Here is a 576,716-nt window from a genome sequence, read left to right as displayed (position 1 = left end):
CCACATAGTAGAAGCTGCCCCTTCAAGTGGAGGGGCTTCTTGCTTCTTGCTGTAGCAAGGGATATGGGTGAGGGACAGAGGCACATTAAGAGGCTGCTGAGGGACCTCCCAGAGTCTCTCTGGAGCTCTTGGCACCCCCTGCCCCTTCTGCAGCAGCGGTGGCATGTGGGTTGGCACCAGGACGCTCTCAATGGCATGGGTGCCTGTCAGGCCACAGCAGCCAGCAGTGAGCAGGGGACAATATTACATCTATGTTCTTGTCTGTCATCCCTCTCTGCTGCCCAGTGTATGCATAATGCCACTGTGGGATGCCTGCTGACGAATGATGCCCCTCTACTCCCTGACGGTAATAGGAGCTGGTCTCTTTAGAGGTGTGTATGTGGCAGAGAAGGAGTGCTAAATCTGTGCCCCCCAGCCCCTGACAGTGAGGGACACTTGGCTCAGCCTCCTCAGCTCTTAGCTGCCATTGGTCCTGCCTGCCTGTCAATCATGTTGCCTGTCTCACAATGTAGAAATGGAACACTGTGGTGGGATTGCCACAGATTCTACCAAAGCAGCATCCAAAAACACGGTTGGGGCACTGTTGGCGTGGCAACATTATTCAGGCACCTGTCCCCTTAAGGAGGTGACTAGCAGTGCTGCTGTAATTGGCTGCTGCAGTGGAAGCAGAACACAGGATTGCTCTGCTCGCATCCCAGAGTTTTTCTAGGCAGAGCAATTGGTCACAAAACCCGTTTAAGAGGCATGTATACATATTTCCTAGAGCCTCTTGTTGTGCAGAGTGGTAAGGCAGCAGACATGCAGTCTGAAAGCTCTGCCCATGAGGCTGGGAGTTCAATCCCAGCAGCCGGCTCAAGGTTGACTCAGCCTTCCATCCTTCCGAGGTCGGTAAAATGAGTATCTAGCTTGCTTGGGGGTAAACAGTAATGACTGGGGAAGGCACTGGCAAACAACCCCGTATTGAGTCTGCCATGAAAACGCTAGAGGATGTCACCCCAAGGGTCAGACATGACTCGGTGCTTGCACAGGGGATACCTTTACCTTTATACATATTTCCAAAGGTCCAGCTCTTAATGAGTCTCCCTTGGGTATAAATGAAGTAAATAAATACATGGTCTTGATAAATGTTATTGACTTAAAATTACTCGGAGCAATGCCACTAAGGATATCAAGTCTGTCAGAGAAGTTATATATGTGGTTATTTTGCTGCTGTTGTGGTTTGATCTTGCTTTTCAACTAGATTGGCTCCCAGAGCAGCTTACAGCACAAATGAAGCAACTTCTCACTCTCTGACTGGCAGAACAGCAGAGTTTGCCTTGCAGAGAGCAAAGAACCTTTACTTTTGTGAAAGGGAGATGGCATTCTCCGGTGGTCAATGAACTGAAATTGTGGAACAGATAATTAAAGAACAGCAACTTGGCACACACTCAGAATATGAAGTGTCCATTTCTGGTTGCCTCCGCAAGCCTTCTGCCGACTGCAGCTACCACTACTGTTCTTTCTTATCCTCCCAAGTTACTTAATTAGAAGTGGAAGAAAAGGTGGGCTGGTCTTCTTTGTGCCAACTGTAGGCTGTCAATATCTGTACCTCCTTCTCTGTACCTCCTCCCTCTTCACTGAAAGCAGCTAGGAGGCTTTAGGAGAATGATGATGGGGGATGGAGCAGAGTTGTTCTCTCTTGCCTCAGAGGGACGGACCAGAACCAATGGGATGAAATTAATTCAAAAGAAATTCTGTCTAAACACCTGGAAGAAGTTCCTGATGGTTAGAGTGGTTTCTCAGTGAAACAGGCTTCCTTGGGAGGCGGTAGGTTCTCCATCTTTGGAAATTTTTAAACAGCCATCTGACGGAGTGGCTGATTCTGTGAAGATTCAAGGGGGTGGCAGGCTACAGTGGGTGAGCAATAGGGTTGTGAGTGTCCTGCATTGTGCAGGGGGTTAGACTAGATGACTCAGGAGGTCCCTTCCAACTCTATTATTCTATGATTCTTCAAGGCTTCTGCTTCCTAGATATAGCATCTTCTGAATTGTTCTGTCTATGAACCACTATGCTGGCCATTAATAGTTAGAGGAGGGATTACTATGGGGAGAAATTAAATGAAAAATGAAATAGTTCTTTTCTTGAAGGTTTATTTAAAGTATTTGTGACCAAACAAAACTATTTTACATTTCTAATGGAAATCATTGCTTTCTGATGGATGAGAAAGTAGAGGTAGTCCAAAAGCAACCTGAAAAAGAAAAGTTTACCAAGTAGGACCAAGGAAAGCCAACAATGAAATTATAGCAGTAAGTGTGTTATTTTGCCAAGCAAAGCTGAGAGATAATTCCTTTTATATCTCCCCATTTTGGCTGAGTTTAAACTCCAATTTACATTATCTTTGTCACACTGATCTCAATAAGACAGTTTCACAGCAAATGACTGAGAAGCAGCAGCAGCAGCAGCAGCTGCTGCCCAAGGTCACGCAGCTGGTTGGCATATTGGGGAGCACAGAATCAAATCCAGCTCACCAGATTAGAAGTCTGCACTCCTAACCAAGCTGGCTCTCTAACCTGAGTAGCATGGCTCACAAAATTGTCAGGCAGCACAACCAGGAGCAATAACAATTAATGGAATATACGAATAGCACAAAATATTATGCGTTATCTAAATAATGTTGTAGCACTTTGATTTGAGTTATGTTTTACAAATATGACAACCCTATCAGGTCACCCTATACTACTAGCATTTTAAAGATGTGACGTGAAAGGCTAACCCCAATGTCTTTGCAATGTGTATAAAAAAACAGGGAGAAAATGGCGGAAGATGATTCACAAAGTTGAAGAAGAGACTGCGTAGCTGTTTGCAAATTAACCATCATCTCGAACAACTGGAAGAAGTACTCCTTTTGGCACATTTATCAGAACAGATGTTCATGGCAATTTTTAATGCACTGTCAACACAGACTGATGCTTTCACTGGGTTTTTGTTCTTTTGAATGACTCCACACATCCATGTTGTGCTCTCAGTACAGTCAACATCCTTTATGAAGATTTCATGACATACAAAGTGGCTAATAGGACACTTGCTGAACCCTTCATACAACTAGTTTGTTTGGCTCATCTACACTCACTGACCAACCAATGCTACCAACCACATATGCAATCGCTTGGATTTAAATTAATGGGTTTAGACTAGAGAAATTTAGGATTGTGTTGCTACTAATGTAAAATCTGATAGGAGATTGTATTAGCCTCTGGTTTCAAGTTTGTATGAAAACTGCAGATTCACTCTGGCTTAAGCATTTCCCAAGAATGGCATTTTTGAAATGAAAAGGAAACCAAATGTTTAGCATTCAAATGGTGGTTTTCACTTTTAAATCAAAACTTGGCTCCCTGGTCACTAAGGAGTCTTGCAGTGGAATCGGAAGCAGTTATACTGTGCAAAGTCTATTGAAATTGGTGTGTTTAGAAGGGCACATCTCTGTTAAGGTTTGCATTGCTATAGAGCAAACCTACGCAGTGACACCTTTCATTTCAGTGGGTATAGCCGGCTTAACTTTGCAGATGATTGCAAATGCGGCTTCTCTCCTTTCCCTTTCCCCATCACAGTCGAAACAGATCCAATTAAACAAGAGTCCGGCGGCACCTCAAAGAACAACAAAATGCCTTCCAGCACCCTCGCTTTCATGAGTCAGCGCTCCCCGAAGATGATGCCGGGAGAAATACACGTTTGTTAAGTCCTGTAGGCGCCACCGGGCTCCTGCTTCAGGTTGCCGCAACGCAACCCCTCCGCCTGCAATTACTGCCACGAGATTTAAAAGGTCCTCCTCCTCATGCAACAACTCAAGGACCGGAGACCCGGGAGAGATGGCGCTCGCTGCATCGTGACAGGAACAGGAAAGAGTGCAAGGGACTCGGCCCAAGGTCACATAGGGATTTGGAAACCCCCGGCGGAGAGGGGAAGCGGGAGGCTCCCCGAGGTGGCAAAGCGCATCTTTGCTCCACCCGCGGGGGAAAGCACACACGCCTACTCTCTCACACACACACACCCAGTCACCGTCACATTCGTCACGTCCAAAAGCAAAAGTCGAGGTGCGTCAACCCGAAAACAAGCCCACCGGAAGCGAGCGGGGATCCTTTAGCGTGTGGGACAGCTCCGCATAGGCCTATCCTCTCCCATTGCGGTAGGGGAAGCCAGCCTATCTCCAGGCCGGCCTCGCGTCCCCGGGCGGGAGAGTTCCGCGGCTGTTTCCAGGTCGACGGCGCAGCCTGGTTGGCTGACTGGCTGGCTGGCTGGCTGGCGGAGGCGCCCCGAGTGCAGCCCAGGCACAGCCCGGCCCGCCGTCGGCTTCGTCTTCCTCGCGCCTTCCTCCCTCCCTCCCTCCGCTCGCGCCGCCTCCTCCCCCTCAGGAGCGCCGTTGGGATGGCGGGGCGGGGGGTGGAGGAGGAGGAGGAGGAGGGATGAGGGACCGGGAGCCGCCTTCTCCTCAGCAGCCCTGGCGGCGGCGGCGGCGGGAAGGCTGGGGGCGCCGCTGCGGAAGGGCCGAGCGACGGAGTGAGTGAGTGAGTGGCTGGCGGACGGACGGACGGAGAGAGCAAGCGGGACTCGCGGGCGCGACGACCCGGGCCCCTTCCCCCGCCGCCGCCGTCGTCCTCGCCGCCTTGCTGCTGCTCCTGCCGCCGTTGTCGCCCTGGGGCCGGGCGGGCGACCGGGAAACCGCGGCGCTTGGATGCCTGGAGCCCGCGGCAGAGACCCAGCCCCGAGCCCGCCATGGGCTGCTGCGGGAGCGCCGCCTCTCAGGTGAGATATGGGGAGGGGAGGGGGGCAGGCGAGGGGGCGCCCCCGTCGGGAGGAGGCTTGGGTAATAATTATAATATAGTAGTAATAATAATGATGCGAAGTAAAAGCGGGGTCTGCAGGCACCTTCCAAGCCAGTCCCGATGGAAGGCCTCTCTCAGGTGCCCGCGGGCTCCTGGTTGACGCTGTGCCCATTTGGAATCGCTCCGCAATGTGATGCTTTTTTACTCTTGTTTTCTTTCTCTGTCTCGTCCCCCCCCCCCATTTTAAAAAAACAAAGTGTTTACTGTGCTTCACTATTTCCTCCTTCCTCTCTTTGCTCCGGTTGTGCCCTTGTCTTCCTCCCGTCCACGCATAGGCACGTTTTGTATTTACTTGGATGTTTTTAACCCCTTCAATCCTGCTTCCTATAAACTTGTCTGGAATTTTCTCCCCTCCCTCCCGGTATTTTTTCATCAGGTGTTTTGGGTGCCTTAAACCGCTGCCTCCTTCCTCTACTGAGTCCTGGATTCCACCTGGGTTCCCACAATCATTTCTGCATTTACTCAAACGTTTCTGCCCTAATACTGTGGGTTAAAAAAAAAAAAAAAACTGGTTGCATCTTTGATTTAAGCAGTGCTTAGGTTGGTGTGGAATTGATAAGGCTTAAAAGCAACATGGTTGAATGGAAAAAAATGCCTTAAAAAACCCAGACATCGCCTCCTGCCTCTGCTTATCTGTAGCTGTTTTCTATACCAATTGGGAGAGGGAAGAAGAGGAATACCACTGCCCTCTCTTTTTTGACTTTTGTTAATGCCAACCTGGTGCTTTCTGCCCACTGTCCTTGTTGTCCTAATTTTTATATGCCTTCCCGGTGCCTATGTCTCATCCCTGTTCTGCCTTATGCTTGCATACACTGCCTCATTTCCACAGTGATGGATACTTTGGGCTATGACATGGTGCCTGCTGGTATACTTTGCCATACAGAGAACATGACATTGAATTTCCTCAATCTGACTTGATGCTCTTGTGGTAGTCTTGTTGTGTTCCTAAAGTCATCTTCCTTGATTTTTTGCCTCACTCTATTCGGTATTAACAAGGTTGACTCAGCCTTCCATCCTTCCGAGGTCGATAAAATGAGTACCCAGCTTGCTGGGGGGTAAACGGTCATGACTGGGGAAGGCACTGGCAAACCACCCCGTATTGAGTCTGCCATGAAAACGCTAGAGGGCGTCACCCCAAGGGTCAGACATGACTTGGTGCTTGCACAGGGGATACCTTTACCTTTTATTCGGTATTAAAAGGCACCAGCAGTCCCTGTCGTATTAGTTTTCTACTCTTCACACACTCCTAACATTATTTGTTTAGCCAATCTTTTGCACCTCCTTTCCTGTTTCGTTTGGTTACGCGTTAATGACCCTTGCCTCTGGCAAAGTCTCAGTAATTCTTATTTTGAACTATAACTTCACTCTTACCTAGTCTCTTTCCTTGTCACTTGTTTGGCTGTCTGATCCTTTATACATCACTGCTTATTGCTATGCTCCACACCATCCGCTTTCCTACTACAGGCACCATTATGGAATCTTAGTCCATCTCTGCATCCACTTACTGGTGACTGTTGTCTGTTATGCTTCCTCAAAGGACTTCAGCGTGGCCTACTTGGTGGTGGACCTTTTTATCTTTTCAGCAACCCTGTGTGTTTGCTTAGACTGGAACATAGTGCTGTGACCAAGGCAAAATAGGACTGTCCACTTTGAGGCACAACAATCATTGTACCATACTGATTTTCTTCAATGCATTTTCTAGAGGCATGCACTCAATATCTTTTTAAGGCATATTAATTATCTCTTAAGACATTTTAATGGGAGTTTTGCCATGTTACTCCCAGTGCACATTCTTATTTTCCCATATGTTTAATGGAATGATGCTTATCTGCATTAATAATTGAGGACAAACTATAAAGAGGCAGTAGTAACTTTTCCTGATTGAGTAAGCTTCTGCTGTTGTTTTTTTTTTAAATGGGACATTTGCTCTCACAGCTCTTCCTACTGTAATGTGGTGATATCCTTTCCCCTGCCACATTCTTGGGGAAGGATGTGAAGTTTTCATTATGTAATGATAGGCATGGCTAATTTGTAACAGCCATGTTTGGACTATTATCTGTCTTTTGTGTGTCTCAGTGAGGTAAAAAGCAATTTGCCAGTTTATTGTGCTCTATCTCTCCCATCATTCATATTAATCTGTTTCCCTTCTAGAATAGTTTCTTTCAGGGCCCAGAGAGAGGATTCAGGAGCCAGCTAGGAATTGATAGTGGCAACTTTTTTCTTCATTTGTGTGTTCAGATAATTTGACTGCTATTGAACTGTATCTGGAATATAGTAACTGTAGCGCCACAGTGATGCTAAAAATTAGGATGAGTAGGACATACCATGCAGCAATTTCATTACCACTTTTCTGATGTCTGCATCAATCCATTCCATATTTGAATGTAAGTGGTGTTTGGCAGGAGAAGATATCCTGAGGTGTGATGTATTTTGAATGCCCTGCTGCAAAAATCTTTTTTGAAACATGTGTATATGGCCTTGGCTATTACCCTATTGTTGCCAATCGCCTTCTCCTTTTCCTTCTCCCAATTTTAACAATTCCTTATTTGCCATAGTTATATTGCTCTCTTGCTATATTCAAGGCACACAGAACTCCACCCACTTCTCCAACAGTAGCTTAAACCTTCCCATTCTAACAACTGAACAAATGATTCATTTAAAAATTAGAGTGCCTGTTCTCCGCCTGCTCTTGTGTCAACTGCTTCAGACTGGTATCCAAATCTTCACTTTCTTTTGCGTAATTTCAGTTGGCGTCATATTTTTGCTTTCCCCTATATCATGTGGCTTTATTCACTTTTTGTGGCCATCTGCTTGGTTGGCACAGTTACATAGTATGCCTTGACTGAGACTGTGTGCCTGTGATTTGGACTGTGTGTTGATTGGAAAGACTGTGAATTACCCTGTCTTGTGTCGGTGGAGGGAATTGAACTGCTAGATGGCTTTTTGCTTCCTTTCAGCTCTGTGATGCCACATATACACTTGCATTTTGATCACTCTGAATAGTCGCCTTGGGTTAGTGGTGAATGTTCCCAGAGATTCCATTCCTGACACAGCCTGCTTGACTAAAGACTAAATAATATCTCCTGTTGCCCAGCTTTTATGTAATACTTTTGATGTGCTTTTCATATGGCCCGTGTAGTACAGAACATTCTGGGTTTTCTTCATGGTAGTCTTCTCAGAATGAATTCAGTACATGATCTTGTTGGTACATGAAATTCTTGGGTCATTGTTAATACTGACCATTACAATATTTGTTCCTGCTCTTTCTCTGCTTCTTCATTTCCTCACATTTGGCTATGTAAACTCACTTGTGAAAAATTTGGTATAACTCTACTGCTTTTGAGGAAGTAACTTGCAATTACTCGGATGTGCATGTTGCTTTTAAGCTTTGTCTTCCTGCCAAAAGTCTCTTCCTTTTCCTCATCACATAAATTTGGCTAATATAATGACATCAAGATTATTAAAATCTCCCTTGGATATATATCTTCTATCATTTTCAGGGGGTATAGTTTATAGCAACCCCCGACTGTCTGGGAGACCCAGGTTCAAATCCCTACTCTGTTGTGAAACTTAACTAGGTGGCCTTGGGCCCTTTCAGCCCAAAATATCTCTCAGGATTGTCATGAGGATATAATGAAGAAGGGGCTAATGATGGATACCGCTCTGAGTTCCATGGAAGAGGAACAGAATAAAACTGCAATAAGTATAAGCATTTATCTGTTTTGGCTAGTACAGTGACGCTTGCAGTCACTCAGACTCATAGTTGATCTGTCAAATAACACTCTAGCGGTAAACAAATTCTAGTTTGTGCAATTAAAAAAAATTGGATCCCAGGAGTCTGTAAGCACATGTTTACATTGCAAAAAGGATTTCATAGCTCTTAAGGCAGAAATAGTCTGCCTTAAGTAAAGAGGGCTTCTTGATTTTGCTCAAGGACCCTTAGACCTAGTTGAACACATTAATATGCCTTGTCCTGAATCAGATTCTTAGTCTGTCAAGGTCAGTATTGTCTACTTCAGCCTTTCTGAACTGTTTTACTGTTGAGAAACCCCTGAAACATTCTTTGGACTTCAAGAAACCACAGAAGTTGTACACTCATGCAGAATATGGTTGGGAAACACTTGTGTACATACCCACCCGGGGCTCCTCCACAGCCCACCCCAATCATTGGCCATTTAGGGAGGGGGGGTGAGTCGACATGACCATATATGGTAATATCATCCAACACATGTCTTACAAATTTTTAAAAAATTAACTCCCACTCATTTAGGAAACCCTTCCAGGGACATCAAGAGCCCCTAGTGTTGCATGAACCCCTGGTTGAGAAAGTCTGGTCTACTTTGATGGGTGGTGGCTCTCCAGTGTCACAAGCAGTGGTCTTTCTCATTGCCTACTGCCTAGTCCTTTCAACTGGAGGTGATGTGGATTGAACCCAGGACCTTTTGCCTGCCAAGTAGATTCTATATCATTGAGCCACAGCCTCTCCCCTCAGAGTTGCTAAAATCTCCTAAATGTTTCATAAATCAGGTCCACCATCAACTTTACTACATCTGGTGTGATGGAGAAGTGCTTCCCATAACAGACTTTTTGGGAAGGGAAATAATAGACCCCCTAGAAGAAAATATGTATTTATAATAGAGTTAACAGATTAAATGGTTGTTAGGCTTTCTCTACTCAGATTTTACCAGTCTCGGTTTTGACTGGGTGAAGGGGAGAAATGAAACACAGTACCAGTATAGCAAATACTGAATGAATGTGTCCAAATTCTGAATTAATCTACTAAATATTGAAAAATAAGGTTGATGTGTTGACATAAATGTCAGTTGATATTCTGTTACGGAACACTTTAAGGCGACCTGTACTGGTGGCTTCTTCTTTGAGTTTCAGGGTTAGAGCTGAGTGGTAGATGTGATTTATATGGTCTTAGTAAGATGTTTTTCAGGCTTGTGTTCCCAAGACGATTGAGATTCTTTCATTTATCAAGAGTCCTGCTGCACATTCAGTAAAAAGATAGGCTTCCCAGAAGGATGCATACCACCACTACAAATAGGCACTTGTAATGTGCAAACTCAGTTTACTGTTTTAAGATGTATCTTCAGTGCTTATGGTGAAAGGATAAGGCCACAAAAGAGCCTCTGGTCAGTGCCACAAAAATAAGATTTTTTTCTTAAGCCAAGAAAAGGTGAAAAACTTCCGTTTAGTGCAGGAATCCTGAAAACCATGTATCTGGTATATGACTTGACTATAAACACTGAAATACATTCTCCAGAAAATATAATAAAATGGCATTCTATTAGTGTGTGTAGAAGTGAAGTGTAATCATATTAGTATAAATTAGATAGTTTCAAATACATTAATTAAAAAGCTAAAACTTCAGTTTACATTATTGCAATTTAAGAATTAAGTATTTAGTTATGATAAAATAAAGTAATTGAAGATGTTAATGGCTTAAACTGGCTTAAATTTGCCACTTCTGTTAATTTCAAAATACAATATGGCTGTATGTGTGGATCAATTTTCTTTGCGTTTGGGAGGGGTGGGGTGAGGGAATAGTTTGAGAAGCCTGTGGATCAGAATGTATGTTTGCTATGTATTCTTAACAGAAAGTTGTGTCAACAAAACATAAGTCCTATGAGAGCGCTATGATGAGGAAATTCTGATTCTGACAGAGACCCTGCATTAAGGGAACACCATTCTGTACCTTAGCTATTGCATATCTGCCCTGAGGAGATTTTAAAAGGCAAAAAGTTGTATCTTCTTGAAATTTATTAAATGCAATCCTGAATAATTTTGCAACCAAAATTTGCCTTTTGGTTTCGTTTGCTTTGCGTGTATTTCTACAAGAAACCGATGGTGTTTCTTCATATAGACTGAGGAGATTTTAGTCAGAAAACACGTCTGGGTTCAGCATAAGCTGAAAGCAGTTATAATATTTGGCATGGAGATTTGTATAGTGGACTGAGACTCCTAGTCAGGCCAAAGGAAGGGGGATACATCTAGAGAGAAGAAAAATCCCTGCCCAGTTGAACAGGGAAATTAGCGCTGAGGATTCCTTGATCTGGTGTGAAAGGATAGTGCTTTAGACTCCTTAGGAGTTAGAGGGAAGAGATTGGGTACTTACAAGATGATACAAGCTTTCAGAAAACTAGAGTTTAAGAAAACTTAAAGAATACTGTAGTTCTTTGGAAGACACAGATACAATAAGCTTCTCACTATTATGAATATGAATAAACTTTATTGCACTAGGCCATAGGACATCACATTTTAAAAGCACGTTATTGTTTACAGGTGCTGCATCAGAGTTCAGGACTGTCCCAATTATCAACAATATAGAAAAAAGTTAATGCAAACAAAAAACACTGCAGTTCAGCTGTTTGAAAGAGCTATAATATTTGTCAGGTCTCTCACTATTAAGAACGTAGACATTAAGGAATAAACTTAAATAACTCTCAATTGCATGAATTAAAAAACTTAAGACTGTGCAGCTACTCATTTTTACCTCAAAGATTTCTGCTCCTCACTTAATCTGACCTTTCCATGTGTGATATACAAAATATTTGATTCTGTTGACTTTTATGTTTCAAGAGCCATTCTGGGGCTTTCAGTAAAGAGGGCTCCCGTACCTTCCTAAGATGTCCCAGGGCTGAGTTAAAAGCCAATTTATCTTTCAGAGACAGGTTGGGACAGCCAATTTCATGAATCTCAATTTTAAAAATCCATGTTATTTGAGCTGCTCAGTCAGTGAGGGAATAGATTTCTTTTTTTTTTTTGGAGGGAAAATTTGAGAGAGGAAGGTGGCCAGGGGTCATATTTTCACTGGCCAAGGCCTTTATCCAATTATAAGCCAGTTTCTAATCCATGATTTGCCCCAAAGACATAGCTAGAAGAAGGAAGAACTACATTAAAATGAAAGTGTATCAATACAAAAAAAATTAAATGGTCAAGAAAAATTAAACTATAGAATTAAATGCACAAAAGTAAAGTCACCTGTTACAATTTTAAGTATACTTTTAAAAGCACGTATGTCAAAGAAACCTTGCAAAATCACACAGGTACAGTCCATTGGGTAACATTTTGAGTAAGTATATGTGAAGAGTTGGATTCAGGAAGTCAGATTGATGTAATAGTGTGCTGACCAATGATATGGGAGACCTGGGTTCTAATGCTCACTCTGCTATGGAAGCTTGTTGGGTGAACTTTGGGCCAGTCCCATGCTCTTGGTCTAACCTAGCTCATGGAGTTGTTGTGGGGATAAAATGGAGGAGAGGTGAACAACCACTTTGGGGATAAAAAAAAGAGACAAAGAAATTTAAAAAACCCTATCAGTTTTCTCTCTAGTGAAAGAGGAATAGAGGCCCCTTTTGACCATCAAAAAGGTTATGCCAGGAATCCTGGAAGACACATAGCTTTTACAGTGAGGAAGGGAATTGTGTGGTCAAATAGAAAAAAAATAGATGAGATCCAAGTAAACATTTGTCATTATTGGCAAGTTATTCTCCATTTTAAGGCTAATCTGTGTAATATATAGCAGGAATCTACAGGTATTGGATAAATTGACTTATATTACTCAGTCTTTTTCTCATCTCTTTAGCAATGAAGCCAATGCATCAATAGAACTTTTAATCTAAGATAGTGGTGAGGATACCTTGGTTTATTCTGTAGTGATATCATAAATTCCTTTATTTAAATAAAGTGTTCTGATTTTTTGCATAAGGTGCCACCACTAAGGAAAAAAGCATGAGATATTCATGTGGAGAAGTAGGAAGATGAAAAAGAAGAAAGAATGGCATTAAGAGGTCTGAAAGAACTAGGTATGCTTAGCAGAGAATAGAAGAGTTAATAGGTTGGCAGTTTCAAACATTGAAAAAGATGTCAGAACAGAGAGAATAGTTATTTGCCCCCTCTAGTGATTAAACTACCCTTAACTGTCATTTTGTCCTGATTTGTTGTAGATTTATTATGTATACGTATAAACTCTCAGAAACCTGGCTATTTCTGTGTTCTGCACAGTACTCTACGGTTTCCCTGGTGACTCAGAATAAGTCAGGGAATTATTGTGTGAATCTGTGTGAACTGGTTGTTTTGTAATGATGGTAACATTGAGCGTGATTCTTACTTTATTCCACAGTTCAGATGAGATGTGAACTTTTCTGAAATGACATGGGGAAAGTTCTCTGGGGTTATTTGGCGAAAGAATGGGAATTTAGAGAAAAACAGGACGATATGTAGCATTTTCATATCAAATTTACTTTACTGCGTTAACTAAAGAAATTATGTATTATTTATTTGTAGTTGTGGAGGAAAATGCCATGAAGTTGACTTATGGAGATTCTGTAGGGTTTTCAATGCAAGAGATCTTCGGAGGTAGTTTGCTGCTACCTGCTTCCGCATAGCAACCTTGGACTTCCTTGGTGGTCCTCCATCCAAAAACTTACGTTTGGTCAGCTTCTAAGATTGATAGCTAAAACTATATAAAATTGTTCTTGTTTATGGAATTCACATAAATTCCATTTCAATGTCTGGTTTTTCTTCAGTGAAATTGGCAGATATGCCCACTATTGGAAACAGAGCTGAAAATTGCTGTACCATAGTTATGTTGTTGCATATCTTAATTTTGCCATCTGAGAAGGAGGAAAAATTAAAGTTGAAGGCTTAAAAGCAATTCTCTAGTAGACAAAAGAAGGTACATTTTATGGCAGAAGTCATCGCAGTAAAACTGCAAGTGTGTATGTATATAACATCAAACTTTTAAACTTTGAGACCAGTGAACTCTTTATGTATTATCAGACACATCAAAGCATTGTTAATTGTTAGAATAATTCATATTTAGGTAGTTAGTATACAGTATATTTTCAGGTATGTCTGTACTACACTTAAGAATTAGCATTACCTAATGCTGTAACTTCTTACACACAAAAAAGCCATAACCTTTTGAGTGAGTGAAACCTTGTCTTGAAGAAAAATCTATGGCAGTTTTTAGTGTTCCCCTAAGTGCCCTAGTTTTTCCACTCCAGAAGCTGAAAAAAGTTCTGAGGGTTTTCCATCTCTGATCCAGTGCCAGTTATAATATTACCATTACTGTGATGGTTTGGGTTCCTTAAAGACAAAAACTACAGAAGTCACAGGATTTATGGTAGAATTTAAGATTCTGTGTAATTTACAACTGCAACCACAATGCTCTTCATTCTCAAACAGTGAGAATAACAAAATGTTCCCTGAATTAAAAGTTCATTCTCCTCCTAAAACTGTCAGCCTTTATTCAGCACTCTGTGCTGCGAAATCAGTTTAAGGGCTCTTCTTAAAGACTTCTTTGAAAATAGCCTGCTTTTAATGGCAATCGTATTATTTCCCCCCAAGTACACAGTGGGTCATGGGTCTTTCAAGCTCTGGGGGGGGGGGGGTTGTGACCTTAAATGCTAGCCCTAAAACTAATGTGAGAATTGTCTCTAGGCTGAGCAAATGATTCTTTCAGCTTTGAAAAGTGTGTAGGAGGCTAGCCATCTTTGAAGAATTACCCCAGATACTTTAGTAGGAAAGTAGACACTGGGCGAACAGCCCATGATTGACTATGTTGAATGCTGCTGTCAGATTTAGTAATAACAGCAGTATTGACCTGCCTAGTTCCAGCTGCTTCCAGAGATTGTCTATGAGGACTGCCAAAGCCATCTCCACTCCACGTCAGAAGCCAGACTGGAATAGATCAAGAGCTGATGATTCATCTAGGAAGCTCTGTAGCTGTTCTGAACCCTATACTTAACCACCTTACCCAGAAATGAAAAATCCAAGACTATGTGGTTGTTGGCTGGGTTGGATGGATCTAGTGATTTCCCCCCTCCCCCCCCCAAAATGTGGGGAAACATGGCTTCCAGGAAAGTCCCTGATGTTAGGGACAAGTTAATAATCTCCGAGAGGAACCTGAATCTCTTTGCCATCAGCTTACCACCATGAGAGGTGCATGGGTACAGGGGGCACTTGTTAGGCTGAACAGCTGCCAGAGTCCTGTCCACATTGGCCAAGAAGAGTAGATTGAAGTGGTTCAAAATAGGACCTTGAGATGGCCAAGGAGCCCCCAGTTCTGTTATTGTATCAAATTAATGGGTAAATTGCAGTGGAGTGGCAAGATTTTCTCGGCAAAAAACTTGAAAAATCCTCACACCTAATGTCTGGTTATATGCTTTGGAACAGTCCGGGAACTAAGGATGTTAAAGACTGAATTGTTTAAAAAATTGTGCTGGGCATGAGCTTGTGGAGGCAATAGAAGCTGCAAAATATTCCCTTTTTGTGACCTTAACTGCCATCTCATAAGCATTCATTATCTTACAAGACATTTGTTCTCAGCCTGAGAGTTGGGACTCCTTTGGGAGTTGAATGACCCTTTCACAGGGGTTGCGACTGGGCAAGCAGCTTGGCCTGGGGGGGGTGCGCCACCACTGTTGTCGCTCCTCCTGCAGGCGCCCGCGCTCAGCCGTCAGCCGCTCCAACAGCACCCCTGGAAAAAAAACCAATTTATATACAATCATGAACAATGGATCTTCACGCCATTTGTCAGTTTTGGTTTAATGTATGTGAAAGAACACTTGCTGAATTTTATGGTTGGGGGTCACCAAAACATGAGGAACTGTATTAAAGAGTCACGGCATTAGGAAGGTTGAGAACCACTGTTATAAGATGTAGCGTTGTCATATGTTTTCTACCAGTCTTGTTCTAGCTGTCTCAGTAGTCATAATATTGCATTGAGTAAGGAAACCAGTGTGAAACTGTAGGGGGAAATCACAGATTTCCTTGCTCACCTAAGTTGAGAGTGTCTTGGAACCTCAGTGTGGATTCTTCAGTAGAGTAATGCTAACAAGACAGTTGGGTTTGGATAAAATCAGCATTTTTGTCAATCTCATTCATTTCTCCTCTTTTCTACTCCCCCCATCCCATGTGGATTTTGAACACAGCATCATATAATGTTCAGCCAAAGGTTTTATGGCTAATCAATGGGACTTCTTTTTTCACCATAGGTACCTGAGCTTGCAGCTTGACTTAGCTTTTCTTCAACAGGAGTATGTGTTTGATTCAAACTGCTTTGCCACAACCGCAGCAGCAATACCAACAGAATAGACTGGGGGTGGGAAAGGGCTTTCATTATGAGAAAGAAAGAATTGGAAACAATGAGGAAAGAGAAAAGTGAACGACTTATGCTCTCTCATTGTCAGTCAGGGAAACTTTCTAAGAGCTAGAGCTAGAGTACTAGAGTACTCCTTATGTCCAAGTAAGTTTGTTATATGTTGGTACTGGCTTCAGGCAGTTTCCCCAATCAGAATTGCAGATCCTGACAGGCCTTCAAATGGTAACTAAGGCCAGTCACCACCCTGTATTTTAATTAGATAAATGCAAGCAAGGGGCCCTAGAAGGACTTTGCACAGGGGCATCTCAATTTCCCTTTCCCCACTATTTCTCTTCCATGACAGCCCCTTTTCCTGCTTTCTTCTCTCCTTCCCATGCACATCAGCTAAGTGTGCACCTTTATATGCCACCTTGTATTCAGTTTGCCCTTCCTCTGGCAGCCTCTACCCCATGAGAAAACTGTCCGTTGTATGGTGCTGATCACTGGGTCCAAGTGCATGGTAGGAAACCCACAAGACCTTGTTGGTCCCATGAGTCCCTTTCCCTGCACCATTTCCTGTTTTCCTCCTATGTACCCCCATATCCTCACCCTCTCCAACTTCTGTTTCTCCTTTGCACCCATCAGCCAACCTACCTTGTATCTGTTCCCCATCTTCAGCTATATTGCTTACTTCATTTGTACCCCATCTTTCTTCACAATGGGCACCCAAAAGTTTACTTCATTCTCCTTGCCGCCATTTTATCATCATAACAAATCTAGGTATTTCAGCTTCTAGTCTGAGGTTCTTAACACTATGAGTTTTGCTTCTGTTATTTGCCACCCACCATTTTTTTCCTTTTGCAGAAATCTAGTATTTCTAAACTGGTTTATAAACCAAACAGTTCTGTCCATGTCTTCAATCTGTGGAAATCTAAGTATCCAGATTGGCCATGTTGAGAATTATATATAATCACTGTGGCATCTGCTGCATTCTCTTGAACTTCCACAAGTGCCAGCACATGCAGTAAGGTTGGAGGTCTCAGCCCAGAAGCCTGGTCAGTGCTCCTTGCGTGCACAATACTATGTGCAGAATCTGATTGTTTTTCAGCAGATACCTGGGTTTTAAAGGAAGAAAGGCAGTTTGAAAACCACTAGCAATAAAGAATCTACTTTGAGATCTTCATAGGCAAAATTACTGAATTGAACTTTGAACATAAGAGTTTCTTATGAGCACTGAACGATGTGTAGAGCTTTTAGCAGAATTGCCAGCAAATAGCAAGGATTGTCTTTTTGGGATGGAAAATATAGAAATTGCAAAGCATCTATGGCAAATTAACATCCAAAAGGGAGTCCTGTATGGCAGATTTTTGGAACACATACTAGCAGAACTCTCTGATCTCCAACTCACCAGGACTTTCAGTTTCTGATAAGTCATAGGGCAGAGTTATAGTGCTGTTGCTCATTAGTGGTATTAAGGTTACCCAAACTTTGCATTTTAGTGCTTTGAATACCTCTAAAGTTCTGCTTGGTAATATACTGATACTGACAGACCTAATTTGTCATACCTGCAGATGAATGTTTTAACCTGGTGAGAACAAAATAACATGATCAAGTCAACAGGGAGGCTGACAAGCAGGTGGTACATATAAGCTTATGGTGATCATGGCATTGACAGATTTATTTAAAAAAGCATTGTAAACACATTTCCCCAGTCTCATTACCACCATTAATAATATATTCTTTAAACTGAAGGTCAAACTCTAGAAATGTTATTGAAATGTTGAGGGATTTCAAAAAATGGTATAAAGAGCAAGAGAATACTCAGATGAATAGCTGCAACACTGCTGTGACTGATACACTCAAGGCTCATAGGCTGGAGGAAAACATTGCTTTTTAGTTGCCCTCCTTTAATGCAAAATCCAGAGCTACTTAAAATATTGGAGGTTGGATGTCTCTTTGTACTCCAGATTACATAACACAAAAGTAGGCTTACCTTCATTGCCTAACGATTCTGTATTCTTCTGAAGTTTTGCCTCAGGGCAGTATTTGTCTGATTAAGTTTAGGAAAAATGTATAAATGATGGCATTCTTGATCTTGAATCAACTCTAGAGCGATCTAAACAGTAAAGTAGCACATGAAGCTTTTCATGGGAAGACATTGATAGGTAAACACCTGGATGTGTGACCCAAATGTGTTTTCATCTTCTTCAAATCCCTGTTCAAACAAAATAGCCCTGTACTGTGTTCTTGAGTAATAGAAGGCATAGAATCATAGAGTTGGAAGGGGCCATACAGGCCATCTAGTCCAACCCCCTGCTCAACACAGGATCAGCCCTAAGCATCCTAAAGCATCCAAGAAAAGTGTGTATCCAACCTTTGCTTGAAGACTGCCAGTGAGGGGGAGCTCACCACCAACTTAGGGAGCCTATTCCACTGCTGAACTACTCTGTGAAAAATGTTTTCCTGATATCTAGCCTATATCGTTGTACTTGAAGTTTAAACCCATTACTGCGTGTCCTTTCCTCTGCAGCCAACAGAAACAGCATCCTGCCCTCCTCCAAGTGACAACCTTTCAAATACTTAAAGAGGGCTATCATGTCCGATCTAAACCTCCTTTTCTCCAGGCTGAACATTCCCAAGTCCCTCAACCTATCTTCATAGGGCTTGGTCCCTTGGCCCCAGATCATCTTCGTTGCTCTCCTCTGTACCCTTTCAATTTTATCTACGTCCTTCTTGAAGTGAGGCCTCCAGAACTGCACACAGTACTCCAGGTGTGGTCTGACCAGTGCCGTTTACAATGGGACTATGACATCTTGTGATTTTGATGTGATGCTAGTGTTGATACAGCCCAAAATGGCATTTGCCATTTTTACCGCTGCATCACACTGCCTGCTCATGTTTAGTTTACAGTCCACAAGTACCCCAAGGTCTCGTTCACACACAGTGTTACCTAGAAGCGTATCCCCCAGCCAGTAGGCATGCTTTTCATTTTTCTGACCCAGATGCAGAACTTTACACTTATCTTTATTAAATTGCATCTTGTTCTCATTTGCCCATTTTTCCATTGTGTTCAGATCTCGCATATCTCAGTGTTGGTGAGTTTTAAATTGTTACAGATGTGAACACTACGGAGAGGAAATCACCCAGTCATTGAAAAACCCTGAAAGCAAATAGTTGACTAAATAGGTGCAGGGGTGTTTAGAGGAGGAGGAGAAGCTAAACTTACTCCTGTTTATAACTTACTTTGTTTAAAGGCTATGTGGACATTCCCATGCTGAAAAGAGAGACCAAAGGTTTCTTTAAATAAAAATAAAGCAGAGCTGCATACTGATCTGGGTGAAGGAAATTTGTGTTTGTCACACTTGTTTTATTTATTTTACTTACATTTATAATCTCCCTTTTTCATTTACACTTCAAGTTGAATTATACCTTGTAGGTCTATTCAAAGCAATCTACTAAGACTGGAGTTACAGAAATCTGAAACAAGCATAGCATAGACATGATACAGAATACAGATACAATGCAGAAAAATTTACGTCAGTAGAAAATAACAGATAATATGTCCTCTGTACAGTAGTTTAGTCCAAAGACCTTTATATAGTACAGTCAGTATATTATTTGTGTCCATGTATGGCTTTTACAGAGGGCACATGAAGATGTTGAATAATGTGGGAGACAGAAATGCACCGTGCGTTGCTGCACAAGGGAGTGAATAAGGGCACGAGTAATTCTTTCCTAATGCAACCCTCTGTTTGTGACCCTGGAGAAATCAACCATTGGAGGGCTGATCCCTGTATACCAGTGTCAGCAAAGCGGGGAGCGGGAAGTTCACGGTCTACCACATTGAATGCTGCCATGAGATCTAAAAGTATGAGCAGCGCCAACCTGTCCATGTTCAGCTGTCAAAACTGAAGTCCTCTTTCTAACAAGGAGGTATCTGCCACACTCAGAACTGGTAGCCTTTAGTATGTCCTGGCTCTCTTAGGAGAATGCTTAGATACAGGAGTTCTGTTATAAATGCATGTATCTTGTAAATGCCTCCTTGTTAGAGGTTCCTCCCATCAACACCTGCACCCACAGAAAAGAACAGAACAACAGTGCAGAAAAATGGACTCAAATTGTTCCGTTTACTGTGTTGTTAAATTGTAAGTGTTCTATCTTTTTGTCTCAAATTCCTATTGTTAAGAATGTTATACATTCAATTAATATGTTAGTGATACATATTGTTCATGAAAGTTACAATGTAAACTGCCCTGAGCCACAAGGGAGGGCAATATATAAATGTAATAAATAAATAAATGCTTTTTACATTGATAGATCTCTTCTGAACAAGTTGGGGCATTTATTGTAAGTACCTTGAAACAAGAGGAAAGGCAGGTTATGTTTTAATAATTAAATGAAGTCTGGTTATCCAAATAAAATAGCTTGTGTGTTTTTCACAGACTTTTTTTTTCTTTTGCTGTCGAATCATACCTGACCTATGGCAACCCTGTGGGGTCTTCAAAGCAAGCAATATCCAGAGGTTGTTTGCCATTGCCTGCTTCTGCATCATGCTACTGGATTTCCTGGTTGGTCTCCCACCCAAATGCTAATTACTTATTTATTTAATTTATATCTTGCCTTTCTCCTTTTCTCCATTTTATCTTTACAACAACCCTGTGAAATAGGTTAGACTGAGAATCACCATGGTCACCCAGAAAGTTTCTGTGGCAGACCTCAGTTTCTTACAGGTCTCTTGCCTTGAAAACCCTTTGCGGTTGCCATACATCAATCATGACTTGATGGCAACAGAAAAGTCCAACACTTTAACCGCTAAGCCATGCTGGCTCTCTAACTCGGGCTAGCCCTGCTCAGCGTCGAAGATCTGATGAGGTCAGGCCAGCCTGACTTACATGGGTCAAGACTTCTAAACGTATGCTGCACGCTTAACAAGTATTTTGTTCCATGTACTGTGATCCTTGCTTACTAAAATGCTTTAGTTTTATCCAAATGAGAAATGTAAAATTTTTACTTCCCTATGAAACCTAAGCTTATTTTAATGCTTTATCACCTTTAAGTATATAATTTGTAACAATTGTTTTCTTTTGCTGATTTTGCCTAAATTTTTGTACCGGCAGAATTGTACTAGACAGAGATGGAAACTACTGCACACTGTGCTAAATTCCTCTGCAGGCTGGCAAAATCGTGGTGGGGCGATCGTCTAAGTCAGTGGTCCCCAACCTTTTTTAGGCTGGGGACTGGCAGGGCAACTGCCACGCCCGCCCAGCGCGCATGTGCAGCTGCACCCACGCATTGCACATGCACGGCCGTGCATGCGCACATGCGTCATGCGTGGCACTTTCTCTCATGCGCGGGTGCGGGCCTGATTCCCTCTCCCCCCCCTCCCACAGTAAGAAGCTTCCCGGGCCGGAAGCTTTTTTACTGCAGGGGGGCAGGGAGAGGGAACTGCGGCCTGGCGCCATGGCCTTCGCGGCCCGGCACCGGGCCGCAGCCCGCAGGTTGGGGACCACTGGTCTAAGTCACTATGCAACGATGGGGATTCTGGTGCAAATTGGAACTGCCAACAACACACTGGGTAATGTTCTAGCACTTGCCCAGAGTTTTGGGACAAGTACTAGAGAATCACCCTGGTGCAGTGTCACCTCTTCTGGGTCATGCTAGAAGTGACATCATCTTGCAGCAATGAAGATTGCCTCACCCCTGCGGTAACTACTAGGAATGTGCACCTCGGCTTGGCCACTTCAGCGATCATCGAAACCCGAGGTGGCTCATAGGAGGCCAACACCACGATGCGGAGGGAGGGAGGAGGCAGTGGTTGCTGCCTTGGGCTTCAATGATCTCCAAGGCAGCTGAGCTGAGTTGCACATCCCTAGTAACTACCCTATTTCTGGCCAGTAGCTGTGTTGTGCCATTCCTGGCAACTCTGGTGATGGTACATCAAATATGATCCTTAAAAGCAAAGACTGAAGAACTTTACAGGGACTGTATCTTTGCTACCAATCAGAGCAAACTCATTAAAAGGAAAACTGAGACTATGACATCCTTCATGTGATATATTCCAATGTTCAGAATAACTGTGAGAACAAGCATCTGTGCTGAGAACTGTGTTGCTATTTATTTTGCCTGTAATAATCCCCCCGTTTTTGCTACACATACTGAGAACAAATAAGCGGTGGTGCCGTAAAACCAAGAGCTGAAACTGTTTGCGCTGGTTCCCTGTATTTAACACTCATGAGCATATAAAGTGGATCCCTCCATAGGGAGTATGTTTGGGTATGTGAATATTTCTGGGCTTGCCCAGCTCTGCACCTAAGAAACCCTGAAGAGCAACACAGAGAAAATATGAAAAGGTGGGCGGGGTTGTTTGTACTGCATATGTGCCTGATGCATGGTTTCAGTGCTCATCTAGTGGCAAAAAGGTAATTTGCACAGAGGCATTAAACAAAGATAAGCGTATTAGATGCACAATCCTGCTCCATGCTGTATTTTCCCACAACATGGTTGCCACAAGTACAACTGAGGACCAGCTTGGTGTAGTGGTTAGGAGTGCGGACTTCTAATCTGGCAAGCTGGGTTTGATTCTGCACTCCCCCACATGCAACCATGGGTGACCTTGCGCTCGCCACAGCACTGATAGAGCTTTTCTGACTGAGCAGTAAGATTAGGGCTCTCTCAGCCTCACCTACCTCACAGGGTATCTGATGTGGGGAGAGGAAAGGGAAGGAGATTATAAGACACTTTGAGACTCCTTTGGGTAGAGAAAAGCAGCATAAAAGAAACAGCTTTTCTATTTTCAATGCATCAAATGAGGTGTACCAGTTGTCTTCCCCTCCCACACCTTCAGTGGCTTCTCCTAGTGATCAGGCAAGTAGGAAAGTGACATTACCTTTAAGGCCATATGTGGTCAGGGTCCAGTGTACCTGAGGGACCACTTTCCTGCCTATGGCTTTACACCCTGCCCACCCCTAACTGGATAATAATCCCTGGCCCTAAAGAAGCTCTCCTGGCCTCAACCAAGGCCCGAGCTTTCTCTGTCCTGGCCCCACTTGGTGGAATGAGCTCTCAAAGGAGATCAGGGCTCTCGCGGAGCTAACACAGTTTTGCATGGCCTGCAAAAGGAAGCTCTTCTATCAGGCATTTAGTTGAGACCAAGTGAAACCAGCAACATCCACAGTGCCCCTGCTCCCTCCCACCCAGAAATCCATTCATGAGTTCTGTCACTGGATCTGTTTGTACTGTTATAGTCCGTTACCTCTGTTATAGTTATTATTAATGTTAATATTATTGTTGCAGTTATTTATATGTTAGGGAAAAAACTGTGTTCCATGTATTGTTTTCTACATTCCATGTAAACCGCCCTGAGCCTCAGGGGAGGGCAGTATATAAATACAACAAATAAATAAAATAGGTGAGTTAATTGTCACTTAAGATTTTCTGTCGTGATTATTTTGTGCAGGGAGTAGGAAATCCGAGTTGGTGAGCTCCATCTTCCTCAAGAAGTGGTGGGTTCTCCATCTTTAGAAATTTTAAAACAGAGGCTAGATAGCCATCTGACGAAGTGGCTGATTCTGTGAAGGTTCAAGGGGGTGGCAGGTTACAGTGGATGAGCGATAGGGTTGTAGGCATCCTGCAAAGTGCAGGACGTTGGACTAGATGACTCCTGAGATCCCTTCCAACTCTATGATTCCATCTTCTTGTGAAATGGATGCAAGTTCTTTACCTAAAGCATCTGTTCCACATAATATATGTCTGGTAAGGCCTTGGAGGAGGAGCGTGTCTCATAACTTAAGTGCCAGCACTTAACATCCACTCAGGGTGGCTGTCCTGCCCCTGAGGGCCTCGTCCTCCAACCGACTTGCCTGTCTGACCAGTGGCCAGCCAATCGCCTTCTGTATCCCACCCCTGACCACCCCCTCCTCCTTCCACTTCCATCTGAAACTGACTGCAGATCCCTACTGTGTGAGAGCTGCCCCTGCCAGTGAGTTCCCTAACAGCTGCCTGCAGCCTTTCCAGGTCCCAGCGGGAGGGGGAGTTCTTTGACCCCCCCCATCCAGCGCCTGTTGTATTCCTGAGTGCAACAGGCTTTGTCCCTAGTAGAATCATAGAGTTGGAAGGAGCCATGCAGGCTTTCTAGTCCAGCCCCTTGCTCAGTTGCAGGATCAGCCTAAGGCAACCCTGATATTTGTCCAGCTGCTGCTTGAAGACCACAAGAAGAAGAGTTGGTTCTTATATGCTGCTTTTCTGTACCTGAAGGAGTCTCAAAGCAGCTTCCAATTGCCTTACCTCTCCTCTCCCCACAACAGACACCCTTTGAGGTAGGTGGGGCTGAGAGAGAGCCCTGATATTACCGCACTATCAGTGCTGTGACAAGCCCAAGGTCACACGACTGGCTGCATGTGGAGGAGGAGCGGAGAATCAAACCCAACTCTCCAGATTAGAAGCCCATGTCCCTAACCCCTACAGCAGTCATGTCCTGTCTCAACCTTATCCAGGCTCAGTTTTCCCGTCCTAAAGCCCCACCCACCCACATCTAGCGCCTGTTGTATTCCTAAATGCAATGGGCTTAGCCCCTAGTTGGAATATATGCTAAGCTACAGGACACCTTCAAGGGAGCAAAGAAGTCACAATTATGTATCTGGTGCTTGTTGTCAGACATAGTTTGCATAGTTCTCAATGAGGAACGTTCTTTGTATCAACCATGAATTCATTGTAAACCGTCATGAGCCACAGGGAACAACAGTATACAAATGTAATAATTAAATAACGTTTCAGACAAATGTTTTTAAAGTGCAGAGTGTTGCCATGTTTCCCTGGGGTTGTGAAGATGGGCAGGGTTGTGCAACTCTTAGTCTGCACTTGCAATAGAAAATGGTTGCATTGTGGCAGGACCACCTCAGATGCTTATTTCCTGGCTTTATTCTGAGAGTTAAGGCTGAAATCACTTTGGGCGGCTGGCCAGGCTTGTCAGCTGCAGCTTTTATAGTGCTTCAGTAATGCTGGAGCAGAATGAGCGGCTGCCAGACTGCAGAGCAAGTAATAATAGCGGTTGGATTAAAACTGTGTGGTACTCATAAATGAAATATTAAAGATGCTTGGACAAGCATAGTTTTTAAGCTGGAATGTATTTGCATTTTTATTCCATACATGATTTCATTGGAGCTCTCTTGATGTCTTGGAGAGTAAGGGGAATAGCTAGTTATTAGCTTGGATTACAAGCATTAGCTACAGCTCTAATCGTACAGATGCTTTTATTTATTTAATTTTGGGAGCAGTGAAACTTTTCATGAGGCGGCACTGGGGAGCTGCGTAAGGGCCAAGTATATAGGTTTAATTCATCTCTATGACCCTTAATCTCTCTCTTGAAACCATCCCTTTTGTCTGTGTGTTTGCCACTTTGGAAGTATATCATTGTCCATGAACCTAGCAAAAAAAAAAGTGGGTTGCTTAAAGGAACTGTGGTTGATTGCATAGGATCCCAAATCACTTGTCAGTGTTTCCATTGACTTTTTAAATTCCTGTTACACAATTGCTTTTGCGGGTAGGGCATACAGGATGATAAAAAGTGATACGTGTTTATTAATATCTGTGTCATCCATTGTGAATTCCAGACTTTTTTCCTTTTCTGTGCCTGCTTCTTTTGTTACAAATTGTGAGCCTTTAAAAAAAATCAGGTGGCCTCAGAATATTTTACTATACAGTGACAGCTCTGCAGGACCTGCAAGATGAAGCTCTTCTGTCAATCTTATGGTTGGGGCCTTCAATGATAACATTAATCAGGACCTCCCCCATTCCTCCTCCTTCTCCCATCTTTCTCCCCATTACGGTACTAGCAGTTTTAAATCTTACCTTTTAAAATATTAATTTAACTGTCTCCTGAACTTTTCTGATCCGTAGTAACTGTATGTTTTTGGCTTTTATATTGTAAATTCTGTTTAATGTCCTGAGGCATCTAGCTGAGAAGGAGTGGTATAGAAGTCTCAGAAGAAATAAAATAGATAAATAAACATAGGCTGAATTCGAGAAATAAGGGACAGCTTAGAAAGCAAGAGACAGCTTAGAAAGTGCGCCAGAAGCTGATGCAAAGTGTGGGATGTGGAAGTTTCCCTGAAAGCATTAAATAAGACAGCTGAGCAGTCTCAAATGATTTGGGTTTAAGTTCTGCCAGCCAAGTTCTGATATCATTGGGCCATGGGATAGGAGGTTGGTATGAGCCATGTAACACTGTTGGCTCAGGCTAGCCTCATCTTATCAGATCTCAGAAGCTGAGCAGGGTTAGTATTTGTATGGAAGACCCTCAAGGAATCTCAGGGTTGCAACATGGAAACAGGGAATGGCAAATCACCTCTGAACATCTCTTGCCTTGAAAACCCTATAGAGTGGCCATGTGACTTGATAGCAAATAATCTTCCCGAGCTTTTAGATCCAGAGACCAAAGCAAGAGAGAGCCATATAGCTCATGACCTGCTAGTTGCCTTCAGTTTAGGCATTTTATTGCAGTAGGAGGCCACTAGGCTGCACTGAGATTGGTCTCTTGCCTGCTGCTTGCCTCCTGGTTCAGTTTCTGTCTTGTCCACTCTGGCTTATATCCTGCTTTAGCCTGAGTCATGTGATCACAGCCTTAGTTCCTCACCTGTGCTAAAAAAGTATACATGTCTGATTCTTCTGCTCAGACCATCTAAAGCCTTGTTAGAATAACTCTATTTCTAAGCACACCCAACAACTCTTATATACCCCCAAACAGTTCAAAGCATGCTTTTATCTGCCTCAAATCTATAATACACAATATCAAGTGAGATGAATAAGTGATCCCAAAGTCTGCCTCTTGAATTGAAATGATGGAGCTGGTAATGGCGGAGGGGAGGGGGGATATGGCATGTCTCGTAAACCCCTGGGTCCAGAAATATGTAAAATGTCATTTTCTTTTTCACAACTTCTGGAAGATAGCAAATTGCTAGGAAAATGCTGTGACATTGCCAGGTTGCAGTCAGAAGAACAAACTACTATTCACTCAGCATAAATCTATTTTTCAGTGAGCATTTTATTTAAATGGCTGTCACTGGAGTTCAGGGTAGTTTCTTGAGTAGATGGCATGAAGTGCAGGAGTAAAATTTCATGAAACTTTGGTTGGAGTAGGAATTGCTTGTAATGCGATTCTTGAAGACATACTGGAGGTTGCTAGATAATATCATAGCTCTCAAGAGAAATCGATCTGTCTTTATCTGACAACAGGAGCTTTGAGTTTCAAAGGCCCCCAGATCTTGTTGATCTCAGAGATGCTATTGGACTTGAATCTAGCTAGTCCATATCTGGGACTACAAAGTTGTTTTCTGCCTTTCTTGCACCTCTTGTGTGGAAGGGTGTTGCATAAATAAACCTTGCTGACACAGAAAGGCTTGGAAAAATATATTGGGTAAAGAGCATCCTTTAATTTTTAAAAATCGTACAACTTGACTGCATGCGTAATTTTCATGTATAGTCTTCATTTATAAATCTTTCTTGGTGAGACTTGAGAAAGATTACAGAATAAGAAATGTAGCTTGTATCTAATGTGACTCCTTGTCTCATAAAGGGTTTTAGTGCACATATGTGAGTGGTGGGGAGAAGATGGTCATGAAAATGAAGAACTCTGAAACTGCTTTTAAAAGAGCAGTGATGTGGTCAGGAGAGCAAAACTGGTGGGTTTGACTGGGAGAGACTTGAATTCAAATCCCAGCTAAACTATCTGTTCACTGGATGGCTTTGATGAGAGTAGTTGGTTTGAACACTCATCCCTTGGGGTCTCCTTGAAATGAGTCCCTTCATGTGTTTTCACCGAAGTGCATTTTAAAAAGCACCTTGAATATTAGTTGTGTGTCCTTTTGTACCTGGATTGTGGTTCCTGTAGTTTTTAGTTCCACTAGACCAATGGTTCTCAACCGCCGTCACACAGCAACCCCAACTGTGGTGGCCGCGCATGCATGCAGGCACACAACAATCTGAAGGCAGCGTGGAGGCGGCCACTGCCATGGCTCCGCCACCACCACCACCACCACCACCTGCTGCCAACGCGGCGACCACCAACCTGGCGACTGTGCAGAAGGGGCCAGGCAACCGCAAGGTTGAGAACGATTGCACTAGCTCAGGGGTAGTCAAACTGCGGCCCTCCAGATGTCCATGGACTACAATTCCCAGGAGCCCCTGCCAGCATTCTGGAGGGCCGCAGTTTGACTACCCCAGCACTAGATGAACACAGCAGCAGTATTACTTATTGCCTCATATGGTTCTTGAGAATTATTGGCAAGAAAAAGTGGTGTGATATGTCTGGAATCTTACGAATATGTTGAACTACCTTTCTAAATAAGTTCTTCCAGTGGTGAAATTCAAACTATCAGAAACGGTAATAAGAACTCTAAAGCATGGCATACCAGTCTTATTGTAACTCTGTAATCAAACAGTTAAGGTTTTCCCCCCCAGAGGCTCAGTTTCCAAAGTTTCACTCAGTTCTTTGTTCTTTTATTTGTCCAGAATGGAATCTGTGGCAAGCAGTTCTGGGAACGTCCTGTTTCCTCCAAGATGCTTTCCAGAAACATAGATAGGTAGTCATATTACCTAGTGTCCATTTCTGACAGTTCATTCAGCAATCATCTGCCCTGGTGTCTGTTTTGATCTTTGCTGTGAGTAGTTGGAAATGAACATGCTTATCTTAACACCGCCTGTGGTGCCGTGGGCGCCACGGACTAAATAAAAGGCTAAGGGGTTCTAGGGCGGGATGTGTCCGTGATGAGGAAGGGTCCGGATTACTACGGACAGACAATCGCGTAGCACCTGCTGATTGGTCCCTCCGATTCCCATCCCCAGCAACGGCGAGCCGCATGCCGCGCAGCTCGCAGTTGCTCCTTTGCCGCCGCCCTGATGCGTCGTAGGCGCAAAGCGCCTCCGATGCATCAGGCCGCCCGCAAGGGAGCCCCCGGCAGCCGTGCGGAGCGCGGCTGCCGGGGGCTCCCTGCCCGGCGGCCTGACGCGGCGAGAGGCGCGAAGAGCTTCTCGCCGCGTCATGCCGCCGCCCGAGGAAGCCGCCGACAAAAGACTGCCGCCCGGCAGTATAAGCAGAGATGGAACAAGAAGGAGCAGTTTGGTCTGAGGGAAGAAATTCTCTGTATTGATGAATCATCACTGTTTTAAAGTGCTATCTGTTTTAAGTGCTTTAAAAGTTTAAAAATTACCGTGCTTTTTTCTTATAAAAGTTGCCCTACCAACTGCAAACAAGTGGTCTTTAATAAAAGTCATCCTTAAATCTAAGCAGTACTGATATGAATCACTGTAACAGTGTAGCCAATCTCACCTTCAAGAATGAAGTGCAATTGCCCTTATTAACAGTATATTTTCCCTTGTATTGTAAGCTAATCCTGCCGGTAGTGTTTGAATGAAGCAGTTTCTGAAAAGCTCATGCATCCTTTTTGAAAAGATTACTGGGTATATAGAAGCTGTGGAGGGACTCTCAAATGTGTATGTGTCAACTGTCCAGGCTAACTTTCTCTTTTTCTACTGCATTCAAGATTCTAAACACATTATTGTCTTGGTTTCCTTTTCTCTTGGGTATGTTCTTGCTTTATTGTCTTGACTGATGAATGACTTCCCATTAGCCCATTGGTTTTAGCTGCCTGGAAACGCAATGCTGTATAGGGAATTTTGTCTAAGATTGTGTGGGAATGTAGCGTGTCTCATACAGAACACTGTGTGGGAGGAAAGCCCTATCAGTAGTTGTCACTGTCTTAGACAGGTTAAGTACGGGTACTGTTTTATCATTCATTCTGAAGATGCATGAAAATTAAGTGTAATCCTTATGGATGCACTTGTGTTTGAAATGAATTATGACAATTGACTTCATGGTTCCATTTGCAGCTAACATTTCATAATGGAATAGTTGTGTACAAAATTCATTAATCCCAAGACCGGGTAGCCATGCACATTTGTCACTTGATTACTATACTTGCTAGGTGATGACTAATGTGCGGAAGTAGAAACCTTCATTATTTGATCATCTCCAACTATACTGTGTCAATAGAAGCAGTTCATTTCTTCACTTGGGAGAGGAGAGATCCAATGAGACACACATGCATCTATGAGTTGGCCGCCATTGTTTGCGCTGGTGAATTTTTGTATGATTCTTCTCTGATGAGAACAAGAAGAAGAAGAGTTGGTTTTTATATGCTGCTTTTTCCTACCTGAAGGAGGCTCAAAGCGGCTTACAGTCGCCTTCCCATTCCCAAGGATAGAAATTAGTCTTCAGACGCTTCTAGACACTCAACAGTAGAATCATGGGAGTCCATCTAACATTGAGTAGAAAGCAGCATAACCTGTAATATCCCCACCATCGTCAAATACAACTTGAGCTTTACCTTTTATTACTTAAAAAAGGACTGAGATGTGAACTGTCTTGCATAACCATATTGTCTCTCTCTCTCCCCCCCCCCCATCCTTCTTTGTCTGTTCCCCTTCCTCCCCCATAACACAATACTAGAGCTCCAAGCGAGAGTGGAAGCCTCTCGAGGATCGCAGCTGCACAGATATCCCATGGCTGCTGCTATTCATTCTGTTTTGCATTGGAATGGTAAGTAACAAAGGAACTCCATTCAAAGGGTATCTGCTCATGTATTGCAGTCAGCTGACTCTGATTCCTTGTCAGAAGATTAATTTTAAGGTGTAGCTTCAGTCATGCCAGAAAGCAGTGACAGAATAGTAGCTGTACTGTTTGAAGCGTACTTGTGTGATACAGTTTATCTTTTTCAGGTGCTAAGAATTGCTATGAGGTTCCCCTTCTGTCAACAAACTTCTGAATGCAGAATGTGACCTACTCTTATTAAATGCTGCTTCAAAACATGCTAGCATTGCGGGTTTCTTCTCTTTCCCCCTCAACCTTTCATGCTTATTTTCTCATCCTGCGGGGTCGGGACCAGGGTCAAAAGACCCTTTCACAGAGGCTACGATAGGGCAAGCAGCTTGGCCATGGGGGTGCCATCTACACAACAGCCTTGTGGGGTAGATCAAGATAGAATGTTCATCTGTCTGGAACAGCAGAAAAGAGCGAGATGGGCATGGTGGGACAAGAGGCGGGACTGAACTGAGAAACCCCCGGAAAAAAAACCAATTTATATACAATCATGAACAATGGATCTTCACGCCATTGGTCAGTTTCGGTTTAATGTCTGTGAAAGAACACTTGCAGAATTTTATGGTTGGGGGTCACCACAACATGAGGAACTGTATTAAAGGGTTGTGGCATTAGAAAGGTTGAGAACCACTGCTCTAGGCAGAATACATGTTCACATATAAGAAATGTAAAAACTAGTATACTAGCCAGTACTGTTGAAGGAAAAATAGCCTTGTCCTGTCATTCCAAAGTTAGCATTTAAATATTAAAAGCCTGAGGTGGGGAGGGGGGTGGGATCACCACTGAGAGGGCTGTACCTTGAACACTAACACATTTTAATTGCCTTTGCATTCGGAGAAGATTATCTCCTGCTGCTCTGGGGGTGGGGGCAGGGAGTTGTATGTGGATGGAAGCACTTAGGTATCCAGTGCTGGCTAGGTGCCTGCAAAGTGGAGTCAAGTTTACAAATAAACAGCCCCCATAGGATGGCATCTCTATCGGCATGGCTGGGTAGTTTGGAGGCTGATAACTTATTCTGAGAGCTATCAGTGCCAGACTTCTCTCTTAAATACTATAGCAGATCTATTCTGGCCCTAAGTAGGGGACATTAGTGTCATGGTTACTGAGTGGTGGCAGGCCATGGTGTAGTATGGCTTTAAAGTGATCAGCATCTCTCTCTCTCTCTCTCTCTCTCTCTCTCTCTCTCTCTCTCTCTCTCTCTCTCTCTCTCTCTCTCTCTCTCTCTCTCTCTCTCTCTCTCTCTCTCTCTCTCATTTAGCAAGAATCTGTGTGACATGATCCCTATGCTTGGTTCCGAGTGAAGGGCTAATGACTGTATTCTGCATTAGATGTGCTTTGCTGACCCACCTTCTCCATATTACAGCAGTCCCACTTGGAAATCGCCAGAATGGTGGCTGATTCATATTTTAAGAAAATATTGTAGCCAGCATATTAAATGGAATTTATAAAATGTACTCCTGGCCGCCATTTTCTGTTTATGGCAATTCAAGTCCAGGCACCCATCTTATATCTGGACTATCTTGAATAAAACTTTTTTTGAGTATGCTACAGAGGCAGAGTTTTAATATCCCATCTTTTATGTAACATATATTCACATAATATGTAATTCTACAGATTCCATTTTTAGGTATGCTGTTTCCTTTATCAGACGACAAACATCAAATGCATTTCACAGAGCGGGTGAAATTGGAACAGAGGCATTTCTGCTTTGTACACCTGACAGACATATTGGGAGGCTGTTGTTAGAAAGAACTGTATTCTTAATACACTTTGCCATTGAAAGCTTTCGTTCTCCTCTCCTTTCTTCCCAGGGTCTTATTTGTGGCTTTTCAATAGCTACTGGAGCAGGTGCAAGATTGACTTCAGGATACGACAGTTACGGAAATATCTGTGGACACAAGAATGTAAAAATAGAGGGGATAGAAAATAGTGGTTTAGACCTCACAGAAAAGAAGTGAGTATCTGATCCCAGTGCTGTTATTTTTTTTCAATAGCTAGGGAAATACAGTCTGCTTTCATTAGACTGGATTATAATGACTTGGTTAAGAAGAAGAAGAATAAACTTCTTTGTACAAGTTCAGATTCTACATGTTTATCAGGGGGGCAGTCTCTCATTAATGGCTCCTTTGTCAGAATACCTATAAGAATGTAATGTTTAATCAATTTGGATTCCTGTGAATAAAGTACTTCTAGGTTATCAAGTCATAATCTCTTAATTGTTTTTTTAATGATTTTTGCTCTACCTTTTCATCATAGCCTGTAAATCAGTACAAGTAACCCAGATGTGAGTGTGTGTGCACATGTACCCCTTTGCACCCATACACACCTACACATATGATAGGTAGCTGCTATTTTAACTTCTAGTCTCCTGCTGCTTCTGCTTCTGCTCTGGGTGTGTGTTTGCACTTTGAACTGTAATATCCACAGGGTAACCCACTACCCTGCCCAGAATGGTTGCTGAGCCTACAATGATCAGGTTCTGTTTTTTCCAGGGCTTCCCCTATACTATGGTCACAGAACTCATCTGCTCCTTTCTTGGAGATTAGCAGTTGCTGAGGTTAATGTGATGTGAATGTTGTTTCAGCGTTGTCTTCAGAGTCCTCAGAGCCCTTTTTACTCCTGGATGTTGATGTTTCCTGATGCTAGGACAGCCATGGGGTAAAAACTTATCCAAAATGGCCATACTGTTAATCTCTGTAGAGATTTTGGGTCTTTCCCTGAGTTTGGTTAGAAATTGATTTTCTTCAGAAGGATGCTGAGTGCATCCCACTCCGGGGATTCTTCTTGAAAAATTATAGCATTTCCATTTAGGAAAATGTTTCAGACTCATGTCAAGGTGTGACTCTACATTTAAGTTGCAAATTGGAGTGAGCCTCTTTAAGTGTCTTAACTCTAGCTATTCAGTGGTCCCAAAAAAATCCCGAATATTTTTGCCATTTTTCAGGTTTGGGCATTTTAGTAGCCACCAAAAAAATAAAAACAAAAAAACATCAGTATCCAACTCAATTAATAGCTGAAACATACTAATAAGATATTTTTCAGCTTAGATTTGCTGAATGTACACACCTTGTTAACAGTATGAAAGACATCAAAACATGGAATTCTACTGCCTGGTTTGGGCTTTTACATGGTATGAATTAGTGGTTATGAACTTGGTAGCCTTGAAAGTATTGGAAGGAGTCTGTGAATCCATAGGCGTATTAAACTGTCATTTTGATCTTTTGTTGTTTTGTATTTTCTCAATTGGACACTCAAATGGACTCTAATAAGACAATTACTGTTGTGTAGGTTCTGAAAAATGTTTTGTTGTTAAAAGGGGGTTCTCGTACTTTAAAAGTTTGGGAACCACTGACATAAAACTTTTTATCTAACAGAATTTACTCTTAGGGTGGCCACAAAAGTAACTACCCCTGCCAGCCATAGACTAAGTAGGATTCTGTACTAAACCACCAGCAAGAGAAAACATCTAAAAATGATCTGGTGAAAACTGATGTTTGACTCCTGAACAGAGTTACTTCAGTTTGTGCCTATTGAAATGAATGGGTTTACGGTGGAATACAGCTGTGCGTAGGGTGGCATCTTAAATATTGTCCAAGAAGTTGGAATGCTGAAAGCAGCTGAGATACTTTGGGGGAGGGGTGAAAGGTAGAGAACATAATATTTTGCTTAAGCTCCTGAAAGCTAAAAGAATCCCGAAGAGATGGATAGGGAGGTATATTTCCAAATTATTCCTCTGTGTGAAATTCTTAATGAGCAGAGTTTTGTTATGTGAGTTGTCTGTAGAGTGTACTACTATTCTTTTATATGAGAAACCATTTTCCTTAATTGAGACATAACACTTGTTTTAGATTTTCAGCATCCTAATGTATTGATCATGCTTTGGACCAAGACCTTTAGCCTGGTCTAAGAATAGGGATGGGCACAAACTGCCTTCTGTCCTGAACTTCCATGAACTTTTAAGGCAGTTTGTAAAGCTTAAAGGGACTTGGAGGACAGTTTAAAGGGACTGCACACGAAAGTTGGAAAACAGGGAGAAGCCTGCTCAGGGTTGGGTGCAGTTTGAAGAAGGAAAGTCTCTGTTATCCAGCTGAGGTGGTAAGCAACTATGTGTTGGAGTTCACCGCCACAACAGTACAATGTCTAGGCCAACCCCAGGAGCTAAGGGCAGGGTCAAGGGAAGCGGTGCTGCCAGGGAAGGAGGTCACTTCAGCATGTCAAACCATGTGGATTGAACGTTCTTTGTGATTGGCCCACTTTTTGCTGTGCCTGGGTTAGCCTCATGGTCCTCAGGCTAGAGAGCCTTCCTTTCCTGCTGATGCCCCTGACCTTGACTCCTGGGCTGGGCCCAGCCACTGCCCTGCTGCTGTAGCACATGACTGAGGCCCTACTATAGTCCTTTAAACAAAGTTTGCTGGGCCCACAAACCGAACTGTTTCATGGTTTAGTTCATGGTTCAGCCACGAACTGAACTACATTTTGCAGATATTGTCTATCCCTGTCCAGGAACCCTGCTGCTATAGTGCAGTCTTAATTGCTTGTAGAATGAGTACAATTCATATATCTTTTTAATTTCTTTGAGTTTCTGTAAAAAGTTGTCCATCTGCTGAGCAGCTTAACTTAGCAGATGGTTTTAGTGTAAGATTAGCTAATGTACACAATTTTCTTATCCTTTCTTTTTTATCCAAATGTTTGTTAAAATCTTTTTTTAAATGTCATCTTTTCAAACCCCATTAAGGGGAAATGAGAACTTTTTAGTTTTTTTTGTTTCTAATTTTTTTTAAAGAAACGGAACATGACTTGCAGCTGAGGAAAGGCAGGAAAAGGCAGTAGCTTTCTTGTACATTTGTTGACTTTCTTCCCACTTCTATGTAAGATATTTCAATGAGTCAAACATTTCCATTTCAGGAAATAAATTTTTCAGAAAGACAGATTTATTAAAATAGTAAATATTCAGATGGAACCTACCAAGTACATAGTTTTAAACGTTGCATAAAAAGTAATTGGAAACTTCAGTTAGTTCAGAAGTTTATTTTCATTACATAGCATCAGTTCCAGGACCACTGTGTTTGCTGTCAGCTTTCCAACCAGTAAACACAGTGTTTCATTTTAAATATTCAAAGTGTGTCATGTACATTCTCAGTAATCCTTACGACAGTCCCATAAGTCAGCCTTTAGTGTCCTCAAGCCATGGTGGGGTGCATGAGGCTGAGATAATAGTTCTTGCCTAAAGCTATCTACAGATAATAACAGGGGGAAAATGAAGGCAAGAGGCTACTTGATTGAAGGAGTTATGTCTACTGGTAGTACTGGAAATGACACCTTGGTCATTTGGGGGAACCTCTACAAAAAGGTCAATTTAAGGAGGGGAATTGGAGTATAGGTTTGGTAATACTTGGCATTTATATAGCCCTTTTTCTGAGTTTCATTTTGTATGCATGATCTCAGTAATGGCAGTCCTGTAAAAAGCATATCTGTTTTTATGGAGAAAATAGCATGATAGAGGATATTGCAGTCATTAATAGCAGCAGGCATATTGATGTGGCTTGAGAAAAACAGTAAATAGCACATGACTCCTGTTCTCCATATAAGCAGTTGGACACATTGGGAAAAAAAGAAGAAAAGAAGGCAGTTTCCTCACTTTGAGTATTTAATGCATTAAGAAAGAGCACAAGAGATGTAGGTGTATTTAAAGCACTCTAGAGAACATATGAGCTAGCTTGGGCTTATCATTACCACACACTAAGAAGGCTTCCCTGACTGTGTAAGGGCTGGGTGAAACTAATGGCAAAATGCAACCACAGAACTTGTTAGGAGGCTGCATCCCATCTTGAATGGTCTTCCCTTGTGCAAGTGCGGGTTTGACTGATGATGGATTTCGCAAGACCTGATCAGCAAATGTTGCCTCTGCTTCTCAGTAAACTCTGCAGAAAGACAGGGGCTCTCTGCCTTCCCTGCACTCCTAAGTGGCTGCAGTCAGAACTGCACTAGGGATTTTTAAAAAATGCTTTCTGTGTGAATACAGCATATCTCCAGCTTTAGTGGTCCTTCAGCTGACTAGGGCACCTTGAATTCTGTCCCTTCTCCAGCCCCTCTCTGTTGGCAATTGGCATAAAAGACAATTGGTATAGATGGGGTAATGATCAAGCTTGCCTTTTGAATTGTTGTAATGAGACTCTCACTGAGTATGCTGCTTGCTGTTTCTTTATCATGGTGGTCTGGCAGTAATTCAAAACTTTTCTCAGTACTATTAGATTCAGGATGGTAGCCATCTTGGTCTGAAGGAGCAGAACAAACTTTTGAATCCAGTGGCACCTTTAAGACTAACAAAGTTTTATTCATATTATAAACTTTCATATACACTGAAGAAGTGTGGATGCACATGAAAGTTTATACCTTGAATAAAATTATGTTCATCTTATGGTTGCCACTGGACTCAAATGTGGTTCAGGACTATTAGTAAGGAAAACTTTTGCACTAATGCTAGATAGCAGTCCTACAGTTATTGATGGGAGTATTTCACAATAACAACAAAAGCTGAAGCAAACTGCCTTAGGCTCTTACATAAATTGTAAGATAATGGAATGTAAATTAGGGCGAGGAAGGAACATAGTGGGAAAGATGATTTAGTAATGGAAACAATGATTTCAGAATTTGAATAGTAGATTGTCTAGGTTGTTTTGTTATGATATTCAGTTTGGATCAGAGTCATATTGGGGGAGTGGGGGAGATGGAATCTTTGTCCAGGGGCATGGTGGCTCTCTTTACAAACTTATCAGTAGTGAATAAAATTGGCTTAGCCAGGCTCTTTATGGATTAGGAAAATAAATTCTTGATAGAAGTCAAATAATATATATAGTCATTATTGACCACCTTCACATCTACGGTATTCACAGTATTCTTAGTGGAATTAGATCAGTAAAAGTAAAATTCTGAATTGTTTCGTTTATTAAAATTCAGAATGAACGTCCTCATTTTGGAGGATAATTTGGAAGTCGGTCATTTCTTAATGTACATGTACATAGTTTATGAAAAGAAAAAAATTAAAATAAGTACTAATACATATTGTACATGCTTAAGGTACATAAATAATATGGTGGTAATTTATCTGAGAACTCCAGATCCATTGAAAGCCTTCTATTTGAGGTATATGGCATGCTAGCCAAAGGATCAGGAGGAGCATTTCTCTGCTGTGGGTTCAAGCACACAAGGTTTTATTAATTAAGAAATTTATACTTTACAGGAAATGAAGAGACTTGGATTTCAGTGAAACATTTTTTCAAAGTTGCAGCATTATGCTTTTGCCTGTGTGTTATTAACTACGTTGGCTAAGGAAGAGCCATAGTAATTGCTTATTAAAGCCGATACAGCATTGGGGGGGGGGGGGGGAAGAAAAGGAAAAAAAGAAAGCCTAATTTACTTTCCTTGGGTTATCTTGCAGGAATAAAAATAATCTCAGTTTTTGAAAGTAATATGACATGAGATTATATCCCCATGTAAAGTGATGATACCTTGGGTTCATTATAGCTTTCTTTCCCTTAATTTTTTAAAAATATTCACAAGAAAGTAAAATCAATCTTACTGGTATGCAACACTCATAAAATGGGTCTGTTGCTAATGTACTAGGCTGATTCCCAACCTTTTTGATAGGATGACCCACAAATCCAAATTTATTTGATACTAGAAATATAGCCCGCTGTAAAAGGGATACAGTGGGCTCTAGATACATACTGTCTGTGTTGTCCCGCGGCGACGGCTCTCGTAGTCGGCTCCGTGTTGCTAGCAGCGGCGGGGGAGGCAGGGAGGGGCCGGCAGCCGCTCTCTGCGCGAATGCCGGGGTGTTTTGCAGCGGCCCGACGCTGCGAGACGCGGGCCGATGCGGCGAGAGTCAGCCCGCTAGCCGAGGGAGCCCTCTCCGCGCGGCTGCCAGGGCGGCTGCCAGGGGCGGCTGCCAGGAGCTCCGCGCGGCTGCCTGGGGCTCCCTCGGGTAGGCGGCTAACGCGGTGAGAGGCGCAAAGCGCCTCTCGCCGCGTCAGGCCAGGAGCAACTGTGAGCCGCGCGGCTCGCAGTTGCTGGGGCTGGGAATCGGAGGGACCAATCGGCAGGCGCTTCGCGCCTGCCGATTGGTCCCCCTGATTGTCTGTCCTGAGGAAGGGTCCAACCCGGACCCTTCCTCATCACGGACAAATCCCACCTCAAGAGCCCTTAACAAATTATTTAGTCCGTGGCGCCCGTGGCGCCACGGGCGGTTTAAAGATGGTGGAAAAAAAAATAAAACAAAACAAGCGCATATAAACAGCTGCAAAAGTCTGGGATCCACTCCATAGTCTTTGTAATCAATATTTGGTCCAGAACCCACTGGTTGAGAGGTGTGGTACTGTCATACAAATATTCTGAATGGTGTTCAACCCACTTCCAGTATTATCGTTGTATGCAAACTGTGTTGTGTTTTGTAATTCAATCTGAATAGCTTTGCTCTGGTGGATAATTTTCTGGTTTACTAATTGCACTTGGATTCTGTAGCAAAAATTGCTGGTGATGTTTCCCCAGTTCAAATAAAAGCAGATCCAGGGATCCAATTCACACTGAATGGTGATACACACTGCTAGTTTTCTGAAAAGTATAAAGTGGAAGACAATTCTACAAGATAATTTAAAGTTTATTGAATAATCAATTTGATTGACAGTTTTACTGTTATTGAAATATATGCTGGAGCCATTAATAGAATTATGAACTATTGATGTGGAAAGTGTTATTTAAGAAGCTTGTTTCCAATAATGTTTATGCATCAAAGTGCACTGAGACCTCTGGTTTTGTCTGTGAACCACAAATAAAATTTTATCAAAAGTTTTTCTCTTTATATCTTGGTGGAAGGGAATGATCATTTTGATGGCTTCACTGTGGAATGATAAAGGTTCACTGCCTGCTCTTTAGCTGTGAATTGCACTGTGCAATACAGTGGCTGAAACTCAATGAACGGTGGCAGTTGAACAGGCTGGAAATGAGTTTGATTGAGTTGGGTCATTCGCGCTCTTTCCTTCTGTATCTGATCACATGCCTCCTCTGTGTCGTTTGATGAATGGTTTTCTAAACTGGCAGGCATTAAAATCAATTTCCCCTGAAACTGAAGACATCTAGGAAATAGATTGTGCTTAGCTTTGGGTGTGTACAGATATTTCCCTGTTTGCCATTGAAGCTGATGATTTTAGAAAGAGGCAGTAATGCCATATAGGACATTTAAAAAAATTTAATGTGTATTTTGGGGTGTGTGCTTTCTTTTAAGGTATGTGTTCCTTCTGGAGCCATGCAATATAGACCTGATACATCGAAAGATCAAATCTATTGCTCTGTGTGTGTCAGCGTGCCCACGAAATGAATTGAAAACTCTGGCTGATGTTCAGAAATTTGCAGAGATTAACGGTAAGGCAATGTTTGATGTTGTTTCCCTTTCCCACCCATATTATAAAAGGCTACAATATTTGCTCTGTGGATAAAATGAATTATTTAGAAGTTTAATCAGCTATGTGCCCCCAATGAATCAGAGAGCATTTAAAAAACCCTCTTTTTATTACAAGTGGTTACAAGAAATGTGGATAGTATGCAATCATCATAGAAAAAGCATTCCTACTTCTTGACCAAGATGACACTTGCTGCAGTCTCCATCATCTAACAATAGAATGCTTTTTTTAAAACTATATTTTGTTTATATGCAAATAGATTTAAAATAGGTGCCATCAGTGAACTAAGACTTTTCTCTGCTGACAGCCCCCAAATAATATTAACAATGGGTGCTAGATTAAAGCTGTCTTAGGTTTTATTAGGTCTTACAGTACTTTAAGTTTGTTTTTTTAAAAACGTGTAAATGAGGCTGCACCAATTCCCCCTTCAGGAATTGGGAGACATCCTCCCTGTGGTATTGGCACACAGTGCCAGTGACCACTGCCATAAGAAAGGTCCTGACGTCTTCAGATATATGGATACTTTTCTTGTGAATTTGTTCCATCTATGTGCTCTAGTTTCCTTCAGATTTATCACTGTTATTAGATTTATTATTAGATTTATTACATGCTACTCCTGGCAAGCCATCTTGCGGCAGGTTAACAGGATAGCACTAGTAGATTTTGTTTTTATTTATCTATTATATTTTTCATATTTATATTTATATATTTGCTTTCATGTGTAACATTTTGAAGAATAAAAGCTTTCCCAAAAGCTTCTGTTGTGTAATCCTTTGCTATCTCTGGAGACAATTTGGAGTTTACACTTATTTGTCATTGTGTTATGTTCCTGGGGGTGAGCATGTGGAATTTCTAACTTTTTTTTTCTCCTTCCATTTGTTAACAAAGGGTTGATGGGCATTTGCCCAGAGGAGAACTAAAAGTTAACAGGGAAAAGGATCGTGCTTAACCACATATCCATTTTAGTTCACTTGCTAACATACACTATACATATGTCTCCACATACACAACAAAGTTACAGACGAAAGTAGTTCATAACTCAACTGCTGCTATGCCCTCTTTTACATAGAGAGAGCTCCTACTTCAGCCCCTGAATGAATGACCTGACTATGATCATATGTTTCTTCCCTTTTGGTTTGGAGATAGACATTTTGAAGAACTGGCAAGAGTACAACAGAAGAATGGAGGAGGGGAGGCAAAGACTAAAAGATTAGGAGTTCAGTGGCTAAGGGGAAAAGGAGAAGCAGAATGACAATCTCTCTGAGCCAAGAGAAAGGAAAAAGAAAGTATTTGGCTTGCATTAGTTTTCACCACCTCCTCCTCCTCTCATTCTTCTCACATATTGCAGCCAGTCAATAGCAGGTGGGCTGCATACTTTGTAAAACTTTGCCAGCCGTCAGGTAATGCAAAGGATCTGAAAAGCTTCTGAAGATTCTGTTTGATAGTGGAAAAGGAGACAAGCAGCAGACGGGCAAACAAACAGTCATCTGTTACAGTTTCCTGTGATGTCTGAATTCTGACATGATGTTAGATTTCCTTGCAGTAGTTTAAGTCAGTTCATCACACAGGCATCTACCAAATTTCCAGTTCTAAATGCTGCATTGGTTACAAAGAATTATGCTGCTGCTGAGACCTACAGTCAAGAGAGCCATGTAAGCTGCTTTTCATGGGCTACACGATTTAAGAATGTAGATGAGTGGTCATGAAAGAATATACTCCCTGTACATAGAAAGCTGGCATGTAGTAGAAAGGATTCAGAGCTAGTCTTTCTGACACACTAGCATGCTGTTTATTTCACACATGATCCAGATGATCTGTTTGGGATCCAAACACAGCATTATGCCCAAGCAGGTGACAGTTCTATTTGTGTATGGGGAGCTGTCTCCAATCATTGCCTGCTCTAGCAGTAGCTTCCATGGTGTATCCAGCAGGATTCAGGAGAGTTCCCTGGCCTTAGGATAATCTTTTGGGGGGCACAATGGCCCTCAGCAATAAGAGGAAAAAATGTGCACATGTATGTGTGCACATTCAGTATATGTAAAAACTTGCTTCCTTTAATACTAAAACTGATTACTGCTAACCAGTCTCTCCCTGTTTTTAAATGCTTGAATGTTCTTTCCCTGTAGTTTTGTCCTACTGCAGGGATCCTCTCAGATGTTTAAGTTGGCTTTAATACATTGATCCTAAACAAAGGCATCAGATTTTATCAGAAACGATGCAGTAATCTGTCTTCACTTTGTTTGACCTTAAGGGTAGTTGCTGGTCCTTTAAGAGTATTAGAAGGTGCAAATATTAACTTTTAGGACAAACTGTCTGTAATTTCAATTCAACTGCTAAAGTAATAACAGTAATTTCATTAAAGGGCAACAGTCTGTCTCATTTGTTGCTTCTCTTCATGTTCTGGTTCAGGGTGGCTTACAATCCAGTAATATCAGTCCAGACAATTCAATGGCCTGTATTTCATTTATACACCACCCTTCTCTCCAATGGGGTTCCAGAGTGACTTACTATATTATTCTCCCCTCTATTTTATTTTCAGAATAGCCCTGTAAGGTAGGTTAGGCTGAAAGTATGTGACCGGCCCAAGGTCACCCAGCAAGCTTGCATGAGTCCACATGACTCTTACTCCAGACATAAATGTCTAATCTTAGGAGTCTTTGTAAAGGTTAATGCAGTCCTGTCTGAAGTTCCAGAGTTTTGAAGTCCAGGCTGTGCTCAAGCAGGGCGAAGTAAAGCTGCATTAGGGAGCATACTTGACTGACCATGAAGAAACTAATATTAGAGGAAGCCATTTGGTTTAGCTCTGAGTGTTAACACAGATCCGAGTTGGTGATTACAAGGTAACGAGAAATGAATCTCCCAGCTTCTGATAACTGCCAATCTATGCTTCACTCCTGCTGGCATATGGTAATGAAAGTGTGACATAAGCTTGTGCATTTGGGCCTGAATAAGTATAAAGGCTGGACATGCTGGTAACTGGCTGCAGCATCAGGTGGGGAGTGGGAGTGGGAGTGAGCAGCTTGAAATTCAGTCAGGAAAGAGGAGAAGCAGAAAATACGAAGCGTTGAAATCCTGGCACATTTCAAAAGCATGCCTTCTGATCCTATCTAATGTGCATTCGGCATAGGAATCAATTAATTGTGTGTTACTGAAACCACCAATCAACAGGCCAACATAAAAAAGCACAATTACTACCCTTAAACCACATCATTCTGACAATATATTGTATTGCTGATAGCATTTGCCTTAATTTTAGTGGCAGCTCTCCTCTGGCCCGAATAGTGCAATTTAAAGGGGACACTCTGCAATTCAGGAATCTTAACTTTCATCCCAGCTGGACCCATTTAATGTCCCTCCAGTATTGTACAAGGTAATCTAAACAGCAACCCAAATAATCAGATGGTTGGATCACTTCCCAGTAGAGAAAGACTAAGCATTTGAGGCTTTTTAGAACTGTAAAAAGGGGAGCAGAGAGAACTACCAAAGGGGGCATGATAGAGGTTTATATCATTGCAGATGGTATCAGCAGAGAAGAAAGACAGAGATGATTTGATGCCAGTAGGTCGTCTGTCTCACGTAATGAAAATGGATCATTATCGGCAGTTGACATGGAGAGTCCCAGGAATGGATCCTTTAAGCAGATAAAGCTTTATTGAAATCAATTAGGAACAGAGCAGAGTTCTACTTTCCATCATCAGTGGAAGTCTTGTGCTCCAGCAGCCTCTGCACAAAGCTAGATCTGGTCAACTTTAGAATGAATGGGAGTGCAAATGAGGCTAGCCTGAGAAGCATAAACAATTTCAATAAATCTTTATTTTGGATCCTTTATTAAAGGATCCTTTATTAAAGGATCCAAGCATAAATAATTTCAATAAATCATAAATAGTTTCAATAAATCTTTATTTTGGATCCTTTATTAAAGGATCCCTGCATGAGACTATCCATCTTTTCACTGCTGGATATGAGGCAACAAGCTCCATGGTCCAATCAGTCCTGCTCTGTGAGGTCAACAGGCCACGGTTATAATTTTGTACTCAGCAAACGGAAGAAGAGCTGTGGGTTTTTATACCCCACTTTTCACTACCTGAAGGAGTGTCACAGTGCCTTACCCTCTCCCCACAATAGACAACCTGTGAGGTAAGTGGGGCTGAGAGAACTCTAAGAGAACAGTGACTAGCCCAAGGCTGCATGTGGAGGAGTGAGGAATCAAATCCAGTTCTCTATATTAGAGGCCACCACTCTTAACCACTACACTGAGCTGACTGTCTTAACATGCCTTCTTCCTGCAGGAAGGATACTTCCTTGATGCTTGTTACAACTAAGAACAACATTAAGGGAACGATAGGAGAATTAGCTAGCAAAATTAGCTGGGAAAGAATCTAGATATCTTCTGCTGAGCAGTAGCTGCTTTTTAAAGGTGGTATTTCTTAGAACATATTGTGAGTAGCAGGATCACTGCTGGTATGGGCACTCCCAATGGCATGGATTCCACCGGGGAATGGGGGCTATGAATCTTATGGATACTGACTTGTATTATTTCTGAAGATGGGTTTAGGGGAGAGTTGACCTATAGCCCTTGTTTGTATGTGTGGTGGTAGTTTGGTTTTGGAACAATGCTTTTTCTTTCTCTTATGATGGGCTTTGAAAGCATTGAGTGGCCATTGAGTGTTTTTTGGGGTAGGGAGAGAGAGTTGGTAGTTGGAAAAGGACAGGGAAGAATCATTGGACAAGTAACATCTGTCCATCTTTCCAGTCCCTCTCTTAGCCAAAAACACTCGGGACTATGAGTTCAAAATGTGGTATTGGATGCCAGCTACTTGGTTGAATAATGCAGAAATAGCTGATTTGTTCTAGGTCTGTTTGCTTTGTTGTCACAGATTCAATTACTGTATCATCCAGATCTGGAGTTTGTGGGGAAATAATTAGTATGGTGTCTCTGTCCACGTGTTCTGTCATGGTGTCAGTTTCAAGTGTATTTACCTGGTGCTGGGCATACAAGATGCATTAGAGGTTCCATTGGTGTAACAGCCCACCCTGCTGCCCAATAGTTTCCTTTCCTGAGCCATTTGAAGTCTCAGACTTAGAACCGAGTTTAAGCTTTTGGATACTGAAATTTCCATGCTGAGACCTTATCAGCTGAAGCAGTTCAAAGCTTTATGGTTGCCCGGGTATTCATGGGACAGTCCCCAAATATGCTGATGCTCATGTGTGTCATGGGTCACGTATTGTAGTTCTCTGGTCATATAGTCTGATGCTGGGGGATATTCAGATTACTCCTATCATAGGCAGATTATTACCTGGTGATGTTGAAACTCATGGGAACTTGAAAACTCTAAAGCAGGGGTAGTCAACCTGTGGTCCTCCAGATGTCCATGGACTACAATTCCCATGAGCCCCTGCCCTGCTCTAAAGGTGGACTATAGTTGAGGCAATTGTTCCTGGAGGCTTTTAGATTTAGGTGATTTCAGAGAGCCACTGAGCAGTTTCCTATGGACATGTCTGGCAGTTTTGTCAAGATTGGTCTTTAGAATTCAAGAATTTCTGTGATTCAAGAAAATTACAATCACTTCTAGGCACTGGCTTCCATCTGTCAGAACTTCTTTGTTTCTGTGGCTTACTGAGTATTTAGGTAAAATGTATCAGGAGCTGATTTGGTGGTGGTGGTGGTGGTAGTAGTAGTAGGCTATATGCTTTTCTCTACCCAAAGGAGCCTCAAAGCAACTTAAATTTGCCTTCCCTTTCATCTGGTGAGTATAATACTTTTCTCCCTCACTATTTCATCAGTCCTTTGAATGAGCAGTTTTGCAGCATTTGTACAGATTGAAGCTCAAATCTTGAATTGTTCATCAATGGGAGGTAGTTTGCCAGCTTGTACCCCTTCTTGGAAAAGGAAGGTGAACCCGTAGTTCTCCATGCTCTGATGGCATCCAAGCTAGACTTTCTGTAGTACATATTCTGAGGCAACTGCCTTTGAAAACTGTATGGAAATTTGAATGCTGTGGCAAGATTGCTAGTTTTGGCTGCTAGTTTTGGTGGCTTTAGCAAAGGACTAGACTGATTCATTAAGGATAGGTATATTTTTAATTAACTGGTCTAAAAAAAACTCTGCTTTCAGAGGCAATTTAGCCCGTGGATATTACCGCTAAGAGATAACATCAGGGGAGAAGGCATCAGCCTCTGCCCTGTTGCTGGACTTCCAAAGGAACTAGTTGGCTGCTGTGTGAGACAGGATGCTGGACTAGGTGGACCACTGGTCTGATCTAGCAAGCTTCTTATTATGTTCTGTCATCCTCAGTAAACATAGCCAGTAACTTAAGGCATAATTTCTTGCCTCACTAGCATTATTTCCACCCTAAAATAATACAGTGCAAACATACACCCGCAAACACAAACACACAAATCCCTTCGCTCCTAAAAACTGATTTTGATTCCTAGCAACTTAAAATATTTTTTGCCTGATACAAACAATCACCATGATAAATAGAGCTGTAGTCTGGCATACTAAGGGTACATTCCAAGGGACTATTCCCATTTAAATATCTTGGGTTCAGCAGATTTCCTTTCTAAATGAGGCTTTAAAAGTAAGGAAATAGAGTCTTTGCTCGATTTGGCAAAAGAGGTAGAGTTGAAAGCAAGATGTCTCAAGATTTCTGTATATCCTGTGCCTCTGGCTTAATCTGTGAACTTTACAGCACATGTTTTATAGCTATTTCAGGGCAACATATTGTGCGGAAAAGTGAGTGGTTGGTATTTACGCATAGAGTAAATTGCTGCAACGGCTTCTGGTTTATGAAGAGAGACTTTAAAATTTGTTCAGTATGGCGTCACCTGAACTTGAATGTTGAAAAGGAAGCAATAATTCAATTTCCATCACAATGAAAATTATGACTATCAAGGCATAAGAAATTGTAATTTGAGGCATGGATTTTGTCACTTTGATCCATTGCATTTTTATGCCTAAATCCTACTGAAGTGTGAATAGGATTGCCGCCTAGGATGGATAGCCAAAGGTGCTAGGAAGAAATGGACTCTTATAAGCCTTGCATTTCTGCCAGATGATGTGTAGCCCAAAGCCATTATTTCAACAGAAATGCAATTTTGAGAAGCTGTAATGGATACATAAGATGTTTTGGTTTGGTATTTCACGGTTCAGTGGTATTGTGTGTGGGGTCCTTGGCTATGTCCTTCGTAATAGCCTAGAACTGTCTGTATCTGTCAGTATTGTCATGTTCATTTATACAGGCAATATAAAAAGACTTGGAGAGAGGGGGGGAGATGGAGGAATTTGGAGCAAATGTTTTATGCCTAGCTCCTTGGAGTGGGAGAATCTTCATTCCTTGATTGTGTTTGCCTCAATGATTATTTATCACAAAGCAAGCAAACAAAATCCCAATTTTGGAGAGCTTTTCAGATCCGTTCCAAATGTATGAATTGATAGAGCAGGGAAGAAATGGGACTGTTTATCCTGAGAATCACAAATGAGATTTCTTAAATAGATTAAATGGCCATAAGCTTTGAAAAGAAAGACCTTTCCCACCCCCTTGAAGTCACTTTTGATCCTCTTGTTTTTCTGTTTCTAGGATTTGGTTTGGCTGTTCAAAAAAGGATTTCTTTGCAATACACTGAGCAATTTTGCAATATTCTGGGTATAGCTTTGGGTACTCTTGAATTTTTCCTCAACTACACAGAATTAAAGATCTGCATTATGAAACTAGTTTTTGAAACAAAAATGTGTATGAACATTTATGATAAGAATGTCATTGTGTGGTGACCATTCTGTGTCATTTTATCAAGAAGCTTTGCTGTAAAAAACTAGTTTTATATTTAATCACTGTCTGAAGATGAATTTAAATAACTAAGGCTGCAATCCTAAAGACACTTTCCTTGGGGGTAAACTCCACTGAATAACATTTCTGAGTTCACCTGCCTAGCTGGGTTCCCTAAATTTCAGAAGACTGCAGTTGATGAGCTACTATTCAGATTATATCAGAACAGCTCCCATGTAGAATGTAATCTCTGGTTAGCATTTGTAGACTTGGCCCCAAACTATTCTTAAACAACGGACTCCTGAAGTCCAAATGGAATAATATTCTTTACGTAACTGAATGCTGAACTCCAAACGTTTGGTAAAGTTGTGGAATTCATCAGCCAATATTTTGCTTTTAATGGTAACCACTGAACTAATGTCCATGGATTTGTTTTTTGTTTTAAACAGGCTCCACTCTTTGTAGCTATGAACTAAAGCCATCTGAATACACTACAGATTCAAGGGCTGCTCAGCTGTGCCCCAAGCTCCCGGTTCCAGAGAGGTAATCTAACCTCTTTCTTAGATCTTACTTTTGTGTTGGAGTTTAAGTCATAAAGCCTGGGTACTGTCACTTGAGGACCTCAATATGGTATGATGGGGTATTTTTATAGGACCTCCTCTCTTAACTGCTACATTTCCTATAAAATTGCTATCCTGTATTCACTTTACTGGAAAGAATGTTATATAATATGAAAAATATGTTATATAATATGTTATTTTAAGTAGTCTTCTGCTCCTAAAATTTAAAATGGTTTGGTGCTGTTTGGTTGTGTGGCCGTATATTGGTGGTGCATGTGCATGAGAGATGCTTTTGTTAGTTGTGATGTCTCCATGTATTGCATTTCACTGTGTGGCATCTGATTGGTTGTTTTTTGTCTGTACCTTCTTGCTCCCAGGTCTCCCAGTCTAGAATATGTGTGCTGTAGTCTAGCTTTCATTGCTTAACAGTGTACCTACAAGTAACTCATCCTTTCAGCTTTGATGGCTGGGTTTTGTGCCTTTTCTTAAACATACATTAAATGATTCATTGGGGTTAAGCTTGACTAATTTATATATATGCTTGTAACTAAAGGAAACAGTACTATCAAAACAAATAATTGTTGGTTCAGTACCCTTATGCAAATAGTTAATTTTTTAAATTTAATTTAGTTAATATTTATTGATTATATATATACACAGACATAAGATTTTTAAAAAGGTAAAGGTATCCCCTGTGCAAGCGCTGGGTCATGTCTGACCCTTGGGTGACGCCCTCCAGCGTTTTCATGGCAGACTCAATACGCGGTGGTTTGCCAGTGCCTTCCCCAAAAGATTGTCATTGATAATGACATAAGATTGTCATTGATCAAGTAGTTAATTTTTGATATGTCTCCCTATTACTATTCCAAACAGTACATAGTCTTTAAAAGAATTAATTTGCATCTATTGTTCTCTCCCTCATCAGGACAGAAACTTGCTAGAGGTCAGATACATTTTTTTTTTAACAAACCAGAAAACCTTAAAAAATGTTTTAATGCAAATTTATAAACTTATTTTTCAGTTTGCCTTCCAGTTTATGTAATTTGGTTTCCAAATTTAAAGAGGCCATCTGATGAATTCTTGCCCACTCAGGATTTATTCAGTTATATATCTCCACCACAAGCCCATTCCATCCTCCTTCAGTCAAGATTTTACCATCAGTAGGATGGGGTAGAGTGGTAAAGCAGCAGACATGTAGTCTGAAGCTCTGCCCATGAGGCTGGGAGTTCAAGACCAGGAGCCGGCTCAAGGTTGACTCAGCCTTCCATCCTTCCGAGGTTGGTAAAATGAGTACCCAGCTTGCTGGGGGGTAAACGGTAATGACTGGGGAAGGCACTGGCAAACCACCCCGTATTGAGTCTGCCAAGAAAACGCTAGAGGGTGTCACCCCAAGGGTCAGACATGACCCGGTGCTTGCACAGGGGATACTTTACCTTTAGGATGGGGTAGACCCTATTATATTTCTCTGCAGAAAACTTTCAATTTTATAAAAATGCATTCTTACAAAAATATATATATTTGCCACAAACAAAGCAATTCTAAGAGTTACACCCTTTAAAGTCAGTAGGCTTAGAGGGGTATATCTGTTGGATTGCATGGATAGATGCATATATGCAATATAAATCCCATTTAAAGCACACCATGGTTTGTATTTGTGTGTGTGTGTGATCAAGTGTTTCTGTTCAATTATTCTTGTTTTTTGGAAAGACTTTGGAAATCTTTATATCTCATTTACTGTTTCAGTAAATGTTATAACCAGTACCTTGAATTGGATTTGGACACAAACTGGCAGCTAGTGTAACTGTTCTAAGATGGGTGGATTATATGTTCCCATTGATTGACTAGCTGCTGACAGTAATCAGGCTGCTTCATTCTGAACTAGCTGCAGTATGTGAGTTTTCTTTAGGAACAGCCAAATGTAGAGCACATTACAGTAATCAAAAAGCATGGATTAATTTAGTGAAATTCTTCAGCCTAAGAGAGAAGTGAGTTGGTGAACTAGGCATAGGTGGTAAAAAGCACTCTTGGCCACTCCATTGATCTGCTTTTCAAATAGCAAGGCCAAGTTCACCCCCAAGCACTTAATCTACTTACAAAAGCCAACTGTCCTCCATCCAAGACAAGTGAGCCTACTCCCTCTGAAATATCAGCCTTCTCACCCAACATCACTCCTTCCTTGCCTGAATGTAGATTCAGTTTGTTCTGCTGTGGTGTGACAGCGATCATGCCAAGAGAGTAATTCTGGAGATTTCTAAGCAAATTGTCATGTAGTTATTTAATTCATTTATTTAAGTATTTAGACTCTGCTTTTCTTCTGATTAGATCCAAGGTGGCTTGCGTTTGTATGTAGTGCTGGCAATTCACAGCAGACTTATGGTGACCCCAACAAGGGGTTTTTAATGCAAATGAGAAGCAGAGATGGTTTGCCATTACCTTCCACTGCAGAGTTTCCTGTAGTGGTGTCCCATCTGCTTAGCTTTGGAGATCTGATGGGATTTGGACATACATTGCCTCTTTCCCTCCCCCATAGTGACCTACAGCAGGAAAAACTGAGCACAAATAAGCCAGAGCACAACAAACAAAGCAAAACAAACAAGGGCATATCAGGCTGTTCCTGGATTCATTGGCTGGCTGGATTAAAGATGCAGCCTGCAAACCACAGATTAAGAGCTAAAAGACCAAGAGATATTTGGCTTTTATCCTTCAGCTCATAGCCTTACCTAAGATTTAGAAGTCACCTTTATAAGGGGCAAAGCAATGCTCAGCAAAGATGCTACACAGCTTTCTTCCCTTCCTGCTTTTCCCTTTTGAGAATGTGAAACTTGAGTCTTACATGTCAATTTCTACACAATAAGTTACTGTATTTCTTCCTGGGCTTCCCTCTAATTTCCTATACAATATGATACATTCGGCACTACAAAACGACTGAAAAGACAAACCTACTTGGACCTCCTGGTAGTTCAGCTACTCTTACACATGTGTAAAGCTCCCCTTGTCTCCCAGTATTGCCAGCAAACTTGGCCAAGGGGCCAGTGAGATATTGTGATCCTTACGTAGCTCTTTTCAACAATGGGCCTCCCCTGAATCCAGAAAAGGGGAAGTGCAGAATTTTCATCATTCCTCAGGCTTCTCTCTCTTTTGAAGATCCAGGTAATAGTTTTTTTTTAAAAATGCACTTTCTGAGGCCGGTGCTAATTTGCAGCTTCTGGCAATGTTTATGTATCATGATAAAACAGAAAGATTTTCTCCTAGTATGCAAGAAGGAACAATATACCTGCTCTTGTTTACTACAAAGTCAACTATTCACTCACTGAGTTCTGATCATTATTAAATGAGGCAGCATAGCTGAGAGAATTTTCTGTTCTGCTCAGACGTGTAATATCCCTACATCTAATCAACGACAATTAATGAAAATGCAGAACATTGCTGTAATAAATTTATTATATTGCTTCTTATGAAAGAGATGCGGTGCATGTCATCCCTCCCTGAGACAGAGCTACTAAAATAGAAATGGGGCTCATGTGCTGGATTCTCGAGAGTCCCATTTATTCCAAGACATCATGTAGTAATCGCTGACCTCATTTTTTATTCATTATAGCAAAGTTAAATTTTTGTCTCCGACACATAAAACCAGGTAGTTTCAGGAGTACTTGATAATCATTGTCTTCAGCAGAAGGTAGTTAACACAATAACAACTAACTGCTTTAAAATTGGGAGGAAGAAGGAAGGAAAAATCTTCTACTCTAGCACTGAGGATTCTGCCTGTTTGAAAGAAAAAGGACCAAAGTTTTAGGTCTAAAATGCCATGGAATGGCCTCCAGCAGCTGAGGAAGGCTTTGGATTGGTTTATTCCACTATCCATGGCATTGTTCTCCCCATTGCAAACTGCATTTGAAACTGAAGGGATTTGGCATGGGAAGGGTAGGGTCGCCTGCTTGAAGAAAACAAGTCTGAAGTTCCACTGAGCCAACACAAGCCCTTTGCAATCCTGGCATTTATTTTAAATGTATATAAACTAAAATTCAGGTAGCTGAAAAGCAGATTAGTTTTCAGGGCCTGCTAGTAAATGACTTGTCATATGAACAATTCTCTGCACAACAATGGAATAGTCCTTTATTAGGTGTTTTGGACATTACAATGAACTAGTTTTGAAATTAGTGAATGAGGAGTATGAAATGATGCCTGTTTTACATTTTTATCTTAAACATGTTTAACGTGAGTAATAACATGCCATGCCAATAGGGATTAATGTAATATGTGAAGGTTTTAGACAGAAGCCTCTTTTAAAGATAGGGGCAAGGATAGGGGCAAAAACAGTTAACACTCGTTGGAAAGGCAGAACAATTAACTCCATCTTTAATTCAGTCTCCACAGCTAACACAGAAAAATAATATATGTTTGAAAGTCTTCCTTCTCGTTCCTCGACATCAGTGGTTTTTACATGAGTTTTGTATCAGAAATCTTGTGATTTTTTATATATTCATTAGTACTTTAGCCCACTATACCCTAAATACAGCGGGTGCTAGGAGCCCTCATTGGGGTGCCCCCCCTCCCTGCCACAAAGCTCTCTCCCTGGCTCCCTCCTGCCCCAGGCTCCTGGCTTCGTGGCCCCCTCCCACCCCAGGCTTCTGACTTCACGGCCGGAAAAGGAGCTGGGCCGACACTTCACAGCTCCCGATTGGCCCCTTCGAGTTTTTATCCCAACTCGCCCCGCCCCTTTCTCCACCCACTTACCTCTTACTCTTTTATTTTTACCACTCCTGCGGAAGTGGTTTACAGGTATGTTGTTTTCTACGAACAATACCTTGAATTTAGGAAATATATAATATCTGTTCTCTCAATAATGGAGTATTGCCCTTTAACATACTCTCAAGTGGCATTCCAGGCAGAGGACACCCCATACGCAGACACTTGTGGAATTAAGTATCTTTGCTGAGTTACACAGGTACCCTGAAAAGCTACATTTTGATTGATTGAATGTATATCACTTCATACAAAAACCCCCAAGTGTTTTTTTTAATATTCTAAGGCATCTTTTCAGCCTGCATGTGTCCAGAAGCTCAGTTTCCTATTCAAGCTAGAAAAGCATGGGATGGCAGGATCTTGGTTTATAATGCAACTGAGCCTTACAAGCTGGAAAAATCATTATTCCAGACTTTGGCAACATCATACCTACCAGCTTCAAGATGAATATTTCCCCAGAGTCTGGTTGCCATCCTGCAGGCAGGGCCTGGAGTTCCCCAAGAATCACAACTGATCTCCAGACACAGATGTCAGTTCTCCTGGAGAAAAATGGCTGTTTCGGAAGGTGAATCCTATGATACTCTATCCCTCTGACGTCCCTTCCCAAGCCACCCTAGCCTTTACCCCCTAATATCCAGGAATTTCCCAACCCAGTTTATTTTATTTACAAGCCATAGTGTATTTTATTTTATCTGATCACCTCTCACAAGGGTGACCAGATAGTGAATGATTTATATGGAATTAAGTATCCATGCTGAATACTCAGGTGAACTGGCAATTTCCCCCTGAAACTATACTATTTGGGGTAAAGGGCAATATGCAGAAGGTGATAGAACATTGATCAGGCTCTTCTGACACCTTTAACCTAAAGTTTTGCCAACAAGGAATAGTTTTATTAAATTATTCTTTAGCTTTCTTTCCCAACGTGTCTGAGCACTGAAGGACACTGCGTGTTGTGGAAGTGTGCCTTAAAGTCTAAAAGAGTTTGTCTACTATCTAGAAGCATACATTAAAAATAAAAAATGCTTTCTAGATATAGTAAGGTATGATTTCCTCCAAATTTGGGGCTACTAATTATTCAATAATTCTCTGTAGATAATTCTCTTTAAAGTGCTGGGTCTTTGTAAATGATAAATAATACATGGAAAAGGAAGTTGAAGTCAGCAGCTTCTATCCTGCATCCTTGAAATGAAGGTTTAGCATTTTAGAAAGAATTCTAATTAGAACGAGTGCAGACTTCACATCTCTGACTAAGAATTGATGACCCCACAGGCATTATATACCCTGTTTGTCTTAGCCTCAGTGAACCTGACAAGTATGACTATAGGAACTGATTTTGAGAGAAAATAACCTAGAGGTTAAAGAAAATGCCTTCTGAATAGAAAAGAGTGATTTTATTCATTGACTCCAATTAGAAAGATGAGCGTCTTGTGAATAAAAATGTAAAAAGGCTCTCTGTGTGCAAAAGAGAATTAAAAATAGACAGGCTTGACAGTCTAGTCAAGTATAAGTGCAGGCAGCAGCAGTGCTGCCTATTGAGCAAGAGAGGGGGGAAATAATGAATGTGACAGGCAGTTGTGTTTCAGGCTGTGAAGCATAATTCCCCTGTCTAGAGATTGGGCATGGGATAGTTCTAACTAGTATTTTCTTTCTGGGGGAGCTCAAAAGAGAAGATGGGAGATACCACTCTTAGCAACTTTCTTACCAGTTACCTTGAACTGGCATAGTCTCGGCCTTGATTATGCCTGGCAAATGTTTAGGATGGGGAAGATTATGTGCTCGGGAAGGCCACTGTGTGCTGTTTCCTTGCAAATGTTGAATGGTTGTTTAACCAGAGCAGTGCCATAAACTGGCAACAAATTTTGGAATTTGCCAAGGTAGGTCAGAATATGTTCAGAGTTGGTGCCATGTAGTGGTTAGCGTGCTGAACTGTGACCGGGAAGGCCTGACCTTAAATCCTCACTTAAGCCGTGAATTTTGCCAGCTGTCCTTGAGCCAATTTCTTACTCAGCCTAACCTACTTCTTAGTGCAGCTAGAATAGAATAGAGGAGGGGAGAACCATGTACTCTGCCCCAATCTCCCGGGAGGCAGGGCTCGGTAAAAATGTAATAAAAAAAATAAGAGTCCACCATAAAATCAAAATGGAACATAAAAATAAGAAACCCTAGGTTGTGACTAATGTTGAAAAGGTTTGCTCTTGGTAATCTTGGGATTCTTATTGTATTCTAAACTGTTTTAAAAGTTTTTAAATTTTACCACAATTTTTTCAGGATAACTTTTCAATATAAATTGGCCCTGTTTAAAAGTTGCGGGGAACATTTTCCGAAATCAGTCTGCAACCGGCTTGTCCTCTGTGATTAGGATTTTAAGCCTGTATATTGATATGTGCATCAAGACTTTTTTTGGGGGGGGGGGACTCCTCTTTTCACTTCAGCTCCTCACTTCTCCCCCCCTCTTAAAACTGCGCATAGATTGGGAGACCCATGGCAACAGCGTGCAGTAGGTTGTAAGGAGCAATAGTTGGAAATTGACTTCTATTCATTGTCTCACACACAGGGATCTTCTGGGATCCCAGCATGCACGTGCACAACACCACCATCTCTGTTGTATCCTGTTGTCGTCTCTGAGGGGAGCTAAGCAAGCAGCAGCCTCATGACACTTATACCCCTGAGTTTCAGAAGGCTGCTTGCTAGAGGCTCACTGTTGCTACAAGTCTGAATACCTTTCAGAAATGCTGCAAGATCTCTCCTGTGTATATAAACATACCTGTCTCTTGATAACATTGAATTCATGGAACATTTTCAAATTATGTGTGTTGGGGTGAATGTGGGGCTGTTCTGCTTTGTTTTTTTGAGGTGTTGGGGGTGGGTAACATCAGACTGTGCACTCCACCCTCTTCTCAGAATATCTTGATTTTTAAGAACTGCATCACGACCCATTACAGCCATCCTCATAGCAGCATGTTTATGTTAATCTTGTGGCTCCCGATTAAAGTGTGTATGAGGGTGGAGTGTACTGCATCAATTCACCTTCCATTTGTGTGTTGATGTGGCATTTATATTACATAGGAGTAATTTTTTTTCTGATTTTTTTTCTTGTATCACCAGTGCACCTATTCCATTCTTCCATCGCTGTGCTCCTGTGAACATTTCCTGCTATGCCAAGTTTGCAGAGGCCCTGATCACCTTTGTCAGTGACAGTAGTGTCTTGCACAGGCTGATTAGTGGAGTAATGACCTGCAGAGAGATTATATTGGGACTTTGCTTGTTATCACTAGGTAATTGTTTTTCTCATTATTAGCTATTTATGTAGTACTGCAACAGGAGAATGTGAACACGTTCTGTCCCCACAATATGAAAACACAGTATGTTCAGTATTTAAGTCTGTTAGGGAAACGATATCTAATTTTATATTTCCTATCCAGAAGCTGCATCAAATGTGCTTTTAAAAATGTGTGTGCATTGACTTCTGCTCCTTATTCTTAACTGATGTGGGGACCTGAACGCCATTCAGTGTCACTGTCCGGTTAAATCTCTGGACCTTCTTCTTCCCTTTAAAAGCAAATCAACCTACCGTATTAGTAAGCCTTGTATATAAGCTTCTCAGTGTGCTTTCTCCGTTAATTTGGATTGACGTTGCTAAGTGGACATAAATTGTTAAATCTTGAGGGATTTGCATCAAAAGTAGGTCTGCCAACCAATTCAAAGAATTTTAGTTGATTAATCAGCTGCTTGTAACTGATTAAAACAAAAGGGTCTGAAGCGGTAAGATTCCATAAGCTAAGTAGGTCTTGGCCTGTAAGCTGCCTGGATGGGAAAGACCACATAAGCCTCCCCAGGCTTCTCAAAGGAAAGGCAGGGTGTGTCATAAAAATAAACTGATTGATTGTGTTTAAGTAAATCTAAATCAGTTTAATACAGTCATCGACAAGCAAATTTCCAACATACAAATAAAAGACATTTGACATTTAACCTGTGTAAGTTCTATACAAGTAAACGTTAAATCTTATTAAACATACATTTAAAATTGTGCAGTCTAATTAGCTATGCATAGGATGAAATATCTTTCAAGCAGTGTAATAAACGTAAATATAAAATAGAAACCAAGCTATAAAATCTACATTGTCAGCAATTACTCAGTGTTAGAAGTGATTTGCGTTTACATATGGCAGAACTTTGCTCTTTTGAGCCTATGTAAGTAAAATCTGCACATTAATATTGTATATTTTATAATTATTGAAAGAAATGTCAAGGACAACAAAAAGCTATCATTCCTTGTTAGAAGAAAAGGCCCAATTTAATGTTTCATTCATTTATATTACAGAAGTATACCAAAACCTAATTTTCAAAAATAAAGTAGAGCATCTTTTAACTTTTCAATCCCACAAACTGAAAGTTGCTCAGAAAAAATTGAATCTGAATTAAGCAATGCTGGGGCAACAATTACTATGTGTTCAGCTTTCCAGGGAATGCTTGCGTGGAAGAAAAAGGAATGCATCCCATTCTCTTGGCAGCCAGGCCAATGCTCCCAACTTTGCCATGTTGCCACAGTCATAGGGCAAAAAATAGATTGTATATGTCCAAATCTACAGGAGGTCATGCATGTCTTCTGACTGTAGTCTGTACACTATAGAATTACCAGTGGGATGCAGCGGTTTGTGCACATTTCAATTCAAACCTTAGTTTTATGGGAGGAGTTTGTCATTCATTTAAATGGTTTAGCAGGTTAAATAAGAGTTTTCTTTTTAATAAATATTTGCATTGTCATATCTCTTGGACAGAAAGTTATGGCAAAATGTTTTCAAACTTTTACACATTTCTTTTTATCATGCCAAGTCTCCTATTTGATTTATTAGATGACAGGTATTTGAATTAATCCCAGTGTTAGGCTTCTATCAGCACTAAGGGATACCGTTTCCTAAATCATAAAAAGCTAAGTAAAAGGTTCCTTCAATACTTCTACAAATTTCGATAATGTAGTAGCCACTCTTGTTCTACATGGAACAAGAAAAGAGACCATTAAAAGTTCTGTCAGTTTGTTTTTTCACTTGTTGCCTGTTCTAGCACCCATTGTACCATAGTCAGTTGATTGTTTTGTCTTTAGTAACATCAGAACTTGTGACAGTAGGACTCATAGATAATTTTATGATGCACCATTATTGGATTAGCAGTAGAAAAGCAAGATACATATAGTCAGCTTGAATATTGACTGATATTGCATAAACATTTTGATCCTTTTTGATAAGTGCTAAAGCTGGGGCTCCTTGGTCAATACGACAGAATTAATGCTATCATAATTTTGTGCTGAATGTATTCAGCAGTTCAGCATGCTTTGCTCACCCAGCTGGATCATCTCCCAACAAACAATATAAATGGCTACTGATCAGGAACTGCCTCCAACATCTGGCTGAATCTGTGCCTGACAGGGACCTAGTGAGAAATGTGGAGGTAAAGCTCAAAAGTCAGTTCTCAGCTGAGCTTCTCTATTTGAGCAAGACTGACCAGGAGCTTGTTTCCCCATCCACACCAAACTGTCAGGTTGGGTTGCTGAAGAGAGGAACTGACTGTTCTTGTTTCTCTACAGCTCAAGGAGTTGAGCTTAGGTATGTGTGTGTGTCTGAAGGGGGGGATAAATTGCTTCTCCCCACCAGCAACACCCCAGCTGTCCACTTGGGCTGCAGAGAATAGGAACAGATTGCCCCTATTCTCTGAAGTTCCCCAGCAGATCAGAGCTGACTCCCACTGATCCCTCATCAGTTGGTGGTTGAGTTCTAATTGCTGCATATAGCCTGTTTCTGCAAATAGATGTGAGCAGATTGCAAACAGCTGAACTGCCTGTTGATTAATCAGTTGCCTGATTGCTGCCATCAAACAGGATGTTACCTGAACCAGAAGGCATTCAAGCATCCCTAAACATCTCTTCCTTTCCTTTCACCTAAAAGTCTTCTCCTCCCAATTTTCACTTCTGTATATATTTTACAGTGAACCAGAAATCAGTTTTCCAAATGAGGGTTATAGTTAGTATTTACATTTGAAAATTAATACCCAAAATGAATGTCATGATGTCCAAGAATAGTTGCTTCCCCTGTGTTTTTAGTGTTCGTCGTTAGAGATGGGCACAAACATAAACATCCGGGTTTGGGGCAGGTGTGAACTTGAACCCTGAACCAAGCCAAAATTCTGGCAGCCATTTAACCTGACCATTTTGCCCCGCCCCCGCACCCCATTTCAAAGTATGTTTTGGAGGGGGGGTGGAGTGAAAGTAAGGTGTTTAATGACTGGTGGCCATTTAAGCCTAATAACTGATGGGTGAGCTTGCCTGGCTATTAGGTTGACATGACTCACAGCCAGTCCATTTTGTTTGCCCCTGCTTGGAAGTGGGGGAAAATAAAACCAACCAGTAAAATGGCTGTGAGCCATGTAAACCCAACAGGTGAACAGCAGACCTGCCTAGCACAGCTGTTAGGATTCCATGACCTGAACAGCCAAACCAAACTGGAAAAAAGTCCAGCAAATGTTCAGGGGCTCTGAAGTGAGCCAAATTTGTGCCAGACTTTGATTCATGAACCAGTCTGGGCTCACCGCTATTTATTTCTTTTCAGAATCACATTCATGTTATTGTTGATATTCACCTGTTATCTCTGAGTTTTCAAACCTCTTATGACACAGACATACATATACACAATAACTTTCACTCGATGAAACTACAAGGAGCATTTCTGCCTAATGGGAAAAAGCAGCCAGGTTTGCTCAGAAAGCATTAATTTCTCTTCCGTACTTGCACGCTCCTGTCGCAGTTTGAAGTTCTTCATGGTTTTCCAAGCCAGCCAATGGTTGTAGTGGGCATCTTGTCTGTGATGCAATGTGAGTGCTGAACAGTCAAGATTATAGAGTTCCAAAAAATAGAATAGTATAGAAGACTTTTTAAAAAGTCCTTTATAAATTAGCTTCTTGTGAATAAGACAGGTAAAAATTAAGTAATACGTGCTTCTTGCCACAATCTTAACTTCTTAATTCATTGTAGTCATAATTATGCTTGCCAAGCATTTATTGTCTGCATGCAACTTTTGGGTTGTGCTCACCATGAGTTGGGCGACATGTTACCAACTCATGAAAAGAAGCTCACCGTTCTGACTTGTTGCATCGTCCTCTCATTGTACTGTATCTACAGCTGAGTGTTGACGTCTTGGTGTATAAATGTTCATATAGGGTGGTTTTCTTTAGCTGGCAAGTCACAAATTTTGAATACAGTAGAACTTAGCCTGTACATTATTGATTAAAGTCCTTGCAATGAATGCAGAAGCATCGCTAATGTATAATATCAGTGCATTTGGGGAAGTCTTGTGTGTTACCTTTCTTTTATATACTTTCCTTAGCAATTTCTGCTTTAAATAAATTACTCTTTTTATTTTCATTTTCTTTTTTGCAGTGCTTTCCATGATCATGATGGTGATAATCAGATACATTTCAAGAGTAGTTGTTTGGATCTTAACTATTCTTGTTGTTCTGGGATCACTTGGTAAGTTGACAAAGTTAACCTTACTCTTCTAGAAGTGTGGGCAGGGGGATTAAATATCTGATCTCCCCATTTTCTATTGCATCCTAAAAATTAGGAATGGTTTGTTATTGTTGTTTCACCCTGTATTACTCTCAAGGCTATTTTCCATGGTAACTGATTCTTCTGTGGTGGATTGGATAAAGTCACCATCTTGTTATCTTAGGCCCATGTGCTGTTCTGATCATTTGCTCAGTACAGGAGGAGAGAAGAAAAGGAAGAAGAAGAAGACGAGGATTTGGTTCTTATATGCTGCTTTTCCCTACCCGAAGGAGGCTCAAAGCGGCTTACTGTCGCCTTCCCATTCCTCTCCCTTTTCTTTCAATCTTAGAGAATAGTCTTGTGATCATTGATAACATACAAGGATTGTTTGAACCACTAACAAAATTGGTACAGACGATTACTTCGTATTGGTCCCAGAAGCTGAAGATGTATCCTGATTGTATCAAAACTATTTATTTTTCAATTTGTATACCACCACTCTCAACACAAGCTGTCTCATGGCGGTTCACAGAATAAAGCAATAAAATTACAATATAAAACCCCCATAAAACCCCCATACAAACAAATGAACAATATATGTAATGATACTTAGGATCTATAGCCCTTCTAAACCCAACCTTGCTGTTCCAGCCTATGGGGCCATGCTGATGACCCTAGGCAAAGATGACCCTGGGATTTTGATTGTTGGAAAGTAGTGCGGGATCCACAGTTCAAAACACCGGTCACCACCCTGGCCTCAACCAAATGCCTGGTGTAACAGCTCCATCTTACAGGCCCTGCAGAACTCAGAGAGCATTATCAGGACCCTTAGTTCTTCCAGGAGACTGTGTCTCTCTTCCAAGCCCACTTTACCTGTGTCTGAGAGCTGGGGAGAAGGCTAGTGGCAGAGATTTGTCACAGGAATTATATCCACCCTTCTGCAGAAAGGTCTGTACTGGTTACCCATCTGTTTCTGGGCATAATTCACAGTGCAAGTTCTTATTTTTTTAAGTCCTTAAATAGTTTGGCACTATGGCACCTGAAGGACTGTCTCCTCTCATACTCTCAGCCTGTCAGTTAAGATCTGCCTCTCAAGCTGTGCCCTCTGTGCCCCTGTTTTCAGTAGTGTGGATTTAAAACAAGGAGTTGAACCAAGTTTTTGCTGGGAATCTGGGACTGCTGGTTAGCCTTGACTTTGGTTACTGTTGGTGCCGATGATGTAATGCTTATGGAGGGATCAGCATGCTGCAGAAGAAGGTTGGGAAGTGTGATCCTGATTGCACAATCATGGTTATGTTTATGTATTTATCATATCTCTCACTTATTTTCCCTTCAAACTGAGAGCGAGGCAGGTCAAAAAAGTCACAAGTATAGTCTTCTTATCTTGGCAAAGCAGCTTCCAAATGGTCCTTAGTGGCATCTACATGACAAGAGGGTTCCCCGTGGTTCTCATTGCCATTGTGAATTTGCAGCAACTACTGAGCATTTGCAAAATAAATTTCCTAGGAGTTTCCTTACCTTCAGCCCTGTGGCCACCATTTTTCATGGCTACCACCATCAGAGAACTTCTGGGGACTACCTTTTTTAATTGGCAGTTTCTAGATCACTATAGCACAACAATGTTTTAATGATTTATTTATTGTATTTCTATACCGCCCTCCCCGAAGGCTCTTTGTTGACACCATATATCAATTCTGCTGAATTCCCAGCCTGCATTTTCTAAAAAGGGTAAATGCCTAGCTTTTTTCTTTGTGGATATAGGGTAAGGTGACCAGATTTAAACATTGGTAAAGCGGGACACCATTGACCGGGGGGGGGGGGGGTTCTTGATTAAAACTTTGTACTTATTAAAACATAAGTACAATTTGCCAGGTACCCCCAGATGTCCCTCCAAAAGTGGGACAATCTGGTCACCTTAATATAGGGGGACAGTTCTTCTCTCCCCACACAGGATGGGCCAGAGATTGGTGGGGTTTTTTGAATGAAAGATGGGAATTCAGGGAGGCTAGCAGGCAATATATTGTTACAATGTTATTATGCTTTTGTGGTCTAGCAATTGCTGATCCACCGCCTCCCCCTAGTGTCTTGGTGGGCAGTGTTGGCCATGGGAGGCTGAGACAAGGAAGATGTTAGCGTTTTTGACATGACCTCCAAAGATGTGCACTTCACTGTGTAGTTAAAGTGATCTTTCCAGCATAACCTGTTTAGGCGGAAAGGTCTGTTAGTCTGCAGTAATATAACAACATTTGAGTCTAGTAGTACCTTAAAGATGAACAAAATTTTACAAGGGATAAGCTTTCATATGTGTAAATATGACCAGACCTAGGTAGCTTTATCATGTCAGATTGGGGAAACTGAGCCAAGTCAGCCCTGGGATGGAGACCACCAAGCAAGTCCAGAGTCACTACACAGAAGCACACAATAGCAAGCCAACTCTGAACATCTCTTCCCTTCGAAAGCATGGGTTTGCCATAATTTAGCTGTGACTTGATGACGGGGGGGGGGGGGAGGAAAGGTTTCATCATTCAGAGATCATCAGACAGAAAGTGAGGCTCGGCTCACAAATACCTTGGAAAGTGCTGTTGGACATTTAAGGCTCTGCTAGACTCTAAGTTTGTTCCAAAATGATTGTGATCTTTCCAAAAAGCTCACATGAAACCAAAATTGGGAAAGATGACAGCAAAGTGGAAAAAACATGGAAAGTGAACGATTAGCAGATAAAGGTTCTGCAGATACTTTTAAAAATAAAAGTGTATTATTTGCCTGAGCCAGGAACTATAGCATATCAAAGGAAGAGTATGAATAGGAGCTGATAGATTCACAGGCTAATTTAAAGGAATGAACATGAAAGAGGTTTCCTAGATAAGACGAGCCGCAAGGGAGTGGCGGGCTATAAATCTAATAATAATAATAATAATAATAATAATAATAATAATAATAACAAAGAACGGTAGAAAACAGAAACGGAGTGGGTGTACTGGCACCTTGCTTGGCAGCTGCTTCGTTCTTAAAAACACTGAACATCTAGGGGTCAATTGATTTGATTTAACTTTTGTTACATTGAGAGATGCTAGAGCTATCCCCTGGGAACTATATCAATTTGGCCATTATTAAGCATTATTATTATTTATTAAGTTGAAGCAGGAAACATCCAATTACATTAAAGCAAAGTAAAGTATGGTTCAGAACCAGGGTAGCATTGAATTCCATATGAGGCTCAAAAGTGCAAAAAAAGCAGAGTAGAGAAACACAGTAATTACAAAAGTGATATTGATTTTAGTTTCTCCTGATGGCATGGATGCATTAGTAGCAAGCTTACCGAAATCTTGTTTGTGCTGTGCATTGTAGCATGAGGCCTTTGGTTAAAGCTTTATAACAAAAGAAATTGAGAACTCACAGCAGCGATGCTGAGGATCAGATGGTAACTACTACTCAGAGTTGGATTCAAATAGTAGAAGTAATTTTCCAAGCCCAGCTTGGGTAACCCTTTGGTTGATGGGAACATAAGATGGTTTCTGGTTTCTTTCCCACAAACTCCATACTGAGGATTCCTTGGAAAGCTGTATTTCCCAGATCCCCAGAATTCTGCGGTAGTTGTGTTTAAGACACAAGGAAGGAGGAGAGAAGGGAGAAATGGTTCCTACCATCTCTGCTTCGACCACAGTAGCAGCCAGGATAGTGCAAGAAAACAACGAGAAATTGCTGTAGCATTTACCCTGGGTTAGAGGCAACGCATTGCAGGCTGCTAGAGTTTGTGATGTAACAGTGAATCAGTGTTAGATAGAAGCAGTCCCCTGAAGTCAAGAGGCTTAGAAGGATGTGATGCAGTTTAGGATGGCCAGTGTCAATCTGGTAATTACAGATCAGGTAATATTGTTACTCTTACTTGTGTGTTCGTGAAGAAAGATATTTTCAGAATTTTTCAGTAGCTGTTTCCACCATGGCAGCATACTTTTTTTTAAAGTATATTTTCTTTTAAAGACAATATTGAGAACTAAAATTATTGTCTGTTGCTTTAAATAGCTCCTTGCCTCCAACCAAGTTATCACGTAACCAAGAAAATTTCAGGTGGGGATTAAATAATATACCTGCGGGAGATGAACTGTTCCTCCCTTGGCAGAGTTCCAGAGACCACTCTCTAGTGAAAAAGACCTTGCTGTAACCTCTCTTATTTTCTCTCTGGGTAAAATGCAAAACTTGGACTTGTTGGCCAATGTCATCAAAGAGAGAATGGTAAGAAAAAGGCAACTGCTAGTTTACCATATAGGAGACAATATGCCCTTTCTCCTGCATTTGATTGCTAAGGCAATTACTTCTGCCTTTTCCTGGGTACTTTCTGATTATTGAGAAGTGACATATTTCTTTAAGAAACTCTGTAAAGAAGTGCCGTCTTTGATCAGCTGCCTGCTGGGGAGCCAGAGCATCATTCCATCCTTAGGTCTTACATGAAATCAAACATCCAGATCTAACCTGGTAAAAAAAAGAAAGGGCGCATTTCCCTAAAATGATGCAGCATATCCGCTGTGAAATAACAAATACTGTATATATTCTTCTCAGGCGGCACAGGAGTATTGTGGTGGTTGTATGCGAAACAGCGAATGTCTCCCAGTGACACTCTTACTGTTGATCAGCTTCAAATAGCCAAAGACAATCGTCAGGCCCTCCTGATCTATGCCATTGCAGCTACAGTCCTCACAGTAAGTAATTCAGTGGCTGTTGAATTAAAGCTTGCTGGTATGGGGAAGGGGGAGGGGAAAGCATACCTCTTTGTGCCTATTTTACTGTGCATACCAGTGCTTTGAAAGTTGCTGCCTTGAAGCACAACTTTCTAAACATATGGGCATGCACATACAGTGATGTGCGCAGATAAAGTCTGTGTAGAAGACATGACATGTGAAGTTGCCCTTTGGAAAATGAACCTTTGTGCTTAACATGCATAAGCTTTGTTCTACTAGCATAACACTGGAGAATATACTGTCTACGAAACTATGGTGCTGTATAATACAATAAATGTAAAACAGAGAAATTTCTAACCTAACCTGAACATCTGATTTGCCCTTTCCATTGGAAGATTCAATATTTTATGCCTAAGGAGAACGCAGTCTTTTGCATGGTTGTACTTCCTCCATAGTCACATATACCCAGAAAGCTGCTTCTCAGTTCTCCATCCCACGTTTGCAAAAAAGAGTTTACCCAATCTGGGTCTTGGGTTCTGACAGCCTGGACCAGCCAGAGCTCATTCAGCCAATAGACAGGTGCTAATGCATCAAAGAAGTCCATGCTTTCATTCCTGGCTGGGTAAACGATGCCTGTCTGGCAGGATAACATTTTCACCACCTAGTATCACCACAAACAATCATTATCAATAAAAGTAAGCCCCTCCCTAAGATGAACCTGCTCTCAGCCATGACAGTAGTTTCCCTTATGGTACCCCGGCCATAACCACACAACATTGTCACAGGTCTCTAAAGTGGCACATATGTTTTAAATAAGTAAAACAGCTGTGGTTTTTTTTAATCCCCTTTTTGTTTGTGTTCTTAACTAACTCGAGCATCTGTTAGAAATAGTAAAGGTAAAGGTAAAGGTATCCCCTGTGCAAGCGCTGAGTCATGTCTGACCCTTGGGGTGATGCCCTCTAGCGTTTTCTTGGCAGACTCAATACAGGATGGTTTGCCATTCCCTTCCCCAGTCATTACCGTTTTACTCCCCAGCAAGCTGGGCCCTCATTTTACCCACCTCAAAAGGATGGAGGGCTGAGTCAACCTTGAGCCAGCTGCTGGGATCGAACTCCCAGCCTCATGGTCAGAGCTTCAGACAGCATGTCGGCTGATCCTGCGTTGAGCAGGGGGTTGGACTAGATGGCCTGTATGGCCCCTTCCAACTCTATGATTCTATAAACTCATGGTATGATTTAGATTCAGTAACTGGGATTGGCAGTGTTCCCATCTGAAGTGCACAGCTGATTGTATTCTTATATGTACCTATGTGGAAAGGGCCCAAGGACCCCATTTTAATGCATAGAATGGTTGTGTGTTTAGGTGGCTTGAAGACATGTACATTTTGTATTGAATTCCCACACCAAATATTGTTGATGAGAAGCCTCTTTTCTGTGTTTAGCCTGCAGGGGACTCCGCGGTTGATAAAATTCATTTAAAATTATAACATGTATTTTCTTCCTTTCACAGGTTATCTTACTATTGATAATATTGGTTATGCGCAAACGAGTAGCTCTCACCATTGCCTTGTTCCACGTGGCTGGCAAGGTCTTCATTCACCTGCCGCTTCTCGTCTTCCAGCCATTTTGGACTTTCTTTGCCCTCATACTCTTTTGGATCTACTGGATCATGGTTTTGCTCTTCCTAGGTACCACTGGTATGTAGCTTCTATATAATTTCTTGGTTTCCTTTTTTGTAAAGTCAGAAAAATATCACTGTGCCTTCATTTGTTAAATTAAATGAAATATGGCAATTTGAAAGCCTGCTTTACAATAATCATTTAAGACTGTGTGGAAAATGAATGCATAGGGCTTTCTTGAGAATTTACGAAGGCTGATTTTGATTGATGTTCTGATTGAGAACTGAATCCGGGTGTCTGTGGGAAGCGCCAGAATGGCAGCAGCATAACTGCAGCAAAAAGAACTGCCTTGTTAAAAACAATAAGCCCTTCCCAACCTGCGAATGTTATTTCTTTGGCAGCCGTGGTATTGCAGAATGAATATTTCAAACGCCTCCTTGTTTCTGATTCTAGGTAGCCCCGTAGGAAATGAACAAGGTTTTGTCGAGTACCGGGCTGCAGGCCTCCAGAGATACATGTGGTGGTACCACATTGTGGGGCTAGTTTGGATCAGTGAATTTATTCTCGCCTGTCAGCAGATGACTGTAGCAGGAGCTGTTGTGACATATTATTTTACAAGGTGAGAGCTCTGGGGCAGCTGAATGGCGAGAGGCTGGGCTGTTAAACTCTCAAAAGGACTGGGGATAGGAACTGTGCATATAATGAGATGAGAAGACAAAGCTGAAAGGCAGAGCAGTGAAATGTGCAGATTACCAAAAGCCTATGATGCTTTGTCTCCGACTGTTTATGAAATCTTTGTAAAGATGCTTCCAAAACAAAGGATCGGCCACTATTAACCGTAACCTGTAACAGGTACTCTCTTTTTAAAAGGTGCAATATTCAAAAACCAATTGCAGACCTTCTACGAAGCCTGCGTTGTTTTGAATTATAATCGATTGATTAATTTGGTTTGCCTTGTTTTTGTGATTTCTATTTATTTGTGTTAGCTCCTTTGTTTTGCTGCCAAAACACATCCGAAAGATTGGATTGTGTGAAATGGAAATACTTTCTTGCTAATGAAGTGGGCTTTGGAGCGCTTGCAAAGCCAACAGGGGATTACCGTGATGTGATCTATAAAGGCCAACCAAACAAGGAGACACATAAAAGCAGCTAATACTGTGGCAGATAAAACATTTCATGACAGTAACACTAGTCTTAAGATAGAAAAGACAGTTTTCTGTGTGGATCTTAGCTGATCTAATAAATTGTTGTTGTTGTTATGTGCGAAGTCGTGTCCGACCCATCGCGACCCCATGGACAATGATCCTCCAGGCCTTCCTGTCCTCTACCATTCCCCGGAGTCCATTTAAGTTTGCACCTACTGCTTCAGTGACTCCATCCAGCCACCTCATTCTCTGTCGTCCCCTTCTTCTTTTGCCCTCAATCGCTCCCAGCATTAGGCTCTTCTCCAGAGAGTCCTTCCTTCTCATGAGGTGGCCAAAATATTTGAGTTTCATCTTCAGGATCTGGCCTTCTAAAGAGCAGTCAGGGCTGATCTCCTCTAGGACTGACCGGTTTGTTCGCCTTGCAGTCCAAGGGACTCGCAAGAGTCTTCTCCAGCACCAGAGTTCAAAAGCCTCAATTCTTTGACGCTCGGCCTTCCTTATGGTCCAACTTTCGCAGCCATACATTGCAACTGGGAAGACCATAGCCTTGACTAAACGCACTTTTGTTGGCAGGGTGATGTCTCTGCTTTTTAGGATGCTGTCTAGATTTGCCATAGCTTTCCTCCCCAGAAGCAAGCGTCTTTTAATTTCTTTGCTGCAGTCCCCATCTGCAGTGATCTTGGAGCCCAGGAAAATAAAATCTGTCACTATCTCCATTTCTTCCCCTTCTATTTGCCAGGAATTGAGAGGGCCGGATGCCATGATCTTTGTTTTCTTGATGTTGAGTTTCAAGCCAACTTTTGCACTCTCCTCCTTCACCCGCATCAACAGGCTCTTTAGTTCCTCTTCACTTTCTGCCATTAGAGTGGTATCATCTGCATATCTGAGGTTGTTGATATTTCTCCCTGCAATCTTGATCCCAATTTGTGACTCCTCTAATCCCGCATTTCTCATGATGTGCTCTGCATAAAAGTTAAATAGGCAAGGCGACAGTATACAGCCTTGCCGAACTCCTTTCTCAATTTTGAACCAGTCAGTGATTCCATGTTCAGTTCTCACTGTTGCTTCTTGACCTGCATATAAATTTCTCAAGAGACAAATAAGATGCTCTGGTATTCCCATCTCTTTAAGAACTTGCCACAATTTGTTGTGCTCCACACAATCAAAGGCTTTAGCATAATCAATGAAGCAGAAGTAGACGTTCTTCTGGTACTCCCTAGCTTTCTCCATGATCCAGCGTATGTTGGCAATTTGATCTCTAGTTCCTCTGCCTCTTCGAAATCCTGCCTGTACTTCTGGAAGTTCTCGGTCCACATATTGCTGGAGCCTAGCTTGTAGGATTTTGAGCATAACTTTGCTAGCATGAGAAATTAGTGCAATGGTGCGGTAGTTTGAACATTCTTTGGCATTGCCCTTCTTTGGGATTGGAATGTAAACTGACCTTTTCCAATCCTGTGGCCATTGTTGAGTTTTCCAAATTTGCTGGCATATTGAGTGTAGCACTTTTACTGCATCGTCCTTTAAGATTTTGAATAGTTCAACTGGAATGCTGTCACCACCACTAGCTTTATTGTTGCTCAGACTTCCTAAGGCCCATTTGATTTCACATTCCAGGATGTCTGGCTCCAGGTCAGTAACTACCCCATTGTGGTCATCAGGGATGTTAAGCTCGCTCTTGTATAGTTCTTCTGTATAATTTTGCCACCTTTGTTTAATCTCTTCTGCTTCTGTGAGGTCCCTACCATTTCGGTCCCTTATCATACCCATCTTTGCATGAAACGTTCTCTTCATATCTCCAATTTTCTTGAAAAGATCTCTGGTCCTCCCCATTCTATTGTTTTCTTCTATTTGTTTGCACTGTTCATTTAAGAAGGCATTCTTATCTCTTCTAGCTTTTCTCTGGAATTCTGCATTCAATTGGGTGTATCTTTCTCTTTCTCCCTTGCCTTTCACTTCCCTTCTCTCCTTAGCTATTTGTAAAGCTTCCTCAGACAGCCATTTTGATTTCTTGCATTTCTTTTTCTTTGGGATGGTTTTAGTTGCTACCTCTTGTACAATGTTGCGAACCTCCGTCCATAGTTCTTCAGGCACTCTGTCTATCAGATCTAATTCCTTAAATCTATTTGTCACCTCCACTGTGTATTCGTCGGGGATATGATTTAGTTCATACCTGAGTGGCCTAGTGCTTTTCCCTACTTTCTTCAATTTAAGCCTAAATTTTGCAACAAGAAGCTCATGATCTGAACCACAATCAGCTCCTGGTCTTGTTTTTATTGACTGGATAGAACTTTTCCATCTTTGGCTGCAGAGCACATAGTCAATCTGATTTCTGTGTTGACCGTCTGGTGATGTCCATGTGTAGAGTCGTCTCTTGGGTTGCTGGAAAAGAGTGTTTGCTATGACCATTGTATTCTCTTGACAAAATTCTACCAGCCTGTGTCCTGCTTCATTTTGTACTCCAAGGCCAAACTTGCCTGTTATCCCGGTTATCTTTTGGCTTCCTACTTTAGCATTCCAATCCCCCATGATGATAAGCACATCATTTTTGGGCGTTGCTTCTAGAAGGTGTTGTAGGGCTTCATAGAACTGATCAACTTCATCCTCTTCAGCAGCAGTGGTTGGGGCGTAGACCTGGATCACTGTGATGTTGAATGGTTTGCCTTGGATTCGAACTGAGATCATTCTGTCATTTTGGGGATTGTATCCCAAGACTGCTTTTCCTACTCTCTTATTGATTATGAAGGCTACTCCATTTCTTCTGCGAGATTCTTTTCCACAGTAGTATACCTGATGGTCATCTGAATTAAATTCACCCATTCCTGTCCATTTTAGTTCACTGATTCCTAAAATGTCGATGTTCAGTCTTCCCATTTCTTGTTTAACCACATCCAGCTTGCCTTGATTGATCTTGATTGATCTTGATTGATTTTTTTTTTTTTGATCTAATAAATAAATAAAAGTAAAACCAAACTTCATTCTCCTGAGTGTGATAGTTACCCTGCACTCTAGGATTATAGAGATTTTAACATCTTCAGCATGTCACAAGGATCTGGTCAAGCCAGAGAAGACCAAAGGAGAGGCTTCGCTGTTCTTTACATCTCTCACCTCTCTTTCTCACAGTCCCCAAAATACTGGGTACAAACCACACCTGGCTCTATGGAATACCTCACTGGCCAAATTTTTGTAGGTATAAATTTTGAATTGGAACCCTGCTTTACTATTAGATAAGAACAGACATCCCACCTCCCCAGAGTCACTTACAAATAGGATATGGGGAAGCCAATTGCCAGCTGTCCCCTTGTTAGGTCCATCCATCAGCAGCTAGCTGACAGAACAGGAACTGTCAAGCTCCTGCCTCTTAGAGGATACAAGCTAGATGCTGTAAATGTTTAACTAGCAAGAAGGTATATTTCTGTTTTATGTTTTTCTAAAATTTTAACTCCCCCCCCTTCTATGTGTGTGTGAGAGAGTGTGAGATAAGAAAAATAGCACTTTTAACATTTGATCTATAATAGAGAGACTGGACTGGGTTATAGGTGGTCCCCCCCCCCTTAACCAGTGGACCAGTCTAGAGATGCATGCAACAGAGAAGGAGAGGAGGCTTGTCCCATGGAAATGTAGAAGCCCGTAAATACACACAAATACTTGTCAACCCAGGTGACTTCAAAGGGTCCCCTATATTCAAGATCACCCCAGTGGTGGCAACACTGCGACATGGAATCTGACTGTGGGTGGTGGTAGACAAGTAAGGTCCTCTAACCACTCACATACATTGGGATTCAGGTTCTTCTCCCACAATTCCTTTTCCATCCCCAAACCTCTTCCAGCAATATTGCTAAGTCATTTTTTACATATTAATTGTGATTTTTTTCATTTTCAGCTTCCTCATGCTTTAGAAAGTGTTCTTGGTCTCTAGGGCTTGCTGCAGAGCAGCCTTTGTCAAGGGGCTAAACAGTTGCAGAACTGACCACCCCAGAAAGTAGGGCCAGTCTTAATTTAAGATGACCCTTGAATAATCTTCTGATGCTTCTCACTGTTTGTTTAAAAAATTTCTCCATAGAGAAAAAAGGAATCTGCCATTCACACCTATTTTGGCATCTGTCAATCGACTGATCTGTTACCACCTGGGAACTGTGGCTAAAGGATCTTTTATTATTACTTTGGTGAAGATTCCAAGGATGATCCTCATGTATATTCATACCCAAGTCAAAGGAAAAGTAAGAGGAAACACTTTACTGTATAAGCAATCAAAAGAATTTGAATAGGAATTGGATTTGAAAGGTGTGGCCAGAATGCTTGAAAATGTAGGAAAGGTAAACTTAAAAACAAAAGATAAAGAATTTTCTTTTCCTTCCTTCCTTTAAGACTTCTTAGAAATTAGATGGGTAGGCTTCCATGGAATCTTTGCTGTGGCAGCCCTTCACACACACACACACACACACACACACACACACGGTTGCTCCTGATAGGCAGTTTTTCTTGGGTGATGGCTGGGTTGCAAATATTTTATTCAGGAAACAAGAGTTGTGCAATGCCACCAGAGGCCAGGCTCTAGGCTAGATGACCCACAGATCTAGACCATAGTGATATGTAGGCCAATTCACACAAAACCAGCCACTTTTGTTTTTGGCCTCCACACAGTTTTTCACGTTTGAGTTTGAGAGAAGATGCTTTACTGTAATACAGGCAATACAGCTAGACTTCCAGCAAGACACAGCAGTCATTTTTGCAGCCACCGCTGTCATAGAAGAGCTGCCAGCTGTCTCCGTGTGTAGCCTGGTTTTGTGTTGATGTTTTTTCCTGTATGGTTCTCTCCACAGGAGGGATTACCTGGTGAGAAAAGACAGCTGGTCCGCATGTGTGGCTCGACTCCCTATGTAGCTGTCGAGCTGCAGGGAGCATAAAATTGAAAATGGGTTCTGAACCCTGTACAAGGAACTGCATGTGCCAAGGGGAGAGCTGCACTTCAAGCAGCCTGCTGTTTAAGAGTCTTGTGTCCTAGTGCTCAGGCCCTTTAGTTTTTGCTTGACCCTTGACTCTTTCTTCTGTAACTCTTCTCCTCCTAGGAAAATGCCTGTGCTCGATGTATTCTGAAAGCCTGCATTTGCTGCCTTTGGTGTCTAGAAAAGTGCCTGACTTACTTAAATCAGGTAAGATTTCAAATAACTTGTCTTTTTTCAGAGGTGGGCCAGTTCTGCCTCTTTTGGAAATCATCTTTCAAGCAGAGGATGAAATATTTCCCCTTGACATTCCCATTAGTTTGCCAACGTTCAGATTCATTTATTGCTCCAGATATAGTCCTTTGGAGAAATTAAGGTGCTTCATAATCTTTCAGAGGTTCCTTGGCTGTAACTGAGAACAAATCTAATGTTTTGGATGAGAAGCCGTAAGTGATGCAGTCATGCTTCAGCATGGAATCAGATGTGTGCAGTGGCTAAGCAGAGCCTATCACAGTATTGTAACCAGAGTGAAATGTTTAGCTTTATTTTGTGTGTGTATTTAAGCATCACGTGTTTTAGAAAATGAACATCCATAATTGTCTTGAGAGAAGTCTGCTGTGAATTGCTGTGGGCTGACAATAGCCATGTCTGTTTGTAAAAGATTTCCTCTGAGTGCTGTTTTACCTTTAATAGTTTTCCCCTTTTTGCTAGAACTCATTCTAATCCTTGTATCTTCGGAGTGGCTTTCTTTAATGGTGCTCTTCTGTGTTCAGTTTCTCAGATATATTTGTTCTTGGCTGTTTTAGTAAAATGTTTTGCTCTCCATTCCGATTTAGATTAAAAAGAAAAGATCAGGACCCAACGTGTACGGTCTTACTGTGCCATCAGAAATGTAGGATGGTTAAAATACCTTAATGCCTCCTGTTTTATGCCCTGGATGTTAATTCAGTCTTATGTGGTAGTGCTCTTTTCTTAACTGGGGCAATCTTGTTACCATTGGCTTCTTGAATCCACTTGCATGAAGTTAACATGCAATGCGACCTTAGCATTAGCTGAAGGCAACTTATGCAAGCATTAGATAGATGTAAAACATTATCACGTAGTTATAGCAAGGCACAAAATGTTAGGATTTGGAAGGGAGGAATAACTTGCCAACATGGACTAATGACGCCTGGATGCGCATTCCATTACACAGTTGAAGTTTCAAATATTTGGAAATTTCTATGCTGTAACACTGCCAGCGGCAGGAACAGGTCATTTGCCAGATATAACCCACACGAGCTAAGGGGGTAGTCTAATTCAGTCAGAATTAGTGTTGTAAGGCAAAATCTCAAGCCCCTTTTTGGTAGGGTTTTGAAACACGAGGAGGTCGCAAAATATTACCAGATCATTTTCAGACATCAGAATAAATTCCTGAGCTTCCCCATGAAGTGAATGCAACCCACCAAACAAATATGCTAGCAAATCCAGGACAAGAGAGCAGAGGTGTATTGAATCTTTGGCTATTGACAAACAGTTTGGGTTGGTAGATTACAAATTCTGATTTGAGGAGGGACTCCCTGTTAATTCAGAGGAAGAGTTCTGTGTTCTTCCCATCTAAAGTCTTTTTTGTTGTTTTGTATTTTTACATTCAGATTCTTCATGTAATTTATTGGTTTTTATTTAGTGTACCTCAGAGCGGTATGCATCAGGCACCCCGCAGCTAACATCATTGGGGCAACTCCTTCCTGGCTCAAATTTGGTCAAATGGAAATCATGTTTTTCAGAGCTGTGCTAGTCATTGGAGGCGGGTATTTAAGAAATCCTATTAAATGCATCAAAATGTGATTCTCCCGTGCTCTGCATCAGGAATTGGGTTGCTAGATAGTAAGCTGTAAGATAATTTGAGATCTGGATGTCTAGCAAAGTTATCCTTTTCTGCATACTTCTAAAGTATTTTGAGTAGAAATGCTTGTCTTATACACCATGCATATCTTGATATATACTGTAAAGAAGGAGTTTCCTGCTTGGTCTCGTGGTTAGGAGTGCGGACTTCTAATCTGGCATGCCGCGTTCGAGTCTGCACTCCCCCACATGTAGCCAGCTGGGGAACTTTGGGTTCACTAGAGCACTGATAAAGCTGTTCTGACCTAGCAGTAATATCAGGGCTCTCTCAGCCTCACCTACTTCACAGGGTGTCTGTTGCGGGGAGAGGGAAGGGAAGTTGAATGTAAGCCACTCTGAGGCACCTTCAGGTAGAGAAAAACAGCATATAAGAATCTTCCTCTTCCCCTTCTTCTTACCATCCCCTCCAGCATAAGATAGCTTGTACAGAAATGTGCAGTTCAGCTGTATTGGGGGCAGTTCATCTGCATTGTGTTCAGATGACATGAAATTCTATTCCGTGTTTCATCTAGAATACCTATTTGCTCTGTTTATCAAACTTGCACAACACTGTGCTATTTGTGCTGTGGAAAAGTAGAGGGATATGTTTTGACTCTTTGGGAAGGTTGTGGAAAGGCTGGATTTGAGTAGAAGAGAATGAAAGTGTGTTTTATTCTCCACTTCCTAGAATGCATATACGGCCACAGCTATCAACAGCACCAACTTCTGCACCTCAGCAAAGGATGCCTTTGTGATACTAGTGGAGAATGCGTTGCGTGTGGCTGCCATAAACACAGTGGGAGACTTCATGCTATTTTTAGGAAAGGTAAGCTTGAGTCTAAAAGTCTTGGGGGACTCTCTTCAAATATTTGTTGCTTTACATGCATTCAGAGTGGTGTGTACTCAGTTCTTCAAAAAAACAAAACTGGATTGAGTAAATTTGCATAATTCCTTCAGATTATTTTTTACATGATTTGTTCTGATTCTGTTAATCATGGGGAGGAGCAAGAGTCCCAGGCAGGGTACTGGGTGTTACCCACTGACTGTTGAAAATCTTATTTAGCCACTGTACTGGTTGCTGGCTGGGCTGGCATGGCACTCTCCACGGCAGCCAGCCAGCATCTGGGTGCAAGGCAGGCTGAGCGCATCGCAGCTGGCTTCTGGAGGCGGGCACACTAGGGGCTGGCTCAATCTGGGCCGGGTGCACCTGGATTGGCCCACGCAGGCCCAAACACAGGCTGGACACCTGGAGATGTCCCAGACAGCGCGCTGCCCAGGCTGGCTTTGCACAAATATTAGAGCCAGCTTATGGTAAGGATAAGGGCTAAAAACATGCTCCCCCACCTTTAACTGAAAGCGGAGATTCTCAGGAAAGGGAATTTTCTACCTGCAGAATCATGGCATGCATACAAACCTACTCCCTACGCCTTTTTCAACTTTTTTGCCATTGAGAAATATTTGTAAACCTAAACCAGGCTTTTAAAACCGGTGTTAAATATTCCTTTTCCTGAGCCAAATTTCCACCTGTAGTCACTAAGAAGTGCATAAATCAGTTTGGTTGAAATAGTCTGATTAAATTACATATCTGAAGAGAACTGTCAATTTGAGCAGCTTGTGCTGAAGTTCCTGCTCTCCGAGCAATTGACTCCTGGGGCCAAGGAGGCCTTTGGCAGTCACTTCTGTGTCTCCTCTCTTTGCTTGTTAGGTCCTAATAGTATGCAGCACAGGCCTGGCAGGGATCATGCTGCTGAACTACCAACAGGACTACACCGTGTGGGTACTGCCACTCGTCATCGTCTGCCTGTTTGCATTCCTGGTCGCTCACTGCTTTCTGTCCATTTATGAAATGGTCGTGGATGTCCTCTTCTTATGTTTTGCCATTGACACGAAATATAATGATGGCAGTCCTGGGAAGGAATTCTACATGGATAAGGTGCTCATGGTATGTCCTTCAAAAAATAAAGTCTGTGCCTATACTGTGTCTGGGTCTGGGGAACCATGAAATATCAAAAACTTAAAGCAGTAGCACTTGTTTACAATGCTTGGGAGTGTTTTGGAGGCCATTTTCTTTTGTTAGACAAAATATGGGGAAATGCTTGAAAGCTTCCTAATTATGTATTCTGTTTTATGTGATTTATACCTACTATATTGCAATCTGGCTTGAACTCCAGGGGGAGGGAAGGAAGGAAGGCGGCTAACAAGTGTTTTCAGTAAATGAAATAAAATGAAATGAAATTGTTGGCTTCTGTGGTGAAGTATCATGAAAATAATGTTGAGAAAGGGGAACTGGGAACTCAACCCCATAGGGGGTTTCTCAGTGTTTTGCTGCATCTTTTTGCATTGCTGAAGAGGCAAGTTACTTTTGGGTTCCAATTTTAATCTTCAAAAGAAGCAGGGCAGCCTTTTCATCGTGCCATGGAAACTCAAAGGAGTCTCAAGCTTTAGAGTATCACAGTCTGCTATTTCACATCAGAATTTGCTCGCTTGGGGATGTCACAGTGAATAAAAAGGGGGATTGTTAATGCAGAATGTTTAAACAGAAGAAGTGGTTTATTGTTGTTGCCCTGTGCAAGTATAAATGGGTATTACACAGGCTGGCTACTTGAAGATTTTTTTTAGCTGGCTTAGCAACAAAGCAGGATGACCCCTACCAACTGGCAATATTGGAGCTATTTTCCCACCTAACGGTCATGTGCTTTAGGGAAGGGCCCTGCATTTGCCCTCAGTTCTCTCTTTGCCAGTGTTGGAGCAGAATGTGTTTTTGGCTTCTTTTTTTTTTCCTCAAGAAGAAGGAGAAGATGTCGATCTTTAAGAAGCTCTCTTCTTGCTTGACAAAAATGACAAAGACAGATGAACACTCCATTTGCACATTGTGTTTGGGTGAGAGCCACAATGCATCAGTGTGTAAAATCTGCCAGAGGTTCACCCCAAAAGCCATGGCCGATTGTGCCTCCTGACTTAATGGCAGCAAAAATATCTACTCCAGTACACCCTTGGTGTACAGACCGGTCTCCAGCCACATTTCTTCCCCTCTGCCTGTATTCAGTATAACTGCTGATCATACCCTGAGATCTTCTGCTTCCCAGTGGCCTCCTTTAAGACCATGGCAACAACATCCTTGCTGCCACCCTCCTCAGTGCCATCCAGGATGGTCACAAACCTTGGATCCATTCATGGAATCATTGGGTTAGATGATAAAACAGCCACAGGCGACCTGTGTATTGGACCCCTCACTCAGGACTGATTGCCCATGGTTCTGAGGATAAAAAAGATCACGGGTCCACCATCAATTCCAGGGCTTGCAGTGAAAGGAGACCTATGCATCCATGAATAAACACACATGAGTTTAAACAAATAAATCAATTTAAAAAAATAGCAGGCATCATGGTCCCTTTAAAAGAGGGAGAAATGTGATTGGCCGCCTGTCTTGATTGGCCGCCTGTCTAGCCCGTTCTCCTCTTCTGCCATTTCAAGCTGGCATGCAAAATGCCAGGAAGCGCAAGATGGCAGCAGAGGAGCCAGCAGGTGAGGAATTCCGGGAGGCACTTTTTTTTTTAGCGTTATGCCATTGTGTTGGCATAAGGCTTTTTCTTCTGTGCGGAATGGCCCTTGATTCTGTTACAATTAAAATATTCTTGCTAGAAGACAAGGCGCTATTTAACAAAGTTATGGTCACGCAATTTCTATCTAATTGCTTTCAAAGAGCCATCACTTAGACATTATTAAGTCTAATGGCTTCAATCGTATTCATGACTCCCTTACCCCGCCTGAAGATACAACCATTACAGAATTGGTTTAGTCAGAATTTTTGTTTTTTTCCTGCTAATTTTATATCTGGAGAAAGATCCAGATTCTTCTACACGTTCCGTTGCATATTGCCATGATTTTTGAGGCTCCAGAACTGTTAGCACCACATCATCCGCATAGCTTACTTTGGACCACACTCCATATTCTGTGGCGCGTTCAATTGAAAAGGCTAAGTTATATTATTATATAGCTCAACCTTTGGGTTCCTAACTTTTCTGGTTAGGTTGGGTTTTGGTTTCCCTTTTTTGGTTTTGCATGGCCTTTGCATTACTCACATGTGCCTACACAGTGACAACTGGATGGACACAGGTAAGGGCAATATTGTTTTTCTTAGAATACGTTCAGGACCAAGAGTGATGATGACACTGAAAGCCCCATAGAAATGTTACAGGATTCAGAACCCTGTAAAATAGATCACTACCTTCCAGTTGCAGGTGGGGGCATGAGGCCAAGAGGAGGTTTCTGTCTGAAGACCAGCTTGTAGAGGCAAAATGGAAACCAAATACTTTATCATTTAGGTCCTACGTTTGCTTCCCTTGGTGTCCTTAGCATGTTTTCCTTAATGTTCAGTCCCACTGGAGTTACTTCTCTGTATCAGGAGCATTTAGGATTGTTGCCTCAGTCTTTGAGCTTACCACACCAGAGTGTCCCAGAGATTGCCTGTGATGACCTTTTCTCACTTGTCTTGCAGGAGTTTGTGGAGAACAGCAGAAAAGCAATGAAAGAAGGCAGGGGAGGCGGGGCTGACAGCAGAGAGCTGAAACCAATGGTAGGTCCAAGGGAAGAGGTGGTTGCTGCCTTTCAAGAGTTTCACCTGTACTTCCTCTCCCTTTCTCTCTTCACTGACTGTGCTTCTTCAGGAGAAGTCTTTGTTGTTTGTGTCACTCAGGATATTCTGCTTTTTCTGTTTGTGAGCTTGCCTATCACCTGGATGGCAGCGTTTTTCTCACACCTGAGACCTTCTCCCATAAAAGTAAGCTGAAAGGAACTGTATCTTCCTTCTACTATGTTTTTGTAACCTCTGAGAGCATCAGTAGTGTTGTTACTTAATACAGTCTCTAGCAGCTACATGCATACAGAAAGGAAACAATGAACATCAGGAAGGACTAAAATGTCAGACATGAGTAACCCAAGTGCCCAGAAGTATTTTTCTATGGTCTCTTATCACTATGGTTCTGTAGCAGACATGTCCCAGGGCATGACACATTTCTCAGTGGAAGAAGAATAAATGTGGACTAGTGCTAGGGTATTAGTTGATGGCACAGTTACAGCATGTAGAAGTTATAACCTGCCACGCAAAAAGTGGCAAATATGAGTTTTTGCTGGTATGTTAGTAACTTCCTCTGTCCACTGCTCTTTCTGGTTGGGGGTATTCAGAAATACTTGGGAGTGGCTCTAGCCCACATCACTGTCCTGTTTAATTTATTGTTATTTAGCCTGTTTTTGAAACCTAATAGATAATTCCCAAATCCCATTTCCACAAGCCACTGATGAAGTGGATACAGTTACTCCTTTCAACCTGCTAATGTCATCAATTATATTTCTCTCTCTCTCTCTCTCTCTCTCTCTCCCTCCCTCCCTCTCTCTCTCTTCCTCCCTCTCTCTCTCTCTCTCTCTCTCTGCAATTATTCTTTTTGTGTCTTAACATTGCATCTACCAGACAAGTGTGTAATTTGGGCTCCCTCAGTTTCATGCACCTCTCGGCTGTATTTTTAATATGCAAGTTAATAACACTTCAAATTCCTGGGGACAAGAGAAGGCCAGGAATCAATATAAGAAAATGAGATCTTATTATTGTTTCATGGTGTTACTGAAGCTTCAACTTGTCAATGTTTTCCTGTCCTTCTCCCCCCCCACACACACACACCTCCCACAATCTTAACATTCATATAGGCTCATTCATATAATACATGGGGCAAATGTCTGCAGTCACAGATATGGATCTGGCATGAGTCTCCTGTACAAGAGTGCCTGCACATGCTGGCTGCAACAAGCATAGAAATGCCAACAGTGTACCTGATAAAGTGCTTGTAAGGGATGGACATTTCTGGGGAAATTCTCTAATCAGAATGTAGTGCTAGGGCAACCACTAATTATTACTCAAAAGAGAGGGTAACATCAGCACCAATGATTGTAAACCAAGCAATAGTATGGACAGAGTGGACAGAACAATCCTATCTCCGTACATGAGGAGTTGACTGTCAAATAAAGTCATTTGGCAGTAGGTTCTAGACAAAAGCCATGTTGCTCCTTTTAATGTCTAATCAACACATTGCTACAGAATGGTAGAACAGCCACTAAGGAGTGGTTTAGGATTAAATTTTGTGGATATGTCTGTCTAAGGCTACTAGTAATTAATGGGTCTTCTTTGAACAGAGGCTGTTATAGTTGGGGGATAAACAATAGGGAACGGCTATTACTGTTCTGTCCCTGTGTGTTTTCAAGAGAAATATCTGGCTGAGTTGGAAACAGTGCTAAACTAGATGGACCTTTGGCCTGATGCAGAAGAAACTGCTATGTTCTGGTTTTATACTAAATGTCTCTGGGCGGACCTGATCATTGTAGTTTGAAGCCACAGCTTTACTCTGTGTGATCTCATACAGTCTTCCTGTAACAACACAGCTTTGATAATGGTAAAGTCAGATCTATTAGGTTTCCCCAGCATGGTAAAATCTAAGGGTTGGATCCTATCAGCTTTTCTATTCAATCTCACTCAGCTTGTTGCAGCCCTAATCCTTCTTGGCTTTTGTCCACACAGATTCCCAGCATAGTCTTTTCAGTTATCAAAAGGGGGCCTTCCTCGCTCCTTCTCCAGGCAAAAAGTTGGTAGGATCTAATCTTAGTTTTTATCCTGTCTTCAAAGAACAACAACAAAATAGTAATACCATAACAGACCTGGCAAGAACAAATTTTTGTCGATATATTCATATGATAGTCACCATGCAACAAGGCATGGTGCAAATCCACCTCATAGCAATTTAAAATACAGAGTTGCTGCCTCTGTGCTGTGTAAGCAGACTTCACATGAAACCAGCCTGATCATGGCTTTACAGCTCTTCAGTTTGATGTGCTTTGTTAGTGTATGTTGCTGTCTTGATTTTTAGCAGTTTAACCAGCAGTCTGACTTGAGTGCTAAATAACACCTTATTCAGGCATGTAACAGTTAAATTGTGATGGACAAAGCATAAAAACAGGTGGCTCATTTCCAAATGATGCTACCATGGCATACATATTACCTCTTTCAGTTTTAGGAATATTCTTTCCATGTATTTTTGTCTGATCACAAAACTGGAGCCCAGGATGCATTCCTACATCAGAATAAACTGTGGTTTGTTTAAATCATAGCTTGTGCCATCAACAGACCAAACAAACCGTAATTTGTTCACAAACACTGGTTAGTCTGCTTCTTGTTACCCTTCGTTCTCCCAGAAGGGAGAACACTTGGTCTTTGTTACCATTTCTGTGGCCAAATAGCCAAACGGGGCAGTACTACTCAACTAGCTGATTTGTGAATTCAGATGACAGAAACTATAGTTTACAGACTTTCATTAACAGGACAACTACAAGCTCTATGTTTGAAGTTGTTTGGTGTCTGACTGGACAGGATCTCCCAAAGCAGTTTGTGATTACAGTTTGTGTGTCTGGGGGTCAAAATCTCACTGGCCAGCCCTTTGAAAATGTGCAGAATAAGTCTTAGCATCTTGGCTCTTTGGGTAGATAAAGAACAGAAGTACATATGAACTACCTACCTTTTGAAAAATGGTTGTTTACGAATCACTTTTAAAAAAAGATTTGTGCTGTTTTTTATAATGCACATTGGTCTAAATGCAAATTTTCTTTGACATATTTCTAATTTTATTTCTGACTTGTTTTCTAGGCCTCTGGAACAAGTTCATCTTGAAACTGGTCAGCCATTATGGAAACCATTGACATTCCAGAACAATATCTATCTTATCTTAGCTATCTATATATATATCTATATATATTATTTAAAAAGCAGCCAAAATCAGAGAAAAGGAACAGGGATTTAATACTTTTTTAATGATTATTTTTGTGAAACATGTACTCTTTTCATACGGGTGGCTTTTACAAGCAACTTTTATCTTTGTTCCATTTTAAAACTAATCATTGTGGTTCGTGGCAATGTTATGATTGTTAATCCAATTGAAGTTTCATAATTTGGAGGAGGATTCCATAATATTTAAAAGGAATCATGTATGGATGCAGATTTGAAATGCATAAATGGGTCAAGTATCTTCCCCTTACGGTTATTTTTAATGAGTATATCTCTTTAAAAAGTTAATGGATAATGACTGTTCTGGGAGGAAAAATCCTTCTTTTTAAAAGAAGTGGAATGAACAATACGTTAATGATTTTAGATTTTGCTGCCCCCCCTTTTTTTTGGGCTGTGGGATTCTAGTAGAATCCAGCAAGTTATGTGCACCTGATTTTTCCCCTTTATTAACACATTAGACAATGTGTACCTAATGCATTAAAAAACACTAACCAACTCCTCAGGTATTTAGATATTGAGAGAGCCCCCGAATCTGTGAAAGATGTACTGTAGGCATATGAGAGGATGAGTTTTATATGCAATTTCCCCCTGAGTTACTTTCTTTGTCTCCTCATGTTTAATATTGTCCATTGCATATTGTTGTTCTTTTTGAACTACACAAATTCTTGTGGGGTTGGGGGAGAAACAGCTGAATAGCAGGCATTTGAAGTTCAGCCTTAGATATATTCCATCAGTGCTCATCCATGATTACATGGAAACATGCTGGAAGTAAAGTGGGAACCTGTACAACTATACAAAAAAAATTAAGTACTGTAAGTCATTTGTGTTTTTCTTTACTGTTGGAACCATTCTTTGGCTGTGTGTGCAATCTACATTCAGTAATAAGTGGAGTTCAATGGGAAAGAGCAGGTAAACATCTTTTCAAAATGTCACTGCCTTAGCATCTAAAACAGTTCTTAAGAGTGGCCTCTGTTCAGTCTTGCTCCTGGTGTATCTGAACATTTCAGAAGCTTCCAGAAAGCAATATTTGTGACCTTTCTTGCTTTCTAACTGTTCAAGAATTAAGCTGTATAAAGAGAGGGTTGCCATACTATTTTGTTTTCTTAATAGCAAATGATACAAGGGCAGAGCCCTAACTGAATTTAAGGCATACCAGGTTCCTAGAAAGGAAAACTGAGGTACACCTATGACCACCATGGAACAGTTACATTCTGTTGGAATAGATGAGTAGACAGCCCCATGCAATGCATATCATATACAGTTCTTTAAGCTAAAATTAGTGTGTCAATAGTTTATAGTGCCTTTGGGGGGTTTTCTTCATTAAACATGTAAGGAACTATGCTATAATGGCTCTCTATTATATTATTATTATAGCAGAAATAATTTTCACATAAACCTTTGAATTTGTTTGGATATAACATTTAAATCGCAGTCGGTTGACTTCCTTCCCCCCAACTCAGTCTGACTTTGGGGCATAAAATAAAACAGATTACTGGGTTTTTTTTGTTAAAGACATTTATTAAATGCAAGTAGAAATATGTTAAATCACAATGCTGTATTAACAGCCTTGGAACTATTTCCAACTTACTCTTTTCTGGAGAACACAGATCGCTGATCAGGGGAAAGGCTGGGCTCAGACTGCTCCCTGATTGTCTGTGCACAGAGATGTGGGTTTTTAAAAAAATATGAACAATCATATACTTTCCCACCTAGTCTCTAAAGTGCTACAGCTCAGGAGCAAATATCACATCTGCTATTCATATGGCTCAAGCCATAGAGAGATCAGACCTAGACCTAGCAAAGTCTTGCTTGGTTGACATTGCTTTCCAGAAGTTTCCAAAGTTTGATAGGGCATAATTGACATTAAGGTGATTGCTCAAAGGCCTCTTGTAGAACTTTATTACTGTTGAGTAATTTTCCTTTATCTAGCAACAAGGACTTGTCCATATTATGTGTTAAATTCCTTTCTCCATTCCTGAAACTTACTACATGATGAATGCTAATGTTCCCATTGTTTGGCTTGTTGTAATGGCAAATGCTTGTAGTGTAATTGCAGAGAATAATTTAACGGTTTATGCGATATATTCCTTTTTGTTACAATTTTTTTAAAAGAACTATTTTTGTTAATGTAAAGTTAAATATTTCAGAGCAGAATTTTTAAACTTTATTGCACTAAATGCAAATGCGGAGAGAGAAAGAGAGAGAGAAGTAATTCCTCAATGGTTGGATCACTCCTTAAGAGAACCTTTTTTGGGAGGAAAAAGAGCTACTGTTCTAGATAAGCTTAGTGGGAGGGTTGCAAAAATAGGTGCCGAGATGCGCAGTAGAGCCGAATGGCCACCAGTGTGTTTTTATAAATGGCTGTTTTGATTATGTGCTTCCTTGGAAAGGATCAGACCTTTAAAATTGCTGCTGAAGGAAACCTAGCATTCTGTAATCATTAATTGGTGGTCTTTGCCGTGTAACTAAATGCTTCGAGTTTCGTTTTTATAAATCATCTGACATCCTGATCGTTTCAGACGACTTGCAATAAAATTCAGGACAAGTAATGCAAAATAAGAAAGAAAGAATCCTTGATCAGTCGCAGAAAACCAGTTATGGAAGTACATTTTAAGACTAGCAAACTAATTAGCCTGCGTTCCTGCTAACACTTGAGCCCATGTACCCACTTCACTTAACCAAAACAAATCAATGCCATGACAATTCATTGGGTCTGTTGATGTGAATCCCAGTTCGAACGCATGTGTGTTAGCAGGAACAAGGCAGAGTCTAGGCTTAAACTAGAGCACTGCTTTAAGTCTCTTTTAATGTATATATTACATGTTACTGTAAGACTATTTAGAAGGAGAATTTAAGAGGAGCCTTAATACGTGGGGAGAGGGAAGGGCAGTCGCTCTGGCACAGCACTGGACTTTAGGTGCAGTTGCTTAAGTCGCTGCGATTTGACATCAGCAATGGAATGAAACTTGGGCTCAGCAGGTGGAAAATCCGCAAAAGTAGGATTCCAAAAGAAGGACGACGGCAGGCCACCAAAGTGGGCCGCTCCACCGAAACTGGAGCGAACCTCCGTTTCAGGAGTCAAGGTGGGAAGCTGGGATCCAGCCCAACTCGGGAGGACATCGAAACTTGACTGTTTTGCCAGTTTCGTCAAGCTTGTTATGTCCCCTGCTTTCTAGGAGCCCTGGACAGAGAGGGATGCTTTGAATTTGCAATGGGAAATTGTAATCAGAAACAAAAATTTTGTATTTTTGTATAACTTGATTGTGCAGCATTTTTATATACAGGTCTTGTTTTACAAATAAATTTGGTTTCTTAACATGGTGTTTAAAAAGTTGAATGACTATTGCTTCCTCGAGGCAGCAAACGTGAAGATGGCAGCCAGGGGTGAGGGTGGGGGTGGTATCTGATACTAGAAGCAACTTGATCGTTCAAGTACAGCAGTGGGCATCAGGCTGGTGGAGATGCTGGTGACTGTGTCCTCCATACAGCACTATAAATGTGCTTCCTGCAGTCTGGAAGAACTAGTGCCCAGATGCCTGGATCTTGGCATGTTTGGTTGCTCTCATGTTTTTACTGTGAAGGTACACCAGCACATGCAAAGTTTCCAGAACCTGCCAGACACAGCCTGTAGAATTTCAATCATCTGCCGGGTTGAGAGGACTTTTTTTGGTCATTTGTACTGTGGCTGCCTTTGGAGCCACCAAAGCAGCTAACAGCAAAACCTGATCAAACATTAAATCATCAAATCTAGTGACAGCATGCAATAAAAAAGAAAAGATATTATCCAATAGTCAGAGCAAAGTCCTGGATGAGAATGTCCTTTTCTGAGAAGCTAGTGATCAGGTTTCTGGTGGGTTTTTGCGTGTTAAAAGCAGAGAGAATTGGGTCAAGTCTGCTGTGCTAGGGAGAGAGTTTTCTCGTAACCCTTTCCCTCATGCCCTGTTTCTGTCTGTAAATTGCCTTTCTTCTTCCCGCATTCCCAGCTGTCATTTGCCCTGCAGGAGGATCTCATCCTCACCTGCTGCCTGAAATAGTGACAGTTTTCCCGCATGTGCAAAAGGCTTGTCCAAACTGGATTGAGGAGTCTGAATCCATCTCAGTGAGATGGTCTGTTCATCTGTTTTCAATCAGCTCTCAGATTCTGTGACACAGATTTCATTTTGTTTTTTGGTTTCACTATCAGAAGCCCCTCGAGGCTCAGGGTGGCAGGAAACCACAAAACACGGAATTGGCAATATCTGAACAACTCAGACCTGAACTTGACAGTGTGTCGCTGCCTGCTCAGCAGGGTAACTTCCGTCTTCTCATCCACTGTGTGTGTTTACTCCTTTCGATACCCCCAATTGTCTAATTAACTGGAGCAAGTCAAGCAGAGCAATTTCCTGCCCCTTTGTTTACTGCAAACCGATTTAAGCAACGCTTTTATACATAAAGGGAGATTAATTTATCTGGGAGCGTTTCATGTGGCCTTGGCTGTTGTGAGAATCTGCTGAATTAATCAGTCAAGCAACCTGGCCTCCTGCATACAGATGGGGCTCCAAGCTGTGGAACAAACTACTCCTAAACACATTCATTTTGATTGTCAAATGTCATTTTGGAGGTGATGCTGATGCACAAAGTATTCTGGAAGGCAGATATGCAATGGCCGTTTGGTAAACGTATCAGACCAGACCCTAGGGCTCTTTTTCTACAAGCAATCCTGTACAAATGCTAATCGTGGTACAAAGTGCCATCAGTCTTTGTTAACTTGTGGCAACCCCATGGACTTCCATAGGGGTTTTGACTGCCTTTGTTTAGCAGCCTGAGATTTGTTTGGCGATCTCCCATCCAGGCTCTAACCAGGGCTGGTTGTGCTTAGATACTGAGATCTTGTAAGATCGAGTTAGCCTGGGCTATCCGGGTTAGAGTGTGAATGTTAATGGGGGAGGGGAAGGGGAGACCAAGCTTGCAAAATGTCCATCAGGACGGGTAGGGGGACAAGGGGAGGGCTTCTATCATGCAGGGATCCTACATAGTCAAATGTATATCTGTGTGCTGAGACTTTGTGGTTCCAGCTGGCCCACCCAGTGTTGGGGAGGAGTCTAGGCACTGTCTGTCTATTAGGAGATTTTGTAGGTGGTCAAGTTGAATTGCTGTTTGCTTTGGGAAAATGTCCACGTTTCTGGACTAGTGAACATACATCAAGACCCAACTGAGGTGATTTGCCATTGTCTTCCTTTGTAAAGATGTCCTTGGTGGTCCCCTGCCCAAGCATTGGCCCTTCTTCTCTTCCTAGGTCGGACAATATTGGGCTATACCGTGCTCCCTATCCCTAATGGTCTCAGCTTTTTTTCTTGATAAATAGGATATCTTTGGGACCACTGAAACCTCCATCCTCCCGTTGATTACTCCAGCTAGGCAGGTTTGGGGGCGATAGGAGATGAGGGAGAGTTTGCCCCTCCGACAAAACTCCGGATCTATTTGAATATGAAGCAAAAGAACTTCCTCTTGGCATCTGACTTTGTTCAGGCTGGGGGTGGGGGAGGACTCATTTAAACCGTTCTGTGATCTGCGTTCATGTGTTCAGTTTACATGTGTTTATATGTGTTTACATGTGTTCAGTTGGCAAACTGCAGATCTGCAGGCCTGGTGGATATTGTGTTAGTGCTCTTATTAAGCCCACCTAGCTATTTTGTGCAGGTTGCAGCACAGTTCAAGCAAGATGCTGGAGCCAGGGGGAAAGGGTTTTAATGGTCTTTAATGAGAGCCATCGAGAGACATATCCACTCCTATCCACCTAGCCCTGTGCCTTTATCTTTACAGCTCCGCCATGGATTTAGTCTCTTGGTCATGCTGCGGTATGACAGAGCTCAGGAACCACCCTGAATATGCCTGTTAACATACTGCCTAGTAGATATTTTAACATTCCAACGGTGGACACAGAAAAACCCATTGAAATGATTGGCGACATTCAGCACGATGGCAAATTTTACCTCCGGACTTGGACACTGTTGGGTCCCCGTAGCCCTGACAGTGCCATTTATATTTCTTTCAAGTCTCAACACTTTCTAATTTGTACAACGGTACCCTGAGGAGGCTTCTATTAAGTTCGAAAGTCTCTTGTTTACAATTTGTCAAGGTTGAAATCACTCAGCTCTTTCCTCTGTTCCTAGGAACAGAGTGGTATATCAAGTACCCGCGCAGGTGACAGATTCAGTCAGGAAACTTTGGCCTCGTTCTTACAAAGAACGAAGGGGCTGTGAAGCCAGAGTGCACCATTTTAAAAAACAAATGGACACTACTACAAAAAACCTGATGACTTGGATTCTTGCACATCCAAGAGGCATTTAGGTTCAAATTCTTCTCCCTCACAGCAAGTTTTCTATATGGAGAAACAATTTTGTTTGGGAAGAATAGTCTGGCATGTGGGTTCTTACATGCTGTCTGAACTGGTTCAGTCCAAACAGTTTTCCCTTCTCTTCTTCTGTTTACATATGAACATAAGATAGGTTGGCAGCTGGCAGGAGACTCACCAGAGAGCCAGCTTGGTGTAGTAGTTAGGAATGCAGACTTCTACTCTGGCAAGCCAGGTTTGATTCCCTCTCCTCCTCCATATGCAGCCAGCTGGGTGACCTTGGACTTGCCACAGCACTGATAAAGCTGTTCTGACTGAGCAGTAATATCAGGGCTCTCTCAGCCTCACCTCCCTCACAGGGTGTCTGTTGTGGGGAGAGGAAAAGGAAGGCGACTGTAAGCCACTTTGAGACTCCTTCGGGTAGAGAAAAGCAACATATAAGAACTAACTCCTTCAGAAGATAAGAACAATTATCCATCTAGTCCAGCATCCTCTTGCATGCATGGATCAACCAAAAGTTCTCAGAGATGTTGAAGCCTCCTTATTTATTGACCTCAAAATTAATATTCCTAGCTTCTGAACTTCGAGAAATTGTTTTATAGCTCAACTGTTGAATTCCTGTCCTAGTTTTGGTTGACCCCAACCAAATGCCTGGTGGAGGAGCTCCCTTTTGCAGGTCTTTCTCTAGCAGCCGGTGCTACATTTAGGGGCAGAAGATATTCATAAAGCTTACAGGTGTATCTTCTATTATTTGGCGGAACTTGACTCCCTCAATATACCTTCTTTGTTAAGATTTCAGACGCTTTTGCAAACCTGGGGCATTTTTCAGGTGTGTAGAAAGATCTGTATTCTCTGTAAGTGGCCTCAGTCTCTGAATTTAAGTATCTGCCCAGGTAGTCGTGCTGAGAATTAGATATACTGCCAACTTCTCAGTACTATAGAATAACTATGACAAAATTCCAAATCTCTCCCCTACCTAATGAAATCTGAATGAAGTCTTTTCCTCTTTTCAAGAGAGACCTAAAAATGATTTATTGCATGTGGAAAAGGCCACCAAAATGTTGCCAAAGGTCAGGTCTGTTCAATGAATAACTGATGAGAAGCACAGGCAAGAGTGGGACCGGTGTCTGGAGATTAGTGCTAACCACAGCTTGCCAGTTCAGACCTTATGTCAAATGAAAGTAGGAATTTGCTCCGAGACAAAAAAAAAAGAAAGCCTTTTTTAAAAAAAAGTAGCTTGCTAACCCAGAACAGACTCTAAACCTCAACACTACCAGAATACCAACTTCACATTCTATCAGTCACCACCCAGACTAAAGACGGTTGTGAGAGAATTTCCTTCATGTTATGAAAACCCTTACCTGCCCATGTTAAGCTTCTGTGAAGACGATGTGACATTGCTCTCCAGGCCAGCTTGCAACCCAGTGAAAGGTTGTCCTCCTGAACAATGCAACCCACAAATACAAATATTGACCCTTTGCTGGCTCAACAGGAATGAAGAGTAAAACAAGAATAAAATACAGTCAGAGCGCGAAAGCAAGTTTGCAGAACAAAACAGTTACAATCGTGTACGGTTACAGCAGTCGTAGCATTCATCCGTTCCAAGCTGGCAAATGAAACAGGAACTAAGATTGGTGCAATCGCACAAATCTTGACGGGGTCCTTCTCATTCAGGCTATCCCAATACAGGGTTCCCCATCTAGATGTATGATATTTGCCTTGCATAAGGAAACTCTCTGAACTGGGCGACAACTCTCAAAACTTGGACAGTCTAAATGATCCCGTGTATCTGGAGCGGGACACCCATGCAGGGACACCATTTGGAAAACAGGGATCTTATTACACCTGCCTTTTGTTAAGTTGGACGGAAAGATGGATGCAACCATTGCACACTCAGAAATAAATCCCATTCAATTGGATTTACTCTGTAGTGTGTGTGTTTAGGATTGCAGCCCAAACTGCCTTTCATTTACCTTCTTGAAAATGTCCTTAAATACTACCAATTGAGAAGAAAACATCACATAACTGCTATAGAACACAGTTTGAATGCAGTGGTGCCTTTCAGACCAACAAAGCTTAATTCTGGGTATAGGCTTTTGTGGGCATGCACTTTCCATTAGTTACATACATGAAAAGTGTATATACACAAAAGCTTATCCCCAGGCCAGAATTAAGCTTTGTTGGTCTTAAAGGTGCCACTGGACTCAAACTTTGTTCTATTGCTTCAGGCCAAGGTAGCCACCCACCTGGATCATAATAGCTATAGTTATTTATTGTGGAATAGAGGATCGTGAGACTTTTTGTCTAATTCGCCTGGTTCAAGGTGGAAACTATAAGAATCTTCAAAAGCACCTCAGGAGAAAAAATAAATGGGCAGAAGGATATGCGACATGCTTGAATGCACAGGGAGAAAGAAAAGGTTAAACTCAAAACCAGAAAAATAGCCACAGTCCCTGGACAAATGATCAAATGATTTTCTGTTTCAATTACATTTCTGACAGAATGATTTCCATTCTTCAAGCACGGCTCCTGAACCAACAAAGCCACAAGAGTCAGGGCTCAAATAAGACATGCCGAGGCCTTAAACTATTTCAATTTTAAGAGGCCGCATACCTCTCAAATAATAATTTGGTATTTTTAAAGGTTTTTATTTAATTCACCTGTCCCTCATATTTTAAGGTCCTATACTTTTATTTTACATAAGTCCAGCTTTGTGAAACTAGGCCTGAGAGTTATCATTCTGGCCTTGGCTGCCCATAGCTCAGTGGAATGCTGGGAGAAAAAGAGAGGGAGGTCTGTTGCTACGGCAACACTTCACCATCACTTCTGGTCATAGAACCAGAAGGGACAGCATGCAGCAATGCAACACTCTAGCCATCTTTCCAGTGTCTATGGTAAAACCTGAATGGTTTTAGGAGATGCACAACATTGCTCTCCATTATGTGACTGGCAGTGTGACTGTGGCATTGCATGAGACCTGTTCCCACTCCTGAAAGCACCACCAGGCCGCTGCCTCAGGTGTAAGATTTCCAGGGGATTCTGATCTGTGACGTAAACAAACAGCCTGGAGGAAGGAATTAAGTCTGTTTTTTCTTCTTTTCTCCATGAGGGACATAGAGAGATCTGAGCATCAGTTCATCTCCAGCTGACTCAATCTATGCTGCATTTTGGGATCTGATCCAGTGCTTTCTGATTTCCCTTCACCCGCCAGGTAATGTGGTAATGTGACAGACTTAAAAAAGATCCCCTTAAGAAATCTAGTGGGATTGTTCTAAGGCTCATTTTAGGAACAGAAGAAAGGTGGGAAGAGCTTCAATTTTCATAGCCAGCATCGCATAGTAGTTAAAGAGGGGTGGATTCTAATCTAGAGAACCAGGCCCATTCTGCACACATAGGATAATGCACTTTCAATGTGCTTTGGCAGCTGGATTTTCCTGTGCGGAACACCAAAATCTACTACTAGGGTGCATTGAAAGTGCATTATCTATTGTGTGCGGAATGGTTTGATTCTCCACTCCTCCACATGCAACCAGCTGGGTGACCTGGGGCCAGTCAGTTCTCTCAGAGCTCTCTCAGCCTCACCTACCTCTGTTGTAGGGAGAGGAAGGGAAAGGTGTTTGTAAGCCACTTTGGAGTACCTTTGAATAGTGAAAAGGGGGGTACAAAAGTAGCTCTTCTTTCAGAAATGAGAACTGCAGACAGGAAAAATGCCTATTAAGTTTCCAGGTGTTGGAGAAGAGAATGAGTGAATAGATTGAAAAATGTTTCTAACCAGAGTCTGCATTCAGCTATTGTTTCCAACGGCTTGTAGAGGGACCTTCCCTTTATTAGCGACATCTTTAGACTTCTTCGAATATATTCTTTATGTAATATTTACATAATGACCTGAGATGAACTCAAGCATTCAAAGAAGGTTCTTGGATTCAGTCTCAGTCCAAAGTCAGACCTAGAATCACAGGTGTAGGATGTCTGATGGATGTATAAAGGTAAAGGTAAAGGTATCCCCTGTGCAAGCACCGAGTCACGTCTGACCCTTGGGGTGTCACCCTCTAGCGTTTTCATGGCAGACTCAATACGGGGTGGTTTGCCAGTGCCTTCCCCAGTAATTACCGTTTACCCCCCAGCAAGCTGGGTACTCATTTTACCGACCTCGGAAGAATGGAAGGCTGAGTCAACCTTGAGCCGGCTGCTGGGATCGAACTCCCAGCCTCATGGGCAGAGCTTTCAGACTGCATGTCTGCTGCCTTACCACTCTGCGCCACAAGAGGCTCTGATGGATGTATAAGCACTCCTTTTATGTCCTGTGGCTATATCCAGGCAGAGCTGCATGACCAAGCCTTCTTTGCAATACAGGAACATCTGCTTGCATGCTAACTGTCAAAACATGTTAGCGTAACTCAACAGAGACAATCCCTTTGGAATCAATGTGATTCCTCTGCTGGCCTCACACCTCTGTATGCGTCTGCCACACATTAATCCTCTGGGGAAGGGGAGTGTGAGCAGGTCTGCCAGGCACTTTGTGTGAGCAGAGTGGTGTTTAAAAGCAACAGTCTCTTGTGGCTTTGTATTGCAGGGGTTGGCCTGAAATAGAGAACCAAACAGTTTTCAAGTATGTCTGTCTGCCATACGCATAGTTCTCTTCTGTATTATTCATCTGGAATACACCTTGAAGCTGCCTAATACTGACTCAGAGCCTTGGTGTATCAAGGTAGGGATGTGCACTTTGGTGCGGCTCAGCCACTTCGGGGATCACCAAAGCCCGAGGCGACGCATAGGAGGACAACGCCATGATGTGGAGAGCTGGGCGGTGGTGGTGCACCAGCTGGTGGCCGCCGCCCCTCCTTTCCGCACTGTGGTGCTGGCCACCTATGCGCCGCCTCGGCTGTGCCACACTAAAGCTCACATCCCTAGTAAGTATTGTCTACTTTGACTGGCAGTGACTCTCCAGGGTCTCAGGTGCAAGGCTTTTGCCTCACCTACCCCCACCCCCCACCCCGATCCTTAACCAGGGATTGAACCTGAGAGCTTCTGCATGCAAAGCAGAGACTCTTTCAGTGAACCACGGCCACAGAGATGGTCAGGTGTCTGGGAAACGTCCCATAAGGAACCTGTGAATGTTCAAGATTCAAGGGGGTGGCAGGTTACAGTGGATGAGTGATAGGGTTGTGAGTGTCCTGCATAGTGCAGGGGGTTGGACTAGATGACCCAGGAGGTCCCTTAAAACTCTATGATTCTATGATTCTAGATATTTAGCCAGAGAAGACTGAAGGGACCGTTGTATTGGGATATTTGGTCAACATAACAGAGTTGGCCCAGTCACAGAATTGTGAGATTACATGCAGTCAAATAAATCTAAAGTGGCCAACTAAATCCAGAATCACATATATGGAAATATGGCATTGTTTCTCAAGGAGATCCATGTGACTCCATGAAAAGCCACAAAGAAAATGCAGGAGAGGAGAGGAGAGGAGAGATCAGAGGGAAGCTCTCAGATTAAGACAAAGAGACATCCCATTTAAGGAGATAATGCTTAGAGCAGGCTTTCTCAACCATGGTTTTGTGAAACCTTGGGGTTTCTTACAACCCTGGAAGGGTTTCCTGAATAGGTGGGAGTTAATTCATTTTTATATCATTTTAAAATTTATTAAACATTTATTGGGTAATATGTCTATATATGGTCATGTCAACCTGCCCCCCCTCCCAAAATGGCCAATGATGGGCCTTGAGGGGGTGTGAAGGGGAGGGGCCCCAGGTGGGCATGAACACAGCTATGCTTCCCAACCATATTCTGTATTATTGCACCATTTCTGGGGTTTCTTGAAGCCTGAAGAATGTTTCAAGGGTTTCTTAATGGTAAAAAAAGTTGAGAAAGGCTGACTTAGAGTGATGTAGCACCCCCGCTGTGCAGGCATGCTGAGTCGCATACTCCAATAAATGGATTTCTGTATTCCAACTCTAGAAGCATTCTCGCGTGGGAGGGAAAGATCTATCTCTGCTGCTCTAGAGGGCAAGACTAAAATGGCCCTGCTATACAATTCTGTGTGTGAGCAAGGGTAGCTGGGGGGGGGGGAGCACAAGCAAGGAGTAAGACATAGAGGTGCATGGGCGAGAAGGCCCCCCCCCAAAAAAAGTTCTTCCCAGTCCCCCCTCCCAAATCCAGAACTAGCCCTGGCTGAAGAGAACAGAGTGATACATTCTAGGGATAAACCAAACTACCTGGACGTATTGATCCCACCCTCCTTTCAAGTAGTTTGGGGCAGCATACTTTGGTTGAGAGAGAAAAACTGGCCAGCAAGCTTCATAGTTAAGGGGGAGACTGTAACTCAGGTCTTCCAGTAGACCACACAGGGTCTCCTTTCTGCTTCAGTATTACAGCAAGAATACCCATCAGCACCTCAAATTCTATATCTTATGCCCTTTTGCAAGACCGTGATTAGTTAAAAACTATCCTGCCTCAGAATGATATGCTTTTTGTCCCAGTGCAAGAGGGGTTAATAGCCCCAACTCCACCAGTTGATAGCTGCCAACTTGTGCCAGCCACAGGGAAAAATCTGACAAAGCCCCATGCACCGTTGTGCTTTCAAATCAGCACAGCTTAATCTCTTATCATTTCCTTGGTCCGGTAATCGCAGTGTCTGGTGATGATAAAAAACCCAGGAGAATTACAGAGACTCTAACTAAATTGCCTGATTAACCAATCGCGGCCTTGCAAGTGGGCGTGAAATAAATAGCTTTTAGCTAGAGATGGCAATTATTGCCATAACACTGAAGCAGAAAAAAGGGAGACGTGATCATGCTCCAAAGAGGTTTCAGAAATACTGAGCAATGCAGAAATATTTGGCCTGCCTGCATGAAAGATGTTGTGCTTGCTTGGTTGTGTGTGTGTGTGTGTGTGTGGGGGGGGGGATTTTTGTATTTTTTGTTTATTTAATGGATGTTTGCAAACATCAAAGTTTCAAAAGCAGCTGAAACTGATACAGTGGCTTCCAGACAATTGGTAGTGATAGCCATTAGGATTGGCAGTCATAGTGGCCGTGACAGTTAAAGTCCAGGACTACCCGATCCTACTGTGGACTCTGTGCTTGGTCCTCTTAGAATCGCCCATGTGCCTGCATACACACCACCACCCCTACAACCATTTTGGCCAGGTCCCTGCTGGAGGTCTGGGGATGTCTCATCCCCATCCTCTGACCCCTGCCAGTGCTCCGCTGACTAGCAGGAGGAAATGCATAGGCAAAATGGGGAGAGGGTGACTGTCATTCCGAGCATGATGGTGGAGCCTGGAAGTGATGTCATCCCTGATGCGCTATCTAATCTGGCGAGTCAGGTTCAATTCTGCACTCCCCCACATGCAGCCAGCTGGGTGACCTTGGGCTCGCCACCGCACTGATAAAGCTGTTCTGACCGAGCAGTGATATCAGGGCTCTCTCAATCTCAGCTCCCTCACAGGGTGTCTGTTGTGGAGAGAGGAAAGGGAAGGCGACTGTAACGGCATATAAGAACCAACTCTTCTCCTTCTCCTTCTCCTTCTCCTTCTCCTTCTCCTTCTCCTTCTCCTTCTCCTTCTCCTTCTCCTTCTCCTTCTCCTTCTCCTACTTCTACTTCTACTTCTAATTCTAATTCTAATTCTAATTCTAATTCTATACTGATTTGCAGCCCAACCCAGACCTGGGGTAATTTCTAACATTTTCTCCCATACTTGGTTCGAGTCCATTTACTTTCTGCCGACCTACCCCGCCTCACAGGATTGTTGTGGGGACAGGCAGGGATACACCATTGGGGAGAAGACAGATGTGATAAATAATCAACTAGGATATAACTTTTTACAGTGGTACTGAGCAGATTTTTAACACTTGCAGCCCTAATAAAGGGGAAGTTATTTCAGGCTGATTAATTTTAAAGAGCGGGACTCCATGTGCACACTTGGCTGAAGTGTCAATTGCTCTGAAAGAGGCTATGTTCACACTCCAGCTAAGACTGAATGGCAGATCTGCAGGGATAAGCCACAAGGGTGACTGAGGCAATGAGCCCTTATGCATTAAGATGTAAAACAGCAGGTTAGCAACACACTGGGCAGAAAAGCATTAAAGCATTCTGCACATAACTCCTCCAATGGCAAATGAACAGGCAGGGCTGCTCAGAAAGCGCTGACAGAATTACCAGCCAAAGGCCTGCCTTAGGCTTCCTTATCCTTCCTGTACTAGATATGATGGCCAGGCCTGGCCTGACAACAAGCAGCAGGAGACTGGGTGGCACAGGGAGGGGGTGGGGAATGTCAGTGACAGCCAAAGAAATCCGGAAGTGATGTCTCTAGGAATCAGCAGAAACACTCTTAATTTATACACACACATATATGTATATACCCGCCTTTCTCAACTTTCTTATCATTGAGAAACCCCAGAAACATTCATCAGGCTTCCAAAAACCCCATAAGAGGTGTGATGTCCAGAATATGGTTGGGGGGCATAGCTGTGTACATGCCCACCTGGGGCCCCTCCCCTCCCCTTCCCACCCCCTCCAAGTCCAAGGCCATTTTGGGAGGGTGGGTGGGTCAACATGACCATACATGGTCATATTATTCGATAAATGTTTAACAAATTCAAAAATATATATGCAAATTAACTCCCACCCATTTGGGAAACCCTTCCAGGGCTACCAAGAACCCCTAGGGTTTCACAAAACCCTGGTTGAGAAAGCCTTGCGTATACACACAAAGAGACATTTCACTGTTTTTTTTCTTGCACCAGTGGGAAGCGAAAGCCGTGGGGGGGGGGGTTTGATGCTGGCATCCCCTGAGGCTCAGCAACCCCCTTCCTGCCTCAGGCATCCCAAAGAAGTATGCAAGCTTTTGAGTTCTCTAGAACCAGCCTGGGAAGAAGAAAAACTCTCTGTGGCAGAAAGGGCATTGGAAGATGTACAACAAAAGCTACAATTCTGGGCAGTAAGCCTCATGGAATGAAAGGGATCTTATGGCCAAGCAGAACTGCTTATGATGGCTGCTCCCCAAGCGTACAGTTCTAGGACACAACGCATGTACTTCCTGAACTCGAGACCTGGAAATGAGACATTGGGTCAGCTTGAGTATAGCCCTCCTCTGCTTTGGTGGTGTCGGATTCCCAGTGCTGAGGGTTTGCTCCCTCCCTATGTAGGCTTCTCAATGTCACGGCTATGTGCCTCTGAGTGCCAAAGGAATAAACAGAGAAGGAAGTGGATAGCATTACGGAGGGATGCAGGGACTGTGCTAGGACATTTTAGGACACGTACGTGTAGCGTGGAATCACACTGCACAGCGACAGCTGATACAGGACGAGAACAACAGAAGGGATTTACAGATGTATTTTGAGCATGGGTGTGTGAAAACACCCTGAGTCATCCATGCATTATTAAAAGATGCCTCATCCAAACTTAAATGCTTGACCCGCTAGCTCTTTCAGGCTTTCAAGCAAAGCAGGATAGACGAACACGCTGTGTGCTGCAGCACCTTGGAAAGAAACTGGTTAAGTGTACAACCAATTTCCAACCCTCTAGCCCTAGAGTCAAGGCGGCTAGCGTATTGGGATTGTGCTAGCCCAGCTGTGCCCCCTGCTGCCCTGGCACTTCCTTGTAGAGTACGTTCCGGAGAGTCGTTCACGAAGCCCTTCTTTAGCCAATGCCTCACATTTTAGAAGAGGGTAGATCATTGTCAATATTTGTTTCCCAGTAGCTGTTGTCCAAGGCATGACCTGATCCCAGGGAGTTCAGAGCACCCGGGATAGATAAGATACTGATTGTTGACTGGCCCAGCCCAAAATCAGGAGATAGTTCATTACTCTCCGGTGCAATAGCTCCCTGGGGATGTGACCTGCCCCTCACTGTCCTTGACTACGTCTGCAAAGGTATCTTTCTCTGCATACCACAATCCATGTGAGCCAAGGCTATGCTGCTTTGAGAGGTGGCACTGAAATCATAGCCTGCTCCCTGCAGGCGACGGCTGAGATTCTCCAGAATTCACCAGTGCTCCTCCATTCCCCTGATCATTCCATGTGCCTTCTTTTCTTGGCATCCCTTGAGCTTAATCCTGGCACAATGCTTATATCCCTGCAAAAAAAAAACAGAAAAAGGGGAAAAGATCCAATAAGCCGCTGTGTAAAGCATTATCCAGAAAACAATTCTGCTCCCTGCCAACAAAGATGTGCCTTTATATAACACATAGACTTTCTTAAGCGTCACTGCATCGCTGAGAGCTGCTTTTCACCCCCAACCCCCTCATCTCAGAACTCCACTTCCCAGGGTCCTGTTAGAAGAGGAAATGACTGTTGAGACAATTCTAGATTGTAGTTCAGATACACGCTAGGGTTGCTTTCTCACTGGATAATGCATGAGTTCAACAGAAAAATACAGCCCGGACAGCACAACTGCTGAGTGAGCTCTCACTGTCCAGGACTTGGAACTGTCTCCTTCCCTGCTTCTTGTTTCTGATTTCTGTACATTCTCATCTGCCAGTCTTAAACTATGTCCTCACTGTCTGAGCAAGGGCACTGGCTATTTTGCAAATGGGAGAGCTGGCTATTGTTGTGGAGGCAAAACCTGGACGTCTAGCCCCCTCTAAGGTCTCTGCAGTCCTGCCTGCCAAGATCTGAAAGCAAAGCCTTTGTCTGTTTCTCATGCTGCTGGAGGGCTCCTTAATATTGTGGGGGGGGGGTTATAATTTGCTCCCCACCCTGTCTTTGCTGTGTATACAAACAAGGTCTCTGATCCTACCTAGTCAGAAGCAGACATAACCTCAGTGAATGAGAATGGTATGTCTATAGAATCAGAATGCTTTATCAAAGTGAATGAAACAGTGCAACGATGGGCGGAAAAAGGGAAATGCTATGTGTGCCTATCAGGAGTTCTTTAGTGGGGAAATAGGCTCACTGTACTGGTTGGACAACATCCCTGTTAGGCACATATCAATTGAGTTACTGTTTCCGCTTGCTGCTCCCACCCAGTAAAAGATGTCAAATAGGGAGGTGTCTGGGTAACTGTCAGATGTTGTTGACTTCTTGAATGATGAAATAATTCTGTTTGAATTCAGAACACTTACTAAATTTAACATGGATGTTGAAATTAGCACATTTGAAGGAGATGTTCTATCACCCATTTATTGGAGGAATGTTTTGAATATGGTGATCCATTAAAATTGGGTCTATTCTCCCCTCCCTTACAGTCAGAAGCAGAAGAATCAACTATACTACCTCAGGATTGTAATATAATTTTGCTTTCTGTCTACACCAGGCCTTATTTCGACTTTCTTGACTCTCAGATAACAGATCAACAAGATCTTGCTCAGCACAGAAAACGAATCTATCATGAGTCCGTTATTCAAACGGTTCTATATAATCTGGGATAGTCCCACGATTACTGTAAGGGCCACAGAGCCCTAAATTTAGCCAGACGAGTGAATTGCTATGAATCTTGAAACCCAGAGCCTTATGCTGTATAGATCATCTCCACTAGGTAGTCTGTCTGAAGAAATCCCCCCTCCCCCTGTTGCTGATGCTCTATGCCAGGGGTAGTCAAACTGCGGCCCTCCAGATGTCCATGGATTACAATTCCCAGGAGCCCCTGCCAGCGAATGCTGGCAGGGGCTCCTGGGAATTGTAGTCCATGGACATCTGGAGGGCCGCAGTTTGACTACTCCTGCTCTATGCTAAGTACACTGAATTGGCTGATTACTGTCCTCACAAATCCACAAATAAGAGTTGTGCTATGATTACTGCAGTAATCTCATAGTGCCCTCTGCTGGATATTTCCTGTAGAGTTAGTAACTATTTAGAAAGGATACTAAATTTGAGTCCAATGGCACCTTTAAGACCAGCAAAGCTTTATTGTAGGGATGGGCTTTCATGTGCTTGCACACTTCCTCAGACAACGAAGTACAGATATAAAGAGAGAGTAAATTAGCAGTAAATCTGTAAGCAGCATCATGAAAGATATCCAACAAAAATGCAGCATGTTGAAAAACTAATAATGCCTTGCTAGAATAACACACTAAGTTCAATTGCCATTCACAAAAACATTACAGGGAATCAAAATATTACTGTTAGTGATTAATGGCAGTCACTTTCCCAATTGTGAACAGATGTATTTAAAAAGAGACCTGTTGCTAGCCCCATCCAACTCCACCCAAACATAGAGGCATTCCCACAAGTGACAAGCTGTGCTGAAATCGATCTCCTGTCCTAAGACCAGAGAGTTAGATTCTGAATTGCATTACATACCTCATTACATCACATAACAGTCCCATGGTGTGATGAGTTTCTTGTGGTGCAACAGAGCCTCAACAAGAGATCACAACTTCAATTTTGGTGTGTTTAATTTCACCACAACTCAATCTACTATGTCCAAATTGCTCTGAGATATTAATGACTTTAATGATCATTCAGAGCCATTTGGACATGGTAGATTGTGTTGCGGTGATATTAAACACACCAAAACTAAAGGTGTAATCTCTTATTGAGGTTCTATTGAACCACAAGAAACTTTTTGCCTGTTTTTTATTGTAAGCATATCTACTAATTTTGCCCACTGCATAGTATATTTCTGTTTGTAGACACAATAATATCAAGCATTATACTGTTGACCCTAATATGCCCCTAAACAATACATAGGCCATTGAAAATTATTGATACTGCTCTCTTTTTTTCACAGAATGACCCTTTGAAACATGACACTAGTGAGTGATGGAAAAGAGGCTTTCTAAGCACAAGTGAGGTGCATTTGAGGACACTAAGTAAGTACTGGGAGTTTCTACAATGGATAGCTTCTCTCATAGGTGCTGGTGAGGGGCACCTCTAAGATTGGGGGGATCAAGAACTGCTATGAATCCTCAGTATTTTCTTCAGTTTTCTGGTAGAGCAACGCCCCCTTCTATACTGAGTCACCTAGAACATTTATTGTCATGAAGGACGTTTCTCAGTGGATGCAGAGGCGAGTCCTCTGGCTAACAGATACAATCACCTGCCATTCCTTCTCAGAACTCGCTCTGTCTTGATTCAATACACTGGAAATACAGCAAGGGGCATTTAAAAACCAAAGAAATGATGTTTGTCCCTTTGGCACTTGATGAAGCTGCGATTTTCTTTATAAGCTACTTGAAGGATTGCCTCCCTGCCTATGCCCCTCAAAGAACTCTATGCTCTGCCACCACCAACCGGCTAATGGTCCCTGGTCCTAAAGAAGCCTGCCTAGCCTTGACCAGGGCCAGAGCATTCTCTGTCCTGGCCCCCACCTGGTGGAATGAGCTCCCGGAGCAGATCAGGGCCCTGACAGAGCTAAAATAGTTCCACAGGGCCTGCAAAAGGGAGCTCCTCCACCAGACATTTGGCCAGGCATAACCAACAACATCTGCAGGGCCCCTGCTCCCTCCTTCCCAGAAATCCATCAATGTGCTTCGCTCCTGGACCTCTTTTGCACTGTTACAATTATCAGTTAGTAGTATTAATGTTATGGTTATTTATACGTTGTGGATTGTTTCTTGTATCGCTTATATGTTTCATGTAAACCACCCTGAACCACTGGGGAGGGCGGTATATAAATGTAATAAATAAATAAATATTCAAGAAATATTGCCCCCCCCTCCCTTTGTGGATAAATATGACTTATTTAAGGCACCATCTAGTCAAAGAGCTTTCAAATTTCCTAAATATATGACTGTCCTGCTTAAGTAAATGGGACAGACTCAAATGCACATTTCACTTACTTTCTCATTGACTAGAATGAGACTATTGAATTTTAGTGGGTCATACCCGAACTCACTGATGGACAAGTAGACCCTGAGAGGGGGAGAAATAACACTAGGAGCTTTGTGCTCAGCTAAGCTAGTGTCAGGGCAACTTAGTGTTTGCTGACAGGAACTCATACTCCTGTACAGAAAGAAGAAAGGTCATCCCAGTTGATCACTTATCACCTGAGCGCTGCTTAGAGAAAGACAAAGCAGTCACAGACATTCACATGTTGGCACATCCGCAACAGCTGGGAGGCATTTTACAAGAGTTACAGCAGTCCAAGGAGAAGTAACTTCTCATGTGACAAATGCACAGAGACAGTGAATTTTCCCTAAGGGTTTCACTTCAATGCAAGTGTTAAATAGTAGGCAAATCAGTAAAGACCTTCTTCTTCTTTCAAAGAAGCATTATTCAATGTTCAGCTTTGTGGCCTTTGACCTTTCCAGACCCAAAAATGCAAACAAGGTACCAAGAGGTATACTTAAAGACCTACGGGTTAGGACCATGGATGGAACCTCTCCGCCACTGAGCAACCTCACTTCCTTGGCCTGTTGATCATTCAAAAGAGTCAGGAAGAGTGAGGAAGCATGGCACCCTTGCTCTCAATGTATCTGTTGTCCAAGCATCAACTGCCCACCTCTGAAAAAAAAAGCTCTGTAGGAACTTGTGACCCAGCAGAATCATATCCACAACTCATTCATCCACAACTCATTATTGAAGCCTATTGGTTTCAATAATTTGAGGCACACAGAGACCCATCTAGGTGCAGTGGTTAAGAGCAGTGACTTTGAATCAGGAGAGCTGTGTTGGATTCCCCAGCCAGCTGGGTAACCTTGGGCTAGTCACAGTTAAGAGTTGTTCTTGTAGAACAGTTTCTGTCAGAATTCTCTCAGCCCCACCTGCCTCACAGGTCTGTTGTGGGGAGATAGATTCAAGTTGGGAGCCATATTGGTCTGAAGTAACGGAACAAAATTGGAGTCCAACAGCACCTTTAAGACTGAAAGGTGCAATTGGACTCAAATTTTGTTTTGTTGCGGTATAGGAAGGAAAGGAGCAATTATAAGCAGCTTTGAGACTCCAGGTAGTGAAAAGTGGGGTATAAAACCTTCATTATGTGATGTTTCTCATTCTGTTGTCTGATTTTATTGTCAAGGTATCCTCTATCAGAAGCTTTACTAAAAGACAGCTTGGCTACCACTGTTGATTCATAGCTGCCTACAATAAGAAGAGTTAGTTTTTACATCCTACTTTTCTGTATCCTGTTCCAGAACCTCAAAGTGGCTTACAATCACCTTCCCTTCCTCTCCCTTCTCTCCACAATGGGGATATTGTGGGGTAGGTGGGGCTGAGTGAGTTCCAAGAGCATTGCGACTGGTTCATGTTCACCCAGCAGGCTTCATGTGGGGGAGTGGGGAATCAAACCTGGCTCTCCAGATTAGAGTTCACCACATTCAACCATGCTGAATGTTTGCTAGAAGGAAACACACTGTGAATTTACTCAAGACAATGGTGGCCAGCAAGTTTGCCATTGTGTTGTATTAATTGACAGATTGCCTTAAAATACTCCCCAGGGTCACACTTAGAACTTCAATGGCAGATGTACAAGATCTGTTGGTAGATAAATCAATTTGGAAATAGTTCCCTGGAGGGCCAACTTGGTGTAGTGGTTAAGAGTGGCGTCTTCAAAACTGGCAAGCTGGATTTGATTCCCCTCTCTTCCACATGCAGTCAGTTGGGTGCCCTTGGGCCAGGCACAGCCCTTATAGTGCCGTTCCAACCAAACAATCCTGTCAGAGCTCCTTCAGCCTCACCTACCTCACAGGGTGTCTTTGGGGAGAGGAAGGGAAGGAGACTGTAAGCTGCTTTGAGATGCCTTCTGATAGAGAAAATTGACATATAAAAATTCTTCTTCGAAGACAATACAGTACCAAATGTTATCAGTGTGAAGTGAACATTCCACAACTTTTCTTACATTATCGCTTGAGGAGTTTTGCGAAGCTTCCATATGACTAGTTGTGGACCCAATAAAAGGCATCACCCCACCCCAGTTTGGGAGCGATCTGGACTGATTCAATGCAAGAACTGCTTCTTTCCACATCACAAATACATATATTTAGCTCTTCCATTTTACAAGAGGCTGAGGAATGGGCCTGCAGCGCAAGAATAGGACTTGGAGTGGTTTGAGCTTGTTAACTGGACAGTAGATAATCCTGGTTACGTAACAGCTTTAGGAAATCCTGTATTCTAATTGGTTGAAACATTTGATTCTAAAGCTTAGTCCCAAAGCATCAGCTGCGGCCTGTTTGTTTATTGGGGCAAACCACAGAGAACAGAAGCAGTCCTCCAGGGATATTATTAGCATGTGAGCATCTATGATGTCTGTGAACAGCTTTGATATTTTCCCTTAGGGTAGAAGGTAATATGCAGGCAGAAATTATTTTACTGATTTAAGGAGTCTTTTAGATTAGTGGTCCCCAACCTTTTTATCACTGGGGACTGGGTCAATGCTTGACAATTTTACTGAGGCCCGGGGGGGGGGTAGTCTTTTGCCGAGGGACGTTCCCACCGCCTGAGCCCCTGCTCCACTTGCTTTCCTGCCGACACCCCTGACTTCCCGCCGCCCGCTGGGTGCTGCTGCCAGCAGCAGCTGCACAGTGCCACGGCCTAGCCATGGCAGCTGCTAGAGAGCAGCAAAGGTGAACCAGCGGCAGAGTGACAGGGCAGCCCCCGAGGCAGCAGCTGGGGAGGAGGACAAGGAGGAGCCGCGGCCCGGTACCAACTGATCCACGGACCGGGGTTGGGGACCACTGTTTTAGATTACACACAAAGCATGATAAAATCAGTGCCCAGTAGCACCTTTAAGACCAACAAAGATTTATTAAAGGCATGAGCTTTCGAGTGCAAGCACTCTTCCTCAGACTAAGAACTCCCTTAAGTCTGAGGCACTCGAAAGCTCACGCCCTGAATAAATCTTTGTTGGTGTTCAAAGTGCTACTGCACTCTGATTTTATTGTGCTACTTCAGACCAACACGGCTACCCATTTGAATCTACACAAAGCATGAACATTGTTCTTCTATGAGCCACTGTGAAGTAAAAGAGTCCCAGATGAAGACAGCAGAGATTCCAGTTCCAGTTCCCCATTCTGCCATTCATGGAGGTGACGCTGTCTCTCAGCCTAACCTCTTTCACAAGATAAAAACAAAACTGAGGGGGAGATCTTTGTATGCCCTGAGCGACTTGGAGGATTGGGGGGGGGGGGGTGAAGATACCATAAATTCTGCTCTATTGCCCCCCATAGGCTGTTTCAGATAATAGTTTTCTGTGCAACAATAAGCAACCATGCCTCCCAAGTCTTTGACATGACTAGCTAATAGATTTGCTTGAAGAACAGGTCTTTTCTACCTTCCAACTGGTAGCAAAATATACACATATTGGGTTGTAGGGGGCTTCCACTTGTAGTACATATGGGAGGAGGACCCGAAGCAACAAAGCAGAAACAACGCAAACTAGGGACACTCCCTATGTGTAAGTAGACGTTTTTTCACTTGCACAATGGCAACTTTTGATCTGGATCCAAATGAAACAAATGAAACTTTCCATCCTGTCTCCCTCTGACCCACTGGAGTCCAGGGATTTCTATGCAATGCTACTCCAGAAGGATAAGAGTCTCTAAGGCAGGCTATTTCAACCTGGGGTTGGGGTTTCTTGATGGCACTGGGTTTCCCAAATGGGTGGGAGTTAATTAATTTGTAATATGTGTTTTACATTTGTTAAAAATTGAGTATGTGATATGACCACATATGGCCAACCTCCCGCTCCCATGGGCAATGATGGGCCTGGAGGTGGTGGCAGGGGGAGAGGCCCTGGGTGGGCGTGTACCCAGCTACGCTTCCCAACCATATTCTGCACAATCACACCACTTCTGGAGTTTCTCAGAACCTGAAGAATGTTTCGGGGGTTTCTCCACAATAAAACAGTTGAGAAAGGCTGCTTTATGGAAAGACATGAGGGATCTGCAACAAGAAGAAGAAGAAGAAGAAGAAGAGTTGGTTCTTATATGCCGCTTTTCCCTACCTGAAGGAGGCTCAAAGCGGCTTACAGTCGCCTTCCCATTCCTCTCCCCACAACAGACACCCTGTGGGGTAGGTGAGGCTGAGAGCATGCTGATATCACTGCCCGGTCAGAGCAGTTTTATCAGTGCCGTGGTGAGCCCAAGGTCACCCAGCTGGTTGCATGTGGGGGAGTGCAGAATCGAACCTGGCATGCCAGATTAGAAGTCGGCACTCCTAACCACTACACCAAACTGGCTCTCCTGCCGAATTAGTCTGGACCTAACCCTAATCTCATATAGAATCATAGAATCATAGAGTTGGAAGGGGCCATACAGGCCATCTAGTCCAACCCCCTGCTCAACGCAGGATTAGCCCTAAGCATCCTAAAGCATCCAAGAAAAGTGTGTATCCAACCTTTGCTTGAAGACGTCCAGTGAGGGGGAGCTCACCACCTCCTTAGGCAGCCTATTCCACTGCTGAACTACTCTGACTGTGAAAAACTTTTTCCTGATATCTAGCCTATATCGTTGTACTTGTAGTTTAAACCCATTACTGCGTGTCCTTTCCTCTGCAGCCAGCAGAAACAGCATCCTGCCCTCCTGCCCACATATGTGTGAACCGCTTGAAGAAAAACACTTTTCTCTCTCTCCCCCCCCCTCTCTTATTTGTTACGTAAGCTCAAGTGTTTATAACACTTCATAGCTACTAGTAGCCCTAGTAGCACACTCCTATCAGGTAAGTCTGGGAGCTAAGGCTGAAAGAACGGTGCCTTGACTAATGGCACAATCCTATTAATCATTTTTTTAAATTTATATTTAAAAATGTACATCCCAAGGCAGCTCGCCAAATTTGATAAAACAAAAGGAAAATAATAACACTCAGAACAAGTATGAGAAAATTAAAAACACAGAGGGAGAACACTAGCCACAGAACCCCCCAAGAAAACCTACCCACCACCCGTCAAGCATACTGAGCCTTGTCAGATCGACCCACACAAATTGTCTGCCAGATGGCTCTGCGTAGGTCTAGCTGAAGGCTTATCCATCCACCAAGCAACCAACCTGCTCTCCTTTACAGATAATTCTCACCCTGATCTCACTAGAGGGCAATCAAAGCCACACAGTAGGCATTATACCTAAACAAATGGGAAACAGACTGGCAGGACGTAATTCCAGATGGGGAGCAGACTTTCTTACCCCTTCCAGAAATTAATTACTTTGGTTTAGCTCTCAAACTTCCTACTGTATCTGCTTATCTTATTTCATCCTGTAAATAGGTTTTACTAGGCCTGTAAAACAACCGTTGGGTGTGTCTCACACTCATACCGAGTAAAGAGATCGCTCTTTGGACTGAATTTTATTTTCAACCCACCTTTCTTTGTAACATTCCCTCTCTTGTCTGTTGAATATATATACCAGCCTAATATACAACACTCCAGTGCATCTGGTGTACAGAGCTCAGACTCACAAAAGTGTATGCTGAAATAAATGTTTGTTGGTAGGTTAATGGAAGGTAAAGGTATTGCATTTGTTCCATCCCAAAGGGATATCCAGGCCTCTCATATAGGGATGACAATCTCCAGGTGGAACCTGGGGACCCTCTAGAATTACAGCTCCTCTCCAGGCTAGAGATCAGTTCCTATGGCAAAAATTGGCTGCTTCCCTTGTAGGATAGATTCTATAGCATTGTGCCTCACTGAGGCTCCTATTCTCCCTGGGCTCCATCCCAAATCTCTAGGAATTTGATAACCCTACTCCCCCAGCCCCCACTAGTGGGCTGGCAGGACCTGCAACCCCAGGCAGGAGGCTTTCTGTTGGCAGGATCATTGTCCATGGGGTCGCAATGGGTTGACACGACTTCGCACTTAACAACAACAACAATATATTAAAAAGGTGGCTCATATACCATGATGTCTCTTCGAGGGAAACCCTGGAAATGATGGTAGATAGATTCCTAGAGCTACCCATTGTCACCACCAGGTTTTCCCTGGAAGGGATATCAAGGTATCATGGTGTTCCCATGTTCCCTCCCCCCATTGTCAGGCATGAACTGGCAACCTGATCACAAGCTCTTGTGTTGCCCCCGAGGCTATCAATTGATGGCAACCTACCACCTCCTTCAAGCACATGAGATTATAGGCCTCTCGCTCACAAAGCATTTGCCAAGTAACTTCAGCAGGGTTTCTTCTTCAGTTTGTAGTTCCTAAAATGGACCCGAATGTGCTTTCTCTCCAAGGTGCTGCCAGAGGACATGGGGAGAGGAGGGAGCACAGAGAAAAATCCCCCATGCTCATATGCTGCTGTTCTAACTTGTATTTCTTCTATGAATATGGTACCGGAGATCAGTGCTCCCACATACGTAAACCAGCACAAGGATGGAGTGTTAAATCTGCCTCAGTTCTGTCAGGGAACCTAAGGAGCTCCAAAGACCAAATTCCTCCTCTCTCTGTTGGGCTCAGCATCTCTCTCTCCAAGGGGACCACAGAGGGTACAGGGATCTGTGGTGAATGCTGAGGGCTCTTTGTCCACTGGTCCTCCTCTTAGTAAAGTGACTGGGTCACATGCAAAGGGAGAGAGCCAGAGGGGATCCTTCCAGATGGTAGGAGACCCTTGAAGCATGCTGGGAGATCTCCCCCTTTTATGAAAAGCCTTCCCACCCATGGGCAGAGAGAGCATCAGGACAGTTTGATTACAAGTACAGCTATATCATGGGATGTCCAGTGCTTCTACAGTTCACAGTTGTGCAAACTGGGACAGAGGGGCTTTAGCAGCCATCTAAAGAGAACCTCTTTTTGACCTCTTCTCCCCTCCCCACTCAAGATTTTCACACATGTATCCCTATTTACAGAAATGTTATAAATCCCTGCTATTTTCTTCAGTAGAAAAGCTCCATGAGACAGCTATCCCTGGAACTTCCTATGAATCCTTCATTCATATTGCTGATTAACGCTTCTAAAGCAAAGGAGCCCAATTGCTTTGGCTGCCTTTTCTCACTGTAATTTGCAACTGCAGTTTGCATTCTGGTGACAGGACAGCCAGCATGGATGGGCTTGTCATTCTCTTTCAGACTAATCCCAGACTAATCTGAGAGAGATTGCTATTGATGTATGGATAAAATGGAAGGAGGGAAATAATAAAATGGGAAAAGGAAAAGAAGAAGTTTTATGCCCCACTTTTCACTACCTGAAGGAGTCTCAAAGTGGCTTACAATCGTCATCCCTTCCTTTCCCTACAACAGACACCTTGTGAGGTAGGTGAGGCTGAGAAAGCTCTAAGAGAACTGCTCTGTGAGAACAGTACCAAGAGAACTGTGACTAACCCAAGGCCACTTGGCTGGCTGCATGTGGAGTGGGGAATCAAGCCTGGTTCCCCAGATTAGAGTCTACCGCTCTTAACCACTACACCAAGCTGGCTCTCTCAAAACTGCCGTGGCTCTGCATTGGGGAGAAAAGGGGGCTGTGAATATCTTCGATCTAAGTAAATAAAATCTACACTCTTGCAGCACATGAGAACTGCAGCTATAGGACAATTTTCCCATTCTTGTGTAAGGGAAAAGAGCCCTCCTCTATCCTTACAGAGGTGCAAAAAAACTGAGGCTGACAGCAGTCGAGCACGCCCATTTATTCTTGTTCCAATTGGGAATTTAGACACTGAGATTAAGAGGAATTAAAATTAGATCTCTATTTCCATGTTGAAATTTGTATATAATGCCAGCTTTATATTTGCGTTTGCTTTCAGAGTTATAAATAAATGCCGCTAAAACTGTCTGCATGCTTGCTACGACATATTTCTGGCATTGGACATGAACACAACCCGCTTCTGAGCCACTGAGGATTGTCACATGATCACATGCACGCACAACCTTGAGAGGGAAGCAGAGCTGTGGTACAAGTGATTGCTAACTGGCCACTTTGGAGGAGACGCATAGTATAGGGCTTGGCCAGTCTTGCCCCACTCTTCTGAAAGTGCCCATTGGCACAGCTACCTGTTCAGGAGTGGCAGGCACCTTGATAGGTCCTTTGCTATCACACAAGACTCATTTCCAGGTTGAAAAATACTTGGGAGATTTGGAGGTGGAATCTCATTGGGTCATAATGCCATCGAGTCCACCCTCCAAAGCAGCCATTTTTGCCATGGGGACTGTTGTCTCAAGATCAGTTGTGTTCTGGGAGACCTCCAGATCCCACCTAGAGGTTGGCAATCACAGTTCTAAGTAAGGAACCACCACCTTTCTCCCCCTCCCCCCATACATTCTTCATCCAGGACTACGCTTAAACAGAGGCAAGAGAAATTAGCACTGCCTTCTTTTAAACCAATGTGCCTGGATCAAGACCAGATAAATTGGGCTGGGGGAAGGGGGGAGCAGGGTCAAAGCACAACAGGAAATAACACAGCTGCTGGGGATACTCCTCATGGAAGTCATTAGTCTCCTTGACCATGCTGGGTCATGATTATTAACACATTTTACATTCTATCTGAAGCCTGCTTATTAAAACCTAGGGATGCCAGTCCCCAATCCGAACCTGGGGACCCCCTAGAATTATGACTCCTCTCCAGGAGACTGAGATCAGTTTCCCTGGAGAAGATAACTGTTTGGGAGGAAGGACTCTATAGCATTATACTCCACTGAGGTCCCTCCCTACTGCAAATCCCACCCACTCCCAGCTCCACCCTCAAAATCTCCAGGTATTTCCAAATCCAGAGCTAGCAACCTTAAATTCCTGCAAAAAAAAAAAAACATTGCGGGGAAGAGGAGGAACCACAAACAAATATGCCTCACAACAACTTAATTTTTTTAATGGGGGCGCATTAAGATATTATATCCCGCTCTTCCCAGACCCAGAGTGACTCAAACATAGCTTTTTATTCCAAAGAATAGGGGTGTGTGGTGTGGTGGTGGGGGGGGGGCTGGTATTAATGCCACAATGCCAAACGTGTGGCCGCGTCAGTCTGCAGCAGCAAAACCGAACCACAGACCAACGGATCCCATTGTATTGAGCATCCACGGCACCCCCACGAGACGGCCGCCTCACTCCCGCGGCAGCATCCTCGCCACCCTGGACCACTGCGTCGCGCACGCGCACGCGCGAGGGACAGGCCCGTTATAGGGCGGTGGGCGTGGCCTCCTGACGCACGCTCGCGGTCTCCTCGGGCCGCCGCCGCCGCCGCGTCTCAGTGGCTGGAGCGGCGCCTCCCCAGCGTTAACCGTTAGGCGGACGGAGTCGGGTGCGGTACGCCGTCCCTCCCGACCGTTGTTGCCTCCCGCGGGAGCGCGCGTGCACGCTCCTGCCTCGCCCTCTTCCTCCCCTGGTCGCCCTGACCTGTGTGGGGCCGGGCTTCGTCATGGAAGCGCAGAAAGTAAGTGGGGGGCGGCGAAGGGAAGGGCGGGCTCGCTGCTCCCCTGTCTTGGTGGGAGCTCTTTTCTCTCGGGCGGAGGAATAAAGAGGGCAAGGTGAGCCTTGTGGGGGAAGAGGCAAGGGGGTCGTTTCCAGGGGAAGGAAGCGGAAGGCATTGGCGAGTGCATGGCCGAGGACTGGCGCTGTGCGAAGCAGGGCCTGCTTGTGTGGCCCTCTTTATTTTTATGCGGGTGGGGAGGGGTCTTACAAATCCCGCAATTGGTTATTTTAGGGAGGGGCCCCTGGAAGGCTTGCAGTCTCTCTATGGGGCGCCGGGAGAGACCCGCGAAGCTTCTTGGAGGGCACCTTTGAGCGGTTCATTGTGGCCTTTCTGCTGCTGGCGCGGGGTTTGCAAGGGCGGGGGGCGGGGCTGCTGCAGAATCAGCACCTCGCCGAGCTGGAAGAGAGACCCCGGAGGCCCACCCAGTCCAGACCCCCCCACCTTCTCGGGGATTTAAAAACAGACACTCTCTTGGCAGGTGCTCATCCAGTCTCCTCCTAAAAACTTCCCACGAAGGAGACCCCACCACCCTCTCAGGCAGCACAATGCATGAATCTGGTTTCTACTAAGTCAGACCTCTGGTTAGTGTTCAGCACAAGTGAAGCTGCCTGGGACCCAGTCAGGCCACTGGTTTCCTTGGACTGGCAGTGGCCAGTCAACATCCCAAGGAGCATGGTTTCTGCTTTGTATTGCCTGCTACCTGGCCTTTTGAGACCTGCCTACAAAGCAAATGTTTTGCCACAGAGCCACAGCCCCTCCCTTTAGGAGCACATTAAGTTACCTTTTACCCACTTAGACCTTTGGTTTCTGAAGCTCCGTGTGAGCTCCGGCAATCAGTTGCTTTTCCAGGGCTTCAGGTAGAAGGCTCACATCCCCTGCTGCCTGGTCTCTTACGGGACAAGCCAGGAACAGAACCTTGGGACCTTCTGTGGACGAATAGATGCTGTACTGTGGAGCTATAGCCTCTCTTTGGACTGGCAGCTGGTTTGCAAGGCTTCATCTCTGGCTGAACCATGGGACCTTTTGTATGCAAAGCAGATGGTCTGCTGTTGAGTCATTGTCTCTATCATATTATGTCCTAAGCAAATTGTGACTAGCGTGCAGCCCCAAACCATGACTGAAGCCAGGGTTTGAAGGGGGTTTGCAAATGGTGGTTTTGAGGCAATCCAAATGATAGTGTATGTATTTGGGTGTCAGAAAACCAGGGAAGGGAGAATGAGCAGGTGAACTTATACTGAGTCATGGCCTTGTTTCTTTTGACTGGCGATGGCTTTCTAGTGTCTCAGCAAAAGGTATTTCACGTCACCTACTGTCTGATCTTTTAACTGAAGATGTTTGGTTCCTTTAGGTGGTTCCTCCTTTTCCTTGACTCACAACAGGAGTTGTGTTGTCACTTTAAAACCTGGGATTACCTTCTCCAGCTTGGAGACTGCCTGGACATTTGTAGTCAGTTCCTGGGGAGTTTGGAGAAGGGAGGGAACTCAGCAGAGATGTGATGTCATACAATAACCTTCTAAAAGTGCCAGTTTGTCCAGGAGAACTGATCCTTTTTTAGTCTGCAGAACATCTGTAATACTGAGAGAATGCCAGGCACCCCCCTCCCCACAGATGTTGGCAACCCTACCTGGGATGTGCCTTGACTGCAGTGAAATAGGGTTGGAGGCTCTGTTTATTAAACATTTCCTTGGAGGACAACAAAAATTGAGTCCAAGAGCACCTATAAGACCAACAAAGATTTATTCAAGGCATGAACTTTCGAGTGCAAGCACTCTTCCTCAGATTAAATGGAACATTAAGCCATATTATGCTATATGATGATGATAATTCTTTGCTAAAACAGCTAATCAGTCCTTTTGAGTTCAGTTGTAGTTCACAAAAACATTGGAGAAATAAAATGGTCCATGTTAGTAATTAATGGCAGATACTTTCCCAGTTGTGAAAAGAAATAATTAAGAGACTAGTTAATAGTAATTTATTACTAACATGGACAGTTGTATTTCTTCAATGTTTTTGTGAACTACAACTGAACTCAAAAGGACTGATTAGCTGTTTTAGCAAAGAATTATTATATGGCTTAGTTTGGATATTATGATACAGCTTACTAATTTGCCACAATTTACTTTTGCCTTATATCTGTACACTTATGATCCTTGTTCCATTTAGTCTGAGGAAATGTGCACTCGAAAGCTCACACCTTAAATAAATCTTTTTTGGTCTTAAAGGTGCTATTGGTCTCAATTTTTGTTGTGCTACTTCAGACCAACACAGCTACCCACTTGAATTCCCTTGGAGTATTACTCTTTTTAAAGTGACAATCTCTGGGAAGTTCAAATGTATATTAAATCTCACATTCACATATTCAGTATAGCTGTTTTTGTATAAAGGCCTTTAGTAGTTGGAGAAACAACATGGGGGCTTCTAAAGTGGAGAATTGAAAGGCTTGAGCCAGTATCTATTTCCTTGGTTTTAATAGTTTGTGTAGAGTTGAATTACTTTTGTTTTGTTCCTGAATACTCTGAGAAAAGGTGGAATATGAGTAATCTCTATAATTTGATGTTTTTTCTAATGTATAGTTTAAAGCATTGTGTTGTGGAAGACCTGGTTTGGCCTTCATTGCTTGCATACTTTGATGTTTTATCGTGATATGAAAATCATTTTTCCTATATACACCATTAAAATTATGAGAGGAATAATATGTGTACATTTTGTTGCAAGCAAAACAAGCTATGAATATTTTTAACCTCTAAAAGTGAAAGATCATTTGGGTTCAGGGTCTAAATTTTAGCTGTCTCCAAGAGGAGTAAAAAGTGGTATGTATGTTGTGGGGTATGTAGGGGATAGAATAAGAATCATTGTACACATTAGTGAACTATTTAGGACATTTATTAGTTGATACTGCCTTTAACAGTGTCACCTCATTGCCTCCTGTAATACTGCTAGTCCTCCAGCTAATATCTTTCTCACAAGCCCTGCTTTTTGTATCCTTACCTTCAAAGATAAGGCAGGTGGCAATCAGGACTTCTGTCAGTGGTGAAAAGTCTAGAGACAGGGCACTTTTCAGTAAGGGCACCTTGCCTGTGAAATGCCTTTCCCCTTGAGGCTCACCTCCTACCCTTCTCCCTTAGACTCTGAGCCAAAACATGTTTTTATTCAGGCTTTTAATTCAAGGATTCATCTTTTACCATTATTTCTATAGTCCACTCATAGCCTGAATTGTTTTGAGACTCCTTTTAAGCTGTTCTGTATTTTGTTTTATGCTCTTCCTTTGTTTTTAATGTTGGGTTTTCGTAAATTGTTTTCTATGGCATTTTATGAAGTTTTTAGTTTGAAAGCACCCTCAAGCAAGTTCTCTGGAGAGATGACAGAATTTTTCTGAGTAAATCTCTTCAGAATAGCTCCTGCAATAGACAATTCGCTTGAAGCATTTAAAAACATATGCACACACAACTTACGTGGCTTTGATTTGATTTCTTCTTAATTTAGTGTAAGCTTTCAGAAAACTGAATGAGAGAATAGTTGTGCCTCAGTTTAATTATTAGTGGCTACCAGAAGCATTAGTTGTGAAAATTCTCTTGCAGGATTTAATACTAAAGGCAGTGTAAATGGTGATAGTTCCTTTCATTCAATAGTATATTGCATTTCCATACATAAAATGATATGGAAACTAGTTTCACCCTTTAAATAAAATATGCTTTGTAATGTTTCCTTGTTAGAGTGTTGTGTAGTTATACAAAAAGCTCAAACTTGTAATTTTGTGTTGGTTCAAGAAAAATAATAGTTGATACTTAAGGGTGAACAGGGGTAATATACTAATCTATTTGTATTTAACAAACTGCAATTTAAAAATGAATACATTATCTTTATAGTATTTTCTATCTCATGCTGAACCTTTTGCTGTTGTTTCTAATAAGACTTAAATGGCATCTCAGAGGCTATATAGAAAGATCGCTAATACATATGGCACTTATGTAGATGCTGTAAGCCGAATTCTACAATGAGAGACTTGGAGGCCCCCTTTTACAAAATGTTGTTCGTTGGTGCTTGCATATGAAAATAATAATAATAACTATGTTTATAGCCCACCCTTTCTAGTTGGCTCAGGGCAGATAACAATAGGATACTCTAATAAAATAGGGCAGCATACTAGGCTATACAAGAGACTATCAATAATTAAGTGCATGGTAAATTGAGCGGGCTTAAGTGTCTATGTCTAGAAAGGGAAATATGTTACCTCAGTTCAGCAGACAAGAATGTTGTTTTGGAATGGCACAGATAAAGGCATAATCTCTTATTCAATTCAGATAGCAATTTAAGCTATATTAATTCAGGTAGTCTTGCCAAAAATTGGATATAATTATGTTTAGTGTAGTAATATGCCAGGTTTCAGGTTCTTTTCTGTTAGTTTCTATTGTAAAATGCTTCCAGTTATGTAGAAAAGTGGTATAGAAATGTAATAAACAAATCAGATTAGTTATTTTTGAATGTTAGTACTGTTAGCTACATCCGGCTAAGGAAGAATGTGTTCTTCCCTCCTAAATCTGTGGTTAAAGGAATAGAAGATGAGTTCCTTTTGTGCCTTTTCAATGTTCAATTAATAAGGGATGGGGGAGGAATTGAGTGATGAGAGAGCACACTTCTGGTCTCTACTTCGAGTCTCCATTTGCACCTGACATTCTTAGTGGCACCTAATATCTGAGTTGTGTACAGGGTGTCTAATCACAGGGCTACATGCTGTAAGCCACCTATAGTCCCAGTGAAAAAGACTATAAATGAAGCAAATAAATGATTCTATGATTCTAAATAAATCCATTTAGGCGCTGTTCAGAACATAAGATAAACACATGGAAGTTAGAAGTGCAGAAACAGGCAGAGGACCAATCCTCTCACCATGTATTTGTTGAGCACTTGAGAGGGGTTATTAAATGCTGGTATTCGATAATAAATATAATATAAGAAAAAACAAAATGGTCAGCTTTTAACAAACAATGCATGTAATTATGAATATCAGTTTAAGATAACAGTTTTAAAGGCATATGTAGAAACTGATCATCCCAAGGTACCAAGGATCTCAATAGATTCTGGTAATTCTCACAGCAGTTCAAAAGTCCATTATTGGCACACCATTCTTCCATCCTTTCCCCAAACCATGTATTTTAGCTTCCACATCCTCAATTAGGTGAGAATAGCCTCTTGTGGCGCAGAGTGGTAAGCGGCAGAAATGCTGTCTGAAGCTGTCTGTCCATGAGGTTGGGAGTTCGATCCTAGCAGCCGGCTCATGGTTGACTCAGCCTTCCATCCTTCCAAGGTCGGTAAAATGAGTACCCAGCTTGCTGGGGGGTTAAAACGGTAATGACTGGGGAAGGGTTTGGCAAGGCCACCCTGTATTGAGTCTGCCATGAAAACGCTGGAGGGCGTCACCCCAAGGGTCAGACATGTCTTTGTGCTTGCCCAGGGGATACCTTTACACTGTTCTAATGTTAAGTTGAGCATTGTTGTAGGAAGTTTGTGTCATTCAATAGAGCACACATAAAGTTAAAAACTAGCCCAAGAATAATCAGATATGATCAATTTTCATACCTTTGTTTTCTACATGAATTTGGGACAAGTTATTTTATGTGGCATAATATATGCATTTGTAGTTTAATAAATCTGCATTTGACTAGCATCATCAAATGCAATCAAACACAATAAAGTTCCCTTCTATTCTAATACCTTTGTTTATGGTGAGATAGTTGGTAAGGAAAATAACAGGCTAGTATGTTTATTTTAGGAGTGGCTGTGTAAAGGACTGTCTGGGTATTTTTTAAATAAAATCTTTGCTCTCGAATGAGTATGTGTTCTCTATACATTGATATAAAATTATTTTCATGTGGTTAAGAATAAAGGAAATCTACTAAATTCAAGGAAGAAGTTTGAGAATTCTAAAAATATTAAACAGTACATTTGTAGGCTTTTTTTAAAGCTATCAGATGTACTGCTCAACTGGAGTTTGGTGGTAAAAACAGCTTCGTAGCTCAGCTCCGGATTTCTTTTTTAAAAAAGAAGCCATGATATGGGTCATATAGAATATAGTGCTTCAAAGCGTAAAGTGGTTCTAAACACAGTGCTCTTAGCAAGAATGTTTTCCATGGTGTTTAAAAATGAAATATTGGGGAAAGACTTGAGAGGCGATACATTGTACTCACGGTTAGGTGGATGTTTGCTATAAAATGTAACTGATTGCTGACACAATCTTAGCCTAGGGTAAATCCTTAATCTTTAGGTCAGTGAAAATTGTTAACTTGGTAAGAGTATAGAAAACCAGAGTCCAGGAATCTGGTATTACTGGATCTACAAAGGACTGGCACAAGTTTGCCTTAGTGATCAGGTATTAAACATTTTGCTACCTGCGAATCTGAATGTTTGTTTGAATTTGTGGGATTCTTTGATATAGGATATACATACCCGTAAAATTTCACAATGGCAATGTAGGGTTATGTCAGTAGCTTGGAAATTGGATATGAGCTGGGAAAACTCCTAATACTTATGCTTCAGTTCAGAATTATGAGAGCTTTCTAGGGCATGGCTAGGAAGATGGTCTAGATATAAGCATTGTGCCTAGACCTTGAAGCCTGTAATAGGCTGGTTTCCCAAATCTAGTAAATATTCTTTGTGTAGGTTTTTTTCTGAAGACTTTGTCCTATTCAGGGCTGATACGTGTGGATATTTGTTCTCCATTAAGTATGAACAGACATGGGTGATACAATAGGTGTAAACTTGTAGGGTTCCTTGTCCTCAGCTTTTCCACTTCCATGTACTTGGAAGAGTTATAGGAACAACATTGATATTTGTTTTAAAATATTTGATTGACAAATGGATGCAAATGGAAATGTAGATATATGCATGACTGCCAATTGTGGTATAGACAGAGCTCTTTATAAGGTATCCACAGCATATTGTAGGAAGAACTAACATTCTCTTAATTGTAAATGGAACGAGCACATAGACTAGCTAGCACATGAGACCATAAGCATTTTATATGTGATGGTAGATGATCAGTCCTTTCTGTTTTTTCACTGCAGTCTCTTGTCAGTTCCCAGGTTAGAATGTTGCTCAGAATCTAGAAGGCCCTTTGTGCTTATCCAGAGAGGGGTTTCATTTTATTTCCACCAATTTCTCATAGCAGCAACATTCCATGATGTGCAACATGTGCAACATTCCATGCTATCTGGGAGGGTATTCTGACCTGTAGAAGCAATTTTCATAGAAGGCTACTGTAAAAGTGGGAAAATCCCACTTTGTGGCATTTTTTAATCCCTTCTGGACAATATAAATATCATCTTGATTTTACTATAAATCCTCATCTGACCTATGCTTGGTTATTAAGCCACAAAATAGCATTCAGTATATTACATTCTAGTAGTTGATAGAATACAAACCCATACCTTCTTGATTAATTACTTACATCTATGTAGCTTGAGAGCCTCTTGTGGCGCAGAGTGGTAAGGCAGCCGTCTGAGAGCTTTGCCCATAAGGCTGGGAGTTCAATCCCAGCAGCCGGCTCAAGGTTGACTCAGCCTTCCATCCTTCCGAGGTCGGTAAAATGAGTACCCAGCTTGCTGGGGGGTAAACGGTAATGACTGGGGAAGGCACTGGCAAACCACCCCGTATTTAGTCTGCCATGAAAACGCTGGAGGGCGTCACCCCAAGGGTCAGACATGACTCGGTGCTTGCACAGGGGATACCTTTACCTTTACCTTATGTAGCTTGATTGTCTAAAAAATTACTGACTGAAATTCTTACGTTGTATTTAAGTAAACTAAAATCTTTAACTTCTCTAATTCTAGGAAGCGCTGCAGAGGATTATTTCCACGCTGGCACACAAAAATGATGAAATCCAAAACTTCATTGAAACACTAAATCACACATTGAAAGGTGTCCAGGTATGTGGTAAAGCTTGCAAAAATTGCTGTGTATATTGCAAGGAGCTTGTTCCACTTCCTTTATTTTTGAAGTAATAAAGGCCAAGGGTCAAACTAATGCCAGCCACATTTGTTCCAATTTGCATATAAAAACAGGTGTGGATCTTATTTATCATTAAGAAGGACAGGTGAGTGAGAAGATAAGCCCTCCCCCAGCAGTTGATCCTTTCAGGTGCTTCAGCTGTATCTTTGTGTTGGTAGATGAACAGGGGTTACTCAGGTCCCCTCATTCTTGAATACTTTCTGTTCTAAATATATACTGCACACTCTGCTTCATTCATATATCTGCCCTGCTCATGTATAATATGCTCTAAATTGTGAAGAAGAGTCATTATAGATCTGAACCATATTATTGTCCCTCCAGAATAACTGGTTTACTACTGGTGAGTCAAGATGCTAGATTAGATGGGCTACTGCTCTGATCCAGCTAGGCTTTTCCCATATTCTTGTCAGGCAGTCATAGAAATTATTGCCATAGCCAAGATTTCAGAGGAACAGCTTCAGTTCTCCATGCGGTATTGCCTAGTTACTGTTTTACCCTAAATCTCCTCAGCTAGCTATAAACTTTTAAGTTGCCCAGCATGGTGACACTTCATATAAGTTGGCAGCTTCTGTCATGAGATACAGTCAGTACAATAGAGGATTCTTCTGTTGTGAGTGAAGTTTTTCTTTTACATGAATTTAAGGAGTTTATGGTTGCTATTGAGAAATTATTTGTGTTGGGCTTGAATTTGGCAACTTGGCTTCAGAAATCTGCTCAATGGTGAAGATTAGTGCTGTGTGTCAGAATTTGTCTCACAAAATGGTTGTGAGAAAAAAAATCCCCAGATACAATGCCTAGAGGTCTTTGGGGGAAATGCTAGGGTGGAAATCTGAATGAGAGACAAATTAGGATATGTCTTGCATTTTAGGCATTCTCTGTGTGCTAACTTCATGTATCCATATGATCTTTTTATAACTCACTTCTGTAATCAAATGGAAGAGTAATGTCAAATCCAGTAGTCTTGTTATCCTGCCTTGTTCACAATTACTGTTTATGAACTATTGATGATGACCGTCATATTTGAGTAAGTCTAATTGAAGCAGTAATGTAAATTATATTTCTAATATGTTCATCACTGTTGACCTATGAGAAATGTTTTGTAATATTCCAGTTATGCTCAGGAAAATCAGTGTGTTACACAGTCAAAATCATACCATATGATGGTTACAGTTAAGTTGGGCTTGGTGGTGAGCAAACGTGCATAAAATGAACATACACATTCTGTTCACAGGCTAATGCTTCTAGTGTGATCGGTGAGCTGGATGAGGAGTTTGACGGTTTGTATTCAATACTAGATGAGATGAAGGAGAGCATGACATCCAGTATCAAACAAGCAGAATCTTATAAAACTCAAGAACTTCAGGTAATTAGACATATTGTGGTGCAGTAATAATACATTAGACTTCATGCAGTATAAGGAAATCTGGGATTGATTAAATAACTATGAATTCCTAAGGAGTGTAATTTTGTTAAATAGCTGGATTTCTGCAAATTTAGACAAGTATGACATTTTTTGCCCATGCAGTATTTGCTGTATTTCTGGAACTTTTACATATGGAATGATACTGGAATGATACTGATCTAGTGTCTATTGCATTAATAGCAAAAGTAAAATCTTTCTGTACAATATAATGTGTTTCAGATCTTTGGAAGAAACCTCACCTAAAATACTTATTGAAAATGCCTCCAGTTTTTCTACAAAATAGTGTGTCAAAGTTTTTTTTTAAAGAAATGAAACCTGTAAAATGTACAGCATGATTATCTCCTGACCATTTTCATTTTAAAATGCATCTCTGATTGTCTTAAATTTATCCAGCTTAACAATGACAAATGTGCTGCCTCTGAAAAGAAGCGTTTTACACTCTTGAAAAGTTCTCAGAGTATCCAGTTACTTCTGAAAGGATCTGCTTACACAGATTGCCTGATGTGTTCCTGAGAATGGTTTGAACAAAGGCATGCTAATTAGTATAAGACCCTTCAGTTCAGTTCTTGTATTCCTTTAGCACTCCGAAGTAAATGAAAAGTACATGAAGGATCTTCTGATATGCCTTTCCTGCTAAACTCTTGATGTTCCTTCAGTACTAATGTTAAGTGTTTAGAGAACTATCTGTAGCTCGCTGTACACAGGCCTGCCCTTGAAACTGCTCTGGAAACTCCACCAGGTCCAGAATGTGGCAGCTCAGGTCCTTACTGGGATTCAGTGGAGAGTGCATATTTACAGCAGTATTTTCCCAACTGCATTGACTCCAGATTGAAGACCAGATCAAATTCTAGGTTTTGACTCTCATCTTCAAAGCCCTTAAATGGTCTGGGACCCTTGTATCTTCAGGACTGCTTCTTCTACATCTCTCAGAGAGCACTACAGTCGAGCAACCAGAATCTGTTAAGACTTAGTTGTTCCAACAGGTCTTCAGCCGAGGCCAGGAAAATAACATCTAAAACACTGGCCTAGTTACATGGGAATCCATCCCCCCTATCCAACCCACTAAACCCCCAATATCGGTAGTCCTCCCTCCCCTCCAGTAAGGGTGCACTTGAAGATAGAAGAGGTGGCTTTTACATTGTTTTTAATAATTATACGTTGAATCATTACATGTATTATGGATTCTTTTATATTTGTTGTGAGTTGCTCTGAGCTAGATAGGAAGGGGTGGGATACAAGAATAAAGGTTATTATTTTACTAGCAAGAAAGCCCATTGCTACCAGGAATGCAATGGGCGCTAGGACCCAAGGGATGCCGGGAGATGCAGATCTCTCTGTCTCTCTGTCCCTCTCGTTGTGTGTATCTCTGTGTGCCTCGCAGCAGGAGGCATAGCAGGTAATTATGGCTCATTCTTAGGAGGGAAGCAGGGCTGGTCAGCAGCTTGGGGCAGCTCTGTCTGTGTCTCTCTGTGTCTCCCTCGCAGCAGGAGTGATAGGAGAGAATGAGGGATCATGTTCGGCCTAGCAGGGCTCTGTGTGTCTCTCTCTGTCTCTGGCATGGCTGAGAGGAACGTGGCCAGCATCCAGGGAGGGAGGGCGGGAGCTGTAGGGGTAGGGCCAATCAGGGTGCAGCCAGGGTGCACTCTGATTGGCCCTATTCCAACTTGGAAAGCTGGACACGTTCCACCCCCCAGGCTGTTTCACAAATATATAGAGGAACCATGGATAAGGATTAATCTAAAAACATTGACATTTGGATTTGGCCTGATGCACTTCATAGGCAAGGTTTGTGAGCTTCCAGTGAGCAATAGTAATTTGTAAATCTTTAGTCACTGAGTGACAGCGTTCAAGACTAATTGTTTCTTCATTTATAACTGGACTAGCTTCAAAGCCTGTTCCTAAGAACGGGCCTTGAAAGGGTCCCAGATAAAGTGGGGCGGGTGGGGCTGGGCAGCTCATTAGCAGGGCCCACAGAGCTCCTTAGCAGTCAGCTAGTCAGCTCCTTAGCAATCCTTAACGAGCAGTCAACAGGCTGGGAAGCCCTCATCAGCAGGCCCAGTCTACAGCATGACCCTTTGCCCAGCATGACCTTTTGTCACCTTGTTCTTGAATGACAATGAATATGGCATCCTTCCATACTGAAAATTCTGTAACTAGTAGATTGGAGCTAACCATCATGCAAATAGCTTAACTAGGCATAAGTGTGTGTTTCCCATGCTCACAGTTCTACTCTGAACATGTGGAACTGGGAGTGAGACACGGAATTTGGCACTGCCAATTGGTACCCTTACATTCACGTTCAGTCTTGTTCAGCTTTTGAAAAATTGTAGTGTGGAGGGCTCGAGGAGGACTGTTGATCAAGCTTATAGCTTTTGCAACCTTAGTTGGCAGCTGGAAAGAAAAGACAAATACATGCTAAAATATGTTGCCTAATAGCTTGTGGTTGTTAGGGGTGAAGTCGTGTCCGACCCATCGCGACCCCATGGACAATGATCCTCCAGGCCTTTCTGTCCTCTACCATTCCTCGAAGTCCATTTAAGTTTGCACCAACTGCTTCAGGGACTCCATCCAGCCACTTCATTCTCTGTCATCCCCTTCTTTTGCCCTCAATTGCTCCCAGCATTAGGCTCTTCTCCAGGGAGTCCTTCCTTCTCATGGTGGCCAAAGTATTTGAGTATCTTCAGGATCTTCAGGATCTGGCCTTCTAAGGAGCAGTCCGGGCTGATCTCCTCTAGGACTGACTGGTTTGTCTAACAAGTTACTATTGGTTGGTGTGCTGAATTATGTTCCTTTTTTCTAGAATCAACTTAGTCAATGTAGTAAAGCCCTTGAGAACTCTGAAGAATTGTTAGAATTTGCTACACGGTCACTGGACATAAAGGACACTGAGGACTTTTCAAAGGTATAAAATGCTATCTAATGTGAACCAAGTAATGCCCAGATATTTGTTAACAGCATGTTGCATCTGTATGAAAATGTATTGTATGGCATTGTGGTAGGAGGTAGAATGTTTAAATTTCAATAGTTGTAGACTCTCAGGGTTTCAAACACATGTATTTACATTGCTCCTAAGAGAGAACCTTTTAAATGACTCGTTTTGTAGTAAAGGTTTACACGCTTATAAATTCTGTAGGAAATTTTGGATTTAGTAAATTTTAGGTACAAAATGAAGTTGAATGAGTCTATGCCTTGACTATGCTTAGCATAGGCTAGGTCTGAGAAGAAATGAATAAAATTAAGATAGTCTGTAACTGTTTTAATGAATAGCCATATTGATCTGCAGTAGAACAGCTAGATTTGAGTCCAGTAGCACCTTAAAGACCAGCAAGGTTTGGGGGGGCATAAACTTTTGAGAGACGTATCAAGTTAGTATTTGCCAATGCTTATGCACCTACTGCTATATGGAAGCTTAGAAGCATTCATAGAGTAGGCCAGTAGATTAAAACCTGTATTTAAGAGAAGCAGCTGCCATATTCCTACCTGTGTAAAAAGGTAAAGGTAAAGGTATCCCCTGTGCAAGCATCGGGTCATGTCTGACCCTTGTCGTGACACCCACTAGTGTTTTCATGGCAGACTCAATACAGGGTAGTTTGCCAGTGCTTTCCCCTGTTATTACCGTTTACTCCCCAGCGGCAAGCTGGGTACTCATTTTACCGACCTCGGAAGGATGGAAGGCTGAGTCAACCTTGAGCCGGCTGCTGGGATTGAATTCCCAGCCTCATGGGCAGAGCTTTCAGACTGCATTTCTGCTGCCTTACCACTCTGCGCCACAAGAGGCTCTTATTCTACCTGTGTGGAATAGGCATGTAAATATCTTATCCTACATATGGGTCCTCAAGTAATACTAGTATGATAAATCTATTGCTGAATGGGAAAGTCTGAGACTACTGTCTTCACTTATTCCCAATTGATTTTAAATTGGCAATGCAATTGGCCACAGTTTTGTTACTTGAATATCTCATGACTAGTTTTGCCAGTGCTTTGTTTCCCCTGCTTTTACCACTAGTACTGTTATTTGTTCTTGTCTGCTAAGCTTAGCTCTCTTTGTTGGAAAGGAAGTTCAGTGTTTCAGTCAATAATGGAGGTGGTTTTAAAACTAATACTTGGAGGTGTGCTCAGAGGTAGTTCCCAATGTTGGTTTGTGGCTGAAGAATTTGTTCTGATCTGTATGCTATGAATACTGTGAAGTTAAACTAAGATTCGTTATTTTGGAGACTCCCAGTGTGGGTCATTTTTGTGAACGTAATCCAAAAGCAAACCTTGCTGACATGCCCTTTTCTAGTCCATGACTCCACCAGACACATTGCTGCCCAGATTACTCTTGCCATCTAGTTTCCCAGTCAGATTATGTTATTCTTTTACCACTCTAAACCTACCAATGCAATCTTGACACACATTCTATTTATTGCCCTACTCTAATATGCTTGCCAAATGGTCACAGATCAAAATAGTTTGGCTCTGCATAATGTAGTGCATTGTGCATTGGTTTGAAAACTTGCTGTTTCATCAGTCTCTATTTTGATGGGTGTTCTGCTGTGCACAGCCAAAATGACGTTTGCTAGCTAACGAAGCTTATGTGGGTTTAATAGTGAGGACCCATTCTAGAGGTGGCAGTGTCCTTACTTCTTCTCTGCTCATACTGGGGACGATGAGGGCAGAATCTTGATATCTGCTGCTTTTATGTTCAGAATAAATATCTACCATAAATGTAGATTATGTTCCCTTTTAACTGACTGCTACCCTATAGCCCAGAACTGTTTCTCTTGAAACAGTTGGATAGTAAATTTACCATGAGAAGTATAGTGCTACAATTAATAGGTAACTGCTGAGGGAATAGAACTCAGTTATTTCTCTGGGAGATTACTTTTGTTTTGAGCGCAATTAATTTATTCAGTATTCTTTGATCTCTTTCCTTTTAATATATGGCAAGCATTAAATCTAGGGGGATAGGAGAAAGCCAGAGATAATTTGTCATTGTCTAGTACCCTTTTCTTTAAAAAAAGGGGGGATTTTAAAAATAGACAATTTTGTTGGGGAAGATAAGGAACTTATAACCTGAGGATATCCTTGGGCTTTTCTTCTTTGTTGGTTATGGGTGACTTTGGGGCAAGTTATTGTTGGCAACCGTAAAGGGTAGAGGCTACAAGAAACAGAATTAGAACATTTTGCTTACACAGAAGCTGCTTCTGTCCAGCCTTTGTTGAGTGTATTGTGGGGCCAAGCTAATTTAATGCTGGAGTTCTGTGTGTGTAGTGGAACATACAAACCTACTTGTCCTCTAAATCAGGGGTAGTCAACCTGTGGTCCTCCAGATGTTCATGAACTACAATTCCCAGCGTTTGGCAGGGGCTTATGGGAATTGTAGTTCATGAACATCTGGAGGACCACAGGTTGACTACCCCTGATCTAAATGGTCGGTGTGTAGGACCACAGGGAAGGTGATTTAAGTGCTCTCAGTAGTATTTGCCTGTCTAGAAATAGCCATGCAGAACTACTATTTGTACTGTTGGGAGTACACATATAGAACATGAATCAAGACTTTTGTGCCTGCTTTATTATGGCAACAAGCAGCTCCTCAAGGCTTTTCAGATCAGAAAATAGTGCAAGGGGGAGGCTTAGAAAATCTCCTTCATTCTGCTCTCATGGACCCATTTGATATCCTGAACACAGGCTATTTAAAAGATGCTTGGGAGCTCATGGTGCAATTCATTGGCTTTATATTAAATACTGGTTGAATTGTTCCATGCTAAAATTCTCCCATAAGTAGGAATGCTGTTGGCTTCCAATAATCCAGTTAGGAGAGCTTAGTCATAAGCAGTTTTTTCCAGGAGATACTTACTTTGCCTACAGGCTTTCTCTTTTTCACCTGAGTAATGAATTTTCCTTGCAGGCCAAGACCCAGTTACTAGACATTGATAAGATTTTCTCTTACCATCCTTACTGTGCCTCCCAAAGGTTATAAAAACTTTTAATTGCTGTCACCCATAAGAGTGAACAATATAAATAGGTTGCAGTCCTATCAATTAAAACTTCTCTAAATAGTTGTTATTTTAAAATTCTCAGCCTTCATGTCCCCACTTTGGTTGTAGTTCAGAGTAATGCCTTGGCAACTAAGATTGTATTGATAATTCATCATCCAGAAAGGAATGTTTAAACCTCCCATTTCTCTTGGTTTCCTGGTTAGCATAGGCCATGTTAGATATGTGTAGGTGTCCAGGCAACCACAAAACTGCACTGTAAGTATAGTAAAATGTTAACTTCTACTCTGTGTATAACATCTCTGATTACAAAAGAAATATTTGAACAGGTTAAGAGGATAGAAGGTACCAAATGCATTCACATGACCCTTAAAGCTAAATTGACCTTAATATGGAAAAAAGAAGGCAAACATTTACCTTGATCTCATTCCAGATTATCTCATAGCTAAAAATTGAACATCCTGTGAACATACATTTTTAATCGGCTCTTATTTTCCATCTGGCTCCTTCTCCCCAACCTCTTTATACCAACAAAAGGATTTCATTTTCTGTTCAGACACCATTCCTCTCCCTAATATTGCATTCCCAGTTGGGGAGACCTGTTTGTGTCAGTGTCTATGTCATAAACATTTCAATGGTTTTTGCACATAACTGACTTTTCACAGCTAACTAGTATTCTAGCTGATTTATTTTACTTGAAGAGGCAGCTTTTAAGCTAACTTCCACAGAGTGCATGTCACACAATTTCCCTTCTAAACTGAATTTTATACAAGTTGTCTGTAGACTGAGGTAATTTAACCGCTACTGTTATAGAATAATCAATGAGCTTTGGGATATTGCAGTTTTGGTGGTGGTATTTTGTAAAACCTCTGGTAAAGTTAAAAAATCGTATTTTTGCTAATGAGAAGGGGACCCCTTGGAAAAGGTGTATTTGAACAAAGCTGCACCAGCAGGGGGGGGGGGGAAATCTCTCAGTTGAACATATTGTATTCTGCTGGTTTTTATCTTTTGTGTTGTCACATTTGTGTGATAACTGTTGTAAACATTCATGACAACCTGTGGTCTGGAGAGATTCTCTCTGTCCTAATTCTGGATTGTGAATATGCTCAGCAGAGTATAAAGTCATTTTGCATTGTCCATTAGCTTGTACATTACAAGCATTCTTCTCTTGTCTAGACTTAAGTGAAAGATGACTTTCTGCATCTGTCAGTTGTACCTTCATTAGGGACTTTTGAGGGAGAAATGCTCTAAAGATTGAGCAAAAGTGTTGTTAGGCAGATGGCAAACTCTCACAAATATGTTCACTAATATTCAGTACAAGAGTAAACTGGTGTATTCCTGAATTGGGCTGATCACTTTTTACATTAGAACTGTAGATTCTCAGTGCAGAGGTTTGAGGAGAAGCCATGTGGAATTGATTGGGGTGGGCTTGAACATAAAGCTTTGTTGCTTAAAACGACTGCATTTCTGTCACTTTGTATTAACACAGGCTTGTGGGCCAAATCTTCAATGACAAAACTCTGGTTTGGTTTTGAACAGAGTTGGATGTCTGTGGGATTCATACTCTTAACTTTCTTGCATGTTACTGCAGATGAAACTTGCATGAAACCATTAACTACCTTCTTTTTCTTCTCCCTGAAATGCTTCAAGGCTGCCAGACAGATCAAAGATAGGTACAGTACAAACTTCTTGCTTCTAACTATTCCTGTTTTTTTTTTTCTTAAAGGAAGTTGAGGATTATAGTTTTAAGGAGTCACTGTTCATATTGTTCTTACTCAGGATTCATGCAACTGGCAAAAGACTGAGTTTTGCATGGTAACCAGGCACAACACTCTGTTTGGCTTTATCCTTCCTCCTTCCAAGTTAATTGACTTTCATTTTCATGCAGTAACAAAGAAGGGTGGGCTCATCTTAAATAGTAGTGAGTTTAGAAAGATTCTGACAATAGGGCTAGGCGAAATTCTTATAGTAAGTGCAGTTTCAAAATTAGCTTGGAAGTAGCACAGGAGTCTCTGGAACAGATGCTAAAATTTTAGTATAGTTTTATGTATAACATTAACTTCATGCATAAAAGAAATTAAAGTTACTAGAACACTTCCATGTGATCTTGATATGTCATGTGCATAAAACACTCTGGCTGTTAGAAAAATCTGAAAAATGGGAAATTGCAAACCTCTTCCTGTGCTGGGGTGAAGAAAAGTATCTCAGGATATTTGAGGTGCTTTTTTCATTGTTTATGCAGGCCAAGGCATCCCTATTAGTAGAAATGACTGAAGAATACATTTTTGGCATATTATGTTCAGCATGCCCCTCTAAAGTCTATACAAAGTGAGCCAAGCTGCACATAAGCCAAAGCCTTGTATTCTGGACACTTCACATAAGTGAAATTATTTGGAGGGGGTTTCATTAGTAATTGGGTACGTGCCTCAGTACTTAGAGAATGCAGTCTTTTCCAGTTTGTGTAAGGCAGTACTACACTGCCTAGCTTGCGGACTTTCAGATCCATTTGTATATTCAGATGGAAGCAGTCATATATGACTGGAACTTGAAGCAAGAGCAGGTACTGGTTAACAGGGGGATTCTGGTAAACCATCTACAGCTGTGGTCCCCAACCTTTTTATCACCGGGGACCACTCAATGCTTGACAATTTTACTGAGGCCTGGGGGGGGGGGGTAGTTTACTCCTCTACTCTCAACCACTGCCCTAACGCTCTCTGATCGCTATGATAATGTTTAAACATCACTTCAAAATAAGATACAGACACGCCACAACAATGAACATTTTATTTTCATGGAAATTTTAACTCATGACAATGACAAATCAATGGGAACCCTGAGCTTGTTTCTCTGCAACGAGATAGTCCCATCTGGGAGTGATGGGAGACAATGACACCCGAAGTGTGTTGTAAAGGGCCGGGGGGGGGATGAAGTGAAGGGCCGGGGGGGGGGGAGAAGCCGTCTTTTGCGGCCCACCACCAATTAGTCGATGGACCACAGGTTGGGGATCACTAATCTACAGTGATAAGTAGTCTCTGCCTGGTCTGTACTGTTTCTAATATGACATACACCTCTGCCATCCTGTTTTGATTTTCATTCCTTCATTTAGAAACTTGCAGTGTGACTGCTGAGCCATGTACACATGCCTTTACAAGGTACAAATCCAACAAAGGTCACATGTCGCTAAAAAAACTGGTTAGGCTCTTTAGGAAAGCTTTTCTATGTGTGCTCCAGCCTTAAGGCGCTGGCTGGAAAGAACTAAGAAAAGAACTGCAGAGAATGTCTCAGCACAGGATGGCTGACAGGCCTTTGAGGAGAAGCTTTCAGCCTGAACCCAGGAAAGACTGTGTTAGTATTGGACTCCCCAGTAGCAGTTGTTCTGTAGTAAAGTTTGTATGAGAAGGTGGAGTCTACAAGGTCCCATCTACCTTTACCCTCAGCTGTAGTTGCTTGTTTTCCTCCATCCCTCCTTTTCTGCCACTTTGAATTTGGTGCTAAATCTAAATAGACTAGAGGCCAGCCTGTCACTTCAGCGAAGCTTGTACATACCATTTCATGATCAACCCAAACTCATCTTCTGTAGCAAAATCATTTTTAAAAATCCCCAAGTTCTATGGTAGCCTAGCTTTGCAGCTACTTCTCCTGAATTGTTTTGCTGCACTTAAAAACAAAATAGAATCTTGCTTGCTTGATTTATGAGCAACAGAAGGAAGTACAAATCTTGCCAGCTCCTGAATCATCTTGGTTTTAATTAGCCTGATTATGAAGCAAGTGAAGGGTGGAAGTTCACATATATAACATGTACTCCTGATGTGGTGGATAAATTATTTACCCAAGACTAAGGGTGTGTAGCTTCTACAGCCCGGTAGAAAACTACACTTACTCTGAGAGATTATCTTGTGTACCCCAAAAAAGGTACTCATGCTCCTACTATTTCTTGGTTTCTTAATGATGATTTTTTTTAATGGCGTTGTAATGCTTGATTTCTCATGCTCTCTGAAATGGATCTATTATAAAAGAGAAACTTATTCTTCTGCACATAGTCATTGGCAAGCACATCAGAAAGGAAGATCACTGTTGTCCTTCCCATCCATCCAGTTCAACCCCCTTTGTATTACAGATGGGAACGCTGGAAGCTGTGATTAGCTGCCAAAATATTTCAACAGCTTTACTACATTTACTTTTGATAAACTTCCACTACAGAGTGACTAGTGGTTTTTGACCAGTAGAAAGGTCCACCTTAGTTTTAAAGTTCTGGGTGATGAAGAGATGACTAAAGGAATTTCTTGAGGTAGCATCCATGTTGCAGATTATGGACTATTTGATTAATATTGTATGTTTATGCCAAGACCATTGGCTTCTTTTTGGTCAATTATGTCTTTTACCTTCTGCTCTTCAGAGTTACAATGGCTTCAGCATTCCGTCTCTCTTTGAAACCCAAAGTGAGTGACAACATGACACACTTGATGGTGGATTTCTCCCAGGAAAGACAAATGCTCCAAGCTCTAAAGTTCTTGCCAGGTAAACATACTCTGTGGAGAAAGTTCAACCATATTATATCTAGAACAAAAACTTTAGCTGATGCACCCAACACAATAATGAGTGTAAAGTTATGCCAAATGTTTTTATTCTGAGGCTTTTATTACGAAGTCTCAGGTCCCCCTGTTAAATTGCATGGATCCATTTTAGTTTGTTTCTTACTGCTGCCTTCCAGAAGGAAGTTTCCAAATGATACTTTGGTGGCCCGTGTTTGCTCCTGCATGGATGAATCAAAGACTTTGTATTTGAGAAGCAAATTCAAAGTGTCAGGCGATCAAATTTGATTCACATCTCATGGATGACAAATGCTTGAAATATCTTGGAACAGTGCTGAAATTTTAGATCAGTTCTGACTGATCACTGGGAATAAATTGGGCTTTTAGCAATGCTGATAGAAGTCAAATGAGTTGTCTCTAGATTTTTCTCTACTTCTTAAGATTCCAACTAGATTTGACCATTGTAAATGAATTACTTGCGATATCCTCAAATGCAGATGTTCACTGTAGAGTTACTGGTTTGTGCCTTTGACATCCATTCATTGTTGTTGCTTTTCCCTCCAGGAATGCTAGGATTAGTAATTTGGTCTCCAGTTGTGACAAGTCTGAATTTGATTGTGGCTGCTTCTCTCTGAGGCTTCTTGATTAAAAATAAAAGCTTTACCATTGTGAAGTCCAGTATTGTTTCTATATATGTAAAAATGAATATGTGCAGGGGTAGAGATGTCCCAGGGAAACGGGTACCTTGTTTGAGTCTACTGCAGAGTCACCTTCCTGCTTAGACCCGTTCCCTACGGGGATAGGACTTTTATTAGGAATAGAAAAATTCGGCATTTCTAAATTCTGAATCAATACCAGTATTGGGATTTAGGAGTATCAGGATATATCAGTATTTTTGGGTTCCGTAAACCCAAATCTGAAAAATACCAGCTTTACCAGCAGCGATCGGAGCAATCTGTGCCAGGCTTTGGAGCTAGTAGAAGTAGCAAACAACAGATCAAACTGCTTTCCTTAAATTCTTTTCAGCATGCAGAGGACTTGGTGACAGAGATCACAGCTGACTACTACTTATGCTCGGATAGTGAAGGTTTTTCCTGCAGAGTTCTCCCACCCTATCCCCAAGTCCATAGGTACTAGTTTGCTTGCTGCTAATTGAAGATCAGTCTAGATATTTTCAGAACAGAAGCAAAGTGTAAAGTCAACAGTAAAAAGTTCATAATAAAATTACGTAGGTCACAACTGGTGTATTTTGTTGCCGTTGTAATCCTGCAGTCCTGTACACATGAAGAAGCTAGTATTGCTAAATCTAGTGCAATTTAATTCTTTTGTTGACAGAACAAGCCTTCTGTAAGTAAATCTATGACCTTGCAATTTCTGCTCTCTGACAAAGACCCAGAGGTAACCATTTTAGTTGCCAGAATTTTAACTAAGATGCTTTTATAATATGCTGCCTACCTTGTATTTTATCTTTTATAGCTTATTTAATCATTTTAAGATCTGCTTGGTTATTTAACCCTATTAGAGGAAATCAGATGGTTAGCAGTACACTTTTTTTGTAAACTCCATTTGAAAAAAGTCTGGCTTTTATATTTTGCATTCATCTTTGGCAAGACTGAAATAGTCAAAACTAATTTCTGAGTGGTGGTCTGGTTTATCAATGCTCTGAAGCGTTTCTTTCTTTTATTTTCTTTTGTGTATGTCATTCTTTCAACAGTTCCTAGAGCTCCAGAAATAGTTCTAGCAGATTGTCTTGTAGCTGACAACTCTGTAACAATATCATGGCAAATGCCAGAAGAAGACAACAAAATTGATCACTATGTACTAGAATACAGGAAAACTAATTTTGATGGACTTCCTCGAATAAAAGATGAGAGGTGCTGGGAATCTATAGACTACGTTAAGGGCACAGAATACACATTATCAGGTATGTTTCAGGTGTGAGGGTTCTTTTTCAGGATGATTTGGGCTATGAAACGCTTATGACAAATCTTTGCAAAATCATTTCTAATATTCAAGTCAATAGGATGTTTAAATGAATATTCTGAAATCTTTTAAATGGAGTAAGACAACCAAGAATAAACATTTTCTTTCTGAAATTAAAGTTGCTAAAACAGACAGTAAAAAGGGCTGTAGACAAGGTTGGGATTTTTCATATTCAGGTATGTATGCAGGAAAATATTAATGAAATATTGGTCCGATGAAAACTGAGCTTATTGCATTAGGTATGTTGAGAGTAGTTGAGCCCTTTAAAATGAAGGGAAGAAAAATATGGAAATTGATGTATTCAAGCCTCAAAAGAATTATGGCATTCTGGAAGAGAAGATGGATAGTTCCTTTACTTCTCCCATTCCCATTTAATTGAGTATAAAAATAGTTTATACTCCTCCCTCATTTGATCACCACTTTTTCAGCATAATTCTAGATAAGTCTTTTTTGTGTGTGTTTAATGAAGTGATAATTGGCTCTTGAAAACTTCTACCCCCAAAAATCTTACTAGTCTCGTGCTACTGGACAAATCTAGGTTGCATGTGCTTGCATTAGTCTTACCTGTCTGATGGCTTCTCCCTCTTCCAGGTCTGAGGTTTGATTCCAAGTACATGAATTTCCGTGTCAGAGCTTGCAACAAGGCTGTGGCAGGAGACTATTCTGACCCAGTGACTTTAGAGACGAAAGGTAAAACTGTGTTATAGATAACCCCTATGGTGTAGTGGCTAAAGTGTTGATGAGAGGAAAAGTTACTTGTGAACTATTGCTTCTATGTTTTGCAGCTCTTAAGTCTTCTTGAGGAAAGTGGAGTATATTTAATCAAGTGAGAGTGGAATTTCTAGAGGAGGGGTTCATTCTTGTGACCATCTTGTCATATTAAAAAATCCCAGATGTTTGCTATACTGTATCAAATGTGAGAATGCTAAAGAAGAATAACTTCAGCTGACAGGCCTATGCACAGATTAAGTCCAGCATCGTCTACGAATCTTTGGGTTATGTTTGAGGCTATCTAAAAATGTAGTGCTAGGAAGCTATCCAAGTAGCAGTTTCTATTTTAACAAGCTGGCTTGGTGGCAGTTGATCTGGCCAATGTATGTTTGTAGCTCCATGTATCACCTCATGATGCTTGTCCAAGATTAGAACGTCTGCAGTGCATTTTTAGGGAGCTGCTGTGCTCTACTTTGCATCTGCTCTTCCTGGCTTTACTATGGAAAATGTGTTGGTCTAGCATTAGCTGAGTATTGTTAGAAGGTTGCTGTGTATCTTGGATATAACTTGCAGGCTTTTCACTCAAAGGCAGTCTTGTATCAGTATCTTATTCGCATTTGAGTAATGGGCAATCACGTTTAATTGAATTCTAAATTATTTTGTCTAGTAGCTAAGGATTCCTGCAGGGCTGGATATTTGTTTTTACTGTATCCAAGGTCAGCTTTACTCAAGCATCTTGTTGACCTTTCCTAGAGAAATTCCAAAGCTTGTACACTGAAACACTTTTTTAAAAACCTCAGTATGTGAATAATCTGTCTATTGTGACAGCTATTGTTTAGCTTCCAAAGCTATTCTGCTTACTTGGCAGTGGTTGGATTAAATTTAGACAAACACATTCCACTGAGCAGCAGTGATTCAGTTCTAATTGGCTGAATGGAACACTTCTGATCTTGTAAAGTGGGTGCTTACATCATTGGCATTCAGTTCCTGTGGAAATGGAAGATAGAAAATGTATTGAACACCTCTGTAATATTAAATATAATATTGGGGAAGATTATGATAGATATAACGAAGTTTTTCCTTTGTAATGTTTGGCTTTCACAGTGAACAATTGCATGCTAGTCCTTGATTTCTTGTAATCTTCATGTCATCTGCTCTGATTACTGAACGATTGGCATGCTTACTTTGTTTAGTTTTGAGAGGAAACATGGTTGCCATAGGTCTCTAATTCATCACTTGAGAAGCCTGTGATTTACCAGGATGCTTTAGAGTTCTGAGGCAGATAGGTACGTCTGATTCCACAAGGCCAGATTTTAGAAATTGTTTGAGCTAAAGTGGGAAAATGTGTTAAAGTAGGTTCTGTTTTAGCACTATGCCTAAAGTAGGCATTGCACTAAAGGAAAGGGCATGAATAACCATTTGATCCACATCTTGTCTTTCATCAGCTCTTGTTTTCAATCTGGATGGCTCTTCATCTCATCTTAACTTAAAAGTTGAAGATTCCTATGTTGAATGGGATTCTACAGGAGGCAAAGGCCAAGAGAACAAAATAAAAGGAAAAGAGAACAAAGGCAGGTAAGGAAAAGTGTTGTTTACTGAGTAGTGTCTTGTAACACTGCCTTCTTTATGGCTGAGAAGCAAATAATGATTTTTGGAGGGAAATTAAGTTTTAAAAAATGTAGGGCCTTAAAATTTGATGAAACCGTAAGCTCCTTGATACTGAACATTGCTGTTACTAGCATTTTGAGGTAGCTCTTGAAGTAAATAAGTGGGGAGTTTTAGGAAATGTTACTTACCAAAAGAGGGAGGGTGGCATTAAAATGTAATAAATAAATAACATTACATAATCAAATAATATAATTCTAGTTTATGTAGATGGTCATGTTAAAAATTTGCCCTGATTTACTGTATAGTAGTATCGATAACTTTGCTTGCCATAACATTACAAAAACTTACCAGTTATGTGCTTCAGTCACATGCCTTGTGCATTAGAGATACTCCTTGAAAGCAGCATTTCCTACAAACTATAAGAGGAAGGACATACCTGAAGGGAGATCTTTTTCAAAGGATTCATTGGACATTTCTTTGGAAGATTGTTTCTTGGTTGTAAGGAATAATTCCCTTACCAGTTTTCACATTTGAAAAGCTGGGCTTTTCTGAATGTGTTAGAAAAAATGACACTGTAGCATTCAGATACTTTAATTTTGTTTTTAAACCCAGAACACTTCTGAATCGTGTCCGGTATTCAAAGAAAAAGTCCAAGATATGTACTTGTCAGAAACCAGGCTGTGAGCTTCCACATGTCAGATTACAGAATTAGATCACAAAAGTACAAAATTCACAGAGGTAGAACTGTCCTGGGTTCCACTCCACTATTAAACTTATTTGGTGACTGTGCGCCAGTCACTCTGTCTCAGCCTAACCTACCTCCAGGATTATGCTTTGGCAAAATGGTGGACTTGAGAGTCTCACTATGCTTAGTTCTTTGGAGGCAGAATAGTATAAAAATGAAATATTGGGCACCTTGTCATCCTACACCCTAGGGATCAAATGGTCTGGTGTGACTAAAGTGGGGAGGACAGGTGTATTCCTTTCCTCCATTATACCTTCCTTCATTTAAGTCAATAAAGACACTAAAAAATCTGCTAATGTGGAAGAGCGTCAGGAGGTCGATTGACGAAGTAAAGAAGAAACATGGTTGAAGCAATGGAATGTTCTCAGATTCTGCTTGCTGGCACCACTTAAGAACAGCTGGAAAATGTGTGGTAGCTTGGCTACATCAACCTATGTCTTAATATTCAAAGAAGCCTATTCAGATTTTACACTACAAGTATGTTCTTCATAGGCTTCTTTAAAGAGCTCTTAGAAGCTCCAGCTGAATTCTTCCGCCATTTGAGGCTGTTCCTGTAAAAGGTACTTGAACTCAAAGCAAATAGTTCACCTGCCTGCAGTTCTGGTCTTGCATTCTTGGCACTATGTGTTTTTGCTAAGAGAAACTCCCTCTGTTTTTTACTGGTGAAATACACTGTCTTAATTTATTGAAAAGCCTCTGAAAGAAAAGGCTCGAAGCCTGGCAGCAGTGTAGAGTCCTGATCTATGAAGTAGGCATGGATAATCCGTGCTCCCCCCAGTGTACAAAAGAAATTGGTCACAAATTGAATGAAGATTATCTCTTAAAATCAAGATTTGTTTGACAGATACCACAAACATAATCAGAAATTGCTTACTATGTGCAGTATTTTCCAATTTGATTTTATTTGTGAGCAGGGAAATAGTTTTAAAGTGGTTTAAAGATTACAAAATTAGTGCTTTTTAGATAAGATTAAATGTTTCTCCTCAGTCACTTTTAACTGCTTATTTTTGTCTGACAGTGGCCCGATTACACTCCTGAAGAACAATACAAGGTGATAATACGCCTCTTCCTAGCCTTAGGGATTAGCCTCCACCTTTAATACTCTTCAATAGTTCTCTTGCAAATCTTGCTCTCTAGACTTAGCACATGTCAATTCCACTGCCTTTACCAGTCAACAGATGTTCCTGCTCTATGTAGATTCTTTAATTTGCCATCATGTACATGAATGAACTGCCTTTCTGCAAATGTTTACAAGGCAGTAGTATAGAGCTTTATACAAATGCCAAAATTAAAGTCATTAGCATTAAAATACAGAAATGCATAGATAGCTGCCAGTTAACCTATGGCAATGGTTGGTATATGCAGAAAACAAAACTTCTTGTGCTTTACTGAAGCATAATTAGGTTTTCTTCAGATGCTTGGGACATTGTGAAATTTGCTAATTTCTAGTTGGCATTTGAAAGCTTTTAAGTTTCCTTAAAACTTGCTTATAGAGAGTTTTTATTCATTTATTTAATTTATATACCGCTCTCCCAGCTCAGGGTGGTGTACATAATTTAAACGTACAGTAATACGATAAACAAATGCAGTTAAAATCAGAATTTAAAAAGTAAAAACATTTAAGAGTAGTCAACATATTAAAAGAAGGTCAAACAACAGTAGTCCTGGTATTGGGTCGCCAAGTTGATTTCTTTTCATTTCTCATGAATCAGGCACACTTTCAAAATGAATATGTACTATCAAGAACTTAGTCTTCTGTGTGACGTTGCTTCAATATGCAAACGCCCCAGAAAGGAGCACAACAAATGAAATGGGAATTGTATATGATAACACTAATGGGGTAATACAATACAGAAAAAGTTGATCAAATAGCTTTTAACGTTTACTTTATCATTATCCTGGTAAAGGCTGTGGAATACAAAAGCCTGTCTTGGTGGAGGGATCTTGGCACACTTACCTGAAAATTAGCATGTTGGCATTTGGGTAAATAACATCGGAATCTGGAAAGTTGTAGTATGTGCCTTTTTCTTTGAACCAAATGCAGTGTGTTATTATACCCATGCTACTTTTCTGTAAAGTAGCAGCAAACCTATTGTTGCTTTTAGAGTAGAAAACAGAAGGCAGCAGGTTTCAGAGCAATGGTAGTCCTGGAGCAGGATCAAATGCCATTGTATATACATTTATTTTCCCTTAAATTAATGCTTTAATTTCTTGGCTTTGCTGTCTTTTTTTTTCATGCTTTCACTTATTTCTTTTTTCTTTTGGTAAGTAACTGAAGTTACATTTGACTTGAACAAAGCATCTTCCAAAGCTGTGTAGTCTGATATTTTCAAGATTCACAGAATTTCACAAGGGAGGATATCTCATTTCCCCTTGCATCCCTTCTGCACTTTTTCTTCCCTGTTCCTCTCCCTCCCAGCAACCTACCTGTTTATCAGCCGCTATCCCTGGTTCTTATGATTTTCCTCTCATTGGCAGCCTCTACATTTTTCTCCTATACATCTGTTTCAGTTCTCCCCCACTGTTTCAGCTTCTCCTTTTCTCTCTGTTGTTTTCTTACTTCCTTCCTACTCTCCTTTTCCATCTTTTACCCTTTTTGCTCTCTCCTTCCACCTATGACAGAAATGAAGGTTTAGAAGGCTGCAGCATTATTATGGTTGCCTAGCAACCCCTAAAATGGCTGCTATGATTGTTGAATGTAGTCCCATGAGCTCTTGGTGGGCATTCATCCGTTAAAGTTGCAGACATGGTTCATATTTCAGTTATTTTAATTACCCTGTATATTTTCCCTAAGTACTGCTTTGAGATTTCATGGAAAAATCTGCCTTGTCTGTCCCTGGTCCCAGTGTCTTGAATTTTTGAGCCACAGTTTAGAGCCTGGTTCAGAATTACATATGGTTCTGTAAACAGCAGAAAAATTAACTTAAAACTGTTCTAGGTAAATAAGCCAGATACCCTTTTTTCCTCCCAAAAGTAATCACAGCAAACTAATACACAGTACTCAGATTTTTCCACCAGCAGGGATGGTTGCTGATGCATTGGGATTGGGGAAATGACTGACTGATTGGACTAGATCAGACTTCCTGTTATCCTTTGAATGCTTATTAAATGCTTGCAAAAGTACACAATTTTTCAGAATTACTCTCCATTCCTGCCCTGCCATATTCTTCATAGTACTCAGTAATTATCTAGCTTGTTTAAATGCTTCTGTTCTTGCCTTGCTGTAGTTTATATCTTGGCAGCTTTGTTTATGTGTGTGTAGAATATTTAGACTTTAGTATAGCAAGATGAGCAAAGCCCTCTAACAGCATGTGAGCCATGCATGATCATAAGAGCTTGTGTGCAACTAACTTGTTCTCAGTATAATATACTGTGGTGATTACTACTTGAGTATTGCACAGCAGTACAAATACTTTAATTTCTTGTTATTTTACAGAAGTGGAACTCCATCTCCAAAACGGTCATCTGTTAGTTCACGCTCTCCATTGATAAGAGGCAGCAGAGATCGGTTTACTGGGGAATCATATACTGTCCTGGGTAAGGTATCCTAGGCATGGATTTTTAATCCAGTGGCTATAAGAAGTTGAGATTGGGGATTTTCACTGGTGCATACAATATGATTTGTACTCAACTATGTATCTGTTCCCTCTGACCAGACCTGGATGGCCCAAGCTAGTCTGCTCTCATCAGATCTCAGAAACTAAGCTGTCTCTACTCTGCTTAGTACTTGGATGGGAGACCACCAAGGAAGTAAAGGATGGCTATGTAGAAGCAGGCAACGGCAAATCACCTCTGAACATCTCTTGCCTTGACAACCTTACAGGATTATCATAAATTAGCTGAAACTTGACAGCACTTTCCACCACCACATGGTTCTCTTCTTGTATAGCCATTACCTCAAAGCAACCAAAACATATTTGGGTTTAAGAGAAACTTCTGTGTTTTGTTACAGGAGACACTGCTATTGAAAGTGGACAGCACTACTGGGAAGTGAAAGCCCAGAAAGACTGTAAATCCTATAGCGTGGGAGTGGCATATAAAAATTTGGGGAAATTTGACCAGCTGGGCAAAACTAATACGAGCTGGTGTGTGCACATCAATAACTGGCTTCAGACTACCTTTGCAGCCAAACACAATAATAAAGCAAAGGTACTAGATGTTGTGGTTCCAGACAGGATAGGAGTCTACTGTGACTTCGATGGAGGTAACTTTTAGTCTATAAAATTATTTATTGAGAGAATCGAAATAATGTAATGCAGTGAACAAGTTTTTTAAATGTTGCAATGGATTATCTTATCAATGTATTTTCAGAGAAAGGGGAGAACATTATACAGGGAGAAATGGATTTGGGTACTTAGAATCATAAAAATCATAGTTGGAAGGCGCCATACAGGCCATCTTGTCCAACCCCCTGGTTAAAGCATTCATGATAAGCATCTATCCAGCCACCAGTGAGGGGGAGCTCACCACCTCCTTAGGCAGCTGATTCCATGAAAATTGCTTCCCTGATATCTAGCCAGTACCGTTCTATACATAGTTTAAAGCCATTACTGTGGGTCCTATCCTCTGCTGTCAACAGGAACTGCTCCCCGGCTTTAGAGAGCAATCATGTCTCCTCTCAACCTTCCCAAGTTCCTCAGCCTTTCTTCATAGGGCCTGGTTCTTAGGACCCATATCATCCTTGTTGCTCTCCTCCGCACCCTCTCAATTTTGTCCACTTGGGTTAATCTTGTTTCTTGTAGTGCTGCAGTGTCTTTAGGTTTTAACCAGAATGTCTAAGAGAGTTATCTCCCTACCCCTGAAATGTTAATCCTGTGAATAGCTGTTCTTGGTGCTCTTCACATCAGCTGTACATTCCATAATTCCTCCAATAGGATTTGCAGAAAAGTAGCTGCCAAGAAGTATACAAGGATAATGGTCCCAGAACAGAAACAAAGTAAAGCTATTAGATATACTAAGCTATAACTTGGGATAGATGAGTGTACTGCTGTGAAGTTTTTGAAACTCAGTGTCCTAACACTTTTAACTCATTTCAAATATAGATGAGGAAAACTTTGTCTGGTTGTATTAGGCTGCCAGAACAATGTATAGTGGTGCAGACCTGCCTGGTGCCAACTAAATTGTGCTACCTTATCCTTGTATCTGGCCACTGAGAACAGTGAACATAAATATGCCTTTTGTATTTGAAACTTAAGACCATTCAGTGAAATTGAGTGAAGTTTTTTAGGGCATTAGTATATGTATGTATAACACCTAATCAGGTTACAGAATTAATTGCTGCAAGGTGGATAGGTCATCACTGTTGATTAGGCATGACAGTGAAGGGCTTAATCTCCATATTCAGAGGAAGCATAGCTCTGTTTACCAGATGCTGAGGTCATACCAGGATGTCTGTCTCAATTGTCTTGTTTGTAAGCTCTGGCCATATGGTCAGCTATTGTTGGAAGGGGAGGAGGGCTCAGCGGACTTTTTGTCTATTCCAATAAAATAATTCTTGAAAGCTAATTTAGGAATTAGTCCCATATATTTCAGACAATGTTCTTGCTTTTCTCTGGTACACCATTCTCTTTTGGCTACTGTTTCATACTGCTCTTGCTGCCTGGTTAAAGCTTCAGGAGTGGCTGTCATTAAATATTCTATTGTAGGGCTTGAATTGCTTAGTTCCTAACTGATAAAAACAGTACAGAATGTGTAGTCTTAAAAAGGCAAATCTGTAAACAAACATCCTTGAAGTGTAAATCTTCTTTTCTTTCTCTAGGTCAGCTTTCATTCTATAATGCAAGCTCAAAGCAATTATTGTATACCTTCAAAACAAAATTTACCCAGCCACTGTTACCGGGCTTCATGGTCAGTACTTACTTTTTACCTTTTTGCACTTTTGGATTCCTATGCTATTTCTGTATTGTTGAATGAATTAAGTAAAATCATTATCAGAATATAGAAAAAACTGCCAGCCTAAGGTCATAGTTATCATAATTCATTCTAGGACTGTCAGTGGAGTGGTTCTACGCAAGGGCAGGCAAACAATTGAGGTTGGGAATGGGCACAGGAGTTCAAGCTCTTACAAGACCCACTTTCATTTTTAAAAACCCAGCTGTTAAGTCTTGTTTGTATTTGCATAACTTAGAGCAGGGGTAGTCAAACTGCGGCTCTCCAGATGTCCATGGACTACAATTCCCATGTGCCCCTGCCAGCATTTGCTGGCAGGGGCTCATGGGAATTGTAGTCCATGGACTTCTGGAGGGCCGCAGTTTGACTACCGCTGACTTAGAGTGTACAACTTGAATTGCCTGGAGTGCAGGACTTAAGGATGTACACACCCACCTTGTTAACTTTCAGTCAGATGATCTTTGGTTTGTGCAGCTAACTCTGCTTCTTGTCTAGTATACCAGCCATCCTCTGTGGTCAGGTGACTAAAGTGACTATTAAGGTGACTTTACTAAACTGCCAACTAGAAACCATTCATTTGGAATCCAAGTTGGGTGCCAGGCAGCGAACTGGGATATGATCAAGCCAGTTTACTGTAATACTACAATGCAGTCAGTTGTTCCTTAAAAGCAAGTGTTAAAAGAATGTGGATATCCTGCAGATTTCAGTGTCCTTAAAAGTTCTGCTTAGAAGTGAGCTATGTGTACTATTTACTTTTGAAGAAGCTCAAAGCAAGTCCTCTGTATCACTCACCTTGTCGGTGAAGTTTGTTATCTTAATCTTGAAGTTAAATAAAATCAGAGACCAGTAGCACCTTTAAGTGACAAAGATTCATGCCCTGAATAAATCTTTGTTGGTCTTAAAGGTGCTACTGGACTCTGATTTTATTGTGCTACTTCAGACCAACACGGCTACCCATATGAATCTATCCTTGATGGTTAGTATTTTAAGAAGGATCTAGAATTTTGTGCATACGTCTTTATTTTAATAATGCTTAAAAGTTAACTTGAAACTGAAGAGGTTAAATGTACATTTTATCCATCACTTTTCCCAGTGAAAATGGCAGTGAAAAACTGGCTTAATTATTATTTATTAAATTTTTATCCCGCCACCCGAGGCAATCCATCTCGTGGCAGGTCACAGCATTAAAATCAAAAACTCTAAATAAAAGCATAAAGGCCCATTAAAATCCCTTACATTACAACAAAGCAGGTGGTAAAAATTTACATCCCTCTTCCCAAATGGAACGACTACTAGAGGGCTCCATATGCCCAAGCAACCAATGTGATGGCCTGTAAATAATGTTGCAGTATCTTCCAGTGGGGCCCCACGATCTTCCATGCCCTGGCCTCAACCATAGATTTGGCAGCGCTGTCTTACAGGCCCTGAGGAATGATGGTAAATCCTACAGAGCCTGCAGCTCTTCCAGGAGCCCATTCCACCAGGTAAGGTGCCTGGCCCTGGTCTAGGCCAGGTAAACTTCCTGGGGGCCGGGCATGACCAGCAAATTGTTACCCACAGAGTGTAAGAATTCAAGCACAGCATTTTTTTAAGCTAGCAGAAAGTTCAAGCTAAAATACTCATTTGAACCTGACCAGATGTTTACTAGCTTGAAGTTTCCATCTAGCTCTGGCCACCTCCACTACAAACAAATCAGTTTTGTTATTTTATTCCTACCCCTAAGAATCTGTATTCTGTGAAAAGAGTTGTGGAAGTAGCAGTATCCCTACAAACTTAAATTTTACGGTTTCCCTTCAAAAAAGACTATATTAACTGGATTCATTCACTATCCTAGGTTCCTTGCTGTACAGAGCAAATCAGATGTAATAACATGTTGCATTTGCTCGTGAACAGTGATCTCCCTTATGGCACCCATATGCATCATGCTGCCCACCAGTGAGTTCTTGGTGCCCATTTTCTTCTTCCCCAAGGCATAATCAGTCCTGGATTTCCTGCACCTCGTGAAAGGAGCACCTCGTGAAACTGGGGGGATACTTGACTTCCAGTAAGAGGATGCTTGACTTCCAGCTTGCCAACATTTTCTGCTTGGCTCCAGCACTCTGTGGCAGCCATTCTGTAGTAGCAGCCATTCCCCTATTCTTAAAATTGTAGAAGCACCCACAGACTCAACAAGATTGGGGATTCCTGCTTCAGAATATATGTGGATTTCCTCCATTGTTTCTGTTGCATTACATTAAGACGTGATGTGTTTTGGCATGAAATGGCATGAAACTTTGTGAAAATGCGTGCCCCCTTAGCATTTTAAGCAAAAAGAAACTACATAAATAACCATATTTCAAATGTTGGCTTTAATTTTTCTAGGTGTGGTGCGGTGGGCTCACAGTGACAACAGGACTGCAGGTGCCAACGGCTGTGAAAACGCTACAGAAGAGTGAAAACGGATTGAGTGGTTCAGCTAGTAGCCTAACCAATGTCGCCCAATGATGTTTCTACTATAGGTTAACTAATTTTTTGCTGCAAGTGAAATTAAGAGCTTGCAATCAATGGTTTTATGTGTTCCTGATGCTTCTAAAGCCTGAGCACTAATTTGTGCAGAATTCTTGGAGCTGAAGGGAGTACTGGCAGGAACATACTGTGAATCTGCAGTGTAATAGGAAATAGACTGATCTTTAAAAAAAGAAAACGAAAAAAAGAGGGGTATGAGGTTGTGGCTACAAGTATGTGACTATTTCTATTAGACTGAACTTGATTACTTGTCTTGTGGCTGCTTCATCCTTTCAGTATGATAAGGATAGGTATGATCTTAGTCTAAAATCCTCATTGCTTTCCTTCTCTGATAAATTTCTAGTGCTTGTTCCCTTGACAAAAATAGATGAACTGAGGAAATCCTACACAGAAGCTTTAAAAATGAAAACCTTTTGGAGCCAATTTGAATCTACAGGCTTTGACACAATGGGAAAAGATACATATCCTTAGATTTGATCACTGTTAGTCTGCCATCAGGGCATCGTGGTTTATTAAGGTTTACCTAGTCTTTGTCGATAATGCATTCTAAACCTATAGGTACTGTGTCCACAAGTCATGCAGAATACTCTGTGGAATGGGTTATCCACCTGACCGTGAAAGATGATAATATTGTTGATCAGTTTAACAAAGGAAAGTTTTGAAGTATTGCTGCTTTCCCCCTATAAAACCTCTAGGGCAGGGGTAGTCAACATGTGGTCCTCCAGATGTCCATGGACTACAATTCCCATGAGCCCCTGCCAGCCTTTGCTGGCAGGGGCTCATGGGAATTGTAGTCCATGAACATGTGGAGGACCGCAGGTTGACTACCCCTGCTCTAGGGTATTCTGTAATTAGAGGGTAAAGTTCAGGGAGGACAGAAGTCCCTCTAGTGTTTGTGAATGGACAGAGATCATTATGAGTTTAAGATTGTACCCTTATTTGGCATAAGCATATTCTCTGAATCCATTGGCATCTCTGTAGAGTATGTCCTGAAAATTGTGCCTCATTGAATTGGAGCCTATAATTAGCTCCTAGCTGCATGAAGTACCTTCACTTGAGACCTTAATATGTTATGTATTGAATCATTCGATCCCGCTGTGATCTTGGCTAGATAAAAAGTGGATTGTACGTTCCCATTTTTAATGTCCCTGAGTCCTCCCATGGTGTCAAAAAAGATTATTAAGGCTATGCACTGAAACTTAAGGTTGTATGCTAATGTGCTTCTGCCTCCCAAATATTTTAGTTTGGCTCCTAGTCACCTCTTCAGTATGTAGGACTTAGCATTTGATTTTATAACTCTCATCTATTTTTGAGGAAGTAATACGGTTTCCCTTCATAGAAAAGTGACACTACAGTTTGGATGTCTTTTTTAAAAATATGTACAGTTCAGCAGAATTGGACTTTAATTTTTTTCAGGATTCTCCTCATGCAAAAGGTTTCCTTGGCAGACTATAAGACTACATTTTCTCACATCAACAGAATTCAAGCTATTAGTCCCTTTCAAAGGCAAGTTTAAATATGGATTGTAACAAGGAACCAAAAAACTGCCATCTCGTACAGAAAGACTCCTACACTGTTTGTGGCACAATCTCTTTGCACTCCTGTTGTGGGAGAAATGAGGATGTTCTGAGTGACCGATTCTCTTCATGCCCATTGACTTAACTCCCTTTTGAGAGGAAGCAGACTGGTACTTGTCTTACTGATACATCAAATTTTGTAAATAAGCGAAGTAATCTGTATCCAGATATTCCTAAAACTGGAATGACATTTAAGTATAAAGCACTAGCTTTGTTTTGCCCTTCAGTGCTATAACAGTTAACATGAGTACTGCTGGTAACAACATTGCCACATAAGGAAGGAGTCTGCCAGTGACTGAGTGTAGTTTACAGAGTTGAATAGATGTCATACTTCTGAATCGATTCCATAGGCAAGGTGCTTCCAATTATGCAGACTTTTTGTGACTTTTTCCACAACTCATCTGACTTGCAACTGTTACTCCAGAGGCACCCACAGTGTTGATTTGGAGATATAAATGAAAAGAAGTAGAGATGGGTTTTTTAATCATTATAGAAAGGATCGTTATTGTGAACTAGCCTGAGGCCCGGGTGCTTAGTTCTCTTGCTGCTCTACAGGGTAGTCCCATATCAGAGGAAATGCCTTAAGCACTTTAGATCTTTTTTTCCCCCCTTGTACCTTGGAACTAACAATCCTCCATCTTTTAGTTCTGTGGCAAGCATGCAGATACTTAGTCCAGTTGAGCAACATGGTCACTCAGTTGGAATACTTTTTTGTTGCTTCTTCAGGTGGAGACATGTTTATGTAGTCTAACAAACAAGGTGCAGTGTTTTCCCAGTGTGTACATAATTTTGTTGGCTTGCCCACTGTAAAATTTAAAGTATTTTTGTATTTGAAGCCAATGAAGACTTCTGTTTGTATATTTGCAGGGGGAGGGGGACTAAATGTGTGTGTTTAGTTCATGGAAATCATGGAATTTTCACTTAGTGTAACACAATTATGTAACTAAGAACACTTGGTTCCCTTTTATGGAATACAGTAGCAAACTGGATATTCAGTTGTACTTGAATAAAAAACTTTATATGACCTTCCTGTAAGCTGTAAGAAACAGCACATTTGAAAGAGGAGTTGAAAGAACACAATGAAAGGGAACTCAAGGCTTGTTTTTTAAATGTTGGCAGAGGTTAAAATTGAGATTATTCCAGAATCAGAATTATCAAGCCATTGTGTTTTCTGAGGGTTGCAGAAATGCCCTTTAAATATAGGCTTATCTTCTGTGTGTGTTCTCTCTACTAGAACTGGGTTCTGTTTTGGGGGTGTATAATAGCCATTTCCTGCCTTTGAGTTAAGCCCATAATCTGGTTAACATTTGGCACTAATTATGTCACCTGATGTGGCATTTCAGCTGGGCTTCTTGGTGTGATGGCCACAGTTAACTGATACAGTTCCACACTCTTTCCTTGGCATCAAAACAAAATGTTTTGAAAGCTTACTGACTTGAATAGGAAACCTAAACCTCTGTTCCTAAGTACTGTACAATGGGGCTTTTCCTACATCTCTCCATCATAAGCCAGCTCTTCCGTTTTCACCAATAGGAATGTTCCATTTGTTAAGTTATCTGCACCGGTATGGATTTGTGCATGTGCCTTTAAAGCCAACCACTCCATATCATTCCTTTTCTCGTGGCATAGATGTTGAGAGACAAGAATGCATGATAATACCTTCTCACACCGATTTTAAACAAGGAAATTGCACATTGGCAGTACCTCAGGTATTCAGTAACTGGTTGTACATTCTTTCTTCTTGTTGAGTATCCGAAGACAACAGTCTTACCTGCCATAGCAACATTGTACCACTGGGGTGCCTTAGAGCCCAAGGAGTGATTTTATTTGCTGTGTCTCTAATTCAAACATGTCTCTCAGAGGTTTTGTACTAAATAAACATTTGAAAAACTGCTTTGTCTGCTGTGTGATTTCTTCAGGATTGTATGCGCTTGGATGGGTGGATAAGCTGAAATGTTTTCATTTGTTTCATTTACTTCATTTATGTTTCACCTTTCTGTCCAGTGGGAACCCAGAATACTTTGCAACATTCTCCTCCATTCTATCCTCATATAAGCCCAGTGAAAGAGGCTGAGAAGATAGGCTCATGTTCACCCAACAAGCTTGGGGGGGGGGCGTTCAAACCTGGGTCTCACAGATTCTTGTTTTAACATTAACTCTTTGTACTGTAACCGGCATACTATTTAATTGACACCTCAAACAGAAGGAATACTAACATTGGCTAGGTACCCTGCTTTAAAATAGATTCCCCTATGTCATCCTATAGCTCTTCGGTATCATGCAGTTTCTTCTCTCTTTTTAGCATCTTTTTTCAAGATATTAGTTACAGCATATAAACAAAAAGGAAAACCAAAAACCTAACCTGACAAAACAAGTTAGGAACCTAAAGTCTGAGCTGCAAAAAAATTTTTTGTCTAAAATACAAATATTTATAATTACATGCACATAATAAAAGTTAAAACACTAATAAAATCTCGAATTGTATATACTGTGTGATACAGCAAGTACAGAATCAACATTAACATGTGGAACATAAAAAGAAAAAAAAACATATATTTTGACTGACGGGTCTTCCTCAGTGATCAAATAACTTTAAATGCACTCATACAGTATAAAACACTCTTCTGATTAACACATGAGAACGCACCTAGAGAGTTGGGCAACACTGAGAGTGGTAGCTTTTGAACAGTATTTCACAATGTGGGCTCCATATTAGACAACAATGCATATTAGTTGGAGCATCACTATTTTACAACCTAACAAGCCCTAATATAATATATTTTTATACTATACATTTAAACTTGCTGATTCTGTACTTCTTGTCTTACACAGTATATACAACAGATTTTATCAATGTTTTGAACTTGTGTGTGTAATTATAAATGAAACAATTTTGTTTTGCAGCTCAACCTTTTTGTTGTTACAACAGCCCTAGTCAGTGTCCTTAAAGTGGCCTAACTCTGGCTACTCACTCCTTCATGTTGTCTACTGGCCATAAAGGTGAGGAGAATTGCTGGTCACTATTTTCTGCATGGTACCACTTTGCATATAGCAGTTGTAGGTTTGATCCCTGAAAAGATCAAGGGTAGCCAATGCTAACAAATCCCTTTTCTATGACCTAGAACCTAGAAAGCTGCTATAAGAGCAGACATGCTTTGCTACCAAATGGCTTCTACTGCTTGCCTCTTCTGACAACAACCCTGTGAGATAGGCTAAGTGACTGGCCTGAGGTCATCCAGGAGGAGTGGTGGGGTGAGAATTGAAAGTTGTCAGATCCTACTCTGGCATTCTAATCACTGCACCTCCAAAGCATTGCTGAAGTTGTAGTTTATATTTCTTGATCAGAGAAATTAGGAGACTTAAATCCATTGAAGCCCATCTTCTCTTTAGGAAGGTACTGTAATTCTAAATTGCATGGCCGCACACGACCCTAGTATGGTGCTAGGTACTCATCAATCAGAACACAGCAGCAGTTCTTAGAACCAACTCTTTCATGTACCCTCAGTTGCCACAGACCGACTTGTTCATCCTTAAAATTACTAGGGGAATGGGCACAATAAAATCAGAGTCCAGTGGCACCTTTAAGACCAACAAAGATTGATTCAAGGTGTGAGCTTTTGAGTGCAAGCACTCTTTTTCAGACTATGAACTGACCATCATGACAATTGTGTTTTTAAATATTAATGAAACCAGCATGTGACGGGTGTCTACTACAATACCAGATTTTGATGCACTAATCCAAATTGGCCAAATTGTAGCTCTCCAGATGTGGCTCTCCAGATTATCACGAGCCTGGCATCTGGAGAGCTACAGTTTGGTCACCTTTGCGACTAGTCCAACGTGAAGCTGCTTTTCTGTTGAGTTTGTCAAATTGAGTGCAGCCTATTCTGGCGGGTTTAGGGCCCCATTGAATGGGATTGAGCTCTTTTTTAGGCTAGAGAGGCACCAGGAACTGAACCTGAGACTTTCTGCGCGCAAGCCTCATCCTCCACCGATTTCTCCCCCCTCTTCTTTAAGAAAGCTCGCTTTATTCCTTGAATTCGCTCACCCCCCCCCCAATTACCAACACTTCCGGCTCCCGACGCGGGGCCAGCCCTAGTCATCGCCCGGCAGGAAGACGGCATCGAAATGGAACCCGGAAGTGTGGGCTTGCTCCTCTTCTCCATTCACTCTATGCACTCCACTGGGCTTGCGCCGTCCCGCAGCCTCTGCCGCAATAAAGGTCTCGCTTTACGGCTCCCGCCGCTGGGGGGAAAGTGCTCTCTGGCTTGGAGGCAGCCGGCAGGTAAATGTGTGGAAGGCGGCGTGCGCGAGGGCGGACCGTGGCCACTCCTTGCCCGGTGGGAGGGGGGGGGCTCCTCCCTGGCGAAAACAGAGCACCATGTGGACATTTTTATTTTACTTCCCCCCGGCCCCTTCTCATTGGTTCGGTAAAGCACCGAGAGTGGGCTGGTGGGAAGGCAGCGCTCCGTAATCATTTGCTTTTATTTAATTTGTGTCCTGCTTTTTTCCACGTCGTTCCTCGCTCCCTCATCCTACCAACAACACCCTTCTGAGGTAGGGGAGACTGAAAGTTTGTGACAGGCCCAAGGTCACTCAGTGAGCTGCCGACCAGGGATTCCTAAGGACAGAAGAACCACTCTGCTGGATCACACCAGCGGCCCATCTAGTCCGGCATCCTGTCTGGCACAGTGACCAACCCGTTCCTTCGTATTATCAGTTCTTTCCCTAGGGTGGCCTCCTGGCACTGGAATTCAGAGGTTGACTGCCTCTCAACATGGGGGTTCCTTTTAGTCACCCTGTTGAGTAGCTACTGATAGGCCTATCCACTGTTGTCTCAGTTTTAGTCTAATATGTTGACCACTACACCACACTGGCTCTCAATAATACTGCACAACATAAGCAAAGAAAACCCAAGCAAGGACTCTGCCCAGAGGAGCTTACAATCTACTTTTTTTTACTAGGAGAAGGAAGGGAAGAGATGATGCAAAATTCACTTGTTCACATCATTCTGTTTGAGGAATGGTTGCAGGTTGTGTGTGTAAGGCAGCCTTTCATACCATTGGGAAATCCCTGAAACATTCTTCAAGCTTCAAGAGACCTCAGAAATGATGTGATGATGCAGAATATGGTTGGGAAGCCTAGCTGTATAGATATCTACCGGGGCCCCTCCGTTTCCCACCCTTTTCAAGCCCAGCAGTAACCATTTAGAAAGGGATCGTAGCACCGTTGTAGAAGTGTATCATATTAGTTTAGGATTTTGCAAGAACATTTTCCTGGTTGACACTTAGTTGATGAGTACCTTGCCGGCAGGTGTCAACAGGTCTGTTTCTTATCCATTAAAGGTCCACCTTGTGTCAATTATTTTTACAGTGTTGCTTTTCTCTTGTAAAGTATGCCATCGGGCTTACAATATTTTGATCTTGTAGAGAGAAATGAGAGCTGGGAAGTGTTGAGCAGTAAATGTGTCATCCACTGTTAACACCTAATTGTTCAAATCATGATTTTCTTTTTCCTGGCCCAGCTGGCAGTATGTTTAGATTTAGGACATAATCCAACAGTACCTTGTGTTGAAATGAATGAGAACTATGTGCAAGCACTGCTGTTCAGTGAATTGGAAATCTTTTGACCTTTTTCTTTTAAGATTATTAATTTGAAATTAATTGGAATAAGAGGTAAGGCCAAGGATAAGATGAATTACTTAGAATAAAAGATCGGGCCAGAGATCACGATAGGAACATGTCTGCTGACCTCAGATTGCAGAGAAATATTCATCTTGTTTGTTTTCATGAGCTACCTTGTACATGTGAAATGAGAATGTGTAATTTCTGGCAGGACAGGTAAGCACCTGCTAATAAAATCAATAGGTGCTTAAAATTGTTAACTTAAGTTGGGTAGTTCTGCCAGCTAGGAAAGGTATCCCTTTACAGTCAGGAATAGAAACATTTTAAAAAAGATAAAGCAATGTGCATTAGGAATAACTAGATCAGCATTTATTTAGCTTGTGATGTGGATATGTAACAATTATGTTGTAGCTTCCACAAATGTTTAAAAATTATTCTGTTTCTAAAAAGCTTTAAACCACTGGTGAATCTTGTTTTAACTCAGTTTATTATCTTTTTCACCTTTTTATCCTGAAGCAAAACCTAGCAGGCGCATTGAAAAGATGAAATGGATACAACTGCTTTTAGATGAAATGGATACAACTGCCCTGAAGACTAATGCAGAGAATTAACAAGAACGTGGTTTTGGGCCTTCTTACTTTGACCAGTTCAGTCTTTCTCCTATTTCAGTTGTACTACTACAAGTATTACTTGTCTCCAAAGGTACGAATGGTTGGAAGTCTGTTTAAAAACAAAACCTCCCAGCATAACCAAAGTTTAAAACAATTAAAATGTGATATTGCTTAAAATCTCTGATGTCATGCAGCTATCTATGTATGCAGCTTTATATGTATTTATTACTTGGGAAGAAAATTTCACTGAAATGATTTTGGCTTGTTTTGTGTAAATATCACTGTGGTCAGGTTGTAAGATTCAAAGCCTTCCAGTTTATAATGTGCATGTTTACAAAACTTTCATTGTATCCTGTAGGGATGCAACACCTAGTCAATTAACTCGTGTTATTAAATGATTCATAAAGCTTTTGATAACTTTGGGTGTAAAATGTTTTTTTGCTATCTCTTTTATCTGGCCGCAGTGCTGTATTAAATAAATTTGAATTTGATAGCTTTGGGTTGGATCCAAAAATTGTTTTCTATAACCAAAGGAACAAATTTCCTCCTCTGGCTCCCACTGCAGTCTACCGAGCTCCCCAAGATGCTGCATTTGGAGGACAGGGGACCATTGGGACCAGCAAGTGGGGTGCGTGGAAGCACGCCTGGCCTCGACTGAGGCCAGGGCTTTTTCGGTCCTGGCCCCGACCTGGTGGAATGAGCTCCCAAAATAGCTGAGGGCCCCAATGGAGCTGTCTCAGTTTTGCAGGGCCTGTAAAACAGAGCTCTTCTGCCAGGTCTTTGGTTGAGGCTGGGTTTCAAGAACAACTGAGGCCCCTCCTCCGGCCAATGCTATACCATCCTGAGAAACCTGTACCCCGTGATGGTTGACTGTAGATCAGGGAGGATTTGGGATTGTGCTGCCTTTTTACGGGGTTTTAAATGGTATTAGGGCAGTGGTCCCAATCTTTTTATCACCGGGGACCGGCCAACGCTTGACAATTTTACTGAGGCCCGGGGAGAGGAGGCCGTAATCTTTTGCTGAGGGACATCACCACCGCTTGAGCCCCTGCTCCACTTGCTTTCCCACCACCCGCTGTGGGGCGCTGCCAGCAGCAGGTGCACAGTGCCATGCCTTGGGGGAGCCCCAGCCATGGCGGCTGCCGGAGAGCACCAAGGGTGAGCCAGTGGCAGAGTGGCAGGGCAGCCCCCGAGGCAGCAGCCAGGGAGGAGGGCAAGGAGGAGCCACTACAAGTACAACGATATAGGCTAGATATCAGGAAAAAAATGTCAGTCAGAGTAGTTCAGCAGTGGAATAGGCTGCCTAAGGAGGTGGTGAGCTCCCCCTCACTGGCAGTCTTCAAGCAAAGGTTGGATACACACTTTTCTTGGATACTTTGGGCTGATCCTGCGTTGAGAAGGGGGTTGGACTAGATGGTCTGTATGGCCCCTTCCAACTCTGTGTTTCTGCGACCCAGTACCGACTAATCCACAGACTGGTACCGGTCTCCAGACCGGGGGTTGGGGACCACTGTATTAGGGGACCTGTGATTGGTTTTATTGGGATTTTAATCTGTTTTTGTGTAACCCATCACAAGTCTATGGAGAGTGGCGGGATATAAATCGAAGATATAAATAAATATAAATAAGTTAATTTATAATTAGCATTATTTACACAATGTAAAAATATAAATGTCCTGTTTTTTTCTTAGAAAAATTGCAAATATATCCAGTATTTGAGACAGAGTTGCAAGCTGCTACATCTGTGCTACTTTAGTTCATGCATCTTTGAGAAAGAGAAGGAAACAGCTGAAGATAGTGAATAAAAAGAAAGTGTATTATTTAGATGAAAATGGGGTCATACAAGTCACAATAGGGAGGATTCCCTGTGTATTTGGATATTAAATTAAACTGTAGTGTTTGAAATGCTGATGTATTTCAAAAAATATTATCCTTAAACACACTACAGTATATTAGTTATTGACCAAATCAATTTTATTTAAGCTAAGAATGTTCTTGAAATTATTATACATGACTGTAGTATAGATAGGTATTATCACTATATAATGCTATAGCCTGTCACATATTAAACTGGGTGACAAACCTTGTTTTTGGGGGGTAAATTTTGTTTATTGTATACATGGAGAGCATAGATTCAGAGCAGTTCGGCACTGGTTGATTTATGTAAAATGGATGTGGCATTGATAAAGCACTCTGTGAAGTGCAAAACCTCTTTACATTTTCTGAGGTGTTTGTATATTTGTCATTTTTCCAGTGGGGAAGGCTGGATAGCAAAATGATGTGATGAAATATGGCTGATTGGAGCAATATTATTAGCAATACAGGCAATGTTTTGGGATGTCTGACTTTGTTATTCTTAATCATGCTGGGGCTCTTAATACAGCAAATAAAAAGGTAAAGGTAAAGGTATCCCCTGTGCAAGCACCGGGTCATGTCTGACCCTTGGAGTGACGCCCTCTAGCATTTTCATGGCAGACTCAATACGGGGTGGTTTGCCAGTGCCTTCCCCAGTCATTACCGTTTACCCCCCAGCAAGCTGGGTACTCATTTTACCGACCTCGGAAGGATGGAAGGCTGAGTCTACCTTGAGCCGGCTGCTGGGATTGAACTCCCAGCCTCATGGGCAGAGCTTTCAGACTGCATATCTGCTGCCTTACCACCCTGCGCCACAAGAGGCTCTTAATACAGCAAATAGGACTGCCTAAAATTTAAATGTGCAGGTTTTGAAATGCTGCTTTTCCTTCTCAGTTTCTAAAGTTCAGGTTTTCAGTGAGACGGATAAAGGTTTTCCTTCAAGAAGGCCAGAGCCATTGAAATTAAAACTCCCCCTCTTCCTCCTCCTCCTCCCTCGGTGGTCTTCCCATCCGGGGTTGACTTAGGCAACAAGGCCTTGTGCCCCTTCAGATGGCAGGTGGAGGATTCTGGAACATTCCTCAGTGATTAAAAACTTCCCTGTAAATGCAAAAGTGAGGGGGGAGGTCACAGAAACTTTCTCTCTGCTGTGCTAGTTTCCTCTTTACAGGGAGTTGCTGTTGTTTTACATGCAAGACAACAGTTAGAACTGGAATCTACTTCTGGCTTCTGAAGTGGTTGCAGTCTGTTCTATCCCCTCCATCCCCTTGCTGTGTGAAAACCAGGCATTGGCCAAGACTGGTTCAGCTTGAACACTTTAATGTTGCCATCTGCTGGACTTTTATTTATAATGTTCATGTTGTGTTTTTCAGCATGGTAGCTAAGGTTTTCTAATCTGGTGAGCTGGGTTTGATTCCTTGTTCTTCCACATGTAGCCAGCTGCATGACCTTGGGCTCATCACAGCCCTGATAGAGCTGTTCTGACAGCAGTAATATCAGGGTTCTCTCTGCCTCACCTGCCTCACAGGGTGTCTGTTGTGGATAGAAGATGGGAAGGTGATTGTAAGCTGCTTTGAGACTTGTTTAGCAGTGAAAAGTGGCATATGATAAGCAACTCTTCTTCTAAACTAACATGATGTGCAACTTCTCAGTAAATATCAGTCACAAGAGGCACATTTGCCCACAGATTTTGTGGGAGGGGTCAACAGAAAAAAGGTATTGGGAATAACCATAGCATCAGAATTTCTGCTGCAAAAATAGACAGCATGTTTTATATAACGTGACATCATGAAAAATGTGATTGAAGTGTTACTTTGCATAATTCTTAACTTATGAGTATCAAGATGGGGCTTATTTTACAAAGCCAGTTTTCTCTATTCTCTCTGTTACCAGAATGGAGCTGTTTTCCCCAAGGTTAAAGGGAGTAAGACGGGACAAGATACCAGCCAATGGGTAAGCTATTTTGTGTGAGTTTTCTTTGAAATTCTTTTTGGTTCTAAATAGCTTCAACATCTGGCATGACTCCCCATCAGCAAGTTTGGGGAAGGAGATTTGCCCATGCAATGGGTTATTTGGATCCGATTCGAAAAGTCTGTTTGGTGGCCATTTGGTGCTGTGAGAATTCAAGCGAGAGTGTATTCCTCGAACCTGTGAAATGTACTTAGAAAGTGAGGGTGGTAGGTGGGTTCTCACTTCTAGTTTGCTGTTCTTTGCCACTCTTTGCTTCTTGTGCAGGAGTGTGTGCGCAGTCCAGGATCGAAAGAAACTGTTCTCCACAAGTCTGTTAAGCTAACAGTGGACTCTTCCTCCAGAGGAAAACTCCTGGGACTGGAGAAAGGCTCCATGCTTCTCTTAGCACAATCAAAAGACACCTTCCTGGCTCTGTGCATCTGAGGAAGTTTGAACTTGGGCTTCTCAGATGCTCCCCCATCCACGTGGCAAATGGGTTTTAAAACAGTTCTTTCTTACAGGACAAGCTTTCTAAGTAGCTTTTTGGACCCTAACCATAATTAGAATTATACCAGTCTTTGGTGATTTTTTAAAATATGGTTTTGATGTGTGTGTGTTTTTTTAATGAAGCCTAAACTTCTGATCTCCCCTTCTCTTCTCTGTGTCTCCCTCTGTCTCATTTTGTTGGATCAGCATGTGGTCAGGAAGTTCCTTGGTCTGGTATCTACCTACCATCTACATGTGCATCTTATCGATCCATTGGTTCTGGGATTAATTGCTACTGACCTGGAGCAACTCAGAGCTTCCCCCGAGGGCAGCTACTCAGAATGCCGATACTTCTGTGCTCCTCGTTACTTCACTACATTTGCACTACTGGACAAAACTTGGAAGCTGGAGGTAAAGTTGTCTGACCCCTGCCCCTCCAAGGTGATGCCAGAGTTATGTGGGTCCAATCCTCTTGTGGCAATATGAGGTCTCTTAGAAAACACTGAGCAGCTAGAATTCAAAGACTTGGTTTCTACAAATGCTTTGTGGAGAATTTTGAACATCTACATTTTATAATGTGGGAGAAGACAAAAAGCAAGTTTTCTCCATCCTGCAAATAAGGAACATACAGCCTTTCCTGGTTTAGGGGATGGTCTGAACAAGTTTGGAACAGAAACAAAATCATACAGAGCCATTTAATCACCTTCTTACGTTACTTGATTGGTAATAGTCCGTTGTAGTTCAGTGGCTGTTTATGGTGCTGGAAAGAGGCACCATCTCAGCGACAGGTTTCTATTTTCGTTGTTAAATAGTGTCACGCAGGAGGCTTTAAGCCAGTGTTTTGAGGAGAGAAGGGCCCTCATCTGGAAGATTTGGATAGTTAATGCCCCACTTTTCTCCCTAATGGGGACTCAAGGCAGCTTCCCACATCATTCTCTGCTGCATTTTGTCCTTAGCACAACTACCCTGCAAGGCAGGTTAGGCAGAGAGAGACAGGCCCAAAGTCACCCCAGTAAGCTTCAATGACAGAGTGGGGGCATTAGAACCTAGGCCTCTTGGAGTTTAGTCTATTGGAAGCTTGCTGGGAGACCTTGGGCAAGTTGCATACGCTCAACATGATCCAGCATGGTGAGGATAATATGGAGGAGAGGAGAACAATGCTGGGAGTTTGTCCCCTCTGGAGAAAATGAGGCTTTCAAGAAATCCTGTGGCAAACAATTCATGAGTGGAGACTTCTTGCTTATGGCTTCTGGAGATCAATTTAAAAAATTTCCCCAAGGGCCTGAGGGGGGACAAAACCACCCTGTGGGTGGACAAAACCATCTCCGCAAATTTGACTATTGTTTGACATATTTTTATTTTTTATATAAATGGTGACTTTTTTCTGTTGTGGTTGCTTTTACTCTCATAGTTTTAATGCTAAATTCAAATGATCTGTGGGAGGCATTTTAGCACTTGTTCCTTCTACTATTCGTTCTCTTTCTAATTTGTTTTAGTTTGATTGTAGCTTTAATTGTCCCCTCAGTTTCTTGGGAACCGTCCGTGAATGTGTGTGTGTTTTTTAAAGGTGGCATGTGGGGATGCAGCCCTTTCAAACCAGCACACAAATCATAGAATCATAGAGTTGGAAGGGGCCATACAGGCCATCTAGTCCAATCCCCTGCTCAACGCAAGATCAGCCCTAAGCATCCTAAAGCAAAGGGTTCCTTCAGGGTAGACATTGGGGAAACCACTGTTTTCAGTGACTGAGTGCCCTGGCCTGGATAGCCCAGGCTAGCCCTGGTATCATCAGATCTCATAAACTAAGCTCAAGGTAGTCCAGGGTTGCCACACAGAGGCAGGCAATGGCAAACCACCTCTGAAACATCTCTTGCCTCGAAAACCTAATGGGCCTGCCACAAGTCAGCTGTGATTTGATAGCAAACTAACAGGAGAAGTTATACAACGTCCATTCCAGCTGGCAGTGCTGTGTAATGTCGTCCTGCGTCTCTGTGTCCATTTCTGGGGGAGTGTTGCTCTGACACTGTTCCATTTCCAGGCAGGCTTGTTCCGAGCGGCAGAGAGAGTGGGATTCCAGTGGCTGAAGGTTCAGAGCAAAGACCCGCGCCTAGAAGGAATGGAGGATCTCTCAGGGACCGAGATTCCCTTGCACTACATCTTCCGGCTGGCCAATCACGCCGTCCACCTGGTGGCCTTTTACGAGAGGAACGGCAACTACCTGTGGCATGGTCAGCTGCGACTGAAACGACACACGGACCGGAAGTTTGTGCCTTTCCGAAAGCTGCAGTATGGCCGATACCCCGGAGCCTATGAGAAGTAAGGGTGGCATTCTTTTTAAGAATTAAATCAGTGGTTGCAGTTTTCTTACAGAGCATGGCTGTCAGGCATGCCTCATTCCTTTACCGTGACACAGGGAAAAATCCCATAATAATTTGTGTCATTCCATTGGTGGTGCAAAGTTGGTTTTGTTGTTTAACATTTTGTTCGTATAAGAAATTATGCTGCATGACTCTTTATGTTCCATGGCACAGTGTCCAGTGACATCAGTTCAGGAGAAGCATTTGGGAAATGTTTGGCTCTGTATACATTTGGTACTCCCTATCAGGCGATCCTAGGGATGGGCATTCTCTTAGCTGGTTTTGAAAAAAAGGATTAACCAAATTGATGCAGAATAGGACTTTTAGCAGCCCTTGGCCCTAAAAACTAAAAAAACCTCCATGTAAAGAAGTAAGGAAGTGATTTGCCCCTCAAGAAGAAGAAAGGGTTGGTTTTATACCCTGGTTTTGACTGCCTGAAGGAGTTGTGAAGCAGCTTACTATTGCCTTAAGGCTGAGAGAGCTCTGAGAGAGACTGCTCTGTGAGAACAGCTCTAACAGGACTGTGATGAGCCCAAGGTCACCCAGCTGGCTGAATGTGGAGGAGTGGGGAATCAAACCTGGCTCACCATACTAGAAGCTGCTACTCTTAGCCACTGCACCACATTGGCTTTCTCTCTCATATATGAGCCTGTGTTCCATTCACAATCCTCCAGATAGTTCCTGCTGGTGGTTCCATCCCTTAGCAATAAGGAGTCTCTCTTTTGTTATTCCTTTGGGGGAGTAGCCCTGTTAAGCTATAGCCCTAGAACAGAATTCAAGACCTGTAGCAGCTTGAACACCAACAAAATGTTCCAGGGAATATGCTTTCAGGCAAAGTGAGCTTTGACTCATGAAAGTTTGCGTCCTGGAGAAATTTGGTTGGCTTTTAAAGTGCCAGTAGGCTCAAAGTTCTGCTCTGCTTCAGCTTTGTAGATTGGCCCCAAAAGGAGATGAAAGCACTGTCCCTGGCAGTCTTTGGAAAAAGACTTCAAAGAATGCTTGTTCCAGAGAAGACTGGAGCCTGTTGAATCTTGATGATGGATGAATTAGAATGGCTTTCACCTAGGCAGTGTCTTGTGGGTGTAATGTTGTAAGGCAAAGACAGTGTAGAAATCTGAGGCAAAGGCAGTGTAGAAATCATAAATCATCAGCGACTCCTTCTACTATTAAAGGGAACAAGAGGGAAAGTACACTTCCCCAAATGATGAAGTCTCCTGGGAACCTCTCCCAGCTTCCAAGGTGGAAAGCTGCCCTCCATTGCCTCCATGCTGGCCCTACTTCCAGCGTACCCAAGGAACAGGCCCCGGGGCCCTGCTGCATCCAGTTAGAGGAATAGCCACCACCACTCTCAACCAGTTTACCTCCCCCTGTATTTATTTTTCTGTATTGCCTTCTTGTGTTTCACTTTTCCTTCCACCAGCTCGCAAGTAAAATATTCAAAACAGCATTGTACAGTATGCATGCACACGAAAGCTCACACCTTGAATAAAACTTTTTTGGTCTTATCAGAACCTTTGGACTCACATTTTGTTCTGCTGCTTCAGACCCACATGGCTACCCACCTGAATCAGCCTTTAAAATGGTGTGAGGACTGTTAAATCACTTAAAATTGCTTGAATGCCAAGGCTGATGGAGTTGGGTTTTTCCTTATGGTGCACAGATGGGTCAAGCGCATGGAAGAAAACCAAGGGGATGTGTTAATTACTTGTGTGGTGTTGCAGTGACCTGGTCAGTGATTTTGTGTGTGTGTGTGTGGGGGGCATCCTTCAAAGGTCAAGAATCTGAGTTTGTTTTGTTTTCTTACTTGGTAATTCCCCCTCCCCCCCTCTTTCACAACAGGTTAGAACTACAAAGTGTCTCTCTTGACGGGTTAACAGTCCAGATTCCAAAAGAGCCATCTCATTTCCTCGAAGAGCGGTCCCAGTCTAGGTTCATTGAATGTAGGTACCGGGAAGCTCGGTCTTTCTTTCAGGTTAGTGGTCGATCGAGAAGAATTCCTTCCAAAGTATCATTTCTTCTTTTTCACGTTCTTTGTAAGCTGCCCCAAGCTATTGGGAGGGCAGGGTAGACATGTTTTTAAAATCAAGGAGTACGTAAAATTAGTTCCAACGGTGGTGTGTCTCTCCCCTCCCTTTCCCCAGATGTGCAGATTGAATAAACTTGCTGTACAGGCAAGGAAGAATGACCTTGTAGCCAGTCTATGGAGCTCATTCAAAACTGGTCATGCAAACTTGTGTGGTCTACCAAGCCCAGTATGGTGACTCACCAAGCCTTGATGAAGCCATACCTCTTCGTTGCCTGCTTTGATTTGCAAGAAGAGCAAGGGTGGCCAGACAATGCAGAGTTTATATGACAGGGCTGCTCTTAGTTTTGGCTCATCTCCCCATTGCACAAGCTTGGTGGTGTATTATAACGTAGCCAGGAGATCCTAAGATTGTCTGGCAGCCGAGCAAGAACCTTTCGGGCGTGGTTTGCCATCACCTGCCCTGGTATTCCTTGGAGGACACCTTTGCAAGTGCTAGCCGGGGCCAACCCTGCCTAGCTTCTGAAAGCTGACAGGTTTGGGCTTGCCTGGGCTATCCAGGTCAGGTTCCTTTGCTGTACTAAGTTCTATTAGGTATTCAAGCCATGAAGGTTTCTGCAATGCCTAGCTTAAGTGGAGTGACACCCTTCAAAGCCTGTGAACTCCAAGTCGACTTAGACAGGGCAGCTCTGCCGAGGAGAGTTTAAATTAAGGTCTGCTCTCTTAAAAGCAGACCTTAATTTAAATATCCATTGGTGTGTATCGCCTGTCTCTCCGTTCATATAGTTCTGGGCTTTCAGCAGCTGAAGGTTTGGAGCCAAGACCCAGCATAAAGTATTTTGAAGCTGCTTAAGGAAGCCAGGATCTAGTTAGGTGCTTCGGAGGACTTGTGTTTCTGAGCACCAGGCCCTCTTGCTTTGGGAAGCTCATCTCCGTTTTGCCGTAGGGCATACAAGGCAACAATTTAAGAAACACCCCCCTCCCCCTTGGACTCTTGGAAGTATTGACATGATTCTTCAGAGTGTGACTGTAACAATGCATAAGTTTAATTCCCATGGGGATCAATTTGAACATAATGTGCTAACCTTCCCCCTCTCTCTGCCCCTTTTCAGATCACTTTTAGACTGAACCTTACATTCCTCGAAACCAGCCCCACAGTACAGGGTTCTTAAACCAGGTTTGCCTTGTAGTTATAACACTAGGTGGCGCCAGAGGTTGTGAATGCAAGGTTTCAAAACTGTAATGTGTCTGCTTATGCCTGAATGCAAGTAATTATTACCTTGCAAATTTGATCGGGCAGATAGAAAAGGCCCACTTTATTCTTTTAATGGTTCTTGCCATGGATTGAAACCTGTTTAGAAGTCTAGTGAACGACTGAGAGAAGTTCCTTCCACAGCAGTACAAGGAAAATACTGAGTTGGTGGTGCTTGTGGAAATCATATCTACACCTTTTAAAAACGGGATGCACTGTTTGCTTGGGAACGTTGGGGAATTGCCATTTAAAAGTAACTTCCCATATGGAGGAAAGACAGCATGGCTTCCCACCGCTGTCAAGGGTTGGGGCCTATTTGTGAGAACCCACCTATAACAAGCAATGTATGATGTCCTTTGTGAAGTCAGTCTCTTCAACAGATGCTGAAATTTCCGCTAGCAGCCTGAATAGCCCAGACTAGCCCCAGCTCATCAGAGCTTTGGATTTAAGCAGGGTTGGCCACAGTCAGTAGCTGGAGGGGAAGACCTGGGGTGGCTATGCAGATGAAGGCAGTGGTGAGCCACCGCTGCACATCTTTTGCCTTGCAGACCACATGAAATTTGGTTGTGACCCGATAGTACTTAATTCAGCTGTGTCAGGCTATGACTTGCTTTTACGGTGTGGTGCAGCTAGAAACAGCATTCTGGGTTTTTCAGCATTCTGGGGTTTTTACCCCCCTACATTTCATTCACATGTTGTATCTGAATAAATGGGATACGAATGGGGGCTATATATCCTTTAACCCAGCCTTTCTCTATCTTTCTACCATTGGGAACCCCCTGAAGCATTCTTCAGGCTTTGAGAAACCCCAGAAGTGGTGCCATCGTGCAGAATATGGCTGGGAAGCATAACTCCTCCCCTCTTCATCCCCTCCAGGCTGGTTTTTTTTTGGGGGGGGGAGTCAACATGACCATATATGGTCATATCACCTGATAAATGTTTAACACATTTTAAAATGTATTAAAAATGAATTCACTCCCAGTCATTCGGGAGACCCTTCCAGGGCCGTCAAGAAGCCCCGGGATTTCACAAAACCCTGGTTGAGAAAGCCTGCTCTAACCATTGGTTGGTCCGTTTCCTGCTCTCTCCCTAGAGCATCTCCTGAAATCAATCACTATGCAGTTTTTTCTCTTTCTGTCTTATGCGATATCATGGCTTCCCTCTGTTGAACAATGTAGTTGGGAAGAAAAGAAATAAGGAGATTACCCCTAGAAATCCATGGTATTGGGGAAGTGTGCTTTATTTTGGGGAAAGCCCTTGTGTTTGGGGGAAAGTACATAAGCTTGTTTGTTTTCTGCTTTTCAGCTGTATCCCGATGATACATCACTTGATGCAGTGGAGTTCAGGAGAAAAGCCAAGGCGTTACTGCACCTTGCGGCTGTGACGTTAAATAGTTTGGGAGTGAGATTCTGGCTGAGCAGTGGAACATGCCTGGGTCAGAAGTTTGTGGTTGTGTTTCAGATTGGCCTCTTTGGTTCTGATGTTAGCTCCTGAGATTAACGCGCAAGGAAAATCAAACTGGCAAATGATAACTGGTGTATCTAGAAGGTATACAATATAATAGCATGGTCTTGGTCCAGGGCTGAGAGGATCCATGTGAATGAAAAATGGTATTTACTTAGGGGTGAGATCCCAAGAACTGAAAAACTAACTCTGAACTCACAGGGGCTTGAAATGTTAAACTGTCTCAAACAGGAGCCCTTTCCCTGCACCTGCTCTTGGGCCAGAAGGCAAATGAATTTGCAAGAGTGTGAGAGTTTCACAAGCACCTTGTGATAGAGCACATACAGATCTGTCGTGCAAAGAAAAGAATTTTAAACATTCGCTTCTCATATGGGTCGCTTGAGATATATTAACATTAGCAAGGAGGGTCGCGGTGAATGAACTCAGCAATACTCTCCAGGGCTACAGCCCGGGCCTTGAAAATATAAACAATAAAAGTTCTTTAAGGTCCAAGGTAGTCTGTTACGGGAATCTTTAAAGGTAAAGGTGTCCCCTGTGCAAGCACCGGGCCATGTCTGACCCTTGGGGTGACGCCCTCCAGCGATTTCGTGGCAGACTCAATACGGGGTGGTTTGCCATTCACTTTCCCAGTCATTACCATTTACCCCTGAGCAAGCAAGCTGGGTACTCATTTTACCGACCTCAGAAGGATGGAAGGCTGAGTCAACCTCAAGCCAGCTGCTGGGATCAAACTCCCAGCCTCATGATCAGAGCTTCAGACAGCATGTCTGCTGTCTTACCACTCTGCGCCACAGGAGGCTCTTTAAACGGGAATCTTTAATTGCAGTCAAACTGTTTCTATAGAAAGATAATTCATTTGGCAAAAGAACAGACCTCCAGTATGGTTAGTTTCGTAAAAAACTTACACTGTGGCAAACGCAAGAGAAGAATATCAACATCTCCCTACTGTTTGTATTTTCACAGCCTGGGTTGGATTCCTGGACAGTATTGTTAGCCACAGATTTTATTTATGTACAAATATAACTGAAAATTATTACGCATTCATTGTACAGCGATACATTACTCCTTTTGTTGTTGTTATGTGCGAAGTCGTGTCCGACCCATCGCGACCCCACGGACAGTGAACCTCCACGCCTTCCTGTCCTCTACCATTCCCCGGAGTTCATTACTCCAAACAAGGGTCATATACCAAACAGTTATTCTAGTAAAATCTGTTGGAAAAGTAACTCTAGTAACTGTCTTAGAATAAAATAGCTTGCATAGGGGGTGACTTATGGTTTTGTTTTACCTGAATACTCTCCACAAAACTGAATGGATCTGTCTTCTTTTCTTTCTTTAGGTTGGTACAGGCAGTGCAATATTATTCCTTACAGCAAGGATGTGGATCTGGGGATTTTTGTTAAAGACTACAAGCCGGATATTATTTTAGCACTTCAGAAGGCCGGATTACCATTGAAGCACAAGTTTGGCAAGGTTGGTAGATCAGATGTCAGGACTTGGGTGGGAGGGTCCTGCGATCCAGAGGCAGTGCTGAGGATTTTAGGGTGAAGGACTGGCCTTATGCACACCTTTCAGGTAAAGGTAGTAACCAATAGTAACCAATAAATGTAATCTAGAATGTGGCTATGCAGATGGCATTAGGCTTGCTTCTTGGCACTTTTTCTTTTCAGTGACTGGAGACACCAGGAATAGATTTAATCCCCATCTCAGGGGCATGATGGGTTTTTTTTCTGCATCCTTAATTTCACTTTTTGTGTTTGTTGGTGGTTTGTATAGACATGTTGACCTTGCACGTATTGTGTATTTTCTTTTTGTTGTATTGAACCATTATTTAAAAAAAATAGAATTATTTTGCATTCTCGCCTTGCATATTTGCTCAGAAGCGAGTGGCACTTGAATTGTTACAGAGGAACAGCTTTGCCATCAGTTTATCCCACCGCGCTAATAAAGTGTGTCAGTCTCTGCAACTACACGGAATGGCCAGTGGTGCGGTTCCGTAAAGCAAATTTCTCACCTAGCTTGGGGGCTGGGGACCATGCTTTTCCATGCTAGTGGACCCCTGCAGTTTATCCTGCCTGTCTCAGTGTGGACCTTTAAACATGGCCTTGGTGCCATGGAAATGAACGCGTGGAAAGTGACTCTCGTAATGCTAATGTAACATTTAAAGGGCACCTGATTTCAGAGGACTTTAATTCCTGGTAAATACAAATGGGATTTCAGCCTTAGGCTGTGAAGCAAGGCAGCAGGGAATGAATGCACATCTATTTTCCTTGTTGAGTACATAGGTGGGCAATCTGGAGCTTGGTGTAGTAAAGAGAGGCAGCTTCTAATCTGGCGAGCTGGGTTTGATTCCCTGCTCCCCCACATGCAGCCAGCTGGGTGACCTTGGGATAGCCACAGTCCTGATAGTGCTGTTTTCACAGAGCAGTTCTGTCAGAGCTCTTTCAGCCCCACCTACCTCCACCTGTTGTGGAGAGAGGAAGGAAAGGTGATTTTAAGCCGCTTTGAGACTTCTTTGGCTACTGAAAAGCGTGGTATAAAAACCAACTCTTCTACAACCACAAGGGAAGCCATTACTTGAAGCTAACATAGACACCAACTGGCCCCTTGCCCTTTTTGAGAAAGGGCCTCTAGTAATTTCCCCCTTAGTTGCAGAACAGAACGTCAAAGGTCTGTCAAGTGGCGAATGCAAGAGGGAAAATCAGGTGGAAAATATTGTTGCAGTTTCAGAATCCTGGTACTTACAGTTTTGATCAATGCTATCTGGAAACTCCCTTTTGCAGGATATAAATTCCGTTGTGGCAACCTCTACAACTCTTGGTATTTTCAGTGCTTGACTTTGCTGCCTCTGCTACCTCTGCCTCCTCGGTGTCCTACGAGGTGTATTTTTTGTATGTGTGTTCCCTTCCAGGTAGAAGACAGCTTAGAGCTTTCCTTTCAGGGGAAAGATGATGTGAAGCTTGATATTTTTTTCTTCTATGAAGAGGATGACCACATGTGGAACGGAGGAACTCAGGCCAAATCAGGCAAAAAATTCAAGTATGACTCGGATTCAGTATTTGCTGTGGGAAGAAAATGAGCTTCATGAATTGCAGAAGTGAGATGGCCTTAGCAAAGAAGGACACGGAGCTGTATGGGTAGAAACAGATAGAGTGCCCTGTGAATGGTAATGTCAAATTATTACATCCTCAAGCAGCAGTGGGTGCCCTGAGGATCCTTAGAAGCTGGCTGTCTTCAAGCAAAGGTTGGATGCACACTTTTCTTGGATGCTTTAGGATGCTTAGGGCTGATCCTGCATAGAGCAGGGGGTTGGACTAGATGGCCTGTATGGCCCCTTCCAACTCTATGGTTCTAAGCTTCTCATGGGCTCCCCAGTGTTTAAACATGATTTATGGTAGACAAATTTCCCTTAAACAGCTACTGGCCACTTCCAGTGAAGGAGGATGGATGAGTTCAAGGCCGCTATATCCATTCCAGCGGGACAACAGTGAGACCTAGCAAGCTGGGTCTTAATTAAGAGTGCTGTAGAACTTGACCCAGAATCCTTTGCAGCAGACAGAGATCCAGCGTGGTGTGGTCGTTAAGATCAGCTGCTTTTAATTTGGAAAACTGAGTTTGATTCCCCACTCCTCCACATGCAGGCTGTTTTTGCAGAGCAGTTCTTCTAGAGCTCTTTCAGACCCAGCTACCTCACAGGGTGTGTGTTGTGGGTAGAGCAAGGGAAAGGCATTCGTAAGCCACTTTGGGACTCCTTTGGGTAATGAAAAGCAGGGTATAAACCCCCCTAGCTCTTCTTCTTCTTCCTTGGCAGAGAATGTGGGGAAGGGGTCCCAGAGGGTGGAAATTTTGAAAACCGCTGCTGAAAGTAGTAAAGTGATTGCAAGAAGGGCGAAAGCTCCACACGTTCTGCCCTCTCTGTAACGCCTGGAGCAAAGGAAAGCAGAATAGAAACAGATGGCTGTCTAAGGCTGTCAGCCAGTTGTTGTAAGACCTGCAGATTATATGTTCTTCTAAAACCAGCAGTAGACTTGAAATCTAATCTGTTAAACAGGTGCTAAGTAATACTAATGCCACACTAGTTAAATAGAAATTACAAGGAGGGGCCGATGGGAAGTTTGTAGAAGTTTCTTCCCTCCAGGGTTATTTCTTGAGCTTCAAGGTTTGCTTGAGGTTTGTTTCCCCCCACTTCGGTTTGTAATCCCCCAAACGACTTGTAATTGTGCCTTGCCCCCGGAGGGAGTTTTGTATCATCTTAGGGTTGTGTTTGTTTCCCAGCATTTCCCATGGAAGGCGAAAAGACCTTTGCACCCTTTCTAGCACGCCCTTTGGCCCTCTGTGCCATTTCTCTGCACGTTCTGTTTTAGTGGCAACGTCTGCTATGGCAGACAGAGGCAAGAGAGGCAAAATAGCCCTGTGACGACAGCTTGCCGGAACAGAACAGCTGCACTGTTTGCTGACTGAGGGAGAGACTGTGTGTGTGTGTGGCGGGGGGGGGGGGTACTGGGTGGATCGCTCATTTCCAGGCCAAGCAGGAATCCTGTGTCTCTTCCTTTCTGTGTGCTCCTGATCAAAACTGTTCTTGTGTTCATTTCAGAACACTGATCATGCTCACACACCAGGCTTCCCTTGAGGCCATTTAGGGTGGTCCGTGCAGGTTCTGTTTGAATTGTTCCTCAGGAAAAGGTTGTGAAGTTGACCAAGCAGAGGTGACAGTGGTAAAACTTTGTAGCCATGCCAAGTTTTGAACCCAAGTCCCACTCTGATTTTAGTCCAGCATTCCCTGCACCAGTGGTTCTCAACCTTCCTAATGCCACAACCCTTTAATACAGTTCCTCATGTTGCAGTAACCTCCAACCATATCATTATGCAAGTGTTCTTTGACAGAAATTTACCCAAAATTGACCCATGGTGTGAAGATCTATTGTTCATGATTGTATATAAATGGTTTTTTTCCTGGGGTTTCTCAGTTCAGCTCTGCCTCTTGTCCCACCATGCCAACCTCGCTGTTCTCTGCTGCTCCAGACTGAAGAACGCTCTCTCTTGATCTACCCTAACCAAGCTGCTTGCCCTGCTGTGACCCCTGTGAAAGGGTTGTTTGACCCCCAGGTTGAGCAACACTGCCCTACACCATATCACAACAGCTCCAAGGTTGCAGCCCTCTTCCCCCTCTAAATGAGAGAATTAATTAGACTCTGATTTATTCAAGAGATGGGGACAGTGGGAGAACATCAAAGAAAGAAGTGGAAATGATCTTTAGGTCAATAATATTGTGCTTGCACAGCCTGGCATTTTACTGGCATCAGAATTCCTGGGACCGTATATCATCTCCCCTTATTCTTGCCAAATTTTTGTTTATTTAATTTTTTATAGAGAAGTTTGCATAATCCATTCCAATTGCAGACATCAGCTAGTTTTACTGCGGAATTATTTAAGCATGCATGCAACATTGTTCCTTTGCAGTTCCTCCACACTGAATGTTAAAGCTGCAACAATGCACCTCTTGACCTTCTGCCCCTTTTGAACCGCAGGTACCTATTTCCCAAGTTCACATTGTGTTGGACCGAGTTTGTAGAACTCCGGGTGCACGTACCATGTGAAACCCTTCAGTACATCGAAGCCAACTACGGTAAAGAGTGGAAGACGCCCGTGAAACAGTGGGACTGGAAGAACTCGCCGCCCAATGTGCAGCCCAATGGGATCTGGCCCATTGACGAGTGGGAAGAAGTAATTCAGCTCTACTGAACTGTTTGCAAGACCCCAGACTGTATTTGCAGGGTCTGTCACACAGAAGTCATAATCCCATCTGGGGCCTGTGTCTCTGTAAAGTATTTTTTGCGTTTAACTAAGACACTTTTAAAAGTTTTTCTCAGCACCACACAGATTGGTATATTGAGCAGTCGTGGCCAAATTGTAGCTCTCCAGCTGTCCATGGACTACAGTTGCCATGAGCCCCTGCCATCTTGGTGTCAGCAGGGGCTCATGGTAATTGTAGTCCATGGTCATCTGGAGAGCCACAGTTTGGCCACCCCTGATATATACTGCTTCAGGGTGCTGAGAAAACCTTTATCAAGGAGTCAGTGGAGGGAGGAAGTAATGCTGGCCTTCTGTTCTAAAACTGTGCCTCAGGAAACTTCCTGTAGTAAAAACACCAACCAGCCCAGTCTCCTAAAATGAAAGTAAGAGTTAACTTTCCAGGGAGAAAGGAGGAGGAGAGATCCTCTCTTGAGAAGAGCCAGGTCGCTCTGGAAGGTTCCTAATGCAAAAGAGGGCTCACAAGGAGACAAAATGCTTGTAAGTTAGCCCTGTTATGAAGAAACATCCTGGGCTGGCTGGAGAAAGTGTGTTTGTTATTTCCATGAACCTATGTCTCCTTAATAAAGGGGGCCGGGGTGTTTAGTTCTGCACAGGCATGACCTAATGACCAAATGTGTATCTTGGAAGCTGTTTCTGAAGTCCATGCATGGAAGCGGAAGAGATCTTTCAGGTCCCCTGTCTGCATTATGGTGCTATCTCCTAAATGGGCAGCTTTGGAAACAGGAAGTACGGGCAATTCTCCCCTCTTTCCCCAGCCTGTCATGTCACCAGAGTGGTTTAGGATGACCCAGATTCCGAGCTTCACTTTGCCTTGGAAGTTCCCGTGGTGACCTTGGGCCACACACTTTCAGCCTCACCATCTCAGGGCTGTAGTTGTAAGGGTAGCATGGAAGGGGAGACCCCCTGAGCTTTTCAGAGGAAGGGTGGAATGAAAAAGTGGCGGAGGTCCAGGATCTGCAGTGTCCGTAATCATGTTGCACCACTCTCTCTTCCATGTGCCTTTGGGAAACCCAAGTTTAGTTGCACAGAGCAAGGCTCTAAAATACAAGGGTTATGATGGAGTAAGTCTCTGCTTCCTGCTCCGGTCCTGGAGGGTTGCTGGCCAGTTGACTGCTAGGGTTTCCGTACCTACAGATGGCATCTGCGGCATTGAGGACTAGCAATCTGAAGAGATGTTACCACATACTGAATTGCTGTTTGTCTTACCTTCCAATTTCCTGCTTGAGGAGGTGTGGATTTTCTGCTTGCATCTAAAACAAACCTTGGTTTACTAGTCCAAATATTGGCAACCTTTTCTGCCTGATCAGTATTTTTACCCTGATTTTTTTTTTAACCTCAGGTATGTGTTGTTGTTGTTTTAATGTTTATATGAATGAAGGTATCTTGGATTTTCAGTTTACTAATAAGACAGGCATGGGGAAAAGTAAACAGGTAAAGTAAACATGGGTGAAACCCAAGCTGTGTATTTATTCACCATTCACCAAGTTCCTTTATACTACTGTAATGCTAAATGTGAACTGTGACATTGCACTGGATTTACTTACCTGCTTCCTCTAGTCCAGGTCTGGGTGACTTGTGAGCAACAATAGCTGTTCAGAGGCCATCAGCTGCATACAGTGCATAACTAGGAGCTCGATAGACCAGGTGATTGATATAGAGCCAAGATGGTGTAGTGGTTAAGAGCGGTGGGCTCTAATTTGTAGAATAATGTTTGATTCCCCGTTTTCCACATGCAGCCAGTTGGGTGACTTTAGGCCAGTCATTGTTCTCCTAGGGCTGTTCTCACAGAGCAGCTCTCTCAGAGCTCTGCCAGCCTCAGCTACCTCACAGGGTGTCTTTTGTGGGGAGAAGAAAGGAGAGTGTGTGTGAGCTACTTTGGGACTCCTTTGAGTTGTGAAAAGCGGGGTATAAAACCCCCTATTCTTCTTCTACTCTGTTTGCAGCTTGCTTGGGATTGCAAATATGGTAGAGAGTATGTTATGTATCTCACAGTTTTCAGGGTGTAGCCATGGAGTTTATTCTGCCTTGGTGGGTCACAAGTTTGTCTTGCTCTAGTTGGTGGTAACTTTTTGTTGGTGTAGTTATGCTTGGAGGTTAATCAGAAAGGAAGGAGGATTGATTACTTGCTTTCTGCATTGGAATCTAGATGGTCCTGTGTTGGTTTTGAAAATGGAGACACACACACACACCCCTATTGAGAGACATAACAAGACACCAATGATTGCATGAACATGAATAAAATTCAAACCGCAGAATATTCTCAGTGCAAATGTCAAAATGAATGAAGTTACTTCACTCACTTTCTTCATAAAATGAAGGCGTGGTCTGGATCATGGATGGTCAGCACAATAACATGATCATCTTTTCATACTGGGTATTAGGCATGCCAAGCCAACAATGCTCATGCACAGCTATGCCAGCTGTTCCCTTTTCACTTATTTGTCACCATTTTCCTTTTAATGGATAGTGCCTAGATGGCAGCAGGGTGACCTTTTAGGAGAGTAAGGAGATGCCTAAAAGATCCCAGTTCCTCTGTCCGTACTGGGAAGTAACAGGTGGCCCACAGTCTGCATTTCTATTATAGTCGCTCCTATAAAAAGCAACATTGTTCTTGGCCATGGAATGAATGACCTCTATCAAAGCCTTGGTTTCTGGAGTTCTCGGTGCTGTTAGCTTCCTGTCTGGTCTTAGTAAAACAGAGAGTGTTTTCCTTCTGGTAGAAAATAGTTCCTACAGTCAAAATTATAGTAAGGGGAATTCAGCAATCTGTTGTTGGCTTGGTCTGTAAAATTTGGCTGCCGTATTTTTTTTTAACTGGGGAAATAAAAACTCAAAGAAATTTTACTATTTGGGCCTGAAGCCACACATGCAGTTGAGCCCTAGATTGTGACCAATATATCTCCACCTGATTTTCTGTAGTGTTTCTCTGTTAAAGGAAGGTTCAATCCCTTGCATCTCCAGTAAAAAAGGATCAGGTGATGCAATAAACCTGTACCTGGGACCATGGAAGGGCACAGCCAGTTTAAGATAACAATATTTTGATGGAGCAGCAATCTGATTCAGTGTACAGTAGCTTCATGTGTTCACATGGAAGATACTTGAATGGGTGATTATTCAGCACTGAGTAATAAGTGAAAAGATGCACGTGAGCCAAGATTTTGACACTGTAATTCAGAGAATTCGGGGGGGGGGGGAATTTACCAGAAGTTTCAGCAACAAACTGATCTGTAATCACAAACAAGATTCCCTGCAGGGATCTATGCATAGGATGATGGACAGAGAGACAGATCTTTATTATGGTCGTAGACCAGCAAAGTCAGAATTGGCAATCACTCAATCATTTACAAAACATAGTACAGCTAAAGCATAGATTTGCTCATAATAGAAAATTATATAAAATAGCTTAGACCTTTGCTTCTCAGTATTTTGGCTAAGATCAAATATAGTATGAAATCTGGCAACCGTTAGGTGCCTTTCCTTCTTTTGCATTTGGGTTTTTTGGGGGGGGGGTGCGGGAGCTTAGAAAAGTGAACGTTTAAACATTGTTCTCCTACCAGCTACTGTAACTAGGTCCCCAGAGGACACCTGCATGCATCACCCTCCATGCCAGGGAAGTTAATGGCCCTGTGCTAGTCCACACCCTGAAATTGCATTAAAAGTCTCTTTGAAAATTGCTACAATCTAGATCCTTCAGGAAATAGGAGAACCAAGAGGTAAAGAGCAATAAGAGCAATAGTTTGCCTTCTCCAGAACCTGAGATATAGAGAAAATAGCTTTTAGAAGTGCTTCCCCCCCCCCCCCATACTTTGGGAGAAATTGACAAAGACTCACAACAGCCTACAAGGTGGGCTAGGCTGGGAGTGTGTGCCTGGCCAAAGGTAATTCAGGAAGCTTCCATGGCAGAGTGTGGATCAGAACTTTATTTCCTTTCATGATGATTTGAAAATAATTCATGCTGCTCGTCGGAGCAATCATGTATGGCAGCAAAGCAAGAAAGCTTATAACCTGGTCTTGCTATGGAGTGTTTTCAGTCTCCCCACATGAGCACACTTTCATACCTTATTTTTGTTTGCTTATAGTTGATTGACAACCAAGAGGTCTTTCCTGCTTGAAATTTCAAAATGCCGAGCCTGCCTGAGCCAGAGTAAGAGAGAGAGAGAGAGAAAAGAAAGCTGTGCCTGACAACAATGGGATCTGGCATGGGACTGCAAAGGCCAAAGAGAGGGTAGCTATAAATGCAGACACAAGTCCGTGATCTCAATATATGGTATGGTTGCTATGCTTGGAGTGGATCACTAAAAATACTTACAAGTGCAGCAGCAGCTGAATGCATTGACTGAAGTGGAAGCAATTCCAGGGCAAAAATATCCGTTAGGGGTGATTCAGGGATGCTGCTGCTGCTGCAAATGGCTTCGTGTGCCAAGTTCCCCCTTCCCCCTAAGGCATAGGACCGCACACTCGGTCTAGTGATGTTATTGTGTCCGTTCTCCTGCTTCTACCTCCAGCAGTCAATAATGTAAAGAAAAACGCCATGTAAGGACGGTGCAATAGAGGAGGAATTTGACCTTGGAATACTCTTTCACTAGCACCCATGTGCTATCCATAAGGTGTAATTCTGCCTTTGAATGTTATATTGGGTAAACCTCCTGGAAGGTTTTCTTTGTAATATATACAAAGCTGACCTACTTGCAATCAGTCAGTCTTTGTTTCGTGGTGTTGCAGCAGCCGTGGCCCTACAACAGGCCTGACTTTTATTTTGCATACCTCCCACCTTAAAGATTAGCACATGCCTTGACAGTTGTTTATGGACACAACCTCCATGCCAGGAATGTGACACTTGAAGAGGTGGGGGGGGTTGAGGACTGGTGAAACGTACGGCAGTAGCACAATGCTAGAAACAACATCTGTCCTAATTTCCTTGCCGTGACTTACTGCCTCCAGGAAATCTCCAGTAATCCTTTATTCAAAGCTCCAAAGTTTGGTTGCCTCCCTGTCCTTGGGATTGCTGATTGGGGGGGGGGATTTGGGGGGCCCGTCAGCTTGAAGCCAGGGTTTGCTTAGGGCAGCCAAATGTCTATTTATTTTAAATGTAGTTCTGGCTGCAGCCACTAGGGGCGCAGGGGATCTTGAGCCTAGCAAATGACACTTGACTATCGTCTAGACTTGACTGTCTCCAAAACTGGCCTAACAGATCATGCTACCACGAACATCAACCAAGCCAGCACTGGAGTAAGATGAGACAGCAGGGCTGATGGCTACCACAATAATTGCCAGCCAGCAGGTCATTTTTTCCAAAGTCTAGCCTTTCTCTCTTCCTTTCCTTGCACCCAGATCTTGCAAAGCAGTAGCAAGACAAAACAACCCTTCCCTCGCTTTCCCTTTATTTCTCTCCCTCTTTTCCCCAGTTTTCTCATTCATTTCTCTCTCCTTCCACGTAATTTTTATGTTTCTCCCCCCTCCCCTCCTTATTTTCAAGTCTTGGTCTTAAATCTTTTAAATTCCTATTCTACTTGGTACTTAGTATGGGGTGGGGGACATTTTTCACATACATGATAATGGAACATCGATCTATTTTAGTGATTATGCATATGGAACAGAAGTTAGAATTCCTAGTTCAGGCTCCGGGTTATCACTATTATTGTGTTGAAAGATCTAATAGCTTCATGACAAATGTCATACTCGGTCTTTCTCCAATGGGAACCCAAAGCTGCATTGTTCTCCTGTCCTCCGTTTATCCTCACAATAGCCCTGTGAGGTAGTAAACTCCCATTGATAAGTCTCATTAATTGGAGATTTTTAGCATCAGGCTATGCAAAAGGAGGTATTGCTGAATAAAAACCTACAGAGAGAAAGAAGGCCATTTTGTATAACCTTCCCCTATCTTTACAATTCTACTTCACAGTTCCAACACTGTTCAACCCAGATCATGCTAAGTAACCATCTTCTCCCTGCCTTCCTGTTGTTTGTGGCCTTTAATTCATTTGGCCTTCTGGGTGTATCCTACCTATCTGATGAAGTGCACTCTTACTCATGAAAAGTTATGCGGGAATAAAATTTGTTGGTCTCTAGAGTGTCAGACCCCCCATTGACTTTTTCAACTAACATATTTGGCAACAACAGCAATTTATCAAGGTAGTGATACAAAACCTATGATTATTTGGAAACTAAATAGATGATACAGTAATCAATATAACCTCCAAAGTCCACCCCCAAACAGACATGAAAATGCCCCAGTGGTGGCCTCCCCTGTTCCCAGGGGAAAGCATACAAATTAGTCCTGCGCCCCAGATGCACATTACCTTATTTGTACATAGCCGACCTGAGGCCAGTCCCAGCAATAATGTCCAAACTACTCTCTCCCACTGTTCTCTCTTCTGAAGTACAAATTGGCCATTAGGTTACACAAAAGAACAAGAAATATGCAGTAGAAGCAGAGCAACGAAGACAGCTATAAACCGTTTGACTTTCCTAGGCCTGTTCTGCATTTGACAGTACAATTGCTATTGATACATCATTGATTCCTGGCAAATGGCAATACCAAATAACCATATCAGGAGTATGGAAAACAGACAGATCCTGACATACAGCAGGGTTTTTCAGCTGGTGCCTTAGTGCCATGGATGTACCATGAGAGCCCCTCAGATGTACCTTGGTGTGGGAGATTCCAAGAGGGCAGCCACATGGAGCTGGCAGCCACTGTCATAGCCGCACTGCCACCCGCCAGCACCAGCCTCAACTTTACCTTGGCAGTTGTTCTCCTCCCTGGCCTGGTTGCCTGAGCCTTCTTTATACCTCCTGCCTCCTGGTGCATCTTTGCCCCCTTGCACTCCGGGGGGAGAAAAACTGGGCCGTGTTTGTCATGGTTGAGATGGATGGTCCTGCCACCAGCTGTCCCAGCATTGGATGTGAGGTGTGCCCATCCCAGCTGGACTCGTACCCAGATTGGGTAGCGTGTGGCTGCCTGCACCCCTGGGCTTTACCCCTGGGCTCCACCCTGCTTCACATCTTCCGGCCCCTGCTGGCCTCTCATGTCATTGGGCTGCTCTCTGCCACTTCCTCCTCCGGTTTCCGCTAGTGGCCTGCGTAGCCTGAACCACCTCTCCCAGCCTCCACCAGCATCAGACAGCCTCTGTTGCTTCTGGGTTGTGTGCCATCACCTCTCCCAGCCTCCACCAGCTCCCACCATCCCCCGTCACTTCTAGGCACTGTTACTACTCTCAGCCTCTGCTGATTCCAGCTGGCCTCCAGTGCATCCTCCTGTGCTTGATCTTGCTGCTTCTTCCCCTGTGGCTGGGGTAAGTTGGCCTGGTGGGTCTTCTGTTGGGCATCAGGGCTATCTTGAGTGTGAGGAGGCATATTTTTATTTAATTTTGCTTATGGGGCATTGCAGGCAAAGTGTGGTGGAGTGAGAAGATGGGGGATTGGTTTATGTTTATTTGCATATTTTTATTGAAATGCTATATTTTTATTCATGTACCTATGAGGGCTTGGCAGGGGGCATGGTCAGCTGACATCTCTTCCATGGTGCCTCAAAGCCTGAAAAATATTTGAGGGGTACCTCCACAGTCAAGAGGTTGAAAAAGGCTGCTCTAGCAAACAGACATGGCTACCTTTCTGGAAACCTAATTTTGCTTTGTACTTATTGAAGGCCAGTTTCCCCCCATAAAATTAGAAGAAGTGTGGTAATAAAGAGACTGAATTACTGAGTTGAGAACACTTGGATTCAAGTCCCACCTAAGCTACAATGTTCCAAGTGGCCTTTTTGCATGCCATCCTTTGCTTGCTATCTGCCATATGTCATTAACAATTGAACGTAATTATGTGAATTATACTACAAGCACATTTTTAAAAAGCTCTCGACAAAAGCCTTCTATTGAAGGTACAAGGCCTAGTTCATATCTGATCACCCTAGCAGCTAAGTGGCTGCGTATGCCACAGATACACGCTAAATTTAACGGTGATATTTTTATTCAGCTTCAAAAACACATTTTAGTTCGGAGTAAAAGCTGCTGCTTGCTCAGGAAAACTTCCTGTATTATGGGTCAACTGTGTTGATTTTCCTGTGACCTTTAAAACCACCCAAAGCTTTACCTATCTGGTATATAGGGCTGCACTGACTTAGAGAAAGTTGCCTTTTGTTTTAAGATATTAGGTGGAATGATACGTCTTCAGTTTTGTTTTTTAAAATATAGTGACTGCTGTATTGTTTTCTCTGCACTTGAAATTTTAAGGGCCTTGTCCATTTCATGTCGAGCTAGGCATATCTAACCAGCAACTGCTTTTAAAACATATTTCCAGTTGGAGGTTTTCTTTCTTCCCGAAAGGTTAAAGGTAGAGCTTTATACCAGCACCACCAAATTTACTCACAACAGCCTGGCATTCTACATGGCGGCAGAGAAGGTGATCAGCCCCCCCCCCCCCAATCCAGTTTGGTGACGAGTTCTATAAAACTCAAAAATATTCTCAATGGATTCTTGGTTCAAATAAAATCTTGTTTACTTGATCTTTCCCACAGTGGTAAAAATTGCCAGTATAGGATAGGGTTGCCAACTCCAGCTTAGCGAATCCCTGGAGATTTGAAGGTAGCGTCTGGAGAGTGCGGAGTTTAGAAAAGGCGCTCAACATGGACGTGATTCCATGGAGTCTGCCCTCTGAATCTGCCATTTTCTCCAGGGGAATGGATCTCTGGAGTTCTGTTGTAAGTGTGGGAGAATCTCAGGCCCCACCTTGGGGGTGGCGACCCCACAGAGTGGTACCATTCAGACAGTACAGAAACAGTTCCCTCTCGGAACCTGTTTTAGGCCTCACAACATTGCCTCAGAAAAACCTATGACCCGTGACTATTGTGAGGTATAAAAAACCACCTCCACAAGATACACAAAAGACATGTTGCTTTTTATTGCTCTTTATCGTTACATCTGGAGTATGTCCAAGAGGCCCTTCTGCTGTGAATTGGTTTGCCAACCTCCAGCTGGCACCTGTAATCTCCTGTTATTCCAGCTGATTTCCAGACAATCAAGGTCAGTTCCCCTGGAGAAAATGGCTGCCTCAGAGGGCAGAGGCCTCTCCCCACCCAGGCTTCATCCTCAAAATATCCAGGTATTTCCCAGCTCAGAGCGGCCATCCCTAGCTGTGAACCTTGCCCTCCCCAAACTATCCATCACCACTTCCTTTTGCTATAGATTAACAGAAGCCTGAAATGGCACCCCGAATAATGCTTCATCTCATCGAATTTCCCCTTCTAACTCTTCAAGTTTCTGAAAAACAAATAGGCTCTTTTCTATCTCATTTTAGCTAATTAATGCTGCTTTTGGCCTTTCAGGCAGGCTGGAAAGTCAAGGCTCTTAAGTGCTACTATAGTACCCTCAAATTGCTATTTGACTTTTGTAGCCTCTCATCTTGAACTGACATTATACCCCACTTATCGCTGCTCTGTGTCAGCAGCCTCGTTTCTGTTTTTTCTAGCTGCCGCTGCCGCTTCTTTGGGATGAAAAGTCTCTATGTTTACACTGGAGACGCCTTAATCGGCCAGCGGGCCAGTCCCGGCGTTGTCCCGCTTTGTGGTTTTTGGGTAGCCACGTTCCCCAGCTGCCTGGTGGAGGGACTTCTAAGCAAACACTGGCCAGACCCTTAAATGAATAAGTGCCGCTGGAGACAAAGATCAGGCCAAAATGCTTGTTCCAGAGCACGGCTGGGTTTGGCACCCTGACTGATCAGGCATATGGTGCCAGGACTCTTGGGAAAATCGGCTTTCCTTTCAGCTGGTCCTCATAAATTTTGTTTTCCTCGGATAACTCTCAAGAAAAAACATTAAAAGAAGCAAAACCTTCAACGTTAACTTGATAGCATTGTCGTCTCTGGCCTCATCTGTTGCTGAGGAGGTTCCCCTTAGTGCCTTTTTAGGTGGTAGGGAAAACATTTTTAGTAACTCCTGGGTTTTTAATTTAAAAAATCTGTTCCACAAAAAAAAGGTTTCCTAACTGGCATAATTCTGCCATTTTTGTCCATTCTGCATCATTTTTCTGGTTCTGCGGTTCACGGAAGAAGCCCTAGAAAAATCTGAAGCCTTGATTCTAATCTGGAAACCCCTGACTTCTGAGACACCTGCACACTTTTCAATCACATATTTGCAGTCACGAGGGCTAGGCATCTGCTTTGATTTTGAAAGATGAAAAGAACTGTTTTCTGCACTTCTTCCCTAGAGATGGATTGTAACGCAAGATCTCCAGGCCCTGCCTAGAGGCTGGCAACCCTAATTCCTGGAGAATTGGTTAAATTAGATATTAGGAGTAACAAATCAGGAGGTGGCTTCTAGTAATTATATTGTCAGACCCAAGAAGCTGTCTTATTCTGAATCGGATCAGATAGACTGAAACTGTCAAAGTCAGTATTGTCTAGTCTGACAGAGAGCAGCTCTAATGTTACCCGCTTCTTGATCTTTTCAGCTGGAGCTTGAACCCAGGGCCTTCTGCGAACTAAACAAACGCTCTTATCATTGAGCCACCTCCCACTCCTTAAAGGTTTTGGCCCCCGTCATCTTTTCATACACATTCAAGTCAAATCCTCTGGGAGAGGGAGGAGTCTCACACATTAAATGTGGTTTTCCTCTGCACTTACAGAGTTGCCCCACGCTGAGTCCAATCAAATCATTGGTCTGTCAAGGTCAGTGCTGGCTGAGCCTTTGTCCTCAACATGACAAGGGTCCAAAAGAAACATCCAGGGTCCTGGCCGGAGGTCATCTTGCCATTGACTTCAGCTGACCACTGGCTTTGTAGGATTAGTGCAAAACGGGGAAGGCCTGAATGAAGACAACAGTGCAGGAGCAGCAGGATAAGGTTGCTAATCAATCAGACAAAAAATAGGATGAGGAAGCAGAGATCCACCATGAAAAGGGCTAGAGACTTTTTTATATATAAAAGCTGGGAATTCAGATAAACTATAGAGTGTAGCAATAAATCATTATAAAATGGTTGCACCACAGTAATCTAGCAACTGCTGTTTTTCCAAAGCTTGAAAAAAGCCCTTTTTATGGTGGGGGGTTGGGGGGGGGAGAAGTTAAAGGACACTAAAGCCAGGAAAGTGTAGGGGTTTGAGCAGGCGTGTGCACAGGATTTTTAAAAGAGAGAGGTTACAGTACATCCCAGAACCATTGTAAGACTTCTTAATTCTTTCTCAATTTTGTTGCATTTTAAACTCCTTTTCTATCATGTTTCTGTCTTGTATTATTGTTAATAGGCTTTCATTGACTCAATGAGTGGCTTTTTGTTTTATTTTATTTAATCTTGGGGGTTAACCAAAAAACCCAACTCCCCCCCCCCTTGTATATGGCCTTAGGTTAGAGGGCCAGAGGATGAATCTGGGAGGCCCAGGTTCAAATCTCCCCTCTGCCAGGGAAACATGCTGGGTGAGCTTGGGCCAGTCCCTCTCAGCATAACCACAGTGTTGTTGTGATGATCAAATGGAGGAGAGGAGAGGAGAGTGATGCCAGCTGCTTTGGTCTGCACAGCAGTGGAAGTGAGGTAGACCAGGGCAGAGCAGATTGCAGTGCGGATGTTCCATTGTTGCTGAGAATGTCTTTCCTACGCAGGCACTAGAGTTGCACGGCACTAAATGACTCACAAAGTTACTTATATCACTGGTTAAGGACTGGGGTCCACTACTGTGTTTAGCTTACTGAAACTAGGATCTCAACCGTGTAAATTCTGTATCATTAAATGTGTCGCCTTAAGACTAATTCTTTGCTTTAGTGCTTTATTTAGATTTCTGGTTGGTTCTACAATCCTGATCCTGTTGTGTCATTCATTGACCACCCATTCTGAATTACTCACTCTGTGTAATTCGCCTTGAGTCCAAGCAAGCAAGGCAGACTATGAATGATGTAAATAATGCAGTGTCAATGAGAGTTACATGCAGAATGTGGCAGCAACCAGAGAGAGAGAGTTGTGCAGTGGCTAGGGTGGAACTAGGATTGGGAGAGCCTGGTTTGAATCTTCACTCTGCTCTGGCAGCCTGCTGGTTGGCCTTCAGCTAGTCACATGCTCTTGGCTTAATCGACCTCGCTAGGTGGTGGTTGTGAGTATACAGTAGAGGGAGGGTGAACGTGCCAAGCTGCTTTGGGTCCCCACTGGGGAGAAGTTCAAGGTGTAAATAAAGGCTGAAACACAAGAACATTTCAAGAAGCATTGAAAACTGGTTTAAAACAACATTGTTTCCATATGAAACTAATTTTTATCAGGAGTACCGCGGTATATTAATGGCTATGTCCATCCACCGTTTCATATGGTGCTGCCGTTAAATGTGGGGAAAGGGGATTCTTCAAGGATTCAGCAAGGTGAGCAATCAACTATTCCCTTCTACTCCTGTGATATGCTTGTTGTTTTTAGTTGCAAAATCGTGTCCGACCCATAGCGGCCTCATGGACAATGATCCTCCAGGCCTTCCTGTCCTCTACCATTCCCCGGAGTCCATTTAAGTTCGCACCGACTGCTTCAGTGACTCCATCCAGCCACCTCATTCTATGTCGTCCCTTTCTTCTTTTGCCCTCAATCGCTCCCAGCATTAGGCTCTTCTCCAGGAAATCCTTCCTTCACAAGAGGTGGCCAAAGGCCTCTACTGTCCTGGGATATGCAGGGCAACCTTTTCTCGAAGGGTTTGCCATGTCTGGTGTGGTTTGCTTTAGTGGCCTTCCAAGGTGTTTTGCACACCCCCTTAGCTGTGTGGGTACGTGTATGGTGGTGGTGGTGGTGGTGGTGGGAAAACAGAAGAAGAAAAAGGGTTTTGCAGCTGCCAGGTGAGACATAGCCAGAGGCACTGCAAAACGATGCTCCTTTTTTTTTGGGGGGGGGGGGGCGCAACGGCTGCATTTAAGACTAATGCTGCCTCTTGGATTTTGGGGGCCCTCTGCTGCATAGCCTCCAGTGTGTCTTCTTGATCTACAAGGTGTGCGAGCCAAGATGTTTCCCACACAGCTGTCTGATCAAACCGAGAACGGCAGCCCTGTTAGAAACACCAGGCCTCTGAGACAGCAAGGAAACAGAGGGCCCTGCTGCCATTTCACAGCCAGCCTGGCCTGCGCAGACTGACTGCCACTACCTGTTCCGTTGGAGGCTCTGGATCTGTTCCTAGCATTTCCCCCTCACGAGTAAACCTTGTAAGGAGGCTACCAGCCCCTCAGCTACGGCCTTCAGCGTTTGCCAACTCCATCCTTGTGAAGCCTTGAGGAAGAGCATGGGTTAAAGCGACTGCTTCCGGTAAGAAATCAGCTAAACTTGAACAACCCATTTAAACGGCACGGGAAATGGCTGCGTCTCCAGATATTCCAGGCACGCCTGTTCTCTGTTTCGTTTTTCTTTCTTTCTCCCCCTCTGGACCTTCCCCGCACCCACCGAGGCCTCTGCCGTCCTGTACAGCTCAGCTACCAGCGGATGATTTGTGTTTATAGCGGAATTGGGGACGGAGACCATGTGTGCGAATGGATAATAAGCTGTGGTGAGATAAAGCCTTTTGACTGTATATTTTACTCTGCTGAGGTTCTTAACAAATAATCTTTCCGCAATGTGAGCCAGCCCTTATCGGAGAGAGGCAGGTTGTCTGAAATCCTTATCTCCCTGGGCCAGTTAGCTGGAGTGATCCCCTTTTCACAATGAATAGGGAATGAAGAGCCAATACAAAGAGCCCCTCCTCTTCCAGCCTCCTCCTTTTCTTCCCCCATCCGTCCTAGCAATTGCTGCCATTTACTGGCAGTTTACTGAGCAGGGATTTCTGATTTCTCAACTCATAACTCAAGGGTGGCCCTACTGCTTCCAAATAGTTTCTCATCCCTGTCGACAAAAACAAGCCTATGAACTTACTTACAGTATTGCAGTACAGACTTAAAACGATAAAACTTCACTGTGTACTAATTTCACAGCCCAGAATTCTCCTAGATCCACTGTGGTGGTGTGGCTAAGAGGTTTAGACTAGTATCTGGGAGACCCTAGTCCAAATCCCCACATGCCATGGAAGCTCTTTGGGTGACTTTGGGCCAGTGATACTTTTTCAGCCTAACCTACCTCACAGGATTGTTGTGAGGGTGAAATGGAGGAGAGAAATACAATGTAAGCCACTCTGGGTCTCCGTTAAAGAGGAAGGTGAGGTACAAATGCATTGCAGATTGGCCTAATTCCTCTTCATTATGAAGATAGACAATTGTTTTGTTTTTTGAGGTTTCTTTTTCCAAAGTGCAGGTAGGCTCAGTCACAAACACACACATGTTTTAGGCTGATCAATTCTACATTAATACAACCACACACATCATAGAATTAGAAAGAGCCATACAGGCCATCTAGTCCAACCCCCTACTAAATGCAGGATCAACCTAAAACCCTACGTTTTGTTAAGCAGAAAAGAAATGGGATAAAACCATTAATCTCTGCCCCAGTCTTATATCCGTAAATTTCACAGCAGTCATTTGTAAAAGATTTTTTAAAAGAGCTTTAGGCTTCAATTTGCTTAATTGCTAGATTGATTGGCTAAATCTGTCGTTGAGTGTACGTTTTAGTTGGTGTGACAGAAATGCTTGTTGATATTTCCTGAATTCACTTTGATTCTAATATATCATAAAAGGGAATTAAAAATGACAGGGACAGAGAACATTAACATGTGATGGTCCACTCCAGCAACCTGTTTTGTACGAGTGGTCTGATAAACAGGACGCGGTGGCCGAGAACTTTCTCTGATGTTGCTTCTTAGCACTGGTATTCAGTTTTGCTTCCTTTAGTCACCATGTCTGGTAGTAATTGATGGATCCCCCATGGATCTGTCTTTTTAAAACCCCATGAAAGCCTTCCGTGCATCCTGGCCATCACAATATCCACTGACAATAAATTCTACAATATAAATGCTCATTCCACAATTTAATTACTCATACAATTGTTGCTTTCGTCTGTCTGTCCTGAATCTATTACTTGTCAACTTCATTGGTATTTCCTCTCCCAAATTATAGCATTATGGGGCATGGAGGGAAACGTTCACTCTACCTGCTTTCTTTATCACATCCATAATTTCATAAACCTCTGCCATATCTTCTCCCTTCCCCCCCCCCATAGGGTCACGTTAACTCCCCTGCTGACCGATTCTGCAAAAATGACTTTCAGAATTTTAACAGCCATGAAAGTGGACTGGCAAAGCCTTTAACACCAAATTACTATGACGGTAGTACGAAGATATGAAGAACTGGACTGTGTGTCGAGTGAAATTAATCCTCAGGCAGGATTTGTGAATTTGAAATGCATGGCGCTACCCACTTAAATCATCATGAGTCTCATGGAACCTTAAAAAGGTAATGTCTTTTGCATTCTAGCTTGCACTTCCATGAACCTCTTCACCAGCTCTCTTTCATTCACAATATCTAATAGGAGCCAGGGTGGGGTTACAATGGTCAGATGAGGATCTCGAAGACCTGGGTTTGAGTCCCCCCTCTGCCATGGAAGCTTGCTGGGTGACCTTGGGCCAGTCACACATTCTCAAGCTAGCCTTACCTCACAGGGTTTGGTGAAAATAAAAACCTGCAGCAGAGAATGTTGCCCAAAGCTACTTTGGGTCTCCGTGGACAAGAAAAGTGGGGGATTCATCCAGTAAATAAAGACAGCTAGCTACTCTTCTGAAACTGTTATAACCTAGTCAATTCACATGACCTGGGGATAGGTAAACATTTTAAATTAGAAAAGATGATTGGAACATTGTTCCCCGGAGGAGCTCTGAGTGGTGTTTTAGCTTTGCAATAACCTGTGGAGCACTTCAGGCTGAGAAGCTGTGATTTTCCTAAGGGCACCTAGATTGTGCCGTAAGAAAGCGAGAATCCGAATCTGTGTTTCCTTCATCCTGCTCCATCATGCTGTCAGGCTGGAGCAGAGATGAGCAAGCTAGGTTGGTTACCTTTACAAAGGTTCTTCTGTGTTGGGGAGAACGTCAGCTGGCTGCCTTTTCCATCAGCTCAGCTATGGAAACGACCCATAAACACCCCCCCCCCCCATTTGTCTGCACCAGCCAAGAACCTTTGAAACGGTCGTCATCTGTCCTGTGGTTGGCTATGCTTCTTGGCACGGAGGTCTTCTGTTCCTTGTGCTTTGTGTGCATGGTGGAGAATTAATGCCAGTTGTTTACAGGCTTTCACAGGTCCAGAATTTATAGTGAGAAAAGTACCTGCTGCCTCTTTTTCCTTTTATCTCTTGTGTTTTCGGTGCCTCTTTCCATGGTTTCAGTGAAACCAGAGGCAGGTGGGCTTGCAGCAGAAAGCACATGAGAGCTTCCTAGAAATGCATAATATCTTCAAACGAAGGCTGTTTAATAGTACCAGTAATTCCCCCCTCCTTCAGTGTTTTTGTTTATAGATATGTTGCAAAAAAAAAAAATAACCATGAGGGAGACCGGACCATGTAATCCATCTGCATTTGTCTGGCTAGTAGGAACAGACCCTGATTTAAACACTTATATATTGTTTCATGAGCCCCAAACAACTCCTAAAGCTGCTTGCTAAAGTGTAAACTGCAGTAGTAAAACAAAAACAAATCTGAATGGTGCTGAAGGGGTCCAGCTTAAAAATTACGATACTGATGTACTATAGAAGTCAGCTGCAGGCTGTTCTGATTGCAGCAAAGCAATCCGAATACCCATAGAAGAAGCACTGTAGAAAGATCATAATGCAGAATCCATATGGTTTTTTACATTCCAGCAAGTGGAATTTCATATATTTTCCTCTGGGGGAAGGGCTATTACACTGGATTTGATCCCCACAGATAGCATAAGGTTGATTGATGCAGGGCATCTATCCTTTCTTCATAAATGGGGTCAAAATGTGTGACAAATTGCCTTGCTAGTTGAGTTCCAGATGTCACAGGTGATTTTTAAACAATTATTTTTGCACTAGTAATCAAGCCTGCTGCAGCTAAATGCAGCGGGCGCTAGGCACTTACTGTGGGTGGGTGTGTTTCCTCGGCGTCGGTGGCTGGCTTGGTTGGCAGCGGCAGCGGCATTCTTTCGGTGGCGGCAGCCTGATGGGGCGAGAGGCGCTTCGGGCCTCTTGCCGCGCCAGGCCGCTAGGCAGGGAGCCCCCAGCAGCCGCACTTCGCGTGACTGCCGGGGGCTCCCTTGGGCGGCGGCCTGACGCGGCAAGAGGCCCGAAGCGCCTCTCGCCGCATCAGGCCGCCAGGCAGGGAACCCCCGGCAGCTGCGCTTTGCGCGACTGCTGGCGGCTCCCTCGGGCGTCAGGCCGGGAGCAACTGCAAGCCGCGCTGCGCGTGGCTCACAGTTGCTGGGGCTGGGAATCGGAGGGACCAATCGGCAGGCGCTTTGCGCCTGCCGATTGGTCCCTCCGATTGTCTGTCGTGAGGAAGGGTCCAATCCGGACCCTTCCTCATCACGGACAAAGCCCACCTCAAGGCCCCTTAACCATTTATTTAGTCTGTGGCGCCCGTGGCGCCACAGGCGATTTAAAGATGATTTTTTTTTGTGGCATCTTCCAGGAAAATATTTGAGATGGACCACTGCTCTAGAACCCACATTCCTCAGTTCTATCTTGTTGAGGGTTGCTAAACTGTAACCTGTGTGAACTATAACCTGATATCTTAAATTACACCAGGGTATGGTAAAACAGTAATGACTGGGGAAGGCACTGGCAAGGCCACTCTGTATTGAGTCTGCCAAGAAAACGCTAGAGGGCGTCACCCCAAGGGTCGCTTGCACAGGGGATACCTTTATCTTTACCTTTATGGTTAGGAAGCATGTGATACAGCTGCCTTGCTAAAACCAGGCAAAACTGGCAAAACCAGGCTAAAACCAGGCAAAACCTGGCAAGGACACTTTCTAGAACCCTATCTACACCACCCTAAGTTTTGAATGCAAGAAAAGGGAATCATAGAATCATAGAGTTGGAAGGGGCCATACAGGCCATCTAGTCCAACCCCCTGCTCAACGCAGGATTATGTGTAAAGAAATCATTCAGGAGGCCAAAGAGTTACAGTTTCTATTGCCATTTGCTCCTAGGGCTGCCAGCTTCCTGGTGGGGCCTGGAGATCTTCCATATTACAACTACTCTCCGGGATACAATTCTAGTGGAGAAATAGCTGCTTTGGAGGGTGGACTCTATGGTACACCCTGCCCCAAATACACCCTTCACAGCCCCACCAAGAATTTCCCAATCCAGAGCTGGTAATCGGTGGGAGCCACAGGGGTAGAGACATGGGAGGGTGGCTGCTGGCAATGGTATGACTTCACTTTCAGGAAAACCCAGGAAAAACCATAGAGTTTCCATGATTCATAGAGAGGACTGACGTCACTTCCAGGTTTTCCTCAGAAGTCTTCTAAAATGTTTTTGAATAATTATTAAAAACTTTAAAAAAATGTGACAATAGCGGCAACTCTATGCATAAGCATACAAGGTATACAAATATCTGAAAATATGTCCATACACAATAGTCTGTATTTCCTATGTTCAGGGGTTGGTAAAGTTGTAAGGTCTTCCATCAACTGGATTATGGAAGATAGGCAATATAAGTCTTTTAGCAGGAAGTGGTTGGGTTGGGTCTGTTATCCCGGAATCAGCCTGTCCATCTGGTGACCCTGGGTCCCCCCCACAAGGCACTGTAAGAAGGGAAGGATTTGTTTATTGGTTCGTTTATCTTGCCGCCTGGAATGTTTTAATGGGTGATTTTTAACTGTTTTATTGTATTTTATTGGGGGTATGAATGTTACCAACCACAAGCCACTTGTGTGGGAGTAGCGGGATACAAATGCAAAAATCAATAAATATTTGTTCACTGTAATCTATGAACCAGGCATTTTTATGTATTGTTGAATGCAATCTAGTTTTCTTGGTTAATTGTAGAAAAACATAACTGGACTCTGCACTATAGTTTGTGAGGTTCTCCCAGAGAAAATAAATTAAGCCACTCTTCCCCTTGATCAACATCTTCTCTATGTCCATCTTGCTATATTGCTGAACAAAAATCAAGTTTCATCTGTGACCACTTTTTTGAAGGGGATAAGGAGAGTGATTGATTGGCTACAGTTATAGTGTCCCTTCCCCCCCCCCCCAGCTTTTTGCAAGCTCTGCTGTTCCAGAAGTTACTCTGTCTGGACTCACAATTTGGGCTCTGAGCTTTCTCCCTGCCCTTCAGTAAAGGGCACACTTGGCCAAGGGACTTTCAGTTGCTGATCAGATATATAGTATATAATAACATATAACAAATATTGCCTGCTTACTGATCTAAATTCACACAGGCACCAAAACTATACCAGTATTAGGTTCGACAATTTTGTTCACAATGTGGTATTGCAAGCTTTTGAATGACACAGAATTCTTTCTTGTGGCGATATTTAAAATGGAAAATTGAGAAATATATTTCTGTGAGTTAGAAAAGATTCATCTTTATGGCTCAAGGAAGAGCTGCTAAATTTCTCATTTTAAGAGTGGGGAGGAGTGGGGGGGCAAGCAAAAAATTTACATAATCTGATTAACAGGGGATTATCCAATGGCTGCTGAACAGCCTCCGTGTGCTTGAGCTACAAATCTTTACTATTCATAGCTCTCACCATGCCGGAGAAAGACTGCACCTGCAGTGGTATGGGGCCCTTCAAGAAGTGGGGCGGGGCGGGGGGGGGAGAGCCACGAGGGAGGGAAGGTGTCCGCCAGAGCTGTGCAGTTTTGCGTCTACACAGCCTTTAATTGATCTGTTTGGATTAGTTTAGAGGGTGCCACAATAAAAACCTGGGGCAATTTGAGCCACTGGGAAGAAGGCTAGGTGCTGCAATAGGGATGCCAGCTGCTGGTGGGACTCCAGAATTACCATTTGCTTCCAGTCCATTTGCCAGAGATCAGTTCCCCTGGAGAAAATGGATGCTTTGGAGGGTGGACTCTCTGACACTGTACCCCCCTGGGCTCCATCCTCAAAACTCCAGGAGTTTTTCAACCTTGGACCTGGCAACCTTATGCTGTCATAATTTAGAGGCATGGGTAAAGTGACCAGAGTTGGAGGGAGGTAAGGCGGGACGTGCCGCTACGGTGGCGGTGCCCCCCCTTCCCTCTGTCCCTCCCTCCCTCCCTGCCTCACTGTCGCCTCCCGAGTGCGGCGGCGGCACAGCAGCGCCCCCTCCCTCCCCGGCTTACCATCGCCTTGTGCGCGTGGCAGCGGCGGCACCCCCTCCCTTCCCTCCCTCCCTCCCTGGCTTACTGTCACCTGCCGAGCGCGGCTGCGGCTGTGGACGCTGTGGAACATTCCACCAATGGCCCAGGACGCGGGACATTTGGCGAAAAGTCAGGACCATCCCACTGTTTTCGTGACACATGGTCACTATAGGCCACTAAGAGGGGAAAAGGTTCAGTGCAGACCTATTACTGGGCAGTGGGTTGTGTGTATGTTTCCAGTCCTTGCTCATAAACAATGATGCCTGTGCTTCATTTGCAGGTCAGTGCATGTGGAAACATGATTCATGTTGTCCCATCATTTCTGAGGGAAAGAATGAGGCAAAGCCTCCACTTAATTAGGATGCCCAGGTAATCTGAACACAGCCTGCGGCACCGCGGGCGCCGCGGACTAAATAAAGCCGTAAAGGCTTTGTGGGAGGAGTTAGGGTGGGCTCGGTCCGGGATGAGGAAGGGTGCCGATTGGCCCCTTCCTCTGGACAGACCATCGGCCGGACCAATTGGCAGGCGCTTTGCGCCTGCCAATTGACCCGGCCGATTTCTGCCCTGGCAACAAGGAAGCAACTGCGAGCCGCGCAGAGCGCGGCTCGCAGTTGCTCGTTTGCCGGCGTCAGGCCGCTGCCCAAGGAAGCCTCCGGCAGTCGCGCTGGAGATGTTCTCCTTGCCCAATCAAGGTATTTTGACATTGGGTGGTATTGAGCTCAGGAATCAAGCTGGGAAGTGTATGCAGAAGTGAAACTTGAGGTTCCCTCTGCTGCAAGTGGACATTTAGAAGATGTTCCAAAAGGTTAAAGAAAGAAATATCCCCCACGACCGGTGTTTAATATCACACTGGGCAGGTCCTATTGCTACACAGAACCTGACTGTTTTCACAGTCTCACAGTGATTCACGTTTCCTTCAGAAAAAGAAAGTCAAATTCAGCATCCCCCCCCCTTTATGCTTCCTATTTGTGCCATGTCTATGAGCTGACTGGCTGGTTAGTATTACTTTCATTGGAAAGAGCAAGAGTCTAGCACAGGGGTAGTCAAACTGCGGCCCTCCAGATGTCCATGGACTACAATTCCCAGCATTCGCTGGCAGGGGGCTCCTGGGAATTGTAGTCCATGGACATCTGGAGGGCCGCAGTTTGACTACCCCTGGTCTAGCAGTAGCACCTTAAAGACTGGCAATATTTTTGGCGGGGGATGAGCTTTCCTGAGCGATTGCTCAGCAGTGGTTTCTTTTTCATTCGTTAAAGCAAACTAAAATCAAATTATGCACTCAGGCCTCAGTGGAGTACAATGCTATGGACTCCACTCTTCAAAGCATCCATCTTCTCCAGGGAAACTGATCTCTGTAGTCTCAAGATGAGCTGTAATTCTGCGGGCTCCCCAAGTCCCACCTTGAGGCTGGCATCCCTAGCTGGAAGCAAATAGATAACCATGGTCAAGCATATAGTGAATTTTGTTTCAGTTATTTTAATGATTGAGTGCAGAGGGAAATTCCCTCATTTGGCAAACATATTGAAGTGGTCTGGGTTTTGGGGGGGCACATACATTGTGTTGTAGGGACTGTAAAGGCATACGGATTCATTCAGTTTATCACAGTAGCAAGTACCTTGGTAGAGTCACCAGCTCTGGCTTGGAAAACGTTTGGGGATTTGGGGGGTGTTACTTGGGACACCATACCTGTAGCTGGAGGTTGGCACCCCTAAATTGTGATTGATCATTTTTCATCGATTCCTAGAGAGGACTGACGTAATTTTTGGGTTTCCTGGAAGTGATATGCTTTTGACCGATAGTCAGACCCCCACATTCCATGCTCCCTGGCATTCTCAGAATCAGCAAAAATTATGTGGTTTTATCATGGAGTTTCAGCCAATTCCTAGAGAGGCAACCATTGCAGGCCCCCGGACAAAGGTTAACGGTTGGGAATAGGGTAGGACAATTGTGTTCCTGGTCACCTTCTCATCCACATGTTGACCAAACCTGGGCCCATTCCACACACATAGGATAATGCACTTTCAATGTGCTTTGGAAGCTGGATTTTCCTGTGCAGAACAAGAAAATGTACATATAAAGTGCATTGAAAGTGCATTATCTATTGTGTGCAGAATAGGTCTGGCTTGGGGTATTGGCTTTACTGGAAGATCACAGTGATGTAAGATAAAATCAAGAAGATGGCAGCATAATGTTATTGTGCACCCCCCATCCCCATCCAGGTAGAGCCATCTATGCGAAAACATATCACTATTTTTCCTGGTGGAACAAATAACATTTCAAGGAGTGGAAAGTGGCAAAAGAGGGTTTTTTTACGAAAATAATTTCCCATAACAGTACAAACTGGAGTTTCGCATTTCTGCCATATTTATTCTTTTGACCTATACAGTGCAAGCCTCAGCAGAGATATACCTTGTAACCCTGTTTAGGGTTGCCCTGTTAGCCACTGTGGTACCCACTGACAGTGCAACTCGATGCTGATGTACTCCAGTCTAAACCTGTTGATTTCAGCAGAGCAACTCTGCATAGGACCCCACCGTAATTCTTGTGCAAGGCTACAAAATGGTTGTGAAGTCGAAACATAAAAAGTGGCCAAGTATGAAAAGAAGATCCCTATGGTCATGTGTTCACCAATCTTTATTCTGGCTAGAGCTCCAAACCTTTGCTATCCAGTGTGCTATCAGCAAAGTTTTGCTGCTCATCCCTGCAATGTCATAGAATCATAGAGTTGGAAGGGGCCATGCAGGCCATCTAGTCCAACCCCCTGCTGTACACAGGATCAGCCCTAAACATCCTAAAGCATCCAAGAAAAGTGTGTATCCAACCTTTGCTTGAAGGCTGCCAGTGTCCTTAGCTTTCCCTCCATCTCTCCCTCCTCTCTCAGGCCTCCCCCCTCCCCCCTATTAGATATTCCAGTTAGACTATCTCACTACTGCAGACTGTGGATAAATAATGATCTAGAAGAGGTTACACAGCGGAGGTGCTTTTGGCAACTTTCCAATGTAAATGACATGGAAATGAGACTTCTGCGAGGCCAAAAGACCCCATTGCAATAGTGTAGCAGGGGAGGGCTTTAGTTAACATAACACTTGTGCTAAATGAAGCAGTTGACACGGCTTTCAGAGGGTAGCGCTTGTGGCTTTAATTTACCATGAGAAAAGGCCCAACCTCCAATTTAGCGCAGTAGGAGAGAAGTTTGCAGCCCCAAGAATGCCTGGCTGGTCATTTTTTTCCAAGCTACTGAAATTTTAAGTGTCAGTATTCTGTGCCGTGTTTCATTTTTAACAAGACTGTGAAGCCCTGTTTAAATCCTTGTTATACGAGATCTCGTAGTGGGATAGATACCCAGTTTTCTTTCACTGTTCATATTTGGGGAGCAAGTAGGGTTGCGAGTTCCCAGTTGGGGTCTGGGGATTCCCTAGTTTGGAGCCTCCCCCTCCCCATTTTAGGGCTCTCAGAAATCAGGGGAACTTACTGGGCACAGGGAGGGAAGAAGCAGGAAGTAAACGCGACATGCTGGCATCACCCATAAGCAACTTAGGCACCTCAGTGAGGATGGGAGGTGACACTCTGGGGCTTTCCGCACCGGGATCCTTGTAGCAAATTGTTTGCTGAACGAAAAATCGCCATTTAAAATAGTGCAATTCGTCATTATGCATACCTGACTTTGTAGTGGAATCCAGTTGCGTTTCTATCGTTTCCCACAAGCTTCCGGTCTCAGCAAAAATCGCTAGACAGGAAGCGCTGTTGCCAAGCTTGTCCCGCCCCTGGCCGTCAAGCAGCCAATGGGCAGCCGTTAGCATGCTCCCAAACAGCCCCTTTCCCTTTAAGAAAGGTTTAAAAAAAAACACACACACACCCATTGCAACGAATATGTGTTGATTCGTTGCAACGGAGAGACCCATCAGCTGGCAGGTGTGTTTGAGCTGTCGTTTCATCGTTGCCACGCTCCCCCCAAGTGAAAAAAAAAATCCCCCCCCCACGGGCCCGATTTTCGGCCGAAAACAGTGTAAAAAATAAAGGGAAAATACATCAGCAAACGGGCTTGTCTGTTGTTTGTGCTTAGTGAATAAACAGCTCTGGGGAGGGACTGAAGCCGGGGAAGCCTCTAAACAGGCTTGCTGGTGGGTTGAACTTCGCTCGCTCGGAGAAAAAAAAATGGCGATCGCTTCGCCGGAAGATCAGAGGAGAGAGCCAGGGGGAGGGACTTTGTAGAAACCACAACAATGGTAACGCACAGAACTTTCCCGCTAGTGTTGCAGATTGGTTGCAGGAGTGTAACGCTTTCCGGAGGGTGAATTCACTTTTGGGGATTTCCCTGAAAGCGCTACAAGGAAGCGCTTTTTGCGGATCGGTTTCAGGTGTGTGGCAGATTGTCAACGACGTTGTGCATAATGGCAAATCAGTAGCGTTTTCAATTGGCAACCATTGTGCGATTTTGAAGGTGTGCGAAAAGCCCCTCTGTTTTTTGGGCAAAACTCTATGGCAAGAAACTAATTCTATCATAGAGTTTTTGCCCTAAAGCCAGAGCATCACTCCCAACTAGGGTTGTGCGATTCGGCCGCCGAAGCAGCCGTTCCGTCCGGGCGCAGCCAGCGCCGCGCCGCGGGAGGGGGAGGGCGGTGCCGGTAGCAGCGTGACAGCGGGCGCAACCAAGCAGGCGCCTGTGTGGTTGCGCCCGCTGTCACGCCGCTACCGGCACCGCCCTCCCCCCCCGCGGCGTGGCGCTGGCTGCGCCCGGATGGAACGGCTGCTTCGGCGGCCGAATCACACAACCCTACTCCCAACATCATTGACATGACTTCCAGGTGATGTCAGCATGTCACATTAATTTTTGCACACACCTCACCCCACGTTGGCGGCTACGAGAGACCTGGCAACTTTAGAAGCAGGGCGCCAGGCTCTGTGAGGCTTGCTGAGATCCTACAGCACAAAACCCCGCAGTGTTGCCCGAAAAAGGATAATTTCTAAGTCTTTGAACAGACCTACTGGATTTTGAAGGTTTTCCAGCTCCCTTCCAAGGATTTCTTCCTTTTTCAACTCCTTCCAAGGAGAGCCGTTTGTCTTCTTTCCCATTTCTTTCTCTCCGCCCCACTGCTTTTCAGTTCTAAAAAAGAGTAAAATCTGTCTGTCTCTGAAGGAACTGCCAATGCTACGTTCAGTAGCTGAAGCTTCATCTGGCCTGGGCTGAAGAAGTGGGGGTGCAAAAATTGCCCAGTTGTGATATTATTAAAGAAGCAGGAATTTAGATATTTATTTATACCCCCCCCCCCACCACCCTCCAGTCTCTCCCTGGTTTCCCATCCTCTCAGTCTGCTTCATGCATTTGATCAAGTAACCAGCATGATGTAGTGGTTAGTTTTAATCTGCGACCCTGACTTGAATGCCCACCCTGGCCTGGAAGCGTGTTGAGTGACATTGGGCCAGTCGCACATTCTGAGCCAAACCTGTCTCCTCACAAGATTATTGTGAAGGCAAAACAGGAGTGGAGAACAATATTGTACGTCAAGGATCCACAGCCTTTTTTGAGCCTGCAGGCACATTCAGAATGCTGACACAGTATTCATCCCTCCCTCCCTCCATCCATCCAATATATTACCCCTCACTTGGATGAAACTTGGATGAAATGGCTGCCAGAGGCAGAGTTAGCCACAAAATGATTGCCATAGCTTAACTTCAGTAACACAGTCTAGATCAGTGGTTCTCAGCTTTCCGAATGCTGCGACCCTTTAATACAGTTCCTCATGTTGTGGTGACCCCCAACCATAAAATTATGCAAGTGTTCTTTTACAGAAATTAAATTGAAACTGACCAATGGCGTGAAGATCCATTGTTCATGATCGTATATAAATTGTTTTTCCCCCCAGTGTTTCTCAGTTCAGTTCTGCCTCTTGTCCCACCATGCCGATCTCGCTCTTTTCCGCTGCTCCAGGCAGACAAACACTCTATCTCCATCTACCCTGCAAGGCTGTTGTGTGGATGGCACCCCCCCCCCGGCCACGCTGCTTGCCTTGCCACGACCCCTGTGAAAGAGTCGTTCAACTCCCAAAGGGGTCCCGACCCCCAGGTTGAGAACCACTGGTCTAGATCCTTGTGCTGTGATGGGAGCTGCTGCTAAAGTAACATTTTAAAACAAGTGCACAGCCAGTCAGAAGTCTTGTTCACCAAAAGCCCTACCTAGCCCCACCCACTTCCTAAAAGCAATTGGCAGGCACAAGAAAAGGTGTCAATAGACACCACGTCACCCACAGACAGTGCTTTGGGTACCCCTGTTATAAGCCATTCTGTATCCCTATTGCAAAGAAAACTGAGGTAATAATCTAGTGAACTTCCATAGGCTGTATTTATTATTGTTATTGTTGTTGTTGCTGTTGTTGTTGTTATTGTTATTTATTTCCCGCCACTCCCAAATGGCTCGTGGCGGGTTACAGTGTCTTAAAACCCCATTAGAACTCCCATTAAAAGGCTTAAAAATATCACAGCATGGCGGCACAATAATAAAATCCCCTTCCTACCCCCCTTCCTAAAAAAGGGGGGGTGGAGGAGAAGGAGGTCAACACTGTTCAAGAAGAAGCCCAGGGGAGAGCAGTCGATGTACCACAGCAATTTATTATTGATCTAGATTATACCTCACTCTTCTCTGCAATAGGAGCCCCAAATAGATTATAACAGGGTCCAACTTTGCCAATTCCTTCAGAGAAGGATCTCATTTGGTCTGGGATGGGGGGGGGGCAGTTCCTAACCCTTACCCAGATGGCAAACAAAACAAGCCATATTGTTTGATAAAATTTGGTGTTGTTCCTTAAGTTGTCGGATTTTGAAGAGTACAATTCTATAAATTGGCAGTGAATTACCATAAGAACATAAGAAGAACCCTGGAGAATCAGACCAGTGGCCCATCTTCTGATGCCACCCCCCCCCTCCTTTGGAAGTGCCTGAAAACCTCAAACATTTTTTTCATCTGAAAATTCATTTTTCAAATACCCGATTGCAATGCCCTTCTGACTGCCCTAGCAAGTTGGTACAAAATACTCCTGCCAGACTGCTATCTGGGCCTGGTTATGGATAGGATTGCCAGTTCTGGAAATCTGGGGGATGGAGCCTGGGAAGACTGGAGGGGAGGGACCTAAGTGGGATATAACATCCTAGAATCCAAAGCAGTCATTTTCTGCAGGAGAACTGATCCTTGTCATCTGAGAAATGGCATCTATCATCTGGAGGCTGGCAGCCCTAGGCATGGAGAATACATCATGCCAGTCAGTTCCATGCCGATTTGCTTCCTGGCTCAAGTCATGGTGCTTCCAATTACCTTTAAAGCCCTCTAAACATGGTTTCAGATCAGGAGGATACTTAAGACTGCATTCCCTTGTCTAACAGCTGAGATCTTTGGGACAGGCTCTTTTCTGTCTCTGTAAGTAAGGGACATAAAAGGAGGGTCTTTTCTGTGGTGGCCTCTTGTTATAGAATTTACTTCTTTAGAGGCTCACCTATATTAGCCTGGCTAATTTTAGGAGTCAGGATAAATTGTATCCGAGCTCCCCTTCCCTACAGTTCCAGCTGTAAGAAGATGGCCATGATTGCTTAATACAAAATGACTCTTTGCTCATGTTCAGAAGTACGTCCGTCATTCTTTATTATTGCTGCCTTGCCCAATAGTTCCATGCTTGAAGCCCCAGATTCAAAAGTCTGGCTCTCATAAAAGCTTGCTGGGTTTGATTCCACCGTTCTTGCAAAAAGTCAAAGCCCTTCTAGGTTTTCTTCAAAGCAGTGAAGAAGCATCAACGCTAACTTTTTGCCTTTCCAAACATCACTGTGCAATGGTTGGTTTGCCCCCAATTCTTAACACTAGCTAAAATTCTAGGAGAGAAGAAGCCGCAGAATGAAAAGAATCTCCCAGGAGATACAGAATGAGCTCCCCGGATCGCTAGCACTAGTGGTGACACGCGCCAAACAAAGGCGCTGGCATTCTATAAATGAGGCTGCAGAGAGGGATCGGCAATTGGCTGGATTGTGAGGAGAGACACTCCTGCGTTTGGGAGCGGAGAGACGGCAAAGTACTAGGAAGAGAGCATCCGACTTCGTTGCCTGTGAATGCTTCTGTAAGAGCCATTTGTACTGGCTTTGGCAAAGGTTGGTGATGAGGCTTGCTTGTTTTGTTTTTAAAACTGTAGTGTGTGTGTGTGTGTGTGTGTGTAAGTGTAATTTTCCTGAGCATGCAATATTTCTCCTGGTTATAAAGTAGTCTGTGGCAGTGGAATAGTTTGTTGGGACTCCCTTTTTTGCTAGATTCAGAGCATGGGCATCCTTATTTTGGGAACCCCGAGTACACTCCAGTTGTGCATGAACCTATTGCAGGCGACTAGAATCAGCGGAGCAGCACTGTTGTGTACATGCCGCTATTTTTTCACACAATTCTTGCCATTGTGGAAGCTCTGCCGGCAGCAGAGAGATTCCGTTTGGTCTGGGTTGCATTTCCTAGAAGAGGCGGTGTATGTTCCACAGCACACAAAATCCAACCAGCCCTTTCTTGAGCTTTGCAATAATGCGAAGAACTTTACAAGACTTTTATCACCCTTGGGAGTCAAACCACACAGAAGCATTTGCGCCCGCCTGTTAAAAATGCTGCTGCCCAGGAGTGGGACAGTGTTATGCCTTCTTTGCACAGAGTTATCCACAGCATGGCATCTCAGTCGCAGGGAAAAGCCACTTGCCTAGAATCGTAGCCTCCTGACAGCATTTGGATATTCTGTGTGTCCTCGCATTTCAGAGTGCCAGGTAGCAAATGCGTTGCGGACTTCTTGGAACATTTTATGGTATGAAATGTAGTTTCACTGAGGATGTCAAAGGTAGAACTTGAAAGGACATTTAACTTTACAGGAAGTTGAGTCTGGATGTATGAGGACCCCCCCCCCTTCCACCTGTCGTACACAGAACAAGAATGTGTGACTGGACATTTGGTATATTTGGGGGAGGGAAAACCCTAGTCTTGCATTTGAACAAATGCTGTATGCATCTATGATTTGGGGTTTTCTGCAAGTCCTGTATCAGGCATCCTGGTCAGAAAAATACCATGTGTAAATGAGCCCTCTCTGCATAAGGATTGAGTTGGAAACGGCCATACAGGCCATCTAGTCCAACCTCCTGCTCAACGCAGGATCAGCCCAAAGCATCCTAAAGCAATGTAACAGAGCTGCAGGAATATTTTCTTTGAATGTATTTGGAAGTTGTGGCTCCCAGGTACTCGTGTGTTTGAAAGCCAGCTTGATGGCATCCGCTACACACTTCTTTCCTTGGGTGGGACGTCCTCTGAATGCTCATACATATGGCTTTATTTGCACAAAACTAGTCTGTTGAAAGGACTCTGTGTGTGTGCGTGTGTGTGGGTATACACATGATATTTAAAATAGTAATTTGTGTGGAAGATTACAATTTTCAAATTTAATTCCACCGGAAAAGAAAAAAAATACCTATAAACAAGGAAAAAACAAAATGAAACACTCATTCATTTAGCAAAAGGTTATTACGTGAATGGTCATGTTTAAACTGAATTAGTCCCCTAATAGATGCACATTTCAATTTCCTTAATATAAATAGGTACCAATACATGCCATCAATACATGGCATGGTCCAGCTAATTTTAAACAGCTTCAAGTCCTATTTGATTTCAGTGGTAGAGGTTTAAGCATCTGCTTAATGCTTGCATTTAAATCGATGGGATTTAAGAACTTTAATTCCGGCTGGATCTTGTCCATACTCTACAGTTGAAAAATCTCAGAATTTTTTCTTCTTATATTTTCCTGTGGATAAGCCTCAATGAGATTTTCTTTTAAGCACCCCACAGGGTATTAAATGTTCTGTGCAATTTGTTTTAAAAAATGTAAATTTAAAATAACTTTTAAAAAATCAACTGCAACCAATTGGCAATGCTCTTTCAAACAGGGGCTTTCCTGTCCAGTCCTGTCTTTGTAAGTCGGCCTATTCAGAATTGGGCTCAGACAGTGCGATCTGATGCAGACTGACTCCAGTCCAAGGCTGCTAATTTCCACAGGCATGGCCCAGAGCCTCTCTTTATAAGATCAGTTTGTGACTCTTGGGGTATTCGCTATTCCAATTGGTATGTTTGGGCAATTCTAATATAAAAGCAGACCTCATTAGGAGATCCACTGCATTATTTGGAACGATGTCTCATTAACTGCTGTGGAAATTGATTGCAATATAATCACCCTGAATCTAAAATTCCGCAAGAGCTCTTGAATCCACTGCTCGTATGGGAGTTCCACGTGTGTCCAGCTGGAGCCTTTGTTATATGCATCGAACCCATTATATGGGTTGGGGTGATGATTTTAATGTTGGGTTATTTATTTATTAATTTATCCATTTGTATTCCGCCCTTCCCCAAAAGCTCAGTGCAGATCACATCAAACAAAAGTACAGGTTCACTAAATATATTAAAAAGTAAAAAATTTTAAAACCCTGAAATGTAACAGTTACAACTACTTTAACCTAAAAACTGCCACCTTCTCACAGGAGAAAGGGGGAGATGGATCATATGATTTCTATATGGTTGATTTTGGGCAGGGAGGCCAACATTATATAAGTGCTAACACTTAAATACATAAATAGTTGTGTTTGTTTTTTTTGTTTTGTTTGGTTTTTTGCTATGAGGACATGGACGTGCAGTGCCATCCAGATCAGAATTTCAGCTATTTAACAGGCTTAAAGGGCATAACTTTGTTTAGGCTTGCAATGTAAATGCATGTTGTAAACCCCCCCCCCAAAAAAAAAACCTTTATGCAGTGTTTAAAAAGCTTATGGAAATAAATTTTATTTATACTGATATACATATATATATATACATAAACTTTATTTACATGGTACACATGAACTTACTAGAGTGACTGCTTTGACAGACTTGCCATAAAAGTAAATGACCACAGGGAATCTCTACTCAGTCTGGAAGGGAGATTCTTAATTTTGTCATTGTTTTTAAAAGAGCCACCTGAAATAGCTAAAATTGAAATACCAATGCTGACTTGGGGTATCGTGCAAAGCATTTAGCCTCTTGAAGGACTGTTTAATGTTGTCAAGTCTCAGTCAATTTGTGGCAACCCTTTTCAAGGGAAGAGATACACGGAGGTGAGTTCCCATTGCCTGCTTCTGCAAAGAGACCATGATCTCCCTTGGTGGTGTCCCATACCAGGTTCGAAGCAGGGTGGAGTCTACTTAGCTTCCAAAATCTGATGAGATCAGGCTAGTTTGAGTTCCAGCTCTGGGCCTTAAAAGGACTAGAAGACTTCAAACAGGGATAATGCAAGCCAGGATTCAGTTAGGGTTGCCAGCTCTGAAGATTTGGGGGTGTAGCCTCAGAGAGTAGAATTTGCAGAGGAGAGGGATCTCAGGAGGGAATAATGCCATATAGCTCACCCTCCAAATCAGCCCTTTTCTCCGGTGGAACTGATCTTGATCATCCTGAGAGCAGGAGATCTCCAGGGAACACCTGGACATTGGCAACCCTAGGTTTAATGCAGAACTTAAATTACAGAGCAGGGACACAGAAAACAACAACCCAAAATGTGCATCTTATAACTGAATCAAACTTGTATCTAACTGATGTTCCACTACCAGGCAGAAGAGGAAGGAGGGTGATTTCTTTTAATTCTTGTAGCTGATTCAGTCTCCTGACCACCATACCTCCCAATCAATGATCCCCACAGTCAGTTATTTTTGTGGATTGTAGGGAGTTGCAGATAGCAAAGGGAAGGTGGGAAAACTCCATTATCATTGGTAGAAAGCTAGCATGATCTAGCCTAAGGAGTCCCTGTGTCTGGGACAACAAGGACAGGAATTACAAATCAGAGGATGTGGCCACTTGTGCCCCTGGGCCTCTGTATAGAAAATAATGTCTAGCTTCAGTTCCTGCCAGACCTCTTGTGTGTGCCGTACTGAACAGGCAGAACTGACTATTAACTACTCAGAATGGTTTTAACCTTGTTAGCTAATTGATAAATTGATGTTTTATGATTCCCCTCCCATTTGGAATTGGGAGGAGCAAAGTGGAGGGGTTCAATGGCTTGCAAGTTGCAGCCATTTAAACCTAACAGCAGATGGACAGAGCTGCCCTGGCCCTAACAACCAAACTGAACCAGACAAAAGTCCGGGAAATGTTCTGCTAAGCTTTCCCTGAACATTGGTTTGGGGGCTATGAACCTGGCCACATTTGTGATGACTCTTGGCTCAATTTAATGTGCTGTTTTCTGATACAAAACCAAGGAAAGGCCACAACATGTATTACTTCATTAAGAAGTGTATGAGCACAGAAAAACATCCATGCTATGTTTCTAGTGAATTTTATAGACTGGATCTTACACACTTCCATCTGTCAAGTGAGGAGGCATCCACCACCAAAAGTAGCCTCCTCACTTAGCAGAAGGGAGTCGCTGGATTGTTTAAGGTAACATAGAGAAGTGAGAAGTATGTGAGAGGGTTGGATTTCATGGAAAGTGCTCGCAGCGTCAGATCTTCCTTACCTTCCCCCATGAATTCTCTGTAATGCTAAAAAATGTGAATGCAGAGAATTTGCTCTGTCAGGCTTCTTCTTCTAGGAGATAAGGAAGAGGTGGTTTGCCCTGATTGCCACTGCTTACTGCGTACACACACACACACACACTGTGCGCAAGTGAAGAAGATTCACCTCCCTTTGTCATGTTCTCATCATTTGTAGGATCCAACTCTATTCCAGAGAAAAAAGAAGCATGCAGATAGGACTGAAATCTTGACTCTGATCTTAAAAATGACTGCAGCTTTCAATGGACCAATTAAAGATTGAAAGATTCCAAGGTCTCTTGAGCTTAAAAAAAATTGCTGTGAAGAAGGTCCCAATGGGAGGCCAGGCTAGTGAGCTGTTTCAGATCTCTTATTCATGGGGAAAACTAATTTGCTTTGAAAAGAGGATATCGGAAATAGGCTGCTGGACAGGCCTTCCACTGAGATTTTCATCACTGTATTTTTTCTTAACCTCAAGGGCATTTGGGCTCTTCCAAGGTCACTGCCCAATAAAGCACTATAGCTTGGAGAGGACTGGGGGCTTGAACCTAATTTGCAGACTTCTTTAGATGCTAGGACACAGGATCTTTTAAAAAATCTTTCTCATGTGTTTATATTGCTTTATGGATGTGTAAGTGAAGATGATTCCTGTAAAGTGTATCAGACTAAAGAAGGTGTATAGCAAGAAGTGCTGAGAGGGGGGAACCAAGAGGGCTGCCAAGCCCTGATGGGCCCAAGGAATCTCCTGTCCAAGATTCCCATTGCCACTGACCAGTCCAAGCACCAGTGGAGCAAAAGAGGGGAAAAAGTCAACATCACCAATAAGATTATGGCAGCTAGCTCTAGGAACTGCTGGAAACTCTGTGGTTTTACCATAGTTTCTGACAATTCTTAGATAGGTGTGATGTCATTTCTGGGTTTTCCTGGAAAACCTAATGTTGGCCCCATGTCCTTGCTCCCTAGACTCCTGCTGGTAGTTTATTTGTTTCCGTACAATATTTTGATTTAGGCTTGCAAACTCGGGATTAGAAAATTCTTGGAGCTTGGAGGTGGTGTCTGAGATTAATGGAATTTGGGGAGGGAATGTGATGCTATAGAGTCCACCTAAGGATGCCACTTACCCACTTCTATTGGGAAGGCACTCCCATCCTCGCTGGTCCCCACTAATGTTCGAATGAGCATGGGGGTGGGATGGGGCAGGGGAAATGTCATTGTGTTACAGCCTGACAATTTCTAACTGGAAGTGGCTAGTGACATTCTACTCCATACTATAGAAATCCACAGGGTTGCTAAGAGTGTCACTACAACATGGTGGCATCATTTCTGGCAGGGTTTTGGTCAGATAAATCTTAACCTTGCCTCCCCACCCTCTTGTCTCCATATGTGGACATTCTGCATAACTAATATAAAAAAATGATAATCTGTTTTATCTATTTATATGCATGGCTGATCATTGTCATGTACAACCTTGGTTATCTGAAGAAGAGCTGGTTTTTATATTCTGCTTTTCGCTACCCGAAGTAGTCTCAAAGTGGCTTAGAATCACCTACCAGTCCTCTCCCCACAACAGACACCCTGTGAGGTAGGTGGGGCTGAGAGAGCTCTAAAAATTGTGACTAGTCCAAAGTCACCCAGCTAGTTAAATGTGAAGGAGAATATTGATGCACAATATGCTGAAATACAACTGGCACCAGAGCCCTAGTGTTTTATTCATTCATTGTAGCTTAACAATAAGCATGCTAAATATATTGCTTGATTACTTCAGCCTGTTTCGTATACATTCAATGAAAAAGAACTACACCATTGATTTCCAAATGTTACAGATAAGAGAAAAATGAAATCAGCAGGCCAAAATGATAAGTCTTACAACCATTCTTGTTTGGTGTATAAATCATATAATTTCTGGGCAGAAATTATATGATTTATACACCAAATAAGAGTGGCCATTTTGGCCTGCTGATTTCGTTTTTCTCTTATCTGTTCCATATACATGCATATTCCTCACCTGATTTCTCTATATTTGAGTAAGGCTGTTTTCACATGAGTGAGGATTCAACATGTTGCTTCATTGCCTCTGCAAATGCAGATGGAATGGCAGTAGACCTTCAAACACACACCTTTTCTCTGCAATTTACTGAATTTGTGGTCATTGTGGCTGCTGTAATGATTTGCTGCCCTATTTGTTTTCCTTCCTTCCTTCAGGTCTACTAAAATAGATAAAATAAGTGGCAAAAGATTGTTATGGTATTATAGGAATTAGGGATGTGTGTTTATATATTTCTGGTCTGAACATGTATCTGAACCATACCTTATAAGCGATTTCTGGATATACTGTTATGTTCAGATGGTATTTGGGATGTTAAGGGGTACCAAGAAATGGGTACCCAAAAAATCCTGGAAATATTTGGGAGTTACCAGGAATTTCAGGAACCAGCCTTATGGGAAGGGTGGGAGAGAAAAATTAAATCAAATTTAAAACCTTTTTTGACTCCCAGAACTGTTTTTACTTTAATCTTACTGCGTGTCTGTGCTTTGCTTAGTTTGGTATTGGCTTGCTATTGTGCTTTGGCTTGAATTCTGCCCTTTGAAATCAATTTCGTTAGCGTTGCAACATTATATTCTTTACGCACATTCCTTTTCACTGGGTTTATGGTTTGCTTTGGATTCTCTGGTTTGACAGTTGTTGGGCTTGGCGCTGCATTCCTTGCTAAATTGATTTTGCTTGTGTGGATTATCTGTTTTGACATTGGCTTGAATGTTCAGATTTGGCATTTGTCCTGTTAGGCTTGCCATTTTGTCCCATGCATCTGCTGGGATTCCCTGGTTTTGCTTTGGGAGGCTTTTAGCCAGTAGTCGCCTTGCTTGCTCTCGAGTGTTTGGTTACCGTTTGCCCTGGAGAAAGCTTGGAATCCACCCCCATTGGAAACAGTGGAGGATAGATTCCCTGTAGGGAATCCCCCAGAAAGATTCCCTGTAGGGAATAGTGTAGCCAAATAATATCGAAATCCCAAACAAAACCCAGATATGAATACCAATCCAATATTTGGAATACTGATATTTTTGGCTCCCTGATATCCAGATCTTAAACAATACCATTTTAAAAATCTGCATCTCTAATAGTAACAACATTTTTAAAAAGACTTTTAAAAGGCCTCTGGGAAGATGACACCTATGAGGAGCTGATGATGGGGAAACAGTACTGGTGTGTCCAGAAAAATGTTCACTGCTCCTTTTAGATAATGGGCTAATATGCCAGTTCTGTGCTAAATTATATACGTAACTAGAAATATTGTACAACTCTTTGCATTGCCGTTCTCTGTCCCATCAGAATACAGACAAGTTCTTTTCTTGCCTCTGAGCGTTGCTGCTGCTTGAATGGCCATTTACACCGAGACGCTTGGCACAACGTGGCTTTGTGTGAGTCCCTGTTTGTGGGCACTGTGGCTTAAAACAGCCTGAATCGATTTTACACAGAAATACTGCCACAGAGCCCCCAGCTATGGAAAAAGAGATCTTCATCAGTCCTCCCAACCTGGCAATGGACTTTTGTGTAGCAGACTGTCTGTCCTGCCTATTCTGGCATAGTTGGCAATGATACTTCCATATTGCTGCTCAGGACCGCAATCTCTTTGCCTGGACTTGACTCTCTTGGGTAAGAGACAGACCAAACAATTGTTCTTCAGAGAGATGAACGCGTTACCTGGATAGATACACTATTTTCTATGGTACATTCCCAGTTCAGTCCTAAGTATGACTTTGGAAGAGGCTGAACAAAATTTGAGTCCAATGGCACCTTCAAGACCAACAAAGTTTTATTCGAGGTGTGAGTTTTCGTGTGCATGCAAACTCCCTCAGACAACGGATGGTAGAGGGCTCAGACAATTAGTAGCAGGGCATCTGTCTTGTATGCAAAAGGTCCAAGTGCAATCCCCACTTAAATGTCTCAGTAGGTGATGAGACAGAACTCTGCCTGAGACCCCTGAAAGCTGTTGCCAGTCAGAAGAGACAGTACTGACTTGGATGATATGGCTCAGTATAAGCTGAGATCGCGTGCCTATTTACGTCAGTGGATTTAGAGGGATGCAACTCTGTTTAGGATTGCACTTTCACACTTTTGTCATATTCATCATATTTGGTACAACAGTTTTTATAGGTTTTGAAGCACTATAAAACCTGCACAACCTATATGACGAGAGAGTGCACAGGATAAACCCCATGCTACTTGCAACGCATGGTGTGTGTGAACTATTCTCTGCCTACAGCTCAACTCCTCGTTCTTTTGTGCTCCTTACTGCACCTCATGGGCTAAGAGCGCATAGTATACAGTACGGGGGAGGAGAAAAATAAGTACACTTTGCCATGACCTGGACATTCCAGCCTATGCTGTAAGCTCACAGTATATGATATGGACTAATTATTTCATTTCGGGAATAAAACAGAAAATTTGCATTCATCGGAAGGGATCTGTATATTTGTGTTATCAGCTAGATATGGGGGGGGGATTTCACAGTCTTAGTTCAGTAGTGGAATGGGCTGCCTGAGGCAGTGGTGAGTTCCCTTTCACTGGCTGTCTTTAAGCAGCAGCTGGACAGCTACTTATGATGGATGCTTTAGGCCAGGGGTGGCCAAATTGTGGCTCTCCAGATGTCCATGGAGTACGGTGAGCCCCTGCCATGCCTTGGGCTGATCCTGCGTTGAGCAGGGGATTGGACTAGATGGCCCATATAGCCCCTTCCTGCTCTATGATTCCATGATTCTGTGTTACAAATTTGTATGGGGCTCAGAAAAAAATTATGTGTCTGTGTGTGTGTTTATGGGTGTGTGTGTTTATGTATATGTGTGTGTATGTGTGTGTGTGTGTATGTATGTATGTGTATATATATATATATATATATATATATATATATATATATATATATATATATATATATATATATATATATATATATATATATATATATATATATATCCTTCCTTTCTGCTTTCATAAGGGCCACAAAGGTGACTAACAAGTAATAAGACATGCATAACCATTCAAACCAACAAATATGCATCAAACCAACAAATATGCATCATTCAAACAATTAAAACTAGAGCTAAAATGTACACGATACCATCTCCGCAACCTCCTTTGGGATCTAGGCACAATTTTACAAGAGCATTTCATAAACATGCTGACAGTTTCTCTGAATGGAACATCCTCAGCACAAATTAAGATTCTAAACACTGGATTTCTATAAAGTTTAGCTATTGAAAAATTAACAAGCCAAAAGGGGGATAATATCTTAGTAGACAGCCCATAACAGAACTGTGAGGGTAGATTTAGGCCAAAGCGAAGCAGTTCTGGATCAGATCCATTTTGGTTCTGGGATGAAATAAGACTGATCTTGATGGTGAGATTCATTCCAGTAGAGATTTCTGCTTGCATTGCTAATTCAGCAAGAGGATCTGCTAGGAAATAAGCAAGTAGGAAAGAGAAATCATGAGGTGGAATCAATAGACCTGGATGTGGTCTGTGCATACTTACTAGGGAGTAAGCCTCACTGGATACAATGAGTCTTCCTTTTGAGTAAAACTGCATAGGATCTGAAGCTTTCCATAAATAGGATTTTTCTTCCCTAGTCAAATGTCAAACATCAGTGGGCCAAAAAAGGCTGGGGGGGGGGGGAGGGGGGCTGCTCCTGTTTGCTGATCTTGTGCAAATGTCAGAAACACAAGGATACATTTTTTAACATGCTACCTAATGGGGGACTCACAAAGAGGGCTGTTTGCTCTCAGGGCTTCTGTTGACAAAAGAGGAGAAGGAAAGAAAGGAAGAGGGCCAGCTGTGACAATCCTTACGCAAATATTGTGGATCATGTTGAAGTGATCTGCTAATGGAACACCCATGACCTTTTGTTCAGGGAGCATTTTAAGACGCTGGAGTTGTATTGCTTCCCTGGATTTCAGTCATTATTTTATTTTGACATTTTTATTCCTCTTTCTTCTGCACACAAGATCTCCAAAGCTGTCTTGAGTAAAATTAGCATATCTTGGATAGAACAAAGTCGGAGTCCAGTGGCACCTTTTAAGACCAACAAAATTTAATTCTCGGTACAAGCTGTCATGTGCAAGCACACTTCTGCAGATGCCTTTGCTGGTTTCAGATGCTCCCCTGCAGCTAGGATGCTACAGAATTTGTTACTGTTGGAAGCATACATTAGAACTCAGAGCTCTCTGTGATGATGTTGACATTAGAACTCAGAGCTCTCCGTGATGATGTTGCCTTGCAAAGGATTGGGGGAGGGGGCAGCCTCAGTTTTTCACAGGCCTCCACTGTACATTCATTGAAGTCCGTTCCACAGTGTTGGCTGCCAGTGGAGCCAAAGGTGCTGTTCTGTCTGCATGGAGACACTTATGATTGCAGTGAACAGGGTCTCAATTCTTCCTTATTTCCCCCTCTCGCTTAGGTTCGGCAACCTCCAGGTGGGGCCAGGAGAGCTCTCAGTATTTGAATTGATCTCCAGAACACAAAGATCAGTTCCCTTAGTTGAAATGGCTGCTTCGGAGGGGGGACTCTATGGATTTACCTCCCTCTGAGGTCTCACCCCTCTCCACCCTCCATCCCCAATCTCTGGGAATGTTCCAACCAGGAGTTGGCAGCCACCTGTCACTGCAGACCCTCCCTTCTATTTACATGCAAGAACAGAATTTTGGCAGGCTCGGAGGCAGGGGAAGCAGAAACTCTCACTCTGACTTTTACTGCGTGGGGATTTGGATATACCCTTCTGGAGGCAGCTCACTCATGAGTGTGTGAACTAGCCGTGCTTGGTTATCTGAAGGGCAATTTGGAATCAGTACTCCAAACTGCACAATGGGGGCGGGGGAGGATGGGACAGCCATAATTATTGAAGAGCAGGCAAACAGAGCAAGCCTGCACCTTACAGACCCAGATCCACAAGCTATCCCTGGGTCTGCATTGTTTTTTAAAACGTGGCTGTGGCGGTGTACTCATAGAAGTGTGTGCACTTGTGTGTGTTTGTGTGTGTGTACACAAGCAGGTCAAAACCTAAGTAGGTTGAAAGCCCCCTCTCCACTCTCCTGCTAATTCCCACTGCATCACCACCGCTGTATTAAAAAATCCTTTTTTTCAAAAAGGAATTAATGGGATAGCCTGGGGATTTGGCTGTGCAGGTGCATGCATACACACACACACCTCTGCTGTCATGTCACCCATGATTTATGGAGACCCGTATGGTTTTCAAGGCAAGAGTCATTCTGCATCACAACCCTGGTATTCCTTGGAGTCCTCCCATCCGCATAGTAGCCAGGGCCGACCAGGCTTAGCTTCTGAGATCTGGCCAGCCTGCGCTCTCCAGGCCAGGGATGCTTGGAAGCATAGATCAGTATTCCTCTGAGAGTTCATGCTTGGGGGAGGGGGACAGGAGGAGTTGTTAGACCCTCAAGCTACGATCCGGGAGACTCCAGTTCAAAATCCCCACTCTACCTTAAAAGCTGTTGGGGTGACCTTGAGCCAGTCATCCTCTTTTGGCCTAATGTGCATCATACAGTTATGCTGTAGAGGTGAAATGGAGGTGCGAAGAGCACTGTTGTGAGGCTCTTCGAGTCCTCATTGCGGAGAAAAGTGAGCTACAAAAATCCAAATCAAAATAAATACATGGAATTAATAAATAGAGGAATGGGAAGGCGTCTGTAAGCCGCTTTGAGCCTCCTTCACTTAGGGAAAAGCGGCATATAAGAACCTCCTTCTCCTTCTTCTTCTTCTTCTCCTCCTCCTCCTCCTTCTTCTCCTTCTCCTTCCCCTTCTCCTCCTTCTTCTTCTTCTCCTTCCTCCTCCTCCTCCTCCCTCCCTCCCTCCTCCTCCTCCTTCTCCTTCTTCGTCGTCTTCTTCTCCTTCATCCTCCTCCTCCTCCTCCTTCTTCTTCTTGGAATCTCGGAATCTCATCTGCATGTGTACAAATGTTATTCCCGACCAGTGAATCCCTTTTGGTTGCTCTTCTGGTAACCGTATAAATTAGGGGTACAGGAGGGAGGACTCCTTTATGATGGCATGACTCAAGCATTCCTTTATGTACCTCTGTCATTTCTTCTTCCTCCTCCAGTTCTGCCGGCGTTTTAGCAATGACCAGAAAGATCTTCACCAACAGCAGGGAGCGATGGAGACAGCAGAATGTCAACAGTGCCTTTGCGAAGTTGCGCAAACTCATTCCAACTCATCCTCCCGACAAGAAGCTCAGCAAGAATGAGACCCTCCGCTTAGCCATGAGGTACATCAACTTCCTGGTCAAGATCCTGGGAGAACAAGGCCTGCAGCAGACAGGGGTGGCTCCTCGGGGACGGATACTAGGGCTGTTCCAGCAGACTCCAAGTCTGGAAAGCATGGAAGAACTGACGCTCATCGAAGACTCTGAGGTCCTTTCTCCTAACACAACCAGCAACGTCCCTGAGTGCTGGTCAGAAGAATCCTCACCCTGAAGAACCTCCAAACAGGGGGAACGGGCCCAGGGGTCACCTGACAGTCCCCCTTTACCTAACTTGTGGGTTGTTTTGCCTATGTATAGTATTTATATGTATTTTTTCTTGCTCTTTTATCCAGTGTATTTTTGTGTGAGGTTTTCAGGGGATGCTGACTGGTTTTCAGTCACTAAAAGAGGAATCTTCCATCTCTGGAAAAAAAATAATCAGGATTTCATCCCCTCACCTTCGTAGGAATTACTTTGGTTTTGACAGACCACAGGAAGCTGTGAGGGAATTGGTACTTCCTTACTCTGGTGATACCTTGAAGGAAGCTGCTGGGGCTGATCATTTGTCGGTTGAGCAAACATTTCATTCCTAGGTTGAAGCCATTCAGGAACTGGCCGTAGGGAGGAAATGTTTTAAAAAAATCGTTTCCAATTTATATTAAAATGCTTCGGGCAGCTCATTCCACAGAGGGCATCTGGTGGTTTTCTTCAGACAGAAGCTGCCATCGGCTTGAGAGGATGCAAGTAGAAAGCATTTCTCACATTTGCAGAGTGAAAAAGCGTACGACAGAGGGGATGGACTGTGCTTGACATCCCAAGTTTAAGTTGTCCCCCCAAAAAGTAGATTCAGCTGGAGACGACCAAGGAAGGCTCTGCAGAGGAATGCAATGGCAAAGCATCTTGCTTCACACTTGCTATGGAAAGCACTAGTTGGGGTCACCCTAAGTCGGTTACAACATGATGGTATATATATGAATTGCTTAGTGGTTCATTTCAACAGTGGTATGAATTCAGTTCTGTTTATTTGTCAGAAGAGGCAAATATTCAGATTCATTTAATACATTTGTCAAAAAGGCTCTTAGGTTTGGCTGGGTGTATAGACATGCCTGCAAACAAGAATGGGTTCAAAGCTCTATATCCCCCCGCTGTTGCTCCTGAAAGAGGATGTGGCATATTGGCAGAGAAGTTCTGGGTTCAGTCTCTCGAGCAGGGGTAGTCAAACTGCTGCCCTCTAGATGTCCATGGACTACAATTCCCATGAGCCCCTGCCAGCAAATGCTGGCAGGGGCTCATGGGAATTGTAGTCCATGGACATCTGGAGGGCCGCAGTTTGACTACCCCTGCTGTAGAGGCTCCAGTAAGATGAATAAGACAATGTGAAATGTCGCCTCTTGAGACACTGAGGAACTGGTGCCAGTCTAAATGGACAACGTCAGTCTCAACAGACTGATGGTCTGAATCAGCAAGGCAGCTTCAAATCTTCAAGTGTTCAGCCTCCAGATCAAACGATGATTGCCTGTTCTCACAGAGCAGCTCTGTCAGAGCTCTCTGAGCCCCACCTACCTCACAGGGTGTCTGTTGTGGGGAGAGGGAGGGAAGGTGATTGTAAGCTGCTTTGAGAGTCCCTCAGATAGTGAAAAGTGGGATATAAAAACCAACTCTCCTTTTTCTTCTTCCTCTTCACCTTTATTTAATGTTCTGTTTTCGTTCGTGATTTTTTTTGGTGTTGGTCTGATCAAAAGTTTGTGAGCTATTTATTTTATTTTTTGTATACTTTCCCAGCTCTTAAACTCTTGGAAAAGTTGCTCTGAGAAAGGGAAGGGCTGTACAAATTTAACTTATATGGGAGTGGTAAGATACATACCATTGTAAACATTTTTGGGGGTGCACTTTCTGTGGGTTTGGCTTTTTTTTATTGACCACACAACAGCAGTGCAGTAGATCTAGGTGCCCTGAAAGAACCCTCAGCATTTGCAAACGTTTGGAAAAAGTGTAAGAACTAGTTGGCTGAAAACAATTATGTTCTGAGAGTCCTGCTTAGCACCTGGGTGCACCAACTGGTCTGTCACTCCATCATATTATAACCAAAATCAGGAGTCTGAATCTGTGCTGAATATATTAAAAACATTGCAGTCACTTTTTGAGGTTTTTAGAATGAGGACTGGAAACATTATGTATTTAGACAATAAATTATACTAGAGACTGTCACTTTCAACTTTAAAACATCAAATTAAAACCCTGAGAAATCATTCAGTGGTTCTGAGTGCTAAAGCTGCCTCCTGAGAAATTTATTGCTGGTCTAAGCTGACATGATAAAACAACCAAAATCAGGTTGTGGTCTCCATATCCATGTGTTGGAGAAGTCAAAGCTGTTCTACATATACCAAACAAGGAAAAATTATTTTCTTGAATAGAAGATTGCTCTGAGGCAAAAGAAACAGGTTTTTAATGTTAGGTTTGTGAAAAGCTATCCTTGTAGCAATGTTTTCTGAATTGTCCTGCTTAATTTTATAGCAAAGGCTTTGTTCTTCAAGACAAATAGTATCTGGGTTACTACCACTGTGCAACTTGCGTTTTTAAATAGTCTTATCTACCAAAGATTTATTTTATCAGCACTTTTTATGTTTTGTGATTTTCCCCTCTGTATAGTTATGAACAAATATTGTGTGATCAGTCCCCTTTTCTGTATACTATGCTATTTAATGGCTAATATATTAAAGAAATAACTTATTTACAAAATCTGTCACTTTATTTTTTGTAATAAAAATGAAATACCTGGAATTGGACAGTATTTACACATGGAACAAAGTGGTTGCCTTTCCTTAAATCTGCTCATGAAATTTGATGGGCAGCTTTGTAGGGGTTGTGTCTTTGTGAAGAATGAACACTTGAGACTTTGCATCTTGAGAGATGTACAGGTTGAGCAGATGGAAGGCAAGCATGCATATGGCCTTACCAATCAGAAGCGACTTCTGCCCGTCAGAAATCTCATATCAACTTTCCCTGCATAATCAGCTCCATGAGTTTCCTATCTACCACCACCTGGCAAATTCAAGAGCGGTCCATTAGGCCAATGAGATACAAACAGAAATTCCAACAACACAACTGCATACATGCAAAAAGATATAGGAAAATGCAAAATATGGTAAAAGATGTGAGTCTTATACACACATCTCACAAAGTGCTTGAACTTGCACTATCAAGAAAGAATGCATTTTAAATGGTGATATGTATGGGCTGAGGACAAAGCAAAGCAGCATATTCTTTCCATGTAGAAGTTCCTGGGATCAGTTTCTGGGGACTTCAGCTAATAGGGTCTCAAACAGCAGGATTTGGGCAGACAATGCTTTCCTAGGTGGACTGATAGTACAATTTGGTACTAAGCAACTTCCTTCATCTGTTCTGTCTTTCAGAAAAAGGCATCAAGTGATGAGCGTGCATGTATGACTATTGGACGGCAACAATGTACATATGAACTTGGTTCATAGTTTATTTCCAGAAGTGGAAGAAGTTCTCCATTTGAACAGGAATGGATATTGCACTGAGAATAATCGTACACACCGGCTGCAGGATCTTCAATAGGAATCCAGCAGCAGGTCTCTTTGAGAATGATGCTAGCCAGTTAGGAATCAAGACTCTGCCATTCAGTCCTCACAGTGCTGGACAAAGCTATGCCATTTACCTTGTTCTTTCACTATTTTGTTTTTTAAACCTAAGGGAATTGTCTGAGATGACCAAGTGAAGTCAGATTGGACGCTGACGTGGTCTTTCATCCTTTGGCCATAAAAGGAAAAGTGGGATAATGGACAGCTTAACTGCTGACCTATCAGGTCAGAGGTCATCAAAAAGTCACATAGTTCAAACCAAAAGCTGGAGATAAAATGACTCTAAATGTATCTGTCCTCCCAGTCATGATTGTACTTTTAAGGGAGCAGGTGTTACAAGAGAAAGGGATGTGTAGGGAGAGATACTGAAACCTTAAAAAGATGTATTATTTGTTGTGTGTAGGACACTGCAGATGTACACGTATTTCTACATGTGAAGGGTGGGGAGCTTTGGGCAATAATCTTCAGCCTGTAAGACAATCAACAGTGAAATACTGCCCCCCTCCACAAGCCCCTGTTGTTCATATCTGGTCACCATAAGTCAATCCTACACAACTTGAATGCATAGCAGCATACCTCTTGTTTTTTTTAGGCCAGGAGATTTGAGGATTGTCTGGCAACCAGGTAAGGGATATTTTCAGGTGGCTTGCTACTTCCTGCCTCCATGATATGACCCCTGGCGTTCCCTGGAGGAACTCCACCCAAATTCTTGGAGGTCTCCAATCCAAGGATTAGTCGAGGTCAGCCCTGCTTACTTCCTGAGATCTGATGGGACCGGGCTTGCCTGGGCTATCCAGGGGAAGGCATTAAGCTGCAAGAAAAGAAGAGTTGTACTGTCTAGTACTTCACAACACACAGATTGGTAAGTCCAACAGTGCAGTCCTAAACAGAGTTATACTGTTCTAAGCCCCATTGATTTCAATTAACTGAGATTTAATTCTATGTAGGACAGCACTAAAAGTTGTACAACCTGTTCATAAAAGTGGTGTAACTGAGAGATACGTCAGCAAACGTATTTGGATGCCCAACTCATTTTGTTTGTTTATCTTGATATTTATGCCTCACTTTCGTTCCCAAAGCAGCTTGCACCATTTATCCTCTTCCATTTTACCCTCACAACAGTAACCTTATTGATGTAGGTTTATGCTGAGAGGGAGGGAGAAGGATGGGTTAGCTTCTGTAGCAGAATGGGGATTTGAACCTGGGTCTCCCAGATCGTAGTCCAATTCTAGCCGCTACATTACAATGGCTTTTCTGCTACATCATCCTCTGTTATGCCCCTGCTAAATCAGTTTGCTTTTGGTGGCCATGGTGGTTAGAATAACTGCCCTGTATTGATAATGGTTTTATGAGGCGCAACTGCCAATCATACAGAACGACTACCTGTCTTACAAGCTGGTCTCATTTCTGATCCTGTTTGAGGAAATACCTTGCGCCACTTCATACAGTATCTCCATCACAAAGAAACACTTTGGAGGGCAATAATCCCTCAGGAGGAGCCATTTTAGTCCGTTGCCACAATAATAAACCAGAACTTAGCACTTTTAAAAAGACTAACAAGGTTTTGTTCTAGGCCAAGCTTTTGTGGGCTCCTTACTAGTAGCTCCTTACTAGGCAGGCTTGTTAAAAATAGTTGAGATTTTGAAAAAAATAACCCTAGCACGGTCAGTAGATGGAAACAGTGAAATGTAGCTATGTAAAATTCAAATGTAACCAAGAAAAGTACAGAGAGTAGCAGTAGTGGTCATTTCTCCTGTTTTACTAAAAGTAGTTAACGACTTCAAGGGCTGAAGAATCCGTAATGGGAATAACTACTCTAGGTGGGAACTAACACTTGAAGGCAATTCTTCACCATGTGAATTGGCACTGTCACAGAGCGTCTCTATCTGCATTAGCCAGGTATGTTAATTTTCTCTCTCCCAGTCAGATCTAATGCCACAGAATTTTTCTTCCTCTCTCCTTACTAGTGTTGCCATTTGACAACAACCTGGAGGGTGGAAAATGTTCTGTTTTTTAAATTGAGGCTAAATGTATGGAAATGAGCAACTGAAAGCTTTAATGGCGTGGAGATATCAAATCAAATCAGCTAATCAAATCATTTTGATTTGATTAGTGGCATGGAGATAAGTAGTATTGTACAGTAAATAACATCCCATTAAGCTTCTGTTAAAGAGACAGGATGGTATACTGACCGGCAACATAACAAGGACCCTTTGGCCTATGAAGGTCTTACAACTATTTCAGGGGGAATCGTGTATTTATCCAGGGAGGGCAAGTAGTCACCCAAACTAACCAAATGTTACATCTGTAACCCGCTATGAGCTGGTCTCGGGAGTGGCGGGCATAATGATGATGATGATGATGATGATGATGATACATGTCTCTTGTGTCATCACTTCAGACTGGAAAAGAATTTTAATCGCTGGTCAAGAATTGGGCAAAATTCAAAAACTCAAGAGAATATCTGGTTCTCCAGCCAAAACATCTCATCATCCTGATGTGCCCTGTTAAATCCATGGGTTTAGAGGTATTATTATTATTATTATTTATCATAATAAACAGGACACTGGAAGTGGTTTGAGCTCTTTATTGTGATCCCAGCATGGTACAAGAAGAACTGAATGGACTGAGAAACCCCGCCGAAACTCTCCCGAAATCCCCCAACTGGGATTCTGACAAGCAAACAATGGATCTTCCCACTGGTACGTGCTATTGGTCAGCTTTGATTTAAAGTGACTGAATCCAGTAGATGAGATCTAGCCATGCATTGGCCAATTACACTGTGAGCTAGGACCCTGCCTCAGACCTCAAGCTTGGTCCTCACCAGGTCTACAGACACAAAATGCATCTTTAGGTGGCATCCACATGACAATGAAGGTTATGACACCGCCCCGACCTAGCTGCTCACTTGCTAAAAAGATGGGCAAGGAATTTCCAGGAAGAGCTCTGCTTTTATTCGTCTTCCACTCTAGGGGATAATCACAGAGGCGGAGATTAATTAACAAAAACCTGTGGTAGTCATGCAAATCAGCTTTGCAGTAGGTCTAAAGCTGGTCAATCTCTCCCGACAAATTAAACAGAAGCTTGGTGTGCCCGGCTTCCCACCAGACGCTGGTTTAATAATGATTTCAATTCACAGTTTTCTCTCTCTGTGCCACCGGACTCACACTTCCTTTGAAGAGAAGTCTGTCAGTTCCTGCCGACCAAATGCTAACTAGCACTTCTCCTCAGAGACGGTTCCAGACATTGATGCGCCTGAGGTAGAAAATCCACACGGCGTCTGAGAGAAACCATTTTACTTTATTAGGAACAAAATAATAAACAAAATATGTGATGCTTTGTGGCACACTCATGATACCCCACCCCCAAATCTGCCGCTTGAGGCTGCCCCCTTTTTCTTTCTCCCCAATTTTCGTGTTAGAAATTTACAAAAGAAATAAAGGGAAAGCCGGCATATGTGGAAACAATCATTTGGGGGCGGGGAGAAGAATTCTTGAAGGTTTTGAAAAGACAAAGCTCCCTCCCCCCCCTGACTTTAACCACCAATGGGATTCTGACATTCCTTATCACTCTCCTGCAGAGGTTCTAAAAACTCTTATCTCAATACAGCAGATTACTTGGCTGATCTCCTCTCCATGCTGAGTAGGAATCAAACGGCCGTTTTACACTGTCAGCAATTTGCACATTCCCTGTCCCGATAAATCAATTAATGGGATGCAGACTGATTCATTCAGTTCCCCCTTTTCATTCAGTCTGCCTTCCTTTATTTTCACTCCCCCTCCCTCCTCAGTCCATGTTTTAATACCATCTAAGAGTCCTTCGTTAGAAGAGGACTTGTCTGCTGGGCAGGTGCAAAACCTTCAGCTCCATGGCCTAACAGCAATAAACCCTTTCTGCCCTCCTCAGGGCTTCCCTTTGTCGAAAGGCTTTCTCTTGTTGTGGTTTTCCCCACCCTCCCCTTGCCTTTTTCAAATGTACAGCCCCATGCAGCTAAGCTGATTATGCTAATTTGTACTTCATGATCCCCAAACACTGTAATGGGATCCGCAGAGGGTGCCCCCCTCCTGGAGCTGGCAGAATGATGGGGATAGCGATGGAGGACAATGGCGTTGCAAATCAGTTCACAATAAAACATCTCCCGTCTCCGAAGACAAAGCTCACTCTGAGACGCCCACGACACTCTTGAGAATTTAGAGTGTTCCAAACAGGCTGGTGTTAAACGGGCGGGAAAGGTGGAAATCGTGAATTCACAAGGCAAACCCTCTTTCCTATTGCAAGCTGTTTTTCTTTCTCCCTTCGACGAAATAATAACAAGGTTTAAGTCTTCGGAGAGCTGGCTATGTGTGGCATTTTTGATCCAGTTGGTACCGATACAGGATATTCAACTTCCTTAAGTGCATTCAGCCTCTTCCAACCCATCAGTGAAGTTTAATATGAGTGGTACAGCCAGCAGAATTAGACCCAGCAATGTGCAAGAGGAGATTAAAATTAACCTCGGGTGATTCTGATTGCACCCGATCTTCTGCAACACTTAGTGCTTTCATTTCTGCATCTTATGGTGCCCAGAAATTGCGTACATGTCTTCTGTAAGTAGAAAAACAGCTTGGGATGTGCTATTTTTAATTCCGTGAGAGAGAACAGCACACATTTTCTCTCCCACATGCTTCTTGCTCAAGGATACCTCGGCTTGCACAAAGCTTCCAGTGGATTCAAGCTATTGTCTCATGAACCTATGACCACAGATAATGCTTTGGCCGGTCACTTCAGGGAAATTCCACCCTTTCACCTCTGCAGTTCCTGGCCATGTGTTTCTTTTCTTCATCTTCCCCTTCTCCCTACTGCTCCCTCTGGTCCTCTCCTCCATGCATTTCTCTGAACTCTAGCCTCCCTGTCCCACTGGTTCACCCCTCTATTTTTTTATCACAAGTTTATGAGAAACTTCAGTTTTCCTTGACCTCCTCCGGGCCCCCAACCTATTAATGTAAAGCAGCCAAAGGACTCCAAGACTGGGGCAACTTTGCCCATGGCAGTCCATGATCAATGTTGCTATAACAACTAATGGCAGTTGGACTACCTTACTGATCGTCCAGCAACTGACCCACTGTCTTCCAGAGGCTTCACAAACCATGACATTACTTAAGCGACCCCTTACAGTATGGATTGTTTGCACACACTGAATGACACGCTCTCTGTGAAGTGGTCCACCATGTTTTTAGCTTCTCGTTCGATACACATTGGACAACCTGGAGTTTCCCATAATGAGAATAATAGCCTTTTGTCTTCCACAATCTACCCTTGCATGACTGATTAAAATGTGGACACAAGGATGTAGCCACAAGCATAGCTCGCTTTTAAAAGGAGATGAGACAAATGCATGGAGAATAGTTCCATCAGTGGCGACTAGCCATGGTAAAGCCAGGCATTCGACTGGGGCTGACAGACCTAACACCATTCAGCTGCCCCCCCCCGGACATCACAGACATCCTCCACATCCTGAACCCAACTGATCCCCCCCACGGGTTCTGTTTGAGACATTCTATTGCATTGCTAGAGCCTCTTGTGGTGCAGAGTGGTAAGGCAGCAGACATGCAGTCTGAAAGCTCTGCCCATGAGGCTGGGAGTTAGATCCCAGCAGCCGGCTCAAGGTCGACTCAGCCTTCCATCCTTCCGAGGTCGGTAAAATGAGTACCCAGCTTGCTGGGGGGTAAACGGTAATGACTGGGGAAGGCACTGGCAAACTACCCTGTATTGAGTCTGACATGAAAATGCTAGAGGGCGTCACCCCAAGGGTCAGACATGACTCTTGCACAGGGGATCCCTTTACCTTTTATTGCATTGCTAACTGTTATGCTATGGTTGATCAATACTGGTTCTTACTGTTACTGTTATGATTATTGTTATTATGGTTATAATGTACTCCCCTGTGTTTTATGTAAACTGCCCTGAGCCTTACGGGAGGGCGGTATAGAAATATAATAAGCAAAATAAATAAATAAATAAATAAATAAATTCAGAAGAAATAATTATCTGAAGGCCCGTGCTTGGTGGCAACATCAGGAGAAGGCCTTGGCCTTGTTGTTGGCCTTATGTGGATGTCCATTGTGTGAGACAAAATGCTGGATTAGAGGGACCACTGGTCTGATTCAGCAGAGATCTCCTTAGAATGAGTTTGGAAGTACCTGCAAAGACAGCATGGCAGGACCTATGTTGGAATTAATGGGATGGGATGCCATTGCTGGGATGCAGGGTACCTAGGAACTTCTAGACACAAAGATCACTCAGAAAATCTTTATGGATGTAATAACTCTGCATTTTACGCAATGAGACTACACCCGCAGGCAGTTCAGTGTGAATAAAAGGCTGTGGTATTGGGCTGAAAGGACAATAAATCAAATGTGGGAGAGTGATTTTTATTAATATATAATTAGATTATGGATTTTACTTCCCTGGAACATGTTTGAAGTCAAGGGGGAAGGTGAATGATGACCACAGAGCAAGTAAAATGATACCTCCTATTGGGCTAAACAAATGGTTTAAAATTGTATGAGCAAGCTGTCAAAGGACTTCATTAGGCACAATTTTTCAGGGCAAACATGAGAGTATAAATAGGTATTATTATTGTTATTATGTATGCCCAGCTGAATTAAGGTTATGACATTCACATACCACAAGATGGGTCACTAAATTCAATGAGTGATTTATGGGCTTTTAAAAAATACAAATAGTAATTGCATTTTTTTCAATCAAATAGTAGCACTGGGATCTGCCCAAAATCTGTGTCAGCCAGCACGTGAATTGGTGTCTTCTAGAACCTTCCAGTCTTTCAAGATGCTGTGATGTGACACCTATGAACAAAACAAAACAAAACCTTCATCCTCTGGCAGAAGACAATGACAGAGGTGCTACCCAGATTAGATATTAGATTGGGAATTTAGCTAGTAAGAGGGCAACATCGAGATCTCCACCAATGTAAACCAGGGTATTGACTCTCAGAATGAACCAATCCAGGATGACTGAAAGTGGGTTTTATTAAGAAAGGATTCAAAAGTAACTTACAAACTTGCACAATGAAGCAAATGAGACACTGAAGGATTCAAACTAAGGAAATGAAGATTGGACGGAGATAGAGAAGGAGGTAGAGAAAGTTATAGTTACTGTCATGACGTGAAGAGGGAAGGTAGGCAGATCCAAGGAAATGGCCAGGATCTTGGAGAAGAAATGGAGTATCCTACATGCAGTCAGGCACTGTTTGCAGGATATGCAAGGAACACACACAAATACACAGATGGGTGCTAGGTGTTCTACTAAAGTAGGAAAATGGTAGCCTTGAGCTGAGGCTGATGTGCTTGATATGGTTTCTGTGTTGGACAAAGAGACTGCAAGATAGGTGATGGGTTTGTCCGGCGTGAGGGCTAAGCCAGGTTGGAACCTTGCAAGTTTCCCAGGAACCAAAACAATAAAGATAATGGTTCTATTAGAGTAGGACCAGAGATGTAAATGTGTCTTGATGACCCCATGATTGTATGATAGGACATAACTAGGATAGAGCATGCTTTTAGAGATCACAAATGTTTTAGAAGAGATTGATATGGAGTGCAGTAAATAAATCTCCCAAGAAGTATATTGCAAAAAAGAAGTAAATTTATATTTAAAGAAGATCCAGTAAGTTCACATTCAGTTTGCAATCAAACGGAGAGAAAAAAGCCTAATCTGAAGAGTCTCTCCCTATTCCAAAAGGCTAGCTTGTTCAGCATCATGTGTGTGCCCAGATTTGGGGGTCTGGTGACAGTTCTGCACTAACTTCAACACCACTCTCCTTTCCTCTTATTGCTGATTTGTGACCCAGCTGAGCTGAATTTATATTTCCAAGCAATGAAGCTGATGCCACGCAGTGGGCAAAGCACAGTACTACAAAAGAACAGCCACAGCCTGCTTGCTTCCACAGACAATGCCTGAAATCAAAATATGCCACATCCCATCAAACAATGTTCTTTTTTGATATTTGCAGTATAGGCATGCACCAGAATTTATGTAATGGGGTGGGGCATCTGTGACAAATTTTTATAAAGGGAAAAAGCAGCTACTTGTTCATTGAGAATCTGATCCTCAAAACTTTACAAGTGCACAGACCATATTAAAAAGCTTTCTTTGAGTAATGACATTTTATTTCCATTAAGATGTATTTTTATTTAGTAGTAATTAAATACTATCAACAGTCTCAGTATTTGCTTACATCTTTGCTGATATTACACATTTGCATGCTATTGCTTGCATGTCATTATATATTTATTCATGTTAATATTTATGTCCCACTTGTCTCCTCAGCAGACCATAAAATCGTTTGCCATTCCTTCAGCTGTAATTCAACCATGCAATTCCCCCAGAAATGGCTGAGAAATAGTATTAGGTCTGTGCTTTCAAGATTATCATCTGCTGTCTATGGAGTTTTGCTGAACAGATCTCTGAAACAGAAAATTAACTATGACCTGCAATTGGAAAGGATGAGGCAAAATCTGCCAAGATTCCAGGTATCAACTGTTCATTTCCAGTATGTTTTAATACTTCCAACATGCTTCAATGGCAGCTGTATATGCAAGACAGTCATACAAGACTAAGCAATTTAAAGACTTATGGGTGTCACTCACAACCTTGTCCTGAGCCTTTGGAGAGGGCGGTATATAAATGTGAAAAATAAATAAATAAATAAATAAATGATTTTATAATTTAGTATCAGTGAAGTGATGAAAATAGGGTTGAAATCCCATCAGTAATTTTTATTGATGGGTTATATTTTATTTATTTACTTATTTAGATTTTTTGTTGATGTCCATATTTTCTGAAGACAGAATTGTATCTCTTGATAGTCTTCAAAAATACACACTTTACAAAAAACAGGTTTCTGGAGGCAGCAAGAAACAGTAGCAAGTTGCAGACCTGTACATAACTGTCAGTGATGTAAGATGGATCTGACAGCCTGATCCTAAGAGTGTTTCCTTGAAATGCTATTGATTTTATGGAGCTTAATCTCAGGTGAGTGTACTGTGACTGCAGCTATCCTTAAGTGTGATCGTTAAGGAATCACCCTTTGTTTTGCATGCTGAAAGTGCTAATTTCAATCCAGCACTTCCAGTTAAAAGGTTGTCCAGTTGTCAGGCTTTCTCAACCAGGGTTTCATGAAAGCATTTCCTGAATGGATGGGAGTTAATTAATATTTTTCATATATTTTTAACATTTGTTAAACATTTATCTGGTGATATGACCATGTATGGTCATGTTGGCCTGCCCCTCCCCTCCCAAAATGGCCAATGATTGGCCTGGAGGGGGTGGGAAGGGGAGGGGCCCCAGGTGGGCTATGCCTTCCCAGCTATATTCTGCATAAGTGCCACTTCTGGGGTTTCCTGAAGCCTGAGAATGTTTTAGGGGTTTCTCAATGGTTAAGAAGTTGAGAAAGGCTGAGTTAAGTCATTGGAACCTTGGACAGCAGCTGCTACACAAAAGAGAGAGGCGATGCTGATCTTGACAGTCTGGCTGAGTAGTCTAAGCAAGTAGACTTGAACGTACAACCATATATGTTGTATGAACATCTGCTGATAAGGGAGCCATTATATAGTCACTTTCCAAATAAAACCAGGGTGCAAACCGAGGAAAAGGTGGTGTTTATATTCACATTATTATTCAGTGTACATACAAAGAAAAACCAAACAGTGAACATGTATACATCCTATGCATACATCTATGAGAGAAAAAAAGAGCTAATGAGCATTTATTCTAAAACCAAAATGGGACCAGTGCCCTATTTTGACATTGGGCATACTGAACCCAGAAAACTTGTTCATCTGCTGAGGTGCATACAGGGAGGATGAGGTCATTGCTCTTGATTTTAAATATTTCAAGTTTTGAAAACTGGCAATAATGGAATTAGCATGCCCAGAATTGCTCCCAAGTAAGCCCAAATTCAAGGGACCTACAAGGGTAGATTGACCGTATGTATCCTTTTGAAGGGGACAGGACATTTCCCCCCAGCCGTCCTCTCATTTTAATGAAAATATCAATGTTGTCCTTTTAATAAAAGGTATATACTTTTTGTAGTGCTAGTTTTTGTTTTGCCACCTTAGACTAAGTGTTGAGACGAGGACTACGTTGGTTGTAAGGCAAAATTGTCATGGAGCCTGGGAAATTTTATGAAAGACTAATCTTTGTGCCATAAGGATATGCCATCAGAGAAATATTCATGGTACGATTGTGGCGGTAGCACAGTCCTCCTGTACTGCGTCTACCTAGATTTTTGGACGGCTTCTGTCGCTGAAGAATAATGGGAAGCCTCAATATGTTCATAAAACGTTTTTTATCGCCTCCTTTCATGAACACAGACCACGTAGTCCTCGCCCCGCTTTTGCATACAGGAAATAAGGTCAGCCCATACAAAGCGCCAAGCAGACGACCCTCCGCGCTAAAAGACTGAGCCCCCCATGAACACGCAGCGGTGAAGGAGAACAACCAATCGCCGTAAGCGGGGGAGGATCCACCTGAGGCGCGCGCTCCTTTATCTCCTCCGTCCAGCTGTAACACGGCGGCTCCTACAGGACAAAACTATTCACGGATTCACCGCCGCGCGCGCGCGGTTCTGGAGGCCAGGAGCTACGGAGGAGTGGGCGGGACACTTGTCCATAGCCCCGCCCACTCCCCCGCCTCCTCTCCCCACGTTGGCTCGTAGGTTTATCTTCGCCGCGCTGTGGGGTGTCTGCGCATGCGCACGGCGTGAGAGGACTTTCCGAGATGGAGCCGCTCCTGGCGGAGCTGCCCCTGCGCTTCTCCCGGCTGCCCATGTTCCCCTTCTTCGACTTGGCGCACTACGCGGCCTCGGTGATGTCGCTGAAGGAGCAGCGGGGTGAGTTTCCGGGTGGACGGGTGTTCCCTTTCGGCCGGGGTCCAGTGCTGGTTCGTTAGAAGAAGTAACTCTGCCTCTGGGCATGTGCAGAGTGCTTTCCCTCGCTGTGGGAGAGGCACCTACGTCTTTGCGCCTTCAGTCCCAGAGACTATGTTGGGTCTGTCGCCGTAGCTACTCTGACCATGTGCAGAGTGGGGTTCTGCCAATACTGTATGACCTGAACTGGTCTTTGATACCAAAAGGTGAGCACCTTCGACTTTCTGAACGCTTGGTCTGTTATCAATAACATGAATAATTTTTGACTGTGGGAAATTAATGCAATGGGTGCCCCTGACCATGTGCAGAGTGGATTTTTGCTCAATAGTGGGTGGCTAGTAAGATTCTTCACATATGAACAGGTTGGAGGAGAGAGAGAGATTATGGAGTACAAATATACAGATTATGAAGTGTTTGAGTGGTTGGATTCCAGAGTTACACTGTCCCTTGACATTTCAGGGATCATCCTTGAGCACTTTGGGGGCAGCTGTGCTTGCTCTTTAACCATGTTGCCATTTTATTGCATCCTTAGCCTGTAGTCCCCGTGGTCATATACTTGGCTTCTCTACCTTTACACTTTCATTAGTAGCTCATTTTCTGACTTAGGGAGTTTCTTCAGCAGTGCTGGGATTTGATCCCCTTACTTGGTGTCATTTATATTGACACACTCATGCCAGGCTAAAGGTAATGTTTCTCCATGCAGAGCAAACTTTTGCCACAATGTGTGCTGACCGCCTCTACCTTAAATGGCTATAAACATTACAGGTGCTGATTTGTTGCAGTTCTTAAATGGAGCCACTTTCTTCAGTAGCAGTGTAGTGTGAGGACAAAACCTGTACTGCAGTTCCACTCATGCTTTCCTTGAAGACTTCCAGGGAAACTTAACTGAAAGATGTTGGAAACAAAATATTACCTTATGGGTTTTCTGCTTCTTGTGCTGTTTCGGTGGTGGTGACATGTTTATTTTTAAAATAAAATGGGGGGAGGGAAATGCTAAATAGCTGCTTTTGCTTCCTTCCACTGAGTTGTGGATGAGTTTCCTCTAACGCCAAAGACCTGACCTGGATAGCCTGATTCTGTCAGCTCTTGGAAGTTAAGCAGGGTCAGCCCTGGCTAACGCTTTGAAGGGCGACCTCCAAGGAATGCCAGTGTCATGATGCAGGGGCAGACAATGGCAAGCTACCTCCGAACATCTCTTGCTCTGGCATCCAGACAATCTTAGCAGTTCCTGGCTATGTCACACACATGCCACATGATGGATAAATAAAAAATAATAACTGCTCAGTACCCAGCGGTAGGTGTTTAAAAGGGTGGGGGGAGGGGGGCTGTTTTTTAAAATTGGTTTTAACTGTGTTTTATTGTAAACCCTCCTGAGCCCACCTGTGGGGAGGGGAAGGCAGTGAAGAAACCATCAGATAAAGAAATACTGAAATGAATACCAAAAGTGACCTTTTTTTGGAAGTGATTTTCTTGAGAATTTATGGAAGAACAAGAGCAATTTATCCCTTCTGTAAGGAAGTTCACACATCTACCAGAAACATGCGCTGCTTATGGGAGTAGGAGAGAGTTGGCTGCTGCGAGTCAGTGTCAGCTGTCAGCACTTAGGCAATGACAAGGAGTGCTTATCTTAGTGATCCAATCTTCCTTTAAAAAGCACCATTGCCTCACTTAAAACGGAATGTCGCGCTTATGTTTTTTGCTGATCTCCTCTTGTGCCACCCACGCACACCTGTCAGTAGAAGTCTGAACTTTTAGTGGCCCTCTGTTTGCTGTCCAAATGCAGATATCAGATGAGACTGGGAGTATAGGGAGAGCCAGAAACTCTGCCACACCCTGCTGGCACCAGAAAAACCTGATAATATGGATTGGAAACTGTAGGAGAGACCTGTGGTGGCGAGAAATATGAAGGTCTGGAGAACAGTCCATTTAGGACTTTGTTCAACTTTTATGATGGAAAAATTAGAAGTTTGGGGAAGCACTGAAAAAATGCACATGAAATTTTATTTCTGATATACTAGAGATTTTGCTTTTTAAGGCAAGGTTTCAGTCATGTCAGGAATTTGGGGTGATCCTTGATGCTTCCCTTTCTGTGGAGTCTCAGGTCATGAATGTAGCATGCCAGGTGAAGCTACTGGCAACCTGTCTGGCCTGGGAAGACCTAGTCACAGTGATCCATGTGATCGCCATCTCCAGGATGGATTACTGTAGTTCACTTGCTACATGGTTCTACCCTTGGATTTGATCCAGGACTTAACAGGTGGTACAAAATGTGCCTTCATGGATCCTCATGAGAGCCTCTTGGGGGGCTTATGTTTGATCAACCCTTCATCAGCTGCATTGTTTGCCAGTAGAATTCAGGGTTAAGATGCTGGTGTTTTCGTTAAGGCCTTATGCGGTCCGGGCCCTGGGTATCTGCGGGGACTGCCTCTCTCAGTATGTCCCCTGAAGAGATTTGTGCTCTGTGAATGCCAACCTGTTGGTGATCCCTGGCCCCAGTGAAGCACAGTTGGCCTCAACCAGAGCCAAGGCCTTTTTGTCCTTAGCTCCATCCTGGTGGAATGCCAGTAGAGATCAGGGCCCTGATGGAGCTAACAGTGTTACACAGGGCCTGCAAAATGGCCTTCTTCCAGCAGGCTTATATTTGAGGCCAGGACAGCTGAGATACAACTGTGGGCCTCCCCTGTCTCACCCATTTCATGTTCCCTCTCTGTGTCCCCTCTCGCTCTGTTCCATCTCCATGCTGATTTTCCCCGAGGCCCGTGAAGCCATCAAGACTGAGGACTGAATGAGACAACAGGATTTGTGGAAATGACATAAATGCTGAATTTTGTTCTAAATATTTGCAGTATGGCTTTATGTGTTGTGAGACTCTCTGAACTTGATTGTGGGGAGGGGTTGCCTAGAAAACGAAATATCAAATAAGTGTGAAATGTTCAGTAATTTTATGTAAGACAGTCTTCAGCATAAATATTGATATTTCTCTGTATTCATACAACACATTTTCAAGTGCACATTTATCTTTATCCATTGTTCCTCTTAATATTTGTGAAACTGCCCTGGGGGTGGAAAGTGTCCTGGCTGTCTGAGTTGGAATAGGGCAAATCAGGGTGCAGCCAGCTTTGTTGGCTGAACCCTGATTAGCCCTGCACCTACAGCTCCCTCCCTCCCTGGATGCTAACCACTTTGCTCTCAGATGCTGCAGGAGCCAGTGTGAGAGAGAGACACACACAGAGATAGCCCTGCCAAACAGCAAACCAGCCCTGATCACATGCTATGGCTCCTGCTGCGAGGGAAAGAGAGACACACACAGAGAGCCACCCAAACAAGTCCTCATTCCCTGCTTCAAACAGCTCTGATTACCTCCTATGGCTCCTGCTGCAACAGAGAGAGAGAGAGAGAAAGAGAGAGAGAGAGAGATCTGCGCCTGCTGGTGTCTCCTGGGTCCTAACACCCATTTCTTTCCTGGTTGCAATGGGCTTTCTTGATAGTTGCTTAAATATGATTAATTCTGTCCACGGTTGATAACAGTATTGAAAAACTCAGTATTTTCAATGCTATAAACTCAAATCTAGTATTCAGATAAGCTGCTAACCCTGTTATGAGTGTGGCCCTTCTGTGGCTCCTTCCTGAATGTAATAGAAATAAGAGGGATTTTCAGAATGTATTCCCGTTGCCTTAAGATTCTAAAAAGAGGTGTTTTTGAGTCTCAGCATCCTCTTTCTAAATCAAACATCCAGTTTCCAAAAGTGCCAAGCTTTGTACTTCTGGGAGGTTCCTAGCAGGGATGCCAGGATCCCCTGGAATTATAGCTCTTCTCCAGACTAGAGATCAGTTCCCCTGGAGAAAATGGTCGCTTTGGAGGGTGGACTCCATAACATCCACTGAGGTCCCACCTCGCCCCAAATCCTGCTCTCTCCAATTCCACCCCCAGTCACCAGGTAGTTTCCAACCCAGAACTGGCAACCCTCCTTCCTAAGCAGGACATGAAAGCAGCTGCTATCCTTTGCCACTAGTCTCCCAGCATCTGTCTCTGCTACACCTCAGTTTAGAAGTTTCTTTAGCTGTCATAGCCAATAGCTGTTGAACAATCCATGAAGATTATGTCTGTCCAATTATTTTCATCGAGTTCTCTAAGCCAGTGCCCAGCACCACATCTTATGGGGCTGAATGCTGTAATCATTGTTTTGTGAGTAAAAAGTACTTCCTTTGGTCTGTTTCAATTTTGCCTCTAGGGCATTAATCATTTTGGCTGCCGTTTTCTGTCCCCATCTTCTATTCGTCCATATTTGCTTCAGGGCAGTATCCATCTGAATGACTGTGCTGAGGTGGAGGAGCAGAAAATGATGTGCTGTATCCAGTCTTTTGTCACTTAATGTGATATTTAAAACAGCTTTCTCAATATCTCTCCTTTTAAACTGTGAAAATTAGATTTCTGAAATATTTTACCTACCTTCAGGCCTTCTCATAAATCTTCAGGAATGTGTTCTTGGGGCATTCGGATTGGACAGCGCTCATGCGCTTCAGACTTCTCATTAGGTAAACCTGAGAGTTCATCCTGATCATTATCTCCCTTGTTAACCTTGTCAAGTACACAATTAAGCTTAATTAACTGCAACTTCAGTGCTTAGAAAGAACATTGATAGGCTACACGTGAAGAGCGACAATCTTCTAGTCCTGAACAGTCATACCTCTAGTTGATATTATAGCATAATGTTTTTTTAAATACTTAAATATTCCAGATCTGTAAACAACTGTTAATTTGGATTTTGCATTTCCACAGACACAGATTTTAGAGGGGTAGCTGTGTTACTCTGTTGTGGTCAAAATAACCTACATTGTAAGTTGGAATCAGATAGTTTAATACCAGTGGAATAGAAGATGTGATACTTGCTGATTCCCTCATCCTTCAGTTGTCGTCCCTAGAGCTCCCTGAAATTTCTGTTCTTGGTAGAGAGGCACAGAGGGACCCGCAGGAACAGAAAGTGGAATGGAGAAGTCTGCAGGGTTTTTTGGGGAGGGGGAATGTGTGTTTTAGAATGGCAAGTATTTGGCAAATATTGCCCTCTCTTCTGCTGGCAGAAGTACTTTAAGGTAAAGGTATCCCCTGTGCAAGCACTGGGTCATGTCTGACCCTTGGGGTGACGCCCTCCAGCATTTTCATAGCAGACTCAATACAGGGTGGTCTGCCATTCCCTTCCCCAGTTTATGGCAGCAGAAATAGCCTGTGAATTCAGCCTATTTTGTTTTTACTTTCACATTCTTCTTTGGTGTAAATGAAAGGCAAAGAAGAAGAAATCAAGTCACTAATGGCTCCCCCTAACACTGAGCTCAAAGTAAAGAATTCAAAGTCATTCATTCTTTCACCTTAGCCTTTTTTTTCTTGTTTGGACATTATTGGGAAGAAAGCATACAGTTTATACTAAGCAAAATAATATTGAGTTGGTAATGGCACGGAGAGCCTTTTTTGGAAAGGGCAACAGTGGAGCTTATCACTTGAATGGAATCCTATATCCATGATTGATATAATGGTGCTCAGTGACTAAAAATGAAATATGTTGCTGGTAGCAGAATGCACACTGCTTTAAAGAGGACTAGGTTAATTCGGACAGGAAAAATGGCATGCTTTCCAAAATTCACTAGACAGCAAATGTGTTTCTGAATATGCTCAGATTTGAATTCTTAAAAGAAGAAGAATTGGTTCTTATATGCTGCTTTTCCCTACTCGAAGGAGGCTCAAAGTGGCTTACGGTCGCCTTCCCATTCCTCTCCCCACAACAGACTCCCTGTGGGGTGGGTGAGGCTGAGAGAGCCCTGATATCACTTCTCAATCAGAACAGCTTTATCCGTGCTGTGGCAAGCCCAAGGTCACCCAGCTGGCTGCATGTGGGGGAGCGCAGAATCGAACCTGGCATGCCAGATTAGAAGTCCGCACTCCTAACCACTACACCAAACTGGCTCTCAACACTAATGCTGTTAGTGTTGTAACAGCATTTCTGAGTGTGCTATGTAATTCTTTTTTTCTCTCTGGAAAAATGATCTTCTGCTTCTTTCATAGTAGCCATGGAAATTTAAAATCACATGCTCCTAAGACTTCAAACACTTTTTAGTCATCGTATAGTGGTTGCTTCCATGAATGATAATCTCTCTCGATGGTGGACGATGCACTTATTGCTAAATACCTCTCATAGAGACTCTAAGAATGCATGATTGTGGAGAAGTTTTCAAGTTATTTTCCTCATGGAGAGCTTTGATATCCTCTGAAGAGCCACACAAAATGAAAATTTTCCTTAGATCCATCACCATGAGAAACTTGGGGGCTGTTAAAGGGCCATGTTGTTTCTTCTTAGGAGGTTAAAGAGGTCTTGATAAACTGATTTTGTCTGAATTCTGTGTCATTCCAGGAGCAGTGGAAATATCGTGCTACAGCCCAATTGCATGCTGGTTTAGTGCTATGCTGTACTGCTTTGGTGGGTCCATTTTGTCTTCCTTGATGCTTGGGGAACCTCCAGTTGCGTTTCTTGCCAATACTACAAATGTCCTCCTTGCCTCATCAGTCTGGTAAGCAGCTTTACATCTAAGTTTGTTGTCACTACTTACAATGGTGATAAAACATGAATTTGTCGTTGAAGCCTATTTGGGGGGGGCAGGTCTCGAACAAGTTTTAGGACTGTGCATATGGCTTTTGGAAATTGAGACTGCTGTCTTAAAATCAAACAGTGGTGTGGCTCTTGCTCAGATTTCTGTCTGAATGCTACTTCTCTGCTTCTTCACACTATCTGTGGTCCCAAATGTCCTCCCAAATACTGCTGCTGGGGTATATCAGGGGGCTCCAGGAAGTGTATGAGGGGGGATTCAATGAAAAACGGACCTATTCTAATCAGTGGAAATGACGGACATGATCCCACCCATTATGGGCAAGAAGGAGGTATTCTTTCTCCAAATGCTGTAGTGAGTCTCAAACATATTTGATGTAAAAAAAATAATAACATACAGCTTTAAAGGGTCTTCATTAAGACAGCAAAAGGGTTTTAATGAAACTAAAAGCTGCAGTAAATTTTAGCTTATTTTAAGGCATTTTGGTTATACTAGACATTAAACGCAGCAGGTACAGATATTAAAAAGGAAAAAAAAGAGGAGTTGCTATTCTCCCAACACTATCTAGGCTGTTCTTACTTCTCCCCAGGATCCAACTTGCAAGAAAGCAATTTGGCAGGTCTTGTGCAGTTTGCTGATTGTCTGGTTGCTGGGATGTCACACTCCCGACTCCCTCACTTCAAGCACACAGTTCTATGTTTTTAAAATTGGTTGTGTTCTTTCCAGTCTTAGTTTTGGGATATAAGATCAAATGCAAGGATGCCTCAAGCCTCTTTCCTTTTTAATGCCTGAAGTACGGGGGGCGTGGAATGGGGAGCACAAAGGCTACGTGTCCTCATATGGCTGGCAAGTACTTCTCGTCTCAAAAGTGAAGAAGGGTGGAGGCCAGGCCTGTGAGGAGTGACCTTGTGGCAGCTTCTGTTTTTAGTTGCATTACTATTAAGTCTGCATGTTTGGTGGACACTGCTCCTTGAAAACAGTCAGCTCTGTAGTACCTCCAAACAGCAAACACCAGAACTCATTAATGGAACTTATATACATTTCAGACGGCCTGCCTTGGAGCCTGAGTGGTCCATGGTCCATTCCCAGAGTCTCAAGTCAGTTAGCAGTTGGTTAAATTTCAGTCCTTCATTTGCATGCTGTCTTGTACAGAATGTCCACATAACAATTACTATTCCTTTCTCAAGGTCAGTCCAGTATACAGCTGTGAAAAATACACAATGGCAATCTGGTGAGACTTATTTCCTGCATAAGGAAAAACTGGGCTTGGTTGACCTTGTTGCTTTATGAGGTGTTAATTGAAAACCAGACTTACAGAATAATCATCAGTAAAACTTATAAAATCCAAACTGACTGCTCACCCACTACCTGATTTGTACTCCCTGAGGGCATGCCACCAATAGAATCAGAACACTCTGTAAATGTGGGCTAGATCAGTTCAAATTGTTCTTTGCTAATGAGGACCAATCAGCTCAAATTGCATGCAGGTCAGTCACTCCCTATCTGAGTGCCCCCCCTGGGAAATATTCCCCCAATTGGAGATGGCCCTCAGCCAGGAATGGCCTGCCCTGGTCGTTTAGCCCCAATCAGGAGGGAGCCCTCAGCCAGGAAAGCCTAATAGGAATCAGCGCTCTGCCTCCAACTTCCTGCCTGTTTCAGAAGTTTGCTGGGTAGAAGAGGAGCTAGACTCAGAGCATGCCCTGCTGCTAGTGAATTGTCCTGCTGACCTGGCCTCTTTCCATTCAGAGAATGGGGGGGGGGGGGGGTCCACTAAGCTGCATTCTGAGGTAGCCTCTGCATGCCCTCTGGAGGGGGGTGTATGTGAGAAGACAAGATATGGCCCCCTGCTGGCCCTCAGGGACCAAGGGTGGCCAGGAAAAGCCTCTCCCCTGGGAATATTTACTTATAAGTAATCATGGCCCCTTCCATGGGAATGTTTACTCATGTCATGGACATCAACCAGGAATTGGTAGTCCAGCCCCTATCAGCCAGGAAAGGCTAATAACTGGTCAGCTCTCCACCTCCAACTTCCTGCCAGTGTCAGAAGTTTGCTGTGTAGAGGAGGAGCCAGCCTCAGAGCATACTCTACTGCTAGTAAGTTACCCTGCTTTCCTGGCCTCTTTCAACTCAGAGGACATTGGGGGGTGGGGGACATGAGCTACCTCCTGGCAAAAGTCTCTGTGTACTTACTGGAAGGAGGGCTGTGGGAAGCCCAGAAACAGTCCTCTGCCAGCCCTTTGGGATCTAGGGCAGCCAGGAAAAGCCTCTGCTTTGGGAATATTAACTTATGAGTAAGCCATGTGAGGTTTGCAATTTGCAATCTGAGAAGGGAGGAATAGTTTTTTTGGGGGGGGGGCAAGAACCATCATAGGCGATTGCAGCGGGGAAAAAAACACTGATGTGGGTGGGACTGGGAAATTGTACACTTTCCCTTTCCATATGGATACCACTTTGGTCTTGCTGCAATATTTCCAAGACCATCAAAGCAAAGCAAATTTATGACCAATGGTATAGAGGATGGGGAAACTATAGATGGGGCCCAGAAACACCATGAGGCCCTGAGGACATGTGGAGGGGGGGGGAGACACTGCTTCCCAGTAGCACCTTCCTGATAGAAGAAGAGTTGGTTTTTCTACCCTGCTTAATACTGCCCAAAGGAGTCTCAGTGGCTTATTACAGCTTTCCCTTCTTTTCTGCACAACTGACAACCCGTGAGATAGGTGAAGCTGAGAGAACTCTGAGAGAATCTGCTCTGTGAGAACGGTTTCTAACAGGACTGTGACTAGCCGAAGGTGGAGGATCAGGGAATCGAATCCAGATCGCCACATGCTGCTCTTAACCACTACACCAAGCTGTGCAAATTGCCATTCCCTTAAAGAGATGTAGCTAGAGTACAGGCAAAAGCAGCTGTAGCTGCAGGATGGTATAAGTCTTTTTTTTACTTGTTCATTGACTGTCATGGGATTCTTTTCCTATAAATTTGGACCTTCTGGTAATGGCTTCTCTGAGCAATCCAAGGAGGGAGACACTCAGGTATTTCCTACATGGCAAGGTGATTGTGTGGTTCGTAATTTCAGAAGCAAAGAAAGCTTTTTATCCTCTGTGTTCTCTGTTTGTGTGTTTGTGTGTGTGTGTGTAGGAAGGGAATGCTGCACAGCCCCCCTTCCCTTTTCCAAGCAGCTGTTTCTGATATCTGCAGTCTGGAGAGGAGCTTTCATTTTGGGGGTTCTCCAGTCCCACCTGGAGGCTGGCATCCCATAGATGCTAATCTCCAGCTGGGACCGGGTGATCCCACTTCTGAGGTTTCTCGAAGCCTGAAGGATATTTCTGGGGGTTCTCAATGGTAAAAAAGTTGAGAAAAGCCAACAGAGGTGGTAATTGAGAAACCCTCTGTAAGTTCTTTGCTGACAATGTTTTCATGTTTTATTGTAACACGCAACTATTTTTTTAATTTACTTTGATATTGAACTGAACTGAAGAATGAACAGACGAAAAAGCTTTCAGTTCTTTGAGCAAATTTTGCTATCAATTAAATATTTTCATTGAAGGAAGCAACTGACATGTTTATGAATTATTATGTTTACTAGTAAAAAAGACCATTGCCCTTTGAAATGCAATGGGTGCTAGCAGTGAGAGTGGGTATGGGGGGTGGGGGACTACCTGGAGCGGCTTGCGAGCCGCTGGCGAGTGGCAGGAGTCCTGGAGCTTCGGCGGCCTGAGGCGGAGCGGCGAGCGGCGGCGGCGGCGGGGACTCCTCGGCCGCGGCTCTCCGAAGGGTCTCCGAAGTCATCTCCCGGCTGGCGGAGCGGCCGAGAGAAGGCGGCCAGGGCCACCCCCGCCCCGAGGCTCTTCCAAGCCTTCTCTCGGCTGCGAGGCCGCTCCGGCGGCCGGGAGAAGTAGGCGCGGCCGACGGCTCACCTGTGGCTGTGCGGGTGAAGCAGGCAATGGGGAGCCGCTCTTTGCGCGGCTCCCCATTGCCTGCTTCGGGCGGGAGGGACACTTGGAGGGGCCAATCAGGAGCCGCTTCGCGGCTCCTGATTGGCCCCTCCGAGTTTTTATCCCGGACAGGGCCCGCCCTAACTCCTCCCACAGTGCCCTTACTGCTTTATTCAGTCCGTGGCGCTCTGCGCCACGGGGCTGTTTAAAGATTGTTATTAGCAATTACTGTCATACAACATCCCCCATGGCCTTTGCCAAACAGCCTGGCCTTTGGGAGATGTAGAGGTAGGTGTGAAAGAGGGCACCCCCATGGCCTTCCCCACCAAGCCTGGCCTTTGGGAGACAGAAAATGGCGTGGGAAGGAGGCAGCGCCCCTTGGGCCTTCCCTGCGTAACCTTTGGGAAATGGGGGGGGGAGGTGGCAGCTCACCCTTCCACAGCCTGCCTGGCCTTTAGAAAATGTGGGGCTGGATGGGAAGGTGGGGACAGTGGTGACCTGTGTAGACACTGTCATATGGGTTGGGGGTAGGAGGGCAGCTGTTTTCTCCAGGAGAACTGATGTCTGTCTGTCTGTCTCATCTGTCTGACTCTTTCATCTTTGTGAAGGTTTCCAGGCTGCATATGGAGGAGTCAGGAATCAAACCCAGCTCTTGGGATCAGAATCTGCTATTCTTTAACCACTTCACCACACTGGATTTCAAGCTCAAATGGGGAGTGGGGGGGGGGAGGGCCAGAATGCAGGAATGTCGCAGTGCAGGTGCATGTGTTAGTGCCCATTGTATTCCCGGGTGCAACAGGCTTTGCCTCTAGTAAAGAATAAAAACTAAGGTTAAAAAACTGTGCACGCAAATTTGCGATTGCTGTGAGCTCATGTCCTGTATCTGCTGAATTTTTAGTGTGCCACGCACAGAATCCTTTGTTTTCAAATTGTGTTTGTCAGTCACATAAAGGAGTATTTGCTGACTTTTCACACGTAGAAAAGTACACATTGTTCCTTTTGGACTTCTTACTGATTAGTGGAGCTGATTAGTAAAAACAGTACTGAGTCAGCCTTAGATTTCTGAATCTCAACCCTCCGTTAGGAACTGCAGTGCCCCTACTAAATTAGCTGCCTTACTTCCTGTTCCTTCCTTAATGGCTCTTGTGGCTTAATGGCAGCAGTTCCTTAGTCTAATGCTGTATTAAGGTATAGAAACTTTTTCTTACTGGTGCGCCTTGGATGTGAGAGTACATTTTAGCTTGGGTCACTTACCAGAGCAGCTGAACTTGTGGTCTGAAAAGCAAAACACTGGTCTGAAAAGCAAAACATATATTTCAGCTTACTCTTTCCCAATTGCCTTGCATGTCTCGAAACAATTGGTGGTGGAAAGGGCAGTCAAGTTGCAGCAACTAATAATGACCCTGTTGGGTTTTCAAGGCCAAGAAGTGAGCAGAGCTGGTTTGTCCCTGCCTGCTTTAGCACATTGACCTTGGATTTCCTTGGTGGTCTCCCATCCAAGGACTGGCCAGGGCTGAACCTGCTTTAGCTTCTTGAGAGCTGAGGAGATTAAGGCTGTCCTGGCCTATCCAGTTTAGGGCTCCCAAGCAATTATATCATTGCTTATAAGATGCATAGCAAACAGTTGCTTGCAGAGGAAAGAAGCTGCAGTGGAAAGTGACCTTGTGTATACAGTGATGATTCTTGGGAGAATGAAACAGTATCTTCAGGCTGCATACAATTAAAATAGCCTTAATTATTAAATAATAATGCTGTTAAACAGGGAGGTGAAGTCCAAATGAAGCCTCTAATCGATTGGGCTTTCCCCTCCCTGCCTGTGTATGCTGCCTTTCTTGAATGGATAGGCTCGAATGCTATTTAGACATTTCTGCATTTATGTAGAAAGACAGTTTGGGGTTGGAAGAGTAAATATTTTTTTCACGCTGAGAATGCAGTACAATTGCTTACGCATGTTTTGGCTGCCTGCTTGATTGATAGATGCCAGGCACGGAAGAAGCTGCTGCTGCTGCTGTGCAGATGAATGTGTATTTTCACGCACAGAGGTGATCCCTGCTCAAGAAGGCAATGATTTACCACTGCATCCAGCCCCGTGTGTTTTTTGATGAACAATTAAGTAGGCATATGTCAGAGGTCTGTGAAGTATCAGTAGCTTGCTGGCTGCTTTTAAGTAGCTTGTGCATGCTCTAAAACGGGCAGTCAACCTGTGGCCCTCCAGATGTTTATGGACTACAATTCCCATGAGCCCCTGCCAGCATTTGCTGGCAGGGGCTCATGGGAATTGTAGTCCATGAACATCTGGAGGGCCACAGGTTGACTACCCCTGCTCTAAAAGACCCAGGAGAAAGTTGGAAAAGATGTGCTGTAGACTTTTTAAAAAGCCTTTTTTCATGGGGTTTTTCTTCCGTGCTGCTTAGCTAGATTGGTGACCCTTGGTGTACATACTAGATCAGGGGTAGTCAAACTGCGGCCCTCCAGATGTCAATGGACTACAATTCCCATGAGCCCCTGCCAGTGAACGCTGGCAGGGGCTCATGGGAATTGTAGTCCATGGACATCTGGAGGGCCGCAGTTTGACTACCCCTGATCTAGATACTCATGCCAAAGACAAAATCCTTTTGCTTTGGGGAGAAAAGGGCGTCTTCCTAATCTTTTGATTACTTAAAAAAAACTAATCACAACAAATCCTGTTAAGGTTTTTTTGTTTTTTTTGCAGTTGAAACTTAAGATACATGTATGTGAGTCCTATTAAGCCCCGGGAATATTCCTTTCACTTGGTGCTCATGGAACTAAGTGAGGTCGGTGGCAGGAGCCACTTGGAGATAGATACAAGCCTTGGATGTGCAAAGCAGTGAGGTGGAACAAATGAACCAAAAGCTTGTGGAAGCTCCGTTGTCCCATGCAAAAGGACCTGGGCTGAGGGGAGGGTGGTGGTGGAAATGTTCCAGTGTTAAGAAATTTGCAGTACAGTCCTATGTAGAGTTACTCTGGGCTCAGTCCCATTGTACTGTTTTCTGTTGTAAGGAGGACAGGGTACTTTTGCTAGCTCCTCTCAATGACAGTGTGTATAAATTGTGACAACTGCTTCCCCCCACCATCCTCTCAGAATATAATCTGTTCCACACAGTCATGCTATGTTGCCTATAAAAAAATATGAATGGTGGGAATCTTTATGCTCCATAGAGCAATCTCAGCATAAGATCAGATAGCAGTGCAGTTGAAAAGGCTCAGCTTCCTTTTTCTGTACTTACTTATGGCCCAATTTTGTAAAATTTGACATATGCACATGTCCAAACAGGCATTGGCTAAGCAATGGCCTCTGATGGTTCTGAAATAGTTATCCGCTAGCGACATCTACTGGTACCTTTTGGAAATATCAGTAAAAATTCTGAAGGGTACAACAAAAGATTGAATCCGATAGCACCTTTAAGTCCAACAAAGATTTATTCAAGGAGGGAGCTTTCGTACGCAGGCACATGTGAAGATGACCAGAAGCTGGTGAGGAAAGAGCTGGCTATAGAGTCTGAACCAGCAGCAGGGCTCATCCTCACTAGAATACAACAGTCGGTTGGCTCAACCTTGGAAATGAAAAAGACAGAAAAGGGCCCACTAGAGCAAGGCTGCTTACTTTTCTTTGAAAATTTGTGAGATTTACTTCGGAGGAGGGTTCCACAGGTTGCAGGAGGAACCAGGGGAAAAAAGAAAACGTGTTGGATTTAGGTTTGCCTGTTCTCAAAAAGGCCATCATCAAAAAGATCATTATTAAGTATCACATGTGCTGGTGGAAGCTCATGGTAGTTGTAGTCCATGACATCTGGAGAGCCACAGTTTGACCACCCCTGCATCAGAGAAAGCTAGCAAAATGTGGCATTTGTTACGCAAGGCACTACAGGTATGCACACTAGGTATGTAACGCAAGCACTGCAGTTGCAGTATTGTTGAGTTCTGTAGCCCATTCCCTCAAAATAGCTGAGGGTTTTTTTATGGGGAGAATAAGCATCCCTCTATCAGTAGTATAATGTTGATGGAAGGAAAAGGGTAGTGAGAAATATGGGTTTATTCTGCTTAATGCATGCATACTATTTTAAAAGTAGCCATTTCAATCTGGAACTAACTAGAGAGGAGGACATAAATGTCTTTAGCAATCAGAGCTGTACAAGAGTAAAAAGTAATTTATACATGTTACAATTAGGGCCATTTCACTTTTTTCTATTCCATGTTACATGTGCCTAGAATTTTGTAAATTTGGGAAGTTTATGTCATACTAGGGGCCAAGCCCATTGCATTTGGGAATACAAAGGGCACTAGATTAGGGGGGTGGAGTGGAAGAATATGGATGGCCTATCCCCTCCCCCCAGGACCTGGAAAAAGCTGCAGGCAGCTGTTATGAAACTCACTGGCAGTGGCAGCTCTCATGCGGCAGAGATCTGCAGTATCCAAGCCTCAAAGGGAAGCGGAAGGAGGGGGTGGTCAGGGGTGGGGAACGGAAGGTGATTAGCTGGCGGCTGGACAGACAGGCAAGCCGGTTGGAGGAGGAAGCACTCGGGCGGGACAACTGCCCTGAGTGGATGTTAAGTGCTGAGTGGCACTTAAGCCATGAGACATGCTCCTCCTCTTAAGCCTTACCAGAAATATGAAGTGCAATGTTAATTGGAGTCAATTGTGCCAGCTTATTCAACTGGTCCGTTTCCCCAACTCAGGCATTTGACTGTTGCTGTCAATGTCGATTTGCCCTGACCTAGACAGCCCAGGCGAGCCATATCTCATCGGGTCTTGGAAGCTAGGCAGGGTCAGTCCTGTCCGGTTATTGGATGGTAAACCACCTTGGAAGTGCAGGACTGCTACAAAGGCAGGCGGTGGCAAACCATTCCTTCCTGCCTCTTGCCTTGAAAACCCTACAGCAGGGGTTGCCAGATTGTGGCTCTCCAGATGTCCATAGACTACAATTCCCATGAGCCCCTGCCATAGACATTTGGAGAGACACACTTTGACCAAACCTGCCCTACGGGGTCACTCGACAGCACTTTCCCCCACCTTCAATGTCTACCACCAGAACAAAGTTTGAATTCAGTGACACCTTTAAGACCCACCAAGTTTTATTCAAGGTATAAACTTCCATGCTTTCTTCAGGTAAGTGCTGCTTCAGACCAGCACGGCTATCCACCTGAATGTCTTATTACCAAAACTGGTACTTAGGAATGGTTAAAAACCTTTTGGGGTAGAGAGAGCTCCTGAAACTTCTCATGAGCCCTATAACTGGAAAGCGGACAATGATCTGAACGACTTTCTATTGAAGGCCGGCATTGATGCTAACTGTTGGTGGCAATCTTAACTGAAGTTCTGTAATTGGGTCACTGTAGGTATAGCAGCCCAGCGTTGGCAAGGTAGCCCTGAGGTTTATGCTGCTACTGGACTATGAACAAAATTGTGCAGGTTAGGTTACAACAGCCAAAAGCATTGCACCCTGATCATCAGGACCTGGCTCAAAAGTAGTCCTTGTGGGTATGCAGTTGACCAGTGCCATCCTTTTTGGAATGCAAGTCAAACTAGAAGTTCCTGGATACATTTATCCTAGGTGAGAGAGAGAACCTGCTATAGTTGAGGACCTAATGCTTTACAGAGCTTCTGAATGCAGCGATTTGTGAAGAGGGCCCACTCCTTCAAAGGAACTCTGGCAAACTGAGCACTGTTCTTGCGCAGAAGGTCGCAGCATCTTGCCCTGTCTCAAAGTGGAAACTGAAGGGGTGCGGGCTAGTCTACTTCTAGCAGCAGCATTCTGCACGAACGGGTCTCTGGATGCTCTTTAAAGGCAGCCCTGAGTAGAGCCTATTGCAGTAGTTCAGACTAGATGTAATTAAAGCATGGATCGTGGCGGCTAGATCGGACTGGAACAGGAATGGGCGCAGTGGTGCATCTCCCAAAGATGAGTAAAACTACTAATCACAGCAGCTACCTGTTTTTCTCTAAGGGTCAAGCAGTACTCCCAAGCTGTGAATCTGGCTTTTCAAGAGGAGGGTAGCCAAATCCAAGACAGGAGAGATCGCAAGACCCTGGTCTGCCTTTCTATTAAGCCAGAGCACTTCCGTCTTCTCAGGATTAATTTCACATATGAGCACTCTCTCTCTTTCTTTCTCTGTGCATATATACGTGTGTGTGTGTGTGTGTGTATGTGTGTATATGTATATATATATGTGTGTATGTGTGTATATATATAATCTTAACCATTGGCCCCTTAAATAAAGGTAAAAGGGCCATGTAAGCAGCCCTTGGGCCCAGACACCCAACCTGTCATGGTGGTGTCCAGGTCAGTGGGCCAATCTGGATTGGGGTGGGCCCTGGAGCGCCCACCTACAGGAGCTGAGCGCGCGGCCCAATCAGGACACACCAGGTGCTTCCAGATTAGGACGGCTGCGTCACCCAGATCACAAGTCCACCAGTAAGGAGGGCATGTGCCCGGCCCAAGGATGGCTTCCTCGCTGCCCAGGTGGGCCGTGGGAAGGCTGTGGCCTCGCTGGGGAGGAGGGGGCGGGGGATGGCTTCCCCACGGCCTGCGAGGCACACCCGCTGCCTCGGAAGGTGCTGGGTGTGCTTGGCAGGCCACGGGGAGAAGGGGCCGGGGCTTGCTTTGGGTGCGCTTGGAGTGCCAGGGAGAAGCAGCTGCGGTGGAGGGGGGGCTTTCAAAGCCTGTTCTTGTGTATATACGTGTGTGTGTGTGTGTATAAGAGTTGGTTCTTGTATGCCGCTTTTTTCTACCTGAAGGAGTTTCAAAGTGGCTTACAATCGCTTTCCCTTCCCCCCAACAGACAACCTGTGAGGGAGGTGAGGCTGAGAGAGGTTGTTTTGTGGTGTATACAGTGTTACATTTATTGAAATTTATTCCTTGAAAAGCCAGAAGAGTTAACTGATATAAAATTATTTCAGCCCTGATAATGTTGCACATTATTTCTTAATTTCAAAATTTAAAAAACACTTTTGTTTTCTCTGGGTCTAATCTTTTCCCTGCAGCAAACGTGATTTTTTTTCCCTTTTCTTTTTAGGTATCTGATATTTTACTGTCCACACGATCTCTTCTATCGCTACGTGTCTTGCCTGCCTATTAGGCTGCTGGTTTCAGGCATGAAGGAAGTAACTAGAACGTGGAAAATAACGGGCGGAGTCACCCGTGCACACAGCCACTACAAAAACGCATGGATAGTCATGATAGCCATTGGCTGGGCCAGAGGTAATATCTGAGAACCCTCCTTCGTTTTCGTTTAAATTAGAAGAAGAAGAAGAGTTGGTTCTTATATGCCGCTTTTCCCTACCCGAAGGAGGCTCAAAGCGGCTTACAGTCGCCTTCCCATTCCTCTCCCCACAACAGACACCCTGTGGGGTGGATGAGGCTGAGAGAGCCCTGATATCACTGCTTGGTCAGAACAGTTTTATCAGTGCCGTGGCGAGCCCAAGGTCACCCAGCTGGTTGCATGTGGGGGAGCGCAGAATCGAACCTGGCATGCCAGATTAGAAGTCCGCACTCCTAACGACTACACCAAACTGGCTCTCTACACCAAAACATTAGTAAATGTTTTGAACCCTTTCGATGCTGCTTGAATGGTTATCCTTTGGATGATGACCTTTTTGAGGACAGGCGCGTGTAAATCCAATGTGTTTTCTTTTTCTCTTGGTTCCTCCTTCAACCTGTGGAGCCTGAGACACCTATGCTTACTCCAAAGTAAATCTCACAGATCTCACAGCAGAAGGGTAAGCATGCTTAGGATTTCACTACAATGCGTATTTACTTGGAAACATGTCCCACTGACTTTGATGGGGTCTATTCCAACTGTAAGTGTGCATAGAAAGGTAGCATTTAGGCATATGGAACTATCTGTGGCTTTCCATGGAAGGATTCTGTCTTAGAAGATGAAGAGTTGGTTCTTATATGCCACTTTTCTCTACCCGAAGGAGTCTCAAAGCGGCTTACATTCACCTTTCATCTCCCCACAACAGACGCCCTGTGAGGTGGGTGAGGCTGAGAGAGCCCTGATATCATTGCTCGGTCAGAACAGCTTTATCAGTGCCGTGGCGAGTCCAAGCCCAGCTGGCTGCATGTGAAGGAGCGCGGAATCAAACCCAGCGTGCCAGATTAGAAATTGGCACTCCTAACCACTATACCTTTTGTTCCAATGGCTAATGCTGCCCTTGAGCTAGAATTGGCCAGCAGCTGAACATAATATCTTTTCTAGTTCATAAAATGTTTTTAGCACTGTATTAGCCTACAGTTTCCATCTTGGTCAGGCCGAGGCAGGACCCCTCTTCGGTCACTGTGAATTGAGGCCCTGTGGGCGAGTAGATAGTGTCGGACTAGGATCTGGTCACCCCACATTGTCCTCTGCTATTAAGTTTTCTGCCGTAGGGCAGTCATAATCAGGCCTATTCTCAGGAAATGAGATTTAAGGAAATTTAAGGAAATGATAATCTTGTGTTCGTAATTGAAGACTTTCAACAACTCATATTTTAAGGCTCTAATAACGTTCTCCCCTTTCCTGGTTTTCTTTTCTCCTTTTGAAATCTGATCTTCACCCAAATAATGAAGGGCTGGGCAGTTTTCTGTAATTTCACCTGATCTCCAGGTGACAAATCAGTTGCCCTTGGGGGAGGATGTGCTTTGGGGGGACGCCCCTTGTTATACTGCACTGAATTCCCTCCCGTCTAAAAATCCCTCCTTCACAAGTAAAGTTTCTAGGTTCCCCCTGATCACCAGTGGGGAATGGGAGATAGGGTTGCCAGATCAAGGTCAGGGAACTCCTGGAGATTTGGAGATGGAGCCTGGGGAGGTCAGGGTCCTCAGTGGGGTACAATACAGAGCGTTTATACTAAAAAACATCAATTTTCTGCAGAGAAACCGGTCTCTGTAGTCTGGAGGTGAACTGTAATTCTGGGGATACCCTGTCCTCACCTAGAGACTGGCATCCTTACTCCCCAGACTCTGCCCCAAAATCTCCAGAAATTTCCCAACCCTGTGCTGTGTAACCACGTTGGCAAACCCGCCCGCACGTTACTTATGCTAGCTGTTTGCAAAAGCTCCGATAACAACTAGAAATGTTCTCTGGCTTGCTGTCTCTGAGTCAGAGGTAACTCGACAAGTAACTATTTACAAAACAGAGTTATGAGACAGTGTTATAAACAGTTTAACTGGTTTGCGTGATGCCAGTTGTTTGCATTTTCCGGATCTCCTCTGTGCAGGCGCCAACAAGTAAAGAGGGGGTGGTGGTTAGAACATGGCTAGGGCTGCAGATGTGTGCAAATGGCAGCGCGAAACAACACTGTTTTGTTCAGCAGGGCCCTGATCAGCAGCTAGTAGGGCAGTTTTCTTCCAGGTGAGCACTTCTCTGCCAGTGAGGCCCTGCTTAGAGTACCACATTGGGTTGATGAGGATGGCATTCTATAGTCTTCCTCAGTAGTTGCTGTCTGTGGAGGCTCCTTCTTGCTCATTCCTCTGCCTTGCTTTAGAAGCAGGTGAAGACTTTCTCACTCCACTGGGCTTTGGGGCATGCTGCTGCTGAAGAGTTTTTAGGAGGAGGGATTGAATTAATTTTAGTGTCTTGATTTTTCTCAACTCTTGGACCAGTTTGGGGATTTTTGGGTGTCCAAAAGTCCTGTTGAAAATCGTAGTTTGATTAGCCCTTACGATGGGGCCTTGATCCTGCTCGCATCGGTCTCTGTATTCTGGAGATGAGCTCTCACACCCGGGGTTCCCTGGGTCCCACTTGATGTCCAAGCACCTCTTCCTTGTATTTGCAACTTCTGGGTTGCCTTTCACTCCAGGAAGGTTTAAGGATGACTCTTTTGAAGCTTTCTGGCTTCTTCCTCAATTAAACAGTTATGAATTCTAAGCTTCTGAGTGCCAAGGGACGTTGGCTGCCACTGTTCGGCCTTAACAGAACTGAAAATTATTCTGCCTGAATTCTCTCCCCCCTCCCCCAATAAAATATTAGGGCTTGCTCTCTGATAAAAGGATGCTTTCTAAGGAGTTTCAAACTGAGGATCCAATTTCAGCAATGGCAAAGTAGGTCATTGTGTTCACATTTGTAGCTCCAGGGGTGTATCCTGTTCCCAATGTAAGTAGTCTGACAACTTTGCAGCTGGCCTAACTATAAGCAGGATTGAGTTATGAAACACCTCTTTGAATCAGTTTACTCATATATTATATATATATATATATATTTTTTTTTTTCCCCCCTTGAATTATCAGGAGCTGGTGGTGGCCTAATATCTAACTTTGAACAGTTGGTGAGAGGTGTGTGGAAGCCGGAGACTAATGAACTGCTGAAGATGTCCTAGTAAGTAGTGAAAGGCACGTTACAAGTGGCACAGTTCTGGGAATGGCTTTTTCCTTTGCATTCAAAGCCCCTCGTGAGTAGCTCTTCAGATACAGAGCTCTTTAAAAGGCAGCTTCCTAACTTTCTCCCTGGAGGGTTTCCACACTGGCTTGTTGCCCAGGAAACTCCCACTTTGGATCTCTCGCACCCCACCGGGGATTCTGAGACACATTCCAGGGTATAGTCAAACAAAGCACTTCCCTCCCAAGCTGCTGATTTCCACATGGGAATTTTACCCTCTGTGGACAGCAGGATACCCCCTTGGGGGGGGATGGAGTCTCCATATGACTCCCTACTCATTCCAAAAACAGATTTTGTGAGGCCCCTTTCCCCTTTAAGATGGTGCATGCCAGGCAGAATGCTGCAATTGTCACTGCCTTGGTGCTTTCACCCCACCCCACATGGGGTGGGGTGGAAGGGATGAAAATGTGCAGAAGCAATCACTGTCTACCTCCACTCTACTTGCTGCTGCTTCCACAGTGGGGAGCAATCTGTCATGCTTCCATAGGGAATATCCCCGCTTTTGCTCTGCCTAGACTGGTCTGGGGGGTCCCCCCTGATTTCTGGATGTTTCTGGATGCCCTAACACATACGAAACCAGAAGAATGCCACAGTTTAATGCAACATGCTGACATCACCTGGAAGTGATGTTGGCATGTCAGGGTCATCAGGACGATAATGCTGTGACTTTGGGGCAAAACTTAATGGTTAGAAGAGGAAGAAGAAGAGTTGGTTCTTATATGCTGCTTTTCTCTACCCAAAGGAGTCTCAAAGTGGCTTACAGTTGCCTTCCCTTTCCTCTCCCCACAACAGACACCCTGTGAGGACGGTGAGGCTGAGAGAGCCCTGATATCACTGCTCAGTCAGAACAGCTTTTTCCGTGCTGTGGTGAGCCCAAGATCACTCAGCTGGCTGCATATGGGGGGAGCGAGGAATCAAACCCAGTTCACCAGATTAGAAGTCCATGCTCCTAACCCCTACACCAAGCTGGTTAGATTCAAATTAATTCATAAGAGTTTTGCCCAAAAGCCAGAGCATCCCCTCCCCCTACGACATACCAACGTCAGTTCCGGGTAGCATCCTCATGTTGTATTGTTTCTGGAGAAGGCCAGTCCCCCCCCCCCCCCACCGGCAGCACAGATGGACCTGGCAGTCTCAGTCACTAATGGCTTCTCAGGCTACACACAGCATTCCCCTCTGCCAGCACATTGCACAGGAAAGTTTCATTAAGGGTAAACCTGCAGTCTCCCAAAGAAGCTTCTACTGGTTTTCTTTTCATGATGCAAAGAACTTTCGGAACCCTCATGATTTGGGAAACACATTTGGGATTTTTTAAAAAGTGTTTGTTTTACTAAGCTGTCAGTGCTTTGAATGGGAAGGAAATTAATTTTCCTCTCCTGTCAAGGTCGTCTGTGTGGTCTTTAAAAAGCTGAGGCTGAACAGTTTGTTCTGTGCTGATAGGCACAGTCAGCTGATGGAGAGGCTGTGTGTAAGCCTGTGTTTTTGACTAGTTTAGGGTAATTATAACTGGTGTACATTGGAATGACTGTGGCCAGCTACAGATGCATTAGTCTGTTGACCTCCCCTGCAGTATTCTTATTTGCATGTAAAAATGTGAATTTGAAAACCTTTCCTTAAAACATTTGTGATGCTTCTGGAGAGTCTTCCTCAAAATAAAACCAGATAAAATCATAAAATCAAACCATTAAAAACTTAGAAAATAAGATGAAACTCAAATACTCTGGCCACCTCATGAGAAGGAAGGACTCCCTGGAGAAGAGCCTAATGCTGGGAGCGACTGAGGGCAAAAGAAGAAGGGGATGACAGAGAATGAGGTGGCTGAATGGAGTCACTGAAGCAGTCGGTGCGAACTTAAATGGACTCCGGGGAATGGTAGAGGACAGGAAGGCCTGGAGGATCATTGTCCATTGGGTCGCGATGGGTCAGACACGACTTTGCACCTAACAACAATGATCCCTACAGCAGTCCTCAAGCTAGAAGTAAGTGGTAAAAACAGTTAAAGACCAAGCAGTAAACAACAAGAAATGCTTTTTGTATAGCAAGTAGAACAGGTGCCAGAGGAACCTCAAGGGGCAGGCATTTAACAGATGAGCTGCCTCAACAGGCAAAGCCTAGTCTCCTGCTGCTACCAGCTTCACTTCTGCAGGACAGAGAGCGGGTCTTGTGAAAAGGATCTCAGACTAGATAGCAAGGTAGGAGGTAGTCCTTCTCGTGCCCTCGCCTCAAAACATTTAGGGATGTAAAGGTAAGAATGAGCATTTTGCATTGTCCAGAAATGGACTGTCAGACAGGATAGCTCTTTCAGCACTGGAACGATACAATCCCTATATCCCAGTCCCTGATAGTAGCCTGGCTGCTGCATTTTGGACCAGCTGACGTTTCTATACAGCTTTCAAAGACAGCCCCGTATCATGCTGTTTGAGGCATAGCTATAGTTGTGAGCCAGCTGTTAAAGGTACTGTGTGCCACAGAGGAGACCTAGATTCCAGCTATAGGCCAGGATTCAGCAGTATCCCCAAGCTGTAAACCCACTCCCTCAAAAGGGTGCCCCTCCAGGACCAGTTGCTGCCTCATCAAGGAGCTTTATCACTAACCAACAACACTTCAGCCTTCTCTTGTTCAGGCTTCTCTTTGCTGGCCGTCACCTACCCCATCACCTTGTATGGGGCTTCCACAGATCTTGCCGTCTTGATGCTTATTTTTGTTGTTTTTTGTTTTCTGTACTTCCTCCAAGGAGGTCATCTGAGGATAGAACAGGGTGGTCAAAGCGGTCCTGTGTCATAGGCTGGGCTGAGAGCAAGCTAAATTACTGGTATAGTTCCTGCGGGCATACGAGATGCCATATGATAAATAACCAAGAGCACAGTAGAGAGAGTTGTGTATGGATTGGCTGGTCTGCTTTCTATTATGCTCAAAGAACATAGCTTGGCTTGCTCCTATAATGCTAAACTTTGGCTTGGCATTATGTTGGCAAGCACCAGTCATAAGTGTTCCTTCCCTCCCTCCCGTGCTCGGATTCCTTCCTGATTCATGGCAAACTATAGTTTGCTGTTCCATCTGAACTGGGAGAACTATGATGTGCTGCAAACCGGGAGAGTTCATGATAAAGTTGGCGTGTAAAAGTGCAGAAGCACATGAGCCAAAGCTGGTTAATGGTTGTGTGTTTCACACGACGGCATTATCATGCCTACTCTGTAGTGGTGAGAAGACAAAGCAAGCTTGCGTTTCTGCCACCATTGCATCCACACAATGCTGTCCAACAAAACTTTTCTGGGTTATGACAGGGCTCTTATCCCAGGCTTCAGAGAATGTAGACCTGGAAAACCTACAGCTGCTGCACTATGATGCATTTTTGCAAATAAATTTGCACACATACCTTGGTGGAATGGGCCCGCTCTGGCCTGCAGCCCTATTCCACCCTGCCTTCCAAAATTTCCCCAACACCTGGAGAGACATTTTGTTCTCTTCTGCAAGCTGAACTGGATTAAGCTGGTTAAAATCAAAAGTCAACAGCTAAAAGTTCTTTAGGGCAGGGGTAGTCAACCTGTGGTCCTCCAGAAGTCCATGGACTACAATTCCCATGAGCCCCTGCCAGCATTTGCTGGCTGGGGCTCATGGGAATTGTAATCCATGAACATCTGGAGGACCACAGGTTGACTATCCCTGCTTTAGGGTGTCACTTTTTTTGCTGTTGAGTGACAACTGACCTATGGTTATCCTGGAGGGTTTTTAAGAGAAGAGACTTCCCAAGGTGTTTTGCTGTTGCCTGCCTCCGCATCATAGCCCTGGACTTCCTTGGTGGTCTCCCATCCAAATCCTGACCCGGGTCAACCCTGCTTATCTTCAGAGACCTGAAAAAATTGGGGTTGCTTGGGCTGTCCAGGCCAGGATGGGTGTCAGCTAATGCTGTGAATTTTGCCCCAAAGCACATAGGAGCCAATGCAGTTGGACGAGGTAGGATGTGAAATGGAGACCCTGGAACCACTGAATGGTTTTGACTAGGAAGTGGTGTTGATCTGGATAATGCCAGCAGGTTGAAAAGTCTGTCTATGTAAAGATGGAACTATTGATGGCAGGTCCTCTGTCTATTCTGGGCAGAGACACAAATCTCCTGAAGGATCAGTTTTCAGCTTGGGGGGTGTTTGTTGATCTACAGCCCTTGCTTGGTCCTTAGATTGCAGTGGTTATGAAGAGTATCTTTTCCCTCCCATGCTTAGTACTAACTTCAGCTTTTCTTAGGAACCAGGGACCCTGTTGTCATGACTGATGCCTAGTGACATCTCTTTAAGGCTACTATAATGAGCCCAGCATGGGCCTGTCCATGAACATTTTTCAGAAATTACAGCATATCCAGAATGCAAACACCTTTTCATTGGCCAGTTGTAGAGAGCTGAATACAACATATCCTAAAGGGGCTCTGCTGCAATGGCTACTAGTTTACATCAAAACTGGCTACTAGTTTACATCAAAGCCCCAATTGATCTAGGGCATGGGTGGCCAAACTGTGGCTGGCAGGGGCTCATGGGAATTGTAGTCCCTGGACATCCGGAGAGCCACAGTTTGGCCTCCCCTTACCTAAAGGTAAAGGTAAAGGTATCCCCTGTGCAAGCACAGAGTCATGTCTGACCCTTGGGGTGACGCCCTCTAGCGTTTTCATGGCAGACTCAATACAGGGTGGTTTGCCAGTACCTTCCCCAGTCATTACCGTTTACCCCCCAGCAAGCTGGGTACTCATTTTACCGACCTCGGAAGGATGGAAGGCTGAGTCAACCTTGAGCCGGCTGCTGGGATTGAACTCCCAGCCTCATGGACAAAGCTTTCAGACTGCTGCCTTACCACTCTGCGCCACAAGAGGCTCTTGCAAGAGTATCTTGCACTTTGTGTGGGCGAGGTGTATTTCATCACTTGATCTTTGATCGAGTCACACTTCAGGTTCAAGTTGGACAGCACTCACTGCCTCAGATGGCTTTTTGATTTTTCATTTTGCAAATGGCTAGGCAAAAATCAACTTTGAATTTTACAGTAGCTCATATCCAAACAGAGCTGTGTTAAGTAAAACTGCATGTCACAGTCCAGTCTAGGGTTGCCAGCTGTACTTGGCATCCTGGTGGGAGAGGGAGGGGAGGAGAGCAAGATCTTTGGTGTTATGCAAGAGCACGCCATCACTTCCATCATAAAAGCAAAAGAGATCATCATGTTGGGGTGATGCTCTACGATTCCTTCAAAACTCTGTGGTTGAATCATAGAGTTTTGGGTGAATCCTAGTACGGCTCCCCCGTGCAATGATACCTTCTCCAGTTTAGTGCTGGAAGTGACGTGCGATCCCAAACAGCCCTTCCATTTCTTCTCTGTTCAGCTGATCAGCAATGGGAATGAGGTAGTTGGCAAATGGATCAGCAGTGGAAAACGGGGAGGGAGTCCAGACTTAGTTCCTGCTAGCCCTATAGCTGAATTTGTTCTTGGTTGCTGTTTCTCATTATACACTGACAGTCGGGGGGGGGGCTGTGTGGTGCCCTTGTGGCACAGCTGAGGTGGGAATGGCCACTGCCTTCACTCCCATCTTGATACTGAATGGCCTTGTGCTGCTCGGACCGGAGTCTCCCCGAGGGTCCTTGCAGGCTGCAGGCCCTGCTGAGTTGCTTACATACATCACTGATAACAGGCAGCAGCCCCTGTCATCGTGATGGACATTTTGCTAGTTTCCAATAAATGTCAATCTCCAAACAGTAACCAAAATTAATTGCAAATAAAAGTGTTGTTGGGTTTTTTTTGTTAGGTTGCAAGAGATTGCTATGAAATAAGCTCCATTAGTATGCTGTGTGCGCGAGGGCCGTGCCTTCAGCGAACACGGGGAGTGCTGCTTGAGTTACAGCTTTCGGCTCAGGCTTGCTGGAGCTAAATTGGGAATGTTAAATCACTCCCAGTTTTAACTTCTGCCGTAGAAACTGAGAAGCAAAACTGGCAGTCAGGCTGCAGGCTGGCACTGTAAAGGGGAAACGGGCTCATGGTGGGCATTTTTCAAGTCCCCTTGCCCTTCCTGTATGACTTCCTGATGGGGTTTTTGTGGAAACGATTATTTCGAAAACAAGGTTGTGACTTCTAGTGTGATAAAAACAGCAGGGGCGCAAAAGCACTTAGGCACCCTGCCTCCGTGCCACTGTCCTAGGTAATAAAGAGTGACAGGAGAGAAACACAGAAATGCAAGCCGGGCTGTTGCCAAAAGTACGCTTTGTGTACATCTCTCTGACTCTCTCTCTCTTTCTGCCTCCCCAGCTCCTGCCTACTTTTTACTGAGGCATGAGCTGTCCTTCTGGAATGTGACCTAAATCCTTCAGCAATGATGGAAAAAACACACCATTTCTGCCTGTTTAAGCACCGCAGACACTGCACTCCCCCTAAAATATATGCTGGCCAAAGGAAAATCAGAACTTTAAATGTAGGGAAAAAAGCAGCAAATGAAGTGAGGACAAGAATGCTTAAAACTCAGTGATGGAAAGAGGACTGATTTTGTGAGGAGCTCACCTTGCGGCCAATATTGCTGAGCCAAGAACTGAGTAGGGTTTTGTTTTAAAAGTGATGTGAAAGATGTGACTCATACGATCAAGCATGACACTGCTGAAATATTTAGAGTTGCTTAAAAGTGAATTCAGAGAAGGAGTGTTTGGCGCACCGAAGGTCCCAGGTTCAATCCCCAGCATCTCCAGTTAAAAGGATCCAGAAATGGGTGATGTGAAAGATTCTTTACCTGGGACCTGCTACCAGTCTGAGTGAACAACACTGACCTCAGTGAGCCAGTGGTCTAATTAACTCACTCAGTGACCTTATGCAAACTACTTTTGCCTCTGCTTTACAAGCTTCCTTTTATCTACAGCATGGGCACAATACTGTCAGTCTGCTTGGAAACATTATTGAAAGGCATGCTGAAGTGATATACATGCACTGTTTTGAATGCTCCAAAGTAATTTAGAAACTATTATTTATGACTGGCTCAAATTGAAGTCTTCACATATTAGGGATTGTGTCTCTAATAGCGTTTCTCAACTTTTTTATCATTGAGAAACCCTTGAAACATTCTTCAGGCTTCAAGAAATCCCAGAAGTGGCACGATTGTGCAGAATGTGGTTGGGAAGCATAGCTATGCACATGTCCATCCAGGGCCCCTCCCCTTCCCACCCCCTGCAGGCCAATCATTGGCCATGGGGGGGACAGGATAGGTTGACATGACCATATGTGGTCATATCACCCAATAAATGTTTAACAAATTTAAAAAATATATTAAAAATTAATTAACTCCCACCCATTTGGGAAACCCTTCCAGGGTTTCATGAAACCCTGGTTGAGGAATCCTGCTGTAATAGATCAGCAACCAAACACTTTTCAAAATGTTTCCATTAGAACAGTTGGGAAATGCATTTTTAAATTTGATTCCCTGCTCCTCTTTCAACTGTTCAGTCTATCCACTGATCAATTACATTTAAATCAAGGTATGCATCAACCAACCCACACTCCCTCCCTCCCCTGAAACGCTATAAAACACCTGAGTTAAAATAGCCTTGGAAATTTGCACAGTGATCCCTGTTAATAAGCCGGGCAGTTGGTGGGGAATGACGTGAGTTGATCAACAGCTTCAGTTCTGAAGTTGATCAATAGTTAGTAGCTCTCATGAGCCTAAATCACTCTTGGTGAATGGTGGGATAACTTATTTTGTTTTTTACAAATAATTAGCCAAGTTGAGAGCTGTGGTTGCAGAGTGGAACGGAATGCTTTCCCTTTTTGTTCTTGTGTCTTTTTCTTTCCTAGCCCAGTGAAAGTGAGCTTGGTCGGGGCAGTACTCTTCACGATGCAGCACACCCAGTACCTTCCAGTAGAACTTCCCAACCTCATGTTGTTCTACACCGTCATCTTAGTGGTTACCAAGGTAAGGATTTTTCAAGTGTGTTGTTCATGTGATTCATAGCACTTAAGTAAAAGATAATATTTTGACTGATTCTAAAGGCCTTTGGCTACCTGCAATAAATGCTACTACTGTCTTCCTTACTGGCAGGATTTCTTTGAAATGCGCATTCAGATATCAAATCTATAATTGCTGTTAAATTACATTAAGTCTGTACGGCATGGCAGCTGTCCTTCCCCACAGAGGGATGAATAAGATGGCTTTGATCCAGAGTCAACTTTCCAACCTCAGATGCAGCAATAGCAGCAACTTAAACATCACTTTAACATGACTTGTCAATCTGAATATTGGTATTTCTGCATGATGGATTCTTATTTTATGCTGTGTCTGTACTACAGAAAGGGACAGAAGGGAGCCCCTTAGGAATGAGGATAAAAGACTTACATAAACCAGTAACACCTTTAATTTGTGGTCAGTTCTTTGAAGGGCAACTTCATGTGACAATATCATCCTTCACTTCCCCCCCCCTTGCAATTTCCCCATGATTACTATACTGATAGCATCACCAGGGCCCATCCGATGGCGTTCATTAACCTGGCAAAACCAGTTGAAGAGCTGCATAGTCTCATAATATTTCAGGATGTCCCAGGCTTTGAATATGTCTTGTGGGTGTCATATGTTAGTAGCTATTCATTTATTTAAAAAATATTATGCCCCCCCGCCCAGCTTATCAATAGCGGTTTTGAAATGGCTGCCGTTAATAAGGAACAAGTCATGGCACCTTACACATGGCAAGGAACAAACCATCCTATAACACATTGGTTCTCAACCTTCCTAGTGCCACAACCCTTTAATACAGTTCCTCATGTTGTGGTGACCCCCAACCAGAAAATGATGATGATGATAATAATCATTATCATTATATGCAAGTGTTCTTTCACAGAAATGAAACCGAACTCACCAATGGCGTTAAGAACCATTGTTCATGATTGTATATAAATTTGTTATCAATTGTATATAAATTGTATATCAATTTAGGAGAAGTGGCAACAGTGGTGGTGCCCCCACCCCCCGGCCAAGCTGCTTGCCCTGCCATGACCCCTGTGAAAGGGATCCTGACCCCCAGGTTGAGAACCACTGCTATAACACCTCATGGCAATTTTGTCACATTGTGTAAAACTGGGTGTGGGGTCCACTTGACTGGCAATCCAAATGTGAGGGTTTGATCATGTGAGGTGGTCTATAGTTTTGCCGAGAATTAATTCTGCACACAGTATTATCCAGGTTATTTCGACTTTCCATTGTGGATTGATGTCCTGGCTATGCCATCTCCCCTCCCCCCTCTTTCTTTTGCAGGTGGCCATGATGCTGACAGAATTTAAGACTTCTCCATTTGCCATTCTTGAGAATGCACTGGGCTCCTTCTTATTTGGCTTTCAGCCCCCTTGCATGAAAGCGAAGGGCAAGGCCAAAGTATCTTATAACGGCGGCACTTCGGTCAATGAGCGTGCTTCTGGGGATGAGACAGGGGACAGCATTAAGAAAAAGCATACAAAGAAAACTGAATAAAACCCCGCCGAGAATAGCACCTTTGGGTGGCCAACAAATAGCTTGTTGGTCCATGGCCATACCGTGCGTTCAATGTTTCTCTTTCCCAATGATGTGAAATGGCAATTGTGTATAAAGAAATTCATGTAGCAAGAGGCTAGCTCCAGTTATCCTCAGAGTTCTCTCCATTGTCAAGTTTCCTATTTATGCCCCGTTTCATGGGGTTCCCCACAGAGGGCGATGGTTGTAGACTCTTTGTCTGCTTCTGCTGTGTGGCTCAATGGTGCCTCTGATTTTTAATTTTTAATTTTTTTTTGTAAAATACAGTTCCTATTTGGATACTAGAAATCTTATCATGTGAGATTATTTTTTCCTAATGTAAATTATAAAATGAGAGACTATATTTGATCTTACATGTATGAGAAAATTTTTAATAGCGGTTAAGTTTTCTAGTTAAGAAAACCTAACCCCTTTGCTTTTAAAAACTTGGTAACAAAATTTCAGGTAGCAGTAAAATGTGACTGCAAGGACTTGGCTATTTTTTTTTTGTCAATGGTAACTTATTTTAGATACTATCCAGCCTATATTAAGTACTTCCAAATCCAGTGTAGGAGAGAGAAGTTTGTGCTGAACTTTCTTGCTAAAAATGAGGTATGGCTGGAAAGGGCTTCTCCTTGGCTGGATTCTTATCTCGGGGGTTTAATAGCAGAGGGTTTCCCTCTCAATATGTAATTTATAAAATACTGTTTTAGTGTAGTTTGAATACTGTGAAGCATTTTTTGTGAAAAAGTAATACATTCAGTGACTGAAGGGGAGTGATCATTCACATGTGCTGTCAAACTTCAGTAACTAGCCTAGTCCACAGTCCCTTTCTCTGTAGCTGATTTTGCTAACTCTTGTTGTTCTGATACCGAATGCAGAAGTTTAATGATTTTTATGCTTGACTCGAGTCACAAGAAATCTTGTAGTTTTTCACAGATGGTTCATAGGTTTTTAAACTTTTATCTGTCTTCTCATTCAGGTCACTTTGATACAGAATTGGATGGCTTGGATCCATTGAGGTGTTTCTGTGCCTGTGGAGGATGACTTTCTCACCTCCTCCTTCCCACTGCAGTCCAAAATGCTCCTCAGAATTTCATTTCTGGGTATCCCCCGCCCCAGCAGGATTTCAGAGGGTTTTTTGAACTGCGACAGGAGTGGAAGAGGTGGGGAAATAAAAATCCATGGACAGAAATTTCTGTGTGTAGAAATGCACCATTGGATCCCAGCTGATGGTAAATGTGAGCTTCACCCTTCGTGGATGGCTTTTAAGAGGACAGTGAAACTCGTAGAGAACGTTCATGTGAATTACGGTCATAAGGCATGAATAGTCCTACTTTTTAATCTGACAGGAACTCCATCTAGGAGAAATATGGGCCTTTCTTCAAATGCAGCACAAATTATTCTTAGTGAAATGGAAAGTGCATTCCAGAGAAGTTTTTCCAAATCATTTGGAGCATCAGCTATCTGGTGCTAGCTGGAGGCAGGTTTAGGCTTGGACAGCTTTATGAACCACCAAACCAAATGCAACTCATCAGCCATGTATCGTAGGTCCCCAAAGGTTAAAGAAATCTATTTTCTTTTCCCCTGACTGCATGGGACAAGAAGAGGAGAGCTTCCAGCCACAATACATGGCCAATGCTCTGCCCTTTGCTTGTTGGCTCACAAATTATGCTGGTAAAGGATAAATACAGTTTTATTCCTCTCTTGCTAACAGTTTGCCAGCACTGAGAACTGTTCTTAGCAGATCTTGGCATTTTTTGTGCAACACTCATTCTAAATATGGTATTTAGAATGAAAGGTTTTTTAAAAATAAAATTAAGTGGAGGTGATTTCCAAGTCACTGTGCTGAAAGAGCCCAATTTGAAACAAAATTAAAGAAGCAAAGAACTAGCCACATCAGCTGTCAGGGAGGTGTGCCTGCAGGCCCATGAATGTTCTGGGAGCAAACCAAACCAAGCACAGATTATACTTGTATCTTACTTTGCTCCCTGCAAAGCAGAATCCTTTTTACATGTTAGTCAAAGATTTCGTCCAAGTCAGAGCCGGGGGTGGACTGGAGGTGGGCAGTGTTCAGAGTGCCAGCTGTCCACATTTTGCCTTACCGTTTTTGGGGGGTTCAACTAGGTGGTCAGTTCTGGAATGTTGTCCACGAATGGAATATCTCAAAAGTATCTGCTCGGAAATGTCCACATAGTGCTATGTTGAATTCAGTTACCAGGCAGCTGAAAAACAAACACCAGCTTAATGCACTTCTAGCACAAGTTTCTCTTCCCCCCACCCCACAATGTTTGAAAACTCAGTGATGTCTTTGGGCTGACCCAAGTGTCTTGATGCTTTTTGGTACTAGATTTTTGTACTGAGTTTGGTGCTGTCCTCAACCACTTTGATGGTAATTGCACTGTTGTCGTTTTAGCACAAATTGATGTGAAAATGTATTTTAAATGATTGTACAAAGACCTTTATAGTTGGGCAGAAAACAGCCTGCTTTGTATTTGGATTCACTCTGGATTTACAAGCTTGCTATTAAATGAAAAACTGAAACTTGCATTCTTCTAGTAGTATGATGGGCAGATATACGGCTATGAGAAAATGACTAGTTAATGAGCAATACAGATGTTTCCTTGTTCCATGGGGATTCAGTTCATCTTCTAAATTAACAGGAAAAGCATTGTGATTATAAATTGTTTGTATACTTCCCCCTTATGGATTTATTCATTCATCCATTCCATTTCTAGGCCGCCGCTCCTAGCCAGCAAGCTTGCGGCGGCTAACAACATTAATTAAGAATACAATACAATAATTCAATAAAAACATAATAATCGTTCCACTCCTCCCCCCCAAGGCCAGTAATTGTCTACTATACATATCCAGAGATGATGTAACTACCAGCAGAGCAGTGGAGGAGGGGCAAGATCTTTCTCCACCTGGCTTCAAACAACCCTCTGGTGGAAGAGCTCTGTCTTACAGGCCCTCAGCTCTTTCAGGAGCTCGTTCCATCAGGTAGGGGCCAGGACCAAAAAAGCCCTGGTCCTGGTCGAGGCCAGGCGCACCTCGCGAGACACTGAAATTCATAGTAGATAGCTGACAGTACAATAGTATGCAGAATCTGATTTCAGTGTGCTTAGATGGGATACATCTGTTTAGGATTGTTCTGTGAATCTTTGTTCTCATTGGCTTGATCTGTGATGGCTTGTTCAGCAAATTCACTGGAGGAATATCACAGCTTCGTCCCAGCTCTCAAAAGCTAAGCTCGTTTTAACTCTGTGTTGGATTGTGGACTGCTAAGGTGGGTGCAAAACTTGTTTTCCTTATGAATGTGAATTTCCTTAGGTTACTAGAAAAGATTTAGTAATCTGATTGTAAGGCTAAAGATACCCAGTTATGTCAAACTTAATTTTCAAAAAAAGTATTTTCAAGGATTCCAACATGATCAGACATATGAAACTATTAACAATTAGTACTTATTATGTAGGGGATGCAGTTTGACAGGGCACTGAGTTAGCAGTAATCCCAGTGGGTCAGATCCAAAGCATTGCTGAGTAGAACTTGTAGAAGGGCATTTTTCCTTTTCTCCCAAACTCCACGGTGCTGGGGATTTGGAAATGGACCTTCAGGAAAAGCATGGGTGACAAAATGAGGGGCTGTGTGGGGGAGGGATAATCAGCAAAACTCAACTTGCCAATGGAACTACCATGACACTGTCAGAATGGCAGATTTTTGGATCCAACCCAGTGTCAGTTTGTATGGTGGCTCACAAGCGCAATCTCTGATTTTTACCTCAAAAACATTAACAAAAAGCAGATCTTTAACTGATACATCAACAGAAGTGCCAAAACTCTTGTGGTTGAGTGGACACAACAATAGATCATATCCCATGTTTCATAAAATTGTGCTTTGTTCAAAGGTTCTGCCCTGATGTTCAAACATCTTCATAAGGTTGGCTCTTCATCAAAATGATCACTTCTCATTCCAAGACACATGATCCGTCATACTGGCTGTGATTCAATCACAGAGGGCAAATTCAGTAGTTTCCCAAAGAGTCAGTGTGGTGTAATGTTTAATATGTCTGCCTAGGATCTGGGAGACCTAGGCTTGTGCTCAGGCGAAAGTTGTGCATATAAATACTTTTAAGAAAAAGGTTTCTTTCCCCTTTCTACCATGAAAGCGCTGTGGGTGACCTTGGGCCAGCCGCTTTCAGTCGAACCTACTTCACAGGATTATTGTGAGGTTAAAATGGCAGAGGAAAAAAGAATGGCAAGAGGTGTTTTGGGTCCCCATTGGGGGTGAAAAGTGTGGGTTTGGGTGACCAAGGTACATCTGAGGTCATAACCTGCTGAAAAGTTTCAGTTTTTAAAAAAGTGAACATGTCCCCTTAAGTTTGAGCTTTAGCATTTTTCATGCCTTCACCTCCTTGAGAGGGCTCCTGCGCACCACCCGTCTATATTTCTCTTTTTATTTGAGGTTTTGATTTAAGGGGACTGGGTTCTGTTAGACACTTGTTATAACGAATGGGAGGAAAGTGAAGCACTTGAGCATCCAAACTAGCCTTTATGAAGACAGCAAGCAAATTTGCCTTCTGACCCTTATGAGTTTCTCAGAAAACAATGCTCAAACATGTAAGCAAGCTTAAATGTGTGTGTCCTTTCCCAGTTTGTATATAAAATACATGGACAGAAGAGAGCAGTTCTGCAGCCACTGTGTGATTTCAGTCTTGGCTGCTCATTTCCTTGCCGAGGCTGAATTTCCGAGGCTGAATTTCCGAGACTTAAGTCTGGCAGCTTCAACAGTTTTGCACCTTGCCCTCCCAAGCCTTTCCTGTCTGGAAGCAATTGAATTTTTCCCCCCAGTGAATCACAGCTGGTATGAGAGATCATGTTCTTGGAGTGAGAAGTGGTCGCTTTGATTGGTAGAGCCAATCTCATGGAGAGCTTTGAACATCGGGGCAGAACCTTTCAGCTGAACGCTGTGTTCTGAGGTGAGCCGAGAGTCGAAGAATTCTGAGGGGTTACGTTCCTACCAGCCTGTCATACTGAGCGGCTCGGTTGCTGTGTTTTGTACTTGAGCTGTTTCAGGCAGTGTAGCTTCATTCCCGAATAGTGCGGTAGTATTTAAAGTACGCTTAGTTCTCTTCAGTTATTAGGTAGCAGCTTGGGAACTGGAGCTGGCATGGCTTGACCTGCTAGCACTCTGTCTTCGGACCACCGGCGGGCAGCTCATCCATCCAAAGGCATTTTCACATGTTCTATCAGCCTGAAGGTATTTTTTCACACCTAATATCATTGGCTTTCCAGCGCTTCACTTCTGAATTTTAGCACTGTAGAGAACAGAAAGGAGGTTTTTCCTCCCAAACTGTGCAGGCAGATCAATGAGCCTTGTGTTTAATTTCCCCCTCATGGCTGGCCTGCTGTCAGGGCGAGGTGGCCCACCTCAGGTGCCAGATTGTGGGGTACTATTAAGGGGTGATACATTGTCTATTGTTTAAGTGACAATCATTTATGACATGTATTTCGGCACTGTGGGGGTACCGTTTGGAGCTTCTGTCGAGAACATCAAAATGTCTTGTGCTTTCCCAAGCATCAGAGAAATTATTTCAGCATTAACTGCATAAAATAAATTACTTCAGCAGCTCTGGGCCAACAAGACAGCCTCACTGAGGCGAGACCTGAAGTGTGGGGTTTCATCAATATCCCTCAATACCGCGTCTCAGCATTATGTGAAATACACACAATTCTAATAGCTGTGAATGTATTATGTGGGGAGAACTAGCCATGTTCTTTTAACAGAAATTAGGGGAAATGGCTAATCAGAGCGTTTCATGGCATGCAGCTAAATAATATCACCTGATGGTTGCTGCAGTTCAAACTCAAAGGGGAAGCTAGCTAGACCACTTTAAAAGTTGGCAACTCTGATGGTAAGGGGGCCACCAGGACTGGACTTTTGGGGGTACTGCCCCTATTGGCTAGCTTGGAAGGGGCCTCCCGAATGTTGGTTGTAGCTAAAGGTGGGTGACTTCCTCTCATCAGCACATGTCCATCTTAAATTCATAATTTCTTCCCCCAGTGCAGTCTAGGAGCTGTAGCATCCCAAACATCTGACATTAATGGTGAATGGGGTAGAGGTGACCTAAGAGCAGTTTAGGTTGTAGAGTTACACTGCCTAACTGAGCTACCGTCATTTACAGACTGGCTTGGTGTAGTGATTAGGAGTGCGGACTTCTAATCTGATGAGTGGATTCAATTCTGCGCTTCCCCACATGCAAGCAGCTGGGAGACCTTGGGCTCATCACAGCACTGATAAAGGTGTTCTGACCAAACAGTAATATCAGGGCTCACCCACCTCACAGGGTATCTGTTGTGGGGAGAGGAAAGGGAAGGCAAATGTAAGCAGCTTTGAGACTCCTTCGGGTAGAGAAAAGCAACATATAGGAACCAACTCTTCTTCTTAAGGAAGTGCCTTTGGTATATTTGCAGTGTCGGCTTATTTCTCAAACATAAAGATGAAACAACATAATGGAGATAAGTCAGTTTTATGCAGCAAAGCCTCACAGAAGCTACAACATGTCCTCACAGCTCCCCAAGGTTGTTTCTTGCCAAAAGAGACAGATCCCATGGGACGTAGAACAATCTTTCAAACCCTGCACAGACAGATGGGGTTAACACATATGTGAAGTTTGGAGTTCAAATGATCCGTCGTCCTGCCCACTGTCTGAGGCCAAAAATCTAAAGATGGCTATTCTGCGTAACTGCAAAACATTTTGGTAACAACTGACAGCTCTCTTCAGTGAACAGCAAGTAGTACAGGTGGAATCCAGTGGCTAATTTGAGACCGACAAGATAGTAGAATAAGGATTTCCAACCTGGTTGAGCCTACAGTCTATTTTGAGAGCAGACAGTGTGCTGCTGCAAAATGGCTGCCATGGGAGGGACATGGCTAACCACAAAATGGCTGCCATGGGACTAACCACAGAATGTTAAAAGGTTCCGAGACAAATGCCATCTTGTGATGGAGTTAACTGATTTGAATGGGTGCTGCCTAAAGACCTAAAGTGATATCTCCTGGGCTTTTCTGAAGTGCTTCCTGCTTCAATGGGATGGAGGAAAGGGAGGCTTGGCTCTTAGGTTTGCAGAAAGATGATGCAGGAAGTGGGAGCCAGGGAATATATTGGGAGGGGCTTCATTGCCTCCTTTGAAATAATTTCGAGTTAAATGTTAGGTCCTGACAGAAGGAAGCCCAAAACTACTTATTTGTTAAGAGTGAAACAGGATTGCTCTGTTACAAGCCAGCTGAATCAGCGCTTTCTCTGCAGAGGAAGTGTCTCTGGGAATTGAGCCATTAAACATTCAAGGATCCATTTTCTTTAGGTGGAATCTCTGCTTGCCTCCTCAGAGACGTAGAATTGACAGTGCAAATGGCATTGCCCCAAGAGACTGCTAATGAAGGCATCCTTCCGAATTCTGCATTCCAAGGCGGAGGTGAGTTGCAGACATCTTCAAACAGCTGGACTCTTGGGCAGAGCTGGAGCAGGAAATGTGGAACCACAATTGGCTCTGCAAGGGCATGGTTGGAACCAGAACAGAAACGGAAGTGTCAGGAGCAGAGATCAGTAGGTTGGGGGTGGGGCTGAGAACCCTAGAGTTTCATGTTTTAAAAGCTTTTTAAGATCTGCAGACTTGGTTACCTAACAGACTAGAGAAAGTGTTGATTTTTATATTCTGCTTTTCCCTACCAGGAGTCTCAAAGTGGTTTACAATCTCCTTCCCTTCCTCTCCCTGCAACAGACACCCTGAGAAGTAAGGGAGGCTGAGAGAGCCCTGATTTTACTTCTCTGTGAGAAAAGCGGCACTATCAAGGCCCAAGGCCACCCAGCTGGGTGCATGTGGAGGAGAGGGGAATCAAACCTGTCTCGCGAGATTAGAAGCTGTGGCTCTGAACCCCAATCTTGAACATACAGCATATTGTTATAGTTAGTATGAGGTTTACTCTCTGCTGTGTGCTCTTAAAAACATCACTTCTGTGAAATCTGGTGCCTTGTATGCACAAGCAAGGGCCCTTTCGATGCTGCCTTTTGAGATCCACCGGAATCTGTCATGGTCTTGCTGACCTGGACCTGTGTGCTTCTCTCCCACGTTTTATTTTTCAATAGCAATGGGGGAGAGAGGAACAGGCTGTGCAGTTGATTGTTTGTTGTGACATTTATGCACGTTCCTTGCTGGAAACAAACCAACAAAAAAGTTCAATAGCACAATCCCTCGTCCTCCCTCGGCTCTACCTCATGGTACGTTGCATAAATCAGTGGTCCCCAACCCGCGGGCTCCTTCTTCCCTCCCCCCCGAAGCGAGAAGCTTGCCAGGCCGCGAGCAAATCGGCCACTTTAGCTTTAGCGGCCGATTTGCTCGCGGCCCGGAGGGGCCGGGAGGGGAAGCCGCAGCCGCCGGCATGGCGGTGGCGCAAACGCGCATGCGTGGACTGCCAGATGCATGCCCGTTTGCGCTGGGGCTGCCGCACGTGCGCGGGTCCCCGGGCCGCCCTCTTCCCCCACTACGCCGCAGCGGTCCACGGCAAGCAGAAGCTTGCAGACCGCTGGCATAAATAATTGGGGCCCAGGTTTGAATAGTTACACATATGGCAGGTGAGTGGTCACTCTTCTCTCACACTGCCCTTCTGGGTGGGAGTGTCTTAGCCCTGCCAAAGGGTTCCAGTTGGGCTCCTATAATTTTAGCTTTGCTATCTAAGGCAAAATCCCCCCCCCCTTTTTTTTATCCTTACATTGAATAAGAGTCATGGCTGAGTTCCTAGAACAATGGGTAAGCATTCTCCTTGCATTTGTCCACGGCTCAGCAGTCAGGCATATAGGCTTTGCATGTAGAAGGCCCCAGATTCCACCTGGCCTCTCCTGTTGAAAGTTAAAAGTAACCAGGCTTTTCCTGCTGAGTTGCAGCTGACTCTTGATGACCTCCCTGAACTTCTTCCTCATGGGTTTTCAAGACAAGAGATGAGCAGAGGTTGTGACCTAAATTTGCACTTGGTCTCATGGTTAAGAGTGTCAGCCTCTAATCTGGAGAACCGGGTTTGATTCCCCACCCCTCCACAGGCAGCCAGCTGGGTGACCTTGGGCTAGTCGCAATCCTGTTAGAGCTGTTCTCACAGAGCTGTCCTGTTAGAATTCTCTCGGCCTCACCCACCTCACAGGGTGTCTGTTGTGGGGAGAGGAAAGGAAAGCGATTGTAGGCAGTGAAAAGGAGGGTACAGGAAACCAGCTCTTCTTCTCTTACAATTGCCTTCCCCTGCATAGCAACTCTGGACTTCCTTGGCAGCTCCCCATCCACATATTGTCCTTGCCGTGCTTCTAAGTTCTGAGAAGATCTTGAGCTGCTCTGGGCTATTAGGCCTGCTGTCTTGTTACAAGTAGGCAATGTGAGAAAGATCCTGATTGCAGACTCTGGAGAGCTGCTGCTGCCAGTCAGAGTAGACAACAGTGACCTTGATGGACTAATGATCTGACTCATTAGGAGGGAGCACCTTTAACATTGCCTCCTGGTATCCATCCATCTTTGCCTACACAAAGGACTGTGCTTGCTGGGCAATAGCAGTGCTTATGAGATTCTTCTGCAGAGACAGGTAGAATATCTCGTTCTGTCCACATTCCTCCCCCCCTCCTCACTGTGATGGCACTGGTAGACAGAGCTGGGGAATTAAAACTGTATGCAGCTTCCCCATTTAAGCAAGCAAACATGGTGGCCAGTGCAGTATAGTGGTCAAGAGCAGCAGAGCTAGGTTTGATTCCCCACTCCTTCAAATGAAGCCTGCTGGGTGACCTTGGGCCAGTCACAGGTCTCTCAGGACTTTCTCAGTGGATAGGGATGCCAGTCCCCAGGTGGGACCTGGGAATCCCCCCGTTTTCCAGCTCATCTCCAGGCGACAGATCAGTTCCCCTGGAGAAAATGGCTGCTTTGGAGGGTGGACTTCATAGCATTATACTCCACTGAGGTCCCTTCCTACCCACTCCTTGCTGTAAACCCAAATTCTCCTGGTGTTTCCCAAGCCAGAGTTGGCAACCCTAGTGGATAGAGGGAACTTTTTCTCCCTCTTGCGTAACACTATCATTTGGTGGCACTCAGTGGAATAGACTCTGAACATACAAAAGGAATACGTTTTTACCCAACAAGCAATTCAGCTCTGGAATTCACTTCCTGTGAAAGCAGCGATGACCGCAAGCATAGATAGCTTTAAAGGGGGTTAGGCACATTCATGGTAGAGAGGTTCAACAATGGACATGACTGAAGGAAGCCTCCATCTACAGAGGTAGCAAGCTTCTGGATACCAGTGCTGGGAGGCAGCGGCAAGGGAAGGTTTTGGCCTCTGTGGTTCGTTTGTGGGCTCTCCAGGGCTACTGGCTGGTCACCATGTAAAATCCAACTGGATGGACCACTGGTCTGACCCAGCAGGGCAGTAGTTATGCTCATACGTGGCTTCTAAGAAGGTTCTCAGGGAAATATTTGTGGCTGGTGATTCCAAGTATTAATAATGCTGTGGCTGTAGAATGGCCTATGTGACCACTATGGGGGCCCTTCAGTTCTTGCTCATCTTGTAAAACTGCGAAGGGACCTGTTGCTCCATGTTGCTTCAAGGCTCTCTTTCACATAGGAAACTAGAGAGTAAAACTGATCAGTGAAACTTCAGTGAAATTCATTGGCAAGAAGAGACTGCCTGAAGGAGTCACAAAGCAGCTTCCAATTGCCTTCCATTCCTCTCCCCACAAGGACTGCTCTGACATGCCCAAGGTCACCCAGCTGGCTGCATGTGGAGGAGCAGAATCAAACGTGGCTTGCCAGATTAGAAGCTGCTGCTCTTAACTACTACACTACACTGTTCATTAATGGATGGGCCATTGTGCATGTGGTAGCACAGCCCGTTCTATGAGCCTTGTGCGGGTCTAACCACGGACCACCATCAAGCAGCATTGTCTAACTGCGTTATTAAATATCAGCTGTGCAACAGGCACAAACTTAAACGACAACTATACCCTTTGTCCAAAAGGGCATATCTGTTTGGATACAATAAAGTTCTTAGTGCAACCAAGGATGCGGCAGATGTTCAAAATACCACGGGGGCAGTTGTGAGAGCGGACTGCAGTGTACCAAAGGCAACTGTTGCACAAGTCTTGCCGTTGCTAAAAAGAGGACCTTAAAATTTATAAGCTGGGAACAAAAAATTCACCTTAAAACAATAAACAAACCAAGGGGGCGTGGAGATTCTTCGTGAAGCAACATTTCCATTCAAAAAATATTTTGCAGCAGGGGATCCTGCTTCCTCTCCTGCTGGCTTCAGTCCCCTCCCCGCCCCCCCTGGCCCCCCAGTGCGCTAAGCACTTGTATTGTTTATACAAGGATCAGGTTTGCCATGACTCTTAATTGCCCGTGGCTCCCATGCTTGGCAGGGTAGAAGTGGCGCTGGCAGTGAGGATGAGTGCAATCCGCACCGTTCTGCATTTTATTTATTTATTTATTTATTTATTTATTTATTTTTACTAATCTGGGACCTGCTTCTTCTGTAGGCGGCAGCACCCTGCATGGGCCAAAAAGCATGTGGGAGAGAGAAATGTCGAGGGGGAGTGTTCCTGAACTGCCAAAAGTAATTTGGAAGGTTTTCTTCACCCTTCCAACGGGACTGAGAACTGGGCAATCCTGAGCTCTTGGCAGATGCCTTCCTCTCAGGCTGTGGTCCAAGGAGAGGAACTTGGACCTCCCCGCTCTGGCTCTAACCCCAGGTGGCTCCCTTTGCAGGGCAGAGTCCAATGGCTGCTTCCTACCGGTCTGTTTCGCTGCCAGAACTTGGCAGCTACGATGATCTGGCTCTGCCATTTTTCAGTTTTGCCCATCTCCGCAGCAGGCCCTACCAGGCGAGGAGGGAGACCGCTCACAAATGCCTTCACAGCCCGTTGTATTAGAGGCCAGTTTCACAAGCCACTTCTAATATTTCTTCATTCACCAGGCTGTCTTCGAGCCCCTGTGTTTAGTCTCCTGAGCAAGCTATTTAGACCCCCCCCCCCCTTTAGCATGTGTTTATAAGCCCATATGTGCCTGCTGAGCCTCCAGCTGGATTGGCGGCCGTGCCTGCTGCAGTGGCGCATGCCTTCACATAACAGCTCATGGGGAAGAGTGGTGTTTCCCTCCCCCTTTTCCCTTGTCTGGAGTGGAACGGAATTGGAGTGAGGGAATTCTCAAGCAAACCGTGCGGGGTCTTTTTGCTTCCCATTCTTCTCCGCAAGCATCGCACGGATACGCTGAGGACTTAAAATTTATAATAGGCTGTTGGAGTGAGGGATTAGCAGGCCCATGGCAGAACACAGCATGGCTGGTTCCGGGTGCATGAGAAACTGGGCCTTTTTGCCTCCAGAGTGGGAAGTTGCAGAAAAGGGGAGAGACGGTCAGGGGTTGGATGTTAAGTTTCCACAGGCGGGGAGGGCATGGTGAGGTGTGTGCGAACGCATGCTTATCAGCTGGGAAACCTGCAAAAACTGTGGGTGAGCAGAAGAGTCTAGGACTTAACCTCGTGTTTTGAAATGGTGCACAGTGGTAGGTTAGAGTGTCAGGGGACATGGGGCATCTTTTGTGTTTCAGACTAAAGGCAATGTTCTCCAGCAGTCTCCAAAGGCAGCATGCATTCAACCGTGAAAATTACTGAAATCCACAGCAAACTATCTACATCTTAGGTGGTGTACAATAAGATAAATACTATAAAGGTAAAGGTATCCCCTGTGCAAGCACCGAGTCATGTCTGACCCTTGGGGTGACGCCCTCTAGCATTTTCTTGGCAGACTCAATGCCATTCCCTTCCCCAGTCATTACCGTTTTACCCCCCAGCAAGCTGGGTACTCATTTTATCGACCTCGGAAGGATGGAAGGCTGAGTCAACCTTGAGCGGGCTGCTGTGATGGAACTCCCGGCCTCATGGTCAGAGCTTCAGACTGCATGTCTGCTGTCTTACCACCCTGCACCACAAGAGGCTCTGATAAGTACTATAAACAGGGCCAAATTGCGTTTGACAGCTGGATCATTTTTACCTGTAGCCTAAATTTAGTAGATGCCCAGTGAATACGTTATAGAGTTGGAAGGTATCTCCAGGGTCATCTAGTCCAGCCCCCTGCAAAATGCAGGAAACCCACAACTACTTGCACACACCCACAGTGACCCCAATTCCATGCCCAGATGATGTCCCCCAAAAAACTCCCAGAATCCCTGGCCAGTCTGGCCTGGAAGAAATTCACCTTCCGCCCCTAAAGTAGTGATTGGCATTTCCATGGGCATCCAAGGAATGCCCACCCACCCACTTACAGTCTGTATGTTCACAGATTCGGAATTTCTGTCAGATATCTATCTAGCCTCTGTTCAGGTACGGCATTACATAATTAGGGTGCCACAGCAGAGAGAACTCTCACTTTTAAAAAACATTTTAAAAACTTCTCATTTTGGAGGGAAAATATGTGATTAGTTAGGTAATCCCAAGGTAATCCCAAGCAAAGTTACTTCAGTCTAGATCCTGAATGCAGATCCTATGGTGCCTGCTGACATTTTTCCTGGTCCCACCAACGAAGTGTTTTAAAAATGTAGGTGGGGCTAGATGGAGCTTTTGTCCCAACAAAACATCTGGTTGACCACTGCGGATTAGATTGGCTGTGCAGATTTTAAAAAACGTTACTTTGTCAGCAGCTGCCATCACAGCCCAAAAATCTTCAGTGTGATTGAAAGGAAGCTGTGGCAGCCATTTTGTGGCTGGTTCTGTCTCCTGTGGCAACCATTTTTTGGTTGCACCCACCACAGTGTTGGGATTCCAAAGGTGACTGCTGGCTCAAAAAGGTTGGAGGCGCCTGGTCTAGATCTATTGATTTCAACAGATCCAAGTAACTCTGCAGTGTTATTGCTTTAGGGACGTCAGTCCCCAGGTGGGGCCTGGGGTCCCCTGGAGTTATAGCTCATCTCCAGACTAAAAAGGGCTGCTTTGGGGGGTGGATTCCATAGCATTATACTCCACTGAGGTCCCTCCCCATCCCAAATCCCACCCACTCCCAGCTTTACACCCAAAGTTTTCAGATAGTTCTCATCCCAGAGCTGGCAACCCTATATTCTCTCATTCCTCCCCCCCCCCCCCAATTAACAGAACAATTATTAGAATGCTGAGCTACAACATTAGAGTAATTTAAGGCAGTGGATCTCAACATTCCTAATGCCGCGACCCTTTAATACAGTTCCCCGTGTTGTGGTGACCCCCCCAAAATTATGCAAGTATTCTTTCACAGAAATTAAACCGAAACTGACCAATGGTGTGAAGATCCATTGTTCATGATGATTGTATATAAATTGGTTTTTTTTCCCGGGGTTTCTCAGTTCAGCTCTGCCTCTTGTCTCACCATGCCAATCTCGCTCTTTTCCGCTGCTCCAGACAGGCAAACGCTGTATCTCAATCTACACTGCAAGGCTGTTGTGTGGATGGTGCCCCCCCCCAGCCAAGCTGCTTGCCCTGCCGTGACCCCTATCAACGGATCGTTCGACCCCCAGTTGAGAACCACTGATTTAAGGGATCTTTTACAAAGGGTGAAAGTGAAACCTAAGCTCTATGATTCATTCTGCTTTGTAGTCCTGGTAGAACTGCATTATCCAAATACTCTAATAGCTATTGCTTGATTATTCTAAGGTTTTGCTGGTCCTCCAACTCCTTCCTTCTGTATAGTAGATGACTGGTAACCAAGCTAACACAGAGATTATTATTTGAGCCATTTCCAAGATGAATTTGATTTGGAGGTGTGTCCCCCACGGTTGCTGTCTAGAGAATTTAAGGCCCAGGGATGGGGCAAGAGGGCATCTGAAATGGAAATACACATAGCCGAACTATACCGAATTTGAAGAAATATCGTGAAGAAGAAAACATTGTGTGTATGGGAGCTGTAATGGGATATGCATGTGAAAATGCATTTTTATAAGCATTTTCATAATGTATACTGCAAATTGGGCAAGACTGTGCTGGTGATTGCCTCTGAAAGCAGAAGTCTAAGGCAGGTTCATGAGGCATAGGCTATCAGCTCTTGTTAGCTGTAAGTGAAATCTCCATGTTCAGAGGCAGTCCCCAGTTAGTTTATTCTTCCAAACCTGCAGGGACTATAGCATAGGCAATTTTCTATCCTGTAAATGGGCAGTAATTGAGGTTGCCAACAACCTGGAGGAGAAAAAAGCCCTATCCTTTTAACAGAGGCTTAATGTATAGAAATGGGACATGACATGGAGGTATATAACACCACTGGACAAGTCACTAAATCCTATGTTAAGGGGGCAACATAATTTTTGTTGACAACCCTTGCAGTGAGATCTGCAGTAGTGTCAGCTTGGTTTTTTAAAAGTGAGTTGAGCACTACTCACAATAATGATCAATGTAAAGTTCTGCATTTAGGTAGGAAAAACTAAATGCATCATTATAGGACTGGAGGGACCTTTCTTGGCAGTAGTATGTGTGAAAAGGATGTAGGGGTCTTAATAGATCATGCACTGAACATGAGTCAGCAGTGTGATTTGGTGGCTAATAAAGCAAATGGGATTTTGGGCTATATCAAAAGAAGTATAGTGTCTAGATAACTGAGGTGATGGATCTGCTTTACTCTGGTTAGACCTCACTTAGAGTACTGTGTTCAGTTTTCGGCACCACAGTTGAAGAAGGATGGAGAGTAGTCAAACTAGAGCGTTTCCAGAAGAGGGCTACAAAGATAGTGAAAGGTTTAGAGACCAAGTTGTATGGGGAAAGATTGAGGGTACTTGGTCTGTTTAGCCTAGAGAGACCACTAAGAGGTGATATGAGAGCCATCTTCAAGTACTTGAAAGGATGTTGTCTAGAGCAGGGGTAGGTCCTCCAGATGTCCATGGACTACAATTCCCATGAGCCCCTGGCATGGACATCTGGAGGACCACAGGTTGACTACCCCTGGTCTAGAGGAAGAGCAGAGTTGTTTTCTGTTGCCCCAGCAGGGTCGGACTAAGCACATGGGTTGACGTTATTTCAAAAGAATTTTCAGCCCAACATCCAGAAGTTCCTGACAGAGCGGTTCTTCAGTGGAACAGGCTTCCATGGGAGGTGGTAGGTTCTACTTCCTTCAAAAATTTAAAGAGGCTAGATAGCCACTTCACAGAGATGCTGATTCTATGAACTTAGGCAGATTGTGAGTGGGTGGGCAGAAGGGATTGTGTCGGTGCTTGGCTCATGTGGCCCTTTCTTGCATGTCCAGGGAAATGCCATTTGAGGGTCGGGAGGCTAATTTTTTCTAGGCCAGACTGGCCAGGGATTCTTTTTTTGTGGGGGGGCATCATCTGGGCATGGGATTGGGGTCACTGTGGATGAGCAGGCAGTTGTGAGTAGGGTTGTGCACTCTGGCGCGCTTCAACCACTTTGGCGATCACTGAAGCCCGAAGCAGCCAGCTGGCGTCCCTCCTCTCCACACTGCAGTGCTGGCCACTTCAGGCTTCAGTGATCAATAAAGCAGCTGAAGTGCGCTGGAGCAGATATCCCTAGTTGTGAGTTTCCTGCATTCTGCAGGGGGTTGGACTACATCAGCCGTCCCCAACCTTTTTGCGGTTGAGGACCGCATCCGGGGTTGGGGGAGAGCCGGTGGCCAGGGCGCCAGCTGTGCGCGGCAGCTGTGTGCAAACGCGCATGTGCAGTTGCTGTACATGTGCATTTGTGCCAGCAGGAGGTGCAAACGTGCATGCATGGCAGCTCTGCACATGCTCGTTTGCGTCTGCCAGCATGCCGGTGGCCGCGCCTACCTCTTCCCCCCCCTTGCCGCGAGAAGTTAGCTGGACCGCTTCTCGCTGCGGGGTGGGGGGTCGGCCCGGTACCGGGCTGCGGACTAGATGACCCTAGAGGTCCCTTCCAATGGGACTCATTTGAAGCTCTCAACCCTGGATTTGGGTTTTAACCAGTTAGTGTTTTTTTCACGATGTTGCCTCCACGGATTCATTTCTGTTCAAGGACAAGCCTCAAGGGGCTCGAGAATAGATGGTTTACTACTTAGTGGAATTGATAAACTCATGGCTACTTGTCACAATGGCTAAAGGAAACCTCCACATTTAGAGGCAGGAAAACTGGGGGTGGGGGGGAATCCCAGTGCTAGGCAAACACCATCATGGGGAAGTCTTGGCCTCTTTTGTGGTCATACAGGGCAACCAGTTGGCCACTTTGTGAGACAGCATGGGAAGGGATTTCTTAACCATGTCACCTGTTGCTCTGTCTGTAGCACAGATTCTGATGCTATTTGCCTTATCAAGGACTAGGGGCAAAGCCCATTGCACCCAGGAATACAGTGGGTGCTAGTACATACACCTGCACTGTGTGTGTGTGTGTGTGTGAGAGAGAGAGAAACAAAGAAAGGGGGAAGGGAAGGGAGGAGGGAAGGAAGGAAGGGATCAGTTCTCCTGAAGAAAACAGCTGCTTTGGAGAAACACTGGCCCTTCAACCCCCATCCCCATGCAACAGAGCCTATATAGGCCATCACTGTCCCCATCTTCTCATCCAACAGCACATCTTCCAAAGGCCAGCTGGGCAGGCCATGGAGGGGTGGGCTTCCACCTTCCCCCCATCTTCCAAAGGCCAGGAATGCTGCAACGGAGGGGGGGGAAGAGAAGGTGTCACCCCCCACACACACACCCACATTTCCCAAAGTCTGGGCCAGGCAGGGAAGGCCACAGGGTAGCTGCCTTTTTCCTGCCTCTTTACATCTCCCAAAGTCCAGGCAGGGTGGGCAAGGCCATGGGTGGGATGCCTCTTTCCCACCCCCTACCCACCTCTCCCAAAGGCCAGGCTGCTCTGGGAAGACTATAGGTGATGGGCTGCCTCCTTCCCTCCCATCAGCATCTCCCAAAGGGCAGGCCAGGCCAGGCAGGGAAGGCCATGGGAGAGGGGGGCTTACCACTCACCCCACATCTCCCAGAAGCTGGGCCAGGCTGGGTGAGGAAGGCAGGGAAAAGCAAAGAGCACTCTGATGGCCAGCTGCAGGGCCAAGGGGAGGTGTTGTGAGCCCATGTCTTGTTAGGAAAAGTCCTGCCAGGAGCTCTCAGTTTCACCCGAGCCTCAGCTGGATGAGAGCATAGCCCAGCTGGATGTTCAACAGGCAGAGAGCTCTGACCAGCAGGAGGGAATGGAGCTGCAGACAAACCAGGACTTAGATTCCAAGGTTGTTGCAGCATCTCCTCATTCCTCTGGAAAGGTTCTGGGGGTCAGAGCGAGCCCTAGTTGCTCATCTCTAGTTTTGGGTGTTGTACATCATAAGAATCTCCATCCAAATCTCACCCAAAGTTTACAAAGATTTTGCTTTACTATAGAAGCGCACCAACAAATTGTAAAATCTACACGAGAGAATGGAAGAAAGAGGGGAATTTCGTCTGGCATGCATTCCTTTGCCCTGCCAGAACTCTGTTTCCATGATACGAATACACAGTGCACGGATAACAATTGGGATGTTCTGCATCTGTGCAGAGTTCTAGAAGGATTTGCCTGGCGATGGCGCTTAAAGGGCTCCTGTCAGATGGGAATCTCATTTCAGCAGCGACTTGGCCCGCTCTGTGTGGGCATTAAAATAGCTAAACCTCATGCCTATCAGCTCTCCTTACTGCGGAGAAAGGCAGTTCTCCTTTTCAAGCGATAGTGTGGCGATTTTTTCCAGCTGTACTTGCCAGAAAGTACAGCTTTCTACAGGCTGAGGCCTTGACTGCTGTCCTTCTGTCTTACTTGACTCTTTTGAACTGCTGAAGGTAGATACTGAAGGTGGAGTTGTTACAGAAGCCCTGCTAGAGCATCCATGGTAGTTGGTCATTATGGCTTATGTGATGTCCCTAGATTCTATAGCAGCAAGGACAAAAATGAGGCCTGCAAGCTTTAAAGGTTTAATGATAATGACATGCCATCAAGTTGCAACTGCCTTCCAGAAATACCTTTAGGGTTGGGAAATAGCTAGAGACTTTGGGAGTGGAGCCGGGAATGGGTGGGATCTGGGGTGGAGATTGACCACAGCGGATTATAAGGCTATGGAGTACACCTCCAAAGCAGCCCTTTTCTCCAGGGGGACCGATCTCTGCTGCTTGGAGATGAGCTCTAATTCCAGGTGATGCCCAGGTCCCTAAATAACTTATAGGCAAGGGATAAGCAGAAGTGGTTTGCCATGGCCTTCCTCTGCATGGCAACCCCACTCTTCCTTGGTGGTCTTCTATCCAAGTCCTAACCAGGGCCAGCCCTGCTGAGCTTCCAAGATGAGATTAGGCCAGCCTGGGTGTCATTTGAATCATCTCCAAGGGCCACTTTCCATCCATGAGGGATACACTTGTTTGTTTGGGGGGTAAATTTGATTCCGTTGTACAACTGGGACAGAGACTGAAAAGACGGCCTTCCCTTTTAACGGTGGACTGGATGCTAAGGTGCCATTCCACCTGCGTGATGGTTGCTCCATGGGCAGAATGACAGGTCTGTTGACGGAAGAGGGGAAAGCGATTTCCACAATAAAAAACCCTGCTTTCCACACCCCCCCACTCTGTTCCCACACCAGCCATATATTGTAGCCACCATCAGCTTGACATGGCCTATTGTCGCAGTCACAGACAAGAAGCTAGCTCCCATAATTGGTAAGCTGTGTCAAGAGACTCATAAATTGAACCAGCCCAGGCTAGATGAAGAGGACGGACCTCTCAGTGGATTCATTTCTCTACCGTGAAGCTCACAGAGGCCCAGAAACTTTCTCCAAGTATCTGAAAATTCTAAGGCGGGGGAGTCTTCTTTGCAAACAAACAAACAAAACCTTACCACAAAAGCAAGAAGGGCATCTGGGTATTAATTATGGTTACATCTGCCAAAAAGACTCTTCTAATCGCAATGTTTCTTCTCCCGGGATCAAACAATCAGCAGAGACGTTGACGGATAAGGCAAGTCAGAACAACGCACATCCATCACATCCTGGGGCACAGATTCCGATTTCCAAGAAGTTTCTCTTTTGCTTCAACAAGCAATGAGGTTGCTTTATTTCCCTTGCAGGGGTGATGCATAACCAAAAAGCCAGCAAGGCTGTTTACCTCTTCTGATATTTTCAAGTGTTCCCTATTAGCACTTTCCCCAGAAGGCCAAGGGGAGATGTTTTATCTTAAAAAACATGTCCTGTGTTTTAAAAGAAGCTGAGGATTATGGGCAAGACCCATTGTCCTGAGAGCTGTTTTGGTGCAATGGTTAAGAGCAGCAGCTTCTATTATGGAGACGCAGGTCTGATTCCCTGCTCCTCCACATGCAGTCAGCTGGGTGACCTCAGGCTAGTTGCAGATCTCTTGGGGCTGTTCTTGCAGAACAGTTCTGTTAGGGCTCTCTTAGCCCAACCTATCTCACAGGATGTCTGTTGTGGGGAGAGGAAGGGATGGCGATTGTAAGCCGTTTCGAGACTCCTTCGGGGAGTAAAAAGCAGAGTACAAAAAACCCCAGCAATTCTTCTTCCTACCAACCTACGTTACAACTGTAGGGTCAGTCTGGACGTCAGCTACCAAAGCAAACAAAAACCTCATTAGTGGCCTGGCAGATATTTCACAACCTTCTGGTTTTTGCAGTATAAGAGAAGATATTAAAAAAAACAAGAAGTTTAGTGAGCCCCACATTATGTGGGCTTGCAGCAGTAGAATCGTTTTAGGATTCAGCAACACAATATTAACCAGAGGCAAGAATCTGCAGGAGCTTTATCTCTTCCATGGTTCGTTCGTAGGGAAATCTGGGCAGAAAAATATTTTTTCCAGATTGCAGGACGGTTACAGCAGACTGCCCAGGCTACAATTCCCTTTTCTGCAACAAAAAGGTGCAAAGGACCGGTCCTCTTTTGGACAATCACACTTAGAAGGTAAAATAAAACAGGAGTCTAGTGGCCCCTGAAAGGCAAACTAAGCATATTTCCTGCAAAAGGCTTTTGTGGTGAGTCAGAGCTCAAACACACTAAGAGGTAGGCTGGGCTGAGAGACAGGGGGACTGGCCCAGGATCGCTCAGGAAGGTTCATAGCAGAGCAAGGATTTGAACCCAGAGCCTAGCCTAATACGCTAAACAACATGCTATTAAGTTTGTTTAGCAGATCAATGGCTGGATTCTTTGAAACAGGAAAAGCCACGTGAATACGTGCTTGTGGTTCAACAGGGGAGAAGCAGCAGCAGATTCTAGGAAGGGGGTTACTCTTGTAAGGTTTAGGCCAGCCAGTAGAACTTTTAAAAAAAGTTTAACTTGCAATTTTTGTTCCTGAGTTGCTGCTAGGGTCGCCTGCTCTGTTTTGGGAAATTTTAAGAGTGGAGTCTGAGGAGAGTGGGATTTGGGGAGGGACTTCAGCAAGGTGTAATGCCACTGAGTTCCTCCTCCAAAGCAGCCCTTTTTTCCAGGTGAACTGATCGCTGTTACCTGGCAATCAGTTGTAATATAGGAGCGCTCCAGCTGTCACCTGGAAGTTGGCAACCCTAGGTGGGTACTACTGTTCTATGGCACCTGCATATATGTTTAAAATTGTCTGCCCCCCTAAATGGGCTTCCCCAGAAAAGCAGCCTGCTTTATTATGTAAGCCTACCAGGAGGTTGTCTGTCTCTACCCATTAATGTGTAGTCATGACTTACTGTCATTGCAGCCAATGCATATTATGGTTGCCTACCCAGGTGTGGGAAGCCCCTGGAGATTTGGGGGCAGATCAAGGGCAGGGTGGAGTTTTGGGACGGAAGAGGCTCAGCAGAGGTGTGAGTTCATCCACTAAAGCAGGGGTAGCCAACCTGTGGTCCTCCAGACGTTCATGGACTACAATTCCCATGAGCCCCTGCCAGTGGACTACAATTCCCATGAGCCTCTACCAGCAAATGTTGGCAGGGGCTCATGGAAATTGTAGTCCATGAACATCTGGAGGACCACAGGTTGGCTACCCCTGCACTAAAGCTGCCGTTCGCTCCAGATGAGCTGATCCCTGTAGGCTGGGGACCAGTGGCTGAACAGAATTGCCAGGGATGGAGGCAGAGTTGCCAGATACAGGTTGGGAAACTCCTGGAGATTTGGGGAGGAGCCTGAGGAGGACAAGGACCTCAGGTGGGGACAGTGTCAGAGAGCCCACCGGCCATGGCAGCCATTTTCTCCAGGGAAACTGCAGTCTGCAGAGGAGTAATCCTGGGGGATCCCCAGGCCTCAGCTGGAGGCTGGTGGTGCAGCTTGGTGTAGTGGTTAAGAGCGGTGACTTCTAATCTGGCGAGCCAGGTTTGATTCCCGCTCCTCCACATGCAGCCAGCTGGGTGACCTTGGGCTTGTCACAGCTATCATTGTGCTGTTCTCCCACAGCAGTGCGCCTAGAGCTCTCTCACCTGGTTCGACTTGTAAAGCTGGGGGAACTCCGGGCCTCACCTGGAGGTTGGCAATGGCAACTCCTGCGGTTCTTCAAACTAACAATGCCATGGCGCCATTCTCAGTATGCGCAGAGATCTCCCTGGAGATGGATCTCGAATGCAGGCACCCGCCGCGAACGAAACTTTCTTGCCGCCCGGGAAGCGTTTCGGTCCCCCTGAAGGCGGCGGAAAGGGCAGCGCTTGGGACGGGGGCTGCTGTTTGCACGGGAAGCCGAAGAGCCAGCAGGGGGCGGATCGGGGACCCCCAGAGCCGACTCTCGGCACCACGGGGCGCGCCTTTCCTCCCTTGGGCAGCCGAGCGGGGATCCCCCCGCGGCCGTCGGGCCAGATGAGGTCGCCATGGACCCCCCGCCCCGCCTCCAGCATCCCACCCCTGCAGGAGCCACGTGGGCTCCCGCCCCCTCGGCCGGGGGTCTCGCCTGGTCCCGCCTCCCCTGCTCCCGCTGGCCGGCAGGTGGCTCTTGCGCTCCGCGTCTCCCGGCGAGGGCGCTCCTGGCAAATGGGCCACAAGCGAGCGGGCGACCGCGAGGCATTTGCAAGCACCTCGCCAGCCTTCTCTCTCTCCCCCCATCCCCCCCCCCCCATTGCTAGGGCGTCGGGGAGCTCCGGCCGGCCGGCTCTTCCCGAGGCACCCCCGATCTCCCCCGAAGGCTGCCCCAGCTCTTCGCCGCTCAGCGCGGCAGGCAGCCGGCGACCCCTTTGTTCTTTGGCCGCCCGTTCGCTGGAAGTGGCCGGGGGCCGCAGCGCCCTCTGCAGGACAAAGCGGGGCTTTCGCCTCAGGTGCGTGTGGGGCTGGGAGATTGTGGGGAAGACCCGCCGCGTCGCCTGCTGGTGCTTAACAAGCTGGCGATGGAGCCGGGAGGGATCTGGAGCCTCACGAGGTTAGAGCCGCGTGGACCGTCTCACTTGCTACTCTCTGTCAAGTTGCAGCCCCGCTCCACCACCACCACGGGGTACCTTTTCTTTCAGCCTTCAAAATGAAGACAGGTAGAGGGCTGCAACTCACTTTGGTTCCCCGTGGGCCAGGAAATCAGTAAAGCAACAAGGAACACCTGAAAGGGCGTCACATGATTTTGTTTTCAAAATGTCCCAGAGGACCCTATGCCCCCTCCGGCCTTCACGTCTTTGCAAGTAGAGGGGAGTGCGTCCCTTCAGTCCTTGTGAGGCCGTTTCAGGGATTTATTTAGCACCTCCTTAATCCCTTCAAGAAGTTCCTCTGACCTGGTCATCTCACAACAACCCAGTGAGGTAAGGTAGGCTGCAAGAACGGCCCAAGGGTCAGGTTTTTAATAACACTGGTTCAGATGTTGATGTTCAGAAGCTTGTCCCATAAGTGAGAGCATGGTCTCCTGAGCTAGAGAAAGGGTGGAAGGGGGACAGAAGAATTAAAAACAGCACCTTGCCTGAACCGAGACATGCAACGCCAAAATCTCTCCGTACACTTCCAGGCAAGCAGGGCTTTGGGCGGTAGTTTCTTTTAAGTAATTGTGCCTTAAGTCATTTTCATTTTTATGATGCTTTAATGGTCTATGAATGTTTTAATCCATTGCTGTAAACCGCCCTGAACCCACTTGCAGAGAGGGGTGGTCCATAAATCAAATAATAAAAAAACAAGCAAGCCTAGGCAAGACCACTCAATGTAAGTTCCCTTTTATGCATTGAGGCTTACGGCCAACTGGTCTTAGCAACGTAGCCCAGCACTAATGGTGCCCAGCCTTGAGTGTGAACAGGGTATGGTTTTTCAAATGAGGAGAAGAGAGGAAAGACCTGTTTGCTTTTGTTATTTGCCTTGCTTCATTTATAGACTTCCTTTGATGCTGAGACTCAAGGTGGGTCATGCAAATAAACCAAAGCAAGAACAAGAGTATGAAACATACAACAGTGAATACAACCGATCTTCAGAATTAAGGGAAGGGTGCACCGAAAGCAGTGTCACGTTTGCCAGACCATGCTAGAGTTTGCATTTCAAAATTGCAGAACGATGGAATAAAGAACTGCGTAATATGTGCACACAACAAAGCAATAAAACCTGCCTAAAACTCAAAACACGGACTACAACCTTGATCCCTATTATCAATGGAATAATATCCATTGTGCCTAGAACAGTGATTCAGTCTGATGATACAAGCATTTATCACCTGCGTGATTTATGGGTGACAGGTAAGTGGCATAATGCTCACAGATCAAGCTGGGGTCAGTGGGAGTGGACCACTTGTCCCCTAGATCAGGGGTAGTCAACCTGTGGTCCTCCAGCAAACGCTGTCAGGGGCTCATGGGAATTGTAGTCCATGGACATCTGGAGGATAACAGGTTGATTACCCTTGCCCTAGATCCCTGTCCATCTTGGCTGCTCAAAGGGGGTGACGAGTAGATAGGGGGTCCATTCAGGATATTATCTCTCCCTATCTACTGGAGAGTTCCCTGAGTGGCTGAAGGAGGTAGTGATCCACCCTCTACTTAATAAACCATTGCTGGACCCGCAGGACCAGGCCAGCTACTGCTTAGTCTCACATTTTGTGTTTCTGGGCAAGATGGTTGGAAGGGCTGCCATGGACCAGCTCCAAGCATTCTTGGAGGAAACTTCGGCACTTATTTATTTATTTATTTTATTTATTTATTTATCATACTTCTATACCGCCCTCCCCGGAGGCTCAGGGCGGTTTACATTATAACAAGGAACCTTACATAAAACAGTCTGTAAAACATATACATCAATAACCAACAATTGCAACCAAACACAACACAGTATAACAGTAAACAGTTGTGATACAAACAGGTCCAGGGCTTGTTGATGGGATTCTGAGAGGGGTGGTTTATTGATTGAATTCTGAGGGGGGGTGGGGGGGGGAGCAGGGGCCCTTGGTCGCTGTTGATTACGTCTGGTCTCGGCCAAATGCCTGATGGAGGAGCTCCTTCTTGCAGGCCCTGCGGAACTGTTTAAGCTCCGTCAGGGCCCTGATCTCTTCTGGGAGCTCGTTCCACCAGGTAGGGGCCAGAACAGAGAATGCTCTGGCCCTGGTCGAGACCAGACGGACTTCTTTAGGGCCAGGGATCCTTAGCTGATTTGAGGCAGTAGAGCGTAGAGCTCTTTTGGGGGCATAGGCGGGGAGGCGGTCCCTCAGGTACACTGGGCCCTGACCGCGTATGGCCTTGAAGGTAATTACCAGAACCTTTAGTCTGATCCGGAATTCAACTGGTAGCCATTGCAGCTGATGAAGAATAGGCCGGATATGGGACCTCCACGGTGTTGCCGTGAGGATCCTGGCTGCTGCATTTTGAACTAGTTGTAGTTTCCGGGTCAGGGCTAAGGGCAGGCCTGCGTAGAGCGAGTTACAAAAGTCTAGTCTAGAGGTGACCGTCGCATGGATCACTGTGGCTAGGTGTTCCGGGGCCAGGTAGGGCGCTAGTAGTTTGGCTTGGCGGAGATGGTAGAATGCCAGCCGCGCTACCTTTGTGATCTGGGCCTCCATTGTGAGGGAGGCGTCCAGAATCACGCCTAGGTTCCTGGCGGCATGAGCCGTGGAGAGCTGCACGCCATCCAGGGTAGGCAGGCGCGCTTCCTCGCAAGGGCCCTTCCTACCTAGCCACAGGACCTCCGTCTTTAAAGGATTGAGCTTCAGACGACTCTGCTTGAGCCATCTCGTCACTGCTTCCAGGCAGCTGGCTAATGCTTCTGGGGGAGAGTCAGGGCGGCCATCCATCAGGAGGAAGAGCTGGGTGTCATCTGCATATTGATGGCAACCCAGCCCGAACGTCCGTACCAGCTGTGCGAGAGGGCGCATGAAGATGTTGAATAGGATAGGAGAGAGGACCGCTCCTTGTGGGACTCCACAAGTAAGTTGCCGGCGGCCTGATGTTTTCTCTCCTATTGCAACCCTCTGTCCACGACCCTGGAGGAAGGAGATCAGCCATTGAAGGGCTGTCCCTTGTATTCCAGCATCGATGAGGCGGCGAGCTAGAAGCTCGTGATCGACTGTGTCGAACGCTGCTGAGAGGTCTAATAATATCAGCAGTGCCGACCCGCCTCGATCCAACTGGCGACGGAGGTCGTCCGTCAGGGCGATTAGCGCTGTCTCTACCCCATGGCCAGGCCGGAAGCCAGACTGAGATGGGTCTAGGACCGAAGCTTCTTCCAGGTATTCTGTCAGTTGGTTTGCGACTGCCCTTTCTATCATCTTGCCCAGAAACGCTAAGTGAGACACGGGCCTGTAGTTGTTAGGCTCTTGTGGGTTTAGAGATGTTTTTTTCAACAGTGGACGTACCACAGCCTCTTTCAAACCCTCCGGGAATTCTCCTGTTGTTAGAGATAGGTTGATTATCTCCCGGAGGGGGCCCATTATCTTTATGCCAGCTGTTTTCAAGAGCCAGGATGGGCAAGGATCTAGTGGGCATGTAGTTGGTCTTGTTGTCGCTAGAATCCTGTCCACTTCGGTCAGCGTGAGTCGTCTGAAGTTACTCATAGTTTTCTCCAAAGACGGCCAAGGGGCCTCTAGTTCACTTTTTGTATCTAAGGTTGGGGGGAGGTCGTGGCGGAGTGTCGAGATTTTGTCCGCAAAATGACTCGCAAATGCCTCACAGCTGATGTCCAATTGGCTACTGTTTTGTTGCCCTTCAATCAGGGCAGTGAGAGATCGAACTACCTTAAACAATTGAGCTGGGCGTGAGTCTGCAGATGCGATGGTAGCCGAGTAAAAATTGCGTTTTACTGACTTCACCGCCATCTCATAGGCTTTCATCTGCATTCTATAAGATGTTCTCGAGGCTTCGTCACGAGTCTTCCTCCAAACTCGCTCTAGCCGTCTCAGTTCCCGTTTCTTGTCGCGAAGCTCCTCGGTGTACCAGGGAGCTCGCTTGAGACGGAGCCGGAGAGGGCGTCGGGGAGCTATCTCATCAATGGCAGTCAGCAGTCTGTCATGCCAGTCACTGACCAGGCCATTGAGAGAAGTGCCGGGAGGCATTGGTTCCCGCAGAGCGTTCAGGAATCCTATTGGATCCATAAGTCTCCGCGGGCGAGCTAAAATTTGCTCGGCGCCCAACTGAGGAGGTGGTGGAAGCCTTAGCCGAGCCTTTAGAGCATAGTGGTCTGACCATGGCACGGCTGTTGTTGTGACCATATCCACATCCAAACCTACGCCGAAAATAAGGTCCAGGGTGTGGCCTGCTTGATGGGTGGGGCCAACAACAAATTGCGAGAGCCCCAGTGTTGCCATGGTTGACACTAGGTCCTGTCCAGTTCTAGAGGACAGTAGCTCAGCATGGACGTTAAAGTCCCCCAGGACTAGTAGACTGGAGAACTGTAGCGTCCAGGCCGCCACCGCCTCTAGCAGGGCAGGCAGGGCATCTGGTGGTGCAGTGGGCGCGCGGTATACTAACCAGATGGCCACGCTCTCGGTTGACCCATACTAGTTGGGCTTCTGCCCTGACCATGGGTTATAGATGGTGCTGGTCACCCTGATCTTCGATGCCAGCTTGATAGAGACGGAACGGTCATTCTTGTGATGTCAGCTGCATTTGACATGAGCCACCACAAGCTCTTGGCCTATTACCTCACCGGGATGGGGATACGGGGGACAGCTCTCCAGTGGCTGCTCTCATTCCTGCAGAACCGGATACAGAGGGTTGCAGTGGAAGGGGAGCTTTCTCCTTCCTTTCGACTCCCTTGTGGAGTCCTTCAGGGCAGTGCTCTCCCCTACGGTTTTCAACATCCTTATGTGCCCTCTGGTACTTTTTTTGTCCTGTCTTCTCCCCTCCATTGCAATTTCTGTCTCACCTCTGTTGCCCTTAAATGTCTCCTATTGTACTCCCCCTCCCCAGAGTCCTCCTTGATTAAACAACACAGGGCCATTAGCAGCACATTACACCAAGCCAAGGTATTGTTCTACTTGTTAAGCTTACTCCATCCCTCCCACTCGAGTGACCTCATATGCCAACCACCCTATCAGATTCATCCAATCACAACCAATCATCAATCACATCACATCATACCTCCTAGTGGGCAGTCACTGGGCTGGCCTGGAAATTTCCGATATCATATTAACCCCCTTGCACACCCCTAAAGTGTGTGTTAACCACTCTGCTCCCAATATCTTTTCTACCCCTGAAGTTGTCAACCCAGTTCTTGGTGCTTGGACACAAGACAGGTGCAGTATTTCTCTAACCCTTCCCCCTATAGAACTTAGTTTTTGTATGTTTTTACTTCTGTATTTTGAATGTACCCCAATATTTTCCCCAAATAAATCCCCTTGAGTGTAAGCTTAATTGTCATCTTTATTTACGAAGGGTTTCTTCCAGGGAACGGATTCTGTAAAAATTGGTGGAAAAGATCTTGCGTTATCCATCCTCTTGCTATATTCATAATTTCCCAGAATTCCCTTTAAGGGATTCAATTTGGCTAACAAGAGCAGTGTAAAGGGAGAGGATGTGAACTGGCATCAAGTTGCTAATGGTGAACAACAAAATAAGCTGTTGAGCATTAATTGATTTCAGATACTTGCTTATTGATTATTTCATCATAAGTGGATATAGTTGGGAATGTGTGAGCAAAAGAATCCAGAATACTTATATTGCAGCACTAATGATCTATTGCATGATACTTTCCTCAACGGTGGAGGTTCATTAATTTGTTTCTGATAGAAAATCTTTTCTCCTTTACATTGCACAATAAAACAAATGACTATAGCTCAAATTTAATAGCAAACTTTACATAAACATGCTAACATACTAACAACCTGGTCAGTTTAGGAGAGAATAAACATTTTAAGATTAGATATAAAATGAAGATTTAATGTTGTTGAATAATGAGTAATTTCTTAATGAAGTTCAGTAAACCCTAATCCAGGAGATATGTGATCACCTCTGGGCACTATGGAACCCCCCCCCCCCCACATTTTTTTCTGTGTTCGCTTCTTTCTTCAACAAAGACTCTTTTCCCCAAAGGCAAAATCCAGCTTTGACTTTTCTCAATGGTTTGGAGGTACTCCAGAAGAGCTCAAGAGGAATTGTCCTTAGGTCTATAGACCTGGAAACATCTGCCTTATTGGGATAAGCTTGGCTTGGAAACTCCTTACCTTTTGTGGTTGGCCTCACGGTACCCCATGGGAGGATGTGCCCAAAAGCTCAGCAAGGTTTAGTATCCTTTTTTAATGGAATGTTTTTATTTTGAAGAAAGAAATAAGAATATAATAAAGATCTAAAAGGGATACAAAAAAGAAAAAGGAGGTGATACGAAACAATTCATATAATTAATCAAAGTTTACTTTACACCATATATAAAACAAGCAAGCAAAAGAAAAAGGTTCTCCCCAACATTCTTCTCGTCCTCATATATCCTTGCTTTAATTATTATAAACTATTTTAGCACTGTGTTTTAGCACTCTATTATTATTTTCGCTGTTACTATATATCCCATGATTCACGCCTCATCAGATATTATGACTGATAATATGTTGAAGTCCTTTCAAAGAAGAAAATCCACATTAAAGAGGCAAGTTAAAAATCAAAGAGATTACTGTTCAAATTCCCATTAATTTATGTTCAAATTTTATTCTCATTCTGCTACATAATTATGTATACTATATAATAATTATGTATCATTTTAAATTGCTTCTGTGTTCATAGTAAACTTCACATGTCTCCTCAAACTTTGAAAATGATCCATTTTTGACATTTAGTTTCACTATTTCTGCATATTCAGCTAGTTTATTATTGCATTCTTCTAAACTTGGATATACATCAGCTTTCCATTTTCTTGCGTAAATAACTTTAGCCACAGTCACCATATATTCAAACGACTCTTCTAAAAACTTTGGTAGTTTATTGGTCAATATTCCTAATACCATATTCTTGCCTTCCATAGGGATTTAACTTTTAATATATTTTCTCATGTATTTCCTTCCATTTTTTTTTGCAGTTCCACTACATATGGCAAAAAGTTCCATCTGTTTCTGAACATTCCCAACATTTCCCTTTATAATTTTATATCTATTTTATCAGCATTCTTTGGGGTTAATGTACCATCTAAAAAACACTTTATACCAATTTTCTCTTAGCATCTGGCTAGCTGTGAATTTGATTTCTTTTTTCTATAATCGTTCCCATTGGTACATTGGTATTTGTTCATTAAAAGCAAGGTTTGTTATTGTATGCTGTAGAAAGATATATGTAAGCTGGTGTGTTGGTCCGCAGGAAGAAATCTGGGAACAACAGCAAAGTCCTTGAGTAGGATCCACTAAAGCAGCAAGCATACTTCCAAGTTAAGCCCATCAGAATGCTTCTTCAAGTTGGGTATTTACTCAAAACAATCAAGGCAGGGTATAAAAAAAGGTGTACACTAAATGCTTAGTGTACAGACTGGTGGAACACAGAAGATATTGTGCAGATTTGATTATATTAGGCTGTTCTAAGTACGAAAAAAGATCTCAAGTTGTGCCAAAGGCCACTAGGGCAAAGATACCTTATGCTTGGCTTGTAAATGCATTGCTAGGTCTGTTATAAGGTGATGGTCTTTTAAACCTGGAACGGCAAGTCCGTGTGAGGATGTACAGTAGCTGTCAGGGGAGACTGGTCTTTCTCCTCCTTTCTCAGACCAATTTTGTTTGGGTTGCAAAAATGAGAAGCAAGCATACTGGATGGGAGATACACTTCTGGGTAGCAATGCGTGTGAACGTGATCTTGGGGTACTTGTGGTCTGTAAGCTAAATATGAGCAGACAGTGTCATGTGACGGCAAAGAAGGCAAATGCAATGTTTGAAATGCTGTCACTTAGAGGAGGAGCGGTTTCTATGGGTAGTAGAAGTAGTATGCAGTTGTAACTGCATAGTAAACTTTGAGTACTGATATCATAGAATTATAGAATCATAGAGTTGGAAGGGACCTCCAGTGTCCGCTAGTCCAACCCCCTGCACAATACAGGAATTCACAACTACCTGCCTAATCACAGTGACCCCAATTGCATGCCCATGTGACCACCCCCCCTCCCCACCAGAAATCTCCAGAATTCAGCCTGGCCTGGAGAGCAACTGAGAGGGTTCTGGAGGGCACTGCTTAGTGGGGGCAGGAAATGTGTCAGGGATGCATGCTTGTTCGGAAGAACAGGTCATATCAGACCAACCTTATCTCTTTCTTCGAGAAAGTGACTACCTTGCTGGATAAGGGGAATACCGTGGTCATAGTTTATCTGGATTTCAGTAAAGCTTTTGATAAGGTTCCACGGGATATTCTTGTTGCTCTCCAGGCCAGGCTGAATTCTGGAGATTTTCCCCCAATGTGCCGCTCTACATGATCTGACTCCCAAAGCTACCAGTCGTTGCTAGTACAGGACTGCCAACCCTATCTCTGGCTCTCCCATTGTTACTCAGACCTGGTTTATAAATGCCTCCCCAAATAAGATGGTAGAACCTTGAGGCACCACTTCAAAGCTGTTGTTTGATTTCAGTTTTGAAGGTTCCCTTAACAGTTAAAAACACCCTGAAAATAGAAAACCAATGCAGCTGGGAGAAAACTTTGACCTGTTTTCTTCGTTTACCATGCTGTAAGAGCATGCAACCATCTGTGATCAGCCACTTGCAATCTGTGGTGAAATCCGTTTCTGCATTCTACCACCTCATTTCCCTGCATCCATAAACCAGGCACTGAGTGCCAGTGTATAACTACAGTATGCTCACCTGCACATGCACATACTGCCATCATGAGGTCTCTAGTGTTTCCAACTTGAGCTTGGAAATTGCCTGGGTCTTTCCCACAGTTGTTATTTGCTGGCGCATTCTTGCCACATTGACTTCTGGATGCTGACCCCGATTTTGCGCCTGGCATTCTACATTTGTGAGTTTCTCCGGCACCATTCAGGCAGTTTTGGTTCCTGCCTCACCTCCCTTCCCTTAAAGAAAAAAAATCTGAGCATGTGCAACAATGTAATCATGTAATGCCCCACCTGTTCTCATGTCTTGCTCTCATCACCAATCTCCCTCCACCTCCCTTACTCCCTTTCCCATAGGAAAAGTGCCCAAGTGCTCCCCTTTTCCATATACTGTGTGGCACATCCCCTCCCCCACAAGTCTTCTCAGGAGCAATGCAAATTAAAAGACAGCTTGGGGAAAATGGTGCCAGCTTGCACCTTTGTTTTAAGTGTGCCACTTCAGGCAAGCATTCTGCATCGTCAGTTTCCCCCTCCCCTTCCCCCCATATAGTGAATGTTATTATTTTTTAAAAGAAAACCTCAGTCATGTTAGCATGCTCCTAATTTGTAAAACAAAGAAGCTCCCCCCCCCCTTAATGGGGAAACCTGTAGGTAGGAGGCTGCTGGATGAAATTAACAATGTTCATAGCCTCCCTGCCTGAAACTGACCATGGCTTCATTTCCCTTCTGTGGAACCTTCAGTCTTTCTGTAGGGGGTGACAGGGAGGCAGTGTTTGTATGTTGGGCTTATGCTACTTTCGATCTATGTTGTAACGTTATCATGTTCAATTATGTTTTTTTAATTCATCAGGGAATGGAGGAGGTGAACAGAGACACAGCATTGGTTGGATCTCAAACACCATCATTTTGAGGTGGGAAACAGTGGAGGAAGCCAATGCAACTTTTGAGCTTCCACTTTAGGCTATTGTGAATTCCCTCCCAGGGGTGGGGTGGGTGGGGAGGATCACGTTTTCTTGGAATTCACAAAACATGCAGTAAACAAGGAATGCATTCGGTGCTATGCCTGAATCAGGAGATTTTAGTGCAAAAGTAATGACATTCTAAGAGCCTCTTGTGGCGCAGAGTGGTAAGGCAGCTGTCTGAAAGCCTTGCCCATGAGGCTGGGAGTTCAATCCCAGCAGCCGGCTCAAGGTTGACTCAGCCTTCCATCCTTCCGAGGTCGGTAAAATGAGTACCCAGCTTGCTGGGGGGTAAACGGTAATGACTGGGGAAGGCACTGGCAAACCACCCCGTATTGAGTCTGCCATGAAAACGCTGGAGGGCGTCACCCCAAGGGTCAGACATGACTCGGTGCTTGCACAGGGGATACCTTTACCTTTACCTTTAATGACATTCCAGAGTTTTAGGGCTGCTGCTGTGAAATTTTTAGTCACTGTGGAAAAGACCCTGGAGGTTTTGGGGTATTTCCCGGGGAAACAAGCCCTCACCCAACCAACCCCAAGAGGACTCACCATGCTGGACTCCAATCACCACTAACAGATAGAGCAGGTTAACCTTCCCAAATAACGTGAAAACTGCCCCCAGTTCCTTTAAAAACTCTTTAAAATATATATTAAAAAAAATAAATTCCCCCAACCCATGTAACCCCTTTGGAGCACTGGAGTAACCCTGGGGTTATGCGCAGCCCTGGTTGGGAAACTCTGCCATAGAGCAGTGGTCCCCAACCTTTTTATCACCGGGGATCGGTCAACGCTTGACAATTTTACTGAGGCCCGGGGGGGGGGGGTTAGTCTTATGCCGAGGGACGTCACCGCTGCCTGAGCCTCTGCTCTGCTTGCTTTCCTGCTAGTGCCCCTGACTTCCCACCGCCTGCTGGGGGGTGCTGCCAGCAGCAGCTGCCCAGTGTCACACTGAGGGGGAGCCCCAGCCATGGCAGTCACTGGAGAGCACCAAAGGTGAGCCAGTGGCAGAGTGGCAGGGCAGCCCCCGAGGCAGCAGCTGGGGAGGAGGACAAGGAGGAGCCGTGGCCCGGTACCGACTGGTCCCCGGACCGGTCCCGGTCCCCGGACTGGGGGTTGGGGACCACTGCCATAGAGTTTCCGAGGCAAATGACTAAGTAGAGGTGGTTTCCGAGGCAAAGGCTTCCTTGGTGGCCTCCAATTCAAGTACCAAACTGGCTTAGCTTCTGAGATCGGAAAAGATTCCACATCCCACTTTTTCTGCCTACATGCTTTTAAACCGCATGCCCTTCCTTCGCACTAGTGGTCTTTCTTCTCCAAGATGTCCTGCTAAGGTCTGCCATACTTGGACCTCCTCCCCGGTTTGATGTTGTTCCTTGGAAGTAGCAGTCATGACAAAGGTGGCCTTGAAACAAAGCACCTCCGCAAACTAAGTCGTGGGGAAGAGGTTTCTGGGTAAATGACAGTTGCATTGTTTTCTATCCGAGGTGACTTGAAAGTAAAGTGCTTTGACGGTAATACTGCAGATGTCTGCAGGAAACCTGGGAGGGGGGGAAGAAACCTTGAACGCCGTAGTTATATAGCTGTGCAAAAAAGTACACGAAAGGAAGAGCTAATGTTCACAACTTCTATTTAAGATAGTGGGGAAGGAAATAGAAGTTGTGATAGCATGCTATTTCAGGTAATAATAGAAAGTACTTGATGTTTACATGGTGAATAGATCAATACTAATTCTGTAGTCCAGGCACATATACAGGAGTTTTGGATTATATGAGTGATAGATGCACTCAGTACAACAGAAATTTCTACCCAGCAACATTTTATTTCTCGCTGTGTGCCGAGATGGAATTTTTTCCACCCAACTATCTGGAAGGGATTTGCATAAGAATGGCGATAGAGCCATATTCTTTAATGATGTGCTTTTCTTTGTTAAACTTAAAAAAAAATGTCTACGATGCATGATGAAGTTTGCATGAATTGCCGAGCTAATGCTTTTATATTTTCTTTTAAAGAGCTTATCTTCTGGGTGTTGTGGAAGTTGCTTTATATTGTTGTCATAAAGGTTCAGGCAGTAAAACTGACTTAGTTGTAACCTCGGTAGGTGTCTCCCCCACCCCCTTCACTTACTGGTATTTAATAGTGTTTAAGAAGCTGGCTAGAGGAAACTCTTAATAGGGAAAAGGCAGCTGGCAGCTATGTGGTCTAATTTGACATTTGGGGGGGCTTATTGTTTAGCCCCCAACATAGATCGTAATCCTGAGCTGGGGTAGTCAACCTGTGGTCCTCCAGATGTCCATGGACTACAATTCCTATGAGCCCCTGCCAGCAAACGCTGGCAGGGGCTCATAGGAATTGTAGTCCATGGACATCTGGAGGACCACAGGTTGACTACCCCTGATCCTGAGGACCCTTTCCCTTCCTTTGGCTGCTTTTGTTCTGAGCCACGACACAGGCAAAGGGATATAAAGTCCCATCCCCTGCGGCATGAACAGAGGATTTGCCTTTCCTTTCTGCCACACAGGTGTTGGACACAGGCAGATAGTACTGAGTAGTTGAGGTGGGAAGGAGCCTGTGGTGCTGTTGACTTTGGAAAAAAGGGTTTGAGGGCCTTTTGCCCATGAATGGTCTTACAGTGGGATGAGTCAGGGAGCAGAAGCAGGATCACTAGCCCTTGAACCCTAATTTGGTTTGAAATATCGTGTGAACAAAAATGGGTGACAACCGGGGCCTCAAGCGGCACATCTCGTTTCATGATTTGGTCACGCCCACTTTTTCTTATTCACGGAATAACTCTTATATTAAACTTAGATTTTGCATTTAAATCAAAGGCCTCTTGGCATGTGAGCCAATTTCATTGCGGCATGTTGTCTTGTTTCTTGAAACATGCACAATTTCACATTTTTTGCAGAAACGACATTCTTGAATTAAACAAAGTGAAGGGCTATGCTGAATTTGAAATGAATATTTTGGTTGAAGTTATTGTCAGGATGACTGTAAAATGACAGAACTGTGTCTTCTTGCTCTTTCAAGGAGAGGATCTAATTTTTAACACATGAGGGAGGAAAGTGCCTTTGAATGTTGCAAATTCTAAGGTTCTAATATGAAGCAACATTTCCTATCTGCGTTATGGGTCCTATGAGAAGTTTTCTTCTGAGGCACTTCAGAAAACTGAAGTATGGAAAAAAGGCAGAAACAGTGATGACATCTATATTTATTTCACATGTATTTTAACCCTGAGAAAAGTCTTAGATTGTTCCTGTGAGATGATATTACCACAGCATAGGGAATCTTACCCAAGCATAAGGAAGGGTAGCTGAGTGAGTTTTATGACCACAATGAGCTTGATGGCTGTATGCAGCTTCATAGCTTAGATGGTAGCCATGTTCTTATTATTCATGTTTCTTCTCTGATGTAAAGAGCTGTTCACTATCTTCTCCCTCTGTGGCATAGGAGGTGTCATCAACTTTGAGTATGCAGGGAATACCCATTTGGAAACAGCTGCCACTGTCATTGGAGGATCCTTAACTTGCAGCCCCCCAACGTTTGGGATTGGCTAAAGTGCCCTTTATTGGCCATTTTCTGATTGCGTCACATGGCAGCCGTGGGCTCTAGGATACATCCTCGACATTCTAAAAGTGGGAGTCCCAAAACTTTGATCAGAATATATGTGGCAACCATGTTGGCCACATAAAATATCAAGCGTCTTTATGTGGGAACTAGCTTCAAAGCCCATTTAGAAATAAATGAACATTGAAAGGGGACAGGGCAGGGGGGAAGGAGGGGGAGGGGGAGGGGCAATGGGGGAAGATTTGAATCCAGTTCCTCCAGATCAAAGTCTAATGCTCTATTAATGCTGTTCCAGTGGCTTTTTCTACCCAGCACAGTTATGTCTTGTGTTCCTCTTTACTAAAAAAAAATGTAATCAATAACACTTGGAGTTGCAGAAAGCATAATTTGTTGATCCCCATTTATAACTTAGTTGATGAAATAATATTATGGGTATGATAGCTTTCTCTGATGTTATGAATAAAGATTTATATTTTTAATGGGCATAATTCCTTCTTCAGAACCGAAAGCACTGGACTACATTCTGATATTTTACTTTTCTAATATACACAGAATAAGAATTGTAATATATATTAATATGGACTAATGAAAAAATATGACTACTAGGCACTCATTGTGTTCTTCAGTCCCTGCAAGGAATGTGCCACATAATAGCAGCTATTTATATACTTAGTCTTGGTCGGCAGCTGCAGATTTATTTATTTATTCTATTTATTTATTTCCCCCCTTACCTACCTACCTACTTACCTACCTACTTACCTACCTACCGCCCTCCCCTCACAGCTCAGGGTGGTTTACAGAAAACTTGGAAATTTTCCACCAGGGTTTGGTTAGGGCTGGATAGTAATCCCGAGGTGTACGATCTGGTCCCCCACCCCCCTTTTCGGTGCGCAGTATTAGGCAGCCTTAGGGATCATGTGTCATCTATTTGTACTGCCTGTCAATATTACCAATAGCACCACCCCAATGGTCCAATATATGAGTGGAAGTTTATCAGTATATAGAGTATACCGCCTTTTATGATGTTGAGGATTGTTTTTAAGATTGCTGCGGATTGTTTTAGGTTATGTTTTACATGTGACTTGCTGCGCATTGTTTTTTTTGTGAACTGCCGTGAGCCAACTTGCTGGGAGCGGTGATATACAAGTCCAGTAAACAAACAAACAAACAATACAGGTAAAACATGGTTCAATAATAACAGCAGGACAACAACAGTAGTAACAGTAGCATTTGGTGAAAATCATATTTTCAGCTGATAAACTAACATGAGAACAGAGGGGATTTCCGTACCCGTTAAATGTAGTGTCATGCCTTAGTGTCTTAGTAGACCATATATTGAACATGAGTCAACAGTGTGACTCGGTGGCTAAAAAGGCAAATGGAATTTGGGGCTGTATGAAGTGGATTATCGTGTTCAGATCATGGGAGGTGATGGTACTGCTTTACTCTGCTCTGGTTCGGCCTCACTTGGAGTACTGTGTTCAGGTTTGGACACTACAGTTGAAGAGGGATGTAGAGAAACTGGAGTGTGTTCATAAGAAGGCAACAAAGTGGTTTCTCAGTGGAACAGGCTTCCTTGGAAGGTGGTGGGTTCTCCATCTTTGGACATTTTTAAACAAAGACTGGATAGCCATCTGACAGAGAGGCTGATTCTGTGAAGGTTCAAGGGGGTGGCAGGTTACAGTGGATGAGCAACAGGGTTGTGTCCTGCATAGTGCAGGGGGTTGGACTAGATGACCCATGAGATCCCTTCCAACTCTATGATTCTATGCCAGTCGAATGTAGGCATTATATTCCAGCTGCTCTGCATGATGTTACCCACATCCAGCGTCTGGCCAGCTGACTGGTCACTACATTGTCCATTTTAAAGTGCTTCTTTGGGAATCGCATAAAGTGGATTCACTACCCTAAAAAGTGCTAGCGACTGGAGAGCAACCAGCAGGCAAGCAGCAGAAGAAAGGTATGGAGGCTCAAATGTGCTAGAGTTGTCTGTATCATCCCATCCTCACACCTGCCTCCCTCTCCTTGGTGGGGGGGGGATTTCTTTTTTTAAATGGAAACATGCCTGGAGCAACAAAGAGGCGGACATGTGTCTATCCAAATGGGTTAGGGTGTAATATCTAGGATTTTGCTTTGCAAGCAAACTACAACTGTGTTCCTCCAGGCTGTCTTCAGCCATAGAAGGGAATAGGGGTCTACCATTCACAGGGTTTACTGTTGTTATTGGTTAGTGGTATGAGCCTTCTGGCTTGGTCTGACATGGTATAGATACTAGGATTCTGGCCTTCATCTCTTTCTACCATTGTATTTGACTTCACAAACTTCGAGATGGAAAATACAACCTCTAAATCAAGTTTCCAATAACAACAATTCATGACCCTAGCCTGATCTTGACAACAGTTTCTTAGTGGAACAGGCTTCTTTGGGTGGTGGTGGGTTCTCCATCTTTGGAGATTTTTAAACAGAGGCTGGACAGAGGCTGACAGAGAGGCTGATTTTGTGAAGATTCAAGGGGGTGGCAGGTTACACTGTCAGTGATAGGGTTGTGGGTGACCTGCATGGTGCAGGGGGTTGGACCCAGGAGGTCCTTTCCAACTAGTGAAAGCCCTTGCCCAGTTTTAACAAAAAGTATATTACACTTTTTTTCTTGTGTCTTCTCTTGGGATAAGATACCTTACTGTTCTGAGGAATAAAATAGGTGTTGTCCTTATAACTCTAGTTGGTGTGGGAGTTTGTAAAACTGTTTAACAGGAGAGGGGAAGAGAATAAGCTTTATAACAGAGCAACAAATAAAGCTAGTGAAATTGTACAAGAATCCTTGCCACCCAAGGTAAATGTAACAGGAAAGATTAATCACCATACGAATACCTTTGCTAGTGAAGAATTTAAAATGCAGCTCCTGAGTGCAAGAATGCTAATAATTCTGGATCACTTCTAGGTATTAGGAAGCCAGAATCTGGGTCAAAGGTTCTGGTCCAAATTGCACAAGACCTGCTGACATCAATAGAAGACATTCACATAGAGGCTCCATTACAAATGTGCTTTATCGGCACTGGACCTAGATTGCAGAAGTTGTGTTCGGAATCACTAATGTCTGGTGACTTTATTTGACGATTTATCCCTTAGTAGAATGGCAGTGCAATACTAAACAACATCTCACCCTTCTAAACCCATTGATTTCAGCGGGCATAGGAGGATCTTAACCCTGTTTAGGATTGCACAGCCATGGACTAGAAAATCAGGTTATAGAAGAGACACTCAGTTGTCAGTGAATGTCCTGTTCAATCCACAGAATTAATCTTTACCCTGTAGCACTGCCTGGATTTATCTGATGCTATTGCATCTAGTCCTTGACGTTTGCTGCTTTTATTTCCAAAATGTTCCATAATACCAGTGTGGCCTCTTGATGTGTATTTAAAGGGGTAGGCAACTATGAGGTCAACTGTTTGGATTCATTAACTTAATTACTCACTTGGTTTGTGCCCTCGGTAAAGGCAGAAATAACTTGGCAGGAATCATAAAGTCAGCTTTGATGAGCCAAGCACTCCTTTCTATGACAGTTTTTGCTGCATTTTTGATCATTAAGCAATTCGGAGTTTAGCCCATCCATCTTGTTTATCTGCCCTCCGGGAAAATAATCCCTGCATCCCAGGCTTCTCAGCAAGTTTGAAATTCTAACATATTTTTGATACTGTCGGTATATTATCAAGTAGGCACATTTTGATGTGGGGTATCGACAGTCACCACTGTGCTGGCAAATTTTTGTAATGTATAGTTATTGGGGAAACAAATCTTTCTTCTGTCACCTGCTAGGCTGCTTAGAACATCCCACTGCTCTCTGTGATTTGCCCTCTCCAGTGGGAAAGCTAAAGGTCTCCAGTGGCTGAATGTATCATTAAATCACTGTTAAAAGTGAAACATGCAAATAATTCCAAGCAGCAATCCCAAGGCAAAGGCTTCTCTTCTGCTATCCTTCATTCTCTCTGGAGTAGTGTGTAAACATATAATTCTAACACTTTTAAAATTTAAGCCATTATATATGTATGTATTTGTTTATTGAATATTCCATAAAAATCCAACTTTGCTCATTTGCATAAAACTTCTGAACAGTGGAGGTAAAGATGTAGTTGTGGAGTGCTCGTGGCAAAATACTAGTCTTTTGTTGATTCTGCAATCAGTTGAAATTTGGGATCTGATGAGAACTTGTCAAGTTAATGTGTGAGAGATGTAAACTACAGGTCATCTCAAACTTTACTATTATCTATGTTGTATCATGTGTATACAAGTTTAAGACAGCAGCAAAGAGTAATGTGTTGTAAGGTTCACAAATTGGTTGTGGCCTGAACCTTTTTGTAGGTACAAGTCTACTTCATCAGATGCATAGATGATGAAAGTGCAGGGTTGTATTGAAATTTAGGAAGATCCTCCAGGTACTTCAAAGAACTGATCTCAGCTTCTTAATTAAGAAACTCAATGTATTTATTGACATAAAAGCTTAAAAGCCGTAGTTGCAAATCACTCCATCAGCCATCTTAAAATATACTCTTGGATCTTCCTCCAAGTCGCGTCCACAGGAGTCAGCTGTTCTCTCCTGAAAATGCGACTTTATTATTACTTGCATGATCCTCCTGTGGTTTCTTTACCACACTCTTGAAAGCAGAAGGTCCACAAATTAGCCAATCAGAAGATGTAAACAATCAGTTGCAAGTCCATGGAAGAAGATGGTTCCAGGCACATCCAAACCTTGAAAGTTGGATTTGCATGATTCCACATGTGAGATAATTACTGTTTACAGGGTTTTAACCAATCTAGGTCATGAATCAAACGTAGTGAAATTGTGCCAAGATGCAGTCTCTGTTAAACTGATCCCTGCAGTGATCATTCCTGGCATATAGGTTGGGAGGGCTATGGGCCCAGATGCAGGATGTGAGGCCAGCCTGAAGAGGCCTATCAAATCAGGTTTTGTGTATCTGTGGTGCCAGGAAATCTTCCCTCCATTTTGGATGATGGGACATTATGGTATTATCCATGTGAGAATAATTACATGTAGGTATGTTTAGACAGAACTGAGGAAAAAAACCGCTTGTTTTAAAAACAATAAGAGGTTAGTTCTGCTGAGGCTACTTTTGCTATGACATGAAGGCCTTTTAAAAAAGAATGTCTGTTTCTGCTTTTTCCCAGAGAATTTTCCTAATTTTTTTAACAACCTGGAAATTTTGAGGAGCCATGAGAAAAATTCCTATGAAATATTTCCTGTTTTCATTCATTCATTCATTCATTCATTCATTCATTCATTCATTCATTCATTCATTCATTCATTCATTCATTCATTGGATTTATTGGCCACTGCTCTTGGAAACCGGCTTGCGGCAGCTTACATAAAAACTATCCATACAACAAAAATCCAATAACGAACTTCAAATTAAAATCCCATTAAAACCCCAATTACTATTAATATAACAAGAGCTCCGCAGATGGCAGAATAACCATAGCCCTCCTGAATACAGGATGGCCATCTATGAAGGTAGCATGGGGAGGAACTAAGATGTTCAGCACCAGATGTTCAGGCACCAAAGCCAAGGGGGACTCGTATCACCCGCTCTAGCACTGGCCCCGACAATAGAGCTGGCGGAAGAGCTCTGTTTTGCAGTCCCTACAGAAGGCGGAAAGCTCTCCAAGGGCCCACAGGTCCCCCGGGAGCTTATTCCACCAGGTAGGGGCCAGGCCCTGAAAAGGCCCTGGTCTTATCACAATGCTTTACAAACAAAACTTTGCTCACTCAAAATATGAAGTATGAAAATTTTAATGTAAGGCGATTTACAAATACAACACATGTACAGGATATGTTCAGCACTTAAGTGACTAATCTTACCACAATTAATATGCTATAATATGCTTTGTTATGAAGTTTAACTCAATATATGCTCAGGTATGCTAGTCCTAATGTGACTCTTTGAGGGTGTTCGGTCCAAATAACACACTTTATTTTGTTTACTGTAGAAGCTTAAACGTTGAATCCTCCCCACACCCAGCCTTTCTGGTCAGCTGGCAAAGATACATGTATTAAAAAGCAGCAGTGTGAAGCTCTCTCTCAAGCATTGGGTATATTCACAACTCTTTTTTTGTAGAAAATGAAGGTATTTATCATTCTAAACCCATAAATATACCAAATAGTACAATTTTGTATGCTGTAGTTCAGTGGTCCCCAACTTTTTATCACTGGGGACCGGTCAATGCTTGACAATTTTACGGAGGTCCAGGAGATAGTCTTTTGCCGAGGGACGTCGCCGCTGCCATCTGAGCCCCTGCTCTGCTAACTTCCCTGCTGGCACCCCTGACTTCCCGCCGCCCACTGGGGGGCGCTGCCAGCAGCAGCTGCATAGTGCCACACCAAGGGGGAGCCCCAGCCATGGTGGCCGCTGGAGAGCACCAAAGGTAAACTGCCATGAGTCCTGTTAGGAATTCTGGGAGACAGTTCTTTGTCAGACTGAAGGTTTGCTAATAGCCAGCTTGGTGTAGTGGTGAAGTGCGGTGGCTTCTAATCCGTTGAGCTGGGTTCGATTCCCCACTCCTCCACATGCAGCCAGCTGGGTGACCTTGAGCAAGTCACAGTCCTGATAGAGCTGTTCTGATCAAGCAGTAATATCAGGGTTCTCTTCGCCACACCTCCCTCGCAGGGTGTCTGTTGTGGGGAGAGGAAAGGGAAGGCGAATGTAAGCCACTTGGAGACTCTGGTAGAGAAAAGCAGCATATAAAAACCCACTCTTCTTCCAGCTCAAGTTGATTATCGAATGCTTTGCCAAAGGAAGCCAGTGACAGAAGATGTTCTTCTAATGGCTAACGTCTCTTTTCCTACTTTTGGAATTTGCCACCTCTGAGCTGGGGGGGGGGGAGAAGGGAGAGAAAGAGTTTGGAATCAGTTTTCAAATACAACCAGTCCCATTGCATAAAACAAATGGCGGCCTCCAAAATTTAAAGAGGGATTACTGAACTGGGGGGAGGGGTTCTTGGAGTGTTTCCTGCAGGTGGACTTTTGAACAGGGAGGCCAGCATCTTCTTGAAGTTACTGTTGTTCTTGCCCCTCTCGTTTGCTTAAAAAACAAAGTCCACGAGAAAAGGGTCCTCCTCAAGGATCTGATGGGTGAAGGGACATGAGTATCCCATGGGGTAGGCAACTTCTGTGGTGCTCCTCAGCAGGCCCTAAGCAGAACCCTGATTAATCGAAACAGGTCTGGCAAGTGTTGAATGAAGCAGGCAAGTGGGATTTACACAAAGGAGGGAGGAAGGAAATGGAATTCTGTGTCTCCAAAAGAACATGACAGAGCTGAGGAAAGTGTCGGAGAGGGTAGCTGAGAAGATTAGGAGGTTGGAACACCTTCCCTATGAAGGGAGGCTGAAGAGTTTGGGCCTTTTCAGGTTAGAAAAGAGACAAGGGAGGACATGATAGAGATTTATAAATTCTGCTAAGGGCAAAGAGAGCTGACAAAGACTACAAATGTATTGTAGTTAAGAGAAGAACAGAGAAAAACTGGTTTTTTTTGTACCCCGCTTATCACTACCTGAAGGAGTCTCATGGCAGCTTACAAATATCTTTACCTTACTCTCCCCACAACAGCCATTGTGTGAAGGAGGTGGGGCTGAAAGAGCTCAGAGAGAACTGTTCTATGAGAACAGCTCTAAGAGAACTGTGACTAGTCATAGAATCATAAAGTTGAAAGGGATGTCCAGGGTTGTCTAGTCCAACCCTCTGCAGAATGCAGGAAACTCACAACTACATGTGGGGGAGTGGGGAATCAAACTGAGTTCTCCAGATCAGAGGCTGCCACTCTTAACCACTACGTCTCTTTAGCTCTCATTTGCTGTTATCCAATCAAAATCAATATCTGCACTTTCCCTCTTTATATGAACTCTGATTCTTTCCCCACTGATAGAGTCCCTCCTGAACATTACTTAAATTTGCTTAAGGAATTTGAGCAGGAGCATACTGCGTTATCATCTGGCATATTGTGGTGTACAATTTTTTTTTTTGTCATTTAAGATTAAAACCCATATGGAACTTAATTTTAATTTTTTTTTTTTTAAAATTGAACGGTTGAATCCAATTCTCACCTGGGATGTCACATTAATTCTATTTAGGACTTTGGGGGAAAGGCCAGGGAGGCGATGCTGCTTTGCATTCACTCTCTGCAGTATAATGATCCGAAGCATAAGCCATGTTATCTCTACGAGGGGAAAAATGGCTTTGCTACAGCACTCATCTGTGCTGAGCCCTGCAGCAATGCTTGGCTTTTGTATTTTACTTGTATCGCTTTGCTATCAACGCCGCCGTGATTAATATTCACGAGGAAAAAAATAGTTTCTCCCATAGCCATTTCCCCCCTTCTGCATTTATTTGGTGACAACTGTGCTTCATGCATACACGATACGATCCGGCTAGAGCTTTCTCTGGCTCTGTGAACGTACTGCGAATACATCAAGGCTTTTGCGCAGCGATGGCGAGGGGTATCTGAGCACTTTCTTCCTTTGACGTTGCATTTCTGGTACTGAGAGTCCAAGCGTGCACACACCATTAACCTTCATTCTTTCCTTGTTGATGGTAATTGCTGAATCAGGAACGGCACACAGAGGACCACAGATGTAGAGGCTCCGGCTGGAGATGCACCATTTAGCGCAGAGTAAAGCAGACATGATAGAACCAAGGGGTACCATTTTAGATCTCCGCAGAGGGGCAGAGAGAGATCATGATGGGATGTAGCAAGAGTCACGGCAGAGTTTTAAAAACCTACTGAAGACTGAGGCTGCAATTCCACTAATACTTGGCAGTAATCACCACGGAACTCCATGGGCCTGACTTCCGTGTACATATGCGTAAGGTCAGACTGTGCCTCAACTTCCCCTCCTGAAGAGGCAGTGTAACACTAGTGGATTTGCTGACTGATGGAAGCGTGTGGGTCTGAAGCAGCAGAACAAAGTTGGGAGTCTAGTAGGGCACCTTTAAGACCAACAAAGTTTTATTCAAGGTATATGAGCTTTCATGGGCACACACACTTCCTCAGATACAATGTCACGGAATGGAAGTAATCAGTTCACACTTGTGCACAAAGTGTAAGAGTCAACTGAATAAAACGTTGTTGGTCTCAAAGGTGCCATTGGACTCCACATCGGTTCTAATCTATACACCATTGGTCCTGGAACTGCTGCCGCTGGGGTGTGCATTTTAAAACTTCTTGCAGTCCCTTTGTTCTTTTTGGTTTCTTTTATGTTTAAAGAGGCATCTGTTTCACTTAATATTTCTGGTAAGGGCTTGGAGGAGGAGCGTGGTCTCATGACTTAAGTGCCACTTAAGTGCCACTCTGCACTTGACACCCACCCAGGGTGGCTGTCCGTCCCCAAGTGCCCTCCCCCTTCAACCGGCTTGCCTATTTGTACAGCGGCCAGCCAACTGCCTTCTGATCCCGACCGCTGACCACCCTCTCCTCCTTCCACTGCCCTCTGAGGCTTGGAGGCTGCAGATCCGTACTGCGTGAGAGCTGCCCCTATCGGTGAGCTCCCTGGGCGGGCGCCTTGCCACTAGACGACTGATCCACCCAGCTTCGGCCTTAGCCAGGGACACACAGCCTTTCCGGGTCCTGGGGGAGGGGGAGGCCATCTGCGGAATTCTTCCACCCCTCCCCCAGTCTAGTGCCTGTTGTATTCCTGAATACAGGAGCAGAAGTATAATTTTAGTAATTGTGGGTTTTTTAATTGTTTTAGTTGTACTTTGTGGGGTTTTCATGATCAGATTGTAACCCGCTGCGAGACAGTCTCAAGAGCGGCGGGATATAAATCGAATAAATAATAATAAGCAATAGCCTTGTGTCTCTGAACCAGAGGGAACACCTGGAGATTGCTCTATCTGGGGCAGCGAGTTCCATAAGTTAATCAGTCGCCGATATGTTACCTGAGTGGAATGTGTGTGATGGCACACGCTGTAATCAAAGAATCTTCTGACCAAGGAGAGGAGGAATGTGACTATCTGCACTTGTTTGCTAAGCACAATTAACCGAAGTGGAGGAAATGACTCCCTTTCACATTGGTGCAGTATTCCCTTATGTATTGATTTATGTTTGGTATCTATGCAGAAAACATGGGTCAATGTTACACCAGGGAGACAGGCGCTGACCTATGATGCACGTTTGCCCTCAGTCAGAATGATCAGGCATAAGTGATATGACTTTTGAAGGCGCTGCAAATGCAGCACATCTTGCAGACTTTAACAGTCGCAGCACTTTTGGAATCCAGGCCATTTATTCAGGTAGGTAAACTATGATTTAGGAATTGGTCGTAATGCACCTTTGTTTAAAAGGGGGGGAGGGAAGGAAATGGATGCTCTGCTTTTGCTGAGTTCAGAACAATACGCCTGCTTGGATAAGAATAGCTTTGCTGGATCAGACTGAAGTGCACTTCAGCGCACACCCTCCCGTTGCTCTCTCTGGCCACTGCAAACCAGATTCTGGGTGAGGAACTCATGAGAGAAACTCCTAAGCCAAGCAGTGAAAAACGGCATGTGTAGCACATTTCAAGAGTTTGGTGGCCTTTATATATTTATCACAATAACTTTAACAACAATTCTGAAAAGTTGGCTAGTTCGGTTAAGGGGCTGCTGTAGAGAGGGAACAGTGGCTTGTTTAGGGCTTCCAGAGTGAGTTTGTGGCTAATTTTACTCATGCATGGTTCCTTTGGTGATTTTTGCCACTCATTTTCCAAGCTTCTATCTGTTACTTTTCCATTCTGTTCTGTAGACTTGCCCAGCAGGGGTAGTCAACCTCTGGTCCTCCAGATGGCCATGGACTACAATTCCCATGAGCCCCTGCCAGCAAACGCCAGCAGGGGCTCATGGGAATTGTAGTCCATGGAGGTCTGAGCTTGAGGCCCAAGGCAGGATTGGGGTTTACAATGTAATTGACCAATGTGTGATTAGATCCCATCTGTCAGATCCAGTCAGTTTAAGCTGAAACTGACCAATAGCGTGCACTGGTGGGAAGTTCCATTATTTGTCTGTCTATTTAAATTGGGGTTTTCTGAAGGGGGGGTTGGTACAGTTCTCAGTACTTCTTGGACTATGCTGGAGTCATAATAAAGAACTCAGATCACTACTGGTGTCCGTGTCCACCTTTGAACCCACAGATGTAACACAACCCAAGATCACAGTTGTCCTGGCACCAAGATGATCTTAATGCAGCCTTTCTCAACTTTTTTTGCCATTGAGAAACCCCTGAAACATTCTTCAGGCTTCAAGAAACCTCAGAAGTGAAGAAGAAGAAGACGAGTTGGTTCTTATATGCCGCTTTTCTCTAACCGAAGAAGTCTCATAGCGGCTTCCAATCAGCCACAAGCTATTTCTGGCATTGCCATGAAAGCAGGGAACTGGCCGCTTTCATTAACGTAGGGGTGGCATTCTTGTGTGGTTACCATGCCTAGCAAAGGGGGTGGCCTTAACTGGGAGCCAGCACAGCTGCTGGAGAAGATTGTGAATTGATTCCCTCTCACTACGCAAAATATTCATGATGGTGTGTGAAGCATGCTTGGTGACAATTTTAATGGCAACCTCCTTGAGTTTTCTACATGAAGTGTCTCCCAGCTGGTGGTTGTAATCAAAGTTGGTCTTTGGGTCCTATCAAGGTATGTTTTTGCTGGTACTCTGTGCGGAACTATCCGGGAAACCAGGGGTCACTGCTGATGTAAGGGGGGGGGCGATCTAAAAAGGGGAGGCACCAGCCTCAACATAGGTTGCATGGAATTGTGAGGGGCTGAGCCACAAAGAATTGGGGCAAGAGAGGCTGGCAGAACACTATTGTGTGGCACCACCAATGATGGGATGTGGAAATTAGGTTATGGACAAATGCTAGGTTAAGAAGTATATGAAAGCTATATGGGAGAAAGATGGTCGAGTCACGAGGAAAGCTAAGCTGAGTGGAGCTCCTTCATTGTTGCACATGGAATTGTCAGCAAGAGTGCTGTATACCTAATTTGTCCATGAAGCTTTCCCTTGGAGACATATCTTGCACATGTCCTTTAGACAGGGGTGACAGATGGTCCAGGCTCTGTTCCCAGCATTTCCAGTTAAAAGGATCAGGATGCAACAAACATGAAAGACCCTGGAGAGCTGCTGCCAGTCACAATGAACAATATTGACCTCAGTAGACCAGAGGTCTGATTCTGACATGGCGGCATGTGTTCACTTTGATTTGTTAGTATTTGTGGGGGGTTTCTCTTTCCTGTTGGGACTCTTCTGTGCTTTTGAGGGTGAGCAGGCAAATAAATAGTTTGAGGTATCATAATCACTTTGTGATTGTCTTGCACATGGAAGGCTCAGGTGAGTGGTTGTTCCCTGGATTATGAGATTCTATGTGCAAAGATATTAGCACGAGGGTTCATTTGAAAAAAAAAGTTATCTGATTGAATCCTGAGGTGACGCATTGCCACAAGCATTATTCCAGGAAACAGTTCTATTCTGAACAATTGAATAGGCATGAGAACTTCTTGGTTTATTTAATAGCGGTACTTAAAAGGGTATAAAGGGACATAGCTGGAGTTTTCGTGTTTTTGGATTCTGTAGTGTTTTATCTTTTTAGTGTTTTATCCTTAATGTAATTTTTAAAAAATCGTTCTAGCTCACCCTGAACCTTCTGAGGCTAGAATGGAACAGAAATCTTCATTAATCTGTTAATTAAATACTGTATATAGTCTATTCTCGAATCAGGTTTTGCTCTTTGTCACACAAAGCTTGCAGGTAGTCCAAGAAGATGATACAGACAGATGTAAAGCAATAAACTTGGGATCAATAATGAATCAATAAAGAAGAGCTCCTTTAGGATTGGGGGGAAATTGCTAGAATAAAAATGGTGAAAACTTGAGTTGGAAAAATTCTGTCAAGGCCAGTCTTTATGACAATAGCATGCAGAAAATAATACATCATGAAGGAAATGTTTGTTCAAGTTAGCAGGAAACCTCATCAAGAATCTTTAAAAATGAAATAATAGTTTTGGATAGAAAATGATTATTGCCTAGAGCGAATGCATTGTGTGACAACTGGGAAGAGTTCAGATTTCTGGAATCTAATCAAAATAGGTCTTGGTCTTCTATAAAATATGTCTGCAGATCTCAGGCTGTAGAATTTTTGTGGGCTTATTTATATGAATAAGAAAGATTGGCTAATTGGAATTTAAATGGGTTGAGTACAGTGTTTAAGACTGGGAACTGAATAATCCCTGGTTCAGTTCTTGCCATGGACTGGGACTCATGGTGCACTTAGGAAGCAATATTCTCCTAGCCTCACAACACCTGAACACCTCTTGTGGCGCAGGGTGGTAAGGCAGCTGACATACTGTTTGAAGCTCTGACCATGAGGCTGGGAGTTCGATCCCAGCAGCTGGCTCAAGATTGACTTTACCTTCCATCCTTCTGAGGTCGGTAAAATGAGTACCAGGCTTGCTGGGGGGTAAAACGGTAATGACTGGGGAAGGGAATGGCAAACCACCCTGTATTGAGTCTGCCAAGAAAATGCTGGAGGGCGTCACTTCAAAGGTCAGACATGACTCAGTGCTTGCACGGGGGATACCTTTACCTTTATTCTCCTAGCCTCAGCAACACCTGAATTATGAGGATCATATACAATATTTTAAATAGTTCCACTTACATATTCCAAAGTGTTTCCCTTACTTGAATCACATCACTTTATTATACTTATTATCTGCTTTGTTCTTGCCAAATTCAAAATAACTTGCGTGGGGTTTTTAGCAGTTTTCCAGCTAAACACTGTTCAGATTCTTTTAGGGTTTCTAAGTCCCTCCAAACCTCTTTTGTCGGAGTCTAGCCATCAGGAATTCGGGTGATGATTAACTCCTCCCTTTCTATGGAGGTGCAGGTCTCAAGAGTAGCTCGGCAGATGTTTTTCCATTTACTTTAAGCACCCTATCTGGCCCCAGAACACCTAGCCACAGTGATCCATGTGACAATTACCTCCAGGCTAGATTACTATAACTTGCTGTAGGCATGTCTGCCTGCTCCAGAAATTACAGCTCATACAAAATGTGGCTGCCTGGGTCTTTGCTAGGGCTCCTTGGAGAGCCCATATTAAACTAGATTCCCAGCAGCTGAATTGGTTGTTCTTTGAGTTCTTTGAGTTCTGGATCAGGTTCAAGGTATTGGTTCTTACCGAAAAGGCCTTACGTTGTCTAGGCCCTGTGTATCTGAGGGACTGCCTCTCCAAATACATCCCTAAAAGAGCATTCTGCTCTATCAATCCCAACACCTTGGTGGTATCTGGCCGCAAAGTGGTGTGTTTGGCTTCAACCAGAGCCAGGGTTGAGAAGGCCCTAGCTCCAGCCTGGTAGAATGAACTTCTAACAGAGATCTGGGCCCTATCAGAGCTACCAAAATTCCAAAGGGCCTGCAGAATGGTGCTTTTCTGCCAGGCATGCAGACAAGTCCATTAGAAGCACATAACATCTGAGCTGGCCTCCCTCCTCACCTCCCCACCTTTCCATCAATAGACCTTAAATCGGGAATATGAATTCTGGAGACATGACCTATTTAATCCCCTACTGGATTTTTAATCGTATCTAATATTTAAACTGGAAATTAATTTTTAAATTAATTATTTTAACCATATTTGTGACTGTTCTTATGTATTGGAAACTGCCCTGAGGTGGTGACTAGAAAGGGGCAGTCCACAAATAAAATAATAAATAAAGTGAAATGGACATCCCATCAGGACTTTAACAGACAAGCTGGCATTGACAATTACATTCAGAATCAGAAAAATTGCCACAGACCAGATCTTATGATCATGAGAGAGTAGCAGGTGAAATAAACCAACTAAATAAAAGCTGTTAGATTATCTAAGCACATTAAAAATTTCCTGACACTTTTCAAATGCATTCCAAAAGCCTATAAACAACTGTTTTCTCTTTAAAATTAGCATCTAGGTTTGCTTAAGACCATTTGGGGCATAAGTTATTACCTCCAAAATGCAATATGGGCACATAAATAATGCCCAACCAGGGCAATGAAATACAAAATCCCAAATCTTTTAGACTGAAGGTTAAAATTATTGGGTTAGGGTAGATTTAAGCTGCTCATAGATTTAGGTTTCTCACATGTAACGACAGATAAATCACTTCCATTTGAATCCAGGATTATAAATGCTGTGTGCCGATTAAGTTCAAATACCATATTCACTCAAATACTTCATGGGACCCAGGAGAAACATGGAAATCAACCATGTCCAAGATCTTGTTCTACAGGTCAGGGATCCTCTGAGCTCATTGTCTCCTGAGCAGAGAGAGACTTTAGAGGAGAATGCTGATGAGGAGAACTCAGCCCTGGCTGAGAGCAGTTTAACACAGACAGGAGAATGGGGGGAAATTGGCAAGGACAAGTGGGTAGTTAGACTCCCATTTAGTCCAAAGAAAGGGGAAAGAGGATAAAGATTTTTAGTAACTGTGAATAGCTTCTGAAACTCTCATTAGCCTAAAGTCTATGTATGTACTGATTTTACCTCAGAATTATCTATGCTGAGTTACTTCAGAAATTTTATCCCTGATTTTACCTGACCTTTCCCCTCTATGTTGAATAAAGTATTTTGTTACTTTGGAATATAAAAACGTATAAAAACTTATTGAGTTCCATTTAAATCATGTGAGTTAAAATGGGTTCCCATTCCTTCCCTCAGGTTCCAGGGCAGAGCAAAGGACCAAAATATTATCCGATGGGTGGGATAAGCAGAATTCTTCCAGAAAGAATAAAACAGATAACTTGGGCAACTCAGTTACAGAAGGGACAGAAAGACAGGGAAAATCTTGTCTTTGAAGGAGGGAAATGGATGGGGCCATCATACAGAGTTATACTTTCTGGAATATATTGAACTCTATAGACTTAAAAGAGTGTAACTCTACTTAAGATTGCAGTGCTGGTGTCTCTGGTGGCCAGCTCCAGATAAATCCAAGATAGTTTATCAATTTTGGGATAATCTACCTGCCTTGTGGAAAGAAATTTTCTTCTACAAATCCATAACTGGAGACAGTTAAGGGCCCTGAAGCCTAAATATCAATAAATGCATTTTTAGCTAGGCAAACATATTCAGATTCTTTTCTTTGTGTGAAGAACTTGGGATTTCTGTCTGTGGATTTTTAGACTGTAACTTCAGAATTACTCGGCACCCATATAAAGACAATTCAAACATCTACTGTACAGAAATCATACTTGCATTCATTGTAACTTGTGAACAGGCTTGTGTTTCTCTGCATACCAGTGAAGAATGTGAAGTCAGCAAGAAAGCATGCACATATTTTTTCTATTTACACACAGAAATTCAGCAGCATGGAGAAGCCATTGTGGATAAATATGAGAGCTTAGGCTAGCCTCTATTTGCATATAATTAGTGCCGGGAACTCAAGGGCTTTGGACCATAAGGGGAAAAAAAATCTCACTCAACAGAAAATCTACCTTGACCTGAACTTTGCAAAGGGGCATTTGATGGGATTGTCACGTCTTGGGGAAGGTGTCCTTTTCTCTGCATCATTTATACTGAGTATGTATTATTCTGGGTTAATGTGAGAGTAAGCCTTTGATCTCACTTCATTGCACCAAAGCGAAAGAGATGTAAGAAGTGAATTGCTTCCTCTTTTATCCTGCCCTAGTCAATAACGTGTCAGCCTCCAGTTCCCCTCATTTGTAGGTTCTGGAATGGCTTTCAGCTCCTTTTCTGGTCATTTCAGTTTGGCTCTGTTTTCAAGCCTTCAAGAAATGTATTTGAAATGGAAAAAAATGGAGGAGGAAGAAAAAGAGAGAGAGAGAGAGAGAGAGAGAGAGAAAATCCCATAATACAAACATGTGCTGCTCAGCATTTTGACGTTATCTTATTTATAGATGCTGCAGTTACAGCTTTTTAAGGTCCCAACAATTATCATTTCTTTGGTGCTTCAGCAGATGGTGTAGCCCTATGAGTTTTATATGAGATCTTTTTTTGGGGGGGGGGGATTTGCTGTAGACTCCAACATGAGACAAAGCCATCTCTAGCATTGTCTCTTAACAGAACGACAGAACTGCTGGGTATTGTTAGCCCGAACCCCCTAGGGAAATCAAAATGGTTATGTTTCGGGTGGGATGGGGGATAAATCTCTCTCTCTCTCTCTCTCTTTTTTGCGCTACATAGAGAACTAATGTGATTAATTCTGTGATGGAATACACAGAGAAGTAAGAGAGACCCATTCATTATACCCAGTGTTCTTGTAGATTTCGGTATGATCTAAACTCTGGTGGAATACTAACCCGCTGATTGCTATTCAGCTGCTTAAGCTGCTCAGCAACTGATTGTACTTAGTCATTCTTCTGAGACATTCTTCATTGTAGTCTACTCACCCTCTTCTGAAACTCCTTCAGCGTCACACCTTCTGTGGACTCATGGCCCAGTAGATTTTCTCCCCAGTAGATTTTCCAGAGCCAGAGTAAGAGCATGGACCCCGCCAAGAGTTACATATTTTTAAACACCATTGTGTTGACTGGGAAAGTCTGGAGCCAGCTTTGATATCCTATATCACCCCAAAGTCTGTATTTTCTTCCTTCCTATTCCTTTGGGTGGTTTTGTTCTCTGTCTCTCCTCTTTTCCAGGCCCTAGAATCTTTCCTAAGATTCCCCTGCCTGCTGGCTTTACAGCAATACATCACGCTTGTGCAGGATTCGTAGCTCGACTTGTACCCCTTCTGCCTCTTTAGTAATGTTGCAATTGTAGTAATTCCTATTATGCTTGGTTTACTGAGTGAAGCACTGATACAAATGGTTTCTTGCAGTTAGGAATGTGCCAAAATATTACAGGGAAAGAATCCTCATGAAAGGGTGGTGGTGATTCTTTACTGTGGCTTTTCTAGTTGAAGTTTGTTTTGAATTCTGCTGACAGTTTTGCAGAGAGGAATGAGAGGAGTGGAAGAAAGAGAAATCAGGTCTCTTCTGGCAGATGCCAGAAGGGGTTAGTGCCAACCGCCATTTCTCTTTCTTGTTATGGAAAGAGGAAATAGCTTCATGGAGAATGGGGAGGAGGGAGAGAGACATGAGGCAATTGGTTCCCAAGTTAACTATGAGATTGCTGCGAGCCAAGAATTTCTCCTTTTCTGCACTGAAGTCCATGGATGATAAAGCTAAAGTTCTACATCATAAATTCCCATTTGGACACTCGGTTTTGAGAACCTGTATCCTGCCTCCTTATCATTTTGAAGGGGAGCCACAATCGGTAATGAAATCTCCTTGCTTTTTCACACTCTGGAATTAGCTTTGATTCTTCGCCTGAAACATATGTTGAGAAGGCAACTTGCACAGAGCAAACGCCGACCCGATCAAAGGAATAAATACCCCCACAGCCATTTTCCAAAGCTGCCTACAGTTTCCCATTTCCCTCCCCCCTCCCAAATCTGAACCTTTTCATAGGAAACAGTACAAGAATGTTTTGTGGGGTGGATTTCCCCAACAAATCCCCCACATACCCAGTTAAAGAATAAAATGACAAACGGGTAAATTCCATTATAGCTATAAATTATTTTTTTATTCTGTTAGATTTTTAGCCTGACTGCTTTACTGAGAAAAGGCTCTATCCCTTCTTGGAAGTAGATCTGGGCCATGATGGGCAACCTGGAGTAAATACAGCTATTAATCTTATCCTCAGTTATAACAGTGAATTCTTCTAATTTTTCCATTTGAACTCATGGAAGCCATTTAGTCACTCAGACTTCCTGGTCAGTATCCTTGCAGCGCTGTGTAAGGGCAACTCAACACAAACAGCCGGTTGTAGTGCAAAACTCTTCTTAGGACGACACTGCTTCAGATTACATGTGGACATATTGAGTAAATGGACCTTCCCAAGCCAACTGAGGGGGGGGGGAATATAGCATTCTGCCTGATTATTTTTTGTTGGGGGGAGAAGGAAGGTGCTGCTGGCTTGACAAGAATACTGATTGGCTGGTGCTTGTGACAATCACAAAGCCATCTTTCCTTTCCGTCAAGCTATAGAGAAGGGTTAACTGTGTAAACATGCCAATAAGGGCTAAAAACGTGTTTAAGAAGTGAAAGATTATGGCATGTGGAGGTGAAAATCCATACTGAAGGCAGACATGGGAAATGACTGCTCTCTTTTTTTTTTTTTGCCGTCAAATCAAAGCTGATTTATGACGACCCTGTAGGGCAGGGGTAGACAACCTGTGGTCCTCAAGATGTCCATGAACTACAATTCCCATGAGCCCCCTGCCAGTGTTTGCTGGCAGGGGGCTCATGGGAATTGTAGTCCATGGATATCTGGAGGACCACAGGTTGCCTACCCCTGCTGTAGGGTTTTCAAGGCAAGAGACGGTCTGAGATGGCTTGCCATTGCCTGCCTCTACATAATGACCCTGGTATTCCCTGGTCTCCCATCTCAATACTAGCCAGACTCTGTTTAGCTTCCAAGATTTGGCAAGATCAAGGCATATTCCTGTATGCTGTCCAGATATCAGGGAGAAGTGGCCTAGCTTATGAAATTCCAGCATAATTCTACCAGGTTTGTAAGTGGGGCATGCTCTCCATTTTGCAGTTACTCCATGTATTTTGTTCAAGATAAATAACAATGGTGAATAGTGGCTCTAGCTACATACTGTAAGAACCTGCTTATGCTACCCCAGAATTTTGCTCGATGAATAGCGATTTGATGTTACAAATTTGAGAGATCAGTGTACTGGAAAAGGCCCTGCATTTTTTTTGTCAGTCATAGTGACAATTAAAATGACACCAAGGCTGGGCTCCTCCATCACAGTGTCCTTTAACACTGTCAGCACCTGTTTTACCAAAATTATCCTGTCTAATGCATGAATAGGCTAATTCATTTTTCACGTTGACCTAGGTTCCAAGATCTGTCTGACAGCAAATAGGTCCTTGTCCCTCCGCTGCCGATGTTTTGCAAGCAAAGACAGAGTATGTCAAAAAACCCCGCAACCTGTACATCTTACATAATGCTGAAGGTTAATTTCATGTTTGTTGGATACACCAGTGGAGAAAGTTTGTTGCGCTCCTTGCTTCTTAGTACTGTACTACAACAGATAATGTGGTTTGAAATCTATCACCCTCTGTGTATGCAGAGGACAAAAGAAATGGAAGGGAAAGAAGACAGAATGAGGTACTGAAACGGAATGTCATTTTCAGGTGCTCTATGATTTTTGGTTTCTTGCATTCAGATTGGGGAAAAGAGCTTGTATACCGAGATGTATTTTCATACAGAAAGGACCATTTCCCCTCTGCTCCCCATCTGGAATATATTGTGATCTTTATCAGGAATAGGTCACTCGAGAAAATGAACAGAGGTAGTGACAAATACACAAAAGCTTCCAGAGAGAGCCGACAATCCTGTTCGCTTGGCATTCTTGGAAAAAGTTGCAGTTGTTTTGATTCCTGAGCTACTCTGTTTAATGGAAAGGGAAGACTATGTCTTTTTTCTATACATGCCATCAAGAAAAAGAGTGGGACCATCTTGAATTTGCATACAAATTGCAGTTATGTACTGTAATGTAGGATTATTTACACATAACCATTTTTAAAGGGCGATCTTCCTTAACATAAACTTTCTTCAGATAGCTGAATCAAGCTACAATTTGCTGTTCTTATCCCATACACCCATGAATGTTGACTAAAATTTGGGGGGGGGGCATAAGGTTTGAGTGGACAGCATGGGTATAGAAAAATTAGGCAAACTATATAAAACAATTTTCTTCCAGGATCCTGCATGTACCTCTCATTCCAATATGGGACGAGCCAGATTTTCTTTTCCTACTTCATCATTCCAGTTGAAGAACATCACCCTAAAAGTAAGTAGGATTGCCATATAAATGCTTAATGCTCGATGGTAGTTTAGCAATGTATTCTGGAATAAAATGTGATTGAATTATGGTGGCAGAATTGCATTCTTCTAGGTGTGTTGACTTCAGTAGGCTTATAGAGGTGTAATCCTGCTTAGGATGGCACTGCTGATTTTAGGAAATTAATTAAAGAACAATTTCCAAAGCATTCACATCCCATTACTTGTCCTTGACACTAAGAACGTCTGAGAGCAGGAAGTTGGTGGATGTTAAAACCTCCTCACCCATGTGAAAGGGTTCTGGTGAATCGTCTGATGGGCTGGGCTGGTGAATCTCATGGGCAAATGAAAAGGTTTTGCAGAGAATCTGTTTTTGGTATCATAGTTCTGTGTCTGCTCAGGAAAGGAGTTCTTGTTCTTCAGAAAGAATGGCATCTTAATGATCCTGGTGTGTAGATCTATTACCGAATTATGATTTTGGAGCCATGTGTACAATGGCTTTCCTGCAGATCCAAACATAACACATTCACACAGCCTGACATAAATCAAGTCTGAGGGTTTGTTCAGTCAAAAACCTTGCATTTATAACAGGACCTAGTCCAAAGAAGGGACACACTAGGGATGCAAACCTCTACAAATGGGCATGTTCCTATGGAAGGAAGCGATCTCTCAAGACTCTGGGTTCCAAGTCCTTTCAGCATTTAAAAAATCCGCATCTGCCACTTGAATTGTGCCCAGAATCATCTAGGCATCCAGGGAAAATATTACAGTATTGATTAAATACAATCACTCTGGCACAATTCAGTTAATAATTTAGTTTGTTTAGAATCTGTTGAAGTTCCTGGATGGGTTTTCAGACGCACCCAATGCTCTTGTAAGCCAAGAATACTGTCTGATTCTCTAGCATAAGAGCTAAGCCCAACAGCACCCCCAAGATGTGACCTTATTTCTTAGAGGGAGATCAGTCCCATCAACCATAGTCTGACTGCTATTTTCCAGCACCACTGGACCAGCTACCATCTTGTTTACCATCTCCATTTTGTTTAGGTTGCAGGGTATTAGCTCTCATCCATCCTATTTCCAGGCACCTATGCAACACTTTCCCTGCCCCTACTGACACTTAGAAGGAAATCTGAGTAGATCTGGATGTTATTAGTAAACTTAGTAGACCCTACTGAAAAAAAATTGTCGAGATAACTGTTGGCTAAAAGTTTCACATAGAAGTTGAGCAGCACAAATTTTTTCTGACACCATTGCATTTATGTAATAGTGTTCCAAAATACAAGTGCTCCCAGCTCTACCTTGCTGGAACTTACCTGTCAGATAGGAGTGGAACCTTTGAAAATACTGTTTCTTATGCCATCAAGTCAAAGCAAATGGTCCAGAAGGATACTGTGATAAATGGGCTCAAAAGGGAAGAAGAGAACCAACAGGACATGGCCAACAGAATTATACTCCTTCTGTCTTCGGGCACAGGTTGTCCATCAGGGTAGCTGAGGTTGGGTCAGAGACCAATCCAGGCCAGAAGCCAAAGTAATATGACCCTGGATCATTAATTTCTTCCATTTCTATTGCCCATTCAACAAAATCTGTTTGAGAGTCTTGCGTACTGCCCAAAGGGAGATTAACAATTTGCCAGTAGTTGTGTTTTCATCTTTGGATTTGGAAAAGAGGTAAAGTCCAAAAGGCAACATGCCCATGAACATGGATATTGTACTGTCTTTGCTCAGAAACAAGGCAACAGCTGTGCCCTGGGATCTTTTATCTACCCATCAACTGGCTGGTTTATGTCAATTGACTTAATTTTATGCTATCGAGTTACAACTGACTCTTGACAATCCTAGGTCCATGGGGTTTCAGGGCAAGAGATGAGCAGAGGTGGTTTGCCATTGTCTTCCTCTGCACAACAACTCTGGTCTTCTTTGGTTGTCTCTCGTCCAAGTAACTAACCACGGCAGACACTGTTTCGCTTTCAAGCTTTGACAAGATCAGGCCAGGATTTAGGAGGATGTAAAGTGCTAAGGGTAGCTCTGTATGACAATTTATGCACTGGGAACTTCACTGCCTCAGCTCTCATACAGGAGCACAAATTGGGGTCAGATGAGGTGCACCAGACCAAATTCTCCCCCATGTGGATGCAGGAAGAGGTGGGGCAACCTGCCATGACTAAAACTCTAGCCTGCAGCCTGGCATGAAACCTCCAGTGCATAAACGGTCTAAGGGTCTCAGGAGGACACCTGAGATAAGATGACAAGGAATCTGCCTGTTTCAATGAGGAGAGTTTCAGGGCCTCACTGTAGGTTGTCTGACTTGGCCTCAGCCACCATTGTTAGGACTACACCAATAACTGTACAGGCTCACCAGATGCTCCCTACAAAATGGTATCTGTCATCTGCTCTTGCAGTCTGCATGGTGTGAGGCAGTACAATATCTACATTTGTGTTCCCAGCATCTACCATTCACAGCACAGACACCTTTACAAATGCAGGCAGAACTTCCATGATGTTCTATCATTGCACGGAAATGATGCTGTGTGTGTGCATGCATGCGCACACATGTGTGTCTCTATACTAATAGCAAAAACAGCTCGACTAGAATCTTTCTTGCTTCCAGTCTCCTGAGTCTAGCAACAAAGCTGGAATGTGGAACTCTGGTAAAGGGGGGCTATAAGATGCCGTCCAGGTGGTCGCTCTGGCCACGGAGAATCAAAAGCATCAGAGCAGATTCTTCCCAGCACATGGTGTTCATGCTCTTTGTACTCTTCAGCAATGGAAGCTGCCTGATTCTGAGGCAGATCAATATCCATTCTCGTGTAGTGCTGCCTGTCCCAACACTCAAGAGGCTTTCAGAGATCTCGAGAGGACAGCTTCCCAGACTGACGTGAGATGGTTTTAGCTTGGAGACTCCCAAGAATTGAATCTGAGCTCTTGCGCATACAAAACGTATACTTCTTATCCACAGGGCTATCCCCCGTACCCCTAACCCATTTTGTTACAGATCTGAGCTGGTGAGTTTGCTATGTATCAAAGCTACATATGAAAGCTTACTGAACATAAACACAGTCAACATTGTCCTCCGGCACAAAAGTTGCCTTTCATAGCTCATCCCAGCCATGTTGACTTGAAAGTTAGGGAGTGCTACGTGCGAAAAAGAAGCTCAGGTTCATTCCCTGGTGTGCTGAGAATGTGGCAGTAAGGCATTTTCAAACACTTGTCAATACATGTGTACATGTACCTGTATTACTTCCATATTATGTGTGTAAGTAGTTGTAATCCAAATGTTTCGGGCAACAGTAATATATATATCAAAGTCCCATAGCTTCAATGGGAGTTGATTTGAGGTAGCCTTAGATTTGAGGTAGCCCTAGGTATCCTTGGAACTGCAGCCTTACTCTGAAGTCCCTTTCTAAGTCAGTTGAAGCAGATTAGTTTAGAATAGTGTCATTCTCTTTAGGATAATGCTATTGGATCATACAGAGCCTCTTGTGGTGCAGAGTGGTAAGGCAGCAGACATGCAGTCTGAAAGCTCTGCCTATGAGGCTGGAAGTTCAATCCCAGCAGCCGGCTCAAAGCTGACTCAGCCTTCCATCATTCCGAGGTTGGTAAAATGAGTACCCAGCTTGCTGGAGGGTAAATGGTAATGACTGGGGAAGGCACTGGAAAACCACCTCGTATTGAGTCTGCCATGAAAACGCTAGAGGGCGTCATCCCAAGGGTCAGACATGACCCGGTGCTTGGATCATGCAGTCATTTAATTTCGGAGGGTATCCATATGGTCTGCAGTTGAACAGCCAATTCGAGTCCAGTTGTACCTTAGAGACCAACAAAATTTTCGGGGTAAAAGCTTTTGAACGTCAACACTCTTGTATCTGACGGAGCTTTGACTCTGGAAAGCGTCTATGCTGAGACGCTCGTTGATCTGATCTCCAAGGTGCAACCGGACTTGAATCTAACTGTAACAATCATTTAGTTCTCTTTTAGGAAAAGAAATCCGCAACCTGTTCGAAACAAAAGCCAGAACAACAAAGGCGGGAGGGGGGGGGGAGGGACTGAAATGAGAAAGGGGAAAAAATGCAAACCAATCAGAAAAAGAATTGCAGCTGAACCACCTAGTTGCTGCTTTCTCAGAATTAAAACAATACCATATCGAGAAATATGCTTGCGGAGTAATAAAAATTTGTCACTTAGCAGCTGAAATAAAATCAGTTTTCCATTTCAACAGATGCCTCCTTGTCAAGTGTATGCATCTCAGACAAGGAACACTGTGGATCCCCCTCCCCACCCTGCCGGTAGCATCAGACATTTAAATGTTGATCTTATTTATAAAATGAAGGAGTCGGGTGGGAGGGAAGAAGGAAAAGAGGAGAGGAAAAAGAAAACCAAAGTCTGCTTTCATTTGACCACCACATTATTATTGTTATTATTATATTTTTGTATTATTTCTATATCTATAATTTTCATCTGCCCTTCCTGCAGCACATATATATGAATTGCAAACCTGCACTGCGGTGGAAAGCAAGATTTAAATATTTTCAGACTGACTGTACTCGTCATTTGCATTCCACTGACTCATTCAGAGCAAAGACATCTGAGCAGAAATACAGCAGATAAAAGAGAAACCATTAATCCACGGAAGATTACTGGCACAGAATCTTTATCCTGCATCCTCCCTGGAATGAGACAAAGATCTTACTATGTGCATCCCTCTGGCTTAGCTTCAGAAAGTAAGCAAGGCAGTTGGGTAAATGTAGTTTTTTTTTTTTTTAAGGCACATTATATTGGCCTGAGACTTTGGCCTCCTGACAGATAGGTAGTTCCAGTGGTTGCTTCCTTGCTACATTCCTGCCCTTCGATAAAGCAATATGCTACTTAGCCTCGCTGTTATTTTCTGTCCGATACTGATTCTGCTTTGGCAGGAGGAGAGAAAGAACTCTCTCCCATCTTTTTTATCACCAACCAAGTCTAATAGAAAGAACAAGAGTCTGAACGTCGCTTGTGTTCTTTGAGCACAGATTAATGTTCCTGGCTGCCACAAGCAATTGCTGTCTTCCTCACAATCGGGGTGGGGGGTGGGGGGGATGGACGGACAGTCCATTTGCAGATCCCGTTGATTTCCATGGCAGGAAGTGCTGAAATCAAAAGGATTTATGGCTGTTCCAGGGTGGCTGGCTCATGAGTCAAGTGGATGGAAAGACAATGGAATTCTTGCGACGTAACAGCTCATTGCATATGAAGCTTGGCTTGGCTTAGTCTGGAGTGCTCTGCTCTTAAGGTGTCCACCTCACAGTCTGAGGATTGATTGGTAAGGGGCAAACAGTCACGCTTTCAAGCTTTCTAAACCCTAGTTAGGGTGTTGTAGTCTACATTTTCAACCCTGCCTTTCAATTGTTTGACTCACAATTAGTTGAAACAGTATAAGGCAGCTGTGCTGGTCTTTCTCGCTGTCACACACCCCTTCCTCTCCTGTTGCCAGGTGTTCTAATTGTTGTTGTTGTTGTATTAAATTTCTATACTACCCTCCCAAATGGTTTTGGGTTAAATAGATTAAAAATCAACAGTGAATTAAAAGCAACACAATAAACATTGACAGAATAAACATACTGAAACGTAAGTGGCATTTTAGCAGCATATAGGTAATAGCAGGCTCCAGATATTCACTGCCCATAAGTCTCCAGACTAGCTCTCTCTATAGGGGTGTTTTGTAGGGGAGGGCCATAAATGTTATTAAGTCATTGCAAAGGTTTGGTGGAAGAGCTCTATCTTACAGGTCCTGCAGAACTGTGTCAGCTCGGACAGGGCCCAGATTTTCTCTGGGAGCTCATTCTTCCAAGTAGGGACCACGACTGACAATGTCCTTGCCCTGGTTGAGGCCAAACAAACTTCATTGGGGCCAAGGACCAATAGAAATTGGAAAGGATTTGGGTTTGATCCTGTGAGGTCAATTTTGTGGTGAGCAAGTAAAACCAGATCATTGAGGTGGGAGTTGTATGAAAAGAACATATAATATTCATTTATCTATTTATCTATTTATCTATTTATCTATTTATCTATTTATCTATTTATCTATTTATCTATCTATAGGTTAGCTTTAAAACAAAGTTGAGCAGCATAGTCCCCAGATTGTCCAAGCAGAAACCTGTCTGAGACACATACATGTAAGCAAGTCATGGCTTCAGAGTTTGGTTTGAATTGTGTTTAATGTTTATAGGTACTAGCAGATGTTCACTGACTAACCCCTAGGTTGGATCCTTTCATACACAAAGGATTCTATGCTTGCTCTTTCCCAAGAGTCAGACCCAATGGTACAAGGTTTGTTTATCACCAGAGGCAGGCTTAACAACTGGGTACACCATTCCCTCCCTAAATTAGAATTAAAACACTCTGTCAAGATGAGCTTCTCTTCTTGAGGTCTGCTCTTTTGCTGAGGCAGACCCTAAACCAGGGGTGGCCAAAATGTGGTTCTCCGGATGTCCATGGACTGCTATTCCCATGAGCCCCTGCACTCTGTCTTCTGTGCTTCCCTCAACATTCCACCTCCCCCCCCCCTCTCCCTCTCTGATTTGTAGCCCGCCACACTCTCCGAGACTTGTTGTGGGTTACAATATAAAAAACTCATAAAACATCATAAAACCCCCAACCCATAATAGAAAAAACAAAGCATGAGCTGAAAAGATAATACTGATGCTGAGGGTCATCCATCAGGGTGACCAGTGCTGTTTCTACTTCAGGGCCAGGTCAGAAACTGGATTGGAACAGATCAAGGACTGAAGCTTCATCAAGGTATGTTATTAACTGATCTGTAGCTACTCACTTCACTACCTTCCTAAGAAATGCAAGAGGTGAGATGGGGTGGTAGTTGGCGAGGTTCTGAGGGTCCAGTGAAGCTTTTTTAATTGGGGGACACACCACTTGGGATGGTCCTGATGACAGGGAGAGGTTGATGATCTCCCAGAGTGGGCCTCCTACTTTCTCATGGCTTGTTTATTGGAGCCACGATGGGCAGGGGTCTAGGGGCCAGGTGGTGGGCCTCATTGAAGCAAGCAGCTTGTAGACTTCATTCTGTGATAGGCACCTGAAATAATTTAATCCTTCTCTTGGAGATGGACAAGAGGCCTCTAGTTCACTTACTGTGTTAAGGACTGGGGAACTTTGTGGAGGAGCTTTGAGCCATATGGGCTGTGGGCAGTTCTCAACAATAAAACACATTCAATAAAATAAATTACAATAATAAAATTACAATAAAATACAGTTTAAAACCCCACCCCCATCCCCTCCACCAGCTACCCGAAACTGGAGATGACATCAAATAGGGGGAGCAAGAAGGAAGAGATGGAGGGAGGCCCATAAAATTTGGTCTGCCATCTGGTTCTCCTCCAAAGCTGAGGGAACCTCAGATGAAGATCTTAGCATCTGAGCTGGTTCCCATGAAAGTTGGTGATCCTTCAGAACAATAGCAGTTACAAACCAATTAATGTTTTAAAGATAAAGCCCAGCTTTTTGGGTTGTACTGGCAAGCAAACTGATAGCCAGTAAATATCTTTCTTTGAAAATACGATCTGTTCTGAAAATTCCACTTTTTGCCCTAGCTACCAGTTGAAGTTTCATAAACAGCCACACGAGTCATATATATCACAATAATTTAATCTAGATAATATTAATTTGTGGGTAACTGTGTTAAGCCAACTTGTCCAGGAACATCCAGCCGAAGGTGGGAGAAGCTTTTAAGCCATAGACACTGCTTGTGCATCCATATCTAAGGCTGGATTGTAAGACTAGAGGTGTCTTTTAGGGAGGCGTCATTCCTCCTTGACTTCATCTAGATCAGGGTTTTCCCAACCATGGTACCATATTGGTACCACTAAGCCCCCTCAATGGTACTGCAGCAAGGACATTTTCAAAATGGTGGCTGGGGAGAGGCCACTCTGTGAAAGAAAAAGGTTTTTATTTTTTTTCTACCTTTATTTGGGAAGGTTGAGCTGCCTCTACCTTAAATGGCCAATGATGGGCCTGGAAGGAAGGGGAGGGGCCCTGGCCATTTAAACCTTTGCTGCCTGAGACTCCTCTCACTTCTGAATGCGCATGCTAGGTTGGTATGACATCATTTCCTGGTACTTCAAAGCCTGCAAAAATATCTCAAAGCCTGCATGGTACCTGCATTGTCAAATGATTGAAAAACACTGATTTAAGTGTTAAATAGTATACATTCCCATCCTGTTGTTGGAAAAGAAAAGAATCTCTGAAAGAATAAAAGACACCGATTCACCAAAGTTTGGTATTCCTAGAACCTTTCCGCACGCCATAAATATAGTGAAATGCTTACCTGGTGAAGTCGGTTTCTGAACAGTAAAAAATTTGAGGAAGGCTGCATTAGATATTTGAACAGTCCCTACTGTTGGCAGATAAAGCACTGAAGACAGAATGGCATAAGTTGAAGCAACTGTGAATGATTTTACCTGTGAATTGCTTTCCAAGCGATTTGCAATAGGCAGTCAGGAGTTCAGCTATTCTATCATGGTAGTCTGGGTGAAGTAGCCCCTCGCTACTTGCCAACAGCTCCACTGGACAGCTTCACACAGACTTGTGGAAATGATCCATCATCACCATGACAAAGTAGGCTGCCATGAAGTGTATTTATTTTTTTCAGAATTGTGCATTTTCTTCATGTATACGCCATCTTTTTGATAGACTACAAAAATTAAAAACCAGCAACACTGTATAATAGGAACAGGAGCATTTAAAACAATTAAAATGGTCTATGCTGGCTGTATTTCAGATCTCAGCTCGAGCTTCAATAGGATCATTGGCCATATTATTGGGAAACTCCCTGTGAACATCTGGAAACCTTCATTATGATCTATAAACCACCCCAGATGGATAATTCTGATGCTCCTACATTTGCAGAGGCTGTGTACCTTTATAAATCTAAATCTAAACTGGTAGCAGTCTGTCAATGGCATGGACCCATGCCCCATTCCCAGATCTACTGCGCTAAATCAAGTGTGTCATTTGTCACATGTCTAGGTTCTGGAACACACTGGGATAGCCCCAAGGATATAGGAGCAGTTATTAGTCCAGATAGGAAAGGCACTGCCAAATTGAAAAGAGTGCCTAGATCAGGGGTGGCCTAACTGGTTCTCCAGAATCCATGAACTACAAATCCCATGAGTCTCACAGGAATTGTAGTCCATGGACATCTGAGAGCCACAGTTTGGCCACCCCTGGCCTAGATGGTTAACAATGCTAGCCAAGGAATCTATAAAAAGCAAAAAGGCTTCTTTATAAAAGTGGAAGGTCTGCCCCAATGAACTGAACAGAAGGGACCACAGGCCCTGGCAAAAGAAATGTAACATAATAATTAGGCACGTGAAAAGAGAATTTGAGGATCAGCTCTCAAAAAACAAACATTTCTTTCAATATATCCAGAGCAGAAAACCAGCCAGAGAAGCAGTCAGGAATGCTAAAGGGAGATGGGGAGATGACAGAGAAGATCAATGCATTTTTTTGCATCTGTGTTACTGTAGAAAATGTGGGGCATATGCCTATGCCACAGCTGCTAGTTTCAGGAAGGGAGTCTGAGGAACTGAGAAATTGTAGTGATGAGGGATTGTTCTAGAATCTATTGGAGAAATTAAAAAAACAATAAACCTCCAGGTCCTGATGACATACGACCAAGGGTTCTTAGGGAACCCAAAATGGGAGATTGCTGATCAACGAACCCATATTTGTAACTTGATGATCCATGACATTGTATCTGAGTAAGTATGCATGCACACGAATGCTCATACCTTGAATAAAACTTTGTTGGTCTTCTATGCTCTGTTATTAGTCTTCCAGAGGAATTAGGTAGCCACTGTGTGAAAGCAGACAGACCACTGGTATGATCCAGCAGGGCTCTTCTTATGTTCTTACAAACATCCAACAGGAAACATGGAAAGCAGAATGGGATTTAAATGGGTCATAGCAATTCTACCTCCTTGGTCAATTGGCTTGGGGATGATGCTTAAAAAAGAACCTCGCTGAATAATACAGGGGCAGTCGCATCTTGGCTGATTCTGCGCTTACTTTTTTTTCCTGCTGTCGATCCTGATGAATTTAGATCGATTTGAATCCAAGTCCTTGTGCTTCCCCTCCTGACTTGAAACAGAAACCCATCTGCACTTGAGCATGAGGCTGCTCTTCTTAAAGGAGTGGGCAAGAGGGCAAGCGGGTGGGTGGGGGGAGCCGAGCTGATCTGAGCCAGCAGCAGTCTCTCACAGAATGAGGCAAATATCTGCTGCAAGAAGTGTGGATTCTGGAGCACAGTCACCTTAAACCTTAAAAAAAAAATTCTTGGGAGGAAAATCTTGCAACCTGGAACTAGGAAGTCTTAGAAATGGCGCCCAGCCAATCAGGGACAGACTGCTTCAATTATACTGAGTTTTCTCCGCTCTTGGATATCACGGAGGAAAGATAGGATCACTTCGGCTCAATCAGATTGCTTTCAGATGGGAAATTTAAATCACCCCAAATCAAAATGGAAATCGCATTCAGTGTAGATGGCAGGCATTTAATCGACCGGGGATTGGAATAAAAGCTCCGTGCAGATTCAGCCCTTGTCTAGTTAGGAGGACTTGATATTCCAAACCAAGTGAGACCCAAACAGCACCTATTGTTAATAAGACTACATTGGAAAGCAGTGTCCTTATCTAAAATTTGCTGGTAGTTCGACACGCCAATCATAATAGTCTTATGGGGAAAAAAACCACAAGAAGGAATAGGCCAAACTTTCCCTTCCATCTGACCTATGCTTCCCACCAACAAAATTGTCTTTGCCAATTGTATTCCTAATTGGAGCACCAACTGTCTCCTTTGCATAGAACAGTCTCTTCAGCAGAAAAATGCAAAATGAATCAACAGCAACAATTAAAAACAAGACATTAAAATTAATCAAGCTAACAGAACATTAAGCAAAAAAAACAAACCCTACCAATGGAAGTCTTCTAAAGCCACCCCTCACAGCTGCCGGGTGGTGTATAAGACTTCCTGGGCCAACCGTGTTATGTGTCTGATACAGGTCTTTTCTTCTAAAACTAACGATATTTTAAAAGAGATGTCAATGGCCATCAGATGGGCTTAGGATGGGTGGCCAAACTGTGGCTCTCCAGATGTTCATGGACTACAATCCATGCACCTGCTGGCAGGGGCTCATGGGAATTGTAGTCCATGGACATCTGGAGAGACACAGTTTGGCTGCCCTATGGGCTCTGTCATCTGTATTTTGGCAGTACAGTCATGCTTTAATTTTTTTCCAGGGAAAAATTCATGGCCTTACACCATATGCTGTTTTGGGGACATTTTCTATTATGTGGGAAGTTTTAGACTATGTCAATACAAATTTCAGCATTCTGTCTGAGGCAACCATTTCCAGCTTGTGAGTTCTGTTTCAGGTGGGAGGGAATGCAAACATCAAGGGTATTTCCGCACATAAGTAAACATAGCATTACACCAGCTGAATGGTGTGGTACTAAATCATATGGCACCTCCTGGCACCTCCTCGTCCTTTTGCTGCCTCGTTTTTGTCTGCCACCTTTTTGCGCTTCTCACCCTCCACATCAGCAGCTGGAAATGGCAGAAGAGAGCGACACGCTTCATAATTCAATCAATCCAGGCAGCCAGTCCACTTTCTCCATGTTTTAAATATCCTATGGTGCCTGCAATTTTTTTTTTAATTCATAGTTCTCTGTTTAAACAGCTATGCTTTTGGAATGCCACCCCTTATGGAAAATAATTATTTTATTTCTGGCATTGCCTGCACGCTTGTTTGCCTATTCGTTGCTCCAGGCTTTTCTCCATTTCTAAAAAGCACATCCTGTCCCCCAGTCATGGGCAAGGGCGGGACATTGGAGGCGGAGGTAGTACTTCTTCACCTCCATACATTTCTTTTGCTGGTGGTCTGCTAGTTGTCTGCTAGGAGACAGCGTTTTTTAGGTTGGCGAATATAGTGAGCAGTTTACTGGCCAGACGCGGGAGGTTGGTGACATCATGCGGAGCAGCCAGAATATAGAGTCTTAACCAAGTAAGCATGACATTAAATTTATGGCATGAAGAAAAGCCCCAAATCTTCTAAAAAATGTGGGTGTCTTAAACTGCACCCAGAGTTAGGCTTCTGGATAGAGTTGAAGTACAGTTCTGGTACCCTTGTGAGTACCTTGAGGCAGCTGCACTAGCTCGCAGTTGAATTCCAAATCCACTTTAAGGTATTGGTGTTAACCTTTAAGGTTGTATATGATCATGGCCTGGCATACCTGATGGACTACTTGACTAGCTATGGCGCCCAAAGGAAATTAAGATCATCCAATTTGAGCAAACAGGTGATCCCTGGCCCAAAAGTTGCATGTCTGGTCTCACCCAGGTCCAGGATCTTTTGTGTCCTGGCGCCAACCTGGTGGAACGAACTGCCAGAAGAGCTAAGGTCCCTGATGGAGCTGGGTCACTTCTGCAGGGCCTGTAAGATGGACCTCTTCCGCCTGGTATTTGGTTGGGGCTACTGAACAGCTGACGACTCCGATTAAACATTTGGGCTGCCTCTATATGAATAACCCACCTGAAAACGGGGACTTTGGACAGTTCTTAATAAACCATTTGGTCGTGCAGCTGGGATGATTGGCACGCTTGATTTTAGAGTATGGTTTTAAAGTTTTAATAGTATATTTAACTAGTATTTACCATGTATATTTTATAAATTAATGTTGGAAGCTGTCCTGGGCCAGCATGCTGGGAGGGGCGGGGTATAAATGGAAAAATAAATAAAAATAAAAATAAATGAACATATGGAGATCCTCTCTACAGCAAGCTCAATATCCTTTGACTGGAAATACCTCTCTCGGGCTTTCTCAACTTATTTACCATTGAGAACCCCCTGAAACATTCTTTAGGCTTTGAGAAACCCCAGAAGTGGCACAATCATGCAGAGAGTAGTTTTGAAGCATAGCTGTGTACATGCCCACCCAGGGTCCCTCCCCTTCCCACCCTCTCCAGACCCATCACTGGGCTTTTTTGGGGGTGGGGAAGGTCAACATGATCATATATGATCATATCACCCTATAAGTGTTTAACAATTTAAAAAAATCTTAAAAATTAATTCCCACCCATCCAGGAAACCTTTCCAGCGCCATCAAGAAACCCCGGGGTTTCACAAAACCCTGGTTGAGAAACCCTGCTCTAAGGTCTCAGCAGATCAAATATCTGCATTCAAAACATGTGCCCCCCATTGAGCTTTGGATCCACCTCCCCAGCTCTACTGATCAAATCACTAGCCCTGAGCGTTTATAAATGTGCCAAAGTTTCTTTCCCCCTGAAGAAAGTTCTTGGCACCATGGTGGTGTCAAGTAATACTATATAATATACACATAACACCTACTCCATCACTGCACTGGTCACAAATGCTTAATCTAGTGAATCTAATCTCTTTAAGAGTTTTCCAGCGATTGACGCACACAGTTTGAGAAACTGTGGAGGTAGGTAAAGGACAGAATAGAGCTTGGTGCTTGGAGGAGGTGTTCATTCTAGGTGACTTGTCATATTAGGTTTCATAATGCAGCAAGCTTTTATCTTCCCTTGTACCAAATGTGGCATGCCACAATAGCTTTCCCCCCCCCTCCCCCTCTGGCTGTTTGTCTCTCTCCCTTTCTCTGAGAGATATTGATCCTCTGTTAAAAGATCTAAGGCTGCTAAACCCTTTAAGAATTGTCCTTTTCTCCTTCCACAATGGGTGAGAAGCCAGCTTTCCTGTGCGGTCCCTTGTCCCTGCAGTGATCATTGTCCTTCTTTGCATTGATGATAAGAACAATAATACAATCCACTCTGTTGAGTCTTCTTCTTCTTCTTCTTTTTTGCCTTAAGTAGGCCAGCATCTCCGTCTGGCAACTGATCTTTGTGTTGTGACCTTATCTTAGCGGCATAATTCTGCATTCAGCTATGAAATTGCATTTCAGGAAGTGATTTCGTTTTGCTTCGTTCTGTTTAAATCGACAAGAAGGTAGGGAAGTTCTTCTAGGAAAACGTCCTATGGAGAAATGCTCTTGCAGGGTGGGATGGGGGAGTTAATGCCTACCTACGCCTGATGAATAAGAACAGAAATGAAAGCAAAGCTTGAATGTCCCCCCCCTTTCAATCAAAAATATATTTGAAGTACATTATATATCTCTCCTATTGTCTAGATTTCTACAGTGTGAACAGGAGGAAGGAGAGCAAGAAAGAAATCAGAAGTAACACATTTCAGGAGTAGGACTGGGCCTGAACTGATTTATAAACCAAAATTTGGCATGAACGTGGACCAGTTCGGAGCCCCTGAATTGATGTTCAGGAAAGGCGCTTTCCCTGGACACTTGCTGGACTTTTGCCTGGTTCAATTTGGCTGTATGAGCCATTTAAACCTAGCAGCTGAGACCTTTAAGGTTAAAATGGCTGTGAGCCACTTCAGCATTTGTCTTTGTTTCCCACTTCAAAACGGGAAGAATCAAAATGGACCAGTGCAACATTGCCAGCCATTTCAGCCTAGTTGGCGTCACCTCTGCTGCCAAGGGAGATCAGAACTGGATGGTTTGGGGCATTTGGGGCTCAGTTTGGTTTGGGACTTGTTTCGCAGGCTGTACCAAACCTTGAAATGAACTGGAATGTTCAGGTTTGTGTCCATCCGTATTCAGGAGGAAACACCTTCCTGAACAACTCGGCATTTCTCTTTCATTTAAGAGAAGGGCATTAAGTGGAGTGTGTGTGAACCCTTTGATGACACAAAGTCATGCCCAGCAGTTCTATGTCATGAGCATTTTGTTGACAATCATTTAAACTGACGACAGGTGAGGTCATCTCAGACTGAATGTTTCAAGCCACGATAGATCTCCCTCCCTCCCCATAACAAGTGCTCACAGGAGCCCCTCACGGTTATTTGATTTCAGGGTTTTAGACCCAGAGGTCTTTGCAGTGGCCTTTCTCCACTGGAAGCACTTATTTATGGAAGGATTTTTTGGCCATTTTTAATTGAACTTTTCGGCACTTATGACTGTTCTCTCTAGTTCCTTTTAGGATCTTGTCGGCTTGCCAGATATTGAAGAATGGAAAAGCTGAGTTATTGCAGAAGACATGAAAGAAGGCAATATAGGCCTTCTTACTTGCCAATTTCTTCTTTATTGTGACAGTGATCTGGAAGGCAGAACTGTTCTTATTCTAGGAACACACAAAATTTCCACTTGGAAACGGACTCTTATGCATGGCGCTAGAAATTTCTAATGGTTTTAGTTTGGTTAATTTCAGATTTGTTAAATTGAAAGGTGCCATGTAAATTGTCTAACGAATAAAACCATATCAGAAGGAAGGCCAGTGGCACATTGCAGGAAGGAGCCATATGGACAGGCCGTTGTGGAGAAGTAGGTCACTTAGTTGGCAACATACGAAATTGTCTCGTACCAAGTCCGAGCATGAAGTCTACCAAGCTCTCTATTATCCTCTGACCTCAAGCATCTCTCCCAAGTCAAGGAGTGCCTTTCTCAACACTTGCTACTGTAACCCTTTCACTGAAGTTGCCAGAGATTGAACCTGGGACCTTTTGCATGGTGCTCTAACATAAGATCCTCAAGTTCATGCCATGTATAGTTGAAGTCTCAGATACAGAGCATGAAGAGCTAGAGGTAGTCAAAACAGACCAATAGTCTGAAGGAATGGTCTGACTTGGTCTGAGGCAGCTTTGTGTGTTCATATAACACTATATGTGTTCATATAACACTATATATAACACAGTATAATACTGATGTCGTTCTCTTTGTCCCAGCTTGGTACTGAAGATTCTGGGCCTTGAACTAGGAACTCCAGGATGTCAGACATGTAGGGTCCACTTCAGTTGCATACGAATGTACAAGACTGGCCCTTTTGACTGGAAAGGCAGCATAATGGTTCTAGATTGGCCAAGCCTTACATGAATATCGGGATTCTGGCCTGGTCCACAGAGCAATGCTTTCTGTATTTCAGAGTCAAATTCAGGGACCACAAATGATGTCTAGATTTGCGTACAGCCACCTCGTTTGAAAAGAAAGGAACTTAATATGTTGGAAATCATCCAGTCTAAAAAGATCACAAAGGTTTTCCAGAATAGAAGGACATGGTTTAGTTGATGAAATCTTATCAGTCTAATGGTTTGAAATTAGACAGAATGAAAACTCATTTTCATTAGGCCGATAAGACGGAATTAAAATTGTTTGTAGTATTGGCTAGGTTTATGCTGCCATTGAACCGGTACACACACAGACAAGGACACACGCGTACATACTAGGTTCATTACATGAACCATTTTTTCTCTTTCCTTTCTGAGCCCTGTGCCCGCTTTCCATGTGGGTGAGAAATGTCATTGGTTGTATGATACCACAGTGGCATGATGCCTCCCACAATCCTGTGATCCAAGATGTTTTTCTCTGGGTGGTAACCTAGACAATGAGGGGTAATGAATCAGGCCATCACTTCTCACTCCAGGCAGTGCTAAAGCTGGGATTGGAGGGAACAGTGTCTTGAGAATGCCTCCCCCCCCCCGGTGATCTGAGTTAATGTGTCCGGAGGGTCAGACCAGATCCAATGGCATGAAATTAAGTCAAAAGAAGCTTCATCTAAATATCCGGAAGAAGTTAATGACAGTTAGAGCGGTTTCTCAGTGGAACAGGCTTCCTCGGGAGGTGGTAGGTGCTCCATCTTTGGGAATTTTTAAACAGAGGCTGGATAGCCATCTGACGGAGAGGCTGATTCTGTGAAGGCTCAAGGGGGTGGCAGGTTACACTGGATGAGCGATTGGGATGTGAGTGTCCTGCATAGTGCAGGGGGTTGGAGATCCCTTCCAACTCTATGATTCTATGACTTGAAGTTTTTTAGTAGTTTTTCAGTGACTACCACACTGATGTCATAATGTACAAGCTGGATACCCAGTATTCAGGTGTTGTGAGCAAGAAATATATTTGAAAAGATATAGCAGTTTAGGATTGCACTATAAAGCTACAAAAGTAATGCTTTCTTTCTGAGCTAATGTCTATATCTTTTAAAATAACCCTTTCATTTTCTATTTTTCTTGATTCCTCTCACATGACATATCTGAACCTTACTGCTAAATCTGTTGTTGCTCGAAAATTAGCCCCTTAGAGTTGGAGAATGAAATGTTGATATTTTAAAAGATAAATTAATACATATGGGGTATCATCTGCTTTTTAAAAAAAGATTTAAAAAGATCACCTCCTGTGTCCTGTTATGAAGCCTCTTCCTAATAAGAGCTGCTTACATTGAAAGATTTTAGCTGTTATATGCTTACAACTTTAGCTGTTATATGCTTACAACCCAGCCTGCTGTGGGGTAAAATGGTAATGACTGGAGAAGGGAATGGCAAACCACCCTGTATTGAGTCTGCCAAGAAAACGCTAGAGGGCGTCACCCCAAGGGTCAGACATGACTCGGTGCTTGCCCAGGGGAAACCTTTGCCTTTATGCTTACAATTTACCATTTGCTCTGTCTTGAGAGGTTGCTACAAATCCTGTTCATTCCCAAACTGGATGCATTTGTACAGTGGTAATTTGAGGTGGCTAAATCAAAACAAGTTGAAGCTGAATCCCAGCAAGACTGAGTTGAAGGTGGACTGGAACGCTGATGTTTTAGAGGGATTAGCTCCCCTTGTCCTGGATGGACCAGTTAAGAGTTCAGTTTCAGGACCAGTTAAGAGTTTGATGGTTCTCATGGACCCAGCTTTATTGTTTGAAAAAATAAGTTTGGTGCACTAGTCAAGACGGCCTCTTGTCGGCTGCATCTGATTCTCCAAGTCTTTCTTGTCCTAGACTCAGCCATGCTTTTGTACCCTCAAAGCTGGATTACTGGAATGGGCTATCTAATGGGCTGCCCTTGAAGACAGCTGAAACTCCAGCTGCTTCAGGATGAGGCAGCCCTTAAATTGTCGGATTGTTTCTTGTCTACCTTAAACAGCTACGTTTGTTGCCAGTCTGTTTCTGAATTCAGTTCAGAAAGCTGGTCATGACTAGAACCCACATATGTAAAAGTTGGTTGCCTCCTATATATTGTCATGTGCCAACTGTTGTGATCCTCAGGCTGCCAACTACTGGCTGTTCCCTCATTTAACGTAGGCTGTCTGGCAACAACCAAAAGCCCATGCATTCTCTACTGTAACATCTGCTTCCTGGAATGGGCTCCCTGAGGCAGTGAGGGCTGTGCCCATTTTGGAAATATCCAATAGGCACTACAAGGCCCATTTTATTTGCCAGGATGTTTAAACAGGTATACATGGCAGGCTCCAAGATCACTGCAGATGGGGACTGCAGCAAAGAAATTAAAAGACGCTTGCTCCTGGGGAGGAAAGCTATGGCAAATCTAGACAGCATTCTAAAAAGCAGAGACATCACCCTGCCAACATAAGTGCATCTAGTCAAGGCTATGGTATTCCCAGTTGCAATGTATGGCTGCGAAAGTTGGACCATAAGGAAGGCCGAGCGTCAAAGAATTGAGGCTTTTGAACTCTGCTGCTGGAGAAGACTCTTGCGAGTCCCTTGGACTGTAATGCGAACAAACCGGTCAGTCCTAGAGGAGATCAGCCCTGACTGCTCCTTAGAAGGCCAGATCCTGAAGATGGAACTCAAATACTTTGGCCACCTCAGGTGAAGGAAGGACTCCCTGGAGAAGAGCCTAATGCTGGGAGCGATCGAGGGCAAAAGAAGGGGACGACAGAGAATGAGGTGGCTGGATGGAGTCACTGAAGCAGTTGGTGTTAACTTAAACAGACTACGGGGAATGGTAGAGGATAGGAAGGCCTGGAGGATCGTTGTCCATAGGGTCGCGATTGGTCGGACATGACCTAACAACAACAACAACATGACAGGCATTGTTCTGAGACGAAGGGTCTATCGGGGGTGGGGTTATATTGCCTGTTTTAAATTCTGATGTTCATTCTTGTCCTTCATTAGTCCAGTGCCTGCAGTGGAGGGAAATAAAACAGGATTATTTTTACAGGATTGAGGATACAACCATGTTGATCAGGGTTGTCATCTCCAGAGTGGGAAATTCCTTGAATTTGTGGATGGAACTTAGAAGGTTGGTGTTTTGGTAGGGGAGAGATATAGGATATCTGTAGGATATAATGCCATAGACTCTGGTTCTTTGGTTTAAAGAAATAATTGTTCCAGATGTTCATGGACTACAATTCCCATGACCCCCTTCCAGCAAACAGCACTTCTCCTTTTAATCAGCAGCTCTGCTCTAAACCTGCACCTTGCCTCTCTAATGGTAGAGGTGATCCTGGAGTGCTGGAAACAGGCAGCTGGCTTTTATCTGCTGAATCAGAGCTGGGGCTGCTGGTGGAGGTGACTCTTTACAAGCTCTGGGCTGTAAGTCTTGGCATGCTTGTATTTCCTCTTCTTTTTTGTTGGCTTTTGCTGCCTCTGCCTTGGCTGTGCTGGCCCCTTCCTCCTTTGAGGACTTCTTAACATTGCAGAGACCTCGCTGACCCTGGACAGACAAAAGGAAAAATATTTTACTTTTCTTCTTCACAGCCAGTCCTGTTAATATCAAGAGGTGAAGGTCATATTCTCTGTGCCCTTGTATAAGGTTGCCAGCTGTGCATTGGGAAAATCTTGGGGGGGCGGCTTGAGAAGTGTGGGGTTTGGGGAGGGGCTTCAGCAAGCTATAATGCCATAGAGGCCAACTTCCAAAACACTTCCAGTGGAACTTATCTCTGTTGTCAGGAGACCCATTGTAATTCTTGGTGATTGCCAGCCACCACCTGGAAGTTGGCAACCCTATTGTATGACAAAGTGCCAATCTTCTGTTGTATATGGTTCCTCAGCAATGCAGTCTTCTGCAAATTGTTCTTGAGCAGCATTGTCCTCCTTGATGTGTGTTATGTAATAAGGTCTCATTCATAGGCTGAGGGACTTGGGAATGTTCAGCCTGGAGAAAAGGAGGTTGAGAGGGGATATGATAGCCCTCTTTAAGTATTTGAAAGGTTGTCACTTGGAGGAGGGCAGGATGCTGTTTCTGTTAGCTGCAGAGGAGAGGACACGCAGTAATGGGTTTAAACTTCAAGTACAACGATATAGGCTAGATATCAGGAAAAAGTTTTTCACAGTCAGAGTAGTTCAGCAGTGGAATAGGCTGCCTAAGCAGGTGGTGATCTCCCCCTCACTGGCAGTCTTCAAGCGAAGGTTGGATACACACTTTTCTTGGATGCTTTAGGATGCTTAGGGCTGATCCTGCGTTGAGCAGGGGGTTGGACTAGATGGCCTGTATGGCCCCTTCCAACTCTATGATTCTATGATTCTATCTGGAAGCATTCTCTTTGTCCTTCTAGATCTCACACAGGTTTAATAGTATTGTGCTCTCAAGAACAATGTGATGGACCTGTAAGCGTTCCTGTTGTAGTAAGGATTGCCTCCCCCCTCCCTTTGCATTGTCTAACTCGTTTGCTAAGATTGTCTCTCTTTATATGGAGGAATGGCAGGATTCTTCTACATTGTCTGCTGTCCTGGCTCAAATACTCAAGAGGAACAAGCAGTTGTGGATCAATTCCTCTGTATGGTTCCCAGCAGGTAACGCAGCAAAGGAACCTGCATGCATCTGTTTAGGTTTCGCAACTGATTGAGATTTGAAGAAACTATTTTTTATTTCTTTTCCCACTTGGCTGGGGGAAGAAAAAAAGTGCAGTTAGGAATTGTGAAGAAGCACACTAAGAAACCTCAGATGGAATTCAATGGGCTGACAGCCAGTCCTTTAGTAATTCAAGCCTGCTGCCTCCATATGCTAACCTGCACCTTATTAGAAAGCAAACTTCTTGATTGCAAACCCATTATGAAGATGTCCGTCACAGGCTTTGGCTTAATACTAAGAAGCACAGTTGTTTGTCTGTTTCCTTCCCCCTTCCCTCCTTTTTCCCCCCTTTTTGATAGATTTTATATAATGCTTTGGAAATTTGACATCTCCCCCCTCTCCTCTTTCTTAGGCCAGATGTTTCATCTTCCTCTGCTAAGTAATCTTGACATGCTGCCATGAGATGGAAACAACTGCTAGTTTTAATATTGCTCCATATCTTTATTAAGTGGCGACGTTTCATGCATCCTAATTCTCCATATGCGTGCTTCCTCCTTTCTCTCCCTTTTCTTTTCCCTCCCTTCTCCTCCCCCCCCTTTGCCTGAAGAAGACCGCCTATGATAATTTCCCTGCCATTCTGCCCAAAACAGCTAATGAGGTTCTAGATAACGGATAATGAATATGCAGCCCCCTGGTATTGATTCTGGGACGGGGGAGTGCTTTTGTGTCTTTAATCACAGCAGGAATGCAAAATCAAGCTCCACCTTTCAACTCTATCTCCATCATGCTGAGCGAGCGAGGCTGGGGCTGCTAGACAGCTCTGAAGAGATTGCTGCTCAGATGTCCTGGAAAACAGCAAATCCCTCAGACCTGGCAGAATCCGTTACCATGAGAACTGCAGCTATTTCCATTGTGATGGCTTGCTCCGGCAGCCATCTGTTACACCCATTTGATTAGGGAAGTACAGTTCGGCTCCTGCGAGGTTTTCATCACACCTCATCCCATGGCTGCGGAGGGTGGTTGGTGGGGAAACACCCTCGCTGGCTTTTTAAATATGCTAAACTCGATGGTCTTTAAGTGCCGTCATTTGCAGGAGGTGAAGGCATTTCGTGAAACGCCACAAAGAGGTCGCCGAGGGATAGCCGGATCACGGGGAGGGAGGGGAAAGGCAACTCCAGGAGGAATTTGGGAGGGATTAGTGCCCTGTGTTAAAAATACAATCATCCCAGAAATTAGCCGTCTTTAATGATGCTTTGGGTAGCAAGGGAAGGAAGCTTGAGACCTGAACCTCATGGAAGTACAGCAAAAATCCACACATTGTCTGTACTTAGAGGATGCAGAATTTTCACCAAAGCGAGTACATACGTTCGGGTTCGCCCTGGGAAAGCAGCAAGGGCCACCAAATCAGGATATGCGGGATGCACAGTGGTCCCAACCCCCCGGTCCAGGGACCGGTATCGGTCCGTGGATCAGTCGGTACCGGGATGCGGCTCCTCCCCGTCCTCCCTGGCTGCTGCCTTGGGGGCTGCTCTGCCAGTCTGCTGCTGGCTCACCTTTGGTGCTCTCCAACGGCTGCCATGGCTGGGGCTCCCCCTCGGCGTGGCACTGTGCAGCTGCTGCTGGCAGCGCCCCCCAGTGGGTGGCGGGAAATCAGGGGCGCCGGTGGAAAACAAGTGGAGCAGGGGCTCAGGTGGCAGCAACATCCCTCGGCAAAAGACTACCCCTCCCGGGCCTCAGTAAAATTGTCAAGCGTTGACCAGTCCCCAGTGATAAAAAGGTTGGGGACCACTGCTATATAACATTATTGCATTTCATTTAATGGTGCTGTTCCTGCCATCTTTTCTAGAGATGGAATGGGTCAAAGCATTTATTTGGATCTTGGCTTCTTATCTTTTACAAACGGAACCAATGGCTGGAACATCGTATCTCTCCCTGCCTGAGAATGTTGTATATGTGTATGTGTGTGTGTGTGTCTTGGTTTTAGGAACCATGCATGGTGATCCAGTAGGCAGTGATTTCCAGCTAACAGTACGGAGTGACAGCGCACTAACTGGATTATATGTTCCTAGAAAACTCAGAAAAATTATATATACTGTTCCAAGGGTTTCTAGGAGTTCATTGAGCAGAAGTTAACTCTCATTGTTCTGTGCATGCTTTGCAAGTGACTTTCCAAATTACCAGTTGATTCCACATGTGCTGGAGGAGGCTTTTGTAGGATAAGGCAAGAAATTTGAGTTCCAAAGGCAAACTGAAGAATGATTTTTTTTTTAGGAAGGAATGGTTGTATTTATTCAGTTTTTAGGCCACCGCTCTCTGAAAATGGTCTCAGAGTGGCTTACAACAGTTTCATAAAAATTCCAAATAAAAATACATATAAAACCTAACTATCGGTTAAAATTACTCTAAGTATTAGAAAAACAGAGCATTAGTTCAGGGGTAGAATGTTGTTTTGTCTTTGCTGATCTGTGCTGGTAAACTGCTTGGCCGACTTCGATAGTCTTGAATGAAGATGATGATTTTCTCTTTGCTTTTAAAGGGAATGGCAGCAGAGTCCTGCCCTGTGTGGCCCAAGCTAGCCTGATCTTGTCAGACTACAGAGGTTAGCAGGGTTGGCCTTGCCTAGTACTTGGATGGGAGACCCCCAAGGGAGTCCAGGGTCGCTAAACGGAAACCACCTTTGTTAGTCTTGGTTGTGACTTAATGGCACTTTGCACACACGCAGGGCAATCCTAAAATGACATTGTTCTAATCCTATAGACCAGGGGTAGTCAACCTGTGGTCCTCCAGATGTTCATGGACTACAATTCCCATGAGCCCCTGCCAGCATTTGTAGTCCATGAACATCTGGAGGACCACAGGTTGACTACCCCTGCTATAGACTTCAGTGAGCTTCAGCTGACTTCCGTGTGCTTGGGAGGGTGTAACTCTGTTTAGGATGACACTGTAATTCACTAAATATGGCATAAGATGTTTCAGTGTCATAAGTCAAGGCAAAAGGCTCAGTGTTGCTTTGGGACTACGGAACTACCCGTTGCTATAATTCTTTTAGAAAGCAAAATCTTGGAGTCTCTGAGGGCAGAAGTCAGATACCTGCAGCTTGTGTTGATGAAGATGAAAAGTGCACACCCTTTCAGTGCTGTCCTAGGCAAGGCTAGGATAGAAATAACCAAGTTCTTAGCACAGCAGATATATTGACAAAAATGTCTAGCAAAAATATTAGGAGTAGAAAGGGGTGGGCTGGGGAAGGGGAACAAAATGTTCTCAGTGTACTTTTCAGCAACACAGGGCTCTACATCCTGGAAAGTACAATGCTATGCCCTGTTGCTGTCTTCAAAGCTGAGATGGGAAGAATAGAATTATAGAGTTGGAAGGGACTTCCAGGGTCATCTAGTCCAACCCCCAGCAGAATGCAGAATATTCACAACTACACAATCTTAATGATTGAGCTACAATTTTTTTACAGTTAAAAAAATTATTATAATCATCTTAAAAAGTAACTAACTTGTCTTGTCAGGTTGCATTTTTTTTCTTTACCTGTTTGGTTGTTTTCAAAGTTGAGATGCTCTTCAAACATACTTGCCACTCACAGTTCATTTCAACTGCACAAAGTTTCCAAGAAGCTTTCAGAATTAACAGTGTAATCCTAAACAGATTTGCAATCCTAAACAGATAGAAACAGGTTGTGAGGGGCCTTGTGTTTAAATATAAAGAGTTCTTACTGGGATCTTAATTTACCTAAGCCAGCCTTTCTCAACTTTTAAACCATTGAGAAATCCTGGAAACATTCTTTAGGATTTGAGAACTCCAGAAGTGGTGGTCATCAAGAAATCCTAGGGTTTCACAAAACTCTGATTGAGAAAACCTGACCTAAACCATTAGTAAAGCCTCAGTTAGAATTAACTTGCATTGGTACTCATCAAACAGTGTGCATTCTGAAGTATCTTGGAAGATTCTTAAGGAGAAGATGAATAATGGTGGGTCTGAAAGACTGGAATTTCGGGTGTGGTGCCTGCTAAGAGAAGAATAAACTGACCTGGTTTACCCATGCTAACCCAATTTAGTCAGATCACAGAAGCTAAACTGGATTAGCCCTGATTTGTACTTGTGTGAGAGATGCCCGAGGAAGGCTAAAGTTGTTATGCGGAGGAAGGTAGTGGCAAAATCACTTCTGTTAGTCTCTTGCCTTGAAGTCCCGATGGGGTTGACATAAATTGGCCTCAACTTAGTGGAGAAGGCTTACTTTGTGTGGTAGTACTCACCAGTACTCAGTGTTCAGCACCTTTTCTTGGGGGGGGGGGCTCTTCTAAGCTCTGAAGTGGGAATTGGTGGAAATCAGAGAAACCTTACATTTGAGTACCAAATCACCCCTATTAGTAGTGGCATCAGCCTGAAATATCCAGCCTTGACTGGAATGGAGTGCTGTAGGTAGCAAATTAGAAGAATGTTGTGGAAGAAAATGTAATGTGGAGTAGGTTCCCTGAATACTGAATTCAGTATTATCTGAATACTGAAGTGACTCAGCATTCCTGGACATTGGGGGGTGCTGTATCACTCTTAGTGTGTACAGATGTTATCCAGATCAACTTGACTTCCCTTTCTTCAAGGCTGAAGCAAACTTGCTTAACAGATTGTACAACCAAGCCAGCATGCTGATAGCTGCTACAGTAATTACCAGCCTGCAGGTCATTTTCTCAAGGTGTCTAGTCTTTCTCCCTTCCAGATCTTGTAAAGTAGTAGAGCACTGCAGCAAGATAAAACAACCTTCCCCTCTCTTAATTTGTCTTCCTCTTGTCCATGTTTCTCATTCATTTTGTCTCCTTTTTTGTGTCTGTTCCCCCCTTTTATTTTAACTTCAGGGTCTCAAGATGTCTCATCCCTATTCTGCTTGGTGACAGAATGTATTTAAAAACAGTATAATAGCAAATCTTTGTTAATGTCATGAACAGGAGGCGGAGGTTTGCTGGCACTGTACATAGGATTGTTTCTGCTGGACTTCCAACTCTTCCCACCCTTGCTTGGACTATGATTCTGTACTTTGCATCAGCTGGCATTACCGCAATGGCACTGGGTTTGCTGGGCACCCTATGATTGCACTGGTGCTGCTGGGTACTCTATACACTGCAGTGGTTCTGCTGGGCTTGCAAAAATGCCCCCAACTCAGTTTTTTTTTTTTTTTGTAATTTTATTATTTATTATTCCCCAACTCAGTTTCTACTGTAGAAATTCTCTGGTTTGACTTTAGGAGTACTTTGTCTTCTCTTTCACTTCACATGGCCTTCCATGGAGACACATGTCTCTGCAGGTCTCTCCTATAGATATGATGCCCTCATACTCCCACACATGATGTCAGACAGCCTGGCCATTTGTGATAGGGAAAGTACTCTTTAGATTAGGCTTCTCTCTCTACTTTCAACTGCAACCTGAATATGAACTGGATCTTCTTGAATAATTGGGAGTTTATCTATTTTTGCAAAATACTTCTTGGGAGATTTCATTTACTGATCTCCCTATCATGCTTCTGTGACTGGGCAAAACTCTGCTGTATTTACCAAATATCCCAGTGAATATAGCAAAAGGTGAGATCCAAATGTGAATTTTTTTGTTGCTGTCAAGTCATAGCAGACTTATGGGGACCCCTCATAAGGTTTTCAAGGCAAGAGATGAACAGAGCTGGTTTGCCATTGCCCCCCTCCCCACAGCAATCTTTGATTTCATAGGTTGTCTCCCATCCCAGTACTAACCCGCTTAGCTGCTGAGAGCTGACAAAATTGGGCTAGCTAGCCTGATTTATCCAGCTTGTTGTAAATATTACTGAGGGGAAAATCTCATGTTGTCTGCATATGTATGTTATTAAAGCACCGTGGCTGCTTGTCCTGAAGAAATATAGCTTCAGGACAAGAGGGCCATTTTGAGCAAAGAAGCAGCAGAAAGAAAGAAGTCACCTCTTTTCTGGCTGTTTCTCCTTCTGTGCAGTTTCAGACATGACAACTTTTGGGATTACTCTGAGATAACGAGTAGATGCTGCTTGGTCTATGAAATAACCCTTTTTTAACTGATGGATTGGGTCAGGCCAATGTATGAATCCCCTCAGCAGTGCCCCCCCCCCTTCTCCGTTAGTTTTGTCAAGAGTTTTTGTTAAACTCCACAAATGATGCTTGCAGCGGGCGTGACGTCATGTGGACCTCCTGCTTTGACCCCGGCACTTCCTGCTTTCCAAATGGGGAGAGAAAAGTGATGGCCGCTCTAGGATCTGGAAAAGATTGTTAGGTTCTCACCTTACAGCTCAACATCCAATTTGAAATGTTGCGTGTTTGTTATTATTATATTAGGAAAGGATGATTTAAATGCCAGCTTTCTCGACTTAATAAGGACATTTATGACTGGAGGCTAAACATCTTGCAGATTGCAGCATCTGAGCCACAGAGCAGAGAGAGAGAGAGAGAGAGAGAGAGAGCTCTTTGCTGGCAGACCACTTTGCTTTATGAACACAGTATCTGCCTTTGACAGGCAGCAGATGTATGGAGGCTCTGAAACCTGAAACAATGAACCCCATTCAGGCTCTCACCACTGCACCTACTTATAATGGTGCCTTTGTTAAATGAAGCGTTTATAAGAATACTGCCTCCTCCCCCTTCCCACCTCCAAGGCTGGGCCCTGCACTGTGTTTTTAAAGGAAGAGGTTAAGTACCTGAGGCATGAACCACTGACATACAAAAGAATCTAAAGTAAATGTATCATTCGTTGGCAGCAATAAGGGCTTTTTCTCTCCAGCTTTGACGCATGGGGGAAGAAAAACTAGGATAAAAGTATACAAGGAGTATTTTCTTTCGCTCTTGCGTGTGTTTCCCCCCCCCTTCAAGCAGGAATGTTAATGTCTTGCACCTTCCGTGGAGTGTACGTTTCTTCAGAGTCATCAATCTCATGAGGGTTTCGGTCGCCATCTGCACCACTCAGTGCTTTGGGCTTCCACGTGAGAGTTCAGTTTGGCAACTAAAATATGGCCCTGTGACAAGGCTGGTATGAAAGGCAGAGGCTGTTGCTCCTCTGCACGGGCTCTGTCCCCCCCCCCCCGCCTGCTGCTAGTTCAACTCGATTTGAGCCACCTCACTATGAAGGGAAGGATAGTCAATGACTGGCTGCCAGACAAGAATGTATTTGTGAAGGAGAGATGCGCAGAACAAAGGGTCTGTATTGTAAAGGGCCACTTGCTTTTGTAGTGGATTTGGCTTGGCTTGGCCACCTGCCTGTCATGAAGGGGCTGGGCAGCTAGACTTTGGACTACCATTGGCTTCTCCTCTGCTCCCAGTTGAGTGGCTGCCTCCACTCCAGGGTTTCCCAATCGGGTCCATGGATCTCCAGGGGCCTGCGGAAGCTCGGGGAGTGGTAGTGGTGGTTCCTGGCCTCTCCCCTCCTGCCTTAATGGACTTGGCCGCAAGCTTTGGAAGCAGCCATTTCTATTACGACCCCTCCCTCCTCCCACGTGTAAGTGAGCCCTCCTGTGATTTCGGAGCCTGTCCCTTCTCCCCTCAGTCCTTCTCAAGCCTGCCTGTTAACATGGATGTCACTCCCAGTGACACAGCGCTTCTTGGGGTCTAGCAATGAGGCGTGGTCACGTGACATCACTGCTGGGGTCCCTAGAGGCCTAAATATTTATTTCAGGGGTCCTTTGTGGTCAAAAAGTTGAAAAAGGCTGCTCTACTCTGACCTTAGAGGGAGCAAGGCAGGCTGAAGTTCTAGGGAAAGGAGTGGAGGGATAGAGGAAGGAAGGCACAGGGGGTGAGCCAGAAATAGGAGAGGAAAGGAAGAGAGCCAGAGAAGTCTGGAGGGAAAAGCTACCAACTCCTGGTTGGGAAATTCCTGGAGATCTGGGGTTGGAGCCTGGGGAGAGATGGCGATGGAGTTTAATGCCATAGAGTCTGTCCTCTGAAGAAGCCATTTTCTCCAGGAAAACTGTTATCTGGAGATCAGCTAATCCTTGCAGGTTTCCAGGTCCCACCTGGAGGTTGACAACTCTACTGGGAATGAGAACGGGCAGGGAGCATAGGTGTACCTGACCCAAAACTGTACTGGGTAACAAAGGTTGGAGTTTCAGGTATTGGCTGAAATAACCAGCTGAATCTTGGGTTGCCGGACTCTGTCTACAGTAATGCAGTGGTTCGGCCGGAGCTAACATGCATGGCCTTGTGTTCATTCATTCTGTCCATCTCTCTCCTTTGGTATTTCTGCATTTAATGAAGACCATCCAAGATCTCAGGGGACACAATTATCTTTGACTTGCATGTTATACTTTGGTGATTACAAATTGGGGCAAGATGTTGGCTAAGTGCAAACTTGCTCCTTAACATAATGTAAAGTATTCCCCCCTTCCTTTCCTCTGGAAAAGCTATAACTACTTAGATTAGCAAAACTTTTGCAAGAAGGGATGTAAAACAGATTTATCTCAGTGTCAGCTTTATCTGATCCATTCGGTCTTGCAGAGTTTGGATGGATCCTTTGTTACAATAACCAGCTTTCAAACATCTATATCCTCAGGGTATTAAATGTCAGCCTCTAGTGTACCATTTTGAGGATAAAGGACTGAGAATACTGAATTATTTTGTGTGTGTGTGTGTGTGTGTACGCACACAAGCAAGGTCTTTGCTACACACTACTGACCTAGATATGACCCAGAGGAACTTCTGGCAAAAGGAATGAAAAGGTATTTCAGGTTATGTACATTTGAAATTCTCTTCATTAATAGCAAAGTTTTGTAGATTTTCACAGATGACAGCTCCTTTTCATTGTCCTGTGTGGATATATTTGTAACTGGGTCTCCAATCTAAATGGCCAGTGGACAATTCAGACTTTTTGCATTGTATTTCTGCTTCTTTTAAACAAAAAAGTATATCTTTGGATGTGTCCACAATGAAGGAAACATCTTCAAAATGTTCCTCTAAGGTTGGTTCATGTAGTTTCCTATTCTGATAGTGACCAAAGTCTTGCTTTGTCCTGTGGTGACTTAGGGCCATTTCGCACGGCTTCAAAGTAGCAGAATGGTTGCTATTTGGAAACGCTACTAATTTGACATAACCCACGACGTCGTAGACAATCTGCAACAATCCTGAAACCAATCAGCAAAAAGCGCTTCGTTGTGGCGCTTTCAGGGGAATCCAGAAAAGTGGATTCACCCTCCGGATAGCGATACACTCCTGCAACCAATCTGCAACAGTAGCGCTAAAGATCTGTGCGTTACCATTGTTGCTGGTTCTTCAAAGTCCCTCCCCCTGGCTCTCTCCTCCAAACTTCCGGCGAAGCGATCGCCATTTTTTTTTCTCCGAGCGAGCGGGGATAAACGCACCGGCGAGCCTCTTTCTGTTTAGAGGCTTCCCTGGCTTCAGTCCTTCACCTTTAGTCACTAAGCACAAACAACTGAAAAGCCTGTTTGCTGAAATAAAGTCCCTTTATTTTTTACAAATAAATTCAGCCGAAAATCGTGCCCGTGAGAGGGGGGGGGGGATTTTTTTTTTTATCACTCGAGGCAGCGTGCAAATGATCATACAATCAAACGACAGCTCACATTAGGCAGCTGGATGGGTCTCTCCGTAGCAACGAATCTACCTAGATTCATTGCTATGGGTCGTTTTTTTTTTAAAAAAAACCTTTCTTAAAGGGAAAGGGGCTGTTTGGGAGCATGCTAACGGCTGCCCATTGGCTGCTTGACGGCCAGGGGCGGGACGAGCTTGGCAATAGCGCTTCCTTTCTAGCGATTTCTGCCGAGACCGGAAGCCTGTGGGAAACGCTAAAAAACGCAACTGATTCCACTACAAAGGCAGGTATGCATAACGACGAATTCCACTATTTTAAATGGCGATTTTTCATTCCGCAAACAATTTGCAACAAAGATCCCTGTGCGAAAAGGCCCTTAGTATTCATGGTTGGTGCATAGCTTTGCCAGTTTCCAAATGGGAACTGGATGTTTCTGGAAGACCGTTTATGCACTGGAGGTTTCATTCCAGGCTGCAGGCTGTAGTTTCAGTTGTGGTAGGTTGCCCCACCTCTTTCTGTACCCACATGGGGGATCATTTGGCCCAGTGCACATCATCCACCCCCGATTTGTGCTCCTGCACAGGAGCTGAGGCAGTGAAGTTCCCAGTGCATAAATGGTTGAATTAAAACTCATCCCAGACTACAGAGATCAGTTCCTGTGGGGAAAATGGCTGCTTTGGAGGGTGGACTCTGACACCATATCTCATTGAGGTCCCTCCCTGGATCCTGTCCTCCCAAGGCACCATCCCAAAACTCCAGATATTTCTTAAACCTAGAATTGACAACCATTGTGCAGTTATCTCATTGATTCACTGTAAGCGGAACCTGCCATTTTATGTAACAAGGGTTCGTCTAATTAGGGCTGACATACAGGCAAGAAAGAAAAGTGGTCTAGAAATGTTTACAATATTGCAACTTACTATAAGAAATCAAAAAGAAAAGCAGCCACAAGGGATACTTTTAAAATACCCATGGGGGAATGGCTAGGTATTAAAAAGAGGTCTTTGAGCATTTCTGTGAATCACTGATCTTTGAAATGTCGCCCAGAGAATTTATTTATTTTATTTATTATTAAACTTATACCTTGCCTCTCTCGACAAGTCGGCTCACTCTTTGTGATGGTATTGGTGAGTAATTTCTAAGCATGAGCAGGACAATTAGGTTGAACTGGGCATCCATATTGGACTATGCATTCCTGTCCAGGTACAGCCAGATATTCTAGTTTATCTGTGGATGCTCCAAGAAACCCAGTGGGACCTCATCTATCCCATAGATAACCCTTCGGCACAGGATCTATTGTATGGTATGGTATGGTTCTATTTTATGCTATGGTAGGATTCACTTTTGAATGCATATATTTAGAGTGGCCTGGTAGATGACAAAATGAAAGCCATTAATTACAGGAAAAAAATGGGAAAACATGTCTTCTTCATGCTGGTTCATGGCAACACTTAGGGAAGTTCTGTGTACTGTTTTCGTCTTTTTTTAGACATAGTAGTAGTTCATCTTGGATGACAGATTTTGAGGTGCCATTGAAGCACAGCAAATCTTGTTTAGGTTAATATTGGTGTAGCTTGATAGCTTGATGGTTAGGAATGCTGATTTATAATCTATCGAACTAGGTTTGATTCCCCACTCCTCCACATACAGCCAGCTGGGTGACTTTGGACTTTGGTTCCCCAACCTGGCTAGTTCTGGTGAGCCTGATCTTGTCAGATCTTGGCTGCTAAGCAGGGTTGATCCTGGCTGGCATATGGATGGGGAGACCTCCAAAGAATACCAGGGTCATAATGCAGAGGCAGGCAATGGCCAACCACCTCTGAACGTCTCTTGCCTTGAAACTTCTAGAGTGGCTATAGCAGACTTTCTCAACCAGGGTTCCATGAAGGGTTTCCTGAGTTAATTATTTTTAAATATATTTAAAAAATAAATTTGCTAATCATTTATTGGGTGCTATGACCATATACGATCATGTTGACCCATCCACCCCTCCTAAAATGGCCTGCAAGGGGTGGGAAGGGGAGGGGCCCCAGGTGGGCATGCACACAGGTATGCTTCCTAACCATATTCTGCATGATTGCTCCACTTCTGGGGTTTCTTGAAGCCTGAAGAATGTTTAAGGGTTTCTTAGGGTAAAATTGTTGAGAAAGGCTGGGTTAAATGACAAGATGGTCAATGCCAAGATGGTAACCTCCATCTTCCGCTGTGAGTCCTCAGAGAGATACAGTACCAGTAAGAAAATTACTATTACCCCTGGGCAAACATGCCCTAATCACTAATCTTTTTGCTTAAAAAATAGTTTTGTGTTTGTTAGTCCAATCCGAAGCAGCGTTATGTCCTTCTAAGTCAGTGGTTCGCAACCGCTCTGATGCCGCGACCCCAGCTGCAGTGGCAGGAGGGTTGGAGGCATGCGCACAACGGTCAGGCAGTGTGGAGGCAGCCATTGCAATGGCTTTGCTGCTGCCGGCTGTCTGCTGCCGCTCGCCGCCACTGCCCCACCACCAATTGCCACTGCTTCCGGCGGCAGCCATTGGGGCAGCAACCAACCATAGGACCCCACAAAGCGGCCAGGCGACCCCAAATGGGCTTGCGACCCCTAGGTTGAGAATCACTGGTTTGAGTGAATGGGTTTAGAAGGTCCAACTGTGCTTAAGATTGCACTCTCTGTATATACCTGTTTTCCAGGCATTGACAACATTCCTGTACTACAATGAGATGACAAAAAAGAGGCACATGACAGATTCATTTAAATGTACTGAGTTTCGATTTTTTCAGTTTGACATTCAGTTTAACCAACAATCAGCCAATAAATCTTGCAGAGAATATAATAGAGCCCCTTGTCCCCCAAGAACTAAGCAGTAGGGCCCCAGTCTTATAGTTTGTTCAAGGATCTATAGCTTTGTGTAGATGCTGCAGAAATCAACAGACCTGCCTCTTCAGCTTCTCTCTAACTAATGCTTAGTCATTCAAAGTGGATAGGGTAGCCATTGCTCAGGTGGGGCCTGGAGTTGTCCCAGGAGTACAGCTGATCTCCAGACTAAAGAGATCAGTTTTTCTGTTAAAGGTGGCCATTTTGGAAGGTGGACTCTGTGGAGTCATATAGAGTGGAGTCATATAGAGTGACTCCACTCCCCAAATTGCACCCTCCCTAGGCTCCATCCCCAAATCTCCAGGAATTTCCCAAACTAGAATTGGCAACCTGAGAAGAGTGCAGGTTGACCTCATAGAACAAAGGTTTCTCACCCTCATTCCATTTTGTTGGCCATTTAGAAAATTAGAAGAAAATTGAGAGTTGGATTTTTTACTCTGTTTTTCATTACCTGAAGGTGTCTCAAAAAGGCCTGTGCTTACCTTCCTTTCCTCTCCCCTCATCAGAACCCTGTGAGGTAGGTGGGAGAGAATTCTGACAGAACTGCTCTGTGAGAACTGCTCTAACATGACTGTGACTGGCCCAAGATCACCCAGCTGACTGCATGTGGAGGAGTGGGGAATCAAACCCGGCTTCCTGATTAGGGGCCGCTGGTTTTAACCACCACACCAAGCTGTCTGTTGTGGTGGTAGGGGAAATCACCATATGATGCATCCATATCTCCCATCTTGCATTATTATTAAATGTAATAATTGAGAGAGAGAGAGATGGAGAAAGAGAGATGGAAGATTTATGGGACTAGGAATGGTGGCTTTTGGTTATAGGTTTTAGTTCCAGCCTGCATATGAGCCAGTTGCTGTTGCTATGCAGGAATACAAGGCTCCAGAGACTTGTGTGAATTTGTAGTCAACAAATGTTATAAACTGTTTTGAATATTAAAGAACAGTATCAATTCTAGAAAGGTTTTTCTCCATACGTGATGAACTGTTTCTGTGGTACCTGTGAGTTGGAGGTTATATGAATCAGGCATCAAAGCAATCTCATTCCCGCACAAATAAATAGTGAAGCCTCTAATATTATTGCATTATGCTTTCGTAGTTCCTCTCTCTTTGCTTTATGTGATGAATCTCTTGCATGATTTCCCAAATCTTCAGTTTTACATCCATCTGAATGATAGGCAACAGGGAACATCCACAGAAGATGATCCATATATCATATTCAAATCCACACAGCCAGAAGATTGCTATTAATTCCTCTAAGCTACAGCACCGTGGGCAAACCATTTGGGCTCGTTTTGGAATTGAATGTTTTGATACACAGACCAACGCATTCCCTTAAAACATTAGCTGCCTTTTGCGACTCAGGAATAGAATTTACAAATTATCTTTGTAAAACGTGTGTACAATCTTAACTGGGTTGGTCATAACAGTTCATCTCCTCCCTTCTGAAGAGTGAAAAATCTGTCCTGAAAACCCGTCTAAGGCAGCCTGCCTCATACCCATGCAAATGGTCCTTTTTACAGTTTGGATAATTCCTGAAGGTTTGGGGATGGTGCCTGGGGGGAAGTTGCTGAGCAGGGGTGCGATGTCAGGGGATCTGCCATTTCCCCCAGGTGAACTGATGCCTGTAATTCCAGAAGAACTCTAGGGCCAACCTGTTGGTCCTAGGCTAGTGGAAGCTGACCTCAGGAGCTGATTTTACCTGGGAAGAAGGCTATTTGGAGGAAGGGGCAGAGCAGACCTTTACAGCTAGATGTAATTTTGTTCTAGGTTTAGTTTTTAAAAATTCTTATAAGTATGGTATTATTCAGGGCCATTCCGTATCAGGATCTATGTGGCAAATTGGTTGCGGGACGAAAAAACGCCATTTTAAATTGTGGAATTCGTTGTTATGCATACCTGGCTTTGTAGTGGAATCCAGTTGCGTTTCTATCGTTTCCCACAGGTTTCCGGTCTCGGCAAAAATCGCTATCCTGGAAGCAATATTGCCGAGCTCGTCCTGCCCCTTGCCATCAAGCAGCCAATGGGTGGCCGTTATCATGATCCCAAAAAGCCCCTTTCCCTTTAAGGAAGTAAAAAAAAAAACATGTTGCAACGAATCTGCGTTGATTTGTTGCAGCGGAGAGACCCATCTAGCTAGCTAGCAGGTGGTGTTTGAGCTGCCGTTTCATCGTTGCCATGCTCCCCCCGAGTGAAAAAAAAAATACCCCCCCGGCATGGGCACGATTTTCGGCCGAAAATACAGTGAAAAATAAAGGGAAAATAAACCAGCAAACGGGGCTTTGTGTTGTTTCGTGCTTGGTGACTTAAAACAGCTCTGCAGCCAGGGAAGTCTCACTGGGTAAACGAAGGCTCGCCAGTGTGTTGATCTCCGCTTGCTCAGAGAAAAAAAAATGGCGATCGCTTTGCCGGAAGATTAAAGGAGTGAGCTAGGGGGAGGGACTTTGCAGAAACCGCAACAATGGTAATGCACAACCTGAAATGAGCAACTCCATCCCTCCACCTACCACCTGCTGATGGCCAGGCAGAACCAGGTAATCCTACATCATATGCAAGTAATATATTGGCCACTAGTTGGCGACGTTTTTACCTATTGTGTATGTGTGGGAGGGTGGCAAGTACAACAATTGCATATCCTCCCATAGGCTGCAGAATTAACTGCTTGTGTGCTGGAGTTTGCAGGCAGAATATTTGCTGTTTGTAGGTGCAGCGCCAAAGAGAAAAGAATAGGCAGCAAAAAAGGATCCTCTGCTTTCTATACAAAATGAAAACCTGTCCTAAACTAGTGCGTCAGCAATGTGATTAGTGCAAATAATGTGCTGAAGAAAGAAGGGTATTGGTGCAGTCCTCTTTGGTGGCAAGATGTGTCATTTGTGTAAGATGTGTAAACTTCCCTCTCAGTGACGCATCTACTGAGTTATTCTTCTCTCTAGCCGACTTGACGGCTAAACCAGGCAGCCGCTCGTTAAGTGTTTCTGAATATTGCCAGCTATTGTTAATGCATCAGTTAGGATTAGTTACAGTAACTATATTAAACGTGATTTTTTTAAATTTGGGGTTCGTGTAGGACATCTGTTCTGAATACTGACAGTGATAAATCCCATCTAATCTGTATTGTTACTGGCCTGCATACTTCTGCATTTCTGTGGAAACAAGTGGCAGTACTAGAGAAGATGCTGGGTTAGATGCATTGCTGATGCTGTGAGATGTTTTTCAAATTAACATATGTTACAAGACATGTATTAAAAAAAACTCTGCTTAGGTGAATAATGCCTATTTTAGCAGTTTGGGGGCAACCTGAGTGGATAGTTAAAATACTTTAAATCTCCCAGTGCACACATCTTCTTCTGCACAAACAGGTTCACAGTGCAAAAGTGACTTCTTTTAGACTAGTATTCAAAGAATTTAGGCTTTTGAACTCTGGAGAAGACTCTTGGGAGTCCCTTGGATTGCAAGGTGAAAAAGCCGGTCAGTCCTAGAGGAGATCAGCCCTGATTGCTCCTTAGAAGGCCAGATCCTGAAGATGAAACTCAAATACTTTGGCCACCTCATGAGAAGGAAGGACTCCCTGGAGAAGAGCCTAATGCTGGGAGCGATTGAGGGCAAAAGAAGAAGGGGACGACAGAGAATGAAGTGGCTGGACTGAGTCACTGTGAGCTTAAATGGACTCCAGGGAATGGTAGAGGACAGGAAGGCCTGGAGGATCATTGTCCATGGGGTCGCGATGGGTCGGACACGACTTCCCAACTAACAACAACAATGTCTGTCTTTACTCCCCACATATGGCTGTATTCACAGCCTAATTTTGTATTACTATGTTGACAGGCAGTGCTATGAAATGTCAGTTTATTTGAATGCAAAGCTAGGACCTGAATCTTCTCTGTTATGCCCCATGATCTTTGTAGGACAAAGATGTGTTGATGACCTCATGGTTGCTGTCCAATAGGCACCTATCACAGCTATGTTTTCCTACTGAATCATGCTGAAAACTTGCAGGATTTGCTTTCTGTATCACCGTAGTAGAAATATGTTTGTGTGTTTTGAGAACAGTATAATTGTTCTCCCCCTCTCATCACAATAAACATCTGTCTTCCCTCATAGTTATAGATGATCAAGCTTTAGACTTGCAGCCACCTTCCCAAATTCTATTCTAATTTCACTTGATTTCCCCCATCCCATAACATATATCCTCACTCATGCAAGCCTCTATAACCTTTCTACAAAATATAGATTTCTCACTCAAGGTTGATTGTGTCCTGTTATGCATTTCAATAGGATGGGAAATGTAAGCAAAGGATTGCTATTTGCAGAGAAATCACAGAGTGTCCTACACACCAATCTAATCCTGGAGGTTGTATCTATTGCAGGTTTCTATCACCCCCTCCCAATATTTATGGGTAGCAACGTATCTTTCAGCCTTTTTGCTGGCTGCAAATGAAAAAGCAACTCTCTAGCTATTACTGAAGAACGCATTCACTTCGAAATTATATATTTTTTTCCCAGGTTAAAAGTATATAATTTCACAAGGAACACATCAGGACTCATCCTGCTGTGAAGCTATTGCTCAATTATTCTCAGCAGTGGTGAGATGCCTACAGTTCTTTACTGCCGCATAACCCCCTTGAATCCCCGGCTCCAGCACTGAAGATGACAGCTGATGCTGGGTTATTGGTGCATGACTCCAAATGCCATAACAGCATGAGATCCTCTTCCAGGGGGTTCCTGGTGCTTGCCTAGTTCGTCTATGTCAGGAGCTTGGTTAATCATAGTTGACTTCCACTGTAATGGAGAGGATGCAATACAGACCTCTGGGTTACGGAGGAGTTAATTAAAAATAATATTGCAATGTCTTTGCATTCCCTCCCAGACAATCAACCCAAATGCGGAAATATTGGTTCCAACTTGCATTTGAACAGTCAGTGTAACATAAAAAAACAAAACAAAAAGCAGAACGAGAAGATGGGACCAATCCTGAAATGCAGTAAATACACGCCGAGCAGAAATTTAAAAGAGGGAATGCAGTGCCAAGGTAGAAGACTATGCCATGAAAATAAATATAGTCCTAATGAATTCCAGCACTGTCTTCTTTGGAGCTGAAGTTGAAGGTTTGGGAAGTAAATGCAGAATCTCGTTAAAGATTTATAAACAGGACACACTGCCAGTCAAACGTGATGCAGTTAGAAAAAGGGGGTGGTGGTGGGGAAAGAACTGAGTCTTTGACTCATCAAAGTGGGAATCTATAACTCTGTCAGTTCTCTTGGAAAAAAGAGAGAGAGAGAAGTCTGTTAGGAAGCAACAACAGTTCGGATATGGCATTTCTTTTTCTTTTTCTAGCGGGGGTAGGAAAGTGATTAGAAGGTTGATGGAAAGTCACCAAGTGTTGAGCTGAATGAGGAATGGGGAGGAACAGCAAGAAGGCAAATGCAAACGTAATAAAAATGTGTGTGTGTGTGTGTAGCGTTTGGCACACAATGCATGGATTTAATTACAAGTGTGCAGTTGACGGAATGATAAGCAGTGAACCAGAAACAATATTTCAATATATTGGTGTGCTAAAAAACAAAAATCTTTTGCCTGACTAACTCGGAACTGAATTTTATTATTAATTCTTGAAATTTCCATCTCGGCAACCCAGTGCGACATCTTGGATAGATAACATTAAAAAAAGCGCCATAATTTAAACTCAAGACAGCCACTGTGTCTCTCATTTTCCTTTGTTGTTCCAGCCCCTGACTAGAGAGGACATCTTTCAGTGTAGAGGGGCACCTTTGGTGTGATAGCAAATCCAGAGACACATCCTTTATTCCTCCCAGTCCAAGGCAGAATATCTAGAAAATAAACAGCACCAGTTTTATTCACACTGCAGAACTCAGCAACTAAATCTGCTGATCGGCATCTGAGGAGGAAGTGAGGACTGACAAGTCAAATCACACTCCCTCGAAATGGCTTATTGCCGTGTTCTCAAAGCCAGCTGTTTTTGAAAAAGAGGGAAAGCAGTGCCTACATTGTAGTCATCCTGGGCTGCTGGGATGCTTTAAGGTTCCCGCAATAAAAATTCCCTCTATTGGCTGTAGCAATATGACTTACAATTAGAGGAAATCCCGTTATATCTTACAGTGTTAATGAACTGGTAAGTTGTGGATGTGTCGCCAAAAAGAACACAGTGGTTAGACACAATCTACGTGGACACTGGCCAATAGCATTAGACAACTAAAAGAAGCTGTGCAAGTTCGAAAGATGTGCTGGAGACCGCTGAGTCGTAGGATCGGTGTTCCCCAACCACCAGGCTGCAGCTGGGTACCGGGCTGTGGAGGCCTTGATACCAGGCTGCGGCAGGGGGGAGGGAAGCGCGGGCACCGGCACACCAGCAGATGTGCCTCCCTCCCCCCCATGGCGCGTGCTCGCTGCACCAGGAGCAATCGGCTACCTCCCAGCGCAGCAAGTGCTGCACTGTGGGGGGGAGGCGCGGGTGCCTGCAAATGGGCAGGTGCAGACCTGCTGTGCCTGCACATTTGTGCCTGCTGGCACGCCGGCGCCCACACCCACACCCATGCCTGCTCCATGCAGCAAGGTGTGCCTGCTGGTTTGTGGGCACCGGCATGCTCGTGCCTCCCTCTCCCCCCCGGTCCCCAACCCGAGCCACTGCATAGGATCACCAAGAGTCAGACACAAATGAATGGCTAACATCATCATGATCACCTAAGATGTCAATATCATACTTCATTGTAGAACAAAGCTTTATTAAAATATTTATATTGCTCTTTCAGGTGTTATATTATTTTTAGTAGTTTCTTATTTTGTCAGTTTTTAATCTGTAGACTCAAATATTGGCACACATGCTCACCACTTCACATATGGGCCCACCTCACCTTCAAAAGAACTCATGATTGATTGACTGGAACAGGTATCCTGCTCCTTTTCCCTAGTGGCGCCTTGCTAGTTCCTTGGACCCCTGACAATTTGTACCTTGATGTTATCCTTGCTAGGTCCACTGAGCCAGGGTTACTATTTTGTGGTGAGTATGAGATAGCTTGGCTCAGTGAACCAATCTGAACATGACATAGGCCTTTTATGCACTGGCGTTTTCCTTCGGTTTCACTGTGCATTCTTGTCGAGTTTTCTTTTTCGTTCTGCATTTTGCCCTGCTTTCCCTGCTCATTCCCTGCTCATTGGGCTTTCTTTTTATGGAGGTTCTGCATTGATTTTTCTCACTTTAGTACTCAATTTGCTTTCTGCTTACTATTTCTCCAGTTTTTTGAGAGTGCATTTGCTGCATTTTTTCTTTTTTATTTGCACCAAACCAAAGTAAATTCAAAAGGTATAAATGTTCTCCGGAGTTGAAGATTCTCCTTTGTTCTTCAAAAAACATGGCAATCAACACTGATAAGTCAGGAGATTAATGTGCCACCCCTTCCCCCAATAATAATTTGGCAGTGCAACACAGCCACAGACACTGGAATAAAATTATAGAAAAAAGGTAAGTGCAGAATGCATGCACAGCATTCAGATTAAACCATATTGATTCAAATTCTGTGAAAACTAAGTTGTGCATGCAGAATAGGCCATAGAAAGAAAAAGTGGAAATATTGACCTCAGTTGCCACTCTTAAGGTGGTTAGGAGGGAGGGCCCATGCTGTAACCCCCATGCCTGCTTGGCAAGTTCAAATAGGATACAGAAGATATAGTTGTCTTGATATCTCAATTTCTCCAACCTGCTATAGGCTGGACAGGAATGCAATAGGCTTTATCATTGATGCTAAGTTGATGGGCAAGGTGGGTGGGAGTCATATTGCAAATGATTCCCTGTTGGTTTCAAAACTGGTTTGTCATATACCATGGGGATATGCAGCTGATATTAGGAGAGAAAAAAAGTATAACTACTTCCTCCCAGTGTAGCTCTGGAACTAGTCTTGTAGTTCTTCATACCCTCACAGGCAATTCCATAAATGTTCCTGCTGACCTCATTTTAAATTATATTTTGTTTGCTTTATGCATTAATCAACCTTAACATTTATTGCTGGTTTTGTATTCACTCTTTTTGTTGGTCTTCTCTCTCTATATAGTTTTGCCCCAAGCTGATCAGACTATTGCTAGCAAGGCCTTGGCCAGTGATTTCCACACTGTAATTGTTACTTCCATCATCTTAATTAATAGGGAATCCCCCCCCCCCACTCATCCTACTATGTTATTTGCTTGTTTTCCGCTGCAGTATCTAAGTGTGAGCTTATGTTTAATCTGTCATCAGGTCATCCTCTAAGTAGGAACTGCAATTTCATGTCCCCCTAGTAATACAAACACAGGCAACCCCCTCAAACAAAACCAAACCAAAATACATATGCTGTCGGATAAGTTTTTGAGTACTCCTTTTCGTGTCAGATTCCCACAGCACAGTCCTACACAGAGTTCACCCTTTTAGATCCTTTAATGCAGTGGTCTCCAACCCCCGGGCTGCTGCCTGGTGGCGGGCCGCGAAGGCCTCAGCGATGGGCCGCAGCTCCCTCTCCCTGCCCCCCCCCCCGCAGCGAGAAGCTCGCCAGGTCGCGAGCAAATCGGCCGCCGAAGCGGCTGATTAGCTTGCAGCCTGGCAAGCTTCTTGCTTTGGGAGGGGGTGGGGAGAGGGAACCGTGGCTGCCGGCATGCCAGCAGCGCAAACACACATGCAAACGTGCACGCACGGCAGGTTTGCACATGCTTCGGCGGCCGATTTGCTCGCTGCCTGTGGGGAGGGGTGGGGAGAGGGAGCTGCGGCCGTCGGCATACCACCGGCGCAAACGCGCATGCACGGACTTGCTGCGCATGCAGATTTGTGTCCAGCAGGACCACAAACATGCACATGTGGCAGTTTTGCACATGCACAGTGCTGCTGCACGTGAGTGTTTGTGCCCCCGCCGGACGCAAACGCGCATGCGCGGGGGCCCGGGTCGCCCTCTCCCCCACCCCTTGGCAGCGGTCTGCACCCACGGAAAGGTTGTGGACCGCTGCTTTAATGAACTTAAATGCGTGTAACTCTGTTTAGCATTGCACTGTCAGTGACTTGGGCAGCATTCCTCAAGGGACCTGTGGATCCCCTGGAATTACAGTTTATCTCAAGGTTCCAGGGGTCAGTTTTCCTGGAGAAAATGGCTGCTTTGGTGGGGGGACTCTTGTTGCATTGTACCCCACTGAGATCCCAGTCCTCCCCAGGGTCCATCTCCAAATCTCCAGTTTCCCAGCTTGGAAGTGCCACCAACCCTACCCCTCATTCCCTGGTAATGGTGGTAATTAAAATAAACTATATGCCACTGTTGGTGAATCAACAGGGAAGGAGGAGTAGGGTTCACACATGCAATTACATCTTTTATAAGGAAAACTGAACCCTTCTTAGTCCATTGAAGTCAATGAGAAGGGCATAACTCTGCTCAGGATTGCATAAGTCATCTCTCATCATTTGATGGCTACGAATTGTTTCCAGGAACATAGGAAAAATCTCTCTCCCTCTGCTAAAATCATTGGTCTCATTCACACCTTCCAAAATTCAGTAAGTGACAAGCCTGCATTTCGAAACTGACCTAATGACATTTGCTTTCCAAATTGCTGCTGGTGACCTTAGGGAGACATGATTCAGATCTGTGTGATCAATCACAGACGTAGACTGACTCATGTCCTTGTTTACTGGATTCAGATCCTTGTTTGCAGTTTTTTTGTTGTTTTGTTCTGAAAACGGGAGGGTGGGAAAAAAAGAGCAAGAGAAAAATCCTGGCACAGTGCAGACAGCAGATTTCAAATCTTGGGAAGCCCAGAACAAGGCATAAGTTTGGACAAGCTGGTCTGTCAATGCTCAGGCTCTATTAGCATGCCCAATTCCCGCAGGCCAAATGTTCACTTGGGGAAAACAGCAAATCGGTTGGGGCTGCACGCGAAACCCAGCGAGCATGTAGGACTGTAGGCGGAAATGATCCAGCGTGTGGGTTGTCATCTCTTCCCTCCCTCCTCTGTTCCTCTGCCTTTTACAGCAGATATAAAGGAAGTAAGCCCGTGAAGCTTTTCCACACCATTTACCTCTATGCCTGGAAAAGCTTCACATGATCATATCTTTTTGGCAAATTGTTGTTAAAGGCACTGGGATGAGGCAAGAGGAAAAGGTGGCAGAATCAGGAGACATTTGCTTTTGTGGCATCAATGTCAGTAATACTGCCAACAACCAAGCCACAAATCTCTTTGAATGACTGTTTGAAGTAGGCAGGAGAGCAAAGATATGAGCTGTTCTTGGGTTTGACTTGCTTTGTGAAATGAGTCGTAAAGTTGGGCTGGTCCTATTCTTGTGTTTTCAGCTGTAGCCCAAGAGGAAGAAATTGAGCAGGTGGAGGCCTGGAGCTTTTCCTGACATGGAGTGATAAAGCACGTGATGGTATTCATGAACACGGCCTGCAAACACATCCCTAAATCCCAGGTTGCAGGGTAAAAGGAGGGTGACGGTGCCTGCCCTCCCCTGCTCAGAACGATGCTTTAATTTATATTTAAAATAGAATGTCACCATGCAAACAGCATATCTTTCTGGGTACCGAAAGTGCTGATATAAGAACTTCCCATGGGATCCAGCTGTGCTGTATGATTAGGTTTAGGAATACTGATATGATGGGGGAGATACAAAGGCAACCTCATAGGCTTCCTCTGGCAGGGAAATGTGGCAGTGGGACCTGGGAACAAGCCCCTATAAAAGTCTGGGGTCTTCTCATACCCTCTTATGATATGGGAAAAAGCTACTAGATGTAGACAGCTGATGTTTCTGAGGATTTTCTAAATCCTGAATTCGGAGTCCGTTGGACAAAACCAGGCTGAATTTAGTGTTCATGAATCAATGTCAGGAATGTCAGGAGTTGATTCTTGCCCTCATGCAGTCTTCTTTCCTCCTGCTCATGTTGTTGTGATTGAAGATTGCTGGGCTGAAGACTGGTTGAAGATCTAACCATTGATTATTGTAGCATCCAAATTTAGGCACCTCAACAGACCTGGAGTTTGTTTCATGCCTACAAACCAGGACTAAAGAAACAAAGTCAAGTTTGTTGAGGCAGGAAAATTTGGATGTCATGAGAAGTTGTGGATAAAGACTTTCTAAGTAAGGAAGTCTTCTAGATTTTGTTCCATAGACCAGAGGAGGGAGGGCGGACCTTGCAAGGCTAGGGTTGCCAACTCTAGGTGGGGAGGGCCTGGAGAGGTGCCCACCAAAGTAGCCATTTTCTCCAGGAGAACTGATCTCTGTAGTTGGAAAACCAGTTTTAAAAGCAGGAGATCTCCAGTTCCTCTCTGGAGGTTGGTAATCTTATGCAAGGCCCAATAATAAATGGACAACCCAGCATTTATTCATGATATCTGACTTCTACCCAATAATTCTTCTTAATACATTAAAGTGAAGCCTTCCTAATAAATCCAGCAGCCTTAAAATGTTTTGAAAAGTCTCCCTCCTGTAAAATAACTTGCTAAAGTATGTATGCAAAGTGCTTAATTTCCTTGCTTTGATTTTTCTTTTAATTTTGTCTATTACTTTTGTCTCATTTACATAGCAAGAAATCAGAAGGGGTGTGTGTGTGTGTGTGTGTGTGTGTTTCTGCCGTGTTGCATTCAAAGGCTCTTTTCTCTCCATGCTCAGAAACGCCCTCCCAACACACACACTTCATGGTAGTGCTGCAACCTGTCACCTTCTTTACACTGAATTTTTAATCTGCCTCTACTGATTAGATTTACCGTAAGGAGTCTCTGCCAAAATCTGTTTTAAACAGCAGTGTTTGGTCTTCAGCTTGGAGAGATACGTGCTGTTCTCTTAAGATGTTCGCACAAAATTTTCAAGAGGCCGAGTGCCAAGCAGTGCTGAGGACTTGGCAGGAAAGTGGTTTAGGGTTAAGTTGGCGAGGGAAAGGCCAGACAGACCCTCCAGCGAAAATCAAGGCGCTCTGCACGCAGAATGGCGGCTCAGGACGCAGAGCCGAATACTTTATTGCAGTTGTCTTCTGATGCAAGAAAGCCACGTCACAAATAGCATCTGTGTTTTCTTCTCGCAGAAGCTCCCCTATGGGAGAGTGTGCGAGGTTGTTGCTAGCAAGGTTAACAACTCTTCCCCTTGCCCTGTCCTTGTGTGTTGGGAAAAACCTTATCGGCGGAACTTCTGCTTATTACATAGCTGCCAAGGCTAGGGACCCTACCCAAAAGTCAACTAGGCTCCTCTGGTTACTAGAGTGTGAGTACTGTAGTGCAGGGGTAGTCAACCTGTGGTCCTCCAGATGTTCATGGACTACAATTCCCATGAGCCCCTGCCAGCAGGGGCTCATGGGAATTGTAGTCCATGAACATCTGGAGGACCACAGGTTGACTACCCTTGCTGTAGTGGTCAGAGTGCTGGACTACGTACATAGGTGCTGTCAAGTCACAGCTGACTTATGATAACCCTAGCAAGAGGGTTAAATCCCCAGGTGGGACCTAGGGATCCCCCCCATTCTCCAGCTCATCTCCAGGGAACAGAGATCTTTAGAAAATGGCTGCTTTGGCTCCATATCACGATACTCCACTGAGGCCCCTCTCTGTCCCAAATCCTGCCCATTCTTGGCTCCACCCCCAAAGTATCCAGATATTTTCCATCCCAGAATGCTAATGCTAAAACTCTCTGACTGATTTATCTCTGCCTACTCTTATCTGAAAAGAGCCTCTTGTGGCGCAGAGTGGTAAGGCGGCAGACATGCAGTCTGAAAGCTCTGCCCATGAGGCTGGGAGTTCAATCCCAGCAGCCGACTCAAGGTTGACTCAGCCTTCCATCCTTCCAAGGTTGGTAAAATGAGTACCCAGCTTGTTGGGGGGTAAACGGTAATGACTGGGGAAGGCACTGGCAAATCACCCCGTATTGAGTCTGCCATGAAAACACTAGAGGGCGTCACCCCAAGGGTCAGACATGACTCGGTGCTTGCACAGGGGATACCTTACTCTTATCTGCCTACTCTTATCTCTGCCACTCTTACATTATTGTCCAAAATGGAGGAGGAAAGAACAATGTTGTAAGTTGTTGGGGGTCTTTTTAATGGAAGAAAGCAGGGTATAAATATCTAGATAAATAGAATAACCTGAAAGGTCTTTACTGGTGCAGAAAAGGGAGTTGCAGCCTATCATGTTGTTGTTGTTATGTGCGAAGTCGTGTCTGACCCATCGCGACCCCATGGACAATGATCCTCCAGGCCTTCCTGTCCTCTACCATTCCCTGGAGTCCATTTAAGTTTGCACCTACTGCTTCAGTGACTCCATCCAGCCACCTCATTCTCTGTCGTCCCCTTCTTCTTTTGCCCTCGATCGCTCCCAGCATTAGGCTCTTCTCCAGGGAGTCCTTCCTTCTCATGAGGTGGCCAAAGTATTTGAGTTTCATCTTCAAGATCTGGCCTTCTAAAGAGCAGTCAGGGTTGATCTCCTCTAGGACTGGCCGGTTTGTTCGCCTTGCAGTCCAAGGGACTCGCAAAAGTCTTCTCCAGCACCAGAGTTCAAAAGCCTCAATTCTTTGACGCTCGGCCATCCTTATGGTCCAGCTTTCGCAGCCATACATTGCAACTGGGAAGACCATAGCCTTGACTAAACGCACTTTTGTTGGCAGGGTGATGTCTCTGCTTTTTAGGATGCTCTCTAGATTTGCCATAGCTTTCCTCCCCAGGAGCAAGCGTCTTTTAATTTCTTTGCTGCAGTCCCCATCTGCAGTGATCTTGGAGCCCAGGAAAATAAAATCTGTCACTTTCTTCCCCATCTATTTGCCAGGAATTGAGAGGGCCGGATGCCATGATCTTCGTTTTCTTGATGTTGAGTTTCAAGCCAACCTTTGCACTCTCCTCCTTCACCCGCATCAACAGGCTCTTTAGTTCCTCTTCACTTTCTGCCATTAGAGTGGTATCATCTGCATATGAGCCATATCTGCATATGAGCCATATCTGCATATGAGCCTGAGCCTCCGGGGAGGGCGGTATATAAGTATGATAAATATATATATAATAATATAATATATATAATATATATATCTGAGGTTGTTGATATTTCTCCCTGCAATCTTGATCCCAATTTGTGACTCCTCTAATCCCGCATTTCTCATGATGTGCTCTGCATACAAGTTAAATAGGCAAGGCGACAGTATACAGCCTTGCCGAACTCCTTTCTCAATTTTGAACCAGTCAGTGATTCCATGTTCAGTTCTCACTGTTGCTTCTTGACCTGCATATAAATTTCTCAAGAGACAAATAAGATGCTCTGGTATTCCCATCTCTTTAAGAACTTGCCACAATTTGTTGTGCTCCACACAATCAAAGGCTTTAGCATAGTCGATGAAGCAGAAGTAGACGTTCTTCTGGTACTCCCTAGCTTTCTCCATGATCCAGCGTATGTTGGCAATTTGATCTCTAGTTCCTCTGCCTCTTCGAAATCCTGCCTGTACTTCTGGAAGTTCTCGGTCCACATATTGCTGGAGCCTAGCTTGTAGGATTTTGAGCATAACTTTGCTAGCATGAGAAATTAGTGCAATGGTGCGGTAGTTTGAACATTCTTTGGCATTGCCCTTCTTTGGGATTGGAATGTAAACTGACCTTTTCCAATCCTGTGGCCATTGTTGAGTTTTCCAAATTTGCTGGCATATTGAGTGTAGCACTTTTACTGCATCGTCCTTTAAGATTTTGAATAGTTCAACTGGAATGCTGTCACCACCACTAGCTTTATTGTTGCTCAGACTTCCTAAGGCCCATTTGACTTCACATTCCAGGATGTCTGGCTCCAGGTCAGTAACTACCCCACTGTGGTCATCAGGGATGTTAAGCTCGCTCTTGTATAGTTCTTCTGTATAATTTTGCCACCTTTGTTTAATCTCTTCTGCTTCTGTGAGGTCCCTACCATTTTGGTCCCTTATCATACCCAACTTTGCATGAAACGTTCTCTTCATATCTCCAATTTTCTTGAAAAGATCTCTGGTCCTCCCCATTCTATTGTTTTCTTCTATTTGTTTGCACTGTTCATTTAAGAAGGCATTCTTATCTCTTCTAGCTTTTCTCTGGAATTCTGCATTCAATTGGGTGTATCTTTCTCTTTCTCCCTTGCCTTTCACTTCCCTTCTCTCCTTAGCTATTTGTAAAGCTTCCTCAGACAGCCATTTTGATTTCTTGCATTTCTTTTTCTTTGGGATGGTTTTAGTTGTTACCTCTTGTACAATGTTGCGAACCTCCGTCCATAGTTCTTCAGGCACTCTGTCTATCAGATCTAATTCCTTAAATCTATTTGTCACCTCTACTGTATATTCGTCGGGGATATGATTTAGTTCATACCTGAGTGGCCTAGTGCTTTTCCCTACTTTCTTCAATTTAAGCCGAAATTTTGCAACAAGAAGCTCATGATCTGAACCACAATCAGCTCCTGGTCTTGTTTTTATTGACTGGATAGAACTTTTCCATCTTTGGCTGCAGAGCACATAGTCAATCTGATTTCTGTGTTGAGCGTCTGGTGATGTCCATGTGTAGAGTCGTCTCTTGGGTTGTTGGAAAAGAGTGTTTGCTATGACCATTGTATTCTCTTGACAAAATTCTACCAGCCTGTGCCCTGCTTCATTTTGTACTCCAAGGCCAAACTTGCCTGTTATCCCGGTTATCTTTTGGCTTCCTACTTTAGCATTCCAATCCCCCATGATGATAAGCACATCATTTTTTGGCGTTGCTTCTAGAAGGTGTTGTAGGGCTTCATAGAACTGATCAACTTTATCCTCTTCAGCAGCAGTGGTTGGGGCATAGACCTGGATCACTGTGATGTTGAATGGTTTGCCTTGGATTCAAACTGAGATCATTCTGTCATTTTGGGGATTGTATCCCAAGACTACTTTTCCTACTCTCTTATTGATTATGAAGGCTACTCCATTTCTTCTGTGAGATTCTTGTCCACAGTAGTATACCTGATGGTCATCTGAATTAAATTTACCCATTCCTGTCCATTTTAGTTCACTGATTCCTAAAATGTCGATGTTCAGTCTTGTCATTTCTTGTTTGACCACGTCCAGCTTGCCTTGATTCATGGATCTGACGTTCCAGGTTCCTATGGAATAAAAATCTTTACAACATCGGACTGTCATTTCGCCACCAGTTACTTCCACAACTGAGCGTCCTTTCGGCTTTGGCCCAGTCGCTTCATTCATTCTGGCGCTACTCATACTAGCCGTCTGCTCATCCCCAGTAGCATATTGGACACCTTCCGACCTGAGGGGCTCATCTTCCGGCGTCATATCGTTATGCCTATTGGAACTGTCCATAGAGTTTTCATGGCAAAGATACTGGAGTGGTTTGCCATTTCCTTCTCCTGACCTTTGCCATTTCCTGACCTTTTGTCAGGGCTCTCAGCTATGACCTGTCCGTCTTGGGTGACCCTGCACGGTATAGCTCATAGCTTCACTGAACTACGCAAGCCCCCTTGCCACAACAAGGCAGCGATCCTTGAAGGGGGGCAGCCTATCATACTTATGCCAAAATCCCATTTTCTACACCAATATTAAAGATACATGTGAGGCAAAACACTCCTGATTCCTCTCAAGGGTGACTGTGAATAATAATAGGCTTATTTAATTTTGCAGGTGTTGCTAATTGGCTACATAGCCCTTATCATCTTCAAGGCCAGAGCTGGAAATGTGGTAATTTGGTTCTCAGGAGAATCTGCAGCCCACAGAATTAGGGGGGGGGGGACTGATAACTTTAGAGGGTTCCAGGAAGAACATGTCCTGATTGGGTGTCATCATCACCTGATACTGTTTGGCAAACCCCCCCCCCCTATAAGAACCAGGAGAAAGGAGGCTAGCTTGGATTTTGATGGATTGTAGGCCTGGGCTATGAGATTAATGCAATAGCCAGCAATGCAGAGAACGCATAAGCTATGTATGGCCTTTTTGAAGTTAAAGTTTCTGTCATCTAATGCGGGTCTTAGAAATGTGTTAGATAGTAAAGCTAATTCTTCTTGTTTTTCTGGCTGCTTGATTTTAGAGCATTGTGTTGCCTGTAGAATAAACATTTTTTTCTGAAATATATTAATTATAAAATTATATAACTAAAAAAATAAAGATCTGACTACTTATGTAGATCAGCCCTGGGAACCCACAACGTTCAGCCTTGGACCATGTGACAGTCCCAAAAAGTCCTCTTGCTCTGTTTTTCCTTGGACAGCTTTCACTAATTCTGATGATGTCAACAGTAGGGTTGCCATCTCCTGGTTGGAAAACACCTAGAGATTTGGGGATGGAGTCTAAGAAGCATGGGATTTGGGGAGGGGCAGGACTTAGTGGGGTTTAATGTCATAGTGTCAACCTTCCATTTTCTCCTGGTGAACTGACCTCCGTCACCTGGAGAGCACTTGTAATATCTCCCAGCCACACTGCAAAATTAAAGGCAGGCCAGTCCTTTCTTTAAAAGAAAAGCATGAGATCATTCAATTTGATGGAGAGCATCAATTATGAACGTCAGTTTGATGGAGAGCATCAATTATGATTCCATCCACAGAGCAGCAGCTTCTGAAGACCTTGAGAAGTTAGCTGTCCCAGCAGCCTTTCGGCCACGAGTCATGTCTGCTGTTTTCCTTCACTGCAGTAGTTACAGCCTCTTCCTGATCGTATCATCAGCCTTTTAGATGAGAAGACAAGCAGCCTTTCATCTTCCTGGCTGTCTTTTCCATCATGCTCCACCTGGTATTCCTAAGGCACCCCACAGGTAATTAGCCCTGGGGCTTTGCTGGCAATCAGGTGCGCCTTGATCTCAGGTGTTTCTGTTTCCTCCCAGCATAAAAGCTGCCTCTGTTGCTTAGGTCCAAAGGCCAACACGTAACACTCCACAAAAGAGAGGAACTGCTGTTATAGGAGAGCAACCAACAAGTTAACACTCTCCTTCACATTTTACAAAATGAAGACGACTCTAGCCAGGTTAGTGTTGCTCTGCGAAGACGCCGTCATAGAAACTGTAACATTCCTTTCTCCGAGTAATCAATCACAGCGGTCGTATTTCAGTGTGTTGTCATGTAAAAAAAACCCCAAAACGTCAAAAGCAGAAGGTAGGGCAACAGAATGACACAAAACTAACCCAAAGGATCAACCAAACAACATAGAACAAGTGATCTGGCGTGGGATGATGGTTAAGAGCAACATTCTCTGATATGGAGAACCGGGTTTGAGAGGAAAGAGAAGACGATTACATGTCACTTTTGCGACTTTTTTGGGGTACAAAACCAACTCTTTTTCAAAACTGGGTGCAAGCTTTTTCGTTCTCTAGAACCCTTCATCAGGTTGCATTTTCTTTATTAAAAAACGTGTGGGGAAATCCTTTGTCCTCTGTGGAATGCTGATTCAATAGGAAGATTGCTAATAGTACAGTGCTTTCCCCCCCCTCCCTTTTTGCTTTTATCTCTAGCTTAGAGCTCGCAGTTTTGTGTCATCTTCTACTAAAATGTCCAATATGGCATCTGTTTGGGGTTTTTGCCTTTGGACCTGCACACCTGCCTGCAACCTCTCTCTGCTTAGAGAGCAATAGATAGGCTAGTTTCCAATGTTCTGTCTTAAATTCTGATTGAAAAAAGCAAAGGAAGGAAAATGAGGAAGCCACAGTTTGCAGGGTGACAGTGCTTATAGGTCTGTACCAGTTCTTGGAAGTGTCCTGATTTTCATTTGGAGCTGTGTGGCAGATTAGAACTGACTGCAAGCCATATATCCAGTTGCTTTGAGGCTTTCAGGCATGTTCTCAGATGAGCTTTAATTTGGCCTTCCTTTGAAAGCATTGATTCCCTGCTTCGGAACCATTCTGATGGTACAATTTTGTTCGCTGTCATATCAGAAAGATTGCTACTGATAGCACTTCTGCAAAGTTCTGAATGAAAGCTGGAGGACACAGGGTATAGAAAAAGGTTTTATCCCTCTCACGGAAAACAATAGGGATGGCTAGGCATAGCACAAAGCTACTGCAGAAGGAAATTATTTTCTCCTCACGTCCTAGCAGATGCTAACACAATTGCATGTGTTTTTTTTTTGGTTTTTTTAACCCCTGTGGGGAATTCTTTGATTGGGTACAGAATTAAGATATAAGAGCAAATAAATAAATAAGCAAGCAAACCAACCAACCCCTGATCTATTTTCTTGATGAATCTTTATTCTCCCCCCTCTGCTTCCTTCACACTCCCGACCATTGTGCTAGTGATCCATGAAAGCAGGCCTTGACTTGATTCAAATAAAAGCAGGACCAAACTTGTCCCCCAATAGTTCTGATGTATAATTTTTGAGAGAGAAGTAACCTGTTCTTTTGTAATGGAAGAAATGATAAAGAATTCATTGAAAAGTCACACCGAGTACTTTGGGAATACGCTGGAGAAGGCTGGGGAAAATTTGAAAGCAAAATTTTAACTCAATCAGATTATTTCTCCTTTTTGCATACCTGGAGAACTTCAGCGTAAAACAATCTCCATCTTGTGTGGGATAAAATGTTGAGTTTGGGGGGACCCTGTTGTGTCTTCACACAACTGAATCCAGACTGAACTGAGAGAGAGAGAGAGAGAGAGAGAGAAGTCAGAACACCCATCTATTCTTGCAGATTGTAGACTTTGTTTAATAGGGGACTATGACTCATTTGGTTTTTATTTATAAGTGTTGATGTTGATGGTATGATGACACTTCAGACTGACAAAATGTTTCAGAGCAAATTTGCTTGTGTGTTTGTTTCTTTGGTGAATGTCTATGCTTTCCAGAGACTTATGGAATACAAAGTGACTAACAGTGAAATTCAACAACTAAAAGCTAGCAATATTCAATTAAAAAAACACATAATAAAAGTATCACCTCCAGCCAGCAATATAAAACAATCTTTAAAGTGGGTCCTAAAAACAACAGTATCAGCAGGAAACTAATGGGCTGCAACAAATAGATGGGATAAAACTTCAGCTAAATGCCTGGGCAAAACATCAGTGTCTGGTGCTTACAAGAATTTTTGTTGTCAAACTCTGGTTAGGGTTTAGAGGTCTCCTGGAATATAACTGAGAAGTTTTCCTGGAGAAAATGGCTGCTTTGGAGGGTGGACTTTATGGCTTGGGTTGTCAGGTTTTCACTGGGGCAGGGGATCTGCTGGCTGATTAGGACATTTACCTTAGGGAAACTAGGCCTTGTCCTGTGTTGCTGGCAGTGTGGTGATGTCACTTCCAGCATGCCACAGAAGTGATGTCATTGCATTGCTGGCAACACACCTGGTATTTGAGCAAAAATTCTAATGTCAAAATGGCATCTACTATAGAGCATTTGCCCTTATACCAGAATACCAATGCCAATGATGCAGTGATGTCATGTCCAGTGCACACCTGAAGTGATGTTGCTGCATCACCGGCAATGCAGTCCTAGGGCTACTTATCTTATGGGTAAGTCCTTCCCACCCCCTGCCTTCTGTCAGTTATCTGAGAATACTTAGCAACCCTATGGCACTCTCTCCTGCTGAAGAAGCCCTGATGTGGATAGTCCAGGCTAGCCTGATCCCATTAAGTCCCAGTAGCCTCTTGTGGCGCAGGGTTGTAAGGCAGCCGACATTCTGTCTGAAGTTCTGACCATGAGGTGGGAGTTCGATCCCGGCAGCCGGCTCAAGGTTGACTCAGCCTTCCATCCTTCTGAGGTCGGTAAAATGAGTACCCAGCTTGCTGGGGGGCAAAACGGTAATGACTGGGGAAGGCACTGGCAAACCACCCTGTATTGAGTCTGCCAAGAAAACGCTAGAGGGCATCACCCCAAGGGTCAGACATGACTCAGTGCTTGCACAGGGGATATCTTTACCTTTAGCTAATCAGAGCTGACCCTGGCTAGTATTTGGATAGGAGACCTTCAAGGATTTGAGTGGAGTTTCTCCAAGGAGTACCAGGGGTAGAGTAGAGGCATGAAATGGCAACCCACCTCTGAATGTCACTTGTCTTGCTGCCAGACAATCTCAGGTTTCTACACTACGCACACCATACAATAGATAATAATCCTACCAAAGTCCTTTGCCTCCCTAAACCTTGTCATCCTCGGACTCCATTTCCAATTCTCCAGGAATTTCCTAACCTAATAATAACAACTTTAAATTTGTATCCCATCCTTCCACGTCACTCAGGGCAGGTAACAACATTTAAAAGAACATGCAAAGTTAATTAAAAAAAAAACCTTTGCAATATTACTACTACCACCTATAATTCCCAGACAGGTTTTTGTTGTTGTTGTTGTAAAAGAACCAGTCTTCTAACTTTCCTCCTCCTCCAATGGAGAGGCCAGCCTTAATTGGTGAATATTATTTTAGACCTTGACCATAAGCCTGGGGGAATAGCTCTGTCTTACAGGCCCTGTGGAACTGATTTAGGTCCTGCAGGGCCCTGATCTCTCCCCGGAGAGGCTTAGCCCAGTGCTGAGAAGGCCAATTTCACCTCTTTTGGGCAGGGGACTGAAGTCTATCCGAAGATCTTAGTGCTTTTGGGGGATTATAATGGAAAAAGCAGTCCCATAGATATGCTGGTCCCAGACCATTTAAAGGTTAACACCAGCACCATGAACTTGCTTCGCTCTCCAATCTGGAGCCAACCACCATATGAACCAGACAACCAAGGTGTGTGGGTATATTCCGGAGATGGGGAGCAACCATGAAATAGACCTTGTCTTTAGTTGTAAATGGCCCAAGGTTGCCCAGTGAGCTTCCGTGGCAAAATGGGGATTCAAACCTGGGTCTCCCAGATCCTAGGCATGCATTGCCCCATGTGATTTTCATCTCCAAACACTAAAAATCAGTCTCAGCACTAGCAGCCAGGAATAGGTGCCTGTGCTTGCAGAATGTGGCTCCCATCGTATATTATTATTATTATTATTATTATTATTATTATTATTATTATTATTATTATTATTTAGATTTATTCCTTGCCTCTCCCTGGAGGCCTGAGGCAAATTACAGACATATAAAACCCCAACAAAACATACAATAAAACATATATACATATTATACATAAATCCCCAGACAATAGAACAAGATGTGATAAAAAACTCAGTTCATAACTACTCTACCCCTTGGTAACCCACTATCGAGGGGGAGGGAGGACAGAGGGTGCCAGATGGACTACGCTACTGCCGCTGTAAGGGGGCCAGATCTTCCATGCGGCCCGGCCTCACCCCACGACCTGGCGGAAGAGCTCCATTTTGCAGGCCCTGCAGAACGCTGAGAGCTCCCGCAACGCCCGCAGCTCCTCCGCACATGCAGGCACATATTAATTAAAGCGACTGCTGAATATGTTGTGTGTTCACAGGTAAGCAGAAACATGGCCAGGACTAATACTCTGATGGAAAAGCCTAGGCAGTGCTGCTCCTCTTTGCAGGTCTTAAAAGCCTGAAGTCTGTCGAAACACAAGTGGTTCTCCCAAAGGCAGAAGTAGCACAAAAAGAAATAGACGGGCCTGTGTGTGTATGTGTATGTGTGTACGTTGTGTGTAAATGCAAGGCGAATCTGGTAGCGTTGCAGACTGCTGCGTTTGGAGAACAATTTGACAGAGACAGAGCAAGATGATGATAACTTTGGGAAAGTATAATTTGTTATGATTGCCTCCTTTCCCTGTGAAAGCAGTACAGTTTTTGTAGTTTGTACCCATTGCAATTTATACCTGGGTGAAAGTATGGCTTGGAGGAAAAAGGCAGTTTGCTCCTGAACATGCTTGGGTAAAAGATAGCTTACTGAAGCAATGTATAATTTCATCCCTCTGGCTACCCAGGCATGCACAAAGCATTTTAGTCAGAACATTGTTTGATGCACCCCCCACCCCCCTATGTAAAATTTCACTTACGGTACTGTGGGTGAAGACTGTTCTGTCGAGGACACTGAATATTATAGAGGAGCGCTTCTGACGTCCAGGAGTGCACTGATAATTCCATGGCTTGTCTTCTTAATGCAAATGTCGTGCATGCATCTTTCTACCGTGTGCCTTTTTGTTAGCCGGCTCTAGCCAGCAATGTAATCTCTCTATAGGCCAAAAACATGTATTCCGAGGAACAATGTGAACTGTTGGTTAATGGCACATTGGCTAACAATGCTTTGATTATACAGGCTGGAGCATCAGAATGTGCAGCGTTAAGTCAGGCGCTGTTGCGTAAAAGAACAATTCAGGGGAAAATAACAGTGGACATTTTTAAACGAGGTGATAGGGGAAAGGAAGGCGAAAACACAAGGTTTACTTGACTTTGAGGGTGTATTGTGAGGGAAAGATATCGACAAATTAAGATGTCTGAATATTGGACAGTTTGGTAACTTATTTCTTGAAAGCTTGTTTTCAGAGGTTAGGCCCTTTGTGTGCTGCATATGTATATAAGAGTTATAACACTGTAAGCTGTGTTTTTCTTCCCCCAATTTTGGGAACTAAACTTTGATGAGAAGTTGGTTAAAAGTCTAAACTTCCTTGATCATGGAGCTACAGTTCTCAGGATCTGGGTAAACTATGGTCTCCTTCCTCTTCCCTTGCAACACTGTAAGAGAAAAGAGCCTGAGAATGGCTTCTATAGTAAACATCTAGTAATTTCCACACATACCATCCCAGTGGTCTTTATTATAGAGATTATGGGGAAATCCTACATCGTCACCCAGAATTTATTTCACTTCCTCTCCAAATTCCAACCTCCTCAGCTACCATCCTCAAAATCTCCAGGCATTTGCTGAGGCAGTGCTGGTGAATGATATCAGAACGTCTGACAGACCAGTAGGAATGTCTGAAAAAACAGATCAAAAGTGTAGGTTCACCCTTTGAATCATAGAATCATAGAATCATAGAATCATAGAGTTGGGAGGCATCTCCTGGGTCATCTAGTCCAACCCCCTGCACTATGCAGGGCACCTACAACCCTATCGCTCATCCACTGTAACCTGCCACCCGCTTGAACCTTAACAAAATCAACTCTGAATTAGTGCCGTCTAGCGGGATTACCATACAGGGTGTAAAACAACAAAGAACGTGTTGTGGGTAAGTCCAACCTGTGTTGATGAAACTCTGGAGGAAGATGCTTGGCAGTGGACATGTTGATAAATAAGATCACCCTTGCTGTCCCAGAGTTTGCAACAGTTGTTTGTAGTTTTGACATTGGTGTTGTTAGGAGTTCTAGAATCTTATAAACAGTATGAGTCTTTGAGATGGACCAGAGTAGCAATCTTCCAAAGCAATTAGGGATTTGAATCTGGCTCTTGTATATAAAACTCTATAGCCACTATATCTTGCTGGCTCTCGCAAGTGGACAAGGCCTTCAGAATGCAGTCAGTTATCTCCATATTGCAGATGATCATCAGAAATAGTGAGTTGCTGAAGACCACCAAGCAAGTTCAATTCAAAACAAGATCTTGGGACTGGTTTTGTCACCTAGCTACTGCCTTAGCTATTGCCATGCCTCTTAGAATAGGCCAAAAGCAAGTGCTAATTTATTTATTTGTTTAGTTTATTGCCCTTTTGCCTTTCTCACCAAGACTCAGAGCAGGTTACAAAATTAGAAAAACAGTGCAATAAAGTAAAACAAAAGAAGATATGCCAAAACCATGCAGCAATGAGACTGTAAAGTGAGAATAAGGAGAAAAAAACAAGAGAAATGAATGTACAAATAGTGCAACAACCAGATTATAAAAATTAGAAATCCAGTTTGCTTCCTTAGCCATTATACTAGTTCTTAAAATACTTGTCAATACTAACACAAATGATGACCAGTCCAATGTGCAGTAGAATACACGCAGGATCTGACATTACGTGGTGGTCTGAAACAGTTATTCCGGTGATTAGAGTGAGAGCCACAGCTGTTAATGTCAAACTAAGCTCAGGAAGTCTGGGTTCCTATCCACAGCCTACCATGGGTGACCTTGGCCCCATCACTCTCTGTTCTTGCGCAGCCAGAATGGAGGAGAGAACCATGCAACTGCCCTGGGCTCCTTGGAAGGACGAGAGGAGAAAATACGACAGACGCTGTTGATATTATAGCAAAGAGTCTTGTGGTAAAACATTCATTGTGACCATAAGCTTTCGTGAGTCAGAGCTCACTTTGTCAGATGCAATACTGACTCATGCAGGCTTCCGACAGGGTACATTTGTTAGGGTTGGAGCCTGTGACTTCTGTCTGTTGAGTTGGATCCTAGGGAGGAAGACTTCTTCCAAGACCACTTCTTGCATTCAGTCTTTCCTGATTCCCTCCCTCTCCACAAACTCCTGGTCCCACATGCCTTTTGGTTTATGAGGGTCCCACAGTTCCTAGCATAATATTTTCAGTTGGTAAAACAAGCCTTTTGCCTTCTGTTTGACCAGCCGAAAAGCTGCTAGGATACATCCAGGAATTAACTAGGAATCTAGTTAATTGGGGAGAGGTTGGATGGGGAGAGGTTGCAAAGTCCATGTCCTCTTATGTTAGATTGTTTCCAGAAGTGATCAGCTTTTATACAATGGGGGGGGGGGGATAAGGAAAAGCACAGTCTCCTGTGCTTGAAGTGTGCTTGAATTGTGGCTTGCAGATTCCCCGAGGTCTTTGGGGTGCTGGGGGTGGAGTCTGAGGAGGTCAGCATTTGGTGAGGAGGGGACTTTCAGGGGGTATAATATCAGAGTCCACCTTTCAAAGTGCTCATTGTCTCCAGTCTTTGTCAGCTGGAGATCAGCTGTAACCCTGGAAGATCTTCAGCCATCCCTGTAGGCTAGCAACCCCTTCGGTGTCCTTAGCCACCCCACCCACTGCAACCTTTGGTGAGCCTGCTTCAGAGGGCATTACAAGGTGAGGTGCCGCCAGTGAAAAACAACCTGTGAATGGTCACCTCAACAGGGCTGGGAAAGAAAACAGAACTGATATTCTGCCCAGTTAAAAAGAAGCCAGCTCCCAGCTTTCCCCGGTTCTCTCCAGTGAGTGCCCACAATTTAGTGGCGGAAAGCTCCATCAAGTTGCAGCCCACTTATGATGGCCCTGTTTGATTTTTGAGGCAAGAGACATTCAGAGGTGATTTGCCATTGCCTGCCACTGCACAGCAACCCCGGATTCTTTGGTGGTCTCCCATCCTAAGATCCCTGCCATGATCATACTAGCCTGGGCCGTTCAGGTCAATGTATGGGCAAATTTATCATAACCATTTAATATTGCTTGTGTTGGGTTGCTTCATGTCAATTTGTAATGTCCCTCAGTTTTAGACTTCCACCACCACTATGAAATTTTGGGCTACTCACCTCCCTGTGACTGACCATTACAAGGTTGTTAAAATGATGCATACACTCTAGAGTAGCGATCCCCAACCTGTGGGCTGCGGACCACATGTGGTCCGTCGACTAATTGGAGGTGGGCCGCAAAGGACGCCTTCTCCCCCCCCCCCCGGCCCTTTACTTCATCCCCCCCGGCCCTTTACAAAACACTTCGGGTGTCATTGTCTCCCATCACTCCCAGATGGGACTATCTCGTTGCAGAGAAACAAGCTCAGGAATAAAATGTTCCTTGTTGTGGCGTGTCTGTATCTTATTTTGAAGGGATGTTTAAACATTACCATAGCAATCAGAGAGTGCTAGGGCAGTGGTAGAGGAGTAAACTACCCCCCCCCCCCGGGCCTCAGTAAAAGGCGTTGAGTGGTCCCCGGTGAGTGGTTCCCGGTGTTGAGTGGTCCCCAGTGATAAAAAGGTTGGGGACCACTGCTCTAGAGAACTGCCAAGTAGTATTTCTTATTACTGTTATGTTTTCAGTCTTTTTCACAACTTGTTCTTGAAAAGAAACAATGTGTTTTGTTTCCCATTCATACACAGAGATTTCTACATCAAAAACATTAACTGAAAGCAGTTGAACATAGGAGAATGTGGTCGGCAGAAAAAACAGGAAACTGATTCTTATTTAAATGCTGGATCAAAAAAAAAGAGGAAAAGGAAAAGAAAGTGCTTTGCTGTTGATTCGTAGGATCATTTACCTTTCTACGAGACAGGTTTCTATTTGCCTCGCCTTTTTAAGATGCTTGATTTCGGTGTTCCAGCCTCAGTTCATGAAAAGGGCTGCCACCCACAATCCTTCTGATAGATGTGTTTGCCATGTTATGTAAACAGCACACCGGGTGTATTTATGAGCTTTGGTGCACACATGAACAGAACCCTGGGTTTTTGAGGGTATGTCTTTATGCATACTGAGGCTATATAATAATAGACCCCGGGGCTGATAATAGATCTATGCCTCCCCCGGGGACTCGGGTTCTGGACCCGAAGCAAAACATCATCAGGACCTCCTCTCCACCCGCTAGTAGTGGGAGGGAGGGGGGGGGAAGTTGAGCTGCCGTTCTTGCCATGCCAGCAATATTGGCAATGTTATTATTGTTTTTATGGGGTTTTAATGGGGATTTGTGATATTGTTACCTGCCACGAGCCGCAAGGGAGTGGCGGGCTATAAATCTAATAATAATAATAATAATAATAATAATAATAATAATAATAATAATAATAATATATGCACATGGAAAAATATGCATGGTGTTCTGTTGATGCAAAATGGCACCAACATGTTATCAGGAATGGAGCATGAAAATCAAAGTCTGTAAAAAGGGTTAATTGTTTATGAAAAATTCCTGAAAGCAAAATGAAAAGGTAACTGACCTATGATACCATTCATTTGATTTTCTAGGATCTTTTCAGCAATAGCAACATCAAGGGCCATTCCGCACAATGACCAATGTTGCTAAATGTTTGCAGTATGCAGAAACGCTATATTTAATAGTGGAATTTCATCATTCAGTACACCTTCAATTCTAGTGGAATATTGAAATGCCAGTAGCGGTCTATTCATTCCCCACAGGTTTCCGATCTCGCCGGAATTGCAACAAAGGAGGCGATATTTTTCCACACTTCTTCCCACCCCTGGCCGTTAATCAAACAGAACAGCCAATGAACTGTTGTGTTCATGCTCCTGAAAAGCCCCTTTCCCTTAAAAAATTGTTTTTTAAAAACCCGAAAACACCAGTAGCAACGAGTATTTGTTCATTCAATGTCTCAAGACCTTCCTAATTCTGCAACCCTTTAATACCCCCCAACCATAAAATTATGCAAGTGTTCTTTTACAGAATTAACCTGAAAATGACCAATGGCGTGAAGATCCATTGTTCATGATTGTATATAAATTGTTTTTTTCCCCCCTGGAGTTTTCTCAGTTCAGTTCTGCCTCTTGTCCCACCATGCTGATCTCACAGCAACAGTGGCAGCCCCCCCCCCGCCAAGCTGCTTGCCCTGCTGCGACTCCTGTGAAAAGGTTGTTTGACCCCCAAAGGGGTCCTGACCCCCACTGACCTAGAGGTAGTAGGTTCCTAGCTGCTATCCATTGCAGGAACAGAAGAGTAGCTGGAAGTATTAGTGCTTTCATGGAGCAGAAATCATTGTACAGTGAGTTATGAGAACATTGCAGAGTGAGATTATCAATCTTCTTATTCCAGGAGGGGCTTTTGACACAGGAATACCAAGTGTTCATTGTTACTGCCTATCCATTCTAGAGAATGCTGCATCTACTACATTAATCTCCATCACATATTCTTCCCTCCTGTTACCCAAAGTAGGCGGGTTCCACTTAAATTGAGGGAATTAGCAATAGGAGACTGTGCCAGAGAAGGGTCAAGTGGAATTCCCCACCTATGTATATGGGGATTTGCCCCTATAAGAACTCTTGGAAATAACCAGGCAGTTATTAACAGGAAAAATTTTATTGGATGAAAAGATAAAATAAAACAAGGGTGCACACAGCAAACACATACAAGTGCTAACTGGGAAAATCAGGGAGGAAAAGGGAAAGTGTTGTAGGGATGTGTGATAATGACTGGTCTTGATAATGACTGGTCCATGGAAGCAGCAAAGTTGAAGAGGAAATGGCCAGCATTTTGGGAAGTGAGAAAGCGGACCCACATGCAAGTGGGAATGTGAGAGAGATCCAAGACAACACACATTGGGGCAGAGTGACGTATTTTTAGGGCAAAATGTGCCCTGAGGCAAATTGACTCACTGCCAGAACACAATTAATTGATAGCACTTCCAAAGGTAGACAAAGGGACAGGAGAGGCTTGATGGCTCTACAACCACAAGGCAGGAAGGTTGATAGGGGAAGTGAATAGACTTAATGTCGTTTAATCGTAAGGGATGAAGGGAAAGTTAGGCTTGGGTGTTGATGAAATTATACTGAGTAAATCGATAGGTCCTGGGTCACCCATTGTCCTAAACTCCTGCATCTCTCCTGGGCAAGGAGGGGGTAGTAGCTAGCCAGCTGCTCTGACTTGTGCTTCAAAAACTATTTTTCTTAGGCCTCTACGGACTGGCATCCATCTTGACCCATTTTATCCCAATCAGTGCCCTGATCTTAAGTTATTAGGGTGATGTATAGAGGGGTGTTTCTGGCTACTTTGGTTTATTACCTGCCCCTCAGTGGGAGGAGGGGTCTTTAAGGCTGCTCTTTTGGAATTTATTTATTTGTGTATTCCTAAATTATATCATAATGGCATTTGGAGGATTCTGGTGCTGTATGGAAACTAGACAAAGGATTTTTATTTGCAGTTGTGGGTTGTAGAGCAGCAGGCTTCGACTATGCTGCTTTTTTTAGAGGAAAATGTTTTGCCCGTATGGAGAGATTGGGACTGACGGCTTATTTGATATGTATCTGTTTGCATCATATTATGCACCTCCTCAACTTATTGAAAGCATGGGAACATACATTTTTAAAACGAATATGAGAAAGCGATGGGGATGAGGATATGAGTCGTGATGGGGAAGATCTGCAGTGTAAGGTTTTTTATGACTGGATTTGTTAACTGCTGGCAGCTAGTCAGAAGTCCACAAACTTGTTGAGCTTATATGCACTGTTGGAATTTCGACCTGTAGGCAGAGGGGCAGGACAGATAACCACAAATGGTTGCTGGAGGACTTGTGTTGAATCACAAAGTATTGGGAGATTCCAAACCAAGCATCCTCCTATGATACAGGCAGGTGTTTCCAAAGGGTGCTTCTTGTAGGCACAAAGGCGATGCGTCCTGGCCTTTTCTGAAGAGCCTCTTGTTCCAGTGAGGCAGAAGAAAGTTGGCACCGGCTCTTTGTGCTGAGGACGAGGTCCTTTGGAGAAGAAGGGAGCGGACACTAGGAAATACATCGCAACAATGTGGTACCCACAGACATTGCATTGAGGACCACTTGATCTAGCCGCTCTTCCATTCTAATTGTCTTGAATTAGTTAATTGCAGTCTTCTCCTGTCAGTCCCACTGGTGTCACCTGCTGGGGGAGATAATGCAATTGAGGTAATTGGGGCTGCTGGTAAATGTTTTTGTATAGAATCTGCGGCAAGTTTTCTGAAAGAGTTTTAAGAAGACAAATGCTGTTTATTTACCTTGCATTTCTTTTTTAAAATATCCTTTGCTGTTTGGTGTATATTTGTGCTAAGTGCTCCATCACTTGGGGTACAACTTATTTAAAAGGGACAATTAAAGAAGGGAGTAGACGTATATGTTAAGAGTATATAGTGAGGAAATACATGTGGCTGAGCACGAGAGTTCAGTTGAGAGTCTTTGAGTAAAAATAAAAGGAGTAGGACATAATAGTGGTATTATGGTGGGGGTCTGCTATAGATCACCAGATCAGGCAGAGGACTTGGATGAGATGCTCCTAGACCAGATTACAAAGTTCTCAGAGAGATAGGACCTAGTGGTCATGGGTGTTTTCAGTTACCCATATATCTGTTGGAAGACCAGCTCTGCTAAAAATGAAAAGTCCAACAAATTCTTAAGTTGTCTTGCTGACAACTTCATTTCCCAGTAAGTGGAAAGGGCAACCAGGGGGTCTGTTGTTTTTGACTTGATTCTCATCAATAGGGAAAAACTGGTTGGCGAGGTAAAAGTTGTGGGTGTGCTTGGTAGTAGTGACCATGTGATTTTGGACTTTACAATCTTGGGGAAGACAAAAGCTATATGTAGTCACACATACAGGCTGGTCTTCAGGAGAGCAAATTTAAACAAACCCGGGCCGCCGGCTCTCCCCCACCCCTGGAAGCGGTCCTCAACCAGGAAAAGGTTGGGGACCGCTGCTATAAGGAGTACGTGCTCCATTGCTGGGCTTTATTTCTAGTGGAGGATATGATTGTCTGCAAGATTGGTTAGAGTCCAATTGGGAGGAGTTATGGTTTAGTGGAAGAGCATCTGTTTGGCATATAGAAGTTCCCAGGTTTCAATCTCTGGTATCTCCAACTAAACAGATCCAGTAGCAGATTATGTGAAAAACCTCCACCTGAGCCCCAGAGAGCTACAGTAGAAAATAGAGTCTAAGTAGACAATACTGACTTTGGGGGACCAAGAGCCTGATTCAGTATAAGGCAGTTTCATGTGTCTTTGCAAACACATGAAACTGCTTCATTGGTCTGCTGAGGTCACGATTATGTCCTTTGAATGGCGGTGACTCTCTGCGACTTCAAACAGAGGTCTTTCCTGTCATCTGCTACCTGACTTCTTTTAGTGGAGATGTGAGGGATTGAACTTGAGATCTTCTGCATGCAGAGCAGATGCATTACCATTACCACTAAACCATACCTCCCTATTGAGGCTGGAGAGTTAGTCACCTGAGTTTTCCCATGGATTCTGCTGATAGTCCTTAAAGGCATACCACCCCTTTTGCAGGTCTGATATGCTGCTGCTACCACCAGCAGTGTCTCCCGAGAAAGCCTGTGTTTCTGCTGTTCTTCAGCATGTACCAGCTTTGCTGAGCAATGCACTGTGAGCAAAAAGGCTACATGGGTGGTGTGTTCACAGCATCATTTCCCCCCCTGCAACTGTAGCATCATGAAACAGGGGAAACTCTTGGTTAGGATCACTCTGAAATGCCTTCCCTGTAAATTTCCTTTAAAGATAAAAAAGCTTGCTTTATTGTAAAAGAAGTGCCTTGCTTCCATACAACAGTAAAACCTCATTAAACTTCAGACCACTGAAGATGGAAAATGAACAATGCCCTTTCATACTGTTACGATAGCTTTCGGTATGCTTCTCTGCGAGGACCATGTCTTGAAGCGAGTTCAAGGCTATGCATGGGCTCCAAAGAAGACTCCCCCCCCCCTTCTCCTTATTATAAACAGGACTGGATTTATGCCGGCACATGAGAATCTGCAGTCAGCTCCTTCAGGAATGAGAAAAATAAACTTCTTTTTCCTCCTGAAGAAAAGCAGACAGCTGCTAACTAGTTGTCTAGCTGTCTATTTGTGGACAATTTCTTTCATCTTGTCATACCTTTTGTGCTATTTTGAAATGTTTGGAGTTTAGACTTGAAGAAGGCTCAGAAGATTCCTGACTTGTGTTAAAAGAGAGAGGTTTTTTTTTTTTTTTTGGAGGGAGAAAAGTTTGGAGTAGGAATTTGTGTATACGCTGCTTCCTACGTTTGGGGTCTTATTCCATCTTCCTATCGAGTACAGTATTGATTTTATTTTCAGCCAAGTAAAATCTTTTCAAATACTAACAGCACCCTCAAAAACCCACAGTAACAAAGCAATTCATAAGAAAAAAAAAACTTGTCCCAGATTGCAAGGAGAGGGAGATGGGGGGGGGGGGGAGAAGAGAGCGTCTGCCTCTGCACTTCTTTAACATGAGCAAGCAGAGGCCATCTGGTCAGTCGCATTTGTCTGCTTTCCTGTTATGCTTGTTTTAATTCTTTCTCCGCATACACAAAGAGGGTGTCAGGCTTTCACCTGTTTCCCATGTGAACCAGAGCAGGCTTGCTATTGAACTGACATTGTTTCCCCTTGATGCTGACTCCAGGAACAGTTTGGTGGCCACCCGAACAAAACATTCTGTATTTAAATAACACATTTTGCAGTAGCCAAAGAATGAGCATCCAAAGAAAGGGGAGATGCAGAAGCAATCTCAGCCATCTTCTAAGTCAACTAGAATAATGGGGTCAGCAAAAAGGATCACAATGGAAAGCTCTGTGAGAGTGTATCCAGGGCTGATTCTGGACTAACTTTGTTTTTTATGTTGTCGATCCTGCTGAATTCAGATCGATTTGAACTCAGGTCTTCCTCCTTCCTATCCCTCCCCCAATTTGAAATAGAAAGTGTTCTGCACGTGATTGGGAAAGCTCAGAGCGGGGAGGGGAGCCAAGCACAGCAGGAGGCTCTTTCTTTTTCTGAAAGGGGGGGGGGAGGGAGAGGATTGGAGACAGCGGCCTCACAACGAACAAGGAGGGGGAAATAAATCCAAGAGGCAAATCTCTGCAGAGAGAAGTGTGGACCAGACTGTTTTGGATGTAGAATCATAGAATCATAGAGTTGGAAGGGGCCATCTAGTCCAATTCCTGCTCAATGCAGGATCAGCTTAAAGCATCCAGAAGCCTCTTCTTGAAGACTGTCAGTGAGGGGGAGCTCACCACCTCCCTAGGCAGTTGATTCAACTGCTGAACTACTCTGACTGTAAAAATCTTTTTCTTGATATCTAGCTGCTATTGTTCCCCACGTATCCTCTGCTGCCAACAGGAACCTTTCCCTGCCCTCCTCTAAATGACATCCTTTCAAATACTTCAAGACAACAATCATGTCCCCTCTCAACCTCCTCTTCTCCAGGCTGAACATTCTCAAGTCCCTCAGCATTTCCTCATAGGGCTTGGTTCCCATGCCTTGGATGATTCTTCTTGCTCTCCTCTGAACCCTCTCAGTTTTGTCCACATCCTTTTTGAAGTGCAGCCTCCAGAACTGTGCACAGTACTCCAGGTGGGGTCTGACCAGTGAGGTATTCAGATGGACTATGATATCTCATGATTTTGATGTGGTGCCTCTGTTGATATAGACCAAGACTGTATTTGCCCTCTTTACCACATCACACTATCTGCTCATATGTAGCTTACAGTCCACAAGGACCCAAGATCATGTTCACACACACTGCTATCCAGAAGTGTATCTCCCATCCAGTATGCATTCTTCTCATTTTTGACCCAGATGTAGAACTATACTCTTCTCCTTATTGAATTGCATCTTGTTCTTATTTGCCCACTTTTCCAGCATGTTCAGAGCTTGTTGAAATCTATTGCTATCTTCTGGGGTGTTTGCTACTCCTCCCAATTTGGTGTCATCTGCAAATTTAATGAAGATTCTCCCTACCCCTTATCCAGATCATTGACAAAAATGTCCTGTCTATCCATGTCATCCTGCCACCCAGACACTATACCCTGCCTACTACCATCCCTAGATGTGTCCATATTCTGAGAAAACACAGAGGCAAAAAAGGTACTGAACCTTTCTGCTTTCTCTCTGTCCTCTGTCAGAGATTCTCCATCTTCACCGAATAGTGGGCCTATTGCTTTGTTTACCTTATGTTTTCACCTCACATATCTGTTAAAGTAGGTTTTCATGGCCAGTCTCAGCTCACTCCCAACTTTGGCCTCTGATGGCTGACCTGCAGTGCCTAGTAACCTGCAGATGCTCTTTTTTAGAGCTCTGTCCTTCCCTCCATTTATTGAACATTTCCTTTTTCTTCCTCCTCCTCCTGAAGTTCTCTGTTCATCCAAATAGGATTCTTGGAATTCTTACTATGGTTCTGTGTTGCTGAAATAGTAATGGCTTGAGCATGCAATAGCTCTTGTTTAAAGAGAGCCCACCAGTCACTTGCTTCTTTCTCTTCTAGCATTCTGGCCCATGGGATGTGTATGCCGTTATAAGTTAACATTTGTGGATGAATCACAGATCCAGACGCATGGCGTTTTGAGGTTGAAAAGAAAGTAATCATTGCTGAAAAGATTATATATGAAAATATATCATATTCATCTGCTTCACTCTCCTTATTGAAGCAGTGCACCAAATCTTAAAAAGTAGTTACAAAAGCAGCACATTGCAAGCCTCTATGGCTTGGCTGCAAGCAGCTTATATGCCCACATATCAGCATATGTAGAGAACAGAGCCTTAATAACTGCTTCTTGCTTGCTTCTGCAAAGCATACTGATCTGCTCTTCTTGAAGAAAGAGGGAGTGGGAACCCAGATTAAGCAAAGGAAATCCCCGCCATATGCTTGGGATTTTTTCACTGCAACCTCAGAATGACTAGTAGGTGTCACTAGCAAGCTGGTTAAACAGCTAAATAAAAGTCCTTCAAGGGTGACATCACCAAATTACTTCCTGATTGCAATTCCAAAAATATCGATGGATGCCAGGTGAGACCTGAGGATCCCTAGGAATTACAGCTCTTCTCCAAACTACAGAAATCTCTTCCCCTTCAGAAAATGGATACTTTGGAAGGTAGACTGTAAGCCACTGTGCCCCACTGAGATCCCTGATCTTTCCAAGCTCTACCCTTAAATTTCCAGGAGTTTCCCAACCCAGATCTGGCAATCCTATTCCCCTACCCCTCGCTGGGGCTGGTAGAAACTGGCAATCCTAGACATAATAGACCATTGAAGATACAGATTGCTCTTTCTTTTATACAATGCTTGTGGCAGACCCCATTCAAACTGAGCTGAAAGAATTACACACAAATAACCCACATGTTTTCAAGTTTTCAAGTTCTTTCAAATGTTGAATGAGCAGTTTCCAGTTTCTAATGTGCATTTGATATGAAATGTGAATCTCAAGCTTTGAATGCTTTAAGATTATGTTGATATTGGCAAGATGCAGATGGGGAAATCTCATTAGCTGTCAATTGTTAAATACCAATTACCATGGGTGCATTGGTCAGATGCGGTCAGATATAAAATAACTTTACAGGACGAATATCATTTCTAGCATGTGAGGGGGCCTTGGCTTAGTTGTAGAATGCATACTTTGCAGAAGGTCCCAGGGTATTCTCCATTTAAAGGATCTAGGCTCTGGGTTGTTTTTAATGACCTTGTTCTATTGTTTAAATTGTAATCTGCCTTGAGCAAGTCTCTGGAGAGGTGGCATATATATTTCCTAAATAAATAATAAGACAGCTTCATATGTGTTGGGCTTTGGAATTTAGACTCAGCCTGCCTAGCTCATCTCTCTGCTGTGCTCATGGAAAAATTGTATTAGCTGCTACTTCCATTGGAACATTTTTGGCCATGTCACCCAATATGTGTATAAATAGAACCCCTATGAAAGATGTTCTTGGCCTGGTCTGTAAGCCCAGGTTGAAAAGATTGAAAAGATAAGGCAAGTGCATTTGTACTTGATTGGCTTTGCAGGGAGGTCAACATGATCTGTCTTCTGTGTTTTCTTTCCACTGCACAGCTAGACTGAGGGGACTTTTTGGGGGTTGAAATTAGAATGGAAACAGCCACTGCTATTTTTTGGAATTCCGGCAACCCCAAGTATTTCTGAACCTTGGCTGCTGTCTGCAAACTCCTTTCTTAAATGACAAGTTCTTACTTGATTTCCAAAGGTGTTTGGCTCATGGCATGTGAGAAATTTTCAGTACACTGCCACAGAGCCAACTCAGCTTGCTTGATCCTTTAGAGAGGAGACGACTGAGAAGGGATTTGATAATCATCTTCAAGTATTTAAAAGGCTGCCATATAGAGGTTGGAGCACAGTTGTTCTCTCTTGCCCCGGAGGGATGGACCAGAACCAATGGACCAGAACCAATGGGATGAAATTAATTCAAAAGAAATTCCGTCTCAACATCCGGAAGAAGTTCTTGACAGAGCGGGTTCTCATTGGCTTCCTCGGGAGGTGGTGGGTTTTCCATCTTTGGAAATTTTTTAACAGAGGTTAGATAGCCATCTGACGGAGAGGCTGATTCTGTGAAGGCTCAAGGGGGTGGCAGGTTACAGTGGATTGTGAGTGTCCTGCATAGGGTTATGAGTGTCCTGCATTGTGCAGGGGGTTGGACTAGATGACTCAAGAGGTCCCTTCCAACTGTATTATTCTATGATTCTATGAAATGGAAGTGTACAGGATAACAATAAAAAAGTTTACAATAAACTTGATTATTGAACTAAGACCTAAGAGACATGAGTTGAAATCCCCACTGAGCCATAAAGCTTGCTAGGCATCATGGGGCTAATTGCATTCTCTTAGTCTGCTCTACCTCACAAGGCTGTTTGGAGGCTAGAAAATGCATAGAAAGTGTGTCACCATGAGCTCCTTAGAGGAGCTGGGATAAAAATGTATCAGTAGATATATTTTAAAGGAGGTGCCATGGTTCAGGGTTAGAACATTTGCTTTGCATATGAAAGGCCCCAAGTTCAGGTCATGACATTTCCAGTTAGGAGGATCAGGAAGTATATGATTCCCTAGACCCATAACTTCTAGGGTTGCCAGATGACATAACGTCCTGTGTGCGAGCAGCAATGAGACCTAGAACTTTCTCTTTCTCTTTATAAGTCTTCCCCATCCCCTGCTGCTTGGGGAGGGACCTATATTCTCATAGCCCTCAACCTGCTCAGGTGCACTCACTTTCCAAATTCCGTTTCGATGAGTTTTTGAGAATCAATAAAAACAAACTGGTGTTTCTCACCTCTCTTTTGGCAAAAAATGACACACCCAATTTCCAATTAGGATTTCCTGTCCCGGGGATCGCCATTCTGTGAATAGGTTTTCAGCCGAGATGCCATAAAAGATAGAACAATAATAAATCAAACTGAATTTTCTCCTTAGTATAGGAAATTAAAACAGATTTTGATTGTTCAGCATACTTAAGAAACATCAGTAGCCTTAAGTTGAGAAAGAGCTACTTAGAAAGGACTACCTACGTTTCCAGGCTCTGCTGATGGCCTACTTGGAAGGAAGATATGCGCAGGTACCAGTTGAAACAAGGACCTGCATTTGTGGAGAACCAGCTGTAGAAGACATAATTCATTATGTATTCCACCGCACCCTTTATTCAGAGTCGAGATGCCAATTTCTGGGAAACTTTCTTGCTAAGTACAAAGGGTACGTAGAGCCTGAGAGATTATGCTTGCTACTGTCAGATTTGGAGTTTTGTATAACTCATTGTGTAGTTTTATTCACATTAGCTGCAATGAAAATTCGGAATAGATTTGCAAAACTTGATTTTGTTTCATTTGGTTAAATTCTTTGTCATTGATAACCATAGTGATTTTATATTGTATCTTGAAACTGTATAGTTTGCTTAGTTGTTGAGATGATCTATTGCTTGTTTGTATGTTTGCGATGCCCTTTGGTTATATGCAATAGATTTGACTAAGTGATCACTCCGAGGAGATGGCTGTGACTCAGTAGGGCCTATTGTGCATGGCTGCTGAAACAACGGCATGGAGAACGCGGAGGAGGAGGAAGCGAAGTAAACCACTTACGCACGGGATGGGACACAATGGCAGAAAAACCCAGAGTATCCAATTATGCACGCGGCTACTCCGGAGCTGCTTCTGGTTGCGCCCTGGTCCCGGGAAGCTCCACTTTCTTCCGCATCTCGCTAATGTGGCTTTTTCGGCGGCATACGTTGACTCTGCACCCAGTTGCTGCCTGCAGCGTGCATAATTGGTGATTTTAACTGCCGCCATTCCACCCCGAATGCGGACCTTCCACTCCGTGGATAATGGGCCTTGGAGAGTATCTGTTTTGCATCCAAAGTTTAATCCTTGGTGTCTCTAGTTTAAAAGATTTGAAAGGAGCTGATGTGGAAGACCTCGATTTCAAGTCTTGGAGAGCCTCTTTCAGGCAGTAGACAATACTGACCTTGATAAACCAGCAGTCTGGTTCAAGCTAAGACAAAGGCAAATTCCAACTTTGAAGAGTTACCAATCTAAATTTAGTTGAAGAAGAAGAAAAGAAAAGGGTGGGAGAATGAGCAAGGGTAAAATAAGATTGAATATGCTAAATTGTCAGGCTAAGGTTTCCTTTTAATGGTGGCATAAGGTTTCTCTGATTTGGTGGCAATACTTTTTTTACGTATACGCTGTGGACAGGTTGTGTTCACAAGGGTAAGAGCTGAATGGAGCAAGAATTTTTTTTTTGTGCCGTGTATAGCTGCTGTATATCCTAATGCATATGAACAGGCCAATTGTTTTAAATAACAGAAGAAACAAGTGTACAGGATTCAAGGATAGGATGCTGCTTAGTTATTTAGCAGATATATGGTTGGTTTTTTTTATTATTGGTATCCCGTTTCGGGGTTCACTTAGTTTTATTGTGTGCCAAGCAGGTGCACCCCCATTTTCCTAGAGTCTTTTTTATCCTTTTCAGAGACCCTTCTTTGGGATTAAGCTCCTAGTTGAGTAGATTATCCCCTGCACAGAGACTAGATCTAATGTTACAGGCTCTTTATCATTCCTCCCTTTCAGCCTCTGCACACTGGGTCCTTTTGAAGTTCTTAACCCCTGAGGCACTTTATCTGCAAGCTTTTGTTTCTTCTCAACAGGTGTCGGAGTGGGCTGCAACCCTACTTTGTAAGGCCTGCCTAGTTCCTCACAAGGACAATGTTTCTGTAATGTCATTTCATTCTTTTGTATATGCACACACCTCTTGTGCCTGCCCATGTCCTTTGTAGGAGAGCCACAGACTGTGTCTGAGTAAAGTAAGGATATCCTATCTGGAAGCGGGAGAAAATAGGTTCCATTATTCTCAAAAGGGGAATGAAGAAAAATGTTTACATTTGTGATTGGGGACGGTAGTGGAGGTTCGAACTGAGATTGTTTAATAGTGAGGAAGTGCTGGATCGAAGTTGATGTCAGAGACATGGGAGCTGTTGCAGTATGGCTTCTGGTCATGCGGTGGTGATGACACAGGATCCATGAGGTCATGTAGAAAAGTCTACATCAGGGGTCCCCAGTGTGGTGCCCATGGCTCTGGCCATCACCTATTTTGGTTCTGGCCAAGTATATTTAGGAAGTGGCTGGGGCCAGGTAAGGCTTTTGCTCAGCAAGGCTTTTGATTATTAGAAATTTGCTTGTCTGTACACGTTTTTAAAATGTTGATTTGGCAGCAGTTGCTACCATAACACAAGGATCTATACTGTATTAATGAAGCTATGGCAATGATTTCCTGATTGGCTCCACCTCCTTTGTCAGCCATTTTGTGGCAGCCATTTTGTTGCTGCCGTGTAAGAATTTCAAATGTGCTCACAGGCTCAAAAAGGTCTATATGGATGCTTCCGTGCATCTCCCAACTCCAGAGTCTGGTCAGTGCTTTCAGGCAAGTGGCCCGTAGGTCAATTTTGCATGACGAAGGACTAAGGCAAATAGAGATGCAACCAAAGATGCCACCCATGATTACAGCTCATCTTCAGACTACAGAGATCAGTTGCCCCAGAGAAAATGGATAATTTGGATGGTGGACTGTACGACATTGTAACCCATTGAGGTTACAATGTACCCCCTTTCTAGTGTGCCCCTTCCCCAAATCTCCAGGAGTTACCCAACCTGTATTTGGCAGCCCAAACAACCACCCATTCCATGCCAGGGGTTGGGAGTAGGGCTTGTAGGCCCACAGGTACCTTGAGTTAAAAGGATCAGGTACTACTAGATGATGTGAAAGACTTTGTCCTAAAAAAGGAGTGATGCTGCTCATCCACCTAGGCAATAGTGACCATGATGGACCAATGGTCTGACTCAGTATAAAGCAGCTTCATGTATCAGGTGGGCAAGCGGCCTGTCAAAGACTCGTCTCACATGACTTTAGGTTTTCTTATGTTAGTGGAGCTGTTTGAGAGGCAGCCTTTGGGGAAGTCAAGGTGTGGGTTTTGCAGTGGGACCAACATGGGTGCCTATGCTCTCTGTCTAAATGAATAAGCTACGCAAGGCCAATTTAAAGAATGAGATACGCAGTTCCAAAGATGATAAAGGAGCAGGACCACAGGAAAGAGACACAAACCTAGGAGGTTTGACATTTTTAACATGGGAATGCCAATTAAAAAGGTGATTTCAGAAATAAGATAGTCTAGAAATATTGGGCATTACAGTGACTTAGGCCCTTATCCATTATGATTCTGCTTAGGGGGAATTACGATGCCATTTTATTCAGCTACTCCCCACCTAAATCAATTTATTTTAATGGGCCTATACGGGAAAAACTACAGTTATGATTGCAATGTTGTTAAAGGGATTAATACTGTAACCTGCTATTGTGAGCTACAGCTTTCAAAACTAAATAGAGAAGGACTATCTCCAGGAGTGGTTTAAGGATTCATAGGACCCATAGCACTGTAGCCAATGTAAGGATACATGGGGCCCTAGCAGATTAAAATTGCAGTGGGAGTAGCCAGACTGTGGGTGGAGGAGCCCCCCACAGTGGAAAGGGATGTCACTCTGAGTTTCTCTAAAGAGGGAAGGGGGGGGGAGAGGCTGTAGCCCTGATCCTTGGGGGGGGCACCATGCAGAGCCCCCGGAAGCACGGGGCCTATAGCATGTGCTACATTGATGAACTGGCCCTGTCTCCTATCTATTCAAGAATGGTTGACAAAAGTATGCGTTTAAAATATTTTACAATATTAAATCTATTTATTTCCAGAGGAACATAAAAAAAGGATAAAGTCAAACCTGTCAGAAGGACCTTTCTTCCAGGCTGAATATTCTACTAGTCCTCTGAATAATTAATTGGCCATTTCTTGCATGCCCAGGGAAATGCTGATCACCACTGTGGGGTTGGGGAGCGAATTTCCTCCAGGCCAGACTTGCCAAAGATTCTGGGGTTTTTTGGGATGGGTGGGTGGGGGAGCAACATCTGGGCATGGAATTGGGATCACTGTGGGTGGGCAGGGAGCTGTGGATTTCCTGCATTGTGCAGGAGATTGGACTAAATGACCCTGGAGATCCCTTCCAATTCTATGATTCTGTGAAGGGTAGATGTGAGAGCTCAAACACCTGGTGGTTCAGCTGACATCCTGTTTGCCTGTTGCAAACAGGGAACTGATTTGTCAATTATAGGTTCAACTACTCCTGAACCATTTGTGGCTGCTCAGCACATTGCTTTACTTCTTTCTAACTGTGCAGTACTGATGGGTTTTCATGCCCGAACATTCTCATGTGGCTCGATTGAGTTTTGCTACTCATCTCCTTGCATAATTGTTACACTCCTCGGGCAGTTGTTTAAATGGACTATTAAATCAGCCATACACAGTCATAAATAAATGCTGTCTTTTAATAACACCCTATCTTCATTGATTGTCTGGGTAGTCCTCAGTGAGGATAATGCCTGCCAATCAATTTGAACTGGCAGCATCTTTGCACATGGGCAGTTTTGCAAGACCACCCCTGCAAACCTGTTGGCAGCCGTTTCTGGATCTTTGTCATGAACTGAACAGGTTTGGTGATTGGCATATTTGGGAATTACCAGTAGATCCGAAAACAGCAAGAGGCAAGAGCAGATTGCTCCTGCTTCTCAGTTGTTTGCTGGGCTTTTGCAATCCCTTTCAATGTGAAAGCGGTCGCAGAAGACAGGCCCCACTGGCTCAGCTTGGGGCTGGCTGGCTTCTACTGTTGTTTAAACAGGGCTACGAGAAAAGTCAGCCCAGGATCAGTTCTGCCTTTGTGGACTGCTCCCCACGGGCAAAGCTTATGGTGTACAATTCCTCCCCCTTGCTTTTTATACTTCTCATGTCTATTAGACATGACCTCCCCCCCCTCCAAATCAGTATTTCCTTAAAATCCTGGATCTGAATACCACACTATTATTGGGATCTGGGATTTTTTGGGAAACCCCAGCATTTTTTCAGTTCAGGGGAGGGGGATTGTACTCCCCTAGAATCCCATTCTGGGGGCATAGAATGGTTGTTTCTACCTGTGACCTGATGGGTCTATGTTTCTTTTTTAAAAGAATCAGGGGTTTTGTAATGATTTTGGTGCTATGCTGCCATACTTCTCTGGATTGCAGTGCTTCTCAGTCTCTCCTCATAAGAAGGCCATGTGAATGAAAGATGGACGATAATACAAACTGGAACAAAGCATTCTCAGTGGGTAATGGTCTTTAGGCTGGGCATCACACTGCTGGGAAGCTGCAAATTGGATTCCTCCATAGTGTTTTAGCTGAGAAGAAGAATTGGCACTTATACCCCGCTTGTCTCTACTGTAGGTAGTCTCAAGGTGTCTAAATAATCTCCTTTTCTTCCCCTCCCTGCAAAAGGTGACTTGTGAGATCGGTAGGGCCAACATAGCTGAGAGAGCTATGACTGGCCCAAGATCACCAGCAGGCTTCACGTGGAGGAGGAGTGGGGAATCAAACCCAGATTAAAATCCACCATGCTTACCATTACTGGCAGGATTTCTGTTGATCAGGTGTTCTCTACAATTAATGTAAGAGTTCTTTGTTTGTTGGGAAATCATTGGATTCTGTACGGGCCCTGGGAGGCCATTACTTGAACAAGTTGTTTTTTCTAAGGAAACGAGGTCCGAAGTCCTTGGTCTGGTGAAGATACAATTTGCCTGACTGAGGTGATACTAACATGAGGCAAGGTGAGGCAGCTGCCTCTGGAAGCCACTTCTGGAGATTGTTAAGGATAACTTGGTCGGGGCTGGACATAATCTGCTGGGCAGTCCTCCCCTGCAGCCCCACTGAAGTGAATGTGAGCTGTGGAAGAACATTGTGGCCCTTGTAAAAGGCTGAGAAAAATGGAGAAGAGGGAACAGTCTTCCCATGAGGTACCAAATCCTACCTACCGTATTCTGTTCCTGAAGGTTTTCTTTAACTATGACTTGGATCTTCTTTTTTTAGACGTTCATGGAGTCTGCTTTTAATCAAGCAATGTTCTTCCAAATATTTTCCCTCCTTGATCCTTTAATATTTTCCCAGGCTATCTTCTCTCTGTTGACGTTAAACTGATTCCTGCTTGCTTTCCTCTTGCATTATGTCTCTTGTTCATCTCTGTACATAATCCCCTTCTGCTCTGCAGAGAGCTCCCTGAAAGAGTGGATAAGTGCACAAATGCCTATTGAACTTTCTGTTCAATCTTCGTATCTGTTTACTTATGAAATCTTGACTTTATAAAATGGAAGGCTATATTTATTATCAGTATAGAAACAGTTGTGGGGCAGACCCTGACTGGGGTGTCAGGCCCTGATCGGGGAGACCCAGGTTCAAACTCCTGCACACCCAAGAAACCACTAAATTATTTCCACGCTTTCTCTCAGCCTAATTGGCCTCATGGCATAATTGTGAGAATAAAGCAGGCCTAAGGCTACAAATATGTGAGAGGGAGATATGCTGCAGTGTACGTTTTTCATGCCAAGTGGTCACCTCTGACATAAGCTTGTGTGGATTCAAATGGGTGGCTGTATTGGTCTGAAGTAGCACAATAAAATCAGAGTCCAGTAGCACCTTTAAGACCAACAAAGATCTATTCAAGGCATGAGTTTTCGAGTGCATGCACTCTTCCTCAGTTCATAGTCTGAGGAAGAGTGCTTGCACTTGAAAGCTCACGCCTTGAATAAATCTTTGTTGGTCTTAAAGGTGCTACTGGACTCTGATGTTAACAAGCTTGTGTGGTAAGTGCCAGGGATAAATGGGACATTGAAACTCTTTTTCTTCCCCTTTGACTTTTCAAATATTTGTCCCAAGTTGAACTACCAAGCTTGTCTTGAAAATGTGCTCTCGGCATAACTCTATATCTCCTCTTGTTCCACTCTGCTCGCTGACTAGAGAGTTCCTTCACCATCCCTGGACTCTCAGAAATGAAAGACGGGTGATACTTGCAGAATAGGTTTATTATTAATAACCTCTTCTAATGTTTTTCTGGACCTCAGGGAGGGAAGTTTGGAGTACCCTATGAGAACCCTCTCTGGTCTCAGAGAAATTCTTTTTCAGGGTGGTGGGGTTGCTCTCCTGAATAAAACATTCAGTCCTCATGGGGAAGAAATCAAAGCACAAGGCATAAAAATAGTTACAAGCAGCTGAAATAATTACAATTTAAAGTTCTAAATTCTTGGTGCTGCCACAGAATGTCCCAGCTGCCAGTAGTACTCATTGCAGCTATTAGAGTTAGGAGTGGGGTTGTGGTTCAGAGGTGGGATGTGGTTCCAGATTCGATCCCTGTCATCTGCAATTAAAAAAATCAGGGTAGCGGGTGGATATAAAAGACTGCCAGTCAGAGTGGACCACGCTGACCTTGAATGACCAATGTTCTCTGATTTGGTATAATGCGCCTTCAGTCTTCATGTTTATAAACCTTGATTTTTAACTTCAGTTCAGTCCTAGCTTAGAATCCATATTTTTGGGAAGTAAGAAACAGCAGTTTATGTGGATTCCTTCCTTTGAACATCACAGTCAATTGGTGCTTGAGAAAAGTGAGAAGTTTTGATTGAAGAGTTGAATACAAGATGAAGCGTAAGGGAAGGGCTTTCACTGGAAGAAAGCTGTGCTTGTGCCCAGTGCTGATGAATTTCTGTTTAATCTCGGTTTGTCCTGGAGTCTGTCCGGCAAACAGAAGCTCAATCTTGGGCCTTCTCAGCTCTGCAGAAAAGAATAACGTGGACTGAAAGCTCCATTGTTTGACAATGGCTCGAATGCCTTTTCTCTCTTTCCCAGCCATTCTGTACAGTGAATGCACCTAAGGTCATATAAATGTGGAAGCAGAAAATACTCCTGGAATACTGTGGCAATTTTTTCAGGCTACTAAGCAGATAGCATCTTCTTATTGTTCATTTAACCTTCTATCTGGGTTCCATTTAGAGATGTCTGCCTCCAGCTGGGACCTGTGGGTCCCCTGGAATTGTAATCTCTCTAGACAAGAGATTGGTTTCTCTGACGTTTTGGAGGGTGGACTCTATGGCCTTGTACTCCACTGAGGCTTCTCAGGCTGCATCCCTAAATCTCCAAGCGTTTCCCAACCTGGATCTCACAACCCTACCCAATGGCCAGAGAAGACTTGACCACCTTCATTCCATAAATAAATGTCCACTAGCCTTTCCGTGTCTATATGGTCCTCTCTGACTGTATGTCAATGGAGACACTATTTGCATCTGTACACTTTCCATACTGCCCACTCCTTTGGCTTTCCCAACTGTGAAACCATCTCTTGTATTCCCTTCCTAATAAAACCCACCCAAAGACTGAGACAATCTCATTTACTTCATAGATGCTTCCTTTTTGCCCTTTTAGTTACCTCCCTTGAAGTCATGTAACCCCTGCTTTCTCAGTTCTCCTAAACTTGTAACTTTTTCATTGCATCTTCTTCTTCCCTAGAGCAGTGGTCCCCAACTTTTTATCACTGGGGACCGGTCAACGCTTGACAATTTTACTGGGGCCTGGGGGGGGGTAGTCTTTTGCAAAGGGATGTCACCGCCGCTGCCTGAGCCCCTGCTCCACTTGCTTTCCCGCCTGCACCCTTGACTTCCCGCCGCCTGCTGGAGGGCGCTGCTCGCAGCAGCTGTGCAGTGCCACGCTGAGGGGGAGCCACAGCAATGGCGGCCGCTGGAGAGCACCAAAGGTGAACCAGTGGCAGAGTGGCAGGGCAGCCCCTGAGACAGCAGCCAGGGAGGAGGACGAGGAAGAGCCGTGGACCAGTACCGACTGATTCACGGACCGGGGTTGGGGACCGCTGCCGTAGGGTACACATATAACTTACAATTTGAAATTAATAATGATATTTAAATAAATGATAGTGCATGTGTAAAATGTTTCATAAACATTACCTCTGACATCTTTGCAACAAGCTTAAAAGGTCGAGGCTGCCAATTCCAACCTGGGAAGTTTTTGGAGATTTTGGGACAGTGCCTGAAGAGGATGGAGCTTGGGAAAGTGCAAGAGCTCAGCAGCAAGGAATGTCACACCCATCAAGATCAAAGGTCAGCTCTTCCAATGCTTCCTCTTCCTCCCATCAAAATTCTAATTTTAAATTTCCCACCTCATATTAGATCTTCTTTTGTTTTTCTCACTTTATAGCATTTGTATGTACGTGTTATGCTATATAAACCCTTTGGTCCTAAATATTTGTGCTGCCTGATACTCTGTTATATTTCACTCAACCTCAAACAAAACAAAACTCTCAAAACCTTCAAGCTTTTCTTAGTGTTTAAGAGAAAAATCCATTCTAAAGATTTGTACAAGGAAGCCAATTGCTCTCACAATTTGGTTTCTGGCTTCAGTGTCTTTGCAGGGGAAAGTGAGTTTCTACTAGTGTCTATAGTGGGCTACCGCAACCAGGGTTTCATGGCCCTGGAAGGGTTTCCTGAATGGATGGGAGTTAATTAATTTTTAAAACATATATTTTTTAAATTGTTAAACGTTTATTGGGTGATATGATATGGTTATATCACCAATACATTTTTAACAAATTTAATATATATATAAAATCCAAGTAACTCCCACCCATTTGGGAAACTCTTCCAGGGCCATCAAGAAACACCAGGATTTCACGAAATCCTGGCTGAGAAAGGCTGGTGTAGCCAGTCCCTTGAAGATGCACCAGCGCTCTGCATTGGGATGTTTTCTTTACAGGAGCTTCTGATATCCCTAAAATATTAACATGCAGTTTCATAGAAAGGAGTGGGTTGTTTTGAGGTGAGAATCCTTCTCCCATTAGCTTCAGGGGAAATTGCGCCTTTTTTCCTTATAAAGAATACCCCAAGTCTTTAACTTCCTCTAGTAGAGTCAGGGTTACAGAAGCTTGAACTAAATGTCTTTAATGTTATAGAAGATGTTTAGGCTCGAGACTTTGCTATGTCTTTGGAAGAAGGAAGTTTGTGAGTTTGAAAGGGGGAGGAGTTCCGGACTTCACTGCTGCTGCAGCATCTCCAAGTGTCCCCTGCCTGTGGAATGTTAATTTACGTAAATAGGTTAATTATTAAAATCATGCATCATGCTGTAATTAATTATTAAAATCATGCATCATGCTGTAAAGATGCTCAGATAACAATCACCCCACCAAGCAGCATCTTTACCTCCCTCTGTCCCACAAACCCCTCAGTGGATCAAACCCATAAGTGCTTCATATTTGCCCAGAACCTCTCAAGATAACGAGTACTACCATCCGGATTTGAATTTGCATTTCCTGACCCTTACATTAGCATATTAAACATGATGCCCTCCCTTTCCCAGGGAATGCTTAAAATGAAAAAAGGATTTTAATGACTTGATGCTTCTTTTAATCAGACTTTGAAAAGATAATAGCTGATAGATATCTGGCCATATCTTGTCTCTCTGTCCATTACCATTGACCTTTGTTATCAAGAAAGGAAGAATCCTTTACTCTGAAAGGAAGGCAAAGTGTCTTGAAGACAGGATCTAATATTTTTGTAGAACCAGAGGTGGTTTGGCTCCTTTTTAAACAAAGGTCCTTTTCCCCCTCCTGTTCCAGAGCGAGTTCTTAAAAAACCATCCAAATGTTACTGTTCCCTAGTTTGGCAACTTTTCAATAAAACATGGTTCAGAAGGGGAAACCTGGCTATGGATTTGGGCTGCTGGCTGCCATCTGAGGCCTGGAGACCCTCCAGAATTGCAATGCATCTAAGGACTTTGGAGATCAGTTTCTCTGGAGAAAATGGATGCTTTATAGGGTGCACACCGTGGCACTGTACCGCACTGAGGTACCTCTCCTCCCCCCCAGGGTCCATCCCCAAATCTCCAGGAGTTTCTTGACCAGGATCTGTAAGCCTTATCCGTCATCTCCTGTCCATGGTTGGAGGTGGTGGTGGTGGTGGTGATGGCAACACTGTGGGTTAGCCTCTGTGAAATCACCCAACCTTCTGCCCCCAAGCAATTATAGAAGAAAACCCAAAATCCTCTTCAAAATTGGTAAGAATGAAGAATGAACCTGTTATAGTCATTGGTTTGATGGAAGCCAGGTCACGGGGAGTTCAATCAGCTATTTATTGTGACCCCAGTATGATGGTACAAGTGTCAAAAGTGAACCAAAAATGCCCCCATAAACCCCAATTTATATACATGCACAGACAAAAAGATCTTACTGCCCTGTGCACTATGGGTCAATTTCGCATTAAACTGACTAGATCCTGTAGTTGGGATCCAGCCGCTCATTGGCTGATTGCATTGCAGTCTTATTATCCTGCCTCAGACCTCAAGCTTGGTCCTCGACAGGTTCACAGAGACAACTGAATATACACACACACATAGTAAATCCTGCTGCATGCTAGCTCATGGTTTGGTGTGGGTTTTGTGCCTCACTTGGAAGCTGGCAACTCTAAGGGGCTTTCCGCACTCCTTCAAAATCGCACAATGGAAACGCAACTGGATTCCACTACAAAGGCAGGTATGCATAACGACGAATTCCACTATTTTAAATGGCGATTTTTCGTTCAGCAAACAATTTGCTACAAGGATCCCGGTGCGGAAAGCCCCTAAGAGAAGGTCTTTCTGTGCACCACAGTCCTGACCCAAGGCAGATTCAAGCACACTGAGGAAGTGTGGAATTCCAGAACATGAACCTACTCTATCTGGGAACCTTACCTCTTCTCTGCAATGTTTTCTTGACCTGAAATAGGCTGGGGGCATTATGTGGCTGGTTGGGTGGCTGCAGAGGCATTATTCCCTTTTTAGGCCCACTTCCAAACCTCAAGGAATATATCCAACCCAGGGGTAGCTGACCTCCAGGTACAGCCTGGAGTTATCCTGGAATTACTGCTCATCTGCAGACTATAAAGATCAGCTCTCCAGGCAGAAATGGCTGCATTGGAGCATGGACTCTGAGGCAGGGTACCCTTTTGAAGTCCCACTTCCAAACCTCGCTTTCACTGGGCTTAGCTAGCACAGTTGGTTGCTTGGCTGGTGATATCTGCTCTTCTGAAGCCTGAGGCCTACTGTTGGCAACTGCAGTTCCTGTTGTTGTCTGCAAAGCCAAATCATTGCCTAATAAACTGGAAAGTCTAGTTCCCCCTGAAGTGTTACTGTCTACTTTCCTGTAAACCCTTTGTATGCAAACTCCCAAGCTAACTCCTCTTGAAATTCTGGGCCACTTATGCCTTATATTTAATAGGACCTATGTGGGAAATACTGATTTTTATTTATCAGGCCAGCCTTGAGCAAAGTCACTTCAGTTCTTATATCTCTCCAGCCAGTTGCTTGTTTACCATTTACAGTTACAGGGTCTAAATATTCCTTGTATATTCCTTCCTGCACTTTCCAGACTCGTGGGACCCTTACTGGTATGTCTGTCTGTCTGTTTACACCAAAAAATAAAATTGTTGATGGTAAGGGCTGACTAGAGCCCACAGCCCAGGTGAGACACACCTGCACCACTCCACTCCAACCTCAGCTTGCAAGCCTCTACCATAGTCTCTACTATCCAGTTGGTCCATTTGTCTGTTTGTGACAAAAAGTAAAAACTGTTGCTGGTAAGGGATGCCTCTACCATTGTCTCTACTGTTGCTGCTATTCTAGACTAAAAAGATCAGTTCTGTTGGCAAAAATTCCTGCTTTGGAGGATGAACTCTGAGGCATTGAATCATTTTGAGGCCCCACCTCCAAACCTCAAGGAATATTTCCAACCCAGGGGTAGCCTGCTTTGAAGGGTGGACAGGGCTGTTGTGCAAAAGAAACATTTGAGGCCTCCCACACAGGATGTTGTGGAGATGAAACAGTTGAGTCCTATTGTACAGGGTTGTTGTGGAGATGAAACAGGAGGCAAAAGAACCCCGCAACAGCATGCAGTTTCATCTTCACAACAACCTTGTGCAGTGGGCCTCAAATTTTCGGAGAGTGGTGGAGAAGAGACACCCATGGCTTGGCTGTGTCTTCCCTCCAGCAATGAGGCTAGACACAACAGTATTTTCAGTGAGAAGGGGCTTTTCTTTGACCTCCCTGTCAGCCAACTGTTAGGCAGAAGAGGAAAGCTTTCCCCCCTCCAAAGGAAAGCATGCCCATGCCCGCAGACTCCCTGCGTTGCTCTTGGAATTGTGTCCCTGGCTTCAGTCAGGGGCTGTTAGAGGCTTCCTTCACAGCAGGCCTGAAGAGAAGGGGTGTGTGGAATCCTGAGCAAGAGCAGAAATTGGCCTGAGTTGGGGCGATTCCATCAATAGGAAGCTTCAGAACCTCCAGCATTTTGTCAGGGTGTATGGTCACAATTTTATTTGTTTGTTTATTGAAGGCTCAGTTTACATAGAACTTAGAAACTATACAAGAAACAAGCATAGAGCTCTTTGGGGGCATAGGCAGGTAGGCGGTGCCTCAGGTACACTGGGCCCTGACCGTGTATGGCCTTGAAGGTAATTACCAGAACCTTTAGTCTGATCCGGAATTCAACTGGCAACCATTGTAGTTGGTGGAGAATGGGTCCTCCATGGTGTTGCTGTGAGGACCCTGGCCGCTGCGTTTTGGACCAGTTGTAGTTTCCAGGTCAAAGCTAAAGGCAGAAATAAACCACAACCAAATGGGTTTCTAGGTGGATAATATCCCATTTCCCCAAACTTCCTCAATTATTGTGATCCTTCATAATATTTTCTTAATATCTTTACTGCTCCATATTAATTATCACATGGGCTCTCAGCTCATCATGCTTTTAAGTCCTAATTAGCTAGCCTGAAATATATATATATATATATATGTGGTGTGTGTGTGCCTGGTTTTTCTATTCAGTGTTGGAGTTGATTGAATAAAGTGTTGTTGTTTTTCAAAGAACTTGGAGTCTGTGTCTTGCCGAACCCACAGACTTATTAGTTTTATAGTTTGCAAAAGTAACCAGACGGAGCAGTTTCAGAGGGGGGGGGATACCCTCACCTGCTGACACCCCTTTGATCTCTCCACTCTTGGAGATCAGGCAAAAAATAAAAAAAAACCCTTTGCAAAACCGTTGATGGAACTTGACAAGGAGGGACACACATTGAAGTCTATAGGAACCGTGCCTGGCGTTTGTCCCAGCCACGGTCTGAAAGCACTCCAGTGGGGAACCAGGCTTCATTGTCTAGGAATTGAGGGGAGAAGGGAGGAGAAAAGAAAACCACATTTGAAACCTTTTGGAAATGTACAAGGGTCTGTGGAAATGGCATGTGTAGCACTGTGCGGTGTTTAGTTTTACAATGCGTTTTCTTTCCCTGGGTCTGAGTCTTTCTCTGATGTTAGTGAATAGAAGGCCTTGGTGCCTGTCGCTGTTTTATACTAGAGATTGGGTTTCTTTTTATTAAGAACCTTGAGTTTCCAATAAGGTGCTTAGCTGTATTGATTGTGCATTGCTTGCTATTGAGGAGGGGGGGGGGGAAGACACACACACATATACACCAAGAATTTACTAGAAAGCTTTGGGATAAAACAGCTGCTGAAGAACGAGGCAAAACCTTTTCTTCTCACAAGCAGAGTTACGTTTGGCCCTCATTAGAAGATGTACAAGAGTCAGGCGGAATGACTATAACACCCCAGGGGATATGAAATAACTCAAGTTGAATGAGCAGCTTCTTTATGCTAGGGAAAATATTACAGGTTATTTCTCTACACAGGGCCTCAATCAAAGGTCCCCTTGTACTTAATTCTCCCTTTAGAGTAAATGAGAGATTTCCCTGATCTGTACTGAGGATGTCATCTCAGAATTGGCGTCAGTGCCTCTTGCTGTAATTTGCTCCTTTGGATAGTGGAAGCTGTTACCTGCAGAAGAAATCTCATTAAATGCGTGTCTGGTTTAAGTACATTTTAGGCTAACTGTCCCTCAGGCAGCACCAAGATGGACAAAGTACTGGACAGACTTTGATGTTACGTGTTCTGTGAGAAAGAACTTGCATAAATGTGGGTGCTTTTCTCATTCTCATCTACAGCTGAGGTAAAGATTGCGGTGGTAATATCAGAACCGAAGCCTAGTTCAGATGAACAGCAGCAGATGTGGTAAATGGGTTCTAGAATTTACTACAAGTGCCCCAAACCAGGAAGAGCTGTTAACTAAAATAACCCCCCCAACAAATGTTAACTAAAAATATTTTTAGTGCATTTTTATTCTACCTTTTGTTGAAGGAGCTCAGATGTATGTGCATGGTTCTCCCATTTTATCTTCACAACAATTCTGTGAAGTTGGTGAGGCTGAGAAGGAATGACTGACTCAGGGTCATCAAGTAAGGAGCAGGGGATTTGAACCCAGATCTTCCTGTGTTCAGTGCTCTAATAATTATACTGCACTGAGAATATACTTATAAAACCCATAGAAATTTCATAATAGCTCAAAAATATTCGCAATGAAAGAATGCAATTACATAGATGTAGTTGCTGAATCAATTTAGTCCCAGTTCTTCCTGAAGAAAGCTTACTGAATATGAGAACTGCTATTTTCCCACCACTACTCTCAGACATCAGAGAAAAATGGCAGTGCAGTGGAGGATGGGATTCCCAGTGTCTCAACACACGGATGTCACTTCCTTTGTGATCAAAAGTGATGTCAGTGTCTTGCTGGTGATGTTCTCTAGCATATGGTTAAGTACAGAGTTTTGGCTGAATGCTAGTGTGTCACTGGTGATGCACTGGTATCATGTGCACAGGTAGTCTTTGAGTCATCCCCCCAGTTGCAAGTCTTATCCTAGCAACCCTAATGCATTTCAAAGATTACATAACATATTTGTTAAGAGCTGTGATCAGTTTATTTATTTATTTGTTCAATTTCTAGGTTTCCTCTCCGGGTTCATAAAAACCACACCCACATCCTCATGCCAGTCCTCCCGCCCCCCCGGGACTGCCACATATCCAGGGAGATATTACTGTTGGACACATCAGAGGAGGGGCTAAGATCTTTCTTCTGCCTGGCTTCAACCAAATGCCAGGAGGAAGAGCTCCATCTTACAGGCCCTGTGGAATCATGTAAGTTTGTTAGTGGACATTTAATCAGGAAAACAGAGACCAATCTGTAAACCGCTCAGTGGGAACGGGGGGCTCGGAGCAGGCCCTACTAAAAAGGCCTTTCTAGTCCATTTGTCTATCCCTACTCAAAAGGCCTTTCCAGTCCATTTAGTATTCTGGAAAATGGTATCTACATGTATAGGAAATCTGTGTATTTAAAATTGGCAGAAAATAATCTAGTGCAAGAGATAAAAATAGGCTTATTATGAGGAAATCACATGGGGTTCAGAAAGCTAGCTTCTATAAAATCCTCATTCCAAGGGACAGGACACATATTTCAGTTATCTAATTTTAAAAGGATTGTTTTGGCTCCAGCAGCATGATCTCCCCAGTCATACCATGTGTACAACATTTCACAAAAACAATCCCTGAAAACAGGGATGCTCTGATAATGCCCCTAGCGTTATACCAAAGCCATTCCATTTCATATTGCTGAAGGCTCTTCTCCATCTGCCACGTGCTGTATTACTCTGTAATAGCTGGTTCTGTACAAATTTAAAATAGTACTGCTACAAAAAATATAATTGGGGGCCCGTGTGTGTAGTGGTTAAGCGTAGTGGCTTCTGATCTGGTGAGCTCCTCTACATGCAGCCAGCTGGGTAACCTTGGGCTCATCACAATAGTGATCGTGCTTGACTCATAGAGCAGCAACATCAGGGCTCTCTCAGTCCCACCTACCTCACAGGGTGTCTGTTGTGGGGAGAGGAAGGGAAGGCAATGGTAAGTCGTTTTGAGATTCTTTTGGGCAGTGAAAAGCAGGGCATAACAACCTTGGCCTCCTCCTCCTTCTTCTTCATGATACGATCAAGAGTTCAAAACAAGGTTTACCGTCATGTGAAGTGGCACTTTAATGTTCATGTATGTGTAGTAGAAGAAATACATCCATAAATACCCCAACACAGATTTAGCTTTTGGAGACTTTGGGAAGAGTGAGGAACCCTGAGAGATTGCAGTCCAAACAGCTCAAAATAATTAGAGACAAAATAGGGACAAAGACTTAACAGGGTAAAAGGGCAAGTTAGACTAGGATGTTCCTATGTTGTTCCTGGGAAACAGGTGACGTTGGAAGATACATTTGCCCCTTGTGGAGGAATCAATGAGAAAGGAGCAGGAACTGCTGACCCAAGTAATGAAGTCAATCATTTTTGAGGAGGAGATACCTTCAAAGTTAGGAGAAATGTCCACCCTCCCCTTGTCATGTGAATTGATCAATTTGTTACTAATTGGAGGCAAGTTTAAGAAAAGTCAGATGGGGCAAAATTGTTGTATTTTCCCATTGTTCAAACTAATTCAAACAATGGTGAATGACAGTGTTTCTTCTCTAAGCACTACCTTATTTTCTGTCTGTTGTCTTTCTGTTTTTCCTCATCATGTCCCCATGTGGTCTCAAACAACCTTTAACCTGATGAAAGAAAGCGTGGAGAAATTATGAGGAAAACACAGATACAAAAGACGAAAAACAGAGGAGCTCAGAGAAACTGCAGTTCAGCACCCAAACTGCAGGAAATCCTTTCTGAGTAACTCTGTCTCAGGTGGGGACGCTGCGGCCTTTTATGAACCAATGGTTTTCTTCACTTTTGCCTTCCATTCCCTTTGGGTGTATTTTTCGTTTCAGAAGGTCCGCATTCGGGGTGGAATGGCGGTGGCTAAAATCACCAATTATGCACGCTGCAGGCAGCAACCGAGCGCAGAGTCAACGTATGCCGCCGAAAAAGCCGCGTTAGCGAGATGCGGAAGAAAGTGGAGCTTCCCGGGACCAGGGTGCAACCAGAAGCGGCTCCGGAGTAGCCGCGTGCATAATCGGATGCTCTGGGTTTTTCTGCCGTTGCGTCCCGTCCCGTGCGTAAGAGGTTTACTTTGCTTCCTCCTCCTCCGCGTTCTCCATGTCGTTGTTTCAGTGGCCGTGCATAATAGTCCTTCCGCATGCCAGTTCACATTGACTTTGCAGGACCATCGAACTTTCTTTATTCTTCTGTATGGGTTTTGTTTCCTTCAGACCTCAGTTTGTTTTCGCTTTGTTTTATCTCTGTCTTTTAAAAGTCCTATTGTCCTATTTTCTCCCCTTTCTTGGCTCCCCAGGTAAGGAAATTCACCTGCAGAACAATTCTAACCCTCTGCAAGAAGAGTTCATGTCTCCACCGCCAACATTGTGCTGTAGGCTCTGTTCAATGGTCAGTTTCTGGCCAGAGACACCTTTTGAAATTGTAAGGATAGGTTCTTAAAGCTTCTTTCACTTCTGGGTATTATTATTATTATTATTATTATTATTATTATTATTATTATTATTATTATTATTATTATTATTATTATTACTCCCATGCACTTCATCATTGTCCAAACTCCGATACTGCTGAAGCATTTCAATGTTTTAATCAGCCCCCCCTTAAGTCTTGTGAGAGTTGGAGTTCAGTGTTAGTGTCAGAACTATAAATAAGTGTTTCTTGTGGATCTCTTCTAGCCATTCCTCTCTTCTTCCTCCCTGAGTTTTTAAAAATGATTTAACTTTGACATTGCATTGCTGTTTTTTTTTAAAATCATTCAGAGAAAGCTTCATATCCTGTTTATCAGCTTAAGATATCAACCTAGCTGTATTTTATTTATTTATTTTATTTATGTAGGGACTTATATACCTCTTGGAATACTGTCTTGGGGCGGTTTACACAATTTAAAACACAATAAAACCAATAAATTAATCACAACACAAAACAAGCTAAATTATAAAATTTGCAAGCTGCAGTTTGTCAGTATTGCACCAGCCTTTACTGATAGCGATTCATCACCATACTAGCCCCCCCCCCAGATGTTGAACAAAGGAGGGATTAAGGGGGGAACAGAGTGCAGTGGTGGCAGTAGGTAATCCCGAGATTTCATTGAAATTGTTGGTGTTAATATGCTGGCCTCAACCATAGGCTTGGTGGAAGAGTTCCATCTTGCAGGTGTCACAGAACCCAGAGAGCTCTGATAGGGCCCTGATCTCAATTAGTAAGATACCAGCTTGAAGATCAGAATGTTGTGGGTTCAGATCTGTGTGGGTGTTTATTCCCTCCCACACACAGAATTTGCCATGCCAATTCATTTTCCTTTTTTTGTTTTTGAAAACATTTTTAAAACATGAGCTTTTCAAAAACAAAAAAAATCCAAAAATGAATCAGCATGGCAAATTCTGTGTGGGGGAAAAAAATATACACCTACATGTAGGTTTGAACCCACCACCAGCAATACAATGTTTTGTTAGAACACGGTTTAAAAACAAACAGACACAAACAACAGGAGTTCATCTGTAATGAGTTCCCCTAATTTTTTGAATTGACAAGATGGGAGGGAAAAGGGGAAGAAAGAGCAAACCCCCCCCCCCAGCTGTGTGAGGAAGGGAGGAAGAAGGGGGAACAGCTGGAGGAGATCCACAAGCCTTGTCCATAGTTCTTACACTAAATCTGAATCATAGAATCATAGAGTTGGAAGGGGCCATACAGGCCATCTAGTCCAACCCCCTGCTCAACGCAAGATCAGCCCTAAGCATCCTAAAGCAAATCCCATTTCTCACAAGATTTAAGGGAGGGCTTATTTAAAAAATGGAAATGCTTAAGCAGTACTGGGGCTTAGACAGGATGAATGTGGGAAAACCTTCTAATATGATGGCAATTCAGAAGTGAAAGAAGCTTTAAAAATATCTCCTTATTTCAAAAGGCACCGCGTACCTGAAACTGACCAATGAGCAGAGACCAACCAGCTGCATAAAAAATAAAGAAAGAAAAAACTTGGTAATTCATTTTTTCTCATTATTATGTGGAGTTATACTCTGTGACTGAGGGGAGAAAATCAGAGAAAGAAGAAATCTGTAGAATGCAGGAACAGGATGCGAATTACAAGGATACCAGTTTCAATTAAGTGGTAATCGAAATTAAGCTGTGCTTGCAGAAAGGTGTTATAAGGTGCATGGGCTGTCGTCTTGGCCATATGGCCCTATGAAAAGAAGGGAAAACACATTTCATATAAGACAAATTGGTTTTGCTGATTTTTAACTTTTTAAAATGGAAAAATATAAGGAAAGCTCATCACATTGTTCTTCCTTGAAATGCTCAGAGCATCTTGCAATGGTTTCCCCTTCCAAGAACTGATCAGGCCTACATCTGCTTAGACTCAGTTTTACAATAAACTGCCCCTCCCCCCAACTATTCATTGAACTTGGAACAATCCTGACAACCTTGTTGCCATTTTGCTGAAATTTCCTAGCTGGCACATATCATCAAATTTGTTTTGGCTCCATTCTGTTTGGCGGATCAAGAGCAATATAGATAATATCTGGGAGTGGAACAACTGTTTAAGCAGCATGGGAATGGGAATAGTAACTTTGAAGCTCTTGGCAAGTCAGTGATTATCACCATATTTAAAAAAAAACATTTTGACTAGTCCTGTAGCTTTGATAAGACAAAATTGACACCAACTAAGCAACACTGATCCATTCTTTCTAACCTCGGACAGAATTTGGTACTGGAAACTGTCAGAAGAATCTGTGAGGGAAGAAGAACTCTGTGCTGTTTCTAATCTTGGAAAGTTTATGACCAAATCCTTCTGTCTGTTAGAACGGTGCAAATAAATTCTAGAACAAGTCTCGACCTTCAGAATTACTCAAGAATGGTCCTGAGAGGAGAGCTTGGCTTGTCTGCCTAATTGAAGTTCAGGATGTTTTGTTCTCTTTGCTTACCTTTACATGCTCTTAACTAGCTGCCAGAGAAGCAGGGCAGGCCTCATACACTGTCTCTGCTAATGTGGAAGAATTGTGACAGCTCTAATTTGAAAAATGTGTGCGGAGTATGGAAAATAATCACCATCGAGAAGGCTTTGTTGGTGTGTAGAAACGTATAACCTGGCAACAATGGTTCTTTTCTTAAGACACCATGAAAGTACAAGGGCAATTTAAAAACCCTAGATAATAAATCCTATGAGTTTGAACCAAGCATGGTAGATGAAGTAAAATTGACCCGAACTGAGGCAAAGGAGATTGATGAGACATCTCCTGTCATTGAGAGAAAGGTCTGTGTATATCTAACCTCAGGCAAGGTTTTACGATAAGTTTCTTGCTGCACAGAACTAATCATATGAGATCTTATTTTCCTGGTTATGTGGCATCCCTACCCCTCCCCCAGCCGAATTTGCTGAGATAAGCAATTGCCTGAGCACTCTTCAGATACTTGGAAGGGGGAAGCTTTTTGACAGCCTTGGCTCAAGATCACCACCTCAGATGGCAGACAGGAGGAGTTCATCTCGCTAATGTTCCTTTAGAGCTACTTAGCTAATGGGGCAGTTGGAGATCTGACTTGCCAGTATTAGATGTGGGCTTACCAAGATTGTTCACTCAGCTGACTTTTGCATCTCCTGCTTTCAAATACCCCAGTGAAGGAGGTGAAGGAAAAGCTTTGTGGGGGTGAAGAGGCTCGTTTTAAGCTTTGCCTAAGGCATGTTTCCTCAAGAGACCCGTCGAAATAACTCTTTCATAAAGGAGCAAGGATTTGAGCATGGAACAGAACACAACTCTAATCAATGAACTGACTTAATAGCTTGCTAAATAGATTCCGCGGGCCAGACTAGACATGACAGTGGTCACAGGTCAGGACCCGTAGCTGCCATCCCGTCTAGTTTGGCCCCTAGTCTTCCTTTCAAGTATTACCGATACAGGAGGCCTTAGGAGAGGCTTGCAGATTCTTTCTCATTCCGGTGTACAGTCCTAGTGGACATGAAGCTGCTCTGCATTGAGTTAGTTCATAGGTTTGTTGGATAGTATTGTCTGCTTAAGGTCTCAAGACTTTCCCATCACCCATCTGCATGGAAAGCAGATGCTGTACCAGACCTCCCTCACCCTGTTAACTGGTGCTTTATACAAGAGGGAACCTCTGCATTTATTAGCTTCATCACTATAAATTCACCTTTCTTTCCATCCTGTTTTGGAATAAATGCATTGGGGGCAGCCTCCTTTGGTGTGATCGAGAATGTTCAGACAGCTGTGCAGGTTGGGTCCCAATTGGGGATCTTTGCTTGAAACTTTAAGGAGTGATACTTTTTGTGGTAGCTGATGAATCTTCCAGGACATTCCACTGTTGACCTAAGAGATGTCCTACAGGAAAGCTTCAAAGGGAGGTTACAATATGAGATTGACGAACTAGAATTCATTAACATACAGATGAAGAGTTGGTTTTTATACTCCACTTTTCAACTCCTGAAGGAGGTTCAAGCGGCTTATAATAACCCTCCTCTCCCCACAACAGACCCCCTGCGAGGTAGGTGAGGTTGAGGGAGCTCTGACAGGACTACATGAGCAGGGAATCAAACCCTTCTCACCAGTTTAGAAGCTACCACTCTTAACCACTATACCATGTTTTGCTAAAATTCTGCATTTTCCACTTATCTTTGCTCTAATCAAGTTGATTAGGTTTTGCATTGTACCTCTGCATCTTGAGTCTTAACTAGCAATTATTTGTTAACACCTCTTCCACCTTCTGGCCTGGATATTAGGGCTGATGAATCTTCGTTCTCATTTGTATCTAGTGAAGTGAGCTTTGACTCCAGAAAACTTATATCCTGGAAATTTTAGTTGGTCTTTAATGTGCTCTGAGACTCAAGTTTTGTTTTCCTACTACAGACTAACACAGCTACTCACTTGAAACTGTGATAACTGATGGTGCTAATTTATGTTCTGCCATGTTGCCTTCTTTATATCGCTTTAAGGTCTCAGATACAAGATCTAAATGGTTTCTTTGAATTTGGGGGAAGAAGGAGTTTGCTGATAAAATCACATGAAGTAGAGTTTTTTGCTTCTGCAACAGCAAAAAAAGTAGACCCAAAGAGTGTTGACGTAGGATTCATAAAGCAAGCGATGCATTTAATGTGCTACCTTCTTGTGTATGGTTTTGCAGATTTTAAAGCGCTTGAGTTGATAACTGGTAGAGAGGGGTGCTGGTGGAGAGGGGTGCTTACTGTATCGATTTATTTTATTATGTTTGATCCTTGAACAGCAATTTATTTGTTAAACCCCTGATCTCAGTGATTAAAACTGCAAACCCTGCTTGTTTAATGTGTAAACTCTTCCTTTAAAGAGAATTCTCCACTTTGCGACCCAGTAACTGCCCATCTAGAGCCTCTTGTGGCGCAGAGTGGTAAGGCAGCGATATGCTGTCTGGAGCTGTCTGGAGCTGTCTGCCCATGAGGTTGGGAGTTTGATCCCAGCAGCCGGCTCAAGGTTGACTCAGCCTTCCATCCTTCCGAGGTCGGTAAAATGAGTACCCAGCTTGCTGGGGGGTAAACGGTGATGACTGGGGAAGGCACTGGCAAACCACCCCGTATTGAGTCTGCCAAGAAAACGCTAGAGGGCGTCACCCCAAGGGTCAGACATGACTCGGTGCTTGCACAGGGGATACCTTTACCTTTACCTTTAACTGCCCATCTAAGTCATTTCCACACTGTTCATGAGTCTTAATTTGCATGTATCGGCTGCGATGGTTCCTTGTTGTTCTTCTTTGCAGTTCTCTATCAATTTATCATTCTCTTTTTGCTGTGGATGCAAAGTGATGTAATGGTAGAAATCCACACATTTCTCTTTCTTCTTCTGCAGTGCAGTCACCTCTCCGTATCCGTATTGTTACCTACCTTGGTATGATCCCACTGCAAAAAAATGCATGATTAATGGGATGTGTGCACACATGCAGAGACTTTTCAATATATTTGCCTGTGCTACCTGCAATTGTATTTCTAACTGCAGCCCACCCAAGGAATATAGCCCCTTTTGTCCGACAAGTGCTTGTTCTCGGTGTGGACCAGGTTTTCCATCTCACCCACCCCTTTTTATTTTGCATTTTGTCTGGTTATTAAAGATCTTTTCAATTAGTAATGACATTTTTACACAAACCAGTTATTAGGAACTGTGAGCATGGGTAAAATGCCTGTGAGGAGTAGCATTCTTGATTCCATCTGATCTTGGATTTTTGCCACTTTTTCCTCTGATGACTAAGGGTGCTTCCTTGATAGGTTTTGCTGGCTGGAAGATGCTTGCTTACTTACACCTGAGTATTAGCGACTTCTCAATGCTGTTAGGTGCTTGACACGGCCTGTCTGATGAGAATGGAGACAACTGGTTTTTGCAGGGGGGTGGCAAGAAAGCAGGCTGCGGGAGCGAGGTAGGGATGCTGTGTTTGTATTGGAGGGGGTAGATCATGCTGCATTATGAGACACAAGCTCAGTTTTGCAAGTTTAGTGGGGTTGCCAACTCCAGGTTGGAAAATTCCTGGAGATTTGGACGGTGGAGCCTGAGAGTTTGTGTAGGGAACTGACCCGGCAGGATATAATGCAGTCATTTTCTCATGGGGAATTGCTCTTTGATTTCTAGAGATCACCTGCAATATCTGAAGATCTTCAGGCTTCACTTGGAAGTTGGCAAACACAAGTCACAGGAGATAATTACAAAACCAAAGTCTTTAGCTCCGTCTGCTCACAGAGAAACTAACCCCGTAGCAGGTGTCCTGGGAATCTTCTGGTCCTTGAGGCAGTGGGAAATTCTGCAACAAAATGCAATATTTGAAAGTCTAACACTTTCGTGGTTCAGTCTGCTTGCCTACCAATTATCCTTAACCTGGGTTCCAATAAACATTTCTTCTGTTGGCATTTCCTAGCCCAGAATGGAGGTATGAAATCTATATTCTGGTGGGATCTTGCCAGTCACTAAGTATGCAAGATAACTTCAGTCCATTTATTTCAGTGGGCTAATAGTGAAGTAGACAACTCAAGTTAGGGGCTATGAGGTAGGGTTGCCAGCTCTGCTCTGGGAAAATAGATTTTGGAAGTGGACTAGGGTTGCTAGGTCCATTGGCAGTGTTGGCAGGACATGGGGGAGCTTTCTCGATGTGACATGACATGCTGTAGTGGTTAAGAGCAGTAGCTTCTTATCTGGAGAGCCGGGTTAGATTCCCCAGTCCTCCACATGCAGGTCTAGTCACAGGCCTGTTAGAGCTGTTCTCACAGAGCAGTCAGGGCTCTCTCAGCCCCACCTACCTCACAGGTTGTCTGTTGTGGGGAGAGTAAGAGAAGGCAATTGTAAGCTGCTTTGAGACTCCTTCAGGTAGTGAAAAGCAGGGTATAAAATCCAACTCTTCTTCTTTTGACATCACCCAGAAGTGTCATCGGCACATTGGAGATGCCAGGGGGTGATGCTCTGGCATTTGGGCAAAACTGTATGGTAGAATTTGCTTTTAACCATAGAGTTTTGCCCCAAAACCAGAGCATCACCCCTGATGACCTTGACATCACATCTCAGTGATGTCAGCATGTCATGTTAAAATGCAGTGTTCTTCTAGTTCGGGGTAATTTTGAGGGGAACTTGGTGGAGGGTATGTTTGAAAAATGGGGGACTCCCGTCTGGACCAGTGAAACTGGCAACCCTACAGTGGATCCTGGGGAGGGTATGGGGATAGGAAAGACCTCTGTAGGATGTAATACCATCAACTACACCCTTCAAAGCAGCCATTTTTTCTTCAAAGGAAGTAATCCTGGTCATCTGGAGATCAATCGCCACAGTAGAAAAACTCCAGGTGCCCCCTGGAAGTTGGCAGCCGTTCTACAAGACAGGGACCAGCTTGATATTTTGCTAGTTGGTCAGCTAGTAGGGTGTGACCCAAAACTGTCTTTCTCTCCCACCTCCTGTTTCATTCAATACCTTTGGGATTTGATCCCCCAAATCAGGAAGCAAGGAGGCATCAGGAAAGTATCAGTGGGCAACATGTTGGTGTCATTGGCATTAATAATGCAATTCTTTTATCTACAGTGCATGACTTTGTCATCCAGGTGAAATCTTGGCAAGTATATATGCTAGTGCTGCTGATGTTCCAAGGGTAACTATGAGTTTCCCAGGCCTTTAGAAAATAACATACATTGATTTGTGTGCATTGAGGGAGTTGATCCAACTTCCTCTCCACTGTACAACAAAGTTTGAGTCCATTGGCATCCTCTGTATTAAGTCAGTGTGGCCTGTACAGCCTGGCGAAAGATCAAACTTCTCCTGTTATAGGGCTTCACAATGTTTTGCTCCAGTCTATTAGGATTAGAGGCTTCCTTTGGACTGGGATGCAAAAGAAATGGGACAGGATAATGAATATGGTTTTGCAATGGAACCTTTTGCTTCTCAAGACCATCTTTCCAGCATTGATGATCTGTCATGCAGGATCCTCAGTGAAATCTCAAGGAGCCATCAGAGAATCAGCACGCTAATGTTGGATCCCAGACTATGTATGGCAATTCTGTCCTCAGGTCTGGGTGATCCATATTATATACTAGGGTTTCTTCCATGTGTCCTCCTCTGGGCAAGGAAGAACTGTACGGCTTTCCTTTGCTAGATTCTTTAGATTAGAGTATGAAATGGAGTCTGTAACAAAAGCATTTGGCTAGCTTTGAGATGTACTGGTAATTGTCAGAAATAGAACAGTTACCGACCTGCTAGAGTAGATGCTTGGTGCAGATAAATAATGGAAATACAGATGAAATTTTGTCACCATCTATTCTAAAGGAATTTGTTAACCAGGGCTGTAATCCTATGCACAGTTAAGCTTCATGGATTCTATGCACTTTAATAATATTTAAACAGCACAACTGTTGTGCAGGATTGCAGCGAAAATATCTTCCCTTAATTATCATTAAAAAAAATCGTCTGCTGTTAATTACTTGCTTTTTTAAATGTTCAGAATTGCCGACGAAGCAAATGTTCAGCAGATTTCTAACATTTGCTGCAATATTTCGATAGCCTTCAGTCACTACCTAATCTCTTTTTTATGAGAATATAACAAAACAAACAAACAAACCCAAACAATAAAATGTTATATCTCTTCTCTTCAAGGTGACAGTTGTCATATTCAGGACAAAAATCAACCTTAACTGGATCAATACTTGTTGTAGTTCTAATTCTTAATCTTAGGTACGTGTGGTTACTTTGGATTTTAAAAGAATTCAAGAACTATGGTACAACTATTTACTAAGCTTTGGGCACTTCAGTTGTAAGCACAACCATCTGTTGCTTGTAAGAACTGCGGACTATGAGCTTAAAAATGTTGGCTGGAATCCCAAGAGCCCCATGTGTGAACTGAAAGTTTTTCTTGGGCAAACATGAAATAGGGAAGGGTACCTATTTTCCCCTTCAGGCTGCAGCCTTTGTGCCAGGCTGTATGCCTCTCTGGAGTCCTCTGGAGACTCTCACCCCAGCATTTAAAAGTGACTCACAACAGGCATAACCCCCCTCTACAACTCTGTCTGTCTGTCTGTCTGTCTGTCTGTCTGTCTGTCTGTCTGTCTGTCTGTCTGTCTGTCTGTCTGTCTGTCTGTCCATCTATCTATCTATCTATCTATCTATCTATCTATCTATCTATCTATCTATCTATCTATCTATCTATCTATCTATCTATCTATCTATCTATCTAATGATTTCTAGCCTGCCCTCTCCAAAATTGGTCTTGGGGTGGGGGTACCTCAGTAAAAATACAAATTACAATAAAATCGTATAGAAACTATGATAAAATTCTAATTTTGTAAAGCCTAAAACAGTTTTCACTTGCTCCTGCTTAACCCACTTCATTTTAAACAAAGCATCCCAGTGGAAATAAATGTCAAAGATGTCGGGCTCGATGAAGAGGTAACTAGCCAACAGTAACCCCCCCCCAAGTGGGGGTGGGCTGGGGGCGCAGATGTCTAACTGAGGTGCAGGCCAACCTCAAACCTCAAAGTGGAAGAGCACTGTTTTGCAGGTCCTCCCAAACTCCAGAAATTCCAGAAGGGCCCATGTTTCTGCTGGTAGCAGAATCAGAGTGGATTGTTCATAGATTTTTAATGTGATATATCCACTAGCTTAGCTAGCGCTGAGCAATAGAGCTTATAATCATGGAGTCCCAATCCACCTTGCGCCAGATCAATCGAAGCAGCGCCAAATGCAAGAATTGTTTGGATCTCTCCGGTGAAGTGGGTTCCGGCCTATGAACGCTTCTGCCTTGTGGGACTTGTCAGTCTCTAATAGGCGCCACATAATTATTACTTTTTGTTTGCTTCGCTTTTGCGTTGTTGTCACAGGTACAGGACCCTTCTCTTGCGATGCCTCCGAAGATGTTATAATGAATGCCTCTCCTTGTTCCACATGTCACTTCCCTCCCTCTCCGCCTGCTTGTCTTTTCTCACAAAAAGAGGCTAAATCTGCAAAATGGAAAGAAAACATGCCAAGGGGAACAATTTCCCCCCAGTACGAGATAGGAAATCAAGGGAACAGAGAATATTTGTGTCTCGGAAAGGGAGGAGAGAAAAAAGAGATCTGTGACAAAAGGAAACAGGAGTCACTATAAACCACAGAGCAAATGAGCCAAGTGGACATTCAGAACATACTGATGGCTGCCATGTTGCCCATAAGCACTATGTTGGGGGCATACTGGGCTAGGAGATTCTTTAGGGTTCCATTTTATTTCATCTCACATGTCATTTAAAATCTCCATAAGAGGGATGTAAAATATTTGCAGTGTTCATTTTGAATTCATTCCGAATTATATGGTTTTAGAACCCCCAAATACTCTCACACATCAACTAACTGGCAGGGAAAAGCAGCGCTCATTATCACTTGATGGAAATGAGATTTTTCTTAGGGCTCTGCAAAGATTCAAAACAAAGTAAGACTTAAGCACATCCTAGAGGGAGCATAGAGGATGCTATTAATATGTTCCTCCTTTGAAAAGAATTGATCTAAGGCTTTGGGGATACGGGAAAAGTAACTGTGTTTGAAGAAAGAGACAAGGTTGAAGTTTTGGAGGCATATCACAGATATTTTTTTTGAGCAAAATGGAAGAGACGGCTCAATATCATGTGAGGCAGCTGAGAAGATAATTCTGCTGGCTCATTAACTCTACAGAAGCCTTGGGAAAGAAAGGGGGTCAGTTTTTGTTGTATGTTTGAATATACACTGGATACCCAGTACGATCAATGGTTGTATCCAGTGATCTGCAAGTAGAATGAGGTTCACAGAGCAGAGCTTTCCTACTTCACCCCTCCTTCTACTGAGACCCCCGAAATTTTGCTTCTGGCATCCAGAGGCTTTCACAGATAGGACTTAAGGCAGAATGGAGGTTGGGTCCTCTAATGCATGGGTAGTCAACCTGTGGTCCTCCAGATGTTCATGGACTACAATTCCCATGAGCCCCTGCCAGCAAACGCTGGCAGGGGCTCATGGGAATTGTAGTCCATGAACATCTGGAGGACCACAGGTTGACTACCCCTGCTCTAATGGCAGTATGTCAATGAGTCTATTCAGTCTAACTTTGGAAATTTCTAGCTCTGCTGCTTGTGTGGAATGATAATCATGGGTTTGCACATCTTTTTCGTTATACTTTAAAATAGATACCTGAAAACAAGGAAATCGACTTTGCCATCGACATTAAGCCAGACTACGTTAAACCACAATATCTGCAGTGGATGTACTGTTGGACTTGACTCGGATAACCCTGTGTTCTCATTTTTCATCAGTCCTGAAACTCATTGAGAGGTTTAGAGCAAAAGGCTTGATCAATATAGCTAGGTTCTACTTTGTATAGTCTACCACGAATCAAACTCCAGGTATTGCTTACTCATCACAGTGTGAACTCTCCATATACCAACATATGGCATTATATATATTCCTACCTGGTATCATCTGAATGAAGGATAATTCTTCTATGGTTGAGGCTGGCGTGGTGAGGAAGATGTAATGCCCCCCGCCCCCCAGTGTTAAGAGCGTAAGCACCCACCATGCGATCTGCACTCCCTCCTCCCACTCCGGTATTAGATTTTTGGAGGGTTAGTGGGTTGTTGACCGCCATGGTTTTTAAATGTTTTAGGAGTCTGTTCTGTATTGGACGAATGTCCAGAAGTTTTTTAATGGGGGGTTTAATGGGGCTTTTAACATGCGCCATTTATGAGAATGGGGCTTTTAACATGCGCCATTTATGAGAATGGCAAGCAATAAGTTGAAACAATAAATAAATAAAATAAATAAATAGTTTGATTGGAATAGCTAAATAGGACCCTGAATAGCTTTGGATCCTGCCGAAGTATCTCCACTCACAGAAGATTTTCCATTTTTGGAGCAAGAGGGCCCCACTCCCTATACCCCATGCTGCAGTCCAAAATATACCCCCAAATCCTGCTCTTGTGGGTAGAAGAAGAAGAAGAAGAGTTGGTTCTTATATGCCGCTTTTCCCTACCCGAAGGAGGCTCAAAGCGGCTTACAGTTGCCTTCCCATTCCTCTCCCCACAACAGACACCCTGTGGGGTGGGTGAGGCTGAGAGAGCGCTGATATCACTGCTCGGTCAGTGCTGTGGCGAGCCCAAGGTCACCCAGCTGGCTGTATGTGGGGGAGCGCAGAATTGAACCTGGCATGCCAGCTTAGAAGTCCGCACTCCTAACCACTACACCAAACTGGCTCTCCAGGTAGGGAATAGAACTGGGGAGTGGGGAGCCAGGGCCTCAGAAGCCTGTCATAAGGGAGACAAATCAGTGAAAATCACCGTGCCTCCTACAGGTGTGAAAATGATTGGTGGGATTCGACTCGTAAATACAAGAGCCCTTTTGATAGTGGCAGAGGCAGCCATTTTCTTTGGCAGGTACAAACACATGGGACAAAATCTGCAAATGCATGTTTACGGAGAATTGAAGGCGTTATAATCCGAGTGCCCTTTAACATCTCTAGTATAGCAAAGGAGAATATTTCAAGCATCATGCTGGAGAGGCTGACTTTGTTGCCAAGCCATTCAACACCCTATGTCTGAAAGCATAATTTACAGTTTCTGCTGTGCTGCTTGTGAAGGTTCCTGATTGTCAAATCTACCATAAAACACCAAGTTCTGCTTATGGCCTTGCAGCTTTTTGCTGCGTAACTACATTGCAAAGAGGGTTCTGAAGCCCACCAAAGCATTAAATGGAGGCCTCAGAAACAACCAGCTGTTCAGCATTAGACTAAAGTGTCATCTCCATCATATACACTATCCTGCATCTTAACGGCAGTATCGTCTTTAAGCTCCTTCATGCTCTTGCACTGTGCACACTGGGGAACATTTGAGTCTCTTTTGCAGACCACTGGCATTATTATTGTTTGAAATGTTCGCAGGCTACCGACTGAGCGATTTGTATTGCTTTAGGGTAGTATTATAAAGAGCATTACTTAGCTGGCCATATTGCCATTTCATTCTCGACTTATTTCTTTGGTGGCCAAGCACGGCCTCTTTCAAATGCAGAGATGATGAGTTTTATCTCTGCACTCCTGCGGCATGCATCAGCTCGGCAGGTTTCCCGTGGTTCATGCAGGAAGAAGAGCAACTTTGGCACAAGGGAGATTGTCAGGCCCAGCCTTGGGAAATACTTGGAGATTTTTGGGGGTGGAGCCTGAGGAAAGAGGGGTTTGAGGAGAGGAGGGATTTCAGTAGGCTGTAATGCTATAGAGTCTACCTCTCAAAGCAGTCCTTTTTATTCACGTGAACTGATCCCTGTCATTTGGAGATAGGGGTGCCAGTCTCCCCTAGAATTACATCTCATCGCTAGACTTCCTCCGGGAAAAAATGACAGCTCTGGAGGGTGGACTCTAGGTCATTGCACCTCACTGAGGTTCCTGTCCTTTCCAGGTACCATCCTCAAATCTTCAGGAATTTCCCAATCTGGATCTGGCAGTTCTACTCCCCTATCCATCCCCGGTGACCAGGGAGGACCTGGAGATCAATTGTAAGAGTGAGAGATCGTCAGCCATCATCTGGGGGTTGGCAAGCCTGGCCGTTCCTTCCTTCTTTGCTGGAGACTTAACATCTGAGATAGTTACATCTGGTAGGCAATTATATGGAAGAGAAGGAGAGACTTGTAGTCCTGTGCAATTCAGCCCTAATTTTGCTGATGGTCTTCAAATATTCTCTTATCCAGATCTGAGACATGGGTTGGATTCTGCAGATCCATTCTGGTAGTGGTGGCACTTTTTACTGGCATGAAGAGCCTTCTCTTGCACCAGAAAAAAAGCACTATCGACCAGTATGTCATTTGTGCAATGGATTTCATGGATTCAACCCTCACATTATTCCAATCCTATTCTCCATTATCAAGACAGGTGCTAAATTAAGGCTACAGCCATAAGAACACTTTTACGGGACTGAGTCTCATAGAATGAATTTGGGTTACCTCCAAGTAGACAATTTCTCCCTAATTGCTGTAGGCTATGGAAGTCTTTATTGACCTGTGTTGATCAGTTATTGCTAGTTTGGTGCAGCAGTTAAGAGCAGCAGATTTTAATCTGGTGAGTTGAGTTTGATTCCCCCCTCCTCCACATGCAGCCAGCTGGTTGACCTTGGACTAGTCACCACCCTGATAGTGCTGTTCTCACAGAGAAGTTCTGTCAGAGTTCTCTCAGCCCCACCTACCTCACAGGTTGTCCACTGCAAGGAGATGAAGGGAAGGTGATTGCAAGCTTTGAGACTTCTTTGGGAAGTGAAAATCAGGTTATAAAAATCAACTCTTCCTCCTCCTCCTCCTCCTTTGTTACTGATATGAAATATAACAACATGTAGACAAAGACGGGCTCCTTTCAATACAATTCTGTGAGAGCATAAATAAACCCATGACTAAGAAATCCCTTCTCATTCTGAAAATAATGATATGTGATGGAAATCTTTGCAGAAATAAATTTTATTTTTATACTCGGACAGCGGTATTAAATTAAATTTATTACAGCTTAATCAAGACATATTTTTGTTGTATACCGATCACAAACACAACACCAAAAAGCTGACGTGGAGCAGAGAGTAGAAAAAGGTATTTTGAGTGATATTTTCTGGACAACAGAGGACAGCAACTGATATTGTAATAATGTTTTTATTTGGTATTTCCTTTTTGCTTGTTTGTATTACTCGATGGCTAGGAAGGCGTCCCTTATGGATACATCTCCCTTGAATCCCTTCCAGACAAAAATAGTCTGTTTTATTCTTTAGTTTGCACATAGTTCACTCCTCAACTGCCAAAACGGACATTTCTTCAACCTAGCCATCAATTCATCAATTTTTGTGACACTTTTAGCTTTCCAGGTAAGTAGTGATGTGTGACTTAATCATGTCATATCACCCTGATTTTAGGGCTACAGCCCCATGAAGATGATTGAAGTTAATGATAAATAGCCAGCTTTGCTCTGGTTCCTGTTGCTTCTCTAAATCCGGATCCCAACCAAAGAGCAAATTGTCTTGTTCCCTGCCATTTCTTTCCTTACCAGTATATCTTTTTTAAAAAACATCTGCAAATGGTCCTATTTAGGTAGACTACCTTTCTCCTCTTTCAGCTACTCTTCATAGAGGTTGTTAATAAGAAAAGCAATTGGCTTGAACTGAATAGAGCGGCATTAGTTTTTAACATTATCTGAGTTTCTATGGGAGAAAAATGGCTAAAATCAGCCTTTGAGATGCCCTTCCAAAAATATATATTTTTTCCCTTCCTTTCTCTTGGCTTTGTCCCAATCATGTCTCAAATGTTATCTATCTCATGAACCAAAAGGGAAAGAACAGTGGGTTGGAGTACAAGTGGAAAGAGGTCATAGTGTTTTTTCTCTAATACCCAATTCTTCAGGACGTGCACAAACCTCTTGGCCAAGAGAACTCTTTGCTGAGGGACAGAGATACTTGGAACCCAAATGCTCTGTGGTATGTTGGGCAAGGGGAGTTCAGGAAAGATTGGGTAAAATCTTGTGCAAGTGGAAGAGTCATTCACTATACTATTGCATTTGCTGATGGAAGAGCCACAGCTCCTGTTCCATTGCGGTACTTTGCTTGCAAGAGTTCCCTAACCCTTAGGAGAGGCTTTTGAAGGCATGCAGGGGCCTATTGGGGAGTGGGGGGCAAAGATGATCTACCTCCAGGCATGGTGATATATGCCCTAGGTTCATTCTCTGCACCTCCAGCTAAAAGGATCATGAATCAGGTGGTGTGAAAGACATCTTGCCTGAAACCCTGAAGAGCAGCTGCCAGTCTGAGTAGACAATACTTACCTTGATAGATCAGTGGTTTGATTTTAGTATAAGGCAGTTTTATGTGTGCTCCCATCAGTTTTTTCCACTTGGACTACTGGGATTGACCAAATGTTACCAAGTTGATTTTATGTCTTGTGTAACATTATAGTGGTGAAATGGAGGAAAAATATATTCAATATATGGGAGTGGATTTAAGGACTATTATTCTCATAGATGTGCCTGGCTTTGCCCTGTTCCCCACTTCTCCCTACAGCAAGGAGAAATCCAGTTCCTGATTTCTCTCCAGCCCTTCATCAGTGAGGAACAAATCTGCCCTTGAGGCACAGACAAAGTCCTTTCTTCATCCACTGGGACAACCCTGGATGCCTTGCAAATCTTGACTCACTCTGGCGAGGGATCTGTTTGCATATGATACATAGCCATGTTTTGAAGACCTCGCAACTTCTCTCTTACTGATTCTGCAGTATCTGATTTGTCAGTGTGTTCTCACTGCTTTGGACTCCAAACATATACTCCGAATTTGTACCTGGCATTCTGTATCTGTGGTTTTCTCCCGTCACTGGCCAGGACTCCAATCATGGCATTTGTTTTGCATTTTCTTGGGAGAGTGGGTGGTCCTGCATCCCATAATGCCTCCCTCCTTTTGGGGGGGGGGTCTGAGCATGCACTCGTGCTGTCATGCCATCAAAAGTAAAAAAATAAACTCGAAGCTGCTGGCATCCCTTAATTCCCATGGTACTCAAATCACCCAAGCAAGGGGGAGGTATTGTGTTGATGCGCACTCAATCACTATGCATGCATGAAAACAAAGCATGTCAGCTGCCATTTCACAACTGATTTTCTGTATGAGTGTTACAAAGTGGCCATTTGCACCTTACATCATAAAGTCTGTTTAGTCGCTGGAGAGGGTGATGGGGAAGGCAAGGGTGTGTGTGAGGAGTCCTCTTTTTTTTTCTTTTAAAAAACTTTTAATGTTCTGGAGTGTCCCTAGAAAGCATCCCTATTGTTGCTGCAAATTTGCATTGTAACGCAATCATGTCCAGTTTTTAAATATATATATATATATGGAAGGGGGAGGGTGAGAGGCCGATTATTGAGATGTTTACCAGATCTTGAGATGTTTACCAGAACAATGCTGACAGAGATTTTATTTATTTATTTTCACATATCTACTCTACCCTTCCCTGGAGGCCCAGGGCAGCTTACAAAGAACTTAAAGATAAATAGAACAATTAAAACCAACACACATAGAAAATTTGAACATTAAATATTAATTTTTTAAAAAATCCAAATAACAATCAAACTTGACAAGCTGGTTCCAGCTGTCTCCTTCTCCAAGTAAAAATGAAGAGGAGATGTAAGATGTTCGCTTAGGTGGATTTCAGCTGGATGGATTATAGATAGGGAAGACAGCAACTATAAAGTTTTTAATTAATAGCATTAATTATTCATCATAAGCCTCAGTGGGTGAAAGGAGGGAGGGAGGGAAGAGTGACCAATATTCTGGCTATTTTGAATGCCCCATATCCCGTTCCTTATGCCTCATTATATACCATAGATATACTGAAGCTAATGGTGTTATTTTTGTGTAAGGGGATCACACCCTTCACCTATGTACCAAGACAGGCTTGTCCTTGAAGCATGATGCCGTGTGGTAGGTGGGAAATGTACTTTAATGAGTATTGTGCAGCCCCCTTTGAAGCTGCTTTGCAATCCTACAGCACCTGTGCAACACCCTGCCCCCCCCCCCCCCAAAAAAAAAAAACAACCCTGGAAAAACAGTCCTCAGTATGAAGGTGAACGGACAGAACCATGATGGAGAAAAAATGTGGGGAAATGTTAGTGTGAATTGATTGCACTAAGAGCACAGTCACTGGAACTGCCACGATACAAAATTCGGCAAAGCAGCTGAAGTCTGGAAAATGTGAGAGTCTTCCTCTTTTTAATGAAAACAAAGTCATTTCAGCAATTCATCTGGCTTGCCAACAGGTCTGTGTTCGTCATCAGTTCATGTGATCAATAGAAACTGTTGCTTGGAAAATGTCCATCTTTTGTTTGTCCTAGAGCTATGACTCCTAACGTGACAACTTCTCTATAAAGAAAAGCCCCCCCCCCCCCCCAAGATAGAATTGCTGATGGAGCTTCTGTAGAGTATCACTTGCTTGGAGCAGTAGTTTTTGCTGTCCTAAGTAGTTTTCAAGGACCAACTTTTGATCATTTCATGTGTCATCTCTGGCTTGCCTCACCAGTTGTTTTTGTACCAGTGCAATGTAGTGTCCTTGAGCATACTTGCTCCTGATGGAACCTCAGAGTGTGTTTCTCTGATGAAATCTCAGATTGTACTTGTCTGGCTTGCTAATTTTAAATGAGGAGTGAAATAACCAACAGCATCTGTTCATATTTCAGTTGAGACAGATCTGTGCTGAGATGATATTCTACAGGCCAAGGAATTGTGAAAAGGCTGCCAAATCAGCCTATATAAATTTCCGGGATAATATATGCTTTCTTCATTGAAAGAAAAAGGAAACATCATTGGGTTTGCTTAGCTACAGCAAAGAAGAGGGTAACTTTTCTAATATCTTGAAACCAGTAAATTCCTCCCCCCTTCTCCTCATCATTTGTATTTGATAAGCCAAATGCTAATATCTCCTGAGATGGAAAGATCAGCGTTAGATTAAATTGTTCTTTCCTATTAAAGGGTCTTGTTTTTAATACAAAGTTTGTATTCTTAAGTGATGATTGGGAGAAGATTATAATTGGAGAAATTTTACAGACCCCCTTACAATTGGAGCTGATTGGTTTTGCCTTCCTTTATTATGGCGGGTTCTTTGATCAGTCCATGTTGAAGGAACTATAAGACTCTTCATATGTATGTGCATGTGAAAGGGAGGTAGAACCCATGTAATCTCTTATGCTGTCTAAAGATTGCTGGTATTGGGTCAGAGATCTTTGATAGGATTATAGATCTATATCTGCATTGTTACCTGAACAGGAGGTCTCTTGTTTGGAGAAACTGTCTTAATCAGAGACATAGGCCTGTTCTGCATGTGTAGCATAATGCACTTTCAGTGTGCTTTTGCAGCTGGATTTTCCTGTGCAGAACAGGAAAATTGACTTCTAAGGTGCATTGAAAGTGCATTAACCAGCGTGTGCAGAATGGAGTGAGAAGGTGTAACTCAAGATCTCCATCACTGTCTACAGGGATTGTTCCCATAGAGAAACCCTGGAGTGACCAGCCAGATGGTAAACTGGAATGTCTTTTATTAAGAAGAATTAAAAGGGGTACAGCAAACACACAAAAGCCTGGAGAAAAAGCACAAACAATGCTGATTAAGGAAATAACAGGTGAAAAAGGAAGAGAGTATTTGGACAAGGTGATATTTACTGATCATGGAAGAGGTCCATGGATTCAGCAGCAAAAATGGCCAGGGTTTCATGGAGAGAAGGAAGAGGGCCTACCTGCAAATGGGGTGTATGCATGGCACCCAAACAACACACACCCAGAACAGTGGAAGATGCCCATACTTTATAGAAAAAATGTTACCTGGGTCAATACTGTTATGTGATCTCCTAAAACAATGATGAGATCTTCATTGTATGACCATTACCTTTGAATGCATGTGATGGGATTGTCCAGAGAAAGGACAATGATCTGGGATCAATACTGATAGGGTTCCAGGAAAGAGACAATGATTATAATTAAGTTACCTGAGGTGAACTCTAGGTGTAAAAGATTTCTTGATGACCCCTTGAGAGTACCAGACAGGAAACATTTAAGTTTGGGAAGGGTGTAAGGAATTGCTAGCTGATTGTAGGATTGGGAAACTAACAAGATTTATTTAATTATTTTATTTATTATTGTTTTTTTATAGTGTTCTACTCCCATAAGATTAGTTACCAGTTCCTGAGAAACCTATTGCCCTAAAGTATGCATCTTCCTGGGGTGTGGAGGAGGGTAGTTAGTGTGTCACCCTCTCATTCTCACATGATCTAAACCAGTCATTTTCAATCTTTTTTGGCCATGGCCCTTTTAGAAGCTCTTTTTTGGCTTCCAGAGCCCCCTGTCAAACAAGGATGCAACACAACATAGAATCATAGAATCATAGAATCATAGAGTTGGAAGGGGCCATACAGGCCATCTAGTCCAACCCCCTGCTCAACGCAGGATTAGCCCTAAGCATCCTAAAGCATCCAAGAAAAGTGTGTATCCAACCTTTGCTTGAAGACTTCCAGTGAGGGGGCACTCACCACCTCCTTAGGCAGCCTATTCCACTGCTGAACGACTCTGACTGAGAAAAACTTTTTCCTGATATCTAGCCTATATCGTTGTACTTGAAGTTTAAACCCATTACTGCGTGTCCTTTCCTCTGCAGCCAGCAGAAACAGCATCCTGCCCTCCTCCAAGTGACAACCTTTCAAATACTTAAAGAGGGCTATCATGTCCCCTCTCAACCTCCTTTTCTCCAGGCTGAACATTCCCAAGTCCCTCAACCTATCTTCATAGGGCTTGGTCCCTTGGCCCCAGATCATCTTCGTCGCTCTCCTCTGTACCCTTTCAATTTTATCGATGTCCTTCTTGAAGTGAGGCCTCCAGAACTGCACACAGTACTCCAGGTGTGGTCTGACCAGTGCCGTATACAATGGGACTATGACATCTTGTGATTTTGATGTGATGCCTCTGTTGATACAGCCCAAAATGGCATTTGCCTTTTTTACCGCTGCATCACACTGCCTGCTCATGTTTAGTTTACAATCCACAAGTACCCCAAGGTCTCGTTCACACACAGTGCTACCTAGAAGCGTATCCCCCATCCAGTAGCCATGCTTTTCATTTTTCTGACCCAGATGCAGAACTTTACACTTATCTTTATTAAATTGCATCTTGTTCTCATTTGCCCATTTTTCCATTGTGTTCAGATCTCGTTGAACTCTGTCTCTATCTTCCGGAGTATTTGCCAGTCCTCCCAATTTGGTGTCATCTGCAAACTTGATGAGTAGTCCCTCCACCCCCTCATCTAGATCATTAATAAATATGTTAAAAAGTACCGGGCCGAGCACCGAACCCTGAGGTACCCCGCTACTCACCTCTCTCCAGTCTGATGAAACACCATTGACAACAACTCTTTGAGTGCGGTTCTCTAACCAATTCCCTATCCACCTAACGATCTGAAAATCCAGATTGCAGTCCTTCAACTTATCCATCAGAACATCATGGGGAACCTTGTCAAAAGCTTTACTAAAATCCAAGTAAATGACATCAACCAAATTTCCCCGATCCAGCAAACCTGTTACTTGGTCAAAAAAGGAAACTAGGTTGGTCTGGCAGGACCTGTTGGAGACAAATCCATGCTGACTTCCTTGGATCACCAAATTGTCCTCCAGATGTTTGCAGATCGCTCCCTTTAATATCTGCTCCATTATCTTCCCCACAACAGAGGTCAGACTCACTGGTCTGTAGTTTCCCGGGTCATCCTTCCTCCCTTTTTTGAAGATCGGAATAACGTTTGCTCTTTTCCAGTCCTCCGGGACATCTCCAGTCCTTAAAGAGGTTCCGAAGATGATGGACAAGGGCTGTGCAAGTTCTCTGGAAAGTTCTTTGAGTACTCTCGGGTGCATTTCATCTGGACCAGGGGATTTGAACTCATCCAGTGCAGCTAAATGCCTCTCGACCACCTCTCTATCCATGTTAACCTGCCACCCAGACACTATCCTTTGGCTACAGCCATCTCTAGATGTGCCTAAACACTTAGACCTGTGGGAAAAAACAGATGTAAAATAGGCACTAAGCCTTTCTGCTTTCTCTGCATCTTTCGTTAGAGTTTGTCCATCCGCACCCAACAGCGGGCCTATTGCCTCCTTTACTTTACGTTTGTTCCTCACGTAACTGAAAAATCTTTTCTTGTTACAATGGGCTTCCCTGGCCAATCTTAGCTCACTCTCAGCTTTGGCCTTTCTGATGATTGATCTACAGTGCCTAGTAACCTGTAGGTACTCTTCTTTAGAGCTCTGTCCTTCCCTCCATTTCCTGAACATTTTCCTTTTCTTTCTTAGTTCCTCTTGAAGTTCTCTGTTCATCCAAATAGGCTTCTTAGAGCTCCTGCAGTGTTTTCGTCTTTCTGGGATAGTCATTGATTGAGCATGCAATAGCTCTTGTTTGAGTAGCGCCCACCCTTCACATGCTCCCTTCCCTTCCAGCATTCTCGTCCATGGTATGACACTCATCATGTCTCTGAGTTTATTAAAGTTTGCCCTACGAAAATCCAACATCCGCGTCTGGCTACAAGCTTCCTTGGCTCCCCATCTCAAAAGGAATTCTATGAGGACATGGTCACTTCCCCCTAGGGTCCCCACCTCCTTCACCTCATCCACCAACTCTTGCCTGTTGGTCAGTATTAAGTCCAGTATGGCTGAACCTCTTGTGGGTTCATCTACCATTTGATAAATGAAATTGTCAGCCAGGCAGGTCAGAAACTTGCATGACTGAGGACGCTTCGCAGAGTTTGTTTCCCAGCACACATCTGGGAAATTGAAGTCACCCATGATGACAAGGTCCTGCCGTTTGGATATTTTCTCAAGCTGCTCACAAAGTGCAGCATCCACATCCTCTCGTTGGTCAGGCGGTCGGTAGCAGACACCAACCACCACACTGTTTGTTTTCCCCTCGCTTATTTTCACCCAGATGCTTTCCACTGTAGATATGCTCTCCTTCACTAGAATTTCCTGACAGGTAAGCCCTTTTCTCACATACAGTGCCACTCCTCCACCTCTTCGATCTATTCTGTTTTTTCTGAACAGTTCATATCCATCCACCATTACATTCCAGTCATGAGAATCATTCCACCACGTTTCTGTGATGCCTACTAGATCATACCTTTCCATCAGCATGAGAAGTTCCAGCTCTTCCTTTTTATTGCCCATGCTTCGGGCGTTAGTATAAAGACATCTGAATCCTTTTACTTTTGGTTCCCTATGAGCTGGCCTTGCCGGCTGGGCTGCCTCCGATAGTTTTCCTTCCATACACTCCCTATGTTGATCGTCTCCTTCCCCTAGTGGCTTTAGTTTAAAGCTCTCCTGATGAATCTCCCCAGGTTCCTGCCAAACACATTCTTCCCCAGTTTTGATAAGTGCAGTCCATCAGGTGCTAGTAGGCCTTCCTCAAGAAAGCCTATCCCATGGTCCCAGAAACCAAATCTCTCCTGCCGGCACCAACTACGCAGCCAGTGATTCACCTCCATTATCTTCCTCTCCCGACGCATTCCTCTTCCCTTGACAGGCAAGATTGAAGAGAATACCACTTGTGCCCCCATTTGCTTGAGCTTCCTCCCCAGATCTTGATAGTCTTTTTTAATAGGAGCGATGGTATTCAGGGACATGTCATTCGTTCCCACATGGACCATCACAAATGGGTAGCGATCCGTAGATTTGAGGAGTTTGGGCAGCCTTTCTGAAACATCTTTAATTTTTGCCCCTGGCAAGCAACACACCTCTCGGGTTAGGGGGTCGGGCCCAGCCACGTGGCGATCCATTCCTCTTAGCAGGGAGTCTCCAATTACCAGTACTCTCCTTTTTTTTTTCTTCTCAACTCCATTTCCTTCTGTCCCCGTGGCCTCTTCCCTTTGTCTTAGAGTTTGTTTTGGGACCTCTTCCCTTGTTGACCCTTGCACCTCCTCTGCAAGGGCCTGAAATCTATTCTGGAGCTCCAAAGGCCCCGAGAACTGTCTCGCCCTTCGCCGTTCAGTCTTTTTCCGAACTGCCTGCAGAGGCTCCCTATTGTGGTCAATCTCCTTGTCCTCTTCAGGACTGGTTGTATTCTCTTTATTCTCTTTATTCCATGTTGCAGAGCTCTGGACTACGAACTCCTCCCCTTTCTTGCTTTGGGTCAGAGTAATAATTTTGTTTTCTAATCCCCTAATCTTTTCCTCCAAAAGTTTTACCAGTTTACACTTGGGGCAGCTGTAGTCCATCTTGTCTTCTGGGAGGAAGGCAATCATGTCACAATCATGAACCCATAGACATGAAATTATTTATTATAGAACACCAAGAAAACTTGAACGTTCTGACATACTGGAAAAACTATATGAAATTAAAGTTTAAACATCACATCTAATGCAATCTTTAAGCTTGGTGCTTTTCTGCAAGTTTCATGATATTGGGTTCCAAATTACAAAACAGCAGTTAGAGGTCACCTCTTGTTGCAATATCAATTCTGTTCCTGGATTTTCTGAAGGAAGCCAACTTTGCTGAATCCACATTCAAGCAAATCTGTTGAGGGAAAAGCTTTTCCCCACTGTGTTGGAAATTAATTCAGCAGATCACACTTGATTCAAAAATCTTTTTGAAACTGACCAAACTGTCTCTTGAATTTCTGACACAACTTGGGTGAGTTGTACTTCAAATAGATTCAGAATCCCATCCAGGATACTGAGGTTTATCAGGTTATTAAATCTTTCTTGCAAATCCTTGTGTACCTGGCTTGAGATGTTTCACATAAATGGTGCCTCTGTGATAATTTTCAGGCTTGGAAATTGTAAAAATTCCGTGTCCTATATTGTGCCAGTAGACTCTGTGTTTCTTTAGAAAAGAAACAATAGATTCCGTTTGTTTGTTTATTTATTTAAAGACACACATTCTAAACAAAAGGAACACTAAACCCAATATCAGGGAAGAGAGAAAAAGAGGTTACTGTTTTTGCCATGTAAGATTGTGTTTAACAAACTAAGCTTCTTTCCTTTAACAAAGGTTAAACTTTCTAGCAATTAATGACATCATATGTGACAAAATGTTTCCAGGATGCCCCCATAAACTCTTTGGATTCCCTTTCCCCATTTTTCAGTCTGTGGCCCCCTTCAAATATGCCACCGGCCCCCAGAGAGGCATATGGCCCCCACTGAGAATGGCTGGTCTATATTATATGTCAAGGTGTCTCTTGAAGATTGATCACCATGCTGGTGTTCTGCTTGGGAAAAACAGTGTATTTTAAAGACAGCAATTTTAGTGCCATTTTGGCCAGGCAGTACATAGCAAATAATATTTTCCATGATATTAAAGGATAGATGGTTATGGATGACTATTTATAAACTGCCCCTTAAGGAGAGAAGGGGTCTGCCTGCTTTTGAACATTCAAAGCATTATTTGTGTGCATCACGTCAATAATACTGACAAGCCTGTAACGTACGCCATTATTGTCATCATCTCCATATTGCCAATGGGAGGGTGAGGCTGGCAGGTAGAGTTTTTTCTCTGAAGATCCCTAGTAGATCGTGTTGATCTTCAGTAGACCAGCAAGATTCAAGTCCAGGAATGTCTTAAACAGGAACAAGATTTTGAGGGTGTGAACGTTTGAGTGTTGCTGGACCCAGATGCTTACCTCCCCCCCCATCCCCTCTTCAGAAGCCATGGGATACCTGGGAACTCTAAGCAGAGAGCTGAACTGCTAATAGATTTTGTTACATTGCTGCTAACAAAGGGAGACCAGTGGGTAACCTCTTCCCCTCAGTTTCTACATAGCTCTCCTGAATTTCCCCATAACTCTAAGTTTTTTTTCTATTTGCTCAAAGTTCTTTTATATTTAATAATGTGGGGAAGAACATAAAAATGTTATTTCTTGTCTGAAATAGTCTCGCTCATAAAATTACTCTGGCAGTGCGATTCTAAATAGAGTTATACCCTTTAGAATCCATTGCGGTTAATGGGCTTAGAACGGTGTGGCTTTGTTTAGGATTGCACTGTCAGACTCTATCTCTTTATTTTATAGAGTGTATCTCTTTATTTTATAGGCCTAGCCTTTGCTCGGTCCGGCAAAGTAGTTCTTGCTGAATGAAAGCCACACAAAAGGTAGTCTCTTTTATTATTAGATTACCCTATTTACCTGAAGGGAAGAGTGTTTTCCTCTCACGAGTACATGTAATAAAAAGAGCAGGCCATCTTAAATTCTCATACAAATTACAGTTTTATACTGCCATGATACTGATGAGATAAGGCCGAGAATAAAATTTTTAAATAAAGAAATAATATTAAAACCCTTTTGCAGGTATCCTTTTTTATAGAGCTTGTCTTCCATTCAGGGCTGTTTACCTTTAGGATGAATACATGGTGTAGTGTTGGAGTGCTGGATAAGAATCAGGGAGACCCAACTTCAGATCCCCATCTCACCTGTGAAACTTGCTGCATGACCTCAAGCCAGTCCCTCCAGCTTAACCTGTCTCACAGAATTGTTGTGAGAATAACATGAAGGAGAACATGAGTCAGCAGTGTGATTCAGTGGCTAAAAAGGCAAATGAGATTTGGGGCGATATAAAATGGAGTATTGTTTCTGCGTGAGGTGATGGTCCTGCTTTTCGCTGTTTTGGTTCAGTCTCACTTGGAGTACTGTGTTCAGTTTTAGGCACCACAGCTGAAGAGGGAGGTAGACAAACTGGAGCGTGTCCAGAGGAGGGCGACAAAGATGGTGAGGGGTTTAGAGACCAAGGTTGGGGGAACTTGTTGGTTTAGACTGGAGAGAAGGCAACTGAGAGGGGATCTGATAACCATCGTCAAGTATTTAAAAGGCTGTCATATTGAGGATGGAGCAGAATTGTTCTCTCTTGCCCCAGAGGGATGGACCAGAACCAATTCAAAAGAATTTTCATCTAAACCTCTGGGAGAAGTTGCTGGCAGTTAGAGCGGTTTCTCAGTGGAACAGGCTTCCTTGGGAGGTGGCGGGTTCTCCATCTTTGGAAATTTTTAAACAGAGGCTGACTCTGTGAAGGTTCAAGGGTACAGGTTACAGTGGATGAGCATTGTGAATGTCCTGCATTGTGTGGGGGTTTGGGCTAGATCGGTGGTCCCCAACCTTTTTATCACCAGGGACTGAGGCCCGGGGAGGAAGTAGTCTTTTGCTGAGGGACGTCACCGCCTGAGCCCCTGCTCCACTTGCTTTCCCGCCGGCGCCCCTGATTTCCTGCCACCTGCCGGGGGGCGCTGCCAGCAGCAGCTGCGCAGTGCCACTCTGAGGGGGAGCCCCAGCCATGGCGGCCTCTGGAGAGCACCAAAGGTGAGCCTGCAGCAGAGTGGCAGGGCAGCCCCCGAGGCAGCAGCCAGGAAGGAGGACGAGGAGGAACCCGGCCCAGTACCGACTGATCCGCAGACCAGTCCCAGTCTCTAGACCAAGGGTTGGGGACCGCTGGACCAGATGACCCTTCCAACTCTGTTATTCTATTTTATGAGAATGATGTAAGGTGAGAGAATGACAAAGTATAAATGAAATAAATACGTATTGCTGGCTTCCCCAAACTTGTTTTTAGGAGGAACTTCATTATGAATTTTCTTAATCATCCTCAAAATTCTTTCTTCTTATTTAGTTTGTGTCAGGATATGATAACCGTTTAATTCAAGATATTCAGTGCTGCTGTGAGGGGTGGGTTTGGGTTTGAGTTTACTGTTTTCATGGGTCCCATTTTATGCCATTAGTGCTTTTGCTATTTTGTTTACCAGACATGATTCGGTTGGTGATTCTTACCTCCCCACGACCCCGTAAGAGGAGCAATTCCAGATCTGTCTGTCAGCGTCATGAGCGGTAATCATCATTCTGCAAAGTGGGCTGGTTAATGGTCACATTGGAATCAAATGAGATCCTGGGAGAATCTGTGAATGGATCTTCTGAGTGTCTTTTTTCTTGATACACAGCAACTGTAGAGATCTTCATTCCAACTGGGACTCTGGTATGGGAGGATGAGATGCCATGTTTGCGATCTGAAATTTCTCTCTCCTTCCCCAGGAACTGCTGTTAGCTATGCTGGAAGGAGATGATTCTCTGAAAATTTATGAAGAGCTGGAGGGTTTTGCACCTCACTTTTTACAACCCAGAGGAGTCTTAAAGCAGCTTATAATTGCCTACCCTTCCTCTTCCCACAATGGACAGCCTGTGAAGTAAGGGAGGCTGGGAGAGCTCTGAAAGAGCTGAGACTAGCCCAAGGTCACCCAGTTGGTTGCATGTGGAAGAGGAATGGGGAATCAAACCTGGTTCTCCAGATTAGAGGCCACTGCTCTTTACCGTTCCACCAAGGTGGTCCTTTATGGTAGAATAAATTTTGTTACTCTTAAGATACAGCTAGACTCTTGTTTTATTTCTCATACTCTGAGTGCAAATCAATGTTTTGAATTTGAATTGATAGATCTGAGAACCCTATGTTTCTAGTTCCTGTTAGCTCCAGGGGTTGTTTCACAGGTTCTCTGGGATTCTGCTTGCTGTGGAACATATGTCTGTGTGTGCTTCCAATATACTCTGCTTGTTATTGTGGTTGTTATTATTATTGTTCTTGCTATTATTATTATGAACAGATTGACTTCTGTTAACGTCTGTGGATGAAGACCTAAGATTCAGAATGAAACTTCTCTTAAAACAATTTGGTAAAACAAAAAACACCTAAAGTCCTTTCATCCACTGGAAGCTGCTCTTGAAACCCTTTCTGGTCATAAATTGGGATGTCAATCACAGAATGTTAAATGGTAAATAATACAATGGGAATCTCCTTTGCTCTAGTTCAGAAGTCAAGACATCCATATTTCCTGTGATGGCCAGCTCAGACTTTTGCCGCTGTCAAAGAATTCTAAGTATGATGCTGAACAACGCCCAAAAATTCCACCCAGGTTTTTGAGAAGATCATCCTCAGAATTTAAGATTTAATTGCTCATTTGATAAATAATTCATAGCAGTGTTGTCAAGGAGATGGAGAACAGCAAAAACAATCTGTACCGAGTAGCATGAGGATAACTTTTCTGCTGGTTGCTTCCCCCATCTCATTGTCTTTTCGCTTGTCTCTTCTGATTGTAGATACCTGGCCATGGAGAACACTGTGTGTGTTTCTGTGTCCACCTAACTGGATTTAACCTCATGTGACTGGACCATCTCATGGAAGATTAGATGACACATCCTATTGGGCAACTCTAAACCAGATCTGATGGAATCATTATTGTGAATGTATCTCTTCATCAGTTGTAATGATGACGGCTGGGCTCTGTCCTCACACAAAGATTTGCAGGTACATATCAGTATTTGCACACATAAGTATTCTAAAAGCACTGTCTAGATTTTGCCATTACCGTTCACCTCGTAGTGTAACCCCACTGAACTCTCTTCAGTGTGGTAGAATCTGTCGCACCAAAACATAATTGGTGAAGAGTGTAAATCAAATTTCCAATCTGAAAATTTGTCAGAATATTCCATTGTCACAGAAACATGCAAAAAGCATTGCTGAATCAGGTAGAAGGTCCTGAGTCATATCAGTGGTACACCAGAAGTTTGTAAAGAAGTATGAAGTCAACAACCTCCCACTACTGTACATCATCTTTAGTTTTTAGAAATACACTGCTCCTGACTGTGGGCGTTCTATTGAGGCCTGCTGAGGAGGGTCAAGGTGATGTGCTTTAAATTTTGTTGTTGTTGTTGTTGTTGTTGTTGCTATGTGTGAAGTCGTGTCTGACCCATCGTGACCCCATGGACAATGATCCTCTAGGCCTTCCCTGTCCTCCACCATCCCCCAGAGTCCATTTAAGTTTGCACCAACTGTTTCAGTGACTCCATCCAGCCACCTGTCGTTCCCTTCTTCTTTTGCCCTCAATCACTCCTATATTAGGTTTGCAATTTGCAGTCTGAGAAGGGAGGAATGCTTTGGGGGTAGCCATCAGAGAGAATTGCAGCAGGGAAAATAATGCAGATGTGGGTGGGACTGGGAAGATGTAGACTTTCCCTTTCCGCATGGATATCACCTTGGTCTTGCTGCAGTTTTTCCAAGACAATCACAGCAAAGCAAATTTGAGACCAATGGCATAGAGGGTGGGGAAACTGTAGAGGGGGCCCAGAAGCACCATACCATGCTTTTCACTGCCCAAAGATAACAGAGTGGCTTATAATCACCTTGCCTTCCTCTCCCCACAGACACCCTGTGAGGCTGAGAGAGCTCTGAGAGAAACTGTTCTGTGAGAACAGTTTCTAATAGGAATGTGAGTAGCCCAAGGTCACCCAGCACATGGAGGAACAGGGAATCAAATCCAGCTCACCACATTAGAAGCTGCTGCATTGCCTTAAAGAGATGTAGCTAGAGCATAGGTAGAAGCAGCTGTTGCGGGAGAATGGTATAAGTCTTTTTTGACTTACGCATTGATTGTTATGGGATTATTTTCCTTTACATTTGGACCTTCTGGCTAATGGCTTCTCTGAGCAATCCAAGGAGGGAGACATTCAGGTATTTCCTACATAGGGAGGTGATTGTGTGGTTAATTAGGTTTGCAATTTCAGAAGAACAGAATACTTTTGTGTGTCCCCCTCTCTCTCTGGGTGGGTGTGGGTGTTGACGGGAGTTCCACACGGTCCCTGTCCCTATCAGCACTTTCCTCGAGGGGAACTGATCTCTGAAGTCTTGATAGGAGCTTTCATTCTGGGGGTTCTCCAGGTTCTACTGGTGGCTGGATGAGAACTTAGCTCAGTCAGATGTTCAACATAATAGGGGCTAAGCTATCAGGGTGAGCCATTCCTGGATGAGGGCCACCACTTAAACATTCCCAGGGCACCCTGGATTACAGAGGGCTAGTGGGGGGACATTTCTGAGCCTTTTGCAGTCCCCTACCTCCAGAAGGTGCGCATGGGCTGCCCCAGCTCCCCCCCCCCCCAATGTCCACCGAGTTGAAATCGGCCAGGAGGCCAGGGCAACTTACTGGCAGCAGGGCATGCTCTGAGGCTGGCTCCTCTTTCACGCAGCAAATTTCTCAAATTGGCAGGAAATTGGAAGTGGAGAGCTGACTCCTTATTAAGCCCTTCCTGGCTGAAGGCTGCCTCTTGATTGGATCTAAAATACCTGGGCAGGCCATTCCTGGATGAGGTCCAGTCAGGTAGTGGGTGAGCAGTCAGTTTGGATTTTATAGGGTTTCTTGACTGATGATGGATATTGGTTAAGATGCTGAGCAGTTTACAGGCTGGTTTTAAGAACTGTGTCCTAACCTAAATCACCTGTGTTTGACTAAGTGGTCCATCGTGGTCTTCAGGTTCCAGTTTGAGAATTACTTCTAAAATGGCTGTGAGGGGCTGCATGAGCTTATGAAATTCAACGATATATATATATATATATATATATATATATATATATATATATATATATATATATATATATATATATATATATATATATATATATATATATATATATATATATATATATATATATATATATATATATATATATATATATATATATATATATATATAGCTTACGTTTTGAACCAAGTATTTCTTTCTTGCTAACAGTGCTCATATTTTGAGATTAATGGCTCTTATTCCTGATTATGAGAATCTGATCAGCATATTAATCAGTCGTAGGGGGGGAGAAAACACACAGCAGCTGCTGCTTTGCGGCCGAACCAGTTCTGAGTATGTAATTTTTTTTGATGAGATATTAAATAGTTTGTCTGTTGGATTTCACCCTCACCAACATTATTTCAGTGTCTGCTGTAGTTTTGCACATGGAAGTGGGCCAAGGAGATTTAATTTTTTTCCCTGAATGGCAATACTTCCTATAGCATAGTTCCCAAGAATTACTTACCGTTTGAATAACCAACATGGGAAGTGGTCCCAAAGGCTGTGCTCCAGAAATTTGGGTGAATGGTTCTACATAGATGACCAGTCCCTTTATTCAAACTAGGGGCCAAGCCCGTTGCATTCAGGAATACAACGGGCACTAGATTAGGGGTGTGTGGTGGAAGAACTGTGCAGATGGCTTTCCCCTCCTCCCAGGACCTGGAAAGGCTGCAGGTAGCTGTTATGGAACTCACCAGCAGGGGCAGCTCTCACACAGTAGGGATCTGCAGCCTCCAAGCCTCGGAGGGAAGTGGAAGGAGGGAGGGGGTGGTCAGGGGTGGGGGATGGAAGGTGATTGGCTGGGTTCTGGACAGACAGGCAAGCCAGTTGGAGGAGGAGGCACTCAGGGGAGGGACAGACACCCTGTGTGGGTGTTAAGCACTGAGTGGCCCTTAAGCCACAAGAACATGTTCCTCCTCCATAGCCTTACCAGAAATATAGTGGAACAGATAAGTCACATGGTACAGTGTTCCAGGGACCTCGAACACCATCTTGGTGTAGCGATTGGAGGGTTGGCTTGAATTCCACAGGATGCTATGTTGCAGAATTCAAATTTCTTTTCCCGCCAAAGGGTGATCTTTGAACAGTCATTCTCTCTCTCAGTCTAATCTGTGTCACAGGGTTATTGTGAGGGTAAAATAAAGGACAGGAGATCAAGCTATGAACTCCAAGGAAGAAGTGCAGGATAAAAATGTAAATATAAATCATACACACTTGTTTGGAGTGCTCCTCCATTATTTGTGTTTTGTCTTGTTATTTGAATCGGCAGTCCTCTGTCTGTGCGAAGTACCGGGTCTTAAGAAGGGACTGCTAAGCAGACAGAACCACAAAAACAGGCAAGCAGCTTTAAATCAAATTTTGCCATTTGTTCAGAAGCTTGTAGTACAGTTTGGTGCAACGTATGGACTAATGATGACCCCTAGCTCTTCCTCCTGATGGACAGCTGCCCTGATTCTCCTCCAGAAGCATTAGCCAACTGCCTGAAAGCAGTGATGAGGTGGCTCAAGCAGAGTTGTCTGAAGCTCAACCCTTCAAAGATGGAGGTCCTGTGGCTGGGCAGGAAGGGTCCGAGTGAGGAAGTGCGCCTACCCAACCTGGATGCAGTGCAGCTATCAGCGGCTCACTCCACCAGGAACCTGGGTGTGATTCTCGATGCTATCCTCTCTATGGAGGCTCAGGTCACGGGAGTAGCATGGCTGGCATTCTATCATCTTCATCAAGCCAAACTACTAGCACCCTACTTGGCCCCAGAACACCTAGCCACAGTGATCTACGTTACGGTCAACTCTAGACTGGACTTCTGCAACTTGCTCTACGTAGGCCTGTCCCTTGGCCATTCTTTCCCAGGTTGCTCCATTACCCAGAACTGGTGCTATCCAGTTGTTATCATGGTGTCTATTTTGGCAAGGAGAACAATCGGGATGTTTATTTTCACATTAAACAGTAATTAAGAACAACTGTGATTAATAAACCACTTTGAGACGATAGTTTCAGTTCCTGGTTTAATATATTTCAACTAATTATACCACTCGCTCCACCATGTCCCCCACTTTCAGACCTGCACACTAACTGGGGTTGTTTAATTAAAATGTGGGTTTCGTGAGAGGCAAGCAGCTATCATTGCCTGAACTTCACAGTGTGGCTGTAAAAACAGGTGAGCATTCTGTATGTCGCCCTTAGCTTTTTCTAGGAATTACATGGAAACAATTGATAAATAAAAAACCCTGGGCTCAATTTATATCAGGAGCATGGAGGGGCAAGCAGTAATCAAAATAAACTATGTTCTATTATAGGTAAAATAAGCAGAGGAAGAATAGGTTTTTTTTAAAGCTATAGAAACCATGGCAAGTGCATTAACCTGCCTTTTTAATAGCTTCATTGTAATATCTATTTATGCAGGAACAAGATTTAATTGCATTTTGTGTGTGTGTGTGTGTGTGTGTGTGTGTGTATATATATACACACACACACAATATATATATATGTGTGTGTCTCATATATATATATATGAGACAGGTATACAAAAGTGGTTTTCTTTTGTGGGGGAACCTTCCGTAAATAACTAAAGTTATTTATTGAGCTGTGCAACCCCTCCCCCCATAGTGTAGATAAGTATACCTTTGATATATGACTGGTTAGGCAATGGCATACGTATTAATAGGGGTTAAAAGGTAAAGGTAAAGGTATCCGCTGTGCAAGCACCGAGTCATGTCTGACCCTTGGGGTGACGCCCTCTAGCGTTTTCATGGCAGACTCAATAGGGGGTGGTTTGCCAGTGCCTTCCCCAGTCATTACCATTTATCCCCCAGGGGTTAGATGTAATCTAATCTAATAGGGGTTAGATGTACGCAATATTAAATAAATAGTCTTGGCAGCATCTCCAGATGGATCACTAAACTGAACAACTTTGTAATGTGATGTGTATTCTTGCTGTAATATTTGACCAAGACCAAGTCTAGGGGCAAAACTTGGGGGAGAGACATAATGAATTTCCTCACAGAAGGGTAAAACGCGAGTGGTTTCCTGCTTATAAATGCAGGATAGTAAATCTCGCATTTGCTTCTCTCCTGATGGGAAGACCCCTCTTGTGTTTTCCCATTGTGGCTTTTTGCCTCCTGAGGAGGCTGCAAAGGAATGCAGCACGAACTTCTCCCACCACTCCTTGGCTTGTCAATCACAGCAAGCTACCAATCACAGCACAGCAGTTCTCCCCTGGACTGAAACTTTCTTCCTCACCCAGCCCTGAAATTATTATTATTTTTTTAAGGTACTTCCGCGGTGCTATGCAATAATGCCACCACACAGATGTAGTTTAATAGAAATCAACACTGCCCCATTGCTATGGAGAAATGCCAGAATGATACAACATCCCCCCCCCCCCATTCTGGAATTCATGTTCTTTTGAAGTTTATTTCTGCCTAAGTGGATTTCCGAGACCCTTAACATGATAACTGGAGCCTAAAAAGACATTTTGTGCTATTGATTGGCTTTAAAACAAGGTGTTCAGACCCTTGTATGATCGGAAGAAGGCAGCCAGATCACCTGCTCCTCCTCTCTTTCCCAGCTCATTCCCCACCTCCATAAAACAGAAAAAGGGTTGTGTTTTGCCTGCCTGATCCCCAAAAGACCATGCACACTTTAAAGAAGATTTTATACAATAAGATAATAGTGATGAAATTAAACTAAAATGATAACATTTTCAAAATTTTCAAACACTGCAATTAGTAACTATTGCACCAGCCATTACTAATAATGATATAGAAATGCTGGCCTGCCAGATATTAAACTGGAGGAGTCAAAGAGGAACAAAGGGCAGCGGAGGGGCAGGAGGGAGGCAGATCTGAGTTTCCATTGGATAGGACAGCTCAAGCTGTTCTTCTTGGGCCAAGAGAACGTCACAATGTTTTATGTTTAAAAGTAACCCAGGCTGCAACTGAAAAATAAAACAAAACTAGTTGGCTTATTGCTTAACCAAAGCCTATAGTAAATCCTAAACTGAAATTCATTTAAAAAAGCCCAAACAGCTAGGGCCATTCCGGACAACTTAAATGTAGCCGAAGTCTTCCCTTTTGTAAACACTATTAATTTAACACTCCGCTTGATGTTGTAAACAAACCGCAAAACTCCCACAAAACTCCAGCAACAATTGGAATTTTATAGCGCTTAGGGGGAAATCCAGAAAAGTGTGTTTTCTGGTTTTTAAAAAACAGTTTTTAAAGGGAAAGGGGCTTTTCGGGAGTACAAACACAGCAGTTCATTGGCTGTTCTGTTTGAATGACAGCTAGGGGTGGGAAGAAGTGCGGAAAAATATTGCCTCCTTTGTTGCGATTCCGGTGAGACCGGAAATCTGTGGGGAATGAATAGACCACTACTGGGACTTCAATATTCCGCTAGAATTGAAGGTATGCGGAATGACGAAATTCCACTATTAAATATAGCATTTCTGCATACTGCGAACATTTAGCAACATTGGTCATTGTGCAGAATGACCCTTAAATTCTTCCTTTAGCGATTCTTGACCTGGCACAGGCTAGCCTAATCTCATCAGATCTCAGAAGCTAAGCAGGGTCAACCCTGGTCAGTATTTGGATAGAAGATCATTAAGGAATATCAGGACCATAACACAGAGCCAGACAATGGCAAAGCACCTCTGAAGATCTCTTGCCTTATGGGGTTGCCATAATTTGGTTGCAGCTTGACAGTACTTTCCAACACCAACTACAGTGAGTTCTTATTAAAACCTTCCTTCGAAACCTGCTGCAACAGTTAAACCTTTTCAAAACCAGCAGGAATGCCTGATAATTTCATGGACTATCTCCCGAACAAAGACAACACAGAAAGATCTTTAAGACAACTATAGACGAACAAATCTAAAACCAGAACCAGAAGAATGCTGAAAGATAAAGCTTTTTTTAAAAACAGGAACAATTTGGAATCCTCCCCATCACAGACCCCAAATTAAAATGCAAATCCATCAAAAGTCTAAAGCGAGCTGAAAGAAGAGAACCCAACAAAGCAGCATGAGCCGTTTAAACATTTAAAAGCAATGCAAAAACAAAGAACACTGGTTTTATAAAGAATCAGAAAGAAAACAAAGCCCCCCCCAACAACAACCTCTCTAGGCAAAAACAAAAAACTCAGAAAAATTTGAAGCAATGTTTAAAATAATATTTTAAAACAAGATCCGTTGTGTGCAAGCCGGTTCTGAAGATGTCCAGAAGTTCTTCTTAGGCAGGTAGTAGAATTCATTCAAGCCAGAGACAGCCCAGAGGAGCCCCAGCACACTCCAAATGACTTTATTCTGAAATGGAGTCAAAGTGGAGCTAAGCTTGCTTTTCATCTTTCTTGCCCATGCTCAGGCAGCCATGGGCTGTGAGAGAGACATCATGACTGGGCACACAGTTCTAATGCTCCCCTTAACATCTGATCCCAGTGCCTGGAGAGAGCTGCCTCTCACCTCCTGTTACACAGAAAACGTAAAGGTAAAGGTATCCCCTGTGCAAACACCGGGTCATGTCTGACCCTTGGGGTGATGCCCTCTAGCGTTTTCCTGGAAACGTATATAATCTTTAAAATGCCAAATCCTAAATAGTATAAAATATTCAGAACCTATATAATTGCATTCCAAGAATCTCAAATGTCAGCCTGAAAAATAACAATAAAATACCTTCAGGTATATATTCAGACCGGACATATCCAAACCCATGTTCCTACCCATATGTTTGCGGAGCTCTCTCCTTTATAATAATCAATTTCATTAAAAAACAAACTTTAAAAACAAACAGCTTCCACCAGACTTTTGTTATTCTATACTACATGTAGTGCTTTCCTTGCATTCTCCCCATGTACCTGTGCTCAGACATGCACTGTGAGTTCTTGAGCGCCAGCTTGCATAGTGGGTAACAGCAGTGGACTCTAATTTGGAGAAACAGGTTTGATTCACAGCTCCTCATGCAGCTATTTGGGTAACCTTGGACTAGTCACAGTTCTCTCAGAGCTCTATCAGCTCCACCTACCTCACAAGGTGTTTGTTGTGGGGAGAGGAAGGAAAGGTGATTTTAATCCACTGAGACTCCTTAATGTGGAGAAAAGCAGGGGATACAAACCAATTCTTCTTTAGAGCTAGAAATTTAATTCCAAGGCACAGGGGGAGGAGTAAGTTGTTCACTCAGGTGGCTGGGTTGTAGACGGAGAGACCAGCACCTAGAAAGTTTTTTTCCCTTGGCTTCAACTATAGGCCAGGTAGAAGAAGTCTGCTTTGCAGGCCCTGTAGAACTGTTAATGGTCTGCACGGCCATGATCTCATTCAGCAGTGAAGAAGAGAAGAAGAAGAGTTGGTTCTTATATGCCACTTTTCTCTTCTAGGACTCATTCTGCACTTACTTTGTTTATTCCGTTGTGGATCCTGCTGAATTCAGATTGATTTGAACTCAGGTCTTCCTCTATTTTCTTCCTCTATTCCCCCCCCCCCCATTGAAAAAAGTGTTCTGCACTCAATTGGGGAAGATCAGAATGGGGTGGGGGGTGGGGGAGCCAAGCACAGCAGGAGCCTCTTTGAGAAGTTAGGGCTTCTGGAGCGCAGTCACTTTAAGGGAAGCCTTGCACCCGGGAACCAGGAAGACTTTGAACTGATGCCCTGGCCAATCAGGGATGACTTCTTTGTTACAGCATTGGAGGTAAGAGGCAGAGTTATTTCGCAAAGAGCAGAGATCTACACATTTACTCATGATGGTTTTTGTAATATTGAGGGTTATAGCCACTCCAGGTTATCATGGGGGAAAGGTAGGGTCACCATGAATTAATCATGCTTGTTGCAGAGGGAAACTTTAAAGTGCCCAAAATCAAAATGCAAATCGAATTCAGGGTAGACGGGAGGGATTAATTCGAACTTGGACTGGGTAAAAAGCCCCATGCAGTTTACACCCAGGAGTCTCAAAGCAATTTATAATCCCCTTCCCTTTCCTCTCCCCACAACAGACACCCTGTGGGGTAGATGAGGCTGAGAGAGCCCTGATATTACTGCTAGGTCAGAACAGCTTTATCAGTGCTGTGGCGACCCCAAGGTCACCCAGCTGGCTGCATGTGGAGGAAGAGTGGGGAATCAAACCTGGCTTGCCAGATTAGACATCCATGTTCCTAGTCACTACACCAAGCTGTATTCCACCAATTTGACTTCCTTGGGGCTGGGGATCTTAAGCAGATGTTAATTAGAAATTAACGTTCTCTGGGGGATGTAGCAGAAGAGGTGGTCCTATACAGAAATGAAGGTCCCAGACCATTCAGGGCTTTAAATGTGAGAGGCAAAACCTTGAATCTGATCTGGTCTCCAATGTGGAGCCAGTGCAGTTGGGAGAGCACAGGTCCTCTATTGGGTCCTTGTGAGGGCCTGTGCAGCCATGTTCTGGACATGTTTCCATTTCTGGAGCAGGTTCAAGGGCAGCCATGCACAGAGTGAGTAGTCTGGAGGTGACCATTGCATGGATCACCATGGCTAGATCAGAAGTTGCGGTGTTATATAATTGAAACCTCATGCGTTCTCATGAGCTGTAATGAAAACAAAACTGTGCGACCAACAATGCCAGGGGAATCAATGCCATGTATCTTCATCATGCTACATGGCTTTGTAGAAAACTATTAGCAGGACAGTAGTGGGACCTGGGATTGTCATAAGGGCTGCCATTTTGGCCGAGACAGTGTTACTGTCCAGGAAAACACGCAATAACAAGCAAGCATCAAGGAAGCTGGCCTGATTTTGAAGAAACCTGACTGAGTCACTTGGGCCGATTAGACTGACATGTACCCTCTGTGGCTTGAGAGCTGAAGGGGTTTATGTAGGATACTCTCAGCTTCTAAGGTTACATTTGTTCTTTCCACTAAATCCATTGCTGGTTGAATAAATGCATTCATTAGCCCCACCTCCACCCCCACTGCTGCCATTCCCGCTTGATCTCCAGGCACGGACAGGAATGGTCTAGTGCAGGGGTAGTCAAACTGCGGCCCTCCAGATATCCATGGACTACAATTCCCAGGAGCCCCCTGCCAGCGAATGCTGGCAGGGGGCTCCTGGGAATTGTAGTCCATGGACATCTGGAGGGCCGCAGTTTGACTACCCCAGATCTAGTGCCATCTGCTCTGGCGCACCGAATCCTGCAGGCTGGGCTGCGTCTTTAAAGAGCAAATACTCTCCCAATCCCTATTTTTGTCTGTCTAAATGTCTCGCTGCCTGATAGCGGCAGCAGCATGAAGCTCCCTCCCTGAGCAGCCGAGATTGATTTCTCCTTTGAGTAGCCCTTGCTCTCCACAGAAGTATCCTTTCCAGTTATGTTTTGAAAGTCATCAGACACGCTGTTATAAATGATCACTGGCGATTACTGGAGATGCAGCAAAATAACAGTGAGCAGAGGAGCATCTGTAATTTCCACGGCTGGTTTGCAATCATCACTCAAAATGAACCCTGTCTGAATGGTGAGGCACAAACTTTTCCCCACTACTACTGCCTCCCCTCCCCGTTCCTGCTGTCTGCAGCAGCTGAAATAGATACTGTCTCTCATGAATTTTTATGCAAAATCCCTGGCAGTTCAGTGCACTACAAGCAAAGATCTCTTTCTGATGTTTAGGACTTTTCTAGGAGTGGAAAATGTGACACCTCCATTTTTGACTGTATAGCAGTATTTGCTCTTTTTTTTTTTTTTTGGCTATTTCCCCAAGTAGAATAGACTGTATATCATTGGCCTTGTTTATGAGTTCATCCAGGCTAGGAGTTGCCGACAGATGATCAGTGGCTGAGGCAGAAGTTAAATTTGGGTGGCCTGAGCAGAAGAGACAAGCGGAGTTTGTAGTGCAGGCGAGGAGCTGAGGCTGAGGCCACAGTGCACAAGATTAAGGACAAGACAGATCTTAGCTGGGCTAGATGAGCGGGACAGAGGGCTGAGAAATGAAGCTGGTTAGCAGGCAGCAGCAAGGAGGCCAAGGGACAGTCAGATAAGGAAGGAGAATCAAAACATTTACAAGGCAGTGAAGCTACAGAGCAGGAGTAGGGTTGGTAAATACCTGGAGATCTTGGAAGTGGAGTTTGAAGAGAGTGGAATTTGAGGAGGGGAGAAGCTGCCATGAGATCTAATGCCATAGAATCCACCCTCCAAAGCTGCCATTTTGTTCTGGTTACCAGTCTCGGTCACCTGGAGATTAGTTGTAACAGCAGGAAATCCCCAGCTACAACCTGAAGGTTGGCAATCCTAGCTGAGAGAGAGGTTGGAAAATTGTCTGGGCAACCCACTTGGCTCCCAACCATCAACAGTTTCTGGCAGCAGTGCCTGTTTCCTCCCTTGCTATGCCTATAGTTATTTCCTCTAAGAAACAGCTTTAGGGTCTGGCAAGGCCTGACACTCATTAATCAAGCAAGATGGAATCCATTTTGTCTGATAGTTTTAAAGACTTCGCCTCCTCCCCTCATGCCACAATTCCAGCAAATCTAGCTCCTTTGGATTTAAAAAAAAATGCTTTTCCCACAGCTACTCTGTGACTGTGGAGAAAATGAGTCTGGTTTGTAGAATCCAAATGGACTTCCCAAAAATATAACAAGCAGTTTGGCCCTAAGATCTGTGACATTCTTTTGAGTACTAGGGTACATGTCAATTAATCTTCATGAACCAGTGTGGCATAGTGGTCAGAGTGTAAGATTAAGTCCTTTGAGACCCAAGTTCAAATCCTTTCTTTGCCTTAGAAGCTTGCTGGGTGACCTTAGGAGAATCTCTCTCTTTCTCAGTCGGATTTACCTCACTGCGTTGGCATTGTCAGGAGAAAATAGAAGAGGGGGAAATGATGGTGTAAGTCAGAGCTCTGTTAAGCAGAGAAGTGAGGTATAAATGCATCATACCACAAAGGCCAGCAACAGTTTTTATTTATTAGATTTGTATATCACCCTCCCATACGGCTCAGGGCGGTTTACATATACCGTCACGGGGTGATACACAGGACTTCCCAGGAGAGAGAGAGGAAGGCCCAGACAATATGGAAGTAATGTCATCAAGCTGCAGTGTCTTGGCAACACTTTGGTTTTGGCCCAAAACTCTATGATAAAAATGGTTTCTGCCATAGGGTTTTTGTCTAAATACCAGAGCTTTACCCAGAAGTCTGTATTATTATTATTATTATTATTATTATTATTATTATTATTATTATTATTATTATTAAAATTTCTAGCCCACCACTTTGCCTGGGCCTTCCTCTTTTTCTTGGTAAGTTCCCTGCTGGCAAATTGATCAGGGATGGGGCCTGACAGTGTAGGACCCCTGTGTCCACTGGGGAGCTGACAACCCTAATCTATGCGAGGCACTGATCCACTCTTCCCATAGAAGACTTCTGATTTCCCTAGGCTATTCTTTGGGGTTCCATGCCCCCCCCCCCATGACTACATTTGGGGGGATGGTCTTTGGAGATGTTATGGGAGAAGGGCACAGTTGAATATCATCCCACCCCATGCACTTATGGAAATCCTAGTTAAGAATCTAAGCAAGTCCTATAAAATGCAGCAAATACACTGCTCTTTCTCCCTTCCCTTCCTATTATCTTTTTGTAGTTTTCCCTTGGGTACTACAGAAGCCTTTGCTTCTTATTGAACCCTGCCCCCACCACTCCTGGAAATCTGCAGCAATATCTCTGCAATTCAAATAATGTCATCTTTATTTTCATGAGGGCTAAATAGAATTGTGTTTGGATGCTGTTGGCATTAATGGGGAAACATATCAAGGGAGAAAAATTGGAGGGAGCAGTGGAAGTGTTAAACGTTAAGTGTGAATACAGCCGAAGGGGAAATATTTTGATGAGTGCTGAAGTGTAATGATTGTATATGGTCTTACAACCAGTTGGCTCATTGGTATGAGTTTGAGAAGTTCATTCTTGATCCAGATCAATAAATCTTGAACCAACTGAGTTTTTTGTAATAGAACTCATTGAAGAAGAAAACTCCATGGATTTGATTGCTTTCCGCAGCTTTTGAAACGTAAAGAACAAACGCAGTGCCAGAATAAAGATTTTCTTTTCCCTCAGTTTGAATCTGTGCAGTATGTATTAAGTCATTCTGCCTGATTCACAGCTCTTTGTTTTTGCCTCTATGTGGTAAACTAGATTTGGGTCCCTTCAGATATTGCAAACATGGCTTAAATGATACCTTGCAGTCTACAGCAAACCTTTTCATTAGGACTGAATCAGCATTTTCATTATAGTATTAACATTACCATCGTTCTTGATTTATGTTTTATGCTGTTCTGCTAGACCACCAAATCCTACTTGCTGGATTTGAAGATGTTCTGCAGTGCTATAGATAGAATATAATTGAGGTCACTGCAGATCATGGCACACCAATATACAGCAGATCATGGCACACCAATGTGGCCACAAGACAATGCATTCATGGACAGAGCTGCACCTTTGTACCAAAAACTCATTCAGTTTGCAAAGCCATGTGGCCTTTCACAAATGGCCTGTTTCTCCAATGCTTTTGAGTCTACAAGACTGCAGGGAAAATAACAACGATGGTTGAAGATAGGTATGTTTGTATAATACGTGGATGTTTTTGGTGTCAGGATGTAACGTCAACATAGGAGGTGTGTGCCAATCTCATAGATTGTTGTACCTGATGGGGAAAAGCCAAAAATGATAAGAATTTCTTCTCATCTTTTTTGTTGTAGTGGCACAGTGGCCCTCTAAAGGCATTTTGTTTGATTGATGCAAATCAGGAATCTCACAACCATGTGTGTCAGGAGTATGCAAGTATCTGTGATGGCAATTGCACAGAATAGATGCAACTCATATGAACTGAGCAACATGTGGATTTTCCATGTGTGTACAGCTTACACTAACGTGAACCAGAAACTTGATTTTTTTTAGTGTTCTGGTTTGCATGAGTGTAAGCTGTACACTCATGAAACATCAACGCATTACCCAATTCACATAAAATGGTGACCACATATATTGGGTGCATCACGGTGATCCATATTCTCCCAGTATGTGCAGCTGGTAATCTGCAGAGTGTATTAATTGTTTTGAAGAACTGTATCCTTCTAGGAGAAGATTTCAGGTAGCCATATCGTTCCAAAGCTTAATCCAAAACAAAAGCCATTTAATATGAGGAGCAACCAGAATTACACAAAGCAGTGGGCAAGCTTTTATATTCTCCAGAATTCTTCATCAACATTGGGTTTTTTAAAAAGGGTGTCCATGTGTGTCAAGCCATGATTGTAAGACCTTCTAAACATGCTTTGTGAAATGTATGTATACATCAATCAATTTTCGATGAGTAATACATTGTAAGGCATGTTCACTAGTCAATGAGAGAAGGATCACTGATTATTTGATACTTAAAACTTTATACTTAAATTTGGTTGTACTGGAAAAAAGCCTGGTAGTATTTGAAGACACCATATGGTCGCACAGAGGTGGTGATTAGAGACAATGATATTGCTCCCCCAGTGAAATCAGTTTTGCCCAAAAAAGGTTATCGCTTGATGCAGCTTCCTAATCCATACTTAGTATTCAGAGCCCTAAAGTATATAGTATTCTGAACACCCAGGGAAGAAGCCACTTTATGACTTCCAACTCCTAACTTAATTTCACTCTTGACTACAGGTCTCCCACCGAAGTGCTCCACATCCACGGTGCTCTGTCTTACTGAAGTGACATCACAGCATCAGAATGATGCCAGTTAACATGACCCTGTGTTTCCTGCCAAGCAATGCAACTTCAGTCCCTCATCCCAAGGGTTAACTGTTGTTATGCAGAATAGTTCCCTCTTGCAGGTACTCACAAACAGAAACTTGTTCAAGCTGGCTTCCTTATCACTTCCAAGGACAGGGTTCTGACTTGGATAACTGGTTATGTGGGAAACTTAGGTTCTTGCGAGGGGAGAGGGTGAGTGAGAGATATGAGGTCATTTTCTGGAGGGTTCTACCAAGGATGGGTTTTGGTTGACCAGACCGATTGCCTGACCACAGTAGACCTAAAACTATATATGGGCCTACTGATTAAGAGACACCCTGTCTGTTTTTCTACTCCTTTTAAAACTGGTACTTAACTTACCTCAACATTAAATGCCTGTTGGAGGGCAATGAACATGCTCAGTCATCTGGCTATTAAAAAAAAATTTTTTTGTTATAAATGTAGATTTTTTTGTGAAACATGGTAATAGCCCGCACAATGAGTTTTGAGTTGTCCATCTGTCAATTATGCACCTTCCCAATTGTGTTAGCTTTTAGGAAAGTCTGTAAAATCTGTTCTGCTTTTAGGTTAGCCTTTATATAACTCTGAGGAGGATGGCTTTGTTAAAAAGAGTAATATCTAAATATTGATGTTCAGCGTTTGCATTTTGGATAGTTTAGTTTTTAAATTTTAGATGGTTTTAATTTAAACATTGCTGCATCTCTGTTTTTATTTTGTGATACACTCTGGATTTTAGAAAAAAATGGGATATACATATTTTAAATAAATATGTGGACCACTGTTTCAGTGTCCTTTTGGTAGGCATGGAGTCATCAAGTTTTCTATGGTCACACAGATTGCAGATAAGCTATCAAGGTTGCCAGTTTTAAATAGTTATCAAGAAAGAAACCATCTTGTCCAGTCTCCAAATAACATTTCAGAGACATTTGGGGACTCTTGTCATACAGAGCCTAACACACAACCGTTCAGAATGAGCAAAATAGATAAACAGGCTTGAATCACAGCCCATTGAGAATCTTTTATATAAATCACAAAATGAAAAGAAAAAAGAAACTTTCTTGCACTGGTCAGGTGGTCCCCACCTGGTCACTTCTTCAGCCTTAAAAATTACATTTATAGCTTCCTTGTGGGTTTTGTTCTTAAATCTGCAGCTCTCCCCCTCTGTTCTTATCCTTAGCTCTTTGAGGTCACTCATCTCAAAGACGGAGCCTTGCTGAATACTTTGAAACACCAAGGCTATTCCACTTCTTTTGTCTGCTCTGGTGGCCATTCAATGGTATTCAAAGAATTCGAGCCATTTTCTGAGTCAGTGTTGTTTTTTTTTCTGAAACAGATGAACGCTTCTGCCATCTTTCTGCAAACTCTTCCTATAACAAACATTCATCCTTTTTTCTCTAGTAAATTAATTACTCAAATTCTTTCTATAGTTTGCATTAAATGAATGGATTTCCTATATTGGTAGTCTTTACTTCAGTCTTTTAAGAAACTTGGAAAACACCTTTATACTAATCCCAACCAGTATTAGAGGACCTACTTTTATGTTTTTGTTATAAGTCTGTACATTCTTTCTCTGTGTCCCTCCGTGGGCCTTTTCATACATCCCCCCCTCCCATTTTACTTATTTATTTAACTTCAAAGCAAAGAAAATTACAGTTAACCCAGCAGGGAATAATAGACCATTATAACAAACTCAAATGTAAATTAAAGTAGATAATGTGTGTATGTGTCAGCTATTCCAATTCATTGGAAAACATCTTGATCCAAATTATATCTCCGATTACAGATTTTTATGAAAAAGACCAACAATGCAAAATGTTGCCATTTTTCCTTCCCTGTTTCTAACTTGAACAAATCCAATTGTTTTTGACAATTTTGTAATCTGCCACCCTTGGCACATCTTTTAATTTTTGATATACCAGTTCTTTAACAGAAGGAACAATTAGCGATCATTTGAAAATCACCAGTATCTTTGATGCACAATATTTCCACTTAGTTCCAAATATTAAATTTGTAAAGATTACCATAAATTACCTAGATACCCCCTAAAAATTATTCAGGGATTTCATCACACATCAATTACCCTCCCGCCTCCAAGTCTTGTGTTTTAATGTATAAAAACTGGAAATCTGCTTCTGTTCATAACTGGAAACCCACCTTTGTTCAGTTAGATGTACTAGCCATTATGGGCTACAGCCAATGAGTTATTTTAGTGTAAAAAGGTAGATTCTCCATGAAAATCTGTCTCTTGGGAACTTCACATTGACCATCCTTTTCCATTTTAATTAATTAAGATATTTATACCCCTCTCCCTTTGCTCTCTCATGAAGACCTAAAGCTGCTTATAACATTCTGTAGTTTCATTATCACAAAAATCCTGTTAGGTAGGTGAGGCTAAGAGAGAGAGCGAATGACTGGACCAAGGTCACTCAGCAAGCTTCCGTGGCAAAGTGGAGATTCAAACCCAGGTACAGCTAGTCCAGCCTTTCTTAACCTTTTTACCACTGAGAAACCCGTAAAACATTCTTGAGGCTTCGAGAAACCCCAGATGCGGCATGGTCATGTAGAATATGGTTGGGAAGCATAGCTATGTACATACCCACTAAGGGTCCGTCCTCTTTCCACCCCTTCTAGGCTCATCATTGGCCATTTTGGGAGGGTGTGGGCAGTTCAACGTGACCACATGTGGTCATATCACCTGATAAATGTTTAACATTTTTTAAAGAATATACAAAGTTAATTATGTAACTCCCACCCATTCGGGAAACCTTTCCAGGGCCATCAAGAAACCCCAGGGTTTTATGAAACCCTGGTTGAGAAAGCCTGCCTTAGTCTGACACTTTGTCCACAATGCCACACTGGCATAAACTGGTGCTCATTTGCCTGGTTCGATTCTGAAATACTTTTATTTTGATCTTATTGTACAATAACTTTCCTAAATGCCTTTGGGAAAATTCTCTCTCTCTCTTTGCACTCATCTAGACCCGCAACCCATTTCATGTCACAAATATTGTCTAATGGAGTCCTTTCTCTTTTTCTGTATGGTATCATCTCTTCAAACTATTGGAATCGATGCATATTGGTATCAGCAACTGCACATATTGTAGTTTACTACCCAACTATGGGAATATCTTTGGTAATAGAGAAGACAATAATTATAATTCAGGATTTTGGTTCCCCCCTCCATTTCTCCCATGCTGCTAGCATGACTGCTAAAGGGGCAATGTCACATAGAAATGAACAGGTTTTACAGTACCAATTAAAGAAAAATCTTGTTCTGGTACATGCCGTGGGATATTTTTATCCAGCGAATTCCAGAGAACTTAAAGAAGTTAATTAATCGCAACCCCCCCCCATATTTATTTATTTAAAATGTTTCTGCCTCTGTTTTCCAATATCACTATAGCCAGGGATGCTTTCAGAATGGAAAGAAAAACAATATACTAAAAACAATTAAAGCAACCTAAACATTACCAACAATTAAAACAACAGCAATAAAACTCATTAAAAGTGTGGAATAAATATCTCAAAATCAGTGTCACAGAAGGCTTTTAAAGGCCAAGCTCACAAACATAGAAAGCACTAAAACTGCTACAGGGCATCTAAAAGGCTTGCGAGAATGCCAATAAAGATACAGTATTTGCTGGCGTATAAGTCTACTTTCCCCCCCTGAAAAACATGCCTCCAAGTGGGGGGGGGATCGTCCTATACGCCGGGTGTACTTCAGTTGGGATAGACATAGCTGCCCATAGTGGCCCATAGTACTGTATTTTGAGTGGAAATGTTGGGGGGTCGTCTTATACGCCCAGTCGTCTTATATGCCGGCAAATACGGTACATACCTGAGCTCGTGGGTACAGAGTTCTGGAGTACAGTTGCTATCATAGAGAAGGCCATGTACCTAATGCGAATTCACCTAGTGTCAGAACATAGGGGCACCCAGAGCAGGGCTACACATGATGACCTCAGTTGTTGGGAAGGTACAGTTCAGAATCATAGAATAATAGAGTTGGAAGGGACCTCATGGGTCATCTAGTCCAACCCCCTGCACTATGCAGGACACTCATATCCTAATCGTTTATCTACTGTAACCTGCCACTCCTTTGCCTTCACAGAATCAGCCTCTCCGTCAGATGGCTATCTAGCCTCTGTTTAGAAATTTCCAAAGATAGAGAGCCTACCACCTCCCGAGGAAGCCTGTTCCACTGAGAAACCGCTGTAACTGTCAGGAACTTCTTCCTGATGTTTAGATGGAATTTCTGTTGAATTAATTTCATACCATTCATTCTGGTCTGTCCCTCTGGGGCAAGAGAGAACTCCATCCTCCATGTGGCACCCTTTTAAATACTTGAATATGGTTATCAGATCCCCTCTCAGTAGTCTCCTTTCTAGGCTAAACAGACCAAGCTCCCCAAACCTTTCTTCATACGTCTTGGTCTCCAAACCCCTCACCATCTTTGTTGCCCTCCTCTGGACACGTTCCAGTTTGTCAACATCCCTCTTCAACTGGGGTGCCCAAAACTGAACACAGTACTCCAAGTGAGGCCGAACCAGAGCAGAGTAAAGCGGTACCATCACCTCCCATGATCTGGACACAATACTCTGTTTGATACAGCCCAAAATCCCATTTACCTTTTTAGCTACTGAGTCACACTGCTGACTCATGTTCAATGTATGGTCTAATAAGACTCCTAGATCCTTTTTGCACATGCTACTGCCAAGACAGGTCTCTCACATCTTATATTGGTGTACCGCATTTTACCAACTTGTCAACAAGAATATAATGTGGAACCTTATCAAAAGCTTTACTGAAATCCAGATAAACTATGTCCACGGCATTCCCCTGATCCAGCAAGGTAGTCACTTTCTCAAAAAAAAGAGATAAGGTTAGTCTGACATGACTTGTTCTTGCGAAACCCGTGCGGAGTCTTAGAAATCACAGCTCTCAGTTCCAGTTGCTTAAGGACCGAGTGTTTATTTGTTCCAAGATTTTACAAGCTACAGATGTCAAGCTGACAGGTCATTAATTACCTGGATCCTTCTTTTCCCCTTTCTTGAAGATGGGGACAACATTTGCCTGCCTCCAATCATCTGGCACCTCACCTGTTCTCCAAGAAGTGTCAAAAATAATGGACAGAGGTTCAGAGATGACATCTGCAAGTTCTTTTAGTACCCTTGGATGCAATTGTTCTGGCCCAGAAGATTTTGTTTCATTTAAAGAAACTAGGTGTTTGTGGACTGCTCCAACAGTGATCCTTGAAGAGGCCCTGGGTGTGCTTGCCAGGCCTCTGGAAAGTCATCTGGCCTCAGGGGGGGGCATGGGAGAGAGGGAGCACTTCCTGGGGGCCTGACGAGCGCTCCCTCCCCCCCCCCCCCGCCCTCAATGCTTCCTGGCAGTCTGGAAAGCAGCCGGGAAGCTCACAGGGAGGACCCTTTCAAAGCCCATTCTTATGAACGGGCTTTGAAGCTAGTATTATATAACAACGTTCTGTTCCAGAGGGCATTGGGTAGAGGGTGGTAAACTACTTTACCTATGTGTAACACGATGGACAGGCTTTTGACTGTGTTTAACTGTGTATTGTTATTACCTTGTTGGACTTTCATGATGTCTGTGTCTTGCAACTTTTGCTGTTTTATTAGCCCCCTTGAGTTTGCAGAGATAACCAGCATACAAGTATTCTAAATAAACAAACATGTGGAACCGCCCCCACTGCAGGATCCTGTATTTCAAGTGTGAACCCCCCCTTTTTTTGTGCAAGATCATGTATTTCAAACATGAGAAGTATTCTTCCCTGCAGTACCTGCTGAATGCAGAACACTAAGCTACACAGCTCCCAACACTCATCTCAAGAAGAATATTATTCTCCATAGTATTGATAGCTACTGAGCGGTCCAAGAGAATTACAAGACGCCAAATGAAGGTCATCAGCCAGGGCGACCCAATACAATTTCCATCCCAAAGCCTGACGTAGCACAAGTTAACACCATCCTAGGCTATCCACTTCTTCCAGGAAACACTAACAGGAATCTATTTTCCACCCTTGTAATATAAACTCTTCAACTCTAGGATGCGATCTTGTTAAGTGTAGTAAATTTTAATATGGCTGCTTTCCTCATTCTAAATAATTTAGTAACTGAGGACTTTCTCATTCAGAAAAGATGCAGAGGTTTTCTATGTTCAGGAAAAGTTAGATCCCAAAATATTTTGAGCAAACAAGATTGAAGCGATGCAAAACATTAGATGTTTAATGCTCTGACCTTTGGTTGGTCCTAATAAAAGGTATTATGTGGGTTTTGTTCTTGTTTTTGGATTTTGCACTGGATCTGCACAGCTGCCGACAGGTTTTCTTTGCTTCCCCACTGAGAATACCTTTGATAAACTGATGAAAGACACTGTTCATGGGATTTCATCCACAATGCTACCTGTTTTGGCTTCAGTTGGGCGACACCTTAATTTTATCTCCAGCTTTGTTTACACAAGAACTTCCATGTGCTTCTTCTGCTCTCAGTATTTGAGGGGTCTGTGTATCTTGCCTGGTAATAGAGCTACTTGAACTGTTGCTGGCCTCTGTGTTTCTAACAGAGGGATCTGTTTGTTACTGCCTGCTCCCAGAAATCTGGGGATGTAATACAACACCAGTACCATTTTAAATCTGCCTGCTGACAAGACTGGGTCTTGAAGAGTGCCTGGAAGCTGCAGCTAGTTCAGAATGTTGCAGCTACACCGTTGGTCTTGGCCAGTTATTTGGTAGAGTTGCTTTTGTGTGGTGGAGCAAACAAGAAACACCTAGTTCTGTTGGGCGGAAGGCCACTTTATTAACAGTAACTGTAGAGTAGATAACCTGGCCATTGGAATAATGAATAAGCTCTTTCTTGAGCTCTGATTCTTCAGATTCTTAGTAAGCTGAGCACTCCTGTGGGCTGCTAGTGGGGAAACCGGGAAGAGAAACACTGAGTCCCTCTTACTCTCCTGCTTGTTCTAAGCCTCTTAAAAAGGCAGTATGCAACAATTGCCAGCTCTGGCTTGGGAAATACTTAGAGATTTTGGAGGTCAAACCAGAGGAGGGTGGGGTTTTGGGAGGAGAGATGTTTCAGTGGTGCACCTGGCATCTCCTCTTTAGGAGGCAGCTGAAAATGGTTTTATTTGTTTTATTGCATTTGCATTGTTGTTCTGGGTCAGCAGAAATGCAACTAATAAATGTTTAAAATAAATAAACAGAGATCATGGCCTGAAATATTTGCTTCCCCCCACCCTTTTATTTTTGTCACATACAGAGTGATGAGTCATTTTGGAGAACTCAGAAACATGCAGACCTTATAAAAGGCATGAGACAGGTAATTTATTTTCCTGGTTTTGGATTTTTACCTGCTAACTCATATCTTACAAGTTCAATACTTGTGTAAGGGATGAAAGAAAGTAAACACAAAACCGTCAACCCAAAGAGGTATTTAAAACTCATGCTGTCCTTTCTAAATACTGTTTTTGTACAACTTCAAATCATGATTACCTGTGGTTCCATGCTGCAGGAAGACTAGGGATGGGCAATTTGGCTCAAATAAGCCCCCAAATACTTGAATCAATCTGAGTATTTTTCAGGCTTATCTGAGCCGAATCACAAATCCCATTAGTTTAAATCAGACAAATCAGAGAAGCCTGATTAGATTTGGGCTTGACTCAGCTGATTTGAGATTTGGCTGAGAGCCTGCTAAACAGCTGTGCCTGAAGTTCAGTTCTTTGGCATGTTCTTTAAATGCCCCCCCCCTCATCCTTCCCAGCCCAGCTCTGCACTCTGAAGCAGATTCAGGGAGAGAAGCCTCTCCCCAGATCAGTTGGCTGTTGAGCGGTTTGAACCAGCCCCCCTCACCCCCCCACCGCCTGACAAACCACAGATCCCTCTGAAAGATTTCTCCCTGTTCTATTAGCAGTTTGGAGAACTCCTAGGTTTTTAAATGGATATTTAGGTCCATTTAAATGCCTCAGAGTAAGAATTGATTCAGCTATATTAAAATGACCTAAACCCGAATCCCTGTACCAATACTGGGGTATTTATTTATTTTATTTATTATATTTATATACCGCCCTCCCCGGAGGCTCACCCCGGGGGGTATGGATGATTTGGGCATATATAAACCATTTCCTGCCGAATCTAAACTGAAGTTTTCTTTGGGGCACATCCCAAAGAAGACAGCCTTGTCTAGTTATTCTGTATAACTGAAGCTGCTCAGATATTTTGGTTCCTGGTCAATAATCTTAGCACTAGGGTGATCATAAAATGGTTTGACTAGCCAGATATCAGGTGGCCTCAGACGATACAGCTCCTGGTCCTGGGCTGATATCCCTCTGGGTGCCCCAATTCCTGTTCCCTTTGGTGTTATCAAAATTAGAACTGAGTTGGGGGATTTAGCTGGTGAGAAGGGGCAACAATGGAATCTCTACCAGTATATACCAGACAATGAACCAGACAAGATTGAAAATGAAAGTGATTTTTATTAAGAAAACTATGACTGTAGTAAATTACCAAACTTGTCCACAAATTAAACACACACGTATAAGAGGAAAAACAGGGTTGAGATGGTGTGATAGGGGAATATAAGGTGGAAAGTATAAAGTATATCAACCTTCCTGGTGTGGAGAAGTCTGCACAAGAAATGGCCAGTGCTTCTGGAAGGAAGTGTAGGGTCTATGAAAGCAGGCAGTATATTCAAGGAACACGCAATCAGACTAGTCTGTCCAGTCTGTGTGCGTGTTCAGTTATTGGCCAGCCACAGAGTGGGTTCAGCAGAGGGGGGGGGCATTGGAAGGTAATGGTCATCCCTGGCCTCAACCAAATGCCTGGTGGAAGAGTGCCATTTTACAAGCCCTCCAGAATTGTGCAGGGCCTTAAAAGTTAAAACCAACACCTTAAACCTGATCCAGAATTCAATCAGCAACCACTGCAGTTGTTGGAGAACTCATCATATGTGTGCTGTCCATGGGGTCCTTGATATGACCTTCTGGACCAACTGCAGCTTCCGGTTAGGGATAAGGGAAGGTCTGCATAGAGCGAGTTATAGTCATCTAATCTGGATCACATGTGGATTTCTGTGGCTTAGTGTTCCAGGGCCAGACAGAACATCAGTAGCTTTGCCTGGCATAGATGAAAAAAAGCCTAGTGTTCTACTTTAGAGACCTGTATTTCCATGGTAAGGGAGGTGTCGAAAGCCAACCCCAAGTTCCTGACTGTCTGTGCAGGCTGTAACTGCACCCTATCAAGACAAGGGAAGTGTGCTCCCTCATCTGGCTCTTTCCTTCCCAGCCACAGGACCTCTGTTTTCAGGGGGCTGAGTTTCAGGCAGCTTTTCTGGAGCCACTCCATCACAACCCTCAGACACTCAGCCAAGAAATGGGGGGGGGGGGTTATTTGGCCACTCATGAGCTCATAGAGCTAGGTGATAACCCAGGACATATCTCCAGGCTAGCTAGCCTAGAAGGTGCATGAAGGTATTAAACAAGATCGGGGAACTCCACAGTGGGGAGTCATGGGCGACTGAAGTAATAGCCTTCTCTTGCCATTAGAGCCACCTCCTGGCAGTCCAATTCCCAGCTGCTTTCTATCCTCATAGAGCGTGTGCTCCCCTGGGCTCTCCTGTTGGATGTCTCTGTGTGTTGCTCTGTGAAATTCATGCTTGTGTCACTTCCAGCATGGGCCAGTTGGTGTGAGACCTATCCTGGCATTCGTGTCATGGCTTCTGGGTACTCTGTGCTATGGTGTCTTTAAAGTTAAAATGACAAATTAAGGTGCTGGTTTTAAGCTTTGAGACATTATGCGGTCTGGGCCCTGTGTATCTGAGGGACTGCTTCACTGAATATGACCCTTGAAGAATACGTCACTCAGTGAATGCCCACTTGCTAGTGGTCCCCGCTCCCAAAGAGGTTCATCTGACCTCAACCAGAGCCAGGGCTTTTTTGGCCCCGGCTCCAGCCTGGTGGAATGAGCTCCCCAAAGAGATCTGGGCCCTTTTGGAGTTCTGAAGGGCTTGTACAGCAGTGCTCTTCCACCAGGCATATGGATGGGGCCAACGCCAACACATTGGACCCCCTACTTTCACTTTCACCTCCCTCCATCTGAAACCTAAGGAATATAAATTAATCTGAATCTATTTGACCCTAGGTCCTTGGGGAGCTTGTGTCAAAGCTGTCTTATCAGGAATCTTTAGGTAACTGATAAGTGGTTTTAAATAATTTTAAGAGAGTTTATATATGGTTTTAAATGATGTTAGCTTCCCTGAGATCATTTTCTGGAGAGAGGCAGCCTAAAAATTGAACAAATAATCATTTAAAAATAAGCCCAAGCAAGATAGTTCTATTTAACTTGGTTGGACACTTTCCCTCTGTCTTAGAGCATTAATTTTATATTGCCCCCTCTTTTTTGTTAGTTTTGCCATAATTATAGTCAGGGCCGGATTTACATGAAAAAAGGCCCTAGGCTATTCCACTTACGTGACCCTTTCACCTCCCATTTTTAAGTTTGTAAATTACATGAGAGATAATAAAATACATCATTACTGTGATATATATCAATATGTTAAATGAAACATGTTGTGATTTATGTTAACCTTTATAAAAATGTGGAATATAGGCCTCTCTTGATCTTGAGGCCCTAGACTGAAGCCTATAGGAAAACTAGAGCCTATAGGAAATTTTGGCCCTGATTATGGTTCATATAAACTTGGATATTAACTACTTAACAGTGAATGCAATGGAATCAGATGCATGTACAAGACAATTTTTATATTTATCCTATTTGATAAAATTGTTCTATCTTATATTCCTGATTAAATAGGAGTAATGGTCTCCTAATGGTCTCCCACGGGATGTTCGCCTGGCATCAACCCAGGCCAGGGCCTTTTCAGTCCTGGCCCCAACCTGGTGGAATGAGCTCCCAGAAGAGCTAAGGCCCCTGAGGGATCTACCAGCTTTCCGCAGGGCCTGCAAAATGGAGCTCTTCCGCCAGGCATATGGTTGAGGCCAGGGCAGCTCTCCCACTAATCTATTGGAGATCCCCTCCAATATTGAGATCGCTAACATCGAGATCATTGTTAGATCTATTGCATTGGCGCCACCCTTTTTCTGAATATTATCCTCCCCACCAGGCTGAACTTGGGGGAAGTCGGGTAACTAAGATCAGAATTGTGACCATTGCTGCTTATATGTTATATGTGACATGTTGTTTGACGTAAATTGGGGTTTTTATGGGGAATTTATTGTGTTTTAACTGTTTATGTTGTAAACCGCCCTGAGACCTATTTGGAGAAGAGCGGTCTAAAAATCAAATAATAATAATAATAATAATAATAAATTATCATATTAGTGTAGAAGCTTTCCTTTCCTTATTATCAATCAATACTAATTATTCTTTTGTGTTTCCAAAATTTTGTGAATGTTAGCATTTGGCAAAATGCCTTAGTGGACCTTCAATAATATTTATCAAGGACTGATAATACTTAGAGGATAACTCAGATCCTGGGGCTTTACACGTGTTGCATTTATATGCATGTAAAACAGTAAAACATGAAAACGACAAACGGATTCTTTAAACACATATAGCAAAAGGTAAACTTGCCATGCAGTATATGCTTGGAAATAAGCCGGAGTTCATTTCTTTGTAATCTGTGAAATTATCTTCTTGCCAGCTTTTTCGTTCTCTTACAAAAATCTGCGAAAGACACGGCAGGAAGATTCCTTGGTGAGGAGAGCTCTTGGATCTTATGCAACGGAGTGCTATGGAATGGATGTTGTGTCACTCATATAGTCTGAATCAGTTTTGAACTGTGACTATGAGCTGCAGTCGTTTCCAATAGTTACTGTAATATTCTCAACCTCTGTTGGTCAATTTATTGATCAACTTTCCTTGACAAAGAACAAAGTCTGAGTCCAGTGGCACTTTTAAGACCAACAAAAATTTAGTCAAGGCATACGCTTTCGTGTGCATGGACATTTCTTCTGCATCAGAGGAAGTGTGCATGCACACTAAAGCTTAATCAACATGCACTGAACTCTAGCTAATCCTCTCTCTAGCTATATGTATGGCTGAGGACATTTTGTGTCATTATATCTGAAGAAACGTATTGGCACACGAAACCTTATATCTTGAATAAAACTTTGCTGTTCTTAAAAGCGCCACTGGACTCAAACTTGGTTCTGCTGCTCCAGATGAATACAGCTATTTATATATTTATTTGGATTTTTATACCGCCCTTCCCTACGGCTCTGGGCAGTTTACATGGAACATTGCCCGAATTTATATAGGACTTTATGACAATCATTGCACACATTTCAAAGAACATCTCAACAACATATCAATTTCAACAATTTCAAAGAACATCTCAACAATATATCAGGTAACAATCACAACACAACAGGAATAACAACACTGATATACCCCTGGAGAGATTCAAATTGTTCAGTCATGGAAGGGGTGTCTGGGGGAGGGGAGCTACCCACCGGAAGTGTTGATGATTGTAAAGTAAGTAATGCAGAGACACCTGAATGAGGCTCTCTGGGAGATCCCTTCTAGCAGTATGGGGTATGATGTCATTCCATGAATGGAATAACTAGAATGAGTGAATACACGTTCTCTAGGGACTTGCATGCCTATCTTTAATCATCCCCATTTATTTATTTTTGACAAGCCAGGATAATAATTTAATCAGCGGGAAACAAACTACAGGTCTTCAAGTCTGTCCTCGGTGCAATCACTTGCCAAGTTGCCATACGTTCCCCCTCCCACTGTCAGAAGCCCTTGTTCTAACGCTTGAAACCTCCAGTTGTCAGGGAATCACTCACGTCTTTTGACAATCTGCTCCCGTGGTTAATTACCCTGACTAATGACGACCACCAGGCTGGCGAACTTTGCCGCTCTTTCCCGCCTCCTTGAACTCGGGCGCAACATAATTTCATCCCCACCAATCCCAGCCTCTAGTGATGGCTAATTTACACATCTTGTTAAATCCAGACTGTGCCTCCTTCCCTGCTACGGAAGATTAATGAGATTCTGGTCTGTTTCTTTTCTGTGGTCGTTTGAATCCGTCTTTGGTAGATCTCTGGCCCCCCTGGCCATATAGCCACAGTATCTGAACTGTTAAGAACCTCATTTTATTCTGCTGCTGCTGCTGAATGTGGCACTTTGCAAGACGTACATTTTAATTTTTTTTTTTTTTTTGCAGTTCAAGGGCACAAATGTGGTTGAGGTGACAGCTGAGTGACATGAAATCCTCCGTCTCAGATGCAAAGCAGTGATTTTACTGGTGGCAGTCCCCATTCTGGAGACGCCCCAGAGCAGGGCTTAAGAAGCCTGATTTCTTTTTTAGCTGTGGTCTGATGTCCCCACCCCCATAAGATTTCTGCGCTGCTTCATCTGAGGCCCCTTTCTCATCTCTTACATTTTAATTTGCTTCATGGTCTTACCATTCCCCCAAAGCCTTTGTTCTCCAAAATGCCTTCTGCATGGATTTGATTCTGTTAGTTAAATCCACCTGCATCTCTCTGTCTTCCATCTTTTTTCTTTCCTTTCTTTTTTTAAAGCACTTCCTGACACTTGGTTCCCCACCCCCTCCCAGATCCATTTAGAAAAATCATTTGGAGAGAGAACGTAAAGCAAATTTCATGTTTCAATTTGCAGAATCTCCTGTCCTTCCCTATGCAGTTATAAGCACATCCCCCCCTCCTGTCTTTGTTCTCCAGACTGTTAGGATGTCCATTAACAGTAATAGGAGCTTGTTAACCAGGTAAAAAAAAGGACCATTCCTTCATCTTGTTCTTGCTCCTCCAGAATGAGACCATTAAAATGGAAGGAAAGGGGGAGGGAGTGCGACAAAAATTTGAGAAAATTTAATTTTGGTTTATTAGTGAAACTTTGTGCTGCTTGCAAGGGAATGAAAGCCAGATTGACATCTCAGGGTATTAAAACAGGATTGGCAGAGTGGGGAGCTGTCTGCTGCCTGACCAATTATCCTCCTCTCTTTGCTAGTGGTAGAGCCTCAAGAGGGGGCTTTCTCTTGTTTCCTCTTCACATCATTGGCCTAGCTGATCAGAAATATGGGGGCCAACTAGCAGTAGTTGGTTTCCCCCGCTCCCGGTTGGGATAGACATGGACATGGAGACATGAAGAGACAGCATCAAGTATTGTCTGTAAAGTCTGCCCACTGGAGTTACAGCGGTATCCTTCATTTAACAGCAGTAGGAGAATCTCTCTGCTATGCTTTTGTTTTGGATCATGACCCTCAGTTCTTGCTTGGGGGCATTTCTTGCTGAAGACTGTCAACATAAGTGAAGCCAGTTGGCCCAATTCAATACGATAATCCTTGTGCAACCGTGAAAGTGATATGCTATACCAAAAGAGTTTCAAGTATACTCCTTGGTCAGAAATTAGTGTCCATTGTTTAGCTGTGTGTGGCTGTGTGGGTGGAATGTAAAGATGTTCAGACCTAGGATTGCTACCTTGTTCAGAAAGGTGAAAAATCTCAGAATTTTGTCTCATTCATCTGCCTTTCCCCTTGGGAAAAGAACTGGAAGATGGCAATATTACTCAGGGGTAAAGTCCAACAAGAAGACAAGCAAACAACTGCAGACTCATTCTAAATGCATGGATTGCATGGTGGTGATGGGGAGAGGACAGGAAGGAAGCGAAGAGACACTGCCGGTTAATACGCACACACAGAAGAGCGGTTGGAATTATACAGAGCTGAGTAATTGCTTGCAAATGTGAATTAGATCATCTTTTTAAAAAACAGGCTTACTTGCTAAGTAAAGGTAATGATTATGGAAATCATGTTTTTGAGGGTGTGTTGTTTTTTTTTAAATCACATTTGGAAATTTCTCTGTTTCCCATGCTGTTACTCATCTCTTGTTACCAGAGAATAATAAAGTGGACTGGGAGGAATATGGTGCCACTTAGAACATGACAAGTTAACTGGGACAACATTGTACATTTTTTCTGTTTTGCAGATTACTTGATGGCTGTGTGCTTGGGTTTTGCATTCACACATGCTCACACGCACAAACACTTTGCTTGTACATTACTTTGCTTTGTGCCTTAATGCTCCCTCTAAGGTTATTCTTTCCTAGTGATGATGAAATCATTACCCCTTGACTAGGTGCCGCTGGGCTCAAACTTTGTTCTGTATTGTTGTCTGTTTTAGGTGGGGCTTTATTTTTCTGCAATTGCTGATTTATTTGTTCAAGTTTTTACTAGTATACTTTTCTTGTGTATGTTTGAAAGTATGGTTTCTATCCTCACAACAATTCTGTACAATATGCCAGGTTGAAAGGGAGAATAACCATCAGAGGATCCCGCAGGGGTTGCCAAACTGCAGCCCTCCAGATGTCCATGGACTACAATTCCCATGAGCCCCTGCCAGCGAATTGTGGTCCATGGACATCTGGAGGGCCACAGTTTGACTACCCCTGCCTTAATGTGTGGATAAATCAGGACACTCGCTCCCAGTGAGAGAGAGCTTTTGGCCCATGGGCTGAACAGGGTGTGGTGTGTGTGTGTGTGGGAGATTGGAACTCTTATTGACTGCCATCTGGTTAATGCATTAAAGGGTATTTTTAGGGGGTTTATTGTGTTTTATTGAATTGTTGTGAACTACCACCAGACTTTTAGAGAGCAGCAGTATAGAAATGTGAAAATAATAAGTGTGTGAAAAATAACCTGAGGAAAGTTAACTCTATCCCCAAATTCCCCAACCTGGGGTTGGCACATGTGACAGTCTAGGGGGACCCCCATGGCCTCCCTCAGAGCTATGCTGCCCAGTAAAAGCAGTGGCTTTAGATCAGACATTGACACTGGATGGACCTTTAGGTACCTCTTCTTGCAGCTGTAGGGTTTCTGGATTTCCCCCCAAGTGTCCCATCTGAAAAGGATCTTAGTTTCCCTCTCTGATTAGCAACCTTGGGAAGCTAATGCCTGTTACGAAGGGTCCTTCAGAGCCCCATACACAGAGGTGAATTTAGGCTCATGCTAAGTAAGCTACAGTTTAGGACCTCAGATATCATTATGAATAGTAGTAGTAGTAATGCTATGCAACCTCTTGATGCAGTTTAGGACCACAACATGTCTTAATCTGACTCAAGGGGGTGGCAGGTTACAGTGGATGGGGATGTAAGTGTCCTGCATAGTGTAGAGGGTTGGACTTGATGACCCAGGAGGTTCCTTCCAACTCTATGATTCTATGATTCTATGACTCTGCCAATATAGGTACACACCAAAACCAAAGTAGCTTAAAAAATAGTGTGCCATTTACCTATTAGCCCCACCCCAGAACCAATGGGATGAAAATAATGCAAAAGAAATTCCATCTAAATATCCAGAAGAAGTTCCTGACAGAGCAGCTTCTCAGTGGAACCGGGTTCCTCAGGAAGTGGTGGGTTCTCCATCTTTGGACATATTTAAACAGAGGCTGGATAGCCATCTGAGAGGCTGATTCTGTGAAGTCTAAAGGGGGTGGCAGGTTACAGTGGATGAGCAATAGGGTTGTGAGTGTCCTGCATAGTGCAGGGAGGTGGATTAGATGACTCAGGAGGTCCCTTCCAACTCTATGATTCTATGATTCACTTAATATTGGCACCAGGTTTTAAATGAAAAATCTACCTAAAGCTGACAGCTACATAGTCTGTAAGTGCTACTGGTAATTCCATCAGAGACATAGAAGGGTGAGTCCAATGCAAAATCTAAATTAAACACACACACACAATGTGCAGCATCAGTCCTTCTGAGCAGCAGTTCATAAATTACTCTATCTAGGTTGGGAGGCATTCTGGCCAAGTGTTTTGATGTAACAACACTAGATTTGTGACTTGAAACACTGGTGTTAGCCAAGGGTGTAGCTAGCAATTTGAAATTGGTGTGCTCAGCAGTGGCGCATTTTCTCCCCATACCCATAATCCTCCAAGGGAGATGTGGCATTACATACACTATGATCACTTACACAGCAGGTGCAGTTATATACGGATATATCCGAGGCACTGATAGGGGGGAAAGGAGCATTATGTATCATAAGGAAAATATCGTTGCCTCTCTGGAAAGTGAGGCCCTGTATGGAATAGGCCGCCTGATGGTTTACAAGTCTTGCATTTGAAAGCGAGGAACAGGTATTTAGCAGGAACTTCTCACTTCAATCTGCTTTGCATTCCCATGATTCCTGGTCAAGTGTCAGTGCTAGGTGTATTGATGCTGTCATTCTGCAATGGGTTCTTTTAGGGTATGGTTGGGCAATATGAGTTGATAATAGGAGCCAGGGAAAAGTAGTGGCTAGAATGTCTTATTAAGACTTGGGATACATAGGTTGTAATCTTCTTGGCCACAAAGCCCATGAGTTTCTGGATCAGTTTCTGGATCAAGTTCAAGGATTTGGTTTTGACCTTCAAGGCCTTATGCAGCTTGGGTCGTACCTATCTGTGGGACTGTGTCTGCCTATGCATTTTGCTCTGCGGGTATGAATCTACTGGTTGTTCCGGGCCCCCAGGAAATCCACCTGGCCTCAAACTAGGACCAGGGCCTTTTGGTCTTGGCCCCAACCTGGTGGAATGAGCTCCCGGGAGAGATAATGGCCCTATCGGAGCTGTCTAAGTTCCGCAGGGCCTGCGATATGGAGCTCTTCCACCAGACATTAGTTTGAGGCTGGGGGGAGGGGGGGGTTGACTGGAGTTCAGTTAGGGGTCCCACCCTGGCTGAGCATCCCTGTAATATCTGGGGTCCCACCCTATGGTTGGTTGCAATGGAAGATCCCACCACACGAGAACTGTGGTAGGCAATTGTGGCTGGAGCGGTGGAGCAATGGGGTTCTTTTGTGCTGTTTCCACCATCTTGCTGTTGCTGCTGTTTTAATATTAGGTTGTTTAACTGCGGCTAGGGACGTTTTATTGCTGATATTCATTTTTGTTTTTATTGTTTTATTGTGAGCCGCCTCGGGCTGGCAGTTGCCAGGAGAGGCGGGGTCAGCCTCCTGGACCTCACATACTTATTTTAAGGACAAAATGGAGGGGGCAGATGTATGTCACTTGCTTTCAGCTCATCGGAGAAAGGAAAGGATTAAAATGTAAGGGTAGATAGTGGCATGGGTAGCAGGAATTTGTGATGTGCCTGGATTGTTCCGTGGCAAGCATCTCTGTACTCCAACTGTTTGTATTTTACTATGCTGTACCTTTGCTCAGTTGCCATTCTTCTTAGGATGCCACTCCTGGGCTACAGCATTCACCAGACTCCTTTGCTCCCATGGGAACAAATGAAGAGGAGCAAAAGAAACAAGAGATGAATTCTTAAAGCCTTGTTACACCATTTCTGGGTGCAAACCTGAATGACATGACATTCCATGTCATCATTTCTGTCTTGCAACTGGAAATGACATCACATGTCTCTAGGCATTTACAGACCTCTATGGCAAAACTTACAAAAATGAGCAAATTCTTGAGAGCATCATGATGTCATTTTGAGTAGGAAACAAAAGTGACATCACAGCATTATGCCCCAAATGTTTGGAAAGTTGTGTGATAGACCCGTCATTGCCCATGTTGTAATCTTGCTAAATCTCTTTTGCCAGTGAATCAAGAGACCTTTGGATATGCATGTCACAGAACAGGATGCTTCGGCTCTCGGAAGGATTGGCTGTGTACAGGCCAAGGAGAAAGGACCAGAACTAAGGGCAAGGAATTCAGAGGCAGGAGTGAGAAACACAGCCACATGATATGCAAAGCATGAGGACTGAGGAATTGGCTAGTCATGAAGAGATCCAGTGAATGCTTCATCATGCATCGGAGGGCAATTTCACATGTTGTGCTGAGCAACCTCTTGGTGTACCTGAAAAATGTTATCTGTGAAGTGACCCTGAGACTAAAACTACATTTATAGCATAAGTGCTTGTGGGTAGTGTTGAGGGCTAGATATCGACAGGAAACTGAACCTTTCATGGAGCCAGCCAAAGCATACACTTAATACCAAGGTTTGGTTCAACGAAGAGGCTCCTGATTGCTTTGAAAAGCTCCATCCCTTTCACTTCCATCTTTTGGTGACAGCCCTGGTGGATTGCTCCATGATGCTTATTGGAATTGGCCAATCTAACTAAAATGATGGTTGGAGCAGACCACACTCACTCAAGTCCTTAGGTAAGTCAAGGAGTTCTTGAAGAGGATACTGTTACCCAAAATGCAATTCTTGAGATGTGTTGAGTGGGGATTGGCTAGCGAGAGGTGGGTAACTTAACCTAGGATCGAAATCGCCTATGTTTTACAAGGTTATTGTCGCCTTAAGAATCTGAGGCAGGCAACAGATATCAAATAAAAGAATAAATAGACTTCATTATAACAGCAAATAAAGTTGACCTCAGACCAACAGAGAACAGGGAAACTAACAAGGTAACAGAGGGTGTAATAAGGAGTGGAAATTAATAGAGTCTGGAGAGAGTGGGTCAGTGGAAGAAATATCTACCAGTCTGAGCAAGGCGGAAAAGAGAGACAACAACCAGCAAGGTAATGGGCAGTCTGGATGGATCTGAGGTTCCAGAGAAGAAATTTGGCTCGCCAGGGATCGGATTTTTATACCCATTTGGGGGTTGGTAGGTGTGGTAAACTGCACATACATAAAATGAGCCTGGGATTGAGACCATGGGAAGATGGGTTTAGGTGATGGACATTTCTGGCTTAGAAGAAAAGAAATAATTGGGGCACAATGAGAATCTTCCAGGGGCATCCAGAGATATCTAGATGGGGGAAAATTACTTCCTGGCAGAGTGGCTAGGATGAGTCGGAGGTAAAAGACAAAGGAGGTCCTTGAGCAGACAGATACTGTTTACCATGGATCAGCAGCACAATGGAAGGTGGAGGGGGGGGGGAGGCTAGAAGAGCCAAGTTCTGGCAAAGTGGTCTGCCAGCAAGGATGTCTCTGTCTCACGTGTGTGTGTGCAGAAGGGAGTGCCACACAGCCGCTGTCCCAAGCAGGGGAACTGAACTCTGCAGTCTGGATAGGAATTTTCAGTGTGGGGTACTTCAGGTTCGCCTGTGGCAGGGATGCCAGCCTCTAGCTGGCACTTGGAGATCCCACTTCTGAGATTTCTTGAAGCCTGAAGTATGTTTCAGGGGTTTCTCAGTGGTAAAAAGGTTGCTTCGTGAAATCACTATCATTAAACATTATAAAGTTGAAGTTGCATGCAGTCAACTCACTCCCTACCTGATTGGTCCTGGGAGTGTGCTACCAATAGGGAGATACCACTCTGCCAATTAAGGCCAAGCAGTGAATATTGCACTCTACCAATTAGGGCCAATCAGTTCAAATTGTATGCAGACAACTCTATCCCTACCTGATTGGCCCTCCCTGGGAGTGGGCAGCCAATAGGGAGAGAACACTACCAATGAGGGCTAATCAGTTCAGGTTTCACTCTCAATGAGTGCCAATCAGTTCAAATTGCACTCTGTCAACGAAGGCCAATCAGTTCAAATTGTTTGCAGATAACCCTACCTGATTGGCACTCCCTAGGAGTATGTTGCCAATATGGATACCACTCTGCCAATGAGGGCCAATCAGTTCAAATTGCACTTTGTCAATTAAGGCCAAACAGTTCAAATCTGCCAATGAGGGACAATTAGTTTAAATTGCATGCAGACAATGCACTCCCTATCTGACTGTCCCTTCTTGGGGGTGAGGTGCTGCCAATAGGGAGAGAGCAGGGCATGCTCTGAGGCTGGTTCCTCTTTCACTTAGCAAGTTTCTGAAACTGGCAGGTAGTAGGAGGTGGAGAGCCTATCCCATGTTAAGCCCTTCCTGGCTGAGGGCTGCCTTCTGATTGGGCTAAACTACAAGGGTGGGCCATTTCTGGATGACGGCCATCACTTACTCATGAGTAAATATTCCCATGTCAGAGGCATTTCCTCTGCATCCTGGATCCAGAGGACAGGCAGGGGCCATTTCTGGGCCTTCTGCAGCCCCCCACCTCTAGAGGCTGCCCCCAGCTCACCCCCCCCATGTCCTCCAAATTGAAAGAGGCCAGCTGACTCCTTATTAAGCCTTTCCTGGCAGAAGGCTGCATCCTGATTGGGTATCACTACCCGGGTGGGACACTCCTGGATAAGGTCCAATCACGTAGTGGGTGAGCAGTCAGTTTGGATTTTATAAAGTTTATTGATGATGATGATGATGATGATTGTAAGTGTCTTTGGGGGCATAGGGCAGAGGATTACATTAAGGATAAAAAGTACAAATAATGTAACAGTTACAGTGTTGGGCTTGGATGTGAAACATCCCAGGTTCAGATCTGTAGAGTGGGAGCAAATGTACTAATTATTTCCCTTTGTAAACGTTGTTATTAAAGATTCCCCAGGTATAGTGATACTCTTAAAAATATTTGGGGTCAATATTTTATATTGCTACCCCATTTCAGTGGCTTGGGGTGCAATGGCATTTGTTCCTTCTCAGTGTGTGATAACTGATCTTTTATATCTCCTGTTTGACACCTCTAGAAACAAGTACCCCAATCTTACTGAGGTCAAGTTTCTTGGTCCATTGGGTACATTTGAAATGCGAATGGCACAAATTAAAATTGTGTCAATTTTTGAAGTTTTTGTAAACTCTTTGTTTCAGCTCAAAAACCTCCCCTCAGGCCTTCACTCAGGTATGGATGCCTCTGAGGAGGACAATTACTGCTGTTTGTTAGGATTATACAGTGCCACTTGAGCTCTTCAAAACACGGGTGCAATATAACAAGAAGCGGCCCCAAGAAAACACCCCACCTCCCTTTTTTTTGGTGCATTCTTTGTCTCCTCCAGCATGGAAACAGAGCAGCAAGGATTGTTGAGAATGGCATCTCTCCAGTCCTGACTTTCCAAAATGATACCATTGTAGAAGTCTAGCGTGTGAATGATTCGTTTGTACTGGCATCATTTGTATGACTCCAAGACAGTGAGGAATGAGTAATATCGTTTACCTGGGCAACCACATTCCATCTTTTGCTTGCTTCCATAAAACTTACACTCGGAAAAGATGGAACTTTGTCAGTTCCTTGACAGATCTGTCATTGCTTTTTCAAGATCTAAATATTAGTTTAGGTATGGCATATAAATTAAACTTGTCTGGATGTCTGAGATTTTCTACCACTTTATAGTGGCAAGTATGTTTTTTTTTAAATGGTTAATCTTAAAAGGACTTTGGCTTGAGCCATCTGATGGTAAATAGTAGTAGTAAATTATGAGCTTGTATTACAAGGGGCTTTACGCACCGGGATCTTAGTTGCAAATTGGTCACTGAATGAAAAATCGCCGTTTAAAATAGTGGAATTCGTCGTTATGCATACCTGCCTTTGTAGTGGAATCCACTTGCGTTTTGTAGCGTTTCCCACAGCTTCCAGTCTCGGCAGAAATCGCTAGAAAGGAAGCGCTATTGCCAAGCTCGTCCCGCCCCTGGCCGTCAAGCAGCCAATGGGCAGCCGTTAGCATGCTCCCAAACAGCCCCTTTCCCTTTAAGAAAGGGTTTTTTTTAAAAAAAACAGACCCATTGTAACGAATCTGTGTAGATTCGTTGCAACGGAGAGACCCATCCAGCTGCCTAATGTGTTTGAGCTGTTTGATCGTATGATCGTTGCCACGCTGCCTCGAGGGAAAAAAAAAAAAATCCCCCCCCCCTCTCATGGGCCCAATTTTCGGCTGAATGAATGTGTAAAAATTAATGGGAAAATACATCAGCAAACGGGCTTTTCTGTGGTTTGTGCTTAGTGACTAAAGGGGAAGGACTGAAGCCAGGGAAGCCTCTAAACAGAAAGAGGCTCGCTGGTGCGTTTATCCCCGCTCGCTCGGAGAAAAAAAAAATGGCGATCGCTTCGCCGGAAGTTTGGAGGACAGGCTCAGGAGGAGGGACTTTGAAGAAACCGCAACAATGTTAATGCACAGGTCTTTTTCGCTAGTGTTGCAGATTGGTTGCAAGAGTGTAGCGCTTTCCGGAGGGTGAATCCACTTTTTGGGATTCCCCTGAAAGCGCTACAAGGAAGCGCTTTTTGCAGATTGGTTTCAGGTGTGTGGCAGATTGTCTACGACGTCGTGCGTTATGGCAAATCAATAGCGTTTCCAATTGGCAACCATTGTGCAATTTTGAAGGCGTGCAAAAAGCCCCCAAGAATTAGTCCCTAAGTGAATGAAATGGGAAGCCTGGCTCATTTTCTCCCTTTTCCAGCAAGCTGGACCCTTCAATATAATTGGTCACTTTTGATATCCTGCTCATACTTCCATTCATATCACAGAACACTAACTTTTACAACAAATACCTCAAACAAAGTAAAAATGTCATATGGCAGAAAAGGAACAAATGCTGAATATTTCCTCCTAAGACATCTGCTTTGGGGGGGGGGGGAATATAGTCTTATATATTAATATACCAAGGGCTGATTGATGTAGGACCCCAAGAATGTCCCATATTTTGACCCCCTACTGTTTACCATTGAAACTATGTGTCTAATATCAAGCTATACATAATGCTGATTAGAACGCCTGTGATTAGAACTCTGGAGGGTAATTTCCATTTCCTTGACTGAAAATCTACATACAGGCACACCATTAGCTTTGCTATATATTTTCCAACATAAGTAATGTGCATGTTTTAAGCTCTGGTAGTAAAATAGATCCCTTCCCATTGTGCCTATATATTTTCCCCTGTTGCGGAAATAGAGTTTTGATTGGGGAAAGAACTCTTTTTGAAACCAAAGGTCACGCCTGGACTTTGGCATCCTGTGAGATGGTCTTGCCATCTCTCGAGGTGATCAAAGAGACATGCAGCCAGCATGGTATAGTAGCTAAGAGTGGTGGCTTCTAATCTGATGGGCCAGGTTTGATTCCCCACTCCTCCACATGCAGCCAGCTGGGTGACCTTGGGCTAGTCTCACTCCTGATAGTGCTGTTCTGAGTGAGCAGCCTCATCCACCTCTCAGCCTCATCCACCTCGCAGGGTGCCTGTTGTGGGGAGAGGAAGGGAAGGCGATTGTAAGCCACTTTAAGCCTCCTTCAGGCAGTGAAAAGCGGAATAGAAAAAACACCTCTTCTTTTTCCTTTACTGCCACCCATTGTCTTAGCTGGTAGTAAGTTGCCTGTTACACAAGAAAACATATATCATATTATATAGAATATAATAATAATGCAAAGTATAATATATTAAAAACCAGGGCAGGGTTGATGCAGAGCCCACAAGGCTGACGCATGTTCTGAGCCACCACCTCGCTTACCTTTTAAAGCCATGCTCACAGTGTTGAACTCCATGTGATTCAGGAGTTAAACAGTTAAAGCCGGCAAGTGTAAAAGAAGAAGAGTTAGTTCTTATATGTCGTTTTTCTCTACTAGAAAGAGTTTCACAGTGGCTTACAACCACCCTCCCTTTCCTCTCCCCACAACAGACACCCTGTGAAGGAGGCGAGGCTGAGAGAGCCCTGATATTACTGCTTGGTCAAAACAGCTTAATCAGTGCTGTGGCCAGCCCAAGGTCCTCCAGCTGGCTGCCTGTGGAGATGGAGCAGGGAATCAAACCCAGCTCACCAGATTAGAAGTCGGCGCTCCTAACCACTATACCAAGCTGGCTCTATGACGTTCTTGCTCGGTAGTTTGGGAGGAACATTGCTAGGCCCGAGCTACCAAGTGGTTATAGGGAGGTAATTGGCTAGGGTAAGGTTATGCATCGTTAAACATATTTTTGGCCGCAGGAAATGGAATTACAAGTAAGCGAGGCTTATAACGTTGTTTGTGGTAACACCTTATCTAATTATTTTGTAATGAGGCCTGGGTGAACACTTGCATCAATATTTATGTCCCACCGTAGTGATTTCATGTCATATCGAGGTTAGGAAATTGAGCCTCTCGCCAAATGAGCTTTTGTTATCTTTTAATATAAACTTTCTCAACATAGGTCATTAAGTATTTATTGGCTATTTATTGACGTTAACAGTTGGACAAAATTGTCAGCTAATTAATGTCCAGTAGATTTGTTTTCCCAGGTCCCTGCAGCTGCCTTTTGAAATCTTTTCAAGCTTCGTCCCTTGGCATTTGTCCAAGACGGTTCCTGAGAAACTAACGCTGGGGCGGGTATTTGGAGCATATGGCCATGATGTGTTTGTTCATTAAACCAAGAGAACCAATGAAAGGGAGAGAAAACTAAAAGTACGGATTTCTCTCCCTTTAAATGAAATTGTCAACCCAGATAGTTATTGCTTTTTTTGCTGAGATGTGGCTCGCAAAGCAGAGCTCTGTTATGATGACAAATTAATTCACATCCGGCTTTGATCACTGCTTGAAAAGTTTTCAGACTACCCGTTTCCAGCGAACGCCTTTTAAAGGGGGGGGGGGGATTCAGTTTTGAGTCTTGGATTCTGAACTACAAAAGCCCGAAGTGTCTCAGCGTCACTGGTGTTCAACCCTTACAAAAATAAAAACCCAGGGAATTTAGTCAGGAACGTCACTCTTGCGTTAAGATTAACAAACAAACAGAAACCCAGGAATAGGATATGAGATGCACTATTAATGTTCTGCATGTGGCTTACTGTACACAGAGCCTTGTTTAGAAGCCCGGGCTTTTGCGCATGAAAGCAGGCTTGCGTCGGAATGCATCTGTCTTTCCATCCTGCCGCCATGTAATGTGTCAAAAGCAAATTAAAAAAGGGAGAGGCTGGCTATGAAAATAGAAAGGTATGTAAACAAGATGCTGGCCTAAGAGGGGAAAAGTGCATTTAGAAAAATAGGCACATGTGCATCTTACTACGCATTTTCAGAGCAGTAAGCCTTTGATCTTGACTTCATATTTTTTGCCTACCTTATGCACCATTCTTTCCCCTCTGATGTATTTATTTGGCAGATGCAATTCCAAAATACCCTTGGGGTGGAATGTCACTTGTCATGTGCAGTTGCCTTTTGCAGTTGCACAATAGTGTCCAGCAAATAGTGTCCAGCAAATGCCTTCCATTTAAATCCTTTGTGCATGCATTTTAGCATTAGTTTATTGAATGAAAGGGAACAGAAAGGAATGCAGGCAAAGGGGGAAAACCTGATGTTGTAAATGACCAGACTTTTTTGAAACTGGCAAGCAGCTGTGAAGCCCCACTTTCCATATTGCCAAGCTCTAGGGGATTATCTGCCGCATTATCAGATGACCCCTATGAAAAATGGAAGAGTCACACAATCTCATAATATGGGAGAGCATGTTCAGTGTACAGAATGCATGGTAGGATCCATTGACACTGGCATTGTAAACTGTCATAATTGACGACATGTGTGTATGTGTGCATGTCTCTGCAAAGTCAGCTGCAATTTCACCAATTTATATGAGGGAAAATCCTCTGGCTGAAGCTCCCTCGAGCTTTTAACTTTTTTAGACTTTTGCCATAAAATTCGGGAGGGGGGGGATTGGGGTATTTTCACATGCGCTACTACAGTTGCATAGTAATGCTAATTTCCTATCCTTCCTTGCAAATTTGCATGGTTTTCTCTTTGTGATTCTCTAATTTTATCCTGAACACTGGTCATGATCTTGGCAGCTTTTTAGAGCCTGAGATTGCATTGGGTCCTCCGAACGGATCAATCCCATACAATTTTTAAGTCCAGCAGTTTATGGAAGGTCCATGTGGCTCACCTGCCATTTTAAAGTGAGGCTACTAAAGACTGGAGCCTCTTGTGGTGCAGAGTGTTAAGGCAGCGATATGCTGTCTGAAGCTGTCTGCCCATGAAGCTGGGAGTTCGATCCCAGCAGCTGGCTCAAGGTCGACTCAGCCTTCCATCCTTCCGAGGTCAGTAAAATGAGTACCCAGCTTGCTGGGGGGTAAACGGTAATGACTGGGGAAGGCACTGGCAAACCACCCCGTATTGAGTCTGCCATGAAAACGCTAGAGGGCGTCACCCCAATGGTCAGACATGACCTGGTGCTTGCACAGAGGATACCTTTACCTTTACTAAAGACTGCCAAAATGGTTGCTCTCCAAAACTTTGTTAATTAAAGGGGAAAATGTTTTCAAACTTTAGTATTCCCATGCCAGTCTCTCTCTCTCATCTATCTATCCATCTATCCATCTATCCATCTATCCATCTATCCATCTATCCATCCATCCATCCATCCATCCATCCACCCATCCACCCATCCACCATGCCAATTTCATTCCACACTGATGACCCCTCATTTATTTTGCTTTTTTACAGAACTAAAATTCCCCCCTTTTTTCTCTTCTCTGATCCTCCTTTCAAGTCAATATCAGCAGGGAACCTTGTGCAGCTCCTTTTAAAAGTTTCCCTCCCTTGTAATTATTTTATTCAATGATCTGAGACTATCGATAGTCTTGTATTGCCAGACTCATACAGTTTGTCAAAAATAATTTAAAATGAGTGAAAAAATGGAGCTTGTACACTGATGAGGGGGAGAGGATGGTGGAAGGTGCAGAGTAGGTGCAGAGTAGGTTGATGTGACCTTCAAGGGGCAGCAAAAGAACAGCTGGGGGGAATTCGAGGCAATCTGTACAATCTGAATTATCTTTAGTTTGGAAGCAAAACAAAGGAAAAATTGGCACAAAAGCTCTCTTAGAAAACTCTGAGAAATAAGTGAACTGAGCACTGAAGGGAGGGAAATCAATGCAAAATGACAAAGAAAACCTGATGGACATGCACCGTGAAAGCAAGGGAAAATACCCATGCATAATAGGCCATAGTTTGGGTATGTATATCTACTATTTACACTTCACCATTCATGCCCCAGGCTCAAAATACATAATATCGCAAATTAACACACAGCACATAGAAGAGCTGGAATCGCAAAGATAACCATACCTAAAGCAGGCAATGATAGAACATCTGTTCTTTAATTAATCTTACGTAAAGGCTGGCGCTTGGCATTAAGATGCAGAGTGTTTATGACAACTGTTTTTATTCTCATAGTTAACATGCTCCTGGCCTCCCTGTTGGAGTTGTTTCTTCTTTGTATTGTACATATAAAGCTCTGATAAACAACAGCAACCAACCAGAAATAAAAATAGGGGAAAGAAAGGATTATTTGGTGTTTATCTTGCAAAAGAAGAGAATCCTGCCTAAGAACGAGATTCCCCTGACCTAGCAGCCAGATGTTCTGAAGACATGCGTCACTTGATGTTTGCAGCATCCCGTGATGACTTGCATGTGGAAATCGGTCTTTGCATTCAATACGACAGCAGCTAAAACTCTACACCATCTAATCCAGTGGTTCTCAACCTGGGGGTCAGGACTTCTTTGGGGGTTGAACAACCCTTTCACAGGGGTTGCAGCAGGGCAAGCAGCTTGGCCGGTGGGGTGCCATCCACACAACAGCCTTTCAGGGTAGATCGAGATTGAGCGTTCGTCTGGAGCAGCAGAAGAGAGCGAGATTGGCATGGTGGGACAAGAGGCAGAACTGAGAAACCCTGGAAAAAACCCAATTTATATACAATCATGAATGAACAATGGACCTTCATGCCATTAGTAAGTTTCGGTTTAATTTCTGTGAAAGAACACTTGCATAACTTTATGGTTGGGGGTCACAACATGAGGAACTCTATTAAAGGGTTGTGGCATTAGGAATGTTGAGAACCTTTCGTCACAAAGAAGGTCTTGTCTTAACTTTCAGGTATGGCATTCAACTTAAATGGACTCTGGGGAATGGTAGACAGGACAGGAAGGCCTGGAGGATCATTGTCCATGGGGTCGCAATGGGTCAGACACGACTTCGCACCTAACAACAACAAATGGCATTCAAAACTCTAGATACGGTATTTCAAATGTGGTTACACCATAGATTTGTATAAAGGCCTAACAGGATTGACTACTTTAATTTTAATCCCTTTCCTAATAATCCCTTGCCTTCCTTGACACGATGAATAGTTTTTGTGGAGGCCACCACCGTCCCAAGGTCTCTTTTCTGATTATTTACTTCCAGTTCGGAGCCGAACCCCATCAATGTCTATTGTTCTCAAGGGCATTGCTTTCCATTTACTCCCACTGAACCTCATTGGCAGCTACGTTACCCACTTCGGAGCGATCCTTTCAGAGTTCCTGCGTCATTGTCATAAAGTGGAATCCCGAATGATGCCGAGGGACCTGATCTGATTTTCAAGTTCTTGGCTTTTGGCAGCGAGAAGCTGTTGTTGTAAAAACATAACTCTACTTGGGTGGGTGTAGTGATCACAGAAGTGAAATGATGTATGCTTAAAAACAGAGAAGGCAATATATCACACAACCATTTTTGGGATCCAACCTTATGTCCCACTGTTCTGAATGCGTGTGCATATGCGTCAGTTAAATTGATGATGCAAGCCCCATATGTCATCCAAGTTGGGTCAGTTTAGAGCCAAGTATGGTCATAGCTATGCATTGCAAGTCAGGATCCTGTTTAATTTGCACATCTTCCTTACCATTTGCATGTTCCAAGCCTTGGCTAGGAGATGGGTTGTACTTATTTTCTGCAGCTTATTTCAAATGATTTACAGCGTAGGAGAAGCACCTTTTAAGCCTAAAGCAATTTCTAGCCTGGTTTCTAGTACTTGCAGTGAGATAGCTGGTGCGTTATGTTACCGAAAATACATGATTTGATTTCTACAAACGCACACACGCGCATGCACACAGACACACAGTGTGCTGCATGATACTTGAAACATTTTCTCTGATTGTATTTGTATTTTTGACTTTGACCAGGGTCACAAAATTTTTTATTTGGTGTCCCCATCCTAGCGGTGTTTATGGGATCCGTAACATGACTACAGAATATATACACTTGTTCGTTTAGTTTCATGTTGATTCTGCTTGAAAGCGAGCCACATGCACTAAAAATAGGATTGCCCTGTGCATGGGATTTTGTGCAGCTTTCTTTAAGCTGTGCTAAATATGGTATATTTTTAGCAAGAGTACCATCTGATATGCAGACCAGTTCTGCGTTTAGCAAGAAAATCGGTGCCTGAAAGGGCCGAGTGTATCGAGGAGACTTATCTTCACCCCTCCCTTCTCAGTTTGATTGAGCTTGGCTTAGGAGGAGGAGCTCTGTATTGAAGTAAGCACATTCTTGAAGAGAAGCTGAACTAGGACTGGCAACAATGATGATGTCAGACGTCTGCCCATGCTGGACCCCTTCCTTAAAACAAGACCCATGATGTATTAATACTTTCTTGTATCCCAATTTTCACTACCCAAAGGAGTCCCAAAGTGGTTTGCATACACCTTTCCCTTCTTCTCCCCACAACAGACACCCTAGGGGAGGCTGAGAGAGCTCTAAGAGAGCTGGTCTGTAAAAACAGCTCTAAGAGAACTATGACTTGCCCAAGATATGGGGAATCAAACCCAGTTCTCCAGATTAGAGGCTGCCATTCTTCACCACATCATTCTGGTGCAGACTTTGATGTGTCCCAAGGAAAAATAACTATGGAAACCTGTAGGCTTCCTAAACCATCTTTTCATTCTTTGAGCTGTTCCACTGCAAAATTGATTATTGATCAAGGTCTTCCTATCTTGATGCCATCTGTGCAGCCAGTCAGCCCTGCAGGGACATTCTGGGTGCTGCTCCTCAGTGCTCTTGTCACACCAGCCAGCCCCACACTCACAGGATCCTCACCTGAGCAGCTGGTTCCAGCAGCAGACCCAAAGCTTTGCAGTCATGGCTGGGCTGAGGGAAATCACACACACAAAAAAAGGATTTGCCACTGTTTATCTCACATCCCACCACTGAGCAACCAGAGGCAAGCCCATATAGATGGGAAAAGGTGTGATAGTCTTTGTAGCATTGCCCCACCCTTGTACTCACCCTCCCCTCTTCATTTCCTGCTCCAAGTATTTTTTTTTTTAATGGCGTGGTCCACGTTGCAGCACGACTGCAAAACTCCATTATCAAAGGTAAAATAAAATCTTATTTAAAGGGTCCATGTTCTTTTGGGGATCAGGCAGGCAAAACACAGACCCGTTTATGTTTTTGGAGCCGGGGAATGAAAGGGGAAAGAGAAGGGCGGATGATCGAGCAGCCTTCTCCCAATCATTCAGCCGTGTGTGCGCTTTGCTTTTAATTGAACCGTTTATACAAAATGACTCTTTGGGCTCCAGTTATCATGTTGAGCATCTGAGAAATCCACCCAGACATAAATAAAATCCAAAAGAACCCAAATCCCCAAAATGGGAGGGGGGGTGTTGTATCATTCTAGCGTTTCTCCATAGCAATGGGTCAGTGTTGATTTTTATTAAAAATGCATCTGTGTAGTGGCATTGCTACATAGCACATGGAAGTGCCTTTTTTTTTTAATTGATTTGGGCACTCAGGGGGGAAGAAAGTTTCAGTCTGTGAGAGAACTCCTGTGCTGTAATTGGTGGCTTGCTGTGATTGACAAGCCAAGGAGCAGGGGGAGAAGTTTGGCTTGTTTTCCCTTGCAGCCCTGTTGGGACGCAAAAAGCCGCAATAGGGCAGAGGGAAAGGGTGGGAGGGTCCTCCCGTGAGGAGGGCTGCAAATGCAAGGTTTACCATGCCGCATTTGCAAACAGAACGCCACTCGCATTTCATTCTTCCATGCGGAAATTGCCCTAGGTTTTTATTCCTCTGTGTATATTTAGATATCATTGTTCCTTTCCTGTAATGTTCAGCCCAACCTAAGGTTTGCAAAAAGAATAAAATAGATCCTTTAAAAAATCATGGCTCTAAGGTATCCAAAGGCAAGTGGGAGGATCTATACATACTCCTCATTTGAGAACTGTCAGCTGTCGCTCTTTGCTGGTTTATTCTTTTACTGTTATTGGCCATTGCTCAAATTTACAGACTGGCCAAAACAATCATGTTGCTTCTCCCAACGTGCATGAAGAGCATTCTTTATTGGCAAGGGACTTGCAGAACCAATGCATGGTTGATGTTTTTTTTAAGCCAGTAATTTAGTCACTCTGCATTGTTTGTGGCTCTGTAATTTATGTTCCTGGAGAGGCAGTCACCGGATGTATAGCTCCAGTGGAAGTCATCTGAAAGTTTGCCAAGGCAGGACCTTGTTCACTTTCAGAATCCTGGCACGTAGAACTATGAGGACAAGCAAAAGGCATTTGTCAGGGTCCAGTGGGAAGAAAGGCCCACAGAGCAAACAGGGAGAAAAGGCCTCCTTTTAGGCAAGGCTCTGACTTCTTAATGAAACCCTGTCTGTCTTTTATCTGAGACCAAATTCTGAAATAAATGTGCTCATGTGAGGCCTTGGATAATGATCAGGTTGGAAGAAGGATTTCTGTGCTTGGAAAATGAACTCGTTAGGAGTGCTTAGGCAAGGTAATATCCTCTTATTCTCCATTTTGGCCTGAACTTCCTTATGTAATAAAGTTTTGGATGTCTAGGAGCATCTGCCCACCATGCTCCTCCCAAGCAGCTTGCTTTTGAGTCAACGTGCCTGTTGTATATTCAAAGATGTTCAACAGGCATTTCTATATGGGATACTAACAAGAACTGTGAGCACGTACACCCACCAAATTGCCCTTCTTCCTCCTCCTCCTTACACCATAAGCCTTACTCTCTGAAGGCAGGAGTGGAGAGTGAAAATTCAAAGAGCCTGGCTCCCTAAACAAAGCAAGCTAGAATCAGCTGTAGTCTTTTGCATAAATTATTCCGCACAGAATTCCCCAGCACAACTTCATGCCAGGGTTGGTGAGAATGGTGGCTTTCCATGTCCTTTTGAATTGACGCACCAGGCTGAGGAAATCATAGTTTGGATCAAACAAGTTCTGATGATGCGCCAACAGTCTCTTCCCGTTAGAGCTGTTCTCACAGTGCAGTTTCTCTCAGCCTCACCTACCTCACAGGGTGTGTGTTGTGAGGAGAGGAAGGGAAGGCGAATGTAAGCTGCATTGAGACTCCTTGGTTTAGTGGAAAGCGGGGCATAAAAACCAACTCTTCTTCTTCTGACTGCATGGCGATTGCTGCAGAGGCAAATATTCTCATTTTAAATGACAAACTTGCCTCCCTCTACCTTATTTGTAGACCCAGCCAGCAGCCAGTAAGTAAGTCATTCCATGACTCTTTCTCGTGTAAACAGTTCTAACAAATAAGAATCAGAGATGGAAAAAGCATTGCCGGCTTATGTTCATGTAAAGTTTGGCGATAAAAAAAGATCCAGGTTGCAGGAGGTCCTGAAGGTAGGAAAGTGGCCAAAAACTTAGTTGGGCTTGCCCACCTATTGAGCTGTGCAGCTCATTTTTGTGGCCACGTTTCCATGTGAAGTCCCACCCTTGGGTGAGCTATAATGATGCTATCCCTGTTCTCTGTGGCTTTAGAAGGATTAAGATAAAGTCCACGAAGTGCACTTAAACTCTTGAAATGTGCAACAAAAGGGCTAAACTTTATTACTAGTCTGGGATTTGGCGGGAAATCATTTTCAAGGTCAGAAGAGTAGATGGTATACTTGGAGATGAGGGCCCCATGCTTAGCTGAACATGCTAAAAGCCCAATTAAAATTAACATTTTTTGCACACTTGGCTGTGTTGGATTGTGGCCTCCTTATGTTCCTGGTTCTGCTCTCAACCTGAATATCCAATCAACTGAGCTGAGGAATAAAAACAAAACACATCCTGTATTTCATAAATATGTTGAGGCACATGAATATGGAAGGGTTTTCTTTTTTTTCCGCTCCAGAAAATTGTGTTGCTTTAACCTTGATTGTCTAATAATGCCTGACCTTGACTTTATGTGGGCTGGAAGGATTTCAGGCTCGGTTTTATCAGGATTAGCTTTTTATCTGCGCAGAAGTATCCAAGCAAGTATCTCATCTCCTTTCACCTTAGACACCAAGCTTTCTCCTCTAATTTCTAAAACAAGGAGCAGATCAACTCAGTGATAATTGTGTTGGTTACCGTGGTACGATTTTCATCAAGGGGTCCCAGTGATATGAAGCCATAATCTCTTCCTGAGAGCAATGCCTTCAAGTAATCTAATCACAATTCTCCTTAAACAATCCCAAACCTTAATGAACTGTATTCCCAGGAACATTTTGCTTGCTTGACGTCCACCCTCCACTCCAGTGCCCACCACCATTTATGGAGGAGAAGCCTCGCGATGGAATGTTGACCTCACGAGAGCTTTGCACCATGAGCCTGCCCTCCCCTGTTTTGACTTGGTGAGATTGGTTTGGTCAAATGAATACCCAGGACATTACTCCGTGGTACTTTGCTGTGAAATTAGTTCTCTGAAGGGGGGATGGGGGGTGGGATATTGAATTTCTTTGAAAGCAAGTAGCATAATATCTCTGGAAATGAAAATCCTGTAGAAGTCACAAAGGAAAGAAGACTGAAGGGGATATGAAAGCTTTTATATCTCTAAATGTTCAGCAGGCTGTGCTTCTCTCCCTCTTCCTTTTGTGACAACAATCAGGACTGCTCCTTCTGATGTTGATACAGTGATGGCTGCTAGAAGCTCCCAGATGCTAATATTTCAGATTTGTGATATATTTCACATATATTTGTAACACCATGTCCTTATATTTTTCACATTTTCTATACATTGTGCCAAGATGCAGGCAATAGCTCAGGGTCAGGTGGGATTTCAACTCCATTGTCCAGGGCTCATTCAGCTCCTGTAGGATAATGCACTTTCAATGTGCTTTTGCAACTGGATTTTCCTGTGCAGAACAGGAAAATCTACTTTGAAAGTGCATTGAAAGTGCATTAACCATAGTGTGCAGAATCGGCCCAGGATAGGAGAGCCTCAACTCAATGTTCTCTTTCCCTCTCCAAGTTCAGCCTCATATCTAACGTGACACGGACTGAAGCTTCTATGGCAGTCTTTCTCAACTTTTTAGTCATTGATTCCTCAGGCTTTGAGGAACCCCAGTAGTGGTGCGATGTTGCAGAATACAGTTGGGAAGTATAGCTGTGGACACACCCGTCTGGGCTGCTTTCCTTCCCACCCCTCCAGGCACATCTTTGGCCATGTTAAGGAGGAGTGGGGTCAACATGATCTGATAAATGTTTAACACATTTTAAATTATGTACAAAATTAACCCCTCTACTCTCAATTAACAAAACTCTGATTGAGAAGGCTGGCTCTACGGCATACCTCCACCCCACTTCAAAAATAAAGAGAAATCAGCTTAGAAAGAGAAGGCAAAGGTTGCATCAGCCTGCATTATCAATAGTTTTCAGGTGTAACAACCAAGTTGTCATGAGGGAAAGTGGCACAATGTAGCCCAATCTCATCAGACATCAGAAATTTAAGCAGGGTCAATACATGGATGGGTGACCACCAAGGAAGACTCTGCAAAGGATTGCAATGGTACCAGCAAGCCACTTCTGCTTCTCACTTGCTGGGGCCTCCATAAGTTGACTTGATGGTAGTTACATCAGTAGTACCAAGACGTCCCTTAAATGGGGGTGTATGGAAATGCATCCATATGTTTACATCAGCTTTTCTCAATTTTTTACTGTTGAGAAACCCCTGAAGCATTCTTCAGGCTCTGAGAAACCTCAGAAGTGGTGTGACCATGCAGAATATGGTTGGGAAGCTTAGAGTGAAACATTTATTGGATGATATGACCATATATGGACTCTCGAGCTATGGGCGACATGGTTTTGCGCTGGGGTTGAGGTAACCTCTGATGAGATCTCTGATATTTCTGCTGCTTCTTGTTCAGTTTGCCCTGAGCCAATTGGGAAGGGCAGGCTATAAAAATAAATTTATTATTATTTTGAGATACTGGCTTCATATCAGTATGTCCCTGCACAGGTTCCTGAGCAGGTCAACCCAGCCATCCTTTCTGGTGGAGGAACACTGGCACCTGCATTGCTAAGATTCACGGAGGGAATGTGGCACTGGGGTATTGCGGATTACTTTAAATTCTTCCGTATGGTCCTGGGTTGCCATGCCTATGATGTTGCCAACTGACTGAAGGTGTTCTGAAAGCAATTAGCTGCAGTGCAACTTTGTACTTTAGTCCTTAAGAAAAACAAGCTTTTTTGCATCCCATCATCATGGCCAGTGTTAAGTTCTCCGAAAGGAGGCATCCAAAGAGGCATGGATATGGTGGGTGAGAGGAGGAGCTTTACCTCTGAGTTATGCCAATTAAGTGAGCATTCTGGGTAATCAAGTACAGGATATCAAAGCTTTTCCTGTATTTCTTTTTGTCTGTCCTGAAGCTATTCCCATCAACTCCATTGTGTGGGTCAGGGAGAAAACATTTTATCTACTTTTTCATGTTCCATGCATAACTTTATAAACCTGTATCACATATTAGCATGCAGCTTTTAGCCAAATCAGTAAGATCTTCCCATCGGTCTAAAATCTGAGGATTAATTGTCAACTTGATAGGGATGGCTTGAGACACTCCATCTGTGTTTGTATGGAAGTTTGATTCTACAGCCAAACAAACCACCAAAGGGCCCAGTTCAGCCTTTCTCAACTTTTTTACCATTGTGAAACCCTTGAAACATTCTTCAGGCTTTGAAGAACCCAAGAAGTGATGTGATCATCTAGAACCTTGGAATCCCGGCCCCAAGTGGGGTCACCTGGCCCCTTCCACGGGGTCGCCAGGACAGGTTGGTGCGGTGGGTAGTGGTGGGTGGCAGTGGGTGGTGGTGGCAGTCAGTGGCAGCGGTGGAGCCATGGCACTGGCCACCTCCACGCTGCCTCCAGATTGTTGAGCACCTGCATGCGCGGTGCCACAGTTGGGGTCGCAGTGGTACAGCGGTTGAGAACTGCTGATCTAGAATATGGTTGGGAAGCATAGCTGAGTACATGGCCACCTGGGGCCCCTACCTCCTCCAGGCTTATCATTGGCCTTTTTGGGAGGGTGGGGCAGGTCGACATGACCATGTGTGCTCATATCACCCAATACATGTTTAACAAATGTAACAAAATATATAAAAAATTAATTTACTCCCAACCATTTGGGGAACCCTTCCAAGGCCACCAAGAAACCCCAAGGTTTCACGAAATCCTGTTTGAGAAAGTCTGCTTTGAGGAATGAAGGGGATGAAACCCCTCCCTGGTATCTCAGCAGCATCTTCTCAATAGCCATGAAACTCTATTTAAGATGTGGTTGTATTTTTGGTCTGGCAAGGAGATGAACATTTCCCCTCAAAAGAGTTCTAGAATGTAAAGTTTCACATTCTCTGGTGCTTTCTTTCTTCTTGACACAAAATTCTTTTAATGTTTAGAAGCAAAAGAAATAAGAAACATGGAAGCAGGCGACGTTGGTTGTGCTTTTTAAAAAGGAAAGCTACAGCCTCAAATTATCCATGCTGATTTGATGGCAGTGGATATAATACCCATCTGAGCTGTCATGATGTCGAGTGACAAATCCAAAGTGAAAACGAACTTTTAAAGCAAACCAAGTCCTGTGAGCTGTCTGGTGCTGCTTGCAAGAGAAGAAGAACTCAGCACTGGAGGATCTATACCTAAAATGGGATCCGCCTCCCCCTTCTGAATAACAAAATGAAGCAAAGTCACTACAAAACCAAAAATGGTTTTTAAAATTCTAAAAGAAGCCCTCCAGCTAGTGCATTGTTATGATGTGTTTGAGACTAGAGTTTTATCATTTTTATGATTGTTAATTAAAAAAAACTGTTAGCTACCTCAAGCAGGTCCCTAGAGAGGCAGCCTATAAATATTCTAAATAAATAATAGTGCCAAAAGTCTGATGAGGATCAAAATGCAAATAGCTTAGGATAGCTTCGGAGATGAGACGAGCTGTTTTTTTGTATCCTACTTTTTAGTACCTGAAAGACTCTCAAAGCAACTTACTATTGCCCTCCCTTCCTTTCTTCCACAACAGGCACCCTGTGAGGTAGGTGAGGCTGAGAGAACTCTGAGAGAACTGTGATTGGCCCCAGGTCACCCAGCTGCCTGCATGTAGAAGAGAAACTGGGAATCGAACCCAGCTCTCCAGATTAGAGGCTGCCACTCTTCACCACTATCCCAAGCTGGTTCTTTGGATATCAGGGTTCAGATCTGATCAGGGTCCACTGTGATGTGGACTATTTCCCATATCTCCTTAACCCTTTCCCCATTCTGCCATTTGTCTATTCCCGAACACTCTGTTTTGATATGACACGATCAGAGGGAGCCCCACATTTTCCCTTGGGAAGTGACAGTATGGCATGGTGATGAAAGTGTCAGACTGGCATCTGGGAGATTCAAATCTTCACTGTCCTCTGGAAACCTGCTGGGTGAATTTGGGCCAATCCCTGTCTCTCAGCCAAACTTACTTCCCAGGGTGATTTTGTGAGGAGAGAAAAAAAGAGGAGGGGAGACTGATGCCATCAGGGGGTGTGGTGGAAATCTTGTCAAGTCACAGCTGACTTATGGTGCCCCTTAGGGTTTCCAAGGCAAGAGATATCCATTGCCTGCTTCAACATATCAGTCCAGATCTCCCTTGGTAGTCTCCCATCCAAATACAAGCCAGGGCCAGTCCTTCTTAGCTTCTGAAATCTGACAAGATCCAAACGATCAAATATAATAAACTCAAAAGACAGCAGGGACAGCAGATTGATATATGACAGGTGACTCTTGCTGTGTGACCGTGCCACCACCGGCTGATGCATGTGTTTTGTCTCCTCAACCAACATTTAGTGGCGTTATGAACTCTTCTCCGCCGCTCTGGAAAATGTGACATCTTTCCACCCCTTTTATCCTCCGGGTCAGATGCTTTGTTTGAATGGCTTCCAATGGACACTGACTCATGGCCAGAAGTCCAAACGCAGACAAAGACCCGATGATGGTTCCCTTTTGTTTTGCCTTTCACGACTGCCACCGTTAAAAATGCTATTCTTTGAAAGTGAAAGCAGGGAAGGTACAGAATGCTCATTGCGATCCTGGAAAATCAATTTGACTTCACTTGGTCTTGAGCATTGTCACATGGGCTCGGGGCTGTCTGAGGTTCTGTAAACAAGGAGCCGTAAGAAGTGGCAGCAGGCTGGGATGGAGCTGTCACCTAGGCTGTTACTGCGAGATCACATGCTGCTTCTCTTTAATATCTTTACTGATGATTCGGCAGAAGGGGTAATCAGCCCATTAGGATCTGGGCTGCAATTCTGTAACTCACACTGAGTTATTGTCAGCCATAAATAGCCCCCGTGCCTTCTGTAGGGCAATTCTTTTCCTATAAGATATTCTCGAAACAGAAATCTGGGTTACTTGCACATTGCTGAAATACCGTGCCGAGTAATATAGAGGCTGGAATAAAACAAAGCGTCATGGACAAATGCAGCTATGAATTTATTGTGCTTTGCGACGGAGACAGCGTTATGCAGCTTTAGCATGAAATACTCAAAATGCAAAATTGTAGGCAGGCATGTTGGTCTGTTGAGGGGGGAAATACCCCAAAAGCAAGAGCAACGCAGTGGTCTTTAAGAGGAGCAACTGAAGCATCATAAGGTTGTCATTCAAAAACCTTTCTTACTGCCACAGAACATTTTAGTGGGTCAAAAAGGATTGTACGACTGCTTCTTAAAATTACTGTCTTGCTTATTAGATTACCTGCCTGTTTGTACATCTGTTTCAAATTGTGGTGGGTTTATATATTTGTACTTTTTACAATACGTCACGTTGATTTCCCAGTGTGAGCGAAAAGCAGGGAATGAAAGAAGAAAGGGCTGTATTACATTAACAACAACAAAAAAACAACCCACCAAATCTGGCCCTTCCTCTATGAAATTCAGGGCAATAGTCCATCACAAGGACCTCATGAGGTAGTTTAGGCTAAAAGCAAACAGTTGGCCCAAGGTCACCTAGTTGTTTACGTGGTGAGTGAGTTTCCCCAACCCTACACTCTGATCTCCCTTTAGTAGTACAATTGGTGTTGTGTGGAGTTTTGGAGACCTGGACCCTTTCCGCATATGTTGGATAATGCACTTCCAATGCACTTTATAAATAGATTTTCCAGTCCCCAAAATTTGGTCCCCAGAATTCTCTTCTGTGTTCTGGTGATGAACCGTCTCGAGATGTTCTCTTATTTGCTTGTATATTCTTTGAACAGTAGATATTTGTATTGGATACCCAGTGACAATTGGGTTTGACATTTTATATCCATCAGTTAGCAAGATCTTATTTTTAAGATCCAAAATGGTTCCGGGGTCAGGGCACTGGAAAGACCACCTCTCCCATCCTGTGTGGCCTCCTAGTTGTCTTCTCTATGCACCCACCCACAGGGTTAAGGCAGGTGGCTGCATTGGGTTATCAGCTCTGGGTGAGGAGATACCTGGAGATTGGGGGATGGAGCCTGGGGAGAACAGGGTTTGGGAAGGGACCACAGCAGGTACAATGCCATACAATCTGCCTTCCGAAACAAGCTGTTTTATACTGGGAATGGATTTCTGTTGTCTGGAGAACAATTATAATAGCAGGAGATCTCCAGCCCCCACCTGGATGTTGGCAACCCCATGGCACCTGGAAACAGGACATTTTCAGTGATGGCATTTTATTTATTAGATTTATGAACCGCCTTCCCAAATTTGGCTCAGGGCAGTGTACATCAAGTATAAACATACATAGTCATTCGAGTTAAAACTTTGTTAATAAATTAAAAATGATTAAAATCATTTAAACTGTCTAGCAACCACTGTCCAATCATAAATTGGTTACATCTCTCCAGAGATTTTCCTTTGGGAATTTCCAATAGGGGCTTTTCTGATAGGGAGGCCTAGTAGATGTTCTCAGTTTACTGATCTCAACCGAAAGAACATCCCTGGCCCCAACAGAAGGGCTCCCCAACAGCTTCGACAGGACCCAGATCTCCTCCGGGAGTTCATTTACTGTATTTATGAATGGCTGTAAACCGCTCCAAGATAACAGGTTCAATAGGTACAATTTATAAATGTAATAATAAACAAACAAATATATAAACAAAATAAATTCCATCAAGTTGGAGTCAGGATAGAAAGAGTCCTGGCCCTGGTTGAGGTCAGACGTACTTCCTTTGGGCCAGGGATCACCAGCTGGTAGGTATTAGCAGAATGCCTCTCCTCTTACACTTAAGGCCCACCTGGTGCCTATCATTATGTCTTTTAGGTGCCAGGTGAAAACATGTATTTTTATTCAAGATTGAACTAAAAGGGTTTATAAAATCTTTTAAAGCTCTCTCTCTCTCTCTCTCTCTCTCTCTCTCTCTCTCTCTTTGTATGCTTCTAGCCTGAAGACTATCTGTACACCGCCCGTGGCGCCGCGGGCGCCACGGACTAAATAAAACAGTAAGGGGTTCTGGGGCGGGATGTGTCCGGGATGAGGAAGGGTCCGGATTGGACCCTTCCTCATGACAGACAACCGGAGGGACCAAACGGCAGGCGCGAAGCGCCTGCCGATTGGTCCCTCCGATTCCCAGCCCCAGCAACTGCGAGCCGCGCTCAGCGCGGCTCGCAGTTGCTCCCGGCCTGACGTGGTGAGAGGCGCGAAGCGTCTCTCACCGCGTCAGGCCGGCCCCAAGGAAGCCCCCGCCGCAAACACAACACAAGACTCCAGCCGCCGAGAAGCTGCAGAAAAAAAAAAAACACCCCCGGAGGAGCCTTTCGCCGCTAGCGCGACGAGAGGCAGCAGAAAAAAAAACCCCTGTAGGAGCTCCAAGCCGCCGCGCCGACGAGAGGCAGCAGAAAAAAATTAACCCTGTAGGAGCCTTTCGCAGATCCAAGCAGCAGAAAACAAAACCCTGAAGGAGCCTTTCCCAGCTCCAAGCAGCAGGAAAAAAAACCCCTGTAGGAGCTCCAAGCCGCCGCGCCGACGAGAGGCAGCAGAAAAAAAAAAAACACCCCCGGAGGAGCCTTTCGCCGCTAGCGCGACGAGAGGCAGCAGAAAAAAAAACCCCTGTAGGAGCTCCAAGCCGCCGCGCCGACGAGAGCTAGCAGAAAAAAAAAACCCTGCAGGAGCCTTTCACAGCTCCAAGCAGCAGAAAAAAAACCCCGGAAGGAGCCTTTCGCAGATCCAAGCAGCAGAAAAACAAAACCCTGAAGGAGCCTTTCCCAGCTCCAAGCAGCAGGAAAAAAAACCCCTGTAGGAGCTCCAAGCCGGCACGCCCACGAGAGCTAGCAGAAAAAAAAAACCCTGCAGGAGCCTTTCACAGATCCAAGCAGCAGAACAAAAAACCCTGTAGGAGCCTTTCGCAGATCCAAGCAGCAGAAAACAAAACCCTGAAGGAGCCTTTCCCAGCTCCAAGCAGCAGCTCCCTGTAGGAGCTCCAAGCCGGCACGCCCACGAGAGCTAGCAGAAAAAAAAAACCCTGCAGGAGCCTTTCACAGATCCAAGCAGCAGAAAAAAAAACCCTGTAGGAGCCTTTCGCAGATCCAAGCAGCAGAAAACAAAACCCTGAAGGAGCCTTTCCCAGCTCCAAGCAGCAGGAAAAAAACCCCTGTAGGAGCTCCAAGCCGGCACGCCCACGAGAGCTAGCAGAAAAAAAAAACCCTGCAGGAGCCTTTCACAGATCCAAGCAGCAGAAAAAAAACCCCGGAAGGAGCCTTTCGCAGATCCAAGCAGCAGAAAACAAAACCCTGTAGGAGCCTTTCCCAGCTCCAAGCAGCAGAAAACAAAAAAACCCTGTCGGAGCCTTTCACAGCTCCACGCAGCAGAAAAAAAAACACCTCCTGGTGTCCCCTGGGTCCTAGCGCCCATTGCATTCCTGGTTGCAATGGGCTTTCTTGCTAGTTTTATAGATAAAACTAGAATTTAAGCCCGCTGTAAGCAAAATACAGTGGGTGCTAGCGGGCAGTGGGTGGTTGGGGGAGGTCTGGGAGGGATAGAGGGAAGGCAGGCATCCATAGAGAAAGGGAGAGAGAGGGAGAGAGAGAGAGAAGGCAGGGCCTGCAAAACAGAGATCTTCCGCTGAGCCTTAAGGCCAGTGCAACTACTAAGTGCATTGCACAATATATACTAATGGATCTCCCCCTACATATTCTCCCGCCTTCCGTTACAGCCTTGGAAATTGTTCCATAAATCAAGTGGGTGAACTTACACGTATGGCCATTAGGAGTTAGATTTGATTGTCCAGTCTTTTAATGGGATGTATTTTACTATATTAAGATATTTATATTGCATTTTAATGTAATTCTGTGTTGTATTCCAATTATGTTGTTAGTCACCCTGAGAAGCTGGTGAGGGGAGGGATATAGATAAAGATATAGATATAGATATAGATATAGATATAGATATAATTATTATTATTATTATTATTATTATTATTATTATTATTATTATTATTATGTAAACTACTATTCCATCATCCTAAACGCCGTAGTGGTGCTGCAGGGATAATTATAACGACCAAAGCAAAGATGGCTGATTCCATGTCGATATGCTCTCCGATTCCTTATCTAAAACTTAACATTATCATTATTGTTATTTTTATCTCTGTATTAATTTGTGGCCACAAGGAAACATTTTTGACCTTCCTTTTGACGACTCCATGCCAAAGTGCCCTTCACGTACAGTTTTCCAGCAGCATCCTTTTTGCAAGCTTTCGGGGAACCCCTTTGCAACACTCCTGTAACGCTTGCCTTTACGAATGGCCATCTCTCTCCCTCTGTGTGTGTGGTTTGGGCTGAATATCTGAATTGTGTCCTTCCAGGAAAGTGGGTTAGCTGGCAGTGGTTGCCTCTACTGTTCATTGTCTGTGAAGAGATAACAGGGGAAAAGTAATGCCCTCCTCCCTTATCTCCTAGCAGACTTTGAACAAGTAAGTGACTGGGGAAAGTCTTTGAATCTCGGAGAAGGAATTCACAGGGTTCTTTTGTCGAGCTGAAGGAAATACTGCTGTTTTAGCCAACCCACAGCTGCAGGACTGTGGGCTGCTGAATCATCTTTCAGTGGCTTTCTATGATACCCAAGGAAGAGAGGAAAATGTATCAAGTGTATACTGGGAGCTGAGAGGCAGGCTGCTGCTATTTTGAACACAATGGGTAGAAGAAAGGTACCCATGGGGTGGGGGAATAGCACGTGGGCTTTTTCAATCAAGCCGTTTTAAAGAAAACCCCTTTCTTATACAAAATATATGTATTCGCAGGTTCATGCATACTTCATTATTGCTAGGGGACATAAATTTGCCTATGATAATGAGCCATCCCCAATTGGTCAATAGTGCTCCTGTCACCTTGCATCACCTCAAACAACCTGTCTTACTTTGCAGGGAGCTTATCTGGTGGCCCTTGTAGAATATTCAGCGTGCAAAGCAAATTTCCCCAGCTCTTGTAGTGGTGGTGTAAAGTTTCCAACAAGGTTTGGCAGACTAAGTTTGTCCATGGTTTCAGTTTCAGGAAGAGAAAAATGGATTCTGAATGGTGAGAGATTCCACACTTTAACAAGTATCTTCTGGATCAAATAAATATATTGCCACTTAGGAGAGTGGTCTCCTCCCCTGCACAGCTGGAAAAACTTCCCCATTTCATTGAGTGCTATTCACAGTTCTACAACAGTTTAACTAACTAGAAAGCTTTGATTTGCACTGGTAGATGCATTGGGTTGCCAGCCTAGTTACACAGTAGCTAGTTACACAGTGATGTCACTTCTGGCACAACTCAGAAGTGACTTTGTCGCACAGAAGTGACAATCTAGCATTCATCAAAAACTCTATGATTTAACCATGGAGTTTGGGACGGATGCTAGTGGCATCCTACATATGGATTCCGGATTGTGCCACATATGATGTCACCACATCACCGATGGCAGCATTTGCCCCCATTGAGCCCTGCCATCCCACTGAATTGCAGCGGGGACGAAAGGAGACCTGGGCACCCTATATCTTTACCAGGTTCCCCCCTTTAAATAATAAACGTTACTGTGAACCAAATCTCCTCCAAAAAGCTGATCATGTGAGTTATAGCATTTCTTTAAAGGGCAGGGACAGAAAGTATCCACAAATCCCTGCATCCACTTCCATTTAATACAGTGAAGATTTGCATGCATGTGCGAATAGGACAACTTGACAGCAAGTTGGAAAAAACTGACAATTTAACTGGCAAGTCTTCTCTTGCTGCAGAGATCAAAGGCACACCCAGAAGAATGTGAAGGGTACAATAGGAGTGTGTCGAGAAGCGACAAGCACCTTAAGCAAAAAGGCAGCTTCTTAGTGCCAGCTGAAGGAGGCAACTTTGCTGCTCTTGTTTTCAGCTCACTTCGACATTGTTCTGAAAAATGTGTTTTGAAGTAGGCCTTCAGTATATTATCTCTTTGCATGGTCAGGTTGATATGGAAGCAGGTTGTTCACCTTGAATGTGGCAGGCAAGTTGTACATCTTCAGTTGAAGTGCCGATGGGCTGTCACCATCTTCATGCTCTTGCTAGTCTGGATCTTCATCAGGGATCAGTCCTGGGATGACCTCATCGGGAGCTGCATCAAGTTCTGCAATTACCGAGGAGAGATCTTTTCTCAGTTGCCTCCTGTTCCTGTGGTATATGTGTCCATTGGGTGTTTCCACCATATAAGAAAGAGTGTCAGCTGTTATCCCCATGACTGATGCTGGCACCTATACTGCATATGTCTGCATTCATACACTGCCTGTTTATCACAGTAGTCCTTTTATCTATTGGCAGAGTTTAAATATGCAAGAAAGCAGAGCACCAGGATACTTAAAAGAATGAAATAGTTTTATTAATAAAAGAAACAACTTTGTAAAGAAAGAGGAGAGAGAGAGTCATAGCTAACTGTCTAGCTATTCTGTACCTCATTTATTCATTTAGTTTGTTCTAGAGGCAAGCAGGGAGGACATGTGCTCAAAGGAGCAGGAAGTCTCCAGTTGAGCCAATCAGGCTGCTGGAGAAGATTATTTTGAAAACATCAGGAAGTTCCTGTTATAACTATCCTAAATGCACATATCCTGTAGTGTTTCCTGTAGGATGTTCTTCAAATGCTTTTGAATCATGCACACTACGGATCAGGCGTTTTCTGACATTATTAACACTGGAGATGGCGATTCCTTAACTTAGATGAAAATGAGCCAGTAATCTGGGTGCTTGTGTTGCTGGTGTGGCTGGCAGAGTGCTGCATAGAAGCCTTCAGTGACGGTTACCTCTACACACTTCCTCACTCTGAGGTGAATTTTCCTTCCAAAATAGAAATGTTGTTCCTTCACAGACTCAGCTAGCCTTGTAGTTACAGAAATGAAGCTCACTGTCCCACCCTGTTACTGTTAGATCTTTATGGCTTTACTCAGCCCTGGAACCCTTTTGGGAAGTTGTAGATCCCTTTTTCTTATATCTCTTTATCAGGATGGCATGGAGTTGTTCTTAACAAGAGAGTAAATATTTTATTTTATGAGGAGTAGGGTAGATGGAATGAGATTTTTCTTACAAATCAGATTTTACAGTTTCAGGTTCTTATTCACAGACTTTTGAGATGTCCAGTTTACTTTTAGAATGATAGGTTTCGTTATTGTGTTTATCCTAAACTATGTCTGTTTTTTATATTCTACTGAACTCCTCTGGCTCCTAGAAAGTGGACTCTCTTTTCCTTGTACCACAATTTCCTCCCTTCCTAGGTGTAAACTGCACTCAGCTTTTATTCCAACCCCAGATCGATTCAGGCCCTGCCCTCTACACAGAATGTGATTTCCGTTTGGATTTGGGGCGATTTTAATTTTCCTTCTGCAGCAAGAAGGATTGATCCGGAGTGACCCAACCTTTATTGTGGGATATCTCAGACTGCTGCTAATCCTGAATATATTCAGAAAATCGCATTGTTTTGAATCTGGGCTCTCCTCTGTGGTAGAGAACCCGTGATTGGCTACAGGTGGTCATGTGACAAGCCTGCCTCAAAGGAGAAGCCCCTAATTTCTCTCAACTTCTGTCGGCTTTGGATTTTTTTTGTGTGCCTTCTTCGTCCCCCCCCCCCTTCATGAAAAGAAAGGATTTTTTTCCTCCCTCCTCTGACTTCTTGGATCCTCTCCCCCCTTCAAGAAAACCGAGAAAGAGTCTCCATTTGCCTCCCCCCCCTCTTCTGAGCCTCCCTAACCACGTGCAGAAGACTTTCCTGTTTCAATGGGGAGGGGGGGAAGAGGAAGACCCGAGTTCAAAGCAATCTGAATTCAACAGGATTGACAATGGAATAAAAAAAGTAAGTGCAGACTAAGGGCCGTTCCGCATTCGTCCAAAATAGCACAATGGTCACTAATTGAAATCACTACAGTTTTGCCATTATGCACAACGTCGTTGACAATCTGCAACACTCCTGAAACCGATCCGCAAAAAGCGCTTCGTTGTAGCGCTTTCAGGGAAATCCCAAAAAGTGGATTCACCCTCCAGAAAGCGCTACACTCCTGCAACCAATCTGCAACACTAGCAGGAAAGTTCTGTGCATTACCATTGTTGTGGTTTCTGCAAAGTCCCTCCCCCTGGCTCTCTCCTCTGATCTTCCGGCAAAGCGATCATCATTTTTTTTTCTCCGAGCGAGCGGAGATCAACGCACCGGCAAGCCTTCGTTTACCCAGTGAGGCTTCCCCGGCTGCAGTCCCTCTGTTTAAAGTCACTAAGCACAAGCAACACAGAAGCCCGTTTGCTGGTTTATTTTCCCTTTATTTTTTTCACACTGTTTTCGGCCGAAAATCGCGCCCGTGAGGGGGGGGATTTTTTTTTTCACTCGGGGGGAGCGTGGCAACGATGAAACGGCAGCTCAAACACCACCTGCTAGTTGCAACGAATCAACACAGATTCGTTGCAACGGGTGTGTGTGTGTTTTTTTTTAAAACCTTCCTTAAAGGGAAAGGGGCTGTTTGGGAGCATGATAACAGCCGCCCATTGGCTGCTTGACGGCCAGGGGCGGGACGAGCTCGGCAATAGCGCTTCCTTTCTAGTGATTTTTGCCGAGACCGGAACCCTGTGGGAAACGATAGAAACGCAACTGGATTCCACTACAAAGGCAGGTATGCATAACGACGAATTCCACTATTTAAAATGCTGATTTTTCGTCCAGCAAACAATTTGCAACATGGATCACGGTGTGGAATGGCCCTAGATAAGCCAGTATCCCACTGCCTACTGTGGAGTCTGAAGCCCTTTGCTACACACAGGAATCTGACTCAGTCTGCCCAATGAGGATTTTTAGCCCTTCACTCACTTGTTACTTTTACATCAGCACTTATAGAACCAGATATTTTTATTGATGTCCATCATAATCTGCACAGAGTCATATTCAAGACCTGAAACAGGAGTTTCTCAGACTGAGTAAAGCCAAATTGAGATCTGAACCATCTGCTTAATTTCTCTGAAGAGATGTTTGGTGGTTTGGACCTATCCATTGGGCCTGGGGGTAGCCAGGACCAAAGGGTGTAATGAAGATGCTCCAGTTGGAAACAACTTGTTTAATTACTGCAGTAGCCAAACAAACATGGTCACAGGTATGTTCTTTAGGAATACCATGACAGACAGACTTTCATCTTGGCTACAACCATGCTTGTCACATTATTTGGTAATAAAAGGAAAAGAATCTGGAGAACACAGTGCAAAAAGCAACCAACGCAAGAACCTGTGTTAGCTGTAAACAACAACATAGAATAAAGTTCATGCAGAGAAGCTTGTGTATTAAAGTGCCTTCTTTTATTCTGATAAATCTTGTGAAAGACAGAGTTTCCGGATTGGATCTCTGTTTCAAATTCTTCTTCAGACAAGGTCTAATGTTGTGAGGAATCTTTACCAATAGTATGCAACCTTGGGAGTCTTACTTGCCACAGCATACATCTGAGACTAGGGTAGGCAGTCTAGGATGTCACCCAGAAGTCTTGGACCCAGAAAGCAAATGGAGACAGACAGACATGATCATCTAGCAGATGTTGCTTGGCTTTTCCTATTAGTACGGAACTACAGATTTTGTTTCACAAATATGAAATGAAAGCTTTTGCTTATGAAAACTTGAAAACCTTTGCTTACGAAAACAAGTAGCTCACTCTTCCCCTGTGCTAGTATTTAAGCCGGATGATTGTTGAGGAAACCTCAGTAGAGTACCAGTTGTATAACATTCTGTTGGTCTCGTCCTGCTTGTCAACATGCAATGCGGTTCCCTTACTTGAAAAAGTAAGGCAAGACTTTCAGACTCTCTTGGAAGAATGTGAATTGGGGGAGGGAGTCACAAAGAGCAGGGGTAGTCAACCTGTGGTCCTCCATATGTTCATGGACTACAATCCCCATGAGTCCCAGCTAGCAAACACTGGCAGGGGCTCATGGGAATTTTAGTCCATGGACATCTGGAGGACCACAGGTTGACTACCCCTGACAAAGAGGACTGATGAAAGAGGCAAGTCCCACCACAACTAAGGGCCTTTTCGCACAGGGATCTTTGTTGCAAATTGTTTGCGGAATGAAAAATCGCCATTTAAAATAGTGGAATTCGTCGTTATGCATACCTGCCTTTGTAGTGGAATCAGTTGCGTTTTTTAGCGTTTCCCACAGGCTTCCGGTCTCGGCAGAAATCGCTAGAAAGGAAGCGCTATTGCCAAGCTCGTCCCGCCCCTGGCCGTCAAGCAGCCAATGTGCAGCCGTTAGCATGCTCCTAAACAGCCCCTTTCCCTTTAAGAAAGGTTTAAAAAAAAAAAAACGACCCATAGCAACGAATCTAGGTAGATTCGTTGCTACGGAGAGACCCATCCAGCTGCCTAATGTGAGCTGTCGCTTGATTGTATGATCGTTTGCACGCTGCCTCGAGTGATAAAAAAAAAATCCCCCCCCCCTCTCACGGGCCCGATTTTCGGCTGAATTTATTTGTAAAAAATAAAGGGACTTTATTTCAGCAAACGGGCTTTTCAGTGGTTTGTGCTTAGTGACTAAAGGTGAAGGACTGAAGCCAGGGAAGCCTCTAAACAGAAAGAGGCTCGCCGGTGCGTTTATCCCCGCTCGCTCGGAGAAAAAAAAATGGCGATCGCTTCGCCGGAAGTTTGGAGGAGAGAGCCAGGGGGAGGGACTTTGAAGAACCAGCAACAATGGTAACGCACAGGTCTTTAGCGCTACTGTTGCAGATTGGTTGCAGGAGTGTATCGCTATCCGGAGGGTGAATCCACTTTTCTGGATTCCCCTGAAAGCGCCACAACGAAGCGCTTTTTGCTGATTGGTTTCAGGATTGTTGCAGATTGTCTACGACGTCGTGGGTTATGGCAAATTAGTAGCGTTTCCAAATAGCAACCATTGTGCTACTTTGAAGCCGTGCGAAATGGCCCTAAGTCCTGAACACCTTCCAGATTTATTTATTCATATTTATATGCTGCCCTCCCCGAAGGCTTTTATATTGGGATGGGGTCATTGGTATGATGTTTCATCACTCCCTTCCAAGTTAAGCACAAGTGTATATAGATTAAACATCATCCTCTGCAGTATGCTGTTCTTATTGGCATCATGCTGCAACCCAAAGTAGTGGTCTTCAATGCATCTTTGACAAGTGCTATGCCATTGTCTCCTCCTTACAGAAGAGAGAGATGGATCCAGACTAAATTTTCCGGTGACAGAAGGGAACTTTCCTGCATCTCCCCATGCTGTGTAGTCCACTAATCTCCATAAAATGATACTCCAGGGTTGGGATGTTAGGGGACCCTGACACATGACATGAGGAGCAACAGGAAGGGGTAATCAGGGGTAGGTACCGTTTTAGTCTGGATTCAATCCAGCTCCACATTTGCCGTTTATATTTGGTACAAATAAAGCAAAGACTTAAAAAAATAAATGTGTACAGGGAAGGCAGTGAACCAGAGTGGCATATTGTCAAAACAATGTGCTCTTTGTAGTATCATATTTCCATTTTTGGTGTTACCCATGACAGTGTTGGTCTGGAGGTGAAATCCTGTTTTACTTCAAAGCCTGTTTTACTATATGATTCATCTAATTCACTGATTATCTTGGTACTCTCCCCGCCCACTGAGGCAAGTCTTCAGATTTTGTCATAAGTATCTTTCCTAGTAGTGAATGATAATGCTTCTTGCTACTCTAAGGAGGAGATGGATCAATTTTGTCTGGCAGTAAGATAAGTTAAGGGAGCTTGTAACCCTCCACTTCACAGGTCTTTGTTTGTCACTTCACAGGTCTTTGTTTGTCAAATGCTTTGTCATTTTTTTCAATAAGGAATGGGAAAGGGCTAGAGAGAAGAACAGGGTTTTTTTGCCTAGGGCCACCCCCCCCCCCCAATATCTTAGGAGGCCAGCAGCCCTGGGCTTCTCAGAGAAACAGCTGGTCAGCCAAACAAAGGAAAAGGAAAAGGATCCTGGCCTACAGGACTCTGTTTATGTAGCTGTGGGCCTCTAAAATATTTATATCCCATATTATCTCCTCAGACCAGAAATTCTGTGGTAAAGGTGCTTGGGCTCCTGAAATTCTTTTCTCCTGGAACCATCAATAAGGGCTACCTGCTCTGGGTTGGGAAATACCTGGAGACTTTGAATGCAGAGTGGGAGTGGGTGAGATTTGGGGCAGGGAGAGACCTCAGTGTTGTAGAATGCTGTGGAATCCACCCTCTAAACCAGCCATTTTCTCTGGGAAAGTTGATCTCTAGTCTGGAGATGATCTGTAATTCTGGGGGTTGGCATTCCTAACGAGAAGATGAGTTGGTTTTATACCCCACGTATCTCTACCTCAAGAAGTCTCAAAGCATCTTATAATTGCCTCCCCTTTCTCTGCCCGCAACAATCACCTTGTGAGGTAGGTGGGGTTGAGAGAGTTCTGAGAGAACTGTGACAGGCCCAAGGTCACTCGGCATGCTTTGTGTGGAGGAGCAGTGAGTCAAACCCAGTTCTCCAGGTTAAAGCCCACCACTCATAATCACTGTATCATGGAGACAGATCAAGATGGGTAGCCATATAAGTCTATAGCAGTAGAAAAGAAGTGTTTAGGGGCTATTATTTTCTACTATTTCACCACGTTGGCTCCAGCCTTTATCTAGTTTATGCTGGTTGAATGTTGTGAGCCTTTGTGGCCAAAGCTCTGCTTTCTTTGTGCTATTTTACCAATGGGCAGAAAGCTCTTGAGCTAGGAGTTTGGAGAAATTTTAGATCTGTAGTACTCCTCTCCTTTGTTGCCTTATACAGCTTACAGATCTGGTAGTGGGCTCGAGAAGGGGATGCCCCCCACATTGGGTATTTCTATTGTTGTTGCACCTGCGAAACTGTACTGTACCACTTAGTTTTTAAAAAGCATTATTACTGGTAAGAAGGATGGAGACCAAACCAGATTTAACTTGCTCTGCCTCCCATTGATTGCCCTGCCTCTACACCATCAGGCCCTGGGGGTACCAGTTACCATTGCCCACCATATGTAAGGGCCAACATGAATGCCTCTTTACATTCACAGCAGGAATCAGACTCCTGTTGCTATTGGAAGCAGCCATAAATCTAGCTCATGCTCCTTTTACCTGTCCTTCCTAAATTCTGTTGACCTTCAGCATGACTCTAAATCACCAAGAAAATTACGACACCCCCTTTCTTGTTTTATTTTCAGTGCTTTCATGAATTCACCAGCTTCTTTTGTTGCAAAGTATTGCCTATGCACATTCTAAGCGAAGATGCAGAATTCTTCCCCCATGGACTTGATCCTCTTAGACCATTTATGCACTGGAGGTTTCATGCCGGGCTGCAGGATGGAAGTTTAGTCGTGGCAGGTTGCCCCACCTCTTCCTGCATCCACATGGGGAGCATTGGGCCTGGTGTATCTTATCCACCCCCAATTTGTGCTCCTGCACAAGAACTTGGGCAGTGAAGATCCCAGTGCGTAAACGGTCTTAGATAGGCATAACTCTGTTTAGGATTATATTGCTAGGACATTTGCATTTAAGAATTTTCTCTCCAAGATCTTATAACCTAATGGACATGTTGGTTTAGTAGAAAGGGCAGAAAAGTAAGCTATGACTGAACTTTGCGACTCTCCTGTTGTTGTTAGCCCTCTCCCCTCCCCAGCACAGCGGTCCACGGCCTGCAAAAGGTTGTGGACCGCTGCTCTAAAAGACTTCTAACTTGACTCTCAGCTTGCAGAAGATGTTTAAAGGGACCATGTTCCTGTACCCTCCAACAGCGGGTACAGTAGATAACTGGAATTGCAAGTCCAAGGGAACTAAGGGAAGGGTCTGAAAGGCAACCTGTGATTCTGTGTGGCATCCTGAGTAAAGCGGATGTAACTGAAAGTAGGCATCCACATCCGCATTGAAATAATCCGCTTACTGTTTAATACATGGGGCCAGAAGTGAAAGTGCTTTTCCCAAGCCAAAGGGCTGAATCAGCATGGCTTTCAAGAGGAACAAACTGATCAGAGGAACAAACGGATATTTTGGCACTGGCAGTCAACCTGGATCCAGTTCCTGGTCCTATGAATGTGACAAATGATATATTTCACAATGGGAACACTGAATTACGGAACTGCCACAGGGGTCAGCTGGTGATGATGAAAAAGTCAGGTCTGCAAAATTATTTACTGTGATGACGGGGATGGAATTTTCACTTGTCCCGGCAGCATTTGGCCCTGCCACCAGCAGACAGGGATGATCTCCAGATAATTAGAAGCAGTGCATTTTGAACCTTCTGCTAATATAATATATGAGCTCTACCCCTTTAACAAATGTGAACAAGATCCTTCTGAAACCACAGATCATTACATTGCCAGGCTGTGCAAAAACGCAGATTCATGGGCATATGGCACTTTGAAAGAAAAATTGATCAGAGACAGATTGGTTATAGACATTAAGGACAAAGGAACACAGATGAGACTGCTCAGAAAAGCCTGCATGGAGTCTGCTAGAAGTTGTAGACATATGCAGAGTTTGTGAACAAATGCTAACACCAGTGGTAGTGATCCACCCATCAGCCGCAAAAATCATGTTCTCCGTTAACAGGAATGAATCTGCAGAACCATCGCATAAGAGTGGTGACAAGCCACTGAATGTAAGCTAGCTGTTCTTTCTGTGGCACATGACAGGATTCTGGCAAATGCCCAGCATTTATCACCATATGCACAAGCCAAATATATGGAAGAAGGCATCATTATGCCAGAGTTTGCCAGTGCTTCAAGCCAACAAAATGGCTGAGACTCTTGTGGCACCTTAATTTTAATGAATGCATTGTGACACACGCTTCTGTGATCCAGAGCTCGCTTCATCAGATGTGTCAGTTGTTTCCACAAGAATGTTATTTGGGCTGCAGCAGACTAGCATGACCACTTGTCTGGAATTTGGCTCTAAACAGAAATAAACCTAAATGCCACCTGATTTTGTATGTATCCATATATCCTCCAGACAGGAAAAAGGAACTTGCCCAAGGTAAATCAACCCCTGCCCAGCATGTAGCATGTGCTATGGGCCCCACACTTCCAGGGCCCTCACATGATGCCTTCCTCCTATGGATCAGGGCCATAGATTTGCTCCTCCCTCCCGCTTTCTCTCTTTAGAACGCTTGGAGTGACACCAATTTCCACTGTGGGGGCCCCCTCTGCCCTCAGTCTGGCTGCTTCCATCACAATTGTATCTTGCTAGGGCCCCACAAATCCTTACATTGGTTCTGATGCTAGGCCCCCACAAAACCTTAGACCAGTCCTCCCCCCCCCCCATATACAACTGAAGCTAAGGGCTATGTAGATCCACAGAATCACCAAATCTTTTGTCTCACAATGCTGCAGAAATTCTCAGAGATCCCAAGTGTGGGACAGTGATATACAGGGACCCACCAAGGGTCCACACGTCATAACGTATGCAGAAACAGAAGATAGTGATGGATGCATTGCAACCAAGACAGAATGACAGAAGCATGATCAGTAAAATAAAGACACACATGGTAGTCACCTGAAGATGGTACGCTCAAGTTGGCTTATCAAAGCCGTACTCAAGTATGAAGAAAGATTGTGAGGAACGACTGTAGTCCCAAGGAATGCACTGTGGGGGGCATTAAAGGCTGCCAAGAACCTGTTCAGTTTCTAAGTATCCTCAGTTTTCCCTTGAAATATTAAAATTGTGGTGCAATGTGATATGTTAAAGGTTTTGGATTAGGTACAAACGCTGGGTACAAGCAGGAAGGGCCACCTGGTAGTTTAGAACTAATGGTGGTAAAATGTCCTCCAAGCACACAAATTATTATTATTTTTATTTTTGTTGTTGTTATTGTTATTGTCGTTATTGTCGTTATTGTTATTGTTATTGTTATTATATCCCGCCTCTCCCCGGAGGCTCCAGGCAGGTTACCTAAAACAATCCCATTAAAACAATATCATAAAAGCATGAACCCACAACTAATCCTCCACAACATAGTTATAGCAGGCCAAGAGTGGCAGCAAGGTTCAATAACTAACCCAATCTCTACCCCCACTAAAAGGGAAGTGGAGGGAAGCTGCTGACATACGCAACCGCCACTTCATGGGGGGGGCAGATCTTCATTGCTGCCCAGCCTCAACCAAAAGCCTGGCGGAAGAGCTCCGTCTTGCAGGCCCTGTGGAATGTTGAAAGTTCCTGCAAGGCCCTCAGCTCTTCCGGGAGCTCATTCCACCAGGTTGGGGCCAGGACCGAGAAGGCCCTGGCCGTGGTCGAGGCCAGGCAAGCCTCCTTGGGACCGGGAATGACCAGTAGGTTAGCCCCTGCAGAGCGTAAAGCCCTGCGGGAGGCATAGGGCGAAAGCCGGTGCCTTATATACGCTGGGCTCTCACAGTACCATCTTATATAGCAGTGTAAATATAAGGTAGTCTTCTGCCCTGCATGTCCTTGTCTGGATGGCATGCCAGTTCCAGCTTCTCACCTGTCTCACCTGTTTCCCCTTTCTCCTGGTCCCGCATAACTACTTTTACTTTGGAAAAATGCTGGCTAAGATCCATGACATTGCATTGTGAAATTTTGATGTTCAACTTTCAAACAATTATTTTATGTATTTTTTTTAAACTGACAGGTCCCCCAGCTGTGTAGAAAAATATACCTCATCTTTACCTGACCTCATTTTCTGGGTAAGTCATTCCTCATAGGAACAGGGTCTATTCTGCACACATTGGATAATGCACTTTCCAAGTGCTTTTGTAGCTGGGTTTCCCTGTGCAGAACAGGATAATCTACTTCTAAAGTGCATTGAAAATGCATTATCCAACGTGTGCAGAATGGGCCCAGGTTAAAAATGAGATATAAGGTAGGATTGTTTATTACCTTGCTTTTATCTTCTGCCTTTCTAACCTACTTTCTGCATTATGGTAGGTCATTCCTTAGGCAATTTTTTGGTTTGTTGCCATTGCTTTCCAGTTCTGTAATCCCAGTCTCATTGCATTGTTGGATATCCTGTGCTGTCTGGTATGGTGGTTTTCTAAATTGCAATCCATTTTGAGTTTCAGCAAGAAAAGGTTGCTATAAACAAAGAAAATAAATGAATGAATGAAATCCTGGGGACTATAATTTGATGAAGGTGCAGAGCATTCTTACTTGTGTATCACTTGCTACCATTCACACAACTAGAGTTCCACGGATAAAGGGCACTAAACAGGGTCAATGGATATGGTTATTTCAGGCTATGATCCTATACTTGAAATTACATGAATTGGAATGGAACGCAAAGACAAGTCACAACAGATACAAGTTTCCTGATTTCTGTTAATGTATGCTATAAATCTGTGACCCTCAATATGGTGTCCAGTGTCTGTGTTCCTAGTGTCCGTCCTTCCTTCCTTCCTTCCTTCCTTCCTTCCTTCCTTCCTTCCTTCCTTCCTTCCTTCCTTCCTTCCACTTCAGGGGTTTTTGGAGGTGTTTCAGAAGAACATATTTCCTTTTGTCTCTGCAGGAGACACTCCTTTGGGGAAAAAAGGTGCTTTTGTCATAGGAGGATGGTTATGCTGGCACCTTGTAACATTTTGTGGAAACGTCATAGAATCATAGAGTTGGAAGTTACCTCCAGGGTCATCTATTCTGACTTCCTGCAGACTGCCAGAAATTCACAACTAACTGCCCACCACAGTGACCTCAATTCCATGCCCAGATGGTACCTTCCCAACCAGAATCCCTGGCCAGTCTGGCCTGGAAGAAATTTGCCTTCTGATCCCAAAGTGGTAATTGGCCACTTGTAATTGCAGCCAGCACCCACTGCAGCCATTGTGTTGTGAAACCTGTTCTCAATATTCCAGAAGTGTCCAGAGGTTCGACTATGTTAGGAATCTGCTATAATTGTTCACAACCATGTATTTTTCAACTTCACACAGTACCTATTCAGGCATATTTAAAAAATACCTTACACTGTGTGCATTTTTGAAAAGTGTGCGAGCGTAGCCCATTCTTTGAATAAAAAACTAGAGATATAATAGATTCCGTTCTCATGTTTAGCCAAAAGTCCTTGAATGACAGCAAGGGACCATATCCATATCTGTGATCCAGCCCTGGCTATACTTCATAAAGTTCTAATCTGAAACAAAAGCACCCCCTGTGCAATGAATGTCGAGTTTGTTTTTGTTTTTTTTCTAAAGGGCTCATTCAAACTTTGAAATTTTCTAACGTGAAAGCCTCAACAGTGAAATGGTCTTTGGGTTTCGTGGCTACAGCGCATGGCAGTCTATTTATATTTCAATCCTGGGTTAAGATCAAGGGTATATATATATTTTTTTCAAAACCCTCTAATTCTTAGATTGCAATTCAAGTGCAAAATCAAAGAAACGTAAGAACATTTTGTGACTTTAAATTTTTTCTTTTCTTGAAGTTGAAAAATGCTGTAGGAGGTCTGTCTTCCGTATCGTGTAGCCAGAATTACTCAGTGTGATCTGGATTCGGCAATTCTTCCCTGAAGAAGGGCTCTTTTGATCCTTTATTTCTTTTTTTGTATTTCTTATGAATTTTCAGTCTCTGTATTTAATACATTCTCAACCATGCTCTCTTAATGAAGATCTGGGGATAAAGACTCCTAATATCTGGTTTAGAAGGGGGGGGGGAGAGAGAAAGATTTGGAAATTACAGGCAAGTGATGCCAACTGAACATGACTCCAGGGTTCAGAAGCTGTTGTTTTCCTGCAGGGGACAAAATTGTAATGAATTATTGTACAAAATATTTTGACTGAAGGAAGATGTAGTCTGGAAGAATCCATTGACTAACCATAAAGCTGTGTTGAACAATGAATGGGGTCTTACTCATCAGACAAAGGGTAAAATCATTGGGTTCTCATCCAAGAGAGATGTCTCTTCTTTAAGACTGGAGTATTAGGGTGGATTTAACCATCCTGTGTGTCGTCTTCCTCCCATTTATGTGGTTAAACCACAGAGTTCTGGATGAAAGCTAAAGTGGCGATGGTGATTCATTAATGTTACTTCCAGTCATACAGGAACTTGCATCAATAGATCACTGATGAGGAATCCACCCATTGGTTGTCAGTCTCATGTTGGCAACCCTAGCTTTGTCCCATCAACTGCATTAACATTTTCCAAATATTACCCCTCTTCACTGGCCAGGCTAGGATACCTGTCAAAGCTTATGACATCCTATTAATTATGTCTCTCTGCTTTGGTATCCTTCTGAGACCTGTCTCCAAGCAAAAAGCACTGGTCAGACTTACCAGGAGGGTAGCAATCTCACAAAATAGTTAAAAAGATAACAATGTATTGGGAGGTATATTGATGACCTGTTCTAAGCCTATAAGATCAGGTGAGAATGAAAATATGATTGTATGAACATCTGGATGATAACTCCATCAGTTACCGTTCATCGGTATTGGCAAAATAGCTATTATAGCTCCCGCTCCCTGGAATAGTTTACTGGAGGAGGTTCATGGAGCATCCGCTCTTGGCTAGATATTGGAAATTATGCCAAATTGTTTTGTTCCAGGAAGCATTTGCAGCATGTGTTCTTGCTTGCGGTTGTGAGCTGTTTGGGCAATAAGACACTGTTGGCTGTATTTGTGTTACTGTATTGAGCTTTTGGTGCTGTTTTATTGTTTTATTCAACAAGGTTGCCAGATCTCAGGCTGTCGGCTCAGCCACACGTGATGGCTTCTTTTACGACTCCGGAGTACGGCTGCCTGTGGCAACTGCTGCACAGGTAAATTAGAAGTGGCAGGCAATAATCTTGCACTGAAGGCTCAGCTATGTTTATGCAGTTCTGTGTTCAGCACATAATTTCCCTGCTATTTAAAAAAATTTCTTATTGTGTGGTGCAATTCGCTGATTTTACAGTGTTCACAGATACCATCATACTAACCTGGCCACAGAGTGTGGAGCAAAAGATCTACACAAAAGGAACATATATGGGCCGGAGCTTGAGGAGGGCAGAGTTTGGGGAGGGGAGGGACTCCACTCTCCAAAGCAGCCGTTTTCTATAGGGGAAGTGATCTTGGTCATCAGGAGATCAATTGTCATAGTAGGAGAACTCCAGTGTTATGTGGAAGTTGGTAACCCTAGGGCTACATGATACTCATAGATATGCAGCTGAACTGGCAGTCAGGTATACATTAGAGCAGGGGTAGTCAACCTGTGGTCCTCCAGATGTTTATGGACTACAATTTCCATGAGCCCCTGCCAGCAAGCTCTGGCAGGAGCTCATGGGAATTGTAGTCCATGGACATCCGGAGGACCTCAGGTTGACTACCCCTGTATTAGAGGAACTCACCTTAAGAGAAGAAAAAGAGTTGGTTTTTATACCCCACTTTTCACAACCCGAAGGAGTCTCAAACTGGCTTACAATTGCCTTCCCTTCCTCTCCCCACAACAGACACTCCTGTGAGGTCGGTGGAGCTGAGAGAGCTCTGACATAAACGTTCTGTGAGAACAGCTCTATCAGGACTGTGACTAGCCAAAGGTCATCCAGCAGGCTGCATCTGGAGGAGTGGGGGAATCACACCCTGTTCTCCAGGATGCCGCTCTTAACAAGCACTGGCTGGCTGTCTTCCTTGAAGAGAGAGGCTTCTGGTTTTCCTCCCAGTGGAAAAGGCAGTAGAGAGGCTTGTTGCTATTTCTCCCTGGCTCCATGAACCTGCAATAAACGGAACCCAACTAAAGGGGCTAAAAGCCCACCCCGCCCTTTGCTTTCTGCCGGCAAAATTGAGATGGGGGGGGGGGAAATGGGAGTTCCTGCTCTCCCCTCACAGAACTGAACCAATAGGTGCTTTATAAGGTGAGTTCCGACTGTGACCTGGCATATAGTGCAACGTGGAGGCCAAACAGGCCTGGCCAGTGATTGCCGTGACTAGAGAGGCCGCCCTGAAGGATATGCCTCCAAATCTTCTGAATGCACGGCCGATTTGCGGCCAGTACTCCGGAATTATTTCGGCAGACAAATCAACACCGAGAGCATCGTTCCCCTTTGTTAAATATGAAAACCGCTACGTTAGCAGAAGGATTTTTAAAAAACCCTGAATGCAGGCCTCAGTTAAGTTTCCAATAAGTCTCGTGCAGCAAAGGAGAGAGAGTGGTGCTTTTAAATATGAGCTCCCTTATGCAGCCATGACCTCAGCTCTTTTTAAGCGTATCTCGGCTTATCTCTGACTTGTCACATGGTAAACATATGGAAAACATTTCAGGCAGTTTTGCCGGCTTGCAATGCTGTGGTGGAAGCTGTAGGAAGCAAACACATCATCAGCTACTTTGGGGACTTGGAACCCTTTCACTCAGCAATTTTTATATTGTTCTATGACAAATGGGATGGATGTTTTTTGCTACATCTGTAACGCTCCACCTTTTGTTTCTGGCACACAAATGTATTTAACGCGGTGTGGCTCGCAAACCGTTAGAAAACGCGTGCAAGCCAAGCCGCAGTTCATGAATTTCATCCCGTTATGGCACCCGCTGTGTAAATAAATCAGCTCATTGCCTATTTGGGGGGCTGAAATAATGCAGCGCTTGAATAATGCATGGCGAACAGCCGTTTTTATTAAGAAGCCCTTGGGCCAAATTCCGAGCTGTACCGCCCCTTGCATTTCAGTGTGGATGCACTGCAGAATCGAGCCTCGATACACAATTCCACGATTGGGCTCCTTGAGAGAAATAAGTGAAGTCAGAATGTTAAAGGGTAAATTCAGGATGCATAACTTGCACCCTTCAGCCAACCTGTCAGAATAAGGTGAGATCTGATGACAGAGGAACGTCTTGTGATCTAAGAGGTATAATAGGAGATGAGACCTTTGACTGTCCTGTGGTTTTTGCTGGTCTCTCTTCCTTTTAATGGCTCCTATCATCATGTAAAGTTGTGGCTACTGTGCCAACTGCTGAGGGCATGATTTATTCTCTTTTAGATTCAGAATAGGGGGTGAGTGAGTACTGTTTAAACTGTTCTGTTTTGATCCTTCCCATATAAGAAGGACTGGACGGTAGCTAATGAGAACCCCATCTTTAAAAAGAAAAAGGTTCCAGAGGAGATCTGGGAAATCATAGGCTGGTCAGTCTTACATCAATACAGGGGAAGAAGAAGAAGAAGAAGATTTGGTTCTTATATTCCGCTTTTCTCTCCCTGAAGGAGTCTCAAAGTAGCTTACAGTCAAAGGGAAGGCGAATGTAATCCACTTTAGGTAGAGAAAAATGGCATATAAGAACCAACTCTTCTTTTTCTTCTCAAGTACCATAGAGGTGGTGTAGAGGTTAAGAGTGGCAGCTTCTAATTTGGTGTGCTGGGGGTTTGATTCCCTGCTTCTCCACATACAGTCAGCTGGATGACCCTGGGTTAGTCACAGTTCTGTTAGAACTGTTCTCACAGATCAGTTCTCTCTGAGCTCTCCAAGCCCCACCTGTTGTGGGGAGAAGAAGGGAAATTGATCGCAAGGCATGGAGATTCCTTCTGGCAGTGCAAAGTGGGGGTTAAAAACCAACTCTTCTTTGACTATGCCACCTTAGCTACAACAAGCACCTTTATTCCTACAGTGGTACCTAAAAGCATATGTGTGTACACAGCATTAATGTACCTGCAGTAATGTTATCTATAATCATATCCTTTGAGCAAATAAATAGCAAGAAGCCCATTTACAGTACCAATCAGCTACTATGATAGCTATATTAGATGGAATTCAATGATGCATCTCATTAACATTTCACAACTTGCACCTTATTTTGGGTGCAGGCAAAGGAAAAGAATTTTTTTTAAGTGTTTAACTTTCTTACCCCTGGTCCTAATAGTGATTCAGTTTTATGATGATACTTTCAAAACATAATCCTGTTCAAGGCATCATCTTAATAAGAAAAGGGCAATATTCAATTTCCTCTTTCCTTTCCCCGAAAGCCACCATAGCCTTTCCATTTTTACTGGCTTCCTTCTATCCTCAGACAGCCAACCTTCATTTGCCTGCCTGCTGTCAGCTTTCCATGCTCCCCTCCCTCTGACAGGCCATCCACAGGAAACCTCTGCATAGTTCCAACTGCTGGGCTGCACTGGGCCCAGTGGGGAACCCACATGGACTTTCAGGGAGTACCTTACTTTCCCCTGTATCCCCCTCCTCACACTATTTCTATGTCTTCTGGAAGCCCCCATATCCTTACCTTCCCTTGCTTCCTTCTGCTCTTTCACCCACCAAGCAAACTGCTTTTCACCTCTCCCTATCTTTAGCTATATTTATTATATATAATCGCAGAGTTGGAAGGAACCATGGAAGCCATCTAGCCCAATCCCCTGCTCAATGCAAGATCTCACCTAAAGCATCCGTGACAAGTGTTTATCAGGCTACCGCTTGAAGACTGCCAGTGAGGAAGAGCTCACCACGTCCCTAGGCAGCTGATTCCACTGCTGAACTACTCTTATGGTAAAATCTCCCCCCCCCCCGTATCTGATATACATATCTGTGAAAAACAGCTGAATGGTAGGGAGCAGAAAGTAGAGGTTTAAATGGCTTGGAGCTATTTCAACCCCTGCTTTCTGCTCCCCACCATTCAGCTGTTTTTCATGGAAAGCGGTCTTGATGAACTGCCACAAACTGCCTTACAAATCATGGAAATTTATGTTGGCTCTTCAGTTCCCAAACACCCATTTGTGAACTATGAGCCAGGCCAAAATTCATCACAAACTTTCATTTGTGAGCCAGTTTATGCCCATCCCAATTATGGTGAACGACTTCTGTGGTTAAAACAATAACAACTTGCTAAATTATTCTCCCCTGCCACGTGGAGGAGGACAAAACATAACATATAAATAACATATCTTGAATGAAGAAAGCATGGCAGGTGACTAAAAAATCATAATTGAAAAAAAAGTTTGGTTTCAGTTTTGGAGAAAGGCAAATCTTAGTTTTGCAAACAGTTGAAGAATTTTCAGTGGCTTTTGGAAGACAAAATTTATATACATTATACAAATATAAGAAATGTGTCATTGTATATTTTTATGCTTTATTTGTACAGTACTTTGCATGATTTTTTAAAAAAGATTTCTAACCTAGTTTTTGACTGGACTTCCCAAAGGAGCTTATGATATTTATAAAATTCAATACTACTGTAAAACCTCACCATTTAAAAATGGAAACCTTAAAAGAACTGGACCCCTGAGGAGAAAGAGGAGGGGAAGGGTGAGGGGGTGAAGAGAACAACTAGAAAAGAGATTTTAAAATATATAGCTAAAAACAAAGCCAGGGGGGAGGGTACACCATGATTTGTGGAGAAAGTTTAGTTCCTTTGTCCATGGGAAAGGAGAGCAGCAAATAGGGGAAACCCTGAGCTTATTTGGGAGATCAAGAGAGAGATGGTGGCTGTACCTCCCTTCTTCCCATACAGTTAGCCTTGCAGAAGTGTATTAAAAAATAATAATTTAGGAACTTGGAGGGGGGTGGAAGTCCCCAAAACAACTTCTGTGAAGGGATTGGTGGCTTACATTGATTGACAACCCAAGGAGCGGGGGAAGAAATGCGGGTTGTCCATGGTTTAGGCTACCATCCACCTGGAGCCTAGCATCCCTAATGGTGTCTCATGAGGTAATCCTGTGAGATCATGTTATTTAAAAAAATTTAATTCATCTACTCATTGAATATTACTTTACAAACTGGAGGACCCATACACCCATTGGTAAAAATGTCTGCTTTCTGAATCTGTCCTGGTTGTGCAGATAATGGGCCTGTACTCTCAGGCCTGGTTCAGAATTAGATATATGATTTCATTTCATCATCAATATAAATAAATCAGCGTTTATTTATGCACATCATGTACTCACAGCAAAATATTTCTAAGCGGATGTTCTCTATAACAATGACTAGTGTAAACGAGAAATTGACAATGAACATTTGCCAGCATGCTCTAATACTGACTTAATTTATTATATTTTTGAAAGTCAGCCAGGCGCATATTACAAGATATGACGGAACTCTCCAGATTCTTCTCAGAACAGACCAACAAATTGGAAACCTAGTCCTAACAAATCAGTGATTAAATAATATAGTGCCATCTACTGGCTGGAGGAACTATATACTTAAACTGCAACATGATGGTTGTCTTGGAGATGAAGGAGGGCACTTGACATATAGATTAGGTTTTTGTTACTGAATATAGACCGCTATTGCTAGTACTTTGGCATGTACAGACAAGATTGGTAATGTGGCTCATGAAAAATATCTGCTTGCATGCATGGAATGCATAAGACCATCTGGAGATTGCTCGAAGAGTGTACAAGTTTTCCACAGGTGACATTTAGGAAACAAATTTTAAAAATTGGCACTTTGGGCATGATTAATGAAGTTGGTTGCTAAGCACTCTGATGTCTTGGAGTGGATGTCGGCGAGAGCTCTGTGTAAAACGTATGCATTTCTTAGTCACACTTCAATCCTCAACAAGGATTTAAGTGGTGCTTGAGACATTGCATTGACTTGCTGATCCCTGGCATTAAGATGAATTTTACCTTCGGGAGACGCTTACTATTAATAATATGCTTCTGTTCACACACTGTTTTACTAACATTTAATACCTATGTCAAGTGACCGTTTTGAAACAGTTCTATTTTTCTATGCAGTTAAAGGTTGCCAGACAACATTTTCATGTCCACTGCCACTGTCACTCTTGTCAGGCAAGGTGTTGTTGTTCCCATTTTACAGATGTGTGGGTGTGTTAAGTGCCATCAGGTTGCTTCCAACTTATGGCAACTCTTCAACTGATTCCACACAGAGTCGCAAATTTCTCCTGCTTGCAAACGTGCAGTTGTAAGTCGTGCATTTGCAAGCTTCCTCATGGGAAAATGTAGGAGGTTTTGCCTCCTGACGAGGCGGCAAGGGAAAACAAGTCAAACTTCTCCCTCCGCTCCTCAGCTTGTCAATCACAGCAAGCCACCAATCAAAGCACAGCAGTTGTCTCACAGACTCAAACATCCTCCTCTCCGAGTCCCAAAATTAATTTTTTTTTTACTGCTACGCTGTAACTCCACAACATAAATGCGTTTTAAAGAAAAAAAATCAACACTCCTGCAATGCTATGGAGAAACGGCACAATAATAAAGCATTCCGCTCTTTTGGGGGGATTCAGTTTCAGTAAAAGCCATTGACAAACCAGACACAAAACCCTCTAGAACTAATTAATGGTGATGTGCATGGTCCGATAAAGACAGAGACCCCTAGTGGGAACAAATATAGTCTAACTTTTATTTACAGTTTCTCAAAGTATACAGTTACCTACTTAATCAAGGAGAAATGCCAAGCACTGGAGAGGCTCAAGACATAGGTTGCAGTGGTAAACAACAAGTTTCAGAGAAAACCAGTGGCCATTCACATAGACAATCAAGGAGAATATGTGGGACATGGACTCCTTGGTTAAAGAAGGAATAGAACATCATTTCACTGTTCCATATACTCCAGAACAAAATTACATAGGAGAAAGGATTGCTCCATAATCGAGGTGTGCAGATGCATGTTCCTAGAAGCACAATTCCCTTAAAAACACTGGGGATAAGTGATTAACATTGCTACCTACTTACAGAACTGATTACTCACCAAAGGTGCCAGATGCTTGTATGAATTATGGTATGGACACAGCCTAAACATGAACCACTTGAAAGTGTTCAGGTCAAAAGTCTACACCTACATTCCCAAGGTGAAACAAAGCAAGAAGGATATGAGATCAAGGCATATTTATGGGACATGCTTTAGGGTGTAAAGGATACAGGGCCCTTAATCCAAGAATTGAAATTATAAAGATCTGCAGCATAGTTTACATTGATGAAAAACAAAAACCTTCAAACACAGTAAAGGTGAACATCAAAGAATCCACATCAATGGAAGAAAATGGAGTGCAGCAGCCAGAAGCAATGCAACTGAGTATTATAAACTGTGGAGCTGAAGCACCAGAGAACCCCAACAACCAGAAGGAGATGCAGAAGCTGAAGTCAGAAAATCAACTAGTAAAAATAATGGTGTACCACCAAGAAGACTTTCTTGTCTAACTAAATCAGGGGCTGTGGCAGAACCTTCCACATGGGAAGACGTAGAGAAGGTGGCCAACAACCAAGAAGAAAAATGGAAGAAGATTAAGAAAGAGGGACTTGAACCTCTGATCAAGTTCCAAACATGGACATTCACAGACCTTCTGGGCATGAGAGCAGCAGGATGCAGATCGGTTTTCTAAAAGAATCCCAGACGATTTTACAGAAGATAAACTTGAAGGATTAGGTACACTGGATCTTGAGAAGGGGTGTTGAAGCATGAAAGATCCGTAGTGTGCATAACTCAAGAGGATATGAAGAATATCCTACAGGGCATTGGGTGAGATATGTAATAGCATATTTAGATCAGGAACTTCCTGGCATTTTTCAGATAAAGGTAAAGGTAAAGGTATCCCCTGTGCAAGCACCGAGTCATGTCTGACCCTTGGGGTGACGCCCTCCAGCGTTTTCATGGCAGACTCAATACGGGGTGGTTTGCCAGTGCCTTCCCCAGTCATGACCGTTTACCCCCCAGCAAGCTGGGTACTCATTTTACCGACCTCGGAAGGATGGAAGGCTGAGTCAACCTTGAGCCGGCTGCTGGGATTGAACTCCCAGCCTTATGGGCAAAGCTTTCAGACGGCTGCCTTACCACTCTGCGCCACAAGAGGCTCATATTTTTCAGATACTCTCCTCCTATATCCTGATTGGCTCAGTTGGACATTTCGTTCTCCTTTGAGCACACTTGATCCCTGATTGTCTCCCAAAAACTGTTAGACAGGACTCTTTCCTCTCTTACTCACAAGCTTGTGTCACTTGGTAATAAAACTATTTTATTATTCAAATAGCTTGTGCTTTGCCCCCTCTTTGCTGATTTAAACTCTGACAACTGTACTCCAAGCCCTGACAAGCTCAGGCCAATCTGGACTATTCAGGCTGCTGACTCAATGTAAGGCATCTTCATGTGTTTATGTAAAACTGAGACAGTGATTTGCTGTGTCCTAGATACGAAGGATCCATCCACTCCCTGGATAAATGGGACTTTCATCTCTCCCATCTATTTAGAGTGTTGTACATTGTCCATTGCAGTCAGTTGTACTCAGAATGGGCCTTGGAGTAAGGAGTGGGGGGGGGGGGGTGGTCAGCAAGATGCTGGACTGCAGAGAGAAAACTGCTTTCCAGGAAGAAGGTTCCTAGAGAAGACTAGGAACAAGAACTTTACAGCACTCCAGCGTGACACTGGTTTTGTTCCAGGAATGGCCATGTCTCCCTGCCTTTGTTTACCTATTGAGATATCAGAAGCAGATTGCAAAATATCTGCTTTACTTATACATTCTGCCTCCTTTCCCAGATTGTTCGTCTTCCCCCTTCAGCTATGCAGTAATAATGCTATGGATGTGCTGTTTTGCCTCGGCTGAACCTCACCTGCCACTTTCATCTATTAACAAGGTTTCCATAACAAGCAGGAGACTGTTGTGGAAGGCGCATATGTTATCCTTTCCCTTTTTGCTGTCATTCCTGCTCCTAACAATGCTCTTACTGGGTGAAGAGCTCAACCCAGATTTCATTATGTTTTCCCCCAATCCCGTTTCTTTTCTCAATGTGCCTCTGCAACATATGGATACGCTGTGCGTGGGTACAGGAAGGTTGCAGCGCGTCGGAAGGTCTGGAGCACTAACAAGACCGGTGCACTTTTCACAGCATCTTTCCCAACAGCTTTTGGCACCCTTTCAAGTCAGCCCTTGCCGACTCTCCAGCGTTGCCGGCGGAATTTATTTCGTATGCCGAAAAAGAGACCGAAATAGGCACTATGTTAGGAAAAGCTGGTGGTGGCATGAAAAAAGTTCTAACAAAAGGACTGGGGAGAATATCAGTCTGCTATCTTTTTTTTTTTACCGTGCGTAACTCTGCTTTGGAGACGAATTTTAAGTGCACTGTGTCAAATTCGCACGCTTGTTTATAGAGGCGTGTGGCAAAAAGAAAGAAAGAAGGCAGGCCCTTGCCCTAAGGAGTCTGAAGTCTCAATTTCGGGGGAAGAACAACAGAGGAAAGGAACGGGCCCGGGAAGGATAAAGAGGGATTACTGGGAGTAAATGCAGTTATACTGTACTTGTGCTTCAGTTCATTTGGAGTTTAGAGATAATTACTTGAGCCAAAGGCTTCATGTAAAACAGTGTTTTTCAATCTTTACAGACCTAGGGACCTGCTAAACGTAGGATGCACTAATAGGCCCATTAGTCACAGGAGGGGGGGGGCTGACAAGGGTGATGCCTCACCCCAGATGTGCCCTGCCCCACCAAACAGCTTTGGAAAAGGTTTCCCTGCCAGTCATGCCCAGGGCAAACGAAACCAATAGGCAAAAGGTTGTATCTTCTTGGGTCTATTGTAGAGGTACGACGATGGGTCTGGTTGTATCTTCTTGAGATTTATTAAATCCTAAATAAGTTTGCAACCAAAATTATTTAGGATTTAATACATTGGTTGAAAAATTATTTAGGATTTAATAAATCTCAAGAAGACACAACCTTTTGCCTATAGGATGTGTTTACTTTGGGTGATTTTTTACAAGAAACCAACTGTGTTTCTTCATATAGTCATGCCCAGGGTGTAAATCATTAGAAGAGGTGGGCTCCAGGAGCATCTGGTAAAGACAACCATGGCAAAAGATCATGCAGCTGCCAGCCACAACAGAGCTCAAACAGAAGACAGCCAACGCGTGCATGTGAACAAGCAAGCCCACCACATGTATGCTGACCAAGGCATTTTCTCAACACAAGACCAGCTTGCCTTAGGTGCGGCTGCCCGACATCAGGCTCTCCAAGTTGGACATGCTGTGCCTGTCCTCCAACAGCGTTGTACACCTCTAGCAGCTGCTGCAGGAAGCCTGCTACAAGAAGGGCTATGTGCATTCCTCCACCTGCTAAGGGGATGGGAGAAGAATGAATGAACAAGCCTGAAGGAAGAAGGAATTCTTATGTCCTATCAAGATAGTGCTTCTATGCCTTTATACCAAATTTTATCCCATGGGCTGACATTTGGCGGGCTTACACCATGAAGTTAGGTCCACACACTTGGGCTTTGTCTGCAAAGGATGCTGACTTTTAGAGTGGATTTATTTGCTGTTTCTCTGTTTTGGTGGCTTTGCCTTTCTTGTGATCCAAGGCTTGTGCACCTATCTCTCTCTCTCTCTCTTGAGGACACATTTCCTCCTCTCACTTCTGGAGCTGAGTAAGTATAACAGCACGGTATAGTGGTTAAAAGCAGCAGCTTCTAACCTGGTGAGCTGGGTTTGATTCCCCACTCCTCCACATGTAGCCAGCTGGGTGACCTGGGGCTAGTCACAGCCCTGATAGTGCTATTCTGACTGAGCAGTCCCATCAGAGCTGTCTCAGTCCCACTTACCTCAGCGTGCCTGCTGAGAAGAGAGGAAGGGAAACTACTTTGAGACTCCTTCAGGCAGTGAAAAGCATGATATTTTAAAAAAACAACAAAAACTCTTCTTCTAAATGAGTATTTTCAGTAGCTATGGGTTGCCTTTGTGTCAAATCACCGGTGTTATTGCCAAATCACTGTTTGTGGCTGGAGAAAACATTGAAGATAACTAACTCTGCCTTGTGGTTTGCTCTAAAAGGGCACACCTTCATGCCAGAGGGGAGATGGAAAGATGAAAGATGAACATGGCGGCTTATGAGAAACTCCCTCCTAACTGTGGTTGCCAAGAGACGGTTGGTGTTAGCCAATGGGCAACAGAGACAGCTGCCCTGTGCATCACAGTGGAGGAGCCCTCCTAGGAAAAGGGGGGGAAAAGTAGGCTCCTGCCATCACACATGCCCACCCAATCTGGGGATCGGATAGCAGCCTGATGGCAGCAACCGCATGTCCCTTCACCATCTGAGACTCGGGCAACTGACTTCCAGTGGCAGCCGTGGCTCCCACACATCTGGCACAGGGCAAGGGCCACCCATTCCTTGGCCCTGGTGGGGGGGATGGTGGCAGTGATTCTGGGCCCCCATGTTGGACTTTTGCCCAGGGTCCCATAATTTCTTTAAAAACCCAAAACATATAATGACAGAGGTGGACTCAGCAGACAAGGGGTGGTTTTATCAACCATCTTTCATACAGACAGAGGTTTCAGGGTCAAAATCTTTGCCAGGCCCAACGCAGAACGACTGAGGTATTAGTATAAACTGTTCTCATCCAACACTACACCAATGCAAATGAGGATTCTTCTGTATACTTTCTCTCCCGAGCACCCTAATGCCCTCTGCAACCTTTCATTTTCTGTATCCTGTGCCATCTTTACTCTTCAGTAATCCGTCCCGCATCAGATGCGTGAATGAAAAGCAAAGCAACAGCGGCAACAATAACATGTTTAAAAAATGCTAGATTTCACAGGGGTTCTGGGAGCAGTTGCAAAAGAGAGGCAGTTCAAACACATTTAGCAATGCACAGCGTTTACTCGGCACAGATCGAGCCTGGTGACACGATTGGAAATCCAGGGGCTTGCGAGTTGCCCGCCCTGCAATGCTGTCACGCTCAACCATTCGAAAGAGCCTTGCCAGCTGCAATCTGTGCCCAGCCGAACAGTTCACCACCTGTTCCCTTGGGGTTCAAGCACACCCATTGGACTCTCGCACACCGGACTCCACAAGCAGCTGCTGCTTTCGCCCTTCAGAAGTTTCCCTTCTCAGAGAGCCAGTGGAGGGACCTTCGGGGGAGGGGGTGTCATCAAACAATGCTGTCCAGGCATCTGCGGCTACTGCAGTAGGTCTTTGCGTGGCAGCAGAAGCTACCTTTGAAACAATCAACGTGAAATCAGTGGGGAAAGTGCTGGGAGAAGCAAAATAAATAAATAAATAAATAACCCAGAAACCCTCCAGTCCAGAAATGATTACTGATGGCATTTGCATTTAATCTTTAATTGAAGAAGAGAAGAAGTGCTTGTTTAAAGCCACTGAAGAAGTAACGGGTTTGATTTTCTTTTCTTTTCTTTTCTTTTCTTTCTTCTTCTTTTTTAACAGATTTTACAGATTTATAGCAGCAGCTTTTGGATTGTACTCAACCTTGATGCAGCTTTTTACAGATGCCTGTCAAATAAAACAGCGGTAGTAAAGTGGAGTGACGGCGCACCTTCAACAGGACTACCATGTAATCAGGGCAGAACAGGGAACTTGAATGCAGAGGAGAAGATTATTTGACAAATGAGTAAAGGTTTGGCATCAACTTCTGTTTTTTTTTTTTTTTTTTGAACATCTGTAGTGGTCGAACTTGTTCTTGGAGCCGAGTTTCCCAGAGCGGAAGAAATATGTCTTCCTCTCTTTTCTGCTTCTAATCACAACAGCTGCAATGGAGTGCCCGTTTTTCATCACCTGAATTGAATGTGGTCTTCTGATAGAGGTCGCTCTCTGCTCCGATCATGTGAACAAACTAATAAGCCAATCAGCAGAAGTGCTGGATGCCAGAGGAGCTACCAAAGAGGAAGGTGTCACCTCTGAGATATTCATTAAACTTTATCGTGCAAAATTACCACCATGAAAAAGAAGGCTATAGATGTAGGGCTTTGTAGTGGGGTTGACTAGTCGTCATAAAACAATAAACAAAACCTGAAACCACTTGTCTTGGGGGGGGGGGAAGGGAGTGGTTTGATTATGAGGACAGTCCAATCGTTGCAAAATAGGTTGGAGGTCCCTGCTGGTGGGCAGGTTAAAGAAAGTGGACAGAAACATTATGCACCAGCAAAAAGGTAACTCAACACCAGCTTCCAGAAAAAGGTAAGAGTGATCTGAAAAGAAATGGGAAAAACCAGGGGAGAATAATCTATAATGGAGCAATGGTGCCATGGATGCAGACTAATAATCTGTCCCATGTTCCATTTCTGTCTCTTTCTCCACTGTCACTCATAACAGCTCTGGAAGGGGAAAGGAATGATTTCTGCTGTCAGAGAGGCTTAACCCCCTCTCCAGTCTCACCTTTGTGACCCAAATGAACAACCCCCCACGCGGGGTAGTTGCTTTTGATGATCAAAAATGTCGGGATTTCTCTACTTGCTCTTCTCTCCTCATTTGGCATTCAGATGGCAATGAAAAAAGTCCAGGTACTTAGTGTGGACTTCTTAAACCAGGCACAGTTATACTTGCAGGATCTGTGATGTGTGCTTTGTAGTGTTTTAAAGGTACATTGGTGCGTTTTCCCTAGTCAAAAAGTCAGCCGTTTAACCTGGAGACAGAACATCTGCATGCTTACTCGTAAGTAGACAGTCCTTAAGATGAAAGCATTCCTCTCCTTGGCAATCACAGGTGGCGCTTCTCCACTGTGGGGGGACGGGGGGACGACAAACCCATGGGGAATGAAATGACAGCATTTAGGCCTGAGTTCTTATGATGTCTATCAGGTGGTGACAGAAAGCATGCCGGTGTCTCTTCAAAGGTTGGCCTTTCCAAGGATTAGCTGACAAGCTATGCGGACCATGGTGTGGCGTCGTTGCAATTTGGGATTTGAGTTTAGGCCAGGCCTGGGCAGTTTGTGCCTTACCCATCTGCTTGACAATGCCCAACAAAAACTAGGCTCTTGAGAACACTGCGGTGAATGCACTCAACAGGCGAACAGACTTGGTTTGAACTTCCTCAGTTATATACAGGGTGAGCTGCTGATCTGTTGCTGGCCATTGCTGTGCCAGGCATCATCATGCCTGTACATTAGCCGCTTGTAATACAGAGGACCGAGTCATTGCTGCTTGCTAATGTCACCAAGCTGCAGGTGGGGCCTGGAGACCTTCCGGTTTTGCAACTGATCTTCAGACTGCAGAGATCAGTTCACTTGGAGACAACGGCTGCTTTGGAGGTTGGACTCTATGGCGTGACACCCTGCCGAGGCCTCCAGGGTTGCCGGGTCCCTTGCAGCTGCCAGCTGGGGGTGGAGGGTGCACTTTCTGGGAGTGGGGAAGCGCACGAAAATTAACCCAACATGCTGACATCATCTGGAAGTGACATCAGCGACATCGGGGATGACACTGCTTTTGAGCAAAAATGATATGGTAAAATTAGCTTCTCACCATAGAGTTTTGCCCCAAAGTGTCGCCTCCCTATATCACCAGCGGGTCTGCATTGCTTCTGAGTAACATCAGCATGTCCCTCTTTTTGCTTGGTAAGTCTCCCCAGTTTCTGAGAGCCCTAAAATGGGGAGAGAGGCTCCAAACCAGGAGATGGGGAGAGAGGGGAGAGAGGCTCCAAACCAGGAGATCCCCAGGCCCAAATTTGGGACTGGCAACCCTAAAGGTCTTCCCATACCCTGCCCTCCTTTGGTTCTACCCCCAAAATCTGCAGGAATTTCCCCACCTGGAACTGGCAACACTACAGCTTGGTCTTGCTCTTACCCAGGCCAAGAACTAAACCATTGCAGCATTCACTGAGATCTGTATATCCAGACTGAGACGTGGACGTTTGGGTCATTCAAGTGTAAATAAGTTAGTGCGCAGAATCACTTGCCATTTATCTGATTTTTTGCACTAGTACAGTGACAGCCAGAAGTATCCTTTCTGGATACTTCCACAACCAACAGTTCTGCTGGTAGAGTTTCTCCGCCATTCCCAGCACTTCCTGGTGGTCTGCGCATGAGCTGCTATCACACAGCTCTGATCTGCTTGGGCTGGAAGAGAGCAGCAGGATGTGCTGATATGCTCATGCGCTGAGAATGGGCTGGCCCTGAAAGTGCCTCGGCATGGAGGAGGTGATGGCTCACACAGACAGAATGGCACAGATGGGAGGAAAGGGAGGCAAGAATGAGTTACTCTCCATGGGGAGGCCTCCTTGCACTGATACACATGGCAAGTGGATTTGTGAGCCCTTGAATGATCGAACAAATGCATCCCTGGGCCACCTGTTCCCCAACAGTTTCAGGAAGGGAAGGGACAAAGAAATTTCAGAAGAGGGGAAAGCAAGGTTTGGCCTACAATAGCAGGGACCATTCAGTGTATTTGTCCACACAGTGCACATTGCAAGCATCAAGGACCCCACAATATAGGGATCTTCCTTCCTACCTGCCAGAGTGATGGGAAGTTGCCAGCACCTTGCAATATGCAGAGAGCTGTGGAACTTTTTGAGGCATAAGCAGAGGTGGCGTGACACACGGAAGGGAAGAATTCTCCCCTGCCCTCCCTGAATGTGATGCCCTTTCGTTTGCCTCTGTGAGTCTGAGAGAGGGTGAGCACACTCAAGCTTTATGAAGCACTTTTAAAAGTACTATCTAAATGATAATAATCAACGGTCATTGTGTAATATCTGATTACAGAAATTATCTTGGTACTTGTATAATTGCTAATTCTGTTTTATAATAAACCTTCAAGGAGAGAGTGGGGGGGGAGAGGGCTTTGGTGGAAGGCCGTAAGCAATATCGAGTGAAGACCGACTGAACATTTTGCAGAGCACTAGAGTTGTTTAGGAAATCGGTGCATTTTCCCCCCACTGAGCTTTGGCCAAAATAGTTTTGCGCAGAAAGTTGGCAGTGGGAGGAACTGATTGATTTACTTTTGAGATGTCACCAAGATACCATTGGCTTAATCCACTTAATCCACTGTTTTTGACATAGTTGTGTATGTGTTCCTTGAAATAGCCTGAAATATTTCTTTCTTTTCTATTGCTGTTCATTTGACCTTGGGGTCTTAAACAGCCACTGAAAGTTTATGTTGAAGCAACTAATGGGAATCTGATAGGATCTCCCCAACAAAATATGATGGGGTTTGTGTGGCTTTAGAATATTTCCATATTTCTACAATGGCAGCAAAAAATCTAGTGACCCTGTATGTAACCCATCCATTTATATTGCACAGTAGCCTAGATTTATTTTATTTATTATATTTCTATACCGCCCTCCCCGGAGGCTCAGGGCGGTTTACATCAAACATATAAATAATACATGGAACAGATGTCTCAGTGGTTGGAGAAGCAGAGTCCTTACTAAGTAGGGGGTAGATCAGCTCCTGTCTAAATTGTAAAAATTCAGGGCTGCTTAAAAATATGTGGTCAATGGATTCAATGTGATTAAAGTCACATTTGCGTGTTCTCTCTCAATACAGAATGCCAGCATATCTACCTGTCAAGACTGCAGATGCTAAGGTGTTAAGTCACACCAGTATAAAGGTGTGTATATGTTTATGCTATGTTAGATCACAAAAATACACTGGGATGCTAACTGGTAGATTATCAACTTTTATGACATCATTGTACTTTTATAATCCAGACGTTTTGGACAAATTTCAATCAGATGTCTTAGCTCATTGACATTTACTCTCCCTATCAATTCTGTTGAAATCCACAGGCACATTAGCTTATCATTCACAAATTTATCCCAGTTGCTCTTATGATTATCTAATTTAATAAGACCAAGTAAAGTTAGCTCCAGATCTGATTGCAGGCTCTTTAACTTTATATTAAATGCCCTAGCTTCATTAGAGACTACATCCATTTCAGCTCTTAGAACAAAACTGGTCGCACATTTGGGGGGCCTACACCACAAAGAAAGTGAATTAGCAGTTGATCAATAACCTCAGCAACCTCTATCCATGCACCAGCTACATGTACCAAATGGTCAGCTACCTTAGAGTTAAATACTCTGGATATTGAAGGTTCATATTGTCCCCCTGAAATATAAAAGAATCTAGTAATTGCTTTCCCAGTGCTGTCTGCACCTCTTATTACCAATATCATATGAGTTCTCCATGAAAGATCAGCACTGAACAGTATTTAAAATGAGTGACCTGCTGCATAGGCAGAGCAGCCCTTACTTTCAGTTTTTAACCTGAAATATATAGATGTACATGTGAACCTATGGTGAATGGGGAAGAGGCAAGGCCAAAAGCTGTCCTAGGGACCAGTTTGCTGAACGTAGACACAGATAAAATTATTACCATATATTAAATTAGGTGTGACCCTAACTTATGTTCCTTAACCTCTTTCCTAATTTGCTAGACCAGCCATCCATACTTGGCCACCTTCCATATCAGGTTCTAATTGTTATCAATTAACATGATTGAAAGAAGGGTCCTTGTACTTTGACCAGGATAAGAAGCAATAATGGGATTAATAAGAATTTCTCTAATATTATGATAGAGCCTGCAGTCAAAGAAAGCATGTTCTAAATATTCTGAGGTTCCCATTCCACATACACATTTTTTCTGGAAGGATCCAGTAAATTCATCATACAGACAGCAAATATGGCTCATACTGCAGGTGATGAACCCATTGTGACCTGTTTGTATTTATTAGGAAGCAAATTCCAGTGAATTCAGTGATGTGTGTAGGACCTCAGGAGTACTCATCTCAGAGCTTGTCGTTATATTGCACTAACCACAGGGCAGCAGATCCATCCCATGAAAGCTCTTCCAGTTGAGAATAAGGATGAGCATTTGACTAATTCAAGCCAGAAAACTACGTGGAAAATACATGTCCTTGGGATCCCCAGTCCAAATGAAGTGAAATTGGCCTCAATTGGGGTCAGGGCTTTTTCAGCCTTGGTCCCAACATGGTAGAATGCTCTGCCAAGAGCAGTGCTCTGGTGGCTGCTTGGTAGCCCAAATAAGTTGAGTGGGAAGAGTCTGAGATTTAAGGAGAAGCTTGAACTCAATGATAACCAACAGGCTTAACATACCAAAATCTCAGATCAGTCACTGGCTCCCATTAACAGAACTTCTCCCATTGAGCAGTAGGTGCTGGGAAAGACTTTTCTCTACCTAAGATACTGGTGCTGGAGAAGACTCTTGCGAGTCCCTTGGACTGCAAGGCGGAAAAAACGGTCAGTCCTAGAGGAGATCAGCCCTAATTGCTCCTTAGAAGGACAGATCCTGAAGATGAAACTCAAATACTTTGGCCACCTCATGAGAAGGAAGGACTCCCTGGAGAAGAGCCTAATGCTGGGAGCGATTGAGGGCAAAAGAAGAAGGGGATGATAGGTGGCTGGATGAAGTCAGTGAAGCAGTCGGTGCAAACTTAAATAGACTTCGAGGAATGGTAGAGGACAGGAAGCCCTGAAGGATCATTGTCCATGGGGTCGCGATGGGTCGGTCACAACTTCACACTTAACAACAACAAGATACTGGACATGGATGGTGTTGAGCTGGATATAAACCAACTGAGTGCCTTTAGACTTTTTTTTGCTTTGATTGCTTCCTTCAGCTTTGTGAGATACAGAGAGAATGCTGGATTCATGATTGTTCCCATTTCTTGCTGACATTGACACTGGAAGCCTTCAAGGAGTGGCTGGACAGATACTTATCATGGATGCTTGAGGCTGATCCTGCATTGAGCAGGGAGTTGGACTAAATGGTCTGGATGGCCCCTTCCAACTCTATGTTTCTATGACATTATAGTAACTGGAGTTTGATTATATTGGGTATCAGTTTGCTGTATTAGGAAACCAAGAATTAGGATTTCAGCAATGGGCCAGGAGAAGCTAGAGTATACTCAAAAGAAGCACAGTTTTGTAAATAAATAATTTAAGCATATCTTAGACACAGACTTCTAAATGACTGGTTCTGTAGAGGAGGTTACTTTTGTATAGAGCCCTTAACTTGGCAATCTGTATCTCATTAGAAGAGCTATAAATGATCCTACAGTCAGACCTGATGCAAGGCAGCATCACATGTTCTCTTATGTTCATGTGAGAAGCAACTGTGATTGAGAACAATCCCCATAAATACTACAAGGTAAGTTATTACAATCAGTGTTGGGAAGATGAAAAAAACTGAGTGATGAGAAACTTCAACATATAGTTTATACTGCTAAATTTTGTGCAGCCACTATCAAGTTACACATTAATCTTAGAGGATAATAGGATATTTGTATACAGGATCTCATGGTTATACATCTCTGTTTTATTGTAACTATGTTTTAGCCACTTTTATATTACTTAACCTGATCTATATTTGATTTGTAGATATATCTTATATATTACAAAGTGAATGGTGATACAGCATTATACTATAACCTGTACTGGTCTTAATGACGATTAATAGGATCAGAATCAAGTTTATTGTACAGCCATAGGGCTTTATAAAGTTCAAAAAGACAACCTTAAACAATAAAACGAGGTCACTAGATAACAGCACATACATTGGAATCCATACAAGAGAATATCACAGATCATCAGAACCAGCCAACAGTTGTTAACTTAGACCTTATCTGTCTGGCATCCAGAATGACCATTAATAAAAGTTGTTGTTGATTGGGAACAATAATGATTCACTTTCCTGTCCTCTGTCAGGCATCACAGCCACCTCTAGGGGGGAGTTCACATAGCCTTGGCTGAGTACTTCCCAAACTTGAGAACAGATTGGGAATCAGGGCTTTTCCACACAACTATTTTCTCTTGGTTCTAGAGCTCTAACTGCTTTGGTTTATCCCCTGATTTCCACACCCATTTTTAGTTTTTGTTTCCACCCCCTCCCCTCCCCGGGTTTTTCCATTTCTTTTGAGATCACTATTACCTTGATATTTTTCTGGAATTTTGAGTTGCCTTTTGTCTGATGCATAATGTTTCTGTCAGTTTTCTTTATATGGCCCACTGCCATGCACCTCCAACCTACTTTTCAATGCCTGGACTGTCCTCAAACCACTCCCTCTACTTCCTTCCAACTCTGAAGACAAGTAGTTTCAGAGTATTTTTTTTAAGGCACTATAATACTGATGTGAGGCAAAGCTCATTGTGAGGCAAAGCTCATTGTCAATTGGCGTAATGATAGGTCAAGCAGATTCTCTGAATTCCCTGCATTGTTTGTCTGTCTGTTTATATTTACATTCATAACCCGCCACTCCCACATAGTGTTTCATGGTGGGTAATAGTGAGTATTAAATATAAGTCTCTAGCTCAGACTTTCTCAACTTTTTTTACCATTGAGAAACCCCTGAAACATTCTTCAAGCTTTGGGAAACACAAGAAGTGGTACGATAGTGAATATGGTTGGGAAGCATAGCCTTCCCGCCCCCTCCAGGCCCATCATTGGCCATTGGGAAGTTGACATGATCATATATGGTCATATCACCCAGACAAAATGTTTAACAGATTAAAAAATATATTAAAATTAATTAACTTCCACCCATTTGGGAAACCCTTCCAGGGCTGTCAAGAAACCCCAGAGTTTCATGAAACTCTGGTTGAGAAAGCCTTCTCCAGCTATTTCCCTCACAGAGACATGGAAAAAAGCATATCTTCACAAGGAAAGAGGGTAGAGATTTATTTTTCTAAAAAGGAAAGCTGGAAACTCAGACTGCTTGACCTATCATTACAGAATTAAATCATCAAAACATCTATATTTTAGTTCTTTTTTAAGTACACCCATGATATCAAAATATTAATATAAGCATGTGTGAAAAAAACAAAATGGAGGAAGGGGTGTTCTGTGATGCCACTGGTGATGCCATGAATGTTGACAATAAACTCCCTTGAAGATCCTCATTATTTTAAGCCATGTGCAGAAAATAAACTGACTCTACACTGTAAAGATACACAGGGAAGGCAGATGTGCAGAAGGACCCTGCCCAAACCAATTTCAGGGCTTATGGACTGACTCCCAAGAAAGTCAAGAGTAAGTTGAATGTGTAGAAAAGTCCACAGTCAAGGAAGATGATGATAGCTGTCTTTCTACATCTATTGTTCTCCTTGTTCCTGGTGACTAATTTCCCCTAGGAATTGGGTGGGGGCAAGGAAAATGAGCTTCTAAAATGATAGATAATGGATGGAAAGTGCAGAAACAGTGAGTCAGCCAATGGCTTCTTCTGAATGGTGTGAGTGATTTCTGCCTCTCTCAAGCTTCCTCCGCCTATTAGAGGGGAAATCTTTATAAATTATTCTGGGCAGAGCTTTCCCATGGTGTGGCAGCTGTCCCATGGAGAGTATAATGTGTAGCCAGGCTATCGGCAGGAAACAGATTCACCTTTTTTCAGCATGCAAACTCTTCTGGTGACCACTTTTTCAAAAGGAGGCTACAAACTGCTTGCAAATGAAAGTTGCCAAAACAAAACAAAACAAAAAAAGCAATACATTGCAATAATAATAATAATTTAAAAGGATTTCTTCACATCAAACATCCCTCCTCCCAATTAGATATGCTATCTCTGGCTTCCTGCTGTTTTCTGAAGGAAATTATGCACATTATTACACTTTATGGCTGGCCAACTTCAGAAATAGATGGGGTGGCGTCTTAAAGAGACATGGACGTTACGCAGTGAAACCTTACTTTTTAAAAGAAATGATCAGGTTGGCCATCACCGTTGATGGCTTAACCAGTTGTGATGCTTTTCAGCTTTCAGGATTCCATAATATGTCTGTGAATTGGATATGCCTCTTCCTGCAAGCATGCTTGCTTACAAAGCAGCTAGAATTGCTGAATGGTCTGTGGACAGAATTAGCCAAGTTCTTAAGCTCTCCCGTTCACTTCCTGAAATGGCAACTCCTTTGTTTTTCAAACCGAAGCCTACGTGGGCCATGCAGAATGGATTTCTTAGATCCTTCTGGAATAAGGCTAAATCTACGGTAAAAACCTACACTCCATGATTTACTACCCTTTTAGCGGTTGTGGCTTCCCTCAAACAATCATGGGATTTGTTTAGGGGGGGGGGGGGTTCTCTGTTACAGATTCCTCCTCACAGAATTATGATTGACAGGGTTCCCAGGAGAGAGGGGGTGACTTAAATCGATTTATGTCTGTCAAGTTGATGTGCTGTGCCTCAGAGTGTACCCTCAGCTCATTTTGTGCTTCTGAACTGAGCGGAGACATTGGTGCATCTGTGTGTAGAACAGTTACAAAATAGCTTGCAAACCAACATCCCTCTCGGTTGGAATGTCTTATTGGATCATTACCTCACCCCCCTCCCCTTTGCTTTACCTTATACAGTAGAAAGATCTTTGTACAACAGAGCAGGGCTGCTCTTTTTTGACCAACCTTGTATTGTTCTTAGAGTCTTCAATAAAGCACTCCAGGGTAGGCCTCACATCTCTTTGGTGTAGAAAGTGTCACTGTGGGTGGTCAGTCTTCAAGCTACAGCATGTCGGCTTTTGCTGAGAGGTTTGTCTGTTAGCCCAGGAATGTTTCCCTGCCTTTCCATGGCTGATGCCACTGGTGTGGTATCCACTGACATTTAACTAACTACGGCAAAATCTTCATGGTATGCATGCTTCCCCAGCTGAAGCTGCTGAACACCTTGCAGTCCTTGTGCATGGAAGAAAACACTAGGAAATGTTTTGGATTCATGCAGCACAGGGGAGCCATATACTACTATAAATACATGTGTGTGTGAAGAACGCTGGCACATTCAAGCCACAAGTTTAAATATTTCACAACTGCATAGCCAGGACAGAAGATCACAAGGTCTGTTGTAAGATTTAATTGGGGAAAGCAGACCTGTGAAATTAGCTCATCTCTACCACATTTCTTTAAAAAACAACAACACCAGATCCTGAAAAATTACATGTCAACTATTCAGTGAGAAAATACCCAACAAACTAAAACCTTCAGTCCTTTTAGCTACATTTCAAATTGAGGTGTATATAACGTTACTGATCTGTTTCATTAGTCTCTGTATAGACTGCCTTTTAACGAAGAGGCCCCTGAAGTGATTGACAACACATTAAAAGTCAATTAAAGTAGTAGTAGTAGTAGTAGTAGTAGTAGTAGTAGTAGTAGTAGTAGTAGTAGTAGTAGTAATATTATTATTATTATTATTATTATTATTATTATTATTATTATTATTATTATTATTATTATTATACATATTTATTTATATCCCACCCTTTCAATGCTCAGGGTGGGTAACAACATAAAAGCAAATACAAAAGTTTAAATTTTAAAATATTATAATATATGCCCCCCAACTAAAATCTCAACAAAGGTTGTGGCCAGAGCTGATCTTCAGCATTCCTTCTCCCCTCTTCCCCTGGTGATGAGGCCAGCCTTATATGGTAGATGTTATTTCTTGCCACAACTATAAGACTGATGTAATAGTTCCATTTTGCAGGCCCCATGGAACAGGTTTAGTTCCCTCAGGGCCCTGGTCTCTTCTGGGAGCTCATTCCACTAGGCTGGGATCAAGGCCAAAAAGGCCCTGGCCCTGGTTGAGACCAACTTCATCTCTTTTGTGCTGGGAATCCTGAGCAGAAGTTGTTCTGAGGATCTCAGTATAAAATAAATTAAAATACAGCAAAAGCCAATTTCCTGATAGTGCTGCTTCCTCATCACACTATTTACTTTATACCCTGGCTTTCTCCTCAGTGGGGACTCACACCAGCTTCTGTACCATGTTATCCTCACAACATCTCTGTGAGGAACTGGGATTGAACTGTGAAACTGGCCCATACTTCCAGGACAGGGTGGGGATTCCATTCTGTATCTCCCACATCCTTGCCTGACATTCTAAAGCTGGAGTCCCCAACCATTTTGAGCCTGCACGCACATTGAGATCTCAGTTACAACACGATGAACGCAACAACAAAATGGCTACAGCAGGAGGGGGAAGCCAGCTACAAAATGATCACCATAACTTAACTTCAGTAAAACTGTAGAACCTTGTGCTGTGGTGGCTGCTGCCGCCAAAGCATCATTAAAAAAAAAAAAACATGCTTGGTGAATCCAATCCCCAATCAGAAGCTGTGCTGGGCAAAATCCCTACTTGGCCTCACTGACTTACTAAAAACACTTGGTGGGCACCAGGAAATGTGCTGGCAGGAGTCCAGCCGCTCATGGACACAGTGTTGAGCCCCCTTGTTCTAACCACTGCACTATGCTGCCTCTCAGAATTTCTCATCAATCTGTGTTTTTGAGGAAGGGAGTTCCAGAGTTAGAGGGCTGCATCTGAAGAAGAAGAAGAAAACCTTTTCTGGATCTCTATCAGTAGAAACTCTGCTAATACTGGTTGCTGGAGACTGATCTCAAGTCTCAGGTTGATTTGTACATGAACCCCATCCCTCACCTCTGCAGACAGAAATGCTTGTTGTCTCCCAAGACAATGATGTATGTATATACACTCTCCTGGATGGTGCTAATTCAGGGAACCTCAGAAACCATCCTTCTCAGTTCATTATCCTTTACAGACCTGTCAGGATCTTAGAGCTGAGCACTGGAAAATCTAGGCCACAGAGCAGCAAGTAACTGGAGCAGAAGGGGAAGCGGGCAAGGAAGCAAGCAAGAAGTGGACTGTCTGAAAGTACAGAAGGATAATTTGGTGTCCTTCTGTCTCAAAGAGTTGTCTTGGCTGAAACACTGAAGTAGATGTGTCTCAACCGGCAGGTGTGTGGGATTGGCTTTCTGTAGCCACCTGATTCCTAGAACCCAGAAGATTCCAATGTGAGACATTAGCATCCCCGCTCAAGCTACCTCGGCATTTACTACTAATTGAAGGGAATCTGTACCTCCCAAGGAATGCCTGCTACTGTCCCAAGCATCTCTCAACACATGCATTTTGCATGGAGTATAGCAGGATCAACTTGGTTTAGTGGTTAAACGTCGTAGCCTCTTATCTGGAGAGCCAGATTTAATTCCCCAGTTCTCCACATGCAGCCAACTGGGTGACTTTGGGCCAGTCACAGTTCTCAGAGCTCTCCCAGCACCACCAACTTCACAGGATGCCTGTTGTGGGGAGATAAAGGGTAGGTGATTGCAAGCTCCTTCAGTTAGTAAAAAGCAGATGCAAAAACCCAGCTCTTCTTCTTTGTGCTCCAAACAGTGACTCCAAGTCCAGTACTGTCTGTTCCACAGCCACTAGGAGAGGCTGTTCAGTCTGGGGAGGAGGATCTGTGTGAAGCAGAAGGGCTTGTGAAACACATTGTTATCCTAAGTAGGGTTGGGAATATGGATGTGAACTGGATTCTGATTTTCCTGACTTTAAAGACCTCTAACAACAACTGAATCACTTTGACCTGAATGACCCAGGCTAGTCTGATCATGTGAGATCTCAGAAGCTAAGCAGGGTAGACTCTGATTAATAGCTGACCACCAAAGAAAGCCAGGGTTGGTATGCAGAGGAAGACAATATCTCAGTTTATCTTTTGCCTTGGAAATCCTATGGGGTCACCATAGTTGGTTGTGGATTGAGAGCACTTTCCACCATCAACAACTGGGTCCCAATAGAAGAAAGGAACAAATTAGGGAGTGTACTTTACTCTTGAAATTCTGCTTGTCCATCTGGCTGGTGTCTGCTTTGTCCCTTTGATTCTGGCAAGTCTCCTATTATTCTTGTGCTTCTGCAATACGGCTGGATGGGATCCTCCTCTTTTTCAGGGCCTATTGGCCTGTAAAATTTATTCTGGGCTAGAGCTGTTTCTGCTTAAATAGCTGCCTGCTTGTGGCTGCCTCACATACTTCAGTTAAGCCAGGGTACTATTCTCATTATTACGTAAACTGTGCAATTCTGTACAGAGTTACTTCAGTCGAAGTCAGTTGAACTCAGTGGACTTACGCTGCAGTAACCCAGCCTAGGATTGCAGCGTTACTGAGCTTGCATGTCGACCCCGTTTCTTACGCACTAAGCCTACATTTACTTTTCCAAAAACAGACTACAAATCACAACCTCTGTGCTGCATTTCAGATTCAGTAGCTGTGCCCATTACTTCTGCCTTCCACAGCAGAATCAAAAGAGACAGGCACTCACCCTGTTTTGAAACTTAAAGTGATCAAGAGCTGCTTGTGGTCTCCAGTGGCTGAGGAAAGCGAGGCAAAAGTTTTGATGCTATCAGTAGAATATGAACTGTCAACACATACACAGTACGACAGTCCGTCAGACGTGCGTCTACATTTGCGTCTACATCAGAAAGCCCCCTCTGAAACTCTGGCTAGGCATAAATGTTTAATAGTTTGAGATGTTGCCTAAACTTGGAGGAAAAAACAGGATACAGGATGATTTCCAAGGCCAATGAATAATGAAGACTGTGGTGGCTGAGAGATTACCTAGGGTTGCTAACTCTGGATTGGGAAATGTCTGAACATTTGGGAGTGGAACCTGGGGAAAGGGGCGTTTGGGGAGGGAGGAAGCTCAGCAAGGATGTAATTCAGCTCCACAACTACCTCTACAGCTACCATTTTCAACAAGGGAACTGATCTTCCTAGCCTGGAGATCTTCAGGCTCCACCTGGAGATTGGCAACATTAACATGACCCAAAAGCCTGGTTCACACACTTACCAGGACAGAGATCAAGCGGCCGCAGTTGAATGGGCACATTTGTTTCCCCTACAGACATGTCCTGGCAGTCTGAAGGGGGGGATTCCTTTGTATATACTGAAAGACCCAATTTGTGTGATTCTTCCTCCTCAGAAAAGAGGAGAGGGAAGATATCTCCCATCAGGAGCAGACTGGTCAATGCCAATGGCTCTAGCCCAAGCCACTGAGCTTGGCTACCCTGGCTCTTGGATACCAGTGGCTCTGTGAACCTGCAGTCCTCCTAGAAATATCCCTGCAGGTTCAATGGTCAGGCTGCCCCTCTCTCTCATTAATTAGCTATTCACACTCATGGATGTGCTCCCACATGGAAGGCCTGCATGTTACATCAGGATGCCATGAAAATGTGCCACAAGAGGAATTGGATATCTAGCAATAAACATCAAAATGGGGCCGAGGGGACAAGCCGATATCTAAATATGCTGCTGCTTCTGAAGATGACAGCTGCACATCTACCTTCCCTTCCTTCTTCCCTCTGTAATGTATATACCTTTTGTCACATCAGATAGTTCCACATTTTCCCTCTGGCATTATCTGCATTCAGGAGTAGGAGGTGGTGTGAGGAAAGGCGGAATGTCCTGATATCAAAACACAAGGAGATTTGGGGTAGAAATTATGGAGGGGAAGTAAGGAGGGAGCAGTTTTCATTTTCAGCAGTTGCCATTAGTTTACATCAAGTTACCATTCATTCGTTCTTTCACTCATTCCTCCTGTCAGTATAAAAGCCTGCTAGCCCTCATCTCGTGACTGCCACAATATATGATTGCTGCATTTCCTAAAGTCTTACATGAGCCATAGTTAAGAACTAATAATGATAGAATCAGAGTTCAGTAGCACCTTTAAGACCAACAAAGATTTATTCAATAGGTGAGCCAAGCTTTCTTCAAGCAGGAAACAGATTTGGAGGTTTTAAATGCTGGAGACAATCCAGGAAGGAGATTCCTGGAGATCTCCAGGTAATGCTTCTCTGACCTGGCCAGTGGGTGGTGAATCAGATGTAATAAAAACTCCTTGCATCAAGGAGGAGCTCTCTTTGGTGTTGAAGCCACCAGGGCAGAGAGATCTCTTAACTGTTGTCTAGAGCAGTCAGTTATTGACCATTTACTCACCTGGAGAGCTAAAGGAAATATCAAGGTAATAGAACTCTGTAGAGATCTGTAATTTCATAAACTAAGGAGCTTGTCTTATATTCTAAGGTCCATTCTGCACGACTTCAATGTTGCAAAAGGCTTCCAAATTGTAAACGCTACTAATTTGCAGTTATGCACGACGTCGCACACAATCTGCCACACTCCTGAAACCGATCTGCAAAAAGCGATTCGTTGTAGCGCTTAAAGGGAAATCCAGAAAAGTGGATTCACCCTCCGAAAAGTGCTACACTCTTGCAAACAATCTGCAACACTAGCGAAAAAGATCTGTGCGTTCCCATTGTTGCGGTTTCAGCCAAGTCCCTCCCCCTGGCTCTCTCCTCCGAATTTCCGGCGAAGCGATCACCATTTTTTTTTCTCGGAGCGAGCAGAAAGCAACAAACCGGCGAGCCTTCATTCACCCAGCAAGGCTTCTCTGGCTACAATCCCTCCACAGAAGTGCTTTAAAGCTCCCCTAAGTCCCCAAGCACAACACAGCCCCGTTTGCAAGTTTCCTTTATTTTCGGCTGAAAATCGCGCCCGTGCACGGGGGGGGGGAGGATTTTTTTTCACTCGGGGGAGCGTGGTAACGATGAAGGTTTTTGGATTGTGTTGGCAGTCTGAAATGTGCATGAAAACATAGAGTGCCCCCAGACATACATACTTCCAATAGTCAAAGCTCTGTTGATCTGCACTGATATGAGCAAACTTTACTGTGGGACTGAGCCCAGAGAAACTGGTTCAGTATGTTCACAACAGAAGCTATAGTATACCCTTGATCAAAGAACGGTACAGTGCACACTGCTATCTGGGACGGTCATCATCTTCCACTGAGCATGCAGCTTTGAGAGGAACGCACATGGTGTGGTGAGGGAGGTAGGGGAAACCCGCCTAGCCAGCCAGATCAGCCGAATCAACCCTGGCAATCAATGGGGTGACAATTGTTGCAGCCAGATCGCTCTCACATCCTCACAGCAGAAGCCATCTGTGCCCAGTGCACATTGGTTGGAACGGTAGTAACATTGTGAAGATTCAAGGGGGTGGCAGGTTACAGTGGATGAGCGATAGGGTTGTGAGTGTCCTGCATGGTGCAGGGGGTTGGACTAGATGACCCAGGAGGTCCCTTCCAACTCTATGATTCTATGATTCTATCGCTAACTTTCATCTCCTCCTCCTCAGAGCCATTTTTCAATGTTTCAAAACCTGATTGTGGCTTTTATAAAATAAACAGGTGACAATGTACACTTGATGTCCATGGAACAAAATTTTTTTTAAAAGCTTCTCAGAATCATGGGATTGAGGGGTAAAAAACCCCATTTAAATACCTGTGTTTTGTAGCCACTGAATTACCAAAGAAAGAAAACTGCAGTAAATCACGATTGGTATGTATGTTTGTATACGTCACTAAAATATCAGCAGTTGGACTGTAGCCTTGTTATAATTTTTTTTCACATTGTATTTTAAATATTATTTACAACAAAATCCCAAGCGACATTGAGTTGATCTGCAAATTTCAAGTGTGAATCCACAGTATATTTCACAAAATAGCAGCCTGTGAATTTTTGTGATTTCTTTGAATTCTTTTCATCAGCTGCGCATGGTTTTACATTCATTTCAGTTTATGTAACACTTGAATGATCCTACTCACTCTCAAGGGCTGCATGCTTGAGTTAGTAATTACTATAGGTCTGTCTCTTGCTGGTTTCATTGTGTGATTTCTTTTTCTTTTTTGCTTCTTCTCTAGCACTTAATTATTCCATGAAATCTTGCACTGGGCTACCATCAATGGGTCATGAAAAATAAAATGTTTTTTTGGTGCTGTACCTTTGCGAATTAATCCATATTTGCACCCCATTTCATCTTGGACCTTATGGTTATGGTTGCAACATTTATAGCACCCTAGACAGAAGCGGGAAAACGTGGGCAACAGGCACTGGGCATCTGTTTCCCTGGGAAGAAAAGCGTAATTCAGGAAATGTTCATGTCTAACATGTATTGGCTATATCACTTTAATTGTCAGGGATTTCGTCAAAGAAGCTGCAGTGGAAAAGGGGGTCTGTTGTAGTTGCTGTTATCCCCTTCCCAGATTACAATGTTCAAGGTTTTCTTTGGAGAAAATGTCGCAATATACGAGATCTCTAGTGTGCATGATTTAACATAACAAGAAAAATATCCTACAGGGGCAGAGGAGAATATATGTAGTTAGCATATGCAACAGTCACCTCCAGATTGGCTTACTGTAACTTGCTCTATGCAAGGCTACCCCTATCCCTGAGCAGCTGGTACAGAATGCTGCTGCTCATGTCCTTATGGGAACCCCATATTCAGCCTTCCTTTCAGCTGGTTGAGTTCCAGATCAGGTTCAGGGACTTGGTATTGACCTATATTATGTTATGTTATGTTATATTAGTATACCATCCCGGCGTATCTGAAGGCCCACCTCTCCCAATATGTTCCATGGAGGGCATTATGCTCAGCAAATACCAACATACTGGTGATCTCTGGCCCTAGAGATGCCTGCCTGGCCTTGACCAGAGCCAGGGCATTTTCAGCCCTGGCTCCAGTCTGGTGGAATGAGTTGCTAGTTGAGGTCTGGGCCTGATGGAGCTGTCAAAGTTCTACAGGGCCTGTAAAACAACACTCTTTCGCCACGCCTATGGGTGGGAGGTGTTTTATTTATTAACCATTGCTTTACTATTTTTATTGTGGTTACTATTTGTATACTGTAAGCCACCCTGAGCCTGTCTAGGGGACGGGCAGTATATAAACCTAATTATAAATATTATAAATATTTTCCTCTTGTGTTTTGATTGGCTCAGTTGTAGACTTCCTGTTCCTTTGAGCATACTTCCTCCCTGCTTTCCCTCCAGAAGGAGAACATCAGCCAGTTAGTCTGTTAGGGCTTTCTCCTCTCTTACTCATAAGGGTTGCTTCTCAATAAAACTAATTTATTCTGTTAAGCAGCTGCAGCTCAGCTCCTTTGCCAACCATAAAGAGGCTTCTTTTTGAAAGTTTCTGGCCATAAACCACATCTTTCCAGAATCCTTGCAATGAAGGATGGCAGGAAGATGCTCTGCATGAAGATGCTCTTTAAGATAGCTTTGAAGCTTCATCGGGGCAAGAATGCAGTGACCTAGCTTTTTCCCATATGAACCTATCCCATCAACTTGAGTCCTTCATAGGCTTCCTGAGTTTCAGGGCTAAATGAATGATGCTCATTTAGAAAAAGCCTGAGATATGTGGGACTCACATGCCACTTCCCTTCTTCCAGACCTGAGACTGAGCTCAGAGGTTCTGTTCCAGTGCTAACAATGGGGGATGGAAGGCTTATGGCCTTCTTTGTTGTGGCTCTTGATTTTTCAGATATTCTCTTGATGGAAACCTGTCGGATCTGTAATTCTGATCCTATTAGAAGGCAATTAAAGCCCTTCTGTTTCTCCAGAGCACTGAGATATAAGGTGCTGGTTTTTATTAATTACATCATCTCCTGTTGTTTGTTTTGTTAGTACTTTTACAAGTACTAAAATTATGTTGCTTATTGAAATTGTGTGGGATCTGGAAGATCATTTCTGCTGATGGATGGGGAGCAGTTCTCACCAATTTACTCTCTCCCAGGACAGGGAAGGATCTCAATGGAGTATAATGCTACGGAGTCCGCCCTCCAAAGCAGCCAGGGGAACTGAGCCCTTTAGTCTGGAGATGAGTGGTAAAACTGGGGTTCCTCAGATCCCACCTGGGGAATGACATCCCCAGGGGACCAAATACAATCCCTTTTTCTTCTCTCCTTCCCCTTCATGAGTAGTACCTGATAGTAACAGAAGATTCCTCAATACAAGCTCCTCCACCAACACATACTAAAACAATGCATTAAACATCCCAATGGTAAATATATGGGTGACGCCAATCTCCGCTAGTCTCCCACAGAATGCAAGAAATGATTACAAGCACAAATAGTTTATCATCAGGAGGTGAGAATGTTTTGATCTCTGATATCTCAGCCCTGCAAATACAAAACTCATTCAGCTCTCTTAAAAGACATGCTCGCCAGTAGAAAATGTGTGTATCTCTGTGTTTAAAACAAAAGAAGAAATCTTATTTTCTCGTGTAATTTCTGGTCCGTGTGTTGCATTTGTGAATGGAGTCTCTTTTTTTAACCTGATGAGACACATAAGTATTGGGCATGACTAAGTTTGGTACGGAGCAGAGAATGGAAAAGTTTTCTAATCTTTCAGTCATGGGACTCAATCCAAAGGAACAGGCACATCTCATTCTGTTGGATCAGCAGAGTAATAAATTTGTCTACAGTAATCCGCTACAGTAGAAGTATAGTTAAAAAATCCCAGCAACTAGGACACAGTGTACTTTAGGCTGGATGATTAATTTGCTGAAACATTTTATATCCCACCTCTCCAATGCTTGAGGTAATTTCCAAAGAAAAATATGTAAAAGATTCAATAAGATCTGAAAATGGGAACATTAGATTAGACTAAAAACAAGACTATACAGCAATATCAGCAAGTAACAATAAGGGCATTTCCACACATCAGTAAAAATAGCGTTACGCCAGCTGAATGGCATAGCCCTAAATATTATCACACCTCCCGGCCACTCCTCACCTTTTTGCTGTCTCGCTCTTGTCTGCTGGCTTTTTGCGCTTCTCACCCTCCACAAGTGCTGCTAGAAATGGTGGAAGAGAGCAACATGCTTTATACGTGACTCTCTTCCGCTTGTCAATCAAGCCAGGCAGCCAATCTCCTTTCTCCATGCTTTAAAGGTCCTCCGATGCATGCTAATTTGTTTTTTAAATCCATACTTCTCTGTTAATTCATACTTCTCTCCTATGCATCTAATCACAGATGCATAATGCTTTTTGAACGCCACCCCTTATGGAATCACAAGTCTTTAAAAAATTAATCTTGTTCCTGATTTTTTTTTTTGGTGGGGGACTTCAGAGAGGCATGCTTTGTGTTACAAGGACGCGGCGGCCCTGCTCCTTTCCCGCCCAGCAGCCGCCCCCCAGGCCGCTCACCCCACCAGAAGCCTCCTGCTGCGCCCTGCCAACCCCGGGAAGCCTTTGCCCTGTGAAGGCTTCGCCGGGGACAGCGCATACTGCCCAGCCCCAACCACACCGTGCCGAGCCTCTCACTGAACCACGCCAGGCTCCGGGAAGCTTGCGATGGCCCGCGCTCCCCCACTCACCCGCCGAGGCCCTCGCCCTAGCCCGCCAGCACCGGCGCGTCCATGCTGCACCCCTGCTGTGCCGCCTCACACCTGCTCTTCCAACGCCACCGCTGACACTGCGCCCACCCACGCAGCCTTCACCCCTGGCCTCCACATGCCCATTTTATTATTAGTAACAATATGAAGTAAATACATTACTAAGAGAATAACCCTTTAATTGTTTACATTTGAACTCTGTCCTATCCCGAAGAAATTAAAAGTGACTTAAATGGGGTTATCCCCCCTTAAATGGGGTTATCCCTCCGACCAGCCTTATGATGTAGGTTAAAATGAAAGGTCAGAACTAGCCCAAGGTTACCTGGTATGTTTTGTGGCTCAACGGAGATTTGCACCCCCCTCTACTTAGTCCAAATCCGTGTTCTATCATGACACCACCATACTGGCTGTATATTCTTGTAAAATCTCAAATAAAAGTGTCATATAATCCACAGATGAGATTTTCTTTGGGAGACTATAAATAGCTGTGCATTCAAACTTGAACAGTTCCCATAAAATCTGGCGGCTGTTTTAAATGAAATAGTTGCTGCATCACATTGTTTAGTATGTTGGGAAGAGCCAACATAATGAAACTTGTATTCGTCTTCATACAAGCCTTGGATATAATGCAGACTGAAGGACGATATGGAAACTCAACCTCCAAGGTGTTCCACTGGAATGTTGATTGTCCGGTTTTCCTTGTGTACTGAAATGTAGCTCAAACACAATGAACCATTAAAATATTCAAACATGCCCTTATTAGTTTACCTGAAAAATTCTTTGAGCTAACCACGGAGGAAAAGGGAAATGTTTGCTGTAAAACTTCAAAAACAACAAATTCGCTGTCAAAATAAATTTCCTTTTGAGAGATATAAAACCCTCTTAGATTTCTTTTTTTTTAAACCCCACAAAAAGCCCTAGATCTGATTGGCATATATTTGCACATAAATTTTTGAATAGTACACTAAAAGTACATGTTTTGATATGGAAAAGGAAGAAATTTTTTTTTTTTAAACTTACAGATTTTTCTGCAGAAACAAGATTTTAAAATTTCTAACACTGGTAGCTGTTGAGAAGTTTGAAATTGTTCAGACAAGCAGGCCCTATGATGTGTCGTGAGACAATTTGCGTCCAATTTGGATAGCTTCAGTAATCAGTATTATTATAAAATATCTAAAAATATTTTTATAACTTGGCATAATTATCAACTACTTATTGTATAAAGGCCCTTTGAGAAAACAACATGGAATGATGGTAGAGTAGACTTCTGTATCTCGCTCTACTCTGGCCTGCTCTTATCCTTGACCCAGAAGTTGCAACTGGCACAAAATGCAGCTGCGAGGGTCCTCACTGGAACATCATGGAGGGCCCCTATTCAGCCTGTGCTGTGGCAGCTGCATTGGTAGCCAATGGTGTTCTGGATCAAGTTTAAGGTTTTGGTCTTGACCTTTAAGGCTATTCATGGTCCGGGACCAGCATATCTGAGGACCCCTTATCTCCTTATGCCCCTAGCAGGGCATTACACTCTGCAAATCTAAACAAGCTAGCGGTCCCTGGCCCAAGAGGTCTGCCTGGCCTTGGCCAGGGCCTTTTTGGTCCTGGCCCCAACCTGATGGAAGGAGCTCCCAGAAGAGCTGAGGGCCAGCAAGATGGAGCTTTTCCACCAGGCATTTGGTTAAAGCTAGGTGGCAGAGCATCGATTGGTCTCCTCCCTCAAACCACCCCACCTATGGTGGGAGGTAGCATTTCTAGCCACTGCATGACAGGTGGGGATGGGTTTTTTCAGGGGGAGTTGATTGTTCTTGGGTTTTAAATTGTATATTACATTGTTGTGAACTGCCCCAAGTGGCTGGCCGGGAGGGGCAGTATATAAGTGGATGGATGGATGGATGGATGGATGGATGGATGGATGGATGGATGGATAGATAGCCTTCCCGCCTGGTGCCCTCTCTCTGCAGCTGTGGGGTATCCTTTAGGATCTGGATCGGACTCAGGACAGCCAGCTGCTGATCAATACACATCACAGAATCATGCCATTTTGTGCCAAAATAACCACAACCAACAGCCTCTTGTATAGTACTGTGGAATATGGTGCTTCAGTGTGACTCAACAGCTCCCACCACCACAAACTTGATGTCCAACTCAATACAACAGTGAGAATTATCATCAGATGTGTTAAACTGTTGCACCAACAACTATGCCATAAATGCCAAGGTAACATCCCAGAAGCAGCAGCCTCATGGAACACTGTGTTTTGTGATGTTGCCGTGGTTTGGGAGTTGACATGCACCATCCGCAGCTTTCATGTGGCAGATTTTGGATTGCTATTCACATGATTTGAGGGATGTTACTCTTCAAAACGGAATCCCATCAAGCAACGAGAGGAGTGCAAAAAAAAGAAAAGAAAAAAGAAACCACTAACAGCAATAACCCAACAACTAGCAAATAATATTTGTGTAATGATACTTGCAGACACAGTTGGCTTTTTCATAGTTGTGCTGAAAATTTAAGAGCACTCTCTTTACAGGTGAATTGTTGCCTAAGATATCTGAGCTCTTGAGACAAGTGACTTGGTCATTTGGAAAGCAGGACAGTTGTTTGATCTCAGGGTAAGACCTTACGTGATGCATCTCCATTTAGAAAGGTATGATCTGCCTGGGCAGATAGCAGGTGGTACATCCTCCCAAGGGAAGTGTACCAATGCTCTTCACTGTTTGACTTCTGCCAGGGAGTAAAACCTTTAAAAAAGAATAAATGCATTTCCAGTCTAAAGTATTATATATATTATAATTATATTAATATAATTTATATTATATATTATAATTATATTATATATAATTATATAATTAATAATTATTATATAGAATAATATATAATCAATAATCAATAATTCTTTGAAATATTTAGGGCGCTGGAAATTTCTGAGATTTTAGAAGAGCTGTGTTTTATATCCCACTTTTCACTACCTGAAAGAGTCCCAAAGCAGCTTACAAACACCTTTCCCTTCCTCTCCCCACAGCAGACACCTTGTGAGGTAGTTTGGCTGAGCGAGCTCTGAGAGAAACTGCTCTGTGAGGAGAGTTCTAATAGGATTATGACCAGCTCAAAGTCCCCCAGCTGGTTGCATGTGGAGGAGTGGGGAATCAAACCCCATTCTCCAGATTAGAGATCACCACTCTTAACCACCACACCACACTGGCTCTTCATATAGAAAGATTTTGATCAAACCAGCTTTTCCACTAGTGAATAAGGGAGATTGAGGTTCTACCTTGACAGACCAAAAAACAGTTGTGTTGGGGTCATGAGACCTGCATAGACAAAGCCATGTGGAGCAGGTGTTTTATGAGAAGTGGAATCAGATGAAGAGCAAAAGACTTGGTTGAATCCAAACCATAGTTTAAACCTAGGGTTGGATTATAATGATAATCGCCACCTTGGGGATCAGGAGGTGAATTTCCTCCAGGCCAGACTGGCCAGGGATTCTAGTCTTCTTGGTCATGGGGCATCATCTGGGCATTGGGGTCACTGTGGGTGGGCAGTTGGTTGTGAATTTCCTGCACTGTGCAGGGGGTTGGACTAGATGACCCTGGAGATCCCTTCCAACCCATGATTCTATGATTCTAGACTACATTTTCCATCTGCAGAATGCTGCTATTGAGGGATAGGAGATTTTTAGGAATGACGTTAAACAACAATCCCTGGAAATTGCCAATTCGTTCTGAAGCCAGCCTATAGTTTACCCTTTCAGTGAATTGATCTATGTAATTCTGGAATTCAGCTGTCTAAAAAAGGTAAAGATTTGTGGTTCTCAAAGTTATTGGCAATTCTGCAAGTGTCTCCCTGCATCTTCTCATTCCTGTATGAGTTAATAAAAGGGGATCATCAAGTCTGCCTTGCAACTTACATTTGTATCCCATTCCTTTAGTATCTCAGTAGCTTCAGGGGCCTTTTCCCCATCTGCTAGAATTGACTGTTGGATTAAAATTTTCAGTCCATTGTCAGGCTTCTGCTATAGCTGCAGCAAGGGCACGCTAATGTCTGCCCAATAGCTGTACATTAAAATAGCTCATCTCCTTGTTGAGGCCTCCCCCCTGCCCACCGAAATAGCTACAAAGGAAACTTGAAATACCTCTCTAGTGGTGCTTTTTGGTTAAGGGATGGGGTTTCTAGCACTAACTGAGAAACAAATGGGTCTGTATTAAGTATTCACCTTGGCACATGTTAGATAATGCACTTTCAGTGGGCTTTTGCAGATGGGTTTTCCTGTGCATAACAGGAAAATCTACTTCTAAGGTGCATTGAAAGTACATTACCTAACGTGTGCGGAATGGGCCCTTGGTTCCTTCTAAGTCCTTCAGAATGCCCATTCCTTTTCAAGCACATCACAGTGTTTACAGGTAGAACAAAAGAGCTGTATTTGCTTGTCCCTACTTGCTGCATATGGAAATTCCCGCAAGACTACTTTCCCAAAAGGAAACACTGCTTGACACCGCTGGTGTCAGGAACACAACCGTTCCCTGCTCCTTTTGCATTCATGCCTTGGTCTACCCACTTGCTTCCCATAAATATATTGCACGGCCAAAGCTTAACTCCTGCACCACTTCTCAACAATGATGTCTCTCAGTCATATTGGGAACCTGATCTTGGAATCAAGTTGCCTTGATACCTTTTGCAGAAGGTAATTGGAGCCCCCCAACAAGAAAGTCTACCGGGAGAGAGAGAACAAAGGTTCGTGTGGGTGGATACCAGTGAGTCAGTGCTATGTCTCAGAGCCAGACATAAGAATGCCTAGTCATAAACTCCAGGTACTCTCACTTTCTTGAAGGTTCGCTAGTGAATCAATGTGTTCCAGCGAGTCCAAAGCTTTGCATTAGGAACACCCACTGAGGGGTGCAAAACACATCTACTGGTAGACAACATCTTCATCCGAACTACTATGGTATGAGTCCCAGCAGAGTGCTGGGGATTGGAAAAGCTTTCTTCAGCCTGGCATTGTGAAGAGATCACAGTCCTTTTGTCCAGAGATGGAAGGGGATAGACTGGTTCCATCCCAATTCAAAGGAGATTTTTAATAATCACCTCCTTCCATCGGCATCATACAGAGCTGGAAGAGATCACCAAGGGCCATCCAGTCCAGCCTCCTACCTTCTCAGGGATAAAAAAAAACCTCATTCTTGACAGGCGCTCATCCACTCTCCTAAAAACTTCCAATGAAGGAGAGTCCACCCCTCTCTGAGGCAGCATGTTCCATTTACAAATCAGATTAAGAAGTAGTTTCCTAATGAAGCGCACCACTGCTATCTAATGAGAGGGGTGTGCCTGAGGGCTTAATTGGGCGTCCAATTAGTGCCCTGATCTGTAGGCATAGGATTGTGGCTTTGACTGGGGCATATAGCTGGTGGCACGTTGGCCTGTTTCCCAAAGAACTACTGCTTGTGATCCTTCTGGCAAACAATAGTTTCTAATGCCTTCGGTGACCGTCTGGGTGTTTTAAGTGGCAATCATTTGCAATATTTTTTTTTTAAATGCAAGATGTTCCTCCTTGCTTTTTCTATTGATTATAGTCACCTGAAAGTCGTGTCTTAAACATGTTTCTTTGTGAGCAAAGAAATCTCAGGGACTGCGATGTAAATACAATTCCTGGTATTCAGAAGTATTCTGTGTTTTCTGGGTCATGTTTCAGAGACTAAAGCATGGAACCCCTTTGAGAAGAGAGTCCTTTCAAGGTTTTTCACTGAGGCTCCATTTTTTAAAAAGCACACATAGGAACAATAGGTTGGTATATCACGCTTTTTTATTGTATCCATGAATGACAGCCACTTCTTTGTATGTGCGTGTCATGCTTTCATCCATTATGTATGTCAAGAATGATTTTTTTCCTTCACTTGCTGGGACTTTGATTAATGTTTTAGTTCTTACTCCATTAAATATGAAAAGCAAGTTAATTCTATTTAGTACTCCTGATATGTGCCAGTCTGTAGATTTGCTTTTCACAAGGTGGCAAGAGCCAGCGTTCCAAGTGTAGGCTAGTATAATTTAGCGTACAGGTACAGCTGCTGTGGTACATTGCATTGGAATGGAGTACTGAGAGATGCCGTATCCCAAATTCCATCAGGTTGTGGCTATGATTACTAAACACAGTTTGCCCTCTATCTGTTAGAAGGACTCCTATGATGTCACAATCTATATTTTAAAGTGAAATTTAGGATTCTGGTTTTGCCAGGAGGTTGTTCCACTCTGGAATTTATGGACCAAGTAAATAGATTTTAAAGTGAATCTAATTGGAGCACACATTACACATTCTATGGCTTGGTAGGTGGGCCAATCAGGCAGCTTACAGGCTGAATATATATAAATGAGCATAGTTTTCATGGCTGCCTGAAAACAATAGCAAAGCTAGCTCAATCTTGTCAGAATGTGATAATTGTGATAGAAGTTAAGCAGGCTTGGTCCTGGTTAGTGTTGTGTGGAAGACCACCAAAGAAGTCCATAGTTGCAGGTAATGCAAACAACTCTGTTCATTTCGTGCTTTGAAAACCCTGTGGGGGTCACCATGAGTTCAGCTGTGACTTGATGTCACTTTTCAATGTTATGAGTTCCCCCTCATGTGTCCCTCAGAGTTATCACTAATCGAACAGGGTTAGGAAAGAAAACATGACATGATTGTTCCATCATATAATTAATAGATAGATAGATAGATAGATAGATAGATAGATAGATAGATAGATAGATAGATAGATAGATAGATAGATAGATAGATAGATAGATAGATAGATAGATAGATAGATAGATAGATAGATAGATAGATAGATAGATAGATTTCATTACTAGGTGAAAACTCAAGATAAATATCAAGATGAATCTAGGCCAGCCTTTCTCAACTTTTTTATCGTTGAGAGATCCCAGAAGTGGAACATTCGTGTAGAATATGTTTGAGAAGCATTGCTGTGTACATGCCCACCCAAGGCCTCTCCCCTTCACACCTGCTCCAGGTCCATCATTGGCCATTTTGAGGGGGGTGGGCAGGTTGACATAACCATATATAGTCACATCACCCAATAAATGTTCAACAAATTTTAAAAATATATTAAAAATTAACTCTCACCCATTCGAGAAACCCTTCCAGGGCTGCCAAGAAACCCCAGGTCTAGGCATATAGAAGTAAACAGGGAGGTTTACTCTTGCTTCCTGTTGTTTTCTCACTACAGGTCCATCTCAAAAATTTGATTTTTTGTGAACAAATGATGGAGGGAAGTATATTGCCACCAGATCAACCTATAATTATAACTATTGAGGAAGACTACCCTTGGTTCATATGCACTGGGATCATAGGCCACAGTGAGCTGCAGAGATTGCATCCATGACAAAAGAGAAAATGCAGTGTTGTGATGATGTGGCAAGAGTGATGAATAGACATGAACCTGGAGGCCTGGGTTTAAAACCTGACTTGGTATGAACCTCACTGTGTGGTCTTAGTCATATCAGCCTAACCTTCTCGCAACACAATTTGGAGGATAAAATGGGACAATTCAGTGTCTGACACCCATAAATAAAATCTGGTTGGAGACTTTACCAGGAGAGACCTTTTTTCCAACTGTACTTAATACTCAGCCTCCCCGTCCTCCTGGGACAAGTTAGACTCAGGTATGTTGATCTACACTTCTGCCATGTGCTATGCACAGATTGGCCCTGAAGACAAGTTGGAGGTTTCCACCAGTGCTGAAGGCAATAGCATTTGTTATACCATGCTAGCAAGAGTGCTCATACTTTGCCTGTGCTTCACCATTTACATTGATTAGGAAACTTCATTAGAGCTCAATTCGAGTTACTGATTTTAACCTGCACAGCCTGAGGAGCTGCATACCTCTTTCAGTATGAACCTATGCACCAATTAAGATGGGGTAGATTTTTTTTTAATTATCTAGTTTTTAAACAGCTAGGCACTTTGATCTCCAAAAGCAAGTTACAAATATTTTAAATTCCAGGACAGTTCCCTGGAGAAGCGGCATTTAAAAACAAAATACTAAGGTCAGGGAATACTGTCAGCCTGTATGTATATTTTGTGTGTATATTCACACTACTTTAACTGGGGCAGTACGAAACCGTTCCTCTCCAGGAGCCTGACAACTCACTTTTCACCAAAACAAGTATCTTAATAGCCCAATTAGAGGTCCTTTGCTATACAGCATCTCTCAGAATTCCCTAGGCTCTTGTAAACTCTCTTGTTGTAAACTCACAAGGGTTATGCAGTGTGGTAAGAATTAATGCAGATGTTGCCTTCTGGAATTATATGGTTTTATCGTTGCCGTTTAGAATTTCAAGCGTTTTTTGTTGTTGTTTCTATTGGGCCCCATTCTTCTGCTTTTGTATCCGCTGGGGGTATCCCTTTTATTGTGTATGAGTGAGGGTAAATGATACCTACCTGAATGGAAACAGCGGGAAAGCTGCAGAGCATTACATTTCCTTTATGTGAAGGTCTAATCTGGTGGTACAAAGGCAATGCAAACTAGGAGGGGGGATGGAGCAGCAAAATGTACCTCCCAAAATAGTTTAGCTTCAGTTTTGTTTTCTGTTGATAGCTTCTTGTTCTGGACAACCTGCCTCTCACTACAGTGGCTTCATTCAGGTTGCCAGGTTCCCCTGGCCACCACTGGAAGGATGAGGGGCAAGGGGTTGCCACATCCATTCAAAGCAACTCCTGGAGATCTGTGGATGAAGCTTGGGGGTGGGGGGGACATGGACCTCAGTGAGGTACAATGTCATAGAGTCTACCTTCCAAAGCATCCTTTTTCTCCTGGTGAATTGATCTCTGGAAATTCCAAGGGATCTCCATGGATGGACAGAATAATGATGAACCTTGTCAGATCTGGCATTCTTTTTCAGAAAGAGTATCAAATGTCTACTTCAGGCTTTCTCAACCATGGTTTTATGAAACCTGGTGGTTTCTTGATGGCTCTGGAAAGGTTTCCTGAATCGGTGGGAGTTAATTAATTCTTTATATATTTTTAAAATGTATTAAACATTTATTGGGTGATATGACCATAAATCGCTATGTTGATACACTGACCCCCAATGGCCAGTGATGGGCCTGGAGGTGGTGAAAAGGGGAGGGGATCCAAGTGGGTGTGTACACAGCTACACTTCCCAACCATATTCTTCATGATCGTACCACTTCTGGGGTTTCTAGGAGCCTAAACAATGTTTCAGCGGGGTTTCAATGGTTAAAAAGTTGAGAAAGGCTGGTATATTTATTAATTTATTTATTGCCCCTCTTTTGTCCCTGAGGAGGAGTAAAAAAATAGACCAGCATGCCTAATTATAATCTCAAACTGATTGAAAACAGCAGCTCCATATCAGGTTCTCTTCCTTTTTATCTGAGTACGGTTGCCAGCTCCACGTTTGGAAAGACCTGGAGATATGGAGGGTGGACCCTGAGGAAGGTTTGGGATGGGAAGGGACTTCAGTGGGGTATAAAGCAATAGTGCCCACCTTCCAAAGTAGCCCTTTTCTTCAGGTGAACTGATCTCTGTTGCCTGGAGATCAGTTATAACAGCAGGGGATTTCCAGCCACCACCTGGAGATTGGCAACCCAGATTCTGAGCACCGTTTGGAAAGTTAAGTCTCGGAAACCACTAGGCTGCTTCACAAAGGGGTCATTAGATAGGCAGAACAAAATGAGTTTTATTTGATGACAGCCTCCAGTTTAATCAGTCTGAATTTACAACAAGCTAGAAATTGTTTCTGGGTTCAGAATGCTGCAGCACAGTTATGCTCAGTGGGTTGGATCTGGGCATTCCCCTTTTTTTTGACTGACATTCCCCACAATACTTTACAGAGCCGGTGGCCTATCTATATATATAAAAATTGCTTGATAAGAATATAAGGAATCAACCACTGAAGAAAAATTGTGAAAATGGAACATATCTAGAAACCATTTTGGTTGGTCCTTAAAAAATATTGATATATAAAATTTATTGTACCGATTGCCTTGGAAAGGTTCTGTTTTTCTCTTTCAATGGGACCTAGCAACTTTTGTTATACTGCCTTATGTATGGGTTTAAATTGTAGACCGCCTTGAGTCACAAAGGACTGGCAGGGCATACATATTTTAATGAATTAACTACATGAGAATATCCAGTTCTGGAGAGGCGGCATCTGCATGCCCTTAAGTAATTGAATTTGAGAAAAACAAATTTCACAAGAGGAGTCAAAACGGAGATGAAATTTTTTTGAAAAGACTCAAAAGCGATGAGTCAGAGCTACCACCAGGAGCAGGTGAACAGACTCTATCCAAAGAAATCTGATTGGCACCAGAACTCTGAAGCTGTAAAAAGAAAAAAAAAGACATTTGGAAAAGACCTCAATGTAGACAAAACAGCCACAATGTGCCAGGAAGCTGAGATTACCTGCACCCAGCTGAAAAGAAAAGAGAGATTGAGGTGACATTACTGTAAATAGTCACCAGAATGGCAAAAGTACAAGCAGGAAGTCCGCTTGATCTCAACTAGGGCCAGAGCTTTTTCCATTCTGGCCCCCACCTGGTAGAACGAGCTCCGAGAGGAGATCAGGGCCCTGACAGAGCTAAAGCAGTTCCACAGGGCCTGCAAAAGGGAGCTCCTCCGCCAGGCATTTGGTTGAGGTCGACTTAATCCATCACTCCCAATTGTCCCCCCAAGCTCCCCCCTTCCTATCATGACTATTACAAATCCGCCCAACCCCTGGGTCTCAGTACGAGTTGAGCTAAGGCTCTTTGCAGTCCCACCTTCCTTTAATGTTAATGTTAATGTTATTGTTGTTACCACCTTACTGTTACCAGAATGATGTCACCTGTACCTTTTTGTTGTTTCATGCAAACCACCTTTGGGGAGGGTGACGAATGAATGAATGAATGAATGAATGAATGAATGAATGAATGAATGAATGAATGAATGAATGAATCTTCACGCCAATGGCCATTTTCGGTTTAATTTCTGTGAAGGAACACTTGCATAATTCTATGGTTGGGGGTCACCACAACATGAGGAGCTGTATTAAAGGGTTACAATGGTGGTCCCCAACCACTGGGCTTCGGCCCGGTGCCGGGCTGCGAAGGCCGTGGCACTGGGCCACGGCTCCCTCTCCCCGCCCCCCGCCCCAGTAAGAAACTTCCCAGGCCGCAAGCAAATCGACCGCAAAAGCGGCTGATTAGCTTGCGACCCAGCAAGCTTCTTTTTGTGGGAGGGGGGAGAGGGAAGCAGGGCTGCGTATGCATGTGCCGCACATGCGCGTTTGCGTCAGAGCATGGCGCAAACGCGCATATGCAACCCAGACGTGCATGCCAGGCAATCGTCCTCCCCGCCACCGCTGGTCTGCAGCCTCAAGAAGGTTGCGGACCACTGGGTTATAGCATTAGGAAGAGAACCACTGGTATAGGGCAACTTCATGTGTTTGTGTGGCATGTGTGTTTGTGGGTCTTTGTGGGGTTTTGTTATGATGAAACATGCTTGAAATGTTAATCCAGAGAAGAGAAACACTGTGCCCTAGAAAGCACTGCTGAGGCAAGGAGCCCTCAGACTACAAACTATGCTGACAGTAGAGGCAACATTCTTCTCAGAGTGACTGCAGATGCAACACACAAACACAAAAACAAAACCTGCAAATGCAGGAACAAACTTGCCTCGCCAGAAAGGAAATTATTTTCTTGCCCTCAAAGCGAAGTTCAAGAATCTATTGGATTTCTAGCCATTCCATGAAGCAACCGCACTCCAGGATATATGAAACCATCTTCCTTGATTGAAACAATAATCCTACTCATGTTTTTGTAACCAATGCTAGGCTGTGAGTAATTACTTCTCTCATAAACAGCTTTCCCATACAGTGGAGAAGAGAAGTATATGCTGTTCCTCTTATGTAAGTCTCTACAGTTGTCACATCATTATCCACCACCTTCTTTGCCATTTTGGTGGGGGAGGAAGTTAAATATTAAAGCAATAATTAGAGCTGGAACTTAATCTGATTACTCCTACAAGTCATAGCACTGATAACAGCAATAGCAACAACTAACACAATCTTTTTGTGTCTGCCGGCACATTTGGAATTCTGCCATAGCATGTTGGGTGCAGCCACAAAATGGCTGCCATAAAATGATTGCTGCAGGAGGTGGAGCCAGCCACAGATTGGCTGCTGCAGTTATGCACTGAAGATCCTTGTGCTGGTTTAAAAAAAAAAACATGTTTAGAAATCTGAACTGCCAATCGAATCTCTAATGGCTGATCAAAGGCCTTGCTGTGCAAAAGCCCTGCCTGGCCCCGCCCAATTGTGGTGGACACCAGGAAAGGTGTCAGTGACGTCCATAGTCACTACAACAGCAGAGTTGTAAACCAAGTTACACCCTTCTAAGCCCATTGGAGTCAAATGGCTTCTGAGGGTTGCACCATATAGAATCAGTGAACTCCCCCAACATATATAAGAAAGAAAACATTTGCTCTGGATTTAGTAGTCAGCACCACCAGACATTAGATTGTTGATATTATTCTCCTGTTCTGAACCAAAAAAGGAAGCGGGGGACACTGCATATTCTCCAAGATGTAATAGATGAAAAAACAGGTGCATCAAAATGAATATAAAACAGCTACCACTATTTTTTAAAAAAATCCAAAGCATGAAGTTATCTTTCTGGACCTCATATGCAGTGTAATTTTTCAGTTTATGGAGGTGGTATGAGTGACAGTTTATAAAAGTCCTGAACAAACAAACAAACCCCCCCCCCCCCCGCACCGACATGGTTGCTTAATCTTAAGGTACATTTTGCAACCTCTTGTATATTGTGACCCAACCCAACCCGACAGCTCGCTGGTAGAAAATGCCATCACATCTCTGCCAACTTATGGTGACCCCCATAAGGATTTCAAGGAAAGGGATGTTCAGAGATGGTTTGCCATTGCCTTTCTCTGCTTTGCAGCCCATCCAAATACTAACCAGGGACAGCCCTGCTTAGCTTCTGGTATCTGCTGAGCTCAGACTAACCTAGCTATCCAAGTTATCTTGGATATCTGCCCCCCATTTTAGACAGCACTATCATAAGGTAATAAGAAAACTGGTTGTCTTGCCCTTGGTTTTTTTGAGGCCCTTGCTAGTGTGCTCACCTGCCTCATTAGCTGAAGCTGCTCCCTTTTTTATAGGATACATACATCACAGAAGTCATGCCTATTAGGGTCACAGGAGACCAGAACCATAAGAATATCGAAAAAGTCCCCAATTGAAAAATTAGTCAGAAAAACAGCTGATAGTATAACAAAACAAAAGCCTCACACCTTTGTATGCAACAATGTACATTCATTGTGCATTTATGGACATAGTTTCTCCTCCATTTTGCTGTTGTATGATGTCCTCTGGATCCACTGGTAGTGTGCATGCTTAAATTCCAATCTGGAGCCTCTGTCTCTTTTAATCCAGTTCCAATTCCTTCTGAACGGGCCTGAACTTACCTGCAGAGAAGGTGCCTTTCCTCCAGGGCTGCTTCTCCCAGGTGACTCAGTCAAGCTGGCTTAGCTGTCTACATATGACACTCACTTGAAGTCCCAGCATCTCAACAACCAAGCATATGCAGGTGCCAAACATGGGAAAGGAGGGCAGCCTAAAGGGAACACGGCAAACATGACGGACAAGTCCATGCAACGCTGAACATCAGTTTGGAAACGCAAAAAGCGTGAGAATGGAGGGCAGCATTTTGGTGTGCCCTTCCATGCCAAACACATGATCTCTAAATGCAGGGTGTGTGTGTGGGATATTCTATTGAGGATTTGGGAATGGGCATTTCCCACATGGCTGGGATAGAACAAGAGGAAGCGAGAATGCAGGCGATGACTCCGGATGCCTTTATAGTCACGTTCTCCGTAACAGTTCTCCCGGCCCCAGAGACAAGCTGTTGTTCAACTGGTGTCTCTTTCACAGTGAAAATGGCGGCATTAAAAGCAGCAATCAGCTAGGTCCGCGCATTCTCTTCCCTTGCCCCCTGCCCCTAGCTTTGGATTTCAACTCGTATCTGTAAAGAAGCCTCACCTTAGAATCATTACAATCCTTAGTGTTCATTTTGGCTTGGGAAGTTATTTAAAATTGTTGGCATGAATCATTTCATTTCTCCGACTGAAATAAAGGAGGGGGGAGGGGGAGAATGGTGAGGTTTCAAATAAGTATCTGCTTTGCTCTGTGAAAGCCTGACCGTGGAATTGGGACGGAGATTACATTCACAGAGGGTGAAGTTGTCTTTATGGTGATGCCCAATGCATACAAAATTAGGTTGAAGCAGGATTTCTTACAGACCTGAAAGGACTCTGTACTGCCACTGCTTCCTGTGGAGCGCATATTTTGTTTTTTCCCCCTGCTCAAACAGGTGCATGGAGGGTTTCAGACCCTTGCAAAATGCGTTTGAGCAAAAATAACAGTGGAACAAAAAAAGTGTGTATGTATACCTAGAGTTCCAGGTTCTGGCTGAGCAACCAACAGAGATCAGGTGGCAGATGATGTGAAATTCCCGAAGCCTTGGAGAGCCGCTGCCAATATGTATCTCTGCTAGACCAAAGACTTGCCTCGAATCTTTGCATGTTCAGGTCTCTGTATGTGATTGGTTCTAGATGTGCTTGTGAAGCTAACTTGAAAGGTGTCTGTAAACGCCTGAAGACATCTCAGAAAGCCAGATAAGGAATAACATTTCCAGAAGTTTGGGATAGGGCTTCGCTTCACTGCATAACTCCATGCTCAGCAGAAGCAGAATAAATTGTGTGAAATAAGAAAAATTATGAAAAGTTGCATGATGTATGCATCCTTTTGCTAAAACTTACACAGATACTCAGTCCCATATAGTGCCCCTTTACTTTCATCACTGGATTTAGGACGTTTTCCCCATAATCCATTCTGTTGGGTTTAAATATCTTATACTTGCTTTCATATTTTATTTTTAACTACTCCATACCTTCAAAATGAGTAACTGTAATTATGCATGTTAATTTCTCTGAATATCCTCTAGTTTCGATTAGAATGTTAATGGTGGTGAACCCTCTATTCATTTATATTCATTATTCTTGGCAAAGCATTGACATGTGAAGGAAAATTGCACCGATTCATTGGTGCAGCATTGTGAAGCCTGCTACAAAAACAGGACGATCACTTGTATGTCCCCTTACTTTGATGGGAATGGAGTACTTTGCACACCGCAGTAATTTGCAAGGCCAAGTCAACCCGTATTTTTTCTGAAAGTCAAGTGCACAATATTCACTTGACTCATCCTTTGCCTTCCAAACAATCCAGAGCGCCTTTGAGACACAATTTCCTGTCGCAAAGTGAGAATCAACAATAACAATACTTAGCAGTCATATAGTAGGTTGCACCCTACCACTCCATTCAGCTATGGGTAGAGCCTTCCTTCCTCTCAAGGAACTACCCTCTTCCACTGGAAGAAGAGTCCCGTCCACTGGAGTAAGGCTCCTTTAGACATCGAAATACTCAAAGTGTTTTGTTTCTGTTGCTGCTGTTCGGTTGCAGCTAACTTATGGCGACTGGATTGTTTTCAAGGCAAGAGATGCTGAGAAGTGGTTTGCCACTGCCTGCCTTTACATAGCAACCTTGGACTTCTTTGGTGATCTCCCCTCCATGTAGTATTCAAGGCTGACCCTGCCTCGCTTGGCCTGTTCGGGTCAGGTGTTCTTTGCATACAATATTGTATTGTATGCAAATATTGTATTGCTCCGACATGAGCAATGGATTTATATGGTTCACACTTTCTAACATGAAGTGTTCAGGTTACTTCAGTGTGTTTATTTGCTGTATTTCCACCCAAAGTGGCAGTCAATCTTAGTAAATCCAACAAAAATACAATTTCAAAGCATACAGTTTTGATAACACAAGTATTCAATGATATTTTGGGCTGTTTTTTAGTCCAATGGGCCAGCTCATTCAAGACCAAAGGGCAGTCTGTTTCAACATTTTGAGGGGTTTCTCCATGATCAAAATGTTGAAACAGACTACCCTTTGGTCTTGAATGAGCTGGTCCATTGACCAGAGCCAAATTCTAAAAAGAGCCAAAATATCATTTGAATACTTGTATTATCAAAACTGTATGTTTTGAAATGACCACTGCAAAGACAGGTCACAACAACAATTGATGGTGAAGAGAGTGAATGTGTTCAAGAATTGATTTTTCTTGGATCACAAATTGATGTTAGTGGTGATTACAGTATGGAAATAAAATGTCAAATTGCTCCGGATTGCTCAGCAATTATGAGCTTGAGCCAAACATGGGAAAGGACATAAGCCTACCAAATGTAAATTAGTTAGATCTATCATATTTCCAAGAGCCACTTGTGGATGTGAAAGTTGGACAATGAGAAAATCAGACAAGAGAAGAATTGATTCATTTGAACTCTGGCGTTGGAGAAGGCTTCTGTAGGTTCCATGGACAGCAAAAGTCACAAACAAGGAAATACTACAGCACATAAAGTCTTGATATATCATTGGTAAACAAAATCATGAAACTCCGGCTCACTTACTTTGGCCATATCACACGGCCCAAACCAATGGAAGAAGCAACTATGCTAGGATTGGTCAGTGGAAAAAGGAAACCAGGCTGACAAAGAGCATGGTGGTTGGACGCAGTTGAGATCGACACTGGCCAGAACACTGCACAGCTGAGGGAGGTGGTGCAGGATTGTGTGATTGTGCCATGGGATCGCCAAGAGTCAGACATGATGGAATGGCTGACAACAACAAGAAAGCATTGAGATTGAGAGGAGACAGTCTGTCTGGAAATGTATCTGTTCACAAACCATCATGAACTACCACAAACAGACTGAGAGTTCATGCTGCCTGACCTTCCACAAACTTCACTTTGCAAATCACTAACCAGCCGAAATTAATCACAAACTTTAGTTCATAAGCTTGTTCATGCCCATCCCCATCCCCAAGTTTATACCTGGAATTCAGAAGAACCAAACAACAACAAAAACTCCAGCCGAACTTAAATGTTCCCACAAGTGGCAATGATGAACCTCCCATGTATCTGTGCTTTAATAGTACAACCTTAGTCATGGACCCCTTGTCCAGAACATCTTCTTAGCAACATTTGCTGTTCTGTCTCATTTTCTTTCAATTTTCTCCTGTGTCATGACATAGATTACAAGCACTTTGGATAGGGACCTGCCTTCCCTACCCCCCTTAAATTACTCTGTGAAATGCCTTCTAGAGTGAGAACAGTATATAAATCAATAGTAATTCTTCTGTTTTCGAGGACCGTTCAATTCTGATGGCTTAGTAATGTTTCACTTAGCATCTCAGTCTAAATCTCCAAGGTGCAAAGCAGCTAGACAGAAATAATTTTCTTCTTCTCTGACTACAGCTTGAGGTCACCCAACAAAATGGAGGGCTCTACATTCAGGACTGAGAAATACTCCTTGGCCCAATGCTTAATTTACTTATGAAGCTCTTTGACATATGATGTGGTCAATAGAATTAGTTCAGAAGGGAATTAGACAAATTCATAGGGAGTGGTGATCATCACATGATAATTAAAGAGAGCCTCAGAGGCAGGATACCTACTAATAATAGTGGCAGGTGGAGATATGGGTAGTGACCACATTCATGACCTGCTTCTGGATTATCTATGTGACCTGGCAGGGCTTGTCTTATATTTTTGCATATGGGTTTTTCTATAGGCAAGATACTATAGAATCCATGAACCAGAAGAAAAATTTGGCAGAGACAGATGTCATAGGCACCTTTGGGTCTGCTTCCAATATGTGTCTACCATTCTCTTAGGCAAAGACAGGCAACTCAAGAACTCATTAAACTTCTTTGCTATGATCTCCAAGTGTATCCTTGCTTCTTGATCTTCCACTGATTCTCTGACTAACTTCCTATTTCAAATGTATTGGGGGGAGGGGTAAACACTTTCTTATTTCTTTAATTGGCTGCTTCTCAACATCTTTTTTAAAAATTACCTTCTGTTCTTGCATTTAACTTGCCAGGATTTATATTATTTCAAACTTTATTTTAGCACAGGCTGTAGACAGACAATAGTTTCTTAAAGGGATGAAAGTGGATGGAGAAAGGCTTTTGCTTCCCAGGGTGTACATGTGCAGAGTGGCACCAGTATCTTTGATGCTGCTTCTCCACTGTTTTTACAGTCGGAGTAGTTCAGCAGTGGTGAGCTCCCCCTTACTGACAGACTTCAAGTGGTGTCTGGACAAACACTTGTCAGGGATGCTTTAAGCTGGTCCTGTATTGAGAGACAGGATTGTGCTAGATGGCCAACTGTATGATTCTATGATCTAAGCAGCTTCCCATACTGGCAGCTGCTTTATAGAGAGTGGCAAGTTCTTCACAGCTGGAAGGGGTCCAAGCACAATAGGTATGTTCCTGGGTGATGTGATCCCCACCTTTCCAGACTGCAGCAATTTTAAGATGAGAGGAGGTCATAGGCAAAGGTTCAGGATGGGCCCCAGAATCACAGCCACCCCCCTGCTGTATGACCCTACTCACCCCTTCTGTCCCCTCTCTGAACCTAAGAGAAGACCACTCCAAGAAGTCAGCTTTCCAAGCCCTGGACTGGATGGTGTGATCCATGGCTGTTCCCACTGAGCCAGCTATACAAGTGGCAGGTGGATCTTCTCTCTTTCTGCCCCTCTGCTGACCCCAATCCATTTAGGGGGTCTGGCTCTTGGGACTTCTGGACTTGGCTTGGTCCTGAGTCCCTCCACAGAAATTGGAGCTGCAGAGTAGCAGAGAGTTTGAAAGTATGTAGTTTTATTTGAGGATGAGACATAGATCAAGACTCACAGTGCTTTGATGTTTAAAAGAGAGTAATATTTACTAGGAAAGATTACACATGAAAATATAATCCTCTGCTTCAGTAATTCTCCTTACTGAAGCCGTGGACCAAAGCTTAAGAAGCAGTTACAAAAGCAGTACATTGCAAGCCTCTATGGCTAGACTGCAAACAGACTACATGCCTGCAAACAGAGCCAGTTTGGTATAGTGGTTAGGAGTGCGGACTTCTAATCTGGCATGCCAGGTTCGATTCTGCGCTCCCCCACATGCAACCAGCTGGGTGACCTTGGGCTCTCCACGGCACTGATAAAACTGTTCTGACCGGGCAGTGATATCAGTGCTCTTCAGCCTCACCCAACCCACAGGGTGTCTGTTGTGGGGAGAGGAATGGGAAGGCGACTGTAAGCCACTTTGAGCCTCCTTCGGGTAGGGAAAAGCGGCATATAAGAACCAACTCTCCTTCTTCTTCTTCTTCTTCACCAAATTACTTGCTGACTGCAATTCCAATGATGGCTAAGGGCAGTCAGGAACCCTTCCAGCATGCCCAGACAAGGGCCAAATGACCTAGTTGCTCACTGGTTAAGACCACCCCTGGATGGCAAGCTTGGTAGGAGATGAGGAATATTTAGATTACCAACTCTTTTTGTCTTTTAACCATGCATTGAAATCTGTCTTACTTTGAAATCTTTCCTTATCTTGAATGTGATTAGAAAAGTATGGTTAAAGGATGTCAAATAATAGTTGATTCACCTACTGTGCTCTTGAGTTTGCCTTTCATGCCTCCAAATATCCAGTAAGATTTCCCTGGCATGATCGAGTAAACAAACCTTCAAGTATCTCTTTCTTCCTCTACTTTATTGATACAAATAATGACCCAGTTTCTTCATAGGCTGGAAACCAAGTAATTTTACATAATAGCACAAGAGTTTATTATTCCATGTCTTCTTTGACTTTATAACTTCTGTTGACTTTGGAGCACTCGGAAGGATGAAGCCAAGAAAGAAGACAGCTTTACAACACAGTTGCTGGGTGCTTGCAAGGGCTGGAGACCTTCAAAATATTCAAGAATCTGATTAATGAACTTTATGATGACGAGTGCGTAGAAAGAACTTTTTCTCCTTCAGTGATAACTCTAGAATTTCGGGGTGCTCTTAGAAGTTAATGTGCAATAGAATCAGGACAGACATAATGAAATACTTCTTTACTCAGTTAGTGCGTGATTTGTTGAATTCAGGGCCAGGGGATGTTATGAAGGTCATAGGAACAGATGGCTTTAAAAGAGCATTTGACAGATCTATAGAGAATAGGTCCACCACTGCCTATGAGGAACAGTGACAAAAGGGAATTTCCACATCCAAAGGCAGTCAACCTATGAGTACTGTTGCTAGGAGGCACCATCAAGGGAAGACTTGACCTCTGTGCTGTTTGTAAGCCCTCCAGGGGAACAAGATGCTGAACTGGGTGGACCACAGGTCTGATCCATCTTGGCACCTCTTACTTTGAGGATAACCACACGTCATGGATGTCACTACCTATTCACTATGGCTGCAGAAAGCCTTCAGTTTCCATATAATAGCCATGATTGCAAGCTTCTTTGTTGCATTCCCTTTCCATTTCCAGGTATGTAATGTTTAAAATATATATATTATGTAGGTTTGCAATTAATGGTCCCATGATGCATGTTCCTTTGCCCTGATGTGCTTTTTAATGAAGGTTCATTGTACAAAGGAATGCTATATCTTGCAAAATGTCTTGCAAAAAGCCCCTCTCATCATTTCAGCAAAATGCTCTAAAATAGTTGTATCCTTGATAGCTAGCATAAAGGGGGGGAAGAGGGTGCTGCCGATTTATGCCTTTTCTTGAACACCCAGATTTATAATGGCATGTAATGTGTGTTCACTTCATACATATTTAAAACCACATGGATACCATCTTTTATCTAGTAGCATTATCCTATGTAACGTGATTGTGAAATATCCAAAGCAATGTTTTAACCCATATTGTCAAAGAATTATTTCCCCTGTTTTACTTATGATTTTAAAGCTTGTATTTGCTTTTAAATGCATGTGTATTTTTCATACATTTTCACCATCAAGGTGGTTTTTTTTTTTTGGCGGGGGGGCTATTTTTAAAAACTTTATACTAATCCTACAGCAACTCATTACAACATTCCTTGTGGGAAGACAGAAAGGTGGGAATCAATTAAGGATCGCATTTGGGAGAATTACTGCAAATACATTTTTTACATCTTAGCAAAATGAAATCGGCAATTGAAGCATCAACGACAGCAATAGCCTCTAGTTAAAGTGAAATGGGGTGTGGGGGGGGGATAGGGGAATCAAAGCCAGATCAAAGAGCTCCGTTGACAGACAGTAGAAATTAGACCCAGATACCATTTCACAAACATGGTCCGACTGACACTCAACACATGGTTATCATCTAACTTTGGAACACAGCACATCTTGGCTTCTAGAAGGCTGAAGAATGAAGGGCTGGCCTTCGAGAGGAGCCAACCAATTATCAGATGTGGTAGAGACAGTTATACAGCATCTCATTCTTTTTAAATTCCTCATCAGGAAGCCTGGAGAAAAATACAAGGATTGTGGACAAGTGCTGGGTTTCATCAGAGCTATGTTGAAATAGGGCTTACATTTCCAGTATGGTCTCCAAAATACCGTCCTATTCCTGGTGTTGTACATGAATCCTTTATTGTAGAGATGCCAGACTCTAGGTGGGACCCCCAGAATTATATCTCCAGTCTACAGAGATCAGTTCCTCTGGAGAAAATGGATGCTTTGAAGGGTGGACTCTATGGCATTGTATCCCACAGGCATCCCTGTCTTCCCCAGGCTCCACCTCCAAATATCCAGGAGTTTCCTAACCTGGATCCCTACCATATTGTGGTATTATAATCACAGAGATCTGGTCTATCTTCAACATTCTGGCCATGGCAATCATTTGTACTACCCCAGCTTAGCTGCCTGAAGATGATATTTTCAGAAGGTGCGACATAGTAAAGCTCGGATGGGAGAAAGGGATGGAGACCCACCAAGAAGCAGACGTACCAATGAAAAGGAAAGCCCCTCTTCAGCAAGTTAGAGAAATCATCGGGGAAAGGGGCTACCACTTGGGAAAGAGGCTAGTTGAGACCAGTAAGGTCTCAGCAAAGTGTAAGGGTGGGAGTGCCCAGCAACTCTTAAAAGAGATATCCTAGACACAACAGGGAGGACGGAAGCAAGGAAACATGAATCCTGGCCTTGAAGATGAGGACACATCTTGGCCCATTCAGGGGAGGAACTAAATAGCCTTGCCATGGTTTGGACTAGCAGACTTGGAAGGAAACAAATAGGAGGGCTTAGAACTTAGGTCACTTTATTATTACCGTTTTCTGCTGTAGGCACAGAGCAGGCTTTTTTCTCACAGGATACCGAGACAAGAATCCATCTCCTCATAGAATGCCAAAGGACTGAACTTTAATATCGAGGGCATGCTGTTTTCTGTGAGAGATTTGCCATAATCAATTCTTTATGGTTGCTTTTGAGTAATTTGAATGTTAATGAAACCTACTTTTCATTTATTTATCCGGTGGTTTAGAAAGGCCAACAATATAAGAGATTTGGGCATCTTCAAAAATGTCCTTTCAAAATTCATCTGTAGAAGTGGCATAAACAGGCCCGGCTGTATTGTTTGAAATAAGTCTCAGTCATTTTGGTTATCCTTTTAACGTTCAGTAGCAAAACCTTCTTTTAAGGTGTCTTGAAGTTTCTGGGAAATTGAAAATGATCTAAGTGGAACCAGTTTGATGTAATTGTTAGATTGCTGGACTAAAATCTGGAAGACATAAGTTCAAATCCCTTTTCTGACATGAAGCTTACTTGACCTGAGGCTAGTCACATGCTGCCAGCCAAAACTATCTCGCAGGGTTGTTGTGAAGATAAAATGGAAAACATAACAGTGTAAGCCACTTTGGAGAGAAAGGTGAGATATTAATGAAGTAAATAAATAGTGTGATGGATTAACAATATTAAACAATTAACTTATACGGTATTTCACTTTTACTAAAAATAACAAGTAAATTTCTTGGTGTAGTGGTTAAGAGCAGCAGCTTCTAATCTGGAAAGCCAGGTTTGATTCCCCGCTCCTCCACATGCAGCCAGCTGGGTGACCCTGGGCAAGTCACAGTGATAGAGCTGTTCTGACTGACCAGTAATATCTGGGCTCTCTCAGCCTCACCTCCCTCACAGGGTGTCTGTTGTGGGGAGAGGAAAGGGAAGGCAATTGTAAGTCACTTTGAGACTCCTTTGGGCAGTGAAAAGCAGGGTATAACTCTTCTTGTACATTATACAAGGATCAGTTTGTTTAACATCTCTCCTGATTATTAATGAAAAGTTGAATGAGACAAATGCCCCTCTCACAAAGTCTCAAAAGATGTCTTCTTCCTCCTTCCCATCTTTCAAAGGAGCCTTAAAAAAAAAAACCCCTTCTTTTATGCAATTTTTGTGCAGCTGCTGGGCTTTTGAAGGCATCTATATCTTCCTGCCAGTAAGAAAAACATCAGTTTTCTATCAGCAACTAAATTTCCCACAGCTTCTGTCATTCGACTTGAAAACCGCCCCTGCGACCGAGGCTTCCAGATCCCCCTCCTTCAGCCTGAGCAATGTGTGTGAGCTGCCATATGCTGCCATGGGGAAGGGCTGACACTGAACAGGTGTATGCCGTCACTGCCGACCATCTGGAGGGCAGAGGTGTCTCAAAACAAAGGTACACTTTTTAATTTACAAAACAACTTGTTTCCAGGAGAACCCTGGGGTTTTTGCCTCTGTCGTCTTTCCCTCTCTTTCTCTTTTATTGTGCTTTTTTTTTTTGGTGATTACTTAATAGTGCTAACTGATTTGATTCTCCTACTGCTTGGAAGGGAAGGGGAAAGCAAAGCATTTAGATCGCTGAATTTGGCACGACTGAATTCCCCCCCCTCCGCCCCAACAATCAGATTGTCGCGGATTACGTTGAAACACAAAATGTGCAAGAATCTGATTCTTGATAGTAGTCACTGCACCAGGGGCCACCCAAGGAATGGGAGGGGCAGTGTGTGGGCAGGTCCAGCAACGAGCCCTGCTTGTGCCCCTGCCCCCACCTACCTGCCCCTTATGCCGTGCTGGGGGGGGGACAGATGGACATCACGTCTATGACTATTTCCATTTCACTCGAGTCCCAAGCGTGGCATAAGATTTGTTTCCACATCAAAAATAACAAGTAGCTCCATCTCCAAATTTCAAATTCTTCATGTTTGTTATGGAACAACAGAAGGACTTCTCATCATCAGTACTTCTCATCATCATGTGTATGATGGGAGTTTTGGGCCTCTCAGGAGTACACTGGAAGCCAAAAAGAGAAGGTGGGATAAATATTGTCCTTTATCTGACCTTAATTCCCACCCCCACCCTCACTGGAGGCAGCAGGATGCTACCTGGATCTCCCCTCTGTCTGCTGAGGCACATCTGCTCCTGCCCAAGGCCTTCTCGAGTCTAGGGTTCAAGAGCACTCTTCTCCTACCACTTGGAAGGGATGGTGGGTGTTTTGTGCCACCCTGGGGCACTCGGCCTCTCTTCTGTTTCCAGCCACGCTGTGCAAGGAGAAGCCATTTCAGGCCCCCACACATGCACACATTTTCACACTCTCAACTGCCCCATGGGGTTGCTACTGGCTGTGTTGTAAAAATTGTATTCCTTCCTACATGAAAGTTTCACAACACAGCCAATAGCAGTGACACGGGGTAGTTTGGGGCTGCACAAAAGAAAATAAATGATTATAGAGGAGGCTACCGCCGAAGGTTGTCAGGTCTCCTGCTATAGTATGGCACATGGGGAAAAACATTGAGTTTCTGCTGAATCCCAGAGTGGCGTGACATCATTTCCGGGTTCATACTGAGAATGATGTCACGCTGTCAATACAATGGCTCCCCCACTGTTACTGTCTCCCGATCTCCTGATGGGTGCCAGCCCCAATGGTAGCCTCTTCTGCCTGCATACTGTGGTCACAAAGAGAAAAGAACTAGTGTGATTCAGGGAGGCACAATATTGCCATCACATGTATCGGTCCCCAACAAACATGAGGATTTTGTGTAGATGGATCCTCAGTTGCAGGAAACACAGGCTCATGTTGTGCTTTTTGGATCAGGAAGAAGTGCTGCCGAGCCCAAACATGAAGCAGCAGCCCCTGTTGCTTTGCACTTGGGGGGTTGCTCCTAGGCCAGTGAGGTTCCCAGCCTGCTGCAGCTGCCCCCTCCATCATTGCTGCTGCTATCCCTGGGCTTGGCTAGGCTTGCAGACTCTGTTGCTGGGTCCCTCTGTGGCTTTCTCCCACCTCCATCTATGCTTCTGCTGCTGGGCCTGGGCTCTCTTGGACAGGGCTGCTACATCTCTCCACCCATTGTTGCCACCACCGCGGCACGGGAGCTAAGTTTTTACGTTGTCGGAATATTCTCAGACATTTGTTTCCAAGGGGGATTTACTCCCCAAGGGTTTTTTTTTTAACTTTTCAGATTTTTCTGCAAACCTAGGGAGTCCCCCAACTGTGTAGAAAAACCTGTTTGGGTTAAGTGTGCCCTCTATCTATGGATTTAGGTATCCACCAATAGGGGACACTCTTAGGTGATAGTATATAGATATGGTTTGGTATTCCATTTCTATCTCATGGGGCCAATTTATAAATTTTCCTGAAAAATGGGTTATTTATTTAGATATTTATTCCCCCGCTTTTTTTCCCATGAAGGCCCAAAGCAGATTTCAACATCATGCTCAAGGTCATTGAGCTTCTGTGACACCGTGGAGATTTGAACCTGGACCTCCATATCATTGTCTAGCTCAAGATTGGCCAGACTATGGCACTTCAGGTGTTTGTGGACTACAGTTCCCATGAGCCCCTGCCAGTTGGCCTTACTGGCAGGCACTCATGGTATTTGTATTCCTTGGACAACTGGAGAACCATAGTTTGGCCAACCCTGGTCTAGGTCTCTAATCACTACACTAGTAATGGTGTCAGATGTTGTTCATAGCATGAATCACCGTATGAGATTCTAAGGTTCTCAGGTAAAGGATTTTGGTAACCAGAAGCCCTGTTCTCTGTGTAGCTGTGGCAGCTTTTCATACAAAGCTGCTTCTAGCTTGTTCTTCATTGCTTAGTATTGACATCATTGTAGATGGTCAGAGGTTAGGGCTGGCAGAGTTGAAATGTGCTAAGAAGTTATTGAGCACCAGCTACTTAAACAGAAACAACTATGTAAATAAGAGAAGAGAGATAATCCTAATAGTCTATTAGAATGTTGGAGGCAATCAGAGAGGAAGTGTGCTCAAAGGAGCAGGAAGTCTCTGACTGAACCAATCAGGACACAGGAGATTATTTGAAAAATATCAGGCAGTTCCTCATTGGAATATGCTAATTACACATCACCTCCGATGTCCCCTGTAGGATTTTTCTCATATGGTCCTGAATCATGCACATCCCAACTGTTAGCACTACAGCTACCAACTCAGCATGGATTAGGTGACACAAAAGGGCCAATTGAATTCTGTCTAGATTTACCAACTGGCATGCCCTCTCCAAACAAAGCTTTTGATCATATTGGGATAAACAATATCTTTGGCTCATGTCCATTGTTAAGGGCATCAGAGCTGGGACTTGTAAAAAGTTGGCCATCGTGTTTCATTCGTAGTGTATGAAACGGCTAACTGGCCTGAATCCACAGTCTGAAGAGCACTACACTGGTTTTGATCTGCTTGTCCCCATTTGCAGGCAGACCACCAAGCCCTTGACTTCTCGCCTCCACTTGGCATCCCAGCATCACCAAGAATGTGCAGCCCTAGCATGGGAAGAATTCCAACGGATAAATGGAGTGATACACTAGGTCCATGCAGGGGTTGTCATAATTCATTCAGCCAATAGTGGTTTGAAGGCCGGAGCTTGGGTGATGGTGGGGTATTACCTTTGAAAGATGTTTTATTTATAAACGCAGGGCCTGGAAACCTTTGGTGTTTTAAAGTCAATCAAAACTTTATTGTTCACTTGAAAGGCTATCACAATCAGGGAAATTATACAAGATTATACCTTCGCCATATAGTAGACCTATAGCCTGACCAGCATAAATTAGGAAGGGCATCTGTACAATTGAGGGCATTAATCTTAACATATGGGTGTCAAACTTTAACCGCTGCTGCTTCAGCAAGTGTGAGTCTCCTAATAGTGAATTAATCAGCATCTGATAGAGAGTGGCTCTTGAAGTCCTCATTGGCAACACCTGACCCACCCTTTGATCCTGTGTGGGGGCGTACAGAGTACATACCATCTTCCCCTACATTTCATTTGACTGATAGTAGCTGACAAGCATTCTCTATTGTCGTAAAACAAATCCTGTAGGTTTATTTAAAGGGGGGAAACCTGGCATGAGGATAACTGGGGTGTGGGCCTAGTCAGAATCAGGCCTTGGCAGTAGTTTGAGGCCTTAAAATGGCAGTGGCATCCCAGTGCTTCAAAGAGAGCCAGCTTTGGTATGATTGGACCTCTGGAGGTCTAATGTAATTTCGGAAACATCCAGGAAAAAATATTTTACAGTATTATAATACTTAGAGATGATGATGAACCAAAAATCATTTTTAATGAACAGGCAGTCTTTCAGAAAGTGAAAAAAGGGTTTTTTACATTTACAAGAACTGTAATAACGAAAAATAAAAGCATGCACACATTATCTCATTGTTTCTTTGACCTTCTCCAAAGGTTGTTGCCAGTTACCAGAAGCTGCACATTTTGTGTAACCAGGATGAGGCCACAAAGCAGCACTTTTTTGACCCCAAAGACCATCGTTTCCATCTTGAAGCAAAAAGGTGGGCCCTGACTCTGTAGACATTCCTCCAAAAAGACAATTCCCAGAAAGACCATCAAAATTTCACATAGCCACTTATCCTTTCTTTCTTCTGGTTGTTTCACATCTAGCCATTTTTAAAAGAGCACATCCTAAAAAGAGGCACATGCCTCTCTAACCATTTTGTTTCCTGAGTTTGAGCTAGAGGTGAGTGGGTAATGAAATTAATTTATTCAAAGGCCAAAATGATTATTCGAAAGAGCATATAGAGATAGCATTCTTGTCAAATATCCTGATCTTATAAGCATCAGAATTGAGTTGTGTGGTGTAGTGGAAAAGAGCAGTGGACTCTAATATGGGGAACCAAGTTTGATTTGCCACTTTTCCACATGGGGCCTGTTGGGTGACCTTGGGCCTGTTCCACTTCTCTCAGAACTCTCTCGGGCCCACCTATCTCACACTAGTCTCTGTTGTGGGGATGGGAAGAGAAGATAACTGTAAGCTGTTTTTGAGAATGTAGAGAAAAGCTGAGCATAAAAATTAGCTCTACATTTAGGGCCATTCCTCACCCATTAAATGTAGTGAAATACTTACCTTATGCAGACACCATATTTTTGGGTGTTCTGCATGTCGCCAACATCCAACGTCCAAGCAGCAAACCGGTGGTTACATCCTCCATATTAAAGCGCTAGTTGGGGAATCGCATAAAGTGGATTCCCCAGCCTAAAAAGCATGAGCTTGAGGAGAGCAACCAGCAAGCCACATGCTAAGGAAATGTGTGGAGCCAAAGTTGCTCCATCTCTGCCTCCAATGCCCCACCTTGCACTCGCCTCCCTCTCCTTTCTCCCGGGAATGTTTTTTTTTCTTTAAGTAAACTGGTTGGAGCAACGAATAGGTGTTGAATCATGCAGGCAAAACAACAACAAAAATTTCCCCCACAGTTTAAACTGTAGGATATGAACTACTCTGACTAAAAAATTTTTTCCTGATATCTAGCCTATATCGTTATACTTGTAATAATGGGTTTAAACTACAAGTACAACGATATAGGCTAGATATCAGGAAACAAATGTTCACAGTCAGAGTAGTTCAGCAGTGGAATAGGCTGCCTAAGGAGGTGGTGAGCTCCCCCTCACTGGCAGTCTTCAAGCAAAGGTTGGATACACACTTTTCTTGGATGCTTTAGGATGCTTAGGGCTGATCCTGCATTGAGCAGAGGGTTGGACTAGATGGCCTGTATGGCCCCTTCCAACTCTATGATTCTATGATTCTATGATATAATGGGAGGGATGGGGGAATCCTCTTCAGGAGCCCCTAGAAATTGACCCCTTGGACCAATCATTATGGAATTTGTAGAGGAGTCAGGGAAGAGCCTCCTGGAGCTACCCTGGATGTTTGAAGCCTCTACCTAAAAAACCGAACCCCGAGAAATGTGAGAATGCTGAAATTCCCATTATAGAATATGGAGAAAGGGGATTGGCTGCCTGGCTTGATTGACAGGCTTAAGAGAGTTGCCTGTAAAGTATGTTGCTTTATTTTGCCATTTCAAGCAGGCATGCAGAGTGCGAGAAGGATGCAGACAAAAGCGAGAGAGCCAGAAGGTGAGGAATGGCTGGGGGCGGGATATTTTTTAGTGCTACGCCATTTCACTGGTGTAATGCTATTTTTTTAAATGTGTAGGATTGCCCCCTAAATATAATCTATGCAACATAGCAGTTTAATGCTGTGATGTATCAAGCAATTTTAAATGGGGAAGCCATGTGTGTGTGTGTGGAGGGGAGAGGTGGCAGAATCTGTCCTGTGTTGTGAAGGCTGCTGTAAGAATAACCTGGAAAAGAAAAGTGAATCACCCTGTTCTAAAAATCAGGGTGAAATAAAAATTGAACCCATCCCCATAGCTGCTTGTCTCCTAATCAGGTTCCACCTGAAAAGAAACCCAACTAGGGGAGGGGAGGCTTCAAGAAACCCCGGGAGTGAGGTCAGCAGTGCTTCAGGAGTCACAAGTCACCAGAAGTGATATCACCCAGACACTCCTACTGGATGTGACATCACACCCCGTCGTCCCTGCCCTCACAACACCAGAAAGAGCCCAGTGGCCTAATCTGCTGGCCTGGAAACAGGGTTAGGACAAGCATCAGCCACTCCATTCAGTTAAAATGAGAGTTGCTACCATGTGTGACAAGCCTCGGTCAGCAAGACTTTTTATAACCCTTTCTACCCCCTCCAGGCCCATCATTGGCCATTTTGAGGAGGGGCAGGTTGACATAACCCTGTTTAATCATATCTACCCAATAATTTTTTTCAAACAGTAAGAAAACATTTAAAATTAATTAACTCCCACCCAATTGGCAAAACCCCTAACTTTTAAACTCTTCAAGCAAATAGAAAATGTAAGGAAGAATTTACTTAAGATGTAAATACATAACAATAGCAATAATAATAAAACTTTTTTTCTTGTATGCTGCCCTTCCCTGTATAGCTCAGGGCAGCTCATTGCGATTTAAATCTAAACATATTTACATTTATAATAAATTATTGATTGAACAATTAAACACAATTTAAAAGCCTCCTCCTCTATTTTTAATATATACCCTTTTGGGGGGGGGCACCTGGTGTTGAGAGGGTTTAGTAGGTTAGATGGATTCTCAGGTAGGGAGGCCCATATTTATTTTCCTGCCTTCAACTGTTTAGAATCCCATAGGGCCCTGATCTCATTAGGTAGGGCATTCCACCAGGTTGGAGCCAGGAACAAAAAAGCCCTGGCCCACGTTGAGACCAGTTTTACATTTTGGGGGTGAGGACCTTGAACAAAGTCTGGTCACTCAATTGTAAAGTTCTCTGGGCCTGGGGGATGTAATGGAAGAAGCGGTCTTGTAGATAGAAAAGGACCCTGACTATTAGGACTTTGAAGGTGAGCATCAAACCTTGAACTTGAGCCAGTCTCTAATCTGGAGCCAGTGCAGCTGGAAGAGCACAGCTATAATGTGCACTCTCCATTGGATCCCAGTAAGAACTTGAGCTGCCACATTCTGGACCAGTTTCCAAAGCAGGTTGAAGGGCAGTCCTGTCTAAAGCGAGTTTCAGGAGTCTAGCCTGGAGGTTTCCATTGCATGAATCACGGTGGCTAGGTCGAATGCTGATAGGTGCCAGCTGTTGTGCTTGGTGGAAATGGTGAAATGCCAAGCAGGTGACATTTGTGACCTGGACTTCCATGGATAAGAAGGCATTCAGGATTATACCCAGGCTCCTGACAATGGTCAGTGATGTCAATTGAACCCTGTCAAGAGCCTGGAGTTGGACTCCCTCACCTTCTTAAAGATGGCCCAGCCAGAGGACTTCCATCTTAGCTTGATTTAACTTCAGCCAACTTTGCTTGAGCTGGTCCACCATGACCTTCAAACTTTGACCAGAGAGTTTGAGGGTGTTGATGGATAGCCATCCATCAACATAAATAGTTGGGTGCTATTTGTGTACTGATGATAGCCCAGCCTGAAACTACAGACCAGCTGGGCAAAGGGGCACATTGAATAACATTGGGGAGGGAATAACTCCCTGAGGAGCTGCGCTGGGAGTTCTTCTCCCCTATCACCATCTTCTGTCCCCAGTCTTGGAGAAAGGACTGTAGCTATTTGAAGGCTGTGCCCCAAATACTGTCTCAATGCATGAAAGAGGAGCTAATTAACTTGAGGAGAGGGTTTAAAGTTTTGACTATCACAAGCAAATTTGTGAAATTGCTTTAAAAAGCTTCATGTTTACAGACATTTACAAACAAAGAAGTGTCAAGGGAATCAGATTACACAATAACCCAATAAGAAAGAAGATCACAATGCACTTCTGGGAAAGCTAGCTTGATCATCTCAAGACAGTAAATTAAATTTGCAATTGTGTGGGCTAACACAAGAACATACTTAATTTATTTAGCCCCGCCCCCCCTGCTCTGGAGGCAAGGTTGAACTTTTGTTAACTGTTAGCCTGCCATCTCACTGGCTTGTGTCCATTGCTGCAGATGTGAAAAGTCATAACACTCATAACTCTCCTTGTGATGCTCCATCTTAAATCGGTTGCTTAAGATGGAAATCAAATAGGGTCTATATCTGCCAAACTCTCAAACCCACATTTGCTTTTGTCTTTTTAAGACTGCTGTATGGTCATAATCTTGCATCAATTCACCTAAAATTATTTCCTAGGTGCTTCAAGAGGCACTTATGGTCTGTTTTAATTTAAATTTTAATGATTTTTCAAAAATACAAAAGACTTAACAATTGCATGGGAAAACTTGGTGATCGAAAATACTATCAAGTTGTAGCCCACTTATGGCAACTTCATAGAGCAGCCTTTCTCGACTTTTACCATTGATAAACCCCTGAAACATTCGTCAGGATTTGAGAAACCCCAGAAGTGGCGTGATTGTGCAGAATATGCTTAGGAAATATTGCTGTGTATGTGCCCACCCAGGCCTCTCCCCTTCCCACTGCCTCCAGGCCCATCACTGGCCATTTTGGGTTGGTTGCTTTGACCATATATGGTAATTTCATCCGATAAATTTTTAACAAATTAAAAAATATATATTAAAAATTAATTTACTCCAACCCGTTTGGGAAACCAAGAACTCTCCAAATTTTACGAAACCCTGGTTAAGAAAGCCTGCCATAAAGTTTTCAAGGCAAGAGTCAAAGAGAGGTGATTTGTTATCACCTGTCTCTGCATAGGTACCTTGGACCTCTTAGGTATTTTCCCATCCAAGTGCTAACCTAGGGCAGTCCTGGGCAGAGTCTGCACTTCCTTTGGTTATTCCATTGTCAATCCTGTTGAATTCAGATTGATTTGAACTCGGGTCTTCCTCTCCCCCCCCCCACTGAAACAGAAAAGTGTTCTGCACATGGTTAGGGTAGTTCATAAGGGGGGGGCAAGCCTCTTTATTTTCTTGGAGGGGGGGGAGAGAGGATCAAAGAAGGCAGAGGGGGGAGAAAAAATCCAAGACCAACAGAATCTGAGAGAAATTAGGGGCTTCTCCTTTAAGGCAAGCTTGTCACCTGAGCTGCTTTGGCCAATCAGGGGTTCTCTACCATGCAGCAAAGCCCAGATTCAAAGCAGCCTGCTTTCTCAATCCGAATCTTTAAATATTGAGGTTTAAAAGCACTCTAAGATATCGCACAATAAAGGTAGGGTCACTCCAGATCAATCCTTCTTGTTGCAGAAGGAAAATTTAAATTGCGCAAAATCAAAACGGAAATCACATTCTGTATAGATGGCAGGGACTGAATTGACCTGGGATTGGAATAAAAGCTCCATGCAGAATACACCCTGTTTAGCTTCACAGATCTAAGAAGATGTGTCCAGCCTGGCCCATCCAGGTCAGGATATAGGAAAACCTACCCTCAGCCATTCTCATCCTTTGCATTCTGATCTTTTTAAAGCCCTTTATTTATTAATACATTCTTATCCCACCCATCCCCCAGTGAGCTCAAGGCAGGATAGATCACTCTCCCCTCTAGTATATTATTCTCACAACAACTTTGTGAGATGCTTCAGACGGAGAGAGTGACTGAGGTCAACAAACAAACTTCATGGCCGAGTGGAGACTTGAACCTGGGTCTTTCTGATCTGAATGCAGACAACCTAACCAGGGCACCATGTCTGGAATGTAGGAGTCCACTGTGTGGGACCAGCCTAATTATGCAGATACAGCTGTGAATGACATCTAAGACAATTACTATTTCAATTGTTTTAACACAACATGTCTTTTTTCTTTTGGTTGTAAAAGGAATGAGAGGAAACTTTATTTATCAGTGGCAAAAGAGCTCCCCCAATTACAGCATCTCACAGAGTGAGTCCCAGATGACTTGGCTTCTCTAACCCTTTGTGCCTCCCCCTCAAAGGACCAAAGGCCTTCCTAGTGTCTTCAATCCAGAAACCATGGCAGTGACATCAGAATGTAATTTTACTCAAGTGAGTTAGACTGGTCATTAACGCGAAAGCCGCCTTGAATGTCACATGTCATCTTGATGAATTTACTGGTAAGGCTGACTTGTGTAAGAGTGGGTTCACATTTCCAATGATAATTTGCATCATCCTTCACTTCCTGTGGAATGGCTCTTGGTGGATACTGATAAAAGACGTACTATGTAGCAGCAACACACAACAGAGAAAGGCGGCAGCTGGAAAAGCTAGCACATGGAGTTCTTCTCTTCCGAAACTGCAAACACGATTGGAGAAGGATTATTTTTTTAGAGGGGAATGGGAGATTAGATGGTGTGAATGGCCCCGAATCGGGGGAAAAAATCCACATTTCATCAGTGGCCCCCTACTGTGCTTCATACATTTATTATTCTTGTTTTGAAATTTAAATGAACTCACAGCTTTATTTTCAGATGTGCTGAGAATTTAAATCTCAATTTGGTAACCACTGCGGAGTTTGAACGCAGCCGAACCCCTCCCCTCCCCAAACCCACAACTTCATAAGGTTTCTGGATAGAAACTGGTAGAGGGTATGTGCGTTTGGCGCCAAAATGGTGACTCAAATGCCACAGCAATGCTTTGCCATAAAAAGAAGGAAATAGATGCACAGTCCAAGCATAACTACATAATGCTTCCAAAGCACCGTCACTTCCACACTGCCATTCAAACTTCTTCCAAGACACATTTGACTTAACACTTTAGTCCCCATATCTAACTAAAGCAAAGCCTGATTAAGGCTAACTGGAAAGCCCTTTAAAGCCCTAAATGGATTGGGGTCAGCATATCTTAAGGACCGTCTTCTCCCATATGAACCTACTCATCATCTCCCGTGGTTACAACTGATTTCCAGACAACAAAAATCAATTCACCTGGAGAAAATAGCCACATTGGAAGGTGTACTCTATGGTATTATACTCCACTGAAGTCCCTTCCTTCTCCTAAACCCTCAGGCTTCACCCCCAAAATTGTCAACTGACAATCCCATGTGCCTGCTGCCATCTGAGGCTAGATGAGTATGACTTAGAAAGGGCCTTCTCAGTCACAGAGCCTAAACATACCCCTAATAATTGTTATTGGCCTCCCCCTGGGGTTTTGATGTTATGTCTGGAGGAGTTAGGGCGGGCCCTGTCCGGGATAAAAACTCGGAGGGGCCAATCAGGAACCTGCTTTGCCCGGCCACGAAATCACCACATCGACTGATTGGCAGCCGATGCGGTAAATCCTCTGCGGGGCTGTGCTGCCTTCTCCCGGCCACTGGAGCAGCCTGGCCTCATCGAGCACGCGGCCAGGCTGCTCCAGCGGCCGGGAGAAGGCTCCTGAGAGCTGCCGGTGGGGGGAGGGTGCGCCGCCTTCTCCCGGCCGTCCTAGCGCCCATTTTATTCACCTTTAAAATGGACTTTATTCCTAGTGTTTAAATAAATAGGGGGAAATGGATTTGTCCCATATTAACATTTGCCTTCTTCCCTTTACCCTTGCCTTTATGGTTTCCTTCCTCTGTCAAAATTCAAACTGTAAAGTCCTCAGAGAAGGGACTTGTCTCCTCAGTTTTAAAATGCAAGATGCTTTCCATTGTTTAGAGGCTTAAGCTGCACGTAAAGGGAGAGTGAACTACCCTTGATCCTTCTTATACATAGATCCATTTTAGGTCATTTCGATAACACTGGAATATAAATAAGCATATGGCAGGGAACCAAATCACACAGAATGAGTCAAACAAATGTTTTCTTCCTGATCTGACCTTAGGGATGCCAGTCCCTAGGTGGGATCATGTGGATCACCTGGAATTAGAGGTCATCTCCAGACTAAAGAGATCAGTTTTCCAGAAGAAGATTTGGTTTTCCTAACCCACTTTTCACTACTGAAAGGAGACTTAAAATGACTTACAATCACCTTCCCTTCCTCTCCTCACAACAAACTTCCTGTGAGACAGGTTGGGCTGAGAGCTCAGACAGAAAAACTCTGTGAGAACCATTCTCATAAGGCTGTGACTGGCCCAAGGTCACCCAGTTGGGTGCAAGTGGAGGAGCGGGGACTCAAATCTGATCACCAGATTCAAAGCCATGGCTCTTAATGGTTGCTTTGGAGGATGGATTCCATAACATTATGCAACACTGACGTCCCGCCCCACCCCAAATCCTGCCCACTCCTGGTACCATTCCCAAAGTCTTCAGGTATTTCCCAACTCAAAGCTGGCAATCCTATCTGACCTCTGATGCTTAGGTGGTTCTTTCTGTGTTATTTCACCCCTTCCAAATGACTTCCACATTTGTGCACTCAAATCAGTGTAGGATAGAATCATGTGGGGGGAGTAATGGCAGCTTCAACACCCCCATGATTTAAGAATTGGGCCTAAGCAGATTAGATGTTAGAGCCATATACCAGTACAGTACCTTTTTAACTATATGACAGTACAAGATGTTTAGTGAGACTGTTATGAGATAACATCAGTTGCTGCGCCCAATAAGTCAACTTGATGCCTCGTGTAGTTAATTTTTCTTAAGCTATCTAGAGCTGATGGTTTCTCATAGCAGCCTTGAAAGTTCTTCTGCATTGCATTATCACCAACAAGTCTTTGCACAGACCAGATCTTTTTGTCTTACTCAACCTAGCTTGAAGACAAGGATTACTTCTGCGTTATCTGACAAGAAAGCTGCAGGTGTACCTTAAGAAATTAATTAATTAAACCACTGAAGATTCTGCAAGTCTCTGAGTGGATACCTTCAAAGAAACTTCCTTTTAGAGCACGTTATTCTGCTGCATCTCAAGAGTGTTTGAAACACCGGAAGCAGAAATGCACTCCAGTCATCCATTCTCAGAAGAGCCATCAGTTGGATCTCTGCACGAACCACCATTAAGACTCCTTCTGTATCAAGGGCACATCTGGAGCGGCAACATGATGAAAACAGCTAGACTTCTTCTACATAAACCTGTCAATGAGCAGGCTGAATAGTTCAGAGCTTTTGGATCAGTCTTATAAAATGTGTGGAAAGTATATGTATTTTATGTTTACGCTGTGCTAATTTAATTAGCCCTCACCTAGATGGTCCGGGTTAGCCCTGAATTGTTAGATTTTGGAAGCTAAGCAGGGCTGGCCCTGGTTAGTATTTGGATGGAAGAAGCCAGCAATGGCAAACCATCTCTCTTGGCCTCTAGCCTTAAAACCCCCAAGGGGTCATCATAACTGGCTGTGACTTGCCCGCATTTTCCACCAACAAATTACCTAATTTGACTGTTCAGTTGAGACATTATTCCTAAGGAGACATTATTCTTGTATCTGACAAGCAATGTAAGAAGAATAATGTTCCAGAAGCATTAAACTTCTAGGAAATGCTGTCCTGCCGACTTCCAACAGGTTAAGGGTAAACTGATATAATACTCATACATCACTTGTTATATCATTGACAATATAATTGAGTCAAATATGTCCTGGGCAGATCATTTGTTAGGCTGACCTAATGACCACTTTGTTTGTTGTTGTTCTCACAGCCATATCCAAATGGTTGCCAAGTGTGGTAACCTCATGAAAATGATTAATTGGGAAGTCTAAACCATGCAGTGCAACCTGGAATTTTCTCCAAATCCACTGCTCACACACGAGAAAAACAATCAGCTCATGTTGCAATCATTGCATAGGTGAATCTTCATTCAATTAGATTTTGCTCTGAGGCTGGCCCCTTATCTAGAGCCTGCTGACCAACCTACGTTGATCCATGCAATGTAACCTCCAGATTGGAACACAGTAACACACTCTTTGTGGGGCTCTCTTTGAAGACATCGTGGAAGCTCCAGATGGTCCTAAATGCAGCTTCAGAACTTCCCCCTGAGGCAAATTACACAAAACACATAATTCCAGCACTGCTTCAACTTTACCGGCTACACATTTGCTCTACGGTTGCCAACTTCCTGGTGGAATTACAACTGCTTTCCAGATTACACAGATCACATTCCCAGGTAGAGCTTCCATTTCTAAGTTTTAGAGAGCATTGCATTCCCATTGGCTCAGTTTGGGTGGGGGCCTTTTGGCTTGCTTTGGGGGCTGCTCCAATCCCTGAACTGAACTGGATTTTTTTCAGATTGATGCCCATTCCTACTGGTGGTGGTGGTTGTTATTTCAATTTATATCCCACCATTCTCCATAGACTCATGGCAGGTTACATAAAACCCATTAGTACTTGGATGGGTTGCCTAGGGATACCAGTCCTCAGGTGAGACGTGGGTCTCCCTCAGAATTACAGCTCATCTCCAGGCCAGAGAGATCTGTTGCCCTGGAGAAGATAGCTGCTGTGGAGGATGGACTCCATAAGAGCATAAGCACCTGCTATGTTAGCGATCCCCAACCTGTGGGCCGCGGACCACATGTGGTCCTTTGACTAATTGGAGGTGGGCCCCGAAGGACACCTTCTCCCCCCCCCCGGCCCTTTACTTCATCCCCCCCCCCCGGCCCTTTGCAACACACTTTGGGTGTCATTGTCTCCCATCACTCCCAGATGGGACTATCTCGTTGCAGAGAAACAAGCTCAGGGTTCCCATTGATTTGTCATTGTCATGAGTTAAAATTTCCATGAAAATAAAATGTTCCTTATGTTCATTGTTGTGGTGTGTCTGTATCTTATTTTGAAGGGATGTTTAAACATTACCATAGCGATCAGAGAGTGTTAGGGCAGTGGTTGAGAGTAGAGGAGTAAACTACCCCCCCACTGGGCCTCAGTAAAAGGCGTTGAGTGGTCCCCGGTGATAAAAAGGTTGGGGACCACTGTGCTATGTGATCTGTGCTCCCTCCTTCCCACTCCTGTACTAGATTTGGGGGGGTTAGTGGGTTGTAAATCGCCATGCTTTTTAAATGTTTTAGGAGTCTGTTGTATATGGATGAATGTCCAGAATTGTTTTAATGGGGCTTTAACACGGACAATTCATAACCTGCTACAAGTATAATAACAAAGGATAGATTCAAATGAGTAGCCGTGTTGGTCTGAAGTAGCACAATAAAATCAGAGTCCGGTAGCACCTTTAAGACCAACAAAGATTTATTCAAGGCATGAGCTTTTGAGTGCAACCAC

At 43.5% G+C, this 576,716-nt stretch overlaps 5 protein-coding genes and 4 long non-coding RNA genes across 19 annotated transcripts; 8 read left to right on the top strand and 1 right to left on the bottom strand.

Annotated features, from left to right (window-relative positions):
- The first annotated feature begins 4,048 nt into the window (after positions 1 to 4,048).
- SLC44A1 (solute carrier family 44 member 1) lies at positions 4,049 to 86,042 on the top strand. 2 transcript variants are annotated; one of them, XM_077345385.1, is made up of 16 exons: positions 4,059 to 4,779; positions 30,452 to 30,541; positions 32,413 to 32,555; positions 39,882 to 40,018; positions 48,272 to 48,365; positions 56,234 to 56,403; positions 60,555 to 60,644; positions 65,220 to 65,359; positions 66,848 to 67,034; positions 67,410 to 67,575; positions 72,162 to 72,318; positions 73,168 to 73,251; positions 75,593 to 75,730; positions 76,610 to 76,846; positions 79,403 to 79,480; positions 82,589 to 86,042. In XM_077345385.1, the coding sequence occupies exons 1-16, from the start codon at positions 4,750 to 4,752 to the stop codon at positions 82,610 to 82,612; spliced, it is 1,965 nt and encodes a 654-aa protein (XP_077201500.1). In that variant the 5' UTR covers positions 4,059 to 4,749; the 3' UTR covers positions 82,613 to 86,042. The 2 variants fall into 2 exon arrangements, with proteins under 2 accessions (XP_077201499.1, XP_077201500.1); XM_077345384.1 differs by lacking the exon at positions 82,589 to 86,042 and having other exon boundaries at positions 4,049 to 4,779; positions 79,403 to 82,580.
- Positions 86,043 to 111,984: 25,942 nt separating this feature from the next.
- Positions 111,985 to 149,105, top strand: FSD1L (fibronectin type III and SPRY domain containing 1 like). Of its 7 annotated transcripts, none has more exons than XM_077345378.1 (14): positions 111,985 to 112,218; positions 120,084 to 120,179; positions 121,493 to 121,624; positions 124,485 to 124,586; positions 129,313 to 129,335; positions 132,059 to 132,180; positions 133,909 to 134,118; positions 134,769 to 134,867; positions 136,334 to 136,463; positions 138,260 to 138,292; positions 140,678 to 140,778; positions 141,194 to 141,445; positions 143,000 to 143,088; positions 145,492 to 149,105. In XM_077345378.1, the coding sequence occupies exons 1-14, from the start codon at positions 112,204 to 112,206 to the stop codon at positions 145,612 to 145,614; spliced, it is 1,527 nt and encodes a 508-aa protein (XP_077201493.1). In that variant the 5' UTR covers positions 111,985 to 112,203; the 3' UTR covers positions 145,615 to 149,105. The 7 variants fall into 7 exon arrangements, with proteins under 7 accessions (XP_077201493.1, XP_077201497.1, XP_077201495.1 ...); XM_077345383.1 differs by lacking the exon at positions 111,985 to 112,218 and adding an exon at positions 113,396 to 113,435; XM_077345376.1 differs by lacking the exon at positions 111,985 to 112,218 and adding an exon at positions 113,438 to 113,549.
- Positions 149,106 to 151,358: 2,253 nt separating this feature from the next.
- Positions 151,359 to 176,712, top strand: FKTN (fukutin). Its single transcript, XM_077345373.1, has 11 exons — positions 151,359 to 151,497; positions 153,353 to 153,538; positions 157,192 to 157,251; positions 157,942 to 158,145; positions 159,773 to 160,050; positions 161,931 to 162,063; positions 164,672 to 164,801; positions 166,170 to 166,303; positions 167,742 to 167,869; positions 170,359 to 170,554; positions 174,724 to 176,712. Exons 2-11 carry the CDS (start codon positions 153,434 to 153,436, stop codon positions 174,754 to 174,756), a joined length of 1,401 nt encoding a protein of 466 aa, XP_077201488.1. The 5' UTR covers positions 151,359 to 151,497; positions 153,353 to 153,433; the 3' UTR covers positions 174,757 to 176,712.
- Positions 176,713 to 183,392: 6,680 nt separating this feature from the next.
- TAL2 (TAL bHLH transcription factor 2) lies at positions 183,393 to 214,327 on the top strand. Of its 2 annotated transcripts, XM_077345374.1 has the most exons (3): positions 183,393 to 184,132; positions 185,731 to 185,963; positions 211,448 to 214,327. In XM_077345374.1, exons 2-3 carry the CDS (start codon positions 185,911 to 185,913, stop codon positions 211,818 to 211,820), a joined length of 426 nt encoding a protein of 141 aa, XP_077201489.1. In that variant the 5' UTR covers positions 183,393 to 184,132; positions 185,731 to 185,910; the 3' UTR covers positions 211,821 to 214,327. The 2 variants fall into 2 exon arrangements, with proteins under 2 accessions (XP_077201489.1, XP_077201490.1); XM_077345375.1 differs by lacking the exons at positions 183,393 to 184,132; positions 185,731 to 185,963 and adding an exon at positions 198,686 to 198,932.
- A 680-nt stretch (positions 214,328 to 215,007) lies between these two features.
- Positions 215,008 to 223,873, top strand: LOC143841273 (uncharacterized). Of its 2 annotated transcripts, none has more exons than XR_013232650.1 (3): positions 215,008 to 217,720; positions 217,795 to 217,895; positions 223,522 to 223,873. It is a non-coding gene; the product is annotated as an uncharacterized LOC143841273 (long non-coding RNA). The 2 variants fall into 2 exon arrangements; XR_013232649.1 differs by having other exon boundaries at positions 223,519 to 223,873.
- Positions 223,874 to 225,845: 1,972 nt separating this feature from the next.
- TMEM38B (transmembrane protein 38B) lies at positions 225,846 to 259,052 on the top strand. Its single transcript, XM_077345371.1, has 6 exons — positions 225,846 to 226,081; positions 232,519 to 232,675; positions 243,682 to 243,866; positions 246,876 to 246,963; positions 254,824 to 254,941; positions 256,274 to 259,052. Exons 1-6 carry the CDS (start codon positions 225,970 to 225,972, stop codon positions 256,484 to 256,486), a joined length of 873 nt encoding a protein of 290 aa, XP_077201486.1. The 5' UTR covers positions 225,846 to 225,969; the 3' UTR covers positions 256,487 to 259,052.
- Positions 259,053 to 263,204: 4,152 nt separating this feature from the next.
- Positions 263,205 to 285,318, top strand: LOC143841272 (uncharacterized). Its single transcript, XR_013232648.1, has 3 exons — positions 263,205 to 263,979; positions 280,731 to 281,086; positions 285,218 to 285,318. It is a non-coding gene; the product is annotated as an uncharacterized LOC143841272 (long non-coding RNA).
- A 556-nt stretch (positions 285,319 to 285,874) lies between these two features.
- On the top strand, positions 285,875 to 502,193 carry LOC143841857 (uncharacterized). Of its 2 annotated transcripts, none has more exons than XR_013232902.1 (4): positions 285,875 to 286,050; positions 313,858 to 313,947; positions 431,364 to 431,571; positions 502,139 to 502,193. It is a non-coding gene; the product is annotated as an uncharacterized LOC143841857 (long non-coding RNA). The 2 variants fall into 2 exon arrangements; XR_013232901.1 differs by lacking the exon at positions 502,139 to 502,193 and adding an exon at positions 464,954 to 465,505.
- On the bottom strand, positions 352,625 to 369,938 carry LOC143841856 (uncharacterized). Its single transcript, XR_013232900.1, has 3 exons — positions 369,743 to 369,938; positions 366,346 to 366,446; positions 352,625 to 352,749 (listed from the first exon to the last, which is right to left on the bottom strand). It is a non-coding gene; the product is annotated as an uncharacterized LOC143841856 (long non-coding RNA).
- Positions 502,194 to 576,716: the final 74,523 nt, after the last annotated feature.

This window comes from Paroedura picta, chromosome 7 (assembly GCF_049243985.1).
Source record: "Paroedura picta isolate Pp20150507F chromosome 7, Ppicta_v3.0, whole genome shotgun sequence".
Classification (NCBI taxonomy): Eukaryota; Metazoa; Chordata; class Lepidosauria; order Squamata; family Gekkonidae; genus Paroedura; species Paroedura picta.
The sequence above is the reverse complement of the archived record's forward strand: the minus strand, read 5'-3'. Positions and strand labels throughout refer to the sequence as shown.

Excerpts from the sequence above, each read along its gene's own strand:
- SLC44A1 (XM_077345384.1), top strand. The coding sequence starts at position 4,750 with ATGGGCTGCTGCGGGAGCGCCGCCTCTCAG. Across the intron at positions 48,366-56,233 it reads AAGCTCCCGGTTCCAGAGAG|TGCACCTATTCCATTCTTCC; the intron begins GTAATCTAACCT and ends TTGTATCACCAG. Across the intron at positions 60,645-65,219 it reads TGTTGTTCTGGGATCACTTG|GCGGCACAGGAGTATTGTGG; the intron begins GTAAGTTGACAA and ends TATTCTTCTCAG.
- TMEM38B (XM_077345371.1), top strand. The coding sequence starts at position 225,970 with ATGGAGCCGCTCCTGGCGGAGCTGCCCCTGCGCTTCTCCCGGCTGCCC. Across the intron at positions 246,964-254,823 it reads GAACTGCTGAAGATGTCCTA|CCCAGTGAAAGTGAGCTTGG; the intron begins GTAAGTAGTGAA and ends TTTCTTTCCTAG. Across the intron at positions 254,942-256,273 it reads TCATCTTAGTGGTTACCAAG|GTGGCCATGATGCTGACAGA; the intron begins GTAAGGATTTTT and ends TTTCTTTTGCAG.
- FSD1L (XM_077345376.1), top strand. The coding sequence starts at position 113,499 with ATGGCCTTGTTTCTTTTGACTGGCGATGGCTTTCTAGTGTCTCAGCAA. Across the intron at positions 138,293-140,677 it reads CTCCTGAAGAACAATACAAG|AAGTGGAACTCCATCTCCAA; the intron begins GTGATAATACGC and ends GTTATTTTACAG. Across the intron at positions 140,779-141,193 it reads GGAATCATATACTGTCCTGG|GAGACACTGCTATTGAAAGT; the intron begins GTAAGGTATCCT and ends GTTTTGTTACAG.
- TAL2 (XM_077345374.1), top strand. The coding sequence starts at position 185,911 with ATGCATGGCGCTACCCACTTAAATCATCATGAGTCTCATGGAACCTTA. Across the intron at positions 185,964-211,447 it reads TCTCATGGAACCTTAAAAAG|TTCTGCCGGCGTTTTAGCAA; the intron begins GTAATGTCTTTT and ends TTCCTCCTCCAG.
- FKTN (XM_077345373.1), top strand. The coding sequence starts at position 153,434 with ATGCAGAGAATTAACAAGAACGTGGTTTTGGGCCTTCTTACTTTGACC. Across the intron at positions 158,146-159,772 it reads ACAAAACTTGGAAGCTGGAG|GCAGGCTTGTTCCGAGCGGC; the intron begins GTAAAGTTGTCT and ends TTCCATTTCCAG. Across the intron at positions 166,304-167,741 it reads TGAAGCACAAGTTTGGCAAG|GTAGAAGACAGCTTAGAGCT; the intron begins GTTGGTAGATCA and ends GTTCCCTTCCAG.